The following is a 576716-nucleotide window of genomic DNA, read 5'->3' as shown; positions in this document are numbered from 1 at the left end:
GACCTTTACTTCTTTTCTCTGCATTGGAATGCGTTGATTCCTTCAGAAGGACATGTTGTTTTGATTTAATCACAAATACAGCAACACCCAGTACAGCCTACAGCCCGTTGTCCACACCCCATTTTGAATGTGGCAGAGAAATTACAGAAGTCCTACAAGAGAGGCAGAAGATATAAGGGTATAGAGCAGCCTTTCTCAAAATTGGGTCCCTAGATGTTGTTGGACTACAACTCCCATCATTCCTGACCATGGTCTTGCTAGCTAGGGATGATGGGGGTTGTAGTCCAACAACATCCAAGGATCCAAAGTTGAGAAAGGCTGATACAGAGTACCTTTCTGCAGAGCCCCTTGAATTTCTTACTCATCCTGATTCAAGGATGGTAAACCCGGTGCTTTTTTTCTATATATATAAAAAAATGAGGGTACTCTCATTTTCCTACTCATATTGAAATACTGCCCCTCAGTGAGGCCAAACTTAGATTCACAAAATGTTTAGGAGTATGCGTACCCAAGCATACCCCCAGGAAAAAAGCACTGGGTAAACCTGTGGCCCTCCAGATGTTTTTGGACTGCAACTCCCCTCAGTCAATGGTCAGGGATAGTAAGGGGTTGTAGTAGATTCCCTACAGCAGAGATTGGGCCTGAATCATGAATGTCTGAAGCACAATCCAACCGTGTTTGTGATGATGTGTGGCAAAGAGGCAGGAAGGAAGACCACTGTACTAGCTGCAGAAGAACCTAGGACAGTGTTTCTCAACCTTTTTTGGGCCACGGCACACTTGTTCCGTGAAAAAAATCACGAGGCACACCACCATTTAAAAAGTTAAAAAAATTAACTCTGTACCGCCCTATATTATAATTATGACTGTAAGAAACACTTGCCAAATATTGCTTTCCGGCGGGTTAATGTTGTGTATTGGCGGCCGCCAGGCTCGTTTGCACTGAGCTTTGGGAAAGAGGAGGAGAAATATTGCTTTCCGGTGGGTCAGCGATATCCATTGGCGGCCGCCAGGCACGTGACAATGCAAATCGCCCTTCTCGTCGCCGCACGTCGCGGCACACCAGCCAGCGTCTCACGGCACACTAGTGTGCCGCGGAACAGCGGTTGAGAAACGCTGACCTAGGAAGAACAAACTGGAGATCGAAGTCGTAGCATTGAGCTAGGACAAGCCAAATGTCTGAAGGAGAGTTCCCACTCTCTCCTAGGCAAATACCCATGTGGGGTCAGAACTTGGCTGATGTGGTTTCCAAAGCATTTGTCCTAAGCCACAACATCTAGCCAAAAGGAAGTAGTTGCCACTTATGAGGTGAGTCCCCACCTCCTTGAGCTAAGCTAGGACAGTGGAAGAAAGAATTCAGGGGCTGGGCTGGGGGCATTAATACACTGGGGGCTGTGTCCTGTAAAGGTGCTGTTGTCTGGTCCGGTTAGGGCAGAAAGGGATAATGCTGTTTGTGGACTGTACTAAATTGCTGGTAAAATATATTTCCTCATAAATTTTTTAGTGATAAGTCCAGCTAAAACCCAAACTTTAAAAGAGTTGAATCAAAGGGACTCCCCCACCCCACTATGCAGGGAACTTGATGCTGAGGTAATCTTAATTCAGCAAGTGTACTTTTTTGCTCTGCCATTGGGAGTCTCCGATAACAAGCATGTGTGTGAGAGGCAGAAATCAGAGAGTGTGACCATTAAAATAAGTTTCATTTTCAACTAACTGATCAAATCAGCTCTTTTGCTGGGAACTAGCTTAAATAATCATATGGCTAAATAATAAATAATTCCATCTCCCCCACCCCAGCCTTTTCTTGTATGCGCAGACACACCCCCACACCCTCTACATTGCAGCAGTTGTCCGGAAAAGAAGAACAAAATAGGAGGAAAAGACTAATTGCATTTGCACTTGGGAAAAATTCCTCTGCGGTGTTTCCTGAAGCCACATACCAAATGGGAACACTGAGTCATGCTAAATGAAAGCAAGCAAGTTGAGGCTGAAGCACATTATTGAAATGATGAGGATTTGCACATTTCCCCTCCTGTCTGCACTTAATATCTAATGGACTTAAACAGCAGTGGTAGGCTTGTGATGAGATGTGAGCGGCTGATCCCACTTAATGGATATAAATTAACAGAAATTTCAAGTGCATCTTTAAAAGATGGAATATAAAGCAGCTTGTAAGCTGCCGTCATGTGCAAATGACTTGAATGGGCATCGCACCATCTCTGTGGTAGAGAAAAGGGCAACTACCACCACTTCCTGCTACATGCTGGGGCTGGGCAGTTAACTTTCACTTTCTCCTCTCCCTTTCACTCTTGGTATTCTCCAAGGGCAGGCAAGGTCCTCAGTTGTGTCATTTTTCATCACTCTCCTAGATAAATGGTGACATCCTTATTCTCTGTTTGTCGTCAGAGGCAAAAGCTGTTGGGGGGGGGGGTCACATAATTTATGAGGATGATTTATACATCTAAACACCTGTCAAGCTAAACTTTAAACAAAATTAAGTTTTCAAGCCTACGTTGGCACAAACAGCATATCTAATGGCGCAATGTCATGTTTCCTCGAATGACATCGCTTCTGTCAGTTTGTAAGAATCCTTCAAGTAAGAATCACCATGGCCAGCTCTAAGTCGCAAGGGCACTTTGTTTCCTTCCGGATGTTGTCTCCATCATTCTCTCAGGTGGGTGCCATAGGTGGGTGGGTAGTAATCCACCACCAAGGGTCACTGCTTCACGTAGAATGCACATGAAATGTGCACAATACAGACAGATAGTTAGCTAGTGCTTTCAGCTTTGATGGAGTCTGAGCATCTTTCCTCGCCTAATGCCTGAACTTTATCAAAGATGAAGGCACCGGCTAACTATCCACCTGGTACTGTGTGGCATTTCATGTGCATGTTGTGTGCAGCATACTTGCATGTTAACAAACATGGACATGAGAACACACATCTTAAGTTCAATTCAATTAAGATGTCAATGGCATAAAGGTATGCTGATGGATAATAGTCTCAACAATGGGAATAAATGCTGCTCATTCATCTCTTATGGAGATGGAAGTTATCACTTTACTGCCCACTGTATTTTTTCAAAACAATTTTTTACTGAAGGTTGGTTCCATATGCTTTGGCTCACAGTTCTGCAAAATATACAGTTCAGTATTAACCTTAGAATACTGACTACAGAAGAGGAAGGAGCAGGATCTGATAATCTGAATGTTCAACTTGTGAGCACTGTGTTTACCATCCAGAAAGGGGAGGATAATGCAATAAACATTGGTGGCAATCAACCCTGGTGTTCAATGGGGTGACAGATGTCGCAGCCAGATCACCTTCACATCCAAAGCAGCCTTTGGACACAGTCCCTAGAACCAGACTTTGGGACAGACTTCAGGGTACCACCATAGACAGAAGGCTCCTGTTTTTAATCCAGGCACTTTACTCAACTACGGCTCTTAGAGTTAGGTGTAGCCGCCTTGGTCACTTAATGGGCCCCATTAAAACTTTTAAGGGAGTCAGGCAAGGGTGAGTTTTGGCCCCCCTGCTATTTAATTTTTATTTCAATAACTTAGTAACCCAGAACTCCACCCCCCAAAGCTAGCAAATCAGCATATTTTGGTTTTGCTTTATGCTGATGATGCGGTAATTCTATCCAGAACCCCCATTGGGCTCAAAAGAGCATTAAGAAAGCTTGCAGGCTACTGTGAAACGGAATGTCTTAATATAAACTACCAAAAGACCAAGATTCTCACTTTCGGGGGGGAAACCAAAGTTTAGTAGCTAGGAACTCCAAGGCCATAAACTAGAACAAGTCTCAAACTACTGTATAAGTATTTAGGAATGGTGGTCCAGGCTTCAGGATCCAATAAACTACACATAAATTCCATTGGAAGCTCTGGGGAAAAAACAGCAAATTATATCCTCAAATTTTTTTAGAATCCAGGGGGTGGGGTTTCGTCCCCATGGCCCTAAAATTGTGTAAGGCCAAAACATTGGCACAGCTCCTTTATGGATCCTTTCTGGGCCTGCCATCCTCTGCTTTCTCCCCTCTTAAGAGAGTGCAATCCAAACTTCTTAGAGCCCTCCTACAAGTCCCCAGATTTGTATTGAATGCATGGATCAGTCTAGAAATGGGGATGATGAGAGTGGAGGCTCACATCAGCCTAACATCAATCTATAAATGGCTTTCACTGAAACTGCTCCCCCGTTTTATAGCTCCACTGATCCTTTGCGACCAGTTCCAGTCAGGCTGGCACACAGCAGTCCTGAACACTCTTCAGAAACTGGGTTGTGCCCCTCAAGCCCTTCTAAGTCGGGCTTGGGACAAGCAAAAGCTATGGTTAGGCAAAGAATTATAGACACCGAGAGACAACAGGACTGCTTAAGGTGCCCCGACTATAAAATTGTAGAAATCGAGAGAGAGATATAGCTGCACCGGCAGCATATCTCTTCTTTCTTGTATCCATAAATGCAAGAAGGGCTTTTACACTTGCCAGAAGCTCGGCTCTGCCCTCACCGGTCTTGAAAGGATTCTTTTTAAAAGTCCCATATGACCAGAGAATCTGCGCCTGTCCAATGGGGGATATAGGAAGCCCCAAACACATATTTTTTAGATGTCCCTTTTATTATGAGGCACGTAGAGAAGAAACCATTGACCCCCTGCTGGTGAGGCTTGCTGACCTCCCCGTAAAGCAAAGATTCAATCTTCTCCTGTTAGGCAAAGATCACAAGACGACCCGGATGATCACAAGATTCTGCGCACAGATCTGTAGGTGCAGACCACCCCCCGTTTCAATCTAGTTTGTTAAGAAAATTCCAAAACTCAGATCCACGGGCGACTGGGTCATTTCCCCTTGGTAGCCTATCTTAAAGTTTTTATGTGTTTATATGCCTACCGCATTTTTAAACTTAAAATCCATTGTTGTACATTGTTTTAAATGTTTGTTTTTGGGATTGTAGTTCCATTTGTGTTTCACAAGCTGGTCTCTGGCCGTAATAAATTTCATTTCATTGGTGGCAATGTTTTTCTTTTGCTTGGACAATACCAGGATAATTAATACTGTATTCACATAATAGATGCATATTTCCTATACAGGTATCTAATGGTTTTGTGCATGCACACACACACACTTCCTAAACACACACACACGTCCTAAAAACACACACACTATGTATAATGTTTTGTTCCCTGGACTGTTGCCTTAGAATTTCCAGAAATGATGCATTTTCTATATTGCATTACCCACAATTACCAGCCAGAGGCAAATGTTAAGTCTCACCTCAGAAAGACATTCTCATCTCATTATTAATACAGAAAGCTTTATTCAACCACGAGATTAAATCCCACCTTTCAGAAAATTGCAAATTGTTAGGAGCAATCTGCATACATTTGAACTTCTGTACTTTGACAGCTGATTCTTTCCCCACTCAAAGCTGTGCTCAAAATTTTTAATAATACAAAAACCTATGCTTAATCTATTCAAACATTATAAAAAAATTCTCTTGAAATGAAAGCACTGTTGAACAGGTTTTGGGATGGGAAAGGTAGATGTTCTTACAGATCATTTTAAAAAAATCATGAATATTTTAACTGATCTTTTTGATTAGTTTAAAATCGTATTTCCTGAGCAGCTGACTCAAAGTCAAGCAAAGATTAAATTTCAATCGGACACTAGTATTTAGATGATGGTCTTTTTCTGTTTGAAATCTATTTCACAATGCACAGAGAAGCGATTAACAAAGGAATTCTTCCTCTTGGTTAAGGGATGTGAACATTTAAATACGTGGTAGGCAAACAAGACATTTTAATTGGTATTAGCACACAATCATGGTTATGGCTCTGTCAACATTTCCTTTATTAACCTTGATATCCAAATGCGTATGACTAGAATGCTGAAATCCATGTCCGGCTGAATCTCGATCTGTTACTTTTGGATTCATCAAACTGTTTCTAATGCGGATGTTTGCTTATTTATTTAAATTCCCCACCCCAAAGGTTCAGTGTTGGAGCAGAAATGCACCATGTGGCTCCCCTCGCCCCCGAATAAACACAGCAGTAGAAATGAAGACAGTATACCAAAAATCAAATGATTAAAGCTTCTGTGTAAAGCTGGCAGGAAATAAAGTTTTCAGCAAAGACAATGAAATCAGAGTCATATATGCAAATAATGCAAGTTGTGGCCCAATGATAAATAAGGTCCAGAAAAGTTCAGTTGATTTTATGTGTTTGTTTGTTTACCAGTATTTTTTATACCGCCCAGCAATCATATTCCCAGGGCAGTATACAAAAAGAATAAAACACTTAAAATGCAAACACAATAAATAAAGGATGGTAGCCAACTATACTCATACTCAGAGTAGACCCATAGAGGAGCCCACTGATTCCATTGGGGGTGTGTTGATTATGACTATATCACTCAAAATGAACAAGAATCCACAAAGTTAAAATGTGAATGAGTTAAAAATGTGGATATTTGAGCTGCATTATACTTGTGCAGAGCATTCCAGTGAGTTCAGGGAGGGACAATCTGCCAGTCTCACAATGACTGGGAAGAAAGTGAGGGCAGGGACTGTTAGAAATGAAGAAACAGTACTTCCCCCTCCTAGAAGGATGAAGGAGAGGGATCCTCCGATCTGAACTAGGAATGCCAATTAGGACCCCCTCTCTCAATGGTAATGGATTTGTTTTATTGAATAAATTATCCATCTGAAGCACACTTGTATTCATGCACTTGTTATGTAGACATATTTGTATATACATTTATGAAATGTCCACCCCATTACTAATGGAACCCAGGACAGCCAATGAAGCAAACAACAGAATTGTTTGTTGTTGCATAGTATAACCCTGAGCTGTAAATGTAGCGTTTGAAAGAGATAGAGAGATCATGGAGATGATCCTATGTAAAGCTAAGTGCATGAAAATTCATTTGAAATCAAGGTGACCCATATGCGCATAACATCATGTACAAAATCACCAAAGACATTATACTAGAAAACACACTTTGGATGCAAATACCAATCAGTTACTTCTATTTCTTGATTCATTGGGGTGCAATCTCCTATCCATACTATCACGAGACTCCAATGAATCTCAACAACAACAAAATAAACATATCAATAGATGTTCTGTCTACTTACTTCATCGTATAAATCCATAACACCCAAGCTCAAGGACTGTTGCTGTTTTATCTGCAGTGAATAATGCATGAACACCACTGGATGTATTCTACACATTAAAGAACCCAGAATCTGTTGTTAGAGTCATCTATATTCACAACCAACGTTACAGTTGCTCAGAGAAACAGCAATCCCAAGGACATTCTCAGGCCCCCAATGGCAGTGGGACAGCTACCAGTGTGGTTTGCAGAACAGCACTTTGGGAAGCAAAGTACAGCCGAGGGTGGGGATAAATTTCCAGTGGAAAACCAATGCAAGGACGTGATTTGGGTTGGGCATGTTGGGGCTCTGCAATGGTTCTTTCTCCAAGATAACAGTAGACAGGTTAAGGATGCTTCTTCAAACATGTGGCTAACATCATGTACAGTTGGGCCTTGAGACACGACATGTCTCAGTCTGTGTGGCTTCCCACCGCTGCCTCCTCTTCTGCAACCCCACACTGCCACCTCTTCCTCCACGGCCTCCTGACTCCTTCGCAGTCTACCCCCATGCTGAAGGCAGCAGAGGAGTGAAAGGAGGCTGCAAAGGAGATCTGCCATTGGAGATGACTACCTCACCTCACCTCCTGCTCACGTATGCCTTATGCGTGTGGTACGGAAGCTGCACTTGTCGGGATAGGACAGTGTTGAGCAGAATTATCAAAACAGCTGAGGGTATCATTGGTTGTTCTCTCTCTACCTTGGAACATATTTATACCATCAGGTGCCATAGAAAGGCACTAGACATATCAAGAGATTCATCGCATCCTGGTCACCGTTTCTTCGAGCTCCTGCCATCGGGATGGAGATATAGAACAATGAAGGCGAGAACGAGCCGTCTCAAGAACAGTTTCTTTCCTAGAGCAATTTTGGACTTAAATGAAATTCTGGACTTTGAAGTCATTTTATTTTCATTTTCATTTGTTTACTGTTCTGTATTGTATTGTGCTTATTAGTATTTTAATTCACGTGGAGTGTTTTAATTGAGTTGATACAGCAACCGAGAAAATTCGTTGTTCCTGAAAGGGGACAATGACAATAAAGATCAATTCTATTCTATTCTCATGGATAAGGTGACTCTGTTTCTCGTCTATGTTGTTGATCCAGTCCTGCTATGCTTAAGTTGCCACTGAATCCTATAAGGCCCACAACTACGATCAAGGACTAAAATTAGTATGACAGCAGTGGAGAAGTCCAGCCTTTCTGCTGTCTTTGCAGCTGACTGCCAGTGTGAGGCCTGGCAATCTCTTCACCAGGCCCTCTGCCAAACTTTGGCCATTTGACCACCAGTGCTGTCCCGGTTATTTGCAGTGCCTGAGAGCAATGTCACCACCACCCCTTGACTCCCTGTCAACCCATTCCTTCTCTTCCTCTCCCTTCACTTATTTTTGTTGCTGCTGGTGTTAAATTGCCACCTGCAATAGTGGCAGCAGCACAGGCAGCTTATCCAGCAACCAGGTTGGATTTGCTGTGGTGGCTGGAAAGACTTCTAAAGCACAGAGGCTCCCAGGCAAAGCAGAGAGGTGAAGGCTGCCGTGTATGGAAGCTTTCAAGGAAAGCAGTTCCTACATGCCACTACCTGGCTCTGGCAATGCCAGATTGGGCTACTGAGGGGCCCTTCTGAGTGCCATTGCCCAACCCGGACAACCAAGAGTGTTTGGCCTGCTCTTAATTATGCTGTTTCGTAGTTTCACAGCTAGCCCTGTCACCTATCATAGCATGCAAGTGGGGATTCTCTTCAGAATCTGCCTCCAGCCACAGAATACTTGGAGTAGCTATTCCTCAACATTAGCATAGTGTAATGTTTCAGTCTCACCATAATCACCTTCCACAATGCTGCTGCATTAGAATTTAATGAGGTCAGAATTAGAGGGAGAGAAAAGGAAATTTCACCTTTCCTGTAAATTGGATTTCTGTTAATTGGATTGCAAGCCAGGTCCCGCTTTGTGCTGTCTGCTATTGTACTCTGGCCCTTTCCGATTGTGCTCTACTGCTGCCCAGATTTATTTGGATTTCTTGCCTATATGCTGTAGTGTCTAACTATTAGTGACTGCACTGTGACAGAGCCGCATGATGGAGTCAAACAACCAGGCAGCTTACCTACCTGCTAATTTTTTCAAGACTTCAAGTAAGTGATATTGTAATTAGAGGGAAAACTCTACCCTACAAGTGGCAGTAAAAAAATGCTGCTTTCTCTGAGTTGGGATTTTTTGTTATATCTATCTATCTGTCTGTCTATCTGTCTATCTGTCTATCTATCATCTATCTATCTGCCCTATTTCCCCGAAAATAAGCCATACCCGTAAAATAAGCCGAAGCAGGATTTCTAAGCATTTCCACAATATAAGCCATACCCCGAAAATAAGACATAGTGATAGGCGCAGTTCTGGAGGGCGCCAAGGAAGAGGTGAGGCTGGACACGTAATTAAAAAAATAAGACATCCCCTGAAAATAAGCCATAGTGTGTCTTCTTGAGGAAAAATAAATATAAGACAGTGTCTTATTTTCGGGGAAACACGGTATCTATCTATCATCTATAGATAGATAGATAGATAGATAGATAGATAGATAAACTATCATCTATATCTATCCTTCCTTAATAATAATAATAATAATAATAATAATTTATTATTTATACCCCATCCTTCTGGAAGAGTTTCCCCAGCAACTCTGGGCGGCTTCCAACAAAAAATTTAAAATACATTAAAACGCCAGTCATTAAAAACTTCCTTCTTCCTTCCTCAACTGAGAGCAGCATTACAACAGAGATGGGGAACCTGCAGCCCACCAGATATTACTGGACCAACTCCTATCAGCCCTGCCCATTGGGCCCTGTTGGCTGGGCTGATAGAAATTATAGTCCAATCATATCAGGAGAGCCACAGGTTCCTCACACTTTAACAAAACATTTAAAAGAGCCATCTTAACTAATTATAGTAATATGGGCAAATGGGCATTATCATTTCCAACTTGTTGCACATTCTGAGGAGGGGGTGCTGTTCAGCAGGTAGAATCCATGCTTCCAATCACACCTTCAATACCTGACATCTCCACGTATAGCTGTGAAGGACTGGAACCCTGAAAAACACCTTTTCAGTTAGTGTAGACCACGCCAACCAGGTGGACCAGTTGGTGTCTGGTGTGACAGACTATATTCTTCATACATTCATGTGTTTGTTTCTGACATCCGTGCCTAAAAGCTCCATGAAAGGTTTAGAACCAAGCCAGAAGAAATGTGGGAAGTCAATGAGGAAGATTTCCCATCCTTTTTCCTTTTGCTAATTATAGTACTTGCAGGCTCATGGGGCTGCTTTGAAAAGTGGTACTCTGGGAGAGGGTACCGTTTCCCTCATCTAAATTGCCCCTCCCCAAAAGTAGTTTATCTTCATTTTAGGATCTTCATTTGCTACATTTTCCCAGATAGGTGTTAAAAGTGCAGGCGGGGAGGGGAAGCTGACAGCTCTAGGCTGACCTTACTCTAAAGGGGAAAGAGGCTCTTGCACTCTATGGGTGATGCCGTGGTGTAATTTAGAGGAAATTCACAGCTGCTTAATGATCCATATTTCTTTGCTCTTTAAAGAATAAGCTCTTTTCCCTTTCGGAATAGGATTGTGGATCATGTTTGTGTCAATATTCTAGCCTAATTTCCTCAGTTCAATTATACCATGTGATACAAGTTTTTCACTATCAAACTTTCTTGTCCAGGAAGACTTTTAAAGTTCGGGATATTCTGTCGGTAACACAGCCTATTACTTTTGAGTGACTGTAACAATTCAAGTAATTTTCAATATGGAGTCATGCAGTGTAACCTAATATACAATTAACATCTGTAGGGTAGTTTAGTCCTTTGGCACATCTCCAACTTCTGCTAAGAATCTTAGCATGAAATAAGCCAAACCAATTTGCCCGGGCTCTTCAATCAGGTAATGGCAGCTTGCAAGGCATTAAAACAATTACATGTATTTATGCAAGAGACATTACCTACAGCCAACAAAATGAGCATTTTATGACAAGGCGAAATATTATAATTTACAGAAAATAAATAGATCAGATTCAAAAGCCAATTGTACTCAAATCACTCTTCAAAGTTGCAGTTTGCATTTAAAGGGAAACCTCTATTGATACCAAGGAGAATGTAAAATGGAATGCAAAGAGCAGCTTCATATAAGATTCTGCCTCTCCCATCTGTAGCAGGGAGGGAAGGTATTAAATTTCCCCTCTCCATTGCCTCCCCACCCCCCACCCCACCCCGAGACTGATCAGGTTTTCTCCATTACTGCTGTTTACCTAACAAGAGAAGACTAAAAAGATGTAAACAGGAACAACTATACTTTATGGTAAATGTTATAGTTCTTCCCAGTAAGCCCAGTAACTGGGTTTTTCCGGTGTGTGTGTGTGTCTTTTGCCTGTACTCTTTCCATGCAGGCAAAATAATTAGGATAGCAAGATCAACGGTTGTGACATTTTTTTTTATTTGCACTACCAACTGTGCGATATCAGAAAGTAATCTCTTATTACAGTTCAGATATTTGAGTGGAAGAAATTATTGATAGCTCTAATGTAGCTTTGCTTTTATTATTCTGTTCATGTTTTGACATGTGGTGAACATATCTTCCTCTCCTTTCATTCTCACCCCCTCCCTGCCTGTTTCTCTTTTGTCATTAAGGTGCTAGATTCTCTGTGGGATGCAGGGTGTATAGTCTGACTTGGAAAGCCGATTTCTGGAAGTATGGACTGAAAACTTTGTTAAGATTTCCCCAGTGTGAGTTTCCTGTGCAAACCTTTCCGGTGAGAAGAAGTCAAGGTAGCAAAGGGAAATTCCTCTTGGGCTGCAGCCAGATCTACAAGGAGTGGATAAAACACTGAAATGTAATACAGTTGTACCTTGGAAGTCGAACAGAATATGTTTTAGAAGTCTGTTGGAAGTCGGAAGACTTCCAAAAATGTTCGACAACTAAGGCGCGGCTTCCGATTGGCTGCAGGAGCTTCCTGCATGCAATCGGAAGCTGCGCAAGCCATGTCAGACGTTTGGGTTCCAAAGAACGTTCGCAAACTGGAACACTCACTTCTGGTGTTGTGGCATTCGGGAGCCAAAATGTCCACGTGCCAACGTGGATCCAAGGCACGACTGTACTAGAGCTGATATCCACACCAAAATATTTGGGATGTGTATCCAAGAAAGTCACCTTATTCACGCACTGGCTTCTTCTTGTGCAGTATTCCTTCCTCTCTCTCTCTCGCTTCTCCCTGGGTGCTCTCTGTTTTGTGTTTCCTCCTAGCCTTCTTGAGCAGATTTGAGGGGCTGCACATGGGGAGAGGAAAGGGAATGGAGGCTCCTTTGTACATCAGAATTAAATACATAATTAAATCTGACTTGGCTTTTCTGAACTTCTGATAACTCCATGCATTTCCATGACTATATTGCCTTGGACTTTCTGCATTCAAGAAAAATATATATGAAATGCTGTTCTTATATTTGTATGTATCAGGGAACCAGAGGACTAGAAGAGGAACAGACAGTTGGAGGCCAAGGGGAAAATAAATTCAAAGCTGCAATGTTGACTTACCTATTGGGTGACCTTTCTGAAGCCATCATTGTAAGGCACTATGAGCCCTGATATTGAAGTGCAGTTCACATTTGCTATGAGAATAAAAGAGAATGCAAAGGGAAAAGGGGGGAGTTTGTGTCACATTCAGTTTGTTGCTTAGCAATACTGTAAGGTTATGCTGTTGTCGAAAGGGGTCAGTACTATTATATGAAAAAGCACAACTGCGAATTTTGCAGAAAGATCCTGTGTTCTCTGTCGGATAGCCCGTACATTAATACATTCTGTACATCTCTTGGTTTATAACATCACGCCTGGCTATTCAAACCAGGTCCCAGTCATGTCTTCCATTATCCTTTGGATATGGTTAGGTCAGGAATGAGAAACAAACAATCACACCTGGATGAAAAGAATGAACAGTACAGCGATTTCTTCAATGAGAATTGCTCATTAAGCATGCAATCATAGGCGTGTGGGTAACCAAATTCAGCAATGGCAACAATGGACACCGTGAACTGGGCTGTTTTGGGGACTTTTTAGCCGACGTTCAAGCATTTTCTTACTACAAAAATTTCCAATATGATCCAGCTTTGAATGAAAAGTCAAACCAGCCAATTTCCTGCAACAGATCCCTTTGTGAAGCCTGATTCTCTAAACACTACAGAGAACTGAATAATATGTTCTGTTGGTACAAGTCAAACATCAGACAACTTCTCCCTTTTCTGAAAAAAAAAATGGAATTCCATAACTGCACAAGTAGTACATGTCCTGGGAGCCAGGGGAAACATCTATGGCTCACTCTGTTTGATTTTCCATGGTGCCACGGCCATGTAAACACAGCATCTGGCTTAGCCTTTGCCTCCTGAGCTAAAAATTTTAAGTGCTTCACCTGGAAATGAGAAAAGAAAACTGCATTCTTATCACTGAGCTAGGGTACATGGTAGGCAATGAAAAGAATGTTGTGATTAAGGAACTGATGCACAGACGCCTAGAATTTCTTCAGCACTCTTAGGGCAGGATTCACTTAACGAACCACATCAGTGTGTAATGGGGCTCCCTCCCTCTGCTCCCTCTATGTACACCCTGTACCCCTGAAATTGGTTCAGGAGTGGAGAACCCCCAGAGCAGGAGGTGTGCAGGAGGAGACAAGTGTTGATCATTGCATCTGGCAAGTTGATATGCTTGTGCAGGTGGAATGTTGAATTTCATCCTTGGTGCTTTGAATGACAACTAATTCATAACCTATACATTTCCTTGGCTATCATACCAAAATATTATCTGCAAAAACATCAGCCCAGATGTGAACTGCAAGTATTAGTGATTTAAAAATAAATAAATAAGAAGAACATCAAGTTCCTGGAAACCCCATTAGCTTTCCTGGTGTCATACCACTGCTCAGCACACCAGGAACCTTGGAAATAGACATCCGCATCCAGCATCAGCACCAGCATTTGAATGAGTCTGCAGCTCAACGTCAAGAAAAATAATACTCTCTGCAAAAGGGAAGTGTGATTGCACAAGTCTAAAAGAATGTAGACAAATAAGATCCCAAGTAAATGATGTTTGGCATGCCAAAGATGCATCCCGAAAGTGTTTTTTTTTTAAAAAAAAGATGCTGTGCCTGGGGCAACAACCTTGCAGGCTAAATTCAAATGAAAAACTAAAACCTGCACCTCTGTCAATGATATTTGATCAGGTATAGCACATGGCAAACTAATCCTTACACCAGACAACTTTGAATAAGGCAAACAGACGTGCTGAACCTGTGATTCCAATTTGACACCCTGGAACTTTAAGACAGAGAAAAGTCCTTAGATTTTTTTTCCAGGGGGCAGAGGAAATCCAAACTCATCTGCCAATTTACCCAGTGGATAAATGAGATCTAAATACTTGCCTGACTTCATCTTAACCAGCAAAGAGAATAGTTTCAAATAATGAGTGCCTTCAGAAGAAAAACGGAATACAGTCGTACCTTGGAAGTCGAACAGAATCTGTTCTGGAAGTCCATTCGACTTCCAAAAGTTTCAGAAACCAAAGTCCAGCTTCTGATTGGCTGCAGGAAGCTCCTGCAGCCAATCGGAAGCTGTGGAAGCCCCGTCAGACGTTCGGCTTCCAAAAATAGTTCGCAAACTGGAACAGTCACTTCCGGGTTTGCAATGTTCGGGAGCCAAAATGTTTGAGAACTAAGCTGTTTAAAAACCAAGGTACGACTGGATGAATAGGAAGAAGACATAAAGCATATTTAATGTCACACTTGCCCAGAAGCACATTCTGACCACAGTGAGGCACCATGTGTGCAACCATTTCAATGGAAGCAAAGGTGACACAGCAGGGTAAGACAAGTGATGAATGAGTTGAAATTTCACAGGAGATGTTTTGGAACAACTCCAGACTAAAGAAAGAACAATGAAAGGACCAGAAAACTGATCCTCCCATCTTGCAAGTTTTGAATGGACAACTTCTTGAATCTCAGACCTCAAATTCCAAGAAATTATATGAACCCTGGGCTCTTCATAAGGAATCCAAAAACCCACAAGAAAAGACCTGAACTAAATAGGTTGTTGCCACTGTACTGAGATAGTTTCCCAAGACACAAGTAAGCTTATCAACCCTACCTCCTCCTGTGGAATATTCCAGGCCAGGGAAGGGTTCAAGACAGCTCTCCTTCTAAAGTTTTCTTTATACCTGAGCCACATGGAAACTGGGGCCACATCCACACCATATCTTTAAAGTAGTATAATGCCGCTTTAAGCAGTCATGGCTTCCCCCAAAGAATACTGGGAACTGTAGTTTGTTGAGGGTGCTAGAGCTGTTAGGAGAATCCCCTATTCCCCTCAGAGAGCAACAGTTCCCAAAGTGGATTAACAATCAATTCCTCTTCTTGGAGAATGCTGAAAATTGTAGTTCTCAGCATTCTTGACAAACCACAGTTCCCAGGATTCTTTGAGGGAAACTATGACTGTTAAAGTATATTATTAATTAAAGTGTATGGTGTGGGTATGTGACCCAGGTATTCAGAATCCCCCGCTCACTGTGAATAATATCTGCTACTTCACCAATGCTGGGTCCCTCTTCAGCTGTAAAATTACATCTGTATAAATGGTGTAACTGGGCAACCATTTACCCCAGTTTCCACTTTCCTGCTTAGCTGTTCTTTTTCTCTGGATTCAGTAGAGTGCTTTTCTTTAGACTCAGGCTCAGAAAATAGCAGAGAGAGGAAGATAACTATATTCCTAAAATATTTTATTTTTAGTTGCTGCGAGCAAGTAATCACCTAAAAGGCCAGTTTCCTCATATGGCTACTCCCCCCTGTCCCATACACAAATGTTATAGACCTGACATGGAGCCTGGCTCCTTGGATTTAAAGTAAACAAACAAACAAACAAACCCCTGTGTTGCAAAATATGACTCAGCAAAATTGAAAGCAACACGATGGCCAGAAACAATTACAGTATAGAGAACTTTATGGAATAATGCAAAACATCAAAACTATCAAACTGAAGTCTCTGACAGTCCTTGAATAAGTCACGGTGCCAGAGTTTAGCCAGTGAAGATCAAGCTTGTAAAGCTTTGTATAATCGGCAAACGTCCAATACTGATGTCCAACTCAGTGTTTCCGGATAGCAACTACTGTTTCGTTCAGTTCTTCGTCAGCCAAAGATCAACAAACACTAATTTTATTTGATTATCTTTATCTTTGCTGTTACTTTGTACTGTGTTTAAGCTCGGCCTCCTTGTTATCAGTATCACCTGGGGCTGGCTATATTTATTTTTTCAAAAAATGCTGCTAGTAACAGTGACTACATAATCACATGAGCACTGTTCCAGAGTGTTTTTCATTCTCATGTATATTATATTAATTCAAAAAAAGATTGGGTATGTAACCATTTTATGTTACACTTTATTATTTCCATGCTATTTGAAGTTATTGTTATGTTCGTTCAGGTCATCGTTTGAATATTTTATTTTCAGGTAATGAAGAAATTACACATCTTTCTACTTATGAGTCCTTGGATTTAAAGGCAAAGAGTGATGGCCCCCAAAATGAGGGAGACGAACAGGGAATTGGTCTCCCCCTTGCCAAACTGGTCATGGAATATATAGGCCTTTGGCATCTTCACAGTAGTAGCAGAAAGATATTCAAACCTGGCTTTATTAGGAATACTTTTGAGTAGGCAAAGTAGATGCCAAAACAAGGAGGGTCATTCTGTAGCCAGTTAAATGAAGTGTGTAACCCTTGTGTGTGGCAAACTCTGTGGCAAAACACATGATTGTTCCAGGTACCTGTGGAGTTCTAGTTCATGCTCCTCTGCCATATGATCACTTCCTTGCCATGCAAATTGTTGCCATGTATCAGTCACATGCATCCTGGAATCACCTCCGTGGAGACCCTCTGTTTGTCTAATGGCATCGTTTCGGGCAGAGAAATGAACACTTGCACGTCTAAAATGTAGAGTATGAACAAAAAAATAAAATAATGCAAAGCACCTGCCATTTAATGCAAGCAATTTTCAAAATAGGTCACCATCAAGGTTCCTTTCTATTCTCGGTCATCAGAAGAGAAAGAAGACAGGGAAATGAAATTTGTATAATTTAAACTGCCCAGCTGTCTAATTTTCAGCATGTTTGACTAGTTCATTGCTTACACTGCAGCAACACTGTGCATTGAAAAAAGTTATCCAACCATTTACGAACTGTCAGTCAAAAGCTCAAAAAGACTAAGCTTTTGGGGATATGCAGTTCCCAAGCCTTCTGCCTTTTTGCCTCTAACTACAGTGATAGAGGACAGCATCTGGTTGCTCTGTTTCCTTTCAAAGTCATACCAAATATGGCTTAGGTAAATTTGATGGGATATTTTGGCCCTTAGGATATAGAATGTGTTCACTGTCTCTTGCGTGGATTTGTATTTAATCCATCTGTTCACAAATGTCTCATATTGCAGGAGTTTATATGTTGGCACTTGTTCAAAGAAACTCCCATGAAAGGCACACACACATCCCGACTTCCCATTCAAAGCTCTCTAAAACATGTAACGTTTCCCCCAAAATGGCAGCCGCAAATATGAGGGATCAATTGCCTATACCTCACAGTGACTTGAGCTGACAGCAGATGAGCAAGATGCTTTGATTTCAGACAATTATATCCGCATGTGGTGTGTAGCCAATTTGACTAATTGTATAGAGAAAATGAGTATAATTTGTAAACAGGATCTGAGAATGTTGCATGGCCCTGGTAAAGGAAAAGGTCAATTAACATGTTCATGTTTGCCATCTTCCCGGCAAAGTGAGACAATGAGGAAGTTCAAAATGCCAAAGCAAAGAGGGAAAATGTGCGCCGTAAAACGAGTTATTACCTGGCATGATCATGTTTTCTAAAGTGTAGAAACCTAGAATGAAATATTTGTTACATGTATCACTTAGGACCGGTGATCTCAGTCAGGGCACTGCCTCAAATCCATGATTTTTGTCTTTAAAATAGAAATGCAAGTGATCTGTCCTACTATGTTTATTGAGAGGAAGGATGAGATAATTATGAGAACTTCTTCAGTATGCGAAAATATCTCATCCTTCTCTACTGTAGAGATTGCCAGCTTGTCGGCCCTCTGGGTGGAAATGCCAAAATCTGTCAGTTTTTGGTTATCTCGATTCGTCTCATCTTTTCCAGTCGTAAGTTCAGTTCTCCTCATTTTCACAATTTTAAAAAAAGTCCATATGAGAAATCAAAATATTTTTGTGTGCATTTCACTTAATATACACAATTTAGCTTAGTATACATACATTATGCAATATAAGGTATTTCTGTACGTTATTTTCACCAAAACATTATTTTTGTGTACAAATTTTTCCTAATACTTGTTTTTTAATGCATTTTTGTTGCTAGAGATCTGTACTACAAAATCTGGAGAAGCGCAATTTCAAAAGATCACAGTCTGTGTATTTTTCCAGGAAGTAGGTAGGTTCACATTAGAATGTGAACCGGATGAATTCCCCCCATCCCTATGTCCAGATATCCAGCATCTGGAGGGCTACATAGTCTCCATCTTTGCGAAGAGGAGGAGGAGGAGGAGGAGGAGGAGGAGTTTGGACTTGATATCCCACTTTATCACCACCCGAAGGAGTCTCAAAGCGGCTTACATTCTCCTTTCCCTTCCTCTCCCACAACAAACACTCTGTGAGGTGAGTGGGGCTGAGAGACTTCAGAGAAGTGTGACTAGCCCAAGGTCACCCAGCAGCTGCATGTGGAGGAGCGGAGACGCGAACCCGGTTCCACCGCTCTTAACCACTACACCACACTGGCTTAGGGTGTCGGTTCCTGACCTCTGTGAGTGCTGATGCATTCATAGTATTGTTCTAGCAGTGAATTTTCCAGTGTTCCTTGTACTAACTCACATTTGAATAACTCATCAAGTGAGGAATAACTTCCATGAGGAAGTAGGGCATTTGCCCATTGAAAATACCCCATGCTTGCTGAATGGAGTGTGGAAACTGTTTGTTTTCTCTGTTCCAATAGAAGAAAGCTAGTGTACTTTTGCAAATCATTTTGACCTCTGTGACCTGTCCTGTACTAGCTCACCTTCTCAGGCCAACACCACTTCCTACATCACTCCCCTAGGGAGTCAGCAAGCTTTCAAAGATGCAATTGTGTGATGAACATAATATGAGGTGGGCACAGGGCGAGATGTTTTAAAACAATAAAGAAATGCACAAATTGTTTGCTGCTCTTGTTCATGGCCTAGTTACTGAAATCAATGTGTCTGCAAATGTAACTTGCCTCATAAATCATTAGGTCACAAACCTTAACAATGTCAATGTGCTGTCATTATCCAGTTCAATTATGTTACTAACCAAGGTAATATTTAACAGCGCTTTTTTCTCAGAAGAAGGTTTTAATGTATTGATAGGGAAGGCTAATAGATGTGGCAGTCAGCTCCGTTAAAGCAGCATGAAAGCGCAGAACGGAGGGGCTGCAAGTACAGAGAGAGGAATAAAAGACAAAGGGGTGCACAGTCAGTTGAAAGCTGTCATACTGAAATACTGCAATCTTGTAACGAGAAGCACATGTAATTATTACAGAGCAGGGATAGGAAGCTGGCCTTTGTTCCAGGTCCTTCAAACAGAATGGAATTAGTTGATTTGGGCAACTCATTCGGACACCCAGCTCTGCCAGGAAAGGAGCTCCATGCGGTGAGCCTGGCCAGTGGGATAATGTCTTACATAGCTGCCAAGTACCCCGTTTCCCCCGGGAAACCCCCGTTTTTACTTACCTTTTCCCGGTAGTCCCCCGTATCACTTTGTCTCCCATTTTTCTCCGTTATTTTCTCCTGCCGGCGGCCATTTTTTCTGATTTGCCCTTCTATGGGCACAAAAATAGCCGCCGCCGGCTTCAAAAGTCGCATCTTCACATGACCGGAAGTGCGTAGACGCGACTTCCGGTGTCGGCCATTTTTGGTGCCCATAGATGGGCGGGGCGACACCGGAAGTTGCGTTGCCGTACTTCCGGTCATGCGTAGAAGCTACTTTTGAAGCCGGCGGCGGCCATTTTTGGTGCCCATAGAAGGGCAAAGCGACACCGGAAGTTACGTCAACGCAACTTCCGGTGTCACACGGCTGCCGGTCCCAGATTCTGCAGTCCGGGACTTGGAAGGTAAGATGTCTTATCTTCACCAAGAACTGTAATTTCATCACAGTTGCTTTCTAAAAAGTCCCACTTCAAACCACAAAGCAGCAACAATTAAGTCACTAAGTTATGGAAGCAAATAGCTTATACCGGCTTGGATCTGGAACACCTGTGAGCGCAACTGCACTTGTGGGGTGTGCCTCCTGGAAGAGGGATGGTGATTTTTCACTGATTCCTCTTATTCTAACTCTGAAAAGCTCATCTGAAGGACTGAGAGACCTTCCCACTAATGTACAAGCAAACCTTTTTTTAAAAAATTACAACTGTGGTGTTGTTAGTGCAGGCAGAGCTTTTGAATGTTTCAACCAAACCGGGGGGGGGGAGCAGCTTGTTAAATGGTGTGTACACTAATTGCATTCAACAAGTGTCCAAGGGAGGCTGGTCCAAGACATTTTGCTGCCTGAGGCGAACCAGAAAAAGACATCCTTTGGGAATTATAGTTTAAGGGTCCTTAACAACGATCCTGGGAATTGTAGTTTGTTAAGGGTGCTTAAGAGAACAATCACCTTGCTGCCCCCATTTTCTTTAGTGAACCTCAAAAAAAATGGAATGGTGTTAGCTTGAGGCAATGCAATCCAAAAGAAATTGTGCGTTAGAATTGCTTCCCCTCCCCTTTTTCTTTTCTTTTCTTTTTACTATTCTAAAGATTTATATTTCTATTCAGTATTATGAATACCTTTATTTTCTGTGTGCGCCTATAAAATTGAATACCACCCTGTCTTTTTTCCAGCACTGAATAGAAAACAGTGTTGTACCCTATTGCTGCCACAGTTGTATTTCATGGTTGTTCAATTGACAGTGCCTTTTTGAGATATGATTGCACGCCTCTCATTTTTTCTGTTTTCAGTTTTGCCAAATGCATTGATTTTCATAGCTATGCCATATTTTCTGCTTCCTAATGGATTCCGGTTCACTCTTCCCATGTCTAAATCTGTGTGTGTGTGTGTGTGTGTGTGTGTGTGTGTGTGTGTGTTTATGCTGGAGGAATTAATCAGTGGCGATGACTTTAAAACTTCACACCTATGACAGTTTTCGCATTCTTGATCCTGAAAACATTTGGTACATCAATTCCCCTTGGGGTGTACTTTATCTTCTTTTCAGATTGGAAATTATTGCCTCCGTTCTTTCACTGCTTATTATGGAACAGACTCGCAGACATCAATGAGCCTATTTTAACATGATTTTGCCTCAGATACGCTCCAATCTCTATAGTCCCTCACCCCCAGCAAAAATGTAATCCATTTAATGCCCAAAGAAAATCCTTTTTTGAAGAAATTATGATGTTGGCCCCTATCCAGAACCCTGCGGGTCTTCTGTGCACACAGCACTCTGCAAATTGGGGGATGTCCCACTTATGACATCGTGATTTACACAAACAGCATTCATGCCTGACACTGAAAAAATAATGAAGCATGTATCTGAATAGCAGTCATTTCTACAAAATGTATCTTTAATTTAGATGTGTCTATGTGAAGATTATTTGTCCGATCCTTGCAAAATGTGGCTCTTTACTGTTTTCACACAACCATGCACACTCTGTGTTGTGCCATTGCACAAATAGCTTGTGTGTTTTGGTTTCCCTGCGAATGTCCTGGTCCTCAAACACTTTGCACTTTGGGAAAAAGCCACACTCACAGAGCTCAGGCAATGCTGGATTTCAGCATCAATCTGCACAGCAGGGGGTGTTCAGTCAACAGTGCAAAGGCTGAGCTGAAGCGTTCCCTGCCGGTTAGCTGCTTTCAGCAACAGGGGTCGCTGTTTGGTAGTACCCAATTGGTTAGCTGTCAGATTCTAGAGCTCCCTATTGGTGGGTCTTAGGTAATTCACAAATTACAGAGTCCATTCATAAAACACAGTGTAAAGCAGCAACATAAATCTCCATTGCTACATATTGGGTGTGTATTTCAGGTATTTCAGTGGTTGAACGTACAGGTTTATGGCCATGCTGTAGTGTAGTGCTTATGCGACTGTGAATAAAAGGTGGCTGGGCTCATTGTCTCGGGGTTGGGAGGGGAGAGGTGACAAAACTGATTTCCAATAAGTGCCCCCCCCTTTATTTCCATAACAACTCCTTGAGTCTGTACTCAGAATAGGGACCTAGAAGGTGCAGGGCTTGTCAGTCCAACCCCTGCAGAGTCTAGTCAGGGCTGACCTTAAGGCGATTGGAGCAAGTTGACCAAATTGGGCCCCACGGGCCGCTCCTAAGGCCCCCCCCCCCGCACCAGGGCAATCTATACATATTTTATTTATATCTATAAGATTTTGAAGACTTTGGCTGTGAACTGGGGCCCTACAAAAAAAAAAAATCAAGTTGCATCCCACTGCTTCAAATTGGACCCCACTGGTTAAGCCCTGAGTCTCAAAGTTGCTGGGCCTGAGTTTCCCTGCCATTGCATGAAGTCTTGGGTTTGCAATTTTGGGAGAGGGGAGACTGCAGCACTGGGGAGAGGGCAGGCTGGTGAGACCCCCTTGATTTAGAGGCCCTAGGCTTCAGCCTACTTAGCCTATACATAAATCCGGCACTGAGATCCTTCCCCCAGTCTCATTCCATGACTTTGTGCTGCAGGACATGTGAGAACTGTTACCTGGTGGATGACACTGGGTGGGTTTTCAGTTTGTTTTCCTTTTCTTAAAAAAAAATATGTACAATGATTTCTGGACATACGAAATGTATACCTTTGGGAGCTTTGGGAGTGAATACCCCTCCACACCCCACCCAAGTTCCCTGGACTTACATGTCTGATTTAGCAGATTTAATCCACTCCAGAGGGATTCCTGACCAAAAGTGAAAAAGAGTTCTAGGTAAAAAAGAAAAGAAAAAAAGAAGTCTCCATAGGACTGAATGGGGAACACGGAGCTTTGTTTTAAACAGAAAATCTTGGAATCTGGATTATACACTGAACTGGAGATGGCACAGGGTAACCTACAAAAAGTTTGCAAAGTTTCCCTATTAGCAGTCACACTGAAGGCACATTTTTCTGAATCTTCAAATCTCTTTGGAGGTCTCCGTTTCAGGGTGGGGTGCTTTAGAAAGATCCTGCTTTGTCAAGCCCTGGATGTATCCAACACAGGCGTGCTTCACTTCTTGCTTCAGCATTTGACCAAATCTTTTGCACACACGTCTATTATCTAACTCCCACAAGTTTCACCTGGATAAAACAGGCTTCTACATAACTTGGTAAAGAGCAGCGCTCGATGAATCTTCCATATTGAAGCATAACAGAGTGAAAACAGTGTGAACAAATACAGTACATTATGCCAACCTAGAGAGCAGACAATAACAGCAGCAAAGCCCAGAAGCACAAGCTTTCTTAAGTGAGTTTCAAACACAACTACATCTATTGTATCCTAGAAAACTTTTGACAAAAGAATGTTAACTTCTGCTTAACTCAGAATATTTGTATATATAATTGTGTCATGACTTCCTTTGAGATTTTCTATGTTTTCTCACACCTGTATATGCACTTCAAATAATATATTTTTATTCCATACATTATCTTCATCATCATTAATGCCTGAGTTTCTTTTTCAGGGTCCTTTTGCAACCTGCATCATTGTCCTTTGTTAAAGCAACTTTTCAGTGAAGGTAGGTTTGTAAATGGATAGGAAAAGGAATCCTTTTGGCCTTCCACAGTTCTTGTCGTCTTCAATCAGCATTTTTTTAATAGCTTGCATATTATTTCACACCTTTGCTTAACAAAGTTGAATGCAACACAGTTGCCTGATTACCCAGGAAAAAGGAAAGGAAAGTGAAAGGAACTCACTGGGCACCAGCAAGTTAATATTCTTTTCTCTTTCTTGGTCTTGGGTATCGCTGCATTTACTTATGGATGTGGGAGTTGAAAAAATCAACAAAGGCACTAGCCAGAAAACTCAATGCATCTGAAAATAAATGGTGGTGTAAAATCTTGGCTATTAAATGAAATGGCTTCATATTGATCAAGACTTATATAGAAAGGGATCTTTTCTTTCACCATAATATTTCTTCAGTGCACTCAGTATATAACTGCTGATTATCCACTCCTAATCATAGAATCATAGAATCATAGAATCATAGAGTTGGAAGAGACCACAAGGGCCATCCAGTCCAACCCCCTGCCAAGCAGGAAACACCATCAAAGCATTCCTGACAGATGGCTGTCAAGCCTCTGCTTAAAGACCTCCAAAGAAGGAGACTCCACCACACTCCTTGGCAGCAAATTCCACTGCCGAACAGCTCTTACTGTCAGGAAGTTCTTCCTAATGTTTAGGTGGAATTTTCTTTCTTGTAGTTTGAATCCGTTGCTCCGTGTCCGCTTCTCTGGAGCAGCAGAAAACAACCTTTCTCCCTCCTCTATATGACATCCTTTTATATATTTGAACATGGTTATCATATCACCCCTTAACCTTCTCTTCTCCAGGCTAAACATACCCAGCTCCCTAAGCCGTTCCTCATAAGGCATCGTTTCCAGGCCTTTGACCATTTTGGTTGCCCTCTTCTGGACACGTTCCAGCTTATCAGTATCCTTCTTGAACTGTGGTGCCCAGAACTGGACACAATACTCCAGGTGAGGTCTGACCAGAGCAGAATACAGTGGTACTATTACTTCCCTTGATCTAGATGCTATACTCCTATTGATGCAGCCCAGAATTGCATTGGCTTTTTTAGCTGCTGCATCACACTGCTGACTCATGTCAAGTTTGTGGTCAACCAAAACTCCTAGATCCTTTTCACAAGTACTGCTCTCAAGCCAGGTGTCTCCCATCCTGTATTTGTGCCTTTCATTTTTTTTGCCCAAGTGTAGTACTTTACATTTCTCCTTGTTAAAATTCATCTTGTTTGCTTTGGCCCAGTTGTCTAATCTGTTAAGGTCATTCTGAAGTGTGATCCTGTCCTCTGGGGTGTTAGCCACCCCTCCCAATTTGGTGTCATCTGCAAACTTGCTCAGGATTCCCTCAAGCCCATCATCCAAGTCATTGATAAAGATGTTGAACAAGACTGGGCCCAAGACAGAACCCTGTGGCACCCCACTAGTCACTACTCTCCAGGATGAGGAGGAGCCATTGATGAGCACCCTTTGGGTTCGGTCAGTAAGCCAGCTACAAATCCACTGAATGGTAGCATTGTCTAGCCCACATTTTACCAGCTTCTTTACAAGAATATCATGGGGCACCTTGTCAAAGGCCTTGCTGAAATCAAGATAGGCTACATCCACAGCATTCCCTTCATCTACCAGGCTTGTAATTCTGTCAAAAAATGAGATCAGATTAGTCTGACATGACTTATTTTTCAGGAACCCATGCTGACTTTTAGTGATCACAGAGTTTCTTTCTAGGTGCTCACAGACTGTTTGCTTAATGATCTGCTCTAGAATCTTTCCTGGTATTGATGTCAGGCTGACTGGGCGGTAATTGTTTGGGTCCTCTCTTTTCCCCTTTTTGAAAATAGGGACAACATTTGCCCTCCTCCAGTCTGCTGGAACTTCGCCTGTTCTCCAGGAATTTTCAAAGATTATTGCCAGTGGTTCTGAAATCACCTCTGCCAGTTCTTTTAATGCATCGAAGAACCTGACCACAAATAACTGGCTTAGTATTATTATTATTTTATAAGTTCTTCTTCCATTACCTTTTTTCTTGTCCAGAGCTTCATAATACCTGTGTTCTGATTTCAGTCCCTGTGCACACAGGCTTGAAAATGCTTCTAGGATACAATCCTGTACACACAATGGCCACCCTTACAAACATGGATTTTATAGAACTTGGAAGTTTGGAGACTAAAAATTGATTTTCTATCCATTTCCAATTACTCATTGGATCTCAATTTTATTATTGTTGCTAATATTGTTATTAGTTTATTTGATTTTTTGTTTCTTTGTTTTTCTTCCATACAAAAATTTCCCCTACTTTTTATGATTTTATGTATAGGTTGCTGTTGTTTTAAACTGTTTTTATATTTATATTTGTTTTTATATGCAATCCTTTCAACTATTTTTATTTTATATGCTATATTATTGTAAACCACTTCAATATAAATAATTATTTCCTCTCTGCCAATCTTTCCTTCCCCCCTTCCCCTTAATATAACCATTACACAAGCACTGGCTTCTTAAAAAGACAATTCAAAGCAAGTTCATTTGTATAACTTCTTATCATAGATTTCAAACAACCTAATTCAGAATCAGGGCTGCATCCACTGTGGCCATACTCAGGTTCAAAGATAGGCAGATACAAACCGTGAGCAGATGAATATCCAGGATGGTCAAATAGTATATTGGGCTTTTGGTGTACCCAAACAAGAGATGGGAGGTGAGAACAGATCACCTTACACAGTTATGCTGTCAATGTTCCAGTGTGCTGATTGCATGCTCTTTGGCAGATTTGATTCCCAGAGGGGCAATAAGGGTGGATGCCCATATGGCCTGTCATGGCCTAGTTTGTCCACAGGGAATTGTGTTTATTTCAGAGCTTCAATTACATATTCACAGAGACACTGATTGCTATATTGGTTTGCAGAGCTCTCAACTCTAATGAAACGTCCCCTTTATAAAAACGAGTATTTGGAATTTTGTTCATGCAACAGTCACTGAATACATCTTCACAAAATTTCTCATTATCTATTCGTGTGTATGTGTGTGTGTTTAAGAATAGGAATACGAGCTGTAATTTAGTTTAGCATTGTATTGAATAATTCTAAGGCATGCCAAGCCAGTCGCATTTCTGAGATGTAGAACAAAAAACCTTGACATGGAGTCAAGAATTTGGCACCACAAAATGTGCAAAATGACTATTTAGAAGATATTGTAAGATGTTGAATCGAGGGCTTAGTCTTTTCTTCTTCTTTTGCATATTGGTAAAGGGAGAGAAATTTGCATGGTATGTTAGAGTACACTTCACTGGTGACTGACATTTTGGGAGTTGTTTGTTTCCTTGGCAGGCTGCTTATATCATTGTGTATATTCCAACCATCCTGTGTTCAAATATTTATTTATGAATCTTTCTTGCCTTGCAAATCACCTTGATTTGCATATAACAAAAGTAACCCTGAATGGGAAACAAAACTCAAATGGCAATAAAGATTAGAACACAAGCGTAGTTAATGGCGAAATGTGTGCCTGACACTTAAGCACTCACCTCATGCAGAACTGAATTAAGCAAATTTGAAAGGCCCAAATATTTAATCCAGGGGTACCTAATGTGGCACTCTTCCGGTGCATTTGGCGACAGCACCCATCAACCTTGTCCATTGACTCTGCTGGCTGTGGTTGATTGGAGTTTTCCAGAGGCCAATATTGCATTGGCTACATCTAATGCAATCCATCTGGCCCCTCCATGGGTAGTACATAGAACATCAATACAGTCGTACCTATACAGTCAAACCCAGTCATACAGTCTTGACTCCTGAACAAATCGGCTCCTGGATGATCGAAACCCAGAAGTGAGGGTTCCAGTTTTCGAATGTTCTTTTGGAAAGACGAATGTCCGACAGGGCTTCTGCGGCTTCTGACTGGCTGCAAGAGCTACCTGCAGCCAATCAGAAGCTGCGCTTTGGTTTCCGAATGTTTTGGAAGTCGAACAGACCTCTGGTATGGATTCCATTTGATTTCCAAGGTACGACTGTATATGGGAGGAATAGATTAGATGGAGGGAGAATCATGTTTGTATTCGCCAACCAGGGCATCAGTACACTGTTATATCATCAGCGTGGTCAACCCTGTGAGGGGTTGTGCCCATGCCAGAGTCCAGGGGGACATCTGGGTGGTGGACATAGCCTGTTCCCTGCTTTCTGCCTACCCAGATGTTCACCCTAGGCTGACCTATGCTGGTGCCCTGGGTCAGCGCCACCTGCAATGGTTCAGGGTGCTTGTCGAACCAGAGCCTATGCATACAGCATACCATTTTGAAAGGTTATGGCTTCCCCCTAAGAATTCTGAGAGCTGCAGCTTGTTAAGGGTGCTAAGAGTTTTTAGGAGACCCCTATTCCATTCAGAGAGCTACAGTTCACATAACTTCCAAGATAACTCTGGTAATTGCATCTCTGGAAGGGGAATATATGGCTGGGAGTCTTGCAAGTTGTGATGTACTGGTCTAAGATCATGGCCTCCAGCTATTCTGTATTACTTTGCAGATGATGGCACATGAAATACAAACAGTACAAAACACGGTTCGTCCATCAATAACATTATGGCTTAATTATCCCCCCCCCTCTCTTGCAATTTCTCTACAAATCTATACAATTCATTTCCATCTTCCTTTCTTTTTCCGTCCTTGGCTTGAAATTTCCATCTCAGCATGCACAAAATACTAGAGTTTTGGGGAGTTTTAAATATCATTGAGTGGGGTGGTTTTTTTGTTGGTTTGTAGAACTGAACAAACTATCACCATTGGCACAGGATAAATAATTCATACATGTAAAATTAATGATTAGCTTGAAAATGGTTATAAAATATTAAATTTGATTGAAATAGCTAGACTGGTGTGTTATGCATTTCAGATATGAAGGTTTCAATCAAACAATAAGACAGTTCCATTTTTCATGCTGTTCACACACACTGTTCTCTAGTCCTCTTCTTTAATAAACAATTTCAGAACCTAAATTTGATCATTACATGAAGATTGTCATGGCTGATTATACCATTTTGGAAAACTGATTGCAAGGCTAGTTGCTTTCTCTCTATATATATTATTCCATATTCAAGAGTTCTTAAAGGAAGACATGTGCCTTTAGAAGCAATATTTAAAACACAATGGCCAATTTACTAATGCAGGAAGCACTTGTGAGCATCCCATCCAAATTCCATTTTTTGAAAAAATTGCGGGGGGGGGGGACAAATTCCACTTTTTGAAAAATTGCTGGATATTTCACATGATGTAAAAGGAAAGAAAGAAAGAAAGAAAGAAAGAAAGAGAATAGCCCTGATTCAGATAAGCATGGGAAAACCTGTGGTTTATACTTGAGACAAAGTCTCCTGCTCCCATAATACATCTAGGACTTCCCTGGTCTTATGTCAGGAAGGAACGTCTGGCTAAATGGCTGAGCAAGTCTAAAATGGCAATTTTAAAAATGGTAAGCTAAAGCAGTAGGAACCAGAGCAGAGTTCCATACCCTCCAACACATTTACACATCATATACACAAATACATCTGTTGCGATGAGCCAGGGGCGCCATCTTGTCCTCGGGATTGTGGGTGCCTGCCACCACAACACAGACATATGATGTCATATGCACAAGCTAGCAACTCCTTCCTCCTCCTATGTCTGGCCAGCAAGGCACCCTTTTATGTGGGGAGGTGCTTGAAGGCAGAGATGGAAGACATTGGGAGATGGAGACATCATCTTCTTTCTATGCTTCTTCTGATGGAAATATGCAGATGGGGACAGTCGTACCTCAGTTTTCGAACATAATCTGTTCCAGAAGACCGTTCGACTTCCAAAACATTTGAAAACCGAGACACAAAGGGCGACATGTAAATTCAATAGAGAAAAGGGGGGGCACTCAGTGGAAGCTGTTTGACTTCTGAGGCGCGTTAAAAAATGGAAGCATTTACTTCTGGGATTCCGGCGTTCAAAAACCAAAACGTTTGACGTCCGAGACATTCAAAAACTGAGGTACCACTGCATATTATTTACTACAAAGCTCAATGACTAAGCTATTTAGCGACTAAACATCTGATTACCAGAACCACTGGTATATCAGAAGTGAGCTCTTTATTTACTGTGTTTGTAATTGCTTAAGATAAAACAAATTTGTGGGGGGAAACTACTTTTGCCATTTTTATGGACGTTTATTGTTTGTTTACAGATAGTTGCCTTGGTGATATTATCTTGTGTCGATCTCAATAGTCATTGTATCACCACCCTGTTCATTGTTTTATTGTTGAACTACAGCTCCTATCATCACTGACCATTGGCCATGCAGGCTGGGGTTGATGGGAGTTGTCATCCAATAATGTTTGGTGGGCTACAGGGTCCCCACCCCTGCTCTACAGAATATAAGAGGATACAACCCTGCTTTGCAGTGCTCACGGTCTAAAATTCAATATGTTGTTGATTCAGGTGCACATACGTAGGCTTAGTTACAGCTGGGCATGAGAACTACAAGATGCATGTAAACATCATCATACAGAAGAGCGACCATGTTTCTGCTTTACTATATAGTCAGATCTTCATTCAACCCAAGTTTACTTCACTGCTGAGCAACCCACTTTTCTGGCAGTTCTGTGGTAGCATGACAACCCCATGATTATTTGGGCGCATGTTATACTTTGTATGCATCTGTTCAACCTTCTTTCTCAACCAATCAACTGACTGTTGTGAGCTGACTCGGTGTTCTGGAGAAATAGCAAGTGACTGTGGGAGACCACTAATACATCCAGGGCTGATACTGCAGTATAATTAAACACTATGTTTGACAAGAAGAGTGTACAGTCTGACACTTTAAAAAATAGTCTGTGTTAAATGTAAATTTATAGCTCTTTATGCATGCTTATTCTCATCTAGCTGAGTAAATGTATTCCACTTCTCCTGAATTTCTGCCAATTAACAGATAAAAAGGCACTCTTTATAAGCCTCTGGGACGTGGGTGGCGCTGTGGGTTAAACCACTGAGCCTAGGGCTTGCCGATCAGAAGGGTTTCCGTGCACTGCTCTGGTTCGCCAGAAGCAGCTTAGTCATGCTGGCCACGTGACCCAGAAGCTGTACGCTGGCTCCCACAACCAGTAAAGCGAAATGAGCACCGGAACCCCAGAGTCGTCCGCGACTGGAACTAATGGTCAGGGGCCCCTTTACCTTTGATAAGCCTCTACTGTTTCATGATTTTGAGGACACAAAATCAACACAAAAAGAATTCCTTAAGTTTTATCCAAACTCACTTGTTTTTTGCAATTCACTGTGAAGTATGTGAAACAAGTGGGTTAAGATATAACTTCCTTGAATAGTAGTGGATTAATAAATTCTTTTGTGCTAATATTTTATTAATTCCATTCTCCCCCCCTTTAGTTTAATGGAACAGGAGAATAACACTTATATGTTATTTTAAATGCCATACCCACCAGCCATTTTTGGATTTCTTTGGGTATGAATGCTGTTCTTTCTGATGTTTATCTGCTTACTCAAACTCCACTTCTCTCACACGAGCTGAACCATCAATTTGTGTCATGTACCCAGCACATGATAGGGAAACTCATTGTGTCAATCAACAGACAGTCAAAGAAGTTTATCAGTTTCCGAGAAATTGTGGTACGGTTGCCTAGACATCACAAAATCCCCCCAAAGTAGGTGGATCTTAAAATTTTTAGAGTATCAGCTGAAAAATCAATGAAGTCAAATTTGGAGTGCAATTTGAGAGATAGCAAATCTTGTCTTATGACCCCCATCCCCATTTCCCCATCATTTGAGACAGCACCTTGAACACCCTCTGTAAAGTGGCTATTGCATCTTGGAAACACAAAAAAGAAGAGCATAGACACAGAGGGATAAACTATCCACTGAGAGTCACCTGTGGTGGTGGATCTATAAAGAGTGAACCCAATGTGTGAATGCTTAAGAATTAGCCCATTTCTGGATGGCTCACTTTTGAAGGACTTGCCCTATCAATCTGACTAAGGAGTGTTTTATTTTTATACCCTATTTCAACATGGATATCCAACACATCTAATATACGGATATGTCACAGAAAGTTGCAATTTTATATTTATCCTTGACTGATGCATCCTTATACAATAATGACTCTTCAGTCAACTCACAGGCATAAGAGAAATTACCGGCACAGGCATGAATGTCATTGCTCACATTTCTGAAAAGGGTTCTACGTGAACATATCACAGAAGAGTGGTAATAGCCATAATCACAAAGCATTCCCCATCTCAACAAGTTTAAATGGACGAAGCACCATGAGCTGAGGATATTAAAGTCATTTGGTTTGTCCTCTACATTCTTTCAAGAATGCAAAGCTGGCTTAGAGTGGGGGGAAAGAGAGCTGACACATGAATCAGCTCACTTGAACACCACAAAAAGAAGCAACTTCCTTGCTCTTCCCACCAGATTTATTTTTCCATTAAAGTGTCTACAGATGCTTCCTTCTGAATAGGCAGTGCGTAAACATCTCTCAAATAATGTGCCTGCCCTCGTACGATTCCTAGAACAGGCAGCCCATATATTTGACTAAATTAAAAGTAGTGCTTCTGACACCAGGCATTTTCGCAACCAGTATGAAGAATACGTTTCGGATGAATTTCTAACATTACCTCAACAGCAAAGGATCCACAACAGCACGAAGGGAATGTGAGATGCTGTGGACCATTTGGGACAAACTCCTGCTTTCTAATCGTAGGCATCAGGGCAGCCGCGGAAGTTGAAGAGCTTGAGACAAATGAAATTGCAAAAGGAATGACAGGAAACTGTGGGCACCAAGTTGGGGAGTACACAGGGCAAAGCAAGAAAACAGTAAATGAAATCACTTGATCAATCTATTTTTAACTTCAGGTGACTGTCCAGGGTGGCACATTTTTTTAGTCATCTGTTCTATGCATACTTCATGAGCTTCTGCTTGTAGCATGTTTGCAGTACCAATGTGTTGATGTCGCCTAGTGCGGTCGCACCATCAAGAGCACCAGATGGGATCTGCTCAATTCTCACTGACCTTATTGCCACCTTGACCCTCCCTGTCTCCCTCTCAAAAAGCAGCAGTGCCACTGTTGCCAGGAAGCTAGTGTTGCAGCTCCACCCCACTGGGTGAGCTGTTTCTGCTTTTGTGGCATGTCATGGTCTTCCAAGCTATAGTTCTGGTTCTTCTCCCTAGGTTCCAGACATGCCCCTGGGCCCATCCAGGTTCTCTTACACAGGAGTATCTCTGATTTTAAAATGTGAGGCAAAACGAGTTTGGATTAGTCCATAAAGAATGATCTCAAAAGTCACAAATTCTCTTGCTTAGTATCTAACTAGGGGCTAATATGGATATCTGAAAATACACAGAGACGAGGAGGAAATAAATATTATCTTCAGATGAAATGAGAGTTGCCCTCTGTGTAAAAGTGCCTTCATTACTATCAGGAATACATTTTCTTGTCTCATTATTTCGCTTCAGTATGGAAAGAAACAGAAAGTGTGTGGCTATTTTAGGGGTTTGATTGCTTCATCAAGATATATCTCATGAGGGTTGACCTTTGGTATTATCATTTTGTCTGGTGAACGAAACAAGACAGTATCATTATCAGAAAATACTCTTTTTTCTGGTAAGTGAAAACAGAGCTCATGGAGGGAAGGGAAAGGCACTGTTGAGTCTCACATTATCTGCTATAAATAAATTGTTGTTTCCAAAGTCGCGCTACATGAATGTTCCAGGCATTCAAAGATTTCTACTTGTGCAGCAGAACCATTATTCCTTTCTCCTACCCATGTATACCCTCAATCTGTTGTTGGCTCCAACCATCTGGAGCAACTGGGGAAGGGGCAAGGGCATACAGGAGGAAGAGAGGGTGAAAGGTCCACTGTAGAGGTATAAATCCAGGAGTTTCAAGAAAAAGGGGGAAGTGGGTGGAAGGTTCCATTTACATATCAAACCTGCTATGCTGTAGTTGAAGCAAATGAAGAGACCGTCTCTGCTCATCCCACAATGATCCCAGTCTCCGGAGGAGGCATGTAGGACTTTTCATATGCATAAAAATGGGTATTGATCAGCTTTAATGTATTTTTAATCTTTTGTTGGAAGCCGCCCAGAGTGGCTGGGGAAACCCAGCCAGATGGGTGTTGTTGTTGTTGTTGTTGTTGTTGTTGTTGTTGTTGTTGTTACTTGAATGGTTGCTGCCTTTGTGATAAATGGCTCTTTTGATCACCTAGTTAAATGACACGTAAAATGTGTATTTTACGGGAAAGCACATTGAACAGTATTGAAAAATACATGTGTGTTTTTTGGAGGGAAAGGCATGTATATATACTTATAATTTCAAAGCAAATGTTTAATGCATTCTTTTTTTAAAAAAATCCACACAAAACAGGAGGCATGGACCTATGACTGAGTGCCAGCAACAATTAAAATGGGTGGAATTAGGAAGATTTGTCCATCGCTACAGTGGAATAGGAATCAATAGGAAAAGACTGAGCTTCTCATTGGAAATATATAAATGAGCTCAGCACCGCCAATAGAACTTTAAGTATGTATCGTCTTTGATCTGCATGAACTTCTCAATAAATGGTGAGTTTCTCCATTCCAGGTCCTTGTTTATACTTTCTGGCAGTTAAATTTGGCATGGATTAAAATTCTATTTCTTCCCCAGGCTGGGTGTACATAATGCTCATGAAACTGAGACGAATTGCAGTGGCTCAGCTTAGGTGCTGCTTTGACAGGGACCACATGCCAGTTTAAATCACTTCTGAATTGTGAGCACTATTCCAAATGAAGGAGATGGTGCCAATTCTGCTGAACTGTTTAGAGTGTTCAGGGTATTTGGATGATGAAACTAATAAGCTTTCCAGGGTGGTTACTGCCACCAAATGTGAATTCAATAGCTCCATGCATACAGCTCGTTATGATGCTGTAAATTAGAATGGATAGAAATGAAACAAAAACGAGGCCCCCAATATTTATCAGCTGAATGTCAGTATTGTCCAGGTGCCTAGCTGTCTCCATCAATCTCTTCCATGAGTATCTAAAGTAGAATATACCAAGGTGATCATCTCTTCTAGAGTGACTTCATTTGTTGAACATTTGTTTACAAATTAAGGTTGCAGAGGTTGTATGAAATGGAAGCTTTTATTGCAGCCGACAGACAGCTCCTAAGGGCCAAGTTCATACCTGCCAAGTTGCTGTCAGAGAAACAAGGGACTGGGCCGGAAAGAGCAGACCGGAAGTAGCGCTGCCACCATTTTGGAACTGGGCGGAGCATGCTCAGAAGTGACTTTTGATGCTGCTTTGCCCAGTTCCAAAATGGCCGTCGTGCCAGAAGTTGCACTGCAGCCATTTTGGAACTGGGCAGAGCAGCATCAAAAGTTGCTTCTGAGCATGCTCCGCCCAGTTCCAAAATGGCCACCGCGCCAGAATAAACCGGGGGAAAACAAAAAAATCCGTTTTTTTCAGCTAGGAACAGCTGGAAAAACAGGGATTTCCTGGGGAAAATGGGAGACAGCTATGGTCATTCACACAATTAGTATCTGAGTTACTGTTTCTGTCAGGGGTAGAATCTGAATTGAGATTGTGTTGTGGGTTTAGGAAGCATCTTTTACTGTGACCATGATCCCGATAGGCTGCTGTTTGCATCCTGAACAAGCCTGATGGCAATGGGAGTTTTCCTTAGCAGCTGTGGGTGTGCTCAGACTGGATCAGTACCCCAGCAGGGTCAACGGTATAAAAGCCTCTCCCCATCTAGCTGTAGCTCCATCCATTGGCCAAAGGAATAAGAACCACCCACTGCTATTTAAGGAAGAACCAGCAAGGCAAGATCAGCCTGGCCTCAGCTGGCTATATACAGTCACCTCATTGTTCTGACCATGAAGAACTGGCCTTCCTCATCTGGGTTTCCCACCCGTTTTCCTTTTCTTGTGTGTCTTGTCTTTTTGGCAGCCACCTCTCTCTCTTCATGTGAGCCACTTTTGGGGTGTGGGGGCAATTCTCTTCTGAAAAGCAGGATAAAAATACAGTAAATTAATGCATTTACTCTGGTGTTTAGATCACAACCAGTCAGTTCTTTTGGAAACAGCAGCATGGTAAAAGAGGGGCAATTTAACTAGATTAGCAATTGCATCATAATATAACCACAAAAACCTACTCCTGTGCCTCACATAGCCAATGAAGTGTATATCTATTTAGGTGCACAATATTCTATTATTATTTCTAACGCAATATTTGGCAAATCTACATCTTGATCTTGATGAAGTTGCCATTGTTATCACTCTAAAGAACTGTGACAGATGAGATAATATTCTCCAGACCAATTAAATAGAAACTGTTAAGAGGAAACTGGTGTTTGTGGGGAAGACAGTCCTAACACGGGACAATGAGGTTTCCCCTTTCAAGTCTAACCCAGTGGTTACATGAGGGAACACTTCCCACCTTGGTTTATTCTGCCTATGCACCCTTAGAAGTTTGCCACACAGCACCCCTGAAACTCAATTTAATTATAGGACCACTTGTAAGAGACTAAGAAGTACTGTATTCGGATCAGTGCTTGGGGCTGCTGCTACGGACCTAAGAAAACACACTTTTGAAACTGTCATCTTGACTGCTGGAGGTGGAGGCTTGGCAAAAAGATTCTTTCAGCCTGGAAAATAATTTTTTTAACGATTGGTTCAAATGGGCCAGCTTAGAAAGTGTTGGGTTTTTTGGGGGGGGGGGTGTTAAGGAAACTCTGGATAGGAACAATACCTTCTAAAAAAAGGATCTGAGGGCCTTTTGTAGAGGGAGAGGGAAAGCGACGGCTTTAATGACAGAGAAATCACTGTGGAAATTTCATTCATCAGCAGCATCACCACCAGCAGCTTAAATGAAGTAGTTAATAACATCCTCCCCTCTCTCGTTCTGAGTCATCTTTCCTCTTCCACATACAAAAATTGAGCTGTTGACTTCCTCAATCTTTTTCTTCCCAGACAACCCCTGCTTCTCCATCAATACATCATTGAGGCATCTCATTTGTATGATGCATAGCAATAATCCATAACTGAATTGCAATTACTCTGATGATAAACCACAACGTGATGAGGGCCAGCTGCTGGGGCTGTCTTTTGTGAGTCTTTCTAACAGTTACACTATTATTTAAAAGTGATTATTCGCCCGGGGTGCGCATGGGGTTTTGTGTGTGTGTGGAAGGGATAAGTACTGGCTTGGAAAGGCTTCCGACTAGGAAATGCCTTTCCTCCAACGCAGCCAAGCACATTTATTCTTGGTTCACAAACAGAGCATTTAACTGAAGCAAGCAATTGCTTCCCTTCCATGCTGAGGGTTAACCGATCTTTATCTTTGTTACAAAGCACTCACAGGAACACATGATGTGCATCATATCAGGTCAGGCAACTTCCCCCTCTGTCTCAGCATTGTCTATTCTCACCAGCAGCCTTTTTGCCAGGGTCCAAGGCAGAGGCGTCTGGTGTGGTGGAGCACAGCCCCAATCCCTATTGTTATGGTCAGTGACCAGCACTAAAGAAGCAAAATAAGGAGCACATAGAAGACACTATAAAACATCATAGAGTTGGTTTGCTTGTCTGTCTGTCTGTCTGTCTGTCTGTCTGTCTGTCTGTTTGTTTGTTTGTTTGTTTTAAAGCATCAACGTTCTAAAAGTTATGGCTGTGTCCTGATAGAGGAGAATTGCAAAATATCTGGGATCATCTCCTGATGGGTTTTGCTTGCTGCATGGCCACATGGGGAGTAATAGATGCATTGTTATCTGGGGGGTGGGGGGTGGGGGAAGCTGCCCTCCTAATTCCAGTGTCACTACAGTTTACCTGCACTGTAATGGAGTGAGGCAATGTAGCAGTTACACAATTATATGCCCCCCTCTCCTGAACAGGTACAAAAGAGAACTTTGAAAGGCTGCAAACAGTGCCTGGCATCAGAGCCGTCTTTCATATTGGGCTGAGTGGCGCGTTGCGCTAGGGCGCCGGCCTCTGAGGGGCGCCCCAGCGAGTGGGGGAGCTGCACAGAGCAAGCGCCCCTCGCCGCCCACGGGGAGGCGAGGCCGGGGTGTGCTGCGGAAAGAGCTCCGATGGCTCCCGAGTCCGGCTCCTCCACGGTGCGTCCTCCCTTCTGGAGGAGCCGCCCTCCAGCCCCGCCAGCAGCACAGCCCTCACCCACCTCCACCATGCTGCCCCTCGACTGGAGCCTCCTGCCTGCCGGAGCTCTGGCATCATTCCGAATTTGCGTTGGCCGGATCTCGCGGAGAAGGCGGTGCAGGGCTGCTCCCTCCCCGGGCGCCTTCCCCGGGCTGCTCAGCCGTGGGGCCCGGAGGTGCCTCACCTCGCTCCACCTTTGTAACACCCCGCCTGCCTGGCACAGCCAAGCAGGTACCGGGGTGCCACCGCCGCCACTGTCTTATGTGCACTGGGCGTGCCGGAGAAGGCCCCGCGCCGCCCCCAGCATGACCAACCTCGACCCACTGCTCCGAACGGGCAGCCAGAGAGGAAGGAGAAATTTAAGGAGCCCCACCACGCGGCCCTGGGCTGGTATGGGCTGCGGAGCCTGGCGCGTAGAGCTGCGCTCCACATGGCTTTTCCATGGCTCTAGCCTGCGCGCAACGTGGTTTTCGCCCAGGGCGTGCGCGGTGGTTGCCCAGCACTTGCCTTTCCCTGGGTGGGAATGCGGAATGGGGCATGGAAGAGACGTACTTGCGACGCCAGCTTTATATGGGTGGCAGGTGGGGAGAGTGCAGCTGCCTTCTCTCTGTTCTTCTGGCAGTACCTCACACACGTGTACACACGAGCTCACACGGTTACCAGTGCCACTCTTCCTGGGTGGGTGGGGGTGCTGGAGGGATATTTGAATGGGGGGGTGCGGCAGAGGGATCTTTGAACCACAGCGCAAGGTATCCTTGAGACAGGCCTGCCTGGCATACCACTTCTGTGACGTAAGTGGCCCAGAAGTCTTTTTTTAAAAAAGGAACTTCCATACCATGCTTATTTCATCACCCTCTTATAATTGGTTAAAATGTGGTGCTGATAACGCCAAGGTTGCAGGTTTGATCCCTGTATGGGACAGCTGCATATTCCTGGATTGGCTGCTCACTCTCCACCTTAGAACAAATCTATACCACCAGGTGCCATAGAAAAGCACTAGACATATCAAGAGATCCAACGTACCCTGGTCACCATTTGTTTCAGCTTCTGCCACCGGGACGGAGATATGCAGACAAGAATGAGCCATCTCAGGAACAGTTTCTTCTCTAGAGCGATTTTGGCCTTAAATGGAAAGCCTGGACTTTGAAGTCATCTTATTTTACTTGTTATTTGTATTATATTTACTGTTTTTAATTAGGTTTTGTAATGTTGGATTATGCGGAATGCTTTATCTTAGTCGATGTAGCAACCGAGTAATTTCGTTGTTCCCGCAAGGGGACAATGACAATAAAGATATCTTATCTTATCTTTCAGGGGGTTAGACTACATGATCCTCAGAGTCCCTTCCAACTCTATGATTCTATGATAAGAGTAAGAATAGATTCCACCACTCCTTTAAGCTACCTGCTCTCCCATCTGTTCTCTTTCTTGTTTGCTTTTAAACACTGTAAACCTTCAACAGCTTGTGTTGTGCCTTGCTTGTCTGATTTTTGTCAGAGTTGACCCAGACGTCACCTTGCACATATGCTAAACAAAAGAGAATAAAATCCACAACTGCATGCATCCCAGACATGGGGGCCCTCTGAATGTTATCTTGCATTTCAGAAGCTTCATTGGCTTCAGCACTTGGAAGAACTTTGCATCCCTGACTACCGTAGAGGCTCATTTTAAAGTGCTTTTCCTCCCCAAGCTTGTTCTTCATTCCATGCTTACCTGGAGGATGCAGGTTGGCTTTGAGAAGCAGACCACCCAGGTGAACTATAATACAGTAGTAACAAAACAGCAGGTGACTGCAAAATTATAATATGATATAATATAATAATAATATAATATAATAAAAAATACAATGTGATTGTTGTTGTTGTTGTTGTTTAGTCACGTAGTTGTGTCCAACTTCATGACCCCATGGACCAGAGTACGCCAGGTACTCCTGTCTTCCACTGCCTCCCGCAGCTTGGTCAAACTCATGTTTGTAGCTTCAAGAACACTGTCCAACCATCTCATCCTCTGTCGTCCCCTTCTCCTTGTGCCCTCCATCTTTCCCAACATCAGGATCTTTATTTTATTTTAGTTTAGTTTAGTTTAGTTTAGTTTAGTTTTAAAACATCTTTATTTCTTCTTTTAAAAAGAAAAAAACCCATACAAATAATAATACATAAAGCAACAAAAATGATACATAGAGCAACAAAAACAAGAACAAAACAAAACATGAAACACAAAATACACAAGATACAAAAAATACAATAAAAATACAATAAAAAAGAACTTCCAGATATTTGGTATCGGATCCCTCTCTCCATTCCTAAACCCTTATGTTTCTTCCTTAATATATTACTTCGCTATATTAATATACTGTATATTCCTTTGCTATATTTATATATTCCTCTGATATATTTATTTTAGATTCTATCTTCCTTAATTTTAATTATATATCAGATAACTTGTTGTTCCTATTCTAGGCATATCACCCATTTTGCACTCATTCCTTCTTTGTGAAAATAATCTATCACGTAGCTCCATTCTGTTTTCAATTTCTGTTTAGATATCCTCCTAATTATTGCTGTTATTCTGGCTAAATTCATATACTCTACTAATTTCATATGCCAATCTTGTACTGATGGAACTTTGTCTCCTTTCCAATTTTTGGCTAGCACCATTCTGGCCGCTGGGCATGCGTATAAAAGGATATTTCTCCTGTCCTTAGCCTGGGTAGTTGCAGCTGTCAAATTCTGTCACCCCTCTCTGTTCATTAATAATGGTGTCCTGCTCCCCCCCCCATATAATTTTTTTATAACACCGGTATTAAGCTGAAAAGGAAAATCTCCGGTTTCTTTTCAAATGTCCATTTCAGCATTCTTTTCAGTTTTTCATTCCAAAATAGACTCACTTTATTACAGCCCCACCAGCAATGGAAATAGTCTCCTACTCTTTCATTACACTTCCAACATTTATCCACCTCATTTTTGTATATTTTAGCCAATTTAGCTGGTGTCAAATGCCACCTAAATACCATTTTCCACATGTTTTCCCTTATCCCCATACACGCCGTGAAATTTATGTCCTCCCCCCACAATTTGTCCCATTGGTTACTATGAATTGTCCTTCCGACACCCTGTGCCCATCTAATCATAACATGCTTAACCGCCTCGTATTTCATATCCCATTTGAGTAGAAATTTATAAATTTTTGCCAAAGATTTCGTGGGGTTGTCCAATAATAATTCCTGTAATTCCAGGGAGTCTTCTCTTCTCATGAGGTGGCCAAAGTATCGGAGCCTCAGCTTCACGATCTGTCCTTCCAGTCAGCACTTGGGGCTGATTTCCTTCAGAGTGGACAGGTTTGATCTTCTTGCAGTCCATGGGACTCTCAAGAGTCTCCTCCAGCACCATAATTCAAAAGCATCAATTCTTCAGCGATCAGTCTTCTTCATGGTCCAGCTAATGAATTCTGTCTTTAGCTTCCTTATGAAGTCCTAATATTCTGCCCCAATCAAGATGTTATATTACCCTAAGAAAGCAGTAAGTAAGTAAGTAAGTAAGTAAGTAAGTAAGTAAGTAAGTAAGTAAATATGCCCTGAGGTTCACCTTTGGCCGCAATCCAAGGCAGATATACTTTCTGGAGCCAATTGAAACCAATGAACTTTTTATACACCCCCTCCCTGCCACTTTCCTCATTGGCCGAATTCTGGACCCAACCCCCTGTTAGTACTGAGACAGCTAAAGAGGATTAATAGGACTGCCTTGTTGAGCTATGGAATTAATCTGTGGACATGTGTTGATGGTTGTCTGTGGCCAGAATTCATTATAAATATCACCCGAGTTAGGGCTGCCATACATGACCAGGATTTCAAAGGCAGAATTGACATCCAGGGGGAATTTCCGAAAGGTGGTGCTTCGTCCAGGAGTCAAGACAATCCAGTCGGGGAAAAAATGCAGGGTGTCCTGGTTTTTACTTCTTGAAATATGGCAACCCTACATGAGTTTTAAGTCTGTGGTTTTTCATACCTGATTTCCTCTTCCTGTTTTGATGAATTAATAGCAGACCTTTATAACAGAACACATTTTATGAATAACAGGCAATTCAGAGCCTATTGTATTTGTAAGGGCATAAACAGTGAGGGTAAATGTTAGACATATTTAATGACTGGCCATAAAGAGTATATAAAACAACACTCGGCTTACATTGGGGCTTTCAGCTGTTCCAGATTTCCTATGTTTGAGGGCAGGAAATGGACTGATTGTCAACACTGAAGAATTATGCTGGAATGGAAATTCTCAAGGTTGTTTGCCATCCATCATTTTAATGTTAGTGTTATCATTCCTTCTGGCCTGACTGAATTTGTATTGTAATCTCAAAGAAAGCAATCACATTAAACGAAAGACATTTATGTCTAAATCCTACAAACAACTTTGGATTATAGTTATTTACTGTACACATGAAATTAGAAACACACTAACAGTGATACAAAATGACAGTCAAGGATGTGACACAAAGGTGCATGTCATGGCAGTGATAAAAACAAGTTAATTGCCCTTTCTTTTGAACCAGGGACTGATCATACTCTAATTACTATTATAATAAGAAAACTCCCCCCACTTTGATAAATGCCCTGTCAAATACCTCTGTCATTAAAAGCTCATATTAAAACCAAGAAGCTAGAATATATGGCAGGTTATGAAAAGAAATGCCAGAAGGCCTAAGATCTGAAATCCTTAAGGAAGTTCATATTTTTATTACATTGTGGGTGATTGAGATAATCAGTTCCATACTATTGTCACTCTATGGGGAAATGCACCACCCGTTAGTTCAATGGGTCTTTCTCCCAAACAAAAAAGTGCAGGGCTACAGTCTTTGAATTTGTACAAAAGTTCACGTGAATATACATATAAATGAGACATGTTATCATACACTAAGTAGAAAGTAAAAACAACATTGATTTACATTCTTTTAAAAAGAGGTGTCCCAAGACTCTAACTTTCCTCAAAGTCTCTTTTCAAGGCTCCTGCCTCTAATCTTAAACTTTAGGAGTGCTGCTTTGGTTTTTGAGAGAGCCTTTCCTGTGGTGGCACCCTGACTTTGCAAAGCCATCCCCAAGGAAGAATGCCTGGCACTAGCATTACAAGCTTTTTTTGCATCAAGTGAAGACCTTCTCGTTTGTAATTTTAGATTGTGGATGAGTTTTCTATTCTTCCATGTAAGGAGAGCAGATTAAACAGGCAACATAACAAGGTTAGGACTAATTTAGAGCTAGGACCAATTTATTAATTATAATTTGTGATCTGCATAGGTGCAGTGGTAGGCTCTCAAATTTCAGCAGTGCCCTGTGTGATGCTAAAATTTGACACACACACACACACACACACACACACACACACCCGCTTCTCATGCTCCATTCTACAGCATTGTTTTGGTGCTGCCTCTGGGTGGCAACCAGTGCGGCCACACCTGTCGTGACACCCTAAAACTGCCTCCGATAAATGAAACCAATGTGTGGGAAATATTCCAAAATAGATATGAGGCACCTAAGTCTGTCAAAATTGGGTGAGCCTATCCTTCTGAGAGGAAAGGTGGCTTTAATTCCACCTCTCCCACTGTCTTGAGGTGATGAGGAAGGTCTTCTTGATGCCCCCTTGGTGCCCCAGAACTTCAAATGAGTGATGCAGATTATTTGAAAAAGTGGATCCCACAGCCCTGTGGGCGAGTCTCCAGAAACTCTGTTTGCCTGGGAAGTGCCTCGAGGTACTTGCTATCTGTGTGAACCTGCTTCCTTTCCCACACACAGTTGATTAATTCAATTAACTTTTTTGACTTGGCTCTCACCCTGACCTACAGAATGGAATCCTCTACTGGCTAATCACTGATAAAGATTTCTAAAATTTACAGATATGAGAGTACACCAGTGTTATGCAAATCAGCGTCCTCTTTTTCAGTGTCTCTCTCTCTCTCTCTGGTGATGTGTAACTGGCCCTCCTTGTGGGGGACCCTTGAAGTTTCTCTTGCCCAGAGCCCCTTAAATTTGCTCCTCTTCTCCGGGGCTCGGATTTGTTGTGGGAAAAGCTCAGAAGAAATTCTTCAGTCACTGATGCCCCATCTCACAAAAAGTGATCCAGTTTGGCATTCCTCGGCGCTGGTTACAGTCATGCTCAAAGTCATTTTCAGTGAGAATTGGCTAGTTAGTCTTTTCTGACACTTTGTCAGCCAGTCGTTCAAGTTGAATGACATGAGGGATTAAGACAGGCATACAAGACTCCAGTGAAGATCTTCTGGAAGACTTTTGTAATAACGCTAACTTGTGCACAATTGTATGGGCAGATAAACACTTTTGTTCACTGCATCTCTAACTTCAAATAGATTATATACCATAAGTCCTAAAACTCCAGCATTCCGATCTTTACAGCGATAGTCCATTACCTCTAAAGTGGCGTATGCATCAGAACCTGGTCGAAAATTCAATAGACCCTTTATATACCATTCAGGGACAGTAAAATAACAAATGTAGCAAATAAATCCCCCAAACAAAATAGGCCTGTCAGTTTCACCTTTCGGGGATATCTAAAATATACTTATACCACTTCTGTGTCTCATGTGTTTTCTGGTAATTTTGGTTTACATCTAACCACTTCCTTTTAAAATATAGGTTTGTCATGTTAACTTTTAAGCTAACAGCTGTTTAAATTTAAGGTAAACTTTACAAAATGAAGGACACTTGATGGTGAAGACAGTTCTCAGCTAATCAGCGAGTTAATCAAGACAATCAACATAAGCTTTGTAAGAGACAAACAGCAAACCAGAGCCCCTCACAAGAAATATAATAAAAATATAATTTATATGCCACTCTAGCCAGCTTCCAAGAAAATATGAAAAACGCAATTAAAGCATGTTACCAAGTTATCAATAAGCTTTGCATGAGGTTTATTGAAAATAAGCTTTGCTCTGGCTTTGAACTTGCAAAGGTGCCTTGTGGGTAGTGCTAGAGATGAAGAGGTCCATGTGGGCCTCACAAAACCTTGTCATCTATCTATCCATCCATCCATCCATCCCTCTCCATGCCTTCCAAGAAACTTCTATTGCTTTGAGCATGAAAGGGAAAGATTAAATCGAGATATGGAAGGTTCATTAAGACCAGAGCTGGCCCTATCGTTAAGCAGTGTGAGGTAACTGCCTCAGGCTACAGAAGCAGCTGTGGGTGGGAAGCAACTGCAAGACGATGGAGGACAAAGCTGTGTGCGTACCCCACAACCTGCCCTGTGCCCCCTGAGCTGCCCTCTGATACAATAGTTCAGTTGACTTCTGAATAGGGAATAAAGGGAGATCTCTATCTTGCCCTTTGCCTCAGACACCAAAATGTCTTGGGCCAGCCCTGACAAAGACACCCCCACTCCAAATTCCCTCTAATGTTCCATTTTCTCTGTGTAGCTGCTGATCCTCAGTTGCAAGTGGATCATCCCCAATGTTATTCTAAGTGTAGCTTTTAAAAAGAGAAAGTTTAAGGAAGAATATCAAATCTGAACACGGTCCGCTCCACAGGTACTCCGACACTGAGAATTCACGAGGCAGTGAATGCCTGAGTCACAGGGCAGGTTTTCACCACATCTTTTTGCAGAGGATTTTTTTACATATTCTATTTTGAAATATGTAAGTGTCCTTCTGTCAGTATGTCAAGATTGCAAATATATAACCTGGAACCATATAGATCCTTTGAAAAGCCTTGCTACCTCCAGCAGCTTAAAGGCTTCCAAATATCAAAGATCGGGCTTAATCTTTTCTGTAAACCTTTGTGCAGTTGCTTTAAAGTACTCCCTCCCCCCTGCCAAAGACCTCAAAGTATAAAAGTGAAGTCACATAAATACATCTTTCAGATGAACTGGAAAGTGATGTATGGGGGGAATAGTGCTGTCAAGAAAAATAAAATAAAAAAGCAAGCCATATGAAGCCTCCAAACTCCAGCTAGCTACATTAAGAGTGTGAATTGAAGTGGACAACCCATTCCTCCCCGAAATACATTTTGCCCATAAGGTTGTGTTGCAGTCTTAAGGCTGAAACAGATATGAAGAAGAAAATTCTTGACTTGATCTTCTCACTTTTAAATTTATACTTCAAAGCACTGGTGATCAAATTTCAAAAAGAGTCATGGCTCCAAAGGTGCGTTTAAAAAAATACCCCACTGGATTGTTATTTCCAATGTAAATCACCTGCTATTAGCACCACTATGGAAAAAAGAGGCTTGACTTAGGTGCCTGTGTTCCCCCCGCCCCCCCTTCCCCATCCCACAGCACCTTCAAGTAATAATTGGATTTAGAAAACAGTGTAAATGGAGAAGGTTGAATCCACTGGGGGACATCTGTGGCTCAGAGGCTGAGCACTTGCTTTGCATGCATAATGTATCATGGTTGATCCCTGGCATTCCAGTTAGGGCTGCATAAAAACTCCTGTCTGAAACCCTGCAGCCTCATTGCCAGTAAATCAGTGTAGGCCAGTGAGTTGACATGGTACCCTCCAGTCTTTTGCAATTAGTTTATTTTGCACATTTTGTTGTCAATAGATGTAGAAATATATGGAGGTGGTATCCAAATAACCAATTCCATCAATGCAAGGAGTTACACTTGTATACTGGAGCTTTCCCCATCTCCTACCCCTGTACACCCTGTAAATATTTTGTGGGAGTTCTCCCAACCCTCCCGAGTGAATTTGGGGAGGATGTGGACACATGCAGGTATGAGGGGACAGGAAGTTTCATTGCACACGGAACTAAGGAGAGTCCTCCCCTCCCGTTAGTAACTTCACAGACAAGAATTAACAACCATTTTATATTTTATAGTCCTTTTTATTCAGTCATCTGGTTGCACGCAAAAAGCCACATCTCTCCACAAGGAGTGCAGTTGACTACTCTAAATCCTTCCCCTTCCATCCCATCCTGGGTGCCAATGGGAAGTTCCTCATCCTCTCTGCATTCTTTGTTTCTAATATGGATGGACCTCCTAGTTCTTGGGGAAGGAGGGTCCCCCACACTCTCTAAAGACATCTCTGCTGGCTGTTCCCTCCTTTCTGTCTCTCTTTCAATCATTTTGTAACTAGGCAACTCCTGTGAAAGCTGCTCAGTGTCTGTGTCTCTCTCTGCTCTTGAAACCGCTGGAAACAGGAGAGGTTGAATCTTCCCCCTCCTCTTCTTCTTCAGAGAGAAGCTGATCTGCCTAAGAATGCATTCCCCAATCCTCAGATTCAGACCATTCCCTGACAGGTGACAGTCGTCTATAGAAAGAGTCACCTTTATGGAAGTTGAACAGGTTGATGAAAGGCAGTTCCCATCTTCCCTGAACACTAGCCATGTTGATGAGGCTGATGGGATTTGTAGTCCATCATTCACTTGATGTGTAGTGAATGCTACCGTAACCTAGAGAAACTAATGGTCTGACTTAGCTTTAAGTAGCTTCCTATGTTATTGAGATCCAGCCCAATGCTACTGGTCCAATCAAAACCGAGTTTCCAATGGCTTGTGTAGCCCGCCCCGCCCGCCCTTAAAGAAGAATGGATAGTTTCAATAATGAATATCTTCTGCTGCATCTCTTCTGTCCCATAATATTTTGAATGTAACTGCACAATTCTATACATATATAGAAGCAACTCCCATTGGTTTTCAAAAAGGCACAGAACTGTAGCCTAAATGTAAATCACACATTGAATAACTAAATGTAAATCACACATTGAATACCATTGCATTCTTCAGTCAGGTTAAAATTCTGTATTAAATTGCAGAAACATTTAAGAAATCATCTAGAGTCATCTGAAGGCCCCCTCAGCTCACTTTGGGTAAATCGGGAAAGTGTGACCATGAGACAGGATCAGATATAGATCTTCGGTAGGATACTTATCCGGAATCTTACAGTGTGACTGATCTATAATAGGCAAGTGCCTCTGCATATAATTAAGTATCACTTTCTCACACATTATAACATCAAACTACCTTATCAGCTCATACGGAAAAACAGATGGGTCTCATGTAATCAAGAATCATCGAAAGTAAGATAAATAGTGGCATATTTAATCATCTCCAATCAGGATTCCTCAAGAAGAAAAATGCCCTTCTGAGAAAGGATCAGGGTTCCAGAAAGTGAATATTTGCTATTTGGATAAAAGACTATTCATGTAAGAAGGCAAGTACTACACCTTGCAATTATCTTTTCATATTTGACTTTGAATAAGAATTTTCAATTCACCATCCAGCTTTTGCCTCCTGCTTAATCCTGAAATTAAACCTCTATTTATGGCATCAGCACCTGTTGCCATGGAAATGAATGTGATGATCCAACATTATGGATTCACCAGAGACAATGGTAGGAGGCTAAGAGGGCTGGGAAAGAGTAAACATTGGTTCATTTGACTTTCTCTCAGGATTAGCAAAGGAGGAAAAAGTAATGGCTTACATTCTAATTGTGAAATTTGAATGGTGTTCGCTCTTCTTGTATGGAGCAACTTGCATTAAAGATGGGAAAAGCAAAGCAAAGTGAAGGTCATGGCATTTGCACAGTGTGGTGTGGCCACCAGTGAATTTTAGGACCTCTGATTTTTCAGATGAAACGAAGTGCATAGCCCAGCAAACTTTGTAGAAACTTCCAGGAATCAAACTTTCTAAAATGTAGGTCAGGTATCTGCCTTCTTCCCAACCTCAAGAGATGAGGGTGGAAATTGTTGCTGATCTGATCTCTTTCACGTTCCTAACCTTGGCCAATTCTGGTGGTGATCTCTGTTTAGTTTTTTCAAAAAAAGAAAAAGGAGAGAGAAAATCTCTTTTTGAAAAATACAGTGTTGGCTTGATTTAATATTACAGCTTTGAAAAAGCTTTGCCCTTGGACTGTACCATTCTGGCCTTGGGTAGTAATCAACTAAGTTTTACTCAGAACAGACACATTAATGTGACTAAATTAGGCCCATTCATTTTAACTAGTCTACTCTGAGTAAAACTTAGTTAAAATATAGGCTGGTATTCTACAGGAGCTTCTTGTGAGTAAAAATTTGGTGCTAAATGAGTAAGAGTTTTAAATGGGTTAGGGGCTCACATTTTGATAAAGGAGATATTTCAAGAGAAATGTGTGTGGTTTGACTTTCATGTGCAAACCAGTAGATAGGGGCTTGATGTTGGTCCATGCTCCTTGGATATCACTATTCGTCTCAAATCTGAGAGATGCCTGGCCCATTGGGAGGGGCAAGCTGCTCTTCCTTGAAAATCCACACCCCTTTGCCACGTTTCGTGAGCTGGGAACCTTTTTGCTTCTATTTTCTGGGTGCCCCTACAAAATGTGATCCCTACCAAATGGGAAAAACCCCTTCTTGGAGGTGGCATCCAATCTATACAATGCTGTCCCTTCGTAGCCTTGCTTGGTGCCTGTGTTGGTTATTCCTTCGGTCCCCAACCCTTGAAACACTATTTTATCTAAGCAAGAGATAAACTCCTGTTCTAAAAACTTAAGTTTTTACTTTGGGGTGGGGTATATAAACCTCCCCAGTGAATCTTTTTTTAAAAACAACAATAATAAGCTTTATTAAACTGAAACTACCGGTGAGTTAAACCCAGAGAGAACAAAACAGCACCAACCATCAGCAGAACTGCTCAACACTGAAGAGACCATACAGGGTAGGGATCAGGCATCTAGATGGCTCTAGATGCTGCGAGACTCCAACTCCCATCATCCTTGATTATTGACCATATGGGCTGAGGCTGATGGGACTTAGAGTCCAACAATATCTGGAGAACCTCAGGTTAGCCACCCCGGATAAAGGGCATCTGTGAGGTCCTCCTGCCCCAAGTCTAGCCTTGGTCAACCCTTTAAATACTTACATGTTCCTAGATGGCACTGGGTGTTGTGGGTTATTATTTACAAACGAGGGAGAAAGGAGCAGATTAGATGGTTCTACATTTTTAGGGTAAAAGGTAAAGGGGACCCCTGACCATTAGGTCCAGTCGTGACCGACTCTGGGGTTGCGTGCTCATCTCGCATTATTGGCCGAGGGAGCCGGCGTGAAGCTTCCAGGTCATGTGGCCAGCATGACAAAGCCGCCTCTGGCAAACCAGAGCAGCACATGGAAATGCCATTTACCTTCCCGCTGTAGCAGTACCTATTTATCTACTTGCATTTTGACGTGCTTTCGAACTGCTAGGTTGGCAGGAGCTGGGACCAAGCAACGGGAGCTCACCCCGTCACAGGGATTCGAACCGCCGACCTTCTGATCAGCAAGCCCTAGGCTCAGTGGTTTAACCACAGCGCCACCTCGGTCGCCATGGCCTAATTTAACCAGGCTTCCTCTAGAATTCCAGACAGCTCTGCTGTAAGTGGGTTCAGGCTGATCCAGGCTACACCTCTTTGACTGAGTTAAGTACTTGAAATTGGGTATTTATTTGTTACCTAACACACTGAATGCTAAACAAGAAGCCTGGTTTTTACAAATAGTTTGTTCTCGCTGTGGAAACTCTGTTTGAATGGATGCTGACATGCCAGCATCATGGGGGACAATAGTTCAGTTGTGAAGTACATGCTTTGCATGCAGAAAATCCTAGATTCAATACTTCACATCTCCTGTTAAAACAGGTAGCAGGTGGGGTGAAAGCCATTTGCCTGAGAACCTAGAGTACTGTCACTTCTCAGAATTGACAATAAATACTGAGCAAGATGGAACAATGGGCTTGTACAGTATCAGTCTAAACTGGGCTATTGTAATATGTTGTGTGGGAATGTCTTCTGTGTATGATGAGAGATGCTACACTTCTCTCTTCCTGATTTTGGACTAATGTAGATGGGAGAAAAGCAGCACTGTGTTGCTTGTAGATCTATATTGAACCAGGACCCTCGTTTCCTGGGACTTCCTGTGTTTAGCCCCTAAAACCTCCTTGACATATGGAACACCATGTGAAAAATTCTAAATAAAAAAAATCCTTCAGTAGCACCTTAAAGACCAACTAAGTTTATATTTTGGTATGAGCTTTCGTGTGCATGCACACTTCTTCAGAGTGAAAAATTCTACTGAGTCTTAAGTTCTCTGGATTGGCCAGGTTTGGTATTTAACAATAGTCATTAGCCTTCTCTGACCTTTCTTGGTTAGCAGAACAGTATTAGGCTTGCACACTTGTTTGGGGACAAATGAAACCATTGAATTGAATGGGGATACTTCTGTTCAATTTTTATATATCTGAAACAAGTGTGGTAACTTACAGGCATGAATGGGTTCCTTGTTCATTTCTCTTATCCATTCCTATCCAGACTAGGTAGGGTGGAGGTGAAGACTTTTCTCCAGCAAAAATGGAGGACTAGTCAGTCAGTGGCTGCCTCATGGTACCTCCTACCATTTTCTTTTCCCCAAAATGCCCTATACATTGTATTATTCTGGAATATTTTGGGCCCGGGGGGGGTGCCAGCTCATACATACATCCTCACCAGAATAGTAGCTGCTTGGCAAATATAAAAAAACTCAGTAGAAGAAACAGAAATACATGAAAACTGATGTAAGTAACAGGAGCATATGGAATGAATGTATGCATCATGAAACAAATGTGGTTTTGAAGAATGAATGGTGAATCCATTTACCTCCAGGACCCCTGGTTGCTCAATACACCCCCTCTGAGAGCCAGTGTGGTGTAGTGGTTAAGAGCAGTAGACTCATAATCTAGTGAACCGGGTTCACTTCCCCGCTCCTCCACACGCAGCTGCTGGGTGACCTTGGGTTAGTCACACTTCTCTGAAGTCTCTCAGCCTCACTCACCTCACAGAGTGTTTGTTGTGGGGGAGGAAGGGAAAGGAGAATGTTAGCCACTTTGAGACTCCTTCGGGTAGTGATAAAGTGGGATATCAAATCCAAACTCTTCTTCTTCTTCTTCTTCTTCTTCTTCTTCTTCTTCTTCTTCTTCTTCTTCTTCTTCCTCTCAGTTTAGATTTGGTTATGGCTAGCCACAGTCCTAGTGTAGTCCTGACAATATCCTACAATCCCTGGTGCATGCACATATTTCATCAGAGTGCATAACACACTTCAGTGTGAGCACAGAAAGGCACTTGAATGTCACTTAGATCCTGGTTCTAGAAGGTCTTAAATCGTTTACATGGTTTTGACTGCCTCCCCCCCCCCCCTGGCATAGCACACATTGTGCCCCACCCTCTGGTAGATAATCCACAAATCATCTATTCTAAGCAACAGGATACAGATGTCTACTTCCTTTGATACACTGCCTGATCTATTGGGGTTAAATAATAGATCACATTTCTGTTCAATTAAAGCACTGCCTGTAGCCTGGTAAGCTGACTGATAGCTAGATCTATCATATTCTCTCTCTTTAAAGTATATGCACACACAAGTCTCATCAAACCGAATGATCTGTCATCTGTCCAGGAGACTTATCAGATTAAAAAGTCAGTTACCTGAGGTGCAATTAAAACATTAACAATGTTTCAATTGCTTAGGAAAGCAAAGAGAATGACCACCATCTTTCTCTGTCTATAAGTTTTTAAAAAACATCCTATGATATATTACTCTTAATTTTTGAGGCAACCTTTTGCAGCACTCAGGCAAAAGTGTTCATGGCTGGCATTAACATTGAGACAGAAACATAGGAGATATACATGTTTAGGAGACTTTTGCACAGCATTAGACATACAATCAAGCAAGACATGCAATCAGCAGAATGACATGTTGCCGTTCAGAACGAAGATGTCCAGATATCCTCCATATAACATTTCCCCAGTATGTATTGCATTTCCCCAGGAGTTTTAGTCTAAAGGTTTCCCCTATTGTTCTTAAGTAGGATTTACTGTGTGCTTAGTGATGGACAGGTTTCTAAGCATTCAGATATGGAATCATTCACTGGGGCTTTTATGTTGTAAACCATCCTGTGGTGTTTGGGTGAAAGGTAGTATAATTAATTAATTAAGTTGCATTCGTTCAGTCCAGCAAGAACTGCATAATAAATTCTACGGCATTTATGGGTTAGTATTCCCAATCTTTTACCATGAAGAGTAGATTAACTTCTAAATTAGTGGATTCACCACGGAATAATCTGTTTTGCCACCACACTTGGAATGAAGATGGAAAAAAACATACAGTGTCAATAAAGGCCGTGGGTTTTGAGGGGATCTGCAGCAATATCACCTCCCTGCGTTACTGTGGACAGAAGATTTAATGAGGAGGTAGGGTGGAGATTCCTTCCCTTTCCTCATCTAGAAGAAACCACCTTGGCTCAGAATTTAGCAGCCATGAATGGCAGATGTGAGTCATTACTTCAGTGGCAGACCTTGGGGTCTCAAATCTCAGTGGGGCCCTGTGTGACACCAAAGTTCAGTGCCCCCACCTTCCATTCTACATCATAGTTGTAGAATGCCCCCTGCAGCACCCATGAGGCTTTGCACTTTATCATGAAGGTGAGTTGAAGGGTGAAACCAGTAAGGTCCCCCCCCCAATCTTCCTGGAAAGGAATAGGCAAGGTGAAGCCTACAGGTCCTCATGAGCTTTCCACCATTGCCTACCACCACCATCACCCCTGGGTCCAGGTGGCAGGGATGGGGAATGGCAGGACCAGGGATCAAAGGCAACTCTCCAGGTCCCTCTCTGGCCCTTGGGCCTCCCTTGGCCAGACCACACCCCTCACCTGCTGCCCCACTTCACACAGTTCTTTTGCCTGCATTGAACTCTTGTTTGCCTGGATGGAGAGACCAATGTGTAGAAACCTCTGGCTTTTGCATAGCTGAACTATGCACAGACAAAGCAAGCATAAAATGCAAACAATGCAAACAATCGTACTAATAACAGCTGCAAAATTCACAAACACAAAGAGCAAGCAGCATTCACAATGAAGAGATTAAGCAGCAAGGGAATCAATAGTTTACATGTCTAGGTAATCTCAGGTGAAATTCCTACAGGGTCGCAGAAATTTCAATTTCAACAGCTGTAAGGACCCCTGCCCTCTTTTTCACCTGGCCACCTAATGAAGGAACTTACCTAACTGCAGATGCCATTAGCAAATTGTATCTAGCTATCAATATAATAAAAACCAGGTATGACTCCATGTTTAACCTAGAAAGTCTAATGATGGGAGGAGGAGAAAGGGCAGAACCACGGTGATTGCTTCTGAACATTTCCATCTTTGCAATGGCTTAGCAAGCTTATCTTCCACAACCATAGTTAAGTTGCAATTGATTATACATCAGCTGGGGTGACACTAGGAATAATATATATCAATGGGAAAGTCTTCCGATGATATGGAGTGATTGCTGCCTAATGTATGCTGCAATTACTCAAAGGCAGACAGCTTTGACAAATGATCCCTCAAGCCACATACATGGGAAGGTCACACAGAGCAATTATTTTGCTTTAGCATAACCTTTCACTGGAATGTGATTACCTGCCAGTATAATATATATTGCTGCAAGCAGGTTGATGCTTATGAATCCTATGGTGGAACCAATGGCACCATGAAAGCAGAATGTCCCAGATATCCAAAAAGAAAAAGAGGGTGTGAGTGATGTGACTCAAACAGAACTTGCTTTCTTGTAGTTCCATCAGATATCAGTCTCCTCTCAAGAATTTAGCTCTTGCCCAGAGAGGTGCTTGTGACTCTAACAGGTATTGCCTTCCTGTATATGCATGAAACCATATGATGAGTCCTTCTGAATCAGGCCAAAGGACCATTTAGTCCAGTATCATTTTCTCAAAGTGGCCAAACAGATGCCTATGAGATGCCCACATGTAGGACATGAACACAGTATGTTTTCCCCATCATTTGTCACCTCTTGTTTTAGGTATGTCCATAGTGTGGTTTATTTGGATCTCCCAGTATAGGGCGGTATATAAATTCAGTAAATAAATAGTAAATAAATGCATAGCACCTGTATACACCCCACAAGGATTTTCAACAAATTTTGATTAAGATATGCATTTTTGAGAAATCAAGCTTCTCCCAATTAATGCAATTTTTTTGTTTGCTATCTTCAGTAAAATACACAATTTTATTCACACCTTCCCCTAATATAGGGCATTTCTGTACACATTGTTGGGTTGGTGAACTTCACCACAAAATTCACAGAAGTGTGAATTTCAAAGGATAGCTGTTTTTTTTGGTTCACGTATTGATTCAAGAAGTGTGAATTACGTAGTTTCTCATTAGAATGCAAACAAAACTAAATTTCTTCCCCATCCTTAGATCCAAGTAAAGGGGTCCTTATCCTGTAGTGCCCCCTGTTCTGTACAGGGCATGGCTCATTTAGGCTAGTTCTCCACACTGTTTATTCCCTGTATAAATGTTTGCTTAAATAAAATGCAGCCCAAGCTCAACCCATTTTACATGCCATGCCTCTTATATTCTTATTCTGGTCACCAAACTAATTAATAAAATCTTGACAGACACACTTTACAAGTGTGATTTTCTGAATCTCTCCATAATTTCTTCATCTCCTGATTAATTTTCCCTATTGTTTCCTTTGCTTTTTATGCTGAGCACATGCTGAAGCTCTCTTTCTATTTCAGTAATGAAATATAATAAAAGGATTGGGATCTATGATTCATGCTTCAAACCTAGTTCTTAGTGTGCAACGGAAAACCAAACCAGGGGATTATTTGGCTCTATTTAATGCATCGTTTTGCTCATCTTGACCTACAAACATCCCTTGAGATTGTAGATTTCTTCATATTACGCTACAGCTTTCTGGATATTTGTTGCATAGTATAGAAATGAAGGTCTGTGTTTCAGGATTTATGCCAGTGGCTTTTGCTCCTGGCAAATTATTTATATTACAAAAGCAACCCACCTCACCTCTTTGCCAGCCACAACTGCAAGTGAGTATGTAACTTACAACTCAGCATATAATAAATCAAAGAAGTGAGACTCAACAGAAACCTGTATTAACAGAACCTAGCACTGCAGGCAGCAGATAAATAATACACATTCTTAGGGAATTGGGACTAAAGACTGGGCCCTTCACACTCAGAAATGTAGGACTTTATTGCCTGAGTAAAGAAATGGTAACACATCCACTGCTTGTACCAACTTATCATCTCTATGAGGGAGGGCAACATCACACACTTGTGCACATCACAGCAGAACATTACAATGCACTGCTCTGAGTTGTATTGATCATGCCTTCTGTGTCTAAACATTTGCACACCAGTAAAAAAAATCCCCAAGTCTGGCTCTCACATGCACTAAGCTTGGAACTTAGATCAAAACTGGGTAGCCATGGCATAGATCTCAGGGGATTCCTCAGCCCCTGCACATATGCACATTTACTTGTTTCAAAGACAAGTAAATATTCTTAGGCTAGTTTTGCTCAGTTTGGAACTCTAATTGGCTGCCTATAGAAAAGAGCCTTTCCCTTGCACTGAGTAGATAAGAGCACTGGGACAAGTCTTGAGAATTGATGGTCATGCAAAAGCATTCAACCCTGTAAGGCTCACATTTACTGTTTAGTGGTAGGTCAAACTTTAGCACGAGCTAAAGTGGAGTAGCTGTTGGACGAGACATTGAGTATCTGCATAGTATGAGTGCGATGCATAGATTTGTATTGTGTGGTTATCCATCTGTTATCATCCATCGCTTCATTACATTTGTGGATAAAGCAGAATCAGAATGAATCTGATTCATTCTCACAATAAAAAGCAAGTTGTAGCCTTGAATAGAATTTATGTATTCACGGTGTGAAAGTTACAAGCCTACATACAAATTATTATGGTGCTTTATGATGATGCATGGTGCTTTATAGTGTACAAGTGAACCAACTGGTCCCTGCCCCCAAGGACTTTACAATTTAAAGTTTGACACAGGGAACCATGGATGAAGGAAAGAGAAGTGGAGGCAATTGCAAGAATGTGCAGTTGCTTCAGTAACAGATGATTCAGCTTGGTTACAGGCAGTGCTTTTTTTTTTTCTGGGAGGACCCAGGTACACATACCCCTAAACATATTGTGAGTCTAATGGGAGAAGAAACTACCGTAAAACTACTTTTCTGAGTACCTTTCAGAAAAGAAGATTCCACCATCCCTTATGCCTCTTTTAAACACAATCAAGAACATCCCAATTTCAACAAGTGAGTGTGAATGTGGCTTCTCTCAGATGAATTTAATACTGACTCCAACAAGAGCTTCATTGCATTTAAACCCTGTAGCCAACGTAATGTTTATAAAATTGATTGGCCCTCCTTTGTTTAAATCTTCAGTATATGTAAATTCATGGTTTTTGAAAGGACGCCATCTGGCGACAGACACCAACAGCAAGCAGACGAATCAGGAAGATGTTAGTGCGCAAAACCTCACAACAATGTGGAAGTTACTGTGAGCTGTCAGCTGTGTAATATGAGGTAATGTATGTTCTTTGTACTTTTGTCTATTTACTGTATTTATTTTTCCCAATGTGAACTATAAAATGGTGGTTTTCTTGAGTCAAAATGAGAGTACCCCTAAACATTTATTTATTTTTAGAAAATAAAAATAGATTACAGTCTTAGAAATGATATGAGTATGTTTATTCGCAGTGGGCTGAAGCATCCTGTCCATACCTTTTGGCCATTTCAGAGTGTCTGGAGGCTGGGCACAAGTTTGCCCAGTGATGATAGAGCGTGCACACGTACACACACACACACACACACACACACACACCAAAGGCCCTGTTGAATAATACTACTTTCTGTCAGGGTTCTCATTGCCACTCTGCTCCTGCTCTTTGTAACTGTACCGGTGCTTGGAGCAGGCGGGAAACTTTTTGTGTCTAAAAAGAAATAATTGCAATGGAGTCCTGTACCACCTTGTATTGTAATGGTGAGCACCAGATACTGCCCCCAATAAATATGTTAGAATCTCCTATGTGAAAGTGGCCAAAAATCCAGTGGTGCTGTGGCAGGTGGCCCATTGCAGCTATTTGTTTAATAACATTCTGCAAATCTTGCATGACGAAATAAATTGGGATTAGCACTCATCATCATCATAATCATCATAGACTTTTATTGCACTAGCCATTGGCCTTGGCATTATTCAGAAAGAAAAAAAGAAAAAGAAAAACAGCAATAACCATAAAAAGTGTAGCACTCATCAAATCTCTGTTAGAGGCAGAACAGTGCTCCCCCTTCAAAAATGTTTTCTTATTCTGTCCCGCAAAGTAAGAAACTACTGAAAAAGTGGTGTGTGTGTCTGTGTGTGTGTCTGTGGGTGGGTGGGTGGGTGGGTGTGGGTGTGTGGGTGTGTGGGGTGTGTGTGTGAGAGAGAGAGAGAGAGAGAGAGAGAGAGAGAGAGAGAGAGAGAGAGAGAGAGAGAGAGAGAGAGCAGGGTAGTTGGGAAGGTCATTGAATGTCAGAAGAAAACTTGACACAAAACTTGTGTGTGTTTTTTTCAGAAGTAGAAAGAATCTCAGGTGGAGTGCCTACATAAAGAGACATTGATTTCTTCTTCTGCGGATAGTTGCATGTGGGTTTTAACAAAGCAATCTCTGAAATGCAGAGAATGAGCTGATAATATGCAATGCAAACTGGTGATGGAGAAAAAGGAGTAGGAGGAGTAGGAGTGAAATATGCATTGAGTGGGGCACACAGAAGCTGACAAATGAAGGTCAGGGTGCAGCCTTAACAATAGGACAAACCCATGAGTGATTAAACAGGCTGCTCAAAAGACATTACATGCTTCTATAGGAAACAGATGGAATAAAGTGGGGAAAGAGATAGAGTGGAATGCCTGAATTTTAGGTTTGCTTTTTTGTTCTTTAGAGGGATGAGCTTTCATGTTGAATCCTTTTCTTTAAATAAATAAAAAATTAAATTGACAAAGCAGATGACAATCTTTTATAAGATAAACAACTTCCTTTTATTTTTCTCACCAAATATCTTGTCAGTGTGCAGAGCAGATCTCCACCCTTCAGTGAATCACAGATGTCTAGCACACCAGACATTGGCACTGATTTATTTAGATTAACTTTGCCAAGACATCTGCCAATTTATGCCGCCTATCACAGCAAACCCTTTTTGATATATTGTATAACCTCAGTTCCTTATGAAAACCTTGGCTTGGTTTATGAGTGATTGGTATCCTGCAGGATAAGGGTTGTGTGACAAGAATTAGAATGACTCGTGACATTTAAAGAAGATTTCTTGATGAGAGGGCAAACCGTCTAAACATTTTTTTTCCCTTTTGGCCCACTGTGAAGCATCTGCTACAACACCATACTAGGATGTTTCAAACAGAATCGTGCCTCTGGGCCATTTGGAAAACAGCAACATTTCAATGAAAGCCATAGGGGGTGTGGGGGTATTGGATATTATTAAAATGGTCAGATAAAAGGAAAATCATTCATATGGGGCAATATGATTCAGAGAACCAATAAAATCAAGATGAACCTGAAGACCATCTTTATTTATTTATGAATAAAAATATTTAAAGATATATCACAGTGGTTTGCAACAAGAGAAAAATATAAAAATGGGGGGGGATCATAGAAAGGGAAAAACAAGTGAAAAACAAAAAGAAATTAAAAACAAACATCAATAGAACATTACATCAACTATTTGCATTGTGGCAAAATTCTCTTATAAGAACTAGGGAGGGGATATTCCCTAAAACCTAAAGCACTTTAGTGTTGAACTGATTGTGTGTGTGGGGGGACACCTCTCTAATACATAGTGACACACACACATCATCATCATCGTTGTCGTCATCGTCATCCTGGGTGCTTCACTGTTCAGTGGGAGGCCTTTTGTTGTTGTTGTGCATTTCCACAAAAAGGTCAAGAAAATGTAGCTTAGAGGAACATAGTAATGAAAGCTTCTGCATATGCTATGGACTGCTTTGCTTAGGATTAAGTGGGTGGCGCTGTGGTCTAAACCACAGAGCCTAGGGCTTGCCGATGAGAAGGTTGGCGGTTCGAATCTCCGTGACAGGGTGAGCTCCCTTTGCGCAGACCCTGCTCTTGCCAACCTAGATGTTCGAAAGCATGTCAAAGTGCAAGTAGATAAATAGGTACCGCTACAGCAGGAAGGTAAACAGCGTTTCCATGCGCTGCTCTGGTTCGCCAGTAGTGGCTTAATCATGCTGGCCACATGACCCAGAAAAACTATCTGCAGACAAACGCCGGCTCCCTCGGCCAGTAAAGTGAGATGAGCGCAGCAACTCCAGAGTCATTCGCGACTGGACTTAACGGTCAGGGGTCCCTTTACCTTTACGCTTCCTAGACCTTAAACAGGAAAGTGCAGTGTTGCAGAACCACTTCCTCAATGCATGGGGGATATCACTTGATACTTAGAACTTGAAAAGTCCTCCTTGCTTACTTCTTTTTGTGTATAGCCTAACAGACTTCAATTACAAAGCATTCTCTGAAAACACATAAACTTTGAAAAACATTGTGACAATTATTATTATTATAGCTTATATCAATAAAATTCTCTAAGTGACTTGTAAAATAAAAAAGTTACTGTACGCAGTAATCATGCATTAATTAAAATCAGTAAACAAACAAACCCAACAGCATACAACTTTCTCAAGTAGACACAGAATACACTTTACAGCATTCTGAGCTGCAGAACAATTGTTTTTTGAGTGAAATAATGACCAGTTTGTGTTGCATCTGAGCATTGAGAGCCAATAAACTTGTATTCAGTTCAGGTACGCTGACTTTCAGCAACATCACTATTCAACAGACAGTTCTATAATCTCACTTCTCCTTCAGAGAGGGTCCTATCTCAGGTGGTAACCAACCGCGCTTCAAGATAGTGGGAACAAGGAATAGAATTTCTAGATATTTTCTAAATATATGGCTCACATGGTTCATATGGGAGGTTCATGCTGATTAAAAGTCAAATAATTCCACCTGGGGACCCAGGTGGTGCTGTGGTTAAACCACTGAGCCTAGGGCTTGCTGATCAGAAGGTCGGCGGTTCGAATCCCTGTGACGGGGTGAGCTCCCGTTGCTCGGTCCCAGCTCCTGCCAACCTAGCAGTTCGAAAGCACGTCAAAATGCAAGTAGATAAATAGGAACCGCTACAGCGGGTAGGTAAACGGCGTTTCCATGTGCTGCTCTGGTTTGCCAGAAGTGGCTTTGTCATGCTGGCCACATGACCTGGAAGCTATACGCCGGCTCCCTCGGCCAATAATGCGAGATGAGCGCGCAACCCCAGAGTCGGTCACGACTGGATCTAATGGTCAGGGGTCCCTTTACCTTTACCTAATTCCACACACACCCCACCTCAGTGCTTGACACAATAAATTTTGCTTGTTATGAATAAAGTCAGAATGCATGAATACTACTTTGGGAAACTGATTTGGTTGTCTCCCATTACTTTCTTTTCGGTAGTAGGTTAATTTAGAGTATTATAATATTCAAAACTCTATTCAACCTTTTGGAGACTGATGGAGGATTATTATTTTTCTCCAATCTGTTGCTATACAGATCTTGCCATCAGCAAAAAGATTAACCACCAAATTGACATCTGTAACTGAATTCTTTAAGTAACCCCAAAGGAAAACGTCTGATGGTAGCAAATATCTTGTCAATTCCCTAACAAGGTTCCATATTGTGCGGAATATTGGACATTTCCAAAATTTATGTTTAAAATCTGCTACTGTGTTAATGATAAATCTAGCTCAATCTATGTGGTGTTAGATACTATTGGTACTGGATTTTTTTTTTTGGTGGGGAGAACACACCTTACTTTTACATCTTTCAATAGCAAATTTAGAGGTATTTTCATCTCTCCTATATTGTGCACTCTACATATCTGTAGCAAAAGACAGTAAAAGAGAGAACTAGTCCCTATCTTGCACATTTGTTATTTGTAATCTCAAAGCATCGTTTGTTGATTCTCAATAGGATTATGATGGTGATGGTGATGGTGATAACATTTGTATACTCACCCAATCAAGTTCTTTGGGTGGTGTGTATTGACAATAAAATACAAAATACAATTCACAATAAAAGGCAAAACCAAGAAATCACTTATGAAAAAAAAAAAAGCCCAGCGCAAACAAGCAAACACTTAGAATCAATATAGAACCCAGCAGCTAAAGTAATGTAACCAATTCCAACCCAGCATCAAACCCAGCATGGGAGCAGGAGGACTCGGTGTAAAAAATGGAGCTACCTGCTGTGATTAAAAAGCCTGGGTGCAGAAGTGGATATGGCTGGTGGGCTGGATTCAGACATCCCCCAACCCTCAACAGCCACTTTGACAGGTGCATGGAGCTGTTCACCTGTCAATCACTCAATGAAGGCAGGTGAAGACTTCCCTCCCTCCGCCACATGGTTTGATTTCAAATTGTGCTGGCAAAGGAAGCATCTCTCTTTCTACTTTCTTTGCCCATGCATTTGAAATCAACAGGTGCTGTCCAAGGAAACAGCAATTCTCAATGAGAACTTACAGCAAACTGCACTACAGAGTTTCCAGCTGAAAACTAACCCCATTGGGCATGTGGGGTGGAAGCTCTTCACTGCTGTGATAGAACTGTAAATGAATGACTTCTAGGTAGTTGCACTCCACCAATATATTGGAAACATTTGTAAAATGCTATCCTTGAGTATTGGTGTAGTGGTTTTTTGCCTTATCAGAAAAAGCTCCTTTGTGCAGAGAGGTTGACAAAGTTTATTTTATCAAATTTATTAATGAAGAATCAAAAGTTCCAATGACCCCAGCGAGATATGCTAGTATATGGAACAGGCCATAGTTGACCCAGGTCCCCAGTACTCCTGGAATTACCACCCATTCTCAGCTAACTCTGTGAACAGCAGTAGAAGAATTAGAACAAATACAATGGAGTCTGACTTTGGGGGCATTTTTAAATTTTTTGTTTTGCTTTCTTCTTTCTCCCTCTCTTTGTTCTCCTTTGTTTGATTATTCAAGATGCTTTAACGAGATGCAAGCTTCCCCCCCCCCTTCGCTTTATAATCTCAATAAAAATTTCTTGCACAATTTAGTAAACTCAATGGACTCCCAATTCCTTGAAATTCACTCCTGCAACTTATTTACTCTTCCCCACCCTTCTAGAGAAGGATAGATGAGGTCATTTTTCTGAACTCTCAGACTGTTTTGGGAAAATGAGCTGCAATATTGCTCCCACCACCACCATCAGAAGAACTTGGTTAATTTCCGAGAGTCTGACTTGATCCTTGTTACAATTTTAGGCACATGTTTATGCAAATCTTAGGTGTACACAGACAGAAAAATGCAACGTGGGAAGAAGCTCTAAGGTGCCAACAGAACTAATCTGGGTTTAATCCATGTACTTCAGTCAAACCAGGCTGTGGACTGGGCTGAATGTCACTTTGATACCTTTTTTTATGGAACTAAATGTAAGATGGATAGAGCTGACTGCACTTTTAACAGCTTGTGCTTGCAAAGGTTGCTCTGAGTCAGCTGGCAGGAATGGATACCAATTAGAAAGTCGGCTCCATGGTAGACTATTTGTTTTTAACATCAGCTAGCAAATATGACCATCACTCTTGGGGCACCTGTCATGCCTGTCAAAAGGAAAGATTAACATCTGAATGATTTGAAGTGTTGTAAGACTCATGCAGGAATACACCCGCCTATTAAAATATAGAATAGACACTAAAAACCAGTTCCAAGAACAAGTTGATTTGTACATATTGCTAAATCATTTTTATTTTATTTTTATAAATGCTTATTGTGAAGTTACTTGTGATCCTTAAAATCTGTGATCAGAATTACATGAGAAAAACCATAGAATTATCCAGTGTTTTTCTGGGGGAGCGCATACCCCTAAACATTTTGTGAATCTAAGTTTGGCCTCATTGAGGGGCAGTATTTCAATATAAGTAGGAAAATGAGAGTACCCCTAACATTTTTTTAAAGAAAAAAAGCACTGGAATTATCTAATCTGCTTGCTATTAATTGGATTCCAATAATATCAAGTACCTAATAATAATATTCAGCTATTTATTAGCCAAAGGACCTCTTTCCTATGAGCCCATGCTCTTCTATCCATATGCATAGACTAGACCAAAGTCACATCCCAAAAGGTCCCGTGTCCCAAAGTGGGAGTCCATCTTTTCCTTGATAAAATACTGTATACACAAGGCCAACTGGGCATCTGATTCTGGTATCTAATTATTATTATTTATTACATTTGTATACCCCCCTATACCTGCAGGTCTCTAGTTAGCACTGATGTTATCTGCTTGCAAGCAGTGAGTTGTGATGCCATATGATTGCTGTCGCTCTTTATACTTCTATCCTGCCTTCCCTCCAGTTTACCTATGATCCCCAGATTGTCTCCCATCCAGACAGTGCTCAGGCCAGACCTCCTTGGTCTCAGCAGTTGAACTGATCACATCTCACACCTCTGTTCCTTCTCTTTCGCTAGGGCAAAAAAGGGTGCATTCCTTCCTAAACATTTACCTAATGATGCAGCAAGTTCTAAAAAGAAACGGTTAGCCTTCATTATTATGGAATGAGATACATAATGGATGATTTGCCCAGCATATGTGCTGTACCTTAATGAGAATAGTATCTTAATTTAATCTTCGGACTACATCATCATTATTTTATTAGAATCCTTCTCTGTTAACTAATTGCTTTCTTTCTTTTTCGAAATGTTGAACAGAGTACTCTACAAGAAGGGGTCAGCAAGATCCTGATAAAGATGAAAACGAAGCAGCACATGGTATGGTTCAAAATAAGCTGCTCTGCCAGCGCCTCCCTTTGGCACCCCCTCCTTGTGTTTCATTTGGTAGTGTCCAGTCGCTTTCAGAATTCTAATCAGGCTGATTAATGTCCTGGCAGCTTTCATAGTGCGATAACTATTTGCATGGTAGAGACTGGCAAGGAGTGGTCCACCTTTTTGTAATTTAAAAGATAAAGGCAAGCTCAGATTCTAGCCTGTGCCATCAGTCCCTTTCCCTAAGATTAAAGCCTTTCCCTAAGATTAAAGCCGGCCAATAATGGAATGCATTTATTTTGTAAACAATCTTCAACCATCCGCAGATCTTGTATTTCACTAAAGGCAAGATACATCCAGAAAATGAAGCGTCTCACGGGAATCGTGCCTTATTTGTTTACAATTAGTTTTAAAAGTAAAAGAAAGTGATCCAGCAAGCAACCAGACAACCAAGCAAACACTGGGTTCCATTTATGTGTGTGTTTTTATTGCATTCTCTTCCTTTTAATTAAAAGAATAACAATAACAACCAAGGGGTGCTTTCTGCAATTCAAATGTTAATACCGAGAAAAGATGTGTCTATTTGTGATATGGATTTTGTTTTTACCAACAACAGCCTATTTGGTATTAGGTGACAATAATATACCTAATTCTCTTTTATGATATATGATTTTAAAATAAATAAACATTTTAATGATTGTGAGCAGTTGCCCAGAGCAGCCTGAATGAAACTGAGGAACCAACTTTGATGTGTTGATTTTAGTGGGTCAACTCTAAGTAGAACTTAGTGGCATCCAGCGCTGTAAATTTAGTGAGGTTGGATTTACATAAGTTACTATCAACTGTGGTTCCAAAACTCAGTGGAGTTCAGCTCATTCTGGAAAAAGGAGGTGAGGGAGAAGCATCTCTTTCCTCTATTCAGGAGGATTGGGCTGCCTTTCATAAATGAAAGGAGCCCTTCACGCAACAGTCAGACTGGATCCAACTCTGTTTAACTTTGTCATCATTTTAATTAAAGTGTTCAATAAATTTATCAATGTACTTTAGAATTATTATTATTATTATTATTATTATTATTATTATTATTATTATTATTTAAAACAACCTTGGGATACTAAGCTCTCAGTGCTCAAAATCCACAAGCTGAGATAAATAATGGTATCAGAAAAGGGAATGAGATCATCATATCATTCCAAGGGAGGGAGGTATTCCCCAACACATTATAAAGGGAAAGAGGACACTGAACACAAGCCACAAGCCGCATCCCTACTCAGCGGCGTCTTTCCCATTGGGCTGGGTGGCGCAATGCGCCACGGTGCCCGCCCAGCAGGGGCGCATCAAAGGGCGCATCGAGGAGGCACACGGAGCCCCCCACGCGTCTGCCTCGCCCGCTTCGTTCCTTTCCCGGTGGCGGTGCCTAAAGCAAGGCGGCAGCGGCACCGGAGCTGCCTCTGTTGAGGGGTGCCCCCCCCGATCAGGCCAGCCCAGCCGCCTGACACAGTGCGCTCCTCAGAGCGCAGAGCACCGCACCTTCGACAAAGGTGCCAGCCAGCAGGGCCAGCAGGATGCACGGCAGCTGCACCAGAGACTCAGGCACCCAGTGCTCCTCCAGGAAATAGCCTCCCGCCTGGCCACCGCTCCATGCCAGCAGCGCCTCCAGCTCCAGCCACAGACCCCGGCGTGGCAGCGCCATCGTCTTGCTCACTTGCCCACCCACGTGGAGCACCACGCGCCACCTTCCCGGCAGGAAGCAGCTGCCCCTCTGCCCCCGAAGGCAGCCCTCTGACACAAAGGCCAGGCTGGCCAGAGGGGGGGGGGCAGGGCTGCGCGCCTCGCTCCTTTCAGGAGGACCTGCCCGGGCTGCACGCTCCCACCAGCAAACCATGCGGCGGGCGGGTGAGCAGGTTGGGGCTGCTGGGCGGGCCGTGAAGGCATCCTCTGGCCGCAGAGGGTGGAGGGACCCCTGTGGGGGGTGGGAGGCGCCCGAGGGATCCCTGCACCGCGGCGCCACATAAGCTTAAGACGGTCCTGTCCCCACTCCTACTCCCTAAGCAAGTTATGGACTCCCATCTCTTTTTCCTTCTACCAATTGAAACTAAGGGATTCCATTCAAGTGACAAGGAGGCTGCCTTTGACACCCACCTATAATCCTTCACTGGGGAAGAGGCAAATTGTTCGTTCTAGGGTCTTTATTAATAAGTGATATTTTATATTAAAATGTTTTAAAAAACAAAACCTGGTATAGAAACATTTCATATACACATTTGTAAGATTTGTTGTTATTGTTTAGTCGTTTAGTCATGTCCAACTCTCCGTGACCCCACGGACCGGAGCACGCCAGGCACTCCTGTCTTGCACTGCCTCCCGCATGGTAAGATTACCATGGTAAGATTACCGCATGGTAAGATTACCATGTTGCAAATGTTTGCAGCACACAGCAGCATTGTGAATTAATTGGACTCTTGTATATGCATACATTAGACACAGCACTCTTCAGTGGCCGGCCTTCGAGGATCATAGCCTGAACATGTGTGATCCCTGCTGAACATGGGAGTACCGTAGATCTTGCCTTCACTCATCTTGTCACTCATGAAGGCTGCACACCTGCTCAGGTTTTGTAAGTTAAACAACCTTCACTGTTTTGTCACTGTGTGTGCTTTCAAGAGTTACAATTGCACTGCGCATTTAAATGTTAGTACTGTTCAACATGCTGACAGTTCAATTTCTACTTGTCTTCACTCCTCTGTCTCCTTGTCTTTCCTCTGCTCAATATACTGGCTTAACACACTTCCAGGTTGCCGTTTCAGTTATCACATGTAATCATTTTCTTAGTTCTGTTGTATTTAGTTGAAGTCTAAAGTTCATGGAACAGCAGCCAAATATTTAAAGCCTCGGCAGGAGAACATGAGTTGAAAACAGAACTGGAACTAACTGTTTCTGTGCCCTGGGCAGACTACAGTTTTAGCATCCCAGAGTGTTTTGGGGGTTTTTTTTTGGATTAGGAAACTGTCTTGATTGACCAATGGTCTGTCTCTGTATAAAGCACTTTCCTATATTCCTGCATGGGTCTTAAATGTTCTCAGAAGTACTGTATTTTTCCCTCCTAAAAAGGAAGGGAAAATGTCTGTGTGTCTTATGGAGCAAAGGCACTGGACGGCAGCGGGATCCCTCGAGCAGAGGGATGCCTCTGCCGCCGGAGCCATGGCTCCCAGCGGCGGCGGAGGGACAAGCAGCCCAAAATCGGGCTGCTCCTCCCCCCGCTGCTGCCACCGACAGCGGCATTGATTCAGAATATTTTTTCCCCTTGTTTTCCTCCTCTAAAAAATTAGGTGCGTCTTATGGTCGGGTGCATCTTATGGAGCAAATAATACAGTGCTATCATTCAATTTCAATTTCAATTTCAACACCTTTATTGGCATATATATATAATATAAAAACAAAGACAAAACATATAAAACATATAGGACATTAGTATAAATAGTAACTCTACATCATACAGAAATAATGGTGAGCAGGAGGAGGAAGAGGCACACAAGGGATCCTCAGCTATCATTGTTGAAGGCTAGATGTACTGATTTTAATTACATAAATTCTGGACAAGTAGTGGGCCATAATTCTGGTAATTTCGGGGAAGTCATCCCTCAGCAAGAGCTGGACCACTGTTTCCTTGTTGGGGAGGGTTCCAGGTCTCATAAAGGATAAGAGGGGGCCAAAATAAAAGAAATTAGAAAGGGGACAGTCCAGAATCATGTGAGCCATAGAGTCTACCTCTTTCTGGCCACAAGGGCATAATCTATTCCAGTAGGGGATGCCTTTGAGTCTTCCGGCTAACACAGAGGATGGAAAAGCATTTAGACGGGCCAACATAAATACTCTGCGATAAAAAGGAGATACCAGGTCATATAAATAATTAGGTATCAATCCTTGGTGCGGCGGCAGCCCCAGGAAGGCAGGCGAGCATACTAGAGGTTGGGCAGGATGAAGTTTCTGGAATTCAATATCAAGCAGTCTCTGCTTAATAAGAGTAAAGATATATGAATCCTCATATGTCAGGAGGGGCTATCATTCCTAACAACCAATAAGGGCCTTGAATTATACTCGGAAATAGAGAGGAACTTCCAGTAGAGCTTTTCAGCAAGTTACCACTTGAAAGCCAAACTGGTGTCTTTCAAACCATCTGAAGTTTGCAGGAGGTCCTCAAGGACGGTCCATGTAGAATACATTGCATTAGTCAAGCATGCTACCTCTGACCAACACCAGCCTGAGCTGGCAAAGTGTGCTTTGTGTCCAGAGTAAGGTATTTCAAAACAGCACTCAAAATGGTGAGCCCCATTCTTAAGAAAGTGTGCGATCCCATCCAGAACTGCAAACATCCTACCACCTCAGTCAGATGGACCATTCAGCCAGACACATTTCTACACAGTCTGGTTAAGCATCACTATAGTATCCCTCATTTGGTACGCTGAGGTTGGAAAGTACTGCTTCAGGGGGCATAGGATGGAGGCTATATGACAGTAATAGCAGGGGCTGAAGCAGTTGTGGGTGGGATCAGAGTCAAAAGTGGGAAGGGCCACTCAACCACCACCCCTCTCCCTCTCTCTCTCCTCCTATCTTTCTAAAAAACTGTGGGCCTGCTGCTCTTGGAGGGATTACTGTATCAAGCTGAAACTACAGTAGTACCTTGATTTTTCAACGAAACAGCTTTTAATCATAGCTACTTAAAATGATTGAAATTGCACTGAAAATGTGGCAAGAAAAATAAAGAGCATAATTTTGTCAAAAGAGGAATCCCACCGAGGCTCTTCATAGTCCAAATGGCTTAAGCAGCAAACAGCAGAGCTGTGTTTTCAGTTAATGAAATGGGTAAATCACAGTGGCAAAGGCAAAAAGAAAAGCAGGAAGGAATGGTACAATCATTTTCCTGTTAAAAGCAGACCAGAATTGTAGAGTCTTAGAACACTCCAATTACTGTAGTGAGATTTGGCTTGTGTGCATTAGCACATTTTTTTTTGCTAGTATATAAGTGAAAAATGTGGTAGAAAATTTATTTATTTATTTACACGTTTCCCTGATTTTCACAAAACAAGAATTGGGAAAGATGCAAAACTATATTTGGTTCTGTATTAAACCAATCATGGCCCAGTCTTCTGAGGTGGAGCATGTTAATTTCATTCATCATTTGTAAACTATAGCAAGAATCTAAGATTTAGGAGAGTGGTAGCCTACATGGTACCCTTAATATGTTGTTCAACTCCAGCTCCCATCGAAGTCACAGTGGTAGTGTCACTTGCAACCATCAGACAGCAGCTTTAAAATGGATGCAGTAAGAAGGAAGAGGGCCTCGTAAATGCTCCTAAATACATTTAGAGTGTCCTCACCAGACTCTGAAAAAGAGACTGTGTAAGCGTGACATGCGGAAAGGAAATGTGCAAAGTGTGAAGAGGAAAAAGAGAGAATAATACGTACAATAGGGAAATGAAGGAATAGATGCCAGAGGTGACTTTTAACCAAAAGGACTAGAAGCTTGAGAGTAATTGAAAAGTAACAGGGACCTGGTGCAGGGATGGGAGGAAAGGGGGAAATGGCTTAGCAGCTCTAGAGCATGGAGATGAGTCAACTTGATGCAGCAACAAACTGAAAGCTAATCAAGTAACATCTGGAATCCACAGGCAGGCATACAAAGTAACGTCTCATAAAAAGCAGAGCGAAAGTCCTCTGATATTCTTGGTATACAATACATGCTGGCTTCTGCAAACAGGCTGTCAGAACCAGATGGAGTGGAAGGTCTGTTAATATTAGGGAACAGTGATGGATGCCCACAAGGGCCTTTGCTTACAGTATGTTGCATTCGGTAGCTGTGGTGCTGATTTTATAATGCATAACTAACTTTCTCAACATATGGTTCATAAGCGGCCCTGTCTGGGTTAAGCTGTAGGCAGCTATCAGGGAAGAGCCAAGCATTGTGTCAGGGGGAGTCAGAGCTGGAGAGAGGCTCAAGACCTACAGTAAGTGTTGTGAAACCCTCATCTTTATATAGCTTTGCCCTGTGTGAAATTCTGTTCAAATTCTTTAAATGCCAACGGTCCATAGGCAAGGTCTTTCTGTACCCCTCCTAGGAGTATCTAGAAGCTTCTAAATGGGAACCAAAGTTATTCCAAGGAGAAGAGAGAGAGGAGACTGCAAGGAGAGTAGAATGGAAAAAGCCACTGAGTTTTTCTGAAGGAGGCATGGAAGGGCCTAGCTAAGTGCGAATGACCTGGCTGTGAAGTTGTATGCCTGCATGTATGCCTCAAGAATAGACTTGAGGCTATTCATGGGAACTGGCAGCCCACAATGGCTTACACTGGAAAGCTCTCCACACGGATTTCCACAAAAGTGGTAGAACTACCTCATGGACACGGTCCCCAATGCAAGTTTTTATCTTTGCTGTTTGGTTTCCAAGATTACTTTGGATAGCGTATGTAGTACAGTACCTCTAATTTCATTCGACATTAATGGCAGAGCTGGACCATGCTGCACTTCAGTAAACATCTGTGTTTAGGCACCTCCAGACAATGACAGATATCGTCCCATCGATCTGCGAGTGAAGCTTCGGCTGTGTCACGAGGGCTGCTGTGATGTCATCTCTAATAATAGATCCTATCCAGGAAAACTTTAGAGCAACTTGGTGATTAATGCTCCTGGCACTGTCAAGATTGATCACAGAGACGGGTGCTTCTAAGAAAGAAACAGCGTTGACTTTCATGGACAGTCATTGTGGAGTGACAAATTTCTCAAGTTTCTAGAAGTTTGGCACTGCTTTTAACGCTTGGTTCAGTCTTTTGAAGCATGCAAATCACGCCCACACATCTGCTTTGTAATATATTTACCCCAAAGCTCTTGGAATATTTCTCAATAAAGTTTGCAAAAAAAGGACAAAGAAAAATCCTTCCGGGCTATCTTTACTTGCCAGCTTTCCCCCAAGCAACTCAGAAGTGAAGGGAAAATGCAAGAGTGCGGGATGGTGCTAGTTTATGGGCCTGAAGAACACAACTGCCATAACTTTGCATACTCTATTTACTCAGACATACACACAGCACTCAGGTGAACCAACTGCATTTTCCGATTAATATAGCAGTGACAGAGAATGTAATTTCCCCAGCGAAACACTTTGGGAGTATGCTGGCTATGTGAATAGGGGCCACAGCTCATCAGGCACACAGTGCATTATACTAGGACAACGTAATTTAATTCCCAATCTGTTCCTAACAAAGTAAAGAAGCGAGTAGGCAGACATTATAAATTAGAGCTCAAGGCAAACCCAGTGTCATTATTATAGCTATATTACAGAGTCATTTATCAAAATGGATTAAATATTAATGAAGTTTTAATTGCTATTGCAGAGTAACACAGGAGCTGTAGCCAACGCAGGCACAAAAATTGCAGGTTGCTTCTCTGCCAAAATTTGACTGGATTGTTTTGGTTATGTGTGAGCGTTTTAAGCTTCTGTGGTGCATTCCAGAATTAAGAAGAATCCCCCTGAATCCACTGAAAGTCAAAGCTCTTAGAAGAGTTTAATATCACATTACACATCCATATAGAGAGAGCTAGTTCATGCAGTCAGTTGCCTCAGGGGCGGGGTATGTGTTTTTATTTGTTTGACTTCACTGTTGCTCTTAAAACAAAAGATTAAGATCAAAAAGTGGAAACCACATCCTTAAATTAACACTGAGAAAATTAGCTCCCTGTTGAAGTCAGTTTTGTTAGTTCCAGCTATCCATCCGGCAACATCTGCAATTAGCTGAAGGCAACAACATTAGAGGGAGACTTGGCTTGTTATGAGTGGCAAGAAACACACTTCAAAGTGGACTGCTTTCACTCATGCTTAGCTGAGCTGATGATTGAACTTTTGCAGCAGCTCGGGGCTTCCTGTTTCTGGTGGTGAGAAATGGCTGACTCCCATACGATCGGACCTCAGCCGTGCCAGTAATTCAGGGGTGATATGGGGGTAATTAGCCCTGGCAGACTCCGCAGGGTCAGGGAAGACTGTTTCGTAGACCCACAGATTGTCCGAGCTTGTCAGCTTGCATCAAGGTGCAAGCGGCAGGACACTGGGTCCCAGAACACGACACAGCTGGCATTCTCTGAAGCCACTCTCATAGCTGGGAATATCTGTTTGAAAAAATAATTAGATTTGGACAAGAAACAGACATAGTCTGGACCGAAGAAGACTGAGAAAAAACCTGCAGAATGGCACAGTCCCTGGTGTTTAAGCTCGGACTTCAACGAGATTCTCATCATGGTGTTTGGATTACGTAGGTAATATGTTCCTTTTCTCTTCTCAATACCTACAATTGTTTTTCTACGGCAAGTCTCATTAAGAAACCTATTTTTTTTGAAAAGTACAGATGGACTTTTATTTATAATTAAGTATTCAATTGCGCAGCTTTACTTAGACTTGAAAGACTGGATAAAGATTGGTTCCAGTCTTGAGGAACCAATGCATAAACTACTGCAGCAAGGCTTTCCTGGTCGAGAAATGGCCACAGCTGTCAAACTAGTTGCAGTTGGTGAAAGGCACTTCTATCCCCTGAGGCTAACTGAGCCTCCAGTGACAGAGCTGGGTCCAGAAGCACCCTCAAGCTTTACCTGCTCCTTCAGGGAGAGTGCAACCCCACCCAGGGTAGGCAGCTGACCAATTTGAGGGACACAGGACCTCCTTACTCACCCACAGTGCCTCCATCATGCCAGAATTCAAGCTCAACTTGTCATGCTACTGCTATAAATGTAGAGTGCAGATGGGGCCTTAATAAAGATGTTGCTCATGTGGCATTTCCTTTCATTCTGGTGGTGTGGGGGCAGTCATGTGAACTGGACAATTAGCTGGCACTAAGCTGCTTAAAGGGTTAAACCACAGAGCCTAGGGCTTGCCGATCAGAAGGTCTGCGGTTTGAATCCCTGCGACGGGGTGAGCTCCTGTTGCTTGGTCCCTGCTCCTGCCAACCTAGCAGTTCGAAAGCACAAAGTGCAAGTAGATAAATAAGCATCGCTACAGCGGGAAGGTAAACAGCATTTCTGTGTGCTGCTCTGGTTCGCCAGAAGTGGCTTTGTCATGCTGGCCACATGACCTGCAAGCTGTACGCCGGCTCCCTTGGCCAATAATGCAAGATGAGCGCCGCAACCCCAGAGTCGGTCACGACTGGACCTAATGGTCAAGGGTCCCTTTACCTTTAAGCTGCTTAAGCAATGCTGTAATGTTCCCTTTCTAATTTTTTTGCTCTGGGTTTTCCCTCTCTTAACCTATGGCCTCTTTAAATATGTTCTAGCATGAAATCACATTGCAATATACTTTATGGTTTCCATTTAAATATGAATAGCTTCTTTGTATACCTGGGGTGTGTGTGTGTGTGTGCACCTCACTTATATCTTATCCTCCTTAATTGTGTCTTACCAGCACCACAAATGGTGCAATGGGGAAACTACATGGCCATCCAAAATTACCTGCTGCCTCTTCTTTAATCAGCAGGAGGATTTATGGAGAGGTGATTAAGACCAAGATGCTTCATACTGCCAACCTGCCTAGGTTATATTCTCAATTCTTTATCTCAAACATCTGAGAGTAAGATAGAGGGAATTAAAAAGTTGAATGGAGAAATAAATGGTAAGAGCCAAGAAAAATTATTAAACCTAAGGAGTACATCTTCTATGTTCTGGAATTAAATGATAATTTTAAAAAAAATATTAAAGGGACTTCTGGACAGGACAGATATTGTGTTTTATTGCAAATACTCCTCAGCTCCTGTCTGCAGTGGTACCTCTGGTTAAGAACTTAATTCGTTCAGGAGGTCTGTTCTTAACCTGAAACTGTTCTTAACCTGAAGCACCACTTTAGCTAATGGGGCCTCCTGCTGCCGCCGCGCTGGCAGAGCACAATTTCTGTTCTCATCCTGAAGGTACTTAACCTGAGGTACTATTTCTGGGTTAGCGGAGTTTGTAACCTGAAGCATTTGTAACCCGAGGTACCACTGTACTTGCTTTAATTGGCAAGACAGGATCCAAAAGAAGCCACAGACCATATTTTTCCCCAATTAATATTTTCCTCATTCATCTTTTGCCCCCGCTCTTTTGTCACCAATGCCATCTATCAAATTTCAGTTGACGTCAGCGATGCAAGTCAGTGCCCTTAGCTTCAGCTTTCACTCCTCATTTTGGACCTTTGAACCCCATTGCAGACAATGCCTCTTTATTACTGCCACATGTAGTTTCTGCAGAATGTTTTGGGGAATAAAACTAAGGGAGAAAAACAAACTAAAAAGTAGCACATGAAAACAAAAAAAATCTATTGACCATTGTTCCGTCTCTCTTCCTGAATCACTCTGGGGTGTGTTCTTCTTTTCCAAAAATGACCCCTCCCCCAACAAAGACAATAAAAGTTACAAAGCTTGTCATAAGCATAAAAGGCACACAGGTTGCTGTTCTTGATTTAATAATTGATTTAGCATTTCAAAACTTAGTATTAGACTCTAGAGAGGCAAAGTTGTTTTGTTTTGTTTTAAATTTAAAGTCCAACTCCATTCATTGCCCAAGGCATGTTTCTGTTCTTCAGCTTGGTTCAGCTTCTGTATTCAGAAATTCAGTTTAATAATTCACTTAGTTTAACTTGTAAGTTCTTTTTTAAAAAAAAGATGACACTGAGGTAAACAGCACAATATGAAAAGTCTTACAATGGTACTCCCATAGTATACATATTCTTTTGAAGATTTTGGGCATCATCAAAGTATTCACAGAATTAAGTTACTTTTAATAAAATGCCTTTGAAACATAGATTATTTTTTTAAAAAAAATCCAGTCTTACAATATTTAGCAAACTATGGGTGGCAGTACACAAATGGAATAGACTTCCACTCATGCCTTAGCACTTACTCTGTTTTTTCTCCCACCTGCAATACTTCAAGTATGGGGGACCCCATGAAGCAGATTTGAGAGGTATGCAGGGGCTGTGGGGAGAAGTGGAATGGGGAAGTCATGCTGCTCACTGGAAGTCTGTTTGTTGAAAACTGGATTTCACCTTTAAAAAGAAAAGAAAAAGTTCTATCAGTAGATGCCTAAAGGAAACACTCATTAGGCTGGGTTGTTAACTATTGTCCCCTCTTACTGGAGATGTTGTAAACTGGTATGGGATTTATAAAGCCTTTCTGCCATTGCTTGTTGGAACATCTGCTTCTCCCGGAAATGGTGAGCAGCTTGTCTAGTTGTTTAATCACATACCTGGCTAATTGATCACACTAATCACCAACAGATGGAATTCATGGAATCACAGAACTGTAGAGTTGGAAGGGACACTGAGGGTCATCTAGTCCGACCCCCTGCAATGCAGGAATCTCAGCTAAATCATGTATGAAAGATGTCCATCCAAACAGGCATTTGACATAAACTTTATCAATCTGATGTTGAAAAAGGGAACAGTGGAATTCTTACACAGTGAACCACTGGCACAAGAACTATTGAAACCTCTCTGTTAAAGATCTTGTTTGTTTTTTCAATATGGACAGACTTCCATTGTTATTGAAGATCGTTCAAAAGTATATTTCAAGAGACTTGGAACTACCGGTAATAAGGTAACTGGCTGAGCTAGTCAGCTTGGATGAAGAATGACCAGACTGAAGACATTATTTTTCTGGAAACCTAACATTTGGCAAGCTTTCTCCTACCATTTTTTTAGTATGGCATTTTAAGGTGGTTCTTTTTGTTTTGTTTTGTACAGCTTCAAAGATTATTTGCTTGGATTCAACTAACCCAGCTCGCAGGGCAGACTTTGGTAATCTTTCAAAAATATGGTGCTCTGCGTGAAGCCAAAATTTGGTACCCCCAAATGGATTTTCCCAATTATGGATCTTCTCAATTTTGTGCCCCCTCGGCTTGGTGCCCTGTGCTGGGGAACCACCTGCTCCACCCTAAATCCAGCACGGCAGTACAGAAGCCACCTTAAAGACACCTGCTAGTGCAACAGGACTTCTCTTTTTGTGTGCTCCTGTGCTTCCCCCAAATCCTCTCTAAAGGGTCAGAAGATCACCCGGAAGAGCACAGAGGGGGGAGAAAAAGAAGATCATTCCATCTGGCAAGCACAACCGCTTCCACTGATGAAATGATCAGAAGAGTGTGGTGATGAATTCTTTCTCACAAATGCAGCTTCCACCCATCCAACACAAGCATGGACCCCATTCATTCGCCATCCATTTGTTCTCTCTTCCATTCATTGGCTTGCATTCAACGTAGCACTAAGGTGAATGTTCCATTAGCGGAAGGATTTCTCTTTGTGTGATGGATCATTCTCCCTTCTCTTCCCCACTTTGCATCCCCTAAAACCGCTCCCTTCTCTTTGTCCAGGAGGAGAGGATTGTGGCAGTGGCAGCAAGGTCGCTGGGGACTGTAGATGGAGGCTGAAAGTCTCATGCAGCCCAAAGGTTTGCCCAAGTCTGCTAAAGAAGTCTTAGTGGGCAGAGTGGTGGTGGTGGTAATGAACGAGAGAACTGCTGTACATTCGTCTGCCATGTTGGATATATCCGGGGGGGGGGGGAATAGGTATACATTCTCCATCATACACTTTCCTGCTATTTGTTGCTAAGAGTAAACAGCAAGCCTGTCACTGAAGAAGAGAATCTGTTCAGGAATGACACAATAGATAATTTGGTGCACTTTATAAAGAACTCTGCTATAAAATGGATAGCTATAGGAGGGAAATTTTGATGGCTAATAATGGAAAGGTCAGGGTCGAAACTACCTTCTCTAATGCATAGCTTTAAGTTGTGGTGGAGCAATAGGTTATCATGGACATTTGTAATAGTTTCAGTCTGGAAATTGCTGATAGTTTGGGGGCAGACTATTGCCATTTGGGTCTTTCCATGATCTATTAACTCATCTTTGTAGTGAGACTATAAAAATTATTCTTCCCTAGAAATCATGTAGTCAGGCTATCAGTCTTGTGTTTGTTATTTTCTATCACAGCTCGTGATTTGTTTGACAATGTTTCTGTGGCCAGCCTTTGGGGAAATGGTTTTAGGTAAACAGATTTGCAAAATCTTCTCTTTTCTGTTCTGTGTCATCCCAATAAATCACACAGAATCTCTGTCCTTCATCAATCAAGGGTTGTGGGGTGAGGGAATGTTAGTCCCCTTTATGTTCCTGTATACTTTAAAACAACCTATATGGATTATCATGAAATTTTACCACCCATGAGACACGATTGTACTGCAGTGGCATGTTCATAACTGCCTTTAAAACACATGACAATAATGTGATGGTTCACAACCTTGAAGCTTTTATATACACCGATGTCATACATGTTGGCATTTTTATTCTATTAAATGTTGCAGCCTTGCCGCCCAATGAAAGTCACTGGGGGGGGCTCCTTTTCAGTGATAATCATGTGTGGGGCATCCTTTCTTTCTGGAACTATGTGCCCCCCCCCATGATCCTTTGCACAAAACAATGTCTCGTGTGTCAATTGCTGTTGATGGAATTCTTCAGCACCTATTACTCCTTCCTTAAGATGTTTTTTTTTTCCTTGAGGAAGAGGGGCCAGGGAAGGAGGACATGAAGTGATAGAACTGGGTTACGAGTCCAATGCAAGTGATCACCTGTTTGTTTTTGTGGACATGCATGTCTGTCCCTCCATTTGTTCTGCCACAATGTACAAAGAATAGTTTTGGCTACCTCTTGAGAAAGGAGCACAATGCTGAGGTAGCTGGGGGTGGGTCACGATAGGGTATGTGGATTACCGGAAGATGTGAGGCAGAATTATGGTGAAGGAAGACTTACTCAAACTAACCCCTCAGGCAGATAGTATCATAGAGTTGGAAAAGACCACTAAAGCCACCCAGTCCAACCCCCTGCCTAGCATTCCTGACAGATGGCTGTCAAGCCTCCAATTAAAGACCTCCAAAGGAGGAGACTCCACCACACTCCTTGGCAGCAAATTCCACTGTCGAACAGCTCTTACTGTCAGGAAATTCTTCCTAATGTTTAGGTGGAATCTTCTTTCTTGTGGCTTGAATCCATTGCTCCGTGTCCACTTCTCTGAAGCAGCAGAAAACCACCTTTCACCCTCTTCTATATGACATCCTTTTATATATTTGAACATGGCTATCATATCACCCCTTAACCTTCTCTTCTCCAGGCCAAACATACCCAGCTCCCTAAGCTGTTCCTCATAAGGCATCGTTTCCAGGCCTTTGACCATTTTGGTTGCCCTCCTCTGGACATGTTCCAGCTTGTCAGTATCCTTCTTGAACTGTGGTGCCCAGAACTGGACACAGTACTCCAGGTGAGGTCTGACCAGAGCGGAATACAGTGGTATTATTACTTCCCTTGATCTAGATACTATACTCCTATTGATGCAGCCCAGAATTGCATTGGCTTTTTTAGCTGCTGCATCACTGTTGACTCATGTCAAGTTTGTGGTCTACCAAGACTCCTAGATCTGGGAAGGCAGCAACAGACACCAAGTGTTCAATGCCATTTATCCTAAATGGGGGCCAGCAGTGATGATCCCACCTTAGAGGCAGGGTGGTATAGTGCAAACAGGGTTGTCAGCCAGAAACATCCTTCCAAACTTCCCCCTAATGATAGCGAGTACACTGAGAGACGGCTAGGGGATGGATGATAACACCCTGTTTCAGATCCAGGTTTGTGGTGCTGATTATAATCTATAACCCTGCTTTTTGTCTTCATTCAAAGGGAAGGAACAATCAATCTTCCTACCCCCAAACAAGTGATTGGTGCTCTCAAGGCACTGCAGAAAGTGCAAACTGGCCACGAATTGTATACTCAGTTTCAGTGCGGTAAGGTGCGTCTTGCATGCACACCAATCCGGGAACAAGATGCTGCTTTTACTCTACATCCATGAACACATGCAGCAAAGTTACCTGTGCACCATATGCCAGCCTTGGATGGTCATAGTTATAATGCAAATTTGTAGAATTCTATAGCTTATGTTGCACTTGCTTGTTATTAAAGCAGAGGCACTGTATGTGGGTCACATACATAAGAAAAGAGAAATACTGAGGTTGCTAAAGACTTCTTTAGGGAAATCAGCACTGCATACCTATAGTCTTTTTTCTCCTTCCTTTGAACTGAAAAGTACATATGTGCTTTAATCCAACGACCTGATATGCAAATGACTAGATAACTTTAAAGAAATCCCTTAGAGGAATGTTATGTTTGTACCATGTATATATATATATTTTTCCTTTAAAAAAGGAGAAATAATAGTTGCAACATGCCAGACCTCCTGTTCATCCTGGAAAAATGTGCTTCAGAAATGCTAAATAATTAAGTGACACTTCATATTGTATTTATCTTTTCAAAATATGTTTCACAGCTCCTTTTAGAGTTAGAATTTTATTTTTAACATTTGGATTGTTTTGATGCAGCTGCAGCATTTTAATAACTCTTCATGGTATCTCCAGGGTAATTTCAGGTTCTGCACAGACTACTTTTGTTGTTTGAAATGAGGGATATTTGCACAAGACTTTTAAAAGTTTTAGAGCTTCACCATAGCTGCTTGTGAGCGAATCAAATGTTTACTTTTAAAAAAAAGATTAAGGATTTATGATGCTTTTATCTGAAGCATATAATGTCATCTTATTCACTGATTTCTTGCCTCCGACCTAGAATAAGGAGTGCAATTCAGTGTAAAAAAAAAAAATGCAACTTACACTGCCCATTAAAGGATGCAGCCTACAGCCCATTAACTCAAGGACAAATGGTTTGGCATTGGGCACTATATCACAATCACAAATGTGGATAAATTCAAAATGTTTCCATTGCAAGCTGTTGCTGAATACATCAGCCATTGTCACTGGATGTATTCTATTAAAGTCCACCGCAATGCCCTATTTATGAAATATGACAGCTTGAATAGAATGGCTAGAACCACTCTACAAACTACTGGTACAAACAGGCTAGCACTCTACAAATTGTGTCTTCCCCCTCCCCCGAAGCAGGAGGATTCAGTTCCATAGGTGCCATGTTCCGGATTGAAAAATCCGGGACCAGCAGCGCCACAACACCGGAAGTCGCTTCTACGCACTTCCAGACATGCGTAGAAGCAACTTCTGATGCCGCTGTGCCCATTTCCAAAATGTCCGCAGTGCCAGAAGTCGCTTCTACATCTCTGGAAGTGCGTAGAAGTGACTTCCGGTGCCGGTGTGGCACCAGAAGAACATGGCCACTGGCAGGAGCTCCATAATCCAGGGGAATACAGCATATTATGCCATTCGGGACATAAGAAAATACGGGGGGTTCCCGGGGAAAACGGGGTACTTGGCAGCTATGTTTAGTTCTGCAGGGTGCTCCTTCAACAAACAGCTTCTCTGCCAGCAAGTGAGCAGATGCAGAGGCAATAATCCTACAGGGTGTGGTTGTATCAGGCAGGAAGCAGTCAGGTAGCCTCAGGCTCCGGCCTTCTCCTGAGAAACACTGTCGCAGATCACTCTGGACCATCCAACCCAACCATCAACAATCCCTAGCTGTCTCAACCCATCTCAACAAAGGCCCGATTTATATATATATATATACCGTGTTTCCCCTTTTTTAAGCCGTAGTCATAAAGTAAGCCATGGCAGGATTTTTAAGATTTTTAAAATATAAGACATACCCCGAAAATAAGACATAGGTCTACCTGCAGGGTCGGCGCCCAGCAGCGAAGGTGGGAACGGGGCCGAGGACGCCTCTGGCCAAAAGTTTAGGGGGGTGTCGAGAAGTTCCATTTGGCGGGGGGGAGTTGGAGGGAGGGAGGCACTGCTGACTGGGCTTGTTGCTTCTGTTTTCTTTTCATGTTGTTTGTTCCTGTAAAATGGCAACCCCTGGGCGAAAGCAATTGATCCTCGCCTATGTTGCTTTCCAGGGTGGTGGGAGGGGGGAAAGAAAGAGGGAAAAGATGTCGGCGGGGAGAGAAAACGCGTGAGTCCTCTCCCTTTCTTTCCTGCTTAGCCAGCTTGTGGGCAGGCCGAAGCAATCGAGCCAACGTCTCTAATAACAGAAGCTGTTCTGTCATTAGAGACGTCGGCTCGATTGCTTCGGCCTGCCCACAAGCTGGCTAAGCAGGAAAGAAAGGGAGAGGACTCACACGTTTTCTCTCCCCGCCGACATCTTTTCCCTCTTTCTTTCCCACCACCCTGGTAAGCTTCCAGGCTGCTTACTTGATCCGGCGGCCTGCCGGGTCAGCACTGATCAGCGCTGCACGGAGCACCGGATCGAGGATCCGGTCTGCAGAGTCAGCGCTCAGCAGCGCCGTGCTGGATTGAGGAGGCGATGCTCCGTGCGGCGTTGCTGGGCGCTAACTCTGCAGACCGGGTCCTCGATCCGGTGCTCCGCGCGGCGCAGCAACAGCCAAGCGCAGCACGCCGAGCCGGCCAGCACCCTCACCCTCGCCACTGCTGCGGGCACAGGCACGGGCATGTCCCCCACCGGCGCCAGCCTCAGCAGCAACGCCAGCAGCGATGCCCGCATGGTGCAGCTCAGCCCCACGGCAGCCCCAGCGCTCCCGCTCCAGCCACCTGCGTGAGCCATGCTCTACGGCCTCGGCCCCCCGCTCAGCACCGCCAGCAGGTCCACCGCAGCATCGGGGGAGGAGGGGAGGAGGGACTTTTCTGCCTATGCCATCCGTTCTCGGCTTGGTTTGCTTAGCGTCGCCTTTGTCATATGCCACCATTGTCGATTATGTCCTCCGGTTTCACAGAATTGTGGAATTGGAAGGGACCACAAAGGCCCTGCAATGGAGGACTATTGTGCCTCCAACTCCCCCCTGCCAAATGGAACATTCCCAATACGCCCCCCTTAAACTTTTGGTCAGAGGCGTCCTCCTTGCTGTGCGCCCTGAGCTAGCGGGACCCAGCAGCAGCAATGCTGGCCGCGGTAAGGAGGGGTACTTACAGTAATAATATTTTTTTAAAAAAAGACACCCCCCGAAAATAAGCCATAGGCGTATTTTCTTGAGTAAAATTAATATAAGACGGTGTCTTAAAATGTGGGAAACACGGTATATATATAAATCATCTTGCCAATTTTCCACAATAAAATAACTATACGTTGATCTTTGACTTCCCTTCCCCCCTTCCATGGTTTCCTCCAAATATCCATTTTTTTACTGCATATTCTAGTCAATCCTTAACCTCTTTAGCTCATTTTTAACAAAACTTATGCTGCTGAATTTACTCTAAACCTGCTAACGTTTTAACCTGTTAAGAGTGATTCTTCATATATTCTACAAACATTTTCCAATCTCCATTGAATACTCTTTCCTCTTGTTCTTTGATTCTGCTGGTTAGATTTGCTGGTTCTGCAGAACTGGTGTGTGTGCAAATTGGCCCAATTTGGCTCAGGCCTTGGCTGAATCCAGTGCACATCCCTATTAGTACCAGGCTTTAAGTAACTAAGTTGGCCTCAAGGGTGATGCTCATCTTTTAGTGGGGTGGGTAGAACTTGCCCTCATCATTGTGTTATTAGATGAGCCTTTTGGGGGTTTTGTATGAAATGCATTTTTAAATTGTCTGGTTTTTGTTATCATGAGTTTATATTTTATCCTGTGAAGTTGCTTTGAGACTTTTTTAAAAACTAAGAAGTGACGACGACAACAACGGCTCATTGGGACTGTAGTTTAACAAGGCTGTTGACAATGTCTAGGAGGAAATTTTTTCCATTGTTGGTGGACCTGTGGAAAAATACGTAAATGGTGGGACGAAATCTATGAAGAAATGAAAAAAATGCTGAGGTTGACTTTTAGAAAAAAAACCAGAGTATTTATTACTGAGCATTATCCCAGATAATATTCCTGAGAATAAGAGAAACATATTCTTGTATGCGAGTGTAGCAGCAAGATTAGTGATTGCTCGGAAATGGAGGAAAGAAGATCTACCCACAATCCAAGAATGGCAATTAAAATTAATTGAATTCATGAATCTAGAGAGAATGACAGCAGCAATTCGGAATACTTCTAAACAGAAATCTAAATTGGAATGGGGAGTGGTAGAGGAATATTTTAAAAGAATTGGTGTTAAAACAGAGTTGATGATCTGTTTAAATTAGATAGTCACGAGGAAAATTAGAATTTGGAAAACAACAATATGATAAAATAAAAATTAACCAAAATTGAGACAGATATAACAAATGAAAGTAACGCAATTTTAAAATATATTCAGAAGGTAAGCGGTGGGAAATGACTCGGAAGGTAATTCTTTTATCCTTCCTTTTTCTTTCTTTCTTTTTCTGTTTATTCTTTTCTTGATTAGGAATATGTGTATATAGTATTATAAGATTCATATTCAATATTACGACTTTATGATTTTAAATTGTTATGTTTTATGAAACCTAATAAAGATGTTTTTTACAACTTAAAAAAAAAAGACAATGTCTAGCTAGTAAGAATCAATACAGAGAAACACACACATGTCGCGCCCAAGTTGTGTAAAGCTGGTGAATTGACACCAAAACCTTGAGCCTAGCCCAGTAGCAAATGGGCAACCAGTGCACTTTTCCCAGCAGCAGAGTAACATGTTGCCAGCAGTCTGCTTTTGCTGCATTCTGCACCAATTGAATCTTCCAGGCCAGGCACAAGGGCAGAACCACATAACATGTGTTACAGTAATCAAGTCTTGCTGGTTCATGGACCAATGTAGCCAGAATATCAGCTGAAGCTGATTTTTTTTAAAAAAAACACTCCAGGCCACAGAGGTCACTTGGGAGAGAGATGGCTCAGTTATAGCTTCTATAATTTCAGAACTTAAACTTCTTATATTGGTTCCCCAAATTACATACACAAGGAGGTGTTCAATTTTAATTTATTCAGTCCACTATGGTTTCACAATACTTTGCGGGATAGATTCAATTAACCTAGTGCACTAGTGGAAGCCAGTGCAAGGGCCCTTGCTCATCCAAAGGGGCTTTCCCCTCTTCTTTCCCTATTTGGATTTGGGGGGATCTGGTGAGGAGTACCCCCCAGAACAGTGCACAGCAGGAGAGGGGAGAGAGAGTTCCATCAGACATAGCATTTCTGCTGGCCTGATGGAGCAATCATATTAGCATGATGTTCAATTCCACCCTTGGTGACCTTTTAATGCAAGATATAATTAAAAACCAACAGCAAAATATGAATTGTTAGACTGTATTCTTTTTGAGCATCTGGATTACTGTATTTGAATAACATTATTAGAAATGAATGTTATCAGTTCAGCTTTGGCCATTTAGGGGTGTTCAGCAATCCACTAGACAAAGGATAAAATTGTAGCTCTAAATGAAGTGCTATAGCAAAAGCACCCCATATAAAAACACATTAACATAAGAAATAAATGCTAATAATTCTACAAATATATGTTTTTTGAAGGGGGAATGCCCAAAAGGAACATGAATTAATTTCCACAATATAGTTCTTTTGGAAACATCATTTTGCAGCTAGGAAAATAACTTGAGAAGAGCCATTTGCTGCCAAAATACCAAACCAAAACAGTTAACTTCAAGGATTGCCTAGGGATCCCATACTAGCAAATAAAATTAAAAAATAATGGGAAAGTGATTCTTTTTTTATTCTCTGGCTTTATCACTCTGAGCTTTCAGAATTGTATGTGCTTATTATTTCAGTAAATAGCCAAACACGTCAACACTCACACAGTAGCATCTTGAGGGATTAACACCCCCTTTTTTGGTTTCCATTTCATGCATCATTTAAGCTCGGAAGATAGACGCATCCTTAACGCAAGGTTAAGAAGTTTCCCCAGTGTTAGGCCTGTTTGAAGGTTTTTCCAAGAGAAAGACAGATCTGTGTTGTCATCCCCTGTTTTTAGTCTGTCATTCCTACGGCACTATATGAGAATAAAATAAAAGCAAAGCTACAAAACAAGTACAACTTTTAACATCCCGGATCACACTTCTCTTCATGTTATGTGTCTCGGGGAGTTTTGCCTGTCTGTGTGCTTCAGTGCTCTGCTTCAGAAATGTCTGACATTCTAAGGGAAAAAATGCCCGGAGCCAGAACCTTCAGAACCTCCTGAGCATCTCTGTATTGTAAACCATGTACTCCCACCCACGCTGTACCAGCCCTGTTGAAATAGAAAGAGGTTAGGTCCCATAACTGCTGTACCATACAGGGCCACACCTGTTTGCTTCCTCAATACATTCTCTTCACATGTGTATAGCCTGCTACTTATGTGCTAGTCTTGGAAGGCATTTCTGTTCACAGGAGGGGACTTGTGCTCTTAGAAGCGGGTCCTTCCATGAGGGGAAGGGACACGGCTCAGTCAAAGAACACCTGGCTTCTGCGCAGATGGTCCTATGTTCAATCCCTGACAATCTACTGCATGAGACCCATGACTGAAACCCTGGAGACACCACTGACAATCTGTGCAGACACTGCCGAGCTAGATAGGCCAATGACATGACAGTAAGGGTCCTCCCATGAGCACAATTCTCTTTCTGTGAATGGCAGGAGTATCTTGGTCTAAAGAGTGAGGAACCTCTTTTCATTCCAAAGTTACAAAAGCATGTGTTAATAGAATGCGATCCCATGTCAAACGGAAACCAGAAAGTCACAGGTTAGCATCTTAACTACATTCCTGACACTGAACAAGCCACAAAAACAGCCTACTTCAATGAAACAAAGGAGTGAACACTATCTAAATGACCATAAGGTTCAGTGCCAGCTCCAGGTTTTGGGAAGCGCTCAGAGGATGCCCTCAGGTGGTCTCCTCTCCTCCTCCACGCAGTCACCCACTTGCTTTCATTGTGACCTCAGCCCCCATTACTATCCAAAGTAGGGCAGATGAGTGTGCAGCCAGTGGAAGTTGCTCTTTGTTTTCAGCACTTCTACCCCATATGAACAGTAGTAGGATAGAGTAGGCAAGCAGGAGACAATGGCAAGAGGAACAGCAAGGAGGCCAATGAGCTCTGGTGGTCTGAATTGGGCTCTGGTGGTCTGAGGAGCCTGGAAGACCTAATTAGGCCAACGGGCTGGCATATTTCCACTGCTGTGGAATCTCAGTGAAAATTCTAGAACTCATCAGAGATTCAGTGATCTGAGCCAACGTTCCCAGACAGTGGCCCAGGAGTGGTCTATAGACGAATATCACCACATGAAGCAGTTGGGTTTTCATCATTTGATCAACAGACCACTGAAAAGTCACCTAGCAGCAGTGTCAGGCTGCAGAGCTCAAGAAGAGAAGAGCAACAGGGCTAGTTGCTCATCTTTACCTAGAGACCAGCTGCCCTCAGCCTCCTGCAACTGCAGCAACCGTTCTGTCAGAATACCTGAACGGTTTCCAGCCTGTCATTATAAGAACTTTAAGAACCGGTACCCGGCTTGCTTTCTGCTCTCCTCCCTCCCCATTCCTTTTTCTCTCAGCCAGAGGGAAGGGGTTGCCTTTATCGCTGATTTTCATGAGCAGCTCTGGGAGCCCTATCAGCTGAAGGGCAGGTTAAAAGGGCTTTAAACAAACAAGCACCTGGACCTTCTGCTTCTCAGAATTCCACCTGCATATTATGTTAATGGAACCTTATTATTTTTGAATGCATCGCATTTGCTTTTGTCCAGTTAACCACATTGCAGATTAGTATTGGATAGCCTTAGTGAATATGCAGAACTGTTCAGATAAATCAGGTTTTTCTACATATATTTTAGGAAATTTGGCATAGTAAGAAACTAGTGCTTTTCTTTGATAACAAAAAACAAAAACCCCATAAAGTAAAAATTATTAAGCTAATAATCTGTTCAGCATTTTGACAGGCACATTAATCAGAGTAGTTAGGCAATCGTTTTCCAACCCAAAAAGACATTTTAGGCTGTTATTCTACACCATAAAATCCTGCTGACTCTTAATTTGCTTTTGTCAAGAAGAATGTTTGAATTCTTCTGGTTGCTTCTATTATTTTGATCTCAGGGGCAGAAAACCTGCCGAAACCTAACAAATCTGTGTTAGATTATTTAAGTGCTGAAATGTCAAACAGAATGAAATGCATCACCAAAGCATTGCTGTAGTTATGGAGTGACAATCCGGAAAAATCAATTATTCATTGAACCACATCCTCACACTGTTTTGTTGGTGCAAGTCCCTCACAAGTGAATAGAGCTTAAAATTAACTTTAAGGGCTGTGAATTGTATATTTGAGTGTATATTTCCTGAAGCACCGTTAAGCTTTTAACGAATGTATAGTGCAATCTTACTAGCAGTCACGTATGGAGCATTGCCTGGGAATTCTAAGAAAAATATGAGTGAAGTTTTATCAGGATGAGGAACACCAATCAGGACTGGCCCAGGACATTTTGAGGCAAAACAGAAAATAACAACTGTGCTATTTTAAGTCTGTCACTTTATGGGTTGTCTTTGCATCGTGATACCATATTGATGTACTGTCCCTTTAAGTTTCTTTACATTGTCTTCAATTGTTATTTGAAACACCTGTGGTCAACTCTACATGTCCTATGCATTTGTGTTCAGCAGCTACACTATCCAGTGAGCACTGATCCACCAGCAAGATTCCCACTAGTATGAAAAATTTTCATTGATAATTATTTAGTATGTACCTCTTTATATATTTTGTTTTACTGTATAACGTACATGCAGGTTGCTCAGTTTTGTTGTCATTCATTGCTAGCAATGCCTTCTATTCCATTTCCGGCTAATGAAGACTTTATTCCGAAACAGTGAACAGTGGCGTATTAGTATATTTTGAATGGCATTGTAATTAATTATATATCCACTACCAGTTACTAGCCGGTGTGTTGCGTTTGCATTTGTGCTGATCGTTACATTTTGCAACACAGCGGTTTGTGTTTGTCCACCCTATGAGTATTGTGTACACCCCCCTCTTCTTCCCCATCCCCAGCTTGCTCCTGTCTGACCCACTCCCAGCTTCATCCCATGCCAGGATCCTCTGCCTCCCCTTCCTCCTTCCTGAAGTCCTGCCAGTTCATGACACCTGGTTGTCCGAGCAAGCAGAATCCATATTTTGTTGATTTGAATGCTCCAGCAAATCATACTTTGCCTCAAAATAGGAAAGGAGGGAAGGGCCATACCTCAGTGGTGAATCTCCTACTTCATGGCAGGTTCAGTACCATGTTCAATCCCTGGCATCCCAAATTAGGATTGAGAATGTGCCCTGTCTAAAATTCTGGAGAGGCACCATAAATCAGCATAGATAATACTGAGCTAGGTGGATGGATGGTTTGCCGCAGCAGCTTCCTATATTTCTATGTCGGAATCAGTGTATGCAAGGAAAGAAGGAAAGAGGAAGGAAGGGGAGAGGGAGGGGGAGAAAATAGACACAAGATAACCTCTAAGTGTTTTAAGTCATTCCTTATAGTGAAGGTGCTTCATGCCTTTATTCGTTTCTGTTGCCCTTTCCCATAACCAAAATGGAGATAACTTCAGGTTAAGGGGAAAAGATATATGTACCCAGTCACTTATGTCAACGATCTTTATTTTATTTTACCACAAGTACACAGATAGGTATGTTGATATGTAAGCTTATACCTGTTCTCTCTTGGTTTATCTCATGTTCCCGCAGCTGTTTGTTTGCATCCTCAGTTACAATATGAAAGCTGAGCTTTCTGTAGCTATAACAGTTCCTCTTAAAAGTGATTTACAGCATCCAGTTAAAGACTTTGGTGCAAGAATATTTCAAAGTAATCAAGCTGGCATATTTTATAGCCAGAGGCCTTGACATTTGCAAACAGCCAAATGTGTCCAGTATATTAATGACCAAATACGTGTAAATTAGCTCTCCAAGTTTTGATGTCCTATGTTTTTCTTATGAATTCAAAATATGATTCAAGATTAAATGTGCAGCAGAAACAAGTGCACTTTCCAAAGTCTCTAGACCATCTGATGTTTTATGGCAGTATGTGACTCTCGCTCAAAAGACACTTTATGCTAGTTCTGCTGTCCAAAACAATTTGGTTTGTTTGGGTCTTACTCAAATGTGTGCATACTCTTGTGATCCAGCAGGCATCCTTAGGCTGTTTTCTCACAACCTAGCCCTAAATGCAAGTCACAGAACATTGGTTTGAAATGATTTAATTCCAAATAAAGTGTACAGATTCAGGAAGCAAATGACACATGACTAAATATAATAGTCTCCTTTCCTTCTCTACCCTTGACATCCGTGGAAAATAACTCACTGTTATGCTTTTTTAATGCACATGTTTTGGAATAAATAACATGTACCTTAAAACATGAAATTGGATAAAGAGATTCCTGTGTTCATTTTCCTTCATTCCCTTCCTCGCCTGTTTATAAACAGGCATTCCCATCTATTGCAACCAAGTTCTCCTTGGTAATTTAAACAGCTCCAAGCTTACTGTCCTATCATTATTATAAGTATCATATTATTTCCAGAACATCATCAGATGATTATTATAGAGCAGTATGCATTAATACATATAAATGAATATCATACATTTTACATCATAAAACATGCTAAGCAACAGACATCACAATGAATTCTGAATAGCCCATATGACATCAAGCTCTTTCCAAAGCTGGAATGCATCAGCACACTTGGAGAAAGTGACAAAAGGACAATGCCGAAGGAACCATTTGTATGTCCAATAGATGGGAGTGTCATTTATTGAGATGTCTTGCTGCATCCCACTGTGTACCAGGCAACGCCTGTCACTGCCACCACCAACAGGGTCCCCCCAGCTAATCTTAAAGACTGCAATGAGACTTACTGGGAAAGGTGATCTATCAAGTGTCTTGCTCCTGACCATTTGGGGCTTTATCCACAACTCCCTTAAATGGAATTTCAAGACGTAATAGATTCAGTTCTTCTGATACCTGCAATGATGTTTGTCTAGAAATAAATTCCCACCTGACCTGCACTGTGAGTGCTGAGCCGATCGAAGGTGCCAAAGGCAGCATAACACCCTATTCTATCATATTGCCTTTGGGGTATGTCACTGTCTTCCTATGTCACTGAAGGGCTGACAACTGCTAAGAAAGCATTCTCAGAAGAATCACTGCTGAGGACTGTTCTTATGAAATGTGCTCTTCTTGCCTGCATACAAAATTTAGAACACATTATGATGGTACAGTATAAAAAGTGTATCGTTTAGGATCTTGAGTTTGACTGTATATTCTTATTCCCTGCTCTTTCTCTTCCTCAGGTTCTTTTGTTCTTTCCACGGTTCTTATCTTCATTTCTCACATTGCATGCTTCTTTGAGAAGGGACCTGTTGGTCGTCTCCTTTGCCAAGCACAAAACATGTGTTTGTATGCTGAAGGGATGAAAAAACAAGTTTCTCAAACTTTAGTGCTTAAGAACTAACTAGCTGAAGTCCTGTTTAAACTTTTGGGGCTATATCCCATTGAGCTTGCTCCCAAGGAAACATGGCTTGACTGGGGCTGCATAGCAGTTCAACAGTGACTAAGACGTTCTTCATGTTGACAATATTCCTGAAGGTTTAGCATCACGTGTTACTTATGGATCTGTGGGTACCAACTGCATCTCCAGCAGCTAGACAGGAACCTCTCCACTAAGGGACAATGCTATGCATTTCTTTTTACTAATGATGGCTAAGCTCACCCCAGTCTATGAGTGATAGGGTGGGAGTGCTTTGAAGTGCCCTCCCTAGCAAAACCTTTACTGGAGGGCAAACCCTGCAAGGAACCCTCTTTCCCAAATAGTCCTCTGTAAGTAGGGAGCTATTGCTCCCTGGACCAGTTTTTTCTGGAGATAGCCCTTCAAAGCAGCATTCCAGTCAATGCAACAGAGAATTTCACCTTTGCTTTGCCTGGGGCAATGTCTGCAGACATCCGGAGGTGAAGAAAGCAGCTTGTAGTTCTTTAGAATTACAAGCAATGCACAGCCCTAAAACCATTCCTTCTATGTACATTCAACAGATGATAAATGGCCACATATGCAATGAAAAACCTGAAACAGGATTGGCACATATCAAGAAGTCCAAAGGGAAAAAACAACTCCTAATAAGCTAATGTGTTTGCCTATAGAACACAACAGAGATGCTGTGGTCTGAAATTGAGGCATCCATAAGGTTCCTCGGGAAAAAGTGATATTTTAGACTAAAGACGAGTGATATGAAATGAGGGATATCTGATAGACAAAATGAAACAAGGACCAACCAAAAAGAAAACAACATTTTACCTTTTTTCTACTACAGAAAAACAAGCTGAACGGTTTAATCTTCGAAGTATAAAATGATTCTCTGTTTCTCACAGAATGGGGGGGGGGGCATTTGGCACTGTCAGAAAGATTGACATACATTTGCACTGCTCTCTTCTGTGAAAATAGTCCCATTTGGCAAGTAATGTGCTCCCAGGCAAATGCTTTGCAGCGATGCCTAAAGTGACATCTGACTCAAAACAGACCTTTAATGATAGCAGTGAGAAGTTCTTCTTCACTGCAAATGTTCAGACTGGCAAACTAAGTCAGGAGTTATTTTATCCTGATTATTCTTACCCCCATTTCTTTTAAGAGAGTGTTCTATAGAAAGTTTCTACTTACAGGGAAGGGCTTATTCTTTACAATCAGGCCAAGAAAAATGTCAAAGGTTCAGAGGCTCAGGACCAGCTTTTTGTATTGTGGCACTACTTTTTGAATAGAGGAAGGTGCTTCAAACAAGAAGAAAACCCTTGGCTGAAAAAGAAAAGAGATTAAATAAAAATAGGAGTCAGGTGGAAGCAAGCTTACAGCAAGAGAGCAGACCTAGAACTTTTATAAAACATTCCCCAGGCACCTCTATTGGTCTGAATCCCCACCGGTCAGAATCCGATTACTGAGAATCATTAAATAGAAACAGGAATTCAGGAACTATGCTGTCATACCCAATCATTCAACAATCATACTCTCCTTGCACCCATGACAGCATTCCATCTGCTCAACTCTCACTTCAGTAAAACACTCAAGCGTTTATCAACCAATAATCATGTGGAGGTAGATGTGTCCACTGAATAAGAACAATCCAACAATAGGCGAAAAGCCAAAAAAACTGACACTCATTTCCACCCCCATCTCTCAAGTGATACAAAGACCTTCTTCCCCACCCCACCTGTAGAAAATTGTCCTTCCCTGAGCCAACTTACTCTATGGGGAGTTGAATACAGCCACCAGCACACCTGATGCTTAATACCTTCCAATCAATCAATCAATTTCCCTTGAAGAACAATAATGCCCCAAGAACATCAAAAGTGGACAGCTCCTTGAATCTACACACCCTTTGGCTGGGCATCTTGTCATTAAAATGCCAGTCACAGTGACAACTTCTTCCGTGCAGCTCTTTGTGAGCTTCTGTTGACTTTATGAATATTGCCCTACATGTATTAGAGGACTTGTGTGAAGAATCCACTATGCAGAAGCTGCTAATGGCTACTTGTATGTCATGGAGGTCTTGTGTCGATTCTCCAAAAAGCTATCAACATCTGCTAGCCATGATAGCTGAGTACCAATTTCAGCGTCTGAGGCAGTATACCTCTGAACACTAGCTGCCGGGAATCACAAGTGGCGAGAGTGGTGTTGATTGTGTGTCCTGCATACAGGCTTCCCATGGGCACCTGCTTGGTCAATGTGAGAAGAGGATACTGGACTAGAGAGGCCTTTGGGGAGTGTACACACACACACACACTTATGCATACATTATGATATTGCTAATCTATAGTTAGCTGATCTATACTTCACTAATTAAGAAAGGGGCTTTTAGTGTTGTGACCAACATTGTCAAGGAAGGAATTCAATGTTGCTGTAAGGCAGGCATCCCCAAACTTCAGCCCTCCAGATGTTTTGGTCTACAATTCCCATCATCCCTGACCACTGGTTCTCTTAGCTAGGGATCTTTCTATTGTTGCTGAAAGGTGTGGCACTTACTATAACAACTTCATGGTGAGTACTGGCACCTATTTTTCTAGAAAAAAGCATTGGGAAGCCCCATTGCAGAAGAAGAAGTCCTTGTTCCAGGCTTCCAGCAATGGGACTCATTTGTGGAGTCTCGTGCTAGCACGTTTTCCTATGGAGAAACATTTGAATCCTGATCAGATTATGAGCACCCATGCATATGCCTAGAAGATTTTCATTATTCTACAAAGAATTCATTGGGGGGTGGGGAGGTCACAGCTACATCCTACACTTATTTATACCACTTTAATAGCCATAGCTTCCCTGAAAGAAAACTGTGGTTTGTTTAGAGTCCTGAAAGGTGTTACAAGACCCACCTCACACATAGCTTATTATTAGCACCCTTAACAAACCACAGTTCCTAGGATACTCTACTGGACACCATGACTGTTAAAGCGCTTAAAATGTTTGGTGTGGATTTGACCAAAAAGACTTGGAGGGTGCATGATATTTTCTTTTTTTAATTATGTACCTCAGACACTCAAGCAATGAGGCTACAGCTAAGCCCCAAGGCCAACCTTAAAGTAAGTCATTATTTTATAGGAGCTTTATAATGTCCCACTTACATTTAAGAGTTGGTGAAAACTTTTGTGAACCCTTTAACCATTTTGGAAGTATCACTGAGTTTCTTAAGCTCTTCTTGCCAGTTCTGAAACTCACACATTGATTTTCTTAAGATTGTCCTCAAATAAAGCACAGAAAATAGGTCCATGTCTGAAATTCATGTTCCTGCCAGAAACAGTTCTTATGATATATTGCAACAATACATCAGAGAAAAGGAGCCCTGTTGATCTATTGCCGCGCTACAGTGCACCCATAGAGAAGAAGGAGCAAGCAGAAGCTCCAGCTTTGAAAAACTGACCCTGCTTTTCAAAAGTTGTCTGCTGCTGGCAAAGGACTTTTACTTGCCCTTCCTTCCAAACTTCTCATTTAAACCATGCCAGACAGCAAACCTGAACATTCCAAAGTACAGCCTTTGCAGGTAATTTTTTTTAACTGCGGGTTTCTTTTTGTTTTCTGCTACTTGGAGAGCATCCAGAAGTTCTTCCTAAGTGCTGTAAAACCAATCCCTTAGTTGCAAAGTGTATGAGGTTGGTATAAATCCATTTAATGGGCATACTCTCAATCTGAAAATGGGACAAATACTTAGGAAATGGTGGAGGGTGACTATAACCAAGAAGAACATGCTACCATAAAAGAGCACACAGAAGGAGAAAATGGAGCTCTTTGGTTGGATATTTTGCTTGAAATCGAAAAGAACAACCTTTTACGATTTTGCTTCCCTGTTTCAAACCAGCATCTTAGAGATTAAGTTTAATTAATTTTGTTTCAGTTGAAACAAAAGATGACCCAGACTTGGTAATTAGCAGTTCATGTCCCACATTTGTGAATTATCTCCCCTCCACCCTCCTTCCTTCCTTCCTTCCTTCCCTATCATCTATCAATCATCTATCTAATCTATCTATCTATCTATCTATCATCTATCTATCTATCTGGCATTTGCAGTCCAAACATAACCTGAACTTCAGGTGTGTGACCTATAAATGTAATGGCACCATTGCTTCCTGGGTCATCTTACTTTTCCTTCCTTCTTAACATTTTCTTTGATTTAAGCACGCAGCGAAGATGGCTCATTTAGTACATCTGCCTTGGCTTCCTAGTAAATCCTCCATATGGCCCCTAATTCATATTTTTTGGAACCTTTCGCAGTCCATAAAGCACATGCTCCTTCTTCTTCTCTTTAGCTAGACATAAAAGGGTAAAGAAAGACTGCAATAATTCCTTGAAATATAAAGTTAAACAAATAGATAGCAGCTAGGAATAAATGTTGTGACTTACTTGCAGCGGGTTCTTCTCATTTCTCTTTTGAAGTTCATGCTACAGCCGCCCTTCCAAGGTCTCCCCTGCTGAGAGAATATGAAATGCCTAACATGTTGATCAGGTTTAGATCAAAAGACAGGGAAAGGGACTATAACTTTGACTCTCATTTAGTTCAGTGCACAAAGTTTCATTTGAGTTAGGGAAAAGGTATTTCTTCTGAAATAGGGCATCTTTGAAAACTGTTTATGTTTAAGGAAGCACACTTTTTTCAGAAACATAAAGGGGTTTATACCACTTTCTTGTTGCCTTTAAACTCCTTGGGTCCTGAATGTATATAGCAATATACTAAGGGCCCTTCAAGATGGTGACAGCAGTCACGAAATTAAAAGACGCCTGCTTCTTGGGAGAAAAGCAATGACAAACCTAGACAGCATCTTAAAAAGCAGAGACATCACCTTGCCGACAAAGGTCCGTATAGTTAAAGCTATGGTTTTCCCAGTAGTGATGTATGGAAGTGAGAGCTGGACCATAAAGAAGGCTGATCGTCGAAGAATTGATGCTTTTGAATTATGGTGCTGGAGGAGACTCTTGAGAGTCCCATGGACTGCAAGAAGATCAAACCTATCCATTCTTAAGGAAATCAGCCCTGAGTGCTCTCTGGAAGGACAGATCGTGAAGCTGAGGCTCCAATACTTTGGCCACCTCATGAGAAGAGAAGAATCATTGGAAAAGACCCTGATGTTGGGAAAGATTGAGGGCACTAGGAGAAGGGGACAACAGAGGACAAGATGGTTGGACAGTGTTCTCGAAGCTACGAACATGAGTTTGACCAAACTGCGGGAGGCAGTGCAAGACAGGAGTGCCTGGCGTGCTATGGTCCATGGGGTCACGAAGAGTCGGACACGACTAAACGACTAAACAACAACAACTATGGGCCCTTCAAGATGAATCCCTAAGTTGTTTTTATCCGCCCATTCATAAGAGATCATTTGTCCTCACTTGCCTTACCTTGGTTACATTTTCTCTGTCTTGACCTAACATGTCATGTTGTAACATAGACCTTCCTTCCTTGTTCAGGCTTTGCCTCCTCAATCTGACCTTCCTTACTGTAACTTAAACTGTGTTTACCTTGAGCAGATTTTACCTGACTTGATGTGATTAGTCACTAATGGTTCCCTTTCGAACTAGATAGCTAACAAGTGTAACCATAGCAACAGTGGTGGACCTTGGCATAACAAATTTCCGTGGCGCCCTGTGTGACGCTAAATCCAGTGCCCCCTTGCCTCTCGCCTTTCATTGGACATAACAGTAGTGGCATCCACTGTGGCACCCCAAAAGCTTCACATCCAGTGCGACTGCCCCGGTCACGCTCCCCTAGAGCTGCATCTGATAGCAAATGCGTCTTCCTCCCACACCACTGGGGAGACAGTTGGGACCAGGTGCAGTGCCTGGAAGTCATTTTGGACTCACAGCTGTCCATGGAGGCGCAGGTTAATTCTGTGTCCAAGGCAGTTTCTGGTTTGGGGGGGGGGCAGGCATGGGTTGTATTGCAGGGGTCCCTGGGCACATGCATGTTATATTTTTGCTATTTTTATATTTTCTGGTTTCTCTCCCCACCACCCCAGGGTTGAAGATGCTTTGAATTTGGTGGCAATTCTGACAGCATAGCAGTGGTGTATTTAGTTGAGCTCTTCACAACTCAAGAGACATTTAATTATACCATAAAACCAACAGACTTCAATGATAACATCTGTTAGCTATGCGTCCATGCCAGTAACTATGTTTGGAAGTATTTGCCAGATATTTGTTCAACAAGCTGCCTTGTACAACCAAATAATTGATTTGGTGGATGCAAATTGATTTTAAATGTTTCTCAAATCTGATTACAAAATGAAAGTTAAAGAGGTTGTTATATAGTTAGATCATCCTTCAGCATTCACCCTCCATGTCTTGGTTAAGTATAATTTGGAACAAGTGAGTTTTAGCCTGTGCTTACTTTTGCATGTAAATATAAAGGGCATTTCCTGATCTGTCTAGCAGTTCTTGAGAGTCCATATGGGAACTGCCATGAAATTACGGTACTGGAGGTTCTACAAAGTATCAAGCCATACTGTTGTTCAATTTGCACTTATCTCAATAGTGCCTCACATGTCTCTTTGTTTCTTCGATTTTGGTGATGTCTAACCAAGTCAAGACTAACTGAAATGAAAGCTGATTAATGTAGGCTATTACCCATAGTCTGTTTACTTGATGTACTTACAGACTAGAAGAGATGACCCTCCAGACCATGGACTTATTTAGATTCAACACAGATCCCAAACGGTCAGGGAGACCACTTTCCCCACTCCCATGTCCCCTGCACCTGACATCATATGTGATGTCAGCCATGAGACAGGTAAGGACACTGATCCAGAGGAACAACTTGGATCTTAAAGAGAGCTCACTGTTCCTTTGAAAGTGAGGCTCACTGGCAATGCCAGTCAGTGCCATGAAGGTCTAGAGTAAATTGGATTCTACAGTGTTTCAGGGATTGGTTGTTTCAGGCTCTCAATGACAAAATTACTGTAGGGAAGCCTGACCCATGAAATAAAAAATTTACTGAGTAAAAAGGAATTCCTGCCTTCAAAACATTTTAAAGGTGTTTTAAAAGTAAAAGTCATATTCCATGCTTAGGAACAGAAGGAGGCTTTTTAAGCAGACCGAACTATTACCAGTTTTGATGTACGATTCCTGCCACTATAATTTATGTTCCAAGTAAGGAAGCCTGGCAACGAGTATTCCTCCTATTACATTATTTCAAGCCCTTATGAGTTCCTTTGATTAAGCTGGAAACTGTCAGTCAGAAATGGTTATGTGATATGTACATTGTTATTTATTGATTCATATATTGCATTTCTCTAATTTCATACAATAAATCCTACGGGCGTTATTTACTGAATGTTTGTTGAGTCCCAGCAGCGAGCTTGATGTACTCCTGTGGAAACATGTGTAAAACATTACATCTCAATTATTCTGTAAATTTACCAAATGCACATTATGTTTCCTTTAAGAGACGAAGGATACTGAACAGAACTGAAACAAATATTCACTAATAAAAGCATGAGGAACCTGTGGCCTTCAGGACATTGGCAGGCAACACAGCATGGCCTATGGTCAGGGTTGATGAGAACTGGAGTCTAGCAAAATATGGAGGGCCACAAGTTGCCAATTCTTACACTGCTATTTGATATGAATTCTTGGGTCCTCCTTTCAAGCCATTCTTCTGTTTTCATGGCCCACCATAAGGTATTTTATTGCAAATGGGCATTTGGTAAAAACATAGCAATATCTAGTATTTGGTTTGGGTATATGCAAATAATAAGGACTTTTTATTGACCAGGGTCTTTTACATGCTGTTTTATCACATGTTGAAATTTTCATGGGTCTAGTATTAGTTAGAAACCCCATTTTAAATTAAAATGACATCATCACTTATTTGGTTCTCTTTGGTTATTTTTAATTTTCTGCGATGTATTAGCTACTCTGAGAACCCTTTGGGGCCGAACTGTATGTATAAACAAAGTATCTGATACATTCTAAACTATCCTTCGTGGATCACAGAAACACCGACATTATTGATCCTTGAACCATCAGCTCATGTTTGATACTCATTGGTAGGGTATTTTGACCCAGTAGGATAGAAAAGATTATATAGCCCCTAGAATGCTTTAAAAGTATACTCATGTATGCAGGTGTGCATGCAGGTGTGGGTATGGGTGTACATGTTCATGCATGAGTACATGAGTATACTTTTTAAGCATTCTGGGGGTCTGTATAATGTTTCTCTCCTACTGCTGGGTAGGTGGGTGCAAGAGCTGCTTTAGAATGCTGTAGCCCTGTGTGCATATACAGGCGACATGAATAAGACCCACCCCATAGTTCTCTCTCACCCAGTTAGCAGTCTAGCCAGAGCAAGGATGGCCATTGTATGACAAAGCTCCACCTGACCATGTGATTGAATTAATTCCACTGATATGTCCTATAGTGTAGGGTCATACCAGGGGGGAGTGGTTCCCATGCCAACGGGCATGTCTGTAAGGGGGACAGTGGTTCACATAGATGGTAGCCCACACACCCCATTCCATGTGCAGAAACCAACTGGCAGCTGGATCTTACTTCAACACTAGGAAAAGGACATCCTCCTCCACTACACCCAAGGGCACCAAGTTACTTTATGGCAGTGGTAACAAATGTTGTGTCCTCAAGATGTTGCTGGAACTTATCTCCCTATCATGCCCAGGCAGCACAGCTCAGGGATGATAGGAGTTGTTTCTCCCCCTGCCCACTTTTCCTCCTCACCACTGCAATGTTGGTGGCAGTATGATGGGGACAATACTGGCTCATATATGGAATGTATGAGCCAAAGGTACCATAATCAGCCACTAAGTAAAACCAACCAACCAACCCTGAACCTCCCACTCAAGAGAACATACTGCATTGTCATCCCAGACCTATCAGCTGGTAGAAACAAAGAAAATATAAGAAAAAAGGAAAGGAAAGCGGGGCGGAAGACAACTTGGATTTCCCAATGCAAGCATCACAGCGGTGCTATCTATTTATTTATCAGTCTGTCTATCTTTCTATCTATCTGTCTATCTATCATCATCTATCTGAAATCAGAAATGGCCCTTCTCCCCTCCCCCACCCAAAAACTCTACAGAGAGAATGGAGGCCATCAGTGTGTTTCATATATCAACGGGAAAGAAATAATATGCCGAATGGAAAGAATGCATGCTTTCTAAAAACAACATCGCCCACAACTATAGTGAATAGCATCCATCAGATATACTGCAAGCTTCCACAGCACTACTCATAAACAAAGGAAAGATGAAGAATTCTAAAACCCTTTCAACAGTCTTTTGGAATTATTCATGAACAAAAGCATTTTCAGGGAGAAAACATTAGCAAGCTTTATAAAGGTAGTTTTATTCAAGTCACCTGCCATGCAGATGTAGCCTACATACACAAGAGAGTTATCAGCAGACCTGGGATGTCTACAGGAGTATGACAAATCGGGGGAGGGGGGGCTAATGAGAGATGGAATCTCCCCATATAGTCCAGAAAGGACTCATGACCACATAATGCTGACTGGTGGAAAAGAAAAGAAAACAGACAGGAGGGTGGGGCTCAAAAAGGAAGATGGCAACACATAGAAGAGATACATGGGTATAAAAGGGTAGACTGAGCCATCAAATTGTCCCTGTGGCTTTTCAGTGGGAACCAGGAAACAGCCTACTTTTAAATCCTGATCCCAGAAAATGGAACGAAAATTTCCCACTAAAACCAGTGGAGAAATCAAAGACACTCCTGCCAAAAAAGGGAGTCCAAAATAGCCATCAAAAGTAGCCAAATGTAGACTGAGCATGCTTCTTGGGCATGGAGCTGATAGGAGCAAGTGGCAGTATGCCCTGAATATTTTGTATGTACCATTACCAATCTCAGCTCTTTGGGGTGCCAGTTGGTAAAACATCATCGCCTACACACTAGATGGAGAAATATCTTCATAGGATGCACAATTGTAGAAGTGGAAAACACCTTTATGACCACTATCCTCACCACATGCAAACACACATACACCAGTTCTCTCCAAAACAGACCAAAGAGGACTTAACCACCCTGCTTGGTGTTTGGGGAGGAAGGCCAGTGGGTTGGGAAACAGAATGGAGCATCTGTAACCCTGAATGTCCATACCATTATCTAGAAAGTGACAGACCATCACTCAGCCACATAAAAGTTCTTTGGCTATCCTGGCTACCATGCGGATGGTATCTGGCATTTTGTCTAAAAGAAGCAAGATGGATTTCTGAAGTCCTTTTATTCTTCCTTGCAATCTTGCAAATAAATACTCAACACATTTTCAACAATCATGTTCAGCATTCTCTGAAGATGGCTGGTAGTTACCTTGTGATCATTAAATTCTTTTAAAATTTTAATCTTTTCTTCACAGCTTCAAGAAACAGTTGATAACTCCTACAGTAGGTTAGTAAATATTTACCATACAGATGAAAGGAAGGCTTTTTTAGATACTGTATGCCTTTTTAGTTATTCCATATGGGTTTGGGTTTTTTAGGGTTGAGGTTTTTGCTTTATTTTTGTTTTGTATTCTTACTTACTTTCTATGTTACACAGTACTTTTTAAGGAATGCAAAAATAATAGGACAGCTGAGAAAAACCAGTTAGGAAAAGCAGAATCAGTTAAAAACAGAACAGCAAGGTAGAAGCAGAAAGAAAATACCAATAAAACTATTTATCATAGACTTTAAGCTTTCAATAGGAAAACTTGCAGCCTGATCCTATTTTCCTTAGAAGCAAGACCCAACCAAGTTAAATTTGGCTGACTCTCAAGGTGGTGTCCGGCTTTGCACGCAAATCTGGGTTGTTTTTATTTCTCCATACAATAGCAGAAAGAGAAGACAACCACAGGATTGATTTGAAGTTCACCCATTTTATCCTCACAACCACCTGTGAGTTAGGTTTGGATAAGGAGTCACCCAGTGAGCAACATGGCTGACAAGGCATTTGGAATCTACACACATATTAAAAAGAAAAGCCGTGAAAATGCTTCTTTAAAAAATCACATAGACTCGGGAGTCAGCTACACAGCTGGGGCAGCTTCCAACAGAAATACTAAAATACAATAATTTATTAAACATTAAAAGCTTCCCTAAACAGGGCTTCCTTCAGATGTCCTCTAAATTTCTGGTAGTTGTTTTTTCTCTTTGACATCTGGTGGGAGGGCGTTCCACAGGGCGGGTGCCACTACCAAGAAGGCCCTCTGCCTGGTTCCCTGTAACTTGGCTTCTTGCAGCGAGGGAACTCGCTGAAGGCCCTCGGTGCTGGACCTCAGTGTCCGGGCAGAACAATGGAGGTGGAGACGCTCCTTCAGGTATACTGGACCAAGGCCATTCAGGGCTTTTAGGGTTTTAAATGTGTTGTAAAGTGCAATATACAAATGTGATTATCTCTATGGTGGCCCTGGCATATATTGGTGAAGGTGATCTGCTAGATAACCTGGTTCTAGGTTATAAAGCTTTATATGTTAACTACAATACATTGAACACCAGGTGAGATGTTTGTTTTAAGAATCCAAAAAAATTAAAGTGTTATTTATTGTAAATTACAACCAAAAGAAAAATCTTGAGAGTAGATTTGGTTATTTTATAGGGTTTAAAACAGTGTTTCTGGTTCAGGTGTTTAAGCTGTGTTTAGGTTCAGGGGATTCCCGCAAAGAAAAGATGAAGAAAGCATTAATGACTAGCTTGGGAAAGCAATTGAAGTGTGATTGAACTGAGCTACTTGTAATTTTTCCATTCAAAATTTGTGACTATGCCCTCCCCCCTCCAACCTCAAAGCCCTTGGGAACTATAGGTAGAGTCTCAAGAACCTGGTCCTCCAGATATTGTTGGACCTTCAGCTTCCATATATTTACGTGAATCAATTCCCCCCCCCCAAATCATATACTAAAAATGGCTCTCCCCACCCCGCCATCCACTTATTTCATCACCCACAAATAGTGTGGAGATTTTGTGTGGTTGACTTCTTGAGTGCCTTCTGGACCACAATGTTGTCCTCTAGAAATTTGTGCTACTGCATTTGGAATCTAACAGATGCCTACCTACTTAATTTGCCCCATGAGTATACAGTCATACCTCGGTTTGAGTATTTTCAGTTTAAGTACTCCGCGGACCCGTCTGGAATGGATTAATCCACTTTCCATTACTTTCAATGGGAAAGTTTGCTTAAGGTTAAGTATGCTTCAGGTTAAGTACGCTTCAGGTTAAGTACGGACTTCCAGAACCAATTACACTCATACTTCGGGTGAAGTACGCTTCAGGTTGAGTACTCCGCGGACCCGTCTGGAACGGATTAATCCACTTTCCATTACTTTCAATGGGAAAGTTCGCTTCAGGTTAAGAACAGACTTCCGGAATCAATTGTGTTTGTAAACCGAGGTACCACTGTAATACTTTGTGGTTTGTGTTCAGCCATTATTTTGTTTTTAATTCTAGTTGTCCTTCAATCCAGGATGTCTTTACTTCTCATAGTTTTGATTTATATGGCAGTATTTTTCACTTGTCTTTCCCTCTTATGAAATTACATTGCATTGATTTTATAAATGCTGTTGAGATATATAACCCTTACAATTCATGAAATATAAAGCATTTCCCTGTCTACAAGGGTTTTTCCAGGTATTATGGTAAAGGGTAGGCTTACAGTCACTGAGAACATTCTCGGGTTTATGGTTTATGCAGTTTGAATACATTCACCTATTCTGGTGTGAAGGATTGTATAAATGAGAATCTGACTGCAAGTTAGCACAATATGTCCTACCTTGGGGTGCATTGGATTTAGACAAATCTCAATTTCTAAATTGAGGCAAGGTGTCTTGATGGGATGTGTATGAGTTGCACAAGTTGAACCTGGCACTCCTGATGTGCTTTCTGGCACGTCAGTGATTTAGACATACAAAAATGTTGTAGACAAGAATCTACTGAAACTGTCTATAAGCTTGCCTTATGTGGAAAATGTTTGTGTGTGAAGGGGTCAGGGTATAAAGTAGTAGTAGTAGTAGTAGTAGTAGTAGTAGTAGTAATAATACTTTTTTATCTTGCCATTTCTAAACATGGGGGGACCAGGGTGTTCCCTAGTTGCCTGGCTTCCTAGCCTTTGCGTGAGCAACACAACAACCTGTACTATGGAGCTATTTTTTTAAAAATAATAGTTTTTATTGAATTTTCAATTTTACAAACCAAACAAAAATTTTACATACCATTGAATATCCAATGATTTCCTTCCCTCTCCTTCCTCGGTTCATTTTATTTATCTTCTCTTCCTGCATATTTTACTGAAAACATTTTTGTCAGTTCTCCATTTTTACATCCCTCAAACAATAATTACACTGTTGATTTTATCTTAATGCTGCCAGCGTTTTCAACTGTGTACAGTTATTTCCCATATAGTCACTAAATATTTCCCACTCTTCTTTAAATATATGTTCTTCTTGCTCTCTTATTCTATACATTAAACCTGCAAGTTCTGCATATTCTAACATTTTAAGTTGCCAGCCCTCTTTACCTGGGACCTCTCTCACTTTCCAGTTTTGGGCTAACAAAACTTGAGCCGCCGTAATAGCATACATAAATAATTTTTTAGCATACATAAATAATTTTTTCTGATATTTGGGAATTTCTGTCCAGATTATTCCTAACAAAAAGGACTCTGTTGTGTGTGGGGGGGTTTTTTTGGGGGGGGCTTATTTTAAACATTTTTTCACCTCATTATAAATCATTTCCCAATATTCTTTTACCTTTTTACATGTCCACTACATATGAAAAAAGTGCCTTCCATTTCTTTACATTTCCAACACATATCAGATTCTGATTTATACATCTTGGCCAACCTACTTGGAGTTAGATGCCATCGATTAATCATTTTAATATAATTCTCTTTCAGTGAATAACATGCAGTAAATTTCAAATCATACTGCTAAAGTTTCTCCCAAAGGTTTAAGTCAGGCATCCCCAAACTGCGGCCCTCCAGATGTTTTGGCCTACAACTCCCATGATCCCTAGCTAACAGGAACAGTGGTCAGGGATGATGGGAATTGTAGTCCAAAACATCTGGAGGGCCGAAGTTTGGGGATGCCTGGTTTAAGTCTATCCTATGGCCTACATCTATTGCCCAGTGTGTCATTGAAGCTTTAACAAGCTCATCTTTTGTTTCCCATTCCAATAGAGAATTATACATTTTAAACAAATGTTTATCCTTGTTCTGTAATAATTCTCTTTCAAATTGTGAGCTTTGTTCCAAAAATCCATTTTTTAAATCTGACTTAAACATCTCATGTAACTGGTGGCATTGTAACCAATCCATGACTCAGCTCCTTAAGTCTTCCATAGGTTTCAGTCTGGGTTCCCTCCCTGTAATAGTGCCCTATAAGTATATAGTTAACCTGATGGAACTCCTTCATACAGGATGCAGTGATGACCACCAACTTGGATGGCTTTAAAGGAGGATTAGACAAATTCTAGCCACAATGGCTATATACTCTACATCCAGGGTCAAAGGCAATAGCATCTGAATGCCAGTTGCTGGAAACTGCAGGAGGGGAGAGTGCTCTTGGGCTCATGTCCTATTTGAGGGTTTCCCACAGACATCTGGATGGCCAGTGTGAGAACAGGATGCTGGACTAGATGGGCCATTGGCTTGATCCAGCAAGATGCCACATGGAAGCCTATGTACGTCAAAGAAGGATTGCTTGGCAATTCCTTCCCATGTGGGGAGCCAGTGTGGTGTAGTGGTTAAGAGCGGTAGACTCGTAATCTGGGGAACCGGGTTTGCGTCTCCGCTCCTCCACATGCAGCTGCTGGTTGACCTTGGGCTAGTCACACTTCTCTGAAGTCTCTCAGCCCCACTCACCTCATAGAGTGTTTGTTGTGGGGGAGAAAGGGAAAGGAGATTATTAGCCGCTTTGAGACTCCTTCAAGTAGTGATAAAGCGGGATATCAAATCCAAACTTTTCTTCTTCTTCTTCTTCTTCTTCTTCTTCTTCTTCTTCTTCTTCTTCTTCTTCTTCTTCTTCCCATGTGCACCACCACAGGAGCAATGATGCTCGAATAAGCCATCCACTATTCACGTTTGCAGGAATGAATTGTAGGTTTCCAACCCAATAAAGTGTGAAGCATAAACCATTGGTTCAAGCCAGCTCCTTTAATTTATTTTAGTACCTGAGAAAAAGTCATTCAAATCGAGCATGGTTTTATATGCTAACATCATTTCTATAAGAAGCTGAATATTCTTCCTTGAATTTTTATATCATCCCCAGGGCTGTAGTGCAAATGTATGGTTATTGCACTACTAAACCTTTTTGAGTGATCGCATACTTACCTTGCTTCCCAGTAGTAGGACTGTGAGATGTTCTAGTAGAGAACTGATATCGTATTTCCCCCTGTCTCTAAACAGTGCCTTGGGATAATTAACCATTTCTTTTTACTGTCAGTTGTGGGCCTCTTTCTGATAACACACATAATTTTTACTTTTACATAATTTGGTTCCAACAGGAATTAGCCTTAAATGTGCTCAGTTATCACAGTCTAAGAGTCAAAACAAGCAGGGATTTGAAGTTAGAGTATTTAACCCAGTACTGGGCCAGTATTTCAACCACTGGGGTGGGGATGAATAGAATATTGAGGTGGAAAGTGAGAATATTCTTCCATGATTAATCTTTTTTATAAGGAGGTAGTTTTTTATTTCTATTTTTTTTAAGTAGCAAAGTTCTCTGACCCTTTGCAGTGCTCCATTTTCTCTCTAGCTTTCTGAGTTCATTCTTCTTGTACTCCAAGATCACCCTAAGGGCAATGCAAGTCAGTACTGTTTACCTGCATGGTGATCTTTGATCTCATTCCCTCTGTTTTGCTTTTTCATGTCATTATAGGAGGGTCCCGTCCCCCCCGGGAAATGCAGGAAACCACTTTCCCATACTTGGACTGTATTGTCACCCCCTACAGAACTGACCTGCAAGGGACCTGTGCTCTGCAGGTCATCTCAAACATGTGTGTAATATCTGTGAGTCATGAAATTTGAACTGGGATATGGAAGTACAAGCAGACGGTTTTCAAGAGGAACTTAAGAACTAGAGACTATGCAGTTTCCAGAACCTCCAAGTAGGAGCCATTTACCCAATGGACCACAAACTTCCAGTCAGCACCAAATTCAGCCACATCAGAGATCAGAGACCAGCCATCAGCTGATATTAGTGCTGTACTATTTTTAAAGAAACCCACTCCCCCCCCCCAATTCCCCATCAATTAATGAGGAAAGAAAGTTAAATAATCAAAGGGAAGAGAAATGTTGGAGAAATTCTCATGACTAGATTGCCACACTTATTTTACTCTGGGGGGGATGTTTGTGAATGTTCTTTCTTCATTTTACTAATAATCTCACCAGTGGTCTGCACTTATTCGCCTTCCTGAATGCTCATGCTTCAGTCAAATTATTATTATCATTAGGTAAACACCTCCCATACAGCCATTTAAGTTCAGGAAGCATAAGCAGTCAGGTACATTTGCTGGTGGAAAGCAGGAAGGTGGTTATGGCTGTAACAGCATATTTCCACATATTAGCCAGATGGTGTGGTCATTAGAATGCTGGACTGCTACCATAGTTATCTGAACTGCTACCAGGTTATCTAGCAGATCACCTTCACCAATATATGCCAGGGCCATCAGAGAGATAATCAGAGGGGAATCTGACCATGCCATGACTAGGGTTGGGCGATATCTCGTTTCCAACATTGTGATTGATCAGCAGCCAGTGTGGTATAGTGGTTAAGAGCGGTAGACTCATAATCTGGTGATCTGGTGAGTCTGGTGAACTGGGTTCGTGTCTCCGCTCCTCCACATGCAGCTGCTGGGTGACCTTGGGCTAGTCACGCTTCTCTGAAGTCTCTCAGCCCCACTCATCTCACAGAGTGTTTGTTGTGGGGGAGAAAGGGAAAGGAGAATGTTAGCCGCTTTGAGACTCCTTTGGGTAGTGATAAAGCGGGATATCAAATCCAAACTCTTCTTCTAAATATCGTGAAATGCGATGGAGATATCACAATGTCTGGAATGTATCTCAACTGCTTGCTCCTCCCCACCTTAGGGAGCAGTCAAAATACATAGCCCAACCCTACAGCTGAGCAAGCCCCCATACTGCTCTGGCTCACGTGAGACTGAGTGGCTTCCTTAAACAGCTGACTTGGGAGGCGGGAAGCTTGCTTAAACTATGTTGCTGCTCTTCACCCTGGACCCAACCCTTTTAGCACAGGCATTCTTGAGGACTGGGGGATGCCTTCACCTCCTCCTCTGATACCTTCAGCTGGTCACAATCTGGAAGGTCCTACAAGGAGATCCTTAGCACCAGCTTCAGGGGACACTGCTGCTCCTCAAGGTCCTCAATTTGTGGAGTGTCTGCTTCATCGTCCAAGGACTCTGTTTCTGGTACCAAGTCAGGGCTAGGCATGACATATACTTATGTTGCGCAGCCATGGATAGAGAGGGCATTGGGTGTGTGTATTAAATTTAAGATTTGACATTTCTAACGTCAGCTAAACAGAGAATGCCATATTAACAGGAAACAAAGATTATCAGAGGACAGGGACAGATCCTCAGCATTAATGCCACATCTTAACAATGTCATCATTTTTCAAAGCTTTGCTTAAAGAAGAAATAATCCTTTCATAACACAGAAATAGACTATAAAAAGATTGATCTATGTCCTGTGATGAGTAACAAACCAAACGAGGTGACACTACATATTTATCAAACCTTATCAGCCAACAAGAAAATATATCTGGCAGCTCAACTGTCACAGATGGGGTGTTGGCTACTCCCGAGTAAGCACTCCACACATCCTCTGGATTTTCATAGTTTTATTGTGCATGCTATATACAGTGGTGAGATGTCTCAAATCATGTCTGCTCTGCATGGGGCAGAAGCCCACAATGGCGTCTCGTGGGCTCTGACCCCCCTTTTAAGACTCCAAACGCCCCTCCTCCTTGCTCTATGGGTCCTCCGTGGTCCCAAACCAGGCTCCTGAGGTGCCGTTCTCTCTCCTCCCTCCTTTCCAGCCCCTGCTGAAGCTAGCTCCTCCCCTGCTTCCCTGCTACCAACCTGGAGCTGAGCCACCAGGACTCTGCAGAGCCCTGGACCCGTCTTAACCCTTCCTGTTCCTGATTTGAACTCCCAGACTTGCTGCTGCTCTCTCATCTGATGGAAGTAAGCAGAGTGGGCTGCTCTCTGCAAGCCCTCTCTCTTACATCCACCCCCCCTCCAGGCTCCCCCCCCCTTTCTGAGGCCTGGTTTGCCTGGTCTGATGTCTGTAAAGAGGGCTGGAAGCCTGACAGGTCTTCCTCCTCTGTAGTGTGTGTAAAATCCTGTTCCCCGTCGGTGCTGGGTGGCTGGTCCGTGTAGTTCCTTCCGTTGTCATCCTCCTCCTCCCTCTGGAAAATTGCTTCCGATTCCCGGAGGGCTCCTTGGGTCTGCGTCTCCCCTGCTCCCCACCTGGGATCGCCCTCCCCCTCTGTGTTCCCTGTGCTACTGACGTGTGGTGGTTTGGGTCTGTGGGAGAAAGGAGCGTGCAGTTCCAGTGTGCGGTCCTCCCCTTGCATGGTGTGCGTGGTTGCCTCCGCGTTTTGGGAAGCAGGAGTGCCCTGCCTGGCCATCAGACATTTTAACCCCCCCTCCCCCCACCGGGAGCCCGGGCTCGCTGTGGCACTGTAGACCTCCTCCTCTTCCTTTCTTTCTGGAACCTCTTGGCTGCCTTCTCCCTCCACCCTTCTGTCTAGTGTCTTTTGTGTGATTTCCTCCCCCTCCCTCCTGTCAGCGTCTTGTGTTGGATGTGTGTCACGTCCTCTGAACCTTGGGCTTTCCCTAAAGTGTGAGAGCAAAGACCTGTGACCCACGGGATGGACCTTTCTCGCTGTAGGTGCTTCCCCCCTGAAGGTGACAGGGTTGATCTGTGTCAGAACCTTGAAGGGCCCCAGCCTTCTGGGTGCCAGCTTCTTCCCCCTTCCCCCCATGGGAAGGCCTTCTGACCACAGCCAGACCCTGTCCCCTCCGTGGAAGACCTTCTCCAGTCCCCTGTGATGGTCTGCCCCCTCCTTGTAAGCCTCATTGCCCCTTGCCACGTCTCCATCCAGTTGTTGGTGTACTGTCTCCCTCCTCTCACCCCATGCCTCAATAGGTGGTCCCCCAATCTCCCCCTCCCCCTGCTCTGGGAAGGCTCTGGGGTTTCGCCCAAGACTGGCCTTACTGGGTGTGAGCCTCGTGAAGACATGTACTGCATGCCCCTCCGTGGGGTTGTCATGATATTGCCTGAGAATCTTCCCTCTGAGGGAGTCCTGGGGCATATACCGGGCATCATTGCTAAAGAGTAACCCCTCTTTCTCTGCAAGCCCTTCCCCTGCCCCCTTTTTCTCCCTCAAGTCCCTCCGTATGTTCTGGGTAAAAGTGTCCTCTTTGGTGAGTTGGCTCAGTTTCTCTTCCTGCATCCCCGCCTCTGCGTCGTTCCATCCGCCTGGGGAGCTGATGTGGTGCGATCCTGAGGATTCTCCTTCTTTCCTGCAGTGCTCCTTGCCGTCTGCATCTCCAAAGGTGAGATCTCCCCGGCGCTGGCTGCCCACAGGGTCATTGTCCATTAAGTCCAAAGCTAGCACTTCTGCGTGCTTGTTCACTGTCATCTTCCGAGAGGGGGTCTGTTGCGTGACCTCACCCTCCTGCAATTCCCGGCCGCCTACGGTCAAGACGCTCATGGGCAGCTCCCTTGGGAAAATGGGAATCTGATCCTGCTTAGCCAAGTCCACCGATAGGAAATCGTCGCTGCTGCCCCTGCGGAGAAGCCCGACTGTCTCCTGGGTCTGGCCTCTTGGCAGCTGCAGACTCACTTCCATCTCTTTGTCGTGCTGTGGGGTGTTACAGGAGGGCTCAGTTGTTGGTGCTCTGCCTGGCCCCTCCCCTCCTGATCTGGCATCCAGGCTTGTGTCTGTGCCTGCCTGCTCTCGCCATTCCTTCCTCTGGGGGCAGTGTTCCACCCAGTGGCTGGGTGCATTGTAAAGGCATCTCCCGCCTTTCTCTTTCCTCTGTTTTCCCGCGTCAGCGTTTGAAAGTACCCGCGCGCGGGCTTTGTCCCTCTGCATCACATCTGGCTGGAGGGGGCTGTGCTGTGCTGCAGCTGCCTCCCCGGGACTGTATGGGAACTTGTGGCCGCTGCCTTTCCCCTCCGTCTGTCCCCTCTGCCCGGACTCGCCTCTCAGCCTCCTGCACTTCCACGCCACCATGCCTCTCAGTCTTAGAGCCAGCTTGTGCTGAGGGTCGCCCTACGAAGTGCTGGCCCGTCCCGAGTGTCCTCTCTGCTTGTCCAGCCTCCGCTCCCCCGGCTTGGCTGTGTTCAGAGCTGCTCGGTTCACTAAGCTTGGCTTCCCCTGTGCCCGGGTGCCTACCTGGTGCTTGAGCCGTTCCATAGTTGCAGGGTGCTGGCAACTCATGCCAATCCTCCCTCGGCATCTCTCTCTTCTGCTTTAGATGCTGCCAACTTCATGCCGGCTGCTCCATTTGCAGCCCTCTTCCCTCGGGGTAGCCATCAAAAGATTGTGGGCTTGCTGTCACAGATGGGGTGTTGGCTACTCCCGAGTAAGCACTCCACACATCCTCTGGATTTTCATAGTTTTATTGTGCATGCTATATACAGTGGTGAGATGTCTCAAATCATGTCTGCTCTGCATGGGGCAGAAGCCCACAATGGCGTCTCGTGGGCTCTGACCCCCCTTTTAAGACTCCAAACGCCCCTCCTCCTTGCTCTATGGGTCCTCCGTGGTCCCAAACCAGGCTCCTGAGGTGCCGTTCTCTCTCCTCTCTCCTCCCTCCTTTCCAGCCCCTGCTGAAGCTAGCTCCTCCCCTGCTTCCCTGCTACCAACCTGGAGCTGAGCCACCAGGACTCTGCAGAGCCCTGGACCCGTCTTAACCCTTCCTGTTCCTGATTTGAACTCCCAGACTTGCTGCTGCTCTCTCATCTGATGGAAGTAAGCAGAGTGGGCTGTTTCTGGTACCAAGTCAGGGCTAGGCATGACATATACTTATGTTGCGCAGCCATGGATAGAGAGGGCATTGGGTGTGTGTATTAAATTTAAGATTTGACATTTCTAACGTCAGCTAAACAGAGAATGCCATATTAACAGGAAACAAAGATTATCAGAGGACAGGGACAGATCCTCAGCATTAATGCCACATCTTAACAATGTCATCATTTTTCAAAGCTTTGCTTAAAGAAGAAATAATCCTTTCATAACACAGAAATAGACTATAAAAAGATTGATCTATGTCCTGTGATGAGTAACAAACCAAACGAGGTGACACTACATATTTATCAAACCTTATCAGCCAACAAGAAAATATATCTGGCAGCTCAACTGTTTCAACTTCTAAGATAATATCTCCATGGAACACAATGTCAAAAAATACCATATGTCTGTCAATCCCATTTGTATACAAGACTACAGCCACTGGCTGCAACCTGTCCTGGTAGGAAGCAATAGCACAGCTCCCACTGAGTATCTGAATTTAGGATTTCACAATGGATGAATTGGGGCTTATTACTTAATAATACATGGCACAGAAGCTTTTCTTTTGATTTTGACATTCTTGATACAGTAAAGCCTAGGGCATCCTTACTTTATGAATTTGCCATCACTCACAATTATAGAGAAAATATTTAATGCAGGAAAGTTAAATACAGTAGTACCTTGGTTTAAGAGCAGCTTAGTTGATGAACAACTTGGATTAAGAACGCTGCAAACCCGGAAGTAGGTGTTTTGGTATGTAAACTTTGCCTTGGAAGCAGAACATGTTCCACTTCCTGTTGAGTGTGTTCCATTTGTAAACTGAGTCCCCTGCTGCTATGGGAAAGCATGCCTTGGTTTAAGAATGCTTTGGTTTAAGAACGGACTCCCAGAACGGATTAAGTTCGTAAACCAAGGTACCACTGTATATTGTTGCACACTACCCCAGTCTTGGAATGATGCAAGATTCTAGGGGTTCCAGGCAGTTACCCAGGGGTTGGTTTCCTCAGAATGAGGGACAGCAGAGACTGGGGTGTCTTTATGATATATGGTTTATTTACACACATATCCAACCTGAACCTATGATGTAGGGGCTCACAGCATTAATACCTCAAGAAGGTATTGCTACCCCCATGGCCACAGAAGGACAACAAGGATGCAGCCAGTCTAGCTTCTCTAGGAAGGGAGTTCCAAAGTCTGGGAGCAGCCACTGAGAAGTGCGTAGTTTTATGAACATTGCATAACTTGAAGGGAGTGCCAGAGTGCCAGATGAAGAGACTAGGTGAAGTAGAGGTTCATCATACCTGCGCAAGGACTACAATACTAAATATATTGTTTTGGGAATGCATGTGAATGATTTTGGATCATTCCAAAAATCCTTCCCCATGGATTTTTTTCTAATTCCCTTCTCATTCCTTGATCTCACTGGAAAGCGAGTTAATGTTTTTTTTTACTGTTTCTGCAAATAATACAAACAATTTTAGTATATTATATGTATTAATATATTGTACTATTATAACCATATAGACCTACACACACACATATATATGCATATATATATATATATTAATACTAATGTAGCAGAAAAATAGTACTGGGTGGAATTTGTCTCTTTCATACATTTATTTAAACATTTTAAAAATATATACATAACTAAACTATATGCGCATGAGATATTTGTTTTGTTGTTTTGTTAATAATTATTTCCCGTGTGCTTTACCAGTAATTTTATCAGCCACAATTAATTTAAAATGCCTTTTAAATTAATTGTTCTATATTTTTTCTAAATAATAAAACAATTTTACATATGATACATATAATATACATATTTTTATCGATTTGCATGTAACAATACACAAGCAACTCAGACCTTAGCAGATGCTCAATACAAGAATTGGTCCAATGTGACAAATCTTGATCCGAGTCAGAACTGTCAAATTCCATATATAAAAAACCATTTAAAGTGGAGTCCTCCTCCATCTCTGTGTGTAATTTTTATTTTTTCTCCAAGACCATATCAAATACCCAGAATTATTTCCCCTCCTCCCCCATCACTTTTCAACAATAAAAAGTGGAAGATTCTTTTGATCAAACAGTGCTCCATTTCTCAAATTATTGCAATCTGAAAAAAACAGTCTTCATTTATTATTTTATTAATAATAAAGAGCTTGATGCCTAAGCCCATTTGTCTCTTTTTTAATATTTCGTTTCAGCCTAGCTCCTAGTTTTTTAAAAAAGATAATACCTTGCATCTTGCATCTACCATTTTGGGATCTGGGATCTTAGAAAAACAGAAGAGCCATTGAATGTATCAGACACCAATAAAGGAAGCCAAACTCTGGCAGAAATGTCTATATTTACATCAGAATCAATAGGACAGTTGGCTGCATTTAGCACAGAACAGTGTTTTTACATGATGATGGTATAATTGTTAAAATGTCAAAGTCAAGTATGCAATGGTAACATATCTGGTATAGTACATCTAATGAAGCACACTTTTATAGACAATTCCTTTGTCATCCCACAAAGACACTGATAAAAACACATTTTAAACTTTCTGTACTATTAACAACCTCTTCTATTCCTACTAAAGTCATTGGCAAAATTACCTTTGACAATGACCAGATCTAAGTCTTCTATGAAAAGCACTCCTGCATTCTTTGGGGATTGCTTAGATACAAGTGAGTTAACTTTCCTTATACTGTTTGAGAAGAAACAGGAAAATGGTGAGACATATGTGTTGTTGTTGTTGTTGTTGTTGTTGTTACAAGGGTTTGATGTGTTTTCTTTCAGTTATCATTCATTTGAGTTGCAATCCAATTTTTCCTCAGGTCTATTTCTCAGAGTTTTTTTGCCCTTTAAGGACAAAAAAAGGTGACATACCTTGCAATCTGGCATTGTTGCCCATTATCATAACCACTAATTGTATTTAGCTTTTTAAAAAGGCAACCAGTGCCAAAATGCCCTTGCTGCATATGCATCATATCACACATTTGTGTGTTCTTGTTTGTTCACAAATATATACATCACCTTAAAATATAAAGAGTTAAATAAAAATACTATTATATCATGTATACCACCCTTAAATGAGACTATCACACTGTATGCCTTGATCTTAAATATGAAGATTATCACATTGAATATCCTACCTTTAAATATGAATATATTACAGACTGGTGGTGGTTCAGTAACTGGAGGAGTAAATAAGTTCCACTGTCATGGATGGACCACTTCCTGGTGATTTTTGGACTGGGGGCAATATCTTTCTCCTGTAGGGGTGGGGGACCCTTGCAGATGGTCTGATCCCAGAGACCAGTGAAACCAGATGGATTCCTGAATCTTCTGGGGGTGCTTACACTCCTAGTCTCACTACAGAATGTTGAAGCAGAGATTGTGCCCTCTCTGTGTGCCTTCTCCAGCATTGTGGGTGGAGTGTCCTTGGGTTTATAGAGTGTCCTGGAGTGTCCTTGGGTGTATAGAGTGCAAATACTCGTTCTGGATTGGTGGATCCACCTCTGGAATCTCTCTCCACCTTCCAGCAGATGTGGATCAACAGAAATTACTGTTCAGGGATATAGAAAAAGTCAACTAAAGATAGTCCCCCTTGGGACTGTTAGTAAGTGTTCTTTGGCTGACCTTAACATAAACTGATGAGACCTAGTTTGTCAGGCCATCTGAAAATAACCAGGAGCCCAAACTTTATACAGTTTTATAGATTAACTCAATTCCTTGAATTGCACCAAGATACAATCTCAATAGGCACTAGAGCTGAACAATAAGGGAGAAAAACAACACCAAGCTATGATTACCTTATGCCTCTTCGATCTTCCCATTTATAAGGAAAGAAATCCAACCATTTAGTGCTGAAAAAGGAATCACTTCTTTTAGAAGACTTCATAGTCTTTAAACAAGCAAAATCTAATTGTTCTGGGTTGTCTCCCACAGAGAAGTGTACAAACTTTGTCCACCTGTTTGCCAATGGTGAGCAATTTTCTGCCAAATGATTGAATAAGAAACACTGCTTTGGCAGTCCACACTAGGGGTGGGGGTGGGGGTTTCATTCTGAAGCAGGCTAATGATGTAACAGTAATGCATAAGTGGTGAAGCATCCAGGTGGAATCCTCGTCAAACAGCTCTTACTGGCAGAAAATTCTTCTTGATGTTTAGTCAGAATCTCCTTTCTTGTAAATTGAATCCATTGATTCAGGTCCAAGCCTCCGGAGCAGAAGAAAATAAGGTTTCCTGGTATCAATGTCAAGCTCACAGTAAGTAGTTACCTGGGTCTTCTTTTCCCCTGTTTTTGAAAATTGGGGCCAGGGCTTCTTTTCAGCCAGCACTCACCAGAACTCAGTTCCGGCACCTCTCAGGTGGGTGCCATTGCCATTATAAGAAAACAAGGGAGACATTCTCGATGAGTTCCAGCACCTCTTTTTCTAGAAAAACAGCACTGATTGGGACAACAAATGCCCACCTCCAGTCTGCAATGCTGTGCGGTTGGACAACTTTTGAATGCACAAACAGATGTTGACCATCTGCACTGCACTTACAACAGAAGATGAGTTTGGCTACACAGCTGTATCCTCTACTGGCTGGTCAAATAAATTGTTGATAAAGCTGTATGCGGTATCCACTCTTACTGTGTGAATTGGTATTTTTAAAATGAGAATTCTAAAGAAACAAAAATGGCTTAGCAATGAGGACATGTTCCATCCAGCACAGTGTAAAAAAGGAGAGGTGAGAAAAACCAGAAATACATATTGAAAGACATTAATCTTCATCAAAATGTATACCAGCCCAGCTACCCAGTTTCAGCTCAACACTAAATGTGTTTACAGGTAGGTAGCCGTGTTGGTCTGGATCGAAGTAAAATAAAAAAATTCCTTCAGTAGCACCTTAAAGACCAACTAAGTTTTTATTTTGGTATGAGCTTTCGTGTGCATGCACACTTCTTCTTTTGCATTTAAACACATGAAGTTTTTAAGCCATGTGTTTAAGTATGCCTGCCTACTTCAAAACACTTGCTGAGTGAAGTGAAGTGAACTCCCTTTACCTTACAGAACAGATGAACCCACAGCTTTTGAAATGAGACTTACCCTAGGAACCACGTTGCAAAGAGAGAGCGCAGAGATTCTTCTGGTGGCGGCGGGTTAACGTACCGTCTACCCACCCATAGAGGCCTGGTCTTAAATGCCAGTTTAGATCACACAAGTGTATTTGATAATGCTACTTGCAATTCACATCTCAAAATGGCCACGAAATTAGACCCAGCGGGGAGTCTTTGTTCCACCGAAGGCCTCGTCAAGGTTTAAGGTACTCTGGAGGAGCTGCCTGGGAGCACACCGGCCTGCCCTGCACTATGCCGCCTCTTCCATTTCAGAAGAACCCCACAGAGAGACATACACTTCAATTGCCATGAATCGCAGGCAGCCATTATGTGAAGAGGTTTGGGAAAGAGTCTCACTGGCAATGCTCAGCGTCTCCAATCTGGCACAATTTTCCAATGAGCTCTTTCCCCCGTTGTTTGCAGTGTAAAAGGCACATTTTGCAGGCTGCCCCTGAAGAGCAAAGTCATCACTCGGAGTGAACTTGGCAGAAGGGCCGAGGATAGGAGGATAGGACGGGTGGCATTGCAGCCCCTGCTGCTGATGAAGAAGACGCCAGTTTTTAGGAATGACGAGTCTGTACAAGCAAAGATGTGAGTGCTTAGGATAACTACCCATGCATAACATTATTTGTATCTCAGGTTTAAACCTTGCCAGATACAGTACTGATAAGTACTTATAAAGGAAGAGAATATTCCTGTCCTCTTCAATTTTGTAGATAATTTTTGTTTATGCACAATATAGCACGTTGCAGGCAAGCAAGCAAGTAAATAAATTCTTCTGTGTGGCTGTGGCTGTGTGTGCTGTGTTGTGCTGTAATTTGTGCAGGGCTGCCTGCAAGCACTTAATCGATGTGACCTTGAAGAAGCTTCGGCTCCATATGCACTTTTGGGGGAAAGCACATGGCTTCCCCCAAAGAAGCCTGGGAACTGTACTTTACCCCCACAGAGCTACAATTCCCAGCACTCTAACTACAGCATGGTGTAGTCTTAGACTGCAATCCTAACCTTGTCTGTTCAGAAGCCAGTCCTATTGAATTCCATGAACACTGAGTGGGGTAAGGATTGCTGCCTTAATGGTGAGCATAAGAAAAAGAGCAGAGAGTTATTTTCATCATGTCAACATATTGCAACATTTGGCCAGAGAGCCTGAAGCAGCAACACACTGGAAAGCATCAGTAAACGTCACCAACTTCAACAGCATGAAGCCTATGAGGGCTCAGGAGTAGTGAAGGAGCTGGCGTATGGAAACCAAAGGGCAACTGGAGCACTGGAGATGGTTGGTGGAGCACTCTGCTTCACAGCACATACCGACACCCATCTCTTGCCCACTTCCCTAGGCAGGGAGAGAGGAATAAGAGCATCGAAAACCAGTGGTGACTAAGGCACATGGAACACCACCCCACCAATCCCAGACTGCCCTTGCCAGACCCCATTGCCTACCTTGCTACTTACAACCAACCCAGGCAGAGGGCCTTGGCCATCAGCTTTCTCCTCCTGTCAGTGATGCCCTTGCAGAATTCAACAGGGAGGAGAATGGGTGCAAAATTGTAATGAGTTGGCTCTATCTGTCATTGGCTCTGGTTGCCTCTACTGTTTGGTCTCTTTGCCTTCTACCTTATCAGTACAATGGGCACCAGTCACCGCTGCTGACAATAGCAAACAAACAAGCACCATGGCAGCAGAGAGGGAGGGGAGTAGTGACCCCCCCCCAGGATACAAGGGGGCACATGGAAGCCACATTGCCCAACACCTCCTCAAAATGGCATCTGTTAATCTCCTTTTAAATATCCTGATCCATCTGAAGATAGGACATGTCGATTCTCATCCTACATATGTGATTCGCACCCTGACTGCTTGCTGTGTGTGGTATATGTTGGAGCCCTGATCAATTACAGCACATGGAAGAAGAGATGACAGGTTCGGGTGCTGGGGGAAATGGGCAAGGACTGCCCATTAACTCCTGTTGCATGGAGAGATTTCAAAGTATCAGTCATCATACCACTACTACTGGTTAGAGTATATTGTGGAAGACCAGAGAAAAGTCTGGAGGCAAATGAGACAGTCGTACTGAGCAGGCTATCGATGTGAAACTGCCTGGAGCCATGTGTAAGAGATAAAGCAATCAAGGGATGGCATTGGGAGAAATCACTCTGCTCAGCATGTGTTCACCAGCCGCCTGCGCCCAGTTAATATATCTATGCATGACACAGATCAGCTTAATACTATCCAGATTCCAATTTCAGAAACACAAAACAAGAGCCCTTTAGAGTGAGCAGAGAGGTGTGTTTCTAGGTAAGGTATATAAAGCAGCCATAGCAAGTCCTTTTCAGATGATATTGTGATTTTGCAATATGCAATTGAGTCTGATTAAGTGTAGGCCTTTGACCCTTGCATTACATTCCACATGCAAAGCCCAGTACAGTAGTCAGTGGGGGATTTGGGGCTCTCAAATTTCAGCGGCACCCTGTGTGGTACTAAAAATTGGCAGCCCCCTGCCTTTCTCACTCCCTTCTATAGCATTGCCTTGGTGTCCCCTGCAGTGTGGTGCCCAGTGGCAGGCAAACTGGCCTCACCAGCCTAAAACTGCCTCTGAAGCAGTGGTCAGTTCACACTTTGCTTGCTGAAACTGCTGGCAGCCTTTGTATAGCAATCAAGGGGAAAATGGAAGCCTGTCAATGCCTTAAACCAGGCATGGGCCAGATGTTTTGGATCTACAATTCCCATCATCCCTAGCTGACAGGACCAGTGGTCAAGGATGATGGGAATTGTAGTCTCAAAACATCTGGAGGGGCGAAGTTTGGGGATGCCTTAAACCCAGGGAGGTGCTAACAGAAGCAAGCAGAGATGCCACAGCCAGCTCCATGCAAGGGCACAATTGGTGACTGAATGGCTGCCCTGATGGCATTATCAGTCTGTTTCTACATCAGGACAACTGCTCAATAACATACCTTCAGATATGAAGCAGCCCCAAACCAGGACACCATCTTCTGGGGACCCCACCCCCACATGAGTCATGTCACCCATGCGAGATCGCAGCCACCAAGAGCCTTTTCTGGACACAGCATCCAAAACTACACATTTTGGGGTACTGTGCAAGATCACCGTCTCAGAAAAGCAGTTTTTGGGGGGCATACTGCACCAAAACACATGTTTTTGGGTGCCTGCTGGAAAAGTGAGGCCCGAAATCACACAAGATCATAGTGGTCATTTGGGCTGCTGTCTTCTTGTGAGAAAAAAGCAGGATGTCCTGTTTTTCCAGAGCAGCTGACAGGTATGCAATAAGCAACTGTGCACCTGCATCCATCTCCATCTCTTCCTCCCACCTGTGCTTAAAGGGTTGGGATGGGATTTCTGCTCATGAAATCACCTCACCAGCTGCTGTTGCCCCACTATAATATGAAAAAGCACTCCTGAAAACAGCTTCCTCAATATATTGCCTGCATTCCCCACTCACTTAAAAACGGACTGTTTCTTGTTTTCTTATTAGTTTCTTAAGTTTCAAAAAGCCAATGCAAATATCAGTATCCAGTGACAATGTTTTTATTCTTCATGGCCTGTTTGTGTTATGAGTTGAAGCTGAAATGGGTAGAATTTTTACTTTGATCACTATTCATGTTGGGGCATTTCAGATCCTGTGATGTGGGAGTTTCAAATTATATCAAAGTCCCCAGCTATCACCTTGATCTGTGGACTGATTTTCCTTTCCCCTAAGGCATCAGTTCCTTCAAGTTCATACATTCTGCCTTTGCATGTCATGAATATTCCCATGTGTCACATTTCTCATTACCACAGTTTGGGCTATTGGTGAAAAATTTTATTCAGGGGATTTTTTTTTTAAGGGGGAGAGAGATACATTGTTTTTAGTAAGTTTGCTTTTTGCGATGTGCATGATGGCAAAAATGGTTATGATGAGTATAATTTTTAGGGGTGTGCTCTGAAGACAATATTTGGTTCAGATCCCACTTGAGAAAGTGGGTTGATTTAGCTCAGATCAATTCAGGGGATGTGGGTCCAAATTAGAATCTCGCTTCCAAAAGATCCGAAGCTTTATTTGTCTCCCCATTGACATACATGGGGAAATGGCTGTACTCTTGATGTAATTAGATCAAAGTTGCAGGCAAAACCACTTGTTCTGAATGGTGAAAGACTGGCAGATTTCATGCTAAAGGTGCAGGCAGTTTTATGCAACCAGAGGAATGCCTGTAATGCTACGCTTCAAACAACCCCCAAATCTTTCCAAAATGGCCCACTTCCATTCAGGATTCAGGATTCATCTCTAAACTGAATGCATACCCCTAGCAAAATTGTTCTACAGAAGAAGAAAATTTGGGAGTTCCTGATACTGATTCAGATGCCCATTTCTATATTTTCATGTTATACACAACCAGCATACATTTCCTCTATTCATTTAAACATTTACTTATATATTCCTTATTAAATATCATACATAATGGGACAGTTTTTTCTAGATTACATAAGAACTAGGTCTGGGGTGCAACTATGGTCCTTGTTCTCCATATGGAACTGACAATATTGAACTAGACCAGGCAGGGGTAGTCAACTTTTTATACCTACCGCCCACTAAGGCATCTTTCTTGATGGTAAAATTTCCTTACCGCCCACCGGTGCTCAATGGAAGGAGGATTCAGCTTGTGCCGTAGAACCCCCTACTTGCCCACCTAGAATCCTGAAACACCCACAAGTGGGCAGTAGGGACCAGGTTGACAACCCCTGAGCTAGATGAACCAATGATGTAATTCACAATATGAATTCCCTGACCGGCAGTTGCTATCTAAGGCCTCAGCCATTTCCCTTAATCTGGGAATCTTTTCAAACTGGAGGTACCAGGGGTTGACTTTAGGCACAGCGTAAGCACCAATAGATGTTCCCCTCAGGTGCTAGTCTCCTCTAAGCCTCCTTCTTGGCTCAACTTCCTGAAATATATGAGAGGAAATAACTACCCTGTTTCCCTGACAATAAGACATACCCATAAAATAAGCTGTAGCAGGATTTCTAAGCATTTCCGCAATATAAGCCATACCCCGAAAATAAGACATGGACACGGCACCTCTCAGCAACAGCTCACTGCCCACAGCCATGCTGCGCTGCGCGGAGCCCTTCCTGGAGGAATAAGACACCCCCCGTAAATAAGCCATAATGTGTCTTCTTGAGGAAAAATAAATATAAGACAGTGTCTTATTTTCGGGAAAACATGGTAGCATCCAAGGAAGCTGCCTTATACTGAATGAAACCATTGGTTCATTTAGTCTAGTACCATCAACACTAACTAGCAGCAGGGTTTTAGGGAGAGTACGTTCTCAAGCCTACCTGGAGATGCCAAGGAGTGAACCTTTTGAATGCAGAACAGATGCTCTACCACTGACCTACAGACCTTTCCTGGGCATGAGCATATAAATAATGGGGAATGCTCCTCTCGATGTCATGTCCTCCCCCTTTTCCAGAATTTGAAATGAGAATGAGGCCAAGTTGTGCCAGAGGGAAAGATGTCTTCCTTTCCTTTAGCACAGCGCAGTCTGTCACTCCTTTCCAGACTTCCACCTGGGGATACTGGGCGGGAAAGCAGAAGGAGACTGTGATGATGCATAAGGATTGTCACCAGTTCTAATGCTGTCAGTAGTGGTAACCAAGCATCTGGATGTGCATACATTACACACATAAAATTACGCAGATTTATTGTGAGCCGAGCATGGGAGTGGGTGGATAAGTATTACAGGAAAAAGAAATGGGATTTGCATGTGTAAAAGAATCTAGACTGTAGTTTTTTCAAGTACTTACAGTTGCCTAAGAAAGTATGATAATATTAATACAGGGGGATACTTTGCCAAAGCAGCGGAAGCTCATTATCTGTACTCAACCCCCACCCACCCCGCCTCCGTTTGGGTCTTATGAGCCTAGGATTATTCTTTTTAAAAATAATATATTGGCAGCTGCCCACATTGCACACTACATATAGCCCCATTACAAATGTTGGGAGGAAACATTAAATCATAGTCAGAATCATATTTACCTTTTAGTAAGGTCAAATATTGCTATGGCTGCTGACAGACCACCCTTTTAAAATCCGATCGCTTGCAAAAGTAAGAGATAATCTGTTCAGATTCCTCCAATGGGAGCTAATTGTCAAGAGAGGTTTCTTTAAATGGATTATTCACCTGCAGAAGTGATATATGTGAATCTGCAGGGTATGTACGTGAGAGAGTGACTGTTTTACAAATTTACAAAAAAAATGAGAGAGCTGGGAATTTCTAGCTGAAAACCGAGGATGTGGCCTGGGGGAATAGCGAGAACTTCAGAGTTTCCCTCTGGTAATATGATACAGGCTGCTTGTATTAAGAGTGTCTGTTTGAATCCCAAAGCACCTTGTTTGTACAATTGTAAATAAACCAAATATTGCAAGGGCACTATATATTTCCAGTATTCGACATACAAAAGGAAACTAAGACCTAGGATAGATGCCACTTTGCTCTTGGGTGGGCAAGGTGAGGGTAAGAAAAAGAAATAGTAGCCATGGATTGGGACAATGGCACATACAGATGGAGAATCTGATTCTTCCCTCAAGTCCTTTCCCTCCTGAGAATCCCTGCCCGCAAGCTGCCATTTGCTCCTGAAATATGCCGGGAAAACAGCATTTGTGGAATGGCTTTTGATAGGAAACAGTATACATGCTTCACCTCACCAAGCACCATAATCTCAACGGGAAATGGTTCATCACAGTTACAATTTCTATTCTTTTTCTTAAAGATAAACCCTGGCTAGATTGATGATCACATGACAACTGCACCATCTATTCTGGGTCTAGTCCTGAGGACTAACTTCTATAATGTCTCACCACTCAGGAACATGTAGACCAGGCATCCCCAAACTTTGGCCCTCCAGATGTTTTGGACTACAATTCCCATCATCCCTGACCACTGGTCCTGTTAGCTAGGGATCATGGGAGTTGTAGGCCAAAACATCTGGAGGGCCGCAGTTTGGGGATGCCTGATGTAGACTATGTAATCACACTAGCCAGGGATTAAACCTTAAGGTATAGAGCTTTATGGAGTTCAGCAATGTGCGTTCAGATCCACAGAGAAATATACTTAAAATAAACACACACACATATGCACTTGTCTGATTTGTGTTCCCAGGAGAAAAAACAGTAATGGAGAACATGGAGCCATTTTAGTTTCTAAGGAATTTTGGCCAGGCAGGTTTTAAAATACATTTGTTCAACACCTATGTAAGAATAAAATAGCCACAACTCCTGCAGTGATTGTCAACAATAGCCATTTCCAGGCTTATATGAAAACACATGGGTTAGTCTAAGCCAGGGGTAGGCATCCTATATTGTGTGCCACCTGTTTTTTCCCCACCATCACCCACACTATCTACATGTGAGCAGAAGGCAACCTGCAAAAAATAAAAAATAAATATTCTACCAGTAGGAGCCTCTGTTGGATCTCAGTCCCTTGTGTTCCAAAAGGGGACACTCTGGATCCCACCCAGTTTCTTGTAGACTAGTAGGTTCTTAACACAGTTACCCTGCCTTGACAATAGAATCAAATTCTATTGTCTCTCTCTCACTTTTTATTTTGCTCTTGCCTTTGCCATTCCAGTTATAAATGTACCCAGTTATGAATTTATACCATTACTGCATGATGTAACTGAGATTTAGTACTTCCAGGTTCCATTGACTTCTGGCAGAGATGAGCATGGGTTTGACTCTCTCCCATGGTGGGGGTGTGAGGGGGAGAGAGAAATTAAAACTTCATAAATTTGGTGGCTTGGGTTCCCAGTTCTAAATAAAACATTAAAGATATTTGAGCATGAAAAAGTCTAAAATATTTAAAATCTTTCTACTGTCTGATCTTATGTTGTTTTGGTTGATGGTGCTTCTGATATTGCATCTTGTGTATTTCAAATGTGCAAACTGGGAAATGAGCAGCACTGTTTATTAAACCTATTTGTTTTAGAAGAAGGAGGCTCATGGCTATCCGATGTCACACACTCAAAATTATAAAGTGGATTACTATAATGGTATGGTGCAACAGAGTTCAAGCATAAACACATTAGTTAAAAGCAGAGCCTGTACAATTCATTTCCCCACAGATATGTGTCCAATTCTAACTGAGTGAAATTCTTTCAACTTTTCTGCAGATGTTTGGCCTGCATTAGACCATCAACATTCAATAACAACTCTAAGTAAAGGTAGACTCCCTGCATCTCCAGGAATTATTTCTCCTCCTGAGGTTCCGGTTTCCGCCGGCAGGAATGGCGGACCTGTTTTCCATCCCTCTGACCTTCGTAAGGAATTTGGCGGTTGCTAGGGGAGTAAATGGCAACCCCCTACCCTCTCCGGGGGTTACGGAGAGGGGCCGCTGGCCCGCGATGCCCCCAGACCCACTCCGACTGTTTATGGAGTGGGGGGAGCTTGGGCTGAAGCACTTACGAGGGCCAGGACTCCCGGACGCTAATCTGCATGGCGGGGATTTCTATGGTTAAAGAAGATAATTAGGCTTAAATCTATGGACATACTTCAGAAGGAGGGGAAGAAGCGCTGTTTACTGCTGAGAAATTTATGCTGCTGAGGGAGAGGAGTCAAAGGCTGTATTTCATCTGGAAGAAGGATTGATGGGGACGGAGCGATAAGGGAAGTGAGTTTGTTTTTTTTTTCTTCATATGAGTTACTTCGTACCTTCCCAGACGCGATGTCCTGGCTTGTTTGGAGTGAAAGAGAAGCAAAAGACTGTGTGAGTTGAACTTTATAAACTGTTGTTACTGAGCATATTTTTTAAAGATGTGGAGTTGCCGACGAGAAAAGCCCCCCTCTAGTTGGACGGAAGGAGTGCCTGGACGCGTTCGGAGGATTTATGAGCTGTGACGCACTTTGAATTGGAGCAGCGACCTGAAGCTAAGTTCAGCTATAGGGCAAGGAGATCCATTAATTTACCAAGAGTCTATGGTTTGATGTTTGGGTCTTCTGCCTGGAAAAGCTGTAAATTTTACAAAGATCGTTAATCTACATGGTTATGAGAGAAAACGAAAGTGATTTGAGTTTTTTAAGATGGCGCTGCTTCGTGTTGACGACGCAACAGGGAGCTCCAGACCAAGAAGATTTATGGGGAGGCTGGACTGATTAACCCACACAGGAGAAAGAACATTTGTGAAACCTTGTTTGATATTTATCTCAGCAGCTGGGAAACAATCGGTTGAAAGTGGAAAACATCTATGTGACTGTAAGGGAAAGATCTGGATTATTTTGAACTCGGAGAGACGATTTGAACTTTAGAAAAAAGACGGCAGTGGACAGTTGCGAGGAACCCCCAATTTCTTGAAGCATGGGAACCCAAAAAATTTTTCTAGATGATTTGGCATAACATTCGGTTTGATTGATATATATGTGTATAATTTGAAATAATGAATGTGATATAATTGGTTTTAATTGGAAAATTAATAAAAATATATTTTTTAAAAAAAGGAATTATTTCTCCTCCTTTGTGCAAGTTGCTCCTTTAAAGCAAGTTGATGTTATATTATTGCTGCGTTATAAAATCCATGGGGTTATTTGAATGAATGAGGGTCTGAAAGGAATATTCCTTGAAATTTGCAAGAGAGGGGTGGGAGAGACATCATGGCACTGATTTTGAAGCACTTTCTTTTTCCTGTCAACCAGGGAGTTTTTGGAGGAGGCTATGACATGGGATTTATAGCTCTGCACATCTGAAGGTCTTGTGGGAATGCTTGAAAAGCATATGATCTTCATAGCAAAAGATGCATATACAGAATAGCGTCCCTATATTGCATCTTTCAAAGCGCAAAATATGTGGCTATAGAAACCTATACACAGTATGGCACATGTATTTAAAACTTCATGACTCCAGTCCCCTAGATATTATGTATCAAAGCTGAATTGCTAAAATGTTCCAGGGCTTTATTTTTCTTTTAAAGACTGGTGCTTTCAGAATCTTTTAGGAATGTTTAGATCATTTCACCCCACAGGGTTTCACTCTGTAAACATGAAGGATAGAAGCACCCTGAAATAAAATAAAATGTGTTGCTAAAGGATTTGTGGGTTTAGTAGCAGAGCTTTAAGAAAAGCACCAAGCAACACCCAAGTTTGTCAATGGTAATCTGAAGATTATAAGAAATGCCATGGCCAAAAAGAATTCAATCCTTGCATGCCCACAATGGAGGACTCTAGAAGTGGAGCTTAGGTCAAGGGACCATGAGGAAGAGACTAGGGGCATCTGGGTCCTTAAGGAAACAGGAATCCAAACAGCTAATTGCTTCTTAGAAACAGAGGCAGATTCTCTGTATATCCGTCGCTGCTGTGGGACTGTGATTCTGGTACAGTCCCTGCTAATTCTCAGCTGCTAGTGTAATATGTTGGAAACTCAGCACAAATTGATAGGTGGCATTTGATCACTACGAATATTGGGACGGGCACCATCTAATTTTGCTTGGTTCAATTTTCAAAGGGTGTGGGATTAATTTGTCATTCTTTGCCAAAAATTACAGTCAGTCATGGAATCTGCAGCAGTTTTTTCACAACTATCCTGTATTTGAGACTGCTATATTGGGGGGGACAGGAGGTCTAGCATAGGCATGTAACCTCTGATGCAGGTAAACAGGAACCTTACCATACCGGCTTCCCAGAAACTGCAAAATAAATATGACTACTACCTGCTTGCATCTTAGGCTGTGAGATACAGTATATGTTACAGGGATCTAACACAGATTTTTAGGTGTGCTATTCCCTCTGCCTCCCACTCTCACATCTGGCATTTTCGACTGAAGGCATGGGGTATCTTAAAAAACAACAACAACAACCCACTTGGAGCACTTCTTTGCATCAGAGGAGACATTCTGGTGAAGGGAGTTAAACAGAGTAAAGAAATGTAAATTATCACACACAAGTACACCGACTGAATCTAAAGCTGTCAGATATGAGATTAGGGAGATGTATCACAGCTAGGGGGCTGAGGTAGACTTCTCTGCATTTGACAGTCTGAGAAAACAATCTACCCTTCTGCCTGTATCCATGACTCTCTGGTTCTGGCAGCCCCAACCCCCTGTGCATAGATCTCTGAAAACCTCAGATGAAGGCACACTCGTGGGTTCAGTTCTGTACTGACTCTGGGGCAAGGAAGAAATGGCCACTCCACATTTCTGAGAATATGAAGCCTGGCTTGTAATCAGTGATGGAAGAGAAATGTCATTTTGTTTTCATTTTAATGAGAAACTACTTATTTCCCACTTTTTTTGAACCGATATGCAAACCAAAATACAGTTATGTTTCAAAATTCACAGCACTCTGTGAAACACAAAAAAATAATTTAAGAGCAGGGAGAGCTACTTTTTATTTTTCACACACACACACACACACACACAGAGGAAATAAAATAATATGCCACCACCAGTTAACTCAATAAAAGCAGTCATTCATACAACCGTTAAAAGATTCCTGTTGTGAAATAATTGAGTCATATTCTGTGCTGCTCTTTCAAATAGTACATTCAAGTTTTACCAGGGTTACTACAAATGGGTCCACATTTGCTGAGGGCTTACTTTAAAAAGAGCACCTATCAAAGAGAGGCCTGGACTGACAGGGAGTGGAAGTTCTCTCAATTTGTACTGTGGTGTTTAAAATGTTTATTTTTCCCATTGTTAAATTATTGACTTTGAAGCCACTTTCTTGCCTGGTAGTGTCATCAGATGTCAGATCCCTCCCCACTGGTGTCCATTGTTCTTGAACTGCAGAGAGGAAATTGCTTTCTCTTAGAGAAGGAGCTTGCTGTCAGGCAGCTGTTAAGTTAAACAATAGCGGTAGGTGAAGCTTTTTGAGCCCCCAATTTATATTCTGACATGGCACCAGGAGTGTTGTCAAGGTTTTGAAAGAGAAAGGGAAATAAGAATAATCACCTTAGATGTGTGCAGTATAGTTGTAGCCACTAGGCCAAGAATACAATAGGAAACAGAGAAAGGGAAGGGTGTTTGGGTAATATCCAGAATATTATGTGACCACTCTGAAATGACCTACAAGGAAAAGTCAAAGAAAGCACATACTCGAGTTATGTCAAAGGTTAAAGAGAGCACACGCTAGTGCTTCAATACACATTAGAGGTGTGCACTAAGCAGAAGATTCGATTTGGACAATGATTCAATGCGTTGGAAAACAACATCTCTCCATCTGAAGCTGATTTGGCTCAGGGTATGAAGCCAAGTCCACTTCAGGAGGGGCTGAAAACACCTCTTTGGGGGTACTATTTCATAGTCAGGGTGTCACTACTGAAAAGGGCCTCTCCAGGCAAGTCCCTCGCTTCATTTGGCTGGGCCACTCAGAAGAGGACTTCTGAAGTAGATCTTAAGGATTGGGTGGACACTTGCAGGAGAAAGTAACATTTTGCTTTGGCTTTTATTTATTTATTAAATTTGTATGCTACCCTTCATCCGAAGATCTCAGAGCAGTTCACAGTATAAAGATACAAGATAAAAACACAAAATACATAATAAAAACAACAACAAGAATAAAACAAACCTGGTAACTTGCTCCTACATCTTTGAGGATGAAATTGCATATTGGAACTGGGAGGCACTGTTGTTGAAAGTGAAAAATGGCTAAAGCATCAAGGCCCAGTTAATAAGCTTATGGCTTCATTTTGAACCTACTTCAGTTTCTGAATTTCTTTTAAAGTCAATCCCATTTCTAACATAGCACCAAAGATGAAGCTGATAAAAGGTGCTTCAAACCACAGAGGCTCCTTAATACTGATCAAAAAAGCACCCAGATTTCAGACCTGGTCCTTTAGGGGTGTGCAATTCCATCCAGAACAAATAAATCTGAATCCCATCCAGGTGAATAAACCACCCACCCAAAAATGCCACTGTCTTGTCTGGATTGAGTTCCAAGTTTTTCACCCTCATCCCATCCAAGCACTGATTTCTCAACGTCTATAGCTTCCCACCCAATGAAAAAAGAGGTCGATCTGGATGTGTTCGAGTTGATGACACCTCAGACCAAATCAGACCAAACTCCTGGTAATTCCACGTAAATGCTGAACAACATGAGGAAAAAATAGAACTGTGTGGAGCCCCATAGCACAGCTATAGAGGTGCCGAGCAATGGACTCCAAACACACTTCAGGAATTGCCCATCCAAGTAGGAGTGGAACCATTGCCAGGCAATGCTGCCCACACCCAATTTAGAAAGCATATCCAGAAGGATGTCATAGTTCATGGTATTGAGAAATGTTGAGAAGTTCAAAAGCAGCTCCAATACGACCTGTTTTTAGGAAAAGAAAATACTATCCTAGGGGGACACTCCTATAGAACAAAGAGGATGCAGTTATGTTAATAAGTTAAGGTGACATCTGCTTACAGAGAAATGCCATGTTTTTAAAACTCCATGTTACTCTGAGATGTCACCTTGGAATAGGCAAGCTTATTAAAAACAGGTGTCTGTTCCCTAGAATGAAACCTATTTCTGAATATCATTATCTCCTTCCTATCTGTGAAATTCAATAAGATGGGATTTTATTTGACATACAATACATGCAGTTTCACAATGTCTCCCCCTGATTGCTGTGCAACACAACTGAAAGGAGGCCTATTGTAATCAAATGGAATGTGACAGAACAATGTTTTTTAATGCTGTTTTCAACTTCACAGGCTTTCTTTTTTATGCATTTATCCTACGGCCAGCTTCTTTACAAGATCGTGTTCTATTATTTTATTATTTAAATCAAAATAACTTCATTTCAAACTGATCCAAAAGTAATCTCTGTCTCCGCTGTAAAACATGCTTCTAACCACCCATTTCCTGCCAAACCCTTAAAAGAAGAAGCACCGGGTGTGTAAATATATCCATCGTGACACTTTTTGAGATTGTTTCCACTCCTTATGAATTGCAACCTGCCCCAGAAGTAGAAGTTATGTAAATCAGAACATTAAAATGGTTATTCTGTACATCTGAAGGCAGCCCTGTTTAGGGAAGCTTTTAATGTTTGACAGACTATTGTACTTTAATATTTTGTTGGAAGCCACCCAGAGTGGCTGGGGAAACCCATTTCTCTATTGTCTCTGCCTTTTATGGTATTCTTTTTTTATTATAATTATTTTATGAAGGATTTTTGTGGGTTACAAAGGTAGTACAGTGTCTCATGCATCATTTTCACACATCAATTTTACTTATTGAGACATTATGAGGAAGGGGGGAAAGAGGTGGGTGGGGTGGGGAGTTGGGTGCGGTGGATTGTCAATGTTTCTGTTTTTCTTGATATGTGTCCTTTTACGGTATTCTGAAAGCACATGATTCTTGAAATATGTACTGAAGAGTAATGATCTTTGAACATAGTGGAATTTTAATTTATATTCGTTCAGGTTGGTGTGAAATATCGATCTCTGGTCAGTATTCAAAAGCTGAATATTTTCTGACACAACCAGCTGCCATATACTTTGTCAGATCATTGGTCCATCTAGGCCAGTATTGCCTTTGCTGACTGGCAGCTGCTCTCTAGGGTTCCAGGCAGGAGCCTGCTTGCTTTTTTCCAATTATTGATACTTTTCAGTTTGCAACAAACACAAAATATACATTTAAATTTTAAAAAGAGAAAAGCCAAAACTCAGGACGCTAGTCTTACTTGTAGCTAGGAAATCTCATTCAGTCACAGGCCCTCTCTCTCCTAAGCAAAAATAAAGGAAAAAACTCAAAAAAGAGAGTCCAACTAGCTCAGTATTGTCTACTCTGACTAGCAGAAGGCTCTCCATGGTATCACAAAGGTGTGCATTTATTAAAACTGATAAGTGGGCTGTACTTTTCAAAAATGCAATGTATACATGAGTTGGTGTGTTTATATATTTTAAATAATTATATAATTCCTTTGGGTTATATTTTTTATATATTGTTTTATAAATTGTTCTTAACATTGCAATTTTTTGTTGGTTGAAGATGCTGACTATTCACCTTGTTATCTGCAAGCTTGGTATCTTGAGACATTAGTTAGCATATTATTTGAAGTCAAAGGTAAAGTATGGTTTTTTAAAAAAAATTGCTTTATGGGCATTTAGAGCTCATGTATACGGAACTTCTGTATGAGAACTTATTCCACTAAGGGTTGCTGACCAGGCTGAAATGCATTTGGCATTCAAAGAACATTAATTATTTCAATGGATCACGCTTAATCTGTCATGTTTTTATACATGTTGTTCACATCTGACTATTATTACTACCTTATAGTTCATGGATTCAGCCTTCTGGGGTTTTTGAACTGTACAGGTTCTGTGGAAGGTTGCATTTTCTAAACTTTTATCCTTTTGTAGCTTTGTTTATTATCTTTGTACAGTATATATTGCATCACATGCATTCTTATCACATGCTTGTATAAACATTGAAAATGTCAGTAGGTTGACTTTATTAAGAACTGGAAAATACAATATATTCTTTATTTGCAGCTTTTTTACCTTGACTTTTGGGTTGTTTCTCAGGAATATTTTCTCTCCATTCTGGCTTGATTTCATAGCCTGCTCCTGCACTACTGGATCTTCCCCTGCAGATTTGATTAATATTAAAACAAGCAGTTCACACACTTCAACCCACCAACATGCCTTTATTTTCAGCCATCACTGCAAACACATAGGTACAGCCAAAAATTACTTTTCTCCAGGTCTAGAATTCTCCTGGGCCTGAACTGCTAAATTTGATATTCTAAAAAGGAAGGCAAAGATTGCAGGAAGCCATGTTGCCCTGATACCTTTATTAAGACCAAGTGAAGCATCACAAAGCGCTGCTTTGAGTTTACCAGAACTCTTATTTAAGCTGGATGTTAAGCAAAAAGAAGAGGTGAGAGAAAGAATGTTGATGGCCATGATGATGAAAAACCCAAGTCTGCAAGTGTAATAGCCTTAAGATGGAATGGAGGTGTTCTGCAGACTTGAATAGGTTAGACTGTCCCTGGTGTAGAAATTACCTGATTTGTCTTTTATTGACTCTTCTTCTACTGGAACACCTAAAATGAATGTCTATCTCTGCTAATATATAAACAACTACATTTTCCTTTACTGTTGCTGTTTGCTTTAGAAGGGTCATGTGTGTTCAGTTAGCTCTGAATGACTGATAGAATGCTCCATATTTAAAGGGAGAACCATCCGTGTTTCTTCATAGTGCTATGCCTTGCTGCAACCTGAGATTTTCTGCTACTAGATATGGTGTCCACCTGCATCATCTCCCACCCCACCCCCCAATCTCTTTTTGCTCATACTGCTTATCATTGTTCCTTTAGCATTATGCTGGGGAACTTGAAAGCTTGCATGCAGCTTTGTGACATTTCAGTTGGTCTGACTAAAGATACTATACCACAGCAAAACTTACAATGCCACCTTTAGCTTTGGGTCAAAGCAGAGACGGAGCTAGCTGCTCTGGCACCAGGAGTGGCGCACATGCTGTGCACCCGGGGGGGGGGGCGCTAGCTGCCTGTGGGGGTGGGGCTAGCCGCCTGTGGCGAGTGTCCCGGAGGCGGCGTGGTGACGTCACCCCCCTCAGAGATGATACCTGGGGCGGCCCGCACCCACCGCTCCCCCTTCCTCTGCCAGTGGGACAAAGGCTGCAATATTTCCATTATGAGTTCATTCATTCATTCATTTAACAAAATGCATATACTGTACTGCCTGATTGTAACAAAAAAAACCAAATGGTTTACAAGAAATATGTAAAAGCAGTAGGATGTGGATAATAACTTTCTTACCCTACCAACTGACACAGTGTTCGGGGAATTGTTGGATGTGGCATTAGATGTCTTTTACTGTGTTTTCTTTACGGATGGGGAGACATTTTATTCAGCTTGCATTTAAAGTGGAATTTATCAAAGTTTGCACTTTACAAAACAGTCTGAGAACAGGAACACAGCCATCCTTCAAAATGTGCACTTATCCAAATGTTGCAATGTAGTTCTTGAACCAACATTCATAAAAAACATTATTCATTCATTTATTAATTATTAATAATATTTATATTCCACCTTTCCAACAGTATACTTCTCAGGGTGGCTAAGAATAAGGAGAAATTGCATCAAACCAGAAACTAAACCATATTAACATACCCAATAAAACTCACACACTAAAAAAACAAACAGTATTTAAACACAGAGGAGTGTGAGGCATAGCTACAAACAGCAGAAAAGAATGTAAAGCCCAACTAAATAATAATAATAATAATAATAATAATAGGAAATGTGCATAAAAATGAATATATTTGTGATGCATTATATTTGAGCAAATTACTTGCAAAAATGTATGTTATTCAAAACAGTATATGAAACTGTGTTTATCAGGAGAAATTTGTACTAAAATGACAAGGAATTTTCAATGGTCAGAGGTTGCTGCAGAAATGTGGGAAACTGAATTTGAGATCAGAAAAATATGAGAAACTGGGAGAAGAGAAAGCAGCCTGGTATTCAGCTAGGTTTTACTCAGAGTAGAACCACTGAAATGAATGGCACTAACTTAATCATGTTTATTAATTTTGATGACCATTCAAAATGTAGTCGATTGCCACCCATTGTGAACTGCCTTGTAGACTGATTGTGGCAAAGGGCAGGGTAGATTTTTTAAAAATAAAACAATAATGCATAAGATAAAGGTGACTGGCCTTGCTCCTTCACAGCATAGCAGTACAATGGGCTTCAAGGAAATCACAAGGAAGGGGCAAGGGTGCAGGAAGAAAAGCCTGGTGAACACTCCAGTCTGATCTGGGAGCATGTAACATCTATAGCAGGGGTCGCAGGGCCGTCTTAACCGTATCGGGCGCCGTGGTGTAGGGATCCCTCAGGTGCCCCCCACCATCCAGGGAGCCCTGGCTGCTGCGCCGATGGGAGGCTGGCGGATGGCTTCCCCGCAACGGCGTCCCCAGCCCAAGAAGAGGTGGGCAAGGGCAGCGCTGCCAGGGGGCGCCGCGACTCACACCGGTGACGGCAAATGGGCTCCGCCAGCAGTGCAGGCCATCGGAGAGGTCAGCTGTGCTCCGCCTCCACCTGCTCGGCCGAAGCAGCTGTGCGGCGCTGCCGTCCAGGGAGCCCTGGCTGCCGCGCCGATGGGAGGCTTGCGGCTGGCTTCCCCGCAACGGTGCCCGCAGCCCGAGAAGATCCCTGGGGGTCGGCAACCTGTGGCCTACAGGGGTAATTTAAACAGCCCATGAGCCACCCCAGAACAGAGCCGCCTGCTCGGTGAGTCCTTGCGTACTGTGCTAAACCGGCACAGTGTGGAGCAGGGACTCGCTTCTGCGGTGCTGGAAATTGCATCTGCACAGACGTGATCTGGCCCACGGAGTGATCTCTGCAGGAGTGAACCAGCCCAGGCGAGGTAAACCTTGCCGACCCCTGATCTATAGAAAAGGAACACAAATATACACTTCCTACGTCAAGATAAATGAGGTTACACTTTGTAGCAACATGATTAACATTTCCATTGTTATTTTTCTTTGCAGGGGCATTTTGGTTTCAAATAAAATACTGGAGGGTGGGGGAATCTCCCTCTCATCCCTTCCCCAAAAGAGATAATAAAAGGAGCATCTTGGTCCTCACTGCAGCATGTTACCAAGATGAATACTTGGTAATAAAACATATAAATCACCAGCATTTTGTATTAACAACTTGACAGGACATTCTGTGCTGCAGACACTTTCAGTAAATGTCATTGCGCGAAACTCGTTTGAACACTCACCTAATTATAGCCATGCATAATACACCAGGCAGCATACTGAGTAGGTACGTCAGATAGCGCTTGAGTCTGCAAAGGCAACAGGGCCCGAATGAAGGAAATTCATGATCTTAGTGCTTCTGCTTATGTCAGGGATGGGCATTTTTAAGGCCATTGCTTTTTTCAGAATATTAGCAGAGAAGAAGAAAGGTCTCTTTTCAAGGTGAGGGTCATCATTACCTCATGAAGTTGGCAACCATTTCAAGGTTAATTATAATGCACTGTAGAAATCTGGTTTACGGTTTGACCTTGTGTCCAGCGATATAACCATTGGTGACACAATCTCCCCATGCTAAGAGGACTATATTTCGAATCACAGAATTAAGAGTTGCGATCTTAGAGATCCTCTGGTTCAAATCCTGTTCAATGAAGAATCTGCAATGCAAAGTGCAACTACAGCACCCCTGAAAAACAGCTATTCAGCCTCTTCTTAAACACCTCCAGCAAAGAAGAGCCTAGTACCTCCCAAGGAAATCTGTTTCACTGTTGAACAACTCGCATTACAATGTTTCTCACAGTATTTAGACAAAATCTGCTTCCCTTCAGTTTCCACTCATTGGTTTGTTCTGAGGCAGACTTCAGGTTGTCAAAACACCACATATCAATGCATAAATGTGAATTTGGAGGATTCCTCTGACATCCCTACTTGAGACCTCCCTCAGCTTTGACCCAGAGCCATTGATAAGCACTAACTGGGTTGGGTTGCCCAAACAGCTGTGGGATCCATCTGAGGGAAGTATGGTCCAGCCCACATACTACCATCTTGTCAACAAAGATGTCCTCAAAGACTTTGTCAAATGCTTTGCTGAAACAATCCACTAGGAGAGAACAAACCCATTTTACAAAAACCTCAATCAAAAAAGTTGGTCTGGAATGGCTTGTTCTCAATAAAAACTATACTAGCATTTACTAATTGTTGCATTATTTTCCAGATACATATATGCTGACCACTCAATAACATCTTCTAGAATTTGGCCTTGTATTGACATCAGGCTGTCTGGAGTATAGTTCCTTGGATCCAGCTTCCTTTCCCCCAAAAATTATCAAAAATTAGAGTCAGCGACTCTGAAATAACAATTGCAATATACAAAGAAGGGTCAGTTCATTCATGCAAACCAGCCTCTTACTTTCATATAGTGCAAGAACCAGGAGGAGGCAGCAGTTGTTTTCCAGGGAAGGGAAGTTACATTATGATTTTCAAGTTTTTGGCTCCCCAGAGAAAGGAAATATGTAGCAGCAGTACATAACACCCTGCCTGTGCTAAACCAATATTTTATATCATACCCTTATATTTGTCAGATTCCCACATCTGGCAGTCTGCATTTTGTAAGCATTTTTCTCTGTTTTCAAAACAGCATCCCTCCTGTTTCTCAGAAATGAAATGTCACAACACTTGACAATCACTCTTGCAGCACTATGTGTATAGAAAAGGACAACACACTAAGCTTGAAGTTGAAAAGAAATCTCCTTAGGTAAAATGCAGGTAGAGGAACCAACTTGCCACTTCGTAAGAAGTGGGAACCAAGGACACAATACGCCACAAAAGAGAAAAGAACAAAATGCCCATTCCTCTCTAAAACAGATAAGCAAGAGATTGCTAAATATTATGCATGAATGACAGCAGCATAAGAAATCCTGTGCAAGCGGACAGTATTTTTACAGTACAAGGGGACAAGGAAAATTATTGTGATCAAATTCATTTGTTTGCCATATAGAAAGATAACAATTGCCCTAATAATATACCAGTGATGATCATTTCCCCATCTTAGGACATTATTTGCAAGAGAATCTTTGATCAGTTTTTCTATTTCTGCATCCATGTGATGATGTTCCACTGATCCACATCGTGCTCATAAGCTTGTTCTTAGCGATACCATGCCTACCATTTTCTTCTCTGCTCCCGCTTCTCTCCAGCAAAATAAATAAAATGGTAATCAGTGACAGAAATCAGCAACCAATAAGGCATTTCATCTAAAGCATGCCTGATCACAGGAAAAGGGAAAATGCATACCCATCAGATTATTTGGATTAAAAAATACTTGGCATGCACTTTGCACACTATATTCATAATTCATATGTACAACTTTACCAACCAACGAACTCCCAAAACAAAAATGCATCAGATACCCATTAGAATGAGCAAACCCAGTGGCAACCAATGAAGCTGGAATCTGATGGTCCATCTAACTGAGCATTGTTTTATTTTATTTTTTTATACTGACTGGCAGCAGTTCTCCAAGGTTTCAGGCAGAACTCCCTTTCAACTCTACTTGAAGATGCTGGGCATTGCTTGAGATTTTCTACATGCAAAGCAAATGCTCTGCCACTGAGGTTGAGCTCAGGTTGAGTGTGAAACAGTAGGCTGCCACTGAGATGCAGCTAAGAAGCAGGGGAACTCATGCCCTTACTGGTAGGCACCTGTTGGAGGTAACCAAGGCAGTGATAGCTCCTAAGAACATAAGGAAAGCTCTGCTGGATCAGATCAAAGGCCCATTTAGACATTCAAGACTGTGCAATGTATTGTCAGTATACAGTGATTAATCCCATGCTAGTGCTGCTGGCTAGATGCCTGAAGTGAACCGTCTGAGCCATCTCCTGATTTAGCTGCCTCCCACAACAGGCACACAGGGCTTGTACGTAATGGTTTAGAGCTTCCCCTCTTCTCACTGCCACTGGCTGCCTGTTGCCCTTTGACTTCTCTCACTATCCACCAATGAGTAAGCCCTATATTACCACAAGTTGTGCTAAACCACCAAGCCTCTGATAGTGATTCTAGTCTTTTAAGAACAGGCATTCCAACTGGGGCATTGAGTTTTTAATGCTATCAGCAAGGATGAAAACACATGGAAGCCATAGGGCTCTAATGCAGAACTCAGGCTTGTATGGCAAAACTGATCTTGGGCCTTTGTACATACTTTATGTGGCTTGATAGCTTAGATTTTTCTTCACAAGATGTGCCAAACCAGGGAGTCCTTTATCACAGCTCTACAAAATCAGTATTTTCACTAGGTCAACATTGGAACTGTGTTGAAACCATGTTCATGAAATCATAGTAATGGAAGTCAAAATTCTGGGCAGAATTAAGCCTCTGACTTTTCTTTCTTTTTTTGTAACATTTCCATCATTATTATATTTACTTGCTTGCTCTTTTTATTGAATTATTCATTTTCTGAATAATGTTTCATTATTCCGTATTCATAGTTTAAATTTTCACACTCGCTTTCCCCCAGTCCTTGCCTTCTTAGCTGCATGCTAAAAGAAATCTGGGATTCTTGAAAGCCAGCCCAAACGTCTCTTCTTGATTGTTGTAAGTTGATCCACAGCTACTTTCAGGTGCCAAAATGACCTCAAGCTGTTTGGATGTTGCTTTGGTATTTTACAGCATCTGAACACTAACAATGTATTTCTGAAGCATGTAATACGATTTCAAACCTGGCTTTCCTTCTGGGGAAAGATTTGCTGCTGAATAACCTACAAAAAGGCAGCGATATGAAGCAAACGCAAAAGGAAACACATACAACACGACAAGGAATGCATTATGGATGCATCATAATTGCATGCACAGTTCTGCGCATCGCTGCAGCTGAAGTGTGATTGTATTATTTTATAGTAGAGAAGAACTGACTGGCATTTTAGAAAATCCTTGTTTATTCCCCACTTTCACTTATGGCCAGTGTGCAACTTCATTTTCGCTTCTAGAAGGATGAGATGTAGGAGGAGACCCCATACTGTTATCATCCAAGTCAGAGTAGCATGATGGCTCTTGCAGGTACAACTATATCAAGGCAGGGCCAGCTCTAAGGCAAGGCTGGGTGGCGCAAGGTGCCAGGGCACTGGGCCGCCAGGGGGCGTTGCATTGGGCAATGGGGTCGGGGGGCGCCAGAGGGATCTTCGCACCACGGAGCCAGGGTGCCAGATATGCTTAAGACGGCCCTGTAACAAGGTGAGAGGAATGAGTATATAGCAGCAGTCCTAGACAGTTATTTCAGAGACACTGGGGTTGCTGTCAGGCTCCAGTAAGAGTATATGGGAGTGAGTTATTGCTTGTGCAGACTTACACACTAGTGTCCACTATTAAATCAATGCCTCATGTTGTATGACATCAAACTCTGTCCATACAATGTGGCCTACTCGTTTTATAACCACATTGAATAAACTATGGGGTTATCCAATAACTAGGGAATATCCTGGGGATATGATTATTAATTATTCTTCTTTGAAGCCAAACAAGGCAACTCAAGAACCATGCCACTTCATTATCAACTATATCAAAGGCTGTAAAGAGACCACAATGGGATCAATAGAGTTCAATTACCATGATTGATTTTTCTAAAACAAAGATTGTCAGCAATAGGTTCAGACTCAATGGCATATTTGGACAGCAATCCAGTCTGAAAGGGGAGCGTGAAGTTAATAACATCCAGTTGTTAATGAGGTTAAGAACCACCCACTACCCAACCACCCCTCCAAATGGTAAGGCTGGAAAGGGGACAGTAGCTGGCTAGGAAGTCAGTATCAAGAGGTTGGCTTCTAAGCACAAGACAGAATGAGCATAAATTGTGGCCGTGTGTCCACATGCCTTTCCAAATGAGGGACTGGCCAAGCCAGCTAGAAGAGTACCCAAATTTTCCATGCCAGCCTTCACCATCCTGGATGAATGTGGGCCCCAGCTGAAACCAGAACCATTCTGTATCACTTAAAGCTACTGATCAAGACTTATATAGATAAGACCAATCTGCTTACTGCAGTATTTGCTATTGTTCCACTTTGGTTGGCCACCCCACCACCTATAAAGCTTGAGGTGCAGCTTTCAGAATTTTGGTTCAGGTACTGCACTCCTTATACCTGGCATGTCCCCATGGACTAGAATTGGGAAAAGGTCGGTTCTCCTGGACAGGTTTTATTCCAAGTCTCCAAAGTCAGGAAGAATTTATAGTAAGGGGGCTGGGGTGGAAATGAAAATACTTGGGGGGTATAGTTTTCACTTATCTTTTATTATAGGCTGCAACAGTTTTTTACTGCTAAGCAAAGCTCTTGCTCGCAATGTGGCAGCTACAGGTGGGAGGATCGGGTCAGGCTAGCCAGCTGTTGCCTAAGATTATTCCCTATACGGTCACATCAATTACATCTTCTTGTATTGTAAATTATGCATGTTGTAGTGGTATAACAGAATTTGTTATCATTAATCTCAGTTCTAACTGGCATGTTACCTTTTACTCCATAAATGCCTATTAAGAATATGACTCCAGTGAACAGTTATAGAGAAAGAATTTACTACATAGTTAAACTGAAACGTATAAAATCTGTTCTCACTTATAGGCGGATTTAAACAGTGGCCGTCTGGTGCAATTTGCATTTTATCTCGCAGGTTTAGCACAGTACACTGTGTAACTTAATACCATACTGAGCTGTGTGCGATTAAAAATGGCATATTTTGACAAAACATGGAAGTCTAAATCATTACAGAAAGGGAAAAAGAGACAAGGATATGCAGCCTTTACAAAATTCACAGAGGTGAAATTGTAAGGTACTGCTCAGTGCAATGTTTCCCACTGAAGAAGTTGATCCTGTACTCCAGTTCATTTAAAGTGCATTTATCAAAGTCCCCCTTTTACTATAACTGTGAAATTGACTTATTTGGTACAGCCCATAATACCTGATTAACCTTCCTAAAGCCATTGTGAATACATATATTCAACCCTAATCTTCTGCGTGATTTCCCAAGTTGCTTTACACTTGGCATTCTGCTGTAATGATTTTTGTTCTGCCTGCATTTTAACTAAGATAAGAATGCCACACATAACTGTGAGGCCTTTCGTTCACTTACTTGCTTTGCCTTGAGCAGGTAGCCAGTAGGATCAGACATACTGTAGGAGCCAGCTATCTAAATAGCAAGAGGTTTAACCATGTCCTCACAAACAATAGATGAGGGTGAAATTACGTCCCTCTCTTCAATGGGTTTGGTTTGTAAGTGTCAATAGGACTGAATGGCTCTACAAATCAACCAACAAAATCCTTGCAGCTTGAAAATATCAAGGAGAACATTTCTAGACTAGGCTTTTCCTCGGCAAGCTAGATTTCAGTGAAAAGGGAATTTGGAGGGATGGAAAAACAATAATATATTTTGCAGTCTACAAGTGGTATACCTCAAGAAGGAGGTTTACCAACTCAGCTGCTATTTGTAGCATATAACACTGATCCTGGCCTGACTGCCATGGGCATAGCCCCCCCCCAGAAGGCACAGTGCGGCGGCCCCAGGCTCGCGCTCCCCGCGCACCTCTGGAGCTTCACGCGGGAGCGGGAGCCTGGAGCTGCTGCGTTGCGCCTCTCAGCTGTTTTTTGCTTCTAGGGGGGCAGATCAAGGTGACCATCTCAGGTAGCAGGTGCCTGAGGCAGCAAAATATCTTGGGCTGGCTCTGCTTCTGATGGTGCCAGAGGAGGCATCTGTTTGGACAGGGTTGCACTTGTAATGAAACAGTGAGATCTACTGGACCCATCGCTATATAGAGTTCATTACAGTGATATACCTGGCACAGCCAGGTTCACCTTCTGCAAGAAAAAAATGGATTCTGAAGAAGTTGGAGCTAGTGATGTTATTCAAGCCTTGGTCTGTAAGGCAATCTGTGTGGAGCTGCCCTTGAAGACAGTCAGGAATATGGTACAGAATATAACAACCAGACTCTCTTTTTGGAACTAGCATGATAGACAATACTATGCTGATCTTATAGCTTCTCTTGCTATCAACTTGTTTCCAGGGTCAATTCAAGGTGCTGGCTTTTGGCCTTTGAAGCCCTGTTCAGTTTAAGTATGGGGTACCTCAGACCTCATGTCCTTCCACATGAACCTGCTTGAAGAACTTTGAGCACTTCTTGCTATCCTAGCAGGTATTCAGGTGGTAGGAACAGGAATGCTGGCCATTTTTGAATGAAGCACCCAGATTATGGAGTGATCTTCTCAGAAAGATGCATCTAGCTCTCTCATTACCCATGTTTAAAATTAATTAAGGATTATGTTTTAGTGCTTCTATTTGCTTTTACAGTACCATTATCAGCTTTATTCAATTTTTTTTGCTGTTGTATTGCTTTGTCCTGTTTTCTCTAAGCCATTTTGGGACTGCACTGCAGACACAAAATGGTGAGATGTACAATTTATTTAAAAGTTTTTAAAAAATATTAAATTGAATTATGTAATTAGCTGCACATGTTTTAGACTGCAGCTTATATCTGCAAGATTCCTACTCAATTCAGTAGACCACCACATTGAAAGCAATCCAGGCTTTCAGCTTGTTCTGTTCAGAAACGCTTTCCCACACATTTTAGGACAATCTAAAGTTTCATTCTTCTTCAATGCATGCTCAGTGGATAATGGCAAGATAAGCAGAAGCTCCAAAATCCTTGGGATATTTTCATAGCAGTTTCATTTCTAAATCACTTGATGATTAATCACTTATGCAGTGATTAATATTTGAACTGTAAATGACACACAGAGCTTAATTTTCTGCTAGGAAAACTACCTCATGATCCCCAACTGGGAATTAAGCTCTGTGCATAATTTCCATTGCAGCTAAGGAAAGGTGGGGGCTCTCTGAGACTTTTCTGCTACTGTAGTCCACTACCCCTCCCCAAAGTGAGGTTCTTGTGGGAGGGAGATGGAGAAGTGGGACTGTTAGAGAAGATGAGAACCATGCCAATCTGTTGTGCTTTTTGAGAATTACTATCACAGACGTACCCAAAAACCTACCTCCATGATTCTTGTGTATACCAGTTGTTGGTCCTCTTTGTGGGCTTCCCATAGGCTCTTTGTTGGCCACTGTGAGAACAGTTGGACTCGATGGCCTTTGGCCTTTGGCCTTTGGCCTGAACCAGCAGAACTATTACCATGATCTTATACTTGCAAATTCATTCAAAGTTTTTGTGCATTCAGCAGGAACATGTGAAAAGCTCAAGTGGGCTTCAAGGCATGTTTGAGGGGCCTCTCACATTTCTACTTGTGATGCTGGCCTTAACATGTACAGTACTTAGAATATATGGGGTCCTTAAAATTTACAAACAAAATCATTCCTTAGAAGTCATGTTTATCTTATGAACTTGGGAGATGATCGAGTTAATAGTCAATGACCTTCTTCTTGCCTTTCTTTTAAATACTGGGAAATATTGCAATAAAATGTGTGTATGGGCCAAAGCTTCTTTGTGCACCAAATCTGACTGTCTGCATGAAGAGAGAGAGAACTGGGTATTAAGTATTATCCTTGATATGCACCAGATTGAGATATATCCCAAAGATTTTAATCAAGTTGGGCTTTCATACTTCCCCGCACCCCAACTGAATTAAATATGACCTTATGCTATCACATGCACAGCCACCAGCACTCTCTTTATTTATTTGGTGTATTATTTCATTTTTAAGGTCTTCATGAGCTTTTACCTCCATTTCATTATATGCCCAGGGTATTTACTGTGAACACAAAAGAGATCCTCAAATAAATTTCTCAGACAGGTAAGCCTGATCTAGAAGAGGAATTTTCTGTCTTCCTTGTGAGGGAGCTATGTATTTGAATTATTTATTATTTTAGCAGGGCTTTTGCAAGTCAGTCTCCTGTATGGCGACCGACTAAAATAAGACTTTCCACAATTGCAATGGTCCAACCTATTTGAATTCCTACCCCTCCACCCTTTTGAAGTGTTCCCTATTCAGCTGCTGTTCTTGTCCTTCAGAGATAATTGTCCATCAGGGATCCTGCCATTTCATATTCACCTCACCTTAAACCTCTGAGTAGGTCTCCCACTTGAAATCATTTTTGGATCACTTCTAGAACTTATTTCCTCTATATCAATTCATAAATAGATGTGGCCCTGTTGCTTGCATATGAAACCAACATTTGTCCAATCTGAAACACATGGTTACATGGAAATCACAACAGATTGTCAGCTTATATCCATTTTACTAGCCACACCTTTGGCAGATGTAAAGAATTATAATGTAAGACCAAATTAGACAATACAATAAATGTGTATTTCGAGTCTCTTCAGTTCTACAAATTTAACAATTTTTTTCCAAGCAACCTTCCTTTTAAGTTAAGTTTTATTAGTATTGAAAATAATCCAATAAAAATGTGGGTGAAAACAAGAGCTGGGGGTGAACTGCTTTGGGGCAAATCAGTCTGGGCCCTCAAACAATGAATTTTGGAGCTGTAGCAGTCAGCTAAACTGTGTTGAATCCTTTCTGGCTAGGAGTTATATTCAACAAGCAACTGGTAGAAGCATCATTTGAGAAATGCACTTTGGTTGAAAATATTGGTGGCCAGCAACTTGCCTCCCCAAGCAGCTTTCTGTCTTGCAGATAAGTTAAAAAGTTTGATGAAAGAAAAATGCTCCTGAAGGAAAAATGTTTGTTGAATTTTGCCAGCAGCTGAAAAAGTTGCCAAAATGGGCACACCCCAATGGGATGGCAAAATGAGAAATGAGGTTTCATCCTATCCATATGGAAACAGACAATTCCTGCCTCTACGAAAAAGAGAGCACCGTTCTCCTTATTTCTGAGTGCCATAAATGTCATCCCAGACTAACGTTCCCTGAAGTTGACAAACCAAGGTGTGATATATGACTCAGTAAACCAAATCTGTTGAGCAATGATTGGTTTTGTTTTGTTTGAGATTAGAAATTTAGGTGCTGTTTCCCCTTACTACTGCTCATAGATTAACTATAAATATGTCATATTTCATTTCTATAACTTATTTGGTGAATGGTTAGTGTTAAGGTAAGTTATGTAACCTCCTATGTAAGTCAACATCAGCAATTATTTGTAATATAATATTGATAGGCACACTTGAAAAATATATGATATTCAGTTCCATAGAATGCTGACACTTGAACACAGGAAGCGACCTTATATCAAATCTGACCATTGGTCCATCTAGCTTAGCATTTCCCACACTGACGGACAAAAGCTCTCCAGAATTTCACTCAGGAGTCTTTTCCATCTCTATCTGGAGGTGCCAGAGATTGAACTGTATGGAAAGCAGATGTTCTACCATTGAACTATAGCCCTTCACCAAATTCGTATAAGTTGAATGGTTTGGAAATTAGCAGCAGCAGAAGAAGTTCGTAATAAAAAAAGAGAGAGAGACAGAGAGAGAGAGAGGGTTGTGTCAGAGGTTCTTGCGGCTACTCTTGAGTAACGACACTCCACACCTCCTTGTCTTTAAGGTGTCCTTATTGTGTATATTATTTACAGTGCAAAGAGTCTGGAAAACATGTCTGCTTAGTCCGAGTCAGACCCTCGCAATGGCTTCATTCTGTTTCGCACCCAACATAACAGCTTGGGAACCCCAAAGCGCCTCCCTCTTGCCCTACGGGGTGCCATGTCCCTCGATTCAGGCATCGGGGGGAAGGGCCGTCCTTCCGACTGCTCTCCAGTGGCCAATCCCGTCATTTCCTTCCCAGCTGCTTCCTTCTCTACTCGGTGTTGAGGCTCTCTCATGCTGTCAGAGCCTCTCTCCTCCCTCTCTACTTCCTGATTCCTGTAATCTGATCCGCTACTGGACTTGCTGCTCTGCGAAGAGCTCGAGCTGATGAGGGGGGGGGGCTGTTCCCTATAAGCCCTCCCCCTTATAGGTTGTAATACAAAAAAGGTTGCAAACCAGGAAACTTCTGGGTTTGACATGTTCGTAATCCAAAACATATGCAAACCAAGCTACCACTGTATTTAAGTCTATTCCTTAATTATACATAATGTCACTTTTTCCTAGGAAAGCGTTTTTTCTTTCACTCTTCCCCAAAAGTCCATGGCTGTCATGTTTCCTGATAATTAGTCACTCCTACAACATAACATCTGGTAATCGTTGGATTTTCTGCTGGTTAAATGAGCTGCATCAAATGCTGAGACTAAGAAAAGCACCTCAATAAATGAAGAAGTGCAGCCACCTTGCAGGCGCTATTAACTGCTCAGTGCTGCCGAACTCTCCAGGCGGACTTGGACAGACTGTACGTGGGCACAGCTTCTGGGTGCCTGAAGAACAACAGATGCTGTGGAGCACTAGAGGCAACAGGGTTAAAGAAAGCCAAGTTGACACTATACATCTCAAGAGGATTCAAGAATGAAGATTTGTTTCTGAACGCACATTGCAAACATCAAGCTGCAGTGGAGAGAGTGCATGGATCAAAGAAGATGCACATTTTGTGAAAAGGCAGAAACTGGAGTCTTTCCACAAAATGCTGATTCGTGACAGAGCCTGCTCTAGGTAGGGTGGATTTAAGGAACTCCCTCTGAAGAACCAGGTTCACAATCTGAGGGTTATCCTGACTGAATCAGGCTATGGCTGTGGCTCGAAGGTCAATGTGACTACCATCGCATCACCTTGGTTGCAATCTGTTTCAACTACTGCGACGTGCTATATGTGGCACTGCCTTTGAAAAGTCTTTAGAAACTGCAGCTGGTGCAAAATGCAGGGGCCAGGCTTATGACATGTAACTCTATTGTCATTCACTCTGCGTGGACTCCCAGTATGTGTCTGAGCCCAATTCAAAGCCAGTTTTCATCTTTAAAGCCGCACTGAAGTCAGCGTGACTTACTTTTGAGTTGATATGCATAGGATTGCACAGTGAAAGGACTTCCCACTTCCACATGATCCTACCAACCCACTGATATCTACCACAGGGGGTGGGAGCTTGCTCAGTTTTCTACTATTGTCTAGAAGTTGGGCTGGAATGAAATCCCTCAAATGCACCTCCTGCATTTGGAAAACTGGCAAAGGAGAAGGGCTATTTTGGTCACTTTTCAGATTTTGATTCCCACAAGCAGGGGCACTTACTATTCAGTTTAAAAGCTGCTTCTGGCTCTGCTGGCTTATGCCCCTGCTCATACTGCCATGCTTCCTTCCTAGGAGGTGTTTTATTGTAGAGTTACTGGATGACACCTGTGCACATGAAAGGGTTAACCTGGGCCGTGAGCTCAAGATTCCAGTGGGTGGAGCTTGGCAGGTTCCCAGCAGCCTTTGCTTCCTCCCTTTCTTCTCTGTGCTCTTTCCTGGAAGAAGCTGTAACATAGCTCTCAGCAGCAAGAAAAACCATATACATTGAAAACTTCTCAAAAATGAGACTTCTTTGATAACTCAAAGACTGCATGATACTTTCGAGATAAAAAAGGAAGCAAATGCAAGGAAGCCACTGCTGCCACCATGGGGCAAAATCCCACCCCGTTGGGCAAGCTAGCAAGGTAATTAGAGCCTTACTCTGTTGTTGTTGTTGTTGTTGTTGTCCCAGCTTTCATCCAAGGACCTGTTCTTCTCACCTCCATTTTAAGAGCAACTTCGTGAGGTTGGGGTGGCTGAGAGATGGTGATTGGTCCAAGGTCACCTGGGGAGGTTTATAGTTCCGTGGTTCTACTCTAACCCCCTTGGTGCTCTCATGGCACGCACTCCCATCCTCCCTGACCATTGGCCATGCTGGCTGGAACTGATGGGGGCTGTGGTCTGAAATAGGTTGGGGAGGCTGGATTATTTAGACAGGCCTTCAGTTTGGAGTAATCTGTCACTTAACCAGTTAGGAAACTGGCATATGTGTGTGGGGGGGGCTTGTTTTGCTTTGTTGCTGTTCAGTTTTTTATTGTTATTATTGTTTTATTGAGTATGGACGGTTTTTTTGTTTTGGTTTTTTTGCAAAATATTTTGCATGCATTGTCACTTGGGGGGGGGGGGCTTTCTGAAAAGCGGCTGTTAAATCAAAGAAAGAAAGAAATGTAGTAGTTTGATGGTAGCCATAAAGTGAAAGGTGACAGCTTTGCTTAGGCTGGGACTCAGACTGTAAAATTTTAAGTGTTGCTTAGTTCCACAAACATACATTTTCCAAGAAAGCAATTCTGTGAATTTTAATCTCAGCCTGGCTCCCAGGTTCCGTGACAACTTGCTTTTGACAATTTCAGATGAACTTGTTCTAAAAAAAGGATACGTATGTCATCCTAGGGAAGATAGGGAAACAAGCTTTTATTTTAAAAAAAAAAATAGAAAAGGTAGCACCTTAGAGACCAACTAAGTTTGTCATAGGTATGAGCTTTCGTGTGCATGCACACTTCTTCAGATACTGCAACTGAAAAGAGAAGTTGCTTAATTGCAACTTACAGTGGTACCTCTACTTACGAATTTAATGCGTTCCGAACACACATTTGTAAGTCGAAAAAAATTGTAAGTCGAATCCCATAGGAATGCATTGGGAGAAAAAAATGGTAAGTAGAAGCAACCCAATCTAAAAATTCGTAAGTAGAAAAAATCCTATCTAAACCGCATCCAAGATGGCGGACGGAGCTCCATTCGTAAGTAGAAACATTCGTAAGTAGAGTTATTCGTAAGTAAAGGTACCACTGTATTACCAAACTTAAATCCATGGAGAGACCTGGTCTGACTAGAGACATTGGATTCTTATCTCATTAAACATGATAAAGCTATCTTTAGCCATTTCACCCCTTGCTTTTTCCTGTAAGACCAATTGCAGTCGTTAAAAGTCATCAACAGGTTTACCACACCTATCAGCCACACCTATCACCCATTCCCACCACCCTTCTGAGTAATACCCCTCCCCATCCTCTCACTATATATAAGGGTCTGGTGACTTCTGTTTCTATGTATCTGAAGAAGTGGTCCTGGTCTGGAAGCAAAAACAGCATTCAGTCAGCTGATGGGGACAGATGGCTGACAATGATATGACACTACTGTTTGCACATGTGCAGTGTAGATGTTTCGTCAGTAGAAGTTCAGTGTTCTTGGGTTGATATACAAAGCCCTGAACAACTTCCTAACCCAGAGAAACACTATTAGTCGTACCCCATGTTACAGAGACCCAACAGGCCTCAACCACAAGTGTTGCCGGCTCCACTCTGAGGAAGACTCGAGAGATTGGGCAGACACCCTTGCTAAATTCACTTTCATGTGTGACTTGAAGAATTCCTTTGTGCTGGCAGGCCTGTGCAATTGCTTGATTTCTTTTCTAAGTAGCCAGTCATTTTAATGATTGTTCTGTACAGATTTTCGAAAAAAAGTGTTTTTATATTGCTCTACCCCTACTCCTGATATTTTATGAGAGAATGGACTATACTTTTATAAACGAACATGTAAATCGGCTCCTTCACTGTTACCTCCGTCACCCTCCACATACTTTTACAATGCCACAAAACAGGGCTGCTGAGTTCCGTTAACTGCTCTGAAGCAGATCTACCTTTTCAATGTCAAATGTTCTTAGAGACTGAGTAGTGAGAGACGAAGCCAGCTTGTTACTTTGTATTATGTTGACGCTTTTTTTTTTTTTTTAAAAGTTATTTTATTGAGATGTAAAAGAAAGCAACAAGTCACAAAGTCATAACACTGAATGGACCATGTAAAGGAGTCACCAGAAAGGCTGCGAAAAGGAATGAGGTAAGTCAAAAGGCAGAACAGTGTGCCAGGAAGAAGGCCCCAAAATACTGGGCTTCAGGGGGGAATTTTATAAGGAGGGGAAATAGCAATAAGGAATCATACGTACTGTATTGTGAAATAAAGTACTGGTGTTTGGTTTTCTTTTTTAAGGACGTGTTTGGCATGGCTTAATGATATTCTGTTATATTATTTGTAAAACCCATTGTGAACTTTCTTTGGTGAAATATTAAGATTGTAACTGAACAGTGACATAAGTAAAAAGATGCAATTGTGCACATTCCCTTCACTTATCTCTTTAATATAATCCAAAAACTCTCCTACAAATCACATGCATTTGTCATTAGCCATGCTCATAAAACCACTATTATTATCAATTAAGTTAAGTGATGGCTTTATTTTCTGGGCAGAAGGATGTTATAAGCAAATTTGCCCCATTATGGTGCCTATTTCCTTATGCAAATGTCCTTTAAAATGTGGTGATAGCCAACATGTTCCAAAATTGTGCAGTCATGTGGACTGGAACTTATAATGCCACTTTTCAATTAGCACACAGTCCATCAGCATCTAATGCATTTTTTGGAGTGCTTAATGCTATCTGTTCTATTACTTTTTTATTGCTTATCAGTACTGAACAGTTGGGAAAGTAGATTTGATTTTTGTTTAAATGTTATTGTTTAAAGGGCAATTAAGAAAGGCAAAAGCAGAAATGTACTAGGGCTGACCTTGTTTACAAAAAAACACACTCTTATGATTGATTGTACACATATAACTGTTTATTGATTAACCAAATTGCTCATAAATTAAATGGCTCACAAATATCCCCATCAATTTTGGGTACACTCCTCACTTCACATGGCCCATTAAGTGTTAGCTCCCTGGAGGTTTACTGTTTTAAAGTGTCTGTTTTATTGGATGCAATTTCCTCATGAGTGATTGTTATGCTGTAGGAAGCTTCATCTGTATCAACTAGATGTTTATATACTACAAAAAGCCTTGAGCAAGGTAATACCGTTTGCATGATAATTATATTTGGAGGAAATAGATTAATTAACATAAGTGTAGCTATTCTCATAGGGCTTACTTCTGTGTATATGATCCGTGACCTCTTCCTGTTATTTGTTAGACAGATCATGATTCGTGGTTCAAGCTCCTTAGCAGACAATGAAGCTAAAGATGTTTTGCTAAAGCGTTTAGGAGAATGTCAAGAGAACTTGTGAGATCTTAAGTGATTGATCTCTAAAGTATTTTGTAAGCATTTTGTTATTTTATTGTAATAGGGGCATATGTTCATGACTCCAAGTATTGAGAGGAAGGGATTACAACTGTATGGATTGATCTCATGCATAATGAGTGCCCATAAATTGACAACACACAGTTTGTAGGGTTACAGGTAGGTAGCCGTGTTGGTCTGACGTAGTCCAAACAAAATTAAAAAATTCCTTCCAGTAGCACCTTAGAGACCAACTAAGTTTGTCATTGGTATGAGCTTTCGTGTGTATCTGAAGAAGTGTGCATGCACACGAAAGCTCATACCAATGACAAACTTAGTTGGTCTCTAAGGTGCTACTGGAAGGAATTTTTTAAATAGTTTGTAGAGTATCACTATAGATCTATTTGCATCATTTGCAGACTGCTTTTCACCACTGTGTAGCCACAAAGCAGTTTAAAATGGTCAATAATACAACACACATTTAAATTTTAAATCAATAAAACCCTATTAAAAACATCACAGATTAAACAAGGACAATACTGTACTAAAGTACAAAACGATCCTGAGATCCAGAACAGACTTAATCAAGCCTGGATGAAGAAATGTGCTTTAAGTTGGTGATGGGAACTCATCAAAGATGTAGTCCAGGGCAAGGGAATTCTACAATTGAAATACAAGAAGGTCTTAGGCTAGCCTGTATTCCATGTGCAGTAAGTAACAGCTGCTTGGTGGGACAATGGGGAGGACCCTCCACCCATCTCAGAGCCTGGGCAGGCTGATATATGTAGATACCTAGGTCCCAGGTATTTCAAGGCTTTGTATACAGTTAATATCAGCACCTTAAATAGTGCAAGATCTCATTCTCCTCACAGGATACCTCACCTTCTAAAGGTAAAGGTAAAGGGACCCCTGACCATTAGGTCCAGTCGTGACCGACTCTGGGGTTGCGCGCTCATCTCGCATTATTGGCCGAGGGAGCCGGCGTATAGCTTCCAGGTCATGTGGCCAGCATGACAAAGCCGCTTCTGGCAAACCAGAGCAGCACATGGAAACGCCGTTTACCTTCCCGCTGTAGCGGTTCCTATTTATCTACTTGCATTTTGACGTGCTTTCGAACTGCTAGGTTGGCAGGAGCTGGGACCAAGCAACGGGACCTCACCTTCTAGTACCAAGTAATTCAGCGTATGGTGTATCACAGAGGAGCAGCCATTACCTTAGCATCCTTTTTGGAGAGAGCCAAGCAAGATTGGCCTCAGCCTACAAAATCCATAGCCAGGTCATGAACAGGTTAATCTCTCACAGCTGGATTTTGGAATGGATGGATGGGGTGGGGTTCAGCCCTTATGATTAAAGGACCAAAGGAGGAGGCGCTCCCTTTAAAAGGTGAAGCACCTCTCCTTTCTAATTGTGTGTAGGTAATCATGTGTAGCACTAGGTCTCTCCCCCATCAACCACTCCCAGTACAAGCTGGTTGAACTTCATTTTCTCAGACAGTGCAAAGGTTTGATTGTTATGTTCATCCATCTATGTGTCGTAGCACCTTCAGGGACTATAGTATGAAAATATAGCCCTCATTTTGTTATTACCTTTCTGAGATTTCAGTGCTCATCTTGATTCCTTTTCAACGTGTTGATGAAAGTAGGCTTTCCACCCCACCCCCATCTCCTCTCTCTTGCAAAGGACTCTGTATTGTGGAAATGAGATCCAAAGGACATCATGCAGAAAAATCTACTTTGGAAACTCAATGGGTTGCTATTGATTTTCCTTTTTCAAAACTAGGTTTGCATGCTTTAAATGATTTATGGTTCATTAGTTCAGGTTAGATAAAACTTTTACTTTGTTATTTTGAGCTAGAGAATTCAATAAGAGAAAGGAAAGCTATTGTGCTTGTCACTCAGGTTTGAGGGGGGTTGGGGGTTGGAAAGAGGAGTTCCAGCATTTGGGTTCGAATTGTGAAATGTTAGCTAAGAATGAAAGACGCACTTTCAAGTCTGATTCTTAACCTATTTTGTAGGCACAGACTGCTATAATCTATGTGCTGCATTGCAGACCTATGTAATTAGCACTTCAGCCCTGTACCTGTGTTTGTTTGCTATGCCATGCCATTGCAATCATATTGTTGTGAGGCAGGCAGGCACAACATAAGACCCAGGGAATGATTTCAGTAGCTATTTGCAGTCCCTAGGCAGGAGCCAGGGACACGGGTGGTGCTGTTGGTTAAACCACAGAGCCTAGGGCTTGCCGATTGGGAGGTTGGCGGTTTGAATCCCCGCAGCGGAGTGCGCTCCCATTGCTTGGTCCCTGCTCCTGCCAACCTAGCAGTTTGAAAGCACGTCAAAGTGCAAGTAGATAAATAGGTACCGCTCCGGCGGGAAGGTAAACAGCATTTCTGTGTGCTGCTCTGCTTCGCCAGAAGCGGCTTAGTCATGCTGGCCACATGACCCGGAAGCTGTACGCTGGCTCCCTCGGCCAGTAAAGCGAGAAGAGCGCCGCAACCCCAGAGCCATCCGCGACTGGACCTAATGGTCAGGGGTCCCTTTACCTTTACCTAGGCAGGAACCAGTGTAGCACCACTCGAGAAATGGCAAGAAAACCTCAGCCATGAAGATGTCCCTGCTGCTGTTCCAGACTATGCTAGGGTCTATCATAAAAAGAATGCTTAGAAGCATGCTTAGGGGTCATCCCAGGTGGCATAGGGTTTCTGAGTGACATCCAACTAAGCTCTACACAGAGCAGACCCATTGAAATTATGGGACCCAAATCAGTTATGTCTACTAATTTCAATGGGTCTAGTCTTTGTATGGTTCATGTTGGAAGCAATCTTCCTGCATTATCTTGGCGGCTTAGGAAGGAGCCGCACTGCAGCAGTTCCTACACTGTGCATAATGTAAGAAGACCTGCCAGGCAGGTGTAAGGGTAGAATAATGTTTGCATTGCTACATCTGATTCAGCGATGTTACAATAATTTAAAGAAGGTTGTTCACATAGTGAGCACCATTCCCAAATGTGTAAGAGCAGACTCAAGGTGCAAAGAGCAGTCTGCTGCAAGCAAGCTCCATTCATCTCAATTTGGGTTAAGCCCTTCCTCCACCACCTCTCTCCCATTCCCAGAAACATACCTTGGGGGGCAAAAGGAGGCAGAAGGAGAGGTGGCAGTGGTGGATACCAAGTCCCTGGCATTGTCTTTTCACATGGGGACTGGGACTACAAGCCTCAGAATCTCTGGTATGAAACTGCACAAAATTTCATTTGAATCAAAGAAGGTTTTGACATTGTTGGAATTACTGCACAGAGTGTCTGTTTCCTGTTGGGGATTCTGGGACTTTTGTCCTAGTTCCTGTCCTTGGAAGAAGTACTCTGCCAATAATTGCCCCAGCCACCATCTTTTCCGCTTACAGTACTTATCCTGCCCCAGTATTGGGCCCTGAAGAGGTGGAAACAGGTCCCATGTTTTTGATCACATATTTGGAAAGCCCCTTGAGGCTCTTTGAGGGTTTAGCTGAAGTACTACCGTAGGAAAGTCTCAACACTGAAGGGGACAGTTGTCAACCCTTACCTGCTTTGCTCCTTCTCTCCATTGTTTCAGGAATTTGTGACGAAGTTGGCTTCAGGCAGTTCAGTGTGTTGCAGTCAGTCATGCAGCACAGCCCTCTGATGTCCTCTTCAATGAGTTTTCACTAGAAAAGGGAAAATATTGTGTGCTGCTGCTGAATTTAAGAAAGAGTGCTGGTGGGGAGAAGCAGGGAAAGAAAGGAGGAAAATGCATTGAGATTAATGGGGAAATGAATGTGGGGGAAGGCAACAAAGTTGGAAGTTGAGGGTGGGGGATGGGAGAGAGAGAGAGAGAACCCAGGATAGACTGGATCTATGTACAGGAATTATTTTAATGTGAAGACTTGTGAAGGTGACAATTGATGTGCCTCAATCCATCTGCCTTTCATTAAATGTGTTAACTGTGCAGCTGTAATAAATGATCTTGAATGCTAATTATTAAGGACGGGGGGGGGGGACAACCACTGTTCCGTCTGAAAAAGGACTGATAATTTAGCAGGCAGTTAAGGGTCCCAGTTATGTCAAAAACTGAAGATTTTCAATATACATCAATTTCTTAATTAATTCAACTATTTAACAAAGACCAGCTCTGAAGACCAAATCTTACCAGATGAAAAACATTATCATTCTGCAACAGAAGTTGCCAACATTCTTGAACCAGTTGGCACATTTCAAATTTTGAGAGAGTGCTGGGGCCACCAGTCACAAAAAAAAGTTGCTAAATGTCGGTGTGGCATAGTGCAAAATGCCCGCCATGATAAGTATGGCGTAACACAAAATTAAAGAGTCTGAGCCCCTCCCTTATCCTTACTATGGGAAGTCAGCTATATCCAGCTGGTTCTAGATATGGGGATCACACAATATTGATTTTATACACACACACATGTGCACATTCATGCACGTGTGTGTATACGCACACGCATGTGTGCGCGCACACACACACTCTCTCTCACACACACAGATATTGCTGCTTAATAGCAACAGGGACCATTCCTTAGTGCCAGGAAAAATATACAAGGTGGCCACAGCAATCACTTAGAAGGTATCTGCACATTTTGCCCCCTAACCAAAAGAACATAAGATGAGCCTGCTGGATCAGGCCAATTGCCTATCTAGTCTAGCATTCTGTTCTAACAGTGGACAACCAGATGCCTGTGGGAAACTTGCAAGCAGGACCCAAGCACAAGGGCACTCTCCCCCTGCCCCACATGGTTTGCAGAGCATAGCCATCATGGATAGACTTTGTCTAATCTTTTCTAAAGCCCATCCAAGTTGGTGGTTATCACTGTCTCCTGTGGGAGACTTTCTTTAACTTAAAAAGGCAATAAAGAGGGGAGAAGTATATTTTAGGAGGGCTTGAGACTCTAATTGAAAGCCTTCATGGGCACTGAGTTGGCATCCCTTGTTCTAAAATAATGTGTCCTATTATGTTCAGAATAATACATCCCTGATGTATTATGTTAACCCATGTGACATTTAAGTAACACAATTATACTCCGAGAATGATTGAAATGAAGGGGCAATCTTAAATATGCTTGGCAATGTTGGTGAACCAGGCCCATTATAAGACCAGATATTTATTTCATAGGGATACATGTATTCACCCACAATTTCATAGTAATTTATTTCCTATGAGGCATCTTTTCAAGGCAGTCACAGAGCTCATTTTTGGAAGGTTCAGGCTGCCCATCTTGTTTCAAAATGGCATCCAGCTGTATCCAAGCATAGACAAATACCATCCTGCAAAATTTGCTTTTGATAGCTTAGGGGGTGCCCAAATGCATAATGAAAGAAACCAACTTTCCAACATATGTAACAAGATTATGCTTTCTTAGCTGTCCCTTACAAAGAGTCTATTGAATCAATAAATTTATTGATTTCTGGGCATTTTTCAAGATGATCTTTTCTGTTGCCTTCTGAAGGAGTGAGAGTGGGAATGGTGGTCAGCCACAGGCAACACTCTTTATGCTGATAAAATTGCAGTCCTGTGTCTTACCTCTTTCTCCTTGGTGTGGATGCAAATGCTGGAATCTGTAAAAACCCATCACTGGAGAATCACAAAACACTCGAGGTTCTGATAAACCAGCAATTACATGACGATACCCATTCTTTCACCGCTCTTTCATGCATAGTGATAATAAGTGATGGATATCTACAGTGACATTGCTGCTTCTGGAGTTTTGTTCTTCTGGGCAGACATTTCCCATGCTGTAGATTCTGAAGAGACCACATTAGCGCCAAGTGGCAATGGTAACTCGTGTTATTTGCAAGAGGCCCTGCAGCATGCTGACCTGCCACCCCTCTTGACAAACTGCTGGCACAGTCCATCTTGCATGTTGCCTTGGTGACACTCACTTTGGAGACTGGCAAGACAGAGCTGTTAAAATGAATGATTGCATAAACTTTGCAAACCGATTAACGTGCATGGAACACTGAAAATATTAAAATCTTTACTTAATCATGATGCCAGAGGGACCAAATCAAGACTAATGTTGCGGTTCAAACTGCCTTCCTTGTGTGAAGAGATATAGTCCTATTTGCTCTTATCAGGCTCTGGAATTTCATTCAAGCAGCTTCACACTGATTCCAGCCCCTTAATCAATAAGCACTCATTTCTCAAAATGTTTAATCTTCCAAACTGTCATGTGATACCAAAAGACAAAACTAAACAAAGCCACCCCTTTTCAAAAACAGGATTTTCTGTTTTGCCACTTCCAAAATCATGGAAATATACAGAAACGAATTCAAGGCAAATGATTTTTTTACCACTTGGTTTGCTATTCCTTACTGTATTCCTGTGCTGAGTGAATCAATAGTACAGATGACTTCCAGCAATCCTTCCAATGTTTGAGTGTGAAAGTCTGCAACAGTAAGTAAATTACACAATTGTTGTTATCCTCAAGCAGAACACTGTCAAGTTTACCAAAGACAAATCTATGGACAATCTTTATACTGGAAGATAATAGTAACTGCACACCAGAATGGTATTTATGACTAAGATACTTCAATGTACAATGAACCTTTCATATACAGTATTTGTTTGCTACATAGAGCTGGCACCTACTGCAGTTTAAATCCTGGTATCTGTAACAGATGGAGATACAAAAGAAGTGGAAAATTATAGAAAGGGGGGGGACACATTTATTATTTCCATTTATGAGCCCTATAATAAAAACTATTCTCTAGGTGACATACAAAAGGACAAACAAAACTAAAAACACAACAAAGGCAATTCAGCAATAAAACCAACCCAGGAACAATGCAGCAATAAAATCCAACAAAGCATAAAACAAACACAACTTGTGATCATAAATACTGAGAAAATGTGACTAGGTCTGTAGTCCTTACACAGGTTACTTGGGAATAGATCCTGTTGAACTCAGTACAATTTACTTCTGAGTGAATGTGCATTTTTGGATTTGGCTGATGCGAGTTGGAGTCCAACAACCTCTGAAAAGTGACATGTTCCCCTATCCCTTTCCTAGAGTTGAGTTCTTCAGCCTTGGATTCCAAGATACTGTCGGACTGCAATGCCAATCATTCCCAATCAGTTTAGCTAGTGGTCAAATGATGAGAATTGTAGTTCAACAACATCTGGATACTAAGGTTGAAGAAGACTGACCTAGAAAATCTTCAGGAACCCAAAGGAAAACTTGGAGATGAAGTGCAATCTGGTGAACACCAAAACTTTGCAAAACTGAAAGATTTGGCTCTGCCCACCCTTGTGAGTTTTTGCCTTTTGTAAACTACTCTTGCCTGTTTGGGGAATATTTGCATCATACATTTCATCCTTGGTATGTAGAAGTCCCCCCTCCCCCCTTCAACTGAAGAGAAAGTTAGATACCACAGTCTCCTTCCGTCTACAGAGATTAGTAATTTTTTGATGTAGGCAATTTAACAGAGGGAAAATGGAAATTGATGAGCAAGCTCAGATGAATAAGAATTATGTGCTGTTGCCTAAAATACATTGCTCTTGCAGAATTGCTGGTTTCTCTTCCCAGTTAACACACTGCTGCTAAATGACATGACCAATTGACAAACACAATCACCCAGGACACAGACATGTCTAGTGCATTATTAAATTATCGGCAGATTAAAGTCATTATCATGTCAATCTAAATCAATGTGTTCAAAGGCACGTGTTACCTTAGAGGAATTAGCAAGGCTATTAAAGCTGGCAAGGAGATCCATCAGCAAAACAGGTGCTAATCAGCTCTGAAGAAAGATCATTGCATGAAGAAACAGATGCTGTCATAGCCTAAACTGGGACAGCTTCTGACAGACGGGGTAAGTAAAAGCTGGAATCCAACAAATGTAGATTAAAATACTGAAGGGAGAAATTACCATCTAATGAACAACGCAAAGCATTGCCTAGATGAGTTGTGGTTCAGAAAAATGTGCCGTTAAGCAATTTATCTTACGGAGGCAGAAAAACTCAGTGCCCAGATTTTTCTTGAGCCAGAATCATGAGAGACTAGAGGAGGTACTTAACTATAGTAGTTTCAAATGTTTATCCCAACAAAAGCAAAATATAATCCTGTTGAATTCAAAACAGGAAATGATCGGCCATCTGTCCAAATAACAGTGGAACCATTGGTAGAAAAGCCTGCTAAGATTCAGCCCAAACAATCTGATTTAGATGAAGAGAAGGCAGCCATATGGTCTAAGAATGATAAAGTAATTTGAACACAGTCTTGGCCCTGAAAAAATGCATTTGGAATAGGATGCAATGAATGTCTCTTTAATCTTAGAACAGGGATGAGGAACCTATGGCCCACAATATGTTGTTCAACTGGAAATCCCATCAGCCCCAGCAAGCATGGCCAATGGTCATGGGAAATATGGGGATTGTTGTCCAGCCACAACAGGACAACATCCATCCCTCCTTTAATTCATCCCTAATTAATGAAACTAAAGTCAGCATCCACTCTCTCTACTGCACTCTTTGTTGTTATAGCCTGCTAACCTGTCATTATGAAAAATGATTGCCACTACACAATTCTCATTTTAGGATGTCTATTCATTGCTTTTCTTCCCCTATCTTGAAGCCTACATTGTTCCAATTATCTTGAACCTGACGAGTCATTAGCAAAAATCATTGTTGCTGTTTGTTTGTCTTCTTTATTAATGCAGCATCATGTAATGCTTTGTGTTTGGACTAGCAAATTAGTAGTGCTATCAGATTACACTTATCCTGACATTTTAATGATCCATGCAGTTTAGGAGTCAGGGAAAGAAAACTTAAGTTCAGTTTGTTCAGGCATTATCCCCTGTATCATCCAACTTCCTACATCAAAGCACTTGTTTAAAGAGATACACTCGGGTATCTTCCAGATGTCGCAATTTTCTGGAGACTTCCAGGTTTTTAACATCAACATCCCAGGATATTGTGTCCCGGCGAAGTTCAAGAAAACCTGCACACAACAGTAATAGAAGAGGCTCGCAGGGGTCCTGTTTGTGACCTTTTACCATTATTTGGGTGACAAGTGCTGTTATCTGGGAGGGCTGGCATACTTGTCTCCCTCACCCTATGTGCTTCAAGGGACAATGTCCTAAATTTAAACATGGAGTAACTAATAATAAAAAAGCAGACAGATGCATCACTCATCCCTCCTGTTTTTTATGCTAGTAAACTGTTTTTACAATCAACTGATTTCATTTAGAATTATTACAAGCGTGGTTTCTGTCAGCTGGGCCTCTTCCTCTATCATAACTCTAAGTCAGGCATCCCCAAACTGTGGCCCTCCAGATGTTTTGGCCTACAACTCCCATGATCCCTAGCTAACAGGACCAGTGGTCGGGGAAGATGGGAATTGTAGTCCAAAACATCTGGAGGGCCGAAGTTTGGGGATGCCTGCTCTAAGTCATTATTTCATTTGTTTTGACTGCATTATACCCATTCACTCCTGTTCTTCATATCTTTCATTTAATATTTTTTTTCCAGAGCAGCATCATTCTAACTAAAGAATGCTGATCTCATCTCATATATATGGTGAAAGTGCTGTTTTTATTAATGCATCTCATTAATGCTAGTTCCAGGAAGGGCTCTGTCATGTACAAAACAATAATATGAATCATGTGTATAGTATTTACTGCATGTTCAGAGCATATCACACACACACACACACACACACACACACACACACACACACACACACACCATTACAGAAATCTGTATAACAGTCTTGTAAGGTATATGTCAGTATTAAGGTTGAGCTGCAGGCAGTTGAAAGTAGTTTAGGGTCTGGAGTGCAATTTAAAGGGGAACATTGCCCAAGATGATAAGGTTGAGCATCCTTCCCCATGCTTCACTTCCCCAAGATTACAGATGGCTACAACAGCTTTTTGTTTCAGGGGGAAATAATTGAGAAAAGGCGCTGTGGTCTAAACCACTGAGCCTAGGGTTTGCCAATCAGAAGGTTGGCGGTTCGAATCCCCACGATGGGGTGAGCTTCCGTTGCTCGGTCCCTGGTCACATGACCAGGAAGCTGTACGCTGGCTCCCTCGGCCAATAAAGCGAGATGAGCGCCGCAACCCCAGAGTCGTCTGCTACTGGACTTAATGGTCAGGGGTCCCTTTACCTTTTACAACAGCTTTTTGTTTCGGGGGGGCAATAATTGAGAAAAGTTATACATAGGTTTGCATGTCCTTTGGCTTTTTTTATACCCATAACGTGGAAGAAGAAGGGAATTATTGTTGAAAGAGAGAGCAGTTTTCCTAAGGTCACCTGGTGAATTCATGCCAGAGGAGAGATTTAAATTATTGGCATCCTGGTTCAAGCTCTGTTTATACATTTGAACATATTTTTCCAATAAATGCCAATTTCATGTGCATACCTATTTGGACATCTGGAGGGCTTATATTGACTTATTTGCTTAATTTCAGAAGGGAAAAAAGATGGAGAAGACACGATGGACAAACAAACTCCATACTGGCATACTATGGGCTCCTACTGCAATGATTTGTTTTCAGTCTCAGAACCAGACTGAACATGACATTAAATATGTTTTTGCAAGGGTGTGCACGGGCATCCATGGCAAGAAAGGTGCTCTCTCTGCTTCGATGTGTGTTGAAGATTCTGAGCTGCTCTATGTAAGACAGAGCTCTGTGTGTCCCCTTTCACAATACAGTGGTACCTCGGTTTACAACCACAGTTGGTTCCAGAAGTCTGTACTAAACCTGAAGCGTACTTAACCTGAAGTGAACTTTCCCATTGAAAGTAATGGAAAGTGGACTAATCCGTTCCAGACGGGTCCACGGAGTACTCAACTTAAAGCGTACTTAACCCGAGGTATGAGTGTAATTGGTTCCAGAAGTCCGTACTTAACCTGAAGCGTACTTAACCTGAAGCGAACTTTCCCATTGAAAGTAATGGAAAGTGGATTAATCCGTTCCAGACAGGTCCGTGGAGTACTCAACCTGAAGTGTACTTCACCCGAAGTATGAGTGTAATTGGTTCTGGAAGTCTGTACTTAAACTGAAGTGTACTTAACCTGAAGCGAACTTTCCCATTGAAAGTAATGGAAAGTGAATTAATCAGCTCCAGATGGGTCCGCGGTGTTTGTAAACCGAGGCGGTTGTAAACCGATGTATGACTGTAATGGGGAATTGGGAAAAGTATAACTCCCTCTGCTCTTGTGGCCAAAGTAGATTAAGTTTACAGGCAGAGTGGTGGGTTAAGTCAAATTGCAGACAAATAGGTCCAGGGACGTGTTGTGGGAGAAGTGAAAGGGATTCACTTTCCTCCATAATTCTTTAAGAGAGAGGAGCAGGGGGTTGCCATTTTCTTACCTGAAAATAATTAAGAGGTGGTTGTGTGATGTGTATTCATGTATGTACTTAAAAAAAAAAACTTTGCAGCTTCACACTGGGCTTTCTCCCTGGTGGTTCTTTGTTTCCTCCAACAACCCTTATAAGCCTCTTGATAGGCCTCTGATAGGCCTTACTGTGTGAGAGACTTTAGAATGCTAACCATGGGGGTTTGAGGAGCTCAGGGGCTGAGGTTGTTGCTGTTAAAGCAGAATACTGTAGGATTCTTTTTGAAAAAGCCTTTAACTTTTTAAAAAAGATCCTCCTTTTCTGTGCTTCAAAAACAACAAAAAGAGGTATTCAGTATATTGCAGGCAGCATTTTTGATAGCCTCACTTCTTGCAAAGTGACTTAGAGAAATGAAAATATAGGGCAGTACAGAGGGATGCGGGTGGCGCTCTGGGTTAAACCACTGGGCCTAGGGCTTGACAATCAGAAGGTCAGCGGTTTGAATCCCCGCGACGAGGTGAGCTCCCGTTGCTCGGTCCCTGCTCCTGCCAACCTAGCAGTTCGAAGGCACAAACTGCAAGTAGATAAATACCGGTAGGTACTGCTACAGCGGGAAGGTAAACAGTGTTTCCGTGTGCTGCTCTGGTTTGCCAGAAGCGGCTTAGTCATGCTGGCCACATGACCCAGAAGCTGTATGCTGGCTCCCTCGGCCAATAAAGCGAGATGAGTGCCGCAACCCCAGAGTTGTCCACGACTGGACCTAATGGTCAGGGGTCCCTTTACCTTTATACAGCACAGAAGCAGAAGGGCAGAGCGACAGGAGCAGTCATGGGAGCCTGACCTTACTTGGGACAAGGGCTACTATTAAAATGTTTTGATTTGCGGGAAGATGCCCCAAATCATCCTCACACAGATCTGATGCACACACACTCCTCCCACCCCGTGCTTGCATTTAATCATAGAAGGCACCCTGAGGGTCATCTAGTCCAACCCCATGCACTGCAGGAATCTCAACTAGAGCATCCATGATAGATGGCCGTCCACCATTTAATCTTTTCATTCCTTTCTGCAGTCCTCATGAAAACTGCACTAATGAGATGACTCCATTGGATACAACCCACTGTGTTTAGTTTACTTTCAACATTATTACTGCTTGAATCAGGAGAGTATATTGTCTGGGTTGTGCTGATACAAGCAGAGGAACAATATCTGCAATATTTGCAGAGCTATTGGGACGGATTTTATATATGTAAATCAGCCTCTGAAAAAGGAATATTGAGAGGGAGACTCCATGTTTTGGTTGTATCACACAAACAATGCATTTCTCTCCCTTAACAATTGCATTGGTCTAAACTGAAAAAAATAAGTTATAGCACTATTTTCTGGAGGAGGAAGGGGAATGAGAAAGTGATTTCCCACTGCAGAATGTAGTGTCTTTAAATCAAAAACAAAAAAAGTATATCACAGAATTTAATCAGAACTTTAGCTCATTCACTATACGGAGACATAAGCTAATGCCCCAAACCTGGAACCAATTTATCACATGTCTTTGTCAATGTTACCTATTGTGATACAAAAACCAACATTAATTAACACGAAACTACAGCTATCTAAGGAAACCCTTTGCTACCGAAGCCACTCTTTCATTACAAAGTTGGTTTGCCTCCCTTATTAATTTTGACATCTTGAAGTGCCATATACTTGAACACGCTGCTGCTACATTTCAGAAAATGCCATTTTTTTTTTATTTTTTTGGTAATAGGCTTGCTGATTTAATGCTGTCACTGAAGCACCACTTGATATTTCAGCATCCTGAGAAAAACAGAAGCGACCATGTTGGGATTTTATAAGCATTATAATATTTATAGCCTAAGCAAGAACTTGTCGGGAATTCAGTCACTGGGAGCAAATATACACTATATGGCTACTTGGCAGCATTAAACACCGAAAACCTGCTGATCTTTTTATTTTCTCCTACATAGTGATTCATGCTTAAGAGCAAAAACACCTCAAGACTTCCATTTCATGAGTAATTTACAGGTCATCACACTTCAAGTGTTACAAAAGCAAGACGAACAAAGGAGGGGATGTGCATGAAGTGGTGCTTTGCCCTTAAGTATAGGGGGAATTTTAAAAATAATCCCAGTTTGTAAAAGAAAATCTGCAGAAGGCAGATTTCCGTAAGTGTCATGGCAGTTCTGTTCTTTTACACTGGATAGTTTTCTTTGGTTTTCATGTTACGATGGTGGAAAATGACTTGTTGGAGTTGCTGTGGCCATTGCCTTTCATTTCCACCAATGTTTCTTGTTCTCCAGCTCCCAACCCAGCTGCGCTGAGTTGTCCTCAAAAGAGTGTAGTACAGATCAGGGGTGGAATTCAATGCCACGCTGTTGTGAATGTTCCATCTGAGCAACCATTTCAGCTTCTCAGATGAAGAGACCCCACCCCCAACCCTTTTGTTCCCCATGCATGCTGTTCTGGGGGTTCTCCTAACTCCCCAGAACCAATTTTGGTGGGGTGTGCAAGGGGAGGAGAGAGCTTTTTCGTTCAGGCAGAAGTCCTTCTGCAGGGCTTTCATTTCTTTTGATGCTTCCCACCCTAAGTGTGTGCGTGATAACTCCCTTTGATAACAATTGACTTGGATGTGGTCTGGCTGGCCTTGATTTCTATCTTGCTGTCAAAGTTCCTGCATGTTTTCTAAGTGGTTATACTTTGGTATTTCAAATCCATTTTATCGGCTTATGATGTTCACCAAGGTTAGGGGCAGGTAAATTTTGGGTTCTCCCTCCCCCCTCTCTTTGTCTCTGGATTGTAAATTCAAACCTACAAATTTCATCTTTATGGTGGCTCCTGGCTCTCCACTGAGGGATGTGATACACTTTTAGCTGACTTTCCATAGTCAATACTGGCTCCGATTTACACTGACCTACTGTGCATGAGTTTTAGTGCAGGAAGTGATATTAGGGCTGCCACAGGCCCAGAATTTCCTGGACATAGTTGGGATTCGGCAAATGGAAACAGTGTCCAGGTGGAAATCGCTGAATAATAATAATAATAATAATAATAATAATAATAATATATTATTTATACCCTACCCATCTGGGCGGCTTCCAACAGAAGTATTAAAATACAATAATTTATTAAACATTAAAGCCTTCCCTAAACAGGGCTGCCTTCAGATGTCTTCTATGAGCCTGGTAGTTGTTTTTCTCTTTGACATCTGGTGGGATGGCGTTCCACAGGGCAGGTGCCACTACTGAGAAGGCCCTCTTCCTGGTTCCCTGTAACTTGGCTTCTTGCTGTGAGGGAACCGCCAGAAGGCCCTCGGCGCTGGACCTCACTGTCCGGGCAGAACAATGGAGGTGGAAACGCTCCTTCGGGTATACAGGACCGAGGCCATTTAGGGCTTTAAAGGTCAGCACCAACACTTTGAATTGTGCTTGGAAACGAGGAAGTGAAATGAGGAAGTGTAGATTTTGGTGAATTTCCTTTAAAATAGCTCAACAACTTTTGTGTCCGTATTCTCACTTTTTGTAATATGACAACCCTATGATAGTTAATAAGCAGGAAGGTCAGATTGTATGAAGTCTTGAAACATCCTTCATTGGGTTCCAATGAATTTCTTATTCTGAATCTAATTTAGATATTTGGCCTTCAAATGACTCTTAGAAATATTCTATTATTTGTTCAGTATCACGCAAGGCATCTTACACCACAACAGATAAACACTTTTTTAAAAAAACAAAAACAAAATATTGAACCACCCCCATAAAACCCACAACAATAATAAATACACATTTCAGCCCATATAGGAAACAAAGGGGGTTTTCCCTCCACAAGTCCATAAATCTAAAGGACCATTGAGGTAGCATAGAGAATCACTCATGAATAAGCCAATGAAAATGAGTGGGTCTGTATTGTGGAAGACATGCTTTTAACAGCTACTTGCCATGATGACTATATTCTGCCTCCACTGTCAGAGGCATCCTGTATCTGAATGCCAATTGCTGGGAATCGCAGTTGGGCAGTGTGCTGTTGCATTCATGTCCAGCTTGCAGGCTTCCCACAGGCACCTGGCTGGTTGCTGTGAGAACAGGATGCTGGATTAGATGGGCCATGGGCCTGATTCAGCTGGCTCTTGCTATGTTCCTTTGACCTTGCCTACCAGTACTGTCTGTAGCAAGCCGTTTATGCTATCATGTGTCAAGCTTGGCCTTGCGGTTGAGGAGCAGCGTGTACTTGCAGCTGGTGCTTCTATTTAACAGGGCAAAATGAATTTGATAACTACAACTGTTTCTAGGACCCCACTGACCCACTCCTTTGTTATTAGCCCTTTAATAAAGTCATAGGCAGTTTAAATCCAATTTTGTTGTCAAGGTCTTCCTTCCACCTCTGCTTGCAACCGTAATGCCTGAGAGGCCCTCATGTGACTTCTTTCCTGCTCATGTCTCCCTGTCAATAATATACAGTTTTCCTTATCCTTTGGCCCTGTGATATTTCCCCAGCCTTTTCATCACACTTTGACTACTTTGAATCAGGGGCGTAGCCAGGATGAAAATCAGGGGGGGCAAGGGGCGGGGAGCAAGGGGCGGGGCCAGGGGCGGGGCCAAGGGGTGGGGGCAGGGCCACATCGGAGCAGCCCGAAATCGGGCTGCTCCGACTCCCTCCTCCCCCTCCGCGATAGGAAGGGACGAGGGGGAGCCAGGATCAGCCCGAAATCGGGCTGCTCCGACTCCCTCCTCCCCCTCCGCGATAGGAAGGGACGAGGGGGAGCCAGGATCAGCCCGAAATCGGGCTGCTCCGACTTCCTCCTCCCCCTCCGCGATAGGAAGGGACGAGGGGGAGCCAGGATCAGCCCGAAATCGGGCTGCTCCGACTCCCTCCTCCCCCTCCGCGATCGGAAGGGACGAGGGGGAGCCAGGATCAGCCCGAAATCGGGCTGCTCCGACTCCCTCCTCCCCCTCCGCGATCGGAAGGGACGAGGGGGAGCCAGGATCAGCCCGAAATCGGGCTGCTCCGACTCCCTCCTCCCCCTCCGCGATGGGAAGGGACGAGGGGGAGCCAGGATCAGCCCGAAATCGGGCTGCTCCGACTCCCTCCTCCCCCTCCGCGATCGGAAGGGACGAGGGGGAGCCAGGATCAGCCCGAAATCGGGCTGCTCCGACTCCCTCCTCCCCCTCCGCGATCGGAAGGGACGAGGGGGAGCCAGGATCAGCCCGAAATCGGGCTGCTCCGACTCCCTCCTCCCCCTCCGCGATAGGAAGGGACGAGGGGGAGCCAGGATCAGCCCGAAATCGGGCTGCTCCGACTTCCTCCTCCCCCTCCGCGATAGGAAGGGACGAGGGGGAGCCAGGATCAGCCCGAAATCGGGCTGCTCCGACTCCCTCCTCCCCCTCCGCGATCGGAAGGGACGAGGGGGAGCCAGGATCAGCCCGAAATCGGGCTGCTCCGACTCCCTCCTCCCCCTCCGCGATCGGAAGGGACGAGGGGGAGCCAGGATCAGCCCGAAATTGGGCTGCTCCGACTCCCTCCTCCCCCTCCGCGATCGGAAGGGACGAGGGGGAGCCAGGATCAGCCCGAAATCGGGCTGCTCCGACTCCCTCCTCCCCCTCCACGATCGGAAGGGACGAGGGGGAGCCAGGATCAGCCCGAAATCGGGCTGCTCCGATCCCCTCCTCCCCCTCTGCAATCGCTGGGGCAGGTGGAGGGAAAGCCCCAGAGCCGCGCAAAGCGGTTGCCTGGCTTTCCCTCCGCCCGCCCCGCAGCCAGCCGGCTAGAAGGGACGTCTCCCTTCTCCCTTCTCCCTGCTTTCCCGCCGCCCGCCCCACAGCCAGCCAGGGAGAAGGGAGACGGCACCGGGCGGGCAGTGGGGCAGGCTGGCCAGTGGCCCTGCTTCTAGGGGGGGGCAATTGCCCCCTCCTGCCCCCCCTGCCTACGCCCATGCTTTGAATCTTTCCTGAAGCCCCAGTTGGAAATGGACCTTTAACTTGCCTGGTGTTAAACTAATTTATTGGCCAGCTGGCACTTCAGTAACGAGAAAAAGTGTTTCCTTCTTGTAAACTGCAGGAACACAGCACCAGGGATATCTCTGCTATCGCCTGTTAGTGATTGGTATTGTTTTCTTGCAAGACTGTAGGGCCCCTGACTAACTGGAAATAAATTCCATCATAATCAGCAAGCAACTCTTCCCCCCAGCCTCCTTTGCACAAAATGCCATTCAGTTTTATGTTCCCTCCTGGGGTATGTAACTGAATAGTAGAAGCAAAATCAGATATGAGCCATGGCACTTCCTGTTCTAATAGCTTTGATTACTAATGAGTCTGTTTCCTGATTTTTGTCGGCTGCAGATGAATCCCGAAGAAGTCTCGAGTCATCAGAATTTGCCTTCCAAATAACCCGATAGTGTCCTTTTCATCTAACGTCAATTAGATTAGCAAGCAATATACTCTAATGCACCACAAGAGAATAATATTCCTTCAGCCCAAATGCTGTCTTCTTAAGACTTCTGATTATTTGTGGTAATGAGCAGTCTATAGTCTTTTCTAATGTACTTTATCTTCTCAGTTGGTAAAAGAGTTGGTTTAATCTCCTGAAGAGCTATTGGTCAAGTTCAGAAAAATAACAGCTTTTTCTGTTTCTTTAGCTGTTGAAGGTTGAACCATTCTAGCATCAAATCTGAGTGGCTTTCTTCACTTGCAAAATAACCAATCCAGATAAATAGTTGCTGTTGTTGATGATGTCTTGGAAAGCTTTTGCCAGTGCTGGTACTCCTCATCAAAACTCTTCCCCTCTCATCTGAACTTCGGTAAGCTCAGACATTTCTCTCTCTCTCTCTCTCTCTCTCTCTAACTGTGGTGTTGAAATGGTTCAAAAGTGTACTCTGAATTCGTCCAGCACAAAGATATCGCCACTTGTTATTAAGGATGTGCAACTTGACAAGAGACAAAACTGCTATTCTCCCCACTTCACGTGGATTTAATTCTTGTGTGCCACTTGAGCTCTTGCTGCAGTCTGAAGATGCCGTCAGGAAAAGTGCACTTACTACTCACTGGCTTCTTTTGTGGTGCCTCTCATTTTTCCTTAAGGGTCCTCAAAAGAGTCCAACCCGTTAGCATAAATCATTCTTCAGGACATAACTTCTCTCAGAAGCCTAGAGTGGTCTGTTTACCTGGTTCAATAGAGGTAGCTGCTCTGCAGCATTTGGCATGACTCCTTGCCGTAGAAGGTAACAGAGCAATCGAATAAAGTACAAGCCATCATTGAGCAGTTATGCCTTCCAAAGCAATCAGCCCTTTCAAGTGGAAGTGGTTTTTTTTTTTTTAAAACTAAAGAACTAGTGTGCGGTGCCACAAGAATGCCTAATTTCAGCAATGGGGTGAAGCTCGTATGTGAGACTACATGCACATTTCCTCCCTACTAAGGCTGGTGTAGCTCCTTGAGAATACAGAATTTTAAAAAAGTTTTCATTTATTGCATTGCGGCCAGAAAGTCTAGTGCAGATGTGTGATCACTTGCATCACTTCGATGAGCCATGCAGTTGAAAATGCAGGTTTGCTTCATTCTTAGTGTCCTTTTTTAAGTCTTCACATACAATATCTTCTTCCTACCAAGCAATGAATGAATCTGCTGATCAAGGCTGTTCACTCTGATAATAAGGATAAGAATTTCAGTTTATAAATAAGTGAATAAAACCACTGCAGATTTCAAAACTTCAGTTCAATGAGAGAGAGAGAGAGAGAGAGAGACTCAGCACTCACTAGAAGGATCAGTAAAGTGGGGTGGGATGGGTCGGAAAACCTGCTCCATTAATTCCGATATTTAAAATAAGTAATGAAATCTGACATCTTGAAAGCTAGTTTATATGATTACATCAGTACAGTTTTTTCAAGCTGGAGAGTTTGAGCAGTGGAAGTACTTGATTTCTTTTCTGAGCTTGCTTCATTATTTTAATTTGTATCTGCATTTTTAAAGGAGATTTCAACAGTCCACTTCCTGTTACCTTCTGAACATATTTGTGACCCCTTTTCTCCTTTCCCGCGTATTGTGATGCAGATAGTTATGTTATAAATAGTAAGGTCTAGTTGCTTCCTTTAAACTTTTCTGCACGTCTCTGATTTCTGACTTCAAGGATAGAATAGCCCTTTGGGAATCTGAATGTCAAGTCTCTTAAAAACTACAAATAGATATGAACAATATTTTCTAAAACACATATCTCTCTCTCGATGAAATGGCGCTCCACAGTCTGTATAGGCTTAATCTGTTGCCATGCACTCCAGAGTTCTATGGTCCTTCCAAGACCTCACTCATGGTTATGGTCTTTAGCTAGAAACTCCCCTCTCTACCTACTACCGTGTTTCCCCTTTTTTAAGACACCGTCTTATAACTTTTTTCCCTCAAAAAAACACACAGTGGCTTATTTTCAGGGGGTGTCTTTTTTTTAAAAAAAAGTGCTGGTACAACTGGGACCCACTGGCTCAGGACGCTCAGTGCTCTCTTCTGCGCGCTGCTGGGCGCGTTGTTGGCGCTGCCAGTTCCGAGTGCCTGCAGGGTGGGGTGGGGGTGGCAGTGCTTTAAACCCCCAACCCTGTAGAAAGCAATGGAAGTTATGGACCGTAACAATCCTTAAGAGGCGCAGGTCTTAAAAAACCCCTGGTATCACCCTTGAAGCACAGCCTTCCAAAGTCAGGGGGGAAGAGGTCTGTTTAGACAAAGGAAAGGATCGGGGGTGATTCTGCGCCCTGGGACCCACAGAACTACTTTAAAAATCCCAACCTGGGGGGGGGGTCAAATAGTGAAGCCCCATAGCCCTGTAGCAACAGAAGGCATATTCTGAAGCACCCGAGCTGTTCGGTTCCATAAAAAATCCAGGAATTGTAAAATTAACAACAATAATGGGGGGGCACTCTATCCAAAGAGTTAAGAAGGAATGGGAAAGTGTTGAGTTATATATGGAAAAATATGGAAAGGAAAGTTAGTTAAAGATAAAAAATAAATAATTATCGCAAGGGAAAAAATAACATCATAAAGGGTAATAATATTAAATATAAAATAGACAACACAACAGAAAAAGCAAGTATATGACTAAATGAGATCGCACAGGAGTGAGGGAAGTGGGGAGAAAGGGAGGGGGGTAAGGAAAGGAAGGAGGCAATGGTTGGAGGAGGGTATAGGGGGATGAATTAAAGGAAAATTAAGACTGAGAAGCGCATGGTTTTTGTTTTTTAAAGATGCAAAGGCTTGCAATCAGCCAAAGTATAGAGCCCAACTTCCAGGAGACTGCGATCTACTTGCGGATTTATAAACTGGAGGTGATCTACCCCTGTTTTATTGGTGTTCAGGTCAGAGTTGTTTTTAGAGAGAGGAAATATCCCATTTTTGAGGTTAAAGTAAAAGTTCCTGACCTTTTTTTTATAATGAGGAAATGCTGCTAAAACTCCGTTCTTCATTCCACGAAGGGGAGAGGGGGCGGGGCCGGGTGCTCAAAGACAAAAGAAATGGAAAAGGAGATAGCGATCAAATGCAGCCTCCTGGGGATCGATGCAGCCGCCGGGAGAGGCAGGGGCTGCAGCCGAGTGCTGCTTCGCAAACAAACGGGGGAAAGTGCTTAGAACCCAGAGAATCCAGCTGAAAAACACGAAGCAGCAACAGCAATTGCACACACACCATCCCAAGCCAGCACAGTAACCAAGTCCCAAAAGCAAGAAAGGACTCAGCAAACACTGCTGCGGCCGGCGTTGCTGCTGCTGACTCGGGGAGCTTCAGTGCTCTCTTCCGCACAGCGCCTATCACTATGGCTTATTTTCCGGGTACGGTTTATATTTCTCAAATGCTTAGAAATGCTGCTATGGCTTATTTTATGACTACGCCTTAAAAAGGGGGAAACACGGTATTTCTGCCTCTGTTAATTCTAATTACAAACCATATTGCTGTCTCACTGCCTCCTTGCCTCAACTTCTCCCAGCACTGTTTAGTACAGTACAGTATTTCATTCCAAATATTAATGGGAGATACCCAGTGTAACTTGTGCAAGAGCGCAGCACCAAAAAAAGTGTGTCTTTTGGTGCCATACTCCCACAGGAGCCAGCCAGCAAATGCCATCACTGGCTGCAAGCTCCAGCTCATCCTACTCCCTGCCAGAGGGAGAAAATGGGACAGTCCAGGATCCACTGAGAAGCTGGGATGGTGTCTGTAATTCCGGAATGTCCCAGGAAAATTGGGACAGTTGAAGGATATGAAACAGGAGCCAGTCTTCATGGACTATTAGCCAGAAGAAGAAGAAGAAGTGTGCATGCACACGAAAGCTCATACCAATGACAAACTTAGTTGGTCTCTAGGGTGCTACTGGAAGGATTTTCTTTTATTTTGTTTCGACTGCGGCAGACCAACACAGCTACCTACCTGTAACTAGAACTATTAGCCAGCAATCAGCCTAATGTAGGAGCCATAAACCAACAGGATTCGCCAAAGAAGAGGGTTACGGAATTAGTGATTTGTATTGCATTGAATATTGAATTAACAGGTTTCATTACTCTGCTGTCAGTTGTGACCCCTTACAGATCAGATAGATAAATAAAGTCAGTAAAAGTTTGTATGTACTGGATGTTCCTAATACAGAAATGGATGGCAGTTTGGATTTTCTGGTATTTGACTTGACATACAAAGCAGACAAATAAGTAGCACATTGATTCTAGGATGGTGTGCAACAGCAGTGCAAGAGGATCAGAAGCCTTGTTTGGGGATTAATTTGAACTCTCCGTACTATGCATTTGCGGTTAAAGTAATCCTACATTTGTCTCTCTCTCTTGTTCCTCCTTCACTCACTTTGGTGCTTGGCCCAGAAACCTTTGATTGAGCTTTAGGCCTTTTTATTTTTGCATTGATTTTGTCTGGCTGGGCAAACACTTTTGCTCTGGGAAATTCTTGCTGAGATTCCATGATCTGCAGTTGTCTGGTGATGTGGAGGGCAGAGATCCAAGAAGATGACACTGTGCTTCAACCCACACCTGGGAAAAGGGGAGATTTGCTCTTGCATTTGAGTTGGAATTTTGATTTATTTGTTTATTTTTACAACTCCTGGGATCTTAGGTATTGCACTTAAACTCATCATTAGGAAGTTGCTGAAGATTTATTTATTTTTCTCTAGTGGGTGGGATCTTTTATTCCCGGTTGACAGCTAGTTATTTCTGTGTACAGGACAATCCAGGTATTTGCATAAATGTGCACATTTGTCTGTACCTTCCTGCAATCTTGTCCCTACAAAACACATTTGAGATATCAAAGAACAATTGCTTCAGGTTGTACTGCCAAGGCCTGTTTATCTGTTGCCTCCCTGGGAGGAATATTATTTTGGCCACTTTCAAATAATCAAGCTGAGTCCTGAAGCAAATATTTCAGGTGGTGAGGGAGTGCCAAGATGAGAAATAATGGCTCGAACTAAGTGTATATTTGGTTCTGCAAACTTATAAAATGATTCCACAGCAGACTGAACTGTGGAACAAACACCCTTTGGAATGCTTCCTTCAGGTGATTCTAACATGGCTACTAGTTCCTTACTAGTGTTCCTCAGAACTGCTTGTCTCCACAATCCTATTCACAGAATACTTTTACCCCATTCAGTCATTACCGGTAGGGCTCCTCTCCATGCATAGGATGAGTGTGCAGGTGGAAGCCATCCCCTCCCTCCTCTACATACATCAAGACACACTTCTGCACATAGCTGCCAAGTCTCCCACTGAAAAATGCGGGATCAGCAGCGTGGCACCGAAGGTCACTTCTACGCATGTCTGGACATGCGTAGAAGCGACTTCCGGTGCCGCGCTACCCATGTCTGGGCACCGGAAACCGGGCAGCGGCAGGACCCAAAATGGAGCCTCCGTGGCAGGTAGGAAATCCGGGAGATTTATGGGATTTTTTCCAATCTGGGCTGCCAGTGGGAAACGGTTTAAAATGCGGGGGTTTCCTGTGAAAAACGGGAGACTTGGCAGCTATGCTTCTGCAATATGTATTAAAGGCCCATCCAGACTTCCATTTTATTGCGGGAAAACCCTGTCTTTACCACTGAATTGGAGCAAATGCCCAATGGGTTTTCCGCAGTTTGACATTTTCTCCGATTCATTGCTAAAGAGTGGGTTTCCCCAGTGGGGCTAACAGAAAACTGCACAGACCAGTGGAGAAGCACTCAGACCCTTCTAGGCTTGGAAGTGTAGACGAGCCTTAAGAGTGCTCATGTAGGCAAGTCGTCAAGTGAACTATTCTTTTTCGGGTTTCCTGATCACATGGAACCGTGCCACCATGTGTATGAATGTATGCACGAATGCATTTTGCAGGCCTGCATTTAAATGTGTGGATGGCAGGAGGTGGACTCTACTGCTGCCTGCCATTTGCATGTTCATTCCGCACCTGGACCGGAATCTGAAGAAATGAAAGTGATTTTTGATTTCTCCTTTCCTTACACTAGCTGTAAAAGAGCAGTGTATTTTGTTTTGGGAAAGTGGTCAACGGTGCTATGAAAATAAGCAAAGAAGGACACACAGATACAAGGGTGTGCCAACCTAGGTTTGGCTGCTATAAATGATGTCCTGGAGAAGTTGCTTCTGTTACAGTTTTTGGAACAGAAACTGAGTACAGTAGTTATATTGATTTGTGTTGAGCACAGTGCAAATGAAATTTGTGCAACTCTGTTACAATGTGATTACACAGAGATAAATCCACAGGTTCAGCCTTCAGGAGGGGTTGTAATCTGTGTTCAGCAATACCGGGTTACTTTGACCAATTCTGGTAACAGAATTGGAGGGAAATGAACAGAGTCTCATGAAAGACTTAAGTGCTTCCTGCAATGTAATGAGGCAATCAATTTGAAAGTCAGTGACAGTAAGGATAGGTATTTAATTATTTGTTTTATTTGATGTTGGCTTTTATTTGTGAACCACCTTGATATTTCTTCTTAAATGAAAGGCAGTATATGCAGTCTATTATTATTATTATTATTATTATTATTATTATTATTATTATTATTATTTCTTCTAATGTGGCAATTCTCTGTGTAGCCCATCTACAGTTCCTGCCAGGACCCTTCAACCCAGACTTTCTCAATCTTGGGTCCCAGATGTTGTTGGACTATTATTCCCATCATCCCTAGCTACCAGCACTAGTGGTCAGGGATGATGGGAGTTGTAGTCCAACAACTTTTGGGTACTCAAGGTTGAGATGCTGCTTCAACCACTGCACATCGCAGAGCTGAACTCACCAGCTCTCCTACCTCCCCCCCCCCCAAATCTTCACTATTGATAATGATCACTATTATAACTGAAGTAGTCTATCCTGCAGGCTGGAGCAAGAAGCTGGATATTGTGTGATTCCTGTGCTGCATGTGAGCCTCTGAGTATTTGAACCTCAACAGTGTGGTTCTGTTTCATATGAAGCCGTATGTTTGCAATGAAAGAGTGGCCAGAAATGGACAGAGAACTGACTGATAGCACTGCTACTGCCATGCATATTCACTAGCCAATCCCCGAGCAGGATTTGAGAAAAGGTGCCATGAGACTTAAGGCAGTGCCATGAGACTTAAGGTAGCACGCCTGTAACAGCTACTGTTGCTTGACACTTGTAGCTTAAATTTTATTAGTTGCCTTGGTCCCAGAGGCCATAACCTAGTTATGGGAGAGCATTGGCTTTTTAGCATTGCAGCTCAGTTTGGTGTGCTTATATTAAATGGAGTTGCAGTTAACTGGGGCTTGCCTCATGTGGGTTCCTTGATCTGCTTTTAACTCACTCTAGTCTTTCAACGATTGCCAGCATGAGCCCAGAGGAATACCTCACTCCAGGAGATAGGCGTATCAGCATATCAGATGCTGATACTGTCTATATGTTAAAAGTATAAACTCACATATAGTTCATTTTCTGTTAGGGCTTAAATTCCTGTTCTGTGCCTACTAGTACGTTTGAAAGTTGGTGTTTAAGGATAAAGAGACTGCCAGAGTATCACTCACACACACACACACACACACACACACACACACACACACACACATGCTGCCGTTATTGCTGTTTGAACTGCTTTTGGTAATGGTGTTTTTGAAAGACCAGCTCTGAAATCCGTCTCTTAACATTGTTTGTTTTTCCTTGTAGTTTATGTGCAGGTCTATTCCTTTTTAGCTCTCCTCTCCTGCAGCCACTCATCATGACTGCTGATTCACCGTGTGTTTTTCCGCTCACAGATAAATCTTTTATTTACTATATTGAGCACTGAAGCATTTGTTTGAGGGAGAATTACGGGGAAGCACAATGTGTAAACTTAGCAGCAAATTGAAGAAGAAAGGGTCAGTGAGATTTCTGTGCTTGCTAAGATGGAAAGAACGAACCTAGGAAACCAGGGAGCAATCACATTGCTCCACTGTGCATTTTACAGCCTTATGGAAGGGGGGGGGAGGAGAAACTGAAACATATATTAAGAAGGCTGTCCAAGCTGGTTATGAGAGGGGACATTTGGTTAATCAGGGGAAGCATGCCAAAACTACAAACATGAAAACAGCAAGAAGCAACCACTATGAGACCGTGTCCAGAATTCTGTTTTCTAAGGTTGAAAGGAATCTTGAGCTCACAAAAGGACTGAGTATAGAAAAGGGCAACCAAAATGATCAGGGAGGTAGAGCAGCTCCCTAAAGCGGGATAATATTTCAGACATTTTAATCTAGAAACAGGTTATTTGTTGTTATTGTTATTGACCTTCATTGGCATAAGTTTAAACAATAAAATCAAAGAAAGTCATCCGAATACATTGATGATCCAAACACATACAATATATAAAACACTAGATAGCTACCAATGAATAAATTAGGCGACTTCAGATGTCACTTTAAAGATCTCAGCTAAATACCCCGAAGCGATCTTGGTAGTTTCGGGAGAATCATCCCTCAACAAATATTGGATTACAGACTCTTTGTAAATCGGTATTTTAAGCTGTAAGGGAATCACTAAGAGATCTCTGCAAAGGGTGTCAAGAAGAGGGTAATCCAGAATTATGTGATGTATTGTTTCTGGTGTTTTCTTATTACAGGAGCAGAATCTGTTCTGGAAGGAGATTAGTTAAGGTTAGATAAGAGGCGACTTCCTTCTCCCATAAAAGAGGCTTCTGTTTTTCTGCCTCATTTGCAGGTTGCGTTAGAAATCTTGCAAGGTGCATGGACTGAGCTTACCTCATTGGCCCAGGGTGGGTTGTGCCGTTCTCTTTCCATTAAGCATTTGTCCAGCATTCTGCACATCCTTGTCTGGGAATGCCCCACAAGACAAGTAGCCTCATGATGTCTCCCCGCTCCAGCAGGAAGCCAGAGACACTAGCTACTAATCACACCTGAGGTTTCTGCACTTACTTATTTTGTTTGTTATAGAAGTCTTTCCTTTTCCCTTTTAAAGGCTCTATTGCAAACTGATTTCTTTAAAAGCTCAGCCAAAGATGCCAAAGCAGCCAGGAACACTGCAGAATGTGGTGTGGTGAGATGGAATGCAAGACAGGATACTATAAAAAATAACAACCTGCCATCTTGAAAGTAAGGTGGATGCAATAAAATTTCTTTGCTTTCACCCCATTGCTGAGTAACAAGAGATTCACATAATAGAGGAAAGATTCACATAGAGGGAGAAAAATAAGATGGGTTTTTACTTTTATACTAGGTAAAAACACAATTCTCAGTGTCCCATCCATGTCCCATCATGGTTGGTGCTTGGATCCAGTAGGTTCCAGTCTGGTCTGAGGCTTAGAGGCAGTGAAGTCTCAGTATTCAGCATTAGTTTGCAAGAAGGCACCTGGATTCAGTGCGATAAACTTCTTTCCATCAAAAAAGCTAAACCTTAAGCAGTATGTTTCCTTTGCAGACTAATTAAACTGAATACAGTGTATGTATTCCTTTTCAGTGGTTACCCAGGATGTGGCTGCGGCTCAAACCACACATTTTGCACCAGCACTTTTAACAGTAGTCATTTAAAAAACAAGATATCGTGAAGAGAAGAGAAACAACCAGAGTAGAGAAACAACCAGAAATGCTTAGCTTCATTTCATGCCCAAATTACCAATCATCCATTCTCCTCTCCTCAGTGGCTCTTCTTTCCCCACTTCTGACCACCCTTTCCACATTATTTTCAAAATTTCACCTTGTTGCATTTCTTGAAGGCCACATTGGCAATGGTGAGAATGGTGATTCTGGTTTCTAACAGTACCTTTGACATACACACACCTCAGCTAGTAGGTAGCTTCTGAAATATTGCTTGAATATCTTGTTATTTCACCCCCATCCCCTTGTATTTTCTTGTATTTGGTTTCTCCAGCAGAAGATGTTTCACCAGCCTTAGATGTCTCCAATTTCACCTTGAATGACAGCTCAAGATGTTCTACAGGCTTCATTAATGTATCAGGAAGCCAATACTCAATAGGACTTCGTTTCATTACATTCTAGTTTCTGGGGAAAGAGTTCAGTATTTTTGCACCTTTATCACAAAATTCATTTTCTCTTTCCATTTTCTTTCCACCCTACTTGGTTTTGTATGAAAGTGATTCACATCTCTCTGAACTGAAAGAGATTTATTGGCAAGAAGCAGAGATTTCAGCCTTCTGTTCATTAGCACCTGTGGAAATGAGAGAAATGTCTAGTCACTTTAATGACTGAGACTTCAACATTCCTTTTAGTATGAATACACGGACAACAAACCTTCCCTTTTCCCCCTCCTCCTCCTCCTTAATGTCTATTGCTGCTTTGGACATGGAAATTCTGCATTTATTATCATTTTCATGCCACCAGCCACTGAAAGGATCTCATTACAGTCAGAGTTACACCAAGGAGGGAGAGGAACATTTTCTCTTTGGCATATCCTCATCTGTAAAAAGATTCTGGTGACATGAAAATGATGAAGCGGTGACTTATTTGTCTTTCCCACTTATTTATTCTTCTTCCTACTGAGGAGAGGAAGGAGGGTGTGTGAAACCGTGTTTTTGGAGATGCGATGGTTCAAAACTCTTTCTAAATACGCAAATGCTTTAACTGTTTTTAGAAGTGCCATTGTTTTATATGTGTTTTTATTGTATTCTGAAATTGCTTTGAGATGCTTCATAGGAAGCAATTCAGGAATGAAATAAATAAGAATAACAACAATAAATAACCTCCTGCCCTGTCAACTTTAAAGAATTGCAGTGATTTAAAAGCAGACTTGAGATTTTCTTGTTAGTAGTGCTCTTCCCTCTTAAGTTTCTGCCAGCAATTTATAATTCTTGCATTGGAAATCTCTCTTGTGCCGCCCCCTTGTATACCCTTGCTGCCCCTTCAGACTTAACCTTGACCATAACTATCTGGTGCTGGAAATCAAAAAGCAAAATAACATTAATTTCTTTAGACTCTGCATTCTGTTGTTGTTGCTGTTTATTTTTACTGTGGATGACATCCCTATTCCCAATACCCAATACTACAGTTGGGTAATATAACATTAGGCACCCATTTCTCATGGCTCCCTCCAACTCCCAACCCTTCAAGTCACTGGTTTCTGAAGTTCCATAACTTACATACTGTAGAATTGACAGCTGTCATTTGTTACAATCTGGGTATATATATGGGTGTGATTCTTTTAAATGTATAGCTTGTTACGAATTTTTGTGTTTTTATATTGTAGACTGCTTCATGACCCTTTGATGAAGGGCAGGATAGTAATTCAATAAATAAAAAATAAATAAAATAAAATACCTACAGAATGTATTTTCTCCCCCTGGGATTTGGAAAGCCAGGATAATTCAAAAGAATAGCTACAGATAGGGAGAGGTCTTTGATTCAGTTTGCATTTAAAAGCGACTGTAACAAATTTGAAATACAGTAATCTTTTCCACTTCTCTGATATGATGCAATTCTCCAATCAACCAATGTTTACAAAAATGCTTATTTTAGTGAAAAGTGTGCCTAAAAATACATATTTTAGTGAAAATAGCCTTTTAAAATGGAAGACAGTAGGAAAAAATGCTTGCAAAAATGTGCACATTAGTCAGAACTACATATAAAAAAGTATTGATTGGGAGAATTTTACATTGAAATGCTGATCAACTATCGTGAGGATTTGATTTTAGGAGATTGCTGCAGATATCTGGAGAAGTGAATATTAAGTCTGGAGAAGCAAAAGAACTAGACATCACACCTGGAGACATTGAGCACAGGACCTTAAGACAAACCCACATGAAATGCTTGAAGTTAGATCTGAAGCAGAGCCAGCACATGGGAGGGCATTGAAAGCAGATCTTAGGGAAGGGCCATCACTCAGTGATGAGAACATCTCATTTGCATGCCAAAGGTCCCAGGTTCAATTCTGAGCATCTCCAGATAGGGCTGGATATCTGCTCTTTTTGAAACATCCATGTAGACATTACTGGGCTAGATGGACCAATGGTCTAATTTGTATAAGACAGTGTGGACTTCAAAACAGGCAAAAATATATCAAGGGAAGCTTTTCCACAGAGCCTGATGGAAACGTGTTGCTGCCTGAGGTGAAGAGCAAATTGGGACTCCCGTCCCAATTATGGTGCATAGTACCAAAGGCCAGGCAAGTTATTTTGGTCCCCGAGGCAGAAAATCCCTACTTTCCTCTTCCTGGCAGTAAAATTATAGGAATAATAAATCCAGTAACTAACCATTTGCTGCCTGCACTTTGGTGACATTCAAAATCAGCTGCCTTAGGCAGCCGCCTCATTGCCAAATAGTCAAAATGTAGGAAGCTGCCTTATACTGATTCAGACTATTCATCCATCTTCTTAAGTACTGTCCACAATAACTGGAAGAGGCTCTTCCGTATTTCAGGTGTGTGTGTGTGTAGTATTTCCAGCCCTACCCAGAGATAAACCAGGGATCTTCTACATGCAAAGCAGGTGTGACAGTAGGGTTGGTCCTGCAAAGTTTCCCTGTCCGTTCATGTGTATCAAGGAAAAAGTTTGCATCTGCTAAGCTTTTTGTCTATTGTGCATGCTTAATTTAAAGATTTTGGGTTGCCAACTGATCATTAAACTGACTAGTTTGGGGTATTCCTCGGACTCAAACTACAGGCTGATTTGCAGATAACATTATTATCTGATCATTGCTGAACATGAAAAAGTTTGCTTTCAAATCACTGCAGTTCTCTTAAGTTGTTAAGGCAGGGTTCTTGAGGTATTGTGGCCCTGAGGTGTATTCACATCCATTATGGCTTTGTGAGGCGGAGGGGGCAGGATTCAAATTGCAGGAGTCTGTTCATAACTCCCTGCGTTCTCCAATTCATCTGCTCCTCTCAGTTCATAACTACCGGTATTTGGTACAAAGGTAGTCCTTCTCTCTCTCCCCCCCCCATTTGTCCTCTTCTTATTGTTCTCATGGTGCACTATTTCACTAGTAGGTTTTATTACAAGCAGACAGATATTTGCATTCCCTTCTCCCCCTGATCTCATTCCACGCGATGTAAAAACAACCACTTTTGGCTAGGGTTGCCAGACTCAATAGAGGGCAGGACTTCTGTGTCTTTAATTGCCCTGCTTAATTTCCAAGCAAAGGGTCTGCTGGTTTCTCTTTAAGGTTTCCAGACTCAAAAGAGAGCAGGGCAATTGAAAGCACAGAAGTCCTGTCCTCTATTGAGTCTGGCAACCGTACTTTTGGCTTGCTATGTCATACTGCCACCAAGGTAAGAAAACTGACATTTGCTTTTTTTAAAAAAAAAATCCCAATGGAACCTTTCAAATTTTGTGATTAATAAGGTGCTGTGTGGAAATATGGTGGCATGTTAGTTGTTTTGCAAGTCAATTTGTTCAAAAGCCACAATCCTAAGCATGTATACTGAACAGTAAGCCCCATTGAACTCAGTGGGATGTCCTTAGGATCATGCAGTAATAATGCAGCAAAATGTAAATTCCATGATTTAAATGGAAGTGCCACATTTCTGACAGTTTCGATTAGTCTTAGCAGTTTTCTTACTCCTCAAGGTGGCGTGCACATTTTTTAACAACGTGCAAGAAGAGCATATGCCAAAAGACACTGTCCCCTGAGGCTTTCGTATTATTTTCTTGCATTTTCTTGAAATAAAATGCATCAATCATGTGCAGGCAATTATTTGACAGCTTCTTTAAACATATTTCTAAGCTTTGTTAAAGAACAACAGTTAACATACCCAAAAGCCCACTGGTTTGATTCATAGGCTAGTTTCCGAATGAAGTAAAATATGCACAGAAGCCCCTTTGACTCTGTAGTGGCTGAAAAGTGTTCTTTGACCCCTTCCTTGCCTTGCCCTCATTCACCCTCTGACACTATAGCATCTGTTCTGCAAAACAAGCATAGCTGCCAAGTTATCCCTTTTTTACAGGGATTTTCCCTTATGCTGAATAGGCTTCCTCGCGAGAAAAGGGAAAACTTGGCAGCTATGAAAACAAGGAAGTTACCCTCTGAAATTATTCTCTTTTCATGGCCTCTCTAAAATTGGCTCCTTTGATTTTCAGGTTCTCTTAATTTCAGTAAAACGGCGTGAAGACAAATTCTCAAAAGTCTGTCTCTTGCCTTTCTCTGCCACTCTGAACCCGCAATTTTACCAACATGAGCTCTTTATGTCACTTTCTCCTCCTACCTTTATCTAGGAAACTTTCTTCTGTTCTCTCTCCACTACCCATCCCTTTTCAAGATGCCACCATGCTTTGTGTTAAGCTATAGGCCTTCAAATAAGATCTGGATAGCACAATATTAGCTTGCAACAACAATGGTCAGGGCAAGAGAGCACTTCCATCTGAGGAAGGTTAAAACAGATGCTCCAGGAGGGAGGGACTTAAAAGCTTAGAGACCCAGAAAAGGGAGTGGGATACATGTCCCTTTTTGTGATGTTTCTTCTTTCTTGCCCTGAAGGCATTTGTATTTTTTTTCTAATGGATGTGATTTCTCTGAAATGCTTATGAACACTTTATCCTTTTCATATTGCATGTGATATTGTCTCTTTCAACTTTCCCCTTATAAATACATGTCCTTTTTTGGTTCTCCTTTGAGTGTAGGATATAAACCTTTTCTGTGTTTCAGATATGTGGATTACTCCGCTTTAAAAAGTTTGCTGTCGTGGCAGTGTTATATATTGTCAAACATAAAGCTGAAGAGAGGAGGAACTATAGGCCAATTATTCTGCTGTTGGGATGTATATAAGCAGAACTCCATCAATTTCAGAAGTGGTTACTGGGTTATATTTGCTGACAAGCTAGATATAAAGATACACACCAAACCATATTCAGTGTTTGTTGCCAGCACCACTGGGGTGGGGGTGGGGGGAGAAGTGAAATAAAAATTAGCTTGGGGAAACTCTCCCCCATGCAAACATATGGAACTGAGTAACCGCAGTCAAATAATATATCCTCAACTCTAAGGAGAGTTCTAACATTTTCCATAGAATTAATATTCTAATTTATTTTAGCCCTTCATTTGTTGCTTAGTTTATATTTGCTGCACCTGAATCATATAAAAAATTCTGTCTTGGGCTTTAAAAAAAAACCCACGCTGAGAAACCTACTCACATATATTTATCCATTCATTTTGAATGGAGGCCTCACACTCATCTGCTTTGCTCTTGTAGCCTTGAATATGAAACGCTGCTGAGCTCTTAACTCTGTTTATCCTGAAATGTCCTTGCCTCTTCTGTGGTGTTTTGCGTATTTGTGTTTTGAATAGAAGATAGCTGAACTTTCAACAGTCACCAATGCGTTCCCAGAGCTTACCTGCCTGCAGTAATTCAGCTCAGTTGAGTGGTTGGGAGGAAAGAAAATGTCCTCATGGCCGGGTAAACTCTGGTCTGGTTTGGATGTTCATTTGCAGCTTCACAAACTGTGGTTTATGATGTTTGGGATGATCATGGGCTCAAAAAGCACCTCTCTCCTTTTTCTCCTTGTCACCTCCTGGCTTTGGCATGGAGACACAATGAGTCTAGTACAAAACAAACCTTGATTTCTTCTCCAATGTTAGAACACGATGAGAGGAGAGGTGTGGTGCACAAACATGTAGCCCCAATGCTAGGGCGTGTGTGTGTGTGTGTGTGTGTGTGTGTGTGTGTGTAGGAATGCATGCAGGGCTCTGGATCAGGAATCGTGTCTTCTTACATTATACATATACATTCATATGCCACCGTCTGTGATGTAATAAGGGATTACAGCATCTGTGGTGGACTTCTTTTTGTTGAACTGTCAATCCCCCACTCCCAATGAAGTATGGAAAATGCAACATACTTGGAGAATGAGTATGCAGCTTTGAGAGTAAAAACAAGACATTGAGCTGTGGCTGGCCAAAATATGCACGTAAAAGCAATAAGGTATTATCTTATGGTTACATCTTTTAAACGAAGTGAGCCATTAACAGTAATGAAAGAAATAGAGTGTAGATAGAGCTGGCTCAATCTCACATTGGTAGGTGGAATCCATTGATTGTGCCTGTAATGCAATTGAAAATGGAAGTCCATCTTTTGCAAACACCTAGTCTTTGAGTATCTTGACATTGGCTCTGGATGTAGGTTGGATGTGGGGATTCGGTTTCTCTGTTACTGCCTAATGAGTCTCAGATGAGAAAAAGGTTAAGCTATATAATGAAGATGTAGAATCCATGCATAGAATAGTCGACTAGTAAAATAAGGAGGTATCTGGAGTAGACTGCGTAAGCAGAGGAGACCGGAAAGTTGTTTGGAATTCAAGAAGTGCTCACATAGATGAAAATATTACCTGGCATATGTTGTGGGAAAGGTCAATTATTTGACACCAGTTCTGAGGAAAGTACCATGAAAAGACTGGGGGGAAAGCTCTGAACTGCTCGTGAGTGAAAATCCTATTTCATGCTGTGACTAGCCTTTCATTTCACCCAAGAGAGAACCCACCAAAGGCCACCATTGAAACTAGTTGTGCAGTACTGTTCATTTTCCATGGTATATTCCTTGCTTAGAAGAAAATCACTTCACTTACTGGAGATGGTGTTGAACGATGGGGGTAATTCAAAGCTTTGCATGTACAGGGGCCTTCCTTTTGTTTCTGTTTAATAAGGGAATGTTTCGTGTGCCTTTGGCAATATCCTGCCCTGCACAGAGTTACTGTGCTCATGGAAGAGGAAGTCGCAATGTGTGCATATTCATTGCTTGATCTCAGCCAATCATTACGTAAACTTATACCCTGGTAGTAACAGACAGACATTTTTCATTCATAAATATGAATATTTATAATATTTGGCAGCATTGATTCATCTCATTTTTGACAGTGTATCCTCAACCAGCTATCTATAGAAAACAAGTCATTAGAAAAGTAAGAAAACCATTTGAGAAACTTCATGTTCTATTAGTTAAATGGAAGGTATTTAGCCTCTCTTTTAAACTGTTGCAGAAGAAAATTGCATCTTCTTTTGTGATACATCTTCTTTCTATGCAATCTAAACACACCTAGTAGATATTTAAATAGGACACAAATTCTAGCACTCCAAAATTGAGGAATGCATATTCCTTAGGAAACTTCATGGGAAGAATTTGTATGGTGCATATAGACAAAAATATATAGCAATTAAAATGAATACAATTTACAATAAAATCACCAAATAAAATTCCCACAAAAAAAACCACAACCAACATCAGAATAGCAAAACAGTGGTACAGAAATGCAGTGCACAGCAATGTAGAAGAAGGGAAGGGATCTCAACCAAAGTGACTGTTGTCAGTCTGAAAGAACTCTAGGAGCTTAGACTATAGTATATGGATTGAATGTGCATCAGAAAATGAAACCTAGGTGACCAAAGACATTAGCTGCCTTGCCTATTCACTGTGGAACTCATTCCATTAGAAAAGAAAAACGAAAAATAAATATTCACATTATAGCCTCTCATTTCTAAATAGCTGAAAACCCTTATTAAGCCATCCCATCTGCTGCTTACTGAAGATGTTCTCAAATATCCCTAGCCTTGGCTTAGAGAGAAAAATGACTATATGAACCTCACAACTGAATCAATCAATCTTACATCTTGTTAGAGCTACCAACACTATAAATGAAGGATTAACGGTATGTCATTCCGCCATCCACCCAAAGCTATGAATGATTTGGTTTCTGTCTGCTTCTGTCTTAGTCCATCAGTAGATACGTAGATACCTACAGTAATTAAAATTTTGCAATAGCCATTTAAATATGCTGCTAGGTTTTCCTTATGAGTAGTTAAATAGTTTGTTATTGCTCATTTTCATGTGCAGCATTTTATTATTTGCAGAAAGGTATCAAATTGTGTATGTAAATCATAATGCTCAGGTGGCTGCATTGATTACCTAATGATCAGCATTTTTAAAAGCTTTCCAAAAGAGATTGTGTACACCATAGAACAAAAATTTTGCCCAAAAGGAAAATTATGAGCAATAAGTTTTGGGAATTATTTGTAAAATCAATTTATAATAATATGTTGAAGAATTCTGCTGAAAACTGAAAAAGAAACAGAAATTGCGGCAAAAACTGAAATGCAGAAGAACAGGAACAACACTGATTGTGATGAAAACAAGTTGGAATAGAAGTCATTGCCTTCTTACATCTCTATGCATAAAGTACTCATTGTCCATGGTTAATACAGGATTCTCACGACAGAGTATCTGTACACTATAAGCAAATTTTGGCATAGCAATGGCTACTGCTGCTTCGATACAGTCCTGGTAGAGGCAGGAGGTCCCTTACCTTTCTCGCCCCGATCTGGCCACAGTGAGTCATGCAACGGTCACCTCCAGGCTTGATTACTGTAATTCGCTCTATGTGGGGCTGCCCTTGAAGCTGACTCCGAAACTCCAGCGGGTGCAGAATGCCGCAGTGAGGCTCCTTACGGGGTCCTTGCCGTAGGATCACATTCATCCAGTGCTTTACCAGCTGCACTGGTTTTGACCTTTAAAGCCCTATGCGGCCTAGGACCCTCGTACCTACAGGACCGCCTCTCCTGGTATGTCCCACAGAGGACCTTAAGGTCCATAAATAACAACACTTTGGAGGTCCCAAGCCCCAAGGAGGTTAGATTGGCTTCAACCAGGGCCAGGGCCTTTTCAGCTCTGGCCCCGGCCTGGTGGAACGCCCTACCACAGGATTTGACATCTTTCCGCAGGGCCTGCAAGACGGACCTGTTCCACCTGGCCTTTGGGCTGGACTCTCATTTATCATTTATATTTTTTTTTTTATGGAACCCCTTATATGGGATTTGTATATAAATTTTCCCTTGGCTCTTTTTGCTGGCCCATGTAGGACAAGCATGGATAGTTGGCCCTGGTGAATATTTGATGTTTTCTCCCCTTATGGCTTTGATCTATGGGCTACCACTAAAATGAGACTGCATTTTTAGCTGCATTTTAAACTGTATTCTGATATTTTTAATCAACTGGTATTGTTTTTTTTAAAAAATGTTTTTGCTGTATTTATATTAGCCGCCCTGAGTCCGGTCTTGGCCAAGGAGGGTGGGGTATAAATAAATAAATTATTATTATTATTATTATTATTATTATTGAGGAAAACAGCTACATTTTCCAACAGTACTGAGATGCTTCAACCTTAGCCTGTGAACTAATACGAACTTACTAGGAAAGAGTTATGGCTCAGTGGTAGATCATATGCTTTGCATGCAAGAAGTCCCAGATTCAATCTCAAGGGGGCTGTGGGAGTACCCCCTACCAGAAAAAAAACTGGTTAACCACAATACTCAGCTACTTGGACCAGTGGTCTGACTCGGTATAAGACGACTTTCCTAGCTCTTTGGATTGTAGTATAAGTTGCAAAAACGGTTGTCCTAAGGCAGGCATCCCCAAACTTCGGCCCTCCAGATGTTTTGGACTACAATTCCCATCATCCCTGATCACTGGTCCTATTAGCTAGGGATCATGGGAGTTGTAGGCCAAAACATCTGGAGGGCCGCAGTTTGGGGATGCCTGTCCTAAGGCATTGGCTGTACAGTGGCAGTAGTTGTGAAGCAACATATTATCTTTAAAGTATTTAAAAAGCGCTATTTTACCATCTAGGAATGCAAAGAAGTGACTGGTGAATGATGCTTGACATTAAAGTGATATAGAGGGTGGCATTAGATCAGCTTCAGATAACTGTAATGTTTTGTGGGTGGGTGCTCAATGAAGTACACACAATTTGTTCAGATGCCGCTTAGCGGAAATAGTGAACAGCGAGACATATTTAATCTTTATTAGATGAACTAAGATTTGAATATGATCACGAGATGTCTGCCACACTAATTAACTTGCCACGCATATGGATGCCTTTTGTTATCATGCCACAATATGTTTCTGTCTAAATGAAATAGAGAGAGGGTTTTTTGTTGGGTTTCTTTTATTTAAAGAAAAATAGTTAGGTGATAGAAATTTATAGCCTTTTGAGAGAGAAGGCCTTAGGCATCTATGGTTCCTTACATTGCTGCATGGATTGGAGATTTATTTCTGCTCAGTGAAAATTTATTGCATATATAAAAAGTGGCAACACACCAAGATCCAAGGATTTCAAGATACCATTTCCCACACAATTTGTAGTTTTCTATTAAAGAATATTTATTCAGTATCAAATGCTAGGGGTTAAACATATACTGTTTATGAATAATGTGCACTTTGGGTTGGTTTATTAATATATTTCAAAAGATTTTCTATTAGAAAATAGAAGATACAAACTTCTGAAAAAGCTGGGTGTGGGTGGGTGAAACTATACTTAGTTTTAAAAAGTAGATGGGCCAATTGTTAGTTGTCATTTACAGCTTTTGCATAATCCTTCTTGTGTTCACTGCTTCACTAGTCGTGGGCATTACAGTTCTGTTATCATGGGCTGGACTGTGCTCCAGTTTTTCACATTGTTGGGTGGAGTGTGATAGATAGATACATTAAAACAGGCATCCCCAAACTTCGGCCCTCCAGATGTTTTGGACTACAATTCCCATCTTCCCCGACCACTGGTCTTGTTAGCTAGGGATCATGGGAGTTGTAGGCCAAAACATCTGGAGGGCCGCAGTTTAAGGATGCCTGCATTAAAAGCATTGAACAGTACTTCACACACAATCACTCAGGATCTCGCATTAAAATAATCTCTGTGTTCCTTTGATTAATAAAACAAAGCATTTTTTTAATGTTGCAAAATGTTTTGGTTTCTGCCCTCATCACCTACTCTGATAAAAGGAGAATGATGCGGTTTCCAAGGTGGCAGTTATCCTCCAGGTTGAAGACATGCATTGTTGATATGTCCTTAGTCTCAACCTGGAGCAGTGTTTGGCTTCAGTGAATTAAGCCCTTCTGAGCATTCCATCCTCAAAGCTTTATCACTGCTACTTTGGAAATGGCATCATTTAATCTTTATCAGAGCACCTGATGACGACAGGAGCCCTAACCTTTTTCCACATTAAAAAAAACAAAAAACCCTTCTGTTTTGTCGATCACAGTAAACACATAAAAACACACACTCATATACCAAATATGACTGCATGCTTTTGCAGAAAGATTTATTTATTTTTAACTCAAGGAATATGACTTAATTTTCTTATTATTCTGCGTTCCTTCTTTTATAGAATTTCTTCTTTCTAGTAGTTGGGTTTCCTTTCCATTTTATATTAAAGCATGGTGAGATTTCTCAGGTGTTTAGATGGAATAAAAAGATACTGTGACCATACTTTTTTTTTAAGTACTTGGGACAAACTGGGACATCAGGTAAGCTTTCTGCACAAAATTACTACTATGCATAAAATGACATATTCACTGTGTAGCAATAAGAACAGATTGCCTTGCTGGTGCTCTTGGAAACTCAGGTTGCTTGAGATATGCAATTTGAGCTCAATGAGAATTCAGAGTTTCCTATGAAATATTGATTTGCAAAAGGTTTCTTTGGCAGAACTCTTCTTTCAGCTGGTTAAAATGCTGATGAGAGTCCTTGGAGAACACAGCAATATAGCAGTAAACGCCAGAGCTTTAGTACATGTTGAAAAGCCCTTCAGGCTGCAATCCTACACACACACACACACACACACACACACACACACACACACTACACCTGGGAGTAAAGCAGCTTACTTTTAAACAGACATGTACTACTGTATAGGGTTGCACTGATAGTACAGTGGACGCTTGATCCGTGCGGGAGGCATGTTTGCAACCCTCAGCGCCATGTCTGCGCATGCACGGGGCGCCATTTAGTGCTTCTACGCATGCGCCGAAACCCGGAAGTAACCCGTTCTGGTACTTCCGGGTTTGGCACGGTGCGCAACCCGGAAACACACAACCTGAAGCGTTTGTAACCCGAGGTATGACTGTAGTCTGAAATCCAATTCTTGAATTACAGGGTGTGAGGAGCAGAAGGGATTCAACCCCCTTATCCATCCTTGGCTACCTCACAATCGTAAGGTAAACAGCCCTATGTCCTACTAAAATTCTGAAGTACTCTGAGAATGAAGCAGAAAGCATGTGAGAAATTGGAGGATAGTTTTAATGTTGTCACTGTGTTTCACGGACATTTTGGTATAAAAGAGCCTCATGTTATACTTCAAGCCACCAAGAAAGCCCTATGGATAAATAGTTAAGCATTTTCCCATCACTTCTAGTGGGAGAGTTAAGTATTGTTGCATGGCACCCCAGTCTCTGAGCGGTGCGAGATTCCAGGGGTTCCAAGCACCCTTGTGTTCTGGCTCTTGCCACGGTGTCCCATTGCACCAGAAGTGGTTTAGTCATGCTGGTCACATGACCAAGAAAGTTGTCCTTGGACAAACGTCGGCTCCCTCGGCCTGAAGCGAGATGAGCGCCACACCCCATAGTCAAGGACCATCTTGGGGTACCTTTACCCAGGTCTATGTTTCCTTTTGGAAAATAAGGCACAGCTGAGACTGCGGTGTCTTTATGATATATGGTTTATTTGTACATATATACAACTTGAGCCAGTGATGGAGGGCCTCCCATCAAGACTCCCAAAGAGTCTTGCTTCTTCCATAGCTGTAGCCTTGGATCTAAATAGACCCCACCCATGGCTCCAACTCTGTATAGCTTGCTGCATTTAACGGAATGCCACTTTTTGTCCATCCTACATCATACCCACCTGCAATCCTAAATTCTACTCTGCTTTGTGTCTGCTGATTTAGATCTCAGGGTGCGGCTCCCACCATTTGTCAGCTGGCACACCATCTTTGCTTATGTCCCATCCCCCTGTCTTTGTTCTCTGTTAATGGCTCAGGTGATCACCTGAACACAGGAAGCTGAGACCAATAATTAAGCGTCTGATTTCCAGTTTAACTCTCCAGGAATTTAGGGAAATCTAGCACCCACAATTTATAACAGTATGTTGCTTAAGTTTCTCCCATTGAAATAACTTGACCTAAAAGTGGATGAATCAGTTAAATACTGGGATGCCTTTATCTGGTGTGGTTTTTTTAAAATGTCTGCCTGCCCCTTTCCTCCCTTTCCCTGTTTTAGGAGATAAAATCTTAACAGGATTTTATTGGACGTTATGCAACGACATGGTTGCAAGTGTTCTGAAGGCTGCATAATTAGGGTACTTGTCAAATATGTATTATAGAACCTGACAGTGAACACAGAGAACATCTTAGTTTGTGGCTTTTTAAAGAGCACCGTCTATAGGAATACCCACTTTATACTGCTGCTAGGCTTCTGGCTAAGTCAAGGTTCAGCTTTCAACAGACAACAGAAGATGACCTAGAAACAATGGAGCTGCAGAGAATTATAGAGAACAAGAGACTTTGCTGTGAAATGGCAAGATGCATTTAGATAGAAGATCAGGTCAAGATAACATGTACATATATTAGCTTTGAAGAAAGTGAACTGGGGATTCAGTGGACCTTCAGCTGACATTTAGAAAAGTTCACCTGCTTCAGGAGCGATTCTTGAAAATTGTAAAGCAGAAAATACATAGCTAGAGTATCCAGCTGGCACGCTTAGATGAAACGAGGCTATGTTTCTTACATTTGGAAGCAAGGTTTCTATGATAGAACAGTGATTCAATTTTGGACCCATTTTCCTAAACCAGAGGAGAGTGCCTTCCTATATGCAATTACAATGGCAGCACCCACCCGCAAGAGAGAATCGGGGAAACTGGGGAGAACCCCGAGGGTTTCAGAAATGCAACATAATTATGGGCATAGCCTAGCTTGGGAAGCCCCACAAACATGCCCTATAAGGATTCAGAATGTTGATTTGAGGAGGGAGCTGGCAACACATGGAATGAAGTAGGTGGAAAAGAAGGAAGCAGGAAGAAATCCACAGAGATTAAAAGGGTACAGGCAGAACAGTATCATTGCCCGCATAAGTCATTTCCTGGATCACACTCAGAAGCTGAAAAAAATCCATGAAGCAATGCAATGTAGGTAGAATTGGGCACCAGTGTGTTTAACATCTGCACCCCGACCCCAACTCCAAATAGCAGCAAAGAGAATCCATGCGTCTTATCTAGTGTGAAACATTGTTTTAAAATATTCCATTTGAATGTAAATTCCAAAGCAGATGCAGTGGGTACTCCACACTGAAGATTTAAAGCAACTGTGATTTGGAGAGTGTTGGCTTATGACAGCTCATCTCTGAATACAAGATCAGACCCCGAATAGCTTACAACAACCCTGCAGTGGTATCCACTGCTTTCATCCCCATATTGCAAGTTGGGTTGAGAGAATACAACAAGCCTATGGGTGTGGGTGTGTTTGCTTTTTCATCCATCACATTCATTCTTAGTACTTACAAACAACCTTTCAGGGCAAAGTACCCTCCCCACCACAAGGCAGCTTTATATATATATATATATAATTAGATTCCTACAAATACAAGACAAGTTGTCTCCATAAACATAGCAGTGGCTCTGAGCTGCAGCTGTATCTATCCAGGCACATTAGAAGGGTGCATGAGTGAGCCTTCCTCTCCCTCTGATGGCCTCAGCAATGGCAGCTGGTTTGATGGGGCTCTCAGCTGGAAGCTATATCTAGTTCAGTGTTAGAGCCCAATTGCAGGTTGGAGGGCTGTGCTGGCAACAGATAGTTTACAACAGTGGTAGCCAAACTTGGCCCTCCATCTGTTTTGGGACTACAATTCTCACCATCCCTGACCACTGATCCTGTTAGCTAGGGATGATGGGAGTTGTAGTCCAAAAACGGCTGGAGGGCCAAGTTTGGCCACGACTGGAATAACCTTGCAATGTAGGCTGTTGTTGATATTTTTCAAGCCTCTAAGCCACATGCTAGGTGGCGCGCACACTCTCACACCAAAGATACACTTCCAACAGTGTGGCACTGGTTGTCACCTGTATTTTACTCTGAAATGAAATTCTAGAATTGAGGCAGCCTGTATCGTTTTTGTTTGAAGTGTAGCTATAGCAAATAGATTGGCAGGGGGAGGGGAGGACAGGATTTTCAACCTGGGCTGCTCTGTAATCTGCCTGACTCAATGAAGCAGGTGACATGAAATCCATATATATATTTCTGGGATCAGTAAGATGCTATGGTGAAGGGTTTTCATCCTTATTGGCATTTCTCCCATATGACAGGAATGTTTGCTTATGGGACCTAGGATTTGATTCACTGTCCAGTGATGCCTGTTGCAAAATGCCCCAAACTATGATCCAGTTTTAACAGTGCCAGCAAAATTACTCCTTTCAGTGACACGATCAGCAGTTGAACCACAAAGATGCCACTTGACTAACAAAAAATGGTTGTATGTGTCTACATGCACAAAGTTGCAAAGCCTTTCCTAAATAACCCTGGCTGTTCCCTTGTTCTCTTGACTGGCCAGTATACAATCCCACGCATCTGTCTTTGTTACAGAATTAAGTCTCCTGACCGTGTCATTTCTACCCAACAACTTAGTCCCTTTCAGAAAACATGTTTTTCTGTACCACAGATTCTATGGCATTGGGGTGCAGGAATGCTGTGTCAGCCCCCAAAATCATACATACATACATACATACATACATACATACATACATACATACATACATACATAATTTTATAGGAATTCCACCTTAGCATAGTTAAAACCATGCTCAAGGCAGCTTACATAATTACAAACATAACAAAAGTAGTCATAAACAATAAATAAAACAAAAAGTACACAACAAAATTGAACAATTTCTACAAATTGTGGGGAAAGGCCTGCAAGGCAGGGAGCAGGTCTTCCAGGATTCACAGCCAAGAGGGCCTCTGGCCTCTTTAGCAGCTGTAGCTGGAGTCACTCAGGGCCCTGCCCTTCCAGGCCAGGTAGAAAAAGACCTACTTTGACTGCAAGTTGAGGAGCCTGCCTTTTGCATGGTCTGTTTGCATATACAGAGCTAGGGATCTGTTGAACCCAGCTCTACACACACATTTGGAGGGGGGTATGTGGGATTAGCAGCCTCATATAACAAACATGCTTAAATCTAATTAATGCATGAAGGGGTTAATACCATAGAGCAAGCTGTTCAGCTAGGCTTAGTTATGTCACTTCCCTTATCTTAAGAGCAAATGGGTAATCAAGCTTTTTGTTGAATCTCCAGTCCACCTGAGAAGCTCAGTGTGTGAAGTGGTTTGAGCTGCTTGCTCCAGCTCAGCTGCATGGCTCTCATCAGCAATTCTTGAGTTCTTAGACTAGAGCAATAATTTAGGAACTTTCGCCACATTGTAACTAAGCCAAGTTTTACTGCCTGTGAAACTTTTCTGAAGCACGTGAACCTGACCTTTGAAGAGTTTGTAAGTAAACCATTCTTTTATTTACCAAACATGTGATCTTTTTCCTATGCTGGGGGAATTGGGAAACTTCGAAGGAAACCTTTTAAGGGGACATTTTTGCAACTCACTTGGAGGGGCAAATATTTTGAAGATTAACAGCCAATATTTCCACACTTTACTTCGCTGCATATTTTGTGACTTTATATCTCTGCTGGGGTTCTGTTACCAAACAGTACTTGTCCCAAACTTTGTTCTTGGTATCCAGGAATTCTCCTTTATACATGCACAAACACACATACATAGCACCAACAAAATATGACCATTTTTCTGTTCTCTGTGTGTGAAATTTCTGACAAATTTATAAGTGTGGTGGGGGAGTGGTTGCACTCCCCTTAATAATGCTACAAGATGACTGTTCCTTCTTACTATATTATTCATAGATTAAGTGCAAAGGCAAGTTTACTATGACGATTCTCCTGTACTGTATTGGTGGATTTTCCTTCTAAAATCAGTGATGCAACTACAGTCCATTGGGAAATATCCAAGGAAGCCTGATATATGTAAGGTTTAAATTGGGGGCAGTTTGAAGCGAATATTGATGGCCCAAATTATACTTCTTTTTATCACGGCACACACTGCAAGAATAACCTTATACCTTCTGCAACAAACACCAAAGGGGATTCTAGAGATTACGCCTGGTCAGGGCTTCAATTTATAACTTATTCAAAAGGTAGCATCTGCTAAAAGTGGTGTGCAAGGGAATTACCACAGAACTGACACAGATGGCAGAGCAACTATTCCCTGCAGTGCACAAGGTTACCTTATGAGGCCTCCTACTCAAACTATACCTTGCTAAAGAATGTGTGGTTTCTGTTAAGATCACAACCTGAGGTGTTGCAATTTCAGAATCTTCCTGGTTTTGAAGATACTTGTAAATGATTCACTTCTTATGTTCTGCTAGCAGAGTTTTGATAGCTTTCCTAGCTATCGCAAAAATACTCTCTTCTAATACAATATAAAAGATTCTTGAAGTGTGTGAAAGGCGAGTCCTCTCTTTCAGGGGATCACCAGTCTGTCAGTATTTTGGGAGATGGGATTCAGGTGCCTTCCAGAACTTTAGGTTTGCATATTTAAAAATATGCAAAAATTTAAAAATATTATGTTTTGTGGTTTGGAAAGTGATGGGGAAAGGCGTTGAAAAGTATGAGACGCAGGAATGATTGAGAGGAAAGCAAGTAAATACCCCTCAAGCAAATCAGGATGAATGTGAGATGAATGCTCATTGTCATATAACAAATCAGAGTGAATGGATATCATCCAATCACTCTGTAAATTTTGTGCAAGCAAAGCAGGATGAGTGCTGAATAAGCAGGTCATCTGGATCAGCCCTCAGTCTCATGTGTGACTTGTTGAAAGTATATTGCATCTACAGCTGTAGACGTCTTCTCTCTCAGTCTAAGGATAACTCAGGCGTGTAAAGGGGAAATCTACAAAACCCCTTAATTGCAGCTATGAGTTGTGTTGCTTGCTGAATGCTGGAGAGCTATTCGCTCTTTGAGGTATTATTTACATCAGACATTAGAGGTAAAAATGTGCCAATATCAGATTTTTCTTATATGTGTTTTCCGCAAAACCCTATTACAGTATATCAAATGTCTGGCATATATCTGGAATGAAAGTACATTTCTAACAATGTTGACCCATCTGTGAGTGGAACAGGCAGGTTTCATTGTTGCCGTTGATGCTACATAACTGAAAGAAATATATTTCTGTCTTAATTACTCATATAAAATGTTGCCGAGGCTTCAGTTCAAAGTGGGGGATTGGAACAATTCCATTGGATCTTTGGGGTGAGGGTATCGGAGACCTTCTTATCCCTTTTCCCTTGGGATATCTCTTCTCACCTAAAATTGACCCCAAACCAAGAGGTGGAGAGGAAGTGTATAAGGAATAGGGATAATAAGAAAGGGGTGTGTGTTTTGTTCATGATGTCATTCAGATATCCCATTTACTGTTTCACAGTGTGGAGGCAGCTAAGCCCCTATAACATGGATTTTCTGCAAACAATCCAGCCAGAGTTATGGCGTGAAGTCCAGTGTAGGACACGCAGGCTACAGTGGAGCTTCTCCTTCCTCTACTCCACCTGCAGCCCAAATGCAGAAGTGGTTAGACATCACAGGATATGGCCCATGCATTTTGCAAAATGCCATAGGTTTCAAAACGGAATTGAGTATGTACTGGAAACCAGAATATTTCCTTTTGTCTGGGTGGTCTCCTTTTGTATGTTGGAGAGTAACTTCTATCTTGATTGTATGCAATGTCCACAGTAAACAGATAGTAATTTCTTCTTTATCTAGAATTATGCCATAATTAAGAGATGGTAGCTTATTGGCTGTTGTATCACACAATACTGTAAGGATCAATTTATAGGCAAGAACATAATACCATTTATGTGGCTTTTAGGTAACTAGGTTATGTAAAACACTGATTAATAATAAATCATGCCACTGGATTGGCCCATTCCAGTTCCATAAGCAAGTCAAAACCTTATTATAATGCTTGCCATGTTCCTTAACTAACTCACAATCATTTTTTAAAAAAAAAGAAAACTAGAGGTACAATAAGGTGCTTGAATTAACATTCACTCCGCAAACTCCATCATGATTCTGCTCACTATAAAGTATTGGATGTGCTGCCTTCTCTTGAATTACTTTATTGCGCTTAAATTATCACAGCATTTTCCCTCAGATAATAGCAATTGGAATAACTACCAGGAGTACAATCTGGTAACTATATCCTGCTATTTAAAGTCATTGTCTGTCTCATATGTTTCTTTTAAGTAGGCTGAACTGTATGTGCAATAAAACCAAAATAAATAAAGTAAAACACTCACCTAAAGAGCAGGTCTAAGAACCGGGGAAATAATTCCCACAACCTTCTGAGGCATCCTATGTGAAAGAATATCCCTTGCATGCTGGGGAGAGAAAACACAGCTCTAGTCAGATAGGGCTACTTCACACTCTAGTGAGAACAAGTTTTTGGATCCCTCCTGGTTGTTTTCGTATGTCTGCTTAAGCCTAGTTAATCTCTTTATAATCAGACTTCATCCTACTGAGCAGATAGTTAAAGAGAATGGCATATATCACGGTTGGGATTTTCTTCCCCAGAGGCAGATGTTCTCTGTCACAGTTTATGCAACACAAATGAATGTGCACTTAGAGGATGCAGGTGGTGAAGGAGTGGATATAAGTCATTTTGTATGCACTATTTATGCTTTAAAGATCTTCCTTGTCTGACTATCACAAATCTCTGTATTTATATTCAGTCTCAGCTGACTGGACTAATTAAAGAGGGTCTTTATCAAAGCATTCATAGGTATATGTTTGGAGGCAGAGGTAGGGAGGCAGGAGAAATTAATGCAGAGGGTGAACTAATACAATTCACAAGTCCTTGAGTGTATGCGGATTGGAACACAACTATCAACTTGATTACATCTATGAATTTTGTGGTGGGTTTTCTGTTGAAAAGATGTGCATCAAATACAGACATGTGTATTTTAGGGGGGGGGGGAATGCATGTCCCATGTGCACAAATGGAGGAATTCAGGAATGTGTGCCTGAGGGAATGATCTCCCCTTTCTGACCCCCATGTGCTGTTCTGGACGTTCTCCTGACACCCTCCTGAGCCAATTTGAGCAGGCATGGGAGACCCACAGTGGGAGGAAATCCTTTCATATTTTTTCTGCACGTGTGAGAGAGAAATAATGAAGAAACAATAGAGCTGAGAGGGAAAAGATAACTGGAACATGCAATCAAATCCAAAAAGCACCCATGCAGCTAAATGCCACTTACTAAGTCCAAGTATCCAGAAAACGAGAGTGCAAAATGTGGCCACTTGCATGATAGCAATTTCAAACGATGGTTTGGAAAGTACATCAGCAGATACCAAATCTCAAGGGGAGTCAGCCTATCCTTATGTCATGCTGCACTTACTGAGTATTCATTGAACTTCCTCTAGTATTTATTTATCCCGGAGAAAACCCAGCCCTGGAGATTAGAAACTTTATATATCATCATGGCTTACATTTTGCTTGGCAGGCCTCTTTAATGGAAAAAAATGTATGATATGATACATCTTATTGAAACAACATAAATAGTAACATAAACACAATGCAAATATCAAATAAATTATTGCACTACAACTGCCTGGAAAAAACTTACCCAAGTGTTGGCCCCAGTGTAGCATTTTAAGTGTGCTTGAGGCAGTTGTTGCAGCCAACCTGGTTTCTCTTGGTACGGTACCAATATAATATATGCACTTGTTTTTTCACAATCATTCTTTACATTTTAGAGGCACACCTAAGTTGTTGTTTTTTTTAATCTACACCTTAAAATGCAATATGAAGAGGTCCTTACACCCCTATTCTTACCAGCCTCATTAGAATGCAAATCTCATTGGTCTTAATAAACTTACTCCCAAATAGTTGTGCTTACATGTTAAATTACCCATACAGAAATGGGACCGGTGAGGTATAAAGGGATGTGGATTGGTCCAGTGGGGGGGGGGTTGGTGGCTAGGGGGGTCGGTGAGCGAAGCCAGCAGGGTTGGCAGCCGCTAATAGCAAATAGCTTGTGCAAACTGCTTAGAGGGTATAATTATTATTACTATTATTATTTTTATTTATTTATTTTATACCCCACCCTCCCCTGTCAAAACTGGGCTTAGGGCGGCTGACACCAGTAAAATTACAATAAGATGTAAAAAGAAAGAAAAACAATTAATTAAAATACGGGTTAAAATACGGTTTAAATTTAAAATTTTTAAAGGCAGCCTCATTTTAAAGTAGCCCAAATCAAAACCATAAGGGAGGAAAACATAGGGGTCAGACTGAGTCTAGCCCAAAGGCCAGGCGGAACAGCTCCGTCTTGTAGGCCCTGCGGAAAGATGTCAAATCCCGCAGGGCCCTGGTCTCCTGTGAGAGAGCATTCCACCAAGTCGGGGCCAGTACTGAAAAGCCCTGGCCCTAGTTGAGACCAATCTAACCACCTTATGGCTTGGGATCTCCAAAATGTGGACCTTAAGGTCCTCTGCGGGGCATACCAGGAGAGGCGGTCCTGTAGGTACGAGGGTCCTAAGGGCTTTAAAGGTCAAAACCAGCACCTTAAATCTGATCCTGTACTCCACCGGGAGCCAGTGCAGCTGGTAGAGCAATGGATGAATGTAGTTCCATGGCCTGGACCCTGTAAGGAGCCTCGCCATGGCATTCTGCACCCGCTGGAGTTTCTGGGTCAGCTTCAAGGGCAGCCCCACATAAAGCAAGTTACAATAATCAAGCCTGGAGGTGACCGTCGCATGGATCACTGTCGCATGGATCTGACCCCAGATCGGGGCGAGAAAGGTAAGGGACCAACTGCTTAATACGGCGGAGATGGAAAAATGCCACCTTAGCTGTGGATGCAACCTGCACCTCCATGGAAAGGGAGGCATCGAAGGTTACACCCAAACTCTTGACAGAAGGCGCTGGCACTAATTGAGCCCCCGCAAGAGATGGGAGTTGTTCCCCCAACCCTATACCATCCCGACCTCTGTCTTCAAAGGATTTAACTTCAACCAGCTCCCACATAGCCATCCAGCCACAGCTTCCAAGCACCTTGTCAATGTGTCCAGGGCCGAGGCAGGATGGCCACCCATCAACAGATAAATCTGGGTGTCATCAGCATATCCAATTGTTGTTGTTGTTTAGTCGTTTAGTCGTGTCCGACTCTTCGTGACCCCATGGAGCAGAGCACGCCAAGCACTCCTGTCTTCCACTGCCTCCCGCAGTTTGGTCAGACTCATGTTGGTAGCTTCGAGAACACTGTCCAACCATCTCGTCCTCTGTCATCCCCTTCTCCTTGTGCCCTCCATCTTTCCCAATATCAGGGTCTTTTCCAGGGAGTCTTCTCATGAGGTGGCCAAAGTATTGGAGCCTCAGCTTCACGATCTGTCCTTCCAGTGAAGTGTTGTATAAATCTTATTAAGGAAATAAAAAATAAATTTAGTATTCTGGCCTAGGGGGCTTCAGAGAAGCAAGACTGATAAACTGGGAGTTCTTCAAGGAGCCGTGGATGATTGCAGTGTTTTGGATGCCTTCCAAGCCATTCAGATATATGAAGTTGTTCTGAAGTCATTTGCAGTGCTTATCACCACACTTTTGAAGGAACTATGATTAAGAATATAAATATAGTTCATGATAATACTGTTAAGTAATAGAATATTGATTCAGTATTTTCATAATTGCTTAGTTCGTAGGAAGCGAGCAGTACAAAGGATATCTGATATTATCCCATTTCTTCTAATAACAACTTGCCCATGGGAGATTCATGTGCAACCTAATGCCCTTAATTTAAAAGTCCACCTTATTAAGGCTGTAAGTATTAAGCTATGGCGGCCTGATGTGAACCATCTTGGGAAACAGATACTGCTAGGACCCAAACTGTGTGTTCTTTGCAGCACAGAATTAAAAAGACCACGTGCACATCCTAAAATCAATAATCACTCTAGAAAGAAATGGAAGATCAAAATCAAATGAGAAAGAAAAACGTTCCCTTACACACTCCTGCTATATGAAGTTATTCTGAACATGCTTACCAGTCTCGTGATTTAGAATATAAATATGGCTGAATTTGTTCTGCTTTGCATTAGTTGCTTCTTAAGAGTTTATTGACTTAGAGCAAGAATGGGGAACATTTGGCCCACCAGGTGTTGCTGAACTATCAGCCCTAGCAAGTATGGCCAATGGCCAGAAAAGAAGACGAGAGTTGTAGTTTAGCAACATCTGGAGGGTCACAGTTTCCTTCAGCACATCACAGCTGGGTTGTATCCAGTGACCATGCTGACATAAACAGATGGGGAAAGACCCCAGCTATTCTTGGAACTGATGGCTAAACACTTTTGATAGACAATGTGGGATAAAACCATCACTTATAGAGCATTAAAAGAGACCAAGCCTGACATTTTATTTAATTCAAAATTTCTACTATAAATTGAAGTGCCTGAGTGTACTCTGTAGAGTGAATTGTATTTAACACCTTACCCATATTTTATCAGTACTGTAAACTATTAAATGGCTCTGTTCAAATTGAAAATGGCAATATCTAATGACCTAATGCAAAGCAATATATTTTAGACAGAGCTTCCCCGGTGGAAAAGGTTTGCTGCTTGATGTCTAACATGAAGCAACATATTATTTTACATATTAACAGAAGCGACATTTTTCCCCTTGGGAAAAAGGATTGAACTCCTAGGCATTTGTGTTGAAATAAATGGGCTTTAATATACTGGGGGTTGATAGTTGTTGGGTTAAAAAAAAAGTCATTAAGATCGCCCCCCCCTCCAAGTAGAGTCAAGTTCTGTGCCCAGTGCTTAAAAAGAAGTGGTAATGATTAATGAGAAGAGATTTATGAGGGCTAAGTGTTATGAAAGAAAAAGAGGGGCAGCTGACAAAAGCCTGATGCTCTGCAGTCGTGATTTCCAATTATCCACTCACTTTTAATTATTTGTCATCTTTATCTTTTTTTAACTGTTTGTTAAATTCCTCTGTCACTCTGCGCCCTGTACCTTTACACTTTGCCTCTCTTGTTACACAATGCACCACAAAACAGAATATTTGGTAGTTAGCAAGAATAATCATTTATCTTAGTGCAGTGCCATGCCAACCTCCATTAGTTAGTAATAATGATTGGCAGTGCAATTTTTATTGGCAATGAAACCAATTAACATGCACCTCACTGCCTGTAGCTGAAGTATTTCACTAAAATTCAAATTTGTTCATGCCTGTTTGTCGCGAGCCGTTGAAAATTTCCATGACCCAGAAACACACTCCATAACCTGTCCCATTTCAGATGAAAAATAGCAATGAATGGGTGGCAAAATGCATGGTGCAAGATCAGCGAAAGCTGCAACTGTATTTGCAATGTTCACATGAGAGGGTTTAGAGGGGGGAAATGACACCTGATAGAAAGGAACAGTTCTGAGAACCACCTGGCTAGACATTTAATAGCATAATTGTAGCTTCTATTTTTTTATTATTACTATCTTCATTGCATTTTTAAAAATTACAGAGAAAGCATGAATTACATCCAAATATTCAAACATTACATCCAAATATTCAAAAAGAAAAAAAGGGGGGGAAAGGGGAAAAATGAAAAAGTATTAGTCAAGTACACAAAATCGTTCAAAGGATACAAACAGTAATTTGAATATTCTATACGCCAGGTTCTCAGAAAGAAATACATTTGTAGTCCTTCTTTTCTTTTCTTTCTTTCTTTATAGTCACTTTCTTTCTGTTCCAGAAAACTAGTTTGAATCCCTGCTATATTAGTTGACTTCCCTCTATCTCTTTGCGGCTTCAACACTTCTCTTAAGTGACAAATATTCTGTATTTCATTTATTAAAATCAGTTTTCTCCATTATGTCATAATTGTAGCTTCTAATCCAAACACTGCACATCAACAAGAATAGATCGGGTTTTTTTTAAATGATTTTTTGAGTACTTTAAGAAAGGCAGTCTCTGGATCTGGAGAAAGACAAATCTTACTCATCAAGCCAACCTTCAAATCATTCAGCTCTAACATAAAGTCTGTGCCATTTACAGTACAGATTCATTTATCTGTACGGTCTATGTGACATCTGAAATGCTCAGAAAATCAAAGGATTGGATCAATGGGAACGTTTTCACAGTGTAATACTGACATGGAACCACACAGGGGACACAATAAAGTCCAAAGGCTTGGAGCTTCAGACACACAAGAAAAAGATTTCAATAAAAGCTTCACCACTAAGGGATAAATTAAAAAGGGGAAAGGAGTAGAAATGTTTATGACTCATGTGAAAGAAATCACATAGGAACAGGGACTTAACTCTCTCTCTCTCTCTCTCTCTCTCTCTCTCTCTCTCTCTCTCTCTCTCTTGCATAAACACTAGACAGGTAGCATGGAATCCCTTTTCTCTATGTCTGAGACTGTATAATGTTAGGATGGGAGAAATGGGTCCATGTCTGCCTCCTTATCCCTTACATTCCCAGAGTTAGCAATTTTGTGTGCTTGGATATTATGTGCTTACATTGCCTGCATAAGTTTTATGCATACAGAAACAATGAATAAGTGTAGGCTGTGGAAGGGGAAAGTAGCTGCAATCCCACTTCCCCTCTGATAGCTTTGTAGCTGAAACAAGTCCATCAGTGAACCAGAAAAGGAGGATTCTTTAAGTTGGGTGCAACCCCAAGTTATGAAGAAACTGAGCATCCAAAAGGGGAGGGCTCTATTTAATATTTGATATCTGTGCAGGCTGTAGTGATTGCTCAGCAGGGTGGATAAAAATTGATTATTATTATTATTATTATTATAAAAATTAATAATCAGATTTTAAAATTTAAATCAGATTTTTAAAAATAAATAAATCTTTTTTTGATTTAAATTGGATTTTTAAAATAAAAAGCTTTGGGAGGAAAAAATATTTTTAAAGATAGTTTTCTGTTTAAGTTACATTATAGTTTAAAGGCCATTAGGAAATAAGGATTTGTTTTAAATTTTTCATGTGTGCTGAAACTAAGTTTTTTTTTTAAAAAAAATGTTTAACCACATCAGTTAACAAACATGGATACATATGCTATAATGTTATTGTTTCAGTTAAATAAATTGTTATTAAGGAAATGATTCTTTTTCTCCTTCCAATAAAGTAGAGCAGAAAAGTTGTCCAAATATAAGCAGTTAACCTATTAAACCTAACAATAAATTCATAATTATCTGTCTATATATTTCGGTAATAGTATAACCAAATCAGTAATCTTTGATATAACTATAAAAATTCTCTGAAAATTTATTATTCCAAAAAATGAAACCTTCATCTGGTTGTAAATATTAAGATTAGACCAGCAGGAATGCCTTTCTGTAAAAAAAAAAAATTAAAAAATGATTTAAATCAAGTCTTACTGACTAGTGATTTAAATCGTATCCACCCTGCTGCTCAGCTCCCCTGACCATTAGAATTCTGGCCTCATGCATGGAAGAATGTAACAAGTGAAGAGAAATGAAGAGCCCAAGAGATTGTGAGAGGCAAAGTTCAAGAGGGAGAGGAAGCAGAGAAGATAACAATCGGGGAGGAGGAGGAAGAACCACTAGCGGAAAAGAGACCCGCAGAACTCCTGAACAAAATTATCTTATAAGGATTTTTAAAATGCAGTAAGCTTGGGAATATCAGGCAACTTTTCTTTTTCATTTTGGAGGTTCTAACAACAACAGCAACACACTAGATGTCATAGGCATAATAGTTAAGTCACATTTTGGGAAAACTAAGCAAGCTGCCCTATCCCATACAGCTTAGAGAAGTACAGAGGACAGCGTTTGAGCTTCTGTATTATGTAGATTTCATCGAAGCTATTAAATGCAGCAATCATGAATGCATTACAGGGTTTACTTTCAGAACTTAATCATATAGCTCAAATTCGATGTTGTGGATGGTCAATCAGTAGCCTTTAATACAATTTCTTCTACCTGAATAGATGATTATTCATTAAAGGGACAATGAATAAATAAAGAGCACCAAAGCAAACACGTCGCTAAAGGGAATGATTTCCTGTGCAATTGTGGAATTTGTACTTCGTTCCCAGAACAATTTTGAACACAAAAAGTTCTAGTCATGTGAATAACTATGAAGGCCTCATATATATATATATATATATATATATATATATATATATATATATATAAAAGGAATAGATGATTATTCATTAAAGGGACAATGAATAAATAAAGAGCACCAAAGCAAACACGTCGCTAAAGGGAATGATTTCCTGTGCAATTGTGGAATTTGTACTTCGTTCCCAGAACAATTTTGAACACAAAAAGTTCTAGTCATGTGAATAACTATGAAGGCCTCATATATATATATATATATATATATATATATATATATATATATATATATAAAAGGAATAAATGTGGTCCAGATTATCAGCTGTTTGAAACTGAAGCAACTATTCAAATATATTTGCTATAGTGTTTTTGCTACAGTATTGTGTCCTGGGCTCTGTACACACCATGCACTTAAAGCAAATTGCTTTCATCAATGAATCCTGGAAATTTGTAGTTTACCCTTGCAGAGCTACAATTCACAGCACCCTTAAACTATAGTTCCCCGGATCATTTGGGAGCTCTCAAGTGCTTTGAACATGCTTTAAATGCCTGGTTTGTATGCATCATTGTTTCTGCTGCATGCCACATTTTACTACAAACAAATTGTAGTAAGTAGAGCTCTGTTGGGGAAATTTTTGCCTTTGGGCACTGCAACGATAGAGAGGTGGCAGAGAACACCTAATTAATAACTTGGTTTGGGATGGGGTGAGTAAACCTTGCTTTGCTTGACGAGGCAAGGATTTGGTTTCCTGCATGGCATAGGCAGGCAATCTTCAGTAATTTTCAGTTATTCTTAAGAGCAGCTGTGCTGACAGTGCAGAATCTGACAGTTTATCAGAGCCTTCTGACAACTGACAGTCTAAAATCCTTTATTCACTATAAGCAGGATGGATGGTTGCTATTTGCTTTGTGTTCTTCTGCATGCCATATGTGATCTTTGTAGCTTGAGATATCTAGCCTGGCTATGTAAGAACAGAGGGATGAGGCTGGCTCCAGGGTTTTACTGCCCGAGGCAACCTGTAAATACTTGCAATGTCTCTAGCCACTTTTCGCACTATACAGTAAGATATTCTGCTGCCCTCCGCGAATACCTCTTCTTCCCTGTGGGTGTTGCTGATGGATCCATTACTGAAGATTCATATTGCCACAGAAAACATGAAACATCTTGACTCGATGATTGAGGAGGAGGAAATCGCTTTGAAGCTATGTTATCTCTTACCATAGTCTCTAAATGAATCACCATGCTCTGGAATAAAGGATATCAAAAAAAGAGCTGCAGGATTCCTGATTAAAAGGAATATTTCTTGGCTTCTTCTGACACCCAGCACAGATGAAGACTTAAGATGTCTCATTATTTCTATTGCAACAATCCCAACGGAATACTCTGAAGGGGAGCAATGGCGGCCACTCTGTTTTCTGCAAACCACCTAAAGCATGGCGGTGATACATATGCAAATCACTTTCCCATTTCGTCCTCTTTTTTGGCAATGTGCAATTGGGCAAGAGTTCCACAGTTAGAGTGCTGCCACTGAGAAGACCCACTTACACATGCCCAACTCCTCCAAGTCCAGTTGCCACCAAGTTGTCTGCCAAAAAATCCTGCAGTGCAGAATATTAGCCAAACGAACACCATCAACAGATACATAGGAATTGTCTGTTTGGAATGTCAGGTTGCCATAAAGTCTCCCATTGATTGACTGATCACATTTATATACTGTACTGCCTTTCTGCCAAAGCGGTTTGCAGTTGTAATGTACTAAAACAAATGATAAAAATGTAAAATTGGCCAGAGGGGAAGCAGTCCAATTGGAGCAGATTCTCTTGCTGACTTTGCCTGCCTGCCTTGCTCAACTGAAATATGAAGACCAGCCAAAGTATTTTATCATGGACCATTTTGTATATTTTTCACTGCAACATTTCTAATGGGAATTGTATTGTATGCCCTCAGTTGAAATACCATTCTCACTGGATGTGCTGCCAGTGGGATCTTCATGTGAATATCACTGTACTTCAAGCTCTGTATCAAAGTCTAGCTGAAATTGTTCCAGAAAAAACCAGGTCATTATTAGAACCTTAAAACAATTAATAACCAAATGCTTAAAAATGGGTTTATTTTCTACACTGATGCTCTCTGGTCCTGTAGTCAGATCCCTGATCTCACCAGTTCCTGGAAGGTATGACAGCTCTTTATGTCTTCTTGCTGGAATAGTGCAATGCCTAATGGTTCCTTTTAATACATGAAATATAACATCCTATGTTAAGTGTGTGTGTGTGTGTGTGTGTGTGTGTGTGTGTGTGTGTGTGTGTGTGTATATATATATATATATATATATATATATATATATATATATATATATCTTAATTTACTTAACCATCAGCAGTAATACATTATTGCTCAACACTGCTGAAAGTACCATGTATGAGTTTTACCGGTATGTTGACAGGAATAGTTTTGAATAATAATAAATATTAGAGATCGTTTGAAAGGGGGAAGGGAAACAACCTGATAATAACAGAAAGTACAGTGGTACCTCGACTTATGAACGACTCGACAACCAAATTTTTCGACTTACGAATGGGGCAAATGGCCGCACGCTTACGAATTTCTCGACATCCGAACGGAAACCGCAGCGGTTTTAGATAGGGTTTTTTCGACTTACGAATTTTTAGATGGGGTTGCTTCGACTTACGGATTTTTCCGTTTCCAATGCATTCCTATGGGAAATCGCATTTCCAATGGCACTTTTCGACTTACGAATTTTTCGACCTATGAAGGTGCCTTCGGAACGGATTAAATTCGTAAGTCGAGGCACCACTGTAATGGAACATATAGTCAAACCAGCACTATGGCTTGTCAGAATCAGTGCTCACAGCAAGGCTGATTTTGTCAATCATTCATTTTATTGAATGTTAAATATTCAGACGGTGTAACATATGATGGTTCTTCATTATCTAAATAGGAAAATAGGTCAACAATATTTTAAAATAAATCAATATTGTATGCCCTTGAAAATCCCCAAATATTGAATGGGAATTACAAGACAGCTCAAAAGCACAGAGTAGAAATGTGTAAACATCTTAATTTAATTTGCCTCTTGTGCATGTCATTTAGGATAATATTCATAAATTTGTAATAATTTTGATGTCTGCTTTAGCTGGAGATTGTACAAAATTCAGCTGAGATATACACATTTCCCAAGGGCTGTTGGGGATTGTGTATCTTGACTGGTAAGAAAGGTAAAGGGACCCCTGACCATTAGGTCCAGTCGTGACGGACTCTGGGGTTGCGGCGCTCATCTCGCGTTATTGGCCGAGGAAGCCAGCGTACAGCTTCTGTGCCATGTGGCCAGCATGACTAAGCAGCTTCTGGCAAGCCAGAGCAGCGCACGGAAACGCCATTTACCTTCCCGCTGGAGCACTTGCACTTTTATCTACACTTGCACTATTTATCTACTTTAGGGGTTCCCAAACTAAGGCCCGGGGACCGGATGCGGCCCAATTGCCTTTTAAATCTGGCCCGCGGACGGTCCAGGAATCAGCATGTTTTACATGAGTATAATGTGTCCTTTTATTTAAAATGCATCTCTGGGTTATTTGTGGGGCCTGCCAGGTGTTTTTACATGAGCAGAATGTGTCCTTTTATTTAAAATGCATCTCTGGGTTATTTGTGGGGCATAGAAATTCGTTCATATTTTTTTAAAAAAATATAGTCCGGCCCCCCACAAGCTCTGAGGGACAGTGGACCGGCCCCCTGCTGAAAAAGTTTGCTAACCCCTGATCTAATTGCACTTTGACGTGCTTTCGAACTGCTAGGTTGGCAGGAGCAGGTACCAAGCAACGGGAGCTCACCCCATTGCGGAGATTCGAACCGCCGACCTTCTGATCGGCAAGTCCTAGGCTCTGTGGTTTATCCCACAGTGCCACCCACATCCCATCTTGACTGGTAAATGTGCACAATTCCCTCTTCGTGGAAAGATATTTTGCACATTCTTTGTGATGCCTGGTGAATATGCACAATGATCGGTAATTATGCCCATTATCATCTCAATTTTAATCTTGTTTAACAGATATGCAGAAACCAAATAGCTCGTAACTGTTTATTCAGGATTCACTGTAGGGGGTGCAAAATCCCAGGGTGGCCCAGATGATGCTATTGCATTCAATAAGAACATTGAGGTTCATCACAGGGATCATGAGGATCTGGAACAGAAAGTAGGGGCTAAAAATCCTTGATCCATATATGACACACTACTCATGGCTTTTTCATTCTCAGTCTATGGCTCTATACACCCATGGCTACACAAAATTAGGTTCTAAAATCCATTAGTGTTCAATTCTAAATTTGCAGCTTATAACACTAATAAGGACAACTCAAGATGGTTGTATTTAAATTATGCTTCCTTATATTATTATTTTTTTGAGAATACAGGACATAAAAGATTTTCCTGGTCATTTAAATCCATATGTCATAAGAATGAAAATAATGAAAGCATATTTTCAATCAGTAGAAGAATCAAGCTTCTAAAGAGGCTGTAGAAGCAAGACAGCTATTCTAGACTTTGCAGTTAACTCCAGTTATCTTTTATAGGAAATTGCATGCAATGGGTGTTTTTTTTTTTTGGACAATGAAAGCTAAGCAGAAGTCATTTGTCTGAACACCCTGTGGTTGCATAAACCAGTAAGGACTCCTGCCAATGACTAGCAGCAAGCATCAACACACAAGCAGAAATTGAGTTGATACTTTCTTCTCCCCACCCAAAATAAAATGCCAAAGGGCAAATCTTGTAGACTGCAAGACAACAGAGAGGGAAACAGTTGGCAAAATCATTTGCAGCCTGAGCAAAAGCAGATAAAACGATAAACTGAGGCTAATGGACTTTTCTCCAAACCATCATGCACTAATCCATCCAAGTTATTAAATAGCTAATTAATTGATCTCGAGCCCATTCTCCTTCCCCAATTGTATAATCAGTGCTTCCTGGCTTACCTTAAAAAGCGCACATTTTGTACTTGGGTGAGTAGAGCTCTTCATTTCTTCTTCCAGACCCTATGTAGTGGAGCTGAGGACAGACAATTCACTGCTTCGTTAAGTAGTCCCTATTTCCCTCAGTCTGTTTCTAGGCAGCTTCTAGAAAGACTTCACCATAGATATTTCTTTTCCTAAACAAATATTTACTTTTTGAGAATTCAGGAAATATGTTCCGAATGCAACTCTTCCAAGGCTTTTGTGGTCTGTGCCAATGAGTCATCGTATCCCAACAGGCTGTCAGTTGTGTGCCTATAAAGAGTTAGTCTTACCACTGTCTCTGGAAGCATTCTTTGCCACGAGCTGTTTGGTGTGGCAGGAAATGAGGTCTGTGCAATGGTTTTTCAAGGCCCTTTCTCTGAGCTAGACTTAACAACACAAGGTAGGTTCAGTTGGGCACATTCAATATGCCACTTGATTTCCTCAGCACTTGACTGGCAGCTGAATGTGGGAGCTGGTGCTGTTAAAAGCATTGGGGCATGAGGTGAAGGAATACAAACACTTTCTCTGTGGAGTTTCATCTGGGATGGCTCATTCAGGCACACAAGCAGACATGTAAACCCGTACCCCAAACATCTAGAGGACCACAGACTCACCACCCTTAACTTGCAAAAAAACATTTCTTAAACAAGAAATTGTTTAAACAAGAAACAAGTCAAACAAGAAAAATAAGTCAGAAAAATAATAAATTAAGAAGATTATATAATGGCTAGGGTCAATAGGTCAGGGGGCAATTAGATTCCCCATGGTTTGGTGGGGGAAGCTGGTGAGGTCTGAACTACGGTACTTTATCTGAGTTTTCTGGTTTCCGAGGGTGCTTACCATAGCAGCAATGACTTCCTCTCCCTCCTTCCTAATACATTTTAATAGCTACCACCCGTGAAAGTCAAGGAGGTGGCACCTGAATTTAAAACTAAAGCTGTGGTGCTTGGAGCAAGAATTATGGCAACCTTTCTACCCACAGAATGTGATTCCAGGGACAGGAGAAAGGAAAGGAAGGAAGGAAGGAAACCCACCACCTGTCACTATAACATCACCAAAACTGGGTGAACTACGTAGCTCAGAGCCCACAAATCCCCTCTGAGAATAAGTGTGGTGATGACGTCACCACCCCAAATGGGAGGTGAATTTGCAGCATTTGGGGTGTTCGGTCTCCACGATGAAACCTCAGTTCATTTTGGCAGGGGAATGACTCTTCTGGCAGAAAGCAACCAATAAGTAACCATCATTAACAGTAGACTCATCCCTAGCCATCCCTATGCGTTGGGTATTCCTTTAAGAAGGAATCCACGGACTCATGGTTGGTCTTCCCTGTGTGGGGTCGTGCCCTGAGCCTGAGTTTAGGGCTCATCTGGGTGGAGGCCTGGCAGATCCTCCTGCTTGCCTCTGTCCCAGGTGTTCACCCAAGGCTGACTTATGATTGGTGCCCAGAGTCAGCGCTGCCTGCAGGGCTGCAGGTAGCTATTCGAACCAGAGCGTATGCAACCACTCACTTGATTTGTAATCAATAGCGTTGTAGCCTAAATTCTGCCAAAAACCAAACCAAAATTTGAGTCCTGTCTGAATTTATTCCTAGGGCTGGTTAAAAGGTCTCCACACGCAAAAAGCAACCACTGAGTAACCATCATTAACAGTAGACTCATCCATGTAGTGTGCTAAAAAAGTAATGCACCTGGAAAAAATCATGGCAATTTGGTTATTTAAGTATTTCCTAATAAAGGATACTGCTTTGTGTTCTCAAGAGAACAAATGCTTCTTGGGCATTATGTATGAACAACATCCCCCCTCCCCCGCCAAAGAAACCCACAACAAATTACGATTAAAACTGAAAGAACCATAATATTTTGCTGTAGTTATTGTTTAAATGACCTCTTATAGAGAAATTCAAGGGTCATTTTGACGGAAACTTTCAGAGAAAACTGATGTCACCAGAAATCATTTTAATGGAGCCTCATCTTCACATCCTATTGATTTATCTGTGGCGTATGAAGGAAAATCAATATGCAGAATAATCTTCAGTCTTTTAAACATTTATGCCAGCCAAGAAAATACTGTCAAGTGTAGGCAGGAGTTTTTGGCAGGAAAATAATAATAATTGTAATTATTAGGTCTTAAATCACTTTGTTTTGTTATGTATCAGTATATGCTGTCCATAATTTGTATTTTTAAATGTAACTAATAAGCAGTTCATATAAACAAAGAGAAGCGGAAGAAATGTAACAGATTTTTGCTGCTTTTTCTAGTTTAATTCAAGTGTTGCTATTATAATTGCAATTAATTAATTAATATACCACTTAATGCTCAACAATTCCACAAAATGGTTAAAATACAGAATCATTTAAAACAGTCCATAATTAAAATACACAATCCTATTGAAATATGAACAACCATTATTAAAATGTGTAATAATATGGTGCTGGAGGAGACGCTTGAGAGTCCCATGGACTGCAAGAAGATCAAACCTATCCATTCTTAAGGAAATCAGCCCTGAGTGCTCACTGGAAGGACAGATCCTGAAGCTGAGCCTCCAATACTTTGGCCACCTCATGAGAAGAGAAGACTCCCTGGAAAAGACCCTGATGCTGGGAAAGATTGAGGGCACAAGGAGAAGAGGATGACAGAGGATGAGATGGTTGGACAGTGTTCTTGAAGCTACCAACATGAGTTTGACCAAGCTGCGGGAGGCAGTGGAAGACAGATTATCTAGTCCAGTGTTTCCCAATTAGCTAATTACTGAGGACCCCCTGTTTTTCAAAAGCCAAGCCACGGCTCCCCTACTTTTGCATAATTTGATAACTCCACAGTAGTTACCTCTGCAAAGCAATTATTTGCACAACATGTAGCTTCTAGCTTCTGTATGGAGATCAAACCAATTTTAATATTACATCACTGCACATCTGGAAGTATTTTTAAAAGGCTTGTAGCTAAGATGATGATATTTCACTTCAAGGACTGAGGTTCACATATTCCTCTCTGCTAGTTATCCTCCGTAACCCTAGATATGTCCTCAGGTTGCTCATGTTATTCCACAGGAAGTGGGTGGCCTGTCACATTTTCCCACTCCATCCTTTCCTCATTGTCAGAACTTGTTCTGAAGTCAGATGGAAAGGAAAACATTGAAGGAAATATATTTTACATATACATATATGAAATAATGTGAACTTTTGCTTCCTCTGATATTCAAGGTAATAAAATGGGTGACGTGGGAAACAAGTGGCAGGTTTTTCTCTGTTCTCCATGTCTAGTGCACCAAAGTTCAATTACTCTCATCTGGCAGATGAAACAGCTTGCTAATTTCAAATTAGAATTTCAACATGAAGGACAGAGATTCCTTGAGGCTTCCCAGACTATATTGCTATTAAATTCAAATCTCCCTGCAGCTTCTAATCTTTGAAAATCTAATCATGCTTTCTTCTGGTATTATATTGTCACATCAAAGAAATCATTGTTGCTACCACCATTTCAGGTGTGCAGTCTTAAACACTTGAAACTTAAGTTTAGGATTCATTCATTGGGCAATCTAATTTCTACATTCAAGCAAATGCTCTTCCTGTGGCTGCATCTTTTCCATCATATGAACCAAGGAAAAACTATGGGGATGAGGTTCCCCCTCACATCCAGAAAATTGTATTAACTGATCATAGAAGCCTGCCTTGTAGCACCAGGGGTAGACTCTTCCTGTGGGTGGAAACTCTGAACTTTCAGGAGAACATTGTTCCATCCAAGAACATTGTTTTACCCAAGGGTAATATGTGGACAGCAGAGGGCAGGACTCGATAGGGACTTGATAGCAAGGTATGTAGGCATGGCGGGCAGTGATTGTTAATCATATGTAGTGAGTGCTTGACAAGCCATTGTACCACAACAAGGAACTAGTAGTCTATCCTCATGCTCTGACATCAGAGGGGTAAGTCTTGAGGAATGTCCTTCTCTACCTTAAAGCTCATCTGTCAGGAAGATGCCTGTTCCTCTGGGAAAGCATGGGCTGATCCATGTTTCCTTCAGCTTGCCATCAGTCAAAGTGAATGTGCTGATAGTTTAGCTGGGGCTGCAAAGCTGAAAGCAAGCCTACATTGAATTCACTGAGAGCTGCACTCCCTTTGTTGGATTTAAGATATAGACAATCATCATTCATTTTCAAGCCCTTTTCTTACTTCAAAACAGAGCAATCATACCTCCCTGCTTCTGTTTTAAAGGCAGACATATTCAAAGGATCCTTAGGCAAAGACTGGAGAGGGAATTCAAATGACGTGTCAAGTTGCAATTGATAGTATTTGATGATAAATTACCATATAATCTTAAATGATAGTGATAAATTGGATTTAACAACATAAAATTATAGTCAAATTCTCTTCTGCAGATAATTCACATGACAAAGGATAATAACTAGAAGAGACCTTTTATAGCAAGCTGCCACATCCATCACTTTGACCATTATTCTTGGCAAGGGAAGCACAGAACATTTTTGCTTTGAAATACTGTTGAAACACTGGACATCTTTCTTGAGTTGGATAGGATACTGATTTTCATATATAATTTTGAAGTGGAATGTGCTCGGCTTCCTTTGCCCATTTGCATCAATGTAGTTATCTCCAAACTACAATCTCAGGGACAGGGAACCTGTGCCCCTTCAGATGTTGTTAAACTTCAGCTCCCATAATCTCTGGTCATTGGCCATGCTGCCTAGAAATGATGGGAGTTGGAGTCTAATATTATTTGGAGGTCCACAGGTACGCCACCGCTGTTCTAGCTGGTTTAAACAAATTCAGGCATGGCCAAACTTGGCCCTCCAGCTGTTTTGGGGCTACAGCTCCCATCATCCCTAGCTAACAGGACCAGTGGTCAGGGATGATGGGAATTATAGTCCAAAAACAGCTGGAGGGCCAACTTTGGCCATGGCTGGTCTAATTGAACCATTAGCACCCCATATGTATTGGGCATGTTCAGTTCTCCTGAAACTCACCTCTCTACTTAAGAGGCTGCCAGTGTTGGAAAAAGGTGCTCCCACAAGACAGCATCACAAGCAAGAAGAAAAGAGAGGCTATGGAGAGGAGGGTGAATTTCCCTTTCCCTTTTCAATTTGCAAGAATGTTACAGTAGAGAGAGACAACCCTTATATTTTAGGAAGGATGCAAATATTGTGTATGAATTAATTGGTATTGTGTTACCATTAACAGCCCACCAAACATTTAGCAGGCATGTAAGATATCAGATGTTTCAAAGAGCCATTGTGATGTGATACACTGACCAGAATGTGTGACTTTGGCTGAGGTGATCAGCGTTTAAAGCCACAAAATTATCCAGATAGCCAGTCTCGCTAAAGTAATTTATGTACCTGTTACACAGGGTTGTCGTGGAAATAAAGCGGATGAAACACATATGCCCAATCTCTTTGGAAGCAATATAAATGTGACTATTATTTATAGCATAATTAGTTACAACAGCATCATGCTGTTGAGTTTCCTGGGAGGGGGCACTGATCATTGAACCACTTTGTGAGTGGCTTAGGAGTCTCCTAACAACTCTCAGCACTCTTAACAAAGTACACTTCTTGGGGTGTCCAGAATTCCTTGGGGGAAGACAAAACTGTGTAAAGTGGTATGATACTGCTTTAAATGAATAAAGCTCATGGACCCACCATACCAAAAACCCACCTCTGGTTGTAATGTCACACTGCGAAGTCTTTTGTTATCACGAGGAGTTAGAAATGATGTCAGCAATTGCCTCTTTCTAATGCTCCTGTTTTTCGTTTTTCTGAAAAAACAAAACAAAAAACGTCTACTTCTGAAAACGTCTACCAGAAAAACGTCTACTTCTGCTTCATTGACTATGCAAAAGCCTTTGACTGTGTCGACCACAGCAAACTATGGCAAGTTCTTAAAGAAATGGGAGTGCCTGATCACCTCATCTGTCTCCTGAGAAATCTCTATGTGGGACAAGAAGCTACAGTTAGAACTGGATATGGAACAACTGAGTGGTTCAAAATTGGGAAAGGAGTACAACAAGGTTGTATATTATCTCCCTGCTTATTTAACTTATATGCAGAATTCATCATGCGAAAGGCTGGACTAGATGAATCCCAAGGCGGAATTAAGATTGCCGGAAGAAATATCAACAACCTCAGATATGCAGATGACACAACCTTGATGGCAGAAAGCGAGGAGGAATTAAAGAACCTTTTAATGAGGGTGAAAGAGGAGAGTGCAAAATATGGTCTGAAGCTCAACATCAAAAAAACCAAGATCATGGCCACTGGTCCCATCACCTCCTGGCAAATAGAAGGGGAAGAAATGGAGGCAGTGAGAGATTTTACCTTCTTGGGCTCCTTGATCACTGCAGATGGTGACAGCAGTCACGAAATTAAAAGACGCCTGCTTCTTGGAAGAAAAGCAATGACAAACCTAGACAGCATCTTAAAAAGCAGAGACATCACCTTGCCAACAAAGGTCCGTATAGTTAAAGCTATGGTTTTCCCAGTAGTGATGTATGGAAGTGAGAGCTGGACCATAAAGAAGGCTGATCGCCGAAGAATTGATGCTTTTGAATTATGGTGCTGGAGGAGACTCTTGAGAGTCCCATGGACTGCAAGAAGATCAAACCTATCCATTCTTAAGGAAATCAGCCCTGAGTGCTCCCTGGAAGGACAGATCGTGAAGCTGTGGCTCCAATACTTTGGCCACCTCATGAGAAGAGAAGAATCCTTGGAAAAGACCCTGATGTTGGGAAAGATTGAGGGCACTAGGAGAAGGGGACGTCAGAGGACAAGATGGTTGGACAGTGTTCTTGAAGCTACGAACATGAGTTTGACCAAACTGCGGGAGGCAGTGCAAGACAGGAGTGCCTGGCGTGCTATGGTCCATGGGGTCACGAAGAGTCGGACACGACTAAACAACTAAACAACAACAACAATGCTCCTGTATCAGGTCTAAGAAGCCCGGATTTAGCATTGCTTATGTTGTGTTAGTCTTTAAAGAGTTATAAGACTCCTTGTTCTTTTGCAACAGACCAACACAGCTACCCCTCTGGAAGAATAAAAGGCATGTGATTAATCAAGAAGATAGCATAAATAAATAAATAAGACAAAAGCATATTGTATGAAAATATCAACAGAGCGGTAATGAAGGCAAAGTGCTCAGTCTCAGGAGAATGAGTTACACAGATATTGCCAGAGGCTCTGATCATTAATGGATACTAATGAATTTATATAGCTTGTAGTTAATGGCAAATCTAATCACAACTGCAACTACAAAATGGTCTGAATCTGCTACTGTCAGCCCTAAGACAGACATTCCACAAATTATCATTCAAATATACGATGCTACTATAGGCCAACAATACTTAGACACAAAACTTCTTCCACTGCCAATGAACAGCAAGGCTTTAATTTTATTTTATTTTTTTAAAAAATATAGTGACACCCAAGTGGATCCCTACTTTTAGCAGGGATTGGCTGCACTTGGGGATTCCTGATTGGAAACTCGGGAATGCAGCCAATCCCAGCTGTGGCTGCTGTCAGCTCCAATTGAATTATTGCAACCCGCCACTTTTGGCAGGGAATGGTTGGGGTTTATGGAGTGTAGTACCTCTGAGGGGGAACTTCATGCTCCTTCTCGGGTAATTTGTCCACCTTTGGTCCCCACCCTGAACTCAGCTCTCACCTGTGGCTCTTTGATGCTGTCAGCATGCAACAGCGGCCACACCCCAGGTTGGCTAAACTAGTTGAGGGTAGCTGATGAGTCTCAAACTTTCAGTAAGCTAGGGACTTCCCTGCATGTGAAGACAGGCTCTGGCAGATTGAGCAGATGAGACCAAAAGTGGGTCCAAGGGTCAAGAAGGCGGTTTCTGTATCTGCTATAGATGGAAGTGAGGAACAGATGGGGCTCGTCAACCTGGGAAATGTAGCTCATCTAGGAGGAGGAAGACTCTCATCCTAAACCTCAGCTGCATTTTGGGAAAAGAACAGGCTTAGGAGTTAACCCTATACAAATCCAGAGTGGGATCCCTAAGATGATTGGATGATGCCTTGTGTACCTCCTTCAAGCAACTTCTGCAGCCAAGTTGGTGCCAAAAGGAATTGCCTTTGGACCACATCAGTGAAGCTGAGAGAGGGGTCTTGTTGTCTGGGCAGCCCAAGGCCGTCATACACACTGCCCAGGCTTGTGCCCTGGGGAGGTCACTTCGGTGCTGCTAATGCATGTTGGATTTCACCCCCCAGATAGTTGCACTCAGGAGCTCCCAAGTGGAAGCAGTCTCAGTGGGTTTTTTATTTGCTGCCAGATTCAAGCCCCCCCCCCTTTCCAAAGGACAATCTAGACCACACTTAAAGGCTCCTATTTGTTCCTTTGTAGCCAAATGTTCACTTTCCTCACACCTGACATTGGCTGGGCACAGTTCGGGGAAAATGGCACCATGAGCCAAATTAGGACCCCGACTGGGCCTAATTTGTCTGACAGGCTTGAGGCTTCCCAGTGCTGCTTTAAGTAATACTTTCTGCAGGATCACATAGAGCATTGGAAGAATAGCAGGCGATGATGAAGTACAATGTAAATCAGGGTCTTGAATCAAAGTATCTAGAAGTATACAGTCATACCTCGGTTAAAGTACGCCTCGGTTTGAGTATTTTCAGTTTAAGTACTCTGTGGGCCCGTCTGGAATGGATTAATCCACTTTCCATTACTTTCAATGGGAAAGTTCGCTTCAGTTTAAGTACGCTTCAGGTTAAGTACGGACTTCTGGAACCAATTACACTCATACCTCGGGTTAAGTACGCTTTAGGTTGAGTACTCCGTGGACCCGTCTGGAACAGATTAATCCACTTTCCATTACTTTCAATGAGAAAGTTCGCTTCAGGCTACGTACGCTTCAGGTTAAGTACAGACTTCCGGAACCAATTGTGTTTGTAAACCGAGGTACCACTGTATTCCCAACCCACTCACATTCTGTAAGCAATATTTTCGTTTGTTCTTGTTGCAAGTTTTCCACAGGGAGTGATTCAAGACCCAGCTTCATTTGACAAATACCACCCAGCAAGAAGCACCAACTTCTGAAGGCAGTAAAGGTGACATAAATCCATGCTACTGCTGTGCCATCTTCACTGTGGCATCATGACGAATTGGATGCACCCATTATGCTGCTGGAGATTAACATGAATATGCAGTTGACATTACTATTTCCTTTCAATGCTCTGCTCAAGCTCAGCCCAGCAGGACGTATTGAAGATGAAGCGTGCTGCATTAAGGATATATTTTCAGCATTATATCCCCATTGATTTCCTTTTTCTTTTGCAAGCTTAAATTGGATCTTTTAATGCAGCCTTAAATATGCTTTTTGTGACTTAATTATACTAGTAGTGAAAGTCAGATTACATACCCCCTCTTTCTGTCGCTTAGATTGTGGAGGAAAAAGTACTACTAAACGAGTGAAAGTGCAGCTGTTGAGAATAAAGGAATAAAAGTGATGATCAAGCGGAGTGAAAATAACTGTCCCCTGCCAGACTGAAGCAAAGTTTGCTATATTCATTAGATTAGCTTTAGATCACAGGGTGTCATTTTATTTCCCTATGGCAACTCAAGGAAAATTGTATGTTTTAAAGATCCCAGTACTTTGGTTTTCAAACAGGACAAGGAGAAAAGCACGCAGCAGTGATGTTTACAAATAACCCCAAGAGTTAATGTCATTACTTTGTTTTGTCTCAGAAATTCCCACAAGAGTGTCTGGCTGCAGCATAATGCACAGATTCTGCCAAACAGGCTATTGGGCTGGATTTTTTTTTTGGGGGGGGGATGCACAGATGTACTACAATCTGTTTTTATATTAGCATCCCTCTCCAGCATCCAAGTGAATCAAATACTAATATTTAAGTATTTCCCCTCCCTACTCACTTGTTTGATTGCTATTATTATCTGGCAGTATGCAGGAGTGGGTGGCCCAGTGGGTTAGTGCATGCTAGGTAAAGTAAAAAGGTAAAGGACTCCTGGATGGTTAAGTCCAGTGAAAGGTGACTATGGGGTGTGGCCCTCATCTCGCTTCAGGCCAAGGGAGCCAGCATTTGTCCACAGACAGCTTTCCAGGTCATGTGGCCAACATGACTAAACCGCTTCTGGTGCACAGAGAACTGTGACAAGTACCAGAGTGCATGGAAACACCGTTTAGCTTCCCGCTGCAGCAGGACCTAGTTACCTACTTGTACTAGTGTGCTTTCTAACTGCTCGGTTGGCAGGAGCTGGGACAGAGCAACAGGAGCTCACGCTGTCATGCGGATTCGAACCGCCGACCTTCTGATCGGCAAGCCCAAGAGGCTCAGTGGTTTAGATCACAGCACCACCTTACCTGCATGCTATCGCCCTCCCAACAGCAGTGCTTACCTAGCTGAGGTGGGAGCATGGCAACAGCAAGGTCGGGGCTGCATGGGTGCACTAGCTGAGCCAATCTGGTGTTCCCTCAGGGCTGCTTGCGCGACCGCGTGGTTGTCCCTCTTTATTGCAGTAGTGACACAGCTACCTGGGTTGCAGCACCACAGCGCCATCCCGCCATCCTGGCCATTCCTGGTACTGCTGCACCTTAATGCAGCACATGTGGCTAATTCTGCAGGCAAAGTGAGTCTTCATTCACTCTTCACCACTGATTTCTAATTCTATACTATTGCATAATGTGGCTGCTTATTCCCATTATAAGTGTGCATTGTCTTTATCATTTGCCGTGCTTTGAAAATGCCTGCAATGTTATGTATTTGTCTTAACATCTTGCTACAAGGGTGCCAGCTCCTGGGGGCAGGGGCACTGGGTGCCCCCAATCTTTCTTTTGAAGGGGCCGGGCCCCCTCGATGCTCAGAGGGGTGACATCAGGATGTCACGTGGTGTTATGTGCCCCCTCAATCCTCTGGTGAAGGTCCTGCCTCTGTCTATAATTGATAATCTTGGTGGCTTATAGCTATGGAAGAGTAACACCAACAATGTGCACAGTATATGCAAAATAAAAAAATCCTTCCAGTAGCACCTTACAGGCCAACTAAGTTTGTCATAGGTATGAGCTTTCGTGTGCATGCACACTTCTTCAGATACCACAGTATATGCATTCTTCTAGACTTGCTGTAAGTCCGGAATTTCCTGGACATATCTGGAATACTGTAGTCGGAAGCAGTGTCTGGGCAGAAATTGGCATAAATGTCTGGGGAAATGTCTGTACATATGGTGAGCCATGTCAGCAGTGTTGTTTTTGCCAAATTTTCTTAAAAACGGCTCAGAAACAGCTCAACAACTTTGGCAGAAAAAGAAGAAAGCTCAGCAGCTCTCCCCCCCAACCCCCCAAATAAGGTCGACAAATTTTGTGTCTGCATGTTTACTTTTTGAAACATGGCAACCCTACATTTTTCTGTTGTCACTTGTTCCTCCTCTGCTCCTGTCAGACACCCAGTTTAACACAATTGTACAAAACCTTCTAAAATGCTGGTGATAACTTTGCTTGTGATATCCATGGATGGGTGCTACTGTACGGCAGAGCTGCTAGAATATTGCTTGGAAAGGATCATAGCCTGGAAAGTCCATTTACTCCCACAGAGGAGGAGACTATCCTTCTAACTTTTCAGCAAAATCTTTTCATCTTTTCACTTTGAGGCAGTAGTTCTCCAAAACTTAAGACTCTCGTAGCATGCTAAGCACATCACACACATCTGAAGCTTTGCAGTTCTTTGCCATTATTTCACAGTTCATTTGGCATTATTTAGATCAGCTTTATATCTACTAACTGCAAAAGGAAAATAAAAGTTCACAAACGTGGCCACTAAAATTGTGGAATGACAATAATAGAACACCGTAGTGCACAGAAAATAAAATGTTATGGTTGCTTTTTAGCACTGTGTTTCGTAGTAGACATTCATGGAAAATTGGCAAGCTATATAGTATACAGCAGGGTCTGATACCTCTAGTCGTGTTTCTCTCTCTGCAAATACAACAACACTGGCCTCAGTTGCAGATTCAGTTTTTCATTTGTTTCCTATGTATGTGTTGATTTGTTAAATCTTGATGACTGTTTTTACAAGATCTTATGCTTCTAAACATGACTAAGTCACAAAGAGACTGTCATGGGTTAGTTGTATAACAAATTAAATTGTGTTATCATCATCATCATCATGAATGTTTTAGTAGCAAATGTACTGAAATGGATTTAAACTTAGAAAGCATGAGGCATAGTAGTCTCACACCAAGCCTGATGGAGCTGCTCTTTCAGTCTTACAGGACAGCCCTATTTTTCTTCATTACTTGACAAACAGCCAGTGGAGTCGGAGGTGCTATTCATAAAATAAGCACAAGTGAGGGGGCAGGGGCAGTGTCGGAGTGATAATTAGGTTACTACACTCTGGCCTCAAAAGGATTCAGCTGTGTCAAAAAATATCAAGTACACAATGCTTGATTGGGTTTTAAATTCTGCTTGTCCACCCTCTTACTCCTCAGCCAAGCCAATTTTACCGCATCCCTTTGTGAGACATTGCACCAAATGTCAGAGCTTAAATTGAGTAGAAAAAAGTAATTGCGGAGCTGTCTCCATGACTGAGAGCATTGCAGATATGTAAATTCTATAAAGCAATATTTCTCCTTTTTGGGATTCTTCTAGAAGGCAAAAGCGACGGTAATAACAATTTTTATACTGCTGCATCTTCCTTTGTTATCTTGTCACGTCTTGCTGGATAAAGTTAATATCTTAAGCACACAAAAGTGTGTGTGTGTGTGAGAGAGAGAGAGAGAGAAAGAGAGAAAGAGAGAAAGAGAGAACCAGCATTGTAGCTTCAAAAGCAAATGGCCTAAGGAAATGCACCTTAAAGACTAACAAATTTAATTTATTATGAACAAGCAAAGATTCAGCAAAATATTGTGAGTCAACCCTACCCATAGATTTTCAAGATTTGATATTATTTTACTGTGGGCAGCTTAGGGTAACAAAAGGAAGAAGACTAATCTATCAATAGGTTGTTGAGGATTTGCATCAATCCCAGTTTGTTGTAACTCTTTCTGGGAACCCACCAGATATGTGTTTAATCACATGAGTATCTTGCATGCAATTGTAAGCCTTTCTTAAGGGGCTGGTGGCTCCTTAAACTACTGGACCCAGGGTCACATAAGGATTACTTTCTCCCACATGGACCTTCATGGTTATTCAGAAGCCAGATCTCAATAGTCCAATACTCTATTCATTACTTCACATTGACTTTCCCACACAAGTCAAATGGCATCAGAATGACAGATTTCTCTCACTAGCAAGAGCATCTACGTCTCAGACTGCTTGTTATCTAGCAACATAGTTTTGTTCTACAACATAGTAGTCAAGACGCTTGGTGGGGGGACTTCAGGGTTGTGAGATCTACGTTGCTTTTTTACTTAGAACCGCAAGGTCTACCAGCTGAAATCGTGCAAAATTGTGGCTCAGGCAGCTGAATAGATGCTAAGGATTAAAGAATAAGATATACCTGAGTATACACTCAGCCTAGAAATTTGCAATCAGTACCAGAACTAGGGAACCCAAAGACTTCCGATAGAAATGAAAATGGGAGCAGAAATTGCTGGTGTTACTTATTCACACCATGTCTCTGGAATAGAAATCAGTCTATCAAATACTATCCGCATAAACTGTTGTTACTTTCAGTCTGCAAATGATACATAACAGATTTTGCTCCCCAACCCCCACATTTCCAATGCATTACCTTTGCACTGAAATGAGTGGAGTGAAATAACATAACATAACATAATGACAACACAATATATGTAACTTACATAAATGATAACAAAAATTATGCAATTTCTCCATACTGGAAAGTGAGGTGAATAACATAGCTTTTGGTGGAGGATGAACTGCAACTGAATGGAAAACCTTGGAGATCTTCTCTCATCAATCTACCAGTAGATCCCAAATTACCTTCTGCTCACATGCCCTTGGTCCAGACTATATACTTTAGTCTTTCACAGATAATCTTTGCTCAAGTCCATGTGCTCTACACATGTAAAGTATATTTGCACATTTAGCTCAGATGGCTGTACATCCAGCTAACAAGTGTAATCTGGAAAGGGCGGAGAAATCCCATTAACCCCAGAGCCAAGTATTAGACCCTTACAAGACTCAGCATGAATCTTGCATAAATAATGTATGAAATAATCACACTCTGAAATGTAGAAAGTGCAGAATAGTGTGTGCTTCATAAGCTTGCTTCTGCAGTTAGGGAGACAGCGCAGCTATGAAGCTATTAATCACTTAAGTGTAAATTTTGGAGTTTCCCATATATCTTGCAGGACAGATCCACGGTACAGCCCATTGCACAGTATGGAAGATATACTGTTACACATTTGCAAACATCTTCCTCTATGAACGTTTTGTCGCTGATAATTTACTACTTATAACCTCAGCTAGATTTGTTAGCAACTGGAAATGTAATGTAGTGCCTAATACCGTGTGAGCTATGACCTGGGAAGTCCATTAGTTTCTCTACCATGTCCAGTACATGAAGAAGCTTTTGCCATTGTACATCAGTTGGCTCACTCTGCTATTCCTGACTCAAAGAGTCAGGTCACAAAATTGTGCAACAAGCTTGTGGTGGGTGGGGCTCACTTTCCTGCATCTCATTCTTTCTCTCTGGAGTTTCAGCTCCATTTTGATCTATCTTGTACATGTGGGCAAGGCTCTAATAACAAAAATCAAAAGCCACCATCTGCCATAGAAGGTTTTTGATCCAGTGGAACAATCCCACTGATGGAAGTGAGAGAAGGCCCTTTCCATTCACAAAAGGCAAGGTCTGGATCAAATCCCTCTATCTCACAGTAGGTAAGATTATACACGTTAGTATCCCACCCCTTATTCCCTCTCTTTCAGATCAATCTTGTTACACGGTCACAACATTGTACATTAGCTTTACTGCCAGCACACTATCAATAGTTGAAGTCTGTCCCAAATATTTGTTTGACAGCCTCAGAGTTCATAGGATTGCTCCCAAAGTCCTCAACTTTATTTTAGATGCTTAAATACTCACTTTCAACAGTAGCATGATAGTAGTATGATACCTTGTAAATTTTGGTTGCTAAAATGAATAATTATTAAATTCACAGCACTGAATATCTGTAGTTCTATGAATCCAGAAATTCCCTATACAGTATAGGAAACAAATGGATTTGATTGTTTTCTCCATTATCCTTTACACTCAAATGAACATTATGTTGCCGAACGGGCATTACTTAAGGCAAGTGATTCTTCTTGGATGTTGGACAGAGTTTTTTAAAGGCACATATATCAAAATGAAATGTGCATTCCCACTGATGTTGCATTGAATGATCCTTCAGTAAAAGGTACAGTGAAACAATCCATTTCCCCAACTTTCAGTGTTCATTTTCAAAACAGCCCTCCTGGCACCCTTACAAAACACCTTCATCAGCTATGTGTATTTGCAAAAAGAATAATCAGAGTCTGTCTTTAATGAGCATATGGATGTCTGCAAGTGTATAACTTATGGGCATGTCTTATTAAAGGGGTTCAGCTTACATCTGCAAAATCTTGTCTTCTATTATTTATGCCTCAGCCTCAAGTCCAGCCAGCAGCCAGTCTATCAATCTATCAATCTATCAATCTATCACCATTTATGTAGAACATTCCCCATTTTTTTGTGTGAACATATTCATGCCCAGAACACCCTTCTACAAATATGCAGAATGCATGCAGGGCTTGCTGAATTTGCACATGCCGCTTTTGTTACCGCCTTCAAGATGCTAATGTGGTGATATTGTGCATGTATTTTGCATCTCATTGCACAGGGGACTGGTTAAAACAGTAGTAAGAAGAGGGATCCACAGATGTACAGCAATTAGAACTGGTTAACTACGTCTATGTGGTTCTCTTTCCCAACAGGAACTTAATTTATAAAAGTATGTCACACATCGAGGAGGAGGGAGAAAGAAGTAATATGACAATTTGTAACTCCGCCAAGTGAGCACTGCTTGAAAAACAATGCCATAATGTTTGCACCGACAACATATTAGTAGGTTAAAAAAAGAGGCAAGATACAAGTATGAAGAGTTGAATTGAGGCCATGTTTTATTCAATCCAGATCTCCGCAGAGGGTACAACAGTATTGCAGGAGCAACCATCACTCAACCAATCTTAGTTAAAGGTAGGTAGCCGTGTTGGTCTGACGTAGTCGAAACAAACAAACAAAAATCCTTCCAGCAGCACCTTAAAGACCAAAAAAGTTTTTATTTTGGTATGAGCTTTCGTGTGCATGCACACTTCTTCAGATACACTTCAGTGTATCTTCAAATACTTCAGTGTATCTGAAGAAGTGTGCATGCACACGAAAGCTCATACCAAAATAAAAACTTTGTTGGTCTTTCAGGTGCTGCTGGAAGGAAATTTTTTTATTTTGTTTCAACCAATCTTAGATAGCCCCATTTGCTCAGGGCTAGGGCATGACTTGCTCATAACCCCTTAACTTGAGCTTCTCTGTTAAGGTGACTAGGAAGTCTTCCTGACTCCAGGCCAGGGCCACACAGCTCTGGGTAGGTGGCACTGGGTAGCCCCAAAAGTATTCTGTATCTAGCCCCACAGGTTGCACAAGCCAGAGGCGCTGCCCTAAGAGTGCCAAAAGAGTGTTAACCCTCTCATCTTACAACCCTTCCTTCCCACACACCGGCCTGCCAAAATATTGCCAAATCAACCTATTTATCCACACCAACCATCTGCACCCTTTCCTCACCACGCTGCCCCACAGTGAAAGAGTAAACGAGAGAAGAAAACATGCCCGTCAAAGCCAATTCACAGAAAAGGAAAAAATTGTGACTCAGTCCTGCAGCAACTGGCACCAAGACCTGCTTTAAAATATATTTAAAAAGCACAGCACATTTTGTGGTTATTAAAAAGGTAAACCGAATTTCTGGGAGGGCAAAAGCCAGTGGGAAGGGGCTTCAGGAAATTTTTTTTTAAATTGCCATCCCCTGCCACATAATATAAAGGCTTTACTTTCAGAGGTGAGCATTCAACCATGTTTAAGAAAGGAAAACACTGTCAAATAGTCTGGCAGGCAGAGAAATAAGGGAAGATGCAAGCCAGAAAAAGCTGCTATGACAGAAATTATTTTATGGAAGGACGTTTAGCATCTCTGCTAGGAACTAGCTTGTTGGAACTGATAGCTTTAGATAGATTTTTTTAACTGCATTTTTTTAAAAAAATTAAATTTCAAAGATTAAATTTATCCAGGAAATTTAAAGATTAAAATTCTCCAACAGTTTCTCTGGGGGGTGGGGCTGACCCTTCCAAATGGCAGAAGCATATCTTCTTTCTCCTCCTACCATTCCGCCCTCCCCTCACCGTGCTTCTGCAGAAGATAGCAATAACAACTTTTGAATCCATTTTGTAACCTCCACAAAGCATCATTCTGGGTACTGTGTGCCCAGAGGGGAGATGGTGCTCCCCCCCCACACACACATTGTAGGGAAAATTCTGCAAAGTGGCCTTCTTTTATAGGGGGTGAGGAAAAGGAAAACCTCCACGTGGTATCTATTGTGCCTGTTTTGCTAGAACAAGGGACATACACTGTGGTGGTATGTTGTGAACCGCCCTTAGATCTGTGGCTATAGGGGAGTATACAGATTTAATAAATACTAATACACTGGTGGAACAGAACCTTTCTCTCTTCAGTCCTGCAGCCCCCTATTCAGTCTGAAGATCAACTCTGGAGCACTGGGGAACCCTCCAGAGAAGATTTGTGTTTGGGGCACAGCGGGAGGAAAGGAAATAGAAATGTCACTGTGGCAAGCAGAACTCTGCTGGTGCTGCTTTGGATACAACCATCAGAAATTACCTCAGAAAAATGTCTTCTGAGGAATTTTGACTCAGCTCTAGCAATTACAGACATAGAAATGTTGCAGTGCCATGAACCCTCTTTGCGGTGGGCCTTGATCTACTAAGACAGACATTATACACATCAGTGGGTTCCTTTCTCATAAATGCAGCAGTCCTCACACAATGGCAAACAGCACTGTCCCTTACTATTTAGTTAGACAGTTTATATACTACTAACTTTAAAGAAAAATAAAATGTGCTTTATGTTAAAACATACCACCACAGTGTACGTCTGACGAAGGTATCTGACGAAGTGTGCATGCACACGAAAGCTCATACCAAAATAAAAACTTAGTTGGTCTTTAAGGTGCTACTGAAGGAATTTTTTTATTTTGCTTCGACTCAGACCAACACGGCTACCTACCTGTAACTAATGTTAAAACATAGTAACAAATGATCAGATAACACACACACAAACACAAACCATTTAGAATATCGCCCTAAACAGCAAACGGCATCTTCTTAAACATCAGAATAAAACACTGAATGTGAAAATCAGCTACAAAACATACCAATCACAACTTCACAATTTAGAACAACATAATTACCGGCTTTTTTTTGCAGCTAGACAAAAGAAAATAATTACAACAATTAGTACAACTGAAACACACCCTTCCATAATCAACATACGTAAACACTATATGGCAATATACTCTTCCAGCACACTCTCCAATCACATTATCAACACTCTGCAACCCCCCCTTTAAGTTAATCTCACATCCCTAACCAACAACCCACTCGTTATGTCTGCACCATGTGACCTGGAAGAACCTGGACAAATATTGTCAAGCAAAGAAAGCAACAATACAGAAATACCCTCAAGTAGAAAACATTCATATCAAGCTCTCTCTCCTCTCACTTGTGGGGAAGGAACCTGCAATCTCTCCACAAAAGCAGGCAAGCAGTAAAATGGGATATGATCAAGTTTTTGGTGATCCACATTTTGATGGCTACAAGAGCGCGAAGCCAATGCAACACAGTACATCACCTCAACTGATCGTGGTCATTGCTTGCTCCTCCTCCATTCCCCCCACCTTTTACTTCCTCTCTCTCTCTCCACTGCCTTTTCCACCATCTTCTTCCTCCCCCTTCCTTCCTTATGTTGCCTCCTGGCTGCCCTGGCTCTTTGAGCCTTCCTTTACTTCTGCTTCTAAGTTCATACCTGTTTTTAACCATCACATGCTGTTACTGTCGTGATTCCATGTCCCCATAATCTTGAAAATCCTTGATTAGTCAGGAAATTTTGTGTAATCTCTGTACCTGTATGAATATGCACTGTGTGAGTGTCTGGAGGCAGTTGAAGGATGGATGGTGGCTAACAGATTGAGGTTGAATCCTGACAAGACAAAAGTACTGTTTTGGGGGGACAGGAGGCAGGCAGGTGGGGAGGACTCTCTGGTCCTGAATGGGCTAACTGTGCCCCTGAAGGACCAGGTGCACAGCCTGGGAGTCATTTTGGACTCACAGCTGTCCATGGAGGCGCAGGTCAATTCTGTGTCCAGGGCAGCTGCTTACCAGATCCATCTGGTACACAGGCTGAGACCCTACCTGCCCGCAGACTGTCTCACCATGCTCTAGTTATCTCCCGCTTGGACTACTGCAATGCGCTCTGTGTGGGGCTACCTATGAAGGTGACCTGGAAACTGCAACTAATCCAGGATGCAGTAGCTAGACTGGTGACTGGGAGCGGCCGCCGAGACCATATAACACCAGTCTTGAAAGACCTAGGTACAGTGGCTCCCAGTAAGTTTCCGAGCACAATTCAAAGTGTTGGTGCTGACCTTTAAAGCCCTAAATGGCCTCAGTCCAGTATACCTGAAGGAGCGTCTCCACCCTCATCGTTCTGCCCAGACATTGAGGTCCAGCATCAAGGGCCTTCTGGCGGTTCCCTCATTGCGAGAAGCAAAGTTAGGCAGAGGGCCTTCTTGGTAGTGGTGCCCGGCCTATGGAACACCCTCCCACCAGATGTTAAAAGAAAAAACAACTACCAGACTTTTAGGGGACATCTGAAGGTAGCCCTGTTTAGGGAAGCTTTTAATATCTGAAGGACTATTGTATTTTAATATTTTGTTGGAAGCCGCCCAGAGTGGCTGGGGAAACCCAGCCAGATGGACGGGGTATAAATTACTACTACTACTACTACTACTACTACTACTATTTTAGTCCTACTACTGGAGGCAAAGACAACTGACACAGGAAATAATGTGCTAGCCAAAGACAGTACTGAGAGAGATGAAGTGCTCTGTTAGCCGTGTAGTCTGTTTCCCTTCCTTTGGGATCCCTGTTCCATTCATTCAAAGAAAAGCAAGTGTCAGCAGGGTTGAGGACAGCTCCTTCTGGGGACACCCAATGCCAGTAGCTGGCATTTGTCTTACCTGACAAATCTAACCATCAACTAGATGCTTTGGGGTCTTTAGCAGCTATAGAAGAAGCGCCTGCCCCCAACATCAAATAGAGCAACACTGAAGCAATTCTCTGTGCATCCATTGCCAGATTTATTTAAAGAATAAAATAGTAGGGTACTCAGCTTTAGCATCATTAAGAAGGTTCCTGCTGCCCCAAATGGTGCCATAGGAGCAATACATTCTCCAATTGTGCTGAGGAGGTGAAAAAGCGATGTCTAATCTCATCCTAATGAGACTTCCTGTTTGTGTTAACAGAACCAGAGGAGTTTATGATTCAGCGTGCAGAGTTTCCTTTAAAAACAGACTTCTGGGGCCTTGTATTTTTAAGCTCATATTTCATATTTCTGCCCTCCACATAGAAGAAGACACTTTCATAGCAGATGCCTGTGGTCACAACATACATTTAAAACACTCTTATACCACTTTAAACAGTTTGGCTTCTCCCAAAGAAACCTGGGAACTGTAGTTAGTTCAGGGTGCTGGGAGTTGTTAGGAAGCTCCCTATTCTCTTCACAGACCTACAGTTCTCAGAGTTGTTTAACAATTACTCTGTGCATTGTAGCTCTGTTTAAATTCGTATGTCACTGCTTGAAATGTATAGTGCAGATTGGGTCTCTGTTATAAGTAAGCAATTCAGAAAAGCTCATTCTAAAGCAAAGTGCATGTCCTTTATCCCTGGATAGGGGTAGCTTTGCCACTGTGATTTCAACACTGATAACCACCTGATTGGATAACTCCAGTGCCCTTTTGAAGAACTCAACAGCCAGCATCCTGGGTGGAGGCAACCATTATGCCTGTGTTTAAAGAACTGTACTGGCTGCCTCTTAGCTACTGAGCCATCTTCAAGGTCTTGCTATTAACTTATAAAGCCATGCCCATGAGCAACTGCTCTGTCTTCCCAGTAGATCATTAAGATTGTCAGAGGAAGCTTACTGATTGTGCTGTGACTCGCTGGTCATCTGGTGGCAGTAAAGAAAGGGAGGCCTTTTCTGTGGTTGCACCGATACTCTAGGATGCCCTCCCCTGTTATTTGGAAGGCACAGATTGTTAGGTGCTTTTAGCATTTCATAAAAACCCTGTTTGCTCAGACTTTCCCTGTCCAGCTATAGCGGCACTGTACCCTTCTGCACAATTATCTGTTGTGTGGTTCCTGTGCTTTAACTTGTTTTAATAGTTGTAGTTACAAGTACCGGTAGGTAGCTGTGTGGGTCTGCTGTAGTTGAAACAAAATTTAAAAATTCCTTCCAGTAGCACCTTAGAGACCATCTAAGTTTGTTATTGGTAGGAGCTTTTGTGTGCATGCACACGAAAGCTCATACCAATAACAAACTTAGTTGGTCTCTAAGGTGCTACTGGAAGCATTTATTTTTTATTTTTTAATATTTGTTTTTACTTTGGTAAACTGCTTTTGAGATTTCTTTTAATATAAGCAGTACAGAAATATTATATATTATAAAAACACAGGTGGAAGCTCTTCCCCCCACACCCAAACCTGAAACCTTGGGCCTGATGTTTATAACAAAAGCATTCTTTAACTTCTGGCATTATATAACACACAAGACCTATCCTTTGCCACAGAATGTGACCTTTTTTTCCTGCATTGGGGACACTGAAGTTTAAAAATTTGACATCAGGCAGACAATAAACAAAATGCCATGTGGTGTTGCATGCAACCAACATCTCATTTCAACTTGCTTCTGGGCTATTACATTTGGAGGTGGCCATGTTTTGGGTTGCTAACACTTCATGCTTCGTTGCAACAATGTGCTAGCCATGTGCAATGCCACATAGGTGATTTCTCTTTCTTTTACTGAGGCCACAGTTAAATGAGGCCTAAGGATTATATTCCCTGCATATCTCAAGTGACCTAGAGGTCAATTCAGTGGGTGCAACTGAGCAGCATGAATTTCAAAACACAGTAGCAAGCAAAAAAGTTGGAACAAGGGAGTCATCAGTTTCCAATAAGAGAGACATAAGCAATTAGTCAGTGAAGCCAAAATGGAGTCCATAAAAGTAAATCACTATGAAATGAGTACAAACAACTTGATAAGGTCGGGATAATGCACAAGCCCACTTATCATTAAGTGCAATAGTTGCTGCAGTGATGATAAATGGCATTGTAAATGCCCAAATTAATTTACCATGAAAAATTCTGACTTTCTCTCCAAACACAATCGTTTATTCAAGAGACACCCGCAAATCTCTCTGAATAGCATTTGTTGTACAATTAATTAGCTGTAAATACCATGAAATCTTGATTTTAGCTTCTAGGAGAGCTGCCAGCATTCCATTGTTCCTCTTAAGAGCTAATTACCAAAATGTTATCTTTCAGATCTTCTTCCGTGGGGGTTCTTGTATTGCTTCCACCATGTAATGTTCCCTCTCATTGAATTTTTGGACATTGTATACATCAATATGCAACGTAGACATGCAAAGATAACCTTCAAGAGACACAATAGCAACTAAGACGGTTTGGTGCGTATTTTAATCCAGACATAGTGTCAGATAATACTGCTCCATTATCAAAGCCCATTAAAAACACAATATTTGTATTTACCGGTACTTAGATGTCAGACAAGTAAATTTGTTTAGTTAATAGTCAAAAGGCACACATCAATATTCAAGCAATTGTTGCCACCCCTGGAGAGCCAGAAGGAAGTAGATTTCATTACCAGCTGCATGACAACTAAATCATCACATTCTTCTCAAATTCCAGAGACAACTATTTTGCTCGTGCATCCAAATGGCTTTCTGAATAGTGGGTGAACAGATTGGCTGGTGTTTTCTTTTTCTTCTGAGGATGAATGTTCTTGTATGGATGGATTTTGTATTTCTAACAGCAATCCACAGTGGGATTCCAACTGGGAGAAAAACTGTGCTGTGAAATGCGGCACAACAACACAAGAACCTCTGTGTACCTAATTTCCATAACATATCTTGGGCAACAATCCTCACAATGTCAGGTCGATCAACAGAAGGCCTCAGATCAGGAATTTGGAAACAATGTAAGAACTTCGAATTTTGAATGCATAATATACCATCACCAACTTCATATGACAGTAGCAGATGGAAGGGGGTTTCCCATGTATCCAAGATGGAACTGTCCTAGAATTATGTCACCAGGAAGCACAAACCATTTTGAAGCTTCTCTGTTGTTTCCTGAAAAAGAAAGCAGATGTTGAGAAGGGAAGAGAAGATCAGGGAGTGAATGGTGGTGATGAGGGGGCTGAGACAACCTTATTAAGGAACACTCTTAAGGGACGCGGGTGGTGCTGTGGGATAAACCACAGAGTCTAGGGCTTGCCAATTAGAAGGTCAGCGGTTCGAATCCCTGTGACAGGGTGCGCTCCCATTGCTCGGTCCCTGCTCCTGCCAACCTAGCAGTTCGAAAGCATGATGTACAAGTAGATAAATAGGTACCGCTCCAGTGGGAAGCTAAACGGCATTTCCGTGTGCTGCTCTGGTTTGTCAGAAGCGGCTTAGTCATGCTGGCCACATGACCGGGAAGCTGTACACCGGCTCCCTCGGCCAATAAAGCGAGATGAGCGCCGCAACCCCAGAGTCATCTGCGACTGGACCTAATGGTCAGGGGTCCCTTTACCTTTACCTTAAGGACTACTAAGACAGGCCTTTATATTGCAAGTTTCCTATCCCTTGGTCATATTATTTAGCATTAGTAACTTGTATGAATCTTGACCATCAAATAGTGAATTTCCCCTTTACTGGTAGACACCAGTGACATGTTATACTTAGGTGTGATGTGGATATTTGTGTACCTAGCAGAGCAACATTGTACCAAGTTGATGATAAAGAATGATGTACACAACACAGGCAATACAGCTGAGCTATATTCCGTAAATATATCTCTTGAGGTAGTTTTTCTCTGATGGACTTCCAATCCTGACAGTTGAGTCAACCCATTTTCTTTTCTTTCTCTCTTTCTCTCTCTTTCTCTCTCTCTCTTTCTTTCTTTCTCGTTTTTTACTTTGATTTGTTCTCACTCTGAATAACCCTTCTAAGTATGTCATGTAGCCAAATCAAAGTGAGAGCAATGCTTTCTGTTTTCAGTCTGAATAGGCAAAGATGTTTGCCTTTGTTTGCTTCCCCGCAAAAAAACCCCAAACCAAACCAAACCAAACCAAAACCAACCAACCAACCAAAACAACCCATGTTTGGATTGACTATGGTAAAAAAAATATGCTCTGTGGGTATGCAGCTCTCCCTTCTTCTGATGCCATGCTCCTATAATGCCTCCAGTCTCTGATTCAGAAGCAGCCATTTAATAGGCCGTTCCCAGAAGAAAGAGGTCCTGTTTTTGTTCTGAGAAGAAAATGAAAGAGATGAAACTGTGTGCGAGAGACAGGGATTGGGTGTTAGCTGCAGAAAGATCTTCCTGTTCTTCCACTAACACTCTTTCAATGCCTCCATCCCCAGTAAGTGCACTCCAGGAGGTATTTAGCAACTCAGTTACCTTCATTCACATTAACCTTGAAGCCAATTGCAAATACACAATATGGCTGGATCAACTTTTTAAAAAAATAGAGAGGGACAAACTTTCTCCAGAATCTAATGAGTAAACTTTAGCAATGGGATGGGTGCTTCATGATACATCCAATATTTATTGGCACTCTTGGCAAGAATTTGTTGAATCTTTTTTACAACCCTTATCAATTTTATATGTTTGAATTGCAGGTACTGCATTTCAAGTAAGACCTTGCAATGTTCTTGGCAAAGGGAAAGCTGGGGCTGCCAGATTTCTATCCATATATATTATTTAGCATTTTTCATGCTCCTGATTGTTAGGCAGTTTTCATGCTCGGTGTACCCGTCTCATTTTCACTGGCAAATGACCTGAAGCCACCACTTTCCTAACATAATGGGAGAAAGTCATTGCTCAGTGTGGCCATATTATGCATACAAACATGAATCCCGCCATGGCCATCTTCAGAGGGTGGGGTGGAGGTGGGATGTTGCTCTTTCATCAGAACCATAGCCTCCCAAGTCCCAGCCTTCATTTAAAAATGTACAAGAAGTTTCTAGCATTTGTAGAACCTGAGATATGAGAGGAAATGTACAGACATTCTTCTCATTTGTTGTGTGACAGAAATTAGTGGTTTAATTTGCCCTACCTGTATAAATTCTGCTACCACCCCAGAAAAATTCATGTGGATGCACATGAATCCCACATAATGAAATCTAAAGCAACTCTTCTGCCACATGGCCAATTGTCAAAAGAACTCAACATTACAACATATTTTCACCTTTAAAAGGTTATTGTAGAGTTGGGAAAGGTTCAGAAAAAAAAGGCAACCAAGATTATGGCTATGATAGAGCGACTCCCCTATGAAGAACTTTAAATTTTAGAGAAAAGTTAAGAAGTGACATGATAGAAATTATGCATTATGAAATTATGCATGGCATACTTTCTCACTGTCTCGTAACACTAGAACTTGTGGACACCCAATGAAGCTAAATATTTGAAGGTTTATGACAGACAAAATAAAGTACAGTGGTACCTCGGGTTACAAACGCTTCAGGTTACAAACACTTCAGGTTACAAACTCCGCTAACCCAGAAATAGTACCTCAGGTTAAGTACTTTGCTTCAGGATGAGAACAGAAATTGTGCTCCGGCAGTGCAGGTTAAGAACAGTTTCAAGTTAAGAACGGCCCTCCAGGACAAATTAAGTTCTTAACCATACGTACCACTGTATTCCTTACCCAGCACATAATTGAACAATAGAACTTGTTCCCCCAGGAGGTAGTGATGGCCACCAAACTAAATGGCTTTAAAAGAGGATTGAACAAATTTGCGAAAGGGGAGGGCTACTGATGGCTCCCAGCCATGATGGCTTTGCTGTGCCTCTGCTGTTGAAGGCATCATTGCCTCCAACTACTAGTTGCCTGAAACCAAAGGAGGGAAGAGTGCCCTTGTACTGGAATCCTGCTTGCTGGTTTCCCACAGGCATCTGGGTGGCCACTGTGAGAACTTGAAGCTGGACTAGTTGGGCCATTGGCCTGATCCAGCAGGCTCTTCTTATGTGTACTTTCATGACATCTGCCAGCAACGCTGAGCGAACTTCATTCTGCAATGCTCCTGGTGTCTTGTTCCCAGACATAATATCATGCTTTGAAGTCAAGGAGAATCCAGAAGGTCACTCTCCATCAGGCTGACTGAAGTTATTTCTGTGCCCTCAGCAGGTCTGAAGCTAAATAATCCATTTCATCTACAAGAGCCTGGAGTTAACTAGCCACCACCCTCTCAAGGTCTGTTGTCTAGGAAGGGGGTATTTGTGATGGGATAGTAATTGTTATAATTTTCTGGATTCAGAGAGGTGCTCTTAAGGAACAGCTGCACCAGCACTTCCTTCAAGGCACCTGGAACTGCCCCCTCTCTCTTGAAGCAGGGATTGCCTCCTGGAGCCATATAATCAGTGCCTTTTTGCTAGGTGTATATAGCAAATGGGAAATGAACTGAACTCCTCTGTTTACCTGGTCTGCATCCTTAGGCCATAACAACTGCTATAACTGCTGACTTCACAAATCCAAAAGGATTTGTCAAATAAAATATACAACATACAATGGAGAGTACCCTTCCATTAAAATGAGCTTCTTGCTATCTTGTCACTTTTCTTCATATATCTCTCCCATGGTATTTTCATTGCTAAGGTAATGTAGCCATTCAATATTTCATGACTTAACTGTTTTTAAATTAGTTGTAAAAACAAAACAAAACAAAACCAGACAAAGCGTGGGGAATTTATAATCAGTGCCACCCACTCTGGCCTTGGTGACAAAGTACTGTAATCTGAAATAGATTTTGTTACTGAAAGTAATCTATGATAGGGTTGCCATATGTCTGGAATTTCCCAGACATTGCTGGGATTTGGCCATCAACAACTTTGCCAAAAAATGCTCAACAACTTTTTTGTCCAGATTTACACTTTTTGAGATATGGCAACCCTAATATCTATATTATTTCATTATAATTTATTTTAAAGTTTTGGATTTGAATTCATTCACGGAGTATAACATTTTATTTTTATTTGTATGTAACGGTTTTAGTTTGTCTGAAAGCCACTAGGAATCCTCTTGATTGGAAAGCTGGTTAGAAATGTTAAGGGATAGCTAATTACAAAGAGCTAATACTTTAGGGCTTCAACCCTGGACATAACAAGGAGTGAGTATGGATACAAGTAGATACGTTGGAACTTACTTCTGAATAAACATGCATATGATTGGAATATGACTGAGATTCTGGAAATAGTCCATGTCTCCAGTGTCAGTCCTACTCAGAGTAGGCCCATTAAAATGAATAGGCAAGGCTTATTGTTGCTAATTTCAATGGCTCTACTCTGTGTGGGACCCATCGGGTGGTACTTCAACTTAGAGTAGACCTATTGAAAATAATGGTTCTTAGTTATGCTAGCTGTTTTACTAATCTGGGTCTGTCTGTTTCAGAAAAAGCCAAGATATTGATTCACCCAACACCAGTTTTTCCTTTTTGTAAAAGAGGAGGAGGAGGAGGAGTTTGGACTTGATATCCCGCCTTTCAGTTCCCTTAAGGAATCTCAAAGCAGCTAACAATCTCCTTTCCCTTCCTCCCCCATAACAAACACTCTGTGAGGTGAGTGAGGCTGAGAGACTACAGAGAAGTGTGACTAGCCCAAGGTCACCCAGCAGCTGCATGTGGAGGAGCGGGGATGCGAACCCAGTTCACCAAGCAGGTGAACTTTGCAAATCTTTCTGCTGCTTGTAGCTGCGCCGTGTGCTCTTCTTTATTTTATGTGTGGTGCTTATCTCCTTGGAGTGTGCTTTTCACAGAGTATTTTAATCTGTTTTAGTTTCCAGTTTGGTACATTTTCTTTTTATTCTTTAGCCACCTGAAGCAACATTCTTTTGGAAAGGTGTGATATAAATATTGGTATTACAATTAATAAAAAAAAATGTGTTTATTAATTTTAGCAGCTATGGGTAAAATGTTGTTAAATACCACCCATTATTTTTAATGGTCCTTAGTAGTTTCCACCATGTTTACTTCCAGTAAATAAAGCCTATAAAATATAGGTTGCAGCTCTGTACACAAATACCTGTCAGTAAGTCCCTCTGAAATCAATGGCAGTTGATTAGGCATGCATAGGATTGCACTGTTGGATACTTAAACATTACATAAATGACTGAAAGACCAATCCATTAAAATTATTAGGAGAGACATATTGCAGCATTGCCAAACTTGATTAATAACAGAACATTTGTCCTAGGAGGACTTGATAGGACTTGGCACCTGAAAGGATAATAACCTTTTTGGTGTGTAAAAAAAATAGCACTCCCTTTTGCAATGAATGTGCAATAGAAAAAGTCACCAGGGTGTATTCGATCATTCCAGCCTGTTCAAGTGTCTTAAGTTCTGAAAGAATGTGTGCCTTTCAATATGAACTGTGAGCTAATAGCAAAGTTGAAGATATGAATAGCCTGTTCCTGAATCTTGTAAATTATAAAATGGAGTATGTAACTTTGCCACTTTCTATATATGAAGGCTGGAGTAATTTCACTACACATTAGTGGGAAGCATAGTTTTTTTGCTCCAGGACCTGTGGGCCTGACCTCAGCACGCCCGCTGACATGCATGTGAGATGTCAGCAAGGGCCTAGTGAGAAAACAGAGCTTACCCTATCTCTGGTATGACTGTGAAGAGACGGCACTTGAAAGCTTTCATTTCTGGTTTAGATTAGCTGCACCTTCTTGTGTCATGCAAACCCTACAAACTGTCATTAATATTAACTATGGTTTGAACAAGTTGGCTTGGATTAATAAACCATAGTTGGCATTAGTCATGGTTTACTTTAAAATATGGATAAACAGCGGTTCGTTGAAATGGAAAAAGAAAGCTTATGAATTCCTTCCTGTGACCACTCCAGAGGAGGAGAGGTGTGGAGTCAGTGCACAAATGGAAAACTCAGTGTGGCTCATTGTCATCATACTAAACTATGGTTTAGTGCAGCAGTGGGAAACCTCCGGCCTATGGTGCTAATTAGACCTGGGTAGAGGTCCTATTTTGCCTGTGAGGTTGTTTTCCTCAGAAACATGCCAACCTACTCCACATCTGATGTCATTTTTATGTCATCAGATGTGGGTGGGTAAAGATGCAGATGTAAAGAAACAACTGGGAGCTTACCATGTGCTCCCAATTGTTCTACAGAGCTCCCTCTCAGCAGGGACTATGCCCTGTGCAAGACCAAAATTTGATGCCCCCCCCTCGGGCTCTTGCACCACCTCCTGCCGCCATCCCCTAGCTGGGCATGCGCTAACTAAGCTTTGGGAAGGAGGCAGGGGGACTCTGGGACCCCATCAGAGCACACATACCTCTTTCCCAAAGCCCAGCACTTATTAGGCTTTGGGAAGGAGGTGAGAAGGCACCCCTCCCCCGGCCCCTGTACCCTTATTAAGGGAACTGGTTGCAGTGCCCTGAATCTACCTCTGCTCTCAGTACTGATCAGTCAATGCAGATGTTTTGGATGGCCAGTTCCATTGGCATTGGCCAAGCTGGCTGAGGCTGATGGGAGTTGTAGTTTAAAAATCCAGAGACCAGCACAAGTGGTGGACCTTGGGGCCTCAAATTTCAGCATCCTCCTCTGTGGTGTCCCCCACCCCTGGCACCCCTGAGGCTACGTGCCTGGTGTGACCGAACCAGTTACGCTTCTCTCAATCTGCTCCTGCCATCCCATTAGCTATCCCTGCTGTAGATTCTTAATATGGCTCAGGATCACAATAGCAATCCCCAAAAGAAAATAACTAGATCTTACAGGCATCACCTGAGGCTCTTCTCTGTGTGTACTTTCCAAGAGAGGCTCAGAGGGTGGCAACATGGGACAGAGTCTTGCCATTTTTAAGCACACACACCCTGTAAGTGCTAGCAATGGAATCCTTTCTTTGCCATGTTTAGACTTTACAGACATTCACTTAGGGACTGCTCTGTGTTAGTCACCTAAACAAACAACAACGTAAGTAGCCTCACAAATAACTCTGTGATATAGATTAGACTGAGAGCCAGAGTCTTGCCCTGAGTCACTGAGGAAACTTCAGAGCTGACAGGAGAACTTAAAGTGCCTTCCATGTCCAAGACCAGTGCTATAGTAGTAGTAGTAGTAGTAGTAGTAATAATAATAATAATAATAATAATAATAATAATAATAATAATAATAATAAAATTATTATTTATACCCCACCCATCTGGCTGGGTTTCCCCAGCCACTCTGGGCGGCTTACAACAGAAAAATGAAACAAAATAATCTATTGAACATTAAAAGCCTCCCTAAACAGGGCTGCCTTCAGATGTCTTCTAAAAATCTGGTAGCTGTTTTTTTCTTTGACATCTGATGGGAGGGCATTCCAAAGGGCAGGTGCCACCACCAAGAAGGCCCTCTGCCTGGTTCCCTGCAACTTGGCTTCTCGCAATGAGGGAACCGCCAGAAGGCCCTCGGCACTGGACCTCAGTGTCCGGGCAGAACGATGGGGGGTGGAGACTCTCCTTCAGGTATACTGGACCGAGGCCGTTTAGGGCTTTAAAGGTCAGCACCAACACTTTGAACTGTGCTCGAAAACGTACTGGGAGCCAAACGTACTATAGTCACTGAGTTGCACTGATTCAAGTTGCCAGTCTGCTAATTTTTGAACGTTGCATTGATTTTTAACCTAAACAAGATGGAAAGCTGCCTCAGAATACTTTTCAGATATCTTTGGGTGCTAACGCCATGACATTTCCTTATCAAAAAAGAAGAAGAAGAAGAAAGAAATTATAGGAGTTTTAATTTGTTAGAGATAAAAAAAACACTTCACTGTTAGGAAGAAAATAATCAACCATCTCAGTCAAAGAAAACATTGACCCCATGCTTATCTTCATTCAGAGATTTGAAGGGTCATATTAGCAGCATTTACTTCAAAGACTAATCTTTTTAGAATTAGCGTATTCAGCTTTCAATTTTTCTCCTCTGATAATGGGCCACCTAGTTAGTTACCTTTAGTGCTTATCTTTCTGCCCTCCCAGGATCTTCAAGCTGCTGGATGAAGTCAGAGAATATGCAAAACTTTCTCTGACAGTTGAGTTCATGGATTTACTGCTTAATGAGCAGGAGGCTAGGGTCAACCCATTTCCTTTCGAAAATGTATTTCCATCTGTTCACATGAGGCTGTAAAATGACAAAATATATTTATAGGCTGCCAGAACTTTGGGGGAAATTATTGCAAGTTGTCAGCAAACCCTATACTGGGAGCCAAAAAGAACTTTTTAACATTAGACTGTTTGGGGGATCATGTCCTTTGATAACCTTAAAGAGTAATGTTGTCAGAACTTTTGGCTTTATTATTTCATCAGTAGAAAGTAGGTCTTTATCCTTTCTATATATATAAATAATTTTTATTCATTTTCCAATAAAAATCTTCCAATTATTAACAAATCAAATCATATCAAATTATATACATTATCGCCAATTATATATTCCAAATTAAATTAAATTAAATTAATTTCCAGGGACTCCCCATGTTCTGGTTTCTAGAGGTAATGCCTTTCATATATGTACTGCTTTCTTGTTCATTGGTTCCAATTTCAAAATTCTAATTGTCCATCTTCATCTTATCAATCTGTCAGTCTCTGGTATGTGACTCAAAATCTTGTTTTAACAGATCTTTTTATCTAATTAGCACGCCTTTATCAACATTATATCTTAAAGTGTGAGTCTTAAGAACAAAAACAACTGAGGTCCTTTTCAGCTTTCTTAAATGATCATTTAAAATGTTATCTTTCACTTACATTACATTATATTTAAATTTAAATATTAACCCTGGAGTTCCATAGCCACCTTCATGAATATAGCAACATAATGAGTATTGCCATCATTTCAGATATTTTGTCCATTCTATGTAGTGGAGGAATAAAAAAAATGTAATGGTATAAAAAATAGTGTGTGGAGACCAGATGGGTAGCCAAGTTAACCTCTGTTCCAGTACAACCAGTTTACGGCTATTTATACAGTCCTGGGAGGCTGAAATGCCGCCCCCTGCTTTACTATATTGTTGTTTCTGGTGGCAGATTCATGCCCATTCATTTGTTTGCATAGAGACTGACCAATGATTCCTATGCAGAATGCTGAAGAGTATTGTTGACAGATGGTGGCACTGTGGCACATCTCCCATTGGAAGGCTGAGCAAGTGAATGAACTCCTCGTGTTGTTGTGCATTACATTGTTTTGTGCTGTAATAATGTTGCAAAAGTAGATATGGGGACTGAGTTGGTATCTGTGTTTGCCATAGGGAGTGCAAAGATCAGAGTGGTGAGAGGGTGGAGGGAGTGTTTCTTTGTGACTGGCAGCTCAAAGTTGCAATCAGAGGCCTCACTCTTCTCCACATTGTATTAATGGTGCAGTTAAAGGTAAAGGTAAAGGGACCCCTGACCATTAGGTCCAGTCGTGACCGACTCTGGGGTTGCGGCACTCATCTCGCGTTATTGGCCGAGGGAGCCGGCGTACAGTTTCCAGGTCATCTGGCCAGCATGACAAAGCCGTTTCTGGCGAACCAGAGCAGCACACGGAAATGCCATTTACCTTCCCTCTTGGAGTGGTACCTATTTATCTACTTGCACTTTGACATGCTTTCAAACTGCTAGGTTGGCAGGGGCTGGGACCGAGCAATGGGAGCTCACCCCGTCATAGGGATTTGAACCGCTGACCTTCTGATCAGCAAGCCCTAGGCTCTGTGGTTTAACCCACAGTGCCACCTGCGCCCCTTAATGGTGCAGCTACACTAGACCTAAAATGGTGGTCTGCATAGCTCCCCGAGGCCTGCCTGCCTATTGCCACAGGTATGTGACTGCAGTTCTTTTTGTTGCCATCTGAACTGCTGATGCTGCTTCTCCTTGCCACACAGTCATGCAAACATTTTCTTCCATCTATTACAAGTGTTCCTTTCAGTTAGTAGACTATCAGTTAATCACAGCTATCACTTTCTGCTGCTCACCATTGTGGATTGTTCTTCTTAGCAGCTTTTATTTTCTCCCTTCACTTCCCCACTCCAGTTCTTTAGCCTTCTTATGATCAGTACAGTATTTAAGAATATGTCTCTTGAAAGCACTTCAGTTTTTATCTTGATGGCCCAACACTCTGGATGGATCAAGTTTGTTTTCTCCTATTCTGGAGGCCAGAACCTGAATCAATGGATTCAGATTACAAGAAAGGAGATTCTGACTAAACCTCAGGAAGAACTTTCTGACATCAAGAGCTGTTCAATAGTGGAGCAGAGTTCCGCAAGAGCTGGGAGACTCTCATTCCTTGGCGGTTTTTAAGCAGAGGTAGGATGGCCATCTATCATGTATGATTTAGTTGAGATTCCTGCATTTCCGGGGGTTGAACTAGATGACCCTCATGGTCCTCTACAACTCTATGATTCTGTGACAGAAAAGAAGAAAGAAAGAAAGAAAGAAAGAGAAAGAAAGAAAGAAAGAAAGAAAGAAAGAAAGAAAGAGTTTGGATTTGATATCCCGCTTTATCACTACCCGAAGGAGTCTCAAAGCGGCTCACAGTTTCCATTCCCTTCCTCCCCCACAATAAACACTCTGTGAGGTGAGTGGGGCTGAGAGACTTCAGAGAAGTGTGACTAGCCCAAGGTCACCCAGCAGCTGCATGTGGAGGAGCGGAGACGCGAACCCGGTTCCCCAGATTACAAGTCTACCGCTCTTAACCACTACACCACACTGGCCAAAAGAAAACAATAAGCTGAGTGTGTTGCTGTGAATCCTACAGTTTAAAATTATCCTTGGGTTGTAAGGAATGTGCACTTTTAGATGCCCAAAGATTTAAGATGCAGCTCAAGAATTGCTGCCCAGAAAGAATTTGCCCCAAAGCCTGTCCCAGCCTATAAGAAATTCATTTACAGGAATGGCCCTGGCTAAAACCGAACAACAACGGAAACTGCAGCCATCTTATAACCTTAATTTGTCCAAATCAGATGTTTCCAGCTGAGCACAGGCTCAGAGAAAAAATTAGACTATATTCTCATTAAGACAAAGGTCACCTGTAATGCTCATTTGCGTGCATCCGTAGAGAGAAATCTGTTTTTGTTAAAGAGACTTTTTTTGTTTCACCTGCAATACAAAGGTCACATTTCACATTAGAGATCCCCCCCCCCACTTTCACATGCAACCCAATAATAAATGAGTGCAGCTGAATTTCAGGAGTTTCATCTCCCCAGGAACACAGAAATTAACTGCACACCATTCACTCAGTGGATGATGTGTTACCATCGATTTATATTAAACGTTTTGGGATAATGATAATAATAATGCTTGTGTGAAGTTACTTTTCATCTGAGGGCTTCAAAGTCCTTTACAAACATAAATAATAGGGCTTCTGGCAGTAATTGAGCCTCACAACAGTCCTGTGAAACAGGTATAAAGCAGATGGGAGAAAATGAACCATGGAAATGCTGAGAGACTGTCTCAAGGTCACCCTGTAAGTCTGAGACTCAGTGGCAGTAGTACATGAAGCCATGGGTTGTATCCATCATTTACATTTAGAGCAGGGGTCCACAAACTAAAGCCCGGGGGCCGGATGCGACCCAATCACCTTCTAAATCTGGCCCGTGGACGGTCCGGGAATCAGCATGTTTTTATATGAGTAGAATGTGTCCTTTTATTTAAAATGCATCTCTGGGTTATTTGTGGGGCATAGGAATTCGTTCATGTTTCCCCCCCCCAAAAAAATATAGTCCACCCCCCCACAAGGTCTGGGGGACAGTGGACCGGCCCCCTGCTGAAAAAGTTTGCTGACCCCTGATTTAGAGCAACAAAGCCCTACGGATAAAGCTTCTTTATTCAAGGGCGGGATTACTCCTTTTTACAAGGTTACGCTAATATAAAAATAGTAGCTTAGAAACATAAAAGGCTCATGTATACAGATCAGTTAACAATGTTAACACAAACAAAATATGATTATTTAAGGCCCAGAGTAGGTTAAAAAAACAGTTGTGGTGTACAATTTACTTCTTAACATTTGTCAAGGCAGAGAGGATTTTCAAATACTACTAGTTAATCACACAAACTTTTTTTTTTGGCCAAGTTATTAGAGTTTATTTTTTTCAAGATTGCAGACCAGAAAACACACAGAGAGTGTGCCTTGTCTTTCTATTTCCTTTAAATATATATAGAAGCATCAAAAGAGAAGCCAAGAAAAGGAATAGTAATCAGTTTTGTCCTTGATTTATAATTATGGGGGGGGGGACAAGAATTGTTTTAGGCAACAGCTGTCAAACTGTCATAAATGTTACTCTCAGGGGAATCATTTTTTGCTTATCTTAAAAGCTAGAAACTGAAATACAACATTAGAGGGAGAGCAGAGGGAAGTTGCGTTTTTTAAGAGGAATTAATTACTTAAGTGGAAGAGAATCATGTTCTTCCTTGTCACAAAGGAAAGGTAATAGGAGTAGGTGGTGAGTAATCCCTCCTCTGGAATTGTTGCTGACTAGAGACATCACCTTGCCAACAAAGGTGCGTATAGTTAAAGCTATGGTTTTCCCAGCAGTGATGAAAAAAGAGGCAGCCATATAGGGAGGAGTAGTGTATCCTCAGCCTTCATCATGAGTCCCTGCATCCAACCCAAAACACTTGACTGCAAAATATAGAAAACTAGAGATATTCAGGCAAAAACTGGCTTGTTACCGCTAATGTGTTTTATTCTCCCCCCCCCCATCATGTCCTCTCTTGGGTTTCCCTACAACCCACTTTCCCTGCTGTCCAAACAACCTTGTGTTTCTACTCAGTTCCTTCCAAGAAAACACAGGTCTTCTTCTGTCTTGGACCTATATACAGAATTCCACAAGAGGGAGTTTCATGTTGACACTTTATTTCCTCTGCTTTTGACTCCTCCACACTTCATATTCCCTCAGGTTCCTGCTTCTTTGCACTTTGGTGTCTAAAAGGAACCCCCCCTCCTTTTGATGCCTTGCCTCCTCCTTGCTGTGTCCCTCGCATGGGAGGACATGATAGAGGCAGGCGTGGTTCTGTTCTCTCAGTTTCTCATTTTTCTAGTCTCGAATTCAGTTCTCTCCATTTCTGTAATGCAATTTGCATTGAAGGAAATTCTCATGGAAATTCTCCAGTACAGTAGTTTAGTGTGAGTTTCTTCTAATAAACACATTTCCGTGTGCAGTTATTACATGCCCATCTAAAACCAGTGCCTCTAGCTTCTCATACCTCCTAAACTTTATTGCTGGTTACTCCCATTCATACCCTGGGGTCCTGTCTTTTGCCCCAACAGACCTTCCTTTCATGCAAGCCAAACTGTCTGTTGGCATTCTAAAGGTAAAGGGACCCCTGACCGTTAGGTCCAGTCGCAGACAACTCTGGGGTTGCGGCACTCACCTCACGTTATGGCCGAGGGAGCCAGCGTACAGCTTCTGGGTCATGTGGCCAGCATGACTAAGCTGCTTCTGGTGAACCAGAGCAGCGCACGGAAATGCCATTTACCTACCCACCTATTTATCTACTTGCACTTTGACATGCTTTCAAACTGCTAGGTGGGCAGGGACCGAGCAATGGGAGCTCACCCCGTTGTAGGGATTTGAACCGCCGACCTTCTGATCGTCAAGCCCTAGGCTCCGTGATTTAGACCACAGCGCCACCTGCGTCCCTGTTAGCGTTCTAATACGGCACTTTACCAAACTGTCATAACTGCAGGTCAGCTAATGGCTAAGAGGAATTGCGGACAGAGAAAAGGCAACAGTGAATCAAACAGCAAGAAGGTTTTAAGACATCCAAAGGCCAAACTATCCTGTAGCTGACATTTGGCTTGCTTTGATCACTCACTACTACAACTCATGTTCTTGCATTGCACTGCTGACTGATTTCTGCTGATTGAATCAGACGGATGCCTGACAGCAGTCACCACCCACACCAGTTTCGGAAAGGCTGCTCAAGGCCTGATATTAAGTGACCCATAGTAAGGTTATGTGCTTCTTCTACCTTTGTGTCCCTTTGTGTGGAAATATAATTTAGAAGCGATAAGAGAACCGCTTACTGTATATAGTTGTCTGATTAAATCTTCGTCTTCAGACAGAACAAGAACAAAGGTAATTAAGGGAAATTGTGTTATTTTGTAGTTTTCAGACAGTGAAACAGTGATGACATCCTACGGATAAATCAAAGGGATTTATTTAGATTGACATCAGATTGAGTTTACCTTTGGAGAACTAAATTAAATACAAGGAGTGGAAAATATACCTGACAAAAAGAATGACAGGTATTACAAAACGATCAGAGTAAGCTGTTGAGCATGTGTGGTTAACATATTGAACACATTTCCCTGAAATCAAAAAAAAATCAGTGCCAAGCTAAGGCAATGGTTGCAGTAACCCTCAATGTCATGTGTTGCATTGTGATCCAGTGACTTCATGTTATGAGTGCTACATTTGTAAGTTCTTTTTTCATCCCAAGAGAAAGAAAAGTTTGCTGCAAGTAATGAGGACTTGCAGGTTGGACTAGATCAGGCATCCCCAAACTCGGCCCTCCAGAAGTTTTGGGACTCCAGATGTTTTGGGATGATGGGTACTGTACTCCCAAAACATCTGGAGAGCCGGGTTTGGGGATGCCTGGACTAGATGAATCTTGGGTCCCTTCCAACTCTCAGATTCTATGAGAAGTTCCAGCCTTCATACAGGGCAACCTCTTAATTATTCATCATCATTATTACTCGTATGTAGTTGGCATAGTATGTCACATAACTTTTGGGTTATTGTCATAGGCATATAGAAAACCTACCATTCAAAGAAACTCCAGTCAAGTGATCACAAATAGCAAAAATATTGTTTGCATGCTGCATGAGTGGCTCTGGCTGGATTAACAATTTATGAAAGCGTCATATACTAAGACCAGGGGTAGGCAAACTCAGGCCTGTGTGCCGGATGCGGCCCAATCGCCGTCTCAATCTGGCCCGCGGATGGTCCGGGAATCAGTGTGTTTTTACATGAGTAGAATATTTCCTTTTATTTAAAATGCATCTCTGGGTTATTTGTGGGGCCTGTCTGGTGTTTTTACATGAGTAGAATGTGTGCTTTTATTTAAAATGCATCTCTGGGTTATTTGTGGGGCATAGGAATTTGTTCATATTTTTTTTCAAAATAATAATGCGGCCCATCACATGATCTGAGGGACAGTGAACTGGCCCACAGCTGAAAAAGGTTGCTGACCCCTGACTAAGACCATCAGTCCAGCTAGTTCAGCTCTAAAGGCTGTCATTGACAATGCCTATTCAGGTTCTTTCCTAGGCCTTCTGCCTGTGATCATATTTTAACTAGAGACACACCAGGGATTTAGCCTGGGACATGCACTCAGCTATGGAGCAATGCACAGTCAGCAACGGACAATCTGTGTAACCTGATAACTGTTTGGAAACCAGGAATCTGGTAACAACTAGTAGCTCTGGACTAGAGGCACAATTGCTTAGTCACAGTGGAAAGTCTTAATCTCCTCTGTGTATCTAGAGTCTGAGCCTAACTCAAGAAGCCAACCATATGGGCTACATCATTAGAAAGTCATGGCAAATGACCTGGGACCTGAAAATATCACCACATCGGAAAGCGTGTGTATATAAATATTGGACTGCAGTGGTTTTAAAAAGAAGGGTAGATGGTGAGGTGGCGGGGAATCTTATTTACTGCTTAAAATGTTTTCTTCACATACTTCAGGAACCCAGAGGTCATTTATTGCAGTTGTAACTAACACATTCATTTCCACTGAGGATAATAAACATTGCAAATTAAGTTGAATAATGACTGCACTATCTGATTCATTTCCACAGGAGAGATGCACTTGGGACCAAATGTAAGACAGTATTTATAATGCAATATATAAGTTTCAGTCAAAGATGGAATAGCAAGAAATGTGACAAACATTTATTTATTGTTACTGCCTTAGGAAAAAGAAAAAACTTGTACGTGCCACTGAGGACAGAACTAAAAAATGAACAATTTTCCTAGCCATTTATAACTTTATTTGAAGACGAGGGTATAGAGCGACTTCAGGAAATCAAAAGTGAGAAAGAAATGAGTTACAGGCAGCCAGTTCACAAGGTTTTAACTAGGCTAGGAATGAACTGCTTATTTTTTGCATACCTCTTTTAAATCTTTCTATCAAAAATAATGGTAGAGTTGAAAACAAAATCACATCTAGCCTTGGCAGAAAAGAATAAATGGGAAAATAGTATGTCACTGCCATAAATGAGCATCTGCCGAGCCAATTCTCCAGTGTGTTCTAGGTTGCTGACATGCAACGCGATGTTCCCACCTCAGTTTTCATGATTTGTTCTGACATAAATGGAGAGTGCAAATGCTACAAACCCACCATTCAAAGTAGTTAGATATGTTAAGTAGGCTAATGATAGATGGCTTCCCTCTTGTGCCGGGGGGGGGGGGCTACAAAAACTGGGAAAGGAAATACAGAATGTGACTGGGAGACTCAGATGAACTTCTGAATGAAGTTTGAAGGAGATAAATGCTTCAAGATAGAAAGATGGCAATCCAGTAGAATAATTTATTAGCAGTCCAGTGGTCAACCTTTATGGAAAGTCTACTTTGGACAAGAATTAGATAATACCACTCTAATGCATATTACAGTAGTTTTACCTCTAATCTACCGAGCCTGGAAGCACAACAGCATGGAACTTTGTACTGCTTCAATGCCAGGCAAAGACTCCCTTCCCATCCAGGATTTGAACACCACCAATGATTGGGAATTATTTTATTCTGACCATATTTTTAATATGTTTATTTATCTTTATTATTTCTTTTATTCTTGTTGAAAATCACTTCAGGAATTTTTGCTGAAGGAAATGATAAGTTCAGTATACATAAACCTAAAATGAAACCTAATACAGTGGTACCTCTACTTACGAATTTAATGTGTTCCGAACGCACATTCGTAAGTAGAAAAAATTTGTAAGTCGAATCCCATAGGAATGCATTGGGAGAAAAAATTCGTAAGTCGAAGCAACCCTATCTAAAAATTCGTAAGTAGAAAAAATCCTATCTGAACAGCATCCAAGATGGCGGACGAAGCTCCATTCGTAAGTCGAGTCATTCTTAAGTAGAGGTACCACTGTACTCCAAAGGTTGGAACTTTTCCCATCTTTCATCCTGTGGTTTATCTTCTACTCCCCTTGCATGGTATCTCATAATGACCTTGATACAGAGGAAGTATAATAGCTTAAGCATGAAAGTCTTGGGGTGTATGCAGGAACATGGTGTTTGTATATTTTTGTCTGTCTTAAAGATGGCTAAAGACGACAGACAGTTGAGTAAGAGTTTCTGCTTTATCTGCTTTATAAGCGTGTGTAGTTCATATTTTTAGAAACCAGGGACTGAGGCTGAATAAAATTTGACAACTGAGAGGTACAAATACATTCCTTGAATTTGGAAACCCAAATTGCAGCCTGTCATTTTCAAATGGAGGTCATTCCAGTTGGTTGAATTTGAGTGGCATACTTTGAAATTAACCCTTTAGGATACAATAATGGTTTTCAGTGAAAACTCTCCCCACCCCTAGGATGCCAGCTCACCAACTAAAATGACAGGCCATGTATCAGTTGATGATTGTCATGGGGGGCATAGCTGTTTTCCAAAGGTAATGGATCTCCCTGTTCGGCAAGGAACATCTGAGTGTGGAAAGAACCTTGATTGCAGTATGCAAATTTCAGCTCTTTCATTTGCAAGGAGACCTGCTGCATGAAGATCAATGCAGAGGGGGAACTGTGTCAACAAAGAGGCAGGCTTCTGCTCCTTGAGAAATCTGCAAATGGTGCCCATGCAGTTTTGAGGATGCAGCTGGATTTTGAAGTTTGAGCTTCGGATAGCTTTAAGGCAGGGCTTTCAGTTCGGTTGTGTATTTATTGATCTTATTTGCATTTTTCTGATGAATTCCTTTTTCCTGAAAAATATTTCCCAGGCTTGTCCTAGAGTAAACAATGGCATTCAAGCACGATATTATTATGAATGCAAACTACATTCTCGGATTGTATGGCGGATAGAATGTACTTGTAGTTACCTCTGGTGCAGTGAAGCCTGTTAAAGATGATAGCAATGCTCATAATCTGTATTTCACAGTGATAAAAATATATTTGCCGCAGCAAGCAGCTTGAAGCAAAAGACCAAAGAGGATTTTAAAAAATGAAGTTCCTCAACTGTCCCTCGCCAGGAAACCAAAGCCAGCTATCCATTTTAAGAAGATTAAGAAAATATGCCAACTGGTCATAGAGGAAAGTATAATTGTTACAATGGGGACTCATTCAAGGTTTCATGGGAAGCTTCCATTTGTGGCAACATGTCCCAGCAACTTTTCATTGCTGTGAACAGGAATTGCATTTAAAAGACACTGGCCCTTGGAGACCTGCTCTATAGAGAATAAAGATGCCCTTTTATCACAGACGATGTTAATGAATCACAATGCTGACATGGTGTAAAGAGCAAACACAGTGGAGCATATTAAGAAAGATTTGGGAAGATTCATCCTTTATGCACTAAGAATAGTGTTGGACGTGAATTCTGAATGTCATTTTTCAAACAATAATTAACTACTTGGGTGCACGCACATAGGTGGTACTTTCTAGAAGTTTGCAGCAGGCCCAAAATCTGCCTTGTATGTATATTCCAAACACACTCTGGGACAGTGCACTAAACAGGAAGGTCAGTAGTGGAGAGATAAGTCCATCATGAGCAAATCCTTAACAATGTCACATTCAAAATGCAAATTTGATTTTTGCCTTGGTATTTTTGCTCAAAAATTTGGATGAGAAAATCTGCTACAACAACAACAACAACAACAACAACAACAACAACAACAACAATTTATTATTCATACCTCACCCATCTGGCTGGGTTTCCCCAGCCACTCTGGACAGCTCCCAGCAGAATATTAAAAACATGATAAAACATCAAAAACTTCCCTAAACGGGGCTGCCTTCAGATGTCTTCTAAAAGTCAGATAGTTGCTTATTTCTTTGACATCTAAAGGGAGGGCATTCCACAGGGCAGGTGCCACTGCCGAGAAGCCCCTCTGGCTGGTTCCCTGTAACCTCACTTCTCGCAGTGAGGGAACCACCAGAAGGCCCTTGAAGCTGGGCTTCAGTGTCCGGGCTGAATTATGGGGGTAGGGACGCTCCTTTGGGTATAGTGGGCCGAGGCTGTTTAGGGTTTAAAAGGTCAGCACCAACATTTTGAATTGTGCTTGAAATTGAATTGAATTGAGGGACACGGGTGGCGCTGTGGTCTAAACCACAGAGCCTAGGGCTTGCCGATCAGAAGGTCAGCAGTTCAATTCCCCGGGACGGAGTGAGCTTCCGTTGCTCGGTCCCTGCTCCTGCCAATCTAGCAGTTCGAAAGCACGTCAAAGTGCAAGTTGTTAAATAGGTACCGCTCCGGCGGGAAGGTAAATGGCGTTTCCCTGCCCTGCTGTGGTTTGCCAGAAGCAGCTTAGTCATGCTGGCCACATGACCCAGAAGCTGTCTGTGGACAAACACCGGCTCCCTTGGCCAGTAAAGCGAGATGAGCGCTGCAACCCCAGAGTCGTCCGTGACTGGACTTAACAGTCAGGGGTCCCTTTCCCTTTCCCTTTCCCAACACTTTGAATTGTGCTCGTGTGTGTTGTGTGGTCTGAGTGGCCATGCCCAGTCACCAGTCTAGCTGCTAAATCTCAAGGTTCATTTTGATGTCTCTAGACATTGCACATTTTCTCTAGAAGTTCAAGAGGTGTGTCCCTTTGCCACTGCTCTTTGCCCCACTTCAGTTTCCTGCTCTGCATCGCCTGCCATCAAAGGGAAAAATGGGATCTCAGTAGGGTTCCTCCACATGCCAACCGCTGCTGTCGCCTTATAGTCATACTACAGGCAGGCAGTAAAAAGTGGGAAATGGGTGTCATCAACATTTCTCTAGAGTAAAACCCTTCTTCAACAGAGGGAAAGGTTTCAGAGCATCCCTGATCCACTCATAAACATTCATTTTCACAATGAGCAGGAAAACACTGGAAGGAATGGAAGGCGGTTAATATGTCATTGACCTTCAGTACTAGTGTACTGTATTCCCTTCTCCCTAGCGCAGGGCTGATGCTGAGCCACTGTCTTTTATTAGGCAACCAGGGATTAACTTGGCAGCTCTCATAGTTCACAGGACTATTCTGCTCTCCCTTTCTCCACACACATAACCCTAAAATGTCAAAAGCAGTCACGTGCACAGGTTGATAAATACTATCCAAATGCCATTGGTGTGTATTTTCAGGACCTCATTTTGCTATTATTTTAGGAAGCACAGTAAAGAGACAGTGACATTTTGCTGGGAATTACACTCAGGCTCCTGTGTGTGCTATATGGATTTTCTTTTGGGACACAAATGGCGGAGATAATATTGCATGGATCTCCACCTAAAATGAGAAACAAAGGCCCAGACCAAGACATTTTGCTGCATGAGTTGGAGTGGGAAATGTGTTTGTTTTTTTTTTAAAAAAAAAACAACAACAAAAAACTAAACAACAACCAACCACCACACACAAGTAAAGTTGTGCTGTATCCAAAGCATGCCAAATTATTTTGGCACTTGATGCAGAAAATCCCACAAGGCCTGGCTTGTAAAAAGAGAACAATAATAAATTTAAAAACAGTTTGCTGTCCTTTCATGACACCTAAAATAAATTTCCTGATGTAGCCTTCTACCTCTTCCTAACAGTAGGACTGGTCTTGTCGATTACTGAGACAACATATGTGAATTCTCTGTACACTTGTTATAACACTAGACCAAAGAAATGTGCATTAGCATTGCCAACATAAGAGATCTGTGGCAAAAACCAAACTGTTTTGGGGGTACGTTGAATGTTGAGATTTGTCTTTTCATAGTTTTGGGAATTAATTAGCGATATTTCCCTTTTCATGCATGACTAACTAATAAAAAAGCAGCAATTTCTAAGAAAGCTGTGAAACATCATCACTTCATCATTTTCCAGTGCAAAAGAGCATCCAGCTTTTCTTTAACAAGTATACTCCGAAGCTAATTAGCTGAGATAAATACATAGTACATCTGTCATCAGAGTTAATCTTCACTTCCAATATGGCTTTTAGAGACGCAGGCCTTGCCTCAAGACAGATGAGGGGATGAAAAAACAACTCTATATGGAGCAAAACATCTTGTTTGTTTCCCAAATAAATTTGTTTACGTTCCAAAGAGTTATGTAGTTGACTATTCTCTTAGCACGTGCATATGTCTGCCTCATAATAAATAAACAGAGATGTAATCCCACACCACCCCGTGATTGGACTGATAACCAAATTCACGAACAATCACGCTGAAGATGAAAGAGAGGGAGACAAATTCAGTGGCTATTGCTAGCTGCTACCCAGGATGGCTGTGCTCCGCCTCCACATTTGGGAGCGGTAGTGTTTCTGAATACCCATTGCTGGAAACTGCAGGAAGATAGAGTGCTCTTCTGCTTGTGTCCCCTGCTTGTGGATTTCCACAAGCATCTGGGTGGCCACTGTGGAGAATAGAGTGTTGGACTAGTTGGGCCATTGGCCTGTTCCTGAAGGCCCTTCTTATCTTCTTACATTAAGTTCTTAATGTAGTTTCCATGTGGATCTAGACATCATTTTGCAATTTCATCTACAGTTATTCAAGTGCATCTCCAGTTATCTTGCCCCACACATCCCAGTATGAAGACACATAACAGTAAATAGATTGGAAGATGAGCCATGACTTTATTAATTTAGACGCATGATCTGCCAATATCCTAATTTGTTAAATGTAGAGAGTGGGCACACCTGCCATCTCAGAGGGATATGGGAGGCTCCTAAATTTCAGAAGCCGAGGGCTGTTTCTTGTCTGTCTCATAATAAAAAATTCAGAGATGTAATTCCACAACACCACATGTTGCTGAACCTCAATTAACACCATATCTTTGCCAGTCCTTGTAAATATTTTTTCCCTATTTGCTGATCTTTCTGCTTCAACCCCCCCCCCCCCAGGGTAATGGTGTAAACAGCAGTGACACAGAAATTTGCATAATCAACTGTTCTTCAGTTTTACTTTAACAAATGATACTTGTTGAATGGGTAATGTTATCTTGGACAACAGGAAGAAAGACTAAGTGCACAATTTTAACACATAATTAATGAACGAGATCATTTACAAAGGGCTAGGACATTTCTGCCATTATTTTGAAATGTGTTCTAGCACTTCATTAGCCACTATTAGCTCCTGAATATTTCAAAGGGTTTATAACCGATTTTGATTCCAAAAGATGACACCCATTGGGAAAAGAGAGCATGTTCTGAAATAGCTAATTCATAAGGAGGTTGTATGAAATCCTAGTTTTTATTTACACGGAGAATGACAAAGCTTCATTAATTGTGGTCTACATTTCTTCCCATGAGACGCAACTGTGTAATAAGATGATTATGGATTTCTAATGCATTACAAGATAGTTGGGAATTCATTTGGTATTTTGAGTCCATAAAGAATTTGCATATGTTTTAAGTATCCATTTTCTTTTGGTCTGGAAACAAAGAGATCTCTGGAGGCACAAATCTCACAGATGTTTAATGAATATGCGAAGGGTCAGTATGCATACCAATAAAGTCTTATCACAGCCTGTCATGGGGAAAGACAATACTTTAAGCTAACCCAATTTGGGCTCTGTGTTAAACAATGTGGGAGGGGGAAGTTTTCATTTTCAAAGAACTATGAAAGGATAGCTAGCAAGCTTTGTATTTTCTAAATTATTTAACTTATGCTGATTAAACAAAAGACAGTATGGTTCTGAATATTGTCGCAAATAATACTGTTGCTCTGTGCTCATTCAAGTTCAAGGCCGGCCCAGGACATTTTGCTGTCTGAGATGGAAGAGCAGATTGGACATGTCCTCCTCCCAAAATTCCCTGTACCTCATGGCCAGTTCCCAAGGTCAGCCAAATTATTTCAGAACCTGAAGCAGAGAATCCAACAAGGTGCCTCACCAGGACAACAAATTGTAAATCTAGGTCAGCATGATCTAGTTGGACAGGCGGCAGAGCTTTAGTCTTAGAGAGATGTCGATTAACAGCTAGTTGCCTGAATCTTTCCCACATGATAAGCACTTGGCAAGGATTACAGATTTTCTGGGGAAGGCCCAAGCGACTGGCCCCTTAATCCACTCACTGTCTCCAATGGCATCACATATTGGCATCACCTGTGTCACTGAGGCAGGCCAAGAAGGTGCTGGATTTTCTCTGTGCTGCCACTGTAGGACTAGGACTTTAGTCACAGGAGACATGCCAAGCCATTACTTCAGAATTTTATGTACAAAGTGAAACCCTTTTGAGTCAGCTAGGCTGGTATTGACAGTAATTGCTGTTCTGCTTCCTGTTTTGTATTGTGTTTCGAACCCAATCCTGTGCAAGTTTAGTCAGAAGCAACTCCTGTTATGTTTAGGGCTCTTAAAGAGCAATTCTAACCAAAGAAAGTCTGTGTAATTCACGCCAGCAAAATTTGAACAGGCATAAATTACCCTCATGCCAAGCTTTAATTCAGGAGGAATTTGACTTAACCACCTTTTTTTGCCGGCTAAGTTCTGCTGAGTTGCTAGGTCATGTGACCCAGCAGGAAATGATTTGGAATAGGTGTAGGTCTCTCCTTGCCTTGTCCCATCCCTGCCACACACTCAGAATGCCCCTTTTGGGAACTTATGTTGGTATAAGTTCTGCTGGCTGAACCCCACTTAATGCTGATGCATTTTTCAGGTGAATCCAGCTCAGCCTGGAAAGCCCCAAATCTGCTACATTAAACTCCCTCATCCCAGTAGATCTTGGTGGTGCACTACACTGTTACTGTATTCCTCTCTGTGTGTTGAGCTTAGATTCCACAGGTCTGGGCCCCAGTATAAAATAATTCCCCTTTAACACCACTTAGAGGTTTTATTTAGAACTAAGTGGTATACCATTTTGTTCTTAATTAAAAAGTGCAAAGCTGCTGCTCTTCTTTATACAATCATTCTTCCTGATCACATGCATATACATACACCACATTTGCAAACAGAGCTGATCTTATCCAGTTCTTCAGCAAGGCTCCCTCATCTCCAATTCAGAAATGGCAAGAATGATTCTCTGGGTGCATTTTTTATTTGTCACCAATGTCTATAAGAGAAATGCAGAAAAAGCCTTTTTGTTTTCTGTGGCTGGCTAAAAAGGTCCATGAAAATGTGCCCACGTGAAGCTAATGTTGATATAAAAGGCTCACAGAGTTTGCACACCTCGCTTCATTTTTCTAAATGGGCAGGCTGGCATGTCTTAGGAAGTACCAGCTGTGAAAGTGTTATGAGAAATTGAGTTGGAGCTGAATGGATGCCCACTCAGGGAAGCTACATATGCCTTATAAAATAGACATTTAGTTATTTTAATATTGAAGTTCCTGAATTCATTCCAGAAGCTTAAGACTTCTAGAAGGGTGATTTGTGGGGGGTTGGTTTACTTTCCTCTCCAACCCCACTCCTATCTCTGCAATTAGAGTGTACCGCCAGTTTCCACGGATTATTTAGAAGCAGAACATTTTATGCTCCCCTTTTCTCCTGTGTTCATTGCTCAGACCTTGTGCAGTGTACCTAGTCGAGTAATTGCCAATGAGAGGTGCCAAAGTGAATGCCATACAAAAGGAGGATTGTCATATTGTAATCATGAAAGAGACAGACTTCACATTTTAGGCACCAGCCAGAATAGTAATAAAAAAGCAAAAAACAAACCAACACAACTTCAGGTTTACGTAGCACTTTTGAGTATACTTCAGATACATTATCTTGAGTAGTCTGCACAACAGGCTTGTAAGTAGGTCCCCACATTTGTCCATGTTTTGCAGATGGTGGGCTGCAGTTGAAAGGCAGGAGCTTGCCTTAGGGTCTACTGAGTCATGGACTATAGCTCAGTGGTGAAGAGCTCCTGCTTTGTGTGCAGAAGGTCCCAGGTTCGATCCTCCAGAAAGGACTGGGGATGACCCTCCTATCTGAAACCCTAGAGAGCTACTGCCAGTAGACAATCAAGATGGGCCAGTGGTCTGAACCAGGAGAAAGCAGCTGTACTTATTTTTTTCCTAAGAGTTCGAATCAAGAGGGAAAATTTGAACCAGAGATTTTCTGGCTCAGTTTCTTAATCATTTCATTACAATAGCTTTGAGATGGCAGTGCATTTTTCAGTCCCAATTGAAAATAGGGATACACATATAAAAGATCAAATTCACAACCTTGTACATGTCTACTCAGAAGAAAGTCCCATTGATGTCAATAGGATTGACTTCTGGGTAAGTGCAGCCAAACAATGGAGTGCTGTGTATGTTTACTTGGAAGCAAATCCCACTGTGCTCTTACCTTCATGTAAGTTTATTGATGTTTGCAGCCTATGGTTATAATCCTATAAATCAATGATGGAGAACCTGTAGTCCTCTGGATTTTGACAGGCCACAATCACCCTTGGCCATTAGACATGCAAGTTGGGGCTGGTGGGAGGGTCACTGATTCCTGCTATAATGGAACTGGCTGATCAGCAAATTACTAGATGATTGGGTGGTATGAACCCAGCTGACCCCACAAGGACCTGTTTCAGTTACAGCAGGCATGTCAAATCTGCCACCCTCCAGGTGTTTTGGACTACAATTCCCATCTTCCCCAACCACTGGTCCTGCTAGCTAGGGATCATGGGAGTTGTAGGCTGAAACATCTGGAGGGCCGCAGTTTGGGATGCCTGAGTTACAGTATTCAGTTTGTGGAGAAATGGGTCTTGAAAGGATCCTCACCAGAAGCACACACTGCTCCCAATCTGTGCTTAGCTTGAAATTCTCAGGTGGCAATTTTCACCTCATACCCCACAAGCACACTAACCCAGTTTCTGGCAGACTAAAAGGGCTGTGTGAATTGTTCCTTAGTATCCTAAGTACATGCAAACTTTGCTATGGATTGTAGGTCTGAAGTAGCCTAAGCACAAGGGAGATAAGAGGATGGGAATAGAGATGCCACTTAGCAACTGTGGCAAAACTTTCAGAGGTCAAAAGCAAAAGGCACTCTCCTTCAGGAGTACTGTACCTGAATGTTCAGATTTTGGGAGATTAGATCCTAATCCTTGTGCCTGTGCTTACCCTTATGCACTGTGCATGGACTTGGTGAAAATCAATGCATCTTCCTCGACCATGTTAAGCATGCAAATATGCCTGTAAAATGAGGAGCAATTCAAAAGCACCAGTGTAATCCCAGCATCTCTTTTCCTTTACACCACATTGCCTTTACCAGCACAAGAATAAGATTTAGAATAAAGAAACATTTCCAAATGCACACCACTGGCAGAGTATGAAACAGAATCAATAGACCAGAAAATTATAGATACTGAAGAGAAGGTAAGGATCTGGGGGAAGGACTAAAGCTCAGTGTTACTGGTAGAGCAAATGGGGTGTACTCAGAGTAGACCCACTGAAGTTAATGACATGACTAAGTTAGGCCCTGTAATTTCAGTGGTTTTACTTTGAGTACAAAGTTGAATGCCACCAATTACTTGCATGCAAAAGTTCCCAGCACCTCTAAGTAATTCACAGAAAGTCCCCTATCCCAAATTCTGGAGAGCTGTTACTGGCATTGAGCTAGATGGACCAGTGATTGACTTGGTATAAAGCGGATTAATATATTTTATGAGGTCAGTAGGAAGCTGCCTTAAACCAAATCAGACCATTAGACTGCCTAGTTCAGTTGTTGTGGAAGGGTAATAGCTCAGAGACTGAGCATCTGCTTTGCATGCAGACAATCCCTGTCTCCAGGTAGGGCTATGAATGTCCCCTGCCTGAAATTCTGCATAGCCACTGCTGATCAATATAGACAATACTGAGCTAGATTGCCCAATGGTCTGCCTCAATATAAGGCAGTTTCTTCTGTCGCTGTGTTCCTGCCGTCTGCATTGACTAGCAGGGACTTTCCAGGAGTTTCAGACAGGAGCAATTGCCAACGTTGCCCAGAGAGTATGAACCTGATACACCTTGCATACAAAACATGCAATGCTACACATGAACTATGGACCTCTTTTCCTCTAGCTTGCCTACATATTGAACCCAAAATGAGAATCATGTAACACTGAGAAAATTCTCAGATAACATCTCAGTGCAGAGATGTTTGCATAGGAACCTCCCACATCTGAGCAGCTTTCCTTGTGCAGAATTCTGTGCCAGTTCACAGACCCCACCTGAAGAAGCATGTAGATTCTACACATGAAGAATACCTGGAATAAAAGCTATACTGTGGTACCTCGGTTTTAAGAACAGTCCTGTTTACGAACGATTTGGTTTATGAACTCTGCAAAACCGGAAGTAGTGTCCTGGTTTGCGAACTTTGCCTCGGTCTACAAATGGAAACCGAACGGTGGAAGGGCACCGGCGGAGGAGGCCTCATTAGGGAAAGCTCGCCTCGGTTTAAGAGTGGATTCGGTTTAAGAACAGACTTACGGATCAGATTAAGTTTGTAAACCGAGGTACCACTGTAGTGTGAAGGACGTCCGTTCACTTTTTACTTTGAAAAAAACAGATAAAGAGAACCATAATGTTGCTATGAGGTAGTGGTAAAACCCTGTGTTCTACATAAACAAGTAGTTACTTATTGTAGAGGACTTGTGGGAAATGTGTACAGTTTCACTCTAGAAATAAGTAGTCTTTAGGGATGAGTTGAGAGGATTCCAGGGAGTTTATTAGAGTGTTCTAAGCTTAGTAAAAAAATATTAATTTTTGACTGCTAGCTGCACATTGCGGGTGAGATTTGTACGTGCATGGAAGTTTGCCACCCACGTTGGAAGCTCAGTTTCATTCAGCCCAGATTGTGCAAGTAAAACTCACTGAGGGAAGTGAAACAACACAGGAGTAAATTTACACAGTGGCATCAAACTTTGGTAATTCATGTACCGTATTTCCATGCACATGAAAGCCTGCTGCAAAGGTGATGCAGTTAATGTGAAAAGAACCTTATTTTCACAGGTATTATGCGCCTCCACTTCAAATGTTAGCACACCCTCCCAGTGAGCATTAGCTTCGTGAAGATCCAGGATAAGTGTGAGAAGCTGTTCTCGCACACTGGTTCTGTTTTCCCATCCTAATAAGATTGTGGGAGTGCTAAATCTCAAAATGAAAGAGAAGTACACTATGTGAGTTGGTGAAGAAGCATATTGAATATGTACTTTCATCTTTCCTGAACCTGCCTGTGCATCCCCTGATGACACATTGGCTAGGTATATGTTTCGTTGTTGCTTTAGTTTGCATGGAAAATAGGTGTAGATGTGTACTGTTCTTCATTCAAAGTGGAGGTCAGCTAGCTATTGTATATCTGCTCTGCTTGTCATTATGTATGTTTCAAAGTAAAGACTGGCTTGCTGCCAGATATCTTGTGAATATATAAGACACCTGGACCACTTGTGACAAGAAATGTTCAGACTATTGCCTAGATGCATCCTTTCTTGTGTTGGGCTGAAGCATTTGGTGGAGGTATTTTCAGCGATATTGGGAGAAAAGTGAGCTGCATTATTTTCAGGGGGTAAATAGTATGCATGGAGGGGCTGGAGAGCTTTGCATGATGAAAGAAGGCTGTAAATTATCCAACTTTCCCCTTCTTTACACATAAAAAGGCTAGTTGGGGCAGCATCCCACCCCTCGCCCCCCCGAGCAGCAAGGCTCAAGGCGGATTACAACATTGGGGGGGGGGTTACATGGTTCCATTGGGCAAGCTGAAGAGGAGGAGGAGGAGGAGGAGGAGGAGGAGGAGGAGGAGGAGGAGGAGGAGGAGTTGGAGTTTGGATTTGATATCCTGCTTTATCACTACCTGAAGGAGTCTCAAAGTGGCTAACAATCTCCTTTCCCTTCCTCCCCCACAACAAACACTCTGTGAGGTGAGTGAGGCTGAGAGACTTCAGAGAAGTGTGACTTGGAAAAGTGCAATGTTGAATTCCTCCCTTCAGAATTAAAATTTCCCTGTGCATCTGGTAAAACATGACTATCACCAAAAAAATCTCCAAATTTAGCTAACAGGCCCTCCATTATCTTACTCAAATCATGTAGATAATCGGTAGGAGGAAATAAGAAAACACCCCAAAACATGTCATTTAAAACCAATTAAAAGCCTATTGCAGGGGCAAAAAAAAGGAACAGTGTATTAATCTCTCGAACTTCACCACCACCGATTGTTCCCGTAACATGCACCAAATGGAGTGGTGCCTTCTGGGGACTTGCAGCGGCAAGAGCAGCCACTCTAGTTGAAGGCAGACAGGGCCTTGCCCTCCCAGACCAGAGGGAAATGACAAATGAGCCGGAGAGAGAAGGTCTTGTCGCAGAAATCACAGCGAGATGGTCTCTGAGCACCTTCATGCTTGGCCTGCTGACCATTTTGATTTATATCACTGCAACCTTTTGCAAAGAGTCCTCACGTAACTGGAAGCTTTAAAAGGGCCAGCTTGAAAGAATATTGTCAAGGTTGCCAGGCTCAAAGCTTGTCTAATTTAATTACATATAAATATACAGTGGCAGCTTCAACTCGTATTTATAGCCGGGTCACTTGAATATGGTAGGACTCGACTGGCATGGACATAAATAAAGTTACGGTGATAGATATATACATACACTAGAAGGGTTTATCTCCCTGCATGCGAGGCTAGTGAAAGCTCGTAGATTGTGGCCAGAGTCCAAAGGGCTTTGCCCTAACAGAGGAGAACCTTCTTTCCTCCTAAAAGCAAGTTCCTGTACTGACTGAAAAACTGCCCACAAATTTTGGAGAATTCTATGGAAGAGGAGCTGCTATTTAGGGAGCGGACAAGTTAAGATAAATTCATATATGTAAAGGGACTCTATAGATCTCATATTTTGTTACTGCCTTGCCTTCTGGTATAGAATTCTTCACAAAAGTGAAGTATCTTGCCCCCCCCCCATTGGTTTGAGATGTGTGTCCCCCTCTTGCACCACAGATTCCAACCCCCCCCCCAAATGCATATTCTAATGAGATGAGAGCGTCCCCAAATATTTTGTAATTGATTTGAAGCATTTACGTACTTTTTAGGAGGGGGCACCTCACAAAGTGACACACAAATGCTTCATCAAACTGCCCCTCCCCCAATGGAAAACACAATTTTAATTTTTTTAGCAATATCCCAATAAGGGTGGATTGAGCAGCCTACTTCTGCCCCATTTCCATTTCACACTCAGGTGACACAATGGGTCAGTACATCTGGGTGTTAATCAGAAGTTAGGTGGTTCAAACCCACCATGGGTGGGATTCCTGCACTGCAGTAAAGTAAAGGTAAAGGGACCACTGACCATTAGGTCCAGTCGCGGACGACTCTGGGGTTGCGGCGCTCATCTTGCGTTATTGGTCGAGGGAGCTGGCGTACAGCTTCTAGGTCATGTGGCCAGCATGACAAAGCTGCTTCTGGCGAACCAGAGCAGCACATGGAAACGCCGTTTAGTTTCCCGCCGGAGTGGTACCTATTTATCTACTTGCACTTTGACGTGCTTTCGAACTGCTAGGTGGGCTGGAGCTGGGACCAAACAACGGGAGCTCACACTGTCACGAGGATTTGAACTGCCGACCTTCTAATTTGAACTGCAGACCACAGCACCATCCACATCCCACTGCAGTGGTTTGGACTAAATCACCCTCTGTGTCCCTTCCAACTCTATGCTTCTATGACTTCTTAGTCCACCCTGTCTCATTTTGTGTAGTTTCTTTTAAAAAAAGAACACAGGAGAGGTCCACATTTAAATTGTATTCCCTTTGTATATACTTTTTGCATTAAAAACACATTTCCAATGCATTTTTCTGTAAATTACACAATCTGCACACATTTCTTAATTTTGGGCTCAAAAAATAGGGGTTGTCTTATACATGGGGGTGTCTTATAGACGGAAAATACAGTAAATATTTTGTGCATATAATCTAACTGAAGGTTACATTCTGATCTGCAAGCAAGATCGGTCGCATCGAATGGGGTCAGTCCACTGCAAAAAGTGGACTCAATGAATTCTTCCTTCACTCATACTTTTCATACTCTTGAAAATAGCTAGCATACAGACAGTCCTCAGCTTAGCATTCTATTGGGCACATCATAGGCAAAATGAAAATAGGAACGCCATTGTTTTGTTGCTCTGCTAAAATCAAACCACAAGAGCAGTGGAGAAAAGAGAGGTTTTCAAAGCCTGTTTAAAATTTTCCAGTGATAGGGCTTGCCTGATCTCACGTGGAATTGATATACAGTACAATGGATACATAATACATGGGCAACTCCAGGGCCAGGCATCAATGGACAAATTCCTCTTGGCTAGATTTGGAATTGGCTCAGTATTTACAAGCTTCCTTTAGCTAGTATTTAGAAAAAAGCTTGGCTGCTTCCAAGAGTTCTGAAAAGACTCTATTGATGGCACATATGTGCTGACTATGCTCCATCCATGATCATTTTTGTATTGCTCTCTGCCATGAGAGAAAGGCATCTGGAAATTCACCCTCTTTCCTGAAAAGTACACTTGTGGAACAGGTGGGGAGGTTAGATCAGGGGTAACTAAGGTGGTGCTTGCCAGGTGTTGTTGGTTTCATCAGCCTTGGCCAGCATGGTCAATGGTTAGGAATGATGAGAGCTGTAGTGCAACAGCATCAGAAAGGCACCATATTGACTACCTCTCTTTTCATATCGAAGAGGTACAACAGCAAAATGAAAATATTTTAAAGGGTGGGAAATCAAGACAACTGAATGATGGAAACAGAAGGCTGCTTAGACAGGTAGTTTGATCATAGATCATTTATTCCTCTGCAAGAGAGGCTTCCACTTTGCTTTTTTATATATAATTTTGGTGGGTTTCTGAGCTTAGGCTACTGTTGTGAGGTTGCCAAGGGTGATGCATGGGATTTTCTTTGCTGTAAACGCTTCTCCAGCAGTCTGTAGCCTCCCCAGCTGCCCATAACTGTGAAAAGTCCCATGGAATAATTTATGTCACAATGTGTTGCCCTGGGCTTTGATTGACATGCAGGTATGCAGTAAGGCGGCAGAGTGGACCATTGATGAGATAATTTTCAGCATGAAAAAAATTACATCACAAACAGCCCTTGGTTGCCTCAAAAGTATGCTAAGCACAACAAAAACTCTGCACCCCTTTCCCACCCATGAGGTTTTCACCAAAATTTTCTCTTCCCTTTCATAATTATTTCAAGCAAATTATTTTTCTTTATGGAGATGGCTGGCAGGGAGAATTGACCAGCTCAGAAGTACTAAGTGCAGCAGAAGAGGTAGCAATATTTTAATGGTTGTGTTCTCTGCCTTCCTGTGGGTCTTCCAGTTTTGTCAAAATTCAAACAGCTCTGTAGCTGTACAGAGGCTTGCGGCACCATGATGAATATGTTGAAAAGATCCATATTTGAGATGCTGCACTAGTATACTTGTTCACAAACCTCAGCAAGCCTTCAATATGGCTATTTGTGAGGTTTCTGGAGTTTGTGATTTACTACATGTCACAAAGTGGGCCAAATCTTTACTTTCAGAGTCACTGTACTGGCTAGGTTTTGTTCTGTTCTGTTCTGTTCTGTTCTGTTCCATATGCATGAACTGTGAACATTTCTATGCTCATTCAGGACCCCTTTTCAATGTTGAAATCATAACATTTCTCCCCTTCCTTATTTGACAGCATAGATTCCCTCTTTTAAGAAACCACTGTAGTTACAAAGCCCCTCCTGCCCCACATCCCTAAACTCCAGAAGACCGTCATTATAATGCAGTACATCATCTGCTAAGCCTGTAATTGAAAGAGCTTCTGGTGCATGGAAAATGAGATTCAGGTGTATGAAGAAATCTGATGGGACATCACAGCACAGTCCCTTTAAAATGTCAACCGTCCCCTCTGTCTTCTGCCTGCTCTGTGTGACATTGCTGCAGAAAGAGTATAGATTGAGGGCAAGCTCATCGTAAATGAGTCCAATAATGGTGATTGATTTAGATGACAGTGTACTCAAAGGACGAGGTCCTAAGTGGGTAGAACTTGGCATAACACCATTAAATTCTGCATCTCATATTGGAGTTATAAATATCAAGAGCCAACGTCACACCTAGAGCAAGTAGGTCAGATTTCAGTGACTAGACTGGTATCCATTTTTACCATAATTATACAGATACCATTATACATTATACCATAATTATACATTATAATTATCCACTAATGTTAAAAGTTATAGTGCATTAATTGTTCCTATAGCTCTGAAAGCAATGTAAACAAAAGAAAGATTAATTGCAAATTTTTCATTTCTGAAGTTATCTTAATGCATAAACAGGGTTTGGTTGTTTTTTTTAGACAGGACTTAACTCCCAAACCTATTTCAATGACTACAAACGTCCTCAAAATATTAGCACATCTGAATGATGCTATCTCCCAGTCCTTCCAAGCACTTTCCCTGGATAGTGCCATTTCTGTTATGCAGTGAAAAAGGATGTTCAGTGAATTTGCAAAATTGTTAGTGCAGAGAGTGCCGTATAGCATTTGCAAAGAACCTTTTCACATTGGTACAGGCTGATACCATGAAAATGGAATGAGCTAAAGTGAATTATTTAGTTTGGTCTAAACTAGTTTAAGAATCGGTTATTAATTTATGACCTACAATTCTCAGATAACCCTGGAAAATGTAGTTCTGCAAGCACTGCTGGTGGTTAGGAATCTCTGAGAATTGTTTGCACCTTACTACTATTTCAAGGATTCTTTGAGGGAAGCCAGAAAAGTTGAAGTGGTATAAAATATGTTAGTCAGAGGCTCCATTTTGTTTTTCATTCAGGACTAAGGATATGTGTACATTTTTTCATTGGTCAGAACATGGATAATTATTTACATGTTGGCATTTATAATATTTGTACATTACTCTATTGAGTTGTGTGTCTTTTTAGTAGAATGGAAGCAGGTTTATACCAAAATACAATGGACGTGTGGGCTAACCACTCTGCATTGCAATACATGGGAAATTAAGGCAACAGCTGTTTGGCAGTTTGTCTGCTTAATACATTATAAATGCCAATTCTTGCAATTCTGTGGTCTCAAGGCACATATGTAAATCTCACTTCTGTTGTTGGAAATCAAATATTACTTCGACAATGCACGCCAGGCTTAGGGAATGGGCCATAGCGCAAGTGGTAAAGCACAGGAGGTCCAAGTTTTGAGGAAGAGACATAGACCATAGAATACACCTAAAGGACCACATCACTGAATTGTTTCCCTAGCCACATCGAACTCTTCCAAACGATTGGTATATAAAGGGAAAGCTGTACTCAGGACAATGTACATGATGTGCTATCATAGAATTGTAGATTTGGAAGGTACCCTGAGAATCATCTAGTCCACCAATGTATATTCCTGCAATGCAATGCAGCTGTGTCATATGGGGATCGAACCTGCAACCTTGGCATTATGTTTATATGGACTGTTCTTCACATATTGTATATATGGACATTATTCAGTTATGAAAACTCACCTGTGTATTCTGTAGAAGTACAATCCCAGAAAACCTATACCCAGTGGTTTTTGTGTGGGGTGGCATTCACCATTGTGGAGTACTGTCACCTCTTTTTTGCTGTCCTGGGCAGCCCCCCCCCCCCCCCCATGGCATTTTTATGAAGATATCCTAGAATCATAGAGTTGGAAGAGACCACAAGGGCCATCCAGTCCAACCCATCAAAGCATTCTTGACATATGCCTGTCAAGCCTCTGCTTAAAGACCTCCAAAGATATGTACCAGCACCTCAATTTTTACCAGAAAAGGAAAACACTGCCTATGCCAGATTTTGTTTCTCAACTTGTAGATCACCCATAAGTAAATCCCATTGAACCCAAGTTTGCTGATTCACTAGTTGCAGTGCTTAAGAGAGGATTCCTTCATTACTATGATGTAGAGAAACAAGCCTCCAGGCACACATCTGCAATATATTGGTGCTTTGCGTTAATCAGTTCCCAAGATCCCATAGCTATATTAGGAATGCCATTCGCGACCACAATAGGGCAATGAATGGATTCAGTAGCCTCTTCTAATTTGCAGTAATCAGACTATCCCAGTTTAACTATTCACATATTATGGCCTTCCATGATGGACTCAAGCATCAGCACTAATTAAAGCACAATGTGCAATCAAGTTTTAAATAACATTAAAATAGACTGTTTATATAGCACTTTATGTAACGCACCATGAATACACTAGGATCATGCTCTTAGTTAATTTGATACGGTGAACGTTACATTGCATAAAGCTGGAAAGTGCTCGTAAAGATTGGGCCTTTTTCAGTAGATATTGTACAACATGGGATCTTCATTTATCCTTGTTATCCATTTACTTTACTTCTTATATCTGCTCGCCACTATATTGCTAAGTTATCCCCTGTAGACTTAGCCAAGTCTGAAATGCCATTAATGAAACACGACTTATAATAATAATAAAAAATAAATAAAAATCCCAAGAGGGTTAGATCAAAATTGCAAATAGAAACAGTCAAACACTACTTTGGGGCATTGCATTATTTCAATTGCTCTTGCTTTTCATAAAATGTGAATAAATATAAATTTTATTAGCTTTTCATTCATGATTTCCCTAATGGGTACAGATTGTAGTATAAACACTTTGTTACAATATTTGTTACTTGGAAGGAGAGTTACATTTGAATTAGCTCCAGTTTAATCAATGAAATTAATCAAAAGTTGCTTCTGAATGAGTTTCAAACTCTAGGGATAAAAAAGAAAGTTGCCGTAATCCAAAAACCCATGCTCACACAATTAGTGGCAGGGAGTGGGTATCAAGGGATGTGTTTTCCCATTCATTTCTATGGAAGCAGAAGCTCAATTCATGCCTTTCTCTGCAATCAAATATCCTCTTCTTCATCCATCAACTGGAATGAGGTTGCCCTTGTGGTCAGGAGAGGGTGCTGCACCTATGGGAACCAAATCCAGAGATCGATCACTGGATCAACCTGTTTACCAAATCAAATAGAGTATAGTGATTTCTTATGCTATACAGACAAAGACAGTTGGCATTCTCTTTGCTGCTGCAGTAAAACAATAGCACTCCAGACCTAGGGTCTAATTACTTTACCATGCCAGTGGGACAATCAACCTGCCCTCTTTCCCGCTTTTCAAAAATCATGTGCAATTTGCTTCTTTCGGGAGGTTGCTACCAGTGACATGCCTTGGAGGCAGCAGTCTAATGCTTTGCAGGCACAAATGTGAGAGGTACATCAGTAAACAAATTTTGGCATCAGAAGGAACAGTCAGTCAGCCCGTTGCCTTATCAGAATGCTTGCAGATATACCATCTCCAGAGATCTTAATATGTATATTTATATCATCTCCTCCCTTGCTGTCAGAGTTTGCCAGTTATGTGCCCAACTAATCATCCTCAGCATCGGTAAGAATCATCCTGCCCTCTGCAAAACACCACAGGGCAATTTGAGATTTTAGTACACCACAAAACAAAAATCCCTGTTTTCAAAACAGATGCCTGCCTTAACTAATAAAAATTGAGATGTCGGACATACGCATGCATTGCCTCCCAGCCCATCTCAAGTGCAGCTCAATCATGGCTCTGTCTTCTGTTCAGTCTCTTCGGCACACTTTGCATCCCACTAGATGTGCCTTGTTTTGCACGAGGTCTTTTCCCGGAGCAAGAGGCTGTGAGATGCCATCGAGTTGATTGAAAGTGACTGGCTGCTTGACAATTTAGCCTGGCTGTTTCCAGGGGGCGTGTGCGTGTCTATTGAAATCACACACACACACAAAAGTTAATATGCAATCCAGATATAGCTGTTAAATCATTCATTTGGAAGCAAGCCTCTGGTCTTTCAGGCTGTGTGCGTAAACAAGCCCTTTTCTGATGCCTCACTCTGCCCATCCCACCTCAAAAAAACCCCACTCATCCAGGTGGCATTAAAAACATTGCATTGCAGTAGCAGTGAAAGAAGGAGCAACTCTTCCCATAGATGGGCCCTTCTGCTTTCTCTCACTCTCTTTAAACAAAGTGGGAGAGGACCAATTCTACCATTGGCCTCATGCCAAGAGATGGGACAGGGCTGGTTGTAAGGCCATATGGTGTCAAGGTAGAAGGTTTGTTGAGTGAGCTATTTATGGCCAGGCTCCACCTCCTCTAGACATAGTCAATCAGTCCAGCACTCGTCATTCCACCCTTGGTACAACGTGAGAGGTTTCTGCTTGCCAAATATATATTTTTTGCCACATAAGAATATATATATTTTTCCTTTCAAAGCTACATGTTGGTCCTGAGACTGAACTGGTGAGCCCCTTGAGAAAAAGGGCAGAGGCACTGGGAGACTCACTCACCAAGGCTGTGGGGCTTGGGGACATGGACAGGAATAGGACTGGACAGACCCATAAAGTCTGTTCTTTTCCTGGAAATAGGGTGGCCATGGCAGCTCTCGAACTGGGGTTGAGACCACAAATGCAACAGCCTGATACCCTGACAGGAAGCAGGGTGCCGATCCCCCCGTGGACGCAGACCAAAGTCTCCCCTGATTGCGACAGAAGTTGTGACAAATTATATCTTCATTAGTTCCTAACTGTAGTATTGCTACTAGGAAAGCAAAAACCCCACAACTCCAAGTCTCAGTTGTGCATATGGGTAAAATTCCTGCTCAGCCTTGTCAATCAGTGCTTAACTTCTGTTCATAGCAATAGCAAACAGCTCTTCTACAGAAGCTGGGCCAGGAAGTTTGTAATGGCCGTGCTGAAGCCAAAACCTTGGCTCTCCGCTTGTGACCAAGGAGCAAAATTACTCTCTCACACACAGAAAGGGAGAGGTTGGTGCTGCTGGTGTTGCTCATTGCCTTTGAGGAACAAGGCCTCCCCAGCCTGCAGGTATTTGGTCATATTTTTTAATGCTGTTTTTAAGTCGCATTTTAATCAATGTTTTATATTTGCTGTTAGCCCCCCTGAGACCAGTTTTAAAGCAGGAAGGGTGGGGTATAAATAAAAACTATTATTATTATTATTATTATTATTATTATTATTATTATTAGTGATTCTGCCTGCCTCTATGCAGACAAGGACCCATGCTGCAACCCTGTATAATGGAAAACATAGGTTAACAGCATGAATCCTTGGGGCAAGATGTGTAGGTTCCTTAAAGCAATTGGAAATTTATTGCACAGTAACATGATAATCATTCTAGAGAGACTTTAATACCTCAAATCAAAGCAGATTTAAGCTGAACTTTCTCAGTAGTAAATGATTTACAATTGCCAGTAGTTGAAGCTCAAAGCCAGAACAGTGTGTTGAGAAGGGATTACACTGTGACCCCAAAGAATACAAGGTCAAACAAATAAATTCTTCATTCAAACACAATCAGGAAATTGACTTTGATGAGTAAGCACAAAGAGCACCAAAGAAAGCGTGTGCTGTCAGAGTCTGAACAACAACCAGTCTAAAATCAGGATCAGGAAAGCGCTGGACGGCTTCAGTGAAGTCGCAAACATACCTCCAAGATTTGCCTTTGAAGATGTTATTTAAAAGTCTGGTGTGTCTTCACTACAAAAGCAGAGGTTTGCCATTATGCTCACTTCCCTCACCCTTAAGATAACCACAAGGTTGCCTGTAGGTACAACTGTTCAATTCATTAATGATTTTCTTTCATCTACCACAAAGCAAAGGAACCAGAACGGTTAGTTGCTGTGTACCCTTGTCTGCTCAGATCAGTATTTACAGAATCCCATATTTAAAGTTGGGACTCTACATACCACTTTCTGGCACTCTGAATTTGTACCATGTCTTCTGCTCAGACTTCACTGAGGAAAAGTGTCGTAGGTCATCCTTGGTTACACATTGCTTCCAGGAAACAAATTTGGATTCAGCTTTTTATGGGGGGGATGCCGTTCTTTCTGAATACCCTTTGTGCCTCTCATATCCATGCAGATTTTCATTTTTCATTAGCACATCAGTAGTTCATGCCATCTCTTTCAGCAACAGAATCAATCATTTGCATTCCGAAACCGGAATGAGGTTATACCCCTCCCAGCTGCGAGCATCTTCTCAACCCACAAGGGATGGGCTATGAGCATAAAAGAAGTGCTGAGAGCAATAATTTAAAATTATCTTGGCAAATCACTCTACTCTTTTAATGAACATTGTTTTCTGTTCCATTGGGAGGACACCAGCAAGGGAGGAAGATAACAGGGCATCTTACATTTTACGTCAATGAGCTCTCCTACTGTAACCGTGAAGCAAATGAGGTGTGAAAAAGCAATGTTTTTGTTTCTATCTTTTCCCTTTATCTGATTGAATTACAGCAGGAAAGGTGTCTTGGGACAATCCAGATAGGGAAGTTTCAGGTTTTATAGTTCCGGTCCGTCATAGGCTATTACACTGGTTCTCGAAGTAATACAACTAAACTGCAATAGCTGCAAGAGCAATCACAGGGTTGCTGTGTTTAAAATAGGGCTGAGAAAAAGGGGGAGAAACCAACAACTATTCCCCAACCTGTGTTTTTTTTGTGTTGGAAAGTGTCTGCTGAACGTAAAAACCGATCATGCTTTAATTCCATTCTATGAGTTGCTATTTCCAGTCTTCCTCCTCTTTCCAATCAGTTGGTAGGACTAGATGACCCTTGTGGTCCTTCCAACTCTGCAATTCTATCATTCTACCACTGTTTTCATTTCCCCTCCATTTGCATTCATGGCCATTGAATTTGATGATGTTGCACTGAGCACATAGCTGACAATTGAATGAAAATGTGTTGGCACAGGAGAAGGAAAGCAAGTCCAGAAGATCAATATTTGCCAGAATGGGGAAGGGGGACTTTAGGACTGGGGGAGGAAGGAAAGACACTTAATAGCTATGGATAGGCTGTTCCCAATTAACTGTACCAGGTGATTAGCAGAACTTGTTAATTACTTTGAAGGTGGCCAATGTAAGTTGCGAAAAATTCCAATAAAATACAAATCCTCGCAGTCATCGAAATTTAATCTTGAATGAAGGGTTGGACCTGAGACATAGAGGTCTACTGGGACAAACCCACCCCACATATTTTGATGCAGAACAACAGTTCCATTAGCAGCATCTTGGATCTGGCACTCATGCTGAATAAGCAGTACCCTGGGTCTTTACCTCCAATGCATAATCTGAGTTTAATCAATCCCCCCCCCCAAAAAAAACCCTCACCTGGTCTGAAAGTGCAAGTTCTTCTGTAATGAAAGTTAAAGACTAAGTACATTTCTGGTGGGCCAGCTATCAATGCCATTTACATCAGATACGAAGGTTTTCTCCCCATTGGACCCAATTACAATTCATCTCCAGTCAGAGGCTGGCTTTAATTGGTCTTGGAATCCCATAACTCTGCAAGGCATCATCCCAGGACTTGGAACCACCCAAATCAGGAATCCAAAGATGCTCTGTAAGGATACCTTTCACAACCTCTTTCCTAAAAGCAAGTTTGCATATGCCCCGAAACCCAATATTCTACTCAAAAAGTTCTTACATAACTAGCTATGTTGGATCTTTTTTATTGGATGTTTATGTGTGTCCATAGCCTTCATCCCCACCCCTACCCCCACCACCGTACACAAATGAATTCCTTTATATACATTGACATTTGTATTCATTGGCTTTTTTTAAAAAAGCTTTTCTCTGAAATTTCTCACTGAAATGCACCTGTTAAGGTATCCCCTTGTGCACTGGGTTCTGTAAGATCTCATATCCTCTGGGGCTTAGAAAAGTAAACCTAAAATTCCTTTATTAATACATTTTTCAAGAGCTGGGCTAAAGAAGGACCCAGGACTCTTGTCTGAAAGGCTTAGGAAGAAATACAAACAGCTTTCATTATCTCAGTCTAATGACAGCCTATCTCAGGCATCCCCAAACTTCGGCCCTCCAGATGTTTTGGACTACAATTCCCATCTTCCCCGACCACTGGCCTTGTTAGCTAGGGATCATGGGAGTTGTAGGCCAAAACATCTGGAGGGCCGCAGTTTCGGCCTATTATATATATATATATATATATATATATATATATATATATATATATATATATATATATGGGGGGGGCTATAAAAAAAAAAACCTGGATTGAGCTTGGTGAGGCAGTGCCCCATGTGTCCTCATGGAGCAGCCACCACTGGTATAGCTATTGGAGGGAAGGTTTCCTGTATTTTCATAAATTGTTTCTGTCCCCAGCTATCCTATTCATCACACCAAGTGTGAAGTATATATTCCTGGTGTTAGGCAGTAGCACTTCCAGGATTATTAAGACTGTGGCTTTAAAATGTTTGATCAATTTTATATTTTTAAATACAATGTGAGTCACATTTGAAGGGAGAGGGCTAATCCCATAGAAAGTGACCTGCATATAGAAGAAGAAGAAGAGTTTGGATTTGATATCCCGCTTTATCACTACCCTAAGGACTCTCAAAGCGGCTAACATTCTCCTTTCCCTTCTTTCCCCACAACAAACACTCTGTGAGGTGAATGAGGCTGAGAGACTTAGAAGTGTGACTAGCCCAAGGTCACCCAGCAGCTGCATGTGGAGGAGTGGAGATGTGATATCCGACTGTTTGTTTCAGATCTTATTACTTGGCTTATTAGTTTGATAACTGTATCCTACTTTATTTTTTTAATGTCTACAAAGGCCTTCCTTTGGCTGGCAAGTAGGGTATAAATTAATTAACTAATAATAGTTAATTTAATCGCTTCTTGGCCTTTTGGCTAAGATCAACTAATAATGGTTAAATCCATCATGTTTTGCAGGTCGTGTCATGACACCACCTCTGACATGCTACTTAAAGAAAATCCAGGTCTGTCGCCGCACTCAAATTTTGGCACAGCAAAATCCAGATTAGCTAGCAACATAGCCTAGCGAGGCCGCTGACAGTGGAAGCGAAGAAGGAAAATGGTGCCAGGAAGAATCAAGCAATCATCAGAAGAACAAAAAGGCGTCAGGCGGCACTGAAAGAATGTCAGCCTTTCAGTAAGTCATGTTAAATGTGCTACTTTTGAAGCAAATATCAAAACTAGAGCATTTTGTGCAGCTTTCATTTTCAGCCTCAGGGCTCCATTTCCTTCTGGGCAATGTGCCATGTGGAAGTGGTGGATGGAGCCAAAAATGGATGGGGCAGGGAATATAAAATTTTAATCTTGTACAGGGGACTAGTGCCTGCACATACATATCCCTCTCTAACCTCCAACCTGGTCGTCATCAGCGTTCAAGGACACATTCCAGCTAGGCCAAAACATGTACAACCAGTGTGAAGCAAGGCCCTGGTGAGGGGTGTGACAGAGAGACCTGGAGGGCCACATTTGGTCTTTGGGCGTAAAGTTCCCCACCCTATCATTTCCGTATTTTGCATTGTTTGTGTTATGATAATATCTGTGTTATGGGAGGCACATTTTAACTCAGGGCCTGATAGGTTCAGGTGTTGTTTTCTTCAACGGCAAAGAAAGTTTTACGTTTCATTTTGAAAACCGAGTAAGAAATTCTATTAAAGTGCAAAAGGAACCCAGCCATTGCTAATGAACATTTTCGCAAAACAAAAGATAAACTTTTTTCACATCTCATTTGATTTGTACTATTGCCTTTGCACTCTTGAGTGCACAGACAGAAGCTTTTACCTGCCAACCAAATAATTTAAATGGCATGAACGTTAATCATCAAAACAAACACACACTATTAACTGCTTGAGGGAGTATCTTAAATGAGCGAGATGGTGAAGAAAACAACAGCATTTGCTGCTACTGAACTTTCAAATCCTCTGGGGTTTCATCAGAGGCCTTATACATGTTTCTGAGTGCAGTATCTGACGCATTACATGCAGGCGGAGGGCTGGAAGAAAAAGGGGAAACACCCTACAGTGGACACTCAGGTTGCGAACGTGATCCGTGCGGGAGGCACGTTTGCAACCCGCAGCGTTTGCAACCCGCGTCTGCGCATGCGCAGGTTGCAATTCGGCGCTTCTGCGCATGCGCAAAGTGCAATTTAGTGTTTCTGCGTATGCGTGCACACGCCAAAACCCGGAAGTAACCCGTTCCAGTACTTTTGGGTTCGGTGCAGAGCGCAACCCGAAAATACACAACCTGAAGCGGCTGTAACCCGAGGTATGACTGTCTTTTGTTCTCTGTTCTTCATTCCCCTTTAATTCTCAGTGGAATATTCATGGTTTATAATTCCTAACTCAGTTAGTTATAACATGCACATATGGATGATTAGTAGGAATCAGTGACACTGTAATGCTAGTATTTAATTAAACTTCCAATACAGCAGCTCTTGGGAAGACTATAGTGAAGGGCCATATCTCACAGATAGAGCCTATGTATGGCAGGCAGAAGGTCCCAGGTTCCATCCATGCTATCTCCAGCCAAATTCTTTTTAGGAAAATAAAATTAAAAGGGGTAATGTGTCAGGTGAAGATAAAGACCTGTGCTGGGAACTTACTGCCAATCATAAGAAGATCCTGCTGGATCAGGCCAATGGTCCAACTAGTCCTCACTTTGGTCAGCAAGAAGTCTGTGGGAAACCTGCAAGCAGGACCTGAACCCAAAGCATTCACTCATTCACTGTGGCTTCCAGCAACTGCTATCAAGAAGGGTTACTGCCTTCGACCATAGTCAGCATGGCTAACAGGCAATATAAACTTTCCAGATAACGAGATACTTATATGCCATAGGAAACACAGAGAAAATATACAAACACAAACCAGGATTGTTAACCAAGTCAATACAGCTTCACATTTCATGTTCAGGTGGATGAAGGTGTTCTCCCTGAAATCAGAAACCAGTTTGCTGTGTATCTGTAGCTACAGCTACAGCTACAGCTTCATGCATGTTTATCCGACCCAAGATGTCTTTTTCAATTTCAACCCATAGGTGCCAACTCCAGGATTGAAAAATCCGGGATCGGCAGTGGCGCGGCACCGGAAGTCGCGCTGCGGCCATTTTGGAACTGGGCAGAGCGGCACCGGAAGTAGCTTCTACGCATGCTCTGCCCATTTCCAAAATGGCCGCAGCCCCAGAAATCGCTTCTGCGCATGTTCAGAGACTCCAGACATGTGCAGAAGGAGCCTCCCCGGGCCGGTAAGAATCCCGGGGATTTACAGGTTTTTTTAAAATCCGGGCTGCCAGTGGGAAACGGCTGGAAAAACGGGGGTTTCCCGGAGAATACGGGAGACTTGGCAGCTATGTTTCAACCTGCTATTCTAGCCCTGAAGTCAGTGTTGATGCTGGTTTTTACTTCCAAATAAACCACCAAATCAAAGAAGCTTACTAATGGGTAGTTTGTGGTCATTGATTAATTTCAGTCAACAAACCTGCCGTCAAAACACAATAAAGTGGTCACTTCAGCTATTTTTAGAAGAAGGGTTGGGCCAATAAAATACTGTAGGGGTGAAGGTCAATAATTACATAGGGAGTGCACTGAAAGTGATAACCGGCAATATTTTCATATGGCAAAGATGAAGGGAAACTGTTGATTCATCTGCAGCGCTGCCTCTAGAAAGGATATTGATTCACCTGCCAACTGAATGCCTTTGATATAAGGTGTATGCTTGGCTTTTGCATCGGTAGCCCTAAGCACTCTGATGAGTATGATTTAGTGTTATGGCTTCGGAGGCATCACAGCTAGGTTTGGTTCTACTGCTTTCATTCTCTCACAGTGAAAGCAGGGGCACGGCCATGACCGAGGGAAGGAAGCAGTCTGGGGAGCAGTTTTCCAACAATCTGACACATTTAAGGACCATTCCAATGTTACTTTTTGTGGCTTGGGAACTCTACAACTTGGCTTCTGCCTGTTGTAGGAACTGAATAGGAGTGGAAATCCATGGTCACACATTGAGGAATCGTGCTGTAGCTTCTTCCTCTGCCAACATGGGAATTACCCCAAATGTCACCTTGGAAAATGCATGCAGAAACAAAAGCCAGCTGAAAAACAGGTTCGTGGATGACACTGTAAATGGCGCCCCTTTGTAATGTCTGGAAGAAATCACCATGCAATCAAATGCCATCACATTTTGTGTTTCCCTCAAAGGGGTGGAGAAACTCACAGTATAGTGATGGTATCACATCACACAGCTAAATTCCCAGGTGTTACAAATAAAAGGGGAGAACAAATCACAGAATGGGTGTTTTCAATAGAGGTGTCTTGCCTGTTAGAACATTGCAGGTTCACCCTCCAACTAAACAGACTGCAATCCCCCTTCATCTCCAACATGTTACCATGGCCTTCTTGCCAAAATAGCACATGCACACCTCTAATTTAAAATATTTATCCCATACATTTGCCACATTCATTGTGGCTGATTGTTTTTAAACTTTTTTTTTTTTGACCCAGACAAACAAGTCAATCCAAAATAAGAGAACTATCCAGAGCGGATGCCATTTCCCAAATTATTTCCCAATTATCCCCATCTGAAGGCAGCCCTGTTTAGGGAAGGTTTTCATAGATTGTTTTGTTTAATAGATTATTTTAGTTTAATATTCTGTTGGAAGCCGCCCAGAGTGGCTGGGGAAACCCAGCCAGATGGGCAGGGTATAAATAATAATAATATATTGTTGTTGTTGTTGTTGTTAATTATTTATTATATCAAGGGGCTTCTTCTTATCTGACACAGAAAGGGACATATCCAGTTAAATGTGCTGAAAATCAGGGTAATAATCTTACATAATACCCAATTTGTTGTTGTTTAGGTCTAGGGTAGAAGGATTATTAAACATGAGTCACATTTCCCTGTTTTGAACCACAGGCTTCAGCTTGACAAAGCTGCTTTCCTCCTGCTACATATCACACCAGAACACATTTGCGCTGCTCTGTAATGTGTTGAAAACATCAACATTTTTGCTCCGATAATGTAGTAACATACCGGTAGCAGCATGATGGAAGGCCCACTTTGTCACATGCTTCAGTATCCTTGTGCCCTATTTTTTATAGAATGAGAAACATTTCCAATTATTTAATGTTATATTAACTTCCCGTTTGCCTCACCCGGCTTTGATTTATTGTACAGCTCCTTGCCAGAACTGCTGATTCCCTATAAATCACTGCATGCAAATCAATAAAATGAAATCAAACAAATCAAGGGACCAAACAATATTTCATTACCTCCATTTTTACTGTTTCATATAAACTTAATTAAAGTTTCAGATTAATTAAATTTAGTTGTCATCAGCACTGCTGCATATAAATGACTTAGCTTCTGTTTCTTCTGCGGCACTGGGGCGGGGGGAATAGCAAAGCAGCACTGGCAATTCTGCAAAAGAATGCTTAGTAATTTCTCTTCTGCTTTGGCCTTTTGAAGATAATTGACAGTATGCTTGGAGCTCCACAGCTCCACAGCACAAGTTCTGCTGCTGGCTACTTATGTACATATATCTCACCTGTGCATTTTCTCTGGTCTAAAAGAAAAAAGAAAAGTAAATTTTGTGTGGGCGTATGAATGGCAGATCACGAATGTCCGAGGTTCGTTGTCATGCTCTGCCATACTCTATTCTGCATACCTAGGTAACCCTATTTTATTGCTCATAGGGATGGAAGATTCCCTTCATATGATTTGTAGCAATCATTGCTCTTTTATGTCAAGGACAGCTGCCACTAGAATTTCAGTGCTGAGCATTTTGGGTATCTCTCACCACCTGACTGATTGCCATCTCTTGGAGAAAGGATCGTGCAGATCCATTTGACTCTTGCCCTGAATATGTTTTTATTTCTAATGTTCCTTATGCAAGACAAGGCTTGAATGCTGGTTTGGCTTGCTGCTGCCATTTTGCTGCATTGTTGTTTCTCTAGAAGTGTGTAGAGGTTGGTGGTTCGATGGCCCCACCTTCTTCTGGGCTCCTTGAATTCTGCAAGATGCAAAGACTTATTGCAACACTTGGAGGGGCATTTAGGAAAAAAACCAGATGGAATCCAGCAGATCCCCCAAGGAAGGATTAAATACACCCCAACTGACTGTTGGGAGCTATTTATTTTGACAAATCAGGAGGAAAAAAAGTTGATCTCTACCACCCCCACCACCCCATTGCATTTGTTGTTATTACATATCTTTCAACATGTAGGTGCCTTGCAACTATCACTTAATCATCCTCATACTGAACGATGAAAACGTGATTATTTCCGTTTTACAGAAGGCTGGAAATGTTGCTTTTGCTGAGTGGTCTGGTTGACACCTAATGCTACAACCCAATACATTGTTACTTGTCTAAATCTCATTGAACTCAGTAGGACTTACAGCTAGTGCATTTTCTTACAGGGGGTGCTCAAGGGTACGCAGTACCAACACCTAATTTTTTTTGTTGGTGTTAAAAAGTGTGGCATTTACTGTAACAACTTCATGGTGAGTCCCGGTACCTATTTTTCTAGAAACAAAGCACTGCTTACACTTGAATAGTAAGGCATAGGATTGTGCAGTACATTAGCTGAAGAAGCAACTTCATGGCTACCAACTAGGGCTGGTATATGGATGGCTTTGCCCTTCTTCTACTGTTGAAGCCAGTATGCCTTAATACCAGGTGTGGTTACACTCAGATCCTGGCTTGTAGGTTTCCCTTACACAATTGGATGCCCATTGTGAGAAAAGGATGCTGGACTAGAAGGGTCTCTGGCCTCATCCACAAAAGGGTTCTTGGGTTCTTGATGCAATTGCTACCACTCTCAGCACCACCTGTGTTTCATCCCACATTATTCAGAAGCGTCCCATGACCTCACTCCTGGAGAAGCTTCTTGGTAGTGCAGGTATCTGCTGTGGGGAGAAGGGGACAGCAAACTTTCCTTCCATGGACTTCCTTAAGCTAACCCCTATCCTAAAAATACAATCCTATACACACTCACCTGGGAGTAAGTCCCATTGAACTCAACACAGCTTACTGCAGAGTAGATTCATATAGGATTTCATTTTGAATATCCAAATCAAAGCCATTTTGATGGCCATTTACAAGAGCTTATTGAAACACTTTGCACACAACTTGACTTAGACAAACTGATTTTGAGCTGGTTTGTCGTTTGAGGTTGAGCTGCATGCCTGTTCGCAGTTAAAACGCTTAACTCCAGCTGACTGCTAACCATCTTCTCAATTGGAGTCTTACAACTTAAAACACTTTCTATTGTGAGGCAAGAGGGGGAATGGCCGGATACATTGGAAGCCATAATGGAAAAGATAAGTGAACTCAAGTATTCACATATTTGGATATGAGAGGCTAAGGCGAGAGAAAGCCTTCGTATACAATTTCCTTACCAAGAAAAAAAAACCCCAGTCCTTTCAACATTATGTGGTTAAGCTTTCTGGGGAGTTCTATAAAAATAAAATGATGCAATTTGAAAGCAGGCAAATATTCTCAACTTCCCCAGGAACAGTACATTTGCTATGCTTAGCTATTTTAGTCGATCTAATTTGGTTCTGTAAATGCAAGGAAGCTGTTCAAATACTACCACCATTTGCCGACAATTCTCCACATTTAGTGCTATTTGTTTTATCCTGAAATTCCTCTAGCTTTGAAGTTGCCCTATATGTGCATGCAAATGTACACTTCAGGAAGCAAACACGGTAGCTGTCTATCAATGTGAATCTGAAAACGAGGGTGTTGATGAGTGGTATTATCCCCCTCATTTGAGTTCAGCGCACACTTACATTATTTTTTAAAAATTGTTGACATTCCGATTGAAATTACTTTCATCATTTCCTGCCCCCAATACATCCTTGTTTACAATTAAAAGTACAAGTTTATAGTGCTACATAATTTATTCCCTCATCTCTCCATCCTTCTCTCTCTTGGCTTTATCCTTTACTTCCCATCTTGCCAATATGCCCATAGAGAAGGAAATGTTGCACTAATACCGACTCTACCTCTGTGCTCTTGTTTGCTACTGCTTTGGTGCACCATCTTCCCTTTCCCTTTTCTGCTGCCACCTCTTTCCATACCAAACACATTTAATATCTCTCCTTGATGCATTAGGAAATTCATTACGGCCACACAGGCCTGCCAAGATGCATCTTTTAATGCAGGTAAATGCGTGCATACACACCCCAGGTTAATACTGATTGCATGTTACCTAGCTGTGCACAGCCACAGCTGGATTGGAGCCATGAAATACAGCGGTGTTGTAATTGTCGCTGGGCTGATGTATCACCAACCCCCACCCCAAAGAAAAAGTGTGAGCTGGTAGTGGGTTGCGTGGTGTAAAATGTTCCTCCAGGCTCACTGTACTTGTTTCCCATTTCTTCTGGAGTCTTGATGACCCACCTCTCTGCTACACAAGTTTGCCTCAACGTGAAGGAATGCTTGCTAGTTTCCAGACAGGCCCTAGGGCTGCAGATTGCCCATGTGATGCAGGGATATCGCACTATACTCCGGACTCAGCACAGGGAATGGAGAACATGCCCTTCCTTCTTCCTGCTCTGTGCCATAGGCAAACTTTGCCTAGCTTCTCTACTGCATCCCACCTACCAATTGCAGCTCGGTCAACAAGAGTTTCAATGGCCATCTATTTTAGAAGGCCGGATTAAGGCTTCAGCCCTAATCAAAATACACATCAGATATATAAAATTGCTTCTTATTGGCGTTGACCCAACAAACATCTTTTGTAAAGTCTCCCCCTCCAAAAATGCCCCACTTTCAAGCTAAGTCATACTGGTATGGCACATGGAAACAGAGGAAGAAACCTGTGTCTCTGCCATTGATACCTGAACAAGAGAGATAGTTTAAGCCCTGCTGATGTTAATGGGTGGATTAAGTATATGCTTTCAAAATGTTGATACTTCTGTTACATCTACTTGTCTGTTGGACTTTATTGATAATTTTTTTAAATGAATGTTTTATATTGTATGTCTAAACCACTTAGAGGTTTATTTAAATTATTAAGTAGAATATAAATTTTGTTAAAAGAAATAAATTCCCCACTGAATGAGAGAGACTTGAAACTGCTCACCTTTGACTAGAGCATGCCCACAGGTTTTTATTTTTTTAGAAGCTGGGGCGGAAAAATACAGCCTTGAAATATTACAGAGGTTGTATAATATTTTGTGTTCAAGTGAGGGGGAAACAGCTGTCAGTGGAAGAAGACATCAGCAGGAGATGTTTACCAAAGAGATAATGGAGCTGAAACTGACAGAAGCTTAAGGATGAGCACCGTCTTTTAAAAGTTTACCTGTTTCATCTTCCCCTGATCCCTCTGTGTGAAAGAAAGTCCTTCAAAGGCAGACTAATCCCTTAAGTAAGTGAGCTTTTGCACTTTTAAAAAAATGGGGAGAAGCAAGCAAGTATGTACCATACAAGGGAATGATGCTTTGACGGGAATTGGTGGAAAGTGACATATTCCTACAATTCCTCATGCAAAGTGGTCTCACTGAAGCCACTGAAGTAGATTTACTGGTACATCAGGTCATGCATTCATTTTCTCAGTCCTGTAGGTTAAGTTTCAGCAACAGCTCTATGAACTGGGGGAGGATGGAAGGAGAGAGCTGATTTCGTGAGTTGCTTATTTGATTAAGTAATTCTATTAAATCCAGTTGTTAAAAAGCCTGTGTGGTGTATGAAAGCAGAGTTTGCCAGAGCTCTTGCAAATGGGTTGGTAGTCAAATAGGATGTATGGGAGGGTGTGTGTGTGTGTGTATGCATGCATGTATGCATGCACGCACACTCCTATGTGGTGGACTTACCATCTTCTTACGCATGGATATCTTAATAATAATAAAAAAACCAACTTCCCCATTGGTTCCAGTGGGGAGTAAGGTTAGAAATATATAAACATAGGGTTAGGGTTAGAAATTGATAAATGGTAGGATTTTGGTTATTTGGGATATGAAGGGGGAAATACCAGCTGCAGAGGAATTCTTGGGCTAGCTAGCCTATGCAAAACCAACCTGGCCAAGCAAGGGCCATTAAGAAACAATACAAGGCCATTAGGGCTATTGGCAGTGCAAGCGAACTGTGCTTCCCCCCCCCCCCCATGAGGTGTGAACAGAGGGGTTGGAAGGTTGCCAGAGTAACTGGATGTGATGTCACTGGATGAAATTGGGGCCTTTGGCGCAAGGCTTGGAATAGGAGAAAAAAGACAGAGATCCATCTTGGGCAGGCTGGCTGAAGGCAGACTGGGAGAGATGCTTTGGATTCCCGTTCTGCACTGCTGGGGGCAACAATCCTCTCTTGAGATAACCATGCTGTAAGATCTGGACTTCCTTCATCAAAATTTAGGTGTAAATATTAAAACTATGACAGCCTCTGCGTGGCTTGGCAGGGATTTGGGTGGTCAGCAACAATAGGAAGCTGCCTTGTCCCAAGTCAGACCATTGGGCCTTCACAGTGTCAGACAGGAGCCTTTCCCAGAGGCACCAGAGATGGAACCTGGGACCTTTTACATGTGCTCTGCCACTGAGCTATGGCCATAGCTGCCAAGTCTCCCGTATTCCCCGGGAAACCCCCTGTTTTTCCAGCCGTTTCCCACTGGCAGCCCGGATTTTTAAAAAAACCCTTAAATCCCCTGGATTCTTACCAGCCCAGGTAGGCTCCTTCTGCACATGTCTGGAGTCTCTGGACATGTGCAGAAGCGATTTCTGGCGCTGCAGCCATTTTGGAAATGGGCAGGACATGCGTGGAAGCTACTTCCGGTGCCGCTCTGCCCAGTTCCAAAATGGCGGCAGCATGACTTCCGGTGTCGCACCATGCCGATCCCGGATTTTTCAATCTGGGAGTTGGCACCTATGGCTATGGAACTTCTCCATATGGCTTCAGGTTGTCATGAGGTGTATATGGTCCTAGGCCTTTTGTCTCGTAGATCCAAAGCTGCCCCATTGTGTGTGTTTTCCACCACTACCCTGAGGGTAGTTATTTATTTATTAATACTGTTTTATGTGGCCCGATGTACATGATACCTAAGCAGTTTACATAAGATGTTAAAACCAAAATATAAATACTTATCACCAAAATAAACAGTTAACACACAACATCAATTTAAAAAAAAAACAAGTTAGGAGGTCTTCATTAAAAAGGGTGCATTTCCAAAACACATTTAAAAGTAGCATTTAAAAATGCTCTCAAATGAATCATGGGAGTGTGTGTCAAGCACCATAATATCCTTCTGAGATGGGTTGACCAGAATACTAGGTGGTATTCCAAAGAATTATGATACTGGTATTCCTGTTTTCAATCTCTAGCATGCAATTTATCTTTTCCATTGCTGCCACACACTGCGTTAATGCTTTTCACTTACCTGTATCCATCACCACTCTAAGATTTCTTTCTTGGTTGGTGACTGCATGTTCAGATCCCATCTGTTTATGTGTGAATTTAGGATTTATTTATTCATTTTGCGCCACTGTGAATCATGTTTCAGTACTTCTACCCTCAACCACTTTTACAAGTGATGATTTTGCACTTTCACACTAAACCTCGTTTGTCTTTTTTTTGCCTATTGCCCAGTTTTAAAAAAATGCTTTTGGGGCCCTTCGGTGTCCAATACGAGACAATGTATTAATAAGTTTAGCAACATTCGCCTCAATACTCAGAAGTAGTTTAAACTGTACTTTACGCCTGATAATACATGGTAACGATTCTCAGCACCCTTAAGAAACTACAGTTCCCAGGATTCAGTGGAGGAACGTGTGTGCTTTAAATGCACTTGAAGTGTGTGTTGTGGATGTGAGCCTTGTCAGTTAGGGTTCCTCTCCTTCAAATCAGAACCACTGAAGGTGGTGAAGGTCCTGTGTGAGTGTCTGGAGGAGGTTGGAGGGTAGATGGCAGCTAACAGATTGAGGTTGAATCCTGACAAGACACAAGTACTGTTTGTGGGGGACAGGAGGTGGGCAGGTGTGGAGGACTCCCTGGTCCTGAATGGGGTAACTGTGCCCCTGACGGTGTGCAGCCTGGGAGCAATTTTGAACTTGCAGCTGTCCATGGAGGTGCAGGTCAATTCTGTGTCCAGGGCAGCTGTCTATCAGCTCCATCTGGTACGCAGGCTGAGACCCTACCTGCCCGTGGACTGTCTTGCCAGAGTGGTGCATGCTCTAGTTATCTCCCGCTTGGACTACTGCAATGTGCTCTATGTGGGGCTACCTTTGAAGGTGACCTGGAAACTACAACTAATCCAGAATGCAGCAGCTAGACTGGTGACTGGGAGCGGCCACCGAGACCACATAACACCGGTCTTGAAAGACCTACATTGACTCCCAGTATGTTTCTGGGCACAATTCAAAGTGTTGGTGCTGACCTTTAAAGCCCTAAACATCCTCGGTCCAGTATACCTGAAGGAGCAACTCCACCCCCCCCCATCGTTCAGCCCAGACACTGAGGTCCAGCACCGAGGGCCTTCTGGCGGTTCCCTCATTGTGAGAAGCCAAGTTACAGGGAACCAGGCAGAGGGTCTTCTCGGTAGTGGCACCTGCCCTGTGGAACGTCCTCCCAGCAGATGTCAATGAGAAAAACAACTACCAGAAGGCAGCCCTGTTTAGGGAAGCTTTTAATGTTTAATAGATTATTGTATTTTATTATTCTGTTGGAAGCTGCCCAGAGTGGCTGGGGGAACCCAGCCAGATGAGCGGGGTTTTATTCATTCAATTATTTATTTATTTGTTTGTTTATTATTCCTTTCCCCATGGAAAGTGTGTACATGTGTTGCACATATTTTGAGAACACGAGGCTTCAACACACAATGAAGCAGTTATGTGAGATCATGACCACCATGTGTCTGGCATGGAGTGATATCAGGGATGGAATTTCACTTAGTCTGAAGACAGATAGATCTCAGGATCACGGCACACAGGGGTGGAGATTTATTCCTTTCTAGCCATGACTCCCACCAGCCACACAGCTTAATACAAAAAAGTTCCCATCGGCACTTAAATCCCATCAATTCAAGAAAAAACAAGAGGCATTGCCACATCATCTGCATTAACCTTGATGAGTTACCCATTAGAACGCTTCATTTATATTGTCCAACAGCAGAGGGGAGTTAGAGTAACTATCCTTCACAGTTTCTAAATGGGTAGCAACTGTTTCCTTCTCTGATATATATATATATTTAAAGAAATAAATCATTTTAAACTGTACACCGGCTCTAAGGCTAAAAACAGTTAGATGTTCAAGGCCCTTCCCCCTGACTATACAATTTTGAGATTAAGGAGAAACTTCTCGAAATTATTTATCCACCACTTCATTGCAAGGAAACATCTCAGCAGTTTATAAAGCTATAGAATCAAAACATTAAAATTCTTGATAATTTCACCAGTTTAAAACAGGTGTCCGTATAGAAAGCCTAGTATCATATATGGTCACCGTTGTGTAAAAGCCATTGTGACAATACCTTGACAAAGCATTGATAATGCCCAGAAATGACAGAAGTGTTGGGGGGGGGCAAGCACTGGCTGAGCTTGGACTGGCATGAGAAATGTCAAACACGTGCACTGAAGGATTTGACATCTTTGTCAGGAATATTAATGGCTTCTAAGAGACGGGAAAGCACTTTAGCAAAAAAGAGCCCGAGTCACCCTAAGATGAAAAGCAAAGTCATAACCTTCAATCGCAGCTGATTCTTTTGTCTATTCAAAGGTAGATAGTGCCTGAGTTTTCCTGTGCAGCTCTCCAGGTCCAGACTCTTATTTTAATCTTAATTCATTTTATCTCGTATCATGTATTATCAGGTGTTATTTAAAAAGCATGTGTATGTTTGTGTGGACTTTGTTGATATCCGTCAAACCATACCAATACACACTCAATGAGAAAACCTTCTGCGGCAAAAAAATATATGTGGTGGCAGGGGAAGATCTCGGGGTCTGGAATTTGTTTTCTGATTTACAAAGCTGTGGTATTCAGTAGTCTAGTGAACTGTGCCATGCAGTTAACAGCTTTGGTACGATGCTACCATTTCAAAGACAACAGGAACCTGAAGCCTCAATTACATTAGAAAACCATAAGTCGAATGTTGTGTTTTGGTTTTTTGCCAGAAGCATTTCAATTCACCCACTGCTTTTCTTGATGGGATTTTAATAATAATAACAATAACAATAATAATAATAATAGCAACAGAATGCAGCAAGTGTTATCTCACCAGCTATATTTAGGAATGGTGCACACAGAGATAATTACAAGGCAGGAGCAGGATTTGTTGACCTGTGAATAGATACTATTTTGTCAGCCACCACCCTACTGATGGCATACATTATGTGCAAACAAATATAAATTCCAGTAAATTAAAAAAAAAGCTAGAGTGATCTTTTCAGTGTGGTGCAGTGGCAGCTGGCGGCACCTAGACCTGGTGTGGAGCCTGGACAGAGCCTAGGTCATTTAGGTGGAGCCTAGGAAGTGACTGCTTGTGAGGTCCCCATCCTCTTCACTTGTAAACAAGCAGTAGACACTAATGCAATACAGTTATCCAAATGCTCAGCACCTAAAAGTGTCTTACTTTGGTTCAGAAAGGGTCTCCTCTGTCTTGCCTGCTTCTTGGAAACCACATTTCTAGACAAGTTAGAGGGAAAGCGTTTGAGGTAACTGAATCACCACCCAGTGGCATGTGGTCAGTAAACTAGGGGGTTGACTAGGCTAGTTCCCTAAACATTCCCAGTAAATTAGAGTATTAAAATTTAAAAGTTTGGCCCCTCCTTCCCAATGCCTGGGATACTTCTGCGCATGCACACAATGTTGACCTCCACCATCGCCCTTGCAATCTGGCGCCTCTGGCCCTAACTGTTCCCCCACAAAAATATTCACTGCCCACCAATATCATCACCTCTCCTTGGTTTCTCCTTGAAAGTCAAGTCCACAACTTCACCACTGTGGACTTTTCCAAGCACAATTCAAAGTGTTGGTGCTGACCTTTAAAGCCCTAAACAGCCTCGGTCCAGTATACCTGAAGGAGCATCTCCACCCCTCATCGTTCTGCCCGGACACTGAGGTCCAGCGCCGAGGGCCTTCTGGCAGTTCCCTCATTGTGAGAAGCCAAGTTACAGGGAACCAGGCAGAGGGCCTTCTGGGTAGTGGCACCCGCCCTGTGGAACACCCTCCTATCAGAGGTCAGAGAGATAAACAACTACCTGACATTTAGAAAATACCTAGAGGCAGGGCCGTCTCAAGCAGGTCGGGCGCCCTGGCGTCGTGGTGCGGAGATCACTCCGGCGCCCCTGCCCTGGTGGGTGGGCGCAGCGCGGCTTCGCCATGAGGCGCCCCCCTGGTGCCCTGCACCACCCAGCCTACCCCTAGAGCCGGCCCTGCCTAAAGGCAGCCCTGTTTAGAGAAGTTTTTAATCTGTGATATTTGATGTATTTTAATGTTTGTTGGAAGCCGCCCAGAGTGGCAGGGGAAGCCCAGCCAGATGGGCGGGGTATAAATAAATTATTATTATTATATTAGAGACTGCAGATTCTGCCCAGTTCCAGCCTCAAATTTTATATCTTACACCACTTTGCAAGAGCAGCTTGCTACAGATTCTGTGGTGTGTGTGTGTGCGCGCGCGCATATTCTACTTACAATGACTAACAATGGCCATGGCTATGCATGAAGCAGTTAGTATTCCAAGAAGCCAATTTTAGATCACATGTGTAAGTAAGGCACCTGCTGGAGCTAGTTGTAACATTAGCACTTCCACCACTGTTCTAGTAACTAACCAGGGATGGTGGTGAGGAAAAACCACCAGCCAACATGTAGCATCATCATGGCATTGTGTAGCTGAGATGCAGCTCAATCATCTCATTATTAGGTATGTCAGTCCCAATAGGTAAGAATTCCCAATCAACAAAGATGTTATTTGCAATTCAACATACTTTGAGCTGTGTGTGCCATCATTGTATGCAGCCTTTAACCTAAGAACGTTGATGGCTCTGTAGTTAAAATTAAGCCAAAATTTGTTGGTTTTAAATGAGTGTGGGGGTATGCACACAGTTCTCTTTTCTTAAATGTGGCTCCAGGTTATTCTTCTGCAAAAGGGCATGTCTTCAGTTATCAGACAACAAACCAAATATGGGTTTACTGGAAAATAAAATTAAACACAAAAAGAGTATTCCAGTTGTATAAAACAATAAAAGAAAACAGGAACCCACAAATCAAAGAATGCATAGATTTGATTTGATTTGATGATTTGTATATAGTAAGAAATCACGTTGCACACATTTAGTTATGCATTTGGTTTAAAGTCTTTTGTTGTGAAAGTAAGATATGTGGCATGCAATAATAAAAAGAGTTCATTGTATGTAATGGTGTTACACTCTAAATCATGTCTCTTTAGAAATATTGAAGTTAGGACTGAATTCAGCCTGCAAGCCTATCCCCACTTATCTGGGAGACATCCCTTCCCTACTGAATTCAATAGAATTCACCTGTGAATAGGCTTATGTTGTTAGTCAAATGCACTTCTCCCACCTGTAACCTCTTTTAAAGATCTGCAGCTGTGTTAACTAACTAATACAGCAGTGAGGTGGATGAGGAAAACAAGCGGAGATTGAATCCTGGCAAGATGGAGAAACTGGGGGTGAGTGATTCCCATGTCTGAGAAATTTATTCTGGCTGCCCTTCCCCACTAAAAGAGCAGGTTGGGGGTCTGGGGGTGCTTCTGAATCCAGATGTGCTGGGAGCTAGATGTGCTTTTGACCAGCTTTGGCTGGTATGACAGCTATTTCTAGTCATGGACTGGGAAAGCTTGGCCACAGCAGGCCTTGCATTGGATGAGTGTTATGTGGGACACCACTCATGCTTGATCCGTAAGCTGTAGTTAGTACATAATGCTGCAGTACAGTTCCTTGCAGGAGTCAGACCCAGGGGAGGCCCTGCTGTTGGGGCTGCCACTTGGGGTTGCACAGTAGGTGGTGATGTTTGCCGGGGTCTCCTCAGTGGTGGCTCTTTGTTTCTGGAATGCCTCCCTAGTGAAGTGTGTCTGCCTCCCTCGTTATTGACTTTTATGAGAAATTGAAAACTCATTCCTGCTTTGGATAGCTGAACGTCCTCTCCCTGGCAACTCTGAATTTGTTAGCCTGAGAGCAGGTGATTGCCTTTACGTGTGTGTTTTTGTTGCTGCTTGTGGAAGTTTTTTTTTTTTTTTAAGAAGGTATCATTATATTCTCTTAGTATTGACATATTTGCCACCCTGGGCTTATTTGGAGGAGGGATGGGATATAAATTAAGCAAGCAGCAGTTAGCTGCAAGATACACAGATCTGTGCTTTGCAAACACGCGGTCCTTATAAGCAGGCGGGATAAACCTCTCCTGTTCTGTGAGATGAGACAACATTGCAGAAACAAGCAAACCTGTGAGAAAGCCAAACTAAATCTACAATGTAAGAAATGAAAATAAAAAATGAGGCAGGAAGCGTTTTCAGCCATATGGATTTGAATTCAAAAGACCCAGATAGAAAGTAGATGAGGTGGAGAAAGTCACAAGGGTTTTTCTAAAACAACCACCATTAGAACGGGAACCATTCCTGGAGGGTTTGGCATAGAACCCTTTGTCATTTGATAATAACCTCACCTTCATAAATGTTTATTTTATAGTCTCTATGAACATTAGAAGGGCATTATTTTCAGTAAGCAGCTACAAGGCAACAGGAGCTAAGTGAATGCAGTGATATATGTCTAGTTGTAAAACTGAACAGCTAAGGCTTTTGTGAGCATATTTTTCACTGTAAGGGTAAGAATGTCATTGTGTGTCCCTCCCCATTTCCTTTGGGGCCGTTTCCCTTCTGTGGGTGCTAACATGATGTAGAGGGATTTTTAAAATAATTGACACATTGCATTCCCGTCTTTAATCAGTGTTGCTCTTGTATTCTACTGGGACAGATTAGATAAAGAATTGTTCTCAATTTCTAGTGAGGATTACTTGCTAATATTCAGAGACGAGCTAATTGCTTTTCACACAGTGTGGGGAACTTTCTTTAGACTGTGGAAAGAAAGGTATTTGATCAAGAAAATATATTTCTCATTGCCATTTATATTCTAGGTGGAGAAAACAAAAGTTAAAGCTTATGTATTAGCAAGGGAAATTGAAGGAAATAACTTCATAGGACAGTCTTCATAAGAGCGCACCAACAGGAACCAAATAAATGATTTATTTTTTTTAAAAAAAGTCAGTTTGGTTTTAAGAGTATGAATTTATTAAACATACTTATAATTCATGAAGGTGTTAATACCATAGAGTCAGCTGTCCTGCCAGGATTAGCTATGTCCATCTCATTTTGGGAGGAACTAGGTAATAGGGACGCGGAGGGCGCTGTGGTCTAAACCACAGAGCCTAGGGCAGGCACCCCCAAACTTCGGCCCTCCAGATGTTTTGGACTACAATTCCCATCTTCCCCGTCCACTGGTGCTGTTAGCTAGGGATCATGGGAGTTGTAGGCCAAAACATCTGGAGGGCTGCAGTTTGGGGATGCCTGGCCTAGGGCTTGCTGATCGGAAGGTCGGCAGTTCGAATCCCCATGATGGGGTGAGCTCTCGTGGTTTGTTCCCAGCTCCTGCCCACCTAGCAGTTTGAAAGCACATCAAAGTGCAAGTAGATAAATAGGTACTGCTCTGGCGGGAAGGTAAATGGCATTTCTGTGCGTTTCTGGTTCGCCAGAAGTGGCTTAGTCATGCTGGCCACATGACCCGGAATCTGTCTGCAGACAAACGCCGGCTCCCTCAGCCTATAGAGCGCGATGAGCACGCAACTCCAGAGTTGTCCATGACTGGACCTAACCGTCAGGAGTACCTTTACCTTTACTAGGTAATTAAACTTCCCTCAGTCTACCTGAGAACCTCAGCATGTGAAGAGGTTTAAGCTGGTTGCTCCAACTCAGCTTTCATCAACCATTATTGAGTTATTATATCAATAATTTAGGAACTTTAACCACTTTGTAAGTAAGCAAAGTTTTACTGCTCGTGCATTATCCCCTGAATTCTGTATGGAACGACACACGAATCTGACGTCTAAAGAGTTTGTAAGTAAATTACCAAATGTTTGGTCTTTTTCTATGCTAGGGAACAGAGAAACTTTGGAAGGAACTTGAAATGACCTATATTGCTATGCTTTATTTTGCTGCCTTTTGTGTGTGTATGTGATTTTACATCTCTTCTGGGGTTCTTTCACCAAAGAGTGCTTGCACCAAACCTGGGTCTTTGCATCCAGCAATTCTTGTGTGTGTGTGTGTGTGTGTGTGTGTGTGTGTGTGTGTGTGTGTAACCAACAGAAAGAAGTAGCTGTGAATAGTTTTCTGAACAGAAATGCCTCTCTAGGGCCAAAACAACTCCCCTTTCTTGGTACGGGTTCTTTCGCTAAGAATTACAGCCAAGCTAAGCGACTTGTTCTAACCCTCTGATTTAATCCCTCCTGCACTATTTGACATATTGTTTTTCTGCTGTTATTTTACATAGTCACTATACTTAATTCTGTTACTGAAGTTTTCATTACTTACAGACTCCTGCAGTTCTTTGTAATTTCATGGTGTAAGCATTTTAAAATGATTTTCTATTGAAAATGTCGTTTCATTGACGTGAATGCACCAAGAAAATTAGATGGTACAACCCCTGCCCTTAAACACGATGAAGATGACATTTCAGCCTTTCAGTAAATTAGTTGTCTCTTGCTATAACTTCCAATAATAATAATAACAATAATAACAACAATAATAATAATAATAATAAATAATAATAATAAATTTTGGAAGCCTTTAGAAACCAACCATAATGCACAATGTATGTGGCTCTCCTTTTCAACTGAAAGGAAGCAATCCAACTGAACAGAGAAATCTTAAGTGAGCAGATATGTCGGACAGGTGGGGAAGAGATAAATTAAGCTTATTCCTAGCTGCTTCCGGCCAGTGTTAGGTCTATGTGTGAGGGCAGTGCAAGGTTAAGGTTATTTGTTCCAGGGTGTACAACCGGGGTTGGGAACCAGTGGCCCTCCAGATGTTCTTGGGACCCCAGCTCCCTCCATCTCTAGTCAGCAGGGCCAATGGCTAGGAGTGAGATGTGGACTCACAACATCTGGAGGGCTGCAGGTTGCCTACCCTTGATCTAATCTGTTTCTCATTTTTTCAGAAGGAATTGGGTGATTTGCAAATCTCTCTTCTTTCCATTGGACAGTTTGCTAGCTGCAAGAGCACCACATCCACTGCTAGGTACAGCCCTGCTGGATGTTTATAGGCATGGCCTGCAAATTTGCTAGTGTTTGTGCTTCCCATGAACACGTTTCTGCCTGTCTATGAGCAACTTTCTTAAAGGATAAGCTGAATGCAGTAGTGGTCAGCAGGGGTGTTGCAATGCTTGGCCTCAGATCAGCAGAGTTGCTGTTGCTTATTGAAAGGTGCAAGGTGGTTGGCATTGGACTAATGGGGCAGTGGCAGCAGCAAATGGGCTCTTCTGCTGTGTCTGCACTGTGTAGTGTAGCCCTCCAGATGTTTTGAGACTACAATTCCCATCATCCCTGACCACTGGTCCTTTTAGCTAGGGATGATGGGAGTTGTAGTCCCAAAACATCTGGAGCAGGCACCCCCAAACTTCAGCCCTCCAGATGTTTTGGACTAGAATTCCCATCATCCCTGATCACTGGTCCTCTTAGCTAGGGATCATGGGAGTTGTAGGCCAAAACATCTGGAGGCCTGAAGTTTGGGGATGCCTGATCTGGAGGGTCGAGTTTGACTATGCCTGGTGTAGTGGAACTACACTACTGCTGCTACTCATAAAACTTTGAAAAGTTCACACATACAAACTGAGGTTTCTGGGCAGGGTAGGTTTCTCACAAGTGGTGTGCCTTTGCATTATATATATGTGACATATATATGTTTGGTGAACCTACACGAGTTTCCCCACCATCTTCAAATAGCAAAGCAATATGAAATAACTAGATAAAGGGCTTTTTTAGACACAACTGCTTAGAAAGGGCACGGAAGATGAACCATCAATCCAGTCAGACATCCATTGGAAACCATTTTGGAAACCTTTGCTTCCATGTTGAATGGAATGTAGTCTTTCAGATATCAGATGGAAGAATCGTAATTGCCCAAGGCACTTTGTTAGGATATTTTTCAAGCTTAATTGCCCTGTCATTTACAATTAGGGATGTTAATGCGACTGTTAAATGTCACAAATAGCTTGCAGCTTTTACTCCCCTCTTAGCAAATGGGAATGTCCGACTGCATATTTTATTTGGAAACATTTTGATGCATTTTAAAACTATGTTCAATGAGAAGTTAATCAATTTAATGCTACAATAAAGAGAGCATTGCCTTTTTTTTCTGCTGAACTATTTCAGCTCTGGCTACATTGAGTGGTCATGCATGATAATGTGCAAACAAACTTCATTTTGTTAAGGTGGCTGGTTAATTGGGACAAAGATGGAGCAGGAGCAGCATTCTAAGTGCATCGCACAAAGCTGATATATGACTTCTAGATGTTTCTTCAGTTTCCTAGCTGCGTGCTCACCTGCCAATTTCTGCAGTCATCTACTGCAGGAAAACATCCATCAGTATTTTTATTTATTTTATTGATGGACAGCTGCAATTTTGTTCCAACAGAATAACTTGTTTTGCAAGCACACAAGAAAATAAAGAGGCAAGACAGAAAGATTAGGTGCATAGGGTCACATTTATTTATTTAACCCCAAATAGATCTGTATATCTCTGTGGTCTAAACCACAGAGCCCAGGGCTTGCTGATCGACGGGGTGAGCTCCCATTGTTCGGTCCCAGCTCTGCCCACCTAGCAGTTCGAAAGCACGTCAAAGTGCAAGTAGATAAATAGGTACCGCTCCGACGGGAAGGTAAACGGCATTTCCATGCTGCTCTGGTTCACCAGAAGTGGCTTAGTCATGCTGGCCACATGACCCGGAAAAACGCCTGCTCCCTCGGCCAGTAAAGCTAGATGAGCGCCGCAACCCCAGAGTTGTCCGCGACTGGACCTAACGGTCAGGGGTCCTTTACCTTTACCTAGATCTGTATAGGGGAACAAAGGTCTATAGTGCATGCCAACAGTGAAGGGCAGTTTTTCTTCTAGCCTACCTTACAGCTAGGGATTCCATCCTGCTGCACCCACTCCTGGGACGCCACAATCCCAGGCAGGTGTTACAGGTTGGCACCAAAGGTGCTCCCTAGCCATGCCAGCCCTGAAGGGAAGCCTCTGGACTTCACCTTTAATGATGCCCAAGGGTGTTCAGCTAAATCAGTTCTCCTCCCGTAGTGTTGAAGCTGTGTGTATCTGCATGCTGAAGCTACTTGCCAGGCCACTTAATTCCCTAAGTAGCTGCAAAAGCTTTGGGCACAAGAGGCCCATGAGATTATTCTACCCATGGACAATTAAGTTTTCAATATTTGCAAACTGCATATTTTATTATGAACTCAGGATCCAGTACCAAGAGATACCTATAATGCTGGTAATTCTGAATTTCAAATGTGACACCTGGATCTAAGGCATGCATTAACAATAAAAATTCAGCACTTTTGATTAGACAAATTCAGCAATTTTGATTAGACAAACTGGGTGCCATCATCTTCAAATGACACATTCGTAATGGAACAGAGCAGGATTTCTCTGCTATGGTTCCAGTTCTGTTGAGTGTCCTTCCTGAATTCTTGCCTAAGGCACAACCTTGCCAATATTGACAGTGAAAAGAGTAAAACACTGGGAGGAATTTAGTGCCATGCTCTCCTGGCCATTCCATTAGCTCAAGGATTTTGGCTTGTCGGATGTAACGATTCCACCCTCTCCTCCTCCTCCTCCCAGGCACAGTTCCTGGGCTTCTTCTGATCTCCCCAGAGCCAATTTCATGGGGCATAGGAGGCATGGGGGGAAAGGGGAGAAGCCTGTTGTGCAATTAGAAGTCCTTTCATGGGACTTACACTCATTAGTCAAATCCCACCAATTTAAATTTAACTCGGTCTAACACGCCACATTTTAGGTATATCCCTGAATAGTTTTGAGTGTACATATACCCAGGCTACAATGTATTAGCATACATAAGTATGGCTATATTATTTATCAAAATATATGTAAATTCACACACCCATGTACCCATGTGGCATTTTATCACTTAGTGACTCATCTAATCTTGGGAAATGCTTCTCTTGAAATGATAGTGGTTGTAGTCCCCTACTCATTACTGAGAGTACACTTAATGAGCCCAATTTAGTCATGTTAATTAATTTCAATGGCACTGCTCTGAGTAAACATTGGTTGACAACCCCCTTGTGTTTAAGGTGGCATGGAAGCTGTGATGAAATCATGATTTGGAGTGTAGATTTGGAGCTGCAGTGGTTGCAGCAATGAATGTTAATTAATGAATTGTACCTTAATTGCCGGTATGGCAAGATTTAGGACTGGACAAGTCAGCATTTGGTTTTGGAGTTGTAGTCTTTGAAAGGACCCTTCATATTGTGTATAGAATAGCCAATACAAGGAGTCAGAAATAGCAGTATTTACTATATTGCATTACAGTACTTGCAATGGTTTAAAGATAGTGGCTAAACTCCAAAATGGTTAAAGCACAATCAAATTTAGGCATTATCTTCAAAAACTAAATTTATATGCAGGAGGAGAAGGATCTATCAAAATTGTAATTATTGTAGAGAGGTTGTGCTAAAATAAGTTTGTGATCTATACACTTTCTGCTCCTTGGTCAGTTGCTCTTGATTTCACAAACATCACTTACCTGTCATAGTGGCTTGAAACATTTGCTCAAATACGAACAGCTAAGGTTACTTTTTATGGGCAGAGGGGCCATAGCTCAGTTTCAGGGGATGTGCTTAGCATACAGAAGCCCCAAGGTTCGATCCCTAGCAATTATAGGTAAGACTGAGAAAGATCTTGGTCTGCGGTACTAAAGAGCTGCTTTCAGTGAGTATAAATTAGGGCTATGCCCTGGATTCAGTTGAGACCCAAGCCAAATCAAGCACCTTTTGAGGGAGTCAGGTGCAGGCAGCCATGGCTTGCTACAAGTCGGGTTGGATGGCTGGCCCAGAATGATCCACGGCTGTCAATGAGCGGGGCATCAGGCAGGAAGGAAAGACAGGCACTGGGTGAGACAAAAAAACTCTGAAAAGATCCCTGATCACCCAGAAAAAGTAGGAGCCCACCACCTGACTTTCTTTCCTGGCATGGTGCAGAGTGCTCCATTGCAAATGGCTTCCGTGAAGAGAAATTGCTTGCAAAGAGCAAGATGCACCAAGCAGAATTGAGGTGTCTGGTGAGCAGCTCTTCTGCAGAGGCACCGATCCTGCTGCAGAAGCCACCTGCAAAGGAGGACCCACAGAATTTATCCCATTGCTCTCAGTTGGGAAAGGGGAGAATTAAGAGCAACATTTCCTTCCTCCTTCCTTTCTTCTCCCTTCCTTTTCACCCTCCCAGCTGTATTTATTGAGACCCTAAATAGACTTTGGGACTGGATCCATAACAGGACTCGTGGTCCACAGGTTAGCCCAGGGCAGGTTTTGGGGTGCATTGCAGCTGTAGTATGGAGTTATACACAGCCCTAGGGCGCACAGTGCTTCGCCAGAATGGCCAATATTTTTTACTTTTACCTACAATTGGAGCAGCCCAGATGAGAAAAGAAAAAAAAATTGGATATAGCTTCATCCCCCTTCTTTGCAGAATGATTAATATATTGTTTTAATTTATGCAAATATATCCAGATGTTACAGTGGTGTGCAGATAAATTATTGTATAAATAAGCAAATATGTCAACAGTGGGGATAATTAGCTCACTAAGAGAACATGCTTCATGATAAGACAGGTTCACCACCACTAGTAGCCTCAGTGACAAGACTGATAACATGCCTTTGAAAATATTATAGCCTAACCTTTTGCATCCTGAATTGAATTCATCAGTGATTTCCACTAGGCTCTCGATCAATAGGAAAAGTCTAATGGTGTTATAGATACATGGCGGCACTGCTTACTTGATAGTATCTATATTGTTTGCACCTTCAAATTATGGTCAAGGTCGGGATGAATGTGTATGCAATTATCTTGTGCTCCCTGCTTTTTTTCTTTTCATCTTACCGGCTACCTCTGGCTCTGATAGCAAACTCTCAAACCTAAAGCTGTTTGTGTAACAAACTATTTGAAAGGCATCAGTGGCTGTTCCTATTGAGTGGTACCCTAGCAAAACCATATACAAGAGAGACCTGTTAACATTTTTTGAACCAGAAAACCCAATGTAGCTCTCCAGCCATCTATAGTGATCTGCCAGGTACTTGATAAGCACTGCCCCCCCTTATTTTTTCTGCAGGAGGCAGTAAAAACTAGAATCACTCTTCCAATCGGCTGCTCCACATTGCTGGCATGGTGCCCTCAGCTTAGCACGTTAAACGTTCTTCAGGCCTGTTTTGTTTTGAGCAATGGAACTAGGATGCCAGTACAAACCAGCAATTGTTTGTTGTTGGAACACCTTTTCAAAAACCATTTTCCATCCTATTTTCATTTCTTTCCCACTTCTATTGTGTTGTTGCATATTTCTTCCAAAGGCATTAGTGGAGTATTTGCTCCATTGCTAGTAAAACTCATGATTTGAGGGCATGGAGCTACAATGAAACCTCCCAGATCTAAGCTGTAAATGAGTTAGGGAGCATCCTGGGAAGATTATCGCACTCTTGTATGAGCCTAGAAACCAAACTCATATGATGGGCCCTGGCATCCCAGGCAAGAAGCAAAGATACAACTGTTATCAAGGTACTAACCTATGGCTAGCAGGCCATATTTGATTTGGTAGTTCAAAAATTGCACAGGACTAAGATACAAAAAATGTTAAGGCATACTTCAAAACTAATATGAACACTGCAAGGTACTCAAAACAGGAGACAATACTAATGAAGAAAGCCTGTAAACTGTGGCATCTGCTGATTATTTATGCATATTGGCATACCTGATTTGCATACCTGATTTGCAAACTATCCCTTTTCTAGTAATTGTAGTTATTTAAAATATTGTGTATATAGATCAGATTTCAAAAATTTGACCCATTATGTCAGGTAGTAAAATGTTTTGACACAAATAAAATTTTAAAGTGGGATATTTTCAAGTAAGTATTTCCCCACATATAGTGGATTACTAGACACACTTAAGGATATGAATCTGAGTGCTGCTCTTCGTGCTTCTTTTGCTGATTTTGGTTTGATAATGTGTATTTTAATCATCAGGATTATTGCTGTTTGTTAGCTGCCTTGAGCAACTCCTTTTCTAAGAAGGAAAGTAGGATATTATTATTTTTTAAAGGAAACAAAATGCACAACATTGTGGTAAAAGCTATTGAGGCCATTCAGCTAATGCGTTTAAGTGCAGTCTTGTAAATGTATTGTGTGAACAAAAAAAGAGATAAATTTGTGTTTGTTCATCATACCAATGAATTAAAGGACAGGACTATAGGACTAATTTCCATGTATTAATCTATCACATTCCACTTGTCGTTGGTTGAATGTTCTTGCCATTCTTTGATGCCATGAACAGCAGAATATGGACCTGAAGAGACAGCTCTGTGACCAGCTTCAAGAGCACATTAGAGTAGTGTACCACAAGAAGTTGTAAATTCTAACCCTGCAGGGTGTTTGGTACAACAATAATTCATGTCAAAGAGATGCTCATCTAATAAAGATGAACCAGGATGGCCGATTTTTACCACCCTATTTGGAGTGGAGAAATGGAGACCACATTGGCCATTTTTGCCCCAGGAGGAGAAAGCGCTACAAAATATTTTAGACAAATCTGCTGCCTCAAGAAACTCTAGAATTTTGTTTCTTTACAACTTGAAATGTGGGCTTTCTTTCGCTGCACAGCAAGACATAGCTAGAGCATCTTGAGTGTTGAAACAATGCTATGGCACATGTAACCTGCTTTTGCAAGGATCACAAACCCCAGTGCATAGAGAGTGCTTTTAAAAACAAAAGTGAAATACTCAGGACCAAAACTCCTAGGGACAACAAAAGCATTATTTGGGTTGGATCCAACTAACTTGCCCCTTTAGCACAAGTTGCCTCTGCCTGCACAATGAAACTTTCCCTCTCCCCACCATGTGTCCCCCCAGTCTCTGCTGGGTTTTCCCGGCCAACTTTTCAATGTTCACATGAGGGGCAGACGAGAGTTCAGCTGTGAAGCAAAAGTCCTTGTGCAAATTGGCAAATTTATTTGGATGAAACAGCGTCTTAGAATGTATATCTAAAATTAAGAGAATACAGAACTTCAGTCGTAGAAGTTAATATTCTGATGGCCAAAGTTGAGTGGGTTGTTTATTTCATAGTGTGATTTGTAGGGCTGTTATTCACCTTGACAATACATTTGATGCATTTCAGGGACTTCACCTGAATAAAATAATTTTTTTTTAAAAAAAATCATTCATCAGAAGGCTTCTTTAGAAATAAAACAAATCATTTCCCAGATTGAATTTAAATCTTTCATGTAACAGCCTGGGCAGCTGTGATACACCAAATAAAAACTGATAGACTGTTCTGTGATGTGCCACCACAAGTTGGCGTTGAAGTTCAGAATGGAATCTCAGCCCATCTGCAAGAACCAGCTTCACAAATGATTAATCAAAGTAGTACTCAAATGGCTTACATTGTTAATAAAATCTCTTTATCTGAAACTATAATTTAATATTCATGTATCTAATTTACATGTGACAAAGTAGCATATTCTAAAATTAGAGTGTAACCAGCAAACTATTGACTACTGTAAACAATACGAAAGAACACAACCCAAATATTTCTTAGTAAATGAAAAGATACAACTTTTAACCAGGAAAACTATTTTAGTTGTTGATACTGGTTTAAACATAGCTGTAATCATGGCTTGAAAAAATTGTTCAAGCACACAGACATTTTCTGTGGAAGGAGTTTTGTGTATATACATAAAGTCCAAGCGTGTACTACCAAAATTCTGCTTATTTAATTATAGTTGGTACAGTAAAATAGTGAATGCTTGAAAAACTTTTACAGGGAAGGGAAACAAACTAATATGTGTATTTATCAGACTTAATCTGATATTGTTTCCCAATGTAAATTGAAACAAAATATTTTTTTCAATATTTTGAAGCTTGACTGTGAAAAATTGCACTAATTGAAAAGTTGCAATAGTTGGTTAGACTGCAGCTCCCCTGTGCAAATATCAATATTTATGTCAGGTGTGCATTATGCTGAAATTGAGAAATTATGTGCATTTTAAATAAAAACAGAGCAACTACGTACAGAACAAACAGTGAATCTTAACAGAATCAACATGCACTAACCCTACTCTTATGCAAAATTAATTTCTTCCAGGAAACTGCATCTGACCATTGGCCTTCCACAAAGGTATATGTTTTCTCCCTTGGTAATACATTTGGACTTTTGTATTCAAATCCCAGTTTGTTAGCTCATTGTCACCAAATGTGCTGCTCCACTGGTATATCCTTTAGTTGCCCTTGGGCTTCTGTAGAATCTGTTCTCTCACAGTCACTTTTATTTATGGTTTCAGTGAGCCTCACTGAAAATCTCCTCAGTTCTGTACAAATAGCTTCCTTATTCATCTTCCTCTGGTTCCTGTGATAAAATTGGCGCTTCCTCCTTTAAACAAGCACTAAAGAAGCTGAGAATTGTGCTATAAAGGTGATATTTACTCTTCTCTGATGTGATGTAATGACCTTCATCTGGGTAGATCTGGGTGAGGAAATGAAAAAATAAATAGGCTTTAAAAACCAAATGATAGGGGTCTCTGATTTGTTTTAAATGCTTTTGCATCAACATAGAATGAATCATTAGGCAATGTTATGGCTTCATTGAAAGCTCATAAAATTCAAACTAAAATTCATTTTCGTGATATTTTAAACCAGCATTTCATCACCTACACTGAAAGCTTTAGCATTAAAAGTATTTACATATATTTATTTAAAATGGCCTTTCTGATTTGGATTTTCAAAATGGTTTAGGGGGAATAGATATTTAATTTCTATCAATTATTGTAACAGCCTGATATACAATCTGGTAAAAATGTGGATCTAGTATGTCTTCAAAACTAATCCAAAGGTTTATTGTACAGTTGTACAATACAGTTCTACCTCTACAAACGCTTCGGGTTACAGACACTTCAGGTTACAGACTCTGCCAACCCAGAAATGGTAGCTTGGGTTAAGAACTTTGCTTCAGGATGAGAACAAAAATTGCGGCGCGGCAGCAGCAGGAAACCCCAATAGCTAAAGTGGTGCTTCAGGTTAAGAACACTTTCAGGTTAAGAACGGACCTCCAGAACTAATTAAGTTCTTAACCAGAGGTACCACTGTACTTTGTTTTGAGTCTGGGATCCGTTCCAGAGCCCCGGACGCTCGATGAAAGGGACGCTCGACAAAGCGCTGCTTTGCGCAAGTGAACGGTTTTGCATTTCTGCACATGCGCGAAGCAGCAAACCTGGAAGTAACCAGTTGCGGTACTTCCGGGTTTGCTGCAGACGTTCCACGAAATTGATGCTAAACGGAGCGGACTCACAACGAGGTACTCCTGCACTAGCAATATTAATGATATGGAGCCCAGATAGTGGGTGGGATTGTATATTGTTGCTACTGGTAATATTTGGACATAAACATGGGTATAGATAATGAAGCTGGACTACCTTTGCAGTTTTACTTACCTGACAGCTGATAGGAAATGAAAACTACTATTATTGTACAGTTGCCAAACCTACAGGTAGTCTACATTTCAGTGGTATTTCACAACCATAAAAAAATAAATGACTTGGCTACTTCCCAGCATTTCATCCTTTCTAACCAGCAAAAGCACAGTTCTAATTTCCAAGTTAACCTTATAACAGATAGGAATAACACTTAAGAACAGCACACAGAAGTATAATTAAGTTATTAGCTTTGATCAATAAGAGTTCAGAGCTTATCTTTCAGTGTCACTATAGAAATAGTATTGTGTTTCTAATTACTTAAAAGAGCATCAAAGAGGCCAAGATGCTCATGCAGCAGTGATGTTTAGGCTCTTATATGACTAAAGCCGCCTTCCTGCACTGGAGATTCCTCTGTGCAGAAATCAGTCTGGAGCCAACTCTCTATTTTTTATTTTATTTTATTTTTGCATAGATTCATTTTTTGAAGTTTGTTCAACTATACATAGTCTAAACAAACATGATGCTATTTTCTTATATATTATGTACTTGCAAGGAAAAGAATAATAAAAATTCTAAGACTGGTAATAATTAAAACATATTGAAGGATGCACTATTGAGATATCTGACCATTACATACCTGCATAGTATAATTCACTCCAGCTTTTATTAGATGTTTAATTAATTCTGCTGAATGCTGGAAATGAACTTTAGCTGTGGGACAATAACATGTGTTAGCAAAAAAGCATTATTAATGTCAATCAGATCTTACAGATTAGCTGCAATCTTGTTCAGGCATCAATCTAGTATGCTCATACAAAGGACCTTATTATATTTCTGCACTTAACATGTGAAGGTCAGGGACACTGTAATGACAGGGCTCTATCAGTGAGGCCACAAGTGCATCTTCTCTGTTGCTGTTGCATTGAGTGCCCTACACACAAATAAAGTGGGTTATTCTGCTGAATATTCTTTCCTAGCACTTCCAGAAATATCTTCCTTCTTCATAACAGAACAGCTATAGCATAGTAGCTAGGGATAGAATTCTCCGAGACATCTCGATGCCAGACTTGATTTTTTTCCCTATTTCACTCCTTGATCTAAAAAGTGAATATTTTCCTTACTGGTTTGTCTAATTTTTCATACTATATGTATAATATTATATACACAACATAATATTTTATTGCATTTAAGTATTTTTATTCAGTTGTATTCATTCTATATATAAATCCGTATGGGCCGTGACTCCTTTATATGTATTATGTATAGAATATACATATTAATATGTATGGGTATTGGGTAATATATGCATTTTTGGACACATGGACTGGTGAACTGCATCACAAAATTCACAGTGCGGTAGTATGGATTTTTAAGGATAGCTTTGTTTTCATTTGTGTGTTGGTTTAAGAAGGGCAAATCAGATTCTGATTCACCATTCCTAAGTGAAACTGAACCTCTTAGAATTAGCTGATTTTCCCAGGAAAATCTATTTTATCCTGCCTCCACTCAATTTTACTTTTGCCTTCACAAGCAGGTAGTGGTTCTGGGTCTTCAGCTGGAGTGGCTGAATGATTAATCTTTTTAGCTGTCCAATGAGGTAGAATGGTTATACCCATCCATTGAACTGGGACAAGGTGTTCCAACATCATGAAACAGTGTTGGAAAACCCACTCCCCTGGAAATATTATTCCCATACTAGTTAAGCCTGTGTTTGAACATATAAATATAAGAAATCATGCATTGTTTAGCAGTGAAGGGCAGTACACTGTAAATGCACTGTAGAAATTAATCCATTACAATCTATTGTTTGCTATAACCCCCACCCCCACCCCACCAACATTTATATTTTGCCAATGGTGGAATCAATAATAATTTGAAAGCTGATTAAATATTGACGCTGTCGTTTATTAATATATGTTGCCATCTACCAATGACATGGGTGTTTTATATGATTTAAACAAATTGGTACCTACAGCTGCTAAGAGTTACAAATATATTCAGTTAGGAGAAATGTCATCTGTTCAGATGTAAAACTGTCAATTGACTCTGACAACAGGCGCTCTGGGGGCAGACAAAGCTCAGTATTATCAAAAGAACACAGACACATGCCTCTCTTTCACTGAACTTAGCTGCGCCACTAGCTGCAACTGTAAATGGAACTATTTGTGTGTATACTTACTATCAGCTGTCCCGTGGACAATTAACAACTTTTCTTCTTTAAAGCCGTGAATATTGTGCAGCACACTGGATGCCTTTAGGAAAGAAACACACACACACACTTGTACACCTCTATGACTGATTTGCATTTCAAGTGCCCCTGTAACACCATAAATATCTAAAGTACAACTTGCTTACCTGATAAGCATTTTCTTCTTTAGATGGAAGGCCGAGGTATCTTTCTGAAAAAGCTGATGCTGCAGGGGAAACAGGGTTCTTTTTTATTTGTTTCTGTTAAATTGTTTCCAGATTAAATGAGTTAACATTTAGGGACATAATCATATGTAACTAAACCCAAGGCTTCATGGGTACAGAATAGGTACAGTCCCTTCCAGTGTAAAAGATTTGCTGCATCTGTCCGTATATTCCGGTGTATAAGATGACTGGGCGTATAAGACAACCCCCAACTTTTCCAGTTAAAATAGAGAGTTTGGGATATACTCGCCATATAAGAAATACAACCTGGTGTATAAGATGACCCCCAACTTTTGAGAAGATTTTCCTCGGTTAAAAAGTAGTCATACGCAGGAATATACAGTACTTTTTAATCCGTCAGAGGGGGGAACTGGGTACCTACCTAGTAGACAAACTGAATAATACAAAATACTCACCATACAATCTCATGTCTGTAATTGGTGCAATCACTGCTCCACACTTGAAAAGCCTTTCATTTGACTTGAGAATCATTGATGCAATGTATCCTCCATACCCCTACAAAACAACCTAATGTGAGTTAAAATGTGCCCATTATTGCCTTAATGAAACAGTTTCTTTCTTACGCAGTACCGTAGCATTTACATCTATTTCTATGGCCCTCTGATCTTCTGTGAATTAAAGAGAGAATCAAACCTGTTTTAAGCCATTTTTTTTGGTCTAAAAATGTGTTTTGAGCCAATATTCACTACAACAGAGTGCCCTTAAATTATTTAAAGTTCATATCTGGTGGTAAAAATGGCATTTTAGCCTCCTACTTCCTCTCAGTAGTATGGTGGCTTGGGAAGCATAGACTACAGTATTGGTTCTTCCAGCTTGATGGTGTTGACTGTGACTGGCAGGGAATAAGCCCTATTATTCAAAGGTTAAGACATGTTTGTTTGTTTCTTATTTACTTATGAATAAATATTTGGAGTTCAGAAGATGTGTGTGGTTGCTGCAGGAAAAACTCTTCTCTCTCTTCAGTAACAGAAAGTATGTCTTTGTGATGGCCAATAACATGCAGGCAACGGATAGAAATTCACAGCATGATGCCATCATACATTAATTGGCAGTATCAGGGAAGAGAGGAGCAGGAGATGAAGTTTTTGATGGCAGGCCACATGATTGATAGGTGCAGCCAGAAAGACACAAATGGCCAATGACAGCATAATTCACGTATACACTAACCATATTGCTAAGGCAAATTCAAACAGTTATTTCGGCTGCTGATTTTCCTCCATATAGTAGTCCTTGGCTACACATGTGTCACTAGAAATGGTAACAAATCAAATTAACTACTTAAGCCAAAGAATTGGAGGCATCTCACCTTCCTATGAGGTAGCTGAACCTTGTTGTTGTTTTCTTCTGCAGATCAGAGCCACCCCACCCCCTGCAAATGCCTTAAGGAATGAGGCTATATCATGATGGGCATTCGAGCAATAGTAGAAGAGAAAAATCAGTCACCCCAGATTAAGGTAAGAACTGTGAAACGTAAACAAACATAAACCCCCCACACATTTTTTTTTCAGGGGAATGGGCCTTCCAAAGTGGTGATGGGGAACTATTTGGTGTGTGCTTAAAAATTCTTTGGTTTTTGGCTACACACTGAATGTGGCTATGGCAACCTATACCTTAGGTTGATTCTCAGACTGTGCCATCTTAATATGCAGGAAGTTCATGTTTGGGTGTTTATCTGATTTATTTGCTTTTTTAGGAAGGAGGCGTGTATCTAGAAAAATAGCATATCAGGAGAAATATCTCTCTCCAACACATGCTTTTGTGCAAGGAGTTTATGATGAACATTATGCCCACAAAGCAGCTTATGATAGCCAACACCTGCCTCACTCAAAATTTATAAATTGTCCTTTGTTGGATGAAGATGAACTGTGTTGAAATCGCTGTTTGTTTGTTTGTTTTTTAAAAAGCCCACTTGTTTTGTTTCCATATAAAATGCTTGCTGATTGATTCCACACTTCTAAGAGATGGAGTTCAAGGTCTAGCAACCCTAATTTAAGACTTATATAACCAACAGCAGGTTTCTCCAAAAAAACAACTGTGTCATTCCCCACTCTGTGGGAAGAAATCCATCCCTTTTAAACCCAGATAATAACTTATTAATCGTTATTATGTGCAGAGGATCTTGACAATATGGACTTTCACTGTGTTCTGTGTATGTCTATGCATACAAATCCATGTTGGTTGCTTACTTCAAAATAACTTCATTTTTAATTTTTTAAAAAAAAATCCCTGAAAACTACAACAAAATCCTATATAACCGAAGATAAACAAAGTTTATGCAAAGCACACAGTTTAAGATTTGTAAAATAAATTACTTATAACTATAAAATACAAATAAAAAGATTGGGGGGAAATGCCTTCATTCTGTGCCTTCATTGATCTGATCTGCCACTCTCAGACTAACGTGGAAATCAGAATGTAAATTATCTTTAGGATTTTGCACTTTTCCAAATTCTGTGATATAGCTGTTGACATTAAATACATTAATAATGCATTTTAATGAATAAAATACACTTAGGAATTTAAACATTTATTTTATCTCAATGTACACATATCCAGGCCTTTCCCCCCAGCATTCCAACACCTCCCACCCTGGCCCTGGGAGTAGTGGGGGAGACCTGACCACTGTCTGCAAAACCCCACTGCACCTCTGGCTCATGAGGAAACCCTCCCCAGACCCCAAATGGGGTATCCTCTATGGGCTCCGAAGAGGCAGAGGCACAGTGGGGCTTTGCTGAGGCTCTTCGGCCTCCCAGCTGATGTGTGTGGAAGCCGTATCTCACTTGAGCAAGCCCCCACCTGCTCCAGCTCACGTGAGCCAGAGATGCGTGGGGGAACCTCATTAAGCTCCTCAGGTAAGCAACCTCAACAATAGGCCTGGACGATGTATTGATACCTCACCCAGGACTGGTATGAGGGCCAGACCATGATGGTGGCTTCACACGGCAGTGTATCACAAGTGAAACTGCCGCTGCTCCTAAGCCCCTCTGCCACCAGGGTGCCGGGGGACTCGGGAATGGCAGCGTTTTCACCAGTGATATACTGCTGGGTGAAGCAGCCATCCCACTGGCCCTCCTACTGCAGATGGGACTGTGTGGGCAGGCGGCAGCTTTAAACTGCTCCACTCAAGAGTGTTTGGCTGGCTGCATCTCAGCAGAGCAGTTCAACAAATTCCCTATCCTACTTCTGGCTCACATGTGCCAGAGGCAGGGTGGGGGCTTTGGCAAACTGTTCTGTTGAGGCGTGGGCAGCCGTGCTCCCTGCAGGGGGGGCTGCCTCTTCCTCCCAGGAGAAAGAGGTAGCCCATGTGAAGGTGGCTGAGGCTACCCTGTGAACAGAGCCTGACGGAAGCTGCCTCTGGTTCACAAGGAGACCCCCAGCCTGAATATATCCTCCTTGGGCTCTGGGTGGGTCTTCTGAGGGAGGTGTGTTCTGGCACCTTTTGCTCTAGAAAAAAAAGCACTGCTCATATCTGAGCTTGGCTGAGTGCTGCATACCAATGAAAGTGATAGGAATGTGCCATGGGATTATAAAATAGCCCAACCAGAGATGGCAAAAGGAGGCCTATTTCTGTTATATAGGGGGGGGGGGAGCATCAGTTGAAGTGGTAGAGCAGGAACCTTGCTTTTGGACATGAAGGTTGTGTGTTAATGGCCACATAATTAAAGATATATCTAAAATGTAAGCAATAAAGGGGAAGATATATAACTTTCCTGGACTGCTAAAATAATGAAAGATGGATACTTTATTTGATACCGAATGTGTGCAGTCTGTAAGTACATTGCATGGGTTTATGCGGTCACAAATTGTTACAGCATTCACAATGAGATTTACAACTAGGAAGGGCACAAAGAGTAGATGTCTTAAAAGAGTTGCTTCATCTCTTGCATCCAAAAGAAGCAAACATCGATATCTGAAAACTGCAACTCTTTTTGTGGTTAAGTTCTAAACACGGTTTGAGACAGAGCAAGAGAGATGGTTGAGAATCTATTTAACTTTTTGCTAAAGGTGAATGTATTTGTCTGGCTCTTCTATTTAATGCCAGAGGCAATAGCATCCAACAGCTGACAGACTAACAAAGGATATCTTGAACAGATGGCACACAAAAGGATGTTACTCATAGCACAATAGGCTGTGAATGGGCTTGCATGTAAAATATGTATTAAAAAGGACATGATGAAAGTAATAGCAAGCCACATTTGCATTTTTGGAAGGGAGGTTTTTAAAAATAACTTCAAATGCAGGATTCTAGATTCAGGTAGGTAGCCGTGTTGGTCTGACAAAATCAAAATAAATAAAAATTGTTCAGTAGCACCTTAGAGACCAACTAAGTTTCTTCTGGGTCTAAGCTTTTGTGTGCATGCACACTTCTTCAGATACACTGAAACAGATGTCACCAGACCCTTATATATAGTGGGAGGGTGGGGTGGGGTTTTTCTCAGAAGGGAAGTAAGAGATGGGTGATTGACTCAATGGGTATGGTAAACCTGTTGACGATCGCTAACAACTGCAAATACAGGTAGTCTTTACTTTTACCATGACTTCTGTAACCGAGCACCTCCAGAAAACATAAATAAAAATGAAACTGCTTGAATCAAAAATATTGAAAAATGTTATTTATTAAAGGCACAATGAAGTCAAAACTTCATACTTTCAAGTCTCATTGATTTGCATAGGCAGATTGACCATGTAAGTGGACTTTGAAGTGATTAACTTTTTTTCTTTCTTTCAGATTACAGTAGCACTTAACTCTTGCTATTTTGAAGTTAGCACTCAAAGGTGCACTCCTAGCTTCACCTAAAATTGGCATTAGAGCTGGGCAGTAATCCAATTTATTGTCTGAAATAGTATGATGTTCATATTGCAATACCAGCACAAGTTGCCTGAGCAGGTCAGCTGTGTCTTTCCTCTTTGTGTGGTCAGTTGCTCCAGGAGGAAAGATGCAGCTTGGGGGGAAACAGGCAGGCACCTTTGAAGGAGCCCTGGTGTCTCTTGGGGGGGGGTGTCCCTTACCGTCGTAGGGCTGGGCAATGTATCTCGGCTGCTTCTTCCGCCCCTAAGGGTGGGAGGAAGAAACAGTCGAGATACATTCCAGACATCATGATATCTGCATATAGAATGATGCTGAAAACCAGATTACCGTATTTTTAACTCCATTAAGACACACAGGACCATAAGACGCGCTTAATTTTTAGAGGAGGAAAACAAAATTCTGCTGGTTCTGCTGGGGCAGGCACAAGAGCCACGGATGGGGGAGGCACTGTGCTGTGCCTCTCCCAACTGGGGATCCTATGCCGGCTCTTGCAAGCGGTAGAGGCGGCAGAGGGGCGAGCGGCCCCAAAGGGCTGCTGGTCCCGCTGCCGCCACCTCTCGCACAGGCAGGGAGAGGAGCCGCAGTTCGGGGCGGCACTGCGCTGTGCCTCTCCCAACGGCAGCATGCTGTTGCAAGAGGGAGGGACCAGCAGCCCGAAAGGGCTCCTTTTGGGCTGTTCCTCTCTCCCCCTCCCCTTTGCCAGCAGGCGCAGAGGGGGTGGGAACAGCCCGATTTTGGGCTTCTCCTCACCCCCCCACCTCCTGCCGCTGGCTGGGGCCATGGAGGGGGTGGGAACAGCCTGATTTTGGGCGGCAGAGGCATCCCTCCATTCGAGGAATCCCGCTGCCGTGCATGGTTTTGCTCCATAAGACACACAGACTTCCCCCTTAGTTTTTAGAAGGGAAAAGGTGTGTCTTATAGAGCGAAAAATACAATAGTATCATTTGGCCCTAATTGGCATATTTTATTTTTAAAATGTGCACTCTGCATAGCCCTCAGAATGTTGTCACAATGAAAACAGTAACAAGTCAAATAAAAAGGTACCGGTATTTAGCACCAAAATGATGGGAAGCTTTCAGGTGAACCTCTTGGGGAAAGAAATCCTAAGAGGCCCTGTCGCAGTAACTACTTATCTGACATGATGGTGGGGCCATTTGGAGTAGGACTGCTGGTTGTGACTTCTTAACATGGGCTGGCAGTTTCTCAAAGTATGCAGCACTTTAAAACAAGAATGGGTAACCTGGGGCTCTCCAGATGTTACTGGACTCAAGTACCCGTGAGCCCGTGGAGCATGGCTAATGGGAGTGGTTGTCCAGCAGCCTATGTAGGGCAACAGGTTACCCATTCCAAAGTTAAGCACCAGTAATTTGAAGTGTGCTTACAAACATTTGTAATTAATGCAGAAGTTGAAGAATCCTTCTGATATGGCTCAGCCTATTGATCAAAAGCTTTGCAGCTGTATTTTGAACTTGCTGAATTTTCCAAATCATCCTCAAAAGCCCCATGGAAGCAGTCTTACCTGGAGGTTTCACAGCATGGGCAACTGTAGTTATCACTATCCAGGCACACCCTGCCTGAGACAATGGCCCTGCATCTCCCAACATCAGCTGGACTGAGTTTCAGTTTAATGGCCCCTTATCCACTCCTTTATGAATTATAGGCACTGGCCTAAGACTTCTAGTGCTTCAGCTAACATGGATGTGAAGAAAAAATACCCTTGGATTTAATAACCATACTGATGCTGCCTCCACAGCCGCTTCATATAGATACCAAAAGGAGTGAGACCTTGCAGGACACCTAATATAAAAACCAAGCAGAAGTCTCACTACACCAACTCTTGGAAACGCCTCTACTGCAAGACCCACCAGTCCCAACTGCAGAGAGTCTATGGAGAAGGTTACCATGGCCATTGGTACCCAAGTCCTCCCCCTACATACCATTCCTGGCATAGGTTTTTCATCAGGGTTATCAAAGCAGTGTCTGAGAGTTCCAGACCTGAAACAAAATTTAATTTAAGCTAGATAATATAATCAAAGAATGCCTGGAGTTGAGTTACCACCACTCCTAGGGGGGATATTAGTAATTTTTTTGTAATAAAAACAAAAATTAAACCACAGAAGAATCAGAAACAGACGAAATGCTATTAGTAGCACGTTGCTACATCATATTCATTCCAGAATGTTACCTTTCCAAATATGCTCAGCCTCTTGGAGTCAACGAATGGTTGCTTTAGCAAGTATCTGTAACAGAAAGTTTCTCTTATTACAAAAAGTTGTTTTTCATTTTTAAAGTTATTTCCTGAAGAAGAATGTTCATATTTATGACTACTGTACTGCAGATAATTCAAAAAGGAATATTAAATAAATTACGCTTTGTTTGGTTTAAGCCTTCCACATTTTTTCTTGATCCCATTAATAATACATACTGCAGTTTTATTGTAACAATCTTCAACATAAAAGTAAAATAAAATCAGCTGCAATGTTCACAGCAGGATAAAATATTGAAGACATTTTATGAGCTTAGGCCACAATTCCTGTTGTCCCTAAATGTGGGATCCCAGGAAAGAAAAAAAGCATCCAAGCAACCAAAACTTCCGTACTCCTGACATTATATATGGTGTCAGGCCATAGGAAGGTGGGTGTGGCTTCCCAAAATGGCATGATAAGCCTCTAAGACTTGGTGGGCCGTCATAAGAATACTGTTGTAATGCAATTTGATGCATATTTAGCTATTATTACTAAATAACACAACATATTTTTTCCCATTCATTCAGACTTTTGTATATCTTGAGCAGGATTATTCATTAAGCTATTATACTGATTAGGGGTGTATACATTTTAAGATAAAGCAGTTAAGAGTACAATCTTGTACGTCTACTCAAAATTAAGTTCATTTTGTTCATTGGGACATGCTTCCAGGAAAATGTGCATAGTATTACAGCCTAAATATCTTTGTCAAATGAGTGTGGGATCTGATAAATCAATTTATTTTAGCCCAGAAGTGGGGTAAGCAGAATTGTACTCTTCATAACTGGGATATATTGCAATTGTCTTATACATTTTAACCTTTTATGCATAACATATGGAGCCCATTCTCCATTATGTGATGTTTAATTAGTAAATTAAAAATCCCACTCAGACTAGACCTAGAAGTCTCCTTTATCAGGAAATCCCAAAACAATGTTTCAGTGAATTTTATTTAATTTTCTTGCTATCAAACATTAAATATTTTTATATTGATCCAATACAGCAAATACACATTTCCAAAATTAACACTGTATCAACCCGAATAGAATAGAATAGAATATAGGAAATAGAATAATCTTTTGCACATACGTACTCTACAGCTGCTATCTGGTCCTTCACTTCCACAGATCCTAAGGAACGGTGGACTTCTTGCAGAATCTTTAGACCTTGAAATCCACTCCCTCTTCCATCAAACTGAGCTACGATGACATTATCAGAGTTGACAAGCACAGAATCCCAGTCAATGTGAAACTTATCTGTAACCAACTGGCTGCCTGGAGCTTCATCGCTGTAAATACCAACATACCAGACACAAACGAAGGCTATTGACAATGTGATGCACTTTGCAGTTCTTCAATATTTTATTTAACCTGGATGGCAGAGTTCACTAGGAGTTACGCAACCCAGTTGAATTATTGTCAGTTTAATCTATAACAGCACATTAACCACTGCTGTTATCACTTACGGGGAACAATAAACACAAATAACTTCTTGAACTGTACAGAAATAAGCTGTTAAGATTAACACGTTGTTTACTAGTCTCATAGCCAGGAAAGAAGGCACACACGAAGATGCTTTGTACCATGTCAGACTACTTGTCCATTTTGAAAACATCTCCCCAAGGTTTCATGAGAGATACTTAACCTGATACTTTTAAACGGAGAGACTGAAAGCAGGATATGATGGGTCTATTCGCTTAGAAATGAAGATCCCCTCAGTGGAGTTAGTTTTATGGAGGCGAGTTTTGATTTATTGGATATCCCTATGGCATGAACTCCCGAACCACTATCTCATTCAATGCATGTGGCGGGATGACTTCACAAATTTGTGGTCAGGAAAAATCCATGCCAAATTGCTGTCCTATGAGATCTCGCCCACTGAATTGTTCAAACTGGATCTAAATGCGGCAAAAAGGTGTATAAATCAAAGGCTGGATGATGCGGAGCTATACCAAAATTTCTTAGCTGGTGGTGGAGTTTGCTCGCCGTTAAATTTCGGCATAACCCCTATCTACCGTGCTCCGTCCTATTTAACATCGCTTACGGCCGCGTCTCACCGATATGCCTTCATTAAAGCTAGGTTTAATGTTTTTCCAACAAACGTGCTGAGACATAGATTTACTAAGGGCCAAGTCTCTTCAATGTGTGCTTGTGAAATTAAAACATCTGAATCTCTACATCATGTTATGTTTATCTGCCCTATGTACAGTTCGGCTCGTGCTAGTATACTAAATTCTATAATCCAGCCTATGGCTGACAAACCAGTTGACCTACAGCTTGCCTGGGTTCTTCAAGATGTGGATCCTTATATTACTCTACAGGTTGCTAAATTCCTAACAGCCGTCCTCTCGTACAAGAGACGGAATGGAATGTTAGCAGATTTTTTATAGTTATAAGTTTTTATTTATTTTTTATAATGACATCTGATATTGATTTTAGCGTAGTGCCTAAATTTTTAATCATTATCTTAAACTATTCTTTTTAATTGTTAATATTTGTCCTTGTGAGCTGTGAACTGTGTTTTATTATTTGTGGCTTGAATGAGTCCGCTGTTTTATTTGATTTATTTTGTTGTGTTGTGTTTTATGATGGGCGTAAAGCCGAATAAACTTCCTGTTGTTAGGATATGATGGGGTGGGAAAGTAACAGTGGCCAGGAAAAAGGCATGAATTAATCTTAACCTGGACAAAAAGGCAGGGTAACATTTTAGATACAATTAGAGCCCAACTGTCTTATTTGCTGCAGTGTTTTCAGGGAAGGGAAAGGCAACGTACAGTCATACCTCAGTTTAAGTACGCCTCGGTTTGAGTATTTTCAGTTTAAGTACTCCGCGGACCCGTCTGGAACGGATTAATCCACTTTCCATTACTTTCAATGGGAAAGTTCGCTTCAGGTTAAGTACGCTTCAGGTTAAGTACAGACTTCCAGAACCAATTGTGTTTGTAAACCGAGGTACCACTGTACCTGCATTTTAGCCAGTTCTATTTTCATTTTCCAATCAACACTACTTTTGCAGGTGGCTGGTGGTGCAGGAGGAAAAGTACGTTTGGTAATATCTAACAATCAACTTAAACTTGCACAACCAGCCACCTGTGAACCATCTTTCTTTTTTTAAAGAAAAATAATAATCATCCTGTTTCCAGTTGCATATTTTCAGATTTGCTGTGCATGTGAAATAAAATCAGCAAAATACTATGTGTGAATAACAGATGCGCTTTCCTCCCTTGTTCACTTGTGCACTCGCGATACATGTGCATCTTACCCAGGGTAGTTAATATGTGATCCCCCATAAAAGATGTATAGGTTTTAGCACAGGAAACCAATAATCAAAGAAAGACGACGTGTGAGTAACTAATAGCACTTGCTTCTGTCCACTTACATAATCTCCCATAATTTTGATGAGTTTACTAGGCATAAGTACAACAGCTATTTGGAGGATTCAGTCAGGTCTGAAACTGATGGAAAGGCCAAATTCCTGCACTATGATTTATTTTTCTTTATTAAATTTATAGTCTTCCCCAGACAGGCAAATGCCCGATTGGATTTTATAATCGCCTCTAGGAGATTTAGGAAATGCTGTTGAGAAAAATGTTTTTCTCCTTCCAAGTTAGTAAGATACAGAAATGACTGTAACTTGTTTTGTGACTGGAAATACAAATATTCTAGGATGGGGTGAAACACTTCTACTGGCTATTTTCATTCAACATTGCTGCTATTCATATTTTTTTCAATGACAATGAAATGTCAGTTTTGAGAAAGGTTTGTTATTTCCCCCCAGCCACACACGTCATGAAACCAAGCAATCTATCAAGAAGTGGTATATCTCAGTGAAAAGTATATTTGCTTGTACCTTGTGTGGAAATTAGATTGGACAGTATCTATGAGCTCACTGTTCAGGGTTCTTGAAGAGTGGAGGAAAAATAATCACTGTGGGAGTCTAAATTTAAGAGACACAGAGGAACATACTAAAAATTACAACTATTCCCTTCAATCTCTGTTCTTTCTGGGAACATGGAAATCATCTGTCAGTGTTGCTTTGCCAATTTACAGCAAGACAAGCTACAGTGGTCCCTCAGGTTAGAAACACTTCAGGTTACTAACACTTCGGGTTACAAACTCCACTAACCCGGAATTAGTACCTCGGGTTAAGAACTTTGCCCCAGGATGAGAACGGAAATCATGTGGCGGCGGCACAGTGGCAGTGGGAGGCCCCGATAGCGAAAGCACGCCTCAGGTTAAGAACGGTTTCGGGTTAAGAATGGACCTCCGGAACGAATTAAGTTCATAACCCGAGGACCACTGCATTCCATTCCATGATGTCATGGTCCATGACGGTAAGTCCTGCTAGGCCATAATCTTTTAAACTACTTCCAAAGAATAAAGAAGTTTCCAGTTATGAACATAATTCCAGATCGCAACTGTCCACAAAACTGTTTATGTAAATTACAGGAGCTTTATCTCTCACCCATTACATAACATCTTGGGTTGTTATGACATCTTTGTTTAATTTTTGGGGTTCTTTACATCTAAAGATGTGACACTTTGCTTTTTTTGAGGAAGGTTTAACATGCCTTCACAGGACTAAAAGAGATATAAATACTGAACACTTATCTATCATCTATCTACAGTATCTATCTATCTATTAGAATTGATTCCCCACTATTTAGCTGAAAAGGCTATCATAGACAGTTCCTGGCCTCACAATCTTAGGAAAACAAACAGTCCATTGCCTCCAATGATGTCACAATTAAAGATACTACAGGCATTTACTTTCCAGACCTTACAATTTTTTTATCCATGTCATGTGCATATTCATCAATCAATGATTTCAGCATTTAAAAACCCAGACAGAACTTATATTATCACCCGATGTTATATCAAATGCTACATTTTTTCCATGGAGGCTGCTAACATATTTTGCAGCCATTCATCAAGTGCTGAGTAATAAAGGAATAAGAAGTGAAATACACACATGCAGACACCAGATCTTATCTGAATCCCCACAAAAAGAGAAGTACATTCTGTTCTAGTAAATGAAATAGCAGCAAAAAAATAGCTCCCACTCAACTGATAATGCAGATTTCTGCAGATTTCACAGTTCAACCACAGAAAGGAAATTTGCAGAAGATACCCTTACTTCCAATTTTGTATTGACCACTTCTACCCAAGCAGTACTACATTGATTTTAGGCAGGAACTAGTTTTCCTCTTGTCCCTAATCCTTATGAGTCCATGTTTTTATTTCTGCATTAGCAGTATCCTCCAACAGTGCAGTTCTATTACTCTTCGTTGGTCTACATATTTGACACCTACCAAGTCTGTGCCTACAGATACTAATGATATATATCGTATGAACTTGCAGTGTTAGCAGGATGTATTATGATTCAGAACATCTGCCAAAGCTGATGTGCCTTTTAAATATAAAGGAGATACCAATTACACAGCAAAATCATGGACCTCAGCAGGCAATTTGCAGGCTTCCAGCAGTGCAGTCCCTAACACAGTAGATATTCAAGAGGGGGAAAATGGCAGCCCATCACTTGGTATTTGAAATCTGGAGACTAAACCATAATTTCTGCTTGGAGCTCTGAGGGAAATATGAACTCCTTTACTACAATTAGTATCAGATCTGACAGCTCTGGACTCTGCATCTTCACCTTTGTACCAATCAAGAATGCAATGAAGTTTCTCAGCCTCTTTTGTCTATTGAACACTGTATCACTATATACAAAGGCTACTTAATTTCAATGAATGAAGCAACAAAACAAAACAAAACAAGCAAAACACGATCTTCTAGGACTTGCAATTTCAATTCAATTTCTCTTCCTTTCTCTTGATAAACTCTCTTATGCAAATGAACCTGAAACAGCTATGCAAAAGAGATTGACAATAAAATGTGTAGCTACTATCTACTGTGTCACTATTTAAAAATTCAAGGATTGTTTTATTTATTCGTATAAGAATTTTAACCTGGCCTTCTAACACAAATGCATCTGTCAAGGCAGCTTAAAACATTTAAAAATCTTAGTATAACAATAAAACAGTTCTATATATTTTTTAAAATCAATTGAGGGAGGCAGAACAGAGGTAATTGAAAACCTTTTGCTTAAAGCATTATTTGTCTGACGGCTGTCAAGGGAGTAAACCTTTGAAATTTCATGAAGCAAGGTGCTCCAGAGTTTGGGTGTAGCCCCTCTCCTGTCACAGCCTGCTATGCTTCTGTCATAGGTAGGACTGAGGTTCACTAAACTCCACCTGTCTAATTCCCAGAACAGATAATCTACCAAGGGGACCAAAGCTGCCTGAAACCCCAAACCTACACCTGTTTCATCTGTTTCATCCAATCACCCTTGAAGCACCTTGCCCAAGAACAGTAGAGCAGACGCTAGCTGGAAACTTATCCAACCCACCCAGAGAGAGATTTTCCTATAAATGTTTCATGACAGCCACCTTAAGGCTAAATAGACATCCCCCACTCTCTGTGCCCACTCAAGCAGACTTACGGTAGCTTCCTTAATGTGTCAGGAAGGGCAAGGATCACTTAATCTTGCCCATCTCCTCAGACTGTACAAATTAAATGACTCAAGTACGACAAGACATCCAGGAGTCAGAGATACATAACTAGGATCTGGTACAGACACGGCATATAAGTCACAGTAGATGTGAGCAACTTTATCTGCAAAATGTCTAGCAATAGTGTCAGAATGGGAAATCACATCCTTTCCCCCCAATTCTTGATGCAACAGACTCTAAAACACAGAGTGGTTCAGCTAGGTGACTCTGGGTAGAAGAAAAGTGTGAGTTTTTTCATCACCACAGCAGAGGACTCAACATGGGCTCTAGTCCATGTCCAGTCATGTTGTCTTCAGGTTTCCTCCCACTGTTGCTCAAATAATTGTCTCTGCCACTTTATCACCCTGAGATCCCTCAAAAAGCAAGGAGGCAGGTGGCTCCATTATCAGCTGCCTGAACCCATCAGTTTGGGTGAAATTGTGTCAACCGCCTAGGTCATTTTCCTATCCCAGAGACTGACCGAGACTTTGACAGAATCACTGATATAGCAGAAAACTCACTCAGAGCAGTTGGGAAATGATTTAGATCCATATTTGGACCTTTATAATGGGTCCTGCACCACTGTGAGCTTAGGAGCTTATTTAAGCCTAAACCTCACGAGGTAGGAATCTATATATGACAATAAATCTATGACCCTAAACCCAAGTCCATACCTAGGTCACCACCACCCCATACAGAACCAAAAAGCCAAGTCAAGAATCTGCCCTGCAATATGAATGGGTCCTGACATCAGTTGGTAAATTCACACAGCTGCCAAGTAGTCCATGAAGTCCTGAACGTCTATTGAAGGGGTGGAATCAACATGGGCATTGAAGTCATTTAACCACTAATCAGAGAGACTACTGTGCTCAATACTACTCCAGCTAGCTCAGGCAAGGAGACTGCTGACACAGTGGGGAGACCTGAACCCAGGGGCACTTGAGGCAAAACAGGAAGTGCTGCTTTCCCCTGCCCTGCTGCTCCTGCTACTTATTGCCACTGGTACCGATTCTCTACCTGCCTGCTACTTCCACAATTTTGGGCGAGAGCTCACATGATTTCGGCTGGGGACAGGGGCAGCACCTGCTGGGTGTCCAACTTGGGGGGCTTCTGCTGCCTCAGTTTGCCTCATGGCAGAGCCAACTCTGCCAATATCCCAACAGAATTCCCATTCTGTCCTCACCTATCCTCAAGTATAAACAGGAAGATGGTTTAATTGGGATCCTGGTTATGCTGATGGAACTTCAACACTGCAGCAGCTCTGCTTCCCTACCAACCTCCCTGGACAGGTGCTATAGAGAGAATCCTGGAGGAGAGATCTGGGGCAAATTCACCCTGCCCACTTCATCTAACCTTATCTGTGTAATGCATAGCAAGTCTGCTCCCTCACCCAGGATCAAGTCCTGGATAACCATGCTCTTCCTATTTATGGAACTACCTTCTAAGATAACCACCTTCAGACTAAGAGGGATGCCACCACAGCCCCAAGGACTGTTTGAGCAAATGAGCTGGAAGAGAAAAAAAAATGCCACCTAGTCACCCCTGCTTTTCCTGTAATGATTAGTCTACCATTCCTCCCATTGCATGCAGCCCTTATGACCATATGTGGCTCCTAAGGATATCTCCAATACTGGACAGTAATATTAATCTTAACACATGCTTGTAAACCCATTCCAAGCAGCATTTACAAATGCAGTAAGTTACATCATTATGGTTGTCCGGCTTGTTTTAAATATACATTCCCAGAAGTTTTTCTTCTTTCCTTTTAATCAAGTACATAGTTATAGCTCTGCCTTAAAAAATAAATAGCATGACATTATAACATGTAAATCTGCATGTATTAAAATAAATTATGAAAATGGGTGATTCTCCTACCCTGCCATGTTGTTAATCCAAAATGTAATAATTCCTCACTCTGTTCCTAGAGAAAACCTCCAAGGACAACACCAACTGTACACAGTGGGTTCTCTTTTATGCACCTATATTTCTAGATTGCAGACTATACAATTTTGTGCAATAGAAAATACCACATGTATTGTAACTTTATACTGAGCCATGGGTTCTTCCATTATCATATGCATCACATATTGATCAAAGCTAAGAATATCATTGCGGCAAACAAACCAGAGGAAATCAATAAGTATAAGAGTGCTATATTTAAAGTAAAATTGCAGCTGGATAGTTCGGCTTTCCTATGAACTTTCTGCTGTTCGTATTTAATATAGCATAGTCTGCGTTATTCTATCCTGCTGTTCTATGCAGCTAAAATTCACTGTATCATGTTTTAAAATTCCAATATGATAATGAGTAATCTTGTAGCTTGGTAGCCAATGACTGACATTATGCCAAATCTGAATTATTTTCCATTTGCATAAAGCAGGGATTTAGAACCCGTGACCCTCCAGATTTTGGGGTATAGGTTTGGGGTACATAATTATAAAATTATCAATAGATTGCCTTTGGGGGCATAGGCCACCCAAAGCAGTTCAAAATTTCAAAACCCACAGTGAATATGACATTCTAAAATCACCCCTGATCTCTGGCCATGCTGGCTGGAGTTGATAGGAATAGGAATTCAGCAATACCTAAAAGACCACTTGTTCCCCAACCCTGCCATAAGGGAGGTGGAAAAGAGTGGAATCCAGTGGGTGCCCTTGTACTCATGGAAGGGAGTTGGAAGGGGGGGGATAAATAATTTACATCACCTACTAGTTCCCCTCCACCTCCAGCCCCCAGCTTAAACTCATATCCAGAGAGTTGGAGGACTTTTTAGATCAGTGGCTGCAGAGGGAAAGTGGGCTTGGCAAAAATTGCTCCCCTTCTCTTCCGTAAGTGGATGCCTCCACTGTGAATGTGATGGGCACAGAAACAGTAACTTATCTTGATGATTTAATCGTTAAGATTACTGGAGACATGTGCTGATTCACTTCTACTATACCCAAATTTTCAAACAATGAGTGCTACCATTTAAGAGGCATTATCTACACATTTCAAGGAAAGAGGTTAATTGTGTCAGAGAGAGAAAAGAATGATGATCACCTCTCACTTTTATTATACAGATTAAATGCTGCTAGCTTCACTCTACTTAATTATTTCCTATGCAGCCAGGGAGTGTATCTTCCAAATCTCTAAATGAATAAGGTGGACATTAATGAGGAATATCAAAGATCTGAGAGTTAAACTTTGATCCTAATTATATAGAAGAGAGATAATAAGCAGTCTTTCAGGCAATTATGGTACAACTCTCTAATCTATAGAGTACAGTATATATAATGTAGTTAAAGGAAGCTGAACATGAAACGTATTAGAATTGGAGGGCCAAACTGTAAAATTAGCAATTCACAATCTACTTAGCAATTTTAGTGTATGCATCAAAACTCAAGAGGGAGGTAAGTACAGACAATGGCAACATGTGTAAATTCAGAGGCTAACAATTCTGCTATAGTGGAAATACAATATATACATATTTTACAACTTTCCTTGAAATATTCAAACCATTTATGTTGAAATAGTCCACAAAATCAGTGTACTGAGCGTACACTAAATTAGACTTTGAAAAGGAGAAATGGCTCAAGGTGGGGTGGGTCCTTACTGAATATTCACATATGATGCTACACCCTTTTAAAAGGAGCAAGGGAGTTATTGGACCAACGCAAATGGAAACTGCATCCTTCAAAGCAACCACATCAAACATCTACAACAAAAAGAAAGGCTTTAGTAGCTGAGGGAGTCAGCCAAGACAAATCTGAACTTTGCTTGACAAAAAGAGCCTAAAGCCTTTCTGGGAAAGTCAGTTGTTGTAAAGGAAGAGACTTCACAACATTAATGCTAATAATATAGGGATCATTCCTCCTTTATTCATTCATTGTTCCTAAACTACCTCTCATCCAAATGAATCCCTGGGCAGTCTACAAACAACACAACTGCAGATAAAAATATAAACTATAACTAAAGCAAAAAGGACAAAAAGTAGCATAAAGTAGAAGATTAAAAAAACCAATACTGCTCAAATCATGAAACCTTGGAGATGGTAATCAGTACCACTGAAAGCTTGCTTGCAAACATATAGTAGCAGTACGAGTAGTAGCAGCAGCAGCAGCAGCAGCAGCAGTAGTAGCAGTAATAATTATTATTCTGGGTGGCTTACAATATAAAAATATATAAAAACACAATGTTTTGACTTGGTACGGGAAGTCTATTGATGTAGACTAACATACCCCTAAAGGTAGAGGGTCAGATTCAAGTATTCCACTACACTAGCTGAAGCCAGTGCAAGAACTCCTGCTAATACAACAGGTCTTCCCTCTTCTTCTTCCCCCAAATCTGCTCTGAAGGACTGGGAGAAGCCCCAAAAATGCTTGCACTGATTGAATGATTTTATTAGTGCAACATGGATTTCCTCCTAGGGAATTCCATAGTCAGGGTGCCACCACAGAGAAGGCTCTATCCCATGTCACCATACAAAGAGCTGTCTCCATCCACAGGGCACAAAGTGCTGCCTCTGCATATCTTAGAGCCAAGGTTGACTGGTAAAGGAATCCCAGCATAGCTCCTTGCTATGACCTCTCTCATCTGAATCTGTGTCGATTCTATTATTATAGTGGCATAAAAGCCTTAAAAGCAATGCATAAACATAACATGGTATGATTCTAAAGACAACTCAACTATTGGTTTTAGATCATGAATATGGGCCTTCCATATATGTCTTCCATATAAGTAGTTAAGAGCTGTCCACAGGCACCACGCTGGTTGTCAGAAACTCGTATGGCAATGTCCTTTGGCACTGTGGGCTTGCAATACCCAGGCCTCAAGCCAGGCCCTTCCTCACCCTCATTTCAGAAATACTTCATGACTTATTTCCAACCAATAAGGCATATTCAAGCAATCCATGTTGTAGCTATTGCTGCCTGAAGAGAAATAGGAGGTGATAATATTGTCTGAACAGATGCTCAGGTATTAGTAAGTGTATGGAGGAAGATTCATCCATGCTCACATTTGCTGGCTATCTCCTGTCTTCTCATTCTTATGAGCACTTGGTTAACTCACCCCCCCCCCCAAAAAAAATTACCTTCTTCAATAACGGAATGCTATAGAAGTGACTTTTCTTTGAGACTGATAAAAGGATAATTGCCAATACTGTGTTCATTCTAAAAGGAGGAAGCCCTCCTCATGCCTTACCCAGGATTACTCAGGTTTCTAAATCACATGGAATGCCTCTGTATGTAGATAACGCTCCCTGTTGCAGAAGCTATATTCAGTGTAGCTAAATATACAGTCAAGATGCTTTCATTATGTTTCTGAATACCAATTGTTTGGGATCACAAGCAGGAGAACGCTTTTGACTTCATATCCTGCTTGTGGGCTTCCCGTAAGCGTCCATCTGGCCTCTGTTATAACAGATTGATAGAATAGGCCGAAGCAGGGCTCACCTAATATTTTTATGTTCTTTATATGTGAGCAACACATTAAGAGGGCTACAGATTCTTAATATTGTCCTCTTATATCTAATGGCCCCAAGCCATTCATATCATGCCCACATTTAGATGTGGCGCTTTAAATTAATTTAAACTACAGTAGCTGCGGCACTGTATCAAACTGCGGCACTGTATCAAACAGTGTAGAAAAACAAACAAGACCAGGAACATTGGCAGAGTTTTGAAAATGCTTTCAGTTAGGTGTGTTATTGTAAAGCATCCTGCAATATCATCTGAAAGGAAATGAACTGTTTACCATATGTGCACCATCATACGAAAAGAGATTGCACACAGAGACCTGGTGTGATAGGACCTTATGTTAATTGCAGAACTACCACTTTCACGATGTAGAGCTTTGATAATTGATATCATAAAAGGCATCTATATCACTGTTACTTGAAACAGGGGAAAATTTATGCAGCCAAACATATCTATACATAATTGTCAGTAAAAAAGGGGTTAGGGATCCCAGAGTTCTTAATTTCTAGAGAAGACTCAGGTTGGTCATGACCTCTCTCCTTTGGGCTGGTTATTCTCTTTGAACCATGCAATTCACCAGATGCATGAAGCTGGAGCTCCCAAGCAATGACTCCATATCCAAATATTCTTTTTATATTTTGTAACTAAGAATACCTTATCCACACTGTTTCTGCTGGGGCACAGAGTGAGAATTCTGATTACTGCAAGTAAAGCATTTAAACTTGAGGTTGTGGTCTATTCACTCCAAGGTGGAAGAGTAAAGTTGTAAGCGCTTAATACTGGGGCTTATAAAGGTTTAACCACCCATATTTCCCACACTTTGCAAATGCCGCACTTATTTCTGTTTTAAACTCTGCTGGGAGCTCCAAGAGTGAGTCAGGCCCCCACACTTTTGAATTCAGACAATCACCCATTTTTCTTCTGCAGTTTCCTACACATGTGGGACTTCAGAATTAACTTATATTCCCAAATATTTCCCAAAAGAAACAGCATGCTGCTGTATCTGAAATAGCAGTACTGCAGTACCTCTGGTTAAGAACTCAATTCGTTTCAGAGGTCCGTTCTTAACCTGAAACCATTCTTAACCTGAGGTACCACTTCAGCTAATGGGGCTCCCACTGCCACCACACCACTGGCGCACGATTTCTGTTCTCATCCTGAGGTATAGTTCTTAACCCGAGGTACTACTTCCGGGTTAGTGGAGTCTGTAAGCCGAAGTGTTTGTAACCCGAAGCGTTTGTAACCTGAGGTACCACTGTACAGTGGTACCTCTGGTTGCAGACGGATCCCGAGGTTTTTGCAACCTGAGGACTGCTTCTGCACATGCACAGACCATCTACCGCTTTTGTGCATGCTCACACAGCAAAACCTGGTAAAATACTTCTGGGCTTGCCGTGCGTGCATCCCGAAGTTTATGTAACCAGAGGGTTACGTGAACGGAGGTTTGACTGTATTATTATTTTTTTAGACCAGGTACTTCTGGTGTTGAGAAGGAGGAAAAGGTCACTGCTTGGACATGAGAGGTTTTTTTTTGGTGTTTTTATGTGCCAATCTATATTCCCCCCCCCACCCCAAACCAGATCTCTGTAGTCTGCACACAGTTCAATGGACTTAATGCTGTATTCATTCTGGATACAAGCAACATGCAAACCGCAGTAGTAGTTCTGTATTCTCAGGTACAATTTGGGCTTATCTTTAATTATAAGAGGATACTAATTCGGCACTTTCAGGGTAGAGGTTCTAGCAAATTGGATTGAGGATTACCACCTCCTGCTCTTCTGAAAGATCCAAGACAAATTAAATCAGCCCCAGAAGGTCTCTCCTGACAGACTTTTAGTATTGACTTTTCATTATATTGTGAAGAGATTTCTAAAAATAACTTCTCTAACACCAGCAGTGAAAATGTATAACTGAAAAGGTAAGGGGTTCAGCAGAAAGAAAAGAAAAATGGTTTACTGTTAGAAGAACATAGAAAAGTCAATGTGTTCCTTTCCCTCCACTTCTTCCCTTGGCAGTGAGCACAACATAATTGCATTTGAACAGGGTAGCCAATATGGTGACTCCCACAACTTGTTAAACTGCAACTCCTATCTGCCCCAGTGAGACTGGCCAATGGTCAGAGATGCGGAAAGTTGTAGTCCAGCAACATTTGGAGGGTACCATGTAAGCGACCCCCTGTCTTAGAAATATAACTATTTCTATGTTTTTATATTGAGTCAGATGGGTGGACTGTAAAGCTTGCATTCTCAGAATTAACACTTTTCCAGTACCCTTCTGTTAATTCAGTTGTCTCAACTATTCTTTTCCCAGATCTCTCTTCTTGCTTCTATGTTCTGATAGTTCTTTAAAATGACAACCTGGTACATCTCCATATACTGTACAGTTACACTAGAGTCTGTCACCCCTGCTTGCTCCACTCACCAACCCCTTTGCTAACTCCCCTCCCCCTTGGCTACCCCCTCACAGCTAGCTCAAACCTCCCCTCACCCTATAGCTTCACAACTCATCTTACCCGACCCCTCAGAATAGCACAAGTTGAGTCCAGTTTTTTAGGCCATTACAAACAAAGGCCCAGTCTCACTAAAGATTATATGCACAGTGGAAGACGGGATATGTGTGTGTGAAACCGAAGTTCACTTCTATATCCCGTTCTACATATCACGGTCACATGTGAACTGGCCAACAGAGGTTTGTCGACACTACTGGAAATCAGTGCATTTCTTAAAATACCATCCTGGATTGAAGAGGTTTCAAACTGTAGCTCTTTGGTTTACAACTACCCCTAGGCCAAAAGGCAACTACCAATCCAAGAAATAAATAAAATGAGTAAACAGAAAATAGTAGCCACTTACACATCACCAGAAGAAAAGACTAAAAAGAACACTGATTTCTTAAAATGTGCATATTTAGATGCAAATTTAGTAACAATTGCAATACTTTAAATAGAAATACAACACATCTCACCAGCCTTCTGCCCAAGTACTAATTGTTGATGCACAACTTCAATGCCTCAGCCCTGCCTTCTTATCGTTCTTTGTTTTAAAACTGTACTTGGACTATACAGTCCTTCAAGTAGAGGACTATCTTCTGTTAAAGTAGGACACATGACGACCCAAATCTAGAGTATTGTTTTGTTGCCTTACTGATCATTGTGGATGCTTCATCTTATACAAACGATTTATGTATCCATACATTAACATATACTTGATGACGTAACTTAACTTGCTCAACAGCGTTCTAATGTTGCGGACATGTGCAACTGTAGAAACTCTTCAGCTTTTTAAAAGAGTTCATAACTAGCATACTAGCAAATAGTACCCACATATACTAAGGAGCAACCCAGTTGTACTAGCAATAATTTAAATATTGTAAGAAAAAACGAAAACTAAATGGACAACAGAAACAGAATATTGGGAGAAAAGTATATGAGGCAAATTTCCTGAAAGCAGCACAACCCACAAGTGCAGACAGCTCTTTTCAGTTTTAGATGTTCTAAAGGGGTGGGGGGAGAGTATGCTAAATTCAGTCTTATCAATAATCAAAGGTTAGCAGATGCTGAAGGTTCTTCTGTGCACTTCCCATTCATGCTAATGAGATTCCTTGCTAATTGATATTTCTTTTCATATTGCTACACTGGGGGGGGGGATCTGAAAACATTCTGTAACATTCTGTATAGTTTAGATGTGCAACTTCCAGTTTCATTAACTAGAATTTCCTTTGCACGGTGAGAGCTTTATGAGAAAAAGACACGACGAGGAACCTAGATGACGATGTTCTCAATTTCAAATGTGCTATACTTAGCAATACTGTATGAGCAATGCTCATTTAGCAGGTAGGCTAAAGACTGTATAACACAGCTCTGTTTGCCATTTCCCAACACTGGAGCAAGAGGATGACAAGTCATCAGTGAGCTGTTACAAATGGGGGTTATGCAAGGAAGTATACAGACCAAGTTATAACTACATGAGCCATATCTAGTAGGGTAAAAGTAAAATATAATAAGTGAAAAGTGGTCCAGTTCAGATATAACATTAAACCATGGTTTAACATTGCCAAAAAGGGCCTACTCTAGCCTTGGGCTCAAGTGAAGATCGGAAGCAACCTCATACTGAACCAAACCATTGGTCCACCTAGCCTACTATTGTTGACACTGACTGGCAGTGACTCTTCAAGGTTTTGGGTGGGTGGTATTTCCCAGCCCTACTTGGAAATGCCAGGGATCGAAGTGCAACCTTCTGCATGCAAAGCCTGTGCTCTACCACTGAGCTGTAGCACTTTCCCTAAATGATAAATTATGAGTTAGTATTACATTGAAACCAGCTTACTATCTAACCCAAACAGTAAGTTAGGAATCCTTGATGCAAATGCAGATGATTAACTGATGATGGATGCAGTCTCAGTAGCCATTCTAATTCCCCGTCTGAACTATGTAGATCTGTTAAGCTTGGATGCCTTCCATCACACACACACACCGCCCCCACCACTTTCTGTAAGATATCAGCCTTCAAATAGCACATCTGTGTTAAAAAGGTAATTGTGTGGTGGACACTCAGCTTCACACTGACGGCCACTTGTGAAAAGTATCTCATACAAACCAGGTGATTTTTTTTAACTACAACAGAACCCTTCCCTTTCCCTTTCCAATTGGTAAGGACTCTGATCCAAGGGAGTCTCTTGCTGGTAGGACAGGTAATAATTGTTGGTCTGCCTCCCTGTCTGCAACTCCCAATACCACTTCCAACACTGCTCTGGTTTTCCAGTGCTCCAGAGCAACATTTTAGAGGAAACAGAAAGGTGGAGGGGAAAAGACAAATCTGCAAAAAAATAAAAATCTCTTCTCCTTCCTGCTTTCTACCAGCAAGAGCAGAGTTCAAAGGAAATTAGGATTCTATCGATCACAACTGTTCTGTGCTATTATTTTGATTGATAATGGTTTGATTTTGCTTTGTTTAATTTGACTGCTTTAAGCTTGTGGGGAAATTAGATAAATATATATAAGATACCCCAATTAATTCTTTGCACACTTTTGAATCAGGCACTTTTATTATGGCCAGTGCAGTTCTGCTGCCATGATCATAAAAAGGTAAAGGTAAAGGGACCCCTGACCATTAGGTCCAGTCGTGACTGACTCTGGGGTTGTGCGCTCATCTCGCATTATTGGCCGAGGGAGCCGGCGTATAGCTTCCAGGTCATGTGGCCAGCATGACAAAGCCGCTTCTGGCAAACCAGAGCAGCACATGGAAACACCGTTTACCTTCCCGCTGTAGCGGTTCCTATTTATCTATTTGCATTTTGACGTGCTTTCGAACTGCTAGGTTGGCAGGAGCTGGGACCAAGCAACGGGAGCTCACCCCGTCACAGGGATTCGAACCGCCGACCTTCTGATCAGCAAGCCCTAGGCTCAGTGGTTTAACCACAGTGCCACCTGGGTTCCTGCCATGATCATATATGAATTCTATTAGCACAGTTACCTCCACGTGCTACTAAACTATGACTCCCATCATCTCACACCACTGACTATGCTGGCTGTGAATGGTGGGAGCTTTAGTGAGAAAGTGGGTGCAATTTTAATCTGCTTTAGTATTTTAACTTCTGTATGTTTTAAAGTAGAGTTGTACTTTTATTCTTGGTTTTAGTCTTTTATCTTTTGTAAACTGCTTGGAGGTTTGTTTGTTTTTTACTATCAAGCAGTATATAGATTTTATGAAACAAGGAAATAGTTAAACAACATCTGGAGGCCACTACACCTGCCACACATGTATCAGATGCTTAGAAAGTCAGAAGAAGATGTATTGTGGTAGGTGCTCACTACAATTTAAATCAAATCTAATATCATTTTTCAGCTATTACATATAATCAAAATCATTCTATCTTGCAAAGATTCTAGGACAAATTATTTTTAAGCTAAAAAGCTTTCCTTCAAGAAATTTCACCCAGGTAAAATACCCAGTTTGGCATGCCCACACCCACACCTGTGTGTGTTTGCGTGCGTGCACACACACACAGACTGCGAGCCTCAATGGTACCTCAACAACCTGGATAGCCCCCCACCCCTCGTAGCTACGGCTCTGGCTATTGTTATCATGAACAAACAAAGAAATTCCTGCAGTGGTCAAAGCTTGCAGGAGCTCCAGGACAGGAAAGATGGGAGACATACAGGAATGTTTTCCATGCTCAGAAATGGAGAAACTGCAATATCCTGAGCTAATCACTATGAGAAAAGTAGTAGCGACTTGTGTAGATCCCTTCGGTTTTCTCTCAACATTTGAACAGTTTCTGTGAAAAATCTACCATCCACCTTAGGGAAGATATTCTTGGGATGATCAAGTGGTTATTTGGTTTAACATTTTCCGAAGGTGGTATGCGCATGACTGCATGATGTGAACCAAGCAGATAGCTCCTCTTATGGACAGCTGTACTATATCTTTGGGCAGGATTAAACGAATGAATGCTGTCACCAGAAGCCTGATCAAGGACTTCTGCTTGCACAACAACTTCTCCTCTCCCTGCACATCCTTCAAATTTGGCTCTGGGGTGTTGGGATTGCTCCTGAAACAGAACATGGCAGGAGGGAGGATAGTGCCATCCAGCAAGATTAAATGTTTGCCCTAATGGAATGATGGTCACATATCTATTGATATATAAATAATTTACAGGATTTTTAGTGAAGCACTTCATACAATGACAAATTCATGTGACCTAGAATAGCATGCAAACAAACCATTTCATAAATCAATTTAAATAATTTTAATTATTTATACTCACACTATTAAGAGGACAGGATATGCACTCCGTTCTGTGAAATCCTTTGGAAATGACAACTGTAAAGGAAGTTCTTTTAAGAAAAGAGTAAAACATTAAAGGCTGGTAGTTTCAAAGATGAAAAAAATATATTATTTGAAAATGTTCTGCTTGGTTCTCAACAGCATTCAGATATATTTACCATAGTCATCAATGTGAAGCATTTTCGTTTCTGTCCTGAATGTTCTTTTCTTTAAGACTGCTTCATTTAATCCAGAATTATTTTCTAATATATAAAATTCTGCAAGAACAAATGACAAGAAAAAGAAACACATATGTGTGTATCAATCGGTATAGTATAAAAATAACAATCCATATTTTTAAGGAGGCTAAACCCAAACCAAATGCATGTTCTAAAAACCTATTTATATAATGGACACTATGAACACTCTTTAGCTCAATTTGTAACACAATTGAATTTGATCCATTGTTAAATACTGATGGTTACCAAATTGAGCATTCTCTTAGGTGGAGCAGGAATAATATTATCTATATAGAGAGAAAAGGATGTTCAGCTGAGTAAGGCCACAAATGATTGCCTTGAGTATTTTCCTATTTCCACCTTTTGATTCTCTGGGGTATGGATGGACAACTAAACTACTGTAGGCCATACCTGCCTGGGGTGTGTTTGGAACTGCCCTGCAGCCTCCCCACCTCAATCCCAAATTAGGCTAAGGGGAAACAAAGCATCTGTTGAATCCAGGACAGGGCAGGTGATTTTCAGGGCAGTAACAGGGCACAGAGAAGGTCCAAAATTCAATCCCTGACATCTCCAGGTAGGGTTGGGAGAGACTCCTGAAATCTTGCAGAACTGCTGCCAGTCAGTGTGAGCAAAAGTGAGTCAGGTGGGCCAATGGTCTGACTTAGCATACAACGAAGTCCTCTGTTCCTATGGTCGTTAATTAAATGAACCAGTGCAGAAAAAGTTATACATCAGGGGATAGCTTGCCCAGTGTGCCAGAATGAAAATAGAAGTTAAACTCTAGTAATGCATTTTTCCAGTGCTCAATTCAGAATGCCACAGAACCTTAACATTACAACATTGTTTGAATTAATATTTTTTAATCCAGCTGTATCTGGATATTTGATTGGTTTTCTCTCAGCTTCAATCTTCGTTTTTCATTTTTTTATATCTCTCCTCATTTAGGGCAACAAGGGATAATCTAGCTAGGAAGTAATTTCTGGGCAGTCAACCAAAATATTGTAATCATTGTTTCAGATACAGTAATTGAAGTAAACTTCAATCGTGTATTTTCTGCTTTATTAATAGAAGAGATTATCTAATTTTGCATTCAGGCATTAGATACGTCATTGGTTTTATCGTAAATGGCAAACAATGATCTCTAGACATTATCCAATTTTCTGCTAAAAAATGCTCTGAACAAACGAAATCTTTCCTTTGAACCTTTGCAGATGGAGACTCTAAAAAGGATCAGAGCCAGACATTGCTTCTTTGTACAAGTATCAAACCATTATGCTGACAACTGCCTAGTCCAGTTAACATAGACAAAAATATTGTACTTTAAAGAGAATATCAAAAAGACTTGAACAAGGGATCATCTGGTTTCAAGTCTTCACCAATTAAAGTGCATTAGTTACATTATCGAAATGATGCACAGCTGCATGGAGTGGACTGAAATGTTACTTTCCATCCATACACTTGCAATTAAATTATATTTAATGCCAAGAATGTTCAAACTAAATGCCAGCAGTACAGTAGTGCTAAAATTAATGAAATGCTCTTATTTATTTTTGAAATTTCAAATAAAAAGGTAAGGAGAACACTGCAAATCCCCAGCTCTGTTGGCAGAAAGAAGTTAGGGAGGAGAGCAGGTGCCTCTTCACTGATAGAAAAGTGTAGATGTGAGACCCTAAATTGGAACCTCTGCTCTCCCAGTGGAGAGCAGAGGCTCCAATATAGGGTCTCACATCTACACTAGCCTGGCCCCACATTGGAACCAAAAGGGATAAAGAAATAAAATAAAAAATCCACATGGGGAAGGTTGTCCATACTTCCTGCCTTGGCCAGGATGAGCCAACAGGATTTTGGATGTGGCAGGTAATATGTCACTTCACACACTCCCAACCCTACTAGGCTTGTACTTTTATATCATCAGTGGAAATTTTTTATTAGAGTAGAAATAATATTGAAGGATTTGTGTGGGTGGGTTTTTATTGGATATATCTTACAGTTTTGGAGAAACACACTGCACACTTTTAAAGAGTTTTGTAATATTGCAGAAGATTAAGAAAAGTAAAATTTGGTTTATTAAACGTAGGTTGAATTAGACAAGTAGCACTCGTAAAACAGCACCTTAATCCAAACTAATTGGATTACAGCTTTAAAGTATTTCAAAGCATATAACAGAGTCCCTGTAACAGGAACTCAATTTGCATAGTTAGTGAAAGGGATCGTGCCATTGTGCCACCTAATTAACGCAAGCATTAACAGGAGTTAAAAGATATACATCTAGTATAACATCAGTCTGCAAAATCCCTGGTATGTTATAGTCACTTGATTAATTTTCCTCTACTCTTATCACTTACAGGGATGTTTATTGCTAGGCTGTAATTAAGATGGGTTTTCATAAATTAATTCTGTGAAGGTCTAAAAGCAGGAGAGAAAATCCACAATGAACAAGTAGTATAGACTTACTTTCAGGATTGCTTGTACTATGCACACTGACAACTGGAACACCAGGTCCTATAACATCAGACAACACACATACAATTAATAAACATAAAATTATAAAATATAGAGGCATCAGCACTTCAGTAGAAAGCAAGCATCTCATGATGCGCTTTAGCAGCTCTGCACTCAGTCCTCCAAACAATTAATGCATGTTCTTCAACACTAAACCCATGAGTAGTCTCGTTAATGCCAGTGCATTACTAGGATAGTCTCATGGTGAATAATACAAGTTTGAGGTACTATTATTATTATCATCTCAATTTTACAGTTGAGAAACTGACACATAGAGCGATTAATAGTCTGATTATAAAAAGTATGGAACACCTGCAGCTACTATTAAATTCAAAAGAGAACAGTGAGTATTCAGCACTTTTCAAAGTCATTTGGAGGCTGTTAGAGATTTAGGGAAAGAACTCAAAAGTAATGTGTCCCAGGCTCAGTTCAAGATTCAAGGGACAGACAACAGTATCACAGTCAAGGACAGTCTGACCTCAATTTGTGTTCTTGCTGCTGCGATTTCTACTGTCCAACAGTCAAGCTGGCTTCTGAATCTGTTTCTTTCTAACCGTGGACTGCTAAGATGAACATAGGAAAACCACACACACACACACCCTTCAGCAGCAGCAAGTTCCTATGCTGTTCCCTGAGATTCATGATAATCATGGCAATTTGAGGATATAGGACAAGTTCTCATGTAACACTAAGCGAAACCATGGTTTAGTGCAAATGAGCAAACATGTGAATGGCAGCAGCAAAGATTGAGACTGCTTTACTGCTCGCACAGTCTTGCTCCTGCTTTGTTGGGTACATCAGAACCCAGCCTTGTGCTTTTTCTCTTCCAGACAAACTATGAGCAGTAAAACAAGAACAAACCTTGATTACACTTTGGGGTTTCCTTGGAGTGACACAAACCATGAGCCTGGGTTCTGACATATCGCTAAGCCAAACCATGGCTTAGGCCTGAGTAGAGCATTAGGACTGAGGAGGGATCAGTCTTGAGAACCTGCACATTTGTCATGGTCATGGTTTGCCTTAGCATTATGTATTAACTGGGCTATAGAGAGCTTATGTCATTTTAGGTCTTTTAGGGACTTAGTGGAGTCTGTTAATAATGGATCCCAATATTTATTTCTACCAAATACAAAATCTGGCATCAGGTTGAGAACTAGGGAATCTTCTATCAGAAAGCAAATGTGGCCCCCGTAACCATGGCTTAGGCTTTAGTGCCATATACAGACTGTTGTCTTTCCTCTACCAATAGAAGAAGAGTTTGGATTTGATATCCCGCTTTATCACTACCCGAAGGAGTCTCAAAGCAGCCAACACTAACCTTTCCCTTCCTCCCCCACAACAAACACTCTGTGAGGTGAGTGGGGCTGAGAGACTTCAAAGAAGTGTGACTGGCCCAAGGTCACCCAGCAGCTGCATGTGGAGGAGCAGAGACACGAACCCGGCTCCCCAGATTACGAGTCTACCGCTCTTAACCACTACACCACACATACATATACGTATGCACTTATAGATAATTCTAGACATATTTTCCATCTCCTTGTCATTGAGCTTTAGCAGGGTTGGGGGTTGGATTGGAAATAAAAAATGTTAAAGCACTGTCCAAGAAAGCTAGTTACATAAACCGGCTCTGAGCTGAGCCACTAGGAGCTTACCCATCACTATTTTGGATGAGTCTGGAACAGAGCTTGCAGAGTGTCCATACTCTTTTACAGGAAGGGGGAACCTATGGCCTTCCAGATATTATCATACTCCAATTGCTATTGGTTGTATAACTGCATATGGCTGCAATCCTGGGATTAACTTTCATTGGCTATTGTGGGGCCCACTTCTGAGAAAAAATGCGTAGGATTGCTCTGCTGCCTTTTTACAGCTTCTGCCTTCCCTCGTGTTCTCTTCTCAGTTCTCTTAGCCAACGCCACATATTTTTATTTCTTTTCTGCAAGGCCCAAGTTCTTTAAATGAACAGTGTAGTATTGTGCCGTGCAGTTGTGGCTACCACATCTGCTGCCAGCTCCTTCCCACCTCTATTCCATAAAGTTCCATGGATTGATGGCATGAAGCTTATGGCAAGATGACAAATGGACAATAAAAAGGCAAAGTGTTGGTTTTTAAAATAAACTGAAATGCAACTAACATCAAACTGAGGAGGCTGGCTTACCTTTACATTGCAGAATGAAATACTTGATAGTTGGGCTAAACTTTGCATTGAAATATGTGCACTGATCTTTCATGAAGTTGCATGAAAGGCATTGGCGATTCAACAATTCAATCGTTGACACACTGAAATGCAAATATATATGCATATATTGACAAAGCACATGTCGACATTTAACAAATATATACAAAGAAGACATTACGATAGCATGCAACATACAGATACACTAGGTTGTAGGCAATGCTGGTGTAATCAGAGTAGACCCATTAAAATTAATGAATCTAAGTTTGTCATTTCTATTAATAACAATGGGTCTACTTTAATATTAGCACTGGATACAACTACCATGAGGACCAGCATACAGGAAACTAGTTTAAAGGGGACAAACTTTTTGTAAATTAATTCATTCGCCCAGTCCCATTTCTGTTTTCCTGAAATGTTTCAATGTATACAAAACATTAACTAGACTCGGTATCAGGATCAGGAGAGAGACTGAAAGCGGCACTCGTTTTATCACAACATACATCACATATATAAAATAACATCCTTTGTAAGACCACAGAATCGTATTGTCTGTTTCTCAGGTAACTGATGGCACATGAATAAGAATGCACGGAGCTATTTCTTCAGACATTAAGGATAACAGGTTTCATAAACAAAGAGGCACAGGTCCTTTCAATCAGTGGGAAAAGATGCTGTTGTTGTTCTGCTTACCTATGTAGCTGTCTTCCTCTTGGTGAACTCTCAGTACTTAAAAAATAACTGGCAATGAAAGAGAAAATTAAATACCTTTAGCTGAGATAATAGTAATTTGTTGTAAAGATAAATAAAATGAGTATCATAACTGCAACATATATATGCAGTAGAGGTTATTTTGTAAAAAAATATCCTATTTTGACAAACTATCACAAAATCTATTGGTACAATTAAGAGATGGATTGCAACATTATTGCCAATAGCACTGAACTGCTATGAATAGAATGCAAGCTGGCTTAAAATTGTCTCTCTCTCTCTGTGTGTGTAGTATAATGTATAAATAATGTATTCTCTTAACCGGGTAGATTAATTCATTCTCACATCAGGTACAGATAAAGGGCCATGTTATGATGTGGAAACCTCAGTATAATAAAAATTCTTCAGAAATTAACTGGTGAAATGTTACAAACTTAGGGAGCAGTCCAAACCAAAGATCCACCAGGATGAGTGGGGCAGGTGAATGCCTGAGCTCAGCCAGGGATATGCGGGCTAAAGTCCCTCATCCGAGCTCAAGCCAGATATATGCCTTTGTAAGACCTAGATCCCGGCTCAGCTGAAGAAAGGGTGTTCTGGTAGCATAGTGGTGGCGAAGCAGGGCCACCTCTATTTCAGACTCATTCGACCTACCCACCTGGTGGAAGCTACACTAGCAAAAAAAGGGTGGTATAATTCAAACTCCACTTTGAAGGGTTGTTTTCCTTCAGCCAGCCTTGGGCATGCTCAGCTGGCAGCAGCCCTGCTCCTGAACAGAGTTTGAAATAGGCATAAGTAAATTATGTTGGCTTCCTACAGTTTGGATTGCTCTGCCTACCGTATAGAAGAATAACAGTCATAGAAACATTTCTTACTTAACCTTCGGGAATGCTTCTTTCCCATGATAATATTGCGAGGGTGGCAGACAAGTCTTTTTATAAGCAAAACGCCCCCAGCACATTCATCCTTACTGACGCTATCCGACATTTATCCCTAAGTATTCTAAAGAACACAATTAATCTGTAGAAGATTTGAGAATGTAATCCAATACATTAGCCTTACAAGTTGTATTCAAGTTATGCTCCTTATTTATAAGAGCCTAGAAAACCCATTTTTTATTTTAATTTTTGTTATTTCTGTTAATGTAGTCAGATGTCACAGTCTATCTCTGCTCTTTATCTGCGAAAGATTCTTCAGTACGTTGAAAGATGAAATGAATTAGCACTGCAATCCCTGTCTGGGGATTGGCATGTCTTAATGGAGGCTGATAGGGCTGGAAAGAGGGGTCCTTTGCCTAATCCAATTCCTCTCCCCACCCCCACCCCAGCCTAGTGTAAAGCAGGGTGGATTGCAATTTAAGTTTCCATTTATATATAGGGCTATATCTTATGGTAGTGCTTGAAAACTAAAGAAATAGTTAATATGGTTTCCAATACAACAGATTTTTATCTTGATAACACATATATTTTACCTGAACAGACAAAGAAAAATAATGCTCACATCTTTTGCGTATATTCATCATATGCCAAGATTTTGATAACTTCCCAGTTTCCTGATGTCAGATGTCGTATACTAAATTGTTCACTCTTGGTCTGTAAGAAAATAAACAACAACAATAGGTATGTCGGTGTCCCCTCCCCCCCTCAAAAACGATTTTCTGTTGCCTCCTGAATTACCTGTAAATATGATTATAATGGCATTTTCAAATGTACAAGTTTAATGCACACAAAATGCACATTAGGAAGACGGTGATCATGACCATGTGCATGAAAGGCATTGCATTCCAAGCATAAATATCTAGCTTGAGCCAGAGATAGATGATCAAAAGTCAGCTTGTGCAATGAGGGCTTTCCTGGTTTGCATGCAAAAATGATACTCTGGCAGGACCTTTGGGAACAGCATTTGATGGGGTATTGTGGAACTGCTGCAAGATGTGGAAATTGGGGGAGGGGAATTGAAGGGGGGGGGGTTCTGTGAGGAAGTTTCTGCTCTTATCTGCTTCTGAAAAACATCCCTGGATACAAGCCAGGCTGCATTTCTGAAGGCTGCTAATATGAAGTTCAAGTGTGTGTGTGTACATGTGGAGTGTTAGTTCATTTCAGAATGGTTTTAATCTACAAAAGTCTGGATATGGCAAATGGCAAGAAAAGAACTGACTAATTTATGGGGGGCTACCTATGATCTGCCAGTAGCTGACATTCTTTCAAAGAATGCTAAACTTGTAGGTCTTACTCTAATGCAGCAAGACATTTCCTATGTTCTTACAGAAAAGTAAAAAGAAGAGAAATGCTTGTGGTCTCTTGAAGACAAGCAGAGGTACACAGAGAGACAAGAGATATAAATAGTGAATTAAAAGGGCACTCATTGACAATTGATGTACACAAGGAGCAGAAAATCCCTGTTTCCCATGATCCCCTGGGTGTGAAGGAAAGCCTTCTCTGCCAAAGCAACTATGGAGAATATTAATTGGTTTCAAAATCCGTCCTGTCCTTTCCTCCCCCTTCAAAGTAACTGTGGAAGAAAGTGGACTCAGAGCTGGTATATTATATCTTTGGGTCTGTCCCTCTTGACTCTTGAAGAGACTTGGGAAAGAGGTATGTTCAGAGACAAGAGTGCATTCCATTTGGTCAAGTTTGAGAAGTGGGAGAAATGTGTCACTTAAAGGATAAAGGGACACCTAAGCCAACCATGGTCAGAAAACCCAAGCTGCAAAAAAAGAAGTTTTTTTAAAAAAAATCAAGGGCATAACCTTGTGTTAATATAATAGCAACTTATTTTTATGCACAACCGTGCATTTACTGGAAACTGCAGAACTGACACATACGCTCAAGCCCTGTGTCTTTCTGAAATGATTCGCTATTAATTTCCTTCAATCCTCAGTGACACTCTGGCTACAAGCCACCATGCTATGCGCCCTTAAAATAGCTTATTCCTGTGGGATTCAGTGGAACCAGCATTACACTTTGTCAGTCATTTCTTTTTATTTTTCATGAAGGTGATCTACTTATGCAGAGGAACTATAGCAATTTCTAGCACCAGATAAGTATACTGTACAGTAGTGCTATCCTGATCATGAAAATTAGGCAGCCGCACCATTTGAGCTACTTGTTCACACAGCAGGGTGTTCACTTTACTCATGTGAGAATACTGCAAACGTGAGAGGACAGAAATGGAGAAATAGCAGGGGAAATGTGATCTGTAAATTAACCTTAAATAAGTCTGCTCACTTTGTGGTTTGGGAATATGTTGGGGTTTTTTGTACCTAGTTCTATGTGATAAAAGTCTAATGAAAATAGAAATATATTGTATACAGGTATTGTAAATTCCATATACATTTTAATTTCTATGCATCTCAAATAAAATCAATATATGATGCTAATTTTAATCAGGACTGCACAAAGCTTCTCCGAGGCCTGGGCCAAAACTTTGCTGGTCTCTTCCTATCCAAGATATAAGGCACCTATGTACATGGAATTCTATCATACAATACTCCTTTTAAGCTCCACGTGGAAGGCATGAGCTAACACTGGTTCCTCATCCTATTTTAAGCAGCCTTCTTTCTTATTGCAGCAACAGTGAATTGGTTATGGTGGGAAACCACTTGAAAGTGTTGTAGTTACTGAAAGGGAATTATAATTGCTTCCTTTGTTCAGTGGCGTTTGAAAAGGATTATGTAACCCCAGATGTAGTATCAACCCAGGGAAAAAATGTTTTCTTACTTCTTCCTTAACAACGAAGGTAAACAGTGGTCTAAGTATGATAGCAATTTCCCCCCACCTCTCTCTCTCTCAGTCCCAGACATAGATGAGTAGAACTTCACTACAACCCCCAGCATCCCTCAAAACTGTTGCTGCTCTTGAAGTTCTCCCTGGAATGTCATGAGAGGCTCACATGTAATGGAGAAACTGAGAATTTGGTGGGGCTGCCAAAGAATCGAGGAATGGGAGAGTTGGAAGGGATCACAAGTCATCTAGTCCAATCCCCTGCAATGTAGGAATCAAACCCATGACCCTGAGGCTAAGAAGGAGACTCGGATCCAGAATGTGGCAGCTGGACTGGTGACTGGAAATGGCCACCAGGACTATATAACATCGGACCTAAAAGACCTTTGTTTGCTCCCAATATGTTCCCAAGCATGATTCAGTGTTGGTGCTTTAAAGCTCTAAATGGCCTCAGCCCTGTATGACTGAAAGAGCACCTCCACCTGCATTGTTCAGCCAGGAGACTGATATCCAGCTCCAGGGGCCTTCTGGTGGTTCCCTTCCTGCGATAAGTGAAATTACAGGGGACCAGGCAGTACATTTCCGAGCACAATTCAAAGTGTTGGTGCTGACCTTTAAAGCCCTAAACAGCCTCGGTCCTGTATACATGAGGGAGCGTCTCCACCCCCATTGTTTAGCCCAGACACTGAGATCAAGCGCCGAGGGCCTTCTGGTGGTTCCCTCACTGCGAGAAGCAAAGCTACAGGGAACCAGGCAGAGGGCCTTCTCGGTAGTGGTGCCCGCCCTGTGGAACGCCCTCCCATCGGAGGTCAAGGAGATAAACAACTACCTGACATTTAGAAAACACCTAAAGGCAGCCTTGTGATATTTTAATGTATTTTGGTATTTGCTGGAAGCCGCCCAGAGTGGTGGGGGAAACCCAGCCAGATGGGCAGGGTATAAATAATAAATAATAATAATAATAATTTGTCTTTTAGAAGCCAACTGAAGGCAGCCCTGTATAGGGAAGTTTTTAATGTTTGATGTTTTATTGTTTTTAATATTTTGTTGAGAGCTACCCAGAGTGGCTGGGGCAACTCAAACAGATGGGCAGCCTATTCTTAATCTTATTCCCATGCTCTACCGAATGAGCTATCAGGTGGGTTATGGCAGAACAGAGTCTCAAACAAAGATGTGCTCTTGTTCACACTCTTGTTTCAGCGACATCTATGCTGGCTTGGTCATGTCCACAGAATGGAAGATGGCAGGATCCCCAAGGAGGTGTTCTATGTGTAGCTGGCTTCAGGCACCAGGCCTGCTGGCCAACCAACTATGTGTTATAAAGACCTCTCTGGTTCCAAGCCTTATATATATACATTTGTATGAGATTCCATTCAGAAGGACTGACATTTCAGTAAATGTTAATAGGATCTGAGCAACTGAGATTCACCCTGCCTATGGAAAGAATGCTAGAATATCTCTTAATTACTTTAAAAATGTAATCAACTGAATAAAAAGAAAATAAGGTGTTCCAGCATTATCCAAAGTATAACACACAGGGAAACACGTTAGGAGCATTTACTGACAGATCACAATAATCACGCAAAGCTTCAGTACTGCCGCTGTGGCTTCCCATGGCTTTTAAAATCCCATGACATTTCACAGAATGTTCCTCTAATTACTACAGAAACATTAAATGAAATGCCACAGACAGTTGTCATATATTTCTGTCAGTACAAATGTATAAAGTACAATAAATGTGCACTTTAAAATCTACAATCTCAAGATCAATAGCATGGTATATAGGAGCAACATATCAGGTGGTGGGGAAACACACTGAAAATACAAATCCAGCACATACATTTCAAAGTCAAGTCGGCACATTCCCCAGTAGACCTTGGCTGAGTCTAGACTTGCAGCAGAATGAAGTGGGTTGGAAATGAAGGATAGCATGAGCGTTGATTCTTTAAACTACTGGTGGGCAATAGCACTTTTGATAGTTACTTCATACAAAGCAAAAACAAAACAACCCTCCGCGTCAATTAAAAATTAGCCCTCTCCTGTTGCTATATGGCCCCATGCCCTCCCCTCTCCAAGTCTGCTCTGGAGGGTAGGGTGGACTCCCAGAACAGTGCATGTGGGGAGGACAGGGGAGATCATTTTGGAAGCTTGCACTAATCAAACGTTCTCTTTAGTGCTAGTGCCTCACAACGGTTCTAGCTCAGCTCTTTGCTTTTTTTTTTTTTGCTGCTTTTCCTACTGGTATTTGTGCTACATTTTTAATGTAAGGAAGCAATAAAATAATGTGATCTACGACTAGTAATATATCATTTCACCATACTACTACACACTGCACCCTACTGTCACATTCTGCTGAATGTGTAGACCAGGTCTTTGTTTCTTCCAAGTAAGTACAACCAGTGCTTTTTTTGTGGGGCTATTCAAGGGTGCACCCTACTACTGCCACCTCCCACCTCCCCACATGTTAAAAGTGTGGCACATACTGTAACAACTTCATGGAAAGTACCAGCACCATTTTTTCAAACAACGCAAAACAAAACAAAAGCACAGAGTACAATGTCCTGAGATACTCAAAATGGTTCCAAATGCTTCATTCACTGGCTTCTTTGCAAGTGCATTTTCATGAAACAGTGAAGGAATATTTAATCATTCGCTGGCTTTCTTGCCAAATCAAATCACCACACTCAACCTGCTGGGAGAATGCTTTTCATCATTTCAGAGGACAGAGCTATGCATCATTTGAAGTGTTCTGTGATTACGATTTTTGTTAATACCTACAAATCAGAGACTAAAATCAGAATATATTTGGAGTAGCGTGCAACTCAAGGCATGTACGTTGCTTCAAAAGACATTTAAGTGATGGTATAATTAATTACAGACTTGTGCAATTATGAACTTGAAATTGTGAAAATAAACTTACCTGAACATTAAACATGGCAATATGATGGAATTCACCACGACCACCTTGCTTAACAGGAACTGTCATAAAGAATTTATTGCCATCTTTAGAAAAAACTGGCTCCTCATTCTATAAAAATGAAATAGAATCAGAATTCTGAAATTTTCTGTTAAACACTATGCTTGCCCGAGGGATCATATTACACCAATCCTGTAGTAGCACAGGTTACCAATTTATCTCCAGGCACAACTGATAGTATTGGTGGCTCCCTTTAAAATCCTAAATGGTTTAAATCCAAGATAACTTATGGGCCCCCACCTACCATTCATCTTGCTAACTCCCTACGATGAGAAATAGGGAGGAATACTCCTGTCTAAGGTGGAATCACATCCCTATACATGTGAAAAGCCATGTGACTCTTGCCTGGTACATTAAATGCTATTAATTAAGATCAGACAGCTGTATACACCTGACACTGCTCCTCTGCACCTGTTCCAGAATATCTGCTTGAAATGCCATCCCAATACCCTTGCGAGTTCAGTGCACTTCCAGAATTTGTAATACTTCTGCAGTTACTCCAATGCTTAAAAACCATTTTGTTTGCTTCTCTTAAATTAACCTTTAATTCTTTTTCAGATTAATGGATCGACATAGTCTGGTTTAAAATGTGGACATTTACCAACATTTTATTAACAGCCAATATATTAATGATATACATTTTTCATTCAAAGCAATTAATAATATAAGTACCTGTTTAGAAAGCCACACTTCAGATGTAAACTCGTATTTCTAAAAAGAAATATATATAAAGTTATAAAATACATATACAAAATCTTGCTAATTGAAAATCATTGCATTGTGCATTTTCCTCTGTTACCTATTTAAAATGCCACACAAACAGGAATAACAGCAGATTGCACTTTGAACCACATAGTTCCTATAACACAGGCCTTTTTAAGAGAGAGAGCACATGCAATTTCTTTGTTGAAAACACTGCCTTTTGATTTGTTTCCATGCATCAAAGTGCTGCTGCTGACCTTTGCTTAGGATGTTGAAGAACCACTTTCCCCTGTTGGAGTCTGCTGCCAATTGGGCTAGTCTTTGGAAGCTCTCTTGTGTGTCTCAACATCCCCAGAAATATGCTTATTTGAGATGGAGGGAGGACTTTTTTTGGGGGGGGGGTTAGCTGCACCAAGGCTTTCAAACCAGCTTCCAATGGAAACCCATGTTGTCTCCTCAGCAGTGGCCTTTCAAAAACCTCCCCTTTTTAGAAGGGGTTTTGGCTGTAAACTGCTGGAATCGGTATTGACTGTGAATATTTGAATTTTTTTTAAATTGATGCATTATGTTATTATATCCCGCTACTGTTTTAATGTTAGGTTGTAAAGTACAGTGGTACCTCTGGTTGTGTCCACTTCAGGTTGCGTCTTTTCAAGTTAAGAACTCAGCAACCCCGGAAGTGTTTACTTCCGGGTTTTGCCGCGCGCACACACGCAGAAGCATTCTTTGCGCTTTGCGCATGTGCAGAAGCACCGCTCTGGTTGTGGACTTTTCGGGGTGCGAACGGCACCCCGGAACAGATCATGTCCGCAACCAGAGGTACCACTGTATAATTTTAAAATTTACATGTTCCTGGCTAATTTATGTTTTTATTTTCTTTCGTAAGCTGCTTTGAGCTCTTCGGATAAGAGACAGGATACAAGTATTTTTAATAAATGAATTGTATCCTACAGAAGATTAAATTAAAAGTTGTATCCTACAGAAGATTAAATTAGCTACTGACCCCCCTCAGGTGCTAAGACTGGCAGAAGGGCTCTCTCTCTCTCTCTCTCTCTCTCTCTCTCTCTCTCTCTCTCTCACACACACACACACACACACACACACCAAAGTGCAGGGAATAGTGGCCTGGAAACTGCATTTTCATCTAGTTGCATCTAGCATCTTCGTTCTTGACAGTTAAGGAGTTTTGATTTATGAGACCTTCTTTTGCTAATTTTGTACTGTTCTGGCAATAATGGTTTTACTTGCTTTTACAAGTGTAACTGTTTTATCTGTTCCTCTAATTGCCTGTTATATTGGTATAACCCAACCTGGATTCTTATAGTGAAGGGAAGGTAAGAAATCTTATAAACAACTGAATAGGTAAATTAAATAGCATGTACTCTGTACTCAGCTCTGATCTAACTCCTGGAAAGCTTTGGATTGGTCACCACTAATTTGAGAAGGAAGGCTTTTAAAAACCTGTGTCATTTGTTTGGATATGAATGTGTATTTTGATAGCTAGCATTTCAATGCTAGTATACTGGAAGCATACAAACAATGAGCAATACACCTATATACAGTGTCTTTGCAATATAGCTCTGTCACACAATATCAAATAATGTTTGATTTTATTAATTATTTCAGCCCATCATAACTGAATAATTTATTTTATGGTTCTTTTGGTTAACAATTATACAATATGAAAATGAAATATATAGATTAGCTAACTGTTCAGTGAAAAAAAGTGAGCAAATGTGTGTGCTTGAATAATATTTACAAAAAGTGTGTTATTAGGAAACATTTCTAAAATGCGTGTTTACAGTAGTAAGGCTGGAGTTCTAAATCTCCTGCTATTTTTTATGATTCTCAGCCTTACTCTGAGAGTTGAACTCGTACATTTTGCTTAGACATAAATCACACTTATGTCAATAACTCTGATAATGAAGAGTACTCTTGTGGTTACTAACACTGCTGGAACACAGATTTATCTTTGGCTAAAGGGCCAATTATTGCTGCTGCTGTTTGCTAAGTGCTTCCAAAGACCCTACTGAGAATCCAAATGTTTCCTCGGTGTATTGAGTTTTGGCAGGTAGAAATCTGTGTGGAACTCATGCTTCCGCTCCACACACCCAGCTGCCCTCTCTACTAGATGATCATGCCCAACTTTTGAGAGGAAGTAAAAGCATGGCAGCGGGGCAGGTGTTTGTGTGTGTTTCCATTCAGAACAATGTGTTCCACATTATTTCAACCACAAGGCGAATTCTAACTCATGCAAATGAACTGGCCTCTGGCACTGGCAGTAAAAATTAAAAATAAGGACCAAAAGCATGTGATCTGCATACAGTGACAATAACTGTAAATCTATCCTATGAAAACGATAAAAAATAAATTGCATACCATGCTACAAGCACCAGTTGTCGTCTCACACACTGTAAGGATGGACAGGTTCTGAGGTCTGTTTAACCACCGCACGACAGTTTTAGTATTGCTGACCCACTTCACCATCATTATGTAATATTCTCTGTGGCAGATACACATTTAAAATTACAGTAGTTATATTGTTCCCACATAAGCTGTGAAATCACATCCTGTGTGCTGTGTTGAAGGACACTGATCCATTATTCCACTCAGCATCATACTGCTAACAAACCACATTCCAAGACCACATTCAGATTCAACATGCAAAACATACATAGCAAAATTATTGTACAGTGACTGTACTGTATTTTACAAAATTGACATAACAATTGGTTTACTGGTTTCTGACTGTCATGTTGCTCTTAACAACTTAGGTTGCCTTATGTTTTACAGTTTTGCTTTAGGTTTTATAACAAACAGTATTTTCAGTGATATGAAGTAGTCAGGAATAATGTAAAATGCCAAGGACATTCTGCAAACACTCTGTGCAAAAAGGGTAGACGACAAAGCAGCACAGATACTTGATTCCATGGGGGGAAAAGAAAAGAAAAATAATAATAATCCCCAGCACTGTATTGCCAAATAGATTGCCTGCCTGCAAACATTTGTAGCTAAATCGGTTTTATCAGTGGTACAGAAAAATGCTCTCTCCTTCTAAATCCTTGTAAGATTGCCATGATGAAACTGTTACCAAGACCACCTAGTACAATCTGTCATGTCTAGGCAGCTCAGTACATTATTTGTGGCTACTGACAAACATCTATCACCTATCATACTCTACGAGCAGACTCCTTACCCACAAGACCTTCTATGGGAAATGTGGGCCATTGAGGAGGCTGCGACACTCAATGCTATTACTGGGGTGGGTTTAAAGTAAATGAAGGATACGCATAATTGTAACCATATTAAGGTAAGTATCACTCCAAATCCACACACACCCAAAAATCAGGGAATATTTCACATTTTCTCTCATTTTTACAGGAAATTTCCAATGTTCAGGGGTGATGACTTTTCACCTTTCTCTTCCACATAAAAGCCTCCGAATCAGCACCCCCCTAATTTAAGCTACTCTAGGAACCTGGGATGCAATTTTCAATTACTGTACTGAATGAAGCACATTTTAGCAAGAGGATCATAGCATATGGCTAGCATGATATTAATGTAGATTTGATTAAATGTTCATTATTGTTTTTACTGAAATATATATACCTATATTTCCAAACTGTAGGAATGATGAATCACACTATATATAGATATAGGTATAAATATAGATATGTGCACACACACAGAGGTATTTCTACAGATGTGCATGCAAAGACTGAGAGATACAGTTCAGAACAACATAGATGAATGAATGAATGAATGAATTCATAGTTGAATATGCCCTGACATCTGTAGCATTTGGGAATGTTTTACTACTCATTCCACCTGATGTTTAGCTCCTATTTGATTAGAAAGGAACTTTAACAAGTTATCTTTTTATTCATCACATACCATCTCTTTGGGAAAGTATGTTTTAGTGCTTTCCCCCTTTTAATTTGATGATTCAAATTGTTTGCATTCAAATGCATTCTAATACATTTATTAGAATAAAAAACTGTCAGAATCCAGCCTGGGTTATCCAAACCCCAACAGCACAGAGCAAGACCAAGACAGAAATCTTAACATACACAGTCATTAGAGTAAGGACTGTTTTCAATGTATATAAAATAACACACAATTTCTGTGGAGTGGGGGAAGGAGAGATAGAAATTGGACAATCTGTCTCTCACACCCACACCCACACCATATATGTGTATGGTTTATACTGCTTTAGAGCAGCAATATTCAATAACCAGAGCATGATTTCATAGATAAAATGGATTTTCCTAGAAATGTACCTGGTCCTCAAGGCTTCTGTAAAGTAACGGCAGAATGGATTTTTAAACAAGCTCCAACTCAAAGAGAATATATCAAATGCTTTTAGTAAGAATGTATGAACCACAGTTTTAAAAACAAGACTGTTGTCACTTTGATCTGCAGCATTTTTGCAATCTTTCAGCTGGTGGGATATTACTTATGTGCCTACACTTGGTTGAAATGATTAGAGAAAGCCATGTTTGATCATCAGAGCCAGAAGGATGAGTTAGAATCATTTCCAGGTATGACTGGGCCTTGGTATGGTACAATCAGGTAACATCTACATCTACACTATATGTGCACATTTCTACCACTTTCACAGGCATGGCTTCCCTCAAAGAATCCTGGGTGGGCTTTACAAGTAATGGCTACAGGTTCTAGTTCTGGGGTTGGCCAGTTTCCGTAAAGAACTTTGTGCTTAAAAGAGGAGGGAAGCATCAATATTCTAGGAATTCTATAAAAACTTTATTGGAATACAAGCCTGTGAGTGGGATTACCAGTTTAAAGAGAGTGTCAATTTTGGGCATTATATATGCAAAGAATTATCTGTGGTTCCAAGTAAGAAAAGAGATGGAACAGAAACTGGCAAGCTGTAACTTAGTGGCTGTAGTTTCCTAATACTGGTTGGCTATGATGTCAAGAGAACCTGAACAGAGGTGGCCATACTCTGTAATGGCTCCTTGTGCAAAATCCTCTTTTTTTGCTGGAGAGGCTCCAAATTGAGTTTGATGATATACCTGTATCCAACTACATACCTTCTGATCGGAGGTGAAATATGAAGAGAAGTCGTTTAATTAAATATGATGCCTGTGTCTTCACTATGTACTACGTAGAAATCATGGGTCCATATTTATATTTAATATTAACATGACAAAGCTGTATTAGAATAATAATCTAATTAACACCAGTACTGTAACTTTAAATTCGTTCAGTTCAAAATTTAAGGGTATATGTGGGCCCCTTATATCCTGTGGGCCCCATGCATCTCACACCCAGTATGCTGTATATGACAACCACTAAATCTGGACCAAGTTATTATGCAAAAAGGATTGTACTTTAGTTCATTGCATTGTAATGCATTGGCCATTACAAGCCTTATAATAAAGTACACTCTATTTAAACCCAAACTGATAATCCTGCTGTTTTTTCCAGCTACATGTTACTTCCAGAAAACCGGTGCAGTACTGTTATCTTAAACAGAGATTAACTTCAATTTATTTGTGCATGTAGAGTCACAAGGCCAGTGGAAGTGATGATATTCCAGCTGAACTATTTAAAATTTTAAAAGATGATGCTGTTAATGTGCTACACCCAATATGCCAGCAAGTTTGGAAAACTCAGCAATAGCAATAGCCAGAGGATTGGGGAAGATCAGTCTACATCCCAATCCCAAAGAAGGGCAGTGCCAAAGAATGCTCCAACTACCGCACAATTGCCCTCATTTCACACACTAGCAAGGTTATGCTTAAAATTCTACAAGGCAGGCTTGGGCAGTATGTGGACCGAGAACTCCCAGAAGTGCAAGCTGGATTTTGAAGGGGCAGAGACCAAATAGCAAACATATGCTGGATTATGGAGAAAGCTAGAGAGTTCCAGAAAAACATCTACTTCTGCTTCATCGACTATGCAAAAGCCTTTGACTGTGTCGACCACAGCAAACTATGGCAAGTTCTTAAAGAAATGGCATCACCTCATCTGTCTCCTGAGAAATCTCTATGTGGGACAAGAAGCTACAGTTAGAACTGGATATGGAACAACTGATTGGTTCAAAATTGGGAAAGGAGTACGGCAAGGTTGTATATTGTCCCCCTGCTTATTTAACTTATATGCAGAATTCATCATGCAAAAGGCTGGACTAGATGAATCCCAAACCGGAATTAAGATTGCCAGAAGAAATATCAACAACCTCAGGTATGCAGATGACACAACCTTGATGGCAGAAAGAGGAGGAATTAAAGAACCTTTTAATGAGGGTGAAAGAGGAGAGCGCAAAATATGGTCTGAAGCTCAACATCAAAAGAAACCAAGATCATGGCCACTGGTCCCATCACCTCCTGGCAAATAGAAGGGGAAGAAATGGAGGCAGTAAGAGATTTTATTTTCTTGGGCTCCTTGATCACTGCAGATGGTGACAGCAGTCACGAAATTAAAAGATGCCTGCTTCTTGGGAGAAAAGCAATGGCAAACCTAGACAGCATCTTAAAAAGCAGAGACATCACCTTGCCGACAAAGGTCTGTATAGTTAAAGCTATGGTTTTCCCAGTAGTGATGTATGGAAGTGAGAGCTGGACCATAAAGAAGGCTGATCGTCGAAGAATTGATGCTTTTGAATTATGGTGCTGGAGGAGACTCTTGAGAGTCCCATGGACTGCAAGAAGATTAAACCTATCCATTCTGAAGGAAATCAGCAACGAGTGCTCACTGGAAGGACAGATCCTGAAGCTGAGGCTCCAATACTTTGGCCACCTCATGAGAAGACTCCCTGGAAAAGACCCTGATGTTGGGAAAGATGGAGGGCACTAGGAGAAGGGGACGACAGAGGACGAGATGGTTGGACAGTGTTCTCGAAGCCACCAACATGAGTCTGACCAAACTGCAGTGGAAGACAGGAGTGCCTGGCGTGCTCTGGTCCATGGGGTCACGAAGAGTCGGACAGGACTAAACAACAACAAGAGAGTCACAGATTGTTAATTTTCATATAATATAGCTGCTTACCTTGATTTAAAGCCATCTGGTGGCATGAGTTCCAGTGTATGTGTTGGTCCATACAGATTGACTACGTATAACTTGACTGTTGGATTCATTTCACCTGCCTTTGAAAAGAATGGATGAATAAGTCTGATATGTATTTGCAAAGACACAGAGAAGAACCATAGCTGTATGTGAAAATGTTAAAAGATGGATAACATAGCTAACCAGTTGTCATCGAATACATACATTAGTTGAATTCATGTGTCTTAACCAATTGCTGAAAATGTCCAACCCTCTGCTCCCTGCTATGAGGCCATGAGTGGCTACATACAAGAAAACATATATTGCTGTAGGCCTGGTGGAATGCATTACATATCCAGTGTAAAATGATTTTAGAATATGAATTTTAATCTAAAATGGGGGGAAAGACCAACTATTACTGAAAACATTGACTTTCTAGATGGACTATTCTGACTCCTGTCTTTGTAGTATGGGGAAGATGTGTAGTGCATACACAAACCATGTAAAAGTGGAAATCAAGCTTTCAAGCTAAACTGTGTAAAAAGAAAAAGAAAGAAAGAAATACACCTAACCTTAGTGATCACTTGTTTACAGCCCAAATATGCTGCTGCCATTGTGTTACTTTGGTTTTTTTAATCTTCTTTGTCACTGACTGATTCTAGCTAATCAGGAATTATATAGTGACTACATTATCAAGGCATCAAAGAGCCAATCAGGACCACTTCAAGATACCACTGAGGGCAAATGAATCTCTCAGATTACCCTTATTCTGATGGGGGATGGATGTATCATCACTGCTGCAGAAAGCAAGCAGTCTGACATTCTTTTCTCATTGCATATGTGTTTTCATTGAAATAATTCAAATCATAGATTGCTAGCTGCATGGCAGAATTTGGGCAGAACCTGAATGTGGATGCCATCCATATGCATTTCATTCCTTTCACTGAAATGTCCATTTGAATGTGTAATGCCATCCCAATAATGTTGCACTGAATCAACTACATATATTATTAGATTAGGATGAGGAAATGTTGCCTAAGCAAGAGGGATGCGTTCTGTCTTCCCTTACACCCATCACCTTGCAAACACTTCTCACAAGGGGATGTCAAAGTTGCTGAAATGGATTGGTGCTTTTTGTATGGGATGAAAGCATTTGTAAAAAGTGCCATGGAAACCCTATTTTGGCTCAGCAGCAGTCATAAATATTCCAGTAGTAATGAAGTGGAATACTGTACTGCAATAACAAAGTCCTTTGTCAATATTACCAGATCACTAGCTTCATAATTAATTATGGTGAATTGAAAGCTAACAGAAGTATTAAATAAAGGTAAAGGTTTTATGAGCATAATTCTGCATTGCCTGTGATAAATGGAACTAGACTTTCATTTCCTCTTCCCAAAGCTTAATTTTATTGTACATTTTGTCTTTAATTTTGTTTTCCTTTTGGCACTATAGAATAAGACATTGCTAAAGAAAACTAACAAAGTGATTCTAGAGATTAATTTCCCTGCTACTGAAAAGAAACAGGATATCAACTGATTTATTAAGTAAAAATAGTGTTGCCATTCAGTTGTAGGCACTGTCATATCATTTAACAATTTAATTTAGTTAAATGGAATAATTGCAACTGTCAAACAGATCCTATTACATGATATTATTAACTTGTTATGTTTATATTAGTTTTGATTTATGATTTACTAATATTGATAGGTGAATTCAAATATTCACAGCAAAAATATATCCTTGAAATCTTGCTGATCCAAATGCTTGTAAAAAAATATACCCAGACCCTCCAGATGTGCATCATATGAGTAGTTATATTAATATATTAAGTTATATTGCCCTGTGCTAAACAAAAGAACTTTTGTTTTGTTCTTTAATCTAGAAAAGAACAAAGCTTTTGTAGCTTTTTGAGAAAACATTGTGTACAGTAATTTCTGTAAAAACCATGACAACAAAAAATGGCTTCCTTTCCTTTTTGAAATAACTCATTTGGTAACACTGAACACTATACCTTATGCAAGTAATGAAGATTGTATGTAATGTTTCCTTACCTTTGGATAAGGGTACTGTTTTCCTCTGGGATACAGGAATCCAGTAAACCGAGGAATAACCATGTTTGGCACCAATGAGTCGTTTATCATAAGAAACGCCAGCCTCTCTCCATCAGGTGACCACCAGTGAGTTATGTGAGAATGAAGGAGCTCCTCTGGGGGAGGGGAGGGAAGATGTTCTTAAAACCCATGAAATTAACCATTGTCATATAATTCAGATCCCAATCTCAGGGGAGAATCCCAATCCACTGGCTGCCCACAACAGCTTCTCCACTTTCTCCACTGTTGTTTAGAATCTCACTGAAGATTGCTTTATATACACATTTTGCTGCTGTTGGCAAACTTCTTACTGTTAAAAATAAATTAAACAGAGCAAACAGACAATGCTACATTCTTGTGTACCAGTTAGGCCATAGCACAGCCAGGAGGCTGTGATTTTGTATATCCAACTAGATTGCTACTGTTTTGAAATCTGTTCTTCAATTTCTCAAAAAAAAATTTTTTTTTACTGCAAAAAGGTTTTTCTTCTTCTTCTTCTTCTTCTTCTTCTTCTTCTTCTTCTTCTTCTTCTTCTTCTTCTTCTTCTTCTTCTTCTTCTTTGATCTCATTCTCAGAACACTTAGAATTTCCATAATTGGAGGTCTCAGCTTACTTTATTCTTTCGAGCTGACCATAGGTGGTGTGTCTGTTTCCTCTCCAGTAAACTTTTCTGCAGTCTCCTTAGCTGCTCACACTTCCTGATCTGAAAACACTCAATCGGGGGAGTAACCTCATGATATCTTTACCTAGTCTTCATCTGTGGAAAGCCGGAGAGGCTGCAGAGTGAAGACCACTGGTGGGATGATTTAATGAATGAAAGAAACACCTGATAATTTCATTGACTCTCTCTCTCTCTCTCTCTCTCTCTCTCTCTCTCTCTCTCTCTCTCTCTCTCTCTCTCTGGCTGTATCTCCTTCCATAGTCTTGTGAAAAAATAAATTGAGATGCTGCAGTAAGAAATATAAAATGCCAACAGCTTTTTAGCTGCCTTGCATGAACCACAATTTCTAATGCTTGTCTTTATAACCACAAATTTCCAGGGCACTGTTGGTTCCCTCATTATTCTGCATCCCTATATCTCTTTGTATCAGAATAGTTATAAGTAGAGCATAAAAGGTAAAGGGACCCCTGACTATTAGGTCCAGTTGCAGACGACTCTCGCCAATGAAAAATAGGTGGAGTAATTTTCAGGGCTGTTATGCAAAACAATGTATGTTCTTGTTCTGTTCCCTTCCCCATACTATTGTTTTCTTCTTGAAACAAGAAAATAAGAAGGATTTTGACAATTTAAATGATCACAAACAAAAGCTTATATATAGGCATCCCTTTGTTATAATGCAGACAATTTTGCAAGAAAACATTAAAAAGAAAAATCAACAGCATTGTCCTATAATGAACAGAAAATTGAACATGTGTGGGTCCTCTGCATTTCTAATAAAGTTGCATCTGTGCAATTTACCTTCATATAACCAGTCTGCAATTCCATTAAATACAATTCCTTCTTTTCCAGACGATGTTAGTCGCAATGAGCTACTCTTTACATCAGGCTGGTAGTAGATGTTATTTTCAAAAATGTAAATCTAAATTAGGTAAGAGGAGGAAAGGTTTAATGCAGAAGCTAATGAATATTTTCAAGTTCAGTGACAGGTAAAAAAATATGCAATTTAATAATATTATGTAAAGGAAAACTCTTTCTAGTTTTCCACCAGCCATTTCCTTCCATTTACTGCTTTTTATTGTGATGTAGATTTCAGACATTACCAGAATGTGGAAATGGATAGAAGCTGAATAAGGCACATTCACATTCACCCTGTTGACCCTCTCACAACTCCAATATATTCTCATTCATCTACATAGCAAATGTTGTTTTGCTTCATGCTGTTCCTGAGGGGGACCAAGATACCAGGCTGTATGTTGAAACAGGACTGAAACTGAAGGACACAGCTGATATCCACAAGCTAAAGCTTATTTTGCTATTTCATAGTCTCCATTTTCTAGTTTTCTGGAAGTCCTACAACCCGTGTTATGGCCACCCAGCTGTGTCAGCTGTCGTGCTGTCATTGTTGGACCATAAATATTCAATCTGTTAGTGGTGCTGACAGTTGTTAGTGCACAGTAGACCTAATACACTTTACAGTTTAGTTGCTGAATATCCCTCCCCTCCGTGAGCTGGGCCCGGGAAATCCCCCCCCCCCGAGCCCACTTCACCAGAGCAGCTCCCTCTGCCTCTCCTGCCCTTGCAGCTGGGCCCCAAGCACGTCACAGCCGAGTGACCCAGCCGCGAAATGTGTAGCCCCACAAGAAATAGGAAGGGAAGGGAGAATGTGCAGTCTTCCTAACCTCACCCCATGATGTGCTCGGCTTTCCCGCTCTGCCCTTGCCACCTAACATCAGTTTCTCCTCCCTGAATATCTGGCAAACATGTCCATTCATAATTATATTTATTAATCTACCAGTGCTCTTTTTTTCTAGAAAAAAGGTGCCAATACTGTGTACCAGCACATACCGCCAGAAAAAAGCACTGGTCCCACATATACGACCTTTTAGTTGCCATTCTAATTCCAGGGCCCACCAGCCACCATATGCATATAAATTGATTTGATGCATGTGTTCTTCTTGTTTTGCTCTCTCTCTGTATGCTTTTTTTTAAAAAAAGTATTTATGGAAATATTGGAACCGTTTATATGTTTTCATTATATTGTAATTCGCTTTGGGATGCCTCATGTGAAGAGAATCATAAATGAAGAGAATATATATAAATATATATATGCAAATCCAATGTGGATACTAGTGCTCCAAACCAGAACCATGAATTCTCATTTCTGAATAAAAAACAATAGTCCCACAAAGGCAATTTACACTGTGTACGCAGTATACACAAAGGGTTGTATACTGGATCCCTTATGGACAGGCCATGAAGTGTTACAGCATTATACCAAAAATGGTGGTCCTCTACTAAGTGGCTATTTTTTCTTAGCTTTTTAAAACGTTTATTCCTTCCCTTATTCCTTTATCTTCCACAGTCTCTTATTATTTCACTCTCTTTGGGACTCAAAGTTACTCATTAAAGTTGTCCTTTCCAATGGGAAGCTTGTAAACAGCAGCCACGAACAGCTGTGTTTTCACAGAACTTAATTACTTTTTATGACGTAATTGCATAATAGAAAAGAACATACTAGCGATAGTGTAAAAAAAATGCATTTTGATACTTTAAAAATACACAGGTATCACTATAATCGTTTTAGGAGAGCACAAAACCTTCTCATTTTTACACATACCAGTATGACCTTTGTTCCTTCAGCTCAAACACTCAGGGCTTCTGGGGCACAGCACTCCCACAGAGAATGTCAAGCAATTTTGTTTTAAAGAAACATGCCCCCTAAAGCTCAAAGCAATACACTCTTTCCTATCGCACACACATTTTATGCTTTTATTTGAACATTTCTATCAGTCTATTGTTCTCTGGCCAATCAGGTCTATACAGCACTCAGCCAATCCAAATCCCAAAGTACAGAATGACCCAATTTCTAAACAAGAGGAATGTATTTAGAAGGATTTTAAATGATTTCAACTTTTTGAATAAATCCATGAGAGGCACTGTTAAATAAATGAGAGGACTGTTAAATCAGTAGTTCTACAAATATTAAATAAAAGAAGTGACAGCATCCAGTTTTAGGAAAGATGTGAAACTCATGTAATAATTAAAATAATGAAAGGCTACATAACCTACAGGCATGAAATGGAAGTGTTGCTTGTTTCTCTAGCCTTCTAAAAATATTACTACATTAGCCCCAGTTCTAAGGTATAAGATCCACAGGTTTAAGATTGAATGTTGTGTAAGCAGACTTCTACCTGTGCCGTGGGACTTCACCTTCCCCTCCTTCCCCACTGTGCCCCCAAAATCTGCCCTGGAAGATCTTCCAAAGAGGAGAAGTCCATTCCACCAATTGTGTCCATTCCACTGGTGGGCACTGTTGAATTGCACCCAAAAGTAGCACTGTACGTTATTTACAGGGCTATAATCTCAGATACCAAGCTACTCAAGAAAAGAATTGTTTTCTGTTTCTCTACTCCTGTATCATCTTGGAAAAGATGCAAAACATTTATAAACTTTCACTTAAAGTTATATTGGCTATGCTTACACAACACACATATAACACAGAGAGACAAACAGATGCAGGCACATACTATGTTAATCCTCAGCGCAACACTGGGTGTAATTTCTCATTAAAAAAATACTTGAAGGCTGACACTATAATTTGCTTCACATATGATTGTAAGCCAAGCTATGGCTTATCAGATCCACACAAACATGTTGTCTACTGGAGAGAAGCTTGCACCCACTTTGCTCCTCCATGGTCCTTTTAGCATGGACAGCATGCTGCAACAGCTAAAGCAAAGTCTGACTGAACCCTGGATTGTGGGATTAAGGTCTCTCCTTCCTAAACACAATCATGGGTGGTGGTGGTGGAGGAAGGGTGTGTACTCACTTGGCTTCTCTTTGGGAGCAGGCTAAGAATGGCTGAGTCTTGGACCATGCCAGCTGAATTTGCTCCCTTTCGGCTGCTCAGCCATTTATATTAGCTGCCTTGAAGAGCACAGCCAACCTAAACAAGGAAAAATATGCTACCCGACCAACAAACTGAAGCCAAAGACTAAGTAGGAATTTTTTTTTTCAAAAAAAAGGCTCCCTCTGTTTGGGGACTACAATTCCCATCTCCCTGACCACTGGTCTTGCTAGCTAGGGATGATGCGAGCTGTAGTCCAAAAACAGACGGAGACCCAAGTTTGGGGAACACTGGTCTAATTGATATGATATAAATCATGATAATGAGATGACTGCAAAAAGGTCACTAATAGTTATAGGAAGTTGTATTATTCAGGTCACTGTACTCAATCCAATATAAATTTTGTGCATCTTCCAAAGCTTAGATATCGGACTCTCAGCTCACCGCTATAGTCGTATACAATAGTTAGAAGATTTCACATTTTTTCCTTACCCAAATTACTCTGAGAGTGATTTGCATTGCCAGCACTTCAAAGTTGTTGTCTGCTATGTTATTAATAAAGCTATGGCCCTTGAGCCTCATATGGTTGTCATGTGTGATCATTCTGGTGTGTGGGTGTGAGAGGGACATCACAACTGTATAGCACTTTCATGGTTTTTAGAGTGCTTCACAAACGTTATCAAGTTGTAATTATTACAACAGCCCTGTAGGGTAAATCAAAACCTCTTGGTGCTCTCTTCCAGTCATGAGCATCAAAACAATGTGAGGTATATATTTCTTTTTCTGTAATTTATTTCACTGTATCAATACTATATTGCAAGTACTGAATGTTCAGTGCAGTCCTATATATTATGATGATATATATAGCATAATTCTGAAACTGCAGTTCTCTTGAAAATAGTTGAAAGAGAAATTGCTTACATGGTATCCTATATAGATTCAAGTGTGTTCTCATAAATTTATTGGTGGCTTTGTGCCTAAAAAGCTTTCCCTGGTTCTTGGCATGAAGATAAGAAATAAATTGAAAAAGGCAAAAGGTGGAACCAGGCTATATTACCTTGCATGAAAATCCTTCTTTTTCTTTTCTTTTCTTTTTTTTTTAAAGCTTTTCTCCTAACTATGCCTGTGTGAAGACTAACACCTTTGATTGCAATTTATTTAGTGATTAGTAAATTTGAAATATTTACAAGCTGGGACACAAATACATGCACACACATGCATATTTCCATGTTACATCACAGAGCTCTTCTCCTTTGGCAGACCCATTCATGTACCATTTTCTTATTTAATAAATATATCTTCGGAAATTAGGATTAGAGAGGGCTTAAGAGTTTATAACAATCACATTTTTTATGATACTGTGAAGAATTAAGGACGCAGTCGCATTAACATGGTACCTCTGTAAGGAAGCTTCCATGATACTGTATATTTATAGTTTCATAATAAAATGAAATGTACCGTTAATCATCCAGCTAAAGTAATTATTTCTATGATGATAAAAACAAAGGTTTTGGGACCCAGTTACTGGTTCACATGCCGTTATCTGAACAGACATTAATGGAATTGCTAGTTTCATGGTTTGGCAAGAGCTTCTGATACTTCAAGGCAGTGACTTTCAACCTTTTTGAGTCCAGGGCTCCCTTGACCAGCCACATTCTTTCTGTGGCTGCCCTGGGAATCCCCACTTATGCAAGGGTTTCAAAGTTAAAAGACTATATTATTATAAGCCAGTTTGAGCTACAATACCATAGCATGATATCTATAACCTATTTTGGCTCCATTTTCTTCTTAAGCTCAAGCAATCAGTACTCATCCAGGAACAGTAAGCTTATTATTATGCAATCAGGTTACCTCCCAAGTTCTTGACAAACACACCCCTTGCAGATACAGGACAAAGGAAATTCTCTGCCACAATGTACTTCAAGCCTTTTCCTCTCTAAAAGTACTGCATAAGCTTTATGCCATAAGGTGATATCGCTAAGGGATGGTGTTTATGTTAGACACACTCACAAGAATCAAGGGGTTGAATGAGTAGGTGCCCTTCTGTAAGCTGAATGCCTCTTCTGCATGCAAAAGAACTTTTTTCTGCCTCTGTTCAAGGCAGAAAAGGTGTAAGAAGAAAGAATATTGAAATGTAGAGGTGTACTTACATCTGTGCCAGGCATTGTGCTTTCTTGCACAAGGTCTTTTTAAATTCTCTCAGAATTTTTTCCTATAACTTAGCAGCCCTTTTGTGGCTTTTTAAATGCTTTTATATATTGCCCAACCCCAGGCTTGGAGTTTTGTTTTGTTTTGTTTTTGCTGTGGTGAATTTTGTATTGTAACTGTATTTTCATGTTTTTTCATTATATGTTATTTAATATTTAATATGTTACATTTTTACATGCTGTACCCAGAGCATTTCGGTTATAGGCTGACATAGAAATTAGGACTGTGCACTGGGATCTAGCCGAATCCAAAACTGAGTTGGGCTAATCTGGGTAGATCCCACCTCTGGCCAGCGCGGGTTGATACAGCTCAGGGTCGGCCAACCTGGAGCAATCTGGCGTAGTCTAAAGCTGTCATACGGGACGCAGGTGGTGCTGTGGTCTAAACCACAGAGCCTAGGGTTTGCTGATAAGGTGGTCGGTTCGAATCCCCGCGACAGGGTGAGCTCCCATTGTTCGGTCCCAGCTCCTTTATTAATTTCTTAATTATTATTTTCTCTCTTTAAAAACATAAACACTCAACATACACACACACTTTTACAGACAAAAAGAAGGTAAACGGCGTTTCCGTGCGCTGCTCTGGTTCACCAGAAGTGGCTTAGTCATGCTGGCCACATGACCTGGAAGCTGTCTGCAGACAAACACTGGCTCCCTTGGCCTATAGAGCGAGATGAGCACGCAACCCCAGAGTCATCCGCGACTGGACCTAACGGTCAGGGGTACCTTTACCTTTTAAGGCTGTCATAAGATGGGACAACAGGTAGTAGGTGGGGGGGGGGATAAGGAAAGGCAGGCAGCCTCTACAAAGAGTAGTGCAGAGCCGTTTGCAAAGGGGCTTTCAATCAGTCACACATTTCACTTGACTTGTGTGCCTGTTCTCAGTAGGGGAACATCAGTACACAAACTGAGCAAGACTGAACCCAAAATTAAGCACAAAAATGGCTGAAAGTCATATTCCTTTTCAGGAGGTCAATACAGATGGATTGTATTTAGGCAGCAAAATGTTGAGCAGAGACAGACTCTCCAAGTATCCCTGTTTTCCAGGGATGTTCCTGAGTTAGAGAAGCCATCCCGGTTTCTGAATTGATCCCGGAATGTCCCACTTTTCCTTAGGATACCCCTATTTTCATTGAAGGAATATTGGAGGGTATGGAGTTACCCGAGCTGTCTGAAGGAAGCCCTATATAGGGATGTTTTTATGTTTAATGTTTTATTATGTTTTTTTATATAGGAAGCTGTCTAGAGTGCAGGGGAAACTCAATAAGAGGTGTGGGTATAAATAGTAAAATTATCATTATGCAATGGGACGTCCCTATTTTCATCAGATAAATGTTGGAGGGGATGCAGGGAGGGAGGGAGGGAGGGATTGGCATAGGCCTTTACACAGCATCAAAAGCACAGAAGAGGCCCTTGGGATTCCTAGGCTGAGTGTAAGTGTGAATTTAACTAGGTTGATGGCAGAGGAGAAAGATTTTATATCACATTGTTCCATCCATTAGATTACTCCCACCAAATGGCTTTCAATACAAAAGTCACAAATGCAGTAAAAACTATTCAGACTCTTGCTGAGGTACTTTGGACCCAAGCCATTTAGGGCTTTAAAGGTCAGTGTCAGCGTTTTATCAGCTGATTGATGGGAAAAGAGAATTGCAATTGGATAAGTACAATGCACCATCAAAGATAATGGAATTATTCATTGTACGTTTCAAGGATCAGTAGGTTTTGTGACAATTTACCCTCTGCACACCAGGTTTGATAACCTCCTTAAACTTAATGTTCTAGACTAATAGATAATAACAAATGTCCGATGTCTTGATGTAGTGAGTACACAAGAATTCACACCTCACTGAAACGTTCTTGTGTGATTTGTAATAAACATATGGGAATATTCTAACTATATTATATTGCTGAGAATATTAATCTTGTATTCTTGTCAGTTCTGCTTGTTTATTTTATTGTCTTATTTCTTATATTTTTTAACTTTTGTGTATTATATAATATTGTAAGACAGGACTAGTATTTGGCCCACGGAAAAATGCAGCAAAGTGTTGGAAAGAAGTCGCGTGTCAAACAGTGGTGAAAAATCAACCCAAATATCACTGAAGGGGAGCACATTTCACAGGCAGGTAAAATGTTCACAAAATGGGTATTTATTAAGTCAAAATAAAAGCGGCAGAATCTTTGGTTCTATCAGACTAAAATATAGGTTTTATACATAATGTGGATTGTGCAAAAAGTATAAAAGGGTCAGTAAAAATATTGTCACCTCAAGTGTGTAAATACTGAAAGACGTGTAATAAAGGATCCCATTGTTTAGTTTGGACTCTTCCATTTTCCTAAAAATGGAGAACAAATAGGAACATCAAAAGGAAGTGAACTGTACAAGGTCAACGGAGCGTGGCAAATCTAAATGGTGAAGTTCACTGCAACATGATGAAGATCATTTTATTATTGAAATTATCGGATGGTTACAAAGTGAAATATACTCTATGTTGATTTCCAGGAATAAATGTTGTCAGCATATCCTGCTTATATTCAGGAAATCAACTTCTCTATCATCCATGACACAAATAACTAAACATCCTATTCTTCAGCTCCCATTACATTAAAAGTCTAGCCTATATGACATTTCTCCTTGATGTGATATTGCCAGCTAATTAGCTGAATGATTTAAAGCCTTCAAGATGTTTTCCCATATGAGCTAGTTGCATATCCATTTGTTCTTTTTCCTGTTCCTGTGTATATAATTGATCCAACCTCAAAAATAGTGGATGAAATTAATCCATCACAAGTAAATGGACAAGAATCATGTTGTCCTGGTCGTCAATATGCAATGCTCAACATTGAGATAAAACATGAATTTCTTTGAAGTTTGGAATAATTATTAACATTTTTCTTTACCATGCAATCCTATACAAATATACTCAGAAGTATATATTCAGAAGTATGCTGAAGTCATCTTGAGTTCCATGAAGTTTAATCCAAGTTAAGTGGGTAACAAATTATAAACCCAATGTAACAAAATAAGAAGGGACCAAACATTTTATACAGGTGGTAACCATTTTAGGCATGTCCAATTGAAGCATGATTGCTTATGTCCAGGTCCTTTTGTACCCAGAAGGGGGCAGGGTGGGTTATAATAGGGAGGGTCATACTTATGCACACTCCATTGATGCACACATGGGTCGGGAACAGAACCCCCACACAAAATGGCCACCACCTGTATTTAATATGTGCAGATAATTCTAGACATGCAAACTCAGATACTACTCCCCTGAGTTCAATGAAACAGAGTTCCAATGAAATGTGTATAGAATCACAGCCTAAGCCAGCAAACCAGACCTGCTGATCCAACCACTGCACCCACAGTCCAGACATTCACTCCTTGCATCACTAATTGAATGCATATTCCACGCTAGCAAAGGGAGAGTAAAAGATACAGAGACAAAGGAAGGCAGGCTGTGTAGATCACAACTTTCATTACTAAGCTTTCAGCAATCACTTGACATGCACTTTCAAGCTTTTCTGTGCCAGACTGGAAACATACATCAATACAATTAAAGCTGAAATTCCAAAGAAGTTACATCCTGAATCAGATTAGATTCTGAATCTGTATTTGAATCTGAATGTGTATAATATGAATCTGGATTTGTTATACTGTACCCTATATCCCCAGAATTACAACCTTTATCTTAAGACCGAAGTGGATGCATGACATTCATCCTTAATATATTTGGAGCAACCTATCATATCCTCACTTATAATCATAGTATTCCTGGTAATAATAATAATAATAATAATAATAATAATAATAATAAGTACCATAAACAGGAAAAATGTGGCATCTTAATTGTGGAATGCTCTCCCCTTTGAAACAGGTATCTACTCTGTTTTCACTCAGATGTACCTTAAAATCTGGCTCTTCAGCCGTACCTTTGAAAGTTAATAATGCCCAGCTGAAATGACAGTGTTCTTTTACAGTTTCTGTGATGAATTGTTAGGTGCATTTTATTCTGCTCTTAATTATTAGGGAGGGTACTTTTTTAGACTGATATTCTTGTCACCGGTCACAAAATCTCTGGATGTAGGGTGGGGTATAAATGATACAAATAATAATAAAATAAATGGATAAATAAAAATATCCTGAATGACTTTTTAACTTCTGAAACATGTCATCAAATCCAAGACCCAAGTGATCTAAAAGGTTAACCTTAAAAAGGAGTGTGATCAACAAATCTTCCCCTTGCTTCAGAAATACAGAGAGAGCAGAAAACTTGTCCATATCTTGTAGGTTTTGTGTTCAAAACCTACATGTAACATTGACAGTGACACAACTATCAAATAACAATGCACAATCATCATAAATACCAGCAATTATTTCACTCATTCACCAGAGGTACTTCTTCTTCTAATTAATGTGAATGACACAATTACAGCTTGTCACAGTGGGAGTCCTTAATTAAAACAAAAATATAAAATATAAGGGAGTGGGAGAGGTGTATTCAGATAGGTTCATTAAAGGTACTTTGTTTCTTTCTCAGAATCTCATTAGTCTATCACAGCTCATTGGGCAAAACCCCTAAATGTGGCTAGGATAAGTGTGGCATACAGAATCTTAAGAAAATGGAAAAGGGCTCTGTATTATCTCTGCTCTGCTTGAGTTGCAGCAATGCCATTATCTATCTGACAGTTGTGCTTTAGCATTATAATTTTTTACAACTGCACATTACCTAGAGGACTATTACATCTCAATTGGTGTTTCATTGATTACGCATATCCAGGACATGGAATGACACGTATTCATCGGAACACAGCTAGAAATGTCTCTCCCCACCCTCAACATACAGACATACTTTTGCCTAAGCTGAGTTGTGGCAAGAACTAAGATAAAGCAGGTCCCAGGTGGTCTCAGAACTGCTTGTGCAAGTAAATATACTCCAAATCTTTGGAATTGGATATGAGACAGGCCATTGTTGTTATAGCCAAAACACAGCCATCGTTATAAAGGAGACAAGTCCCCATCCCACCCACCTCTTTCCCCCCTTCCTCATAATGTCTCAACAAGTAAAATTGATGTGTAAAAATGATACATGGAAGAAGAAGAAAAAGAGACATTGCAGTACCTTTATAACCCAAGAAAATCCTTAATAAAAATAATTATAAAAAATAAAAATAAAGGAGACAATGTATAACATGCAGTTTGAAGCAAATAAAAATAAAAATACTGTTTATGGGGGGATGCTCTGAGTTTAGTCAGGCAGATACAACTTCTTGCATTTAATTGTGGTTTGAACATACATCGGCTGCTCGGGGGGGGGGGGGACCACCTAGCTTGGAATTCAGGGACCCACCCTGCCAAATTTAGGAAGTATTTAATGACACAGTTTGAAAGAATCAATGCAGAAATGAAATCAGCTCTCTAAAGAATGCAACAAAGTCCATGTTCAAAGCTGATTTCCCACTGCAATGGCAGCTATACAGATTTAGCCTCCCAAAGTAGGAATTGCTGGAATTGCAGAATTTCTGCTGCTACAACAAGGTATTGCTCTTTACAGGATCTGCTTGCTTTGTGTTATTTTCTTGTGAAAGTCAATGCTTATATTAAAATGTGAAGCTCTGGTAATTAAGTAAGTAAATGATGAATTCACACCAAACTGACTTTGATGTATCTGAAAGGAACAGTTGCAGACTCCTTAAGGTTTCATATTAGATGAGCCTTCATCATCTAACCATGCATTTTTCTCACAAATAATCCCTCAGATGCCCCAATAAGTCAAATATAAAGACAAGTGCACACAAATGCAATTAGGCAGCATGGCTGGAAACTCTTTACCCACATCCATTAAAAAAAATCCTGGGGTTGATTCCTAATTACAACTCAGTTATCAACACATGGTTTTCATAATATATTCAATAAGCATTTTATCTTTCTGTCAGTGCTATTACTATTTGTCTCATTAGGAGAAGAATGAAAAATAAGTGTTTCATCTAGCAGCTTAGCAAAAGGCTTTGAAAAAAACACCAATAATAATAGCACCTTTAATATATTTATTTATAAAGAGGCTTCATTATCATTAATTATTTCCCACTTGGCTCATAAACTTTGTCATATTTCGCCCTCTTTACATTGCAAATAAATAAATAAAATCCCAACAAAGTATGCTAAGTATTCCAAGGGTACTAAATACTAATTATGGTGGTATAAACATGTAACTCAATATTTTCCAAAAACAACAACAGATGTGTTGCATTGTGTGAAAACTATATTTTGAAAGTTAGAATATGTTATATAGCTAATAGCAATTAAGCTTCTACAATGAAATGATTTATCTAGAGTGCTATTCCAACATGATTCCTAAGGATGCAAGCATATGCAAGAATCAGGGACGCTAAACCTTGGTTAGAGAATTCCCAAAGATATGAGAAGTGAACAGAAGTAGACCTGGTTTTCATTAAGCCAAATCATGGCTAAGCATAGGTGCATGAGAATGTGGTTGCTAACAGGAAAATTCATGGCTGCTTTGCTCCTCTTCCTGAACTGCTCCTGTACTACTGGACCTAAGCCATCATTTGGCTTAGCATTACATTAAAACTCAGGCTTGTGGTTTGTCTCTCCAAGAGACAAATATTCATATCTGCTTCTAGGTGTTTCTTCTCATCCAGTTTTCCAAACTGGAATGGAGCTATTGCACTGGGATTTTTTTTTAAAAAAAGCGAACCCTTTCCTCCGGTGTGACATTTTAAGGTCTGTGAGCCTTTGGACAAAAGTTTTTCCTTGGACCCCTTTACCAGAGTACCCTTAACATCTGGTTTCAGTTTTGGCTCAGGATTCAGTTACCAGAACTAATTTTGGAGTGCACAGAGGGAGGAGGAGGCTCCGTTGTGCAAATGGATATCCTCATGTGGGACTTCCGCTGATGGGACTGGTTAGATGAATCCTGCTTAACTAGTTTAGATATACATTTTGCTAAAGTGTTAATATTCACCAAAACGGTTTTTAAAATGGGTCATACTGCACTATTAACAGTATCAGAAGCTGATATTTTACATCAACACAACTGTGCACCTATCAGACAACTGCTTAAGATTGTGATTCCAAGTTCATGTTTAGCCAAAATGTATTACATTAGCCTCCTCCCCCCCCCCCAGGAATCTTAATTCCCAGCCATCTTGTTTATCTGTTCAAATATTTCCATACATAACAATTAGACAAAATCATTCTTTGCTTCCATTGCTTTTACACACACACAGTCTTTTTCAAAGGTTTCAGGGATGTGCAAGTTGATGAAGCAACAGTCAGTCACAAAGAGTGTTCTTGCTTATGTTCCATTATATTGTTAGTTGTCTGTGTTATATAGCCAAGTGTGAAGAAATAAGCCCACTCTTCCTGGAAACATCTTGCAGCATATATACGGAAACCTTTATGTCTTCTGTACTTTTACCTGCCTTTCTGTCAAGTGTGCATGCTACAGTTAGCTGCTCTCCTCATATTTCCTACATGTTTAATTTTGTCGTTATGCTCTGATGTATTGATAAATTAGCATAGTTAATTATTTAAACATTACCAATCATGTTCCAGATGGATGCAATTACTTCTCCCTTCAGCAGTGCTTCCTGCCCCTATTTGTTTAATGTGATACATCCTAACCAGAGGCATTTTTCACCATTCGTGCAATCTTGATTAACGATACATGAAGCAGTATATCCTTACCAAGTGCTAGGCTGCATAGACTATCTGTCTCTTATCTCTTAAGGCAACAATAAAACATACTCATTTTTGAATATGTGTGTGTGTGTGCACCAACTCCTAGGGGCCCAGGTCCCTTCATCCTGCCTCATTAAAATATTTGACTCCCCCCCCCAATTGATGGGCATTCTTTTCAACATTTGGACTTCATTTCCCAACAAGCCCTGTAAAAGAACTTGTAAAAGTGTTGTTGGATGGTAAGAAAGCTGGGATTGGGCAAAAACCTCTGACATGGTCCTCGCTATTGGAGCTAGAAGGCATATGTGTGCAAGGGAGTGGGAGCTAGGAGAGAAATCCCAGCACCTCAACTTCCAAACAAGAAAAGGAAACTTTGGTTTGCATTCTCTGTCTACTTCTGCAAAGTGTGTGTGTGTGTGTGTGTTGCATAATCTGTCTGCCACACATATTTCCGATAGCAGGAGAAGCTCCCATTGACAGTCCCAGATATCCCAGATACCTCAGAGCTATGCAGTCATCTTTGCTTAGCTCTGGCCAAACATATGAAGAATTCTGTTTAATTGCCACACTTTGAATAACAGTTGTGGACCTCTGAGCTATTGTGTGTGTATGGGAGCTCTGCACCTGGAAGGAATTCCCTATTCGTTTCAATTGAACATTCGAAATAAATGACTCTGTTGAAATAAGCAGGCAATCAAAAAATGTTGTGGAGTTCCATCTCCTCCAATGGAACTCTGGACTGAGATAAAAGTATTCAGAAGAGTCACAAAACTGCAAATGCACTGAACCAATAAATGATTTCACTGAGTCTTTAAAGGTATCTTGTATTTATACTTCTTTATAATTACACTCTCTTTTCCTCCCTGGGAGTACTCAAGAGATGTCACTTAGACAGTAAATGTGGAATCCCTAGACTTGTCTCTCAGAGCTACTGAGCTCAGGATAAGGACAGGGACTTGTCCACTTCAACAATAAAAACTAATAAGCCCAAAGGGATGGTCACTGGATGTGTGAGGTGTGAAGGATACGTGGCTTGTTGTGTACTTGGTAAAGTGGGCAGAGTACCATTCAGCCAACTTCATCGCAAGTTCATGGGGATGCTGGTAGACAAGTAAATACATCACAACCTACTACAGGTTAATTAATGAATAAAGTTGTTTCTCTTATTTAATCTGAAATCTAGTGTTTTGTCTCCTTATTCTCAGATGTGTGTGCAGTCTACTCAAGTAGATCCTTATTTGAAAGGAAACCTCAAGTGGATTAAAATGACTAAATGCTTAGAAATCCAGAATAATAACCATAATTCCCTTTATATTTTATACCCCCCCATACACATAACAGCCCTTTTAAAGCACAACCGCAGATAAATATGAAAATTATTTGTCTTACCAGTTGCTGGCCTTGTACACCCCATGCTGCATACTGTAAAACTGAATCCTCTACCTCCGGAGGGTTTAACTCCCAAACTTCCCTTGAAAAAAGGTAAACATTTTACTTGAACACATTTGCACCATTACATGGCACAGAACAGCATCTATATAACACCATCTTACCTCGTACGTATGTTATATATCACATATGAAGCCGTATACGAGTAATGAAAAACCTGTAAAACAAGGAGAAAGAGCAGACATGAGTGCCGTCATGGGATACATTTGGAAAGCTTGGGGAGATGAAAACTTTTATTCATGATGTTAGATATCACATTGTCTAAATTAACGTGGCAGGCTTGCATAAGTGTGCTTGGTCTGTGCTAAGCTGTGCTATCTTTAGTTGTTAGTGCTCTTTGGGACGCAGGTGGCACTGTGGGTTAAACCACAGAGCCTAGGGCTTGCCCATCAGAAGGTTGGTGGTTCGAATCCCCTGCAATGGGGTGAGTTCCCGTTGCTCGGTCCCTGCTCCTGCCAACCTAGCAGTTCGAAAGCACGAAGTGCAAATAGATAAATAGGTACCACTCCGGCGGGAAGGTAAATGGCGTTTCCGTGCGCTTAGTCATGCTGGCCACATGACCCGGAAGCTGTACGCCGGCTCCCTCGGCCAGTAAAGTGAGATAAGCACCGCAACCCCAGAGTCATCCACGACTGGACCTAATGGTCAGGGGTCCCTTTACCTTTACTCTTTGTTCCAGTTCACAAGTGCATGTTTATTATCACTTAATGAGTATAACACCATTCAGTGACATGTATCTTTGAATATGCACCACAGATCAATTACTAAAGACTGAACTTTCAAACACTATCACGAGCACAATACTTCCCAGTAGAATCATACATTCAGCTGTGTGAGTTATGAAGCATTAAATAATCAAGAAAAGAGAAGTCAAGAGAGGTACTTGCATGTGTGTGAACACGGCCAGGATAAAGTGTCACTGGAGACCACATGATTTTTGTGCTGAATTGTAGCCTAGATTTTTTTTCTTGTTTGTGCAGTTCAAACAAATAAACACAGACACCCTTGGGATCCTAACATCCATAATTCTACCTTCTAAAACATTTTTTTAGTTCTAAAACCTCTACAAATCATGCCTGCAAAACTGCAGTAAAGATAAATAACTGCCCTTGGAAACCTGCTGTTTATACTTTTGATTCAGAATAATTATTTTATCCAAGCATATTTGGCTGGGGGGGGGAAACCAATTTGTTACACTGAATACTTACTAATAATTATAAGGTTTTTCAAAGCTTAATCTAGTTTTCAGCTGAAGCAGGGAACTACAACCACAAATTAATAAGGACAATACTCCATCAAACTATTTCTGTAGACCAACAAACTAAAAATAATTCCTATATGAGATGTTTTCAAACCTACAGGCACATTATAAATTAAGTACTTCAATTTTTTCCCCAGAATGTTGATATGTAAGCAGTCTTTAATAAAGCACAGAACTGAATTAGCATTCAATTAAAATAGAGGCTGATCTAATATATGCAATACATGGACAGCTCAGAACAACTACAAAAAAAGAAGACACCCAAATTTCTGGAATGAAACTCTAGATACAGTGGTATGACCCAATTTTCCACCTTACCTGAAAATTCCCAAATTGCACCCAAGCACAGTGAGGGTGGGAAACACTGCTGTTTGAATGCAAACAAGCATGGCTGCACAGCCACTGCAGCAACAATAAACAGCTGGGTTGGAATGTGGACAAGCCCAACTTCAGGTGGGTAATTGGCTTCAGCTTGGCTTCCCAGGGGAGGGGAGCCAGGCCTGGGAGTGGATTAGCCTTTCTCTGGTTGGCTCATGGTCTAGTAAAATAGGCCCAGCCCAGTGTGATAAAGACTTCCCCAGTCTCCTTCCCTAGTTACAGAGGTTGTGCTTTGTTTTTGTTTACCTGGTTCATTTTGCTGTTTTGCCTGTTCCTCAAGATACGCTGTGCTATGGTATTAGTCAGACACTGGTTACTTTTACCTGTGGGCTTTTTGCATTCCTTATAGCAACAGTGCTAGATGATATTGATACATATTTTTTCTTTCACAATTTCCCTTAGCAGTACAGTAGAGGAATTGACCAAGATCTCTTGATGAGTAAGGCAAGGGATCAGCTCCCCGCTCCCCAGTGGAAGATCTTCTTGAAGGCAGTGTTTCTCAAGCTTGGGTCTCTAGCTGTTTTTGGACTACAGGTCCCATAATCCCCCACCACTGGTCCTGCTAGCTAGGGATTGTAGGAGTTGTAGTCCCCAAACAGCTTGAGACCCAGGTTTAGGAAACACTGCCTTAAGGGATAGTGGGATGTTGCTTTGTGCTGGGTTGCAGCACTCCCAAGCTGCGTGGGACTAGACCAGGCATCCCCAAACTTCAGCCCTCCAGATGTTTTGGACTACAATTCCCATCTTCCCTGACAACTGGTCCTGTTAGCTAGGGATCATGGGAGTTGTAGGCCAAAACATCTGGAGGGCCACAGTTTGTGGATGCCTGGACTAGACTATGTTGAAGTGGGCCTATATACTTCAGCCCATGAGCTAGGGGCCCTGGACATTGGACAGCAAGGGGGCTGCACAATGAATGGATCTTGCACTCTGCCATGGTTGTTGTAACCAAAATAAAAGTTGTGGCATTCTTCAAGCCTCTTGTCATTTACTGCTCTGACACCCTATTCTGGGCACGCAAACATAAACACAGGAGCTCAAGGTGGCATAGATTTTTCTCTCCCCACACCTCCATTTTATTCTCACAAACAATCCTGGTTGGCTGAGAAACAATGACTGGCCCAAGGTCACCCAGTGGGCTTCATGCCTCAGTAGGAATTGGAACCCAGGTCCAACACTCTAACTGGCAGCCCAACAACTAAATCATATATACAATTATGCCAATGAACTGCAGTTCCAATGACATTCTTTAGCAGGCTTTAAAGTCATCGTCTTCTATAAAGTGGTGTGATGCCAACATAAAGCCAGTGAATTTGAAATTAATTAGGAAAGTTTAAGTAAATGTTCATTATAAGAACCCCAATTTGCGGGGAAACTGGTTCGCCCCCACATGGTGAGGAGAGCACAGTGTCAAATGAGACAACATGTTGGTGGGGCAATCATATGGGTCAATGGAATGCAAAATAGCACTCCCATGGGAGGAAGTTAAAGGTTCCATGACAAAGACCAAGTGTATTCACTTGAATATGCCCATATGGTTGTGGCTTTCAAAGGAACTCTCAAGTCATACGGGAAAACATCATGGAAAAACAACTCCAGCTACCATAGAAAAGCAGCCATACAGTAGTACCTCTGGATACGTACATGATCCGTTCCGGGATGCCATTCTCACCCCGAAAAGTACGTATCCGGAGCAGTGCTTCCGCGCATGTGTGAAGCATCAATAGAGTGCTTCTGCGCATGCGCGAAGTGCGCAGAACGCTTCTGTGCATGCAAGCATGGCAGAACCTGGAAGTAAACACTTCCAGGTCTGCCGCATTCTTAAGCTGAAAATGCGCAACCCGCAGCAAACGTAACCAGAGGTATGACTGTACTTGCAAGGATGACTGCAGGTATGATTTAACAGGTAATTAGTACAGTATCATCGGTAATATAGATATTAAAGTCAAAGGAAGATTACATGCATATTTTAATATGGTGATCTTTCTAGGTTTAAATATGGAAATAAGAAACTTACTGTATTTACAATAACATACATTTACATGTTTATATTTAGTATTTCTAAAAGGCTGCTATTATGTTGCCAACAACTTATATTTTAAAAAGCATTAGTTGTCAAATGCGCTTTAGAATAAATTATATTTTATATACATGCAGTAAGGTATTCTATATTCCATTTAATTATTCCTCATTTATGTTTAGTGAAAAATCTTTTAAATATTTATGAGGCTTTTGCTGAAAGTACCACTTATAAACTAAAAAAATGCAGATTTTATAGATATCCTAGAATTACAGTTCAGCCCTCAGTGTGAACAGTTGTTTATTTCAAAGCATTACTACAATAATTAAACAAAGTCAAGGTGCCTCATTTTCATGGTGTCATACTGAATATAGGGTTGCAGTACCCTGTGCATTGAAGGGGGTGGACTAGATGAACATTGGGTTCCCTTCCAGCTGTACAATGCTATGATTCTGTACTTCACTGATACACACAAAGAAGGCATCAAACTTTTCTGTTGTATTTGCAAATAACTTCACCAAATACAAACAGTGTTTATCTAATTAGAGGTTCAGGAGTAAGTGTAAAATGGACACACAGATATGTTAATAGAAGTAAGAAGCTATTAGCTGCTGATGCAAAAAGGAATAAAAGAGTTATAACATTTCCCTGCAGTATTGTTTCAAAAAAATAAAAATCGTGATATTTTTATTTTCAGTCAGTTAAATAGAGATTACCAAATCTGTATCATAAGGCACTTCAACATTTGCAGTAGACACCCACTCTCGATTTCTCAACCCTTTGATTTCACTCGATTACAAGCACCTTTAATCTTTACCCAGGCAACTCAGTGCCCTGATCACATCCTCTATATCTGTTGCTTAGCCTCTGATCCAATTTCCCCGTCATTTGATCTCCATTGACTTGTGACATGCAGCCACCACTTGCTTATTCCATTTCGGTACCAGACCCATCAGTGTTGTCCAGTCACCTAGCAGTACTAAGGGTAAAGGCAACCATAACAGTCTACAGCAGGTATCCCCAAACTGCAGCCCTCCAGATGTTTTCGCCTACAACTCCCATGATCCCTAGCTAACAGGACCAGTGGTCTGGGATGATGGGAATTGTAGTCCAAAACATCTGGAGGGCCGAAGTTTGGGGATGCCTGGTCTACAGATACATTCCTGTAAACCTTGGAGTAAATCCCATTTGGCAAATTACACTTCCCTAATACCATACTAAAAGGAATTAGCAATCCCTCAACAGACAACGTTAGAATAAAATAATGTACAAATTTTATATACAAAGATTGGTTGATTGGCATGCAAGTCCTTAAATAAAGGATTTGTGATTATGCTTAGCAACCCTAAGAATTATTTCAAGATTCTTGGAAGAAATAAACAGATCCTAATGCCAAGTGGAGGGAGATAGATATCAGGTGGTGTCTTGTACAGGGGTGTTGGACATATTTCAGCCGGAGGGCAATATTTCTTTCTGGGCAACATTCCAGCGACCACATGCCAGTGGCCAGAGGAAAAAGGGGTGGAATGATTGATGTAAATGTTATCTTTGTACAGCAAGCTGCTTTCTACACAAGGTCAACATACCCCTCTCTATCCTCCACCCAGGCAAGGAAGGGGCATCATCGGAGTTCGAGGTCACATCCCGGCCAGCCAAAAACACTAAAAGAAGGGAGCAAAGCAGGACCAGTGAGGGGTGTGGCCTAGGGAGAGTGCTGTGGGCTACAGCCTGGAGGGCTGCATCTGACCTCTGGGTCCAAGGTTCCCCACCCCTGGTATATGGGAATAAAAGTGTGACAATCTACATCTTAGAGAAACACAATAAAGTTTAAATCAACTATAGTTTATATAGTTATGTGAATGCATGACCATTTTTGTTTTTACTATTCTAGGAACTGGGGGTGGGGGGAATGGAATAATCCAGTACAAAAAGGATGAAGGATAGGGAACGGGGTTGAGTTAGGTGGGCAGAGCTGAAATTGTAAATTAGCCACAAACTCTTCTGGCGTATCTGAAACAGCTCCCAAACTCAGCAATTTACAGTTTCATAAACACCCTGATCCCAGTGGATCCCCAACTAGCACTCCAGTTTTTATAAAACTCAGCACAGGTCCATAACATTTCTGTTTCAGCAAACGTCATTGATGGGACTGCAGGAGATGCCAAGGTACCAATTAATCCTGACTAGATAAGATTGCAAATTCTGTCTCTGATCTGAAATCATTATACAGAATACAGAATCAAACATAAATACTTGATCACAAAGGAAGCATTATCAGCCTCTCCCCCCCTTCAATGAATCAAATTTCCACTATCAATTTTTCCACATAACTGTGATGGAAGAATTGCACCTGAAAATCTACATATGCAAGTGCTGATGGGATATGATGTTGCTCCATTTTTATACTGATGCAAAGATGAGTAACTCAGATTGATATATTAAATGATGTCTGAATGATATATTTTGAGTCTAACATGAAAGCGGCAATGAAACCCTTTGGTGTTGGCTTAGTTAGAAAACTAGACTCCTACACCAAGGATAAAATACCCACCCACATCTCAAGATTTTATTGGCCCATTCCATTCCTACAACAAAGCAATATTCTATACTTACCCTGCTTTAACTTATAGATATCTGACACTGCTAAGATTGCAGTACTATATAAAGAAAATAGAATCAGTACTTAATTTGCCCAGAATATTTTCAAGCAGCAATAAAAATGACTTATTTTTTCCTTGTTCTGTCAAAGGGAGAACTGTAGCTTTCCTGTTACTAAAACATCTGATGCAGTTAATGAATTGAAATTAGTAGCAGCATGTCAGTTGCCTATGGCAATGTAGAATTGATAAATGGTAAGAAGAAAATCTCCACTCCAGTTCATAGTGCATCTACTAAATAAATTAGTAAGAGCATCAATAATAGTACTAAAGTTTAAATTCATTTTATGTTGAAGCACCATTATCAATATAAGATGCAGTCGTTGGCTTGGTAGACTCATTGGGGCAAATCGTCCCATGAATCTCTCAATGTTGGATTCTAGAGAGAGAACCATGACACACACACACACATACACTCATTTGGTGAACCTGAGAATTCTCATATGGATATTAGTTTCCAATGCCATGACTCTTCAATGCTGAAATCATATTGTACCCTCATCAGCACAGAAATACCGGTAATGTAAGAAGTTTTAAGACTTAAAATTGATAACCAACAGATTTAATGCCATATACCTTGCCAGAGAGAATGCATGGGCCCTGAACTGAACCTTGCATTCTTTATTTTGCCTGTTTCTAATAATTTACATGTTCCCAATAAATTAGAATTACTAATAAGCAGCACTCATAATTGCAATACAAAGATCACACAAATAATCCTATTAGAAATTGTTAGAAGTTTCAACATAAGTAAGAATGGAATTATAAGATCAAATTATTAAGGGACCAGTTCACTATCAGCCACAAATATATTCATCTCATTGACTAAAACAAGATGACATCAGTGTGAATTACTAACAGATCAGTTGGCGTGTGGCACTTCTGATATTGTTTGCTATTCAAGAATTCCTTCTTATGAATAGCACCCAGCCAATAGTTACCCATCCTAGCAAAAAGGATCAATATGCTTTGAATTAGAAAATCAGGGATAAGAACATTGAAACAGACAACACTGCAAGAAACAGACTATTTTGCTTTTCTCTGCCATTTTGTCTACTGATTCAATTTGATGGCCTAAAGAGTGCAAACTAGCAGATTTTTTTACCTTCACTTCCAGGAATTTATAAAGTTTTGTGGATTCCTACAGAAGCAGTATTGGGTGTCATAAAGCACAGCACCAGTTCAAAAAGGGAAGGGAAGGGAAGGGAAGGGAAGGGAAGGGAGGGGAAGGGAAGGGAAGGGAAGGGAAGGGAAGGGAAGGGAAGGAAGGAAGGAAGGAAGGAAGGAAGGAAGGAAGGAAGGAAGGAAGGAAGGAGGTGATAACAGACAGATACTATGAAGTTAAGTGACAAGGTCATAACTTCCTAAAGCATCACATTTATTTTATTCAATCAACATCAATTACTTGTCATGATTGATGGCAACTATTGCATACCATTGGACAGAATTTATGGATAGTATTAACACTTTTGGCTGTGAAATATTGCTACCATAACAACGATATGCTGCCAAGCCAAAATAAATATAAGTGAGGGAGATTTCTAGACATCTAATTCATCTAACAAGAAAAAAGGCTGTCAACCAAGACTAAACAAAAAAAGCACATCTAGAAAATCTGCTTAGGCTTATGCTGCACTACTTATCATTTTTCACTAAGATTAATTATCTCATGAAAAAGTCATCTTCTTTGGAGTGTTAATTAATTCACAATCAATTAAACTCAATGCAGCTAACCAAAAGTTCAAAAGTGATACACACTGCAGATGAATACTATTTTAGAGGAACCCAACTATGCTTGCTACTATTTCTACCAGCATTGAGATTCCTAGTCCTGTATTTGAATGCATATTTCAATCATTTCTCTTTTAGTACCTAGCCATTTGAGATGAGTGAATTACTCAAAAAATGTTTCCCATTACCACATTTGAAAGCGTCATATATCACTGTCAATGGAAATTCTTTTACTACATTATCTTGTAAAAAAAATGCCTCTTTTGGAGTCTCTGCAAGAAAAATAAAACCAAACCATAAAATATGGAAATAATTTCAATGTCAAGTGATATAATAAGCACCGCCCATGAAAACATTCACAGGTGTTGTTCACAAATTACTTTCTAGCAGAGATGGAGATTTTGTTCAGTCTGCATTTTCCAGTGAAACAACCTAATAATAATAATAATAATAATAATAATAATAAATATTGAGACCATATTTAAGAAGTTCAACTTTTGTTAATCATTCAGTGTAGCACTAATTAAAGTGACTGTAATGAGAAAAGGTTCTAATTCTAGACCATCACTTCCCTTTCCTCCCTACCACAAAATATGATGGAGTACAAATTGCAGGGAGAGGAAGAAAATAAGGAACAAAAGCAGCAGCAAAACAACAAGCATTCCCTCTAGATAGAAATTCAAAGAAAAGCCAGGGACGGAGGGACAGAGAACTTTTAAAGCGTTAAGATCAGAATGTGGAAAATATAAGAACAAGAAGGAGGAGGCAGGAACGAAGATATTGGAGCTATACTTCAGAGGTCCAGACTATGAGAAGCCTGGGGAAAATAATTAATAATTTGGATTGTAATTTGGTTGTTTTTTATTTTAGTTTATTGTTCTTAATTGGATTATGATTATGATTTGATGGATATGTTAATTGGCTGTTTTTATTGGAAAATCAATAAAAAATATTTTTAAAAGAAAAAAAGAAAGTGGGGTAGCAGGACCATTGGGCTTGATACCATCACGTGACAGCAGTGTGACCAGCCCAGGAGCTAATGGATTTCAAATTGGCTCTGCCCATCCCTCTACCAGACTTTTAAATGCCCCCATCTGCTATCACTGGAGGGCATTCTGACAAAGCACTCCTGTCTACCCACCCATTTGACAGCTGGAAGGGGGAGTGTTGCACCAGCAGCCTGCAGAGGGCCCGCTTAGGCAGGAGAACTGGGCGGAAGGACACTCCACCTCAAGCCTGGTATAATGAGGAGGAAGGTTGGATTGTTCACTAACTTAGGCGTTTGAATAACAATGGTACAGTGGTACCTCTGGTTAAGAACTTAATTCGTTCCGGAAGTCCATTTGAAACTGTTCTTAACCTGAAGCACCATTTTAGCTAATGGGGCCTCCTGCTGCTGTTGTGCCACCGGAGCACGATTTCTGTTCTCATCCTGAAGCAAAGTTCTTAACCTGAGGTACTATCTCTGAGTTAGGGGAGTTCGTAACGTTGTAACCTGAAGCGTTTGTAACCCAAGGTACCACTGTATTTTGAGAGGAACTCCTCCACACTATTTTACCATACTTTAACAACCCCAATTGCCTAATGTAAAAAGCTGTTTTAATGATTGCCTAACCTGCATTGCATAATGTGAAGTATGAAAACGTTTGCATTAAACCATATGGTTGGTTGTAAAATCAGAAGACGGATGTATCATTTATGTTAATCTGGAATAAGTGGGAATGTGATTTTTCTAATTACCATCATGCCAGCTCAAAGAAGGATCAACATCAGGCATATTGCTCATATATTTAGAATAAATTGTAATAGTGCTGGTATCATTAACCAGGACTCTAGTTTATCCATTATGAAGATTATTTTCATGACAGTTTACATAATAGCGGAGAGATTAAATTACTAAAGTTATAAAATATTATTAAGATCATATTTATTGACTAATCCCTGGCGATATGCTCTAAAATGACCCTTCTAGAGATGAACCAGGGTTAATTTCCAATATCTTACTCTCTTTGTGGTTCCAGATTAATTTAAATATAATTACTCCAGCTTCTTGTCTTACAACCAATAATATGGATTAATGTTTCTATACTAAAATTAAATAATGAGAATAATGCTAAAATGATATGGATTGTTTTAGTCGTTGAAATACATGCCTTGTGCAACTACATTTGGGATACCATGCCCAGTTCTGGTCACCTCACCTGAAAAAAGGATTTTGTGGAGTTGGAAAATGTTCGGAAAAGGGCAACCAAATTGCTGAAGTGGGTGGAGCAACTCCCTTACAATAAAAGGTTCCAACATTTGAGACTTTTTAGTTTAGAGAAAAGTTGAGTAAGAAGTGACATGATAGAAGTTTACAAAATTATACATGGTATGAAGAAAGTGGATGGAGAAAAGTTTACCCCTCTCCATAACCCTAGAACCCTTTAACATTCAGTGAAGCCGAATGTTGAGAAATTCAGGACTGACCAAAAACAACCATCACCACAACCTCCTTATGCATGGAACTTGCTCCCACAGGAGGCGGTGGTGGCTACCACCTTGGATGGCTTTAAAAGAGGATTAGATATGTTCATGGAGGATAAAGTTATCAAAGGCTACACTCTTTCTCCATGGATGGAGGAAGTATGTTTCTGAATACCAGTTGCTGGTAAATGGAGGAGAGGAGGATGCTCTCGTGCTCAGGTCCTGCTTGTATATTTCACCTCTTGTTGGCCACTGTGAGAACATGATGCTGCACTAGATGAGCCATTGGCCATTGGCAAGCTCTCCTTACATGTTTAGGTGTTATTAACATGCATCTGTTAATAGTTCTTGCTGAAACTAAGCACTGAAGTTCAGTGTTCTGCTTATTAGCCCTGAAAGCAATTGACAACATAAATGTGGCTGAATAATATATCAAAGGTCAGGAATGGATTACTTGTTCTATTCTGCATCTCGTTAGTAAAACAGGAGAAGAAATATGTAGAGAAGATGCTAGGATGGTCTAGAAGACTTGTGTTTTGGTAAACCCATCTTTCAAGCCTGAGTCATTTCAATTTAAGTCATGATTATTGACCTTTGGGTCATTTTATTGATCTTATTGTTTTGGGTGTCAACATTAGTCACTTTCAGAACTGTATTTTGTTGCTATTTACATATTTAATGACAGCATAATAATTCTTCATAATGCAATACAAAGTCATGATAGCAGAGTTACTCATTTCAAATATTGCTAATGCCTTCGCTGTGGGATTACTTCATTATGATCTCAGACACATTAGAACATACTGCCCTACCAACAAAGCACAATACTTCACTAGAGACAAAATCCTTTTCAAAAGTAAATTTTGTATTATAGAATGAATATATTCTCCATATATTAAGCTCACTAGGGCCGTCTGTTCTCCTTCATATTACTTTAGACACTTGTGCCTTGCCAAAGTTAGAGGGGAAGGAGTTTTCTAGGAATCTGTACCTCTGTGATTCCAGCTGGACTCAAACTGATTGAGGCTGTTCTACTTTCCTACATGTAGCTTTAAAAGCTTGTGTCGTGCCAGAGGTGAGAGACTATTGGTACCAGTCCAAGGGCAAGAACAAAAAGTCTGTTTGTCTGGGGCCCATGTCCCGGCAAGGAGAGAGAGAGGGAGCCAGTGCACTCCTAAAAAGGGACTGTAGTAGAAAGGCATTATCTTAATATCCCAGTTGGAGAAAGGATATTGAAAGAGAAGTCAGCGCTAAACTATGACAGATGGGAGTAAGCTGGTCGCTGAATGAAGACTGAAGCCCCATCCCAGAGAAAGTATGCCAAGTGGCCGAGGGCTGGTGCCCAGCAGCCATTTCTGATATTTTTGAATCAGAGCTTACCATAACCCAAATAAGCTATTTTAGGCAGCCTTAATTGTTATCGGAGCCAAAAGAACTAAGAACTCTGCATGACCACATAGCCATGCCAAATCTCCTAAAAAGCATGCTGGAGTGTAGAGTCCCATTTAATGAAAAAGGACTAATTGGAATATAAGCTAGAATGATATCTAAAGGCAGTCAAAAAGTATTTCATATTCATTTCAGAATGAACAAAGAACTTTGCAGCTGATGGGAAGTTTCTCGGTATGAGTCAATTTGCAGTAAGGAAATGTCTGTTATAGTCAATGTCTATGTGTAGCTATAGCCAGTAAATGTCACACAATTGGGGGGGGGGGTGTCCTACACAAAATAAACATGTTTAAAGGAAGGTATCGGGCTTGGCAGTTTTATAACCCCTTTTAACTGAAAGCATATTTTTTAAAGAAAATCAATAGACATTTTAGAGTCAGGATGGAGATAGTACAACTTATAGCCAACAAATCAAACATCCTCCTTTGTCTAATATAGCATATTTTCTCTACCTTTGGTGCATATAGTTTAACACATTTCTTATACTGGCAGATCTGATTTAAAAGGACTTGGCTCTGCATTGCATTTCAAAGTGTTCAGTTCTTTTTCGAAAATCTTCAAAAACATTTTTGGTTTATCTATAGCACAGAAATGGAGCTAACTGTTATTCTCTTGGGATTCCCCTATTCAACAGTTCCTTTTTCAACAGGTCTCTTTTGTACATTCAGGTATGCAGTGTTTAGAAATGCAGAAATAAAAGTGTATAGCAGCTCCCTCCCCCTCCCCCACCTGGGTTTTGGGAATAGTCTTTTATACTAGCAAACAGAATAAAACTAGTCATCATTAAGTGGCAATCATGCCTTCTTATATTTGAAAGAATTACTTATTCTTTACAAAGAAATTGGGAGGAAGGGAGCCACTGAATCACATTCAAATGCCATGCCTGCAGCAACTTTGTTCTGCAGTGTAACCTCTGTTGAAGTCTTTAATTTTTGCTTCCTCTTTTTGGCTGTGCAGGACATCCCATAAAAGGGTTCGTGATAATTTGATTCTTTCCCACCCACCCAAGATGAAGTGAGTACATCAAGAAGCTGCCATAGTTCCTGTTAAATAAAGAATTAACTGTAAAGATTTCAGTTACCCAATCTGAGGACGAGGGCAAGGTTCTGGGAGAGATGCAGCCTGCCTCTTGTGAGCTTGACCCTTACCCTTCTTGGTTCATAACACTGAGCACATAACATTCTGAAGACTGAATGTATCCTGCTGGTGTGCCTGAACTGCCCGCTCCTCTTCATTACCATCCCAGTACACGGCAGTGACTCCACCGTCAGGAGGGTTTGTCCATGGTGCTGCACCTCCCCCAGTGGCTATTCCTGCTGGAATCAGGGGTGTTGAACCAGCCCTGCCAAGCTTAAAGAATCCCAAAGTAGCAATAATGAAATAAGATGGGTAACAGTAGTTGAAACGGTCAACTCTGTGTAAGCTTTGTGGAGACTTAGAACTTGCAAGGTGGCCTCACAGAGTAGCACCACTTCCAAACAGGAACATGCACAAAGAGGCCAGTTATGCTATTTTGTACATGTCCAAAGTGAGCTATTCTGTGTTATTCAGGAGTTTTCATGTGCCAGAATGAATAATTTATACCAGATACATAAACATTTATACTAGTGTATGTGGCCCTCCAGATGTTTCTGGCCAAAGTCCAAGGATAAACACATTTAATCCAACAATATGGAGGTGGGGCAGGTTTTCCATATTTGGCTCAAAGACTCTCTATGAAAACTCTAGTGGAATGAAGACACTTGATTTAGCTCAATTCCACTCTAGTGCACTAATTCTGCATAGTATGCACTCAAAATGTCAAAACTACCGTATCTCTCAGAGGCTACTCCAGTCATTTGTCTAGGGACCAAGAGTGTCTAACTCCACAATGAAAACGGCACCATCTCACAGCAAGGTCTTCATATTTATGGAGCATATACACTCAGCCATAGCATTAGATATCAATATGTATATTTGTATATTACCTACGAAATCCAAGAAAGGAACTGTGACTTTTGAGTGTAACTCTTTACAATTCTGGTATGGCTATCAGCATCCAGAATAATTTATTTGGAGTTGCATCTGGTCCATGGACACCAGTTGGCCATCTCTGACCTACACCTTATACAGTTTGCATGATGCAAGATGTTTAGAGACTGTGAACCTCTTACATTTTTTGAAACATCTGTGAAGGCACCAACTCTTTTCATTTCCTTTATTTATTGTCTTGTCAAGCCAGAGACAAAGATGATTTAAACTCTCAGAGCATGGGTTTCTAGAGAATAGAACAACTGTCTATGTTTTGTTGTGCCTTCATGTTAGCTGGTCCTGAATACATTATATCAAATGTGTAGGTCATAGGTATTTCAGCACAAATTGATAGTGCAGATGGTGCAGCCTATATTAATCCGGGGCTCGAGGGAATTAACTTTATTTTGCTCATGTTCCTTTGTCTATCAACATTTGATAATTTTGTTGATGTATTTATAGAATCTGAATTTCCCATCTGTCAACAGGCTGGTTTCTTGTTTCCATCAAGTGAGATTGGTTCCAAGCACATTATTGCAGCTATTTTACGAAGCCGTGTTCCATTGTCACAGGATGTTTATCAATACATACAAAATTCCCTGGTGGCCACTTCACTTATCACTTTGCAATGCAGTATCCAGGAATGTTTTAAACTACCTATATTTATTAAATAACCAATAACAATTTCATAATGTTTAATGCCAAGAGGAATTCCAAGGTTACTCTGCCAACTAAGTTGATAACACTCACGGGTAAAGCAAATCTATTTCGTTGATTACCCTTGAAAAATAATTTGCAATCATCTGACTGGGAAAAAATCAGTGTGTGTAAAAATCAGCAACATTATAAGTAGTTCACTAAATTTATATGGAAAATCCTTAGCAATATTAACTGTAAGTTTTTAAAGGATGGGTTGAATAAAGCCATTTCTTATAGCTACATAATGAAGTTATTCAGTTTGCTGTATGCATAATAAAACTTAAATAGATATTGCTTTGCATTTATTTTTTGTTGAATGACCCACAATCCTTTGCGGGGTGAGACAGTGAGTTTCATTTATGCCAAGTTCAGGTAGGAGGGCCTGGTTAATAGAAATAATTTAATAATTTTGTTTTTCATTTGCTTTGGTGAAATAGTATGGGATACATTTATTAAATTTGCTATTAGGAGTTTCAGCCTTCCTAGTAACAGTTCAGTACAATGGCAAACAAAAGTGAGATAACCAATGAAGCTTTGTGTGTGTGCCACATTTTATTCAACCACTTAATAATCAAATTTGTAGGAGAGCTATCATTAAACGTTCTATAGCCAATATTGCACAAGCTCTGAACTCACCAGATCCCATCATCATTCTTGTTAGAATTATCATAAACTATACTGTATTAACTAAATTATGCTAACTTCATTAGTACTTCCTATGCCAACATGGTAGCAGACATTCAACAAACATGATCATTCAGTGCACTTTTCATTCAGTATTTCTGTCTATAAGTACTTTCAACACAACTAATAATATATAATCCATTTGATCCTTGAATTATTCAGCAATGTTGCCAATGGAATCAGAACCAGAATGAACATCAGGATGATTTTATTGATATTTTCTATATTTATTTCATCTGCCAAAATGTGGGAATGAAACATTCTGGCTCTGTCAACCTCATTCTGTGCAAACAGGTTTAGCAAGGACGACTATAAAATAATGTAATGTTGCTGACAGATTTAGATTATAGGAGCAAAGAGTGAGTTCAGCCTAAATCTCAAGTCTAACAAAAACACTAGATGAAGGACCTACAGAGGAAGAGCTAGGAGAATATAAACAATCTCATCTAGGATATCATTGGGCAGTTTACACTGAGAACTGGGTCAAATTAGCTAGATAGGTAGACTTATAATAATAAACTCAAACTCAATTTAAACATGACAAAGGGTCTGTATGGTGAAGTGAATTTGAGTTGCTTGACCCTTATCCAGCACAGAAAAAAAGACTTTCTTGTGAAGTGGGTCTCTCATAGGAAATAGTATGAGCCCTTTTCATCTCATATATTTTGGGGTGATCAATACCATGATCAAGCAAGGAGTGGATCTATTCATTTGTGCAACAACATGACAGGTGGACCCTAGAAAATGAACCTAAAGGACTGAACTGTACAATCCATGTGAGAATGCCAGGAGGGCCAGGCTAGAACTGAACATCTTCCATTCTGGATGCAGTTGCCCCGTGCACTGCCATATAAGAACTACACTTTGGAATAACTTCATGGCAGTGAAGTATTCTCTGACTCTAGGCTAGCCTGACCCACCTAGACTAGGGGGGCTATAAAAGATTTCTTGGTAGGGATTTTGTTTGAGAAACAAGATCTTCCTAGCTTTGATGTGCTTCAATTGATTTGGACCTCATGGAATCATAGAATTGCAGAGTCATAGAGTTGGAAGGGACCTCGAGGGTCATCTTGTCCAACCCCCTGCTATATAGTATAAAATGTTGGTAGCCAAACCAAATCTGAGCCCTCTATTCCTAAGTAGCTCAATAAGGAAACAACTGGAAATATGTGATTTCCCCATTCCTTTTATAACCCCTCTCTCCAAATAAATAAAGACAGGCTCCTGTTACAGGGTATGTAGAGCTCTGAGCAAATGCAGTGCTTTGGGGGATTGGGACACATTACAAAAATTCATGAAGGTTGCACTGATTTGACAGTCAATTCACATCCATTATTTCAATATGAATAATTAAATGATTAAACCAAAGTAATTATATATGTAATGAGAAGATGCATGTTATCAGCCCTTTACAAAATTCAATTTAATTGGTGGCTGTCACAGAGGCCGGATCAGGCTACTTCAGAGTGACGACGCTACGCAGCTCTGCATTTTATTCTTTTATTGGTGCTGCGTATTTACAGTGCTGAAGTCATTGCTATTTACAAGGAACGATGTGGTCATTCGGTTTCAGAACCTCCGAATGGCTTTTGGCGCGTCTTTCTCCAACACAAAAGCTTTGGCAGACCCATCCTCTTTCCCCTCCTCTTTCTGCGTAATTCCGGAGTTGGGGGGATGGGTCTCCCCCCCTTATTCGCCCCTTCCTGTCCCACCTGGGACCCTGGCTCCTCTACCTTGCCTGAGCCTCGGACACGACTTCCTGCTTCCCCACTGGAATCGGAACTCTCTCTGCTTTCCCCTGTGCTCGGGGATGGGCTTGAACTCAGGAGGGGAGGGACTTCGCGATATCCCCTGTCCCTCACATCCACCCCCCTCCCAAGCTCTCCTTCACCCCTCCCCAGGTCCCCCCCAGGTGTCGGTGACGACTGGAAGCCTAAGAACTCAGTGCTTTCCGAGCCCGTTGGTGTGAACACCTCCCCCCAGTCCTGCGAGCCCCCCCCTTCCGCCTGGGAGGACGGGAATCCCAAAAAGTCCGTGGCGTCAGAGCTGGTGGGGTTAAAAATGTTCTGCCAATCTGCTCCTTCCTCTGACTGGGTGGATCTCGGTGACGCCCATACCTCATCCTCTGGTTCCTCAAACTCCGCTTCCCAGCGCCATGGTGAACTGCTCTCCCGTGCTTCCTCCCCCTCCCCCTCCCTTTCCATGTGCCAGGGCTTGGGTCTGTGGGGAAAGAGGGCGTGGAATTCTTCTACCAGGAATTCCTCCTGTATCTGAGTGGCTGGGACCCATTCATTCTGGGACGGTGGAGCATCCTCCCATGCCATGAGGTACTCCAGGCCCCCCACCCCCCTCCTTGAATCCAGGATGGCCGTGGCCTCATTGAGTTGCTCCCTGCCTTCCCTCTCCCCCCCTCCCTCGGGGGTTTGTTCGCTGCCTCGGAGCCTGCTGCTTTCCCTGTACGGCGACAGCAGCGATCTATGAAACACTGGGTGCACCCTCATGTCCTCTGGCAGTGCCAGTCTGAAGGCCACCGGGTTGACCTGTTGCGTGACCGTGAAGGGGCCCAACCTTCTGGGCGCCAGCTTTTTGCACCTCCCTCTGATGGGAAGGCCCTCCGAGGACAACCAAACTTTGTCCCCCACCCTAATGACCTCCCCTTGTCGCCTGTGGCGATCTGCCCCCTTCTTGTACGCTTCCTTGGCTCTCTCCAAGTGTTCTCTGAGCTGCTGGTGCACCGTCTCCAGTTCCTCTGCCCAATCCTCAGCCTGCGGGCCCTCCTCCTCCTCCTCCCCCTCCCTCTCTGGGAAAGATCTGAGGTCGCGCCCATAATTGGCCTTAAAGGGCGACACCCCTGTGGAGACGTGCACTGCATTATTGTAGGCAAATTCTGCCAGTGGCAGGCGATCCACCCAGTCTGTTTGCCTCTGGCTGACGTAGCATCTGAGGTACTGCTGCAGGATGGCGTTGACCCTCTCCGTCTGTCCATTAGTCTGCGGGTGTCTAGCCGTCGACAAGCTGACCTCCACCTGCAGGAGGTTCATGAGTCGCCGCCAGAACCTGGAAACAAATTGGCGGCCACGATCCGAAATAACTCTTAAAGGCAATCCATGCAGTCTGAAGACGTGGTCAACAAACAGTTTGGCCGTTTCTTCTGCGGAGACCGCCCTGGCACACGGTATAAAATGGCACATTTTGGACATAAGGTCCACCACCACCAACACTGCGGTCTTGCCTCTGGAAGAAGGCAGGTCTGTGATGAAGTCCATGGACACCACTTCCCACGGCCTGTGTGGTGTGGCTAAGGGCTCCAGCAATCCTGCTGGCGGTGCTCTGACCACTTTTGCCCGTTGGCAGGTGTCACAGCCCCGTACATAGTCTCGAACATCTTCCCGCACCCCTGGCCACCAGAAGTGTCTCATGACCAGGTGAGCGGACTTGTCCCTCCCAAAATGACCCGCCGTTGGGTTGTCGTGCATCTGCTTGAGGACCTTACGTCTAAGCTGGGTGGTGGGCAGGTACAGTGCACCCTTGTAGAAAAGCAGCCCACTGCGTTCTGCAAAGTCTTTCGCCTGCTCCCTCCCCCCTCTCAGTTCTCTGAAGATGCGGGTGGCAAATTCATCCGCTGCTGTCAGTGCTGTGAGTTCTGCCTCACTCACCACTGCTGCTCCGCAGGACCATGCTGACGGGGGGAAAATGTGCCTGGGTGCCGGTGGCGCCTCCTCCTCCATGTACTCCGGTTTGCGGGAGAGGGCATCCGCCCTGACATTCTGCTCCCCCGGGATGTAGTGGATGGAGAAGTTGAAGTTCGAGAAGAACTCTGCCCACCGTATCTGTCGCTGGTTGAGCACCCTGGCCGTTCTCCAGAACTCCAGGTTCTTGTGGTCTGTGCACACCTGGATGGGGTGCTTGGCGCCCACCAGGAAGTGTCTCCAATGCTGGAACGCAGCGTGGATCGCAAGAAGTTCCCTATCAAACACCGTGTAGTTGCGCTCTGGCTGGGTCAGCTTCCTGGAGAAGAAGGCACAAGGTCTCCACTCCCTGTTGGCGTCCAGTTGCAACAAAATGGCGCCCAGAGCTCTATCAGAAGCATCTGTCTCCACGCGAAGGGGCGCGTCCTGAACCACGTGGAACAGGTTCTGGTCTGAGGCGAACACCCTCTTGAGGCTTTCGAACGCTGCTTGCGCCTCTGGTGTCCACCTGAACTTCTGCTTGCCTCTCAGGCAGTCAGTGATGGGAGCCGTAACGCGAGAGAAGTTCTTGATGAACTTCCTGTAGAAGTTGGCGAAGCCTAGTAGTCGTTGGGCATCTTTGCGCGTCCTGGGGCTGTGCCAGTCCAGTATGGCCTGCACCTTGTCCTTGTCCATCGCTAACCCCTTGTCTGACAGCTTGTAGCCCAGGAAGTCCACCTCTTTGGTGTGAAACTTGCACTTCTCCAGCTTCACATACAGGTGGTTCTCCTTCAGGCGCTGCAACACCTCCCTGACGTCTTTCACATGCTGCACTGGGTCATTGGAGTAAATAAGGATGTCATCTAGGAAGACCAAGCAGTTCTTGAAGAGGAGGGACCCCAGGACGTGGTGCATGAAGGCCTGGAAGCATGCTGAGCCCCCTTGCAACCCGAAGGGCATCACCAGATATTCAAAAGAGCCCAGAGGCGTGAACATCGTGGTTTTCCATTCATCGCCTTCCCTGATCCTGATCAAGTTGTACGCCCCCCTCAGGTCGAGCTTGGTGAAGATCTTGCCCCTGCGTGCCGCTGTCAGGAGATCATCCACTCTGGGCATGGGGAAAGCCACTGGCTCTGTCACTGAATTCAGCCGCCTAAAATCCACCACCAGACGGCGCTGTTGCGTGTCTTTCTTGTCAACCCAGAAGACCGGGCTGCCCCCTGCTGCCTTGCTTTCTCTGATGAACCCCCGCTTGAGTTTCTTGTCGATGAAAGCGCGCAGATCCTCCAGTTCCTGGTCTGACATGGCGTACAGCTTGGCTGGGGGTATAGTTGCCCCTGGCACCAGGTTGATCTGGCAGTCAAAAGGCCTGTGTGGGGGTAGGTGGTCGGACTCCGCTTCGCTGAAGACCTCCTGCAGGTCCCAGTACGGCTTGGGTATCGCCTCACCCCCTTTGACGTGCATGGTGGCCACCGTGGCTATTGGAGGCCCCTCCCCTGGTTGGTGCTCCATGCAATGTTCCAGACAAAAGTCCGACCCAAACGTGATGCATCTCTGGTGCCAACTGATGGAGGGGTCGTGGCGCGCCAGCCAGCTCATGCCCAAGACGATGGGGGGGGGGTCTGAGATGGTGGTGACGTTGAATGCCAGTGTCTCTGAGTGCCTTCCCACCGTCATTCTCATGGGGGGGGTTTGATGAGTGATGGCCCCTCCCAGCAACTCTCTGCCGTCAATGGTTGCCACGTGCAGAGGAAAATCCAGCTGCAGAAGCTGGATCTGGTGCTGTTCTGCAAAGTTCCTCGAGAAGAAGTTCGCTGACGCCCCACTGTCAATTAGGGCGAGGACCGTCAGGGGATAGCCATTTGGGAGCGTTAGCGTCACTTCTAGAACCACTCCTGCTCTGGGAGGGGTGGGCTGGCTCTGCTCCTTTCTGTGCGGGTGGGCGGGCTGGGGCTGTTGTCTGCTGACTGTGCCTGGCTGCTGCCCCTTGTCTCCTGCAGCCAGGCTTTCCCGTTTCCCTGCTGTGGTGCTGCATTAGTGGGGGAGGGCATAACCGTTCCCGCCTTTCCTTGCCACTCCCTGCGATGTGGGCAGTCTCTGACGAGATGCTGGGGGGAGTTGCAGAGAAAGCAATTCCCGCCTCTTCCCTCCCTGCGTCTTGTCGCCGCTGGGGTTTGAAAAGCCCGCACGCGCGCGCTATCAATTTGCATGGGTTCCTGGTCCTGGCTGGCCCCAGGCGTGGCTTGAAAGGGTTGTTGGGGGAGTGGCTTCTCCTGCGACCGTGGGAACCAAGCCCGCTTTGCGCGCGTTGCTTGCTTGTCGCTCCACCGGGATTCCTGTCTCACCCCCACCGCCAGAGCCGCTTTGCTCAGCTGATCCATAGTACTGGGCTTTGGACCTCTCGAGAGCTCATCCTTCACCTCCTCATGCAAACCCAAGTAGAACGCCGCTTGCATTGGGGCTGACTCTAGTTCCCACCCCAGTCTGTGCACCAGCATGGTGAATTTCGCCCAATATGCGCGAACTGTCATATTTCCTTGGCGTAAATTATGAAGTTCCTCCTTAGTCTGGTCCATATGACTATCGGACGAATACATCGTTTTCAGACCTTCTAGAAATAGTTTGACATTCTTCATGCAAGGATTCTTTGTTGCGATTAACGGTCTTAGCCACTCCCTGGCTGCCCCGGTAAGGTGCTCCACAATAAACGCTACCCTGTGCTCATCATCAGGGAACTCATCATGGTGCAGCTCAAGAGCATACACAATCTCAGTCTCAAAGCCATGATATTCCCTCGGGTCTCCATTGAACTTGCTTACTAGGGTCCCGGCTCTCCTTCCTGGCAGCACTTGGACTTGGGGTGCCCCTCCCGCCTTGTTTTTCTCTGCATCTAGCTTGTTTTGGAGGTCTACCGCCGCCGCCCTTAATTGCTGCTCTCTTTCCTGAAGTGCTCTCACCTGTTCCGCAAGTTGTAGCCTGTCGTCCTGGACCTTCTTGGTTTCTTCTTTAGCTGCCTTTAATTCCCCCTGCGCCTGCTGCGCCAGCTGCTGCAGGTCTTGCTGGGCTTTCTCTGCGATCTGCCGCCATTTCTCCGCCTCTGACACACTCATCCCGCCAACTCCAAAGTAGCCCAAAAAAAAGATTCGGAGGTTGCTGTCACAGAGGCCGGATCAGGCTACTTCAGAGTGACGACGCTACGCAGCTCTGCATTTTATTCTTTTATTGGTGCTGCGTATTTACAGTGCTGAAGTCATTGCTATTTACAAGGAACGATGTGGTCATTCGGTTTCAGAACCTCCGAATGGCTTTTGGCGCGTCTTTCTCCAACACAAAAGCTTTGGCAGACCCATCCTCTTTCCCCTCCTCTTTCTGCGTAATTCCGGAGTTGGGGGGATGGGTCTCCCCCCCTTATTTGCCCCTTCCTGTCCCACCTGGGACCCTGGCTCCTCTACCTTGCCTGAGCCTCGGACACGACTTCCTGCTTCCCCACTGGAATCGGAACTCTCTCTGCTTTCCCCTGTGCTCGGGGATGGGCTTGAACTCAGGAAGGGAGGGACTTCGCGATATCCCCTGTCCCTCACAGTGGGAGTTGTAAAATTGGTAAAGTACTATTACTTTAATTCACAGTTGTTTTCTTTTCCTAGTCTTAATAAAAATAAATGACTCATCAAATCAAATGAAACTTCTTATGCTTTTCAGTAAGTTCAGGCTAATTCATTATACATTATTGAAAACACTGATGGTATCATGTAGAACCATGTGCAATTAAATTTCCTACATAACTGGTTCACGGTTTACTCTTAAATATGCTGCTGTGAGAATGGGGACATGCATTATTTAAAATAAATACTTAGACCTATATTTCAGAAATTGCTTCAACTAAATCATAACCAATACTATTATGTAAACAGATGAGAGATTACCCAACTCTAGGGTTCTAGCAACATGATGGAATTAATTCTAGCGACATGATGGAATTAATACGATGATGATGATTGAAATTATTCCCTGCCCTTCATCAGTACATCCTAGGGCAGTTAACAGCTATTTAAACTTCAGCATTAAAAGCAGTTAACACAAATCACAGTCACAAATATAAGGTGGACCTCAAAACACATATCTCAGGGTGTCAAAGGCTTGGGGAAAGAGGCATGTATTCAGCATATGACAAAAGCTGTATAATGAAGGTACCAGGTGCATGTCTGTAGTGAGGGAATTCCTAGGAACTACTACAGAGAATGCTCTCTCTCAGGCAACTGTCTTCCTGAAAAAAACTTTTGAGGGACATGAAATTAGCAAGCCCCTCCCCCCTCCCACCTTGCTGATCTTAACACCCAATATGGTCTGTATGGAAGGAGATGATTTTGCAGATATTTGGGGCCTAAGTCATTTAGGACTTTCAACACTAACATGACCATCTTGAATTGGGCCTGGAAAAGAGCTGGCAACCAATGCAACTATTTTAAAATAAGTGTCATATGAGTTCTAAAGGAAACCCCATCCAGTCATTTGGCTGACGCATTTTGAACCAGTTGAAGCTTCCAAGTCGTCTTCACGAGCAGCCCCACAATCGAGCGCATTGCAATAATCCAAATTGGAAGTTACCAGAATGTGAAGTATCATGGCTGAGTCATCTCTGTCCGAAAAGTTGGTGGAACAACTAGAGCAAGAAATAGGCACTCCTAGCCCTGAGGCCACCTGAGCCTCAAGCAAGAAGCTACAAACCTGCTTCTTCAAGGGGAGTAGAACCCTCACCTGGAACAATCTTCTTACCTCAAGGACTCAAGGACTTGAAACATATAACACCGCTGTCTTTTCGAGACTGAACTTCAGCACTTTGGCTAATATCCAGCCTATCACTACCTCCAAGAACCTATCTAGTACCTCAGCTGCCTCTCCTGATTCAGATGGAATGAAGAGATAAAGCTGGGTGTCATCCACATATTGGTGATGCTCCAAATTTCCACTTGCTTACTCCCAGTGGCTTCATGTAGATGTTAAATAACATGGGAGACAAAATGGAACCTTGCAGGATCACAGGAAAGATCTCATGGCAAACAGTTCGCCCCCCCCCCTCAGAACTACTTCCTGGAAATTGCCCTGGAGGTAGGAGCAGAAGCACTAAGGTACAGTGACCCCAACCCCCATCTCCCTCAGCCACTGTGATCAAATGGTATCAACAAAGGAAACACCTCGCAAGTTAGCAAATGTGGGATTGCAGCTTTATTTGTGACTGTGTTGATTTCAATGGAACTTAGTTTCAGGTGACTTTTGCCCTTATCTATTCATAAAGAACACAATAAAACTTTTATATTACAACAAAGAAGTAGTTTCCGACACACATTTCCCTACACAGGGAAAGGATAAAGAGAAGACATTACTGTGATTGGGTCAGCATAGGGACAGGGTTAAGGGGGGGGGAATTCTGTATTTCTAAGTTGCCTGGAACTGCCCTTATGTTTCCACTGATATTTCTTTAAAATAATATGAAAAATGTATTACTGCAAGCAGGTGAAATGACAAGATCAGCAGGAAACCTAGATACTAGTAAATCATTTCCTTGCTCCATCAATCTCAGCCGCTGTAGGAAGCAGTTTGTGCTTGGAAAAGGCGGTCTTGCTGTGGAATCCTATATTATGCCATGTTTCAAACTGCTCAGTTAAATATTTCTAATAGGCAGCATATACTGAAATCTCTGATGACTTTCATTATTCTAAGTTAGCTTTGGCATCATTAAAAAATGTGACAATTGCTTTAGAAATCTATAGTTTGTTACTCAGATGTCTTCCTACTTTCTGTAAATTTAAGATTATTAGATGAGGTAGTAAACTCCAACATATTAATGTTACTGTAGTTTTAAGAACACAAAAATGCACTTCTATGAGGTAGCATTCTCTTTATGTGCTGCTTACTGTGAAAATCACAATACAGTCATACCTCGGTTTAAGTACACCTCGGTTTGAGTACTTTCAGTTTAAGTACTCCACGGACCCGTCTGGAACAGATTAATCCACATTCCATTACTTTTGATGGGAAAGTTCGCTTCAGGTTAACTACGCTTCAGGTTAAGTACAGACTTCCAGAACCAATTGTACTCATACTTCGGGTTAAGTACACTTCAGGTTGAGTACTCCGGGGACCCGTCTGGAATGGATTAATCCACTTTCCATTACTTTCAATGGGAAAGTTCGCTCCAGGTTAAGTACGCTTCAGGTTTAAGTACAGACTTCCAGAACCAATTGTGTACTTAAACCGAGGTACTACTGCACAAATGTATCAGTGCATTTATTTCCATATACTATCCAGAAGGCTGCTCATTATTTTTCTACCTCAATTAGAAAAATGACTGAAATTATGATCTCCTCAACCATTTAAAATCATTACTTTGCATGGGTAGCAAATACATGGCTGTTAAAGAATAAGTGCTGAAGCCCATTTTGGTTATTACACCTGTCAACTAGGCATTTAGAAACCCTTTATAGTTTTCCAAATGCCAGATAACATTGCATCTTTATGACTATGGAAGATGAATAGAATGACTGATTTAGAACCAAGCTTGTTGATACTTCATAAAAAACCACCAAAAATGTAAATTGATAATATGAATGTTAACAATAATCTTAAGAGAGTATGGAATGATTAGACAGTTTCCTAAACCTAAGGAGGTCCTTGCCTGCAGCAAAAGACCACCTAAACAAGACACAAATCAGGAAGCAGGCCCTATAACTAACTCAGAAGCCAACTCAGGACCTATGGATTCTATTATGCCATGTAAGAACATCGACCACAGCCTCTTCCAGTGAACAGATATCATCTTCTTTAGAATTTAAGCTGTATTATGCACCTGTGTTTTTAACTGGACAACTGGTGTTTTAACTTGTTGCCTTAATTTCACATATGCTTTATTATTGTTTCTGCTGTAATTTAAAAAAAATGAAAGCGTGGCTAAAGAAGCAAATATGTTTAACAAATGATTAGAGAACACATTTGATATTTGAAGATAATAAATGAGCTGAAAACCATGAGGTAATGTTTGATAAAAACTGATGGTAGATAACTAATAATTATTCTGCTTGTATTTCTGTATGAGGTTATGGGCACACACAAGTTTTCAAAGAGATTCTTACTTGGAATGATGCAAAATCTCTCATTGAAATCTAAATGTCCCTTAGTTTTCACTTGTCAGCCAAAAACACGTAGCAAAAAGGCAGCTTCTTCTAACACACATCTCATGTGGGCATGTTATTATATTGTTATCCTCAAGGTGTCTGCAGACTGATTGCTTTATTATCAGCTTCAGTGAAAAATCCCATTGCGAGGTTAAAGTAGGTGATTTGTAATTTTCAGAATCTGTTGGTATTGTGTGAGTGACATCCCTTTGTTTTCTTGCTTTTCTGATATTTATATACACTTTGTTTCTTTCCTTCCATTTTGTGACTTCTCTGTGGCTCAGTACCTGGCTTCATCTGTTAATTGTAATTGCATGTCCTTTTTCTACGAATTTGATTTTCTCCAGTTTTATTTTTGGAGGAGAAGGCAAAGACATCATTTCATCCTAAAATCAATTATAACAATGTGAAGGAATTTTTGCCTTGGAACCTAAATGATATAAAAGCAGAAGGCAGCTCTGAGCAGACTTTCCCTCTCCTGCAGCAAATGGAAAAGTCTATTCAGATAAGAGGTGCCCTATGTGGTGCCCCTCGCCCAAACGTTGGACAACAACTCCCGCTATCCCTGAAAACTGACCAGGTTGACTGCGGCTGATAGGAGCTGTATTCCAACAATATCTGAAAGGCGCCACACTGGCTATTCCTGCCCTAGATGATTTGGAGTACCTGAACATCATAGGATGGGGTATATGTGATCTGGAAACTGATGAGGAGGTGGGAATTTCATAAACAACACTGCAGAGGGAACTGTGGACAGAAAAGCCAGCTTCCAGTATCTTCCATCTGCTCATTGTTCTCAGGACCCAAGCCATTGAGATTGTCATAAAAACAAAACAACATTCCAAATATATGTGCAATTTGATTTTTAGAATTTTCAGGAGTCTGCAGCTGGGCTTGTGAAATATATCCCTTCACTTGGTTTGTCTAAGAGGTCTTAAAACACTGGATTCCAATTTGTCTCTGAGCTGAATCCTTGCCACTTCAGTTGAAAAGAAAGGAATCAAATGGTGACGGGGAATTTCTTATCTCACCTCCCTCCTTTTTATTTACTTGTTAAAGGCACTGGCTCTGCCAGAGGTATGGCAGCACTAGCCACTGCCATATTCCTTTCCAGAAGCAATATGCAGCCAGCAGGGTCAAAGACTTTAACAAATTTTAAAATAACAACTACTACCCTATACTTAGGGGCGCGGGTGGCGCTGTGGGTTAAACCACAGAGCCAAGGGCTTGCTGATCAGAAGGTCGGCGGTTTGAATCCCCGCGACGGGGTGAGCTCCCGTTGCTCGGTCCCAGCTCCTACCAACCTAGCAGTTCAAAAGCATGTCAAAGTGCAAGTAGATAAATAGGCACGGCTATAGCGGGAAGGTAAATGGCGTTTCCATGTGCTGCTCTGGTTCGCCAGAAGCAGCTTTGTCAAGCTGGCCAAATGACTTGGAAGTTGTACGCCGGCTCCCTCGGCCAATAATGCGAGGTGAGTGCCGCAACCCCAGAGTCAATCATGACTGGACCTAATGGTCAGGGGCCCCTTTACCTTTACCTTTCCCCTACACTTACTCCTGCCACATACCCCCCCCCCAAAAAACAATGTTGGGATCCTAAAGTGTATTAAGAAGCAAGGCAAAGTAATTGAAAAGATCTGACAACCATTTGCAAAGGCAATGGTGAGTTTGGAAGCAGATGTTTGTTGCCTTGGCTCTGTGATAGCTTCACAGAACAACCACATACACAGACACAGCTAGCCTCTAGCTGACCAGCTCTGGACCAGTGTAGGCCTGTTACCTTGGGCTTTGCTAACTTCTACTAACATATTGTCTGGCTTTACAATTGCACTGGGTCCCCTCCCACACTTGAGGGAAACACACACACACACACACACACACACACACACAACCCCCCCCCCAAAAAAACTCCAAACTTGAAACTGCTGGGAGCAGGAGATTGTACAGCACCCGTCCTTGCATTGTATGACATCAGGAACAAGACCTTCCCATTGGGAAAGATTTCTAGTCCTGGAGATCACAATTTTTTGTCTGTCTGCCAAACTCAGGAAGTATTTGTAGATCTCTGGATACAATTAATCTAAAAAAGTATTATTTTATCAAAGGTAAAGAAAGCTCGATTACATTAATAAAACTGAAAAATAATTTTGTTTCAGATGTTTCTATTCTGCATTTTGATAAGGATTCTGAGGTGTTTTAGCTGGTTGAAGTCAACAGATGAAGCCTATGACACTCACCAGTCAATCAATCAATCAATCAATCAATTAACAAGCTAAATCAACTCCACCATTAATCAACAAATAAATGTACAGACTGCAAACAAATAATAATCAGCCAGAAAGAACAATATCAATATCTCATGCTCCAGGGCTCCCCAGACAGTCTGTTGGTGTGGTGTCTGGTCCACAGAATCAGCTTAGAGCCTGGGACTCACACCCTTTGTATGAAGCCCAGGGAAGGAAGGAAGCAATTCAAAAGGTTTTCTGCAGCATCACTTTTGGGAAACACTTGGGAATTAGTAGCAGAACCAAAAGATAAGCACTTAAGAGGTAAATCAAATCTTCACAGATGCAGAGATGCTGAGACAAGATATTTTCACACCTCTACAGTGCCCACAATCTGTTCTGCCAGCAGCAACTTTCTGAAGCTCAAAGAAGGAAATTAAGCAAATCAAAGCACTATTTGGATAATTTTGTAGCTTAAAAAGTTGGGTGTATGTTTCAACACTGATTAACGGCTGAGGCTGAATCATCATCAAGTTTTAGTCAACATTAGTTGCAAAATACATTTCTTAAACACACACACACACACACGAGAGCAACAAAAGACATGATTGAGTAGAAATACTCAGTTGTGTTGTAGTTAGTACACTTCTTCACTTTGATAACATTTACTGTACTTCACTTCTAGAAACAACCGTCACTATTGAGATTAAAGTTGAATACTGAATATGTTCATATTCAATTTCAGCATGAAAAAAAATCTACAATTTACTAAGTTGTTGTTTAGTTGTTTAGTCGTGTCTGACTCTTCGTTACCCCATGGACCAAGCACGCCAGGCACTCCTGTCTTCGTCTTCCATATTACTAAGTATATGGAATGCTAATTTCCCATGATTTACCAAAATGTACATCTAATTCTCTATTGAAGAGTTAAACACCTTATTTTCCTGCACATTCAGCAAAATTATTATGCAAAGCATTCTATTCTCTTCAAATACAGTCACACACTGTACTTTGATTCATAGCAGAACAAGATTTTCATTTCTATTGCCATTAGGAGCAGCATAGATTTGACGTAATATAGGTACGAATTTTAAAAATTATAAAGGTTCTGATACACATTGGCAGCATTTAACTAACAAGTCACATTAGCAGAAACTCTACACAAGCACTTTCACTTGTGCAAAGGGGTTTAACCCTCCTCTCCTCCTGCCACACACCCCAAAATTGGCTCTGGGGGGGGGGTGTAAGGAGAGTCTCCAGAATAGCACATGGAGGGGTGAGGAGAGGGGGAATCATTCTGTCTGAGAGCCGAAATGCTTACCCTGAAGGAATGATTGTCTTGGCACAAGTATAGGTACATATTGATATACCGTAATTTACCAGCCTTTACAAGAGTGTCGATCTTTATTGCAGATATTAATATTGCTCAGCTTGAAGCAACAGGATTAATAAAAACTGACTACTCTTAGAATAAAAATTGTCCAGACCCAAAATAGGGCTTCAAAGCTTTACTAACAGAACTTTCTTCAAAACAGAACATGAAATAATTATGCTATATCCAAATAGTTGCATAAGATCATGTGCTTGTCCAAGTACAGGTTCTTCTTCTTACAAATATGAAATACAGTACAATTTATAATCTGAGCTGATAGAGCTCTGTCTCCCACAGACTCCATTATCCTGAAGGCTGTTTTCTCTCCACACCTTTGTCTTCTGTGGCTTGAGAAAAAAAGGCTGACAAAAAATGGAGATTTGCAACAGAATAACATGTGATATAAGTTAGACACACGGAGGGCCAGCAGAGATACTTAAAAGGTTAATTATCAACCTGGTGGCACTTAGACAGCTCCTAGTTTAGCTCAATGGAATTTTCCTTTTAGCAATACACATACAGAGCTATTTTCCAGTTCAATGTACTGTACAATTAAACCAACATATTTAACTAAGGGTCCCCCCGCAAGACATCATGGTTTGCAATCTTAATGCTTTGTTATTGTTAACTTTAAATTTTAAAATTCTTCTCTGCGCATGATGGATTCCATAGAGCAAATGCTGATCCCCCTCCTAAACACATTAAACTTAAAATTTCACACGTGCACACGTCAAAGATTGGTGGGAGGTCAAAAGTTTTTTTCTCCCGGTATCAGCCATACTGCTTAGCTTACATCAAATTTCAAATGAGTAAATGATATTTTATCTGCTGGTAGATTATTAATCAAACAGAAATATTCAATTGAAGTTTCTCATGCTAATTAAACTTTCACTTTGCATAATATGCCATTTACTCCATATCTACAGTTGCAATCACTGCTACATAAAAGAAATGTCAACTTCAAAGTAAGTGTTCCTTTCAGATAAGGCATTCTGCCTCTGTGCATTATGTGTAGCTGACTCTCAAAATAATTTAAACTTGGATGAACTACATTTTTCACTGCATCGAACGGACATTATGCTCAAGATGATAGCATCAACTAAGGCCGTTAGATTTTCAAATCAGAAATAACATGCACATCTAGAAAATTATCAAGCAAGGGTTCTGAAGCTAATAAATAATAAAACTCCAAAACATGTATTGAGCATATGCCATTTTTTCCAAAGCGACATGCACCCAAGATCCAACCATTCAACTCCATTGCCTCAGAAGACATCAATATCTACAGCAATACAAATGTACAACATTTATATTTTTCCACAGCCACCATTGCATAATTAATATCATTTGACTTTGGTTGCACAGTCCTAATATTTATTATTCAATCTGAATGATTCCTGAACTGGGTGGCTTAATTTAATTCAGAGTGGAACCATTGAAATTACAGTAATGAATGTGATTGACTTTGGTCCAATAATTTCAACTGCTCTAGAGTAAACCTTAGTTGAATATCACCCACAGTCTCCAAAGTGTTGCAATTATTAATCACAACACCATATAAGGGGAATATCAGGGTGGGGAGAGAGGGAGCAGGGGAACTGGACTTCGCTCATTGAAAGCTTCCAATCCAGGGGTAGAAGCTCAGTCAACACTTTCCAATCACAGTACTTAGGTGGGAGGGATATAATTTGTGCTATGTTTTCTGTGTGTTAGTAGTCTGTCTTCTGTTTGTGTCAGTGGGCCTTGTAGGGGAAAAGTAGCATATAAAAAACTCTGGCCAGTCACCCAGCCATGCTACTTCAGAGAAACCAGTCCCAGGCAGGCAGGTGGGCAAGCAGGCACTGGCACAGAGAGGCAGGCAGACAAGGGAGAAATACTCTTGCCAGGCTGGCATCCACAGAACCCATATGGCAGTGCTGAAAAAGCAAGGAAAGTTGAGCTACTATACTGGAGCATGAGAACTGGCAGGATTGGCCAGTACAAGTGATTAGGAGTACCAAAGATTTGGATTTGTAGAGCAGGACAGAACAATTTTTTGTGCTGAGTCGGGGCTGGATCTGGATGTATGAATTCAATCCTAAGCAAGATCAAGGAGGCTTGCACAAACAATCCCAATACAAGAAAAAATGTACTTAATACTATTACAGTACCAGTTTCCCAAATTTGTATTCTAACGTTTACCAAACACCACTTTCTAGCCACATAATTTTATTAATTAAAATGAAGAGTCATTATTTGTGTTGATTGGAACTATTCTGGCATATAATGGGAGAAAAATATAAAGGCAGAAGCCCTATTCAAGTCAGATACCATAATCGTTGCTAGGAAAAGAAACAGCTATAAAACAGTATGCCTCCAAGCGAGAGTCCAAGACAACATGTGATCCATTACTCTTTTCAGATATCTCTTCCCTGGAATTTGCATGATGCAAGGGGAGTTCAGTCAATTTTTCCATTTCACTTAGTTCACCTCAAAAAGACACTCTAATGTGGGCATTTGAAATCCTTAAATAAAATTATATGTTTCCCTGTATTTCTCTCTGGGATAGAAATTCTCACAGCATGCTAGAAGCAAAACCCTCTCATCCTTATTTCACCAGGCAAGCACAAAATCACACTTTATATACAGAGAAACCATGCACTGGATTCTCTGTTACTTTTATTCACAGCAGCATTCTACTATGCACTTCTGCAAAACAACCCAAGGTATTTTTTTAATGGTAGCAATAGTATCCCTATCAAACTCTTCCTTTCTTAATATGTTTTCTAGGGTATATCAATAGGAAAGCTGGATTCCAATCAATAAAAATACCTATCCCTATCTTTTTATCCTGCTGTTATATACTTTTACAAGTATAGTTTTATATTCCATTCCAAGTCCTGTTTTTAGTTTGGGTTCTTTTCCATCTGCAAATAAACAGTGGGTAGTCCATAGGCCATTATACTACTTGACAAGGCTAATAATGATAATCCAGCTCTCCCTGCTCCCTTATTCAGCTAGTTTCATTTATTATTTCCCCCATCTTATATGTCACACTCAAAAACTAGTTTTGATCCCACTAAAAGGTGAATACAACATATCCCTTTATAGCTAAATCATTCTGAATCTGCATTATGTCCTCATATCCCAAAACATAAAAGGTTCCTGTTAAAGAAAAGCATAATATTACACTTATATGATCCTGCTGTTCCAGTACCTACAGTATCATTGCCTAATTTTCTTTAATTTTTCATAATGGGGAAATATTGAAATAAAGAAATCCTGTTGTTATTTTTTTAAAAAAAAATCATTCAACTGTTGAGGAATTGTTGAGAAGATTCATTTTTGTGCAGAAAGATTCCATTTGTACTAACAGCATCAGTCCTTGTGGAACTCGTGTTTGTTGGATAAGTGTGGTATGTAAGTCTGGCCTGATTTTATTAGGGGGAGGGGAGTACAATGCTACTTCAGTTTAACGCTTCTAAAACAAACGTGGGGTCCCACAAACCCTTTGTTCCATGTTCCTCCTTTCTGCAGCAATGGCAGCATTTAGGCCTTTTGACTGAACGTTCTAAACTTTACTGAATTTAGGTTTTACAAAGCTGTTACTACCTGCAGCCTCCTTCTCCTTGGCTCAGAAAGAGTAGACCTTGCCCTTAACTACTTCCTGGTGCCTCCCAGGAATAGCAACCCCTTCATGCTGTATCTAGTAATTATTTCACATTGTTACAGTGTTAGTCCAAACCTCAAGTCACATGCATTTAAACTTCTGCCTATTGTATCTAGGCATTCATTTTTTCCTAGCACTTCTTTTTTACTTCATAAAAGGCAATTTCCCCACCTATATCCATCTCTGAAATAATAACTGTCTCAAACTGAAGGGCTGTGGCTCTGCTTTGCATGCAGAAGTTCCTAAATTCAGACCCCACCAATTCGAGGTTAAAATTAATGCTCTCTAACAGGAGAAAAACTTCTGTGAATGTGATTATTGTTGTTTGTTATTCAAAAGCATTTAAGACTACCTGAACATTTTCAATGTAATGCTTTCTTTAAGATGGTTATTATATTGTCAATAACTTCCTTTGAAACCACCCGGTATGAAGAAGGAAACTTTATTTTTTATTTTTTTATTGATTGGTGAGGTATGAATCAATATAGAAATATTTTCTTTTGTGAAACAATAAAACAATTATTCCTCTCTACTGTGTAAACAGGAGAAGGAGAAAGTGAAGGAAGAGCCGTTTCATATCCAACATATTGGAAAACTAGTCTTAATACACATAACAACTATTCAGGTGGAAAAAAGCACACCGGTAACTTAAGAGAAACCACAGAGAAAAGTTGTACAATTCAGCAATTTTACAATACTTTGCTCTAATTGTTATAGGTGCAAAGCGTTCCCTAGGGACAATACAAGAAGAGAACGGATCTTGGTAACCCCTCATGAACTCCTGGGGGAAAGCGGCTTTTTCAGCTCACCTTCAAATCCAACTCAGAAAATAAAAATCTATGTCAGGTGGTGTTCATATATTCTCTTCCATGAGAAGAAAGGAATTTTTGACAGCCTTGTGTTAAAAAACAGAATTAAATTTAGAGGTGTGTTTACATTTGTGCAAAACATTGCTCAATATTTTCTACAGGGTCTCTTGAACAAAGTCCCAAGATGTGGGCTAGCGCAAGTTATTTCACAGCAACACGAAATAGTTTCCAAGGTATTTTCCAACCATGGTACTCAAATCATTTCACTATGCTAGCAGATATCTAAAAATGCATAGAGCTACTGCCGCTCAGTGTGGGCAACATTCAGCTATATGGACCATTGGCTAGATTCAGTACAAAGCAGCCTTATATGTTTCTATGTTCCAATAGTCTAGGTATTTTAATTCTGGAATTTACTTTAATTCTTAGTGGCAAACTCCTTGGTATTCTCCTTTGTAATCCAATATCAACTTGCAAGCAAAATCTCTGGCTGAAAACATGGCCAGCTTCCTGCCACGCAGGACATCGGACAAAATCTCACGTGTTGTTTTTTGGCAGGAAGGGAATGATTTTGTATCCTTTCCCTATTCATCGTTCCACTTGACTTCATATAGGATACAAAAAGTGGCATTTGTGAACTCCTAGCTCCTCGGAGGACATTGTGTTAGACATACAAATGCTAAGAATAAATAATGAGTAGGAGAGAGAGAAAAAAACCCTCCATCCTGCTGAGGGCCTCTTACCATTCTCTCCATATAATAGGTCCTCAGGACCTTTGTTGGCCTGCGGGTGTTATTCATTCATGGGCAATCACCTGGACCACATACCAGTTGTGGAAGACCACAGATGAAATTGGATAAAGCAATGATGTGATTCTTACTTTATAATCACAAGACAATCAGATAGATAGATAGATAGATGATAGATAGATAGATAGATAGATAGATAGATAGATAGCCAAGGAGGGTGTAGAGCAGGGCTGTTGAGGGTGTGGTCCAAAGGCCAGAAAGAGAGACCTGGAAGTTGTATTCATCTCCTGGTTCTGAGGTTCCCCATCTCTGCCCTCAGGGGAAGCCCATCCAATGTCACCATCCAAAGCGAAATGGAAACTACTATCTCCTGCCCCACTTGCCATGCTAAATCCCACCACCAATCCCACCACCACCATACCCTGCTTACGCTGAACTCAGCGGGTGCCATTGTGCTCCTCAAAGAAATGCCACATGCCAGAATGCCTCCCTTGTGGTGGGAGAAGCAGTGGGGTGGGTGCCACTTCTTGCACTTCTGCTGCCTGAGGCAGGTGCTTCACACTGCCTCATGGGTGGACCGGCTCTGCCTGCCTTACAAGGACACTCCAAAACTGCAGGGAACCATATGGCTTCTGTGGCCATAGATCTGTTAAACAACTTGCACAGCCAGTAGATAACACCACATTAGTCTAGGCTTTGACAGTCAAGGATGGATGCCACAGACACATAGTACTTACTCATGGAAGGTTAGCTTCATGTGACCAGCGGAGCTCACCACATGAGGTCTCCTCTTGCTTAACATTTAGCAGCCAAGAATTGGAAAGGCTTGCAAATTTGTACAATCTGTGACTAATATATGGGGAGGGTCTGCTAATTTAGACTGTCTTGCAAATGTCCTAGAACCTCAAGGAAATGGCTAGGTTTATTTCCAAGCCAATCTGATGCAAGTTACAGGTCTGTCAATCATCTTTGAGAAGAATACAATACAAATCAGATATTCATTGCATGAAACAAATTCAATAGGCAATCCTGAGCGGTCCATATAATAAAGATAAGAGAAACCTTCTGTACCAAAATAATTTCACAGTGTTTGCTTTACAACACAGAGCTCTTAATGTTGGAAAATATGAATAGCCTGAATATTTTAAGGTGTTGAAGCACTTAAGATCTGAACTTTATTGTTGTTTGCATCAAGCTCCATTAACTCCTCTCCATGGGATATCTCAGCATGTTATGCTAGTGATCTGTTACACAGTGTGTGGTTGAAATAAACAATGAATATAACTGTGGAAGTGCTCTTGGATGTTTCTTCTTTCAATAAATTGTAATGGCAGAGTTTGAAAAACTTCAGAACCACCCCTGTTTTTCACAGGACCCAAAGCATGGTAAAACTATTAGTCTGTTGTCTGTGAAAGAGGAGAGGGGGAAAGTGCCAGGATTTAATCACTCTTCTATTTCATGCTACAGTAAAGCTCTGTACTCAAGATGCTTCCAAGCTTTTTCTTTGAGGCTGAGGCTATCATTGTGAAAGCCACAATGGATCTTTATTTGTGAACATGTTGGGGGGGGGGGGAATAACAGACAGTCCATGATTTGGCCACCCATATGGGATTCCATATGGGATTCCATCTACAGATGAGACAACTATACACATGGTATGCATTACACAATGGAATGCATTACTGAAACTGCCTCCCTAAAATTTGGTGTGTACATCAGACACAGCATGGGGGAGAATATATATATTGTCCAGTAGCACCTTAGAGACCAACTAAGTTTGTTCTTGGTAAGAGCTTCCGTATGCATGCACACTTCTTCAGATACAAATATATATTTCTACTGCGTCAGACTAACACGGCTAGGCTACCTACCTGAATCTAGCATGGGGGAGGTGCACTTTAGGAGCCAGCAATCAAATAGGGCCTAGTGCAGGCTACAACCCAACTACCAAATGAGGTGGGTGGGGTGGGTATAGGATATTTAATGAAAATTATTTCCCTGAGTCTCAGTTCTTAGAACGAACTAGTTCAGTTAAGCATCAACAACAATATCTGAACTACACCCCGACCAACGAAAGGTGCATTAGGTTCATTTTGGGGTAGAGCTTCAAGAATTTCAAGTTCGTTTTCATATCTGGCCTAAAGGAAGTTGCAGAAGTAATGCTCGTTTGCAAAGCACTTTGGAGGTAAAATTGCTTGCATTCACTGGGATCTTGACTCCACTGTTACAGCAGATGAACCTCAAGGGTGTCCGGAGCACTGTCTAGTGCTGTTGTGCTGGATACGTTTGGGTCATGGAGGTGATTAATGGCTCCCTGCAAGTTGGGGTGGTCCCTGCCTGCCATGGTAAGACCACTCCTTAAAATGTCATTTCCGTTTGTGGAATGCTTTCCCTAGCGAGGCCTGCCTGGTGCCTTCATTACATATATTTAGGTGCCAGACAAACAACATAATGAGGCAGATATATAGGTATTGTACTGCTGTTGCTAAGACTCATTAGTCCCTTAATCACTGTTGCTAAGCAATTTAAGGGAAGAAATCTGAAGCATTTCCTGTATCTTTCCTGCTGAATATATTTGCACTCTTCTAGCAGGAGCAGGTTGCAGTAAGTAGTACAGGTAAAGGGACAAAATGAATTATGCCCTTTGTCTAACAGCTGTGTGGCTAGCACATATTAAATTGGGTAACTTCTTTTCCAGTTCTCTTGGCATTCTTTCTGTCAGAAATTTTATTACTTGTGTGTGGACCCTAATTTACTTTTGGTCCCTACACTTCAGCACAGCAGCTTGTAACATTCTGAATGCTATATTTAATTTTGGTGTGTGTTTTTTCCTTTTCCTTTTTGCTATAGATGATCTTTTTGTGAACTAAAATGTTCATCTGGACGAACATGTACTGAGCTCGTTTCTTTTAGGGAAATTTGAACTGCAACTAGTTCCTTTTAGAAAACGAATGTTTAACGAATTCCTATTTTTAAAAAACTCTAATCTTCCAAGCATTTTTGTATCTATAGATTTGTTGTCCAGATCCTATGGGCGAGATTCACCTAATGAACCACAGCAGTAGAAGCCTTTGCACAAGGGCTTCCACTTGCACAATGGGGCTTTCCAATCTTTCTCCCCCACCTTCCGAAATTGGCTCAGGGGGTGTCAGGGAGATGGTTTCAACTAGCAAGCTAATATGCTTGTGCAGATGAAATCGTAATAACACAATGTTGAATTCTACCCTGCAGTCAGCAGTAAATTGAATAATCTGACACAGCTTAAGCCAGTAGTCGCTGGCACATTGTCTGGCAATCTGCTGGGTGTTGCTCATTGCCTTTCTCAGTGCAGCAAGTGTCTTCTTGCAGAACACACATTTGTAGTTCACAGGAACCTAGCATTATGCAGTGGCAACAGGTTCAATGTCTTTAATGCCTGTCAGGGATCTGCTGCTCTCTTTTGCTGAAAAAGGGCATAGCTGTATTATAGGTTGCCTCTTTGATGTGCTTCCAGCTTATTTTGACACTGTCTCTAGGGCACTTCAGTAGTGCTGGTTTGATGGAATCAGAGGAGCATTCACAAAGTTCAGATATGACTGCTCTGGAACTGTTGATTTGAGGCCACACTTTCTGCTTTGTGCTATGGGCCTTCTTTGGCTGGAGAAGGATCTTGCTCACCACCAGGGAGTGATCCATGTCACAATCGGCACTGTGATAGCCTATGTGACATGAACACTGTTCAATGCCAATTGCCTCATAACCACCAGGTCCAGCTGGTGCCAGTGGCCTAACTTTGGATATCTCCAGGACACTTGCCATTTTGCCTTGGCAGAGAAGAATTTGTTTGTGATGCAAAGGCTGTGAAATGAGCAAAACTCAAGCAGACTTTGTCCATTCTCATTTGTGCTGCCAATACCAAAGTGCCCTATGCAGTTGCCCCATGTGTGATGATCGTCCTGAACTCAGGCATTGAGTTCAGAATAGGTGTTTGCAGGCCGGAGGTTCATTCCATAAACAATGTGATCTGCACCTGTCCATGAGATGTTGTGGATGTGTACTGAAAGCATATAAGTGACACTTGAAATATAAATGACACTTGAAATGACTGATCAATCCAATAAAGATCTACTGTGGCTTCTCTGCTACGCTCTGCCCTGTGTAATCCATTATATCATCATTACTACTTTAAAAGGGCACCTACTTCCTTATAATCTATCATCCCTCAATGTAGTGTATCAGAGTGAGAAAGGAAAGGGCAGACACAGCCTTGGGAAACAATCATGTTACAATACCATGAGTAGCATCTCTTACGTAACTTGAACAAATAAAGTAACTATATCCATAAAATTTACGGTACAGTGGTGCCTCACTAGACGAAATTAATTCGTTCCACGGGTCTTTTCTTACAGTGAAAAATTCGTCTAGCGAATCCCATAGGAATGCATTGAATTTTTTTGATTTTTTTTTTTTTGCCCATAGGAACGCATTAATTGAATTTCAATGCATTCCTATGGAAAACCGAGATTCGCTAGATGAATCTTTCATAAAATGCATTCGTCTAGCGAGGTAACCTCCACTCGAAAAATCATTTCGTTAAGCGGATATTTCATTAAGCAGGGCATTCGTTAAGCGAGGCACCACTGTACTTCTCTGACTTGGATTTTAGCCAGGATATCCACTCTTCCATAGAATTCTATTTTGGGTTGGAAGGGAGCCAATGTACCTTTGCTTGAAAATAATAAGACAATATTCTTCCTTCTATCAACTCAGGTTAAAGTGTTTATCTAATTATACACTTACAAATTAATCCATGTGATACTGATGATGGTGTGCCACAAGTTGAAAAGAACAGGGTGTCTGTTGCAAGAGCTCAAATATGACTGAAAAGTGCAGTCATAGTTAAGGTCAGGGGTCCCCAGACTTACCGTGCAGTGGGCCGGTGCCTGCCGCGCCGACCGCGCGGCGGGCCGGAGGGCGGGGGAGTGCGCGCCCGTGCGCATGCGCACACACACACGGGTGGGGAAAAATCGCCGAAAATCGCTTGTGCGCATGCGTATGGGCCTCCCCCGACCCGGAAGTGCATCGGAAATGATCTCTTCTGGGTCGGGAGAGGCCCATACGCATGTGCACAAAGGATTTTCGGCGATTTTTTGCCGATTTCTAAGATCGTCGCCGTGCCGCGCGCCGTAAGAGCGGGCGGCGGCAGCGGGCGGCGGGGGTCGTCGCGGGCCGGATTGGGAGGCCGATTGGGCCGCATCCGGCCCGGGGGCCGTAGTTTGGTGACCCCTGGTTAAGGTGAAATGCTTGTTCTTCAGAGATGAAATATCTGAATATTTAGATATCTAAATATCTAAACCCTCAAAACTTGTTATTATACTTCAGTTATACACTTACAATAATTAATGTAGCTGGTACCCAGTCTATCTTGCCTGCGAACTTTATTTCTGACCTTTTTGGAGACTTATAATTTCAGTCTACTAACAGCTGTTGATGCTGTTGATGCTCCTGCTGAGTTTACTCATTAAGGAAAAATATTGCCAACAGTTTGTTTGATTGTGTTCACCTTTGATGGTCAGGGGGATTTACTATGACTAAATTATAATGAGCAAATAACACTGTTTTCCATCCTTGTATGAGTGCTTATTATGCTTGATGCAAGATATAAAAATCTCCACTTATACAATCCCTGTTAATTTTAAATCTTTTATAATTTATTTTATTGCTTTATTTAAAAGCATTTATATGCCACTTAATATTTCAAAAATCTCTAAGTAGTTGTTATACCCCCAAATCCTGTTGTAAACGTGGTCCTTTCTAAGTAATGAGTGAGGTTGCTACACGAAGCCAGTGGAATTTATGTCACAAACAGTTTAGCTGTGGGAATTCCAACAGAAAAAGAAGGGTGAGTACAAAATTTTGCAGCCAGCTTGAGGAACTAATGTTTTAGAATCTAGAAGTTGGTAAATGCTGCCAACCTACACCATCACTGCTCAACCATATTTGTACTTGAAGCACAATAACCCCTATGGTTAGAGTGTTTCATGACTGGAGTGCCATCACGCACACAAAAACCTTTTATTTGGCAGTCATTCAGCTCACTATAGATGGCAGTGGTGTCATTAGAAAGCCCTAGTCCATATAATTTCACTGGAGGGCTTTCTAATGATACCACTGCCATCCATGGTGAGCTGAATGACTGCCAAATAAAAGGTTTTGGGCTGCAAAATTTTGTACACACCCTTCTTTTTCAGAACAGACTGGCAAAGGGCAGCTAGCATAGTAGGCACTAACTGCTGTTTCTCAACAGTCTTCAAAGGTAGTTTCATACATCCCATGGTTGCTTTGATTACTTGGGTCACCTAAAATGTAGCAATTACTAAGGTGGCTATTGTGGTATTGTGATGTTTTTGTGGGGGAGGGGCTCTTTGATGGGGGTGCAAGGGCCTCTAGGTACACCTCTGCTATTTAGTACCCCTTGGTACTTCTGTATAGGCTGTCAGTAAGATTAAAATTCAGAATACTGTGATTCAATATTTTTTAAGATTAAGTGTTCACTTGCAGCTAAATTCATCAATACTAATGGCATATTGTTTAAATATTTAATGCATGAGACACAGCACACAGCACATTCTCTGCAGCAAGCTACTGCAGATTTCCAACCACAACACAGTATTTATTGACATATTTAATTTAAAAAAGCATTTTCTAAAAAAAAAATGGATTTGCTAAAAATGTTTTGTACATTAAAATGGAAAGGTATGTTGTTGTTAGTGAGGGCAATTTTCCAGGATTGCCTGGCTTTGTGCCTGTAGATAAAGGGAAAGAGTTTGTGGGGATCGTTAAAATGAGCTCTGATGAAAAGGATTTTGTAGAACACTTTAGCATGCTCAGTGGCATCACTGAGTCCTACCAAAAGCAGCTCCCCTGACTCTCAACGTGGTGCTCTTGAAAATCAAGAGGATTAAGGAGTGATTTCAGATTCCCAATGGATGCACAATTCTAATTATATCATGTAATGGCTTTCAAACACACTGTGTAAAATCATTTTTCAGAGTCCTATATGACGATGTAGATATCCTGTATAAATGACTGATTTATTCATCAGCAGACTTTGTTCATCTGACCTCCCAGAATGTGGTATGTATGCATAAGCCAAGCTCACCAAACTTAACTCAGTATGATCCATCAGTAAGACTACTAAAACCCTATAGAACAGCTATAGAAGTGAACTCCACTGTATCTAGAACATCGAGAAAGTATACAAATGCAAAACACAGCTAGGCTGAAAGTTAATTCCCACAGAAAACACCAATATATTTTCTGAGGTTTTGCAGTTAAGAAATACCATTTAGTTTGTACAGTATTTGAAATACATTTTAATACCCAATTTTTCAGTACTATCCACCTGTGTGGGTAAACATATTTCCATGGTTCCATGAAACACAACAAAAGTGTTTATTAAGTAGAATTATTAGTACAATTTTGACACTGAATGCGTTATTTGAATATCAGGCCTAACATACACCATTTTGTTATTGTTATTATTATTTGCTTAGTTAGCCAAATAGCAAGAGGTTCTACTGCATTCTATATGCACTATAGCAGGGGTTCAAATTTTGATTCTCAAGTGTTACTATTCTCCTGTGCTACTATAATAGCAAATTTGAAACATTCAAGATGGACTTAGTTCCAGCAATAACTTACAGCTTTACTCTGCATTTTACAGCCACTTACCTTGAAGTAAATGTCACTGAACTTAATGGGACTTAATTCTTGTAAACAGTTATAGGATGGCATTCCATCAGCATTTCAAAAAAGGCATTTATGAAGTTTTGGTAGTATACATATTTATTGAACTGGCTAGTGGGCGATAAATTATTATTTAATTAGTTTACAGTCCTGATTACACTAATAATGTCATTCTTCCCTGAATTATTCTGTCATCCCCGGAAACCTTATATTGACAAAACTGTCTGCACAACTGAAAGAAACAGGTCATGTCAAAGGACATGGGTTTCAAAACAAGGACAGAGCTTCAGATAATCTCTGTGGTATCCATGGAGATGGAATGTCCAATATCGAAATCATTGTTCAACTTAGTGTTTCCCCAGGGGAGAGAAATACAGGATCTGTAAGCATTTGTGCTTTACCTTACAGAACCAAGAGGAAAACAACACTGGAGAAACCATGAATAAATTAGTAGTTTTAGGAAGTCAGCCATTGTAATTGCGTACTTCACATTTCTGTATCTTGGTAAGTGTGGCCACTACAAACTAATTGGTACTTCAAAAAATATGCCACCAGTCCCCACTTCTCCTTCATTGGAAAGTCAAGCAAGAAATAGCTCACTTATGCTAATATAGATAGTTTGACTAAATAGTAACAACTAGGCCACATGTTGAATATGGCAAAGGAACAGGAAAGAATTGTCCCTCTAATAGCCAACCCTGTTGGCTTGCTTGGTTGGTTGGTTAGTTCTAAGCATTTATAAATCACTTTCTGGTATACAGCCTCCCCAAGTAGTTTACAAAATGTCATAGTACCATAGCAAATGTGGCAATCCCATCTCCCCAGTTAACTGATCTCAATCTGGGCCATTTACCGTGATGTGAAAATAGTGTACTTATCTTCAGCAATTGTTTCAGAGCCTTGCTTGAATACTTATAGGCAGTGCTATTTTTCTAGAAAAAGAGGTGCCAGAACTCACCATGAACGCCTCCCTTGTTCTCTTATTTTGTTCATTTTTTTCTTGCTGTTAAAAAATTGGGATTCAGAAACCCTTGCTGAACTATTGTCAATAGCCAGCAGATCTGCCATTAGATGCTAATCTACCTTCTGTCAACCTCTGGTGTAGGAAAATACAGAACGATCTCAGCTGAGAATCTTAATACCAGACATGTTTTAGGGCTCTGAGGTTGACCTCTTCTGGCATACCTAGTCTTAAAGACTGACAGTGTATGGATGGTTTTTTCGAACTTGCCTTTTGTGATAAAGGAGTGACTCAGATTTCTGCCTGGCTTGCCATTGTTATGGCCAGTTAAGACCAGCAAGGAGTTGGCCACTTCTTAGAGGCAGCAGTAGGTGTGTATCAAGAATGAAGGAAAATTTCCCTTCACAAACAAGGCTAGTCTTAACTAATTTATCTGGGCATTTGCAATATTGCTGCTGGCTTTAGTCACACTGTTGCTGTGCAAAACATTTCTTGATACAGTAAATGTTTTGCTGCTAGAATGTCTGCAGAGGATACGCCCAGTCCTACCCCTTAACTACACAATGGAATCCAGTTCTGCTACAATGGGGTAAGCAAATACTCTCCCATTCCTTCCCCACTCCCACTGTAAAGTCTGAAAATTGTTAGATATTTTGCGATGTAGATTGGCCACCTTGTACCTAAGCACCTTACATTTGACACCAGCATATCAGCTTATCTGAAGAGAGCTGCTGGCTTGCTATCCATTGCATTTGGATGCCTCCCAGAAATAAGTGTTCACCTGTCTCTGCAAAGCCTTAGTATGTATCCCTGGCCCTCCAAGAAACTTTCTTTTCTTTTCTTTTTAGTGAAGACTAAGCAAGTGCCATGGGGCCTAGGGCTTGCCAATCAGAAAGTTGGCAGTTCAAATCCCTGCGACGGGGTGAGCTCCCGTTGCTCAGTCCCAGTTCCTGCCCACCTAGCAGTTCGAAAGCACGTCAAAGTGAAGTAGATAAATAGATACCACTCCGGCGGGAAGGTAAACGACGTTGCCATGCACTGCTCTGGTTTGCCAGAAGTGGCTTAGTCATGCTGGCCACATGACCCGGAAGCTGTCTGCAGACAAACGCCGGCTCCCTCGGCCTATAGAGCGAGATGAGCGCACAACCCCAGAGTCGTCAGCGACTGGACTTAATGGTCAGGGGTACCTTTACCTTTAAGCAAGTGCCATACTTCATAGTATCTGCACTATCTATCTATCTTGCCTTCACAGGACTTGGGACTAATTTGGATTTCAGGCTAGCTACTCAAAGTCTGACAGTCCTCCACTGAAACCATAGTGTTATCAATATTGAAGCAAAGTGAGGCCTTAGGTATAGCATTGCCACTTGCTCACATACCAACTATAGTGGGTGAGGTGAAGTGGAAGGAATAAAAAGACTCTTCTAATGTCTCGTGATGCTCACCTGGCCTTCCAATCATCACCTCAATCACCACCTGCCAATACTGATGAGCCTATTACAGTACAGAATTATGTGGATGGAAAAATCAGCATGCTATAAATAGTTGCTATAAACAAATTATTCTACTATTTAAGTAAGTTCAAACAAAATGGTTGAACTTGAGCAATGTAATTGGAAATTTATTACTGGGTTTTGGGATTTTTCTCAAACATTCTTAAGCGAGCATTCTGCAGTTTAGTAAGCCTGTCAATATGATTGAAAGCAAATGCTTGTTCTGTGAATAGATGTATTTTGTAAAAAGTTATCTTTCACAAATGACAAGTAGCTTTCAGGAGGTTTTTGTTTGTTTGTTTGTTTTTTGAAAAAAAAGCTAAAACCAAGTTACAGCCTGAAAACTCTTTTCTCAAATTGTAATCATAAGAACCCGAGCAATTAAAACAGAAATTACTGAGGTATGTATGAAAGAAAGACTAGCAGCCATGTTAAAGTAGAAAACTGAAGTACAGAAAATCTCCTGAGGAGGTAGCCTCCTCACTATTGAACTCCACTTCTCCTACCTATTCCTCCTTTAATCCATGAACAACCACAAAAGTATCATGCTCCCAAGTGGTGACAGACATTGAAGATTGTAGTGAAGTATCAGCTGGTATTTTATCATCATTTCATTTTTATTCTGCAGTTGTGGAAGAGACCATGAGCATTAACCAAAGTTTGTTCTAAACGTGCACCAGCATGCTAGCTTGTTAACTGTAAGCCAAAGTTTGGCTTAGCTTTACAGTATGTGTGAAATGAGTCACTAAAAAAAGTCTTTCATGGTTTGACAGTGGGAAGAGAGAAAGTGAACAAAGGATTAATAACCAAAGATCTACCATTTCCAACTTGCTTCAGAGGCCTCATTTGCCAATCCGTGTACAGACCACATGATAAAAACTCCTGAAGCCTTACCACACTTAATCTGAAGAATGGGAACACAATAATATATCTGTCCTTCCTAATTGGAGATCTTTCCTTGGTACTTGAATATTTCATATCAAATCCTTAAAAAGGAAATGACTGTGGGATGATCTCTGTCGTGCTCAAAGTCATTTTAACAGTTTAATTCATCAGTAGCTCATGTGTGAAAACTTTTATAACCAGAATCAAAGTCTTCCATGACTAGTAAAGCAGAATGTCATACACACATACGAGGGATGATTTTTAAAGAATCCATAAACTGGGCTCCAGTAATCTGAATCCTTTATCTCACCTTTTCACTGCCAATCTTACTTACAATACCAATTAGGATGACTGTGCCTACATTTAGGCTGTATTAGCCTTGTTCAGGGCCATAGAGCTTCCAGCAGCAGCCTCAGAGGGCTACCTAGGTAGACCCTTGCCTTGAGATGGTCCTTCCATTCCAAATTTAACTCTGTTCAAGTGTCAGACCCCCACCAACAGCAGGTTGAGAACAGATACACACCTGATGTCTGAGCCAAAGCCTACATACATCTGCAGTGGTACCTCTGGATACGAACTGGATCCATTCCGGAGCCCCGTATGCATCCAGAGCAGTACTTACCCTGAAGCGCTGAATCTGTGCATGCTCCCCGTGTGATTTGGCGCTTCTGCGCACACGCGTGGCGTCATTTGGCGCGTCTGCGCGTGCACGAATCACCGAACCCGGAAGTAACCCATTCTGTTACTTCCAGATTCGGCGTGTACGTATCCTGTGTCGTACGCAACCTGAAGCATACGTAACTAGAGGTATGACTGTAGAATCAATAAAGTTGCAGCCAATTTTAAAATCCCAGAACATTGTCCTGTGCAGTTTTTTTTATATCCATCTTAGTCTAGGTCTTTGTTCCCTGGGGGCAGAGGAGGGGTGTCACTGCAATTGGGTCTGCAATTATGGCTTTCTTTTGTTAGAAGGAAGAACACTGTCTTGTACAGGGGTGGAAATGGCATTGGGCAGGATCGACATAAGTACACCCAAGCTAAGGGTGAGGTCTCTGCCTGGCTAGAATGCTCACCCTGGTCGCCCAGTGAGACCTTGCCAGCTTGACTTGCACCATAACAAGGTTCAACACTGGCCAACTCCCAAGGAACAAGTCTGGTATGGTTCAACCCCAGCTGATTCTATTCCATCAGCATCGGGTGGATGGATCCTGATCCTAACCCTACTGCCATGCCAGTCTGTTCCAGTCAATACAGATTTGGTCAGTTTTTTCATAGCAACACCTGGTGTCCTGTTTGCTTATCTGCTGCTTTTCTGGAGCACATAATGCTCCTAAAAATGCAAAAGGCAGCTAAACATCTGTATTGGGAGGTGGAAATTACTTCAGTTCAGGATACAAAAACTGAAGAGAACTTTCCCCACTAAGAATTAACATACACTTACTTCAGTTTATAGAGCAACATCACAACAACTGCAAAAGCATGCATCTAACAACTTTCCTTATTCTATCATATCCAGCATGATTTAAATGATTCATTCAATTATTACTTTTGTATTGAAAGAAAGCTTATTTTCATGCAAATTTACATCCCGTTATGCATAAAGGATATTCTTAATTGGGCTGAACGACTTCAAATTTAATTAAAGTTTGACTTTCCAAGCAGAAAATAGATTAAAGAAAATGCTGACAACATAAATATAAATATTCAACTATTTAATTTAACTCTGCATTTATTTTTAATCCAAACATCAAAATAGCTATGGCTCTAATTACAATTTCAGGGCAAATGTTGGGTGGAATGTGTGTCCTCGTTTTTTTATTCAATTCGTTTAAACTTTTCAGTCTTCTTCATGCAATAATTTTGATGTAAAAAATGTCCACTCTTTTATGTAATGTGTATTACCCAAGGAACTTTAAGATTTTATTTAGAAATCTCTATTTCTAAACTGTGACTAGGAGGAAATAAGAAGGGAAAGTGGAATATTATTTTCTAACAAGTCCACCTTTTCAAAAGATTCTTCATATCCAAATGACATCTCCTGCCCTTTGAAGACTAGTGTGACTTTGAAAACAATTACCTAACTTAATGACAATTATGGACAGGAAACTAACTTTGTGAATTGTAACTCACTCTGATGTTCTTGTAAAAAAGGTACAACAGAACAGGATAAGGCAAATTTGACCTGCTAGCAGCAATGGTGATGCTGCTGACACACATTGTAATTTGTTAACATGCAATCAACTGTAACCATGTAAATGGAGAAATAAGTAAAACTGGGAATAAAATGGCAACAACCATTTCATTCATGTCACTCTAGAAAATTTGTTTGGCCAATATGAGCTATAAACTTGGAAGCCATCCAGAGTGGCTAGGGAGGCCCAGCCAGATGGGTGGGGTATAAATAATAAATTTATTAAATTTGTTGTTGTTGTTGTTGTTGTTGTTGTTGTTAGTTCTAAGTTCCATCCTATTTTTCAAACACCACACACATACATGCTAAAACCTGACAAAGAATTTGGTGGCAAGTTGTTTTCGGTTTTTGCTTTTCTTTTTTAAACATGACAGCGTATTCAAGCATGCAATCTCTTGTAGCATTCCGAAGTGGCCAGAAGAATTGCAATTAGTCTAAGTAAGCTGAAATATCTTCAATAGAGTGGCCATTATCCAAGGGTCTGCTACCTATATTGTATAAGAATAAAAGCTCAGCTGACAGACCTCTAACTTAATGACACTGTAATTCCATCTTGGCATCCTCATAATTTTCATATTTTAATTCATTTCTTTCTGTGTCACTTCAGCCTCAGGCTAAGACCAGAGAGATGTCAGGTAAGCAGCACAGTTCCACCATGCCATTTCTTAATGTTTCTATGCACTTTTCAAGGTTCATATTAATTATTCTACCTAGATAATGATGGTGATATTTATTTATTTGATTTATTATCTTTCTATAACCATAAGGCCACAAGAGGGGGCACATCAATTTAAAAACACAATATTAAAACCAATTTCCAACAATTTTCAGTAGGATGAATCCTAAAAATATATAACTCAGTTGTCAAAGGGCACATAGATAATGAAGGTGCCAGATATACTTCTGTGGAGAGGCCCCCTCTGCTGATATTAAAAAACCTGACCATGTCTATAAGTGATTTGGTGCCAAGTTATTTAGATCCCTTGGAAAAGCGAAGCTTGCATATGCACATATTCTTCCCCTCCCTAGAGTTTTTATCCTGATCCAATTCCCCCCCCCCATCCCAGACATTGGACCCTAGTGCCCTTAATTTTTTTCTTTGATTATGGATCTCTGGAATGGTGTATGGTTTAACCCACAGAATTACACTACTGTTAAAAAAAAGTTATCCAAATGTAATAAAGAATTCTTAATCCATCAAGACAACCTTACAGAAATGTCAGTAGTAAGAAATTCTAACCAAAACAAGCTTAATCGAAAAAGCAAATGGGACCAACACTTTGAATCCATCCTATTAACACAGGATGTCATCAGTATTAAAAGAGTTAAATATATATTATTTCATAAATGAGGATGTTTTAAGTATAATTTTCTGCATATTACTATGCTCAGACTTCTAACCAGCATGTATTCTGATTTTATTTTTGGCCAACTGCTAGCTTACCTGTTTGATGTCATATGCAAGGAGAACATATTTTAAATCTGGGGAGACTGAATATCTTGATGCTTTGAAAGTTACCTAAGAAAAGAACACAGTGTTGGTAAGTTTGTTACATGAAGAAAACTTTGTCTTAAGACATTTCAATTACATTGTGTATATATTACATTTTAAAGACCCCAGAGAAAGGGATGTTCTTAAAATAAAACAAGTATTAAACAAAACAAGTATTAAAGTACATTAAAGTAAAGTATTAAAAACACCAAGAGTTTAAAAGCAATTGATGCAAGAAGCAACAAGGCAGCATGATTTCTTGATAAAAATGCATATATATATCATACAGTGAGATTTTCCTGGTCCAAACATTTTACACAACACCTACTTTTTATTTAAGAAAATGCTTTACAGAAGATTTAAAATCCTCAGTGGTGTGGCAAAAATGGAAAAGGAGAAGGGAACATTATCAAACTAATAACCCTTTATGTCTAGATAAGAATACATGACTCCCAATTGAATTCAAGGCTATAATTTAATCAAGAGGTAATGGTGGTGTCAGAAAGAATTTAATGGAGCTGATGTAGAGGAAGGACCAGAGCACACTTGAAGCAATGGAACCATTGAAGGGATTTCTTTTTACATGGATATGAAGATACTTCCCATCTGAAGAACAAAGAGGTCAAGCACATCAATAGTGCAGGGAAGATGAAAAGAGTATATATCTGCAGCTGAATTATACTGAATTACAACTAAAATGGAAAGTATAGTGGGGAAATGTCTTGCGCATGAGCTTATGCCCCTCTTTGTCCCATAAAGGTAAAGGTAAAGGACCTCTGACAGTTAAGTCCAGTCGCAAACGACTCTGGGGTTGCGGTGCTCATCTTGCTTTACAGGCCAAGGGAGCCTGCGTTTGTCCGCAGACAGTTTTTCCAGTCATGTGGCCAGCATGACTAAGCCACTTCTGGTGAAACCAGAGCAGTGCACGGAAATGCCGTTTACCTTCCTGCCGGAGCGGTACCTATTTATCTACTTGCACTTTGACATGCTTTAGAACTGCTAGGTTGGCAGGAGCTGGGACAGAATAACAGGAGCTCACCCCGTCGCAGGGATTCGAACCGCTGACCATCCGATCAGCAAGCCCTAGGCTCAGTGGTTTAGACCACAGCGCCACCCATGTGTAGATTTGGAATACACAGTAGTGAGTTAATTAGCAGAAAATAGAGCATTTGTAGGCATTACCAATGAATTACTAATGTGTTTAAACAACATTTTGTGAACTGCTGCAAGTAAACTGTCAAAAATCATAATGCTAAGTTAAACAAGCAAATATATTCAGGTAGGTAGCCGTGTTGGTCTGACACAGTTGAAATAAACAAAAATTTTAAAAATTGTCCAGTAGTACCTTAGAGACCAACTAAGTTTGTTCTGGGTATAAGCTTTCGTGTGCATGCACACTTCTTCAGATACACTGAAACAGAAGTCACCAGACCCTTATATATAGTGGGAGGGTGGGGTGGGGTGAGGTTTTTCTCAGAAGAGTAGTAGGAGATGGGTGTTTGACTCAATGGGTATGGTAAACCTGTTGACGACTGTTAATGACTGCAATTAGTCCTACAGGAAAAAGCAAGGGATAGTATGCAGATGACCAAAAATAGCTTTAGCATATGTAATGAGACAAGAATCCAATATCTCTATTCAGACCAGGTCTCTCCACAGTTTACAGTTTAGTAATAAGTTGTAAGTCAGCAACTTCTCTTTCAAGCAAATATACAAAAAACAAAACAAAAAACAAATCATTACTAATTCTTACAAATGATTGTTCCTCCTCTGAAAACTGTCCCATAGATTTGTTAGTTCCAAAGAAGCATCAAGATAACATTAAAATACATTATCATATTTGACAAAAAGTCACAAATTAAGACAATGAATTCAAATAAAAGTAAGGTAATAAAATCATAGGCATGGAAGACTAAGTTCTATACAAAGTCATTCATGCTTGAGTGACTTCTAGATAGTTCATTGATCATCAAGAAACTTTAGCTTGGGCAGAATGGTGCAACCAGACTGTTAATATCCTGGACTTGGCATTCTCATATTACCTCCCCCCCCCCAATAAATAAATTCTGTCAGCATCTTTAGTATCATTGTGTTTCTAGTGTAGCTGTTTCCAGAGCTAGTTCAAGATGCTGGACTTGACATATAAAAAGAATACTTGTGAGTAAGCTACTCCTTGTGAGCAAAGCAAATCTGTAAGCAATGTGCAGCTGTGTTCTGGGTGGGGCTCTGAAGACTCAGGTTTAAAACTCTCCCTTTCCAAGCACAGAGGACAAGTACAACATCCTTGCACTAGCTCCCTCCAGGGGCATGGGAAGATAAAGGTGGTGGGGACGGGGCGCTCCGGGCAGCACGATCCCAGGGGCACCACCGCAGCTGCCCGCCCACCCACCATGCCCCTGCCCGCAGCGCACCCCACCCCCAAATTATGCACCCCACCTCTAAAACGCACATCCCGCCCCAAAACGTGTGCCCCGCCCCTGCGCGCGGCGCATCCCACTCCCAAAACGTGCGCCACGTCCCTGGGGGCAGTGCACCTGCTCTCCGCCCCTGGTGGCGGAGCATGAAGCTCCGCGCCTGGCTCCCTCACTTGTCTTTGCCTGCCACCTAGCTGCTTGCTGCACAAGGGGAAAAACTGCTACCCTAAGACAGTTTCTAGATCTTTCTTCCTGTGTTGCCACTGTGTTTAGACTTCTTGTCTGCTTCTTGTCCTGGCTTCTTGGTTTGTTTGTTTGTTTGTTTTTGCTCTGTTTAAAAAGGTAAAAGGACCCCTGACCATTAGGTCCAGTCGTGACCGACTCTGGGCTCATCTCGCATTATTGGCCGAGGGAGCCGGCGTATAGCTTCCAGGTCATGTGGCCAGCATGACAAAGCCACTTCTGGCGAACCAGAGCAGCACACGGAAACGCCGTTTACCTTCCCGCTGTAGCGGTTCCTATTTATCTACTTGCATTTTGATGTGCTTTCGAACTGCTAGGTTGGCAGGAGCAGGGACCGAGCAACGGGAGCTCACCCCGTCACAGGGATTCGAACCGCTGACCTTTTGATCAGCAAGCCCTAGGCTCAGTGGTTTAACCCACAGCGCCACCTGGGTCCCCTTGCTCTGTTTAGACTTTTGTAAAACTGTGATCTCTGACTCATAACTGCTCTACCTAGGCACCACTTGGAGCAGGAGAACCATCCCTAATGAAAACTTCACATATGGACCCCCATGCATACCTTAGTGAAGTTACTACTCTACTGCTCTGTGGGACTACCTACAGCTCATTTTTGAGACTTGGAAGAGACAAGTATTCAAATTGAATGCTATATCAACAACAGCTTAAACCAAAGACCATGATCTCCCAAATATTTAAATTCAGGCTGGAGGCAATCCCGAAAGAAAACAGAAACAAAGAGCAGTTCTGGGATTTATATGGATTCATGGATTGAAAGCATTTTATGTTCATCAGAGCGTACATTGGAGAGAGGTCTGGGGCAGGAGGCCCTTGAAGCCTCATGAGATCTATCAGCTTTTCATACTAAGCCTGGACCACATGGTCACTTGAAAGTAAACACTTTTCTAGTTTTTGGATCATTTTGTGCATATATGTGTCGAGGAGCTGAATTTTCCTGATGTAACAGTACACCAGCATTTTACTGTTATATAATATATAGTAAATAGATAATGCCACCCTACACATAAAAATGTATGCCTGGAGTCTTCTCAGCAATTAAATGTTTGGAATATTTTCAAAATTCACAAGGTGGACATTTTATAGAACCCTGAAGGGAGCTCTCCATGTATGCCTAATTCAGTTTTAGGCTCTCTTGCAAATCCCTGATTAAATAATTTGGCAACTGAAACATATAGTGGATTGGCAGCAAATTCAAGAACATGGCCCAGCAGTAGTTTTAAGGATATTAACTATAGAGCAGTTTAAATAAAAATAAAATAACAACAACAACAAAATGCTTCATTTCTTACAGTACAAATATGGGTCTTTCTATCTATCTATCTATCTATCTATCTATCTATCATCTATCTATCTATATATATAACACCCTCGCCCCCCCCACCAATATGCTAGCAGGTCAAATAAAATCAAAGGAAATCATCTATTACGTCTGATTTTGCTTTATGTGGTGCATGATTGTCTGCATCAACCGACTTTAAAGTTATGTGGTTCCATCAGGTATATCTGGGATTATTTCGGAGATTATCAAACAGAGACTTGTTGGCAACAACATTTAAAGACAGCAACATGTGATTACCCCCTTAATTAATGTATATATTCTGTTGTTTTGTTAATACAACTCTTTCCCAACTTATCTGAAGTATCCCCAAAATTTTATTTACACTAAAAAATATTACAAGGGAATCATAGATTTAATTAGTTGTCTTTTTTATAAAAAAAAAAGGTAGAAGAGTTTATTCTTTTCAGATAAGAGGATTCTCATTCTACTGACAGCAGGATTGGGCAAAACTGTGTAAAACGAGTCACAGATTGAATTTCTTGCCTTTTCTTGAAAAAGTGCCTTTCGTGACCTGACTTTTAATTCTCTACTTGACAATGATGCATGAGGGTGTGATGCTCCTTGGACAAGCAGCACCAGCCTCTTCTCTGCGCCCAAGAATGCACTTGACAACCGTGGCCACAAGTATTGCCAGTTCCACAGATTACAGGGGTGATAGCCAAGAAGGACTCCCACCCCCTCCATTCTCAACCTTTATTGTTTCACGTATTCTAGGAATACAAACATTAGTTTTTGCTGAAAGTAAAAGTAGTTCTGTGCTCTGAAATGATCTGTCAGTCCACTGTGGCCCTGAGACTAGAAGACCATGCAATGAAATGAGGGGAACAGAAAGAATGTAACTTCCACGCCCCGCATCAGTAAACAACTTTAACATGTCTCTTGACATTTGTGTTTGCCAAAAGTATCAGTTCTTTTCCAAGCAAATAAAGCACACACTAATGTACCTAAAAACAGTATAATTAAGGACACGTTGTTTTAATTTCCCACAAGTGGCAATTTTCTACAATATCTGAGATACTGAATTAGTTTTCAAATCAGCCTGCAAGAACAACGTAGCTCCAGCCTTTCTTGTTTAATTGTGCTTCCTGACTAAAAACATACCCTGTGTTGCTGCTGGTCCTTTGCTCAATAATCTCATTTGCTATGAAGGTCGGCGGTTCAAATCCCTGCAATGGGGTAAGCTCCTGTTGCTCGGTCCCTGCTCCTGCCAACGTAGCAGGTTGAAAGCACGTCAAAGTGCAAGTAGATAAATAGGTACCACTCCGGCAGAAAGGTAAACGGCATTTCCGTGCACTGCTCTGGTTCGCCAGAAGTGGCTTAGTCATGCTGGCTACATAACCCAGAAGCTGTACGCCGGCTCCCTTAGCCAATAAAGCGAGATGAGCGTCACAACCACAGAGTTATCTGTGACTGGACCTATTGGTCAGGGGTCCCTTTCCCTTTCCCTTACTACTGCATCAATTTTAATTGCTTTTAAAGTATGTACAGTTTGTGTCCTCCTTCCCCCCTTTCAACTGAAGATAAGAAATAGAGATGAGGGGATGAGAGACATAAAACTGCACCACATCCATTGTTTAAGAAAGAAAGGCTCACTTCTAAAATTCATTCATTTGTGTATTTGTGTAGTAGCCTTCAACAAGACCCACCTTTAACCTCAATCTACAACACTGGATTATTGTCATGAATATTAGAGAAAATATGGACTCAATTTCACTTTTGCTCCTCATACTATATTAATTTTTGTCCCAGCAGCCAGCCTCTACATTTTTGCTCAGGGCTATACATCTAGGAGAAGGAATTTGTTGTAATGATGAAGAAAACGAAACTTATAGTGGTGGGGGGGGTAATGGCATCTTACATCTTCCTGAACTTATTATTTATTAATATTTCTGTTGTCTAAACAGCCTCTTAATCTTTCAGACAGGGAAAATGATAAAGTTATGATAAATTATGATAAATTATGATATGATAAAGAAGTAAGATTTCTAGATAAAGAAGTAAGATTTCTAGATACTCTAAATGACTGTGCCCCAGAATAGCTGGCTATGGAACTGACCTTAATCTTATGTGGTGCCCAGAACCTGGTGTTGTTGAACTGACTAGGAAAAGTGACCACAGTGCTATCAAATTCAACATACACGTAAGGAAGTCCAACAATTACATTTTACTTTAAATGTCCCCCAAAATGAGGAGACTGGTAAAATGGAAGATGAAAATCAAAATGAGGAAAGTCAAATATCTCCGGAATTTTTGACATTTATTCAAAAGCACATTAACACCAGCTCAGGTAGAATGTATACCGCAAATCAGGAAATACATCAATGAGAGTGTGTGTATAGTTAATAATCATAATCAAGGAAGCAAGCAGGCTTCGTTCAGAAAATGGAAATCTTGTCAAATGAGGAGAACAAAAAGGAACACAAACTGGGGAATGGGACACTGTTGGTTTTATATTGTGGGAGATCTATTGTGGTATCTTTTTTTCTTTAGCATTTATAGGGCACAACTGGAAAAGGTTTTCTGGGGTTTTGGAACAGATTGTCATCACCATCCAAAATAGTGGAAGGAGATTTACCCCGGACATAAAAATGCACATGTGTGCATTAGGAAAAGTTGCATATAAACATAGGTATATTAGGAAAAAATCACACTAAGAGCTGATGAATTTTCTTGAGAACCAATAATAATAATAATAATAATCACAAACTGATGTGGCAATGTGGAGACCTGTGCTTAAGACAGGAAAAATTAGAAGATGAAAGAAACCCAAAGTGACAGATTCCATCCACTCCTATTGGGTGCAAGTCCTGAACTCCTATAAATATGTTTTACATGGAAAGGCAGGGGGTTGGACTAAATCAGGCATCCCCAAACTGTGTCCCTACAGATGTTTTGGCCTACAACACCCATGATCCCTAGCTAACAGGACCAGTGGTCAGGGATGATGGGAATTGTAGTCCAAAACATCTGGAGGGCCGAAGTTTGGGGATGCCTGGACTAAATGATCCTCTTGGTCCCTTGCAACTCCACAATTATATGATGCTAAGACTTTGTTGTATCCACTAATACCCTACTTGAAAACAAAATTATTTATTTTTTAAAAAATTAAATCACAAGGATTCTTTAGACATTATAAATATATGTTTTAATATCATAAACATTATTTTAAATTATTTTTATCTGAAGAAGTGTGCATGCACACGAAAGCTCATACCAATGACAAATTTAGTTGGTCTCTAAGGTGCTACTGGAAGGAATTTTTTATTTTATTTTAAAAATCAGGAATAAAAATCCATAACAAAACTGAACAGATAACACAACCAGCACATTCATTTTATCAGCAGCACCAATCAAATTCATTAACAGTTAAGAGAAAGACCAGCATATTCAGTTGTCTTCTAAAATTCATCAAAGCCGGAATGATAGGTCAATGCAGAGAGTTTCAGAAGCAACAAGAACTAGAAGGCCCTGTGTTGTATCGTCACCAACCTAGCTACAGAGTGATGACTTCTGCTTAGGACTAACAAAGGCCAGGCTTCTGTGGGAGCAGGTGGTTCTTCAAGTAGCCACATCCCAAATCCCACACTTTGAATTATCTGAGGAAACTAATTGGTAGTCAGCATAGTTCTCTACAGGTGGCATGTGTTCCACACTAAAAGAAGAGCTAGTGTCCTTGGTATTAACTTTTTCCAGATCTTTTGTACAGACAGATCCAAGTAAGGAAGGTCCACATTAAGCAGACTGCAATAATATAACCAGATATCAGGTCATGTTTGATAGTGGCTAGGCCATTCCATCTCCCCCACCAGCCTCGGAACAGCATAGAGATGGTGAATCAGCCAAAGCTTATAAAAATCACATTGCTACCTCCAAGCGGAGTATAAGCAGAAAACCTAGCAATTTTATTCAGAAATAATTAATGCTATAATCAGGGAAAACCAGTGTCTACATGCCCATAATCTGCTCTTCTCTACATATCCAGAATTGTCTGAAAAGAAGTTGAAGATGTTCCACAAGTATGGTGAGCAGTTCCCCCATGTCACATTGCTAACCATCTGTAAAATTAAGCTTCAGGAGTTTGAACTGAAGGAGGGGAGGGGGAGAAAAAAAGAAGTTCTGTTGGTATGCATTTAAGATACAGTGGTACCTTGGTTTGCGACCGCAATCCTTTCCGCGGAGCTGGAAAGCTCCCTGAATCGGTCGCTCGCCGAAGGCACGCTTCTGCGTGTGCGCGAAACGCCGATAGATCGCTTCTGCGCATCAGAATGCCACAGAACCCGGATGTAAACACTTCTGGGTCTGCTGTGGTCGGAAACCAAAGCAGTCGCAAACGGAGGCGGTGACAAACCGAGGTTTGACTGTATGTGGTTCTTTGCCAAACATAGTATAGTAATTTTACTAGGTCTGTGACTGTATAATAAAACTTGTTGTTGCTATAGTAATCATAAAAAGAGTTAATACTTACAAAAGTTGCATTTTCCAGCAATAATGTACTTGTATTTGTTTCTACATTCAGTTTAACAACATGCCCATGTCTGCTTTTATACACGACTTCTGTATCTGTTAATAGAAAAACACATTAAGGATCAGCAAAGGCAAAACATTTCACGCAATAGCTTCTTAGTTAATGGACCTATTCAATGAAGAAAAGACATCACTGACCATCCAATATATTAAAATGTGCTTAGGTTGAAGTAATGACTTCATTAGTAGCATCTAATTTTGTTGATTTGTCCAGAGATAATTGGAATGCTCAGTGCTTCTAGTCTTTCTGACCTCGCTAATGGAGGTGGTTCCATCAAATCAGTGTAGCCACATCCTACTCCTCTGTGTAAAACAAGTTCAATTGTACTGTGTAAAAAAAAGCAGCAACATTGGCCAAATAGTCTTAACCTAGAAACCTTTATTTGGTTAAATGGTTCTTAATCAAGAATGAATTCCGATTGCACTTGCATGAGAAAATGGTTATGTAACCAAAATATTTACAAGAACATCCAACAATTTCATTGCTATTAGTTGTTTGTTTGTCTGTTTGTCTGTATTTATATCCCACCTTTTTCTCCTAGTGATGCAGCAATAAAACTGCTAGTACATTTACAAAGCAGGGTCCAGTATGGTTTCAAATTAGATGGGGGGACATGTTGAGATTCCTGCATTTCAAGGGATTGGACTAGATGACCCTTGGGTTCCCTTCCAGCTCTACAATTCTATGCTTCTCCAAGGAGTTCAAGGTGGCATACATGGTTCCCATCCTCCTCATTTAATTCCTACAACAACCTTGAGAAGTAGGTTAGGCTGGGAGGTAGAAATTAGCCCAAGGCCAGACAGTGAGCTTCATGGCCAAGTGGGGTTTTGAAACCTGGCTTCCCAAGTCCTAGCCCAACACTAACCATTATGCCACACTGATTTTCAATCCATCTTTCTACCCATCTTTTTTTAAAGAAAAGAAATAAAAATACTGAAGCCTGAGGAAACTTTCACTGTGGTTTTATCATTCAACCTCAGCAAAGCCACCTTAGCATATTTCATAAATAGTGGTTTAGTGCTTTTAAAAATCCCTGGCTACATACCAGGGAAATGAAACAGCGCAGAAGGAAGAAATTTACAGAAAAGTACAATGATGTAACATTTTCTTGAGCAGAAACATAATACGCAGAACCTCTGTTAATGTATATTAATTGTTCTGGCCACATGCTGTGTATTTTTCTGTCTCCTTTCATTAAAAATCCATGTATTCTGTGAAGTCTAGTTGCTCTGGTCCTTGTACCTGACGTCCTGCAACCAAGCCTAAGCAATTGCATCTGGAACATTTGCTAATTGCTTCCCTGTTCAGTTCAGCCTCCGCCTGCCTTCCTACGTTACTTTCTCTCTGTCAAATTATAGATCATAAGCTCCTTGGTGTGGTGACCTGCCATTTTGTACTCTGAAAAGATATGCAGCTGATATGTTTGCACATTAGAATCTGATGAATAGGAAAGGGTAGATCCGTTGCTTCTTTCAAGAAACTTTTATAGTATTTCAAGAAACTACTTTGTAGTTGTCATTTCCCCTTATGTTTGAACAGAAAGTTTAAGAGGAGAAAAATGGAATGTCACAAAAAGTCAATTCTTTTCACTGTGGAAAGTATGATGTTTGCAAACAATGAAGGTGTCTGCTGAATGGTGTCACAGTCACCTCGGTATGAGGCAGAAAACCTCATTGCACTGAGTGTGAACACTGTAGATAAAAATCCATGAAGTGTTGGAGATACTAAAATAAAGCTGTGCATATACATAAGTACTAAGCAAGTGCTGAGAGTAAGTATAGTAATCATGAACAATCACTAGTAATGTCTATTAAAGTGTCAATCCAATGAATGACATTTTGTGTGATAAAGAACACTTCCTAGACAGAATAATGGAAGCATTTTATGGCCACTTGACAAAATGATGGGCATTTTTTTCTTTAATAAGAGAGGGAAGTAAGGGAAGTGGGCAAGGGTAGCCAGAAATGATACTTGGCAAGTATTTAAACACTTATGGATACTTTCCTTTCCTTTTTGTTTCAAAGAGACTGTCTTCTTTTTCATAGGCATAATACTTGTACCGTACAGCCTTCTGCCTCTGCTGCCGCAACCCAGTGATGATTTCTGGGCTGGCAATGGGATAAACACCTTGGTGGCAACTCATTCGCATCAAGTAGCTATCTCTCTCCGACCCCCATTCAAGCATGCTTTAAGCCGAAACACAGGAAACATGTGGACATCCTAGTAATATTGGCTCCTAGGCTGGAACTCTAGCTATCCTTCAGATGCCAGCCTCTTCCTCTAAGAAGAGGATTTCAGCATTGCATTTCTCCTGACTCTCCAGAGCAGATTTCAGACAGGTGCAGGGAAAGGGGGAGAGCCCTGTTGCACTAGCAAAAACCCTTGCACTGGCTTCTGCTAGTGCAATGTGTTAATTAGTTGAATCTGGGTTATGATGTCCACTAACTGGCCAGTTAAAGCTGATCACCCCTTTGATTCCAAACATAAAGCCAGAGACCTTCCCATTTTTTGAATTATAGATAAATTAGGCTGAGGAACAATGGAATAAACATGATGGGTGAATAATATTGGGCTTAGGCCCTACAAATATTTGGATTCTTTCTGATTCAAATGCAAACCTATTTTGAAATAACATTAAAAATAAATAGCCCTTTAGTTTGCTGGGAAAAGAGACCTGTCTAACAGTGAGCAGGCCATGACTGGCAAGAATCATGTTTAAAAGCATGGGCATTTTATGCCCATGCACTGACTTGAACAGCTTACGTGAGAAGTTTCATCTAGATATGAGCTGATTTGTGATGGTTTTACAGAGTATTAATCATTGGTTATAAAAGTGGACAATTCATGCTATTTCATGTCTACACACTGAATAAGCAGATAGCAAAGCATTATAGACAGCTGTGGGGAGAATGAAAAGCTGACCTTATGAATATAAATCAGATGTAATTTACAAAGACAGTACAACATAATAAAGATTTTAACAACATGCACCAATCTTCAATGTAATGAATATGTATATACAGTGTATCATTACATCACAGCACACAGTGTGTTTGCATGTGTGGAAGCAAAGACAATAAACTGCATTGATTAAATTAACAGGAGGTTGGTTTGGTTTAAGCACAGTGCAATGATTGCTGAAGCCTGACTTAGCCCCACATCTCCACAGGTTGGATGGTTGCTGAAGCCCCGCACCAAAGAATATGCTACAGTTTCCCTGCCACACTCAGCTTCATTGGCTTATATGATGTGGATAAACCTTTAGCATCCCAGTTTTAAGACTAAGTATTACCATAAGGACATAAGGAAGAGATGTGACTTGCCAAGAAAATGTACAGCCTTCGGACAGACAAAATGAAACATTTGATTACCGGACTGCATATAAATTAATTTAAGGAATCCACTGCCTGGAAGATGTAGTAATGGTCACTACCCAAGATTGATTTTAAAATGATTTGACTGATTAATGTTACCAACGATAATGTTCAGATGCAGTAGTACCAGAACCTGATTTGGGGCTCCTCAATGCAAACTAGGGGCAGGGGTAGCCAATATTGTACCCTCCAGATGTTGCTGGATTACAAGGTTAGGATTGCTTTATAATGAAAAAAGGATAACAAATTTAATAAATGAAGAAAATGCAACCCCCATTATTCCTTCCTATAGGTCATATTGGCTGGGGCTGATGGGAATTCTAGTTCAGCAAATTCTGATGGGCATTGTGTTGGCTACCCGTGCTAAGAAGATCATTATCACCAGGCCCTACCTGTGAATTTCAAAGAGGCATCTGCCTGGCTGCTGATAAAGACAGAATACTGGACTGCATCAGGCCTCTTAGCCTGATTCAAAAAGATAGTTCTTAGAAAATCAGCAATGATTTGTTTTCTCAACTAGAAAATTGAGGGTTTCTTTATGGATGCTGTGCTTTGCTACCTGAGGTCCCACTCATTTTGTGCAGCTCAGGCTTATAGGGGAACTTGTGAAGAAATGACAGTTTGGTGACAGTATGACAAATGAGGGTCACCACCTCTAAAATTGTGTTCGCTGTTAACGATAAACATTAGGAGGCACAGGGCTACTTTATGTCTAGCCTCATAGGTACCCATGCCCAAAAGGCTTATATCCAAAATAAAAAACAATATGCAACAAAATGAAATGGAATCAACCTTTCCAATCTTTTTGTTCTCTCAGGTCCATAATACACAAAACAAAAACAATACAATATTGTGGGCTAGTTTATCTCCCGAGTTACATCTGTATGGTTGAAGAAAATAGGACTGCACTGGAAAAGACAGTTATACAAACATATAACTATGACAGTTTGTTGTAAAATTATCTGAGAGCACTACAAAAGTACCTATCCTAGGTCACAGCCCACCTTGCTATAAATAGCTCAAAGTATTGAAAAATGCCTCAAATTAAGATCTTAATACCTGGGCAGGTTTGTGTAGAAAGAGGTAATCCTTGAGGTACTTTTAGTCCTAAATTCTTAAAGTTAAAACCAACACTTTAAACTGAGCCCATAAATTGACTGGAAGCCAATGAAGCTGTTTCAAGACTTGGAAATGTTTTCCATATGCCCAGTCCTCGTTAGTATCCCTAGCTGTCACATTTTGTATTAACTATAGTTTCTAATTTTATACAATTCTTCAAGTGCACCCCTATGGAAAGCACTTTACAGTAGTCCTGAAGGGATGTTACCAGAGTGAGAATCACTGTGGCTAGACCATCTCTATATTAAGCTGGTGAAAGGTGGTCTGTGTCACCAAACCACTAGTTACTGCCAGGTCTACAACCACCCCCAACCTATGAACCTGGTCCTTAAGGGGCAATACAACCCCATGCAGAACAGGCTACACAGCATCTCCCAAAACATACAAACCACCTACCAATAGCATCTCCGTCTTATCGAGATTGAGCTTCAGCTTACTGGCCCTCATCCAATCCATTACTGATCTCAGACATCGGTTCAGCACTTCGACAGCATCACCTGAATTTGATGAAAAGGAGAAATAGAGTTGAGTGTCATCAGCAAACTGATGACACCACACCCCAAATCCCCATATGACCCCATTCAGCAGTGGCAAGTAGAAGTTGAACAGCATGGGAGGCAGAATATAGCTCTGAAGAAGCCCATAGCATAGCTGCCTTGGGACAGAACAATAGTCCCCCAGCATTGCTTCTGGAACCAACTACTGTATCCAGGAATGAAAGGAACCAAAGGAACCAATGAAGCACAGTGCCCCCAGTTCCAACTTCAGGTAACAAGTCCATAAGGATACAATGACTAAAGGTATGTATCAAAAGCATCCAAGAAAACTAATAGAATTAAAAGAAGCACATTTCCCTTGCCTTTCTCCCAACACATGCCATCCATCAGTGTGACCAATGCTATTTCAGTGCCAACACTGGGCTGGACACTTGGCTGAAATGGATCTAGATCATCCATGTCATCCAAAAGTGTTTTTAGCAACCATTCACTCAGACAACTTGCCCCCCAAAAGTATCTTTGCAATTGGCTTATAGTTGGAATAATTTTCATGGTCAGAAAGATGCTTTCGTAAGGAGTGGCCTTATGACTGTCTCTTTGAAAGTGGCCAGGGCCATTCTGATCAAAAAGACTAAGAAATAAACTGAATTTAGCATTATTATTTATATAATTTGTGTGTGGGGAAAATTAAATTTTAATAACTTTGAGGAATATGTTCAGAAAAGCCTTTAACACTGTTATTTGCCTATTATATAAGCAGATGTAAAAATGTCCCCGAAAAATAGGTAATACTGTATATTCCTGCGTATAAGACTACTTTTTAACTCAGGAAAATCTTCTCAAAAGTCGGGGGTCGTCTTATACGCCGGGTCGTATTTCTTATACAGCGAGTATACCCCAAACTCTATATTTTAACTGAAAAAGTTGAGGATCGTCTTATACGCCCAGTCGTTTTATACGCCGGAATATACGGTACTTATTATATTTTTTTTTAAAAAAAAACCCCACTACTTTTAGGGTTCCTGTGCAGACAGCAACAACCAACAAACATCAGCTTGAAGGCTCAACACTCCTTTCTTTCTGAAACATAACAAAAAAAAACCACCAAATCTTTTAAAAGGCAAGATTTTAAATTTCATTACTGAAGACAGCAAAACAGAGATACCCAAAAGTACACTTCTGGAATCCGAAGTTTGCAATTTATATTTTGGTGCCTTCTTAGAAAACACTATGCTTGCTCATTCACACTTCATGCACATTTGGTCTTGTCAAATGGTACACACATAATCTATCCCGAAAACTAAATAGGTGAGAATGTAGCTCAAGTGATGTGCTCTGCCATTCACAAAAAATGATTATGACTTGTGATTTTTATGCCTTATTTGACACCCTCTTTCTTTTTTCTAAAGACTTAAAAGGTTGTTTCACAGCATGGGAAAATGTGTAGTGATGTGACACGAATTGTTTTGCAAAGAATAATCATATATTCTGGACAGAAAAAGAAGACTCTCGGTAGCATTATATGAACCTGTCATTTGAGTGGCTGCATTTGTTAGTGAATGCACCAGCAAGCAGTGCCAACCAGGATCACAACAGCATTACTTTCCCCAAGTTCAGATGTTATCTGGAGAGCATCTTAGAAATCAGTAGAAAGTCCAACACTGGCTTATCTGTGATCATGAAATGCCTTAGTATCCCTATTTTTTCCTAACTATAGCCAGCTGTACAATGAGCTATTCTAATGCTATGTTGCCATCTAGGATGCCACAGGAAATAATATTTGGAATCAGGTTTATTGTATGGATTGTCCAAAGCACAAGCCAATCTCCATGCCACACATTTCTGGTCATTTCTATCTCTAATATAGCAATAGTCCATCTGCTCAGGTAATTCAGATTGTATGCAACGCTTATACATTATGGACACTGCTTGGCACATCCATAAGTCTTTCTTAAAACATCCCATGTGACAGCCATAATATCTTTGTTGCATTTTATAATAAAACTATCAATGGTATGTGGTGTGTAGATGTTTAAAAGGAGACTGGCTAAAGATCACCCCTCCTATGACTCACTGAATGAGATTTGCGCTTGTGCTTTTATTTCACCAGCTGAGTTTTGCAGGGGTGGGAAGGACAATGCTCAGATCCATTCCTGTTTGTTAACTGTCTAATACAGCAACTGTTCAACAGTTCTGCAGAAGTCTGCTGGGGTGCATGGTTACCGGGGAGGTGTGAAATCATTTGAGTAGATGCACAAAGCACCCATGTAAGATTATCACATGGTGTCAGAGTTGGGCCTATTCCACACTGGTATCTGAGCAGTGTGGTTATGGCAGAAAGAGTGCCTTTAGGAAAGTTGCTGCTTCCAGGCAGCACGGCCAGCAAGAGGATGAAGCAGAAGCAAGGCATTGATGTTTATAGCATTTCTTGGGGTGTGGATACAAAAGATGAAAGATTCAATAGTGCTCTGTTTCTGCATGTGGTTGGAGAAGAAGCCAGGGAGGTTTTCAATAGTTTCCAACCTTTTACTGAGAGGCTGACTAGCAGAATAACACAATTGTTACTGTGCTCCAAAAAAGAACATGACAAGTATTTAACCAGGGCTGGAACAGAAGAGGAAAATAATTGATCCCCATGTTACATAATTAAAGCTGCTTTACAAACTTGTGATTTGGAGGCATGGGTGACTCACTCATTAAATATCGTATTATTTATGGTATTAAATCAGACCAGCTGAGGGCTGGCAGGCTGACAGGCTGTTGTCATTTATGGAGCTGAAGAAGAAGAGGCATAGCAGTTGCAAGCTCTTGCAGAGAGGAAAGCACATGCAGTGCTCAAGAGAAAAAGAAAGTTATAGGAATACAAAAAGTAAGGAAGTTTCCTACAAACTCCAGCACAAGCGGAAAGTGCAGGCCCAGGAATTGCTAGGCGCATGGAGCTGTTTGTTTTTATTGCTGAGGAAAACATCACTTTGCATGACCGTGCAGAGCTAAGCAAGCAACTGAGCTCCAGGACATGGATCTGAATGCTCTGTTTGTAAATACTGTATTTGCAAGCCATAGAGCAGAGCAGAAGGCATCTACTGACTCCTGCCATGCTAAGGTTATTGTTCTGGAAAGCCCAGTTCTTTCAAGCTGGGCACTGGAGCAAAAGCTAATACTCTTCCAGAGGACATAGATTAATTATTGCAAAGAAAGGTGCAAAACAAAACAAAAAAACCCTCCCAAAAGGTTGTCACTTTGATTGTGTTAGGGGTGCCAATAATTACCGTATTTTCGCATGTATAAGACTAGTTTTTTTAACCAAGAAATTAGGTTTAAAATTGGTGCTCATCTTATACACGGGTAGTGTATACCAAAATAATTTTATTTTATTTCATTTTTCTGTTGGAAGCCACCCAGAGTGGCTGGGGGAACCCAGCCAGATGGGCGGGGTATAAATAATAATAATAATAATTATTATTATTATTATTATTATTATTATTATTATCATCACAACCTAGACACATTTTCAGGATGGATATAATATATCAATAAACTGTTTTACTTGAATGATAAGGCATCCCTCTCCTCCTCTTCCCATCCCTGTTCCCATCTCTAGCTCTCTACTGAACTACCTTCAAGTCTAAACTTATTTAAGTAGAGTTAATTCATATAATTCTGAACATCACCCCCACCACACACACACAGGTCCCTTAGAAACCAATACATATTTTGACTAGCAGCAGCAGGAAGTTGGCCATCATCACTCAGGGAGAGCAATAAAAGGCAAAAATTGAACTCTACTATGATGAAATATCTCCACAACTGAACTATGCCATTAAATCATCAGGAGAATATTAAGGTCTGTCAAGAGCTATTTTGAGTAGCACTGTATAGCTTCCATTCCTGATATACTATACGCCTTTCCCAGTTGCAAGAGGAATTCTGAATTCCTTTATCATCTGATGGCAAGAAGTGACTTGAGGACAACTTTTTTTAAAAAAATGAAGCATTGTGCAATAAGATTTCCTGCTTGTTCCCTAACACATGGCAGTAGAGTTACAAGAATAAAAGGAAAACAAATTGCTCATACATTTCTTATTCTTTTCTAAACTTCTTTACTAAATACTGTAGGGAGATCACAATAAAAAACACAGCAGGAGACAGAATGTGGATCCGGAAGGTCGCCCAGAACGAAAGCAGGCGCCCCCTTTTATTGAAAATTTTAAGAACTGTCAATGTTTAACCAAAGGTGCATCCTTCATCCAATGACAATTGGTCAAGCCCCAAAGAGGTGGTGTTCTTGCATAGGTCACTTCCTGCCAACACCCCAGAAACCCACCATAAGGGAAGTCCCTGTTTCTCACGTTCTCCACGACCATGCCTCTGTCACCTGCCTACTCCTCAAACATCCCCCTCCTCTCTAACTCGTGATCCTTGGGGTTTTTCCACCACTCTGCCATTTTCTCATTGTCTTTCTCACCTGTGTCTGACCCTTCAGGTTTGGACTAGCCTCCCCTGTTCTAACCTGCTCTAACCGGTTCCATCAGGATCCTCCCAACTCTGGCCAGTCCAGTAGTGATCTGCTGCCCTCTAATGTCCCCCTGACCCAACTTGCGGATGCGTGTTTGTGCATACTGACGTACAGGAAGGTTTGCCAGCACTGTACGTTGTGTTTGACAGCTGAAGGTTTTGATAGCTAGCTTTTTATCTGATGCGGTTTGCCGACATCAATCTAAAATCACTGCTACAAAATACCATAAAAAGTGATTCTCACTGTTGCTCTGAAGTTGATGGACCACGGTGGAATAAGTAACTCTACGATTTCCCTCTTCAATAGGGAGAAGCTGGAATCATATGTTCTAGAGCTGTGGATCAGATTCATCTGAGTACCAAGCTGAACTGTATCAATTAATTAAGATTCAGGATCTCTCTAAAGCAGCTCATACTAAAACAAGAGCCTGATGGGGATGAGGAGGTAGAGCTATTTTGTGACTGACAAGTCTAGCTTCTAATCAGAAGGCCTGATTTAAGAAGGCTCTCCAATTACTTTGCCTTGATGGAGGGATGCTATGGTAATGTACTGTGCTCTTTATGGTAATAATAATAATAATAATAATAATAATAATAATAATAATAATAATAAATTCATTATTTATACCCCGCCCATCTGGCTGGGTTTCCCCAGCCACTCTGGGCGGCTTCCAACAAAACATTAAAATACAATAATCTATTAAATACAATAATCTCTGCTACTGGTGCTTGCATGAAAAGTGCTTGACCTTCATGTCATGCTGCTTTTGGAGTTGTTTCCTCTTGCCCCATTTATCATAAATCCCTACCCTATGAACCCATCCTTCTTAACTTTCCTAGGAGGACTTCTATGATATATAATATTTTCATAGTGAAATAATTGCCTGCAAAACTACTGTGAGGGAAGTTAAAGGTAAAGGTAAAGGGACCCCTGACCATTAGGTCCAGTCGTGACCGACTGGGGTTGCGTGCTCATCTCGCATTATTGGCCAAGGGAGCCGGCGTACAGCTTCCAGGTCATGTGGCCAGAATGACAAAGCCACTTCTGGCGAACCAGAGCAGCACACGGAAACGCCGTTTACCTTCCCGCGGTTGTTGTTGTTTAGTCGTTTAGTCGTGTCCGACTCTTCGTGACCCCATGGACCATAGCACGCCAGGCACTCCTGTCTTGCACTGCCTCCCGTAGTTTGGTCAAACTCATGTTCGTAGCTTCGAGAACACTGTCCAACCATCTTGTCCTCTGTCGTCCCCTTCTCCTAGTGCCCTCAATCTTTCCCAACATCAGAGTCTTTTCCAAGGATTCTTCTCTTCTCATAAGGTGGCCAAAGTATTGGAGCCTCAGCTTCACGATCTGTCCTTCCAGGGAGCACTCAGGGCTGATTTCCTTAAGAATTGATAGGTTTGATCTTCTAGCAGTCCATGGGACTCTCAAGAGTCTCCTCCAGCACCATAATTCAAAAGCATCAATTCTTCGGCGATCAGCCTTCTTTATGGTCCAGCTCTCACTTCCATACCTCACTACTGGGAAAACCATAGCTTTAACTATACAGACCTTTGTCGGCAAGGTGATGTCTCTGCTTTTTAAGATGCTGTCTAGGTTTGTCATTGCTTTTCTCCCAAGAAGCAGGCGTCTTTTAATTTCGTGACTGCTGTCACCATCTGCAGTGATCAAGGAGCCCAAGAAAGTAAAATCTCTCACTGCCTCCATTTTTCCCCCTTCTATTTGCCAGGAGGTGATGGGACCAGTGGCCATGATCTTGGTTTTTTTGATGTTGAGCTTCAGACCATATTTTGCGCTCTCCTCTTTCACCCTCATTAAAAGGTTCTTTAATTCCTCCTCGCTTTCTGCCATCAAGGTTGTGTCATCTGCATATCTGAGGTTGTTGATATTTCTTCCGGCAATCTTAATTCCTGCTTGGGATTCATCTAGTCCAGCCTTTCGCATGATGAATTCTGCATATAAGTTAAATAAGCAGGGAGACAATATACAACCTTGTCGTACTCCTTTCCCAATTTTGAACCAATCAGTTGTTCCATATCCAGTTCTAACTGTAGCTTCTTGTCCCACATAGAGATTTCTCAGGAGACAGATGAGGTGATCAGGCACTCCCATTTCTTTAAGAACTTGCCATAGTTTGCTGTGGTCAACACAGTCAAAGGCTTTTGCATAGTCAATGAAGCAGAAGTAGACGTTTTTCTGGAACTCTCTAGCTTTCTCCATAATCCAGCGCATGTTTGCTATTTGGTCTCTGGTTCCTCTGCCCTTTCGAAATCCAGCTTGCACTTCTGGGAGTTCTCGGTCCACATACTGCCTAAGCCTGCCTTGTAGAATTTTAAGCATAACCTTGCTAGCGTGTGAAATGAGTGCAATTGTGCGGTAGTTGGAGCATTCTTTGGCACTGCCCTTCTTTGGAATTGGGATGTAGACTGATCTTCTCCAATCCTCTGGCCATTGCTGAGTTTTCCAAACTTGCTGGCATATTGGGTGTAGCACCTTAACAGCATCATCTTTTAAAATTTTAAACAGTTCAGCTGGAATATCATCACTTCCACTGGCTTTGTTATTAGCAGTGCTTTCTAAGGCCCATTTGACTTCACTCTCCAAGATGTCTGGCTCAAGGTCAGCAACCACACTACCTGGGGTGTACGAGACCTCCATATCTTTCTGGTATAATTCCTCTGTGTATTCTTGCCACCTCTTCTTGATGTCTTCTGCTTCTGTTAGGTCCTTACCACTTTTGTCCTTGATTATGGTAATCTTTGTACGAAATGTTCCTTTCATATCTCCAATTTTCTTGAACAGATCTCTGGTTTTCCCCATTCTATTGTTTTCCTCTATTTCTTTGCATTGCTCATTTAAGAAGACCCTCTTATCTCTCCTTGCTGTTTTTTGGAAATCTGCATTCAGTTTCCTGTATCTTTCCCTATCTCCCTTGCATTTTGCTTGCCTCCTCTCCTCCGCTATTCGTAAGGCCTCGTTGGACAGCCATTTTGCCTTCTTGCATTTCCTTTTCCTTGGGATGGTTTTCGTTGCTGCCTCCTGTATAATGTTACGAGCCTCCATCCATAGTTCTTCAGGCACTCTGTCCACCAAATCTAAATCCTTAATTGATCCCTTCATGGATCAATGCCTTGTCGTGGCGAAGGGGCTTGAATAACTCAGAGAAGCTATGAGCTATGCCATGCAGGGCCACCCAAGATGGACAGGTCATAGTGGAGAGTTTTGACTAAACGTGATCCACCTGGAGAAGGAACTGGCAAGCCACTCCAGTATCCCTGCCAAGAAAACTCCATGGACAAAGACAACCTTCCCGCGGTAGCGGTTCCTATTTATCTACTTGCATTTTGACCTGCTTTCGAACTGCTAGGTTGGCAGGAGCTGGGACCGAGCAACGGGAGCTCACCCCGTCACAGGGATTCGAACCACTGACCTTCTGATCAGCAAGCCCTGGGCTCAGTGGTTCAACCCACAGCACCACCCGGGTCCCCACAGTTAATCCTTGTTAAAAGAAATGTAAACACAAGAGTATGTTAAAATGTCATTGGTGAAAACAAAAGTAAGCAATTTGTTCTATACTTACAAAACCATGCCACATTTTATTAACATCATTTTATTAATCAAAATCAGTGTTTTTCTGGAGAGCAACACCTCATTTTACCTTAGATTCCCAGGACTCTGAATATGTTTGTAAAACAATGTGGTGCCCTAAATAACAAATGAAGGCCCATTGATTTCAGTGGGGTGTAATGAAGCATTCAAATTGTCCTGGATTGTAACATAGTTTGATTATAAGAAATATTGAGGTACTGAGGAAATTTTAGGAAGCAAAATTAATACAGCTGCCTGTTCTAAACTCTAGTCAAACCTGATACAGAGTACCAGGTGTAGCACAGTTTCAGCACACCACCTTTGAAGAGTGAGACCAATTAACTTACAATATTCTGTTACACACTGTAATTTGCTTGTAAACCAGAGCTGAATACAGATAGTACAACTGTCTTGGGAACAGGATAAAGAGCCCCCTGTTAGTTTGACCCAATTAAATCAAATGTTTGCACTCTGTGATATCTCCAATTATAACGTATTTTTACACTATCTCCATTAATACACCGTGAATTCTTGTAACTACTATACTAGTAGCAATAATTGCCAATGCTAAAGATTTACTATGCTATAGATCCCAATCTTTAAAGATTTATATTTATCATGAAAGGTATGGTGATGTTCCACGATAAACATACCACTGTGGGTAACATATTTTGTTAACCTTTAGTTGAAATACTCACAAAGTAAACTAGTGTGTTAATGTTGTGTTCCACTCTAGACCTATGAAACCTGAATGTTCTTCTGTTATTCAGCTGATATGATGCTATCTACACACTATTTATTCAGTAAGTTGCAGAAACATTGATCATGTCACGCTACTCTAAACAGATATAACATATTATTGAAATAACACAGCAAGCAGAAAATTTCAAAAAGAAATTTGCTGTGGGTTTTTTTAAAAATCCTCAATCCAATGCATAGTTGTAGACAGTACTGCTTTAAAAAATTAAAACTTAAGCATTCCTTTGTTTTAAACTTTTCATGTTGTGTGGATTTATATGAATCATGTCCTTAAGGGCGATAGGGGAGAAAGGAAGCAGTGCTACTAAGAGTTTACCCCAGACACTCCTTTGAGTTTACCCCACAAATGACAATCTGCTGACATTGTCGGCCTCCAAATAAATAGACTTTCTTCCTTGGAAGTCAGCTACAGTTAAGGCAATGTTTTTGCTCTTCGTGGGTGGATCTAGCTGATCAAACAGTCTGGCTCCTCCAATAAGCTGCTGTTCTCTAACTTCAAAAGAACAATGATGGTACTGTGTGCCTGCATACACCTTATTGTATTGCCTACTGCAAATTTTTCATTCATAACATTTGCCATGGTGAGGAACTACATAGAAATCAAACCATTCACTGCACAAAATCAACACACCAAGAAACAAAAGAAACTCTTAGATGCTGGAGTGATGGGACTATACATAAAACACAAGCAACAGTAAAGAGAATTGAGTATAATAGAAAATATACTCCACAAACAAAAGGATGATTGGTCTACTAGCCAGCTCCCATAGTTCACATAAGGTGAGAACGCAGTTAACAGAAGTCTTATTCAGGCATGTACCCTTTTCAAGTGGTGACTGCCAAATGCATAAACTAGCCAGTGGGAACATACGACACTAGCTTTGCTCCTTTGATGATATTGTGCTCCACAGCAGTACTCTCAAGCCAACACTTCATGCCACATATGAATGATTAATAATGACCTCTGCATCCGTATTTAGTAGGATTCCCAGTACAACCAACATTTACTCATGCACAGCTAATTACTGCATTTTGTATACAAGAAAAGGATCTAGAGTACATAAAAAAGTTTCTCCCACACTTCTTAGTTTGGGGAAAAAAATGTTGATAAATGATTGAAATGAGTTTTGACTGTAGCCTCACTGAAACTATGGAGTTACAACATGAAACTAATGCTGAAGGGATTTCCATATCAAATCTGAAGTGTTTCAACATGGCCTTTTCTAGCCTTGCACTGTGTTAGTTTCAATATGCATAATTTTTGAACTGTACCATATAACATGCCCTTGACAGGGTTTGCCTTTAAAGACTCTATTCCAGTCTTCTTAATATGTCACGAATGGCATGGCTGGTGAGTCTCTTCATTACACAAGGCCATCTGAACAAAGTTAATACACTTGTCTCATTCTAAACCACTCAGTAAATTTCTTAAACACACTGGGTGGAGGTTACAGGTAGGTAGCCGTGTTGGTCTGAGTCGAAGCAAAATAAAAAAATTCCTTCAGTAGCACCTTAAAGACCAACTAAGTTTATATTTTGGTATGAGCTTTCGTGTGCATGCACACTTCTTCATGCACACTTCTTCATGCATGCACACTTCTTCAGATTCCACACTGGGTGGAATCCAACTGAGCTCACTCTACTTACAGAAAGCACCCAAAAGCAAAACAGGGAGAGAAGATTTGTCTTCCCTGCAGCTCCCCAGTTTGCAGCTCCCTAATTTGCCTCAAAACACATTCTGGAGGATTGCAGGAACCTCCAGGGCAAATTGTATGTGGGCTCAGGGCAGTCTTGAGCAGGTCGGCTGCCCTGACGCTGAGGGGCAGAGATCGCTCCGGTGCTCCCGCCCTCGCAGGGTGCAGCATGGTTTCCGCGCGGCTTTGCCGCACGGTGCCCTGCCTACTGGCCCGGCGCCCTGGCACACCACGCCACCAGGGGTCTACCTAGAGCCGGCCCTGTGTGGGCTGCTGCAGGGGTTGAGTGGGGAGAAAAATTGCCAAAAAATGTTTCCATTCCCACTGGTGGAATCTATTAATTACTGCATTACTGCTATAATGTAGTTGGATAGGATACAACAGCTTACCAAAAGAAGAAAAACAGATGGCTTGGAAATTAAACACGTCTCAACCCCCCTAAGCATACTCAGTAGTAACCACAGACAACAATACAAAATACAGACAAAATTACAATGCCTAGCTGATCTCTGGTATTTTAGGGGCATATAACCTGGAACCTTATAATGAGCTATAGTATTTAGTCAAGCTAGTTTAGTGCCTGGTTTACAGATGCATTTGCATAATGTTGTTCATTATATATAGCACAGTAATTTTTCTCATAAGGGACTGGAATGGATTCTCTTTTTCATGACACACACAGTAGATATATAGATATAACTTTATCCACGGGTACAAGAAAAACGAGCATAGCTGTGAGAATAAGAGCAATGCTGCCACTGTAATGTACCAATTTTATTCCCGTCTTCATTTCTATAAAGCAAAAAGATAAAAGGAATGAATGTCTGCATTAAAATCTAGAAAGTGATATCTACCTTCTTTCATGATGCAGGGCTATAATCAAGTGATTATAGTTGCCATTAAGCAGAATAGTCAAAGAGTACAAATGACAAAATTGTGTCAAAGAGTACAAATGGCAAAATTGTGTTTGAGCACATAAAGTGTGGGTATGAAGCCTTCTGGGAACAGTTTCTTGATACATCTTTAGAACATATATAGCATACATTCTCGGTTTTGTAGTACACTGTATAGTTAAGTGATCCAGTTTCCAAATGTATAAATAATAGTATGACAGAGTGATCCCATTTTTGCGCTTGGCAAAAATCCTTCTGACTACATTAAAGAGAACACCTAAATGGATAAAAAGTTCTACAAACCCTAATGTTTGCAAAGCCCAGGTCATTTCAAGAGTGTGGCTTCTGTTTACAAGAGCATCAAAGATTTGCAATGGTCTACTGGTGGGCCATAGTCCACCTTGCAGATAAGCTGTATTAATAAAATCAGGTTCATATTTACCCTACATTGACTCATGTCTTAATATTGGTGTTAGGGAAAATGTAATTTCTTTTTCTTGCAGTTCAAAAGCTTTAGTTAGTATTGCAGGCTTCCTCAACCTCGGCCCTCCAGATGTTTTGAGATTACAATGCCTAGCATCCCTGACCACTGGTCCTGCTAGCTAGGTATTGTGGGAGTTGTAGGCCAAAAATATCTGGAGGGCCGAGGTTGAGGAAGCATGTTGTATTGCCTTGCTGTAAATGAGTGGTTATCCCCAGTGCTTTTTTTCTAGAAAAACAGGTGCTGGTACTCACCATGAAGTTGTTACAGTAAGTGCCACATTTTACCAACAACAAAAAAGAGATGGCAGTACTGCATGCCCTTGAGTAACCCCTGAAAAAAGCAGGTGTAGCGGTCGTCAAAAAGGTGCTATCCAGATGTTGTGGACTACAGCTTCAACCAGTCCTAACCAGCATGGCAAATGGTCAGGAATTATGGGAGTTGTAGTCCAAAACATCTGGAGTCCAGCACATGGGCTGCTGCTGCTCTAAAAAGACAAATTACAAAAAATAATAAACGCTAAGATTAAATTGTCAAATTGTTTTGTGACTTTCTTTGAAAAAAATAATGCTTGAAAAACCCACTTTGTTCAACCTATATGCTAGATGTTTATCACAAGGCTTGAAATCAAATATATATTGTCTTGTAGTTTAAACTAAACAGTGCCATTTCTAGCAAATGAATAAAAGAGAAAGGTGGTAGTGGCAAGAGGAGTAAAATAAATACTAAGCATACAACCCAGTGAATTGGAAGTGAAGAATGACATTTGAAAGGTGTGAGCCGCTAGGAGAGGAAGAGAAACAATTAAACTTTCCCTTTCCCCAAATGCCAAACATTCACTTTCAGCAGGAGTTTGTGACTTTCTGTCACACTCGATTTTCCATTCTTTGTTAAAGCAAGATCTAGAGAAATACGAACAAATAAGAAAAACAAAATAAACCCCCAAGACTAGAGATGTTAGAAAAGATGAATTCTTATCAGTAAGTAGGATAATGCATGAGAGATAGGGATACCTTTGTTTTATTTTGTAAGAAAATTTCTTTATCACTTTATAGTCAAAGGAATCTCAATGCAATGTACAGAATCAGAAATCAAATCCAAGAGAAAAGAATTTCAGAACAAAGGTCCAGCACCATACAAAATTTTATCAAAACCATGTACAACTTAAGAGATACAAAACAAAGCCAAGAGTGTTTAATTGAGTATTATTGAATATTTATTACTGAAAGAAGAATAGGAAATTCTCAGCTCTACTTCAGTGGGTTTTTTTTTAAAAAAAATATCTTTTTTAATATACCAATTTGGAATATGGGGAGCAGCCATCTATTTTCCATACCCATGATCTCTTGAAGGATGGCATGTCATCATATACCATCCTTCTCAGAGATACCTGCTGCCACTTTTTGAACAAGGGCACACCATTTCTAACATGCTTGCAGTAGCAGCTACCTGTGTGGAATATATTTTCAAAGATTTCTAAAGGCAGTCCTGCTTTCAGACTACTATGCAGAACTGTGATTGTTTCTGACCTCCCAATTTTGCTGAAGTTAAAAAAAAAAAACAGGGAAACAGGGCATAACGGATCAAGAAAAAAAAATGTTTAAAGCGATACTGACTAGAACTGACCCATTCATCCCCAGTTTTAATACGGCATTAACTTATGTAATTTGCCAATGGATTCTGAAGCAGCAGAGTTCTAGATCTACCTACAGTACCACAATCTCAGTGGAAATCACCTGTAGTTAATCTGTCCTCATCCAGCTTCTAACTATCTCCAGGCAGTGTTCCAGCACATCTACAGCCTCACCTGATTCAGATACTGTATAATGGAATGGCCATTGGGTGCTGTCCAGGAGGCATGACTGGGCCTTCTTGATGGCAGCTCCTCTGAGGTATTAACCTTTCTCATTATTAACATTATTCTCATTATTAACATTCAAGATGGATTTTTAAATAATCATGTTCACCCAGGCATTTGATGGCTGAACTTTACTACTCCTGACAACTTCAATATGATCAACTGTGAGGGCATGTTACGGTTTTTAAAATGTTCATAATGGGTTGTATTCTACTACCTTTTATGAAGAGCAGACCCACTGAAATTAATGGACACAAGTTCATCATAACCATTAATTTCAGTGAGTCTACTCTGAATAAAAAATAGTTCAAAACAATCATTGTTTCTAAATGTTTTTAGATGTTTTGATTTTTAAATCTTTTAAATATGCTTTTCTTTTTATGTTACTATTTGTATTTACTGATTTGTTGTTGGCTGCCCTGGGCTCCTTTGGAAGGAAGAGCAAAATAGAAATTATGGGTGGAATTCAGTGTAGCACTAAGCAGATTGTTCCATCAGCACAAGCAAGTTTAGGAGGTCTAAACTTCCTAATCTCATATGTGGTCAGTGTGTTACTGGCTTGCATAAAAAACAGTTCATTGTTTTTCACATTATCAGTGACCGAACGCTGCCAGTGGAATCTGATTTAAAATTCTGCATATAATATAACCCAAAGGCAATTTTCATTGGTAGGGAAGCACACCTAATAAAAAAAGGAACAAGAACACAACTCCAGAGAGAAAATTATGATGAACCACAGAATCTTGATAGAGAGATTTTTTTTATGAATCGAGCCCCAAAGTTCCAAAATTCCAATTACTACAATAATCTTTAAATCAGATTTATTTGTACTTTACATTTCTGTTTCCCCCCTTTTTTCCTTTCCAGAAAGTAGCAAAGAAAAGGTAAAGGGGCCCCTGACCATCAGGTCCAGTCGTGTCCGACTCTGGGGTTGTGGCGCTCATCTCGCTCTATAGGCCGAGGGAGCCGGCGTTTGTCTGCAGACAGCTTCCGGGTCATGTGACCAGCATGACAAAGCTGCTTCTGGCGAACCAGAGCAGCGCACAGAAACACTGTTTACCTTCCCGCCAGAGCGTCCCTATTTATCTACTTGCACTTTGATGTGCTTTCGAACTGCTAGATGGGCAGGAGCTGGGACCGAACAACGGGAGCTCACCCCGTCGCAGGGATTCGAACCGCCGACCTTCTGATCAGCAAGCCCTAGACTCTGTGGTTTAACCCACAGCACCACCTGGGTCCCACTAAAAGCTTTTACAATATGAATTACAACACAGATTATGAGCTAGTGAAATAAGGATTACTGCATCTGTGGATCTAATCAAGATGATCATTTAGAAGAATCTAATAACCTAATAATTAGACTCCACAGTGTTCCAGACCTTGCCAGAACATAGGATGCATGGAAGGTCACAGATTTTGGCTGAGATTTCGGTGCTGCCAATTCAAAAGAAAAAAGAAAAAAGAGTGCTTTTAAGTATCTGGCCTCCTGCCCTCATGAATCTTCATTCTTCAAATTATTGGCAGCATTCCCTGACTTATTCAGTTTCTTTTTTTACTGGCTCTCAGTTTTCATTGCTTCCCACTTCACAGTTTGCTATAATTATTGCACTGAGGACATCAATAATTTTTGATAAAATTTCTCCTCCATTACTTTACTTTTAGTTACAGAAGGTACAAACCTCAGCCAAGGAGGTCCACTTAAAATGTCCATACATACGGTAATGTGTACAGCTGCCTTTTAGCACCCACATTTTTAGAAACATTTAAAACCTGCAAGCTACTGCTGCCACAGTCCTTCTTAATTTACAGGATGGCTGGCTCCGTGTTAGCTAGGAAGAGTTTGTGGGAACGCTGAAGAGGAGGAGGAGGAGGAGTTAAGTAGCTGCTAGGAAAGCATCCAAATATGCCTTATCATTTCCTGATCAAATTGAAATTGACAGAGAATACTTGGCTAGCTGCCTAGAAGCTTCCCTGTGATGGTCTCCACTTCCTCACTCTCTTCCTAGAATGCTGTGCTTTAGAGCATGGAGCCAGCTGCCTACTATGATACAACAGTTATAGCTGAGGGGATGTTAACCAGTAATTTGCATAAGTAGCTGCTCTGTGCAGCCAAATCTAGTAGGCAAGGAGCCCTTGTGCAGTTGCAAGCACTGAACAAGTTATGCAATTTACTCCAATGAAGACATAAGAAATGAATGCTGCATCTAACCAATAACTATATTTCTTTTAGCAATTTTAGTGCCTCGTCTTAAAACTCTGCTTTCAGTAAACCATTCTTCTTAAGGGTGACTCAGCATTGGTTTTCAAAATTAAGATTCCTTCACCATTTATGTGTATAAGATCTCTATATTTCATCATTTATATTGCACAGCTCCATTTTTTTTAAAAAAAGCATAAAGTAATATGCATTCTTATCTAGGCATGGGGGATGAGTCTGGCCTGTGGGATGAAGGAAATCTTCAGGGCCTCCTAATATAGCATGCATTCATTTTTTCTTGGCCATACTAAAAGGCAGGCTTTATAATAAAACTTCTAGCATAATTCCAAGGGTTATTTTTTAACTTTAAAAATAAAATAAAATCATGATTAATCTTTCTCTTTTGCAAATAAGTAACTCCTAATTTCCTTCACTTTATAAAGAACATTTGTATTTTGGTGATCTAGTCATTGAGATCTTGTACATTTTATGCCTTTGTATAAAGAGAATTGTTCCTCTGTATTTGCTTCTAGCAAGTCCAATGGTATCTCAATGCCACTCTTTCATTTCATTACACAGAGAAGTTATCTTCTGGGGAAGGGCCCAAAGCTTGAAAATACCTACTTTTAAAAGTTGCCATTCTAGCTTCACCTTCATCTGAGTTTTTTTTGCAGTCTCCTTGTAATGATGAGACATAGCCTTGTTTGAGAAATGATGATGGAAGGAAAATGATTCAGCTGTAACCTCTGTGGGTGAATGATCTCAACAGAATGATCTCAACAGCCAGTGCTAATAACCCTAGATACTGAAGTATTTTATTGCTTTTAAGTTCAGCATAAATTACAAAATAGTATACAAGTTAATAAAGAAACACGATTACCACTTTATTTATGCTTCACTTCTTCTTTTCAATGATTCTATGCTAAATTCTATGCTAAATGCAATCTCGTAAACAGTAATATCCAGCAAGACTTGGATGCAGCATTTTTCCATTTGAACTGTGCAAAAACAAATGCCCTTTAAAAGGTTTGACATTTTGATAATGTGCAAGTGCCATTTAAAGCAACATCTAGATTTTCCCTTTTCTAAATAAGGGTATAGGAAGAGGAATATAACACAGGCATCAAAATGTGGGCAACATGCATGTAGTTGTTATTGTCAGAATCACTGTAACATTTGTATTTCATCCAGTGCTTTTTTTCTGGGGGGGGGAATGCAGGGGTACGCATACCTCTAAATATTTTGTTAATCTAAGTTTGGCCTCATTGAGGGGCAGCATTTCTACATGAGCAGGAAAATGGGAGTAGTCCTAAACATTTTTTTAAAGGAAAAAAGCACTAATTTCTTCCTTCCTCCAAAAGATGCATGGGGTTTAGACCCTTATATGTTCAAAACAACCCTGTGAGGGGGATTCAACTTCGAAACAGCTACTCAGTATAATTAATATACTGAGTATATTGCAAAACGAATTTAATTCGTTCTGTGTGTCAATTCGTTTTGTGAAAAATTCGTCTAGCGAATCCCATAGGAATGCATTGGGGGGGATATATTTTTGCCCATAGGAATGCATTAATTGAATTTCAATGCATTCCTATGGGAAAGCGCGATTCGCTAGACGAATTTTTCACAAAACGAATTCGTCTTGCGAGGCAACCTCCAATCGCAAAACCCATTCATCTAGCAAAAAATTCGTCTAGCAGGGCATTCGTCTAACGAGGTACCACTGTATAGCTCTGAGCAAGGATTTGGATCAAAGTCTCCTCAGGCCAAGGCCAAGATTCTAACTAAACTCCAGTGATAGGCTAGACATAACAGTTGTGAGTATTAGTATGGAAGAAATCTGCATAAATTCTTGGGGCATCCTTCTTGTCTCTTTTCTGGAAGGAACACCCATGTGGTTCCTGGATGCAAAATAAATCATTACACATAAATGTTGTTTCTGCTGGCTTGTGTAAAAGGAGCCAACAGGGACAAGTTAGCAGGAAAACTAGGGATTAATTTAAGTGATCAACTAACAGGAACAGAAAATTCAGTGCCTAGCTATGTACTTTACTTTCCTACCAGGACAGATATCACTTCTAAAATTACAAAGCACCTCCCATATAGAGAATTGCTTCCTCCATAGTGCCCCTCACAGCCAGAATGGCAGCAGCATACTTTATGATGCTTCAGGGAAGAACAGAACCCAATCTTTTTCACTTCAACATATTCTTTTCAGTAGAGCTGTTGGGCTGATTTTAAAGGGTGCATGCTTTTCAGTTTATAGAAATTTACCAGCTGATATAATAAAACCATGCACTCGCCTTTTAGCACTGTGCAGATATCGTATTAATTTATGGGAGGGGAACAGGATTGACCTCATTACAAAAGTAAAGTGGCAGCACTCGCCCTTTGGAACTCCTGCCCATCAAATATCGGAAAGTCTTTTGGATACCTATTAAATACCTTTCTAGTCCAACAAACCCTTTAGAACAGAGGTTTTCCTTCCTTCTTTCCTTCTTGGCTTAGGTATTGTATTTGCACATATTTTTAATTGTAGAAATAACTTGCATTGTCAAATCAATAAATAAGTTTTCAAACAAGTCTCAAAGATCCTTCACACATAAAACTGCATGAACGACTATTTTAGGAATCCTGAAAAACCAGGTTTCCTCATCTCATGCAAGGAACCGGCCACATGTACAGCTATTCACAAGAGGCTCTTCCAGGCCTTATAAATAATAGGTAGAGACTGTACATATGTGATCCTACTCTCCCTCTCCATGTGTTCATATAATGTCTGAAAGGGGATCTTGCTGAACAGTGACATTTATTTTCCTCTGTTACGGCAAAGTGCACCTAACCTCTTTTAAAAGCTTTTTTTTTTGTAATTGGCACATAGTTTCACCAAAAAAGCCCTGTTGTTTTTAAATGGAGCTTGTTTCCATTTAAAAGAGAGATTCCATATGAGAGAGATTTAAAACCTAATACTGTGCTCTATAAAATTGGCAATGCAAGGTGAAATTCAGTGCATACACTGTCAAAAATGCCATTACTGCTTTGCATGCTGTTTCCACGCTGTCTATTTAAGGCTTTTTGAATATACGTTGTTGATGTTAAGAAGGACTGATTGAGACTGATTATGGCAGAGTACAGTAACTAGCTTTTGGAGGAGAAGCCAGGTAAAAGCTACCATGCTGCAGAAAGAAATTTATATGTGGCAGATGTAAATTCCTGCATGGAATGGATTATAGGAAGTTTGCCAACGTATGTATGTCAGATGGAAATAGAAACAAGGAGCAGAAATTGTCAACGTGCACTTTATTCATCCCACGTCTGATGCAGCAAATCTAGCAAATAATATTGGTATTCACTGTTGTTTTTCGTCCACAAACCATATGTAATTGATGATGTTCCTACCTCCCCACCCACATTTGCATTGTACATCCTTTGCATTGAAATGAATGGTGTGGAATAACACAAATACAATATTGTTAATTACGTAAAATTTCATCACAGCATACTAACTTAGTTTTTTGTCAGAGCCAAGCTGAAGTGGAACAGAAACTGTGCTGCATGCAATGAGCATAGGTTGGAATGGAAATTGGTGCCTTTTTACACTGTTAACAACAAAAAGTTTTACTGCTTTCCTCATGTTGATTCTTATCTGATTAGGAGAGATTTTCTGGATTTCAGAAGGCTTTTAACCAGGTTGAGGAGCGGTTGTTTTTCTTTTACTTCTTTAGGAATATTTACTGTGCACATTATGCCTGGCTTTGCAATGTCTTTATTGTCATATCTATTTTGTTGTCCAGATAATCATTTTTATCATCTATTCTTAACTGTTCCTCAAGCCAATCCCCCCAGGAAGTGATGGTCAAACTCTTAGCTGATAAAGATCTACAAACTACATACCTGGTAACCAAATTTGCTCTTGCAGAAGCTCCATCCTGGATATGTTAATACTCTAATTTTAAAATTATGCTGTAATTTTTTTATAGGTTATGTTGTGTGATTTCAAAGGAAAACTTTGCTCCTGCCCCCTGTTGTACATTTGGCTATACACAATAAATTGATTGATTGATTGATTATATCTACTTTGCATGCAGGTCCTAGATTCAATCCACAGTACCTCGAGGTAGGACTAGGAATCTCATTTGTCTGACCAATGTTTCATAGAATCATAGAATCATAGAGTTGGAAGAGACCACAAGGGCCATCTAGTCCAACCCCCTGTCAAGCAGGAAACACCATCAAAGCACCAGTATGTTTCCGAGCACAATTCAAAGTGTTGGTGTTGACCTTTAAAGCCCTAAACGGCCTCGGTCCGGTATACCTGAAGGAGCGTCTCCACCCCCATCGTTCTGCCCGGACACTGAGGTCCAGCTCCGAGGGCCTTCTGGCGGTTCCCTCACTACGAGAAGCCAAGTTACAGGGAACCAGGCAGAGGGCCTTCTCGGTAGTGGCACCCACCCTGTGGAATGCCCTCCCACTAGAGGTCAAAGAGAACAACAATTACCAGACCTTTACAAGGCATCTCAAGGCAGCCCTGTTTAGGGAAGCTTTTAATGTTTGATGGATTTCTGTATTTTAATGTTTGATGGATTTCTGTATTTTAGAATTTCTGTTTTGTTGGAAGCCGCCCAGAGTGGCTGGGGAAACCCGGCCAGATGGGCGGGGTATAAATAATAAATTATTATTATTATTATTATATTCCTGACAGATGGCTGTCAAGCCTCCACTTAAAGCCTCCAAAGGAGGAGACTCCACCACACTCCTTGGCAGCAAGTTCCACTGTCAAACAGCTCTTACTGTCAGGAAGTTCTTCCTAATGTTTAGGTGGAATCTTCTTTCTTGTAGCTTAAATCCATTGCTCTGTGTCCACTTCTCTGGAGCAGCAGAAAACAACCTTTCACCTCTTCTATATGACATCCTCTTATATAGAGCAAGTGTTGGTTTGGACCAAGGGTCTGAGTTAAAGACAGCTTCCTATGTTTTCAATTATTGTTAGTTGCTTGTGTAATATGTATGTTTTAGAAGGATGGGGTATAAAACTTTAGATAAATCCAGTAAATTTATATTGATTTCTATCCTTAATATTTTATATAATTTCAAATTTTAACGTTATTCCATATTTATGGAATTCTATTTTTTTACTGCAGCCATTTTTGTTTGGTATAAAAATGCATTACAAGATAATTGATATTTTCTAGGAAAACGAAGTACCGCAGCACTAGACATGGGACACTTATAATATATCAATATAAAAGTATATTTTGCAGTTATAACATTCATGTTGGCTCATGAATCACAGCACTGCCCTAAATGATGTGAAGCTTACAAGAATTTGTTGAAGTGCTTTAGTATTATAGCTGCACGCCTCCTCCTTCCTCTGTTCCACGTGGTATCATTTATATTTCACTAGGAAATGGATAAAAGTTCCAAAATGATTGGCTAGCGATCTTTTCTTCTTATTCATAGGATAATGTTTCTTTTCATGTTTCAGTTTATTAATCTAGAGTTTTCCTCCTATTCAGACCCAAAAGAGAGAATAAGACAAAGAAACACATCATAGATCTTCTTCATTGTAGCAGCTACTATCAAGGGCACCATACAGGGAGAGCAATCCATCATACCACATTTTTCAGACCACATGTGATCACTCCACATGAGAAGCTATATATCTGGTTATTTTGAGCAACTGGAGGGGAAAATAATACTGCAGAGCCTCTTAAAAGACACTACTTTTAAAAAACATTCTTTTTCTGTTTGTTTAAACTGCATTTATTGAAAAATATTTTCAATTTTAATAGGAAAGAAAAATTAACATACAAAAAAATTCAGCAAATAAAAACATGGCGGCAAAGTTAACCACACTCTAAAAATAAAGGAGGTAAGATAAAACGCGGAATGAATGGGCACATTTATTGGTGCTTGGAGGTAAGATTCAAATTCTATTGTGTGAGCTGGAAAGTCCCCCCCCCTTTACCTGGTCATCCCCTGGCAACACCTCCCCAGGCAGGATTGGACGCTAGGCTGGGGTAGGCGGAGACCCCTGGCATCCTACCTGGGAAGGCGGTGCCAGCCCCAAACTACCAGGGAGTTGCCCTATGGGATCAGGGGCTGCGCACGACCACACAAAAGTCGCCCCCCGTTTGATGTGTGGAGCGGTCATTATTTTAACACAATGAATCAACAGTGGGGAAACATTATGTGGAATACAGACAGCTCATAATCAATTGTTGGCCATCCAACACTGCCAAGGCACAAGGAGAAGGGGGCGACAGAGGACGAGATGGCTGGACAGTGTTCTTGAAGCTGCAAACATGAGTTTGACCAAACTGCGGGAGGCAGTGGAAGACAGGAGTGCCTGGCGTGCTCTGGTCCATGGGGTCACGAAGAGTCGGACACGGCTAAACAACTAAACAACATATACATGAAATAATATGTGCATACTGCCTTGTGGTTTCTGAATTTACTGTCACAACATTTAAGTCCAGCTCTTGACAATCCTAGCCATAAATGAAATAAGCTTGCTATGCATTAAAGTCCTATTCACTCCCCCCACTTTAGAGCTGTGTGCAATAAAGAGAACCTAGCAAAACACTGCGGGGGGGGGTCTTTGCTGTGACTCTTGGAAGCCCTGCTCCATGCCATGCAGGGCTTTCCCCACCTTGTCTAGCTACAGAAGCTAGGCTGTTGAGCAGACTCTTGGATTGGAGTGTTGTTTTGTGTGTGTGTGGGGGGGTTGTTGCCGTTTTTGATATTTTTATAAATAGTGCTTAGTAAATCGTATCCTCCCTCAAAAAGGGCATGTGTTGCGGTGAGACCTGGCAACCAAACCCTTGTGTTGTGGGTGGGTATGATTGGACAGCCACAACACCCAATTGGTAGGTCCCTTGATGCTGGGTTTAATCTGACCAATGGGATGCTAGCCAAATGGATCAAGGGACCTATATATGTCAATGCACGTGACCCTGAACTTTCTCTCTTGGTCAGTGCATCGGAACACCCGCCCACCTCTCCCTATAGTTAGGGCTTGTGTGCTTGACCTTGCTATGCCATTGTGTGTCATCTGTCATTGGGACAGGGGCACAGCAGGAATTTTCGCCGCTTGGCTGATTGGCTGGTGCCATTTGGGTTTCGCCTGCCGCGTAGCAAATCGTCACAACTTGTAAGGTTGCGGATAGGCTCTGGTTCAGGTGATAGGGATGGGGATGGGGAAACGCTCTCACCATCCCTATGTGAAGGGGTATTCCGTTAAAGGAATCCAGGGACTCAATGGTTTGGTCAACCCTGAGAGGGGTTGTGCCCATGCCCGAGTCCAGGGGGACCTCTGGGTGGTGGACATAGCATGTCCCTGGCTTTCCGCCATTCCAGGTGTTCACCCTAAGCTGACCTATGGTAGAACCCTTGGTCAGCACTACCTGCAGGGAGCTAGTTGAACCAGAACCTATGCAACCACTCACTTGCTGTAATCAATAAAGTTGTGGCCTAAATTCTGCCAAAAACCAAACCAAAAATTTGAGTCTTGTGTGAATTTATTTAAGGGGTAGGTTTAAAGGCCTAAACACATAACAAAAGCTTATAATATAGAAGCCTTTAAATCAATAAAGAAGTTATAGCTGGTGAAATGTGTGCCCTGTCATCAGTAATGCCAGGCTACCTAAGGAAATTACTTCCACTACACTGAGTCTTCAGAAGAGACCAAGGTCCAAATTTCCTGAGATCTAACTAGCAGGGTTAAGGAATAGAGCTTTCTCAGGAATTGTGTTCTGTCAGGGGTTTCTTCCTTAGGGAAGCTTGTATAGACAGATCTTGCAAAAAGTGGTGAAATCTATTTTTTAAGTAGATTCCTTAAAGTATTCCTCCAAGCACTTAGAGGGCTGCTGTTTCTGAGATAGTACTTATTTTATCCAGCCGTGTTACTGTTTGTAGTTTGAAGTGGATTTTAATTATTGATGTAATTGTGGAGTCCTTTTACTCTAAGTGTTACTGTTTTTAATTGCTTTTGTTACAGATTTTGATTTTGTAAGCCGCCCTGAGGGCCCATTGGGCCATGTGGTGAGATGTAAAATATTATAGCCACTTTCCACTAGGTGCACAATACGATCTTAAAGAACTGTTTTTAAAGAATCATTTTCATAATATTAAACAGTACTCTAGGAACATGTATAGCATTCAACAAAATATGGTAGCAACCTATAATGAACATTTCCTGAAAGCTGCTACATTCATTTGGCTAAACAAGACTGTATAATGAGCAAATAAAACTACTATTTTGGAGGGTTTTTATACATCTGAGGTTTGTCCAGGTTTCTAATGGCAATGTTTGAAAATATCTCACTGAAATATTAACTGCATAGCTAAACTGGACAAATTGACAGGCTTGATACATGTAGGGTGGAAGAATTAACACAGAGAGGTTAATAAAAACATTTTGTCCATTACTGAAACAGCTACTGCAAACGTTTTCTCTCAGGGATATTTACTCTAGTAATTTCAGTTAGTGGTTATGTAAGTTTTTACTATGATATATGTATCCCATTTCTACTTTTCCTTCCCAGAATATATTTTAATAAGAGCATATTGTGTACAGGAACGCCAAGATTCTCACCCAAACAAAAAATTGAAAACATATAACCATGCCCAGAATCAGGGACCAACATGGCCTCAAATGGACCCACCATCTAACTGTCTGCCAACTCAAAATGGACAAACCTTCCTTCCTTCGCATAACCTTTATAAGGCATTACAAATATAGGCCATCATAAAACATCCATATATAAAATTTTAAAATATACACAATAACAGCCATGTAAAATATGCAATAAGGATTTTCATTGGAGTTTCTTCCTGCTAAATAGTGAGATTCACCACTCTAAGAGATACTACTGACAAAAACTCAGCCACCCTTGCAGTTACTTCCGGGTTAATGTCAGACAGGTAGAATCTGATGTTTTCATTGTGCTGTGATGTTAGATTACCCAGAAAAGGGGATAGCATGTGTTTGCGTAGCTGGTTGTAGAAAGGAAAGTAAGAAAGAATATGTTCCACAGTGTCCTGCAGATTGAAAGAACATCCACAATGTCTATCATTTCTGCAGATGTTTAAATATCTGCCCTTGACAAAAGCTGAGGGAAAAACGTTCAGTAGGGCCAACATAAAGGCCCTGCATTGGACTGGAATTATTAATTCTGAAATATAAGTTACCCTGTTATCTGTTGTATTTAAACCATAGACCTTAGGGGCACAAATTTTGTTTACAGCTGACTTGATGTTTTGTTTTTCAATGTCCCTTAATCTAGTTTGAATATTGTGGTAAATATATTGCTCACTTGAATTATAAAAGAATTCCGAGTTGATACAAATAGATCTGATTTTGCTTTGTAAGAGTTGGAACCATCTGGATTTATAAGAGTCCTTAAGTAAGAAAGCAGACATGAACGAAAATGGCAACACAACCAGTATTTTATAGAGCTAGCCCACACCCAGTATTCTATCGTGTGGATACCTAGTTCTGCACACATAGTCTCATACTTGATTGAACTTGGGAGCCCCAGGATACGTCTCAAGAAACTTGAGTGTATCTTATCTAAATCACTATTACATGCTTGTATCCATATTGGGATCCCAAAAAGTAGCTGGGATGATACATTAGCTTGAAAAATCTGAATAGCAGCTGGTATAAATTGATTACCTTTCTGAAAATAAAAGTGAGCTATTGCTGAGGAGGTACACTTAGCCTTTTTTATAGCACTTATGTGGTGGTTTGACCATCCTGAATTGCTCTGGAATGAAAATCTGAGATATCTGTGCATCTTTACTTGCTGGATTTCTTGTCCTCTTATTTTCCATTTCTCTAATTTCTGAGAATTAGAGAAGACCAAAATCTTCTCATAATTTATTGAAAGTTTTTTGGTTTCACAATAGGAAACCAGAGAGAGTAAAAGACATTTCAGACATATCCACGTCAGTGATAATAAGGCTGTACCATCCACATACATTAGAATTGGGACCAGGTTTTGATTGATTTTTGAGGTATGTGGTTCTATTGTTTGAATGTGCGCTGGAAGATCTGATAAAAATATATTGAAAAGGGGCAAGAATACACCCTTGTTTTACACCTTTCAGATGAGAGGTGACCTTTGGCATTGAGTATGATTTCGCAGATGTTAAAGGAATATATAAATTATGTATTAAGATCACCAAGCACTGATCGATTCAGAACTCTACAAGCTTCTTCCACAATATCATACGATCGACTGAATCAAAGACGCCACAAAAATCTATGAAAGCTGCATAAATCTTGGATTGGTTTTGAAGTCTATATTTTTCAACAATGGTCTAAGATAGAGCAGCCTTTGTTCTTTCCCTGGTCAGTTTAGTTTTTTCATCCAGGTAAGTAATTTAAGTAAAGGGTGCTAAGAATTGATTTTCCCTATCACAATTGGCAAGTCCAGTACTCAGTGCTAGAGCCTGGGTGGCCATAGATGGTGTCCACTATTTTAGTTCCTCCAAAATACATCTGTGGCCCCAACATATTAAAATGGTGGGCCAAGTAAAACTGGCAGAGCTTGCACCTGCACAAGATTTATTTGCTACTCACCTACTGCTACCAAGCTGATGGGAGGGCCCAACCACAAGGATGACAAAAGCAAACATTATGTCAAGCCTGCATAAGCCACCCAGTGTGTGTTTGCAGAATAACTCCCCAAATTTTACAGCAACTTGAATTATTCTGAGTGTTTTAGATACTCAGAGAGCCTTGAGTTTGATTAAATCCTCATAACATTTCACACCTTGCTTCTCCCTGGCCAGCAAATTAACTAGGCAGCGGGAGAAATATCAAAAGACTACACTAGATCCACAAAGGATAGGAGAAAAGTGGAATCAGATCAGACAAGTGCATGCTAATTTACATTTGGCACAACATGTTAAATTTATTGTGCACATCATTTACCGGTATTGTGCTTCTCAGGTGGGTGGGGTAAATAGGACAGGCTATAGAAAACCCAATAAAAGACATGTGAATGTAGCCTTCTGAAAGTAGCTTTCAGAAAATGTATCTAAATTTCATATTAACTGAAGATTAATATAGTTCAATATTTGATATTAATAATAATATCGATCCTGCTGGTCAGAACCTTGTGGAAAATGTTGCAAATAATATACACTAAAATTGGAAGCAATAATAATACTAATATTTATACCCCACCCATCTAGCTGGGTTTCCTCAGCTACTCTGGGCGGATTCCAGCACATAAAAAAAACATTTTAAAAATCAAACATTAAAAACTTCCCTACCTAGCTACTCAGATTCCTAGTCCTGGTATTTGCTGTAGAGCACTAGAATCACTGAAATGTTGACACCTTGGAGTGCTGACTATCAAAGATTACATGTATAAGCGTATATGGAACCTTCCTCTCTCGGGTACTGCTGAGTTCATTTGGATACTTCACTGTGCATACGGTAAATGGTTTTCAACAGCTTAGAAAGTTTGTTCAAACAACTTTGAAGAACGTGTTAGGATTTCAAACTCCTGTAGCTCCTATTGATTTTTTTTAGCTTTGTTTGGCACATTTCTTGTTTATTTTTGATTTAAACTCTATCACTACCCCCAACAGATAAAACAGTACCTTGGGGAAAAGAATAGAAAAAAGCCTCAGATGTACAGTTGAGCCCATAAAATTAATTTATTAAGGCAGCACTCTTCAAGCTGCTCTAGATGAGAATAAAAAAAGCCACAAGAAGCTTAACTATAGCATTGTGACATTAGATCATGTCTGCACAAATACAGTATGATCTGAAATACAAGTCGTCAAGACTGTAAAAAATGTTTTGTAACTACAAATGCAAGAGACACAATTTACACAACATTTTTAATACAACAATCTACAGTACACAATGGCTCACAATGTTTGTTTTGTAAGCAACTGAAAATAAAGCTATCCAGGAAAAAAAGATACAAAAATTAAAGGTCAAATTTCTGTCACTTGGATTTAGGGATCTTCTGTCACAAACTGCACTGGAGTGTGCCAAAAGGACTTCTAGTTAAATTTACTGCTGCACGACAGGACTATGCACCCAACAACCCATATCCCCAACGACCAACTTACAAAAACCAACCATATTTATAGAGCAAATAGCTTGAGGTAGTGATGATCAGCAAAGAGGATGGCCTGCACCTGCCCCCTTTTCCCTGCCCCAATTGGCCTTTTGGGCAAGGCCTACCCCCCAAATGAAGGGGAACATGGCTGGAGGTGGGTGGCACCAGGTGACCATAACCTCCCCTGGCTGCGTGGGAAGATGACGGCCTCCCAGAACCAGTTGCAGATGCTCCATATGTGACAAATGGCCCTACTCTGGAGCCTCAGATGATAGGATATTATAGAACAAATAGTTTGAGACAGCTTATATAATTACACACTATGGAGAAAGATCAAGGACATCATGAGACACAGCAGTTGTGGCCCGGCCCAGCCCTTCAAAGCCGGAGGCAATAGTCTTGCCCTTATGGCTGGGCTGTTGGAAACCTCCGCAGCCAGCCACGTGGACTAGCATGACTGCCCGCCCAAACTCAATTTGAATCAGCTAATCATGGCCTTTGTTGGAGATGAGACAAGAGCAGTGGGCCGGAGTGAACCAGCACAGCAAGCCTCAGAAGATTCCTCAAGCCCAGTGTCATATGACGTAGCTAAATTCTGCACTTTAGCTATCAAGAAACGTAAATCCCTTCTATTGAATGACACATTGCAAATCCCTTTTGTGTAATTGTTTTATTTCTGGTGATGTTATTGCTGATTTTCTTTCGTTTGGAATAATGTTATTCTGTATTGCTGGCTTTTGCTGTAATAAAAACTGAACTGAACAGCAAGCCTCTCTTGATTTATTTTGCTCTCTTGATTTATTTTGCTTTGACTTTGCTATAGTTGAAAATGGTCACCATATTCGGGGCCATGAAGGAATTTGCCTTCAAACAATTTGGCCCCATTTGTGGGTTTTGCTTTCCTCATAGCAATCATCACAACTTTAGGCAGATAAGGCACTGGATGGAATCCTTAGTCTATTTTGGGGAGTTGGGGTGAATTGGTGCATCACCCCAACCCCAAACAGGCACAATATCACAGGGTACCACGGTAAAGGGATCTGGGTTGAAGTTTTGGTCCTGAAGCCCAACAGAAGGCAGATGGGCCATGAAACTTAGTTGACCTGCATCTTGAGATTGCCCTTAAGCCAGGCATGACCCTGGTCAAAATTTCCACCCTTCAGTCAGAAGGCTAATTCTGGATACATGCCCAATGCCAGAGCCGAAGCTGTCATCAATAAAGCCATGGCCAATTTTTAATCCCATAAAGTTTTTAAATTTCTTATCCTCTCAATACATTTGTCCTTCCATTAATGGAGAGCACACTGCACTTGGGACTGCAAGGCTATCCACCAAACAACATTATCCCCTGTGACCAAGGTACTAAAACTAGTTACAGATCAAATACATTGAGATAGCTTATATAATTACGGTGTTTCCATGCGCTCTGGCACTCATCACAATATCCCGTTGCGCCAGAAGTAGTTTCGTCATGCTGGCCACATGACCCGGAAAGCTGTGGACAAACGCCGGCTCCCTCGGCCTGACGTGAGATGAGTGCTGCACCCCATAGTCACCCTTTACCGTCCAGGGGTCCTTTACCTTTAAAGGTAAAGGGACCCCTGACCATTAGGTCCAGTTGTGACCGACTCTGGGGTTGCGGCGCTCTTCTCACGTTATTGGCCGAGGGTGCCGACGTACAGCTTCCAGGTCATGTGGCCAGTATGACAAAGCCGCTTCCAAGCAGCACACGGAAACACTGTTTACCTTCCCACCAAAGCAGTACCTATTTATCTACTTGCACTTTGACGTGCTTTCGAACTGCTAGGTTGGCAGGAGCTGGGACCGAACAACGGGAGCTCACCCCATCGTGGGGATTCGAACCACTGACCTTCTGATCGGCAAGCCCTATGGTCAGTGGTTTAACCCACAGCGCCACCCGCGTCCTTTACCTTTAACGTACCTTTAATTATATACTATGAAGAAATACCAAGATCATCATAAAATACCACAATTAAAAAAAATGAAATGGAGAAAATACTTCTCAACTCCAAATACATCTGTCGCTACAGCTATGAAGGTTCATTCTAGTGTTTGCTTATTTAAAAGATCAGCATGCTTATTTTAGGATTTTATATACAACTGTTATTTTCATAATGTTGTTTAGAAACTGATGAATTAATCCAGTTTGTACCATAAAATTTACAAATAAATTCTTAAGATTTCTGATAGGAATATGTAACAAGTAGGAACCCACATAGGAAAGTGTTTATCCATCACTTGAAATATAATAAAAATTGTGCCCAGGTATTCTATGAAAGAATTGATGCTTTTGAATTATGGTGCTGGAGGAGACTCTTGAGAGTCCCATGGACTGCAAGAAGATCAAACCTATCCATTCTTAAGGAAATCAGCCCTGAGCGCTCACTGGAAGGACAGATTGTGAAGCTGAGGCTCCAATACTTTGGCCACCTCATGAGAAGAGAAAAATCCTTGGAAAAGACCCTGATGTTGGGAAAGATTGAGGGCACTAGGAGAAGGGGACGACAGAGGATGAGATGGTTGGACAGTGTTCTCGAAGCTACGAACATGAGTTTGACCAAACTGTGGGAGGCAGTGCAAGACAGGAGTGCCTGGCATGCTATGGTCCATGGGGTCACGAAGAGTCGGACACGACTAAACGACTAAACAACAACAACAAATTCTATGAAAGTATCTAGAACAACTGTGAATAGAAAACAAAAAAATATGGGGTCAAAAATTTATAAAAGGCTATTTTTTTCTTCCACAGCTCTTCCCAAAATATGAATATTGGAGAAAAATATTGTGCAAATTATGCTCTGTATACAAGCATATCTCTTCTGCATAATTTATTCGAAGCCTAGCATTTTTATTGCCTTCACACAGAATATTGGTGGCAAAAATAGAGAAGTTATGTCATCCTGGGCATTACCAAAGATTTTTTAATATTCTGCCGGGGGGGGGGGGATTTCACCTGCTTGTCGTGTCTTATCTTTCATATATATATATATGAAAGATAGATATGTGTGTGTGTGTGCGCGCGCGTGTGTTGCTATGACTACCTACTTATGTAAAAGACTTTAATGCTGGTGGATGAATAGGATTTGAATATTTTTTTTGAATAGCATTGTTTGGTTGGAGATATTGTGTTTGAGAAATCTGTTGCATTGTGAGGGGATAAAAACTGCATACAAGAGGAAGGATGTTTTCCCCACATTTTTTTAAAAAATGTGTGTGTGTTTGTGCCAATGAATGTGTTGTAAGCTGTAAGCAATCATGAATTCAAAAACTTATTTCATGTCATAGGGCTTAATTCTAAATAAGAGGCATGGATGTATGGAGTCAATCAAGTTTGAAAATCATACTGGGGCCCTCTTACATAGAAGCATGTGGAGAAAATAACTGAAAATTTTGGAGACACTCTTCACATGTGTAGTGGATGTCACAGTTTCCTACTTAAGGACTATACAAATCTTATTGTGATGAAAACAGCAAGTCTGAAAACTGCAGCCCTAACAAGTCAACATGTCACCAGGTGCCACTGCCTGCAACTATGCAAGAAGACACCTTAAAAACATGGTGATTAAAAGTAATGTGTCTGTGCACATGCATGAACACACAGCAATTTATCTTTGATATTGTTAAACATAACAAGATCTACTATAATGCATGCCTACTGAACTGAATAAACATGGACACTGCATGAGAAAATTTTCTGTATGGTTGGCTATACCTATTCCACAGCTACCCCTGTGGAAATTGACCGCAAAGACTATTTTATTGTTCTTGTTCCCTTTCCACACCAAGCCCTTCCTTCTTTCTTCCATCCATTTAGTTTTCGATAATCAAGTAGAATAAAAATGGAAGAGTCTGGGCTGTAAGCATGAACTATTCCCACCCCCACCCACCCCCTACGTATGGCATCATCTAAAAAAAAAATAACAAGGAACAGCAGCGGGGATGTGGCTTGTCAAGATACATTTTTTAAAAAAAAAATCTTAGTTGCTGTCAAGAAAAGCCTGCTCTCAAGTTAGCCATGAAATGGATAAGTTTAATGGAACAGCTATTTTACCAGCTATTTCTAGTGTATCTGAAGAAGTGTGCATGCACACGAAAGCTCATACCAAAATATAAACTTAGTTGGTCTTTAAGGTGCTACTGAAGGAATTTTTTTATTTTGCTTCGACTCAGACCAACACGGCTACCTACCTGTAACTAGAGCTATTTTACCTGTCAGCCAAAGGAAAATAGAATAAAAACAAGAATGCAATGGTGTCCCTGAAAATTTGAGCTAGATGAAAGCTAATTTAAACACTGTGATTCTGTGTAAACTACACACTAAATGAGTATCTGAAGTACAAGTAAGCCTAACTAAGTTTAGTGGACTTATTCCCAGCGAACATTTATAGGTAAATGATAGAGAGGAGGGAGGAAAAAACAAGCACACTTGTAATGCCATCCTGTATAGTTCTATACGTATACACATTTAGAAAGCCTGAGCCTACAATGGATGGGCTCACAGCAGCACCAACACCCCAGAAAATCTTGCTTCTCCCATAGCTTTGGATTCAATCAGAAATCAAGCATGGCTCTCACTCTCTGGCCTCTGCCTGCTTCTAGCCCAGCTCTCACACAAACTCTCCCCTTTGGTTTTTATCACTACTAGCCAGGTGAGAAAGGGCCAACCCATTTGACCTCTGAGAGCAGTTTCCTTTGTTATAGGTACATAGTACTGGCACTCCCCCCCCCCCGCCCAAATGTCCCATGCAGTTCAATGGAGCTTACTGCCAGGCAAGGGAGTGTGGTGTTGTAGAATCAGATATATTTTGCTTCCGCTACCTGCCTAAATTTCACATAGCCTTTACTGCATCCAAATCTCTTTACAACAGCCAGATCTCTTAAGAAAAATAAATGTACGGTATATTTCTTTAAAATAAAGCTTAAAAAATATAAATGGGCATTATTTGTTTCTTCAAAGTCCCATGCTAGTGCCAAAAAAGAAGAGAAAGAAAATATAAGAGGCTGAATGGCGCCATAGTGTAGTTAATTGTAGTTAATTTCCAATGACATTCTAATCTGGCAATGGCCATTTAAATGATTGGGGTTTATGGTGGTAGAGAGATTGAATTAGTAGGGAAACCAAAGCCATCAAACTTAGGGTTCTGTTTTACAGACATCAGTCCTCTGTTTGAAAGGCTGTCAGAGAACAGCCTTCTATTTGAAGAGTTGTCTTGTCCAAGGCTGGTTTAAAGATAAATACCGTAACTCTATTGGGTGTGTGTGTGTGTGTGATGGTGGTGTAAGTAGTGTATCAACAGTTAACACCTGGACAGCAAACTGAGCAGATACATAGGTCGCCCAGCTACAGTATTCTACAATTATTTCTAAATTTCCAAATATACATATAAATCAATGTGCACAATTTTTATGCAACTCTGGGTCATCCTATGTTCTCTTTTTTTTGGATGCATTTCCTCTGTGTTTTGTTTGTTTCTTTGTGAAAAGTAGCCACCCTAAACAAAATGGACCTAAAGTGACTACAGTACTGTTTTAATTTAAACTTACCCTGGAAACTTGGGCTCATACTGGACCAACATCATGCAAAATTGTGCACATCAAATGTAAGCAGTTAAACATCAAATAACACTCATATACTTAACTGCAGTTTTAATTAGTCAAAATACAATAAGGTGGTGTCTGCAATACATCTGCACACACTGGTACCAGGACATTTTACCTTTATGTATCACATACTCAATTTAGGACCAGTTTTTGTCTTCATTTATATTATTCTTCTCAAAGCATCACACTTTCCATTTGTTGTGCACTGAATTTCATCTCAAATCTTATTGCCAGAGTCACATAGTTCTTAACCCACAGTACTTTATTGTGTTTCTGACTAAATTGTGCTGTTATTCTTGTCTCTGAACTCTGCCAAAATGCTTCCGTTGAGCTTCAATTATCTTGTATGTTCCCCAAAATGGTGTTTGTTTGTGTGTGTGTGTGTGTGTGTGTGTGTGAGAGAGAGAGAGAGAGAGAGAGAGAGAGAGAGAGAGAGAGAGAGAGAGAGAGAGAGAGAGAGAGAGAGAGAGAGAGAGAGAGAGAGACTGGGCATTAAATCTGTTGAAAAAGCCAAGAGCAGCCAGAATTTCTTGGAAGTAAGGTTTTCTGTCATTCCTTATGTTAAAGTGCCCCATATTTCTAAGATGCAAGTACAACACACAAAACCCAACTCTAATACATTTTATGTTTAACTTTTTTTACCTTGAAACCCTAACAGAAATCCCAACAAAGTGTTTTATTTAAAATGCTTGAGGGTCAGGCATCCTAAGCATGTTTGCTTTGAAGTAAATGCCATATAAATCAATGCTACTTATTTCTAAGTAAATTAATTTAGGATTAGGGTGTTAATTTAAGAAAATGTTGGAGAAAGTCTGGCCACAATACAGCATTTTAAATCCTATTGATTACAGTCCTTTTAATGAACAGGACTTTTAAAGTCCTTAATTTAGGTTGAGTGAAACACATTTATTCCTAGTTGACTCTCTCCCACACACTTTTTAATACACAGAGAATTCCTAATTCTAAAATCAAGGGTGAATTTACCACAGAAGAACCAGAACACAAGGCTCTAATCTGTGGGAGAGGGGCTGTACTCAGAGCTGCTTGCTACAACTCATAAAAAATAATTCTGATGCAATAGTAGTGATGGCCATTTCATACCCACCCACACCCACACCACAGCATGGAAACCATTTCAGTGAAATATTGTATACTGTGGGGATACACATGTGAATAGCACAGCCACCTGAACAGTGATTTAAGGGGGATTTTTCAATTTAGGAAATGCCCCATTGAAAATATATGAAAGTACACCACTCAAAATAGACTCCCTAGTGCTGTGTGTGTGTGTGTGTGTGTGTGTGTGTGTGTGTGTGTAGGGGAGCAGACTTTATTATAGAAAATGTGTATCATCCTTCCACAGTAACTTGACCTCCTATGCATCACCAAAAAAGACAAAAGATATGTTTGTTATAACAAGTTTTCCCAGGTGGATGAATATATTTCTGCCATAGATGCCCATTTTGTATTTTTTGAAACTTCAAACATGCTCATTTTTAGAGAGGATCTGCAAGAAGGAGTGGGACAAAGTACCTCTTGAGATGTGTGCAAACCTAGTGACCACCTACAAGAAACGTCTGACCTCTAATTGCCAACAAGGGTTTTGCCACCAAGTACTAAGTCATCTTCTGCAAAGGGATCAAATACTTATTTCACTCATTATACTGCACATCAATCTCTGACTTTTGTCTTCTGGGTTTCTGGGGTTTTTCCTGTTGTTATTCTGTCTCTCACAGCTACAATAAACCTACCATTAAAATTATGGACTGGTCATTTCTTCGTCAGAGGGAAACGGGCAAATTTAGCAAAGGATCAAATACTTTTTCCCCTCACTCTATATCCTGTGGTGAGAATTAAAAAAAAAATTAAACTTTAATATAATCTCAAGTATAATTTTCAATTGTGCCCCTTCCCCCCAAAAAAATTGTATTATGCTGTTCCACCACTGTTAGTTCTTAGGCGGCAGGCTAAGACACTTTTATCTACCCAGGCCATTGGTGGTTAGGTTAGCTTTTACTGTGGTAGTTATTTCAGTGGGGTGAGGTGGAACTTGTCCTTTTTATTGTGTTGTTGAATTAGTATTTTAGACATTTTGTATTATACAATTTTCTGATTTTTAATTGGTTTTATCCATTTGGATTTCATTTTGTTAACTCAGTTTGAGACTTTTTATATCAAATAGTATTGTGGAGGGAATTAATGGAGAGCAAACCAAGGAAAGATGAGACTGCCAAGACTTCAATTTTGAAAATGTGATTTTTGTAAATGGATTCTGTGTTTTTCTGAGCACTCAGTTCTACATTGGTTTAAAGGGTGATGCCCATAAGGATCAGACAACAATAACTAAAATTTTGGGAATCACTCTTCCTTTCATAGAATTTATGAACTCCTTTCACTAAATTTCTTTAAATGGTGTACATTAATAAGAAAATAATACAATATTTAGTCTACAAACAATTAAAATTACATACATTACAGTATACATTACAGCATTATGCAACTGCAAGAGAGTTCTGAGGTTGGGAGAGCAGCCCAGTTTTAAAACTGAAAAACGTTAGAAATTGAAAGTTTTCTCATAATGGGCCATCAAGTACAAAACACTTAGACCAAACACTATGTGAACACCAATACTCCCAACTCAGTCCAAAACCTGATTGGTTTTTTTCTTGATTTTAATGTTTAGCAATTTTATTTTAACAAAGTTCCCAGGATTTAATTATCCTACATGAGAGAATATGAGTTTGTGTAGCCCCATTAATGGATGTAAATCAATCTACATTTACTTATTTGGCAAAGAGATACATGGCTGCTATAGTCATTACTAGTTGGCAAATATATCCCACAAATTGCCTGGAAACTTTGTCAGACTGGGATAAACAAAAACATACCAGTTGCCAGTGGTTCAATTTAATGTTACTCGGTATGTGCACCACGTCCAACTTTTGCAGCAGTAAATTAAAAATGTAATTAAGTCAGACCATCAAAAACATAATCAACTAAATCTCATAGTACTTATTTTGTTCTTGTAGCACATATTCCTAACCAAGGGTTAAATTGCATCTGTGGACCCAAGACTCAAGTGTGGGGTGTAATGCCTAAGCAACATTTCCTGCAGGCAATTTGTCTAAGAGGAGTGTCGAGGGGGAAAAATATTGCAAGGCAGTGATAGAAGCTCTCTATCAAATATCAGGCAGAACTGGCTCTGAGACAAGTACACTTGTAATTTGCAGAAATATATTCTCAAACTCTAGGGATTTATCCATCCATCCATCTAAACATATGCTTTTAATGTCCACAATTCTCCCGCTTCCTGCCCCTTAAGATTGTGACAGCAACTCCTGTACTATATTGTAAGTACAGTTATGAGGGTAAAGGTAAAGGACCCCTGAGTCCAGTCAAACTTGACACTGGGGTGCGGCACTCATCTCACGTCAGGCCAAGGGAGCCAGCGTTTGTCTGCAGACAGCTTTCCAGGTCATGTGGCCAGCATGACTAAACCGCTTCTGGCACAATGGGACACTGTGACAAGTGCCAGAGTGCACGGAAACACTGTTTACCTTCCTGCTGCAGCTGTACCCATTTATCTACGTGTGCTGTTATGCTTTTGAAATGCTAGGTTGGCAGGAGCTGGGACAAAGCAACGGGAGCTCACCCCGTCACGTGGACTCGGAACTGCCAGCCTTCCAATCAGCTAGCCCAAGAGGTTCAGTGGTTTAGACCACAGCGCCATCCGCTCCCTTCTGTTATGTATCAGCAATGGTAAGAGAATGGTACAGTAAGGACTGAAGTGATCATCACACAACTACTATTTAAAAACTTCCCCAACCAATTCAGTGATTCCCCCATCTTTTCCATATATGTCTATAGCTATAGACATTAACAGAGGATCAAAGCCTGTGGCCTTGTGAAAGACATCAAGGACATTTGTTGCAAAAATCAGGACTGCCAATACAAACTAGAGTCTGTATCAGCCCACTGCTCTCTGAATCCATTTCAGATGGAATAATACCACCCGCCTCATCTGAAAAAGTGAACATTTTTTTAATCTAGAAGATTGCCACTCACTTGAAAAGAATAATGTTGTTGTTGCCAGTTGGACAGACAAGTGGCAAGCTATGCTTGTTATGCTCTCATTCTGTACATCTGCTATTTCCTCATACTGGTACTGTGGTTGGCCAGATTTGTAAATGGAAGAGTGCAGCTGTTATACAGTAATATGATATGGTTTCCCCATGTCAGATGGGGTTAAAGCATTGCTAAAGCAACCATGCACACATTTGCATGGAAGCATTGCCATTCACCCTAACCAATCCCAGAAGAGTTCCACCAGCAGTCCATCTACATTCCGTACTTGGATTATCTTATTACCACACGAGGACTCATTTCAGTAATGAAAACCAGCCTGTAGAGTTTGCTGAAACTACATACATCTGAGATACACTGCACTGAAGAAAATGACTTTTGAGCCAATGCCAATTCCACTCAGGAACTTTATGAATCTGAAAACTTTGGGGACCAATCCGTTACTTGGTAAGAGTTGTGGGTAAAAAGACATACCAAAGAAATTCACCTGTAATAATGTGGCATATCCAGCATGCGCCTTACTGAACTCTTGGACCACACCAAAAGCTCTCTGCTAATAAAATGTCCTCACAGCTCTTTCCCTCCCAATTACAATATACACAATTGAACAACTTTAGCACTTTGGACAGGGTGACGATGAGTGAAGATCTTTTATTATTTTTCATTTCATTTCTGTATAGCCTTATATTTTAAAGAAAAAATCTCAAAGTGGTTTACAACACATTAAAACATCAAATAAAATAATCTCGAATAAAATAAATTCAAGCTTCAAGGAAAATATTTCAGATCCTTCTCTAAGTAAACTGTCACTTTCCCCATATTTATTTACCTACTTAATTTAATTGCTTGGCTTGTATTGTTGAGTGTCTATAAAGAAAAGTTTAACACCTATCCCAATGAGAAATTTACAGAAGAAATTATTGACCATTTTGTTTAAGACCCTCAGAGACTCAGTTTTTGTTTAAAGAGTGTTTGACTTTGTATTATATTTTCCTTTATGGATAGACAAGCGTTAACAAAAGAAATTCTGTTTTAAAATTTGGTTTGGAGTCCTACAGTATTGTTGTTCAATGGGCAAACTAAAGATGACTTTTTCTAGTGCCTGTTATTGTTAAACAGACAAATGAAGCTATTTGTTACAAGTTAGTTCTGAAATATATAATCTTTAACTCTAATTGGATGCTTTTGCCACAGTGTGTCAAGTTTGATCTTCTGCTGTACCAGTATTATTGTCAGCGTCCATACTGCTTTCAAACTCATATTAGAACCCATTACACATGTTAGGAGGTCCCTGTAAATAATAGAAACAGAACCTTCTAGAGTAGCTACAGGGGCTTACAGAAATCTTAATTAAAAGTTAAGAACCTCAACTGGCTGTTAAGTCCTGGGGAGAAGTTTAGTGAAAGTTTGTATTTGTAATAGCTGGAAACAGTTTTTCTCTCCACTAATTGAACTCTATTCAAAGGTAAAGGGACCCCTGACCATTAGGTCTGGTCATGACCGACTCTGGGGTTGCAGTGCTCATCTCGTGTTATTGGCTGAGGGAGCTGGCGTACAGCTTCCAGGTCATGTGGCCAGCATGCCAAAGGCATTCTGGCGAACCAGAGCAGCGCACGGAAACGCCGTGTATTCAAAGGTACATTATTATTAAACAAATCATGTAACCTATATAGACCTATTGGGGTGGAATTCAGTATTGAGTTTTTACATTCATTGAGTTCTTACATTCACTCTTACATTCATTGAGGTCTTATGTCTCTGCAAGCATTGCAGCTTACCAACTGGAATAATCCCCTTCTCCAGCTCTTGTGTACTGTTTTGGGGTTCTCTCCAAAAGGACAAAGCCCTCTCCTCTGCCTGCATCTCAAAGCAGAGCTGGTACATCACAAGGCTGGGCACCACTGGCAGTAGCCTCTCCTCCTCGCCTATTCTCCAGCAGCCGCTACCAGCAGCCCAAGGACACCGAAAGCAGCTCTAGTAGGTAGGGTATACCCAATTTGCCTTCACTATGATGTGTGTGCCTTGTTCTTCCCACTAGTAATGTGACTATTGTTTTTACCATTGACTTGGTAGTTCAATAGAAAATGTAAGGTTCTGGAACAGGTATAGAAATTTAGGCACAACATTCATTTTTACTGCTCGTATCTGCTCAAACCAAGTCCATTTGCACCCTTTGCATCTTTTAAATTGCATCAAATCTTTGGGGAGAAGAATACCGAAGGTATTTAATGCAGCTATCAACATTCCTTTAATCAAACAATTATCATGGAAGTGACATGCAGCTGGTTCCTGAAACATTTTTTTTCAAAGCTTTTTCAGACAGTGCAGTGCAGGTGCCACGCTCTGAAGGTGTTCCTAGTAGCTTTACACTGATAAATAAGGAGACAAGCAAGCAACCTTCAGACAACCTCATAAGTAGTATCTATAAGATGTTTCTTGAAATTTTCTGTGTGATTTGTTTAGGTTTTTCACTTTAAAAATTCACACAGAACCAGGATTGGACGAGATAGGTCACAGTTTTTGGCATATTCAGAAACAAGATATAAAAGATTTGGACCTGTTTGTTGATAGCTAAACAGAGGATCGTGGTTTTGCTTTGTTGCAAGGGCTCATGGAAATTTTCCAGGATTAGAAGTATGTATTCTTCAATTTTCACCACCAATGTCTATGTTTTCCTTCATGCCACAGCAATTGGCAGGTTATGGTGCTTATTTATGAATGCTCTGGCTGCTTGGCTGACTAGATAAATGTACTCTGACTGCCTACTAGATCCGTGTGTTTTCATCTCTTATCCCTGGGCTTTGTCTTCTATGCATCCTGTTATCCTTCCTCATTCCCATTGTAAAGTGAACACTCAAGCTCTCCATCCATCTTGGCCTGAAGCTTGTGCACCTGGCCCTGTGGCTCCCTGCCCTACATTTCTATCTGCAGTCCAACTTTTTGGTTTCCCATCCTGAGGTCCTGCTGCAGTCTGCTTACTGACTACACCACAGCCAAAATCATTTCTCACAGATCTGCTGCTGCATCCTCTAAAAGCTCTTGTTCGCTCTCTTTGCCTGCCAATATATCATCCTTCCTGTTGCTTTTCTCATCCTCTACATACTGTCACAAAGAGCTCTACAGGGTCATCCTTCTGATGCCACATTTATCATTTTTAGCTCCATGAGTTCTTCCATGCTTCTCACTGTGCTTTCAACAATTGCGTCCTTAATGTTTGTCAGGAAACATTTTCCTTTTCCTGTAAACTTTCCACCCTATATGCTGGGACTCTTAGAAATATGCACCTGTATTCAGATTATACATAGCTGATTTTAGAGCCGCTTGCTCGTAGCTAGCTAAATGCAGATTAGTACACTTCTTCGTGAATCCTCCTTACTCCTATCAGCTTTCTAGGCTACTGGGCTAATTTTGAGAGAATGGTGTGGGCACCAGTCACAAAATGGTTGCCATGGGTGTGTGGCATAAAACAAAATTAGAGAAAGTACAGTCATAGCGAAGCTTTTTCCAGAATCGTATTTTTGTACTAGAAAAGCTCTGATTTGTTGAATTTTTGCCTGCCATACAGGTGTTAAAGGGACAATAAACTCCAATGTTAACTCTAAATCAAAGCCCATTTGTCTTGACGCAAGCTCTGTTAAATATAGTAAGACTTACATCTGAGCAAGTGACAGTGATTATGATTCTTTTTCTGCCCCCGACTTTCTTGTAGCTGCCTTACCTGCTGGTTCCAGATTTCTTAATTCTGAAAGAGACCTGGCTTTAATTCTGAATATATATAGCCATAGCCATGAGGAAGACGACAAAGTGTCTGGTAATTCCAGGAGTGGGGTGGAGCCACTCTTCTCATACATTCTAGTGCAGGCACCCCCAAACTCAGCTCTCCAGATCTTTTGGGACTACAATTCCCATCATCCCTGACCACTGGTCCTGTTAGCTAGGGATGATGGGGGTTGTAGTCCCAAAATATCTGGAGGGCTGAGTTTGGGGATGCCTGTTCTAGTTTGACTAAATTCATTTCCACAGAGCAGACTTTGGTAAATAAAATTTCGAACACTCGCTGTGCAGCAAGATGCACCTATGGGCTAAATATATTTATAGCAAGCAAAAGTTATAATGATGGGAAAGAGTGAGTAGAATGTGACAAGAAGGGGAAAACAACATATTTCTTTCCCTTTCCCCCTTCCCAAGGACATTCCAATGCAGTTATTTGCACACAAGACAATTCTGTTAATAGGCAAGTAGGGACGAGAAAGCATCTCCCCATTGCCTGCAAAATCATTAATATTTTGCAAGCATTCCCTTCAAATATGCACAGAACCTCAAGGGCCTTGCAAGCACTTAAAATAAATGCTTGCAAAAAAAAAAAACCAGCAACACACCAGTGGCTCTCTTCCTTTTGCAAGTCAAGGGAAACCGTGGGACTAACACAACTTTACCTTTGTTAGAAAGGTGGGAGATAACCACTGGCAGAGGAAACTCACCTTACTAACTGCAATTGGTGAAATTGTTGCTAGGGGCGATATGCCCACCCACTGAAGAGGACCCTTGGAGCAGGACAACCTCCTTTGCCCATAACAGAATTTTTTCAGTTTAGCCCTTCAATGCTTTTCTCTGTTTGTTTGTATACATGTTGCTTAGAAGTGTTGCACCTGAGAAAAATGCTACTGCATGTGTGTGTGGCAGAGAGATCATCCTGAAAAAAGACTCAGGGTTGTCGGTGGGTGGGTTGGTGTCTCCCAGCAAGTTTCGCATCATAAAATCATCTGGGACCCTCACATCAGCCCTCTACAGGCTGATACCCTGTCCCCCCTTCATGGTTATTATTGCAATTAATCTTCCTTTCTCTTATAGCTTGTAGACATCTGAGTAGAACCGAGAAAGGGGGATCTGTCCAAGGTGGGCTGTGTTAAACTGAATTCTGCTTACAACACTTGCGCATTTTTTCTTCAGATTGCAGCCCCATCCCTACAAAGTAGCCATCTGCAAAGTAGGCAATAGTATATGTTGCTAGAAGAAACAATTATGATAATTATGATATTAAATCAGAAACGGGAAACCTGGTAGCTGCTATAATTGAATTCAGTCCCCCCCCCTTTTTAGTTTCCCATTCTGCAAAAATATCAACATACCTATAGTATGGCAGTGTAACTCCACAAAAGTGTCCATTTAATTATTTTTTTAAAAAACTTGCTTGTCATGCATTTAAACGATACAGGTGCCTTCACTTTAGTCTTTTTGGTGCCTGCTTAAAACATTTATGAGAGGTTTAAACAAATCTAGTACATGTTTACTCAGAAGTGTGCATAATGGGATTTGCTTTCTAGCATGTGTTTGGTATAGCAGTTGCCAGCACAGTTCTGCATGTTTACTCAGAATTAATTCATATAGCAGAGCTTTCCAAAAGTGTGTGGGTCACGACACGTTAGTGTGTCAGCTGCAGTGAGTGGGTGTGGTGCACGAAAGCTTCTTGCGCTCCTCTTGGGGCTGGAAAGGGGTTAGTTTAATCTCCGGTTTGCTAGTAAAACTGAATTACTGTGTTATGAAATTATGCATGTCTAAAACGTGTTTGGAAAGCTCTGTCCTATTGTATACATTGGTGCTGTTTAACTAGTGGTGGTGATTCACCTATCCAGCTCTGTCAGCAAATCTGCTGTGCAAGGACTTCCAATTGTACAACAGGGCTGTCCCCACTCTTATCCCCCTGTGCAACCCCCTGAAATTTGGTTTATGGTAGTGGGGGATCAGGAGGGACCCCCTGAACAGTGTATGAAGGGAGAAGGTGGATCATTCCATGTGAAAAGTTGCAGTCCTTGCACAGACAGAACAACTGGAAGAGTATGGCACTGATTTCCACCCAGTGTATTTAGAACTACAGCAAAGCACTCTGTTGTATCCTCAGATGAGAATCAGGCTGAGTTTACCCCATAATTGCAATATATGAAGTCCATTTCTTGTTATGCCTCTTGTCCTTTGCTTCCCTGCCCAATCAACTTTGTTCACATAGGGAACTTCCTGGTGACCTGTTCACTGAGCCTTCATCCTGATTTGTTTGCAGAAAGATTAGTCAGTATTGGAATGAATGCTGATTAAATAGCCAATTTGTTTGCCTGTGGCCTTATCAGATCAATTAACTATCTTATGAAAACCTTCACATACATATTCCTGGCCAAGAAGCATTCAGACTTACATCTAAGTACAAGAAGCATTCAGACTTACATCTAAGGCCACAATCCTAACTCAATTTACTTGAGAGAAAACCCAATTTAATAAGTTGGGCTTACTTCTGAGTAGACATATTTAATCTTGTGCTGTGGGTGGCTAAAGATACTATAATAGTGGAACTTGAAGTTTGGCCAGTTTCCTTTGCAGGCATAGGTGACTAATGTGTACAGTATAGAGATTACTAGTTAAAATGCCTTTCAAATAATCCAGCATTTGTATATGTTTTTAGGGGGGAACCTTACCAAAAATATGCCTGTAGAAAATAAATATGATAGTGTTTCAACAAGTAAAGCCAATAATGAATGTTCATGGATTAAACAATTATTAAAGTCAAAATACATTAAGAAGTTAGAGTCACTGTTCTTGTAATATAGATCTGGTACTTTCAAATTAATTAGAGGAGCCCTAAGACAGATCATGCACTAAACCAACACTCTAATGAATGAATTATGGGGTCCCAAGATCCAGCACACATCACTTTCCCCAATAATACTACCCCATGTCCATGCCAAGTTAACTGTACTTTACACAGATTTTTGCAACTGAATTCTCATGCATCCCTTTAATAGCCTTGCCTTTTTGTAATTCTAAACCATCTGATAACCATTTTAATACCTCATAATTCAATGCAGCAGTGTAGTTTAAGCAAATTAAGGCCATTTCCTCCTATTTCTACTTCTGTGGCATAGCCTATCCTTCTCTTTCAATGTGCCCTTAATCTTAACACATTTTGTATCACTCTCTGGCAGCCTTTTAAATTTTCACTTTTTTAAAAAAATTAAATGTTAAAAATCAATACTACTAAAAGTAGATGCACTCTCATTTAACATCCTCAAAAGCCTGACAGACATCTAGACCTCTTTTCAGAATCAAATTAGAGAACAGTGGCTGATCTGATAGAATTTAATTATAGCATAAAAGACATAGGCCACAATCCAGAGAGCCCATTTACATGCTCTCAAGGGATTGTTCATGCAGAGCCAGGCTTTCTATAGCTCTCTTTTGGTGCATTAAGCATCAACACCTGAAACCAACTTGTGGGGGGTGGGGAAGGGAAGCTCTTTCAAAAATCTGCTAGGGGAATAGTGATAGAATTTGTGTAGAAATTAAGAACACACCATTTTGTGTAAGAGGTTCTAGCATGCCACGGAAATTGTGACTGAGATACCGTGAAAATACCAGTGTTTCAAACTCAGTGAAATATTGCAAAGAATGAATGCTGCTGCTGTCTTCAGTATAGAATTGTGAAATATTATGCACTCATTAGTTTATGAGACTCTTACGAAGAAACACTTTGCTGAATTTATCGGTATGAGAACTTATTCCATGTCAGTGTCATGATCACTTGATGATATGCCACAAGGTAGTGACTGAATTGATATTATACTTTATTTTTGAGTAGGAATTAAATGTTATTGCCATAACTATTTGAATGTGCAGAAAAAGTATGAACATCAAAATCTGAATTTACAATTACAGTATCTCAGTCCTATACCAATTATTGCACTTTTCTTGTCAACCCTTTAACAAGTTCTCATAAATAAGTGCCGTATGACGATTCCCAACATGCCTGACTAATTCAGGTTTTACTCCTGCATATGGTATTTTTAGCCTAGAAAGAACTGTTTACGAAACAAGGCTCACATTATTATTATTATTTAATCTTACCAACCAGAATAATAGCCAAAAGACAAATACAAGGCCCACATACTAGTATGTTAGATTTCTGTTCTAATATCTAATAGATACAACATCATCACACACAGACAACCCTTCTCATCCCTACAGCACTGATGCAGAGAAACTGATATTCATATACAATTCTCCAAAGCACTTCCATCTACTGACTACAATGTGTGAATTATAGCATGTATGAGTTTGGTTTAGGAGAAATGCTCAAAGTCAAAGGTTGTGTGCGTGTGGTGGGGGGTGCATTTGAATTTTTTTACTTAGAACTGAAGCTCAGATTATTCATATTTAAGCCAGTCCACTTAGGCCAGTTTTACTTACCAGTAGTTTAATACTAATGTTTGCTGTCTCCAAAGGGACTTTCATCTAATAATTTTAATTTCAGCCTCATAGTTCTGCTGTGCACACATAAAACAACTTTACAACGTTATTGAAATCCCAAAATGTCAATGAATTACAACATACATTGGTGTTTCAGAATGGCTTCTTTATCATACTTTTCTTTTTCTGCCTGAAGAATGTTAGCTCGCATAAGTAATTCTGTACACATGTACCTCAGACCACAGCTTTGACAATATATTGGCCCTAACCCTGATGTTGGGAAAGATTGAGGGCACTAGGAGAAGGGGACAACAGAGGACAAGAGGGTTGGAAGCTACGAACATGAGTTTGACCAAGCTGCGGGAGGCAGTGGAAGACAGGAGTGCCTGGCGTGCTCTGGTCCACAACAACAACTTTAACCCATGCTCCCATTCCCTGTTGGAAACCATTCTCAGTTCCTGCTTCATTTTAATATTTTCCAATGAGCTGCAGCTCCTACCTTTCAGTTGTGCAACTATTGGGTACAACCCAATTTCATTTACAGAAATCAACAGAATTTGAAAAACAGGTTTCCAATATTTTGCATGAATCTCATAGCATTGTTATGGATACAACATGTACAAAAATTGCACATCAGTCTACAAAACATGTAGTTCTACTTTTTATTGCTAACATAAAAGCGAAGACCATTCTGTATCTATTGGTGGAGCAAGCATAGGCATAGTGTTGATACATAATCTAGTATTAGTTCCCAACCCTAATATGTCACAAAGATATATTCTGAAAATATATTTTTTCAGGGGAAGCATTAACAAACAACAAGAAAACAGCTACAAAATTCATTACAAAAATCCTCAAAGTTCAACTACTCTAATCTGTTTCCTCCATATTTCAATGTCTCCATTGTATTAACAGCATTCCCTGTCATCTAAACACTGTTGCTGTTTTTTAAAACTATCAACAAAAAATACTGCCTACAAACTTAATGAGCACTACAGGCAGTTATTCATAAGATATAAAGACAACATAGACAACATAGTAAAAGTGCCAACCTTTTTGCCTATCAAATGAGAAACAGCCTAGGTACCTGGCCCTGGAGAACAATTTAGGCAGCAACACCTGGAACCACTCAATACTACATCTCCCACAAAATTTGGCAGTTCACCACTGAGTCAAAATAGATGCAGTAAACAGATGAGAGGAGGGAAGAAAGGAGGAAGGTGGTAAACCATGAAAATATAATAGTGGTCTAGGGATAGAAGAGGCAGCCCAGGCTTAAGCAAGTGGGTAAGACAGGAAGAAGCAATAGTATATAGAGTGGCTGGGAAAACCCAGCCAGATGGGTGGGGTATAAATAATAAATTATCATTAGTAGTAATAGTAGTAGTATATACGGCCTAGTGCATGAATATTGTGAGATAAGGGCTATATAATGGTAACATATTTGTCTCAAGTCTTCTGGCATCATTAGGACATCTGGGTGGAATCTACACACATAAAAAACGCTATGAAAATGCTTTAGATTTTTTTCTGAAAAATACATTGAATTTGCCATCGCTCACTGTCGTCATCTAGTATATTGCACTTTACAACACACTGGCTATCAAATTCACCCACCAGATCCAGTTATCACTGCTGTAGGTTGTGATGGATGGATTCAGAGAAGGAAGGAAGCAGTGGCATAGGTTAAAGTTATGTGATTTTACAGTTGTGTGTTTTGCTGTACTGATTTTTAACATTATTTAAATATCCAGAGGCAAAAGAAGACACCTTTAATAGTTCTTCAGAAAAGGCAACTTCAACGGATACAGTTATCATGCAAGTATATCAGTTTGTGAGAATTTTTTTATTAGCCAGTTATGTGTTTATTTCAGCCTCCTCTTCTCTGCACTACCTGTGCCTAATCTTCCTTATGCATCACAACCTTTTTCCAGTTTCAAACTTGTTCCAGGAGATTTATTCACAACCAAACTCACAGCTTTTCCTCGTCTCACATAAGATGGTCTGCAAGCTGTTTAGTTTCTTGAGCCATACATCAGTTGATTGACAACAATCAGTACCACAATGCAATATGGATTAGAAGTTTTTTTCATAATTCTAATATAGATGCAGTTATGGTGGAATTATTTGGACACTTGGGCACCTGAAGTTTCACAACATGTTAAATCATAGGTTGTCCAGATACTAAGACCAATCCTCAATAGGAAGAAAATTCTCACATGTAGACCTCATCACCAGATTAAAAGTTTGGTTGGTACAGCAACTGATTTACCCTCTAATATCCCCATTCCCAGATATTTCTATTCAGTACTAAAAAGAGTATGTGCAACATACCATTGATCCATTTGGCTTCTGGATTGTGAACTATAAATTCTTTTCTGAAGAGGTCTTCTAAAGACAATCTGCTTTCTGATGAATTTGACAGTTCATCTAAGAAAAAAGAAAAAAGAAAATTGAAACAGCAAATCACACTTTTTTATATACAAAACCCTGATTAAATTACCAAAGGCTTCACACAACATCAGACCCATATTGGAAGCTGAATCCTTCCCATTCATGAAAAATACAGATTTGTATTTCAGCAACAGTACCCACAGATAAAATATTATTGGGGCGGGGGAATCGCATACAATTTTGGCTGGCTGTAATCTCACACATATACATATGTGAGTTCTGTGGAATTCCAGGAAAGCACAGCTTCTTACAAGATTTACATTTACAGGCATGTGGGAAAGCCCTCTGGTTGCTGGATGCAGCCAGCTACAGGGTCGAAGCCTGCAGGAAACTAGAGACAGTGTTCCCTCTTCCAGTCCTGCAACCATATCACCTGCTGCAGGCGATGCCGTGGTCCAGGGGACATTATTGCTTGCTTGAGCATCTTTCCTGACATTTTAAAGCCATAGACTACTAGGTAACTTGTAGAAGAGAGAACTTGCAAATTAAATATTGAATCTCACTGGCACCTTATAATCTGAGCACATTTTTGCCCATCTGGAATTTGTTCAGGGTTCTTGTTCTCTCTCTCTCTCTCCCCATCGCGGGGATTCGAAGCGCCAACCTTCTGATCGGCAAGCCCTAGGCTCAGTGGTTTAACCCACAGTGCCACCCGCATCCCTCTCGCTGAAAAAGGTAGGCGGCCCCAATTTCCCAAGGATGTCATGAGGCAGTGGCCATGCTGATACTATGCACTATTACTGACTCACTAGCCATTTGCCATCACACTGCCCATGTGCCTCCACTGCCTCTTCATGATGGCCTCCAGTAAGGCTACTGGGTTCCCTCCTTCATTTAGCAATGGTCAACAGCAGAAGCTAGTAGTCTGCTGGGATTTCATAGAATCATAGAATCTTAAGAGTTGTAAAGGACCCAAGAGTCATCTAGTCCAACTCCCTGCAATGCATGAATCTCAGCTAAAGCATCCATGACAGATGGCCATCCAACCTCTGCTTTAAAACCTCCTAGGAAGGAGAGTTCACCACCTCTCATGGGAATCTGTTCCACTGCCAAACAGCTCTTACTTGCCACCTGATCGTTTTGGTCCCTAGGAAGCATTAATATTCACAGGAAGCATTAATATTCACAATACATGTAATTACTTAATGAGGTGTTTTCCCCCCTCTATGGCAACATTTTCTGAGCTCCCTGTTTCTTTGCTATAATCATATTCAATTCAGGATTCTGTAAATTTATTTCCAAATCACTAAATGTTAAATAAAACTGGCACTTTTTTGAAATCCTAAAAGAATCTCATGAAACCATTGAGGGTGGGGGAGTACCCTTTAAACCATTAGACAGATGTAGCAGCTTTGTTGAAGATTCTGAAAAGCTGGCTTTGTTGCATGTTTTTGAAAATATACTTTACCATATAACAGTACTGAAGATGGTATTGAGAGCCACACATTCTCTTGAAAAATGATGTATCTTTTTGTATGTAAGCTAGAAAATTCACATCACATCACTGTCCAACTTTTTTTTTGTACTAAATCTATCTTGCTACCTTTGTCTAATGTTTCAATAAATGTTGTTCTGGCTTTAGAAATCTCACAAATTCACAATGCACAGTTTATACAATGCAGTAAAAGTATTTCCCCTTCACACTGCAAAAACTTTCTGAATCCTGTAACCAGGGGAACTTTTCTTTTTATATCTTTGTGAATTCATATGCATTGTGTATATTTCTTGCCTCTTACTGGAGCATATTCCTTTCTCCTTAATGTTTATTCTCACATTTCACAATAGGCTATACATTTTCCATCTCCATTCAAGATTATACTGAATTATTCATTGACAGTATGACATTTCCCAGTTCCTTAAGTGGCTGATAGATTTTAAAATTTGAAGTTAAGATACAGATACTGAGTATAGATTGCAAGCCGGAATAGAATTCTGAGGTGTTTAAAAGCTCCACCAGAATCCAAAATCATAATTGCAGAAAATTAAGTAGCAGATTTAGCTAATGTTGCCCAACAGGAAAGTGTTCATGTACTTCACTATGACTATGATCCATTCCTTCTTGGAAAGAGTTTATACCCCTCCACCACAGTTGTCACAGCCCATAAAATGATGGGCCCACGTGGACTATGTGTGCACTACAGTTATCCTTAATTTGCTAGACATTATTTCAGGGGCTGGAATGTGGTCATGTAATCTGACACAAGCAATCATGAAGACCGAGCATCAAACATACAACTAGAGTACCCAGGGTGTCCTCCTGCAATCCATTTTATTATTCCTTCTTGCTGACTTCCAGACCTTAGCAGGCCTAGTGAACTACTTATATCCAGTAAATGCTGTATTGAGGTGCTGCTCATGATTTAATAAGACACAAGCAATGATAGTTATAGTTTTGATCATTATTTTGCTTTATGCCTAACAGTGAAGTTCTCCTGCTGTTGTTTCTTCCACTCTTCATCCCATCACTGAAATTCTTTCAAATCTGTAAATCAGGGTTTGGGCTGTAAAGATGCCATTGATAAAGGTGGCCTCTGTCAACAACACATCATAAGAATTTGTGCTGGAGTGCCTCTGCCTAGCAAGTATTCAAGCTCAGTTTATTTTCCCTCATCTATCCCACCATTGTGTCTGGGCCTTAGTCCAGGTCCCGCACAACCTCTCCTGATTCAGATGTTACAGAGAAATAGAGGTGGATGTCATCACTGAACTGATGACACCTTGTCCCCAAACTCTTATTGGTATCTCCAGCAGCTTCATGTAACTATTAAATAACATTAAAATAGTGCCTTGCAGCACCCCAGGCTGTGAAAAAGCACTCTCCCAATGCTAATCTCTGGACTTTGTTCTGTAGGTAGGACTAGAAGCACTACAACTGAGATATTTATAAAGAGATTTGGTTGTCCTCTATCAAACAAGTTTCTGATGACACACAACCCAAAGGCTTGGCCAAACCAGACCAATTATTTGCATACCTCAGGTGTAGCTATGTACTCTAACCCCATGGAAGTCAAAGCTACAGATTCTTGTTTATAACTGGCCCAGTTATATGTGTTCTGTGTACTGCTGCAAAATAACCTATTTTGATTGGTTGGGTCCAGAAAGTGTATGCTTATTTGCATGAGGGATTGGTGCCTGTCACCTTAAAGGAGGTAGTGGCACAACAACTGAAAAAGCCAGCCCTGGATCCAATTCATTGTAACAACTATCACTCAGTTCACAAATACATTCTTTCTGGGGAAAGTAATTGACAAGCTCAAGGTGGAACAAATGCAGACATTTCTGTAGACTGGTTATTTGGGTGCCAGTCTAGTTTCAGTTTGGTTTGGGACCAAGTCAGCCTTATAGTGAGACAAGCAGGCAGAGTTGAACCCTGCGTCCTTCTGCTCTTCTAAAATTTTGTTCAAAAACAAGCTCCCGTAACTTTTGCTTGGATATCAGAACTCTGGCTGCTCATTGCTACATAACTATATCGGAAGAGAAAGTATATGAGCTGGGGAGACAGATTCAGAATATTCTTCTTGACTTTACAATAATACTAACACCAACACCTAGCTTAAGATGAAGTGTGCTTTATATGTTGGTCACCAAATTCCAGGAATCAATGAAGAAACACTCAACCTTCACCTGCCAAACACGTCACCACCAAAACCATACTGTGAGGCTGTGTTGACTTTCTCCTCATTTTTAAAGAGATGCTTGTATCCAGGATGCAACAGGACTAAGTGTAGCCAAACAAGTAATTTACCATTGTTTGGTCTCTTAGTTGCAGTCATAAAGCTTCACACTGTTGTTGTTGTTGTTGTTGTTGTTGTTGTTGTTGTTGTTGCATTGTGACAAATGAAAAGATCATTATTCTATGTGCATACCTTCTTTCACCAAGCTTCTTTTGTGAATATTATGCACAGGCTTGAATGTGAAGAAGTCAGTATTTAAAATATACAAAAAGAAAAAAATTACTTAAAGGGACAGAAAATGCCAGATTATCATCCCTGGAGCAGAGCTTGCAGTCTGGCATGGCCGCGGCAGGCCACAGCAGTAGCGATGGGGAACCCTCTGTTCATGTGGCCAACGCACAACAGCCATGGGGACAGTCCACCAAAATTTCAAATTTAAGTTGCCCAGGGTGGGGCTTGGGGTGGCACACCTAACTTGAGACCACCTCTGGATGTCTCCAGTCAGGTCTGCTGCTCGAGCACAAAGATTGGCTGCTCCTGCTCTAGGCAGTGGAGCCAGCTTTTGAACTCCCCATCCCTTTTTTCCATGGTTGCCCTGGCCAGGACGTTCCAAGGACCTTGCTATTCAGGGCCAGTGAGGAATTTGCCTGCAGATAAACTGGGGTTTATCTGTCTGGGGTTTTTTCTACTTCATAGCAACTACCAGAACTTTCTGGCAGAGAAGACATTGGGATTGGATCCCTGGGCTAGCTGGAGGCGACATGCATGGCCCTACCTCCCCTACACAACCCATGTTTTGGGGTGCCCCCAGCAAAGGGGTGCTCTGCCCAGACCTCCAGATGGAGATGGACAGGGTGCAGAATCCCCCACACCGAGACCTAATGGCTTCTCATAGCACTGTCTTGATTTGGGTGGTCCATAATATAAAATCGATCCCAATATAACTAACAACAAGTGGACCAGGTTGGCTGATTTGGGATGCAAGCCCAATGCCTAAAGCCAAGACCTTCTGGCATCTGTAATAAATAAAGCTGATTTCAACCCAAGAGGTTTGTCCTGTCTATTACTAATTGTATCAACAGCCTTGACTCCTGCAAGCTCAATGTTCTTGGGCCCACAAAACACATACAATGCATCTGGTTCAATAATAGGCTAAGCAAATAATAAATAAATCCTACCTGGTGTTAAAAGAATTACAGACATTGTGATGAGTGAACATACGACTAGGATCACCAGCAGTGCAATTGCTATTCCCTTCCAGTTCCTCTGTGGTGGGCTGTTGCTTCCAAGGTCCTGGGGGGAGGGAGAAAAACAGTATTTCATAATTCACACCAAACAGTATGAGATTTAGTTATCAGAGCTCCTTTCTCATGAGTTCATTTAATTATTTATAGATGTGTAATTCATTCTACACAACATCAATAAATTGATGTTATAAATAATGTCACTCACCTACCCACCAACCCCAGACTTACACACCAAAACAATGATCAAATTGAGGGTATAAGAGTGCTATCGAAATGTGAATAGAGATCTAATTGTACTGAAGATAAACTTCAGGACAACATGAACTAGCATTTCACTAGGTAATTAGGGAAATAAAATACAGCAATTTACTATAATTCCACCTGAAGTGGTGTAGGCCAAAATGGTTTAAATACACATGGAGTTTAATGTGCAGTGCTAAATGTCCTATTCAGAACCAAATAAACATTTATTGCCTGAGGATCTGGTCATTCCATTTTAAATTGAACATCATTTATTTATACCATAATATGTTTTATATGCTGCTCTTGTATTACACATAAAAATCAACATTATTATGTAGTAGCATTCAAGAAATTCTAGAATTGCAAGAATATAGCTTCCTCTAGGATTTGTGTGTGTCCCAACTCCTACACACACTAGGCAATAGAGACCTAAATAAAATCCTACAATAAAATAAATTCATAGGGGCTGCAGGGGCTGCTTTGTTGAAAGTAGCATGCAAAAGTTTAAATTTCTTCATACTTCAGGGCAGAGCCGTAGCTAGGTGATCTTGTGCCCCTGGCAGAACCATCCAGATTGCCCTCGGTACTGGATCTCAGTGTCCGGGCAGAACGATGGGGGTGGAGACGCTCCTTCAGGTATACTGGACCGAGGCCATTTAGGGCTTTAAAGGTCAGCACCAACACTTTGAACTGTGCTCGGAAATGTTCCTGGTTGCGGGCAGGCCCTCAAGCCACTCCCACACACACCCTGGCATGGGAGGAGTCTTTACCATCATGCCAGGGTGGCACCACAATTACCCAGGGCCAATTGCCCTATAAATCTGCCCCTGGGCAGGAGTCAGATATAATCTTTAGCCAATGCCTAAGCCAGGCGTCCCCAAACTGCGGCCCTCCAGATGTTTTGGCCTACAACTCCCATGATCCCTAGCTAACAGGACCAGTGGTCGGGGAAGATGGGAATTGTAGTCCAAAACATCTGGAGGGCCGAAGTTTGGGGATGCCTGGCCTAAGCCAATACCGCTCACATTTGTAATCAATCAAGTTGTGGCCAAAATTTGTCCAATAACCTTAAACTTAAAATTCAGTGTCCATGTGAAGTTCTTTATTCTAACAGGGGGGTTGGCTTGGGGGTCGGCTTGGGGGTCTTGACATGCAACAAATTTTTAAGTACCATTTCATAAAGCAGAGTTTCCAACTACTTGTTTTTAATGTCTCTGACTATTTAATTGACTACAGAGATGCCTAAATAACCGTATTTTGATGTGCTTTTTAAAGAATATATAACAAACTGTGTTCTTGTTCTTTTGATTCTTGGCCTAATTTACTTTTATTTATTAAATGATTTCTGTATTGTTTTGTGTATGTATGCATTGTGCATAGAATGCATACCTATAAACCCATGGAATCTTATTTTCTGTGTACTTACAAAACTGGAGACAGGCAAAGAAAGATGCAATTCATGGGCTGTCCTTGCTGTGGCAGCCACTTGCCAATGCAGCGGCTGCTAGCACAGTATCAAAACCTATTCTCTGGTTTCTCAAAAAAAAGGTTGCACAACACAAAATGAACTTTAGTCACGCCCATGGATACTCTTGAGCATGACTTTGTTAGATACAACCCAGTATCTCTCCCAAGAAGCATGCCACTAACAGAAACCAATAAGGTTATTTTTTACCTTCCATTAATCTGAACGGTAAAACATTAAATAATCTGCAAAGAAAAATATTGAACTTGGGGTATTCTAAAATTGTTGTAACCCTGTATAACTCAATGCCGTTATAGATGTCAAATGCTTTTAGATGAAAGTATCACTCCAAAGTGGTTCTTCCCTCCTTTAGCCTATTCTCATACGTCAAACAAGCTCTCACATTTAAAAATCACACATAAGGAGTTTTGTCAAGACCATTTTACTGTATCAGTGTTACACTCAAATGTTGACAAGCCTGTCTCAAAATTATTGTGTTATTTGGCTGGGTTTTAAAAAATCATTATATTTCTAATAAAAATGTTTCTTTGCTCATGGCTTCCTTTCTGTAATGTTTACTCCAGGAATAGTAATGTCCAGTCACCAGAAGCTGACTATTAAGACTCAAGAATGCTGGATTCCACTGGGCAAACTTGAAGAAAAAGTGTCTTTTGTCCATTAGAAGAATATGCTTCTCAGGGCAGATTGGCAGTAAAGCTATCTGCTGGCAAGAAAACTTCCACAGTAGTAAAGTACAAGTGCATTTAAAGGTTAAACACATTGACCCAGCGGAAGAGAATATTTCTTTCCTTTTCTCCTGAGTCCATGATGAAGGAAAACATCTTGTAAAACTGACTTTTTGGAAGAAACCTTTTCGATCGAGGTGTCTAACCTTTTGTGGTCTAAGGGCAACATTCACCCTTAGGCAACCTTCTGCAGGCCACATGGCAGAGAAGGATGTGACCACCCCACACTCTTACATGTACCAGATGTGCACACAACATATATTTGGAGGAAGTTTTCTTGCCAAACCATTCCAAATATCTCACTGATCTGCAGAAACAACTATTGCTTACACTCGGTAACACAATAATATATGAGGTCATTTTAGACACAAGCTTTCTAAAATAACAGTAAGTAAATTGATAATTAAATCACTTCTCACAAACTAGCAAACCACAGTGACAGACACATTGTATTAATTTCCTTCATTTTTAAAAGTCATGACCAACTGTATGATAATAATGTGTGCATACTACAAACAAAAAGCTGATTGTTGTTGTCCAGAAATAGGTTTATCATATGCAAGTCAGAATACTTAAGGTCAGAACATTTCACTGAACAAACATCGTATGACAAAATCCTCAAACCTTGTGGTTTGCCTCAGAGCAAAAAGCAAATGTCCTCAATTCATTTCGAAATCATGCTTTTGTATTAGGCCAGGGGCACCAGCTAGCAGAGGCTGAAGGACCTTGCCGCCCCAAAAGTTTCAAGGAAGAGGATGGGATCCTTCAATATCCTATGGCAACGTGCACACACTTTGCATGTATGCCACACAACATGCTCACATCACTCGCACATGCCACGTGACATGCCCTTGTCATGCATGCAAGCTGCAAGGCATGTATGCAACACGTCAGCACATCACGCAGTATACATGTGTGATGTGAGCATGTGCGGTGCCAGCCCCCTCAAAACCAGGGGGTAAGCTGCCATGCCTGTTTTAGGCAATGTACCAGTTTTCGTGGAAAAGAGGTGTTTGCTACCTGTTATCTCTTTTGTATCAAAATTAATGTATTTTAATCTCCTTCCAGTTCTGAAACAGAAGCACTTAGTCAAGCTGTACAGTTTGGGGAGGGTGAATAATAGTAACCTAATTCAATTAAGAGCATATTTCAGATTGTATGTCTGTAGAAAGGTTTTATCCTTTTATTTTATTGTGTTGAATATGCTTTTTGCACAGGATTGCAGCCTTAGAAAGCTAATAATATGCATCTTCCTGGCATTAAGTCATCATTATTCTTTATATTTGATGGTCAATGTATAACCATATGAGAAGCAGATTAAGAGGCCCCTCAATTTTCTGTTAGAGCAGAGGGATGCATTTCCAGCCTATGAAACCTATTTGAGTAGATATACTTCACACCCCACACAATTGGCAGACTAACAATGTGAAGTAAGTTGCAATTTTCACACAACTATGTGTGCTTAATGGTTAGTGACTGACTGGATCGTCCCCTGAGTGTGGTTTTGCAAGTGCTTCTGACATGGTCTAGTATAGATAAATTGGAATAAATCTGAATTGATTTTGTATCAAGTAATGTAATGTATGTCTGAATGATGGTTAAAAAATACATTTAGTGAATATATGGGATAATGACTGTTTATTCAGTGACTGAAGACAAAGACCATAGCTGAGTGCCAAACTGGTGGAGAGAACCACAGAGAATTTGTAAACATCTGCTTTAGGACAGAAAGCCAAAAATCCAGACAACGGTCAGATTAAAAACAGTATTTATTTAAAGGTAGATTTGGGTGATTTGGAAAACATTCTCATGTTTCTGATTTGAATCAAACCATTAACAAGGTATTTCAGGTTAGTTCAGAGACTCACAGAGTTTCTAAGACAATCAGTCTCAGCTGACTGAAAAATGTACAACAGTTTTATTTTTCTAAGTAATGAAACCAAGCTGATTTAGGAAATACCCAGAGCTCAATAAACAAATGGGGGGGGGGAGAGAGAGAGAAGTGAAGGAATCTTTCATCTTGATTAATTGATCTACTTTTCAATCTTAGTGAATTATTTTCCTAGGGCAGTACAATCCCAATCAGTTGCAGGAGGAATTAAAAAAATTAAACTGTAGAAGGGGAAGGGCATAGAATAGGTTCACCACCACCAGTAATGCTTGGGGTAACAAGGTCCTTGCTGGGAAACTGACCACAGTATTTTTTGCAGATCCTTGCAGGGGCGTAGCAAGGGGTGCAATGGGGGTGGTCCGCCCCAGGTGCCACTCTGGAGGGGGGTGACACTCGGCACACCCCCTGGCCCCCGCAACTCCCAAGCCAGCCCCACCACGGCGCCACCTGGTAGAAAGCCTCACTCAGCCTCAGTGTGGTGACTGCTGGCTTGCTTGCTTTGCTTCTTCTTCCTTCTGGCTGCTGGGCGGAGCCATGGAGGCAAGGGGCGGACCAGGGCCTCCACGGCTCCCCCCAGGAGGAAGCTTCAGCGTATCTGCCGAGGGGGGGAAGCTCTGTGTGCGCGTGTGCGGGAGCCAGCCACGAGTTGCTAGTGCGGAAAGTGTTGCAGAGCCAGGATGGGCGCTACATCCATTGCCTAGCCCTCCTGGCCCTTCTGTGCTGCAGGGTGGGGTGGCAGTGGCAGGGAAACAGTCAGAGGGGCCCCCGTGACAGAAGAGGGCTGGGTGGGGAAGGACCTGGGTGAAGGAGCGAGTGAGCGGATCACCCCGCCCTCAGGTGCACGGCATGTGCGCCGCTCCGGGTGCCCGAGCGGCTAGCTCTGCCGCTGGATCCTTGGTCTTCTGAAGTACAGACTACCAGCCTTCCTCTTTGCAAGCCAACTGAGAGATGTTGCTCGCTTAGAAAAAGCTGTATCCCCATAGGCGGCAGAAATCCGCCCCCACCAATGACCTGGGACATAGGCTCCTTACTAGGGGAGGAGCTACATTTCTGCCATCACAAACTTTATTGGGAAGTTTCTGGATAGCAACTACTGTTTCGTTCAGTAGTTCAACAAACACTCATAAGTAGAAAGATGTGTAATTTCTTCATTCTCATGAGCACTGTTCCAGAGTATTTTCCATTCTCATGTATATTATATCACTTTGAAAAATGATCGGTTAATGAAGAAATTACACATCTTTCTACTTACGAGTGTTTATTAAAGTAATTGGCTGATGAAGAACTGAACAAAACAGTAGTTGCTATCCGGAAACACTGTTCAGCAGAGTTCAGAGTTGGACATCAGTATTGGACATTTGCCGATTATACAAAGCTTTACAAGCTTGATCTCCGCCAGGTAAAGTCTGGCACTGTGACTTATTCAAGGACTTATTCAGAGACTTCAGTTTGATAGTTTTGATGTTTTGCATTATTTCATAAAGTTTTCTATACTGTATTTGTTTCTGGCCATCGTGTTGCTTTTGATTTTGCTAAGTCATATTTTGCAACATGGGGGTTTGTTTGTTTGTTTGTTTAAGACATTAAACCAAGCAGTTTTAGATACATCTGTTGTATAATTCACTTATTTTTCATATATAAATATCCCTTGTAATAAATTAACCTATGAAATCAAGGGAATTACACCAATATAAAATGTTTTTAATGTACTTCATTGTTCTAAATATATTAACAAGTATGCTGAATGAATCAGCTAATATTTGTATGAACTCCTGACCTTCATCTTTTTAATTAATCATCTACTGCCTAAAGCTATTTGCAGGTTACCTAGATTCATGCCAAAGACCATCTCTCTTCATCTGCAGTACCCATTTCTATTAATACTGCATATGCTTAACATAGCAAGTATTTCTGAAATTCCTCAAAATAATGAATAGTAAGCCATTTTCACACCAAAATGGTAATTAGTCACAAACTGGCAGTGAATGCATTTAGACTATTTCACAGTCTCTCGCCTCTCTAGGTGCCAGCAAGAATATAATATTGTGTCCAAATACCACATATACCACATTTCTTTTTACCTTTATCCCTATATTATTTTCTTTTTTGAGCAATTCATACTACCATAAGCTACCAATTCCCTATTGAATAGTTTCTCTGAATAATGCAATAATGCAAGAACTTCAGCTGTGTAAACATTTTATCAGCATTTTTTGGGAAACAAGTCTACTCTGCAAATCACCAGACTAGAACTTTGGACAGTAATAAAATCTCCTGTAGGAGCAAGAGTTTGGACAGAACATTCAAACTACCAGATACATAAAAACTCAAGAAGTATCTGCACTTACTGAACACAATAATATAAGGGAGGAATTATGCATCTGATATTGCAATAATTTGCTTGCTAATTTTGGTGTCAATCCAGACCCCCTTTCCAGCACACCATGTGTGGGGATGGAGGAGTTGGATGAGGCAGAGGTCTGAGTGAAAAAAATCTTCACCAGCCTCTGCCCATGGAGCTTCCTATTATGGACACTATCTCCATCTCCATTGTTCCCATATGTAATGAATGTCAAGCAGTAAAAAGAACCCCGGCCACCATCAATAAATTGGTCCCTGCAGATAAACTTACAAAAAAAAAATCATAGAACAAAGTGCTTTGTTCTTTGTTCCATAAATTTTCAGCCCATTATTTATACCAATCAATAAATGTGTTTATTTGAACCCTTAATATTTCATATTCCAATACAGACTATGAAAAAAGGAAAATTATGTAATAAGATTAATATAATAAAACCTTGCCATCATGTGTTATGCCCAGCGGCAGGAGTGTAGTGTGGAGAGGAAATATGAGACTCCACACAGTATTTGTCAGACCACTGCTTTTTATTAAATTATGGTTCTTACCCGTATTTCACATACCAAGAAAAAGGATCAAATTACTTTGGAAGATGTCCTGGTGCCAATAATACATCCCAGCCTGACCACTGAACAAACGAACAGGGAACAAGGCCAGCACAGAGGAGGAGATAGCTTTTTCCAGCCACCATGACCAACCCAAGTCTTCCTAATGGGCCCGAAGTGAACTACTCTTCCCAATTCATTTTAAGGATGCTCCAAGGCAAGGGCATGCTAAGTGTCCATTCTTGTTCAGCCCAGGTTGCAGCCCCTGTTTTTTTTTTTTTTAAAAAAATATTTTTATTAATTTTCCAATTAAAACCAATTATATCACATTCAATATTTCAAATTATACACATATATATATCAATCAGACCGAATGTTATGCCAAATCATCTAAATAATTTATTTTTGGGTTCCCATGCTTCAAGAAATTGGGAATTCCTCGCAACTGTCCACTGCCGTCTTATTTCTAAAGTTCAAATCGTCCTCCAAGCTCATAATATTCCAAATCTTCCCCTTACAGTCACCTAGATGTTTTCCACTTTCATCCAATTGTTCCAGCTGCTGAGATAAATGTCAAACGAAGTTTCACAGATGTTCTTTCTCCTGTGTGAGTTAATCAGTCCAGCCTCCCCATAAATCTTCTTAGTGGAGCTCCCTGTTGCGACGGAGTAGCAGCGCCATCTTAAAAGGCTCAAATCACTTTCATTTTCTCTCATAGCCATGAAGATTTACGATTTATTTATCTTTATAGAATTTACAGCTTTTTCAGGCAGGAGACCCAAACATCCAACCATGAACTCTTGGTAAATTAATGGATCTCCTTGCCCTATAGCTGAACTTAGCTTCAGGTCGCTGCTCCAATTTAAAGTGCGTCACAGCTCATAAATCCTCCGAACGCGTCCAGGACTCCTTCCGTCTGACTAGGGGGGGGGCTTTTCTCATCGGCAACTTCACATCTTTAAGAAATATGCTCAGTAACAACAGCTATAGAGTTCAACTCACACAGTCTTTTGCTTCTCTTTCACTCCAAACAAGCCAGGACATCGCGTCCGGGAAGATACGAGGCAACAATATGAAGAAAAAATAAAAACTTGCTTCCCTTATCGCTCTGTCCCCATCAATCCTTCTTCCAGATGCCGTACATTCTTTGACTCCTCTCGCTCAGCAGCATAAAATTCTCAGCAGTAAACAGCGCTTCTTCCCCTCCTTCTGAAGTATGTCCATAGATTTAAGCCTAATTATCTTCTTTAACCATGGAAATCCCCGCCATGCAGATTAGCGTCCGGGAGTCCTGGCCGTCGTAAGTGCTCAGCCCAAGCTCCCCCCACTCCAAAAACAGTCGGAGTGGGTCTGGGGGCATCGCGGGCCAGCGGCCCCTCTCCGTAACCCCCGGAGAGGGTAGGGGGTTGCCATTTACTCCCCTAGCAACCGCCAAATTCCTTACGAAGGTCAGAGAGATGGAAAACAGGTCCGCCATTCCTGCAGGCGGAAACCGGAACCCGGTTGCAGCCCCTGTTTGATGTCCAGAGGCAGTCCAGAACTAGTTTTCTGATCATGATAAAATTAATGTTTCCTATAAGGAAGTCAAAAACTCTGGAACTGACTAGCTAGTCAGGAACACAGATACAAATCCTATTCAACTAGCAATGAACAACTGTCCTATAACAAAGCAAGCAAGCTGTAAAGAAGGTGACAGCTTGAACACTAAAGGAGTGAGGACAATTGGGCAAGAACGCACTAGCCTGAGTGAACCAGAAGTTTCAGTTTGTGGATTACAAGGAGGGCATGGTCCTTCCAGTTTACACCAAATCTCTCATCAAGGGGTGTCAAATGGCCATGGGAAAATGGGAAGATGCAGCCAAGATGACCACCCTGAGCCAGCTCAACCTGTGTTCCTGCTCACCACCCTGTAGCACTGGACAAAATTGGGATACAAAGGGTGAAGTAGGAAATACAACACCCTTTCCTCCATAATAAATACTGCTAGTTTTATTTAAACAACTTTCATTCCATTGTCTTGTCTCTAAATTATCTCCGAAATTTCATTTTTGACAAACGTTCGCAACAACATTCTGCCACCAGAATTAACTATATTAAAGGGCCTTGGAGAAAATTTTAAAGTCTTTCCGGATGCCAAAATGACATTTATGTGGTTCACAATTATATCTAAATTGTAGTTTCATATACAAGATAAGAGAGTGAGATTCTCAGTGACAATTTTTTAAGCTGAACTTGAGGTGTTGGGTTTTTTTTTATTGTTCCATTAGGGGAGAAGGATGCTTCCACTCACTCAGAGTTGCTTATATAAAATACTAAATTACACAGCACTGCTAAGTACACTGTGTATGTGCAATTTTGCATCACAATTTAGTTAGGAAGTTTTTGGCACGCTAAAACTGAATGCAGCATTTTCCCTAGTTACATAAGTGCACTGGTGTCACTTGGAATTATTTATGCATAACTGGATACTGGATTGCACCAGATACTACACATTAAAGGCCTTTTTTTTGCCACTGACTTTGAATTTTGTTGTATTTGATATTTTGCACCAGTGCCCAACATATAGCAAAACAAAACCACCGGTTCTACATAGAAAATATCTTTATTGAAATACATCAAATATTTAGTTGTAAGAACTTGTTGTAAACAAGTTCCCGGACTGTATAATAATTATGTTTAGCTCTCAACTCCAGGTGATTGCTAACATTTATTTATTTATTTATTTACTTGCATTTTAACAGCTCCAGAAAAGTCAAAAAAAGGACACACACATTAGATGTAAAGAACAAAGGCAGTTTCCTTTCAGAAGAGACCTCTGGGAATAGGTACATTTGTTACATGAACGTTATCCCACTTTGCCTGCCCAATTTAATGAAAAATAAAAAAAATCCTTCAGTAGCACCTTAAAGACCAACTAAGTTTATATTTTGGTATGAGCTTTCGTGTGCATGAAAGCTCAGACCAACACGGCTACCTACCTGCAATTTAATGAAAGTCATGATTTTTGCCATACTGTTTTAGAGTAGTACCTAGGATGTAGAACTAGATACATCAAGTTAAGCTTTTTAAAGTATCAGGAGCTAATGGAACGATTTCCTTCCTTCTTTCTTTCTTTCTTTCAATCTCAGCTCCTGAAACAATCCTAGTAAAATATTGTCTTAGGAAACATGGCAGAAGCCATATGTCAAGGACTGGCTAGATGACGAGGAGTGGTGTGAGGTACCAGCACAATGGGTAACATCCACTGTCACAACAGTAGACTTCCACTCAGATGATAGGGGATCCCTTTCCTCTCCTCCCTTCCAAACACTCACACCACCTTAGATTGGGGTTACCAGATGTCCCCGTTTCCCGAGGAAAGTCCCCGGATTTGCAAATCTGTCCCGACAAATTCCATCCCCGGAATGTCTCCAGATTTGCAAATCTGTCCCCAGGAAACATGGCAGCGGCAGCCTCAATAGCCCGGAGCCAGCCTAGTAGCACAGTTGGCTCTGGCTGGCTTCGGGAGCTGCCCGCTGCCATGGCGCCCGCCATTTTTCCTCACCGGAAGTCCCCATATGAAGTGTCTTGTGCACAACACATCATATGGGGACTTCCGGCAAGGAAAAATGGCAGGCACCACAGCCGCGAGCAACTCCTGGAGCCAGCCAGAGCCAATTGTGCTACCAGGCTGGCTCTGGGCTGCTGGCTGCTGCCGTCATGTTCCCTGGGGACAGATTTGCAAATCTGGGGACATTCTGGGGAAGGAATTAGTCAGGGGACAGATTTGCTGAAGAGGAACTGGGTACGTTGGGCAGTACAGATCTCCTTCTCCCTTCCCCCTTTGTTTTAACTGGTCAGGAGAGACTCAGGAGTTGCGGGAGGGCGACCGTTGCCCAGTTTTTAAAAAACACTGCACATTTATGTTTCACAGGGTGCAAAAGAAGGGCTTTGCACCTTGCCTGGGAGAGAAATCGCGTGCCTTGCGCCCCTCCTGGGCAACGGCCGTCCGCTCACCCATGACTCCTGAGCCTCTCCCGATCTGTCAAAAAAAAGGGGGAGAGGGGGCAGGAGATCAGGGAAGGCTCAGGAGTCACGGGGTGGTGGTGCGCCATTGCCCAGTTTTTAAAAAACTTGGCGCATTTGTGTTTCACAGGGTGCAAAAGAAGGGCTTTGCACCTTTATACAATATGCATGTGTGCTTGGGCCCAGGGTTTTTTGCCTCACCACTCCCACTACTGACTCCCTGTTGCTACTCAGCTTAAAAAAGAGAGAGAGTGTGTGTGTGTGTCCCCGGATTCATTGAAAAAAAATCTAGTAACCATACCTTAGATCTGCTCTTAGGTGCCCTCCAAATGTTGGAGATCTACAAGGAACTGCAAGGGGATAGGAATCAGTTTCACCAATTTTATTCATTATTTGCGGGGATAGATTTTTTGTACATTTTACACACTATGTCATTAATTGCAATACAATATACAATATGTTGGGAATAGTTTGAACATAGTGGGTTGGATTTCTAAGTTTTCACTTCATGTCTAGAATGAGTTTATCTTCCAGGAAAGGCATTTCACATACAGAAGGGGTCCTTCACTGAACTGAAGCTCCTTCATGACTGGAGCAAAACCTTTGGATCAATTCCAAAGTAGTGTTGGGAATTTTAAACTAAGTTTCTCATCTCTCAATAGAGAACACCCAAAAAGGCCATTTCAAGGGCATATTCTAATTATAATTTTGACATAGTTTTTTCCTCTTTTGAACTAAACATGAATTTAAAGTATACATGCTTCACTTGTCACTTGTTCCTGTTTTAATATTCAAATTTTAATGAATTAAAGCAGTCAAGGATAAGATCTTTAAACATAACCTTTTAATAAAACATTGCAGACTTGTATAAATAAAAGCAAGTTCTATAAATAACTCAGTTCTTTTTTAAGCTTTCAAGAAGACATAATATAATAAAGTAAGTAAATAAATAAATAATTTATACCCAACCCATCTGGCTCGGTTTCCCCAGCCACTCTGGGTAGCTCCCAACTGAATATTAAAAACAATACAGCATTAAACATTAAAAACTTCCCTAAACCGGGCTGCCTTCAGATGTCTTGTAAAAGTAAAAGTAAAATGACTACACCAGGCATCCCCAAACTGTGGCCCTCCAGATGTTTTGGCCTACAACTCCCATGATTCCTAGCTAACAGGACCAGTGGTCAGGGAAGATGGGAATTGTAGTCCAAAACATCTGGAGGGCCAAAGTTTGGGGATGTCTGGACTACACAGTGTTGTGTCTGGATTTACACAACACTTTTAATTTGTAAAGCAATTTGCCATCTCAGAGTGGCTTCTAAAAGAGCTACTATGAAACAGACATTTTGTGGAAAGCCAAATGAGTTTTCATTACACTGGGACAATTGCAATGGTGACATCTACATATCCCTCGTGTTGAACACTCCCAAACAAATGAGTATTTTTTAAAAATGTCCTCCTCCTCCCTCATTTTGAACAATCCCAGAAGAAAAAACTTGCAGAAAAGCTCAAAAACGTCCAGTGAAAATACAGGAACCAAATGTGCACATGGGGTTTCCCCTCCATATAAGGAAGGGAAGGCTTTTATGCATCTGTAAAGGAAATCATTATGATACATCCCACCTTTTTCCCTGACCAAAATATAGTTTCAAATGTTCAATTTCTTGCAATTGCTTCACAGCAGTATAAAATAAAGGTCGCAATATTACCAGATTCAGCCTAAAATAATATATTGTGCCCTCTACAAAGTTGTCTACAATTTAAAATACTCAGCCAAGTACCAGTCAGCATGTCCAAGTTTGAAACAGTCTTCAAGTTACAAAGGGCTTAGCTAGATCCTGGCCCCATATTCTGTTTTTGAAAGCAACATTAGCTATCTTTTTTTAGAAGACTATGTAGGGCATAGAGGGACGCGGGTGGCACTGTGGGTTAAACCACAGAGCCTAGGGCTTGCCTATCAGAAGGTCAGCGGTTCAAATCCCTGCGACGGGGTGAGCTTCCATTACTTGGTCCCAGCTCCTGCCAACCTAGCAGTTCGAAAGCACGAAGTGCAAGTAGAAAAATAGGTACCACTCCGGTGGGAAGGTAAACAGCGTTTCCGTGCGCTGCTCTGGTTCGCCAGAAGTGGCTTTGTCATGCTGGCCACATAACCTGGAAGCTAAGCTGTCTGTGAACAAACACCGGCTCCCTTGGTCTATAGAGCAAGATGAGCGCCGCAACCACAGAGTTGTCCGCGACTAGGCCTAACGGTCAGTGGTCCCTTTACCTTTATTTAGGGCATAGAATTTTGCTAAAATTGGGATAGTCAAGAGTTTGTGAAATACATTAGGCTGCTCAAAGCTTTTCCCAGAGGTGGTTTTAGGGTGGCATGACTGGTTTTGGCCACACTGGCTGCCACGCTGCAGGGGGCGCCACAACAATGCTGTAGAACAGATTGAGAGAGTTGGGGGGGGGTGTGCTGACTTTAGTGTTGCTGAAATTTGAGTGCCCAACGTCTGCCACTGCTTTCCCCCATAATTTGGGCACTGGTTCCACATGCTTTTAACACTGAAGCTCGATCTGAATTTCATTTGAAAACACTACCTTTTTTTTAGAACCAGGTTTGAGTTGTAACCCAAAGTTGTGATTTCATAACTTCTTGAAACCAGCCAGCACCTAACCTTATATCTTACAGCGATATTGTGGGATGTCTTCAGATTCTTAGCCAAAACAACCATCATCATAACTGTCAAATGCTGCTCATTTGAGGCTTAAGTCTCCCTACTCCACTTAGAATCATAGAGTTGGAAGAGACCACAAGGGCCATCCAGTCCAACCCCTGCCAAGCAGGAAACACCATCAAAGCATTCCTGACAGATGGCTGTCAAGCCTCCGCTTAAAGACCTCCAAGGAAGGAGACTCCACCACACTCCTTGGCAGCAAATTCCACTGCCGAACAGCTCTTACTGTCAGGATTGTTCTGATCTAAACAGCTAAAGATCCAGTGAATACAAACATTTATATTGATGTCCCTAAAATTAAACATTTCTAGTGTATTTGGGTACTGTATCCAGATTCGCTAGTTCAGGATTGGCAACTGCTAGGTACAACAGAGTTCTTCTGTCAGACAACATATTTCTTGCAGGCAAGGTGTGTTAAATGTTTTCAGCAGAGAAAACATGGAATGAGTCCAGTTTTGAAAACATTAACTATGTTATTGGAATGGAAAATTGTGCAAAGCACATGTACACATAAAACTGGAAGAGAAAATGTGTTCAGCAATTTCCACCTGGCCAGAACATGCTGGTAAGTATTTGGATGGTGTTTTGTTTCTGATACTGATTCTCTCTCTCTCTCTCTCTCTCTCTCTCACTCTCTCTCTCTCACACACACACACACACACACTTACACTTCTCTTTGTAATCTCCAATGCAGCTAATCACACATCAGTAAGAAAATATCAATTCCAATTTGTTTGCTGCATTTCCATCGTAAAGTATGGCCAAAGCAGTTCACAATATCAGAAATGTTTTTGCATAAGAAAATACAGCATAATTTTAAGATATTGCAGGGCACATTTTAAATGAACAGTCATATAAATACTGTACCAATAGACCAAACCTCATTTTTGTAAATGAACACTTAGATTAAACCAGTGGTTCTCAAAGGATGTGGTGTGCCACACTGGTGTAGCAAGAGAGGATGACAAGTGTGGCAGGAAGATTTTGGATGTCCCATGATCATAGTATAAAGCAGTTGTTATAAATCAAGCTAGGAGTTGTTTATTTTTGTTTTCTTTGTTTCCCAACAAATTTTTATCAATAAAATACTGATAATTTTATCAATAAAAAAATCAGTGTACAAGCAAATTTGATTCTGAAAGTGCCCCAGAGAAAAAAGATTGAGATAACAACAACACCATTCATGCTAAGTCCTAACACTAAAAATACTAGAGTATAATCCAAATAACTACAAAAGCGGGGAACCCACATCTTAACTAAAACCATATTACCCTAAAACAACAATCCCTAAATCAGTCAGATTCCCTTGCCTCCCAGCTAGGTGAAATTGAATCCAGGAAAAAAGGGAGGGACTACATTTTGCAGGACTCAGTCAGATATTCAGTGAATGATTAGAACATTTTCTGGTTTTTGGAAGCTATGTTATCAAGTGAAAGATGAAGCAGACTGTGCAGTTGAGAAATATTATTTCATAAAAGAAAGTCCCTCGTAAGTTGTAGCTACTGGATATGCACTGGAAATTATTATACATCTATTCAAAATCTCTGCTTCTCCTTTTTCACATCAAATTCTGATTTTTAGTTCGTTCAAGGTCTGTTTCTTTTGTGAAGGCCTGAAAGCATCTCTTCACATTATAGCATTGATTTCAGCATTGATCTCCATACCCTTCTTTCTTTAAATATTCACTAATAATTTATATGATATTTAGCTTCCTGTACCTATGTTGTAGCTTAATTCAGGCAAAAAGCAGTTTCCATAAAACTGCACTGATGTCCGGAGCTACTGCAATAACCTTTGCAGTTTATTGACTACCAGAAATTATGGAACACAAAAAGATAAAAATGCTCTGAAGTTGTGGCAGACATAATATCAATGATGCACTGAAACAGCTTTCAGACCAGAGTTATTTTCACATGATGGACTGGTGATGAAAACAGATTTTTATACAAAAACTGATTTGAGGATTTAATGCAACTTCTGAAGGTTAGGCAAGATGAGGTCAAACAATAATTTGGCTATAACAAAGAATTATAAGGTAAACATCAAGACAAATGTGACCCAGTACCTGAAAACAGTTATTTATTTTTGCCAACTGCTTACATGTCTACTCAGAAGTAAGTCACACTGAGTACAATGGGACTTATGTCCAGGAAAGTACCGGTATGCATAGCAGCCTTTCCCAACCTGGTGCTATCCGTTTTGTACGACAACTGCCATCAGCTCCATCCAGAGCCAACAGGTTTGCAAATGATGAGGTTGTGAAACAGTTCAGCACAGGCTCAAATAGCAACATAGGTTAGAAGTTATTGTAAACCAGAGTTTGGACGAGGACTTCATGATGCATTTGCTACAATATGATAGCATGATGCATCTGGACTCAATAATAGGAAAGCAATTGGCATGACTGGCAGGGTCTGCTCCAGGTTTGAGGGGTCCCTAGATATCTTCTAGTTATCCCCTCCTCTGTCAGTGGACTGTGGTGGCTCCAAACATTGTTTGGTGGCTGCATCTAACCACTCTCTTAATTTCCCACAATATCGCAGAACAAAGCTGGGTTACAGGCATTGTGGGAAGTTTGGGGGGCCCAAAGGCAGCAAGGCACTAGCAGACACCTGATCCAAGTCAAACTGCTTTAGAAAATCACCAGGTACTGAAGTGATGTGAGAAGTGGCTTTTAAATTTTGGCAAAAGGCAAATTTGTAAGGGAGGTGGAAGAGAACATTTACTTTATCATCAGTAACTAGGATGGCACTTATCTAGATAATAGTAGAACCAGTTAATAAGATAATAAATCATTCATTGAAGTCCATTATTAGAAACTGAACACAAAGTACATTCATTCATGTGCATTATACCCCACATATACTCATCACAATATTGTTTTTCTTTAGCTGGACTACACTTTATTACTGTATGTGTGAAAGACTGACCATATCTGGTGTCCACTGAGATTAGAAGGTAATGATGGACTTTTGTCACTGGGAACCAGCTGAAAATATGATTCTTGAGAAAAAGTACCAAGTAGCTAGTTTCTGAGATAGTGAACAAAAATAATCAAAATGACCTCCATCTTAGCAGAGCAGAGTTCAATTTTCAAAAGGTTCAGTACAGTAGTACAATGACTTAATATGCTCAAAGCATGGGAAATATATCCAACAAGCATTTGCCTCTAGAAGCAAACAATAAGAACAGTGACTGTTTTATTAAGGACAACATTTGCAATAATGAAAAAGTGCAGAACAGTGCAACATACGTGAACTTACAATAAATTATTTCATATTTAGGGGGGAAATATAACAGTATATTTCCCTTGAGGCGTTTAGTTCAGACTTCTAATGATTTGAAAATAAGATATATATCAATTACAGCTCTTGGGAATTCAGCAACACATTCCCTATTTGTTTTAACAAGTTCAAGATCTCACACTGATCTGGCAAGGGTTGTTTTTTTAAATGTGTTGCCTATCATCTGTTTTCCAGAAGCATGGAAGGCTAATACCTTCCACCATCTTTTCACAAAACAATGTATTCAGTACATGTAAATCACTTTCCTCTAATCATTTATTTTCTCCCTAACTACATATGAAGCAACAGAAAAACATGTACAAAAACCTTTTTTCTTTCAGATGCATATCTGAAATGACCCATCTATAACTTAGCCATCTATTTAATGTCATTGTATGTGACTATGACTTTTTAAGGAAACTAGAAACCATGCAGTTATTGGTATAAAATGTGTTTGTTTCACCATTGCAGAGAGTGAAAGGATATTATGGCTAAATGTCTTGTTTTTTGGCAGGAGGATCCTGCTTTTGGAGTGTTCTCCTCCTTACCACCTGCCTTACTATGGCAGGAAAAAAATCTAGGAAAAGTCTAATGAGATGTTCTAACACCCCACCAGCTGACTCAGTCATGTTTTGTATCTCTCACATCACAGGGTTACAAAGCCTTCCATTTAAGAGAAGAGTCCTTACACATTCATTAATGTTTCCAAGGCATGAAAATTGCACGAAAGAGGTGCAGTCCCATACCTACCTTAGTCCTGTTAAAGTAGACAGGTATAGGACTGTGCTGTAAAGCACAGGACAACTACTTCTGAGTAAACATATATATGACTGGGGTTCATTACCCACCCACATTTTTTTAAAAAAAATGGTTGTAGCTCACACAAAAAAAAGAAAAAAAATACTGTATGCCAAAATATATCTGGGTGTCACTGGGTGATTTGAACAATTTATTCACCCTGAAGAAACTGCTATCTGCACCAAGTGGCTTGCCACAAATCATGTAATAATATTTAAAAGCAAAATTATCTGTAACACATATTGATGATCCTAAACTTCTTAAGAATATAAGAAATTGCATATTAAAAAAACAAAAAAGAAAAAACAACCGACTGTTCCGATAGGAATTAGGTGATTTAAAGACCTGCGACATGTGGTGAATATTGTTAGACACCACACCCAATTTTAAGGGACGCAGGGGGCACTGTGGTCTAAACCACTGAGCCTCTTGGGCTTGCTGATCAGAATGTCAGCGGTTCGAATCCCCATGACGGGGTGAGCTCCTGTTGCTCAGGCCCAGCTCCTGCCAACCTAGCAGTTCAAAAGTATGCCAAAAAGTGTAAGTAGATAAATAGGTACCGTTCCGGTGGAAAGGTAAACGGCATTTCCATGCACTGCTCTGGCTTCGGTGTTCCGTTGAGCCAGAAGTGGCTTAGTCATGCTGGCCACATGACCCGGAAAAACTGTCTGCGGACAAACACCGGCCCCCTCAGCCTGTAAAGCGAGATGAGAGCTGCAAGCCCAGTTGTCTGCAACTGGACGTAACTGTCGGGGTCCTTTACCTTTTTCAACATGTGAATATTGTTAAACACCACCCCCAATTCCAAGGAGTTCAAGGTGCAGCTACCCAGGGTTCATGTTTCCTTTTCGAACTGAGGCACAACAGAGACTGGTGTCTTTATGATATATGGTTTATTTACACATATATAGAACCTGAGCCTACAATAGAGGAGTTCCCAGCATTACGCTCCAGTGAGGTCTTGGTTCCTCCATAGGGACAGCCCTGGATTCAAACATACATCAGGCATGGCTCTGCTTTTTCTGCCTCTCTATCACATAACGCCTAATCCTAACTCACTAAACTCTGTGGCTTGATCTGTTGAGGGAGGGATGGGGCCCATTCTTTGGCCATCTCAGACAAGAGTCCCTTGATCCTTTGTTCTTCTAAATGGCCCACCCACAGGCTGGCATCTCATGAGGGTTGTTGTTGTTGTTTAGTCGTTTAGTCGTGTCCGACTCTTCGTGACCCCATGGACCAGAGCACGCCAGGCACTCCTGTCTTGCACTGCCTCCCGCAGTTTGGTCAAACTCATGTTCGTAGCTTCGAGAACACTGTCCAACCATCTTGTCCTCTGTCGTCCCCTTCTCCTAGTACCCTCAATCTTTCCCAACATCAGGGTCTTTTCCAAGGATTCTTCTCTTCTCATGAGGTGGCCAAAGTATTGGAGCCTCAGCTTCACGATCTGTCCTTCCAGGGAGCACTCAGGGCTGATTTCCTTAAGAATGGATAGGTTTGATCTTCTTGCAGTCCATGGGACTCTCAAGAGTCTCCTCCAGCACCATAATTCAAAAGCATCAATTCTTCGGCGATCAGCCTTCTTTATGGTCCAACTCTCACTTCCATACATCACTACTGGGAAAACCATAGCTTTAACTATACGGACCTTTGTCGGCAAGGTGATGTCTCTGCTTTTTAAGATGCTGTCTAGGTTTGTCATTGCTTTTCTCCCAAGAAGCAGGCGTCTTTTAATTTCGTGACTGCTGTCACCATCTGCAGTGATCAAGGAGCCCAAGAAAGTAAAATCTCTCACTGCCTCCATTTCTTCCCCTTCTATTTGCCAGGAGGTGATGGGACCAGTGGCCATGATCTTGGTTTTTTTGATGTTGAGCTTCAGACCATATTTTGCGCTCTCCTCTTTCACCCTCATTAAAAGGTTCTTTAATTCCTCCTCGCTTTCTGCCATCAAGGTTGTGTCATCTGCATATCTGAGGTTGTTGATATTTCTTCCAGCAATCTTAATTCCGGCTTGGGATTCATCTAGTCCAGCCTTTCGCATGATGAATTCTGCATATAAGTTAAATAAGCAGGGAGACAATATACAACCTTGTCGTACTCCTTTCCCAATTTTGAACCAATCAGTTGTTCCATATCCAGTTCTAACTGTAGCTTCGTGTCCCACATAGAGATTTCTCAGGAGACAGATGAGGTGATCAGGCACTCCCATTTCTTTAAGAACTTGCCATAGTTTGCTGTGGTCGACACAGTCAAAGGCTTTTGCATAGTCAATGAAGCAGAAGTAGACTTTTTTCTGGAACTCTCTAGCTTTCTCCATAATCCAGCGCATGTTTGCTATTTGGTCTCTGGTTCCTCTGCCCTTTCGAAATCCAGCTTGCACTTCTGGGAGTTCTCGGTCCACATACTGCCTAAGCCTGCCTTGTAGAATTTTAAGCATAACCTTGCTAGCGTGTGAAATGAGCGCAATTGTGCGGTAGTTGCAGCATTCTTTGGCACTGCCCTTCTTTGGAATTGGGATGTAGACTGATCTTCTCCAATCCTCTGGCCATTGCTGAGTTTTCCAAACTTGCTGGCATATTGGGTGTAGCACCTTAACAGCATCATCTTTTAAAATTTTAAACAGTTCAGCTGGAATATCATCACTTCCACTGGCCTTGTTATTAGCAATGCTTTCTAAGGCTCTAACCCTCATGAGGGTTAGCCTTGCTCAATTAGCTTTCAACACATGCTGATTCCAAGAGATTAGAGAGGGCAGGCTAATACACATGGTCTAGCTATCACCTCACACAGGAGACTAGTCTAGTTTAGAATTTAATTAAGGCTTGGTGTGTCAAAAGGGAACACCTACTGGACCCATGATATTAGGGTGTCTAGCACCCACAAACTCATAGGACTACTTATAAAAATCTATTCTTCCAAATTATTTGGAGAATTTTGGACACAGACACACTTTAAAGGCCAGCAAAGTACACCTGCATGCATATGCGTAGGTCAAATGATAAGAGCAAATGGGAATTTTCATGTCCTTGTGCAAGCATATGTAGATTCCTTTTCATGTGGTGATTTGATCAACACATATGAAGACTGAAAAAGTGTTGAATATATGCAAGTTGCAAAATCAACTTTAGAAATTATCAGGCTGAAGACAGAGGTGAATGACATGGGATCGGAGTATCTGCTGCCATATTCATATCTCCATTTTTTCTGGTGATCATCTGACACCTGCTCTGTGCCCTCCTACCTTCAGAAGGTAGGTGAATGGCTAATGTATATAAGGACTCTTCTGTGGTGGTACCACCGTTATTTAATTTGTTTGTTTGTTTGTTTGTTTATTATTACTGCTCATTCAGCATAACTACCAAAAGAATACTTTCCACTGATCTTAAAACCCAATAGCATTTGTAGGGAAGGAGGCAACCATTCAGATATTTGGGCCCTAAGCTGATTATGTGTATATTTCCAAGACATTCATTAAATATCCAACCAAATGGAGGAAAAGCTATTATTAGATTCTATGATAAATTTAAAATGTTTTAAAGCCTAAAAATACTACATCTGTGAAGCTTATCATGGTACTGGTATTCTTTCTATTCTGATTAAGCCAACATTAGTTTTCCACCAACAGCAACTGGAGTAGGTTCAAAACCAACCCATCCAAATATGAAATTAGCGCAGAATGAAATGAAATGAAATGATGGCTGGTGCCAATATCTCACTGTTTGTTGCTCTGGAAACACAAAAGGGTTGTAGTGAACTCTTTGAAGGTACAATATTTATGCCATGCTCTTTATTCATATGCAGCACTTTCAACCATGTTAATCAGTCTCAACAAATAGTTCTATCAGAAAGCTCTGGGCAATCCTTTGATGCACAATCTGGTTTTGTGAAGGAAGTGCCATGGGGACTGAATTTAAGATTTTTAAAATAGAATCCACACAGAGAAGGCAGCTGCGCTAAAGGGCTTAGCAACAATGCTTATGGAAAAGTTATGTTCCAGACCATGATTTTTTCCTCAGACCCCTGAGACAGGTAGATACTGACATCAAAGAAACTTTGGAACTTGTTGCCTGATTTCTAGCATGCTGCTGAGAAATAAGCAGGTCTGTGCCAGGATATCTGACAGAGTTCAACATGCTCTTGCTTCATCCATTTTAATTAAGCTTTATCACAGAAGCAACTCTTACTGAGCATTTCAGATTCCCAGCACTGCCATGCACTAACTTAGTCCCATTTCCCCCATCATATCCTGATTCAGTGTTTGAAAAACAAAGGCTCAACAAAAGTACAATGACAGGAATATCCATAAATATAAGGTTTTTTAAAAAATAAATTATAGCAGCACAACAATGTAAGGATAAAGAAAAAAAAATCTAAGATGTATTAAATAGTTAGCATGCTTGGCTACAATCCTAAACCCAGTTTCCTGCGATTAAGCTCTATTGAACTCTGAGTTTCACCTCTGAAGAGATATGTATACTGCTAATGGAACTCAATGACATTGTAACATGAACTATTGAAAATATCTATCTCCTCAGTAAATACAGTGGTGTATTAAGATGGGGGCTGTGGGGGCGTGCCGCCCCTGGCAGCAGGCTAGGCGGGGGGGCAGAAGGCTGGACGGGGCTGACCACTTCCAACGGCCGCCACCACAAGACGCGGCCGCCGCCATCGAGGACTTAAGCCCCGATGCGAGTGAAACTGCCTCACTCCACGGCTTGTGCGTAGGCCTCCTGCGTGTGCGCTTCACTGCGCGTGCGTCATGATGCGCGGACGCCCCGCCCCCAGACAGCCAGAAGGCTAGCGACGCCGCTGAGTAAATATGTGATGTAGCTAGGAATTTGGCTACAGTTTGCATTTAGCAAGCAGGGGGATTAACTATGTACCCAGATTCAGACAATTTGCTAAGCCAAACCAGTGCAGTGTAGGAATAAAAATACCAGGAGAAGCAAACAGACTAAGAACTCCCCTCCAGGGCTCACACATTCAGACAGTCCCAGTAAGCCATAGTTGGGCTTGCCATGCCATGTAAACCAGGCCATTATCTAAGATTATAGTACTGTACTAAAATGTATTTTGCCACTTAATTCCACATTTTAAAGGACAGATTCAACCAGGAGCTAGGAGGGTTATTTAATACACAAAGGGAATCAAATGGGATTGCAGGACATTAAAGTTGCCTTTAATGGCTCAGTCTGACTCGGGGATGTGAGAATATACCGGTAACCCAAATCAGCCCTGTTCCCCTTCTTATTCAGGTGGTAGTAAATGTTTCAAGTAACAGAACATGTAAAGTTTTCGATAAGAGTTGAGACTGTAGGAATAACCTGTTAGAAATAGGGCCCCTTCTGGGTGCAGTATGACTTGGAGAATGATGTTATGATATGTGTTAGGTATGGCCATCAAAAAGTTAAACATTTATGCATTCTTTTCAATCATTATAGTAGGTATTAAAACTGCAGTGGTTTGAATTCCCCAGACTTGTTATATGAAATTGTCCACAATATACCTGGACAACTGTACGTCGCTACAACTATCTCCATGCAAAACTCTTGCTAAGCAGATGCTCACAAAGGATAATATAATAATAATAATACAGTAGAACCTCGGTTTATGAACACCTCGGTTTATGAATTTTCGGTTTATGAACGCCATGGACCCATCTGGAACGGATTAATTCATTTTCCATTACTTTCAATGGGAAAGTTTGCTTCAGTTTATGAACGCTTCAGTTTATGAACAGACTTCCGGAACCAATTACACCCATGCTTCAGTTTATGAACGCTTCAGTTTAAGTACTCCGCGGACCCGTCTGGAACGGATTAATCCACTTTCCATTACTTTCAATGGGAAAGTTTGCTTCAGTTTATGAACACTTACTCCGCGGACCGTCTGGAATGGATTAATTCACTTTCCATTACTTTCAATGGAAAAGTTCGCTTCAGTTTATGAACGCTTCAGTTTATGAACAGACTTCCGGAACCAATTGTGTTCATAAACCGAGGTACCACTGTAATAATAATAATAATAATAATAATAATAATAATTTATTATTTATACCCCGCCCATCTGGCTGATATCTGAAATTGAATATGGGTGCATCTTCGCTCTCTCCCAACCGTCTATTAAAAGTATCACTATGTCTATTAACCAACCTTCCTCAACCTGGTGCCTTCAAGAAGTGTTAGACTGCAATTCGCATCAACCACAGCTGACAAGCTGAGGCTGATGGGTGTTATAGTCCAAAACATCTGGCAACACCGAGTTGGGTTAAGACTATACTACATATACATCACAGAAAATTGGAAGACATTGTACCAGGTTATTATTGCCTTCCTTCCCTACTTAAAACTTTGTAGGCTGGATCCAGAGAACAGGGTTGACAAAACAATTGACTTCCACAGCCCTCCTGAACATGCTGAATGGGGTGTTATACAACATCTTCATGCTTATTATTGCTTATGCCTTATTGTGAGCCAAATCAATCACTGTTGTGTGAACCTTGGGTGGGTGGGGGGACAGTACTGTACTACATTTGAAAATAATGTGCTCAGTCTGCCAACAGCAAAGAGATTGCACATCATTGTTTTCTGAAACTAATGCAATAATAGCACAAATACAGACAAAAGCCTGACAGATGCATCTTCTTGATTTTGCAGCTTTCTTTCCATTCCTCCCTCATTTATTCTCTGGGGAGATTGGGGGCAGAGAAGAAAAAGCAGCTGTGCTCCAAGTCTTCAAGTTGATGTTCTGGCAGGTAGTACAGGCTGAATCAGTACAAATTCTCCTTTGAGTGTATCCAGTGTTTGAAGGAGAAATGTACTCATAACAACTTCATTTTAACAGATGTACAGACTCTGACTGGGTGTCAGAACCCAAGCTTAAACGATTTGCAAGTTAAATTTTAGAACAATGTTTTATTTCTAAAGTTTGTGAAGAATTGCTTACTGTCAACTACACAATTATACTTCTCTGATGCATTTCGTCACATCTGCAAAGATACGCTTTGTGTCTCTAGAGGTCTGTTCCTGTGGAACAATCTACAAAACTGGGTGCATCTTGTCACTTAAGAGCTAGTGATTTGATATCATCAGCCAAACAAATATTCACAGCCTCCTAGATGCCTGGTTTTCCAATTGTATTGAGAATAAGCATCAGTTTGCTCATGAATCTATCTGCCATAGGTAGCAAAGGTAGCCCTACCTGCATCAAGCCCCCTAATGGCTGCAATTGATGAACAAAAAGAATTCCTGTCACAAGACCACTTAGTATGCAGAGAAACATCAAAGACATGCAGTGTTAAGAACAGCCTAGAGAGATCAAATAAATGTTTCCAAAGCAGACATTTTCTGTACATTGTTAACGTGTACACTTAAAAAAAAATAAGCACGAACAGTTTTTTTTCAGAATTTGCTTGTTGTCTTGCCAAGGAGCAAGCAATGCTTCTTGGATTCAGGTAGGTGGAAGGGAGCACCAAGCTGGTTACTTTAACAGATTTATTTTCAGGTAAGGCAAACAATAGGTAAAGATACAACACTCAGTTAACCAGCTTGGTGTTCCCTTTATTGCTTACCTGAATCCAAAAAGAACCTTGTGGCAAGAAGATAACCTTGTGGAAAGGATCTGAAACTATACAGGGACACTACTGGAGCTTATGTACTATTTTCAGCATCTTATAATGACATCACTAGAGTTTTCTACTCTCCTAGCTGTTGACTGCAAAACCAACATGGGACTTCAAAGGGCTGGCTTGTGGCCAAAGGCGATAGCTCACTTTATCTTGATGGCCCATTAGGGGATCCCACCACCCTAATTACTGTACTTTCTCACACTCTGAGCCAGGGGTTCCCAACAAAATTTTCTCGAGGACCCCTCATTGAGCCGCTATTGTGACAAGGACCCCCATTAATTCCTAATCCTAAAATTAAAAAGTGAGAGCCAAATTAAGAGTCTTTTTATAAGAGTCCAGGGAGGAGGGAGGGGAATGGAGAAGACAGGGGACCTGCGCAGTAGTGCACAAATGAAGCCGACGCGCGCAAATCATCTTGGGGAGGTGAGCGTTAGTAGAATGCGTGCGCTGCCTCTTTGCAAAACAGTAGTGTTTGTAAAGTGCCACCTAACCGCATACAGCAGAACTACTGCCTCATCTAATTCTAGTTTTGCACTAGACTCTGCTCATGCAGGAAGTGGCCAAAACAAAAAATCTGTTATCATACGAAATATATTTAATATATTTTTTATTCTAATAGCATCTTGCGGACCCCTCTGGCATAGCTCGCGGACCCCTGGGGGTCCGCGGACCACCTGTTGGGAACCACTGCTCTGAGCCTTACCAGAAGCCCACAGCTCCTCCTAATGACATAACACATTCCTAAATAAAATCAACTCCTTAAAGAGTACATGTTAGAAGGATTAATATTAACTAAACATGTTCAGGATTGTATATAGCCCCTGAATGAAGCATCAAAGAGGTAATCTGTTGAATGCCACTTTCTCACATAACACATAACACAATCTTCCACATATTCCATAACACATATTTTCTGTTTTTATCCAACAGCTTGTAAGCCAAAGAAGGACCTCCAAGGAATATCTTAACATCCAAGCATGTTAATGTGGAAAAGGAAATCCATTTAGTATCCTGGGCTTAAACTGTTTAAGGATTTATACTTAAAACCAGCACTCTTGATTCTGCTCTAAAGGAGCTACTGCAAGCTTCCTCAGTCAACCCTCAGAGGGAAAATATCCTGAAAGTTTCACAGAAGGTTGAATGAGTTTCTGAATACCACTACCTTGCGATTTCAATTTGATTAAATCAGTAAGAAAAAGGTGTCAACCCTGCAGCTCATGTTTCAAGGAGAATTGCAATTTATATCTCTCTTCATTTCTTCCCCAAAGCCTCAAAATTACTATAGCTGTGAGCTCAACTATACTATACCATAACAGCTAAAATACAGCATAACAGAGTTATAGGTAATGTGTTCGGCAATGCCTTATAAGCTGTTGGAAAGGAACAGAAGGCAGTTCTGTGGGGAAATAATAAAATTATACACATACACAAAGCCCTGAGGGAGAGGGGATCAGGAATTCTAAGAAACATTGCTAACAATTTGTCTTGAACATTTTAATCAGTAATTAAAACAGTTTCAGAAAGAGTGCCAATTGGCACAAAAGCTAATGTTCTACAGAGTTTTCAGCCACTATCAGTTTTCAGGCTATTAAAAATACTATTTATTTTTGACATTTTATTTATCACCCATTCACCAATGTTGGGACTATCCCATACCTAACTGGCATTTTTTTCCATTTTAATCATAATGTATTTTTAACGACTGTTTATAGTGTTGCTTTGGCATTTTAAAGAACTTCTGCACTGTGTGATCCCAGCCAATTAGAGATCACATGATATGATGATGTCATGATGCCTACCTGATGACCTACCTGATGACAGCAAATTAAGCATTCACACTGCCCTTACTCTGAACTGAGGGATATACAGAGCAAAAACATATCAACTGGACCAATCATTTTGTTGCAGGCAGCTTTATTTTCCATTAATGCCATACAGCAAGGCTATTACAATACCTTCATTCTAGTTCTTACCTGCACATGACTAAACACTACAATACAAAGATCCTTCTTTTGGAAAGTAACATAGCATACATAGGTGACATCTTTGCTGAGACCAAAGTCAACCCAGACAAGTGGAAAAGGTTTTATTTCTTGTTCTGTTTTTTACATATGGTGAAAGAGTTAAGAAAAGAAACACCTTCCTGAATCTCAGCTAAGTGCTAGTGGAAACCTGCCAAGTAGCTCATTTGCGCTACCAGCCCTAAAAGTACTGGTAGTGTGTCTGGCAGAGTAGAGAACAAAACCAAGAGCCATTGCTTGCTTCCCTCTTCTTTATCCTTGCAAACAACAGCAGTGGATTTAAATAATAGGTAACAGAGCTAAGATTAATTAATAACAATTGTCTGCTCAATAAATGGAGGACCACAGTCTATTACTGTGCAAAATAATCTCAAGAAAGGGCCCAGTGGCCAGGATCCACTGAGGGATTTTTAGTCCTTTCCAGCAACAGCCCCCTGTACCCACAAGCATCTTCCTGCTCAAAGGTCAGGGACCCTCTGAGTGGCACCACAGACACGTGAATCCTGTCACTAGAAGGAACAACCGACAATCCTTACCATGCAGGTAGTGTATGACACTCAAAGACAAATATGTAGTTATAGCCTGAAGTTTACACTGAAATATTGCAGACATTAGCACTTATTAGTGGCAACATTTTGAACTTCCACATTTTGTAAGTTTTGTGTTCAAGAATAAGGCAATGGCAGCAGCTACTAATATGCTTCTGGTTTAAACCCTAAATCAGGCTTCCTCAAACTCAGCCCTCCAGATGTTTTTCGCCTACAACTCCCATGATCCCTAGCTAGCAGGTCCAGTGGTCGGGGATGATGGGAATTGTAGTCTCGAAACATGGAGGGCCGAGGTTGAGGAAGCCTGCCCTAAATGATTTGGATTTGAGTTACCTGAAGGTCCACCTGCACCTATATTTTCCTGCCTTTATTCTAAGATCTACAAAAGAAACCCTCCTTGTTTGCTTTTTATCTTAATTACCTTTTGATATCCAAAATTTTTGGAAACTTTTCTGGTGGCTTTTAGAAGGCCAATGTTATTCAGCTGTGGGGAAGTTTTACTACTGATTATAGAATTTGTGAACTGAATTGCTCTTTGGGACTTTAAAGGGGGCTAATTTGTTCAGTTATAGTTTATGTACTTATGTTTTTACATGTAAGCCACCCTGAAAGAATTTTTAGTTAGCAAGTTGGTGTATAAATGGTTCATGCAATTCTGAACTTTTTGGTTTCTGTAAACTAGACTTTCATAACAAATGATGACATTTCAAGGTGTAAGAAACTACCTTAAAAATGCTTCAAAATCTATCCAAATGCTGTTAAAAAATATTAGAATTGATTTTAAACTGCTAGGATGTCAAATGCAGTGTTCCCAATCTCTTTTTCATAAAAGTTGCCAGAGTTTTGGAAAGGGGCGGGGGAGATGAAATATGGACACCACTTTAAAAAGCCCAACAACAAAACTGAATGGCACTAGTAATTTCAGCTGAACTCTAAATGAGCCAATACAGAATTTTATATTAAAGATGTTATCGTACCCCCAAAATCAATCTTTCTTAAAGTGGATCTTTTCAAACTCAAGAGTATTCTATAAACAGAACGCTTTGCTTATTCCTAAAACGGGGTGGGATCAATACTGTCGCCTACAGAATTTACCACGACATACAGTGAAGCAGAAAGGTTTAAATAAATCTTAACAGTTGCAGTTGCAGGATTACAATTCTGCAATACAGGATTGCCCCCCCCCACACACTTTTTGAGTAAACATTAGCAATTGTAAAACACCTCATGCCTGAGCATCAAAAATGCTTCATGTTTTCAAATATATCAGTGTAGCTGCTCTGTGAACAACACATCACAGATGGAAAAAACAAGACCCTGATGTAAGAGATTATAACACCTTAAAAAAAGAATATTACAAGGAATACATAATTACTGTTGCTGTTGTTTTCACAGTGCTGGCACAATACATTTTGCTTGCTAGAGTTCAAATCTCTTCCCTGCCCTACTCCTCTCTGCAGCAGACAAACACCAGTTCCTGCTTTCATATATCCTCCTCTCACAGTTCCACTTGAAGCAGTTTGCTTCACCTTGCTTGCAAAGCAGAACTACCCTGTTGTTACTTACGTCCATTCATTATAATGAGTCTGCTCTCAGCATGACTTATTTGTTGGTACTGACCTTTAAAGCCCTAAATGGCCTCAGTCCTATATACCTGAAGGAGCGTCTCCACCCCCATCGTTCTACCTGGACACTGAGATCCAGCGCTGGGGGCCTTCTGACGGTTCCCTCATTGCGAGAAGTGAGGTTACAGGGAACCAGACAGAGGACCTTCTCAGTAGTGGCACCCCCTTCCAGCAGATGTCAAGTAGTGGAACGCCCTTCCAGCAGATGTCAAGGCAATAAGCAACTATTTTACTTTTAAAAGACAACTGAAGGCGGCCCTGTTTAGGGAAGTTTTTAATGTTTGATGCTGTATTGTTTTTAATATTCGGTTGGAAGCCGCCCAGAGTGGCTTGGGAAGCCCAGCCAGATGGGCAGGGTATAAATAAGAAATTATTATTATTTGGATAACACTCTGGCTTGCACCCAACTAATCTTTGCTCAGAGTAAGCCCACTGAAATGAATGGATCTAAGTTAGTCATGTCCATTAATTTCAATGGGTCTAATCTGAGTATTGCTACTGTTGGACACAATATCCTATGAGCATTATTACACAGACACATCTGCAAACTTTTAATCAGGAGCAGTCAGTGAGGAGGGGCAAACACTGCACATCTGGCCTCCATGGTACATATCCCAGCATGTTTGCTGGTTTCCATTTAGTCAAGATAGTCTATTAATTCTGAGCACTCAGCTCCCACTGGATTGAATAAGGAGGTGTAGGCAACACACTTCAAAATTTATGAAGCGAAAATCCTCCAGCTCTCAGAAGAGTTTATCCCCCACCTTTGATTCATTTAGTGACAATCCCTGCTATCATAATTTAAGATATCCTGGAAAATATTAGATTGATTTCTTGGGTAATGCCTGAGGGCATTGCTTTCCAGATGTCATTTTGTCCGTGTCAGTAAAGTCTCAAATGAAAAATTTGCAGAAAAGCATCACATAGGCTTCAGTATATATTTAAATATTCACTGCCATTTATTCATATTTGAATGGATAGTCAAATGATAGTTAGCTGACCATGTATCCTACTCTTCAGAGGATAATCCTTTATTTTAAAATTTAGACAATCCGGTTCGAATCCCTGCAACGGGGTGAGCTCCCATTGCTTGGTCCCAGCTCCTGCCCACCTAGCAGTTCGAAAGCACATCGAAGTGCAAGTAGATAAATAGGGACTGCTCCGGCGGGAAGGTAAATGGCATTTCCGTGCGCTGCTCTGGTTCGCCAGAAGCAGCTTTGTCATGCTGGCCACATGACCCGGAAGCTGTTTGCGGACAAACACCAGCTCTCTCAGCCTATAGAGCAGGATGAGCGCCGCAACCCCAGAGTCGGACACGACTGGACCTGATAGTCAGGGGCCCCTTTACCTTTTTACTGTCAGAAAACAGTACAGTACTCTGCTTGAAGGTATCCTCTCTTTGAAAGACTGTGCTATCCAAGTCCAGCTTAAAGATGAAGATCCACAAGCAGAGAGAAGAGAAGCATTAATATTGATTATTGTCATGAAGCCCTGGCCTACCTGACAGGAAGTCAATATGCCAAGTCCAGGGTCAGTCCAGGGACAAGCCACATGCCCAAAGTCCAAACCGAAGCACAGTCTCACAGAGCATGCAAGCTGAGGTCCTCCAACACAGGCAGTTGAGCAGACACAACACCCGCCCCCCTCTGCTGCCCTTTTATACTATGCCTGCTGATTGCAGCATCTGGACCTGATGAGGCACCTGCTCCAAGCCTACTCAAGCAGAGGAATCAAACAAGTCCTCCCAGAGCTAGCGAGCCCCACCTGGCCAGCTAGGGAGCTGAGCTGTGGGCAAATTAGCAAGTGATGCACACACATGTGCCACTATACTAGGATATAAATTTTATTGGAAGCAAATACTGAGACACAGAGAGTAGAGCTGTCATCAGGTACTGTACCACATATGAACAAAACTATATCAGAAAATGACACCACCAACTTCAAAATCGTTAAGGATATATCACGAGTTCAGCTACTGAAGGCTATAACCTAAAAACAATAATGGATTCACTTGCTGGGATTCTGAATGATGTCAAAGTGTATAAAATCTTGATATTCTGTGAGATGGACGTTAAAATTTTCAGTTGCCAAACTGTGTTATTTATGATGTATTATTCCCCTTAACATAGAAGTCTTCTGTTTTGAACTGCTTCTCTGCCATGGAGAACATGAGTTCTGTAATATTAATTCATTAATGACAAAGCTAAGTATCTTTAACACACACTTCCATTGATCTATTTAACAGAAGGAGAAATGTTCGTCAGTAAGTAAGTACTCACTGAAGGCTTTTCTAGATTATATTTCCATTTTCCTACTGTCTCCAGGCTTACAGCCACTATGGAAAACTGTATTCGAATATAAACATCCAAAGTTCTATACGACGAGCAATTCTCAAAGATGCTTCATCAATCATTAACAGGGTAATATTGTCAGCTGTTTCTGAATGAATTTTCCTTCATCACAGTTTAATCAACTTCCATTCTAATAAGCATTCATAAAAGAATGGAACATCCAAAGTTATAATTAGTTTTTAAAACTTTTTTTTTAAAAAAACCCCACTTGCTGAATAATTCATATCAAAAAGTTTAGCAAAACTTACAGGCAACATCCTTTTAGATTAGATCTGTGGGCCAAATCCAAAATCTTAACAATAAATATTATTTTAATACAGCTTCAGTTAAAAATATTTTATTCAAAAGAATCTTCTGTGCACATCATTCCGTCTGACAGCACATCATCAGATTACCTAAAAAAAGAATGGATTAAAAAACCAAACCAAAAATTTTATTCCTAATGTACTCACAGTTCTAAATCATTGCCTTTTGGGAGCGCAGGATATATTAAAACTACCAACATTGAGATCAAAATCTTGCCCCCTCCATGGGGGGGATAATACGAAACATTCCAATTTAAACAAGGAAGAGTTTTGTGGCACATTAAAGGCTAACAAAATTATTTTAGCATAAATGTCTTTGGACAAAATAGAAAACTACGTTTAATTAAATCCTTCCTGGTTTAACCACAGTGTGTAGTGAAGGGAGGAGTGAAGGAGTTCAGTGTGGCAACTTGATGTGTGAAGAAAAGGCATGCACAGGGAAAAAGCTTGTTCACAGCTCCATTTAATAAAATGAGATACAGGAACATGGGAAAGTGAACATATACAGACTGTTGGTCCATCTTACTTTCCAACATTTCAGGTAGCTATTCTTTCCCAGGACTACCTGGAAATTCTAGGGACGTTCTGTATGCAAATAATTTGCTCCAATGCTCCCAAACCTTCCAAGCATTGCTATAGTTTCTGTGCAAATGAGAAAATGGAAAAGAAAGGCGAGGCACCTCCCACAATATCTACAAGAGGGATTTTATTATATTTCCCACACTAAGGTAGTTGTAACAAAGGCTAAATTATCTGATTAGAGAGAGTTATGCAGCCATCAAGAGATGACTGCCGCAGGTACATCCAGGAACGATTATCCAAGGAACTTGACCATAAAGGGAAGCTGTGTTTCTGGATAAGGATTAGCAGGACTTTATGTGGGTGGTTTTTTTGTTTGTTTGTTTGTTTTTTGCAGCATTGGGGTAATTTGCCTTAGGCTGCCTCCTGAATTGTTTTGTGGGAGAAAGCCAATGAAGGGCAGAATGGAGTGACACATGTGCAAAGTGGAATTGCTTCAGAACCACTATGTGTGGAAGATCTAGACCAGGCATAGGCAAACTCAGCCCTCCAGATGTTTTGGGACTACAACTCTCATCATCCCTAGCTAACAGGACCAGTGGTCAAGGATGATGGGAGTTGTAGTCCCAAAACTTCTGGAGGGCTGAATTTGCCTATGCCTGATCTAGACAAGCCAAAAAAATTAATGCATGAATCTTCTAACTTGGATGGACCCAGAGAAAGCCTCTGTAGGGCAACGGATAGAGTGTTAAACTAATTGTTCCTTGGATGTAAATGCTACACTACATTTAATATGAAACAGCTTTTCCTTCCTACTCATCCACTCCCGTAAATATTTGTTGAAGAAGATTTGGCTAAGGACAGAACAAACAGTCAAAATGTGTACCTTTATAGTGAACCTATAGCTACTTTTCAATTATTATGGAAGCAGTAAGAGAACAATTAAGGTATTCCCCACATTATTGACAATTTTAGTACCTGGGTTTGAAATGTTGTACTGTAAATCTGAGGGAAGGTGTGATTTTATATACATCCACAAAATGTGAAAGCGTAACAGAAATTACACTAAACCTCTGGGAAAATAACACTATGGAAGGAAGGATTTTTTTTCTTTTACATGCTGAAAAATGTTCCCATGTTGACATGATATATTGCTTTCCATGTGTTTTTTTCACAAGATGTTTGTTATCTTGGCACATGTGCTGTTAAGATACTAGGTTACCATGGCAAGCACACATTTTTATTGAACTTGGGGGTAAATAAAATAAAAAGATGTGCCATGTGTTGGCAACTCAAGTCAGCAATGCTTAAAACCTGCAGTAAATTACACACTTAAAACTGGTTCAACTTTCACTTTCCCTAAACAAGAAACTTGACATGTTATATGGGAGGTGAGAAACATCCCTGCCAAGTGCTTGTGGCTAAACTCTACTGTATTTAAACTGATTAGATTTTAAACATACAAGTTAATGTTATATACACTGTATATACATAATACAGTGGCTACAAATAAATCTTACATATATACTTCTAATGAATGGATTACGTGCAGTGAGAACATTATTCTTCAGTTTTGTCCGGCGTGCACTTTCTTTTCAAAAGGAATTGCGTTGTGATTTACAATACGGTACTACTTCTGCCTTATGAGTATTTTAAGTAATAATACAAACTTCAATAAATCTTTAAAAAATAAGAGCAGTGTTCCATTGTGAGGGGAGGGATTCATCTTTTACCCACCGATCAATAAACTGGTCTACTCCTCTGTTTGCATATTTTATAGCTCTGGCACTGTTTAAATTGTGTATATATAGTCCAGTTACAACAATTCAAAGTAATATGCATAGGGATTCACATAGTGGATAAAATAGCTGGATATATTTTTATTGAAAAATACTATGTGTAATAGTAATAGCAATAGTAATAAAAATAATTTATTATTATTTATAACCTGCCCATCTGGCTGGGTTTCCCCAGCCACTCTAGGCGGCTCACAACAGAAGAAGAAGAAGAAGAAGAAGAAGAAGAAGAAGAAGCAATAAAACATCAAACACTAACAACTTTCCTAAACAGTAACATCTGCTGGGAGGGCGTTCCACAGGGCAGGCGCTACTACCGAGAAGGCCCTCTGCCAAGTTCCCTGTAGCTTTAGTTTTCACAGTGAGGGAACTGCCAGAAGGCCTTCGGAGCTGGACCTCAGTGTTCGGGCAGAATGATGACACTCCTTCGGGTATACTGAAGAGGGAGCACTATGATCAGTGGAGGACACTTTTCTTCTTAGCATATCCATGGCTGTTCTGGAGCAGGAACATTTTGTGACCTGAGAGCAGAGTGACAACTGTATATAAGATGTATTATAAGCAATCCCTGTTATGTAAGGAATGACCAATGTTCTATGTATGTAGCCATTGGAAAGTGTGTCTCACAATATGATAGTGGAGGGCAGGAAGGCAGCTCCACCGAGGCCCATGCTGAACCTTCCAGCAAAGCAGAATTGTAGTCTAATAATTTGGAAAACAGAATAGAGTTTACAATGAATAATTGAGTGGCTACAGGGTTCTGACTGTAGTTTCAATCCAATCATGGTCTCATAGGGCAGCTTATTCCAATACATTTTCTGCTTAGTACAGATATACAAATTGAGTGGAAATAGTGTTAATATTAATAAGCATGATAACTTAGTATTCAAGTGTATGTTGCATCTTTTCTAGGCTCATTAAAATAGCTGTTATTTGAACATGAAATATAGAATTGTGACAAATTTCATTCGAGAGCTGGTTAGCATGAGCTTCAATTGGTAAGTATTGTTATGTATTTTGAATTTTCTTCCCCACTTTAAAAAAGTATGTGGTCACCAACAGTGCTATGTTTCTAGAAAAGGAAAAGCTGGAGCTCACCATGAACGCCTCCCTTGTTCTATAATAATAATAATAATAATAATAATAATAATAATAATAATAATAATAATAATAATTTATACCCCAGCCAATCTGGGCGGCTTCCAACAGAACATTAAAATGCAATTATCTATTAAACATGAAAAGCTTCCGTAAACAGGGCTGCCTTCAGATTGCAATGAAGCCCATCTGAGAGGTGCCAGAACTGTGTTCCATTGAAAAAAAAAGCCCTGGTCCCCAATATGGTATTCAAAATTTAAATGTTGAATCAGGGCCATCTTAAGCATGCCCTGGGCCCTGGCGCCGTGGTGCGACGGATCCCTCCCGTTTCCCAGCGCAACGGGAAGTAGGGCTGGCCCTGGGCCAGGGGGCGCTGCCCGCCCCCTGTTGCGACGCCCCTTCTTAGTGGAACATAAAAGAACTGCATGTTTAAAAGTTAAAAGGGGCAGATATTGAGACAGTTCATGTTTCATGGTTATTTGAAAAGCAACACAGGCCTTCTAATGGGGGGGGGGGGAATCTGCTGTCACATTATGTCCACCTCTTGCAAGGATTCAAAAGAGCAACAGTGCATACCCTCCAACATTTGTAGCAGACTTTCTATCAAACTCCTTCAGTGCAACTACAATATATGAAACAAACTTTAAGAGGGAGATATAAAAGTTGGATGTGCTGCAACAGTGTGAAAGAGAACTCTCCCATTAGATACGACTAATGAAAAACAAAACCTGAATACCAAATATAAATATGACTGCTATCTTTCTAAACATTTGACTCAAAACAACAGTACCTTGGGGATTTAAAACAACAATATTCTATAAAAGTCTACATATTGCTTATGTTTATTTCCCTGCAGCAGATTCATTGTGAGTGTATGTTAAATTTACAGTACAGTCCAATGAATATTTACTCTGAATCAAGCCCTACTCAGTTCAATGGGGCTTATCAAGTAAGTGTCTATTGCAGCATTGATACAATATATATATATATATATATATATATATATATATATATATATATATATATATACACACACACATTGGGGGGGAATGCTTTTAAACCAAATAATAATGATTCAACTTTAAACTTCCAAGATACTTGCTGCTCCTAAATATTAAAAATTATATTTTGGCCAACAGAGCAAACTACCATTTTAAATTAACTAGTTTTAATGTGGAAATTATGAAGGAAATGTGTTATGTTAACCACATGATCATTGTTAATTGCTATTGTTTATATTTAACCTGAAGAAAGAAATGCAGCGCCCCTTTTATGATTCCCCTCCATCACACTCTGCTTGTCTGCCTTTCTCTCTCTCTCTCTCTCTCTCTCTTTCTCTTTCTCTCTCTCTCTCTCTCTCTCTCTCTCTCTCTCTCTCACACACACACACACACACACACAAAGATTCTTTCATTCTGCAGAGTCTTTCTGCATAGCACTGTCAGAGGAACAGAAACCAATTTGCTGGAAGCAAAAGAATGACATATTATTTCCTTTGCATTTTGACTAGGCAAGTTGGGTTGAAATTTTCTTTTGGGAGGAAGAAGGCAATTGTAGGCAAATGAAGGGTCAAAAAGTCATAGGCAAGGACCAAAGCCCAAAAAGGCACCGCAAACCAACCAAGTATCAAAAGCACAAAACTCAATAAAGTCACCCTGTATATTGTAGCTTTAATAAAAACCAGGTTTGCCACTGCAAAAAAATTATTTGCACATTTTGTCAGAGTTTCTACCTATGTTGCATAAATCTGGAACATGGACGACATGGTACCAGGAATGCTTTACCAGGCACAAATACTAACTGGTAAGCTATCCAACCACTTCTCTGCTAACTTATCAGCATATCCTCTTCTGTTAGTCATTATTGGGATATTCACCACTAGCACATTTAGCTTGAAGATGTGAAGAATCATTGCCTACTACACAGTAGTAATTTTTCATAATACCCAGCATATATTATGATACTGTACATGTTTTTGTCTGAGTTATAAAAAATCAGGCAAGGGGTTATTTTTGTGAAGGGAGAATAAGAAGAATTAGAATTTTAAATACACTTTCTTGTCAACAACAATGTACACAAGCAAGCTGTACATACATTTGAGATACTACTTCAATGCTCCATATCATTATTTGGGGAGTGATAGCTAATGGTGTGTGTTCCGCTAATGGAATGAACCTGTCATAGGAAGGGAGAAGTGAGACAGTTTTCAGTGATTACTTCTCACCCCCAAATTAGGGAGGCAAATTAGGGGGAATACAAGGGAAATGAATGGGGGAAATCACCAAAAATTGTCTCACTCCCCCATTCCTATGACAGATGCTTTCTGTCAGCAGATATCCGTTGGATGCCATCCTTTATCAGTATAAACATCGTTTCACCTTGTACATCAGGAACTTCTGCCACACATCCTTAGACATGTTGCACTGAATCATCAAGCACACAGAAAGTTAGACAAAAATCTCTGAACTAAAATCTCTGAACTAAAATCCCACAGGCATCCAGATATAAGCTCTAAGTATATAAGGAAATTTATTTTATTTGCCTTGTTTATTTTATAGAAATTAGTAGGGTGTATCTTTTGCCAGAAAAGGGCTGTGGTGAGAAGCCAAACAGATGGTTAGCAGCCATGTTGCAGAGGAGAAAGGTAGAATATTTATACAACATCCATGATTCATCCTACCCATATAGGTAAAGGGTAAAGGTAAAGGACCCCGGACAGTTAAGCGCTCATCTTGCTTTCAGGCCGAGGGAGCCATGTGGGAGTCATGTGGCCAGCATGACTAAATCGCTACTGGAGCATGGAGGACCGTGATGAGTGCCAGAGCGCATGGAAAGACCGTTTACCTTCCCGCCACAGTGGTAACGATTTATCTACTTGCAATGACGTGCTTTCAAACTGCTAGGTTGGCAAGAGCTGGGACAGAGCAACGGGAGCTCACCCCGTCACGGGGATTTGAACTCCCAACCTTCCAATCAGCAAGCCCAGGAGGTTCAGTGGTTTAGACCATAGCGCCACCCACATTCCTCATACCCATATACGAACATAGGAAGCTGTCTTATACAGAGTTAAACCATAAGTCCATCTAGCTCAGCTTAGTACTGACTAATGTGACCAGCAGCAGTTCTCCCAAGATTTCAGGCATGAGCTTCTCCCTGCTGCAGATGGAATCTTGGACCTCCTGCGTTCCAAGCAGATGCTCTACCACTGAACTCTGGAGATATTAGACTAGATGATTCAGGTGACCTTTGAATCCTAATTGCATTTTGACAACCTATGCTTTTTTACGCTGTTACCCATTAACCTTTAAACTTTTAAGACTCTAAAATGTGTCTGAAAATATACAGTCATTTGTCAAGAAATACATGATTTATGGCAGAAGGAGCTATTAAAACATTCATTTGATCTATGAATGTTTTTAATATTTCATTTCAGTTCTTTAAAGCTGGCGGGTCTACTTCTATTCTTGTAGTAACACGATTAATGGAAGAACTTGTTCACATATTTAAAAGTCCTAGCAAGCTGTGATTCATAGACTTGAATTAAGAAATACAAAGTTTTAACATTTAGGTTTCTAGAACAGAAAATCACCTTTGGTAGGAAATGTAACCACAATATCAGGATTTGTCCTTCTAAATAAAAATGTTTTGACTACTACTATTTATTTTCACAACCTATGGCTATATCACAAATTACAACCTATTTTTAAAAACCAATATTTTATATAAAGCCGAGTAATATTACTAGTGAAATATCCAGTGAGATAGAGAATACAGTGGGTGGGAGGGAGGAATGCAAATACAGTTTTGCTTATGTACTGGAATATTGCTTCTTGTTTCAAGCATATGCAAATATAAAATAGAATCAAGCCAAGCACATAAAAACAGCTCCTAAGGCAATTGTTAACCAAGCTGAATTGTTACACACAGTAGTGAAAGTATTGAATCAGGCAAAGTGGTACATGCGGTATTCAATCATGCAGGCTTGCTAAGAAGCAAACAGCAGCACCAGCAACAACAACAACAACAACCCTCAGCATCAAGTACATATTATAAAATGTCAAGTTTCTGTGTTACCAAGCAGCTTAATATTAATTCCTAGTGAATAATACAAAAAAGGTTCTTAGATACAATCTTATTAAATAAGATTAATTAATATTTTTGAGATTTTTGTGTGCATGTTTGCAGGGGGCATTTAATAGATGTGTTATATATAAATAGGCCTCTGGTCAAATCTACCAGAGCTCTTTTTTCTTTTTGAAAACCTTTTATTGAGTTTTATAAATGATGATCATAGGGGTAGGTAAGGGATAATAACTGGTACAAAAAATAGAAAAAGTTTTCACACGTCATTTGTATATCACAAAAATAGCACAAAAAATTGCAGCAATGTCTATGATACATGCATAGTGGTCAATGCATTAATGGTCTTGGTTTGTGAATTGGTTTAAACTAAAACAATAACAAAGGGGAAACAAGATAGAACGGAATTAACATAACAATCAACACACATAGCCAAACACCTAATCAGGAGCCCTTGTGGTTGTGTTTAGATTAAGTAATACGGTAGTTATTTTTCCTCTTAGGTTACTAATGAAACAATATAAAGTGTTGGTATATTGATGAACAAAGCAAAGATAATAATTAAGGTTAAGATTCAAATTTAGATCTAGCAGAGCTCTTATTATGTTTGTATGTATTTAAGAAGGAAAGGGATTTTTTGCTCCCCTAAACGCCCACATACCCACCTGAAAATGTGTTCTAAAGGATTGGAAGCTCCTCCAGAACAGTGCAAAAGTCTGTAGGGGAAGGGGAGACTGACAGAAATTGCATCCCCTTCTGCTTCAATGTGCAGGAGTGTTCGCTGGTTCATATCCCCTTCCATTTGTAGAAGCGTTACTCTGGATTTAAACCAGTGTAACTTGTGAATGTCTTTTGAAATGCCCTTGGATTGTGACTGAGAAATGGTTTATGAATGGATTTAAACCTTTGTCACACAAACCTATCCAACCATAATTCAATGCACAGCTGTAAACACACAGCATTAAGGTTAATGGGAATTACAGCTGCAGTTTCCAATTGTCTGGAGAATGGGCACCGCTGGGATGAATGCTACTGCTATGAAATTTGTGGCAAAAAAAAGAAACCTTTGAGCCAACCAGAAACCTTTCAACTTAGTTGTAACTGTGACAGCAGAGAGTGAGAGGATGGAGCCACTATATGATATAGAATATAGGAAAAACATTCTAGATCTGCCCCTATCATATCCTCACCTAGTTCTCTACTTATTTATGCATATTCTGTGTTGAGCAATAGTTTTGCTTAATACCAGTTGATATCATCCCACAAGGGTAGCTGTTGGTGACAAGTCTTAGTTTAGCTGTACAGTACTACTCCAAACAGTCTTGGTAGGTTGTCACAGGTTGTGAAGTTGTACTGGTGTAAAACTGAATACTTATCTGAACACTGGAATTCTTCATCCCACAAGTCCCATAGAAATGGCGTTCTTACATAATTTATTTTGATTCAGTTGTGAAAGGATTATTGAACCAAGTAGAAAAGGTTATCTAAAGTTCTGAACACTGTTAAAAGATTTTTGGTTCATTGCATGCAATTATTTTGTAGGAGTAAGTTCTCTGACATGAGGTTTTTGTTCATGTAGTTTATCCTACCTGCCCCCTTGGGCCTGCTTGCAAGGGCAATTATTATGAGTGTCATGGGATGGCATTATGCCTCTGGAATCATGGAAGTTGCAGACTTGATGAAGCCTGATGACATATCCAGGCTATCCAGTGCATTTCAACCTAGTAAATTGTTCACTTGAATAGCAAGCACAACGGCAGTGGGACTGTCTATGAGGTTCTTGACTACAAGTGCATGAAGGTAATAACAAGCTGGGTATCATTTTAGTGTGAAACTAGCACAAAGCATTGGGGCATAGGAGAGAACCCTCATCCAGTAGGCAGGATTCAACTAACAAGCCTTCTCCGAGGAAGCCCATGCAAAGACTTCTGCTAGTATAAGCATGACGGATAGTTGGGGAGAACCCCTAAAACAGCATATGGGAGGGAGGAGAGGACAAACCATTCCATCAGGCAAGCAGAAATGTGCTGATAGAGCTATATGCTTAGCACTACACTAAATTCCTCCTACGGAAAGACATACAGCAATTTGTTGTTTGCATATGCCTCTTTTGGTTCTGTGAAGAAAGAAATACAGGATAGAATAGTAAAAAAGAAAAAAATATAATATTTGTAAACAACAAATTACTGTGTGTGTGTGTGGAGGGAAGGAGGGGGGGGAGAGAAAAAGAGAAATAGGAAGGAAGGAAGGAAGGAAGGAAGGAAGGAAGGAAGGAAGGGAAAGCCTTGAGTTATGAATGAATCCTATGCCCAAAGAACATACAAGGTATATTTCACATACTATGGAAATCTGCCTAAAAATGTATAAAATGTATGCAAAGTTGATATTATCGTTAGGATCCATTATAATAGATCACTCGTATCAATGAACTGAATGCTTGTTTATTTTTAATCTTCAGATAGTTTGCATAAACAGTAATAACCTCTACAAGATGGTCCGCTTAACTGCTTTTTTGTAAACAAACTAGTCTCTCACAGTGTTCATACCTGTAGGGATTATGTGAGTATTCTCATCTGTGGCAAAATAGAAGCATTCATCAACTAGCACCCCACATGGGTACATTATATTGAATGGCTGTAGTTTCTCTTATGCTCATTAGGGGCTATTGTTTGATATATTGTGGAAAGTTGCTACAAGTGACAGGCGGATAAATGCCATTTGATGAATTCTTCAAGCAGATTTGAGGAAGGTTAATTTCGGTTCAGAAAGAAGCATTTAGGTATTTTATAGATTTTTTTAAAGAATTCAGTTAAAGTTGGAGATATAAAACAGGATGAGCTGACTTTTTGTGTATGTGAAATATTATTGTGACATCTAGGATGTATTGGCAGAGTGTGGGTGTATTGGGGGACAGAAAATTGGCGTTTTCTTCAGTTTTCAGCATTTCTGTCACACACACACACACCTCAACATGCATTCTCTGTATCTTTTTAGTCTTAAATCTGGCATGGAATGTGGTATCCTAGGAACCTCAGCTTTCATTTGAGGGTGGGGGAGAGGAGAGGACAATAGCCATGCTTTCCTGCTCTTATGGTTTTTCAGAAAATCTTGCATTTGCTTGAGCCACGTCTGCAGATGGCTAAAAACAAACAGTTGAGTTTGACAGTGACCTGCAAGTATATTTCAGGAGCCTCAACGGTTTGTGATTTCTTTTCCCTATGATTTTTTTCCCATTTTTCTTATATTCTTAACAGATGAAAGGATAAATCCCTGCTGGGGTTCCATAGTTTTGCCTCTCTGTTCTTCATAGTCATAGCAAACTTGGATTTTGAAGGAAATATATGTGAGTAGTTATTCCACATGGTTATAGCACTGAAATGTGAAGGGATATTTAGAGAACAAAACAGATGCCATTCTTGCCAACTTCCCTCCCTGCCAGCACATCTGTGTGTGCCATTTCAGGAAAAGGAGGCATGAGTGTGCACATCCTTCATCTTCACCAACTCCACTTATCCCACTATCACTCTGAGCAGGAGTTTACTAGATAGGAAGTGAGCACATACCTCATCTTCTGTAATGCCTTGCATAGTATGAGAGAAGGGAGTAATTTCGTGAACCCCAAATATATGGGAATTGGAACAACCTGGGGAAGGATTGTATCACGTGTCTAAATAAAACCAAGAAATTTTCTTGAGCCCTGGGGTGAATTTGAAATGCAGAAGGGAGAACCTGTCTGTTTGTATAGCTCTAACTTGGTGGATCAAGTCAAGAGTCATGCCTGTACCTTTATGTTTTGCTCCAAGGGGAAACAAGTAGTATTTGGGACTGAACCAAGAAAATGGTGTATAGGAAGATTAAACCAATCCCAGTGCCATTGCCCTGATCCAAACTGCCCACTCCACTGATACAATCAATAATACAGAATTGCCTGTATTTTTCTTTTCAGGAGATGTAATCACATAGCTCCTTCTGTCACATCCAATAATTTGTGTCACATCTGATCATTTGTACCTAAGTGATTCCACGTTCTCATGCTCCCGTGAGAGCAAGAAAGTTTCTCTCTACCATTGATAATCATATGAATCACTACAAGTTTCTAGCTAAACCCGTCATCTTCCCTGCTCCCAAGTAAAATCTCAAATCACTTTACACTTGGGTGTCCGAGTCATTTAATCGTTTTAGTTATTCTTGTCTGTATTTTCCATGAGAGGTGTAAACTATTGTTTTCTAAATGTGTCAAGAGCAAAAAGTTCTATTTGGATACTTTGGAGAGCAATAGGGAAGGGGTGTTTAAACCTCTCTTGCCTAACCATTTTTCTAGTCTAAAGTGTGCACACAATAAAGCTGCCATTACTTTCACAGGGGGAAACATACCTTATGTTTTAAGCCCCACCCTGCATAAGCAATCACATGACATGGCATGCACACACTATTTTAATGGCAATGCCCATCTACTGGGCGGGGGCAGTCCCCTCAATTATTTAATTAGGAGGGCAAAGGGAGTTGGCTCCTACACAGCCCTGGGAGATACTCCTTTGAGGAACTCAACCATTCTGCTTGCAATTTCACCTTTCTGAATAATATCACCAACTAGGCAGGTTATTTCAGTGTGAATACTGTTCTTCCTCCCTATTTCTATCTACCGTAATACAGAAGAAAGCAGTAGCAGTAATGCTATGTTTATATATGGATTTACCAGCAGAATAGTAACTGGAATCAAGTTGTGAGTGTTTACTGATCTGCAGAAGCTGAAAGTTATATGCACGTTATACAGGAACAAGAAACATAGGCAGCTGCCTTATACCAAGTCAGACCATTGTTCAATCTTATTTGACACTCACCAGCAGTGGTTCTCCAGGGATTCAAGCAGGAGTCCCTCCTCCAGCCCAACCAGAGATTGAAGCTTGGACCTTTTGCAAATGCTGTACTATGAACTACAGCCCTTCACATTGCATTGAGATACTGTGTTCGAATGCTGCCACAGCTAGGCATTAGTCACTACATGGCCTAGGTAAAAGTGACAGCTGCTTAGCTTGAAAAATGGAAGTGTGACCAACATAGCAATGCAAGGACAGTAGTGAGTAAGATGAGATTTTAGCAGGACAGGCTGCAAACCCAATTAAATTAATTACAAGGAACAAAAATAGTAATACTTTATTCAATACAGAACTCTGTAAAATTTCAAAAAGCCACATGAATCTGTCCTCCACATAAGCATTAAATACTGATTGAAATAACCCAACCATCCTCTCCCAAACAAGTTTAATTAATGCATCGATTTTACTCAGAACATTAAAAGACTTCTCACAACAAAGCTGCAACTTACTAATTAAGTTTAGTGTTTCAGAAAACAATGCCATGTAATTGGAGATTGAGGGCCACACTTAAAAATCTAACTTGGGCATTACCTTTTTGTGAATAATTCAGAAAAGAAACTACACAGGTAGTCAGTGCAGGATCTTCTACTGAGATAATTGGCATTATAAAACATACTGGATATGTAATAAATGTTATAGAGAGAGATAGAGAGATATAAATCTTGTCCAATAGTTTTCACAGAGGCAATGGGGGGGGGCAAATCTTATTGCGAGTTGAAATATGTTTTGTGAAAAACATTAATTGTACTTGTCATTATTAGCCATACATGGCTTAGAGCAGATGTGCCTATGTCAATCTCCAATATGTTCTGCTTAGCTCCCCTCTTCCTCCCACTTTCTCAAACTCTTCAATGCCTTTCCAGGTAGTGTCACGGGTTAATGAAAAGAAGTGGTGTGTGTGTGTGCATGGAGAACTCACAGGAAAATTGAGAGCTAATGAAACAGCTTCTGTGATTCGTGAGCTACTATAAGATACAGCTGCTTACTGTAATGAAACCTAAGACTTATGTGAATACTGAAAGGATATATCTGTAAACAGGCATTCCCATCTTGACCACACTTTACAGTTCAGAAGCAAATTGCTCCAAATTGCTCCTTTCCACCTTAAAAATGGTAGAGACATCTTAGTGCTCCAGGCAGTAAGATTTACTAATACAAACACAAAGGGTCCCAGAAAAGCGGGGGGGGGGGGGAGAGATAAATATGTATAAGTTTGAAGTCATGATTTGAAGTACTGTACAGTTTTGACAACTGAATACTTTGTAAATGCTTTGTTTAGTAAACAAAAAACAAAAACCACTATCTCTGTAGCATGGTAGGGAATACTTTTGCAAGTGTTAACCGGGAGCAAAGGACAAGCAGCAATGATGAAAACCCCAAACGGAGCTCTAGAGAATCAATAACATTTTCCTTCTGTTTCTTGTTGTGGGGTATTGGGCTGGCACAAGTTTCTGCATCACTCCCAAATCTCTCTCTACACACACCAGTTTATTTCACTCCTTTCATCCCTGCTTCTGGCAACAGAGTAACTGACAAGCAGAGAGAATTTCACAGATTCCTTGTGTCTATGCTGAGAGCACAGCACCATCTCTGGTAACACCAGCCAGCCTTTTCTCCTCTCTAGAATGCCACTATTAACCAGTGACCTGATAGCTGGCAGCCTCTTCTGAGAGCCATTAATTGATGTAAACACAACGCATCTATAAAAAGCCTGCACATTTTCTATCTGCTGTCTTGCGGAGAAAAAGAAGCCCACAACCAAAGACAGAAAACAGCAAACATTCCTTAGGATGACAACAGAAGGCTCTCAGTATGATGGTCTGCATTCTTCCTCATCTCCCTGAATTTCCTAGTGCTGTGCCTTCTCTTCCCCTCTGCACCTGTACATCTCCAACAGTAATATAATCTCTCTCTCTTGCACACACCTATTACTTCATCCGATAGTCTTTTCAAAAGAGGAGCACAACACTGGACTCTTGTCTTCAGACCTCTGCATCTTTTCCCTTCTCTCCATCTAAGCCAAAAGCCTTCTGTTTCCCTTTGACTGCACCCCCACCCCCACCAAATCTTCTCTGCCCCATAAAGGTCAGTGGGTTGTACTGTTATTAGATGCATCCAAAAACAGGGCTCCCTTTAGTACTTTGCCTGCCAAAGAGGGAGATGCACGCAGGTTCCCTTCCTCCCCTCCAGGCCATGGCTCCCTTTCCCACCCCACCCACCTTACCTCCTTCCCCCAGCCATTGCCCGCCAATCCCCCCCCCCTCCCATCACATGCAGCCTGGCTGAAAGGATCCTTTCCGCACGCATAAGCAACAATATCCGCCAAGTGGGAAAGTCTTCTTTTCTAGGGGAAGAGGAGGCAGCAGCAGCAGCAGCACCTGGCCCCATATTGTGCCTTCTTGGACGCTGGTGCTCGCGCGCCAAAGCGGACTCTCATCTCTGTTTCTTCTTCCTCCCCCCAATTATTTGCCACAACTTGGGCTGCCATGCTAGTCCTCAATGGGGAGGAAATGGTGGACGAAAGCCCCCCCCCCACAGGAAAGCACCCACCCACACCCGCCCGGGCTGAGGCGGCGGAGTTGCTGCCAAGTCCTACCTGCTCTTGCTGGGCAGGCTGGCTCCCCCGGCTGCCCGGGTTCGGCAGCGCCTGCTGCTGCTCCTTCATGGCTGTCATGGTCGGGGAGGAGTGGGGGGGGGAGAGAGAGAGAGACGCGGGCACTTCCTCTCACTGGTCCTGCAGTCCGAGAGCCGCTTCCCTCGGCTCCGCTCGCATGACAAAAGCTGCCCACTCTCTTCCCGCGGCGCGAGCGAAACAGCAGATGACGCGGAAGATGAAGGAGACGAAGAAGAAAGAGAGCCGGCGGAGGGACGCGGCGGAGAAACCCCCACCGGGCAGCGCCGAAAGCAGCCGCCTGCCTCGTCCTCCTCCGGCTAGCGCAATTCCACCCCCCTCAAGTCGAAGCCGAACTGAGGGAACCGAGAGGGAAAAGCGCCCCCCCCAAAAAGAGGACCGGAGCGGCCAGCTCCAAAGCCAAGGCGCGGGCGGTGGGCGGTTAATGAGCGCGCAGCAGCCCCGAAGCGGCAGCCACCTGGGACGCGGGTTGGCTCCCCTCGCCGGCACGGTCGGGCATTCCTACAGTGTGCCCCCTCACTGAAAAGCAGCAGCAGGTGGAGGAGGTCCAGGGGCAGCGGCTAGTGGCTGTGGCACCAGTGGTCCCAGAGTCCGAAGTGCTTCCCTAAGGGCAGGTGGAAGAAGGGAGGAGAACAGCAGCAGCCCAGGGCGCGCGCGCGCTCGCCTTCTCCCCCGCTCGCCCTCTCTTTCCCTCGCAGCAGCAGCACCACCAGCAGCTGGATCCCGCAGCTCGGCGCCACAGCGAGAACAGAGGGGGAAAGGAGCACAGCGCGGCTCCCTCAGACGGCACATTCGCTTTCCCTCCTCAGCTGGAGCGGACCATTCAGAATGCCGGGCATAGGGGACGCTGCTGCTGCTGCTGCCTACCTGGCTGCTCAAGAGCGCGCCTATTTCCACTACCCCTCCGCCTTTCTCACTTCCCGGTTTTTGCACGACTTCTGAAGAATGCCGCCTCCAATCGCGCGGCTGAATCGTCACCTTGGGGGTAGCAGGCAGGGCAGGGCAGGGCGTTCGCTCCAAGGATGGATCGAGCGCTTTGATGGGGAACGAAAGGGAAAGGTGAGGAGCAGGCGGGAGAGGAGAGAGTGGAGATTTGCCTTGAGCATCAACTGTTAAGTTATTATGCTTCGGCGTGTGACTTCTGCGGACACGCACAAACGCACGCGCTCGTGCAAACTGGATAAATTACAAATCATCCCAGTGATCTCCTCTCTGAAATGAAACATTCCAAGCAGGGGGGCTCATCGGCAATCCAGTAGCCTTTCTGAGAAAGGGAAAGGTTTTGTTTCCGACTGCCATCCATTTACACGGAATTGCACAATGCCAACGGCATTGCTAGCTGTTTATGCTTTTTCTCATCTGATGTGGATAGAAATATTGTTTTGCAAGGTGGAATAGTTTTTGCACAGAGAAAGAGGGGTGGTGGGTCCAACGTTTACAATACAAGTAGAAAATAGGATGGCAGTCAACTAAGCTTTACTCAGAGTAGACCCATTAAAATGAATGACCATGACGAAGTGAGATCCATTAATGTCAACAACTGACCTCCTCTGAGTAGACTACTGTCCAGAGTTTCTTTCAAATAAAAAGACTGTGATCCTGTGTCCACATATGTCTCCACTTTGAAGGGGGGGGGAAGCAACATAGACTCTGCTGATGTGCATGAGTTAATTTAATTTGAAATGTGCACTATAGGGTTCACTGAAAGCAAAATCTATTTTGAGAATAAAAGTCCTATATGTTTCCTAAAGGTCATATTCATGCCTTAGAATCTAAGGTGGCCCCCAGATGTTGATGAGTTCCAACTCCCATCAGGCTCAGATAGCACAGCCAAAGGCGGTGATGATGGGTGTTGTAGTCCAACAGCATCTGAAGAGCCTACAAAAGTGAAGCAGGTCTGGTCTGGTCTGGTCTGATGTTTTCAAACATGCTGAATACTCAATGCCTATTGAACCAATGATGTATGTGTAATCATTATTTAGCACTTGAATACTGAGCAGTTAGGCATAATCTAATCCACAGATACCCTTGCAACAATCAGGAGTTTAGTCAAGACCCAAGACAGTATACCAAGACCCAAGCATATCTATGGAAAAAGTTGAGCTCAGTTTCCTAAACCCTTGTCTGACACCATCCATCTACAAGTATCTAGGAAACAAAAGTTACTGAAACAATTTGCTGTTCCATACCTATATATCTCAATGAAAAAACATGTTCATTAAAAGCTGACTACTTATTTTCTGTTTCTATTTCTTATTTTTTGCCTCCCAGACTTAGAAAGATTGTCCAACTGGGAAAATCAACATCTCTCAACTTTCAATTTCCCCAATTCTAAAATTGGATTTATTTATTTGTTTGTTTTAGTGAATCCATAGCACTAATTTTCAAGATTAATGAAACACACAGCCAAAGACTATGTGTGCTAAATGTGCTACATATTCAGTAAATGAATAATAAACAAACAGCTAGCAGGAAGTTTGCAGAATTTGTAGCTGAGGTGGTCAAGTAGGCTACAGTACCATTGTATATGCATTGGGAGATTGCCCCTAAATTCCACACTGACTGACACTTCAGGTGATTTACAAGGATTACATACTTTAGTAGTACAGTGGTACCTCGGATTACAAACACCTCGGGTTACAAACACTTCGGGTTACAAACTCCGCTAACTCGGAAGTAGTACCTTGGGTTAAGAACTTTGCCCCAGGATAAGAACAGAAATCATGCAGCGGTGGCAGTGCGGCGGCAGCGGAAGGCCCCATTAGCTAAAGTGGTATCTCAGGTTAAGAACAGTTTCAGGTTAAGAACGGACCTCCAGAACAAATTAAGTTTGTAACCCGAGGTACCACTGTACTTTGTTCTGCTTTGTTATGTGAAGTATCATGTTGCTGTTGTTTAGTCGTTTAGTCGTGTCCGACTCTTCGTGACCCCATGGACCAGAGCATGCCAGGCACTCCTGTCTTCCACTGCCTCCCGCAGTTTGGTCAGACTCATGTTGGTGGCTTCGAGAACAGTGTTCAACCATCTTGTCCTCTGTCACCCCTTCTCCTAGTGCCCTCAATCTTTCCCAACATCCGGGTCTTTTTCAGGGAGTCTTCTCTTCTCATGAGGTGGCCAAAGTATTGGAGCCTAAGCTTCAGGATCTGCCCTTCCAGTGAGCACTCAGGGCTGATTTCCTTAAGAATGGATAGGTTTGATCTTCTTGCAGTCCATGGGACTCTCAAGCGTCTCCTCCAGCACCATAATTCAAAAGCATCAATTCTTCGGCAATCAGCCTCCTTTATGGTCCAGCTCTCACTTCCATACATCACCACTATACAGTCCTTTGTCAGCAAGGTGATGTCTCTGCTTTTTAAGATGCTGTCTAGGTAGGGTGGTGCTATGGGTTAAACCACTGAGCCTAGGGCTTGATGATCAGAAGTTCAGTGGTTCTAATCCCTGCGACGGGGTGAGCTCCCGTTGTTTGGTCCCTGCTCCTGCCAACCTAGCAGTTCGAAAGCACCTCAAAGTGCAAATAGATAAATAGCTACTGCTCTGGTGGGAAGGTAAACGGCGTTTCCGTGCGCTACTCTGGTTTACCAGAAGTGGCTTAGTCATGCTGGCCACATGACCCAGAAGCTGTACGCCAGCTCCCTCGGCCAATAAAGTGAGATGAGTGCCGCAACCCCAGAGTTGTCCGCACTCCTGTCTTCCACTGCCTCCCACAGTTTGGTCAGACTCATGTTCGTAGCTTCAAGAACACTGTCCAACCATCTCATCCTCTGTCATCCCCTTCTCCTTGAATTCTGCATATAAGTTAAATAAACAGGGAGACAATATACAGCCTTGTCGTACTCCTTTCCCAAGGAAAGTATCATAGAGTACTCCAAAAGAACTAAAATAAAAAAATTCCTTCAGTAGCACCTTAAAGACCAACTAAGTTTTTATTTTGGTATGGTGAGGTTGATGGACTTCCATTTCATGCGGCTCAATGTGGTGCCTTCCATAGTTCTGGTTACAGGTAGGTAGCCGTGTTGGTCTGGATCGAAGTAAAATAAAAAAATTCCTTCAGTAGCACCTTAATAATACCAAAATAAAAACTTAGTTGGTCTTTAAGGTGCTACTGAAGGAATTTTTTTATTTTACTTCGATCCAGACCAACACGGCTACCTACCTGTATCCAAAAGAACTAGCTACTGTCAGAAATCATCTAGGTAAATGTTTTATCTGTGTTAGAAACAGTTACTTTCTTTCGAAGACCTACTTGGTCATTTTAATCTGGCTTGTTAGAGCAACATCTCCAATTTATGAAGTATATTGTTGCCTGAAAAAAAATCGCATGCCATATTAAGGTAATTACAGTTTTCTCTCCAGTAGTTTCCCGTAACCTCAACAGCCTCTCTATGCCCCCACAAGGAAATCCTTTGAACTACTGCATGTTAGACATTTTGCAATGCATCTGTCTGAAATGTGGCTATCATCTCCAACATGTAGATATTTCATGCAGCTTTCAGAAAGTTTAGACAGACAGTTCCCATTTTATTAACTTTTAAGACTTTAAACTTTGTAATGGTGGGGTGTAGTTGGACCAGTTTAGGTTAAGTACACAGAATCAAAACAGTGTTTCAGATTACGGTATGTAAACACTTGTACAAACTGGGACAACTTTAGGTTCTAAGATGCCCTCTTGGCAAAAAGAACAGCTTTGAAACAGAATCCATTTTATATATAAGTTGGTTTTGATTTTCTTCTAGCTTTCAATAATATAAATGATTGATTTAAATGCTTAGTTACAGCAAAGTTATGGAATACTCCTTAGAATTTGAGTCAGATTTAATAACTAGCTAAAGGAATGAATGACACAAATATATATTTGCAATGTTGAAATGTTTTATCCTCCCACCCAAAATCCATTTGTGTCAGCATGGAAAACATCTTTTATATAATGCACCTTTTAAGGATCTGAGCTAACTGACAGCTGTGGGGTGAACCAGCTTAGGGGCTTACTAGGACAAATGGCTAAACTAGTTCACCTATGGTGTATTTATGGAATGCATGTTGTCTCTCTAGCAGACTCCAACCAGCAGTCAAGATTGCTGCAACCATTTGTGTGCTCTTAATAAGGTTATAATATAGATGGGAGGTTGATTTTATCCAACTGACAATAATTTAATTCACAATTCACTCAATTATTTCATAAATGGTTTTGAATATAATATCATTTTAATAGTTCTTCTGTTATCCAACAATTATACTCTGTGGGGTGCTATAACTAAGCATGTCAGTGATGGAGAAGAAAGCAAAGGAAATTTAGCAGATCATTCATCTAAATTGATTTGTGAGTAGGGCACCTGGATACTACAGATAAGCATACTTGCGCTGTAGGCATGTGGAGTGGGAAATGGGCATGTCTGTCTTGCTGTTGGTGACTGATATTTGGAATGCTTCCACTTACAAAGGTTTGTACCTGACATTAGGAGCAAACACAGGTGCCTTGCCTGTAGGATGCCCTGGAGAAGGTCTTAATTCCTTTCCACCTACATCAGACTAATGCACCAGAGCTCTACTGAAGTGATGTGCTCAGCTCAGCCACATAACAAATCCACAAGGTTCAATATTGCCATCATTATGCTACATGCTAAGCAGTTATTCGTTAATGCAGTGTCTGATGAATCTGTTATTGTCTGAATTTATTTCATACCTCTTAGAATGTCTACTTATATGCCGATATCCTATGCATATATTTCTTCATTGTACTGTAGCTCAAGCACCATCAGACATACATTTTGGACAAGATGCCAGAATTAACTTGCTTCTGGTCAGCGAGTGCCAACATTTAGCTTAGTTAACACTAGATGTAATAAGTGGCAGGGTGACACGTTATCATAGCATGTATGCATTACTGGCTAATAAGAGCAATATTCTGGGTGACTGGCCATTCTTTTTTTGTGTGATGTATTAAAATGCATGCAAGACTCAGAAACAAAGAGCTAGTTCCTAGAAGGGAAGAGACATAGGACTTTAACTTAAGAGCTCTGAAGTAGGAATAGCTGACCTTTGGCCCTCTAAATGTTATTGAACTCCCCAGCCAGCATGTACAATGATGAGGAATGATGGGAATTGTGGTACAACAAATCTGGAGGGCCAAACATTCTCCATCCCTTCTGTAAAGAACCTAGTCATGCAAGCCCTGCTTTAGAACTTTGTGAGGTGGATTGGGGGGGGGAGAGGCGTCAAGATTAAAAGAGATGGTTAGCACTGGGTATGGAGGGATAATCAGTTCCTCATTTTTTAGTTCAGTTCTCCACATTACTGCAGCAATTTGTTTGTTTGTGTTTTAAATATTCATAATGAAAATTCATCAGCATCTTAGTGTGTTTTCTCCTAATACAGTAATCACATTTTTGTATGCAGTCTTGATTAACATACACAATTTCCCTAATGCATTTGTGTATGTTACTTTCATTAATACGGTATGTTCATTTTTATGTACACTTCCCCCTAACGTATGCATTTTTGTAAACATTGTTTGGTTGGACAACTGCATCAGAAAATTCAGATCCATGTTAATTTTGAAGGATAGCTGTGTTTTGGTCTGCATATTGTTTCAGAAAGTGTGATTTTGAGAGATTCATCTATAAATGAGAGCTAAATAGTCCCCCATTCCTGCATCCCTATCATATGCCAGTGGCTTCTTTTCTCAAATGTCCATCATTCTGCCAGCTTGTTTTTGCTCTTACTTGTGATTGTTTCCCCACTTTTAGCTGCTTAACACAACTCAGTAATGGAAATGCTGAAGGGGAAAGCAGAGTACACTCTGTTCAATAACAATCTTCATGAGCATAGCAATTGTACTGGGCTGGAGGGGGGGGGCGAATGGGACCTAGAGGTTATCCGACATATCAGAAGGCATTTACCTTGCGCTTAGATGATAGCTTTTTAAACCATAGAGATCAATTTGCTGCTAACATGTGAATGTGGCAGATTGTATGTAGCAGGCCTGCTGAAGTGCACTTCTGTTCAATTCATCTCCTCATATCTAAAGATGTGTTTACAGTACAGCACTAAACAGGTAGCCAAACTGTACGCAAATATTTTAATCTGTCAGTGGCAAAGCTTGCAAAATTATAGCATTCGAACTGAAAAAACTATGTTGGCGTCTGTTATTAAAGCTGTTTGCCAGAGCAAAAATAATGGTTTTTAAATGTTTCAGTAGGAGTTGTTAAAAAGCTAGAAGTATTTTCTACAAATAACTCCTTCTGAGCATATGTGCTGTTAAATGGCATTGTCTCATTTTTTTCATAACAATCCAGTAGAGCACATAAATGAACTTCAAAATAAGAAAACTCTGAAGGATATTTGAGAGACACCACACACAACAAATTTCCAATGCAATACAAATGAAGTTTATTCCGTGTAGGAATTTGCATGAATGTACAATTATCATGCATCATAGGAACCAACTCCTACACTAAAATATTTGAGGGAGCCAGCCCCCCCCCCAGTTGACGGGCAATGCCTTTCAAATGGTGTGCATGTGCTGTGTCTTGTGATAAATTATGTGGGGTGGGGCTTACCTGCCGCCCCAAAAAATATTTTATTCAAGTTGGCACCCCTGTCATGCATCTGTTTTGCTGCATATATGTGCAGCCCAAAGGAAACCACAGCAGACATTCACTCAGTGAGGTTGTGTAGATTAAAATAACTGTGTTTCTTTTTCAGGGTTTTTATGCTCTGGATACATAGCCCAGTGACTATGGAGAGCATCATAGCAAGAGGGGTGATAGTGTCCAAGTGTTGGGACAGTATATACCGCTTATGACTTGGTGAGTGCATGATGTAGAAGTTTCTCATGAGCTCTGTCGAATCCTCTAGATATGGATTTAATTTAGAGACTAATCCTGGGCTACACTGCATCAGCTGACTCAGTCCAGGAATAGACTTTGGTAATCTTTGGTAATATGGCACCCTGAGTGAGGCCAAAAATTGGTGCCCATAATGGATTTTCTCATAGCTTGGCGCCCTATGCAGGGGAACTTCCTGCACCACCCTAATTTCAAGGTAGCTCAGTCCTGAATAAGCATGCACAAAAGTGAAGAATTAGACTGGCTCCCCCACAAGACTTAAGTAAGAATCGTATTAATATTATATACTGTATATTAATTTAATAATGGTCAAACATAGATTCAATATATGGTGGGAGGGGGCTGATTTTATAGAAGATCCTGACATATCAGTCTAAAAGTCCATTTGTTATATCAGCCTGTTCCCAGTAGTGGCTAATGGAAGCTCTTAGGGAGCTCTCAAGAAGGGCCTGAAGAGCATGGTGTTCCCAGGTTGTCTGTGCACTCACATCTGGTATTCAGACTTCTTTTCAGTGTGGAGCTTCTTTTTAGCTTTTGTTGTTAATCACTCTTAATAAATGCATTGGGCATGAATTTCTTTAACGTTTATGAGGAGATTGGGAACTGATTAATAAAACCTATTCCTGCGTCACATGCTTACGAAATACTATGGGTTGGAGCCTGACCACCTCTGTAGATGGAAAGGCTCCTTCCATTAATGGAGGGTTCTTGCTTTAGCAAAGGAGTTCTGCAGGCAGGTGAGGAGTGACTTTTGCTGCATCTCCACTTGCAAATTCACTGTAGGGTTAAGGAACCCTTCACAAAAGTGCAGGAGGTGGGGCAGAGGGCCACACTGGGAGGGGAAGTAACCTAATCCTACTTCCTCCTTTTTACCAGCAGGTTCATCCCATGAGTGGAATTCTCTTCAAGAGATGCTCCCACTGGCCTGTGTGAACTTTGTGTCCAACCTATGATCATTTGATATAAAAGAACTGAGTTTTATAACAACAATTAATAAAAAATAATTGAGCACACTGCTTCAGGTCAAATGTACATATTTCAGTCCATGTATGACATATTGCCCTTTTAAAGATATACACATTTACCCTAACCCCTGGAAGGGCATCAGGCTTTGCTATCATCATAGCAAACAAACATTCAAACAAGAACAAGCTAAAATGTAAAGTAGAACACCAAAGCAGGACAGACTTACAAGCTAGTGAAGGCAATGTTCTTTTCATGTCATGAAGGTGCATCATTGGCCCAGAACTTCAGCTTATCTACATACTGTAATTGAAATTTGTGCCAACTAGTTTCAGTGGAACAGTTTCCTACTCCTAGAGTAGAAGGAAGGAAAGGGTTGAATTACAGAGTTGAAGGACCTTATGTGGTGGGGAATCATTACCCTCTAGTCAAGAACATATTTCATTCAAGCTTATGCTACATTTTATTCAAGCTTTGTTCAAGCTTCATTTGTGGGCTAATTTATATTTTTTATCTCCTTGTCTATTTTGTGTGGTTTTTTAAAGTGCAGACATTATGCACAAGAGGCTCCCAGCCTGAAAAATCACGAAACTTATTAAATACTTTGACAAACATTCCAGCATGAATGCAAACATCCGAGCTAGAGTTCGGAAATAGCAGTCCTTACCCTAAATGCATAATCAGCACACATGACTGTGTGTCTTTGGGAAAGCGCTGGAAGGAATAATTTATTATTGGAGGATTCGGAAGTCACAGCTTCATTACCATGACATTTGCCTCTCATTAAAATAAATAATTTATACTTTCAGAAGCAATACTATATCATTTTTTGACAAGAAAAAGTGATACAAAGCCAGACAGCAGCCAGATGAGCCAAGTATAGGGTGATCATTATTTGATTCAGTCATGTACCACATTCACACAAAAGTCACAGACAATTGCAATGTATATCATTACTTGTAAAAAGAATTTCATCATAGCATAGCCTGCATCATCTTAGGTGACTAGGCAAGATTCTTGGTGCAACAAAGGAATGTCTGTTTCTAACTGTGGCAGCTGTTCAATATAAGAGTTCAATATATCTTCTAAGTTCAGAAATGAAGAGAACAGAAGACAAAAATGTATGTATTATTTCATGTAAGTTCCCAAGTGTTTACATCTTCCTACCCAAGACATTATTCACTTTTGCAATCCAGAAGCTCCCCATCAGTCACAGAACTGAACTTTCTGATTTGGACATTGTAAAGATATGCAAGGAAAAGGGAGACTCTTAACTGCCCTGCATTTTTGCAATTAGCATATGTCCAAACCTGTTGATGATGAAAGTGTCGTATTTGTGTTCTAACAAAATGAACGCATTAAAAATCCATGACCAATAGTTGACTGGTCAATTGACCAGATCTTTTCTGACTGGTCAAATGCCCAATGTGAGACAGGTTACTTATATGTGGTGAACTCAAGGTCAAACTACATATTATTACATAAATCACGCCTTTAAAAAAATCTGCTTAAACTGACCACTTTTACTTTTACTTTTTTTCCCTTCCTTCATGGTCAACTAGTTGGGGAGGGGAAAATATTTGGCAGAAAATTAACACAGATCCCAATCCGGGTTGAGGATGCACTGCAGACTGGAATCTTGCAGTGGCTTTTTCTTCAAAAGAAAAGTGTCCAAGCACATTAAAAAGAAGAAGTATGATCAATGCAGCATGCATACTGGATTATATGACCTATTGGTCTAATTCAGCAGGTTCTCTCAGTAACTATATCAGGATAATTACCTAAAATGTAGTATTTTCTGAGGGAAGCTATTATTTCTGTCTCATAGCTGATAATCAGGTACATTTCAAACTGATATTTTAAAAAATGTTTAGCTGCTTTGGTGTTTCTGCTGGTTGAATGGGTACTTGCCCATATGCAGGAAATGCTTTTATACATGACATTTAGATTACTTCCAAAACTCATTCAACTGCATTGTTTATGCAGCTGTGCGCATACAAGAAAAGTGAACTAAACAAATTGCATATTTACAGAAGAGAGAAATTAATTTGGAAAGAAGGAGGAGGATAATTAGGAAGTCCAGAACAAGACTTCCTAAGACACAGGGTGGGATACAGTATTAGCTAGGCGTCAGCTTTGGGCTGAACATAAGACCAGTCAATTTTTTCCCCCTTTGACTGCATATTCATCTAAAGGGAGTTTAAAATAATATCATGCATTATTACCATTTTAACAGAAATTCTCTTTTTACATGACTTCTCTTTGTATACGAGGTATTTCTTACAAGGGAGAGCAATTAAAATGATTTACAGACATGCTCTCTGAAGTGGTACAGGCCTTTGCCTGCACACCTCGGAATGCAGACTTAGTAAAAGAATTGGCCACAATTTTATTAATACAGTAGTACAGAAGGATCTGCAGCAATGATCAAAACACCTGAGGGCTGAATTTTTGCAGAGAACAAGGAAATGCCAAAAGCCTTGCTCTCAGTGTTGCTATCAGACTTGCTCCTCTTTAGAACAGAGAGAAGCTCCCATTGCTACCCACCAAAAAGATGAGCTGAGCGGGAGACTGTTTCCCCACCATCTCTCCACTGTACAGTGTTAAGCAGGGCAGGGAACCAGGGCCCAATACCATCAGGCCAAGCAAAACATGAGCTGGCCAGCAATGAGAGGCACTTGGTCAAAGAGTCTTCTCAAATTGATATTCCTGAGTTAGACTAATGATATAACGTGTTACAAGGCAACCTCCTATGCTCAGTGTCTAAATGTATGATAGTATATTATATTATATATATATATATATATATATATATATATATATATATATATATATATATCAATAATACAGTAAGGTAAGTCATTAACAATTTTGTCCATTTAAATCACATGGGTTACCCTCTAAAACATACGGAAACAAAAGCCTTCAGAGTTGCCTTGTTAGGCTAATATAATCCATGCATATTTTATTAATACTTTATATGATATTGGACATTGTCTTGGATTCTAAAACCATGAACACTGGAAAAAGTCTGCTAGTGAGAACTGTTCCTGGTCCTTAGCATACAAATAATTTATATTTAAAATGAAATATCAGTAGTTGGTTGTAATAGCCCATTATGCTAAATTAGCTTCATCTGCATCATTTCGGGAAACTAATGTATAGTAAAGTGGATAGAGTGTTGGACTTTGACCACAAAGACTTTCAGTTCAAATCTCCACTCAGCTATGAAGTTCAGAGGGTGATCCCTGGCCATTCATTATTTTTCAGTCTAAGCTATTTTACTTGGGTTATTGTGAGAGAGTGGAGAGTTATGTATACTGCCCTGCGATCCTTTGAGAAAATGCAGGATAAACGAAGGATGGATGGATGAAATATTAAGCACATTTGGAGAGAAATAAATATGATAACAAACATGATAGAAGCCATTTGGTTGTATCCAGCTAAATCGTACTCAGAATAGACATGGTTAAAATAAGCACATCAATTTTAATAGGTGCATTTTGAGTATGCCTTAGCTGGAAACTGATAATCTAGAAATGGTTATTTTGAGTGAATCATGGTAAATAACCCAAGGAACTATAGACAATTCAAGACATATAATTTGATCTCTTAAGTACCACCTTCTAGAAAAAGCAAGCAGAAAATTTATTAAACACAAGCAGGGGGTATTATTCATTTAACCATCTAGAAAGACCAACTACAAGTTGAAAGTTAAGCATTCTTAGATGATGTGCAGAACCAAAGAACTGTGATGAAATTTTATGGGTTGGCATCTTCAGCTCTGCCAGCTTCTAATTTCATTGGTTGCATTATCCTTCTGTCCCTATCTCTCAATGAAATAACGTGGGGCTGTGTCATTAACTACCCCACACATAACAATATATCCATAGTTTTATTGTTGTTGGTTTTTATAAAAAAATGTAAGCTACTAATTTAACCAATTGTAGGTATTATGTCGGCCAATTAGTGTTATTGTTGACTTACAATATGTTTTCAGATATTCTCTAAATTTATTCCATTCTTTTTGAGATTTCTGGTCTTTTTGTTCTCTCACTCTTCCAGTCATCATGGCCAATTCTATGTATTCTACCATTTTTACCCTCCAATCATTCACAGTTGGAATGTCTGGTGTTTTCCATTTCTGTGCCAGCAGTGTTGTGGCCGCTGTGGTTGCGTACATAAATATTCTATGGTCCTCCTTTTTAATTTCCTTCCCTATCAAACCCAATAGAAATAACTCTGGTTTTTTAGGCAATGTGTATTTTAGCAGCCTTTTTAATTCGTTATATATTTGTTTTGGGAGCCAGTATTGGATGGAAAGTAGAGTATGAACAGAATATAACAGGATACAGTAGATCATTACTGATGCATAATGGAAAGGCAATGCAGCAAGCACAATAAGGCAGATATTGCCACTGTGGCCTTTAGAAAATTCCAGTAGGTACATTTATGAAGGAAGCTTTAAAATAACTAAATAACACTCACATATAAATTCAACCCCACCCTTATTATTGCAAGATGTAGAATCACTTTCTGCTTCCCTAATGTTAGTGCACAGTTCTCTCCCTGGGCAAATGCCCTTGTATTTAACACAAAAGGACCATTTTCAAGGAAATCATACACTAGGGAACTTGTACAAAGGTAAAAAGAACCACACACTCTCCTTCCTCCTTTATCTAAAGGACAGTGCCTTGTGAAATTATCAGAAATTCTAAGCATTTGCAGCATCACTGCTAAAAGTGACATTATCAGTGACATGCAATTGACAAGAAGAATGGGGAAGCTGCAAGAAAGACAAAGTAATTTGCAAAAGTACAGTAGGCCATCACAATGATGCCAAAATAGCTTTAGGTGATGGAAATTATATGTATGTTCATGTATTAAACACTTTGCAGTGGCATCTCCCAGCAGATGTCTTTCTTTAGGCTGGTCCAGGTTTTCAAATTCATATGTGGCATTAAAACATCAGAATAAAATGCCACATATTAAATCTAAATACAATTTGCTTTAGGTATATTTGTTCCTTTTTACTCAGTACGGTGTTCAAGCCACCCACCCATCCTCATCTAATTAGCTGATTCAATCAATTAAAGGGTTCTACACTGGTCCAGATAAATGGAAGTTCTTCACTTTTTTGCACCAGATAAATAGAAGGCCTCCATTTTTTGCACTAGAACTCCATTTCAGAGCAATCCCTTAGACATGTGGAACATTCCCCCCACTGATAATCCTTTGGACTGTTAGGATTTCATTCCTTCCCACTGCTGATATGTGATTGTTTTCATCACATGTCTGTGTTGACATTCCACACTGTTGGAGTCATGAGAACGGAAGCTCAGTTACACTGTTCCGTTATGATGCTTTTGCATTTTCTATTCTTTCTCAGATGAGAAGGAGAAAGGAGCCATGATTTCTTTGTTCTGCAACACTTGATCTTGTACACAATAAATTAGCTTAGTATTCTACACCTCAAGTCCAGCTTCTGCTTTGAACTCTGCTGTGTTTGTGTGTGCATATATCTTTGGATATATGTCGCAGTAGCGACTCGGGACAGAAGAGTGATGAATCATTTTGAGGGGCACTTCGGAGGGAAAGACGCAGTTCCCTGGCATTTTCCTAATGCCATGTAGTTTCAGGCCTGGTTCCAAGTGGGTGAAAGAAACTGTCTACCAATACCATCCCATCACCTTCCAAGTGATATCTTTCTTGTCCTTCTGCACAGGGGAAGGGAAGAGGCAGAGGAAGCAGCAAGTGCCCTTGTAGATTAACTAAACTGTTAAACTCCAGATATCCTGGACTATAAGTCTCATGAGCCGTGGCCAGCACATGATTTGTAGCTCAGTACATCTTAAGGACACCAGGTTGGTGAAGGTTTGTTGTAAGCGAGCTCACTCAAAAAAGGTCTGGGCAGGTTTAACACAAACAAGAAGATGACCAACCATTCCCTTTAGAAGAATAAGTGCTTCTATAATCTGCCTACTTAAAATGTTCTCACTATAAAAGCTCCTATACAAGCATGGAAATCACTTGCCAGAAGGATTAACACTAACCCTTTTGCACAGAATGAATTTAGCATATGGGGTAATCTTCACATTACCATAGTCCATGAACCAACGAGGTGGAAGCTCTCAACCACACAGCAAATATCCTCATTGACCCAGCTTATGACTGTAGACCAATCCGTCAATTCATTTCTGGACCCCTAAGGAGAATTTAATTTATCACCTTTGGCAGCCTGGCAGTGCTTGAAACGCAAGTAGCTACATTTGGCCTAGATGCAATTAGTGCAGCAGAACCTCCAGATGCACAGCACCTGTTCCTCTCAGCTGCAAAATGAACTCAAGTACATATACACATGTTATGTTTTGTATCCATAAGTACTTCCACAGTTAGATAGGTATTCACTCAAAACAATGAAAAGAAGTGTTATTCTTGGATGGAACATATCTCTGTACAAACATGCGTGCGCATACACACACCAAACACAGGTGAAGAAAAAATGGTAAACAGTATGATCAAATGGCAATGAAATTTTAAAAGTACAGTATTTAACAATTCAATTAAAGTTTTGATTCATGCAAAATTAACACACTGACCATTCAGATGCTCTGGGGAATGGTCTTTACCCAGGCCTTCGGCTATTAAATAATATTTGACCTGTTAAATGTGTGACGGAGGATGTTTTAATGATTATTTTATTATTATGCTGTCTATTATTATGCTTTGTATTATGTTTTATTATTATGCTCTGTAAAATATGTTTATTAATATTGTACACCACCCTGGGATCTTTGGATAAAGGGAAGTATGTAAATAAAAGAAATAAAGAAATAAAGAAGCATCCTATATTTTCTGCATTAGTCAACACCTGCAGGGGAACATGAAACATTTGGGTGGTATTCAAGCATGAGCGGAATAATTTCCACTTGCACAGTTGAACTTACTCCCTTCTACCTCTCCCACCACAAACCTATTCCAGAAGGTTGGGGAAGACTTCAGAACATATTTAGAAGATGCACCAGTGGAGAGAAAAGGGAAACACCCCACTGCACAAGCAGAAGTCCTCCCCCTCTCAGAAAACCTCAAATTTTTCTATACCCCCCTTTTTCCCATTGCTCCTTTCAACCCCTGTAGCCAGACTCCAGGCCTTTGAAAGCGTATAGTATTGTCTCAGTTTTACTGGTCAAGGCTTCACTATTGCCTTTCTTATCTGGAGTTTCAGGGTGTCAATACTTCTCTTGCATGCAAGTTTGTTTGTAGGGTCCACATTACATTGTTGTCCCCAAAATGCCACTTTGTATTTTATCCCTACTTATTCCAGGTTTCCCCATTTTTTGCAGGTGGGGGTGGATCCAATAAGAAAAAATACTTTTGCCAAGGACCCATTTGCAATCTCTCAATGACCAATTTACAATATTAAACCCCCTGGGTTTTTTATTTTTAGCATTCTTGGTTAATGTAGCTAATAGGTAAACTTGCAGGACAGTGACTTCCCTTGTTGGTGGTATGGGAACCTTTGACAGGGTAGCTATCGACCTAGTGGCTCTGCTAAAAAACAACAGCAACAAACAGTAGCTAGGCATATGCATATCCTGGTGTTAACTGACTACACGACTAACATTCCTGAAACAGTGGCAGTACAGAGGTTGAACACCAATAATCTGACCACGGAGATCCTAGGAATGTTTTTATTTTTGGGTAGTGCAAATGATTGAAGGTGTATTATTTATCTATATGCATATAATTTTAATTGTACAAGCATGTGGCATTTCATGTAAACCCTTTTGATAAAAAGGAAAGTCACGGAGGAGATTTTCCTTTGCACATAGCTTGAGTAAGGCTACAAATTATAGAGAATATGGAACTGCTATTCTTGCTTTACAAAAAAATAAATAAAGATGTGTCAAGTACTCCACCACTGCCAGCTCTGTCAATGGCATAAGCCAACTTAAATAAGAAGTGTCTGAGTTAAATGTTGTGCATCTGTGTGTATAGCACACATTAGTGACTACACAGTATATTCTCAGACTCTTTACTTTGAAGAAAGTGTTTTCATTTCAGATCATCCACAGAGGTTGCTTCTTTGATTGCCAGTTAAACAGGAAAGAACAATTCATTTGATCTGATTTGTATTCTAATGCTATTCTTTGTTTACAACACCTAGTAGGGCTGTGCATAGGAGCTGCATTTGGATTCAAAGCATTATAATTTACTTACTGCTCAGATTTAAAAACATTTCTAAAGGATCTGCTCAGACAACGCATAGATGACTGCTAAAAGTGTTTCATTATTCCAGTTGAATACACAGTATTTCCTTAAAACAGCAAGAACATAGGATTTGATCCTGCTCTGATGCGAGTGAAGCACCTTCATACAGAGGATTTTCATAGATACTTGTTTCAACTGTATTCTCCTCCTCACCAATGCCAAGGCAGTGCAAGAGGCTGGACCATTTTAAAGGGGAATTAGATTCAATTAATCAGGCTATCAGTGGCTTCAGGTCATGATGACTACAAGGAATGGAATTTTCTATGCATCTTCATGTTGAACTTATCCACATGGATTCCCTCCCCCTCCTTAATTTCCAACTGATTCCTGGACCTTATTGAAAAGGGAGTTGTTGTTATTTTTACTGGTTCTATTAAAATATGAGCAATTATTACATATTATATGCATTATCATATCCATAATATTATATGCATATACACTGTGTTTTCTAAAGTTACCAACAAATAATCAGGTGGTGGAGGAGAGAGGGAGCTGCCCTTTTTATCCCCCTCCCCTCCTCCTCTCAAGCACTGGCAAATGCCTGCACCCAGCAACAGGAAGTGACTTCATGACCCACTTCCGCTTTGTCTGCACATGTGCTCCCATCTAGACTGCTTTCCAGGGCCACCATCTCACCCTCAGGATTGTGAATGCCCACCACCATAATACGGATAAGCTCCTCCCCCCCGAAAAGTGTGACTCTCTGGCTGGCTGCAGAGGGCGAAGCTGAACTGTTCTCTTGGAGGCAGCACCGCAGAGGTTGTGTGACTGCCTCTTTGCTCATTGACTTTGCGGGTGCCCGGCCCCCACAATTATGTTTTTGTGGGTGCCCAAGCACCCAGGGCCCCCTGGAGTTGGCTCCTATGCTGCTTTCAGTGGTGGATGGTAAGGAGCAACATAATGCATATAGCCATGTAAAAATACTCATACGAAAACACTTATAAAATTACATTGTAGAAATACATTATCACATGGAGCTTGACTCTTTTATACATATTGTTTTTGGCTTGTCTGCATATAATATTGCCTATAATTAGTCACACTTTTTTTAAAAAAAGGTTAACACAGAAATGGCTTGAATGTAAGTTCGCGCTTGATACAAGAGGCAGTCCAATGTGGGGGAAGTTCAGTTGTATCCAAACTACCAAATTTCCATGTATAGATCCATTTAAAATGGACTTCTTCTCTGTCACTAATGACTGTAGAGTGCCACCACCATTGGAGGCAGTAGATCACTTAATATTTACTGCTGGGAAAGATGACCAGGGAGTGCTGTTGAGCTTCTATGTTCTGCTGGTGGGCTTCCCATAACCATCTGGCTGGCCGCTGTGGGAAAAGAATCTGAACCAAATGGGACTGGAGTCTGTTTCAGCAAGACTCTTCTTATGTTTAAGGAAGGAGGGGTCTATGTGCACCTCCCATTTCCCCATCTGACTTTTCATCTTTGTATAATGACAAGTAATTTTACTTCAGAGCACATTTCATTTGCATAGAGCACAAATGGAGGCTGTTTCAGGATAGATGTTTTGGCCATGCATTGATTTAAGACGCACCAATTCTAACTCTCTCTCTCACACACACACACTCTCTCTTTAAAAAAAGGTAAAGGTAAAGGACCCCTGACAGTTAAGTCCAGTCGGGAACGACTCTGGGGTTGCAGTGCTCATCTCACTTTACTGGCTGAGGGAGCTGGCTTTTGTCCGCAGACAGTTTTTCTGGGTCATGTGGCCAGCATGACTAAGCCGCTTTTGGCGATACCAGACCAGTGCACGGAAACAGCGTTTACCTTCCCTCCGGAGTGGTACCTATTTATCTACTTGCACTTTGACGTGCTTTTGAACTGCTAGGTAAGCAGGAGCTGGTACCAAGCAATGGGAGCTCACCCCATCACGGGGATGCGAACCGCCAACCTTCTAGGCTCAGTGGTTTAGACCACAGTGCCACCCCCCCACACTCTCTCACACAAACACAAGCACCAGACCCAGCTTTTGCTGCTGCTACTGCACTATTAGGCTATTATTAATAGACTAGTGGAATTCAGCCCGTTTAAAAACGGGCGCTAGAGCACGTGTCTCGGCAGAAGCCGGGGCCGTGGCACCACCTCCTCGGCCAGGACTCCATGGGCGCCGCTAGGAAAAGGAGAGGTGTCGGGGCTCAGGCAGCCAAGGGGCGGAAAGGAGGCGGCGGTGGGTGGATCCCAGGGCCAGAGGCTATGGCGACGCCCGTGAGGAGCCGCGAGGGGCGGCCGGAGCTGCCGGGAGATGGGAGGAGGGGGTCCCACCATTGTCGCGCTCCTGCTGCTGCTGCTGGAGGAGGAGGAGGAGGAAGGAAGGAGCCCGGAGCTCGAGGCGGCCTCCCCGGCGGCCCCCTCGGCTCGACGCCCGCCGCGTCCTCAGCTGCACATGGCAGCGGTGACTCTGCCGCTTTCCCGGTGTCTCTGCCGCTTCCCCGGTGTCTCCGGCCCGAGTCCTGGCGCCGCTGCCTGGCCCGAAGGAGCCTCCGCCGGGGCGAAGGCAAGCGAGGCGCTGAGTTGCGGCTCTCTTTCCCCGGCGCCGCTTCCTGCCTTTGCACCCGGCCCGAGAGGCGGCAGTTCCTGGCGGCTGCTTGCCGTCATGTCCCACCAGACCGGCATCCAAGGTACTGAGCCCCTTGGTCTGCTGGTCGTAGGGGGGGAGGGGGCTAAAGCAGCCTCCTCCTCCTCCTCGCTCTTTAGCGCAAGCACACTGAGGCGCTTGTCCGGCCGGGAGCGGCAGTTGGCAGAGGGGTTGGGGGGGAGAGCGTGTGCGCGTGTGTGTACGTCGTCTCTGCTGTCCAATCCCTGTGTCCCTGGGGCCCATGCGCAGTACCCCAGGGACACACGGGACAACTGGACGCAGGGACAACTTGGACATTATTATATAGGATACATTGGTCTATTAATATAGAGGTACAGAGAGACACACATGTCCTAATGTTCATAATATCAAGAGTTAATGATTAAATGAGTTACTTGCAGCACTCCCAATTAACATTATTCATTACTGCAATGAAACTTTTTAAAATAGCTTGAAAGTCTGGCACATTATGTGCTTCTGATCTTTTTTGCACCTTAATTTAAAACTGGAGGCTTAAAAAGTGCATGCAAGTGTGAATACACCCGAAATTAAGACAACAGTTTCTTTTGAGTGCCTATTAACTATTATTCGACTGAACAGAATGCATGTGAAAATAAATTGACATTTACACAAACAGAAAATATAAATCTTTATTCCTCTCTAAGATTCACTTTCTAAAATAAAGGCTTTCGCAGATGATATGATAATAATGTTAGAGGATCCGGCGGACTCGATAGTAAAATTAAAAAGAACATTAAATCTCTTTACAGGGATATCAGGACTCAAAATTAATGAACGAAAAACCAAAGTAATAATTAAAAACATAAGAGAAAATGAATTGTTTGAATTGGAGGGATTAATGGAATGGGAAATAGTAAAAAAAATCAAATATTTGGGAGTGGTAATAACAGCAAATAATATAGAATTGTTCGAAAATAATTATATAAAATTATGGAAAGAAGTTAAGAAAGATATAGAAAGATGGAAGGGGTTAAATTTGACATTTTCAGGTAGAATAGCCGCTATTAAAATGGCAATATTGCCGAGAATCTTATTTTTATTTCAAATGCTACCGGTGATTGGGAGGAAAGAAATCTTTGACAATTGGAGGAAAGATCTGAGCAATTTTATCTGGCTGGGGAAAAAAGCAAGAATCCAATACAAATTATTGACAGATGTTAAGGAGAGAGGTGGATGGGGAGTCCCCGATTTAAGGATTTATTACGCGTCGGCTTGTCTATGTTGGCTCAAAGAGTGGATCTCTCTGGAGGATAAAGAGCTCCTAGAAATAGAGGGATTCAGGAATACAATGGGGTGGCATGCCTACCTCTTATTAGAGAATAAAGGGAATTCTAAACATTTCTCCGATCATGTGATAAAGAAATCAATTTTTGGAATTTGGAAGGAATTCAAGAATTTAATTGAACCTCAAACACCGTGGTGGGCCTCCCCACTAGAGATGACCGCAATGGGAGGAAGGGGTAAAAATGAGAGGTGGCTGACTTATCAAGATTTAATTAAAAAAGAAGGTGAGGAACTAACTTTAAAATCATATGAAGAAATCAAAACATCCTGCGCCAGCTGGCTTCAATACTGTCAAATTAAGAGTTTATTTAAGGAGCATAAAGAATTAGGATTTAAAAAAGGAAAATCAAAATTGCAAGAAATTATAATTGACAATAATACAAAACCTCTATCTAAAATGTACCAATATTTGTTAGAATGGGAATTAAAAGACGAAGATACGAAATGCGTAATGATTAGGTGGGCCCAGGATTTGGGAAGGCCAATTCTCAAATCACAATGGGATACATTATGGAAAAAAACAATGAAATTCACGGCCAGTGCGGGTATTAAAGAAAACATAATGAAATTAATGTACACGTGGCATTTGACCCCGAATAAACTAGCGAAATTTTATAAAAATGAATCCAAGATGTGTTGGAAGTGTAGTAAGGAGGTAGGGGATTATTTTCACTGCTGGTGGGGATGTCATAAAATCAATAAATTTTGGAGAGATATATACGAGGAGATGAAAAAATTGATAAGAATCACCTTCAGAAGGAAACCAGAGTACTTCTTATTAAGTCTGATACCCGAGATTATTCCAGAAAACAAAAAAAATGTTTTCCTCTATGCAAGTGCAGCGGCAAGACTTCTAATTGGCCAAAAATGGAAGAAAGAGGAGGTACCCACGGTTCAAGAGTGGCAGTTGAAATTAATAGAATTCATTAATTTAGCAAGGATGACAGCAATAATTAGGAATATATCTAAAGAAAAATCTTTAATGGAATGGGAATGTGTAGAAGTGTATTTTAGGAATAAAGGAATTAAAACTGAGCTTGCGATTTGTTGGGATTAGAGCTGCATGGGGATATAGTTATAGTTAGATTTACATTCATATAAATAATTGTAAAATTAAAGGAAGTTAGAGAGAATTAACGGTTAATAAAAGGGTAATGCAAGTATCAGGAAGATTACAAGGAAAGCGATATATAAAGGGTTGGGAAGGAATTTTAATTGGAGTGTATGGATGATTTTATTGATGGATTGTAAATCATATTAACTGTTGTTTGTTTCTTTGTTTGCTTGTTTGTTTGTTTTTGTTGTGTTTTGTTTGTTTGTTTATGAGTTTGTATTCTCCTTTTTGTTTATGGATTTGTTGTGACTTTTTTTTAAAAAAAGATGAGAAATAAAGTTTGTTTTAAACTTCAAAAAAAAAAATATTAAAAAAAAAAAGATTCACTTTCTAAAATAAATAAATAGTTGCTCCATAAATTCAAGGATTTTGCCTAGAGTCCAAATTAGTGATAGATGTGTATGTGTAATTGGAACTTTTTATTCCAGAGGAGTGTTTTGAAAGTGGAATTCTGCAGCTAAACAACAAACAAAGCTCCATCTGTTCTCATTGGTTTCCACCACCCCTGTTGCTCACAAATTACAACGACATTATGGTCTTTGTGTTGAAAATATTTATGTAGTGGGGGGGGCACTTGGCCATTCCCCACTTGCTGCATAAGATACAAAGCTTGAGAGGTAAGCTATGGAGAGATCGGGGATCTTTCTGATTTAACTTACTCGGCTAGCTTTTTTAAAATCACAGTTTATTATTTTCCAAGAGCACTTACTTCAATCACACATTTTTAAAGGGTAGCAATAGAAGACGAATCCACAGAACTCCCAAAGCAGAGTCACATGTAGGAATCTGTCAATTGTTATCCTCTCAATTTTTTGTTCTTCTAATCTTAAATTCAGTTCTGCTTGGTATACAGAAGATCCCAAGTTCAATCCTCCACATCTCCAGGTAGGACTTGCAATGTCCCCTATCCAAAATCTCTAAGAGCCACTGCCAGTCAATGGAGATTATACGAAACAATACTGGGTTAATTATCTGACTATGTGCACAGTGGACCCTCTGGATACGAATTAAATTCGTTCCGGGGATCCGTACTTAACCTGAAAAGTCCATAGCTGGAGGTGCCGCTACTGCGCATGCACACGGTGGAATAGAGCGCTTCTGCGCATGCATGCGCGGCGAAACCCAAAAGTATACACTTTCAGGTTTGCTGCGTTCGCAACCCGAAAGTTACGTATCCAGAGCGGTATGTAACTCGAGGGTCCACTGTATCAGGTTTCTGTGCTGACAAGAAAATAAGCAAGCATTTGCTTAGTTTGTAGCCTCTTGCTATCTAACATAGCTTCCTTCTTCTTGCAAGTCATTTCCAATGAACACAGTTTTATACTGGCATACATTTCACTGGTTTCCCCAAGGAAGGCCTCTGCCCATCGGCTTAGATAATTAGGCTAGTGGTAACCTAAACAAATATCCTAATTCCACTCCTGTATATTTTAGGCTAATTGTTTTACACCTCAAAGGCAAACATGTATTTAAATTTAAAATTAACACAGGGGAAAGTGATATGTTTTAAGATACTCTTTGGATTATGCTTAATTATTTATATTATAAACAATGTGAAAATAATAAGTGACCTAGTAACTCTTGCCATCTAATCATTCTGCGTATGGTCTGTTGGCTAGGTTTGAGATATACAGTGAGCTAAATGAGCACAGAAAAAGGTTTAATGGTTCTGGATTAATCAAACTCATCAAATCGGTTACAGTAAATCCAAACTCCTCTTTCTGCATATTAGATGTAGAAAGAGTCAGGCAACAGCAAAAGACAGATGGCATTAGCAATAAGACAGATGAATTGATTTATGATTCTGTTTCATGCCACCCACACTCCTAACACTCCATTTGTCTGCAACATTCATTTAAGACAATTCTTTTGATACATATTATGACATCTGAGCTAATAAACTTTAATCATCTTTCAGATGGTAAGAATGATTAGAGAATGAAGAAATGGGAGGGAGGGAGAGGAGGAGTATGGGGAACTCTAAAGCCTATGAAGAAATCGACAATTTCTTATGTGAGCTGTCAGACAGAAACAGTGGCACATATACCATTTTTCATCCTTACTGATTGCCTGGTATGTATAATCTCAGTCCTATGGAGTTTTCATGTCCCTCTTTCCATGAGTGAGGGTGAGCACTGGATATTTCCATTTTGTCCAGCATCATTCTTCCTAAAATGCAGATATTATTTTCTTACTTAATCTGGATTAACTCTTTCCACAATAAATATTGATTAAATTGGGTGGAGTGGGGGAGAATATAGGATGGCATTTTGTTGACAATGACATCATATGGATGCTGTGAGAACCTTGCATGCATGATCAGCACAGAGTCCTCGATAATGTGCTGTGAGAAAGTGCCCTTTATTATGGAGAAATTAAGGTCAAGAAATTAAAGACATCATTAGTCTTTCCATAACTCTGTTTCAGTGCATAGAAAGGATACGTACTAGGTGAAGATGAAACCAGCATTCTTAATTGAGCCAGGAAACAAAGTGAGAGACAGTGGTGGTGTTCATGATTAGTTTTTGTGAGATAGAGAAAAAGCAATCTTGACTGAATTCAAAAGTTGCCTCTTCTGTTCCTCTCGTTCAAAAGCTGTAAACACCTAGATTTGGAACATCTAGCTAAAAAGCACAAACCTATGCAGGTTGGCTCAGAAGCAAGCCCAGCGGAATTCAATGGAAATGACTCCCAGCTATGTGGGCTTAGGATTCCTCCTTAATTGCTCAAGCTCTTTCTTAAGGCCAAGGGTCTCCTTTCACCTTTAAGTACATTTATCATCTGAGGCACAGAGCTACTAGTTGGTTCAGTTTTAGCTGAAGTCATGTTTATTATCTACATTTCTACATTATCTACATTTCTGATTTCAAACTGAGCTCCAGGCGACAATGTACCTTCAAGCTATTATTAACTTTCTAAATGTACCAATGGGGTCAGCTTTCTTTTTCCTGTACAATTTTCCAGAGAGAGACAGGACAGCAACACGTCCCATCCCTCCAATACTTCTCACCCCATTTTCACCATGCACAACAGCAGCCATTTTATGACCACTCCAAGCAGTTTTTAACCTGTACGAGAAGGAAAAATAATGTTTTTAAATGCATTATTTGACTACCTTGCAGAATTTAGAAGAGTGCAGTTTCTAGAGTGGGACCACATTCTGATCCACATCTCAGTTTGGTAGCCATAAATCAGGTGAGTTCACTTTGGCATATGTTTTTTCCTCATTGGTTTTTAACAGGTAATAAATCTATTACCAATTTCCACACATTATTCTCATGCTATAATACCATAATGGAAGGGGCGCAGCAGGAACTCCTAATGCAATGATTCCAAATTTGATAGCTTATGTTTCTGAACCAACCATAGCAAATTGAACATTACATATGGGTGAATATCATATGAGAGTATTACAAATACATTATTCCCCTACATAGCTGCCAAGTTTTCCCTTTTCTTGCGAGGAAGCCTATTCAGCATAAGGGAAAATCCCTTAAAAAAAGGGATAACTTGGCAGCTATGTCCCCCTACCAGTAGAATCAGTTCAGTACAAGTGCCCCCTTGACTTAACTATAGACTATCAAGTGATAAAACTGTTTGCTACGATTCTCAGAATTAGATACATTTCTGAATTACACTTAATTCACTTTGGTGCTCTTTGTTTAACAAGCAGCACCTATTTTCACACATTCTCATCTTCATTTGTTAGCAAATGCAACTGATTAATGGAAAACTGGTGAATAGAAGCCAAATCTTAAACTGAAATGTACCGGTAGTGTTCACAACAAATGCTCTCATAGAAATTCAAATGCCGTGCATAAGAAAATCACAGCGTGTATGATAAGCAGGAAGCATAAGCCTTGCACTCCCTTAGTACATATCACCCAAAATAAAGGCTCATCTACCTTCATCTGTATGGAAACGGGCCATAGCTCAATGGTACAGGATCTGTGCAGAAGTGTCCAGGATCAATCCCCAGCATCTTCATATGGGGCTGAGAGGGACCCCTGTCTGAAACCTTGAAGAACCACACAGCCTGTTATATGGCTCAAGGGTCTGTCTCAGTAGATAGGCCAGCTTCCTATGTCCCTCTCTCTGCATGGGAAAAGGGGAAAGCGTAGGGCATTTGCTGTTTACAACAAAAGCCGTCCTATCTCAAGCTTGCCATAATCTTGCCATTTCAACTACAATTAAGACATTGAGAATAGTGTCTGGGCTTCCGGTCAATCATGCAACCATTTTCAGTTGGGGTTTCGTTCGTTGGAGCGAAACCTGGCGCGTCAAAGGCTGGGGATACAGCTACAGCGCAGCGGGTCCCCTCAGAAATCCCAAATTGAGTTTTGGGATAGCGTGATAGCGTGAATTCAGGTAGCGTGAATTGTGGGCTCCTCCCTCCCCGGAAAAGGCTCTTTGAGCAAGGGGGTCTCAGCTGCAGCACAAAACGGACATATCACTTCCTTTGACAGCACGAAGCTGCAGGACTGAGTGACAACAGAGATTGATACTTTCAAAGGACAATCATTAAAAGACTGTACCGTGAGTACTCTGGATTTTGTAATTTGAAAAGAAATTTGGCCACAGGAAAAGGACTTTAAAAACAGAAGCCAGTCCCTACTCACTGAGCAATGTAGAAAGCAAGAACTTTTACCCGAAGCCAGAAAATATTTGAAGAGGTTGCTACACTTCCAAAGGCAGGACTGGAATCTTCCCCGCAGAAGCAGGGGAAGGGGGTAAGAAATTTTTATAAGACTTATATCCCTGTGAAATTTGAGGAATTGAACTTGAAATTGACATCCTTTGTCAGTGCTGCAGGAAAAAAATGGCAACATTTTAAAGGAAGGATACATCCCACTTTCGCTTTTTACTTGGATACATTGAATGCACCCCCCCCCCATTTCCTGTTTTCGCGCTGCTGCGACCTTCAAGCTAGAGAGATGACAGCCATAATAACAGATGGCTTTTATGAGAAAGTACTGAACTTAATTTTGGAAAACAAGCAGGAACTGAAAGCATGTTTTTATGAAGTGAAAAAAATTGGAGACTGTTTCAAAAACTCTGAACTGGACTCTGAAGAAAAAATGGAAATAGAAGGAGAAGAAGATGATTTACAGAATGGAACGGAGGACTTAGAGAAAGAAGCAGTGATGTATTTTGCTTTCACTCAGAAAAGATTTGATTTGCAGAAGAGAAGAGAAGATGATTTCATTCAGAAAGAGGATTTGATTTGCAGAAGAGAGAAGAAGAACTGGGAATGGAAAAGGGAAAGGGGACTGTCAGGAGAGAGCCAAAGGGATTAAAGGGGAGATCTGGGTGGTGGCTGGGCAAGGACGTGGATGATGGGTTAGAGAGGCTCTGGAGAATGGGAGTGGGGTGAAATTTAAGGATAATAATGTGGGAATCTTGAGAATAGAGGAACTTGCAGTTATGAAGGGGATGGAAGAAAATTGTGAATAATTTAAATGGAATTGGAGAATTAGTTTAAATATTGATGTATATGGAGAAATTTGGAAGGGGCTTATAGGCTAAAAAGAGGAAAATATTATTTTAAGATTTTGTAAATGGTGTAGAAAAATAAGATGCAGAGTAGAATAAGTTAATTAGGGTATTTTAGGTGGAATGTCCCTACACTTCCGTTCATTTCCCTCATCTTGGTTCTCCTGGTGGCAGGGGGAGGTACAGGGGTGGGGGCAAATATAAAAAGGACTGCCTCTTCTGTCCTACTTCACCTGGGGATTCCCTGGTGGCAGGGGGATGCCTGGCATTGGAGTGGGGGGGGGTAGGATGTTAAGGAAAGAGCAAAAATGAAAAGGATTAATAAATTATCATAAATGAAATTGCTAAAGAAGATTATGAATTGGAAATCAGTAAGGGGGGAGGGGAAGTCCACAAGACAATGAATTAGAAAAATTGATGTCTAAAAGTTATATTTTTATTGTTTGTTTGTTTTTTGTTGATTTTTCTTTTTTTTATTTCTCTTTTTCATTTTTAACACGGTTAAGTGTACTGCAGACTGCTGATTCAAGAACGTATGGCAGGAGTCAGGTGGATGCAAAGCCCTTGCATTCACATCTGCACACAGCAGGAACCATGCAAGGGAATATGGTAAAGATGTCTCTATGAATAAAATATAAACCAAGGTTGTTCCCTTAAAGAAAGTGAATCTATCCTGAATCTTAAAAGCCAGCTACTGCATACAATCTTAGATTCCATTTCAGGTTAGCACTTCTGTTTATTGACGAGGTTTTTAATCCTACCTAGTGCACTTCCTGCTCAGTGCAGCTGCTATGCGGATTAGAGCACGTCATGTTAAAACTGTGTAAAGGAAGCGAAGATGATCACCATGGCTATAAATCTATTTTACCACTTGCAGAGGACTTATTTGAGTGGCAGGGAAGAATTCTGCTTTCCTACGTTGAAGTAGCTGAAGTGTTTCAACATTTTTCATGAGATGTGATTAGCCATTGAAAATTTAGGGCCACTTCACGCAATATCCTTTCATGGGCACACATTGTAGGCTTGGCGCAGGAATCCCCTGAAATTCCCTGTCAATCAATCTGTTCTTCTCATATATTCACTGTAGGAAGCTAAAAATGACGGAGGCTTCCTGCTGCATGACTGAGGCTTCCTTCAGCAGACCTAGAATCCTGGGCTTTTGTCCAGACACAAGCACATAGCTGTTGATTTCAGTATTCCCAAGCCACCAACTAGAAGTTCTTGAAGAAGATGTATTTGGATGATACAGGGGAAACCATAAGAACCCAGAATCTCACTTTTCATAAGACTATATGACTATATGACTATATTAGGTAAAGGGTAAAGGGGCCCCTGACCATCAGGTCCAGTCGTGTCCGACTCTGGGGTTGCGGCGCTCATCTCGCTCTATAGGCCGAGGGAGCCAGCGTTTGTCCGCAGACAGCTTCCAGGTCATGTGGCCAGCATGACAAAGCTGCTTCTGGCGAACCAGAGCAGCACACAGAAACGCCGTTTACCTTCCCGCCAGAGCGGTCCCTATTTATCTACTTGCACTTTGAAGTGCTTTCAAACTGCTAGGTGGGCAGGAGCTGGGACCAAGCAACGGGAGCTCACCCCGTTGCAGGGATTCGAACCGCCGACCTTCTGATCAGCAAGCCCTAGACTCTGTGGATTAACCCACAGCGCCACCTGCTACATACTAAACCAAAAGTGATTGCATGACCTGGATCCTTGCTTTGTATCAGTATTACTGTGCTGTTTTATAAATATACTTAAAGATAATGTAAGAAAATTCCTAGGTTTGAAACTATATATTTTTATATTATTTATTAAATTTATACGCCACCCTTTATTCAAGGATCACAGGGCAGTTTACAGTTTACACAAGAATATATAGCTTAATAACAAACAAAACAATAACTCCCCCATCACATAAACAGTTCAAACGGCCATACTGTAGAGTCAAAGACCTGATTATAGAGAAACATTTTTGCCTAATGCCAAAAGATATGTAATGAAGGCACCAGGCAAGCCACTCCGAGGAAAGCATTTCACAAATGGGGAGCCACTGCAGAAAAGGTCCATTCTTGTGCTTTTGTCCTCTGGGCTTCTCACAGAGGAGGTGCATGAAGAAGGGCCTTGGAGGATGATCACAGGGTCCAGGTCGGTTCATTAGGGGAAAGATGGTCCTTGAGGTATTGCGGTCCTGAGCTGTTTAAGGCTTTATAGGTCAGAACCAGCACTTTGAACTGGGGCCAGAAACTAAATGGCAGCCAGTGCAGTTTGGCAAAGTCTGGTGCTATTTGCTCAAACCATCTTCCCATCTGAGCAACTTGGCCACTGAATTCTGTAGCAGCTGAAGTTTCCAAACCAACTTCAGAAGCAGCCCCACATATAACACACTGCAGTAATCTAATCTAGAGGTTACCAGAGAATAGACAATAGAAGTTAGGCTATCCCTGTCCCGATAAGGGCACAACTGAATGATCAGTTATTAGTATTGGGATTATCAATATTAATAAATGAGGATTGTCCACCTTGTATAATTTGTTTTTAATTCAAAACATAGATTTTAAAGAATCATAACATGTCTATGTGTGAACATTCTTGGTGTATTTTGAATGTATTAATAATGTTCCTCTTCTGAAGCACCTGAATTTTATTTTTAAAAAATCATTCTAACACGGGAATACTCGATTAAAGCTTAACCATGTTTTATCTATAATATTTTAAGGGAAGAACTAAACACTACCATATACTGTACAGCAATTTATCACATCTGAATTAGTTAACATGGTTGAAAATGGAATAAATAATATGTTGGCCTTTGCAAAGATTGTGCTGGAGTTCACTATGCACTAAACGCTGATGAAAGGTCAGACTGCGGTCTGCGTTTAGTTAGCTCCAGCTGAATATAAGATGTATTACAGTACAACCAAAATTAAATGCAAATAATATCAATATTTAAATATTTCTGTCTACTGTCCCAAGAGCATTAAAGATTAGTGAATTATATTTGCATAGCCAATGAACATATAGTAATAGTAAGAAAGAGCAGAAGGATAATGTCACATTTAAATGAGATAATATCTGGTATAAATAGCTAATGACTTTCTCATTATCCACTTCCATGAACCTACATTGCTGTCTTTTTAAAAAAGTCTCATGGTTTTCACAATAGGTTATAAAAATAAAAGCCGCATGTAGGCATTAAGCGCAAATGTTAATTGCATGTACAAGAGCAGAGTGGTAAAGGATGACAATCACAATGCAAGGAGAAGATATTTTCCCCCACCCCATGAAACCTCAGAAGATAGCAAGGAAAAGAAGCCAATGTCAAACATTGGGACCAAGATATTCCTTACAGCCAGTAGAAACCATACTGTATTATGGAATCCAAATATTTTCAAAACCAAAAAGAATTTGGATCTTTCTTTACTGGACATGACTGAGGTTGGTAGAAAAATAAATGCTGGAAAAGTGGAAAAGTGGTGCATAGTGATATTTATTAGATTGGATTGGATTCCCACTGCCCTCTTCTAACACTGGTATGGGGAAACTTTTTGTGTGTGCCAGAGGGTCATGTTCCTTTCTTGGCAACCTTCTGAGTGGCAGATGGGGCCAGAGGCAAAATTGGCAGAGCAATGGATATACCTTTGTTATAGCAGGCTATTTACTATATACAATCACACATTCCTTTCTAGCCTTCATGCAGAAAAGATACACATTATTGAAGACACATTCCACCCATATAGAAACACTTGGGGTGCAAAGCAGTGTTTGTGAGGGGTGTGGCCTGGAGCGAGCTCTGAGGGCCAAATGAAGAGGTATGGAGGGCCATATTCACCCACTCCCGCAGCCCTAAAGGATAGTCACTATGCTCAGCATTTGCAATGAGATATGTAAGGAGCTGAAAGCACAATCTGTATGTGAAAGGGGCTGCCAAAAGCTGACCTTGCAGGCTGGAAGAACACAAAATCTTGCATGTACCAGTATCAATATGTGCATAGTCAACCAAAAGACAGTATATAAGCATATAAAAGAATCTGAGTGCTTCTCCCTTCATGCTCTGGTTATCAGCTTTCCAAAGGTACCTGAATTACTATTACTGTATTTGAAACACTAGAACAGGAATGGGGAAACTGTCGCCCTCTAAATGTTGGTGGACTTCAATTCCTATCAATCCAGACAGCATGGCCAGAGGGATGATGTAAGTTGTAGTCCAACAACATCTGGAAGACGACAGGATCCCCACCCGTGGATGAGAGAATCTGATCCACCATGGCTCTTTTGTAAAAGCTTTTGAGTGATTAGTAGCAGTAACAGAAATATAAACACAAATTTATATGCATAGAACGTCATCATAAGTTAGGAACATGCTTTAAATTCCTTGTAAGCCATGAGTGAAAAAATGACTTGAATTCTTGACGTACCTTAATATGAAGCAGCTTGAATGTGAGGGACTGAGACAAATTTAATGAGCACATGTCGATGCTTCTAGTCCTACAGGCCAGATGGCCTTATTTCTACAAAGCTCAAAGATGGTGGGAAAAGAAAATGCCTCCAGGTGTCTACTGTACATTTCAGTCTGTGAAAATAGCCATAAATTGGTGTTTGATACACTGAAATCCTAGGAAGCCAAGGGAAAAGCAAAGGCAATACAAACAGTGATGTAATTTATACAAAGAACCAAGGATGCAAACTAGCAATTAAGGCTATCATCTGGAGTGGAGGAGCTGAAGCAAGGAAAGGAATTGTGGGTAATTTGTTGATTTAATTTTTCATTTCATTGCTAATCAGGAGAACAATGCCATTTGTTCTATAATGCTGCCTGATTTTTATATTCCACCATTTAAAATTTCTATTAACTAACATGCAAGATTCAAACATTTGTATTTTAAATATAATCGCTTGGTAAATTCACTTGCACAAATGACAATGAATTTAAAATGTATAGATATAATGTAATAAGAATATAGTAAGACTTTCTTTCTTTCTTTCTTTCTTTCTTTCTTTCTTTCTTTCTTTCTTTCTTTCTTTCAAATGTACCTTAACGTGGCCTAGAGGCTGTAGGACAGTTTACAATGCTTTTAAACTTATATTATTTTCAGAGCCCCATGCTACCTGAACACTCCTATTTCATTCAGGATTAGCAATATATTTTAATTGGATTTTATGCAGATTTTATGCTGGAGGGGAATCAAATGTACTGTACTAGCCTTCAAGCTATTAATCTTTTTTTTAACAGATACTCCCAGCCTATATACAATTTTATTTTATACAGAACATCTGTTGAACTAAACACAGCTAGAAAGAGCTAACAGACACACTATATTTGAGAGAAGGCTGCTCCACTTCTGGGTGGGGCGGTGTTGCAAGCAGGCCACATGGTCTCCCGCTCGCAAAGGGGACTGAATCAGGCCCCCTCGTCATTGGGAGGGCCCCGGCCATGTCACAGACGATGGCTGACCAATCAGGTCGGCTGGGGGCCATTAGTTCTCTTTCCTTTCATTATGATAACCTGATACTGACTCTCCTAAGTGGTCTGTATGTACTGTATTCATTAGAGTTTAAGAGAATCTAAATCTAGAGACTTGATTAATGAGCTTTGCTGGGGGGGGGGGAGAGAACCCATTTTTTTTCCATCTCTGTGATTATACTCATCTTATTCACCTTCCATACAACTTAAAACCTTGACTCAACCTTTCTCTTTCCTTTTGTCTTTCTTTTTTATCTTTGCTTTCCTTTTTATTTTGAATATATTGTCATGCCCTTTTCATTTCGTGGAAAGTGCAGGACATTTTGCATTTGCACAAAAGGGTTGGGGAAAAGAATTACAGGTGCAGGAGGAGGGAAAAGAGAGGGGAAGTTCCAATGTCCTTGCACAAATGGCTTGACATTGTTGGCTACCATCCAAAGCTTTTAGAATTAGGACTGTGAAGCAGGGGGCTGGGGAAAATTTCTTTCCCACACACTTGGCCTCAGGATCTACAGCTTGTCCCATTACTCCAACCTTACGTCTACGACAACTTTCAAAGGTAGTGGTAGTTCATACCTATGTAACTCAGTTTGTATATTTACACACTTCATGCTCTGGCAGAAGCAAAAAAACAACTACAAACCCACAGAGCAATTGAAATGTGGCATAATGCAGCAGGCAAAGGAAGAATCTCATCCAAATCCCCAAATATGTATCCAGATTGTCCACTCCAGAGTTTTCCTGAACCGACATTCACAGGTCCATTGGTGGCTGTGGCTAGGAATGGACAAATCTGACAATTTTATTTCTCCTCAATATCTCCTTTTCCCAGTCTTCATTTCCATACATTTCCATAACACTTTGTAAAAAAAAAAAAAAATTCTTTAAAAAAAACCCCTCATGGAAATTCATCAATTGTTGTTTGGGTTTAATTATTTACTTGTGTTTTATCTTGTTTTTTATTCTTCGAACCGCCCTGGGATCTCTTGAAGAAGGACAGTATATAAATAATAATAATAATAATAGACATTTTAATGAGAATTTATACTAATAAGCACATTTTTAATGAAACTTTACACACGTTTTTACAAAGCAACCTCCCGTAGTATAATATGTTTTTGTATGTTAGTTGCACCAGTAGACACATTTTTATACACACTTTTGTATACATTATTTGGCTGGAGAACTGCACCACAAAATTCAGAAAAGTGCTAATTTTGAAGGATGGATGAGTTTGGGTTCAAATATTATTCTGAAAAGTTCAAATTAGGGAGGTTTAGCTTAAAATGCAAACTGAATCAAATTTCTTCCCCATCCCTAGTTGTGTGAAACATTAACATTGAAAGAGGAAGGCAATATGAAAGGAAGGTGATATGAAAAAGTGAAAGCATATTTACATTCTCTGTAAGCAGCATGCTATTGATAATTTGCCTAATTCCCCACAAACCTCCAAATAGCCAAAGGTTTTTGTTTTTTTCTCATAATGGTGGCCAAGGAAAATATGCATTTGTTAGAAATACTGAACTACAGCAAGGAAAAGATCAAAGTCAACCTCAAATAAGAAAGAGAATTGGGAACTTGCCTCTGTATTTTCAGCAAGCTTATAGAAATGGAAAAGTTAATTCAGGCAGTGGTCATAAAAATCTACTTCTACCTACTTCTCACAGAGGCAATAATTATCATTTCTCGTGGATTGTGTAGAGACACTAAGGTGATAGTTGGATATGTGGCTGGGAACAGGAATATAATTCCTAAACCATAGGCTGTATATATTCTTCAGTACACATACAGAGCAGCCTTTCACATCCACTTAAAAGCAAGAGATGTTTCCGTACATACAAGTATATAAACATGTGCCATTCAACTGAATGGGAAACTCCTCATAGACATATACCTTAAAAATACAAATATTTTCAAGTACATACAAGCTAAGTCAAGTGCACAGGCTTCCATCAGAAAATGTTTTCACTTTGTATCTTTGGAATTTAAAAGGGGTGGAGTAGGAAAGAGTAGCTATTGATTCGCTGATTTAAGGCAAAGCTGTCTGAGTTGTGACATGCTTAATTGAGAGCAGTATAAATAAGGTGTCCAGAGAGCAAGATATTTATTTTATGTCCTCAAGCAGGCAGGAAAACACACTCTCAAGCTTATTGAAAAGACCCATGTGAGCAATCTTATTCCAATCTTCGTGCTTTCAAGTTTCTATAGTGAAGTTTTACAGTGTTTCATCTGTGTAGTGTATTTATTCTTTAGTCAAAAAAAGCAATGCAATCCATATTAATTACAAAAAGCCATCTAGTACGAAGATATTACTCTTACCCACCCTCTTTATACTGAGTTGACAATAAATATTTACAGGAAATATTACAGTGTTTTCTAGGATGTCTTCTCAAATCATAACAGGGCTATTATAAGTCACTATAGGCCAGGCAAGTACTCTGTATGAGATGAGACTGTGCTAAAGATGGGGTGGGGTGGGGATGTTGAAGGATATTATAATCTTAAGAGTAACTGCCCTGGTAGGTGCATTTCATAACCCTGAAGAGCAGCAAAAGGTGAGACAGGACACCAGATGTTGGAATTAAATCAGGCAGGGTCTTTCTTGACTACAGAGGAGAGGGTTGGCATGGCAGTAGGGCCGGGATCAGTTCATCAGTCCACCCGCCCCTTGCTGGGAATGGGATCTTCTGGGATTGGACCATGCCAAAGTCATACAATGGGGAATTGGCTAGTGCCGAAACATGTTGTGGTGAAAGCCCAGCTTCCAGGGTCTCACTGGGAGACCAGGAACCTGAGCTTGGGAGTTGCTATGGCCAATATTCCCCTCAGGCCCCTCATAGGGGGCTCCTTTGACTATGTTGATCCTGCCTTGTGCCATTTCCACCCTATGCACATTCAATGCTATTCAACCTAAAAAAAGAATGTGATATGTTTCACTGAGGGAAAGGTGAAAAATCCGCAACCAGGGGCCAATCAGTTTGACGGGGGAATCCTATCCAGCCCTGTCAACTAGTGACCTGAATTGCCCAATGAAGGCTCTACTGAAAGGGTGAGTGAGTGGGAAGATTGTGGGGGAAAACAACCCTGAACTCTGGAAGGGGACACCTTAAAAAGTCTTCTTCCCTCACCACCTGCACAAAGGAAGGTTCTTCCCACGAGTAAAATTCCACCCACCCTCTTTCCAGTTCATCCACCACCTTTTCCAGCTTGATCATGCCACTCACTAAAGCAGTTCCACACAGATTGGGCCTGGAACTGTTATGATTATTGCCATCACACTCTTGAAGAAGACTTGATATATAGAAGACTTGATATATAATAAATTAGTGAAATAGTACAAATTAGAAATATAACAAACTTGAAATATAACAAATTAGAAAACCCTGCACAAACAAATCAACCAGATTAGCCAAATCAAATTTGTCCAGGGAGGAGAGTTATCCATTAATGAGGGTATGATCCCTGTCATCTCTTAGGCATGTTTATGGCTGCAATCTGTGGTCACACAGGAGAGGATTGGAAAAAGATTATCCCTCCTTGGTATGTACCGTAAACCTGACTCCACTCCGCAGCATTCACCTTGGTGTACATGCCAAGCCTAAATGGTACTCCAAGGACTCCACAAGCCAAAGGCACTGGAAGGTGACTAGAAAGAGACCTGAGGCATTACTCGGTTAAGGGTTCTTAAATTCTATTTCCTGTCTGGACTAAATGCAAATTAAATGGGCGGGGGAGCCACTCCAGATCACCTGACAGTGTGAAGTAAGCATAAAAGAGGATTCCTAAAGGCCAGTCAGGGGTTACCCATTAAATTCCTACTCAGACTTCCCAAATGGGTGACTTAGCCCACATCTTCCTAATTGGGCTAAGCAGCCCTCATGCCTAACCCTAGTCTTCCCCTGGGACAATCTGCTCAAGGCTTCTTCTCAGGAAGAAGGAGGAGGAAGGTTGCAGATTTGCTGCAAAGTGGTGAGAGGAGATACTTAATCCTTTCCCCAACAGGACAATCAAAACAACCCTTTACAAGATCCTCTTTCTCATGCAGGTGAAATGATCTGGAGCCTATATATTGTCCCTAATGGGGGGGGACGACAATTTTAATTGTGGGAATGCGGGGACAAGCAACATGATTAAGGATCGAGCACTCTCACCCTGCTATTGCAGCTACAATCACATCTGAAAAATTCCTGCAGCTTCATTTCACGGAAAAAAAAAAATAACAATAAAGGAGACTCTGCACATGGATATATCTCACATGCATCTACCATGACTCTTTATGTTCTTATTAAAATCTTTCTCCTCTTATGTAGTAGTTAAAAGGGGGCTCTGTACATTAGATTATTATGGCTATTCCAATATTGTTTGATATAAGTCTTTTAAAGACCTATCAACCTGTTCAGACCAAAGGCCAAAGCTTGCAGACTCAAAACGCAGAATTTCACACAGCACAACATGTGAGCCTGTGGTGGTGAGACAGGGGAAGGCAGTAACTATCAAGGAGGAATGTGACTGGAAACCCAGCACTCAGAAGCAAAACATAGCCTCCAAGGAAGAGCAGTGACAAAACACTGAGCAGAACCAAACTAGTGAAAAAGAGAGCTTGTGTCACTTTGAGAAGCTCCACGGAGGGAACATGAGTAATCAAAGGAATGAAACAGCAGCACTTCTCGTGGTTATAAACTCTGGGAGAGGGATATCTTCTTTCTTTGTGCCCTTAATCAATGACTTGAAAACTCCAGAGGGAAAGTAAGTGAGATGGATCACAGTCGCAAACACACCTTGAGTGGAATGTGGAACTAATTGGTAAGGGTAACGCGTGTATTGCAGACAGCAATGAGGAAGCAACCCCAAGAGCTGCCTTTGGGAGAGTGTCTGTGCAATGCACCTGTCAGCTAAAGGGAAATGATATAGAGCTTCTTTCCTCTGTGGTTCTCAATTTACCCAGCTCCTTTTGATATAAGGCCTCTCTGCAGTGACAGCCAGCTTCGCCAACTTCATTATTCAGTAAATAGATGCTACTTTTATAACTCTGCTCTTGATAGAATATGCAAATCTCATAATTCTCAGGAACACGATGCGAGAATGTGCCAGAATGTTGCTTAGATATTTATACATAGGTTTACAGTCTACCTTTGAGACTGGAGATGCTCTTTTTCTGAAACTTAACCTGCATAAAAACACCATGTTTAAAAAATTGTTTATAAATGTTCACCTTGGTCTTTCTCTAAACCTTTTTTGTCTTTTCGCTGTGTAGATTGCAATGGAGACATTGCTTATTTCACTAGCTGTTGGGTGATACAAAGGTAATACAAAGGACAAAGAGAGATGATACAACATGAAACACATGTTGGAGGAGCCCTGGGTTGTTATTTGAGCATTGTATTACAGCTTAGGCTTCTAGTGGTGGTGTGTAGCAAGAAACATGCAAAAATGATTACATGTTTCATTCTTCGAGCTGAATTTCACCTGAGATAAGTTTGTAACCTTATAAAAACTAGCAAGCTTCTGCATAGCAAAAAGGCGGTAAAATAATATTGTGCTCTTTCATTGGCACAAAATGCATGCACAAAGCAACCACAATTGCTAATGTGAAAGAAAAAGTAGACAAAAGCATAGAAAGACAGGCTTCTTCTGCATTCATCACTTGAATGTACAGCTCTGGGAAGATATGTAACCTATTTCTGTTACTAGTTTCTACACATCTTTGAGTTATTATTACTATTACTACTACTACTATTATTTTTCAGACTCTCAGCAGCTATACCAGCAAAAACTAGACAATTGGATGTTAAGTGAGCACATGTAGGTTACTGAGAGGAGCAAAGCACCTGGTCTAACCTACAGACTACTCCCAGGAAACCAAGCATTCGAAAAGCAGAGAGGTTTCCATGCTTCATAAGGAAAGTAAATGCTTACTTCAGGTGTGACTCAAAAGAAAAATATTAATTTTTCACTTTTTGTATGTTGATCAATTAACCTGAAGGGTTTGGGGTGGTTTTTGTTTTTTGTTTTTTTGAGGGGGTGGAACAGCATTATTATTTTACATTGTTCATCAATAAATTCTTTGTTTGCCAGCTGAGCCATTCTGAAGTGATTCAAGAAGTATAGCTATGGCTACCCTTAAAGCTAGAGTTTCATCTTAAATCAACTTTGCTGACAGATAAACTGGTTATTCAAAATCCTGTCATTTCTAACAATAATAGTCTTAAAAGTTAATAAGAGACATCCTTAAGCTTCAGTTACTGCCCTCGGGCAATTTATCATACCTACGGCACTCTATAAAGAATGTTACTGTCATCTTTCATACTCTACAAATGAATGAATGATCATATTATCAACTATGGCAGCATTCTGAAAGTTTTTTTGCTGACAGAACCTCTAGTGAAGGCAATAGGAAATGAAATAGGATTTGTGTCTTGGTGGGGATATTTACTGTTTGCTCAAAATTGTTCAAGTATCCAGAAGGACCTAGAATTCACTTCAGTTGAACATGTCAAGAATGCAAATACAGATCATTATAAACACACATGCTCAGGGTTTTCTTTTTTTCTTCAAAACAGCTGCCATTTAAAATGAAATTGAGGGAATGACATAAAAGGTAAAGGGACCCCTGACCATTAGGTCCAGTTGTGACCGACTCTGGGGTTGCGGCACTCATCTCACGTTATTGGCCGAGGGAGCCGGCATACAGCTTCCAGGTCATGTGGCCAGCATGACAAAGCCACTTCTGGCGAACCAGAGCAGCACACGGAAACGCCGTTTACCTTCCCGCTGTAGCGGTACCTATTTATCTACTTGCACTTTGACGTGCTTTTGAACTGCTAGGTTGGCAGGAGCTGGGACTGAGCAATGGGAGCTCACCCCGTCGCAGGGATTCGAACTGCCAACCTTCTGATCGGCAAGCCCTAGGCTCTATGGTTAACCCACAGCGCCACCCATGTCCATAGGTGCTACTTTTGACATTTCTTCCCAAAACAGTAGCCCCTGTCTGAGTGGAAAGCTGTGACTGGAATGAAGGTGAAATGTGAATAACTTCTCTTCATATACTAGTTACAGGTAGGTAGCCGTGTTGGTCTGACGTAGTTGAAACAAACAAACAAAATCCTTCCAGTAGCACCTTAGAGACCAACTAAGTTTGTCATTGGTATGAGCTTTCGTGTGCATGCACACGAAAGCTCATACCAATGACAAACTTAGTTGGTCTCTAAGGTGCTACTGGAAGGATTTTTTAATATTTTTTTGTTTCTCTTCATATAGCAATACTTTGTTGTTGTTTAGTCGTTTAGTTGTGTCCAACTCTTTGTGACCCCATGGACCAGAGCACGCCAGGCACTCCTGTCTTCCACTGCCTCCCGCAGTTTGGTCAAACTCATGTTCGTAGCTTCGAGAACACTGTCCAACCATCTCATCCGCTGTTGTCCCCTTCTCCTTGTGCCCTCCATCTTTCCCAACATCCAGGGAGTCTTCTCTTCTCATGAGGTGGCCAAAGTATTGGAGCCTCAGCTTCAGGATCTGTCCTTCGAGTGAGCACTCAGGGCTGATTTCCTGAAGAATGGATTGGTTTGATCTTCTTGCAATTCATGGGACTCTCAAGAGTCTCTTCCAGCACCATAATTCAAAAGCATCAATTATTCGGCGATCAGCCTTCTTTATGGTCCAGCTCTCACTTCCATACATTACTCCTGGGGAAACCATAGCTTTAACTATACGGACCTTTGTTGGCAAGGTGATGCCTCTGCTTTTTAAGATGCTGTCTAGGTTTGTCATTGCTTTTCTCCCAAGAAGCAGGCGTCTTTTAATTTCATGACTGCTGTCACCATCCGCAGTGATCATGGAACCCAAGAAAGTAAAATCTCTCACTGCCTCCATTTCTTCCCCATTTCTTTGCCAGGAGGTGATGGGACCAGTGACCATGATCTTAGTTTTTTGATGTTGAGCTTCAGACCATATTTTGCGCTTTCCTCTTTCGCCCTCATTAAAAAGGTTCTTTAATTCCTCCTCACTTTCTGCCATCAAGGTTGTGTCATCTGCATATCTGAGGTTGTTGATATTTCTTCCGGCAATTTTAATTCTGGCTTGGGATTCATCCAGTCCAGCCTTTCGCATGATGAATTCTGCATATAAGTTAAATAAGCAGGGAGACAATATACAGCCTTGTCGTACTCCTTTCCCAATATTGAACTAATCAGTTATTCTTTGTCCAGTTCTAACTGTAGTTTCTTATCCCACATAGAAATTTTTCAG

At 41.1% G+C, this 576716-nt stretch overlaps 1 protein-coding gene and 1 long non-coding RNA gene across 4 annotated transcripts; one reads left to right on the top strand and one right to left on the bottom strand.

Annotated features, from left to right (window-relative positions):
- The first annotated feature begins 147895 nt into the window (after nt 1-147895).
- On the top strand, nt 147896-317678 carry LOC118092245 (uncharacterized). 2 transcript variants are annotated; one of them, XR_015945890.1, is made up of 5 exons: nt 147905-148107; nt 150196-150295; nt 276242-276461; nt 308766-308869; nt 315599-315736. It is a non-coding gene; the product is annotated as an uncharacterized LOC118092245 (long non-coding RNA). The 2 variants fall into 2 exon arrangements; XR_009558229.2 differs by lacking the exon at nt 150196-150295 and having other exon boundaries at nt 147896-148107; nt 315599-317678.
- On the bottom strand, nt 302504-536331 carry DPP10 (dipeptidyl peptidase like 10). 2 transcript variants are annotated; one of them, XM_088652166.1, is made up of 26 exons: nt 535395-536331; nt 487830-487944; nt 482858-482953; nt 429462-429556; nt 420935-421009; nt 371342-371394; nt 371178-371259; nt 356828-356948; nt 355330-355484; nt 353279-353376; nt 348644-348767; nt 346235-346273; nt 345506-345613; nt 340364-340455; nt 338849-338896; nt 338138-338259; nt 335932-335979; nt 333418-333516; nt 333240-333309; nt 315565-315759; nt 314411-314465; nt 307811-307910; nt 307338-307396; nt 307162-307234; nt 305620-305693; nt 302504-304036 (listed from the first exon to the last, which is right to left on the bottom strand). In XM_088652166.1, the coding sequence occupies exons 1-26, from the start codon at nt 535470-535472 to the stop codon at nt 303899-303901; spliced, it is 2412 nt and encodes an 803-aa protein (XP_088508292.1). In that variant the 5' UTR covers nt 535473-536331; the 3' UTR covers nt 302504-303898. The 2 variants fall into 2 exon arrangements, with proteins under 2 accessions (XP_088508292.1, XP_088508304.1); XM_088652178.1 differs by lacking the exons at nt 420935-421009; nt 429462-429556; nt 482858-482953; nt 487830-487944; nt 535395-536331 and adding an exon at nt 372817-372951.
- Between the last annotated feature and the right edge of the window lie 40385 nt (nt 536332-576716).

The sequence above is a fragment of the Zootoca vivipara genome, chromosome 1 (genome assembly GCF_965207765.1).
Source record: "Zootoca vivipara chromosome 1, rZooViv2.hap1.1, whole genome shotgun sequence".
NCBI classification, from domain to species: Eukaryota; Metazoa; Chordata; class Lepidosauria; order Squamata; family Lacertidae; genus Zootoca; species Zootoca vivipara.
This window is presented reverse-complemented; position numbering and strand designations above follow the sequence as displayed.

Coding starts and splice junctions, on each gene's coding strand:
- DPP10 (XM_088652166.1), bottom strand. CDS start 535,472: ATGACAGCCATGAAGGAGCAGCAGCAGGCGCTGCCGAACCCGGGCAGC. Junction 487,945..535,394: donor AGCCTGCCCAGCAAGAGCAG/GTAGGACTTGGC, acceptor CCCTCCCCCCAG/GACCTTGGAAGCAACAGCCC. Junction 355,485..356,827: donor TGCAGACTGGTTATATGAAG/GTAAATTGCACA, acceptor CCCCTCCCCCAG/AGGAGCTCCTTCATTCTCAC.